At 41.4% G+C, this 516,810-nt stretch overlaps 25 protein-coding genes, 3 long non-coding RNA genes and 2 other non-coding genes across 44 annotated transcripts; 16 read left to right on the top strand and 14 right to left on the bottom strand.

Annotated features, from left to right (window-relative positions):
* Nucleotides 1-49,676: 49,676 nt before the first annotated feature.
* Nucleotides 49,677-58,479, top strand: rgmb (repulsive guidance molecule BMP co-receptor b). Its single transcript, XM_084947010.1, has 3 exons — nt 49,677-50,224; nt 53,869-54,422; nt 56,152-58,479. Exons 1-3 carry the CDS (start codon nt 50,107-50,109, stop codon nt 56,908-56,910), a joined length of 1,431 nt encoding a protein of 476 aa, XP_084803136.1. The 5' UTR covers nt 49,677-50,106; the 3' UTR covers nt 56,911-58,479.
* Nucleotides 58,480-61,013: 2,534 nt separating this feature from the next.
* Nucleotides 61,014-70,943, top strand: erap2 (endoplasmic reticulum aminopeptidase 2). The gene is made up of 21 exons (XM_084945661.1): nt 61,014-61,060; nt 61,724-62,091; nt 62,188-62,374; nt 62,448-62,617; nt 62,715-62,853; nt 62,944-63,078; nt 63,172-63,292; nt 63,375-63,529; nt 63,636-63,749; nt 63,835-63,966; nt 64,106-64,237; nt 66,458-66,526; nt 66,645-66,820; nt 66,972-67,051; nt 67,158-67,341; nt 67,479-67,635; nt 67,727-67,911; nt 68,066-68,227; nt 68,394-68,534; nt 68,761-68,842; nt 69,313-70,943. Exons 2-21 carry the CDS (start codon nt 61,922-61,924, stop codon nt 69,457-69,459), a joined length of 2,838 nt encoding a protein of 945 aa, XP_084801787.1. The 5' UTR covers nt 61,014-61,060; nt 61,724-61,921; the 3' UTR covers nt 69,460-70,943.
* A 1,382-nt stretch (nt 70,944-72,325) lies between these two features.
* On the top strand, nt 72,326-73,770 carry LOC146376090 (uncharacterized; the record flags this gene model as incomplete). The annotated part of the gene is made up of 5 exons (XM_084945662.1): nt 72,326-72,509; nt 72,775-72,836; nt 72,912-72,974; nt 73,059-73,118; nt 73,201-73,770. Coding segments are annotated over 5 exons (603 nt in total), but the record flags the coding sequence as incomplete, so codon positions are not given.
* Nucleotides 73,771-75,411: 1,641 nt separating this feature from the next.
* lnpep (leucyl/cystinyl aminopeptidase) lies at nt 75,412-93,776 on the top strand. Of its 2 annotated transcripts, none has more exons than XM_084945659.1 (22): nt 75,412-75,857; nt 77,863-77,957; nt 78,432-78,634; nt 79,368-79,479; nt 79,595-79,852; nt 79,947-80,137; nt 81,945-82,083; nt 82,743-82,877; nt 83,024-83,144; nt 83,260-83,411; nt 83,491-83,604; nt 83,704-83,835; nt 83,977-84,111; nt 85,958-86,118; nt 86,206-86,294; nt 86,424-86,607; nt 86,714-86,870; nt 87,688-87,872; nt 89,453-89,614; nt 91,135-91,275; nt 91,362-91,443; nt 91,539-93,776. In XM_084945659.1, the coding sequence occupies exons 1-22, from the start codon at nt 75,830-75,832 to the stop codon at nt 91,668-91,670; spliced, it is 3,108 nt and encodes a 1,035-aa protein (XP_084801785.1). In that variant the 5' UTR covers nt 75,412-75,829; the 3' UTR covers nt 91,671-93,776. The 2 variants fall into 2 exon arrangements, with proteins under 2 accessions (XP_084801785.1, XP_084801786.1); XM_084945660.1 differs by lacking the exon at nt 75,412-75,857 and adding an exon at nt 75,913-77,420.
* A 5,627-nt stretch (nt 93,777-99,403) lies between these two features.
* slc14a2 (solute carrier family 14 member 2) lies at nt 99,404-105,409 on the bottom strand. The gene is made up of 10 exons (XM_084947246.1): nt 105,299-105,409; nt 104,569-104,640; nt 104,298-104,481; nt 103,801-103,990; nt 103,491-103,619; nt 102,542-102,734; nt 102,175-102,322; nt 101,785-101,919; nt 101,585-101,634; nt 99,404-101,482 (listed from the first exon to the last, which is right to left on the bottom strand). Exons 1-10 carry the CDS (start codon nt 105,320-105,322, stop codon nt 101,144-101,146), a joined length of 1,464 nt encoding a protein of 487 aa, XP_084803372.1. The 5' UTR covers nt 105,323-105,409; the 3' UTR covers nt 99,404-101,143.
* Nucleotides 105,410-130,426: 25,017 nt separating this feature from the next.
* Nucleotides 130,427-168,311, bottom strand: setbp1 (SET binding protein 1). The gene is made up of 7 exons (XM_084945453.1): nt 167,487-168,311; nt 161,399-161,991; nt 143,616-144,037; nt 141,448-143,388; nt 141,119-141,326; nt 139,929-140,997; nt 130,427-135,332 (listed from the first exon to the last, which is right to left on the bottom strand). Exons 2-7 carry the CDS (start codon nt 161,831-161,833, stop codon nt 134,827-134,829), a joined length of 4,581 nt encoding a protein of 1,526 aa, XP_084801579.1. The 5' UTR covers nt 161,834-161,991; nt 167,487-168,311; the 3' UTR covers nt 130,427-134,826.
* Nucleotides 168,312-175,284: 6,973 nt separating this feature from the next.
* cdk7 (cyclin-dependent kinase 7) lies at nt 175,285-183,095 on the top strand. Its single transcript, XM_084946977.1, has 12 exons — nt 175,285-175,414; nt 175,651-175,710; nt 175,803-175,836; nt 175,922-175,989; nt 176,136-176,204; nt 178,371-178,481; nt 178,583-178,701; nt 178,929-179,028; nt 179,143-179,229; nt 179,343-179,492; nt 181,820-181,958; nt 182,641-183,095. Exons 1-12 carry the CDS (start codon nt 175,349-175,351, stop codon nt 182,667-182,669), a joined length of 1,032 nt encoding a protein of 343 aa, XP_084803103.1. The 5' UTR covers nt 175,285-175,348; the 3' UTR covers nt 182,670-183,095.
* A 1,698-nt stretch (nt 183,096-184,793) lies between these two features.
* On the top strand, nt 184,794-202,766 carry serinc5 (serine incorporator 5). The gene is made up of 12 exons (XM_084947596.1): nt 184,794-185,015; nt 192,856-193,023; nt 195,483-195,661; nt 195,887-195,969; nt 196,258-196,351; nt 197,297-197,508; nt 198,029-198,121; nt 199,081-199,207; nt 199,677-199,746; nt 199,921-199,957; nt 200,340-200,484; nt 200,980-202,766. Exons 1-12 carry the CDS (start codon nt 184,989-184,991, stop codon nt 201,122-201,124), a joined length of 1,380 nt encoding a protein of 459 aa, XP_084803722.1. The 5' UTR covers nt 184,794-184,988; the 3' UTR covers nt 201,125-202,766.
* Nucleotides 202,767-202,844: 78 nt separating this feature from the next.
* thbs4a (thrombospondin 4a) lies at nt 202,845-215,484 on the bottom strand. Its single transcript, XM_084947592.1, has 23 exons — nt 212,640-215,484; nt 211,666-211,863; nt 211,315-211,562; nt 209,533-209,635; nt 209,347-209,438; nt 208,520-208,571; nt 208,233-208,432; nt 207,238-207,375; nt 207,061-207,141; nt 206,831-206,983; nt 206,597-206,701; nt 206,394-206,501; nt 206,008-206,167; nt 204,968-205,086; nt 204,833-204,885; nt 204,665-204,749; nt 204,465-204,561; nt 204,198-204,376; nt 204,074-204,122; nt 203,793-203,989; nt 203,499-203,671; nt 203,272-203,411; nt 202,845-203,177 (listed from the first exon to the last, which is right to left on the bottom strand). The coding sequence occupies exons 1-23, from the start codon at nt 212,719-212,721 to the stop codon at nt 203,122-203,124; spliced, it is 2,868 nt and encodes a 955-aa protein (XP_084803718.1). The 5' UTR covers nt 212,722-215,484; the 3' UTR covers nt 202,845-203,121.
* mtx3 (metaxin 3) lies at nt 215,484-221,721 on the top strand. 2 transcript variants are annotated; one of them, XM_084947597.1, is made up of 9 exons: nt 215,484-215,584; nt 217,428-217,497; nt 218,040-218,116; nt 218,200-218,292; nt 218,367-218,549; nt 218,661-218,737; nt 219,614-219,792; nt 220,031-220,119; nt 220,264-221,721. In XM_084947597.1, exons 1-9 carry the CDS (start codon nt 215,492-215,494, stop codon nt 220,357-220,359), a joined length of 957 nt encoding a protein of 318 aa, XP_084803723.1. In that variant the 5' UTR covers nt 215,484-215,491; the 3' UTR covers nt 220,360-221,721. The 2 variants fall into 2 exon arrangements, with proteins under 2 accessions (XP_084803723.1, XP_084803724.1); XM_084947598.1 differs by lacking the exon at nt 220,031-220,119.
* Nucleotides 221,722-223,069: 1,348 nt separating this feature from the next.
* On the bottom strand, nt 223,070-236,141 carry cmya5 (cardiomyopathy associated 5). Its single transcript, XM_084947591.1, has 14 exons — nt 234,645-236,141; nt 233,187-233,832; nt 230,373-233,060; nt 227,321-227,416; nt 227,013-227,231; nt 226,902-226,924; nt 226,219-226,343; nt 225,992-226,126; nt 225,665-225,811; nt 225,277-225,424; nt 225,039-225,172; nt 224,475-224,592; nt 224,225-224,401; nt 223,070-224,133 (listed from the first exon to the last, which is right to left on the bottom strand). Exons 1-14 carry the CDS (start codon nt 234,758-234,760, stop codon nt 223,881-223,883), a joined length of 5,025 nt encoding a protein of 1,674 aa, XP_084803717.1. The 5' UTR covers nt 234,761-236,141; the 3' UTR covers nt 223,070-223,880.
* A 101-nt stretch (nt 236,142-236,242) lies between these two features.
* tent2 (terminal nucleotidyltransferase 2) lies at nt 236,243-245,153 on the bottom strand. Of its 2 annotated transcripts, none has more exons than XM_084947594.1 (15): nt 245,075-245,153; nt 244,567-244,724; nt 242,131-242,232; nt 241,768-242,023; nt 241,547-241,661; nt 241,381-241,469; nt 241,213-241,270; nt 240,871-240,937; nt 240,707-240,783; nt 240,427-240,555; nt 240,293-240,336; nt 239,669-239,805; nt 238,598-238,689; nt 238,413-238,492; nt 236,243-238,317 (listed from the first exon to the last, which is right to left on the bottom strand). In XM_084947594.1, the coding sequence occupies exons 2-15, from the start codon at nt 244,686-244,688 to the stop codon at nt 238,231-238,233; spliced, it is 1,455 nt and encodes a 484-aa protein (XP_084803720.1). In that variant the 5' UTR covers nt 244,689-244,724; nt 245,075-245,153; the 3' UTR covers nt 236,243-238,230. The 2 variants fall into 2 exon arrangements, with proteins under 2 accessions (XP_084803720.1, XP_084803721.1); XM_084947595.1 differs by having other exon boundaries at nt 245,071-245,140.
* A 2,217-nt stretch (nt 245,154-247,370) lies between these two features.
* On the top strand, nt 247,371-273,324 carry homer1b (homer scaffold protein 1b). Of its 2 annotated transcripts, XM_084947584.1 has the most exons (9): nt 247,371-247,906; nt 253,485-253,641; nt 255,590-255,721; nt 257,935-258,027; nt 260,784-260,932; nt 269,920-270,076; nt 270,338-270,448; nt 270,544-270,624; nt 270,722-273,324. In XM_084947584.1, exons 1-9 carry the CDS (start codon nt 247,887-247,889, stop codon nt 270,911-270,913), a joined length of 1,092 nt encoding a protein of 363 aa, XP_084803710.1. In that variant the 5' UTR covers nt 247,371-247,886; the 3' UTR covers nt 270,914-273,324. The 2 variants fall into 2 exon arrangements, with proteins under 2 accessions (XP_084803710.1, XP_084803709.1); XM_084947583.1 differs by lacking the exon at nt 247,371-247,906 and having other exon boundaries at nt 253,324-253,641.
* A 62-nt stretch (nt 273,325-273,386) lies between these two features.
* On the bottom strand, nt 273,387-289,692 carry LOC146376078 (junction-mediating and -regulatory protein-like). Its single transcript, XM_084947581.1, has 10 exons — nt 288,317-289,692; nt 283,215-283,388; nt 278,751-278,901; nt 277,995-278,164; nt 277,728-277,893; nt 277,404-277,573; nt 277,066-277,137; nt 276,875-276,970; nt 276,249-276,792; nt 273,387-276,149 (listed from the first exon to the last, which is right to left on the bottom strand). The coding sequence occupies exons 1-10, from the start codon at nt 289,127-289,129 to the stop codon at nt 275,842-275,844; spliced, it is 2,664 nt and encodes an 887-aa protein (XP_084803707.1). The 5' UTR covers nt 289,130-289,692; the 3' UTR covers nt 273,387-275,841.
* trnaq-cug (transfer RNA glutamine (anticodon CUG)) lies at nt 281,456-281,527 on the top strand. Its single transcript has one exon. It is a non-coding gene; the product is annotated as a tRNA-Gln (tRNA).
* A 1,457-nt stretch (nt 289,693-291,149) lies between the features above and the next one.
* trnaq-uug (transfer RNA glutamine (anticodon UUG)) lies at nt 291,150-291,221 on the top strand. Its single transcript has one exon. It is a non-coding gene; the product is annotated as a tRNA-Gln (tRNA).
* A 1,048-nt stretch (nt 291,222-292,269) lies between these two features.
* Nucleotides 292,270-298,800, top strand: cenph (centromere protein H). Of its 2 annotated transcripts, none has more exons than XM_084945777.1 (10): nt 292,270-292,447; nt 296,171-296,359; nt 296,453-296,508; nt 296,591-296,636; nt 296,712-296,780; nt 296,868-296,924; nt 297,007-297,070; nt 297,408-297,459; nt 297,560-297,717; nt 297,818-298,800. In XM_084945777.1, exons 2-10 carry the CDS (start codon nt 296,238-296,240, stop codon nt 297,908-297,910), a joined length of 717 nt encoding a protein of 238 aa, XP_084801903.1. In that variant the 5' UTR covers nt 292,270-292,447; nt 296,171-296,237; the 3' UTR covers nt 297,911-298,800. The 2 variants fall into 2 exon arrangements, with proteins under 2 accessions (XP_084801903.1, XP_084801902.1); XM_084945776.1 differs by lacking the exon at nt 292,270-292,447 and adding an exon at nt 294,144-294,415.
* On the top strand, nt 298,155-303,639 carry dimt1l (DIM1 dimethyladenosine transferase 1-like (S. cerevisiae)). 2 transcript variants are annotated; one of them, XM_084945774.1, is made up of 12 exons: nt 298,155-298,270; nt 300,051-300,208; nt 300,355-300,441; nt 301,405-301,466; nt 301,564-301,657; nt 301,743-301,792; nt 301,892-302,015; nt 302,118-302,210; nt 302,299-302,363; nt 302,441-302,504; nt 302,609-302,715; nt 303,344-303,639. In XM_084945774.1, exons 1-12 carry the CDS (start codon nt 298,213-298,215, stop codon nt 303,384-303,386), a joined length of 1,005 nt encoding a protein of 334 aa, XP_084801900.1. In that variant the 5' UTR covers nt 298,155-298,212; the 3' UTR covers nt 303,387-303,639. The 2 variants fall into 2 exon arrangements, with proteins under 2 accessions (XP_084801900.1, XP_084801901.1); XM_084945775.1 differs by having other exon boundaries at nt 298,157-298,270; nt 300,135-300,208.
* Nucleotides 303,640-305,247: 1,608 nt separating this feature from the next.
* On the bottom strand, nt 305,248-328,543 carry LOC146376074 (kinesin-like protein KIF2A). 5 transcript variants are annotated; one of them, XM_084945767.1, is made up of 22 exons: nt 328,339-328,543; nt 317,166-317,260; nt 315,280-315,402; nt 314,205-314,259; nt 313,176-313,292; nt 312,894-312,938; nt 311,447-311,547; nt 311,240-311,335; nt 311,101-311,155; nt 310,848-311,010; nt 310,076-310,166; nt 309,883-309,946; nt 309,705-309,796; nt 309,477-309,619; nt 309,051-309,255; nt 308,770-308,880; nt 308,599-308,666; nt 308,196-308,321; nt 307,278-307,425; nt 306,549-306,650; nt 306,286-306,421; nt 305,248-306,186 (listed from the first exon to the last, which is right to left on the bottom strand). In XM_084945767.1, the coding sequence occupies exons 1-22, from the start codon at nt 328,397-328,399 to the stop codon at nt 306,101-306,103; spliced, it is 2,283 nt and encodes a 760-aa protein (XP_084801893.1). In that variant the 5' UTR covers nt 328,400-328,543; the 3' UTR covers nt 305,248-306,100. The 5 variants fall into 5 exon arrangements, with proteins under 5 accessions (XP_084801893.1, XP_084801895.1, XP_084801894.1 ...); XM_084945769.1 differs by lacking the exon at nt 308,196-308,321; XM_084945768.1 differs by lacking the exon at nt 312,894-312,938 and having other exon boundaries at nt 328,339-328,542.
* A 2,883-nt stretch (nt 328,544-331,426) lies between these two features.
* unc45b (unc-45 myosin chaperone B) lies at nt 331,427-338,269 on the top strand. The gene is made up of 20 exons (XM_084946263.1): nt 331,427-331,553; nt 332,167-332,328; nt 332,426-332,462; nt 332,576-332,751; nt 332,998-333,087; nt 333,180-333,347; nt 333,481-333,646; nt 333,817-333,987; nt 334,081-334,252; nt 334,371-334,671; nt 334,773-334,867; nt 335,359-335,500; nt 335,582-335,722; nt 335,834-335,961; nt 336,113-336,179; nt 336,354-336,467; nt 336,623-336,738; nt 336,875-336,992; nt 337,088-337,243; nt 337,601-338,269. Exons 2-20 carry the CDS (start codon nt 332,167-332,169, stop codon nt 337,871-337,873), a joined length of 2,793 nt encoding a protein of 930 aa, XP_084802389.1. The 5' UTR covers nt 331,427-331,553; the 3' UTR covers nt 337,874-338,269.
* A 21,011-nt stretch (nt 338,270-359,280) lies between these two features.
* Nucleotides 359,281-369,259, top strand: LOC146376072 (uncharacterized). Of its 2 annotated transcripts, XR_014801848.1 has the most exons (4): nt 359,281-359,478; nt 361,900-362,128; nt 367,079-367,194; nt 368,191-369,259. It is a non-coding gene; the product is annotated as an uncharacterized LOC146376072 (long non-coding RNA). The 2 variants fall into 2 exon arrangements; XR_014801847.1 differs by having other exon boundaries at nt 359,281-362,128.
* Nucleotides 369,260-369,522: 263 nt separating this feature from the next.
* On the bottom strand, nt 369,523-371,461 carry LOC146376071 (uncharacterized). Its single transcript, XM_084945546.1, has one exon. The coding sequence runs from the start codon at nt 370,942-370,944 to the stop codon at nt 369,550-369,552; it is 1,395 nt and encodes a 464-aa protein (XP_084801672.1). The 5' UTR covers nt 370,945-371,461; the 3' UTR covers nt 369,523-369,549.
* A 9,289-nt stretch (nt 371,462-380,750) lies between these two features.
* On the bottom strand, nt 380,751-382,943 carry LOC146376070 (uncharacterized). The gene has a single exon (XM_084945545.1). It carries the CDS (start codon nt 382,424-382,426, stop codon nt 381,032-381,034), a length of 1,395 nt encoding a protein of 464 aa, XP_084801671.1. The 5' UTR covers nt 382,427-382,943; the 3' UTR covers nt 380,751-381,031.
* A 9,285-nt stretch (nt 382,944-392,228) lies between these two features.
* LOC146376069 (uncharacterized) lies at nt 392,229-395,478 on the bottom strand. Its single transcript, XM_084945544.1, has one exon. The coding sequence runs from the start codon at nt 393,905-393,907 to the stop codon at nt 392,513-392,515; it is 1,395 nt and encodes a 464-aa protein (XP_084801670.1). The 5' UTR covers nt 393,908-395,478; the 3' UTR covers nt 392,229-392,512.
* Nucleotides 395,479-401,975: 6,497 nt separating this feature from the next.
* Nucleotides 401,976-412,068, top strand: LOC146376068 (uncharacterized). Of its 2 annotated transcripts, none has more exons than XR_014801820.1 (3): nt 401,976-404,869; nt 409,889-410,004; nt 411,001-412,068. It is a non-coding gene; the product is annotated as an uncharacterized LOC146376068 (long non-coding RNA). The 2 variants fall into 2 exon arrangements; XR_014801821.1 differs by lacking the exon at nt 411,001-412,068 and having other exon boundaries at nt 401,976-402,173; nt 404,641-404,869; nt 409,889-410,994.
* Nucleotides 412,069-427,798: 15,730 nt separating this feature from the next.
* LOC146376067 (uncharacterized) lies at nt 427,799-434,345 on the bottom strand. Its single transcript, XM_084946776.1, has 3 exons — nt 434,299-434,345; nt 428,436-429,592; nt 427,799-428,351 (listed from the first exon to the last, which is right to left on the bottom strand). Exons 1-3 carry the CDS (start codon nt 434,343-434,345, stop codon nt 428,080-428,082), a joined length of 1,476 nt encoding a protein of 491 aa, XP_084802902.1. The 3' UTR covers nt 427,799-428,079.
* A 5,378-nt stretch (nt 434,346-439,723) lies between these two features.
* On the bottom strand, nt 439,724-441,838 carry LOC146376066 (uncharacterized). Its single transcript, XM_084946539.1, has one exon. The coding sequence runs from the start codon at nt 441,397-441,399 to the stop codon at nt 440,005-440,007; it is 1,395 nt and encodes a 464-aa protein (XP_084802665.1). The 5' UTR covers nt 441,400-441,838; the 3' UTR covers nt 439,724-440,004.
* A 4,569-nt stretch (nt 441,839-446,407) lies between these two features.
* On the bottom strand, nt 446,408-448,861 carry LOC146376065 (uncharacterized). Its single transcript, XM_084946538.1, has one exon. It carries the CDS (start codon nt 448,081-448,083, stop codon nt 446,689-446,691), a length of 1,395 nt encoding a protein of 464 aa, XP_084802664.1. The 5' UTR covers nt 448,084-448,861; the 3' UTR covers nt 446,408-446,688.
* A 9,026-nt stretch (nt 448,862-457,887) lies between these two features.
* LOC146376064 (uncharacterized) lies at nt 457,888-459,891 on the bottom strand. The gene has a single exon (XM_084946540.1). It carries the CDS (start codon nt 459,561-459,563, stop codon nt 458,169-458,171), a length of 1,395 nt encoding a protein of 464 aa, XP_084802666.1. The 5' UTR covers nt 459,564-459,891; the 3' UTR covers nt 457,888-458,168.
* A 38,279-nt stretch (nt 459,892-498,170) lies between these two features.
* LOC146376063 (uncharacterized) lies at nt 498,171-507,671 on the top strand. Of its 3 annotated transcripts, XR_014801846.1 has the most exons (4): nt 498,171-498,368; nt 499,976-501,064; nt 506,014-506,129; nt 507,126-507,671. It is a non-coding gene; the product is annotated as an uncharacterized LOC146376063 (long non-coding RNA). The 3 variants fall into 3 exon arrangements; XR_014801845.1 differs by lacking the exon at nt 507,126-507,671 and having other exon boundaries at nt 500,836-501,064; nt 506,014-507,119; XR_014801844.1 differs by lacking the exon at nt 507,126-507,671 and having other exon boundaries at nt 506,014-507,119.
* The last annotated feature ends 9,139 nt before the right edge of the window (nt 507,672-516,810 follow it).

The following is a 516,810-nucleotide window of genomic DNA, read 5'->3' as shown; positions in this document are numbered from 1 at the left end:
AGGGTTACCACTGCCATTTCCGGCTGAGGGTTTTTTTTTTTAAAATCTGAGTGGAGATATTGTCATTAGGAAACTGATACTGCGAATCTGAGCCACCACTAGGCAGAGGTGGGAAGCAATGTACAAATACTTCATTATTGTGCTAAAGTAGAATTTTCAGGTAGCTGTACTTTACTTGAGTAGTCATTTTTCTGTCAACTTTGTGCTTTTACTCCTTACAGTTCCAAAATGGGCTTGTTACTTTTGTTTTAAGGCATTTGAGGGAAGTTATTATTTCGTCTCTGCGGGCCAATGAGAAAAAAAAAAGATATTTCAAATTGTTAAATTGATATTTTGAATAACCTGAAATTTTGACTTAACGATTCCAAAAAATGTGCTTTTTTAGCATCTTCCATAATTTATACAAACAGTCCATTTTAAAGGTTCAGTTTAATGATATTTAAATCTCACTGCATAAAAACAGACTGTGCTATCAATGAATACATTGCAGTTTTTCATGTTTCAGCTAGATGGCACTGTGACACAGGGCGCTCTGAAGATTCTGAGCTGCTGTCCTTTGTCTCAAACGCTGTCTGTGTATCGACTCTGTCTTGAGTTATAAACACACTGTGTCTGGAAAAAAAAGGCAGACCTTCCATTTAAGGAGAGAAACGACGGGTAATTTAACATTGCTATTTTGGTGAAATTTTCCTAGTTAAGCTCATAGATAATGCTGATATCATTTTAATTGTCTTGAACAATGATGATGAATGCTCCTTTATAATCCTGACATTTTCAAAAAGTGTTTAGATTCTTGTTACCTGCTTTTTGTACTTTGCTCTCTTTTTTTTCCCCTTTCTGGAATCAAACTAAAGCACATGACAATGCTCTAAGTTCACTGGATAATCATAGCCCATCTCTGTTTTAGATTAGATCATCATACCATCCCATAACTCAATTTCTCGAGGGAATTCTCTTCATATTCTGGTGCTGCAATAGGTAGAAATTTGATTGATGCTGAATGTGTTGTATCATTAATAAAACTTACAGATTGCTTGTTTGGCTCTCAGTTGTGGCAAACCTAAAGTCTTGTTGCATATGTTCTTGGTAAAAAAGAAAAGAAAAAAGAGCTGGTTAAGCAGCCAATGGCAGACAGACTTGACAGTTATACACAAGTCCAGACAATGTGGTCAGTGGTGTGTCCGTCCATGCAGACTGGGAGCACAGCGGGAGAGTGTGGCCCCGCCTGAATGTGGAATTAACTGGAATGTAGTGAAACAGCCATTCTTGCATGCACACCTGAGCACACACGGACACACACACACACACACACACACACACACACACACACACACACACACACACACACACACACACGCTGAAACAGTGAGATAGTGTCTTCTTTCCAGATGTGGTGAGGGAACATTTTACTATGTTTCAACACAAAGCAGCTCTATTTTCAATTTTAGCCCCATTCCACCTCCCTGGCCATCTCCTTTTTTCTCCTTCTTTCCAATGTTGGGAGTATAGAATTTAATACATTAAAGTGTTTTAAATACTGGATCACCTCCAGGTAATGTGTTTTGTTGTGCAAAGTGGGATTCAAATGTATTGTTTGAAATGTGTTCAACTGATCTTTTTTTCCGTGTATACAGAGCTGGTTTATTGTCAGTGGATCTGCAGTGAACCAGCTTCCTTTGATATTAAATTAATGAGCCCCTCGTTAGCGTAAGATGAAAGTTAAAGTTGGATAGGTCAAAATGATGAAAGGACCTTTGGAGTACTGACTGAAGTGAAATGAAGTACACGTAGTCTATCAAAGCTATGAACCCCCACCCCTAACATGTACATAAAGAAAGAAATTACTGATGGAGTTTTAATAATGTATGATCACTTAAAAGTGAAAGCATACCTACCATAGATTTAAGGATAAACACAGACTACAGAGACAACTAAACTAGCTGCAAACCTTATTGCAAATGTTATTAGTTCATTTCTGTACATATTTGACCACGTGGGCCAAAATTAAATGCATCACTGGCCACTCTTTTGGGTACATCTGTTCAACTGTTGAATGCTAAATGATAACATAAATATTACATCACATTAGCCAATCACATGGCAGGAACTCAGTGTGCTTAGGCATATAGGCGTGATCATGATGCATACTCAAGATCAAACTGAGCACCAGAATGTGAAAGAAAGGTGATTTAAGTTGTTGGCACCAGACAGGCTGGTTTGAATGTTTAAGTAAGAAAGTGCTGATCTTCTGAGCTTTTCCCCACATGACCATCTCTAGAGATTACAGAGAATGACCTGAAAAAGAGAAAAATATCTAGGAAGTGGTAGTCTCTGGGAGAAAACGTCTTATTGATGAAAAATATCATGTCAACATGAACCAAAATTGTTGGACATTGTTTAGAGCACCCTGTTGGAGTTATGCAATGAAGAACCCAGTGTTCCTATTAAAGCGGTATATATTTAAAGGGTTGATGTCTTTGTGGTGTTTGTAGGAGTTTACGTTTCCTTGTTGTGTTTCTACAGAGTAAACATGGGATCATGACAGACTTATCATCCCGCAGAGGATCCCTGCTACCTACCACCACCACCCACGCACCACACACACACACACACACACACACACACACACACACGCACACACACACACACACACACAGGCCGATAAATTGTTTTCCAGCTCTAAGCTTCAGGGAGGGAACGCTAAATTGAGGCAGGAATTGGAGAAGCTTAGGTAAGTCTCCAACAACAAGTGTGGGCTTTGTCCCTGGGTTATCATCACTGTGCCTTTAGCCAGCTGCTGTGTGTTTAGAAACATCAAATTAGATTAGATTAGAGGAGAGCAGATCCACTTTCTTTGCCTTTTTGCTGCCAGTCTCTTAAACAATAATCTGCTCTCAGGTGCTGGTACAAGCATCCAGCAAATGAAGGGCCTGAGGAAAAATATGTGGAGGGGAAACATAATCTAGTCTGGAGATACACACAGACACATAGACCCATGAAAGGCTGACAGAAAACCTCCATATGTTTTATGTCTTCCTAAAACATCAGCTCTATAAAAACTTTACAATTTAGATGTGCAGGGAGCCTTTATCACCCTCATACACAGTCAAACAAGTGATAAGTTAATTTCACACCTCACAGCTTTTATATCTGAAACTTTATGATTTATTTTGTGCAAACTGCATGTGTGTTTCTTCTACTGTTAAAATGCACATAAAACATAATATGTAGCCATCCACTATAAAGATAGCTCCTGCGTAATATATGTATAAAATTATTACATTGTTATCACTGTGTTTGCACTTTATGTGAGTGGATGTCTCTACGTCTCATTTAAGTGTCTCTCAGTCGGAGCTGTCTGGTGAAGCAGTGCTCCAATCTCTCTTGAATCTGCACAAGAAAAATAAGATACTGGGAAGTCAGGTTTGCAGAGTAACAAGCTGGGAGTACAATTCAGACACAGTGCCACACCAGTTGTTATAATTTTGTATTTTCCAGTTTTCCAATGGTTTTTACTTTGGTTTCAATTTGACTTTTTGTTTTCAAGTCAGTTCAGCTTCACTTGGTTTCCTGAGAGAATTTTCTTGTTTCACTTTAGTTTTTATTGTTTGAAAATGTCTTTAGTTTAGTTTTATTAGTTTTAGTCTTAGTTTGAATTATTAGTGCATGGAGGGCATATGTCAGAAGTAACATTTAGGAGAATCAGTTCAGGTTTTACAATAAAAACTGTAGGAAAACAGTTGGCTCACATACTTCTAGACATCTAGAGTCTCAATAAACATGTCCATAAATACCTCATCAGGCAAGATGTAATATATATATATATATATATATATATACATATATATATATATATATATATATATATATATATATATGTATATTGACCAAACTAACAACTATTAAAACTCAGGATTTTTCCTCTTTTTTTTAGTTTTAAGTTTAGATATAGTTGTTTAGAATCACACTCAGCATTTAGGCTCCTGTTTTATTGTTGTTAAATGTTATAATTGTGTAAATTTATACAAATGCCTTGTTTGGTTGCTGACTAATTACTCTATAATCTAAGTTCTGGAAGAATCTTTGATTACATTACCAACAACTAGGAGATCATTTTTGAGCCTCTGTGACACATGTTCAGTCTCCCAAAATGATAATGTCCATTTTGGAGATTAAAATTTTATTTTACTGATTATAGAGTTTCAACAAGTAAGCTTCAGTCAGTTTTACTGGGAGTTACATGCTGGCACACGTCTTTGCCAAGACTACCAGCCTAACAGTGGAGATGCTAAAGAGCCACTGGGGCTGGCCAAGAAACGGTCCCAGTTTGTAACTCCCTTTATAAACACATATGATCATGTTGATTAAACAAGTACAGCTTTTGGACAGAGCCGTGACAGCTTTCTTTTCCCATCCTGGATCATGTCCAGGATGGTGGCTATATCTCCTTGATTCAAGGTCCATAATAACTTATTATCTGTCCCTCTGGTGCACAAAAAATGCAGTCACATTCTCTGTTTCATTCATTTACAGCTATCACTATGCTTGCAGTGCAAAACACAATTTCCTTTAAACGTTCAGCTCTTCTGTTTTAGCTGTGAAAGCAGACTAAACCTTCCATTTTGCTCCCTCTGAGAACTTCTGAAATTGACAGCTATATTAAAACTTGGAGATCTACCTATTCATATATAATAGAGAGGTAAGTGAGCGGTGGCAGTCAATTAATCTAAGTCTTGACCATAAAACTAAAAGGTGGTTTTCCCAACACATGAAAAGAGAGGATTTGGTGACTGGAGAGTATATACAAAAATATCCAGACAAATCTGTTTCTGTTTGACTGTAGATGTGCATGTTTTTATGTGCGTACAGGCACACATGTGTGTTTGTGTGTAAGCATGAGTCATGTCACATAAGCTTTTGCCAGATAATAACATGCCACAGTGATCGAGAATGCTGCTAACTAACAGCATTTCTGAGCTGATTTTCCCCATCACTCACACACTTGCAACCCTTGCGTGGCAGACTCTTGTAATGGGATCAGTGATGGATTGGTCCTGCATCAGTCACAGCACAGGTGCAAATTTGTGCTCACACACACAAATATATGTACAGACATATCATCTAGAGGCTAAAAATGGCTGTGAGTGACTGGAACAGGAAAGCTGCCATGCTGAGGGAACATCAGGATCTGAACAACTGCGACTGAGGTTGCAGCTGCATCGTATTGGTGTGTTCTTGGGCACACGTGTCTGTCTGTTTGAATGTATGCACATGTGAGTGTAACTGTGTGTCAAGTTTAATAGCATTAACTCCATCAAGCGTGAAATGAGATGGTCTCCCACTATCTGTCTTTAAGAGGGGAGCACAAAGAGCAAAGGATGAACTGAAGTGATGGATCATGCAGGCTGTCTGTGAGATGAGCCTTTTAGCTGTAAAGAAACTGGAGAAGAGAGTCATCCCACACTGAACCAGAAAAAACCATACCCGCATGCATGTTACGTTATTATGGACAACATGGGATGTACCTCTGACTGTCAACAGACTGCATCCAGTTTATTTCAAAATTGTGAGGCCACGGCTTCAGTTTTCACACATGAGCCAGCATAGTTTTATTGTATTTTTCTAGCATAAATCAATATAAACTCAAGTTCAGATTGTTAAAGAGAATGCATCTTGTGTGAAATTAGCTTTCACTGCTGAGAAGTGTAAACACTAGATTTTTACATTGTCGTAAATTCAAAGAAGTGCTGGAACTCCTAACCGCAGCCTTGGCATGCAATCAATGACATTACCACATAAAACCCTAAACATGTTGTCTGGGCCTCCTCTGCATGTCTGATATCTGCCAGAGACAGTAGAAATCAGACAAATTCATCCCCAAAACACTTATTTTTTTCTTGTCTGTTAGTCTTAAATGTTGCTTGTTCTGTCCAAATCCATCTCCCTGTTCTGCAAGAGCTGCTGCCCTGTGAGTAGTGAATTAACACACACACACACACACACACACACACACACACACACACACACACACACAGACAGAAATGCACATTTCACACACAAGCACAGACTGCATTACAGTAATCACAGCGCAAGGGATGCTGGGTAATTTGGTTAAAGATGTCAGGAACGTAAATCAACTCCAATCACTCCTGCTCTCTCATTGGTCATTCCTTCCGCCTCCAGAAGAACTGCATTGGTCACTTGTTTATCTCTGTAGGTCTTGTATTAGCTGTTGCTCACCAGGGCATATAAGTGATATAACGGCCTCCAGGCTCCTGTGTGAAAGTAAAAATAGAAATAACTTCATATGAGCTGGCTAATTAAATTGTGAAAAGAGCAATTTGGGTAAATTGAAACAATTCAATTCAGTTTTATTTATATAGAGCCTAGTTACAACGACAGTCCCCTTCACGTATTTTATATTGTAAGTAAACTGTAAACTGTACAATAATTCAGAGAAAACCTTGACAGTCACACGGCCCCCTTTAAGGAGGCACTTGGTGACAGTGGGAAGGAAAAACTCCCATTTAACAAGAAGAAACTTCAATCAGACCCAGGCTCAGGGAGGGCAGCCATCTACCGCACGCAGCGCGACATCTACAGGACATAAGAGAGCCAGAGATAAATAATAACTAATGATTGAACGTAAAGCGGTGTCCAAAAATAAGTGAGTGAAGAAGAAATGCTTGGCGCATCATGGGAACAATAACACTTGGATTACTCGTTAAGGAATGATTAAACTTTTTCAGAAATATTAGTATTCACTTTCTAACAGAGAGGTGAGCTTAAGTGTGATGCCAGCCTTTTGTGTAGCTAACCAATTAGTAGATCGTTAGCTTGACATATAGCGTGAACACATAAGGTCACTTGCTTTTTAAATACCCCTGAGCTGAGCTCCCACAATTAGCCAAGCTTGACAGGACTCCTTCTTCAGCGATATGGCCTCCCGTCCTTTCTGGTGTCCATTATTTGGTTTAGAGGTTACAGCAATGTTACAGTCATAGCTCTGTGCAGCTGTCACAGCAATACAGATGCAGAACATGGACTTTTTGAAATCCTGCTATCCTTTTCGAAACACCAGGCCTGTCATGTATCCTCCCCTGACACCTGATCCAGCTTTGTCCACAAAATATGCCTGCAAATCTTATTATATGATTACAAGGTCAATTACCAGCCTTTGGCCTAGAGTAAACACCCTTTTGCTCGAACATGGTGTTCTTTATGGACAATTTGATTAGCACATAAGTCCAATAACACTGCACTGCTTAGGTTCATTTGGGGCAGACTGTTCCTCCAAGTAGGCCACCAGCAGCATGAACTTATGGAATTCATGTTCTCCAGTGGAGTCTCCAGCTGGGGCAGCTTCCAGCACCCAAACCAGGGACTTGATATTACTACAACTGATCTTCAGCAATTCGAAACAAAAGTCGTGACTTGTTCCCTGATTCATAAGTGTATAGAAACAAGTCTTCCATCACCTGAGGAAGATGCTAACATACAGACAGTAAACTGGTGCCCTCAGATATACTCATGTCTGGTCCTTGCCTCTCACCGAGGGCAATTCCAGAGTGGAATAGAGTACCAGTTTATCAAAACTCGAGCTGTGTATTGAAGTGATCGCAACTATAGTATCTATCTCTTAATGGGCTTCTTCGCAAGCTGAGAAGTGATATTATATGTCCCAAAAGAAGATCCTCTTGACTGCCAAGATTCGATTAATTGACCAGCTGTGTTTTATTTGTTTAATCCATACAAAACCAAAATGCAAAAACAACTTGAACTGGCATTACCGAGATGATGAAAGGGACTCCAAACATTTGGCCTGTGTGAACAAATAAGATATAAACTGTTAAAGTGTTTTTCGCTCAGTCTATTTTCTACCTATCCTGGAGAAAGAAACAAAATAAGCTGAAACCATTGATTTCATGAACTCTTCTCACATTCTGTGCTGGGGTTTCAAGTTCACTGTGAATATTAGTCAGCTACTTTATGCATTGTAACTGACTTTCACTTGGTGGTTAAAGCCCAAAACAAACAGAAAAACAACTCATTTGTAATTTTAAAACAGCTCTTGCATCAAATTTGTATTAAATTTCAGATGCATTTGAAAAATCCCGTTATGAAAACCTCTAATACCTTTGCAAAGCAGTTTGTTGCTAACTTAGAATGCAGAGATTGAATCAAATATTAAAATTAACTGTACTGTTTGCTGACTGCCTTAGACTGTAAAACAGGTGCTGGACAACCTTCAGCCCCCTTTTTCTGTCTATGCCCTGCAGGGGGATGCTGGAAGACCTCTCTCTCTCTCTCTCTCTCTCTCTCTCACACACACACACACACACACACACACACACACACACACACACACACACACACACACACACACCTTTCAGATGTTCAGGGCTTTGATTTTCTGGAATCTGCACTACAGGGTAAGCATCTAGAGAGCTGGGTATCTAGTGCTAATGATTACACAGCACTCACACACAAACACACAGACATGAGCTCAGATTTAGCAATTCTGTGAGCGCTGCACATCTCAAAGCCTTTTCCAGTTGGTCAATCCCTCCAGGCAAGGACCTTCATCAAAACACTGGGCATTGATTGGGATGATACACAGCATTAGTAAATAAAACAAGCACATTTACCTGAGAGAAGACACAGTCACACAGGTAGAAATATGTTTGACATTCCCAGGTCTGCTGAAAATTATGATGAGAACATCAAAATGTGACAGCCAGTATTTGCTTTCCTGGACAGGGGCAGTGGAGGTGATGGACAGTGAAAGGGGCATACAAATGAACAGCCACCCACGGGGAAAATCATCCCACCTTCGATGTTTACTGCACAGGGACTGCACTGTGCGAGACTGCGGTTCACACTAAATATTCTTGGTATGTGTGTATGTGGTACTTTCTACCCCTGGGTGGAGGTGCTGTGTGGAGGTCTAGAAATGCTGTGAAAAAAGAGACGCTGTGTGCGTGTGTGTCTGTGTGTGTGTGTGTGCCCTGTCCAGGTGGACGTATTCTAGGTCAGGCTGTTTGTCAGAGCTGAGACCAGATCGATGTGGCTCTAATCTAAGGCCATATGATGTGATTGATTACCTCATATTCTGAAGGCCTGCACATAGACCTCCACTGGGTTTGATGGACACACACACAAAAACACACATAAACACATACACAAACACATGGAGACACACTCTACGGTCAGTTCATCCAAGCAAAAGAATTGATTTGGATGAAATGAAATAAGAGCAGATTGGTTTTGCTGGGCACAAGATTGGACAGTCTATCCAATAGGGTCAGAAAAGATGATGGGAGCAGAAAATGTTCATTGATACCATCTTTCATGTGTGAGATGTTGATATGTGTGTGTTGTTTCCTGAAATTGGCTTTCCCTAGAAGCAGTGGTTGTGCTATTTTTTTGTCTGTCTTGCCACCCCTGATGTCTGCTTGTGTGTTAATGTAAATGCGAGAGTGCACGATATTGACAAGATGTTTGTTTTTGTGGAACATTGACAGATGAGAAAACGGTTCCGTCTGAGCGGCTGGAGGAGTGTGTTAAATGAGCAGAGCTGCTTGCCCCCACAGCGTGGCAGGGTGTTTGCATAATTTTTCACGTTTGAAATGTTAATGACACCTGTGGGCTATGTTATAGTGAATCTGCTCAAAAGTGAATAAAATGAGATAGTGAAGTGCATGCGTAATTGTGGGTATTTTTGAGAGTTGCCTGATTTTTGGTCAGTGAGGGTGTTCGCGTCCTTGTCTGAGTGTGCTGGTACAGTGTGTGTGTGTGCATGTCTGTGTTTTCACACACTGCCTCTCTTCATTGACATGCATGGTGTCAGGGACCTCATTTGAACTACTGGTAATGGGTTTTACTGCGTATTTGCCTGCTGGGCTGTACTGCCCCTCACAACTGAGAACTAAAGTATTGTTTGAAGATTCACCACACCTAATCCAATTTTAACTTTGCACCGAAACATGTTTTTTCCTTCACTTGAAGTAAATGCAAACTGTAATTATTTAATGTTTTATTTCAAATATCTACTTTCAAGTGCACTAAGCTATAGCATGCTATATGTTCATGTAAAAACTGCTTATAGATCTGACAGTACAGCAGCTGAGGTATGGAGTCTGTCATACATTCACTGGCCAGATAATTAGCTATACCTTACTAGTACTGGCTTGGACACAGTTTTGCTCTCAGAACTGCTTTAATTCAGTGAGGTGTTGGAAATGTTCCTCATAGAGTTTGGTCCATGCTGACATGATAGCATCACACAGTTGCTGCAGCTTTGTCAGTTGCACTTCCATGATGATAATCTTCCGTTCCACCACATCCTAAAGGAGCTCTATGGGACTGAGATCTGGTGACTGTGGAGGGCATATGAGAACAGTAAAGTCATTGTCATGTTTAATAAATCAGTTTGAGATGATGTGAGCTTTGGGATATGGTGTGTTATCCTACTGGAAGCTGCCATGGTCATAAATGAATGAACAGATGGAATACTCAGACTTTTGTGTTTAAACTATGCTTAACTAATACTAAGGGGCCCAAAGTGTACCAAGAAAATATTCTCCATACCATTAGATAACCAGCAGCAGCCTGAACTGTATATAAAAAACAGGATGTTGTTTAAGACAAATTCCAACTCTACCATCTGAATTTTGCAGCTAAAATTGAGACTCAGACCAGGTCATGTTTTTGCATTCTTCAATTGTCTAATTATGGTGAGCCCGCATGAACTGTAGCCTCAGTTTGGTCAGTGTGGTCATCTGCTGCTATAGTCCATCTACTTCAAGGTTCAATGTGTTGCACATTCAGAGATGCTCTTCTGCATACCTTTGTTGTAACAAATGGTTATTTGACTTACTGTTACCTTCCTATTGGCTCATAACAGTCTGGCTGTTCGCCTCTGACTTTAAGGCGTTTTCGATCAGGGAAGTGATGCTCATTAGATATTCTCTCCTTTTCAGACTGTAGAGATGGTTGTGTGGTACAGAAAGAAATGTATCTATCCATGCCACGTTAAAAAAAGTTTAAATCACCTTATTCTTATACTCGTTTGAACTTCAGCAGCTCATCTTTATTGTGTCTACATGCCGGAATGCGCTGAGCTGCTGCCATGTGATTGGCTGATTATACATTTGCATTAACATGCAGAATAGATGCACTTGATGAACTGTATGCGTCACTCATAAAGCATTCAAGCAATAGTTTAATGTTTTGGGAAACATGTATAATAGTTTTCTTGTAGAGTTTTATAGGATTATCATATTTAAAACTAACAGATGGTTAGCTCAGCTTAGCATAAAAACAGGATGTCTGACTCAACCCATCAGTAATAAAATCCGATTATCAACACCCCTAAATCTGACTAATTAATACATTATATCTTATTTGTTAAATGAGAATAATACACAGTATAAAAATTGGAGATAGCTACTGTGATAACATTCCTGCTGTAAAGCCTTGAATACAGCAAATCTAATCACTGCTGTCTTGTTTTTTTTAATCCAACAATAACATTTGAGGGTTAGACCTGACTGAGAAACAAAGGACAATGTGTTCTTGTAGGGTTGCAACTTGTCAATCAAAAGGTAGCCATTCCCTAATGCATACACGCTTTAACGTGCATTTTTTCATTATACAGGACCATAATTTATAATATAAAATGATTGTGCTGTTTGAAGAAGACTTAGCAATGGAGACCTTAAGCTCATTGGATAAGTGTTTTCTGTTTACACTTTTCTAAGAAATCAACTTTTTACAACCCAGCATCTGACTGCCAATGGTTTCTTTTTTTCAGCTCAACAAACACAATGCAAATGCAATAAGAGCATAGCTGGATAGAAAAACATACAACTGAACACCATAAATCATGGATTGGCATCCAGAGAGCCCAGACCTCGACATTATTGAAGCAGTGTGGGATCAGCTCACATTTGCCATATTTTGGTAGATTGTGACCCCATTCTCTATTTTAAAAATTCTAAGCAAAATATAAAGAAATAACTTGTGACTGAAGACTACTGTATTGGTAGAGTACAGGTAATCAAACTTGGATGTGTGTTTGAGTGAAAGAGAGGGAGTCAGCTGTGTGTCCGACTGCAAGTTCTGTCTATTGGATTTTTTTTTCTGCCTGAAATACTAAAAATTAGATACTTTGAGTATTAATTCATAGCTTAATTCGATGTCTGACACTTGCAATCTTATCTTGGACTAATAAATGTTCGAAATCAAAAACAGCATCACAGGAATCAGGTCCAGTGTCAGGCCTTCCTATATAAGCAGTGTTGGGTAAGTTACTTTAAATTAGTAACTTAGTTACATTACTAGTTACTTCCATCAAAAGTAACTCAGTTACTTCAAGTTACTCGTTACTTTCAAAGTAACTAGTTACTAGGGAAAGTAACTTTGGTTTTACTCAGACTTCTCTTGTTAATGTGTTGCTAACTGGATACCCAGCAAGAGTGCCAGTCTTCTAGCTTGCTTACTTGCCACAAGTGCACTGTGCCACCTACCAAAGGAAAAAATAATGTGCATATTTCCACGAGAGAAATCCCACGCCTGGACCGTCGTTGACCGCCGCCATGATTCTAGCCTACGTCACAGCGTCATGTGCGCTTTTTACATCCAACACAAAAACTGCAGTTGTGGTGCTTTCGATTGTACTCAGAACTCAGAAATTCTGCCTTCTGAATAGGAAGATGTAGGTAACACCAGACTGCAGATGAGCTGCATACAGGGCTGGACTGGGACAAAAAATCAGCCCGGGCATTTTGACTAGAGACTGGCCCACCATTATAGCAAAAATCATAAAGCCTTTGAATGAAAACAAACACTGTTGTGACAGTGATGTTCACTGTTTTGATGGTATATATGTATCAATCTATCAATTGTTTGTTGTAAGACTCAGATAATTATTTATTAAAAGCTAGACATTTGAAATGAAAATAAGAAAGTATTTCTTTGTGCCCCCCTTTCCCTGTTAATGCCCTACCTGGCCCCCTGGCAAAACTTTGCTAGACCCGCCCCTGCACAGTTACCAGCTGTCAGCTACTTAGAAAAGGATCCTGGTGTTATTTATCTCTCAGAAACAGTTCATAATTTCCCTTCAACTCATTCATGTCACCTAAAAGGTAAACCTGTTTCTCCATCACCTGTTCAGCTCTGATGATTCAGTAAGGACATCTCCTGGTTTCATCTGGTTTCCCACTCACCAGATATCCAAACCGATATCATGACCAGCAGCTTTACAGCTGTGGCTCCAGCAAACATCAGCTGATACTAGAAATGAATATTAAATAAATTCTAACAACAGCCGATCAAACGTGCTGCTGTTGTTTAGCGCGACATCCGCTGGTTTCCTCTTTCTGGCGCAAAGTGGACGATAAATAAACAAGAGGGAAAAGCCGATCAGCTGATCATTGATCAGTTTCATGATTAAAGTAGCAACAGGAGAGGGAGGGTGAGAGAATGAGAGAAGAAGAGGCAGCTGTGCAGCAAAGACAGAATAACTCCAGCTTTGTGTCTTTTTCATTGTAGCTGAAGTCCGGGACAAACTGTTCCTTTTCACCTCAATACGAAACGCGTAATAATTTCTCTGAATATGAGACGATTCCGTTTTTAGGGAACGGTTGGCAACTCTAATAATTAACCGTATGAACAAAATAAAGTTCAACATCATTAACATCATAGCACCCACCCAGCTGTATAGAAACCCCGTCATGCTAGCTAGCACGCAGTACGAAAAAGTCAGCACAACGAAAATAAACTCCAACTAAACTTGGTTTATATCTGACCCAGATAGACTGCAGATCATAACGTCTTACCTGAAGTTCAGTTCACCTGACACTCGGACGGGCGGCCGCTTCGGGTCTCTCCTCCTCCTGCGTCCCCTTTCTCTCATCCACCTGCTGCCTCAACCACTTGCTAATGTTATTGAATCTGTGGAAGCTCCGCGATAGCCACCACACGAAGTAACGAATAACGACCCTATCTAAATCCCAGTAACGAGTAACGCGTTCCTGATTTTGGCATAATAACTAGTTACCGTGCTCGTTACCACAATAATAACGTAGTTACTGTAACGCGTTACTTAATAACGCGTTAGTCCCAACACTGCATATAAGTGCTGTGATATATATCACTGTCTGGCCTGTAGCTGGACAGATCTGCTCCCTTAGCCATACAAGACAACACGCACCACAGGGAAACACACAAGTGAACACAGATAAGCCCAGTCTTGTGGATTTATCACGCCTAGTTTCACTTGCCAAATCTGCCAAATACGCCAAATACTCCCTGTCTGTCCACGTTTGTCCATCTCTCTCTTCTCCCCCTCTCCCTGGACCTGCATCGATGGGTCCATATTGTTCTTTTATCTGAATCCCATTCCTTCCTTTCCCATCAGTCACTCTGCCTCTTTGCACCATGGGAGGAGGAGGATGTCCCTTCATGTTGTGCCCAGCTTTGCCTCTCTGAAGTAGCTGTATGTGTGTGTGGGCATGAAAGTGACAGAGGGAGCAAAACACCATTACAGAGCAGGTGTCCGTCCATCTGTGCTGATCACAGTTTACTTTTTTCCCCTCTCTCTCTGTCTGTCACACACATCCACACATTTACACAAAGACATTTGCTACAGGACAGCGTGACATTACTGAGTGAAAATGAGAAAATGTGAAAATATGTGAAGGCGAAGGAAAGGGGTGCAGAGTGGAGAGTAGAGGGGTGATATTAAAGGGGAAGAAAAAGCGACAGGCTGGGGAGCAGAGTGATAAGGGACAAAAGGAAGGCCGAGACAAAAAAAGATGCTACGGTGAGGAAAAATAACCAGCTTTTACAGGAGGCGAGATGTGAGCTTTTATGTGGAAGAAACATGTTTTTCTGAATAAAGAAATGGGGAAGAAGAGAAATGAGGAGACTAGAAATGAGGCAGAGATATGTGTGAGGTCACCGCTGCTGATATGCACTGCGTGCAATTTTTCTGCAGTAATGTACAGCAAAATAAAATACATTGCAAACCATTGCATCCTGCACGGCTTTATTTCAATTTCAGACAGCTTTCAAACTTTTTCTCTATGTGTTGGGGGAACAAGAGGAGCCCAAATTTCAGGCTTGGCATTAAAATATGACTGAAGGCTGCAGGAAGCAGCTATGCCTCTCCCAGGGGAGAGCAGCTCACTGCCTTCAGTGCCTGCATGAATGAACTGATTCTACGAATGTTTACGCACATGCATGCATGGATGAACAGTATTCATTGGTAGTTATTTTTCAGGTCTGTCAGAATAGCTGTTATTTAAAGTCATGTAGTTTCAGTACTTAGCCGCACTGTCCTCTGTAGTAGTGCTATCAGTAGCACAGCTATCGAAGGCATACATAAGCCTGAAAGTGGCCGTCACTGTTTTGTGTAGTGATCCTTGCTGAGTTGCTTTTTGCAGTGTTCTTCCTGGAGATCAATAAAATGTGCTCTCAACTGTGTTGTGCTGATGTTTTTTTGTTTTTAAATCTGAAATGTAAGTTTCTTTGCATCTGGGATTTTCCTCTGTTTATCCATTTATGGCACTGCTGGCAAGAGCATTCATTGTGCCTTTGTTTCAAAAACCCTGCCAGCAAACTGTATTATGCTTGAGTTGACTTTAGAGTGCTACATTATATTACACATATCTGGGTAAAATTTTTGCATGCAACAATAAAACACAGAGTACACCCAATGTACACCCAATTGTGTCATGTTTATGTCTATGACCTGTTATTTGAAATAATGCCAAGTCAAGGTGCTGTTTGGCTCAGTTCGACTCACTGTGATGGCGAAGCATCTGTCCACGATTCATAAGAACTGCTGCCAGCGGTGGGCAATTTCATTTTCCTCCTAGTAGCAGTTTATGAAGAAACACAATTAATATCGAATAGATGGGAAATTTTGATGTCGATCCCTGTCTGAGAGTATTGGTCAAATTTTTGTGAAACCTACACACAGTGGTCACCTGATGTCTTTTCACCCAAACTGTGCATTTGTCTTGGACATGGCTGTTTTTGAGTCTCCTCGACTTCTTAGGAGATAGCAACAGGAGTAGAGCGCCTGAATTTCAAAGCAGCGAAGGGATCTTTAGGAAGTGTACAAATGAGCATTTTCACCTTGAAGCATTGTGGCATTGTGGAACAGCTCTGAATACATTTGTCACACAAGCAGCCAATTTTCACAATGACACACTTTCCCCACAACAATGGCGTGCAGGCTCTTGCCCCACTTTTTTCTCCCTTAAGCATAAAAATGCCCACCAATCCAAACATGTTACTGTAACATTGAACATTGTGCTATTTCACGTGTAGCTCTCCTCAGAATCTCTAGACTCACAGCAGCTCCAGGTCACCCAGAGGCCAGCCAGTCACAGAGCTTGTAGTAAAGTCCTCACCAGACCTCCCCCTGGCAGAAACAGCATAACAGTGTATCATCTAAATCAAACGGAGAAGCTGCAGCTATTAGATTCATCTGTCATATGTCTGGGTTTTCTAAATGGTATACATATCTGGTAAATTGTGCCTTACACCTTATTTGATCTGAATAATCCTACTCTCAAGGAAGCAAAAAATAATAACAATTCTCCCTAAAGGATGATTTAAGGGAGCAAGTAGCTCTTACAATCCATGAGCCCTACAGCCAGACATCTGGATGTATCCACTCATCCGTGTTTGTGTATGACTGAATGTGTAATTCTGTGTGATGTACTGTAGCAGGCACCTGCTGGTGCACTTTTATGGGATTGACCTCACAGACACACTCGCTGTGCTCCAGACGCAGGTTTAATGCACTCAGTTTGTTGGTGGTAGTGAGATGGAAAAACAGCATGTGCAGCCTGAAGCAGAGCAGTTTGTTTTATTTGACAACATTGTGCAAATAAGTTTACTCATACATGGTTCCAGACACTGATTGTTCTGTTTTAAGGCATTTAAAAGGCAGCGAGGTGCTTTTGAGATTACTGTGTAGCTGTATTGTTTGGGATTTTAAGAGTACTGCACAGACTGAGCAATGTTCTTATATAACACTGTCAACCTTGGGATTGATAGCAGAGTGAAAAGTATCAAAATGAATGCAGGAAAACCAGAAATATTGCCTTTATTAATTCCTGTCAATGTTGTGGTTTTTGTCTAAATTAAAATAGGCTGTTTTCCTCTACAGGACCTAGTAAGACATTTTCGGGAGGCCAGAAAACAGAAACTCCCCAGATGGAGAAAGAAACTGCTCCATGATGGCCTAAAAATGCCTTGTTGTTATAATTAGTGTTAGTTTAATTTCTGTAACATAAGCAAACTATCAGAAGCTAAATAGAAAACAAGATTCATGTTGTCCCAAACTTTGATATCAAAAACCAACCATAGCCCCCAGCAACACAAACCTAGAGACTTGTGTCATGAGGGAAAAATTTCTTTTCCCCAACTGGTTGCAAGTCGTTGCTGGCAGTTGCTGTGAAATGGACTGATATAAAGCCTTATTCACTCAAGCCTATAAACTGGTCAGTGACCATATGACAGCCAGTGGTTGTTACAGAAAAATGTGGATTTTGTGACCGGTTGGCAACTGGTTCCTGACACCTACTAGTGTGAAACTAGCTGCAAAGAGGCGCACAAAGCTTCCTCCTTCCAATTGTTTTGATTGCTTGTAGGTTGCTGCAGTCACTTGTATACATGGCAGATTCCATTCAGGTGACACCAACTTGGCTGCAAATGCATTTGCAATAAAATAGTGTGACTGATCTCACCCAGAGCCAGCCAGAAACCTCCAGCAACCACTCGCAGCGGTTGCCAGATGGTCACTGTGTGACTGAGGCCAAAGAGTTGGAGACAATATATGTCAAAGCAATGAGTAACTCTCCTCATTGTTACTCTTACTTTGTTCTCACAGATTTAGAATTGCGAACCTTACATTATTGGCATGCTTTGGTTTGATGTTAAGGGCAAAGCTGTCACCAAATTATTAAGTCCCTTTGTGTTTCTGCTGGATCCAATACCTCAGTGAAAACAAAAAGCATGAAAGGTCAAATCAGACAGCTGTTCTTTGCAATGTTTGTTCCCAGTCTCTCCAAACCTTGTTGCTACTATCAAACGATTGCAGGAAACAGGCTAGTGAAATGACTGCTAGAGAGCTAATGTACATAATCTGACTTAAGGTGATTAAGACTGCTACAAGATGGTTCTTTGTGGTTCTGCAGCTAAAAGACTTCTTTTTAAAAGGAAAGAACCAGCCTCAGGGTGTTAGCCATCTCACAATGTAAAGAAAGAAATAAGAAACTGTATAGAAAAAACACACATTAGTGTACTCTCCTCAAACCATTTCAGGTTGTAGAGTGATTTTCAAATTTCAAGTTATCAGGGTTTTTTTTTAATATTACATGTGCAGTAGTACTCTATAAGCAGACTATGTAAAATCAGTGAAATCCTCCTTAAAACAAATTGCATTAAGACATTGTTTGGTTTTATCAGTGTTTGACAGTGATTGTGCATTTGATTGCACTTCTTTTAGTGTTTTTTGTATGTGGTAAAACTTTAATAGCAACATTTATCATGAACATGTGCCTTGCGGCGGTTACTTGAGCCCAATCACAGCAATTAAAAATTCTATTATTGGAGGGGAAATTAGTTAGTAGAATCTAATTGGAATTTAATTAATTACACATTTTAATTACTGCCAGACAAAAAATTGGCATGTCAAACTTAAAATTAGCACGATTGTTTTTTTTTTTAATGCAGCGCTATTACCTTAATGTTCCATAAAATATTAGCCTGAAGGTTTCTAACTGCTGCACAGATGACTACTTTCCAGCTACACGCTGCTGGTGGTGGCGATATCATTTTCATGTCTGATTAGATATGGTCTTATTTTCGTCGCATTTCTATATTAATATTTGCATGACAATTGTTAGCTTTAAATTTGTGAGATTTTCTAAAAGACCAAGACAGCCAATTTGTCCCCAGTTTCCTGAAATGTAATTTAGACCTGACCACAGTAATAACAGTATAACAGCATGTTGCTCATTCATTTTGGGATGTCACACAATTTGATGTCCTCATTTAACCCATCTGCCTCCCAGTAGCTCTTTCTTAGCCTCTCACCACCCATTTTCATTTCCTTTGCCTGGCCTTTCCATAAATGTTCCCCCTTGTCTACTTCCCTTTCTTTCCCTGTCCTCTGCTTGACTGGGACTCCTCCAGTCCCCTACATTGCTGTCTTCTGTCTGACAGCCTCAGAATGGAAACAAAAGGCAGAGCAGAAGATGGAGGGAGAGAGATAAAACAGCAAAAAGCCAAGTGAAGTCTTACACACACACACACACACACACACACACACACACACACACACACACACACACACACACACACACACACACTTCCTTCCATTGCCATCCTCTCTTTTGCTTAATGTTTGAAAGAGCTTTTATTTCGCAAATTCTCCTTGCTCTCATGAATAACACATGAGAATCAACGGCAAACTCTTATCCCCGCCCTGTCCTACTCTTTCTTCCTCACTAAAGCACACACACACGCACTTCACTCACAGATGGCCTGGTCCAGGTCATTTCCTCTGTGGATGGAGGATAACTGGATTTGCCAGTCTGTTGTGTTCTGTTGTTCTGACAGATCTGTTATGGACAGAAAAACACAAAAACATAAGAAGCTAATAAACTGTACCCTGTGTGTGTGTGTGTGTGTGTGAGGGTGTATAAATCCCTCAGGACTTTAACTTTTGCAGCCACAGAACCCCTACAGATGATCATACTGCCCCTACAGTTCAGTAATAGTGGTGGATGTTAATAGCGTATCAACCACCTTGTGACAGTATAATGTTTAGTTAATGTGTTTAGCGGATTATTCCATTACGGCCCTCTGTGTTTTCCCGAGAAGGCATAATGGTGTTATTTCTCATTTCTGTCACTGTGTGTGGTTACCATTTTTTTTCTTTTTTGCTGCAGTACGTACTTACAGTTCCCCATGCACATTACATTACTCTGCTGAAAAAGCTATTTTACCCATCAGGTTTGATAGAGTTTCCAATAATACCTCTGGCCCTGTTCAAAACTCAGAAATGTCACTTTGCAGAAAATGTTTCGCCATGTAAAAAGTAATGTGCCACATCCCTTTAGAGCTAAATGAATAAAGCTCCCCAGGAGATTTTTCTATCTATTGAACACTTTTTGAATCTCTAAGGGAACAATTTGGCTGCAGTAGCTGAACACTCTTCCATCGGTTTCCGCAGACAGACATGTTTTCCATACTTGAAAGAGGAGATTAGTGTCATATGAGTATCTCAAGACTGCATGACAGTGTGTCACATCAGTACAGCTCTCATATGCCAGTAGTAAAGTTTGGAAGCAGAAAGTAACATCTGGCTCGAAGAGACTTTATGTTTAGATTTCAGCATGTGTGTGTTGCTCGTGTGTGTGTGTGGTAGATCCAGGTCTGCCCGTGGAAGTAAGTGTTGCACGGAAATAACCGAGTTGGCCAATTAACTGTGCGTGAAGTCATCAGCCCACACAGCCCTGCTGCAGTTTGAATGCCCTCATGCTTCAAAATAAACACATGCAGGAACACACGCGCACATACACACACATACACACCTCCAAACCAAACAAACCATTAAGGTTAACTATCCTTCCCCAGCGTGGCGACTGTCAGGAGGTGCTAAAACATAACATATTTCATGTTCTTTGACTTCAGCTGTCAGTCAGCTGCCAGTTTTACTGTAAAGCAGCACCGTTCCAGTCTGAGATCATGGATCAGCTGACAGGCATGGAGGCGCAAAGACGCACCGGCCTGCACTGCCAGAGGTTTTCTGTGTATGATTTAAACAGGGTAGGTGTCATGCTGTGCAAAAGTAATGCGGACATCATAAAGTCAGTTCTTAATATCATTGAAGTTCTGTGTCCTTTGTCATTTGAGTGATGGGGCTCAGGGCCGTTCGATTTGATGGCTATTTTGTGTGCCAGGTGGAAATAGGGCTGGTTGAAATCAGATTGATTACTATATGTCCTCTGAGCACCTGCTTAAACACACACACACACACACACACACACACACACACACACACACACACACACGCACAAGTGGATGAATTCCCAGTCCTGTGTTTGAGCTGCATTACAAATGCATACATAGTGTTTAGAGTGGCAAAGAGCCCTTTTCATATGGAGATGTAGCTAACGACTTCAGGCTTGGACCTGCCACTGCATAATCGGTACAGCATTACACCTGCAGCCGCCCCCTCTGTCTTCCTCTCTTCCTCCTCTGTTAGGCTGTTTTCCTTTGTGTCTGCTCCATATATATTAATAACAACACGCAGCGCAGAGGAACCTCTATTAATAGTGATGACAGTGATGCTGTCCCAGTTGTTTGCCTTTGTTGGTAGCCTAGATACTAAATTAATGATTCTAAATCCAGCAACTGTGAATAAGGCAGCACGATAAAGGCCTGAAATGTAAATGTGCAGTACAGAGAAAATGAGAAGAAAAGAGGTCCCAGATAGAAGAGCAGACCGCGTTTTTCTAGTCCTTCAGGAGATAAATATGATGGAGATGAATGTCAGCAAGGCTCATTGTTTGGCTGCCATGGGAGGTTTGCGACTCATCATGTATGTCAGTCTGCGCTTTGTGTGCGCGCGTGCTAATTATATGCACGCTTCGAGCTCCAAGTCTGATTGTCAGTCTGACATGTGCTCACCTTTGTCTGAGGGAGGAGCGCAGACGGAGAGCAGCGGGAGCGTGACAGAGATGAAGATTTGGACGAAGTTTAAGAGGAAGCAGGAGGCTCTGATCAAGCTTTTTCTTTTTTTGTCAGAGATTTGTGTGTCTGTGTGTGTGCGTCAGAGACAGAACAAGAGGGAAGCAGCTTTGCCATGACAATATATCCGTTGCTTAGCAGGTGCAGGCTGACCTGCCGCACTCTCCCCACTGCATCACTCTGGTTTTCCTATTTTATCCCCCCCCCGACAAACAAAGGCAAGGAAGTCAGTTTCTCCTGATGTCAGGCTGAACAAAGACACAGGATGAAACACTCTTTTGTAGTAGCACTGCCTTTTGTGCACACAGCTTCAAAAACCCACTTTTCCGCCTACTTTTCTGTGATACATGCTACCATCGTTTTGCGTCCATGCTGATTTTTATTTCCTAAGTAGGACACTGAAGTTTTGAAAGCATGTGCAGCATTTTATAACAGCCAAACCCAACTGATTTTTAACCATGTATACAGTTATATTTGCTCTTTGCCCCACTTACAGGGGAACACACACGACCTTGCTCAAAGATCAGTCATTGATCTTCTCTAGCTCCCCAGCCCGGGCAATTATCTCCCTAATTATTCAAAATCCATCTTCAGCTCAGTGTAGGCCATCAACCTAGCAGAGTCTGCATATACGTGTGTGTGTGTGTGCACACGGTGATGTGTCACACGGTAGGACAGAAACTGTTTCCCTAATTGCTTGAAAAAGACAGGAAGCCTGCTTTGGCTGACATTTGCTTGCACCCTGCAAACAGCTGCCTGCAGTGTAAATCAGGTAACAGTGTATGCGCAGGCCTCTCTGTTCGTTATACACACATACTCACACATGCACACACAAACACAGGACCACCACACGGACAATATGTCAAGCCTGTCATATTTAGAGAGCCATTAAGGGAGAGTCAGCATCCTGGCTTTTATTAATGATGTCACAGTGGACAGTATGTCGTATTAATGATGTCACAGCTGGGAGTGAGTTACAGCAGCGGGCATTTATCAGCCTACGTGTGTGTTTATGTGTGTGTGTGTGCGTGTGGGGTGGATAAGAGAAAGGTGGAGCAGTGTTTCATTTGTAACGTGGCCCGACCTTGGTGACTAGAAATAAAGGATGGGGGAAGGGACGAGAGTTGCAGGAGGAGGTGGAGGAGGATAGACAGAGAGGTGTAACATCTCTTTGTCATCACCCTTCTTTTCCGCACGAACCTGACCGAGCGGAGCGCTCGGTGTGTTTATAGTGGCAGAGGTGTACTTTGCGTGCATGTGTGTGTTTTTGTATGGACAGGCTCACAGCATCACAGCATTCCTCATTCCTCTGCCCTGATTGGGATTACATTATGCAGTCATGCAGGGGAAAGAGAAGGCAGAATAAACAAAAAGCGAAAGAGGAAAAGTTAAACAGGAGCATAAAAATAAAGGTGTCTAATGAATGAATTCACCTCAGCTTCACTTCAGTAACAGCTGAGATAAAACAACAAATATTCCAGCTCTGTAGCATAAAATGTTTAGCTGTGACAAGAAAAAAAAATGCTTTGGATTAAATATTTAGGCCTCTAAAAGCTGATGTCAGAGCTTTACATTAGGCCAATGTCAGTTTTGAGTTTTGAGGTCAGGTTGTGAAGACATAATCTATTTATACAGCCACATTGTGTGTTTGTGTGTGTGTGTGTGTGTGTGTGTGGGGGGGGCTATTGGCTTTTCTTTTATGGACAAACAGCAAGCTCAGCATGAACTGTTTAAAGCTTGTTTAAAGTTGGGTTAAGATTAGGTTCAAATGTAGAGTTTTGATTAAGAAAGCAGCAATGATGGTTTCCAGTAGGTGATGAATATGAGATAGTGTGAGGACCTCGATATGAATGGAAAGTCATCTGAATGGGTGGGAATAGTGCTAGATGTGTATGTTTGTGTGTATGTATGAGGTGATGGTGTGCACATAGGTGCTGACTGCACTGTCTCACGCCTCACCAAGATGAACAAACACAATGAAGAGTGATTTATGCTTTGATTCGTTACAACTCAGTTTTGTGGCTTTGTCAAAGCTGAAACAACAGACGTAGCACAGATCTGTTCTTGCCTCCTCTTTGTCTTTATCAGTGTCATAAAAAATATGCAATTTAAAAATGCTTCTGTGAGTTTATGTGCATCAAAGAGAAATGATGCTTTTCCTACTGCGTGTTGAGCGATTGCCTGACTGGGTCTCACTGCGGTACAGAGCCCCTGCTGGCATCAGTATTAGCATCTGGGGAAACAGTGTGTGTTCAACGTGTGTGAGTGTGGGTGTCCTGTAGTCTCAGACTAATGATGTTTTTGACCCGCTCTTTGTCTCGAAACAAAGAGCAGCTTGTGGCCACGCTCCTTGTGGTCACGCACATACTAATACACACTTTTGAAAAGACAGCTCTAACTGTGAGCGTGTGTGTGTCTGTCTGTGTGTGTGCCTTTGACAGCTGCGTCCGTGTTAAGGACTCTTCATTGAGATGCATTGCAATTATTGGCAATGTTTTCTGAAGCAGCTCTTCAAACAGGCCCCAGACCTCCTCAAATCACCTCTACTTCGGTTCGCGCTTGTTAAAGAGACGCGTGCGCATGTGTATTATTGCACAGAACATGTCTGGGGATGTAATCTACATAAGTGATGACTGAAGAGCGCAGACACATTTTGAGGTAATTATGTCTATTGGTCAATGTTGCTTGCACACACACACACACACACACACACACACACACACACACACACACACACACACACACACACACACACACACACACACACACACACACACACACACACACACAGTGGGGGTCGGCATATGTGCTTCAATTATCTCCCATGTCACAGTGTGCTCTCACAAACCAGAGCTGGAAATACCTCAGCAAATAGCTGTGGACAAACAGATGTGGGCAAATGTCTTATTCGCACATTTAGTGAGTGATCAGCTCCAAACATAAGCCTCATTAACACATTTGCATTTGCATACTCACACACACGCTAAACAACTATGTCTGAGATGTAGATATAAAGAGGTGATTTTCTTATTGGGCGTCAAGCAGACCTTCCTGGTGCAACCTGAAACTCAAGTCAAGGTCATTGTTGTTAGCTGTTTGTATACAGTGTACAATGTACATTGTAGCAAAGCACTGCATATATGGTACAAGGAAAACATTAACATGTAGGTGAATTGAAATATATTCATTTTTTAATGTTTGCCTGTTTTATAAACTTAATCAGCAAGTCAAATCATTTCAGAGCTTCCTTAGTTGTTATTCAAACACTGACTTCCATTACTGTCTTCTCAGCCAGTTCCAACAGATGTGTGTGGTAAACTCCAGCTTTCATGCAGCTTGTGCGATGTGACTTGCCAATAGCTTCTGTTTACACCTTTTCACCCAGTACTAACAAACTAATCCAACTCAAAAACAGGTCAGTCAATCGATAAACTTTTTTTTCCCCAGGTTTCTTCCTGTTAAAAGGGTGTTTTTCCTTCCCACTATCACCAAGTGCTTGGTTATAGAAGGTTGTCTCATTGTTGGGCTTTAGTATTGCAGGGTCTTTACCTTACAATAAAAAGAACCTTGATGTGACTGTTGCTGTGATTTCTGCTAAATAAAAAAATTAATTAATTAATCAAACTGAGCTCACAGGTGCATCTTAGGCTCCTGGAGGTTTTTCTTTATATCAGATATTAAGATGTTATCATGTTGCCTAGCAACCACATAGTAACCTACTCACAAGCTTTGTAATGTTTTTGCACCTACACTTGAGAAAAGCATTGTCATTTTAATTTCCCAACAGCGACATCTCATTTGTAGCCACAAAACCTTCATTATGCATGATTATATTATGATATCACCACGTTGCCTAGCAATCACCTAACAGCAGTTTGTAAAACTCAAATCAAGCTCATTCACAGGACCATTTAATGTTTGTTAAATGCAAGGATTTGTAATTGAATATTAATTTGAATACTTTAGTTTATTGAGCTATTAGTTTAGAATGTACCACCACATAAGTTTATTATGATTGATGGCATGTAACATTGCTCTGTAATAATTTATTTTTTATTTATGTTGATTACACAGCCACACACGGTCTGCTATCACCCACATCTAATACAGGAGAAATGTAGGAGGTGGCTTTACAGTTTGAGCACCTGTAGAAGATTTGACTGGTTCGATGGCAGTTTTATAAGATGATCTAAGCAAATAGTAAGAACTGTAACAAACTGAAATCATCACTTTTGATCGGAGGGGACTATGATCACAGAATCAGAACTGCATTTGGCAAATTTAAGGGTCAATGTCATGCAGTCATATGTTTTAAATGACTAGGGCATCCATAGATGTTGTTTTGCAATGTTGCAAATTTACCAAATGTAAAAATTTTAAATATTTTTAACATTCGAATGCCAAAAAAATAGAATCAGGGATTTCCTACTTGTTACAAGGCATATATTTCACAGTTTAATCAAACCAAACAAGTTGGCTTCATAGGCTAGAATCTAGCTTTACTGTTAAGCAATATACTTTATTGCTCATGCTTCTTTTGTCATGATAATTTCACTGTGTGCACAATTAATTATGCAATGAAATTATCTTGATAAGTACTACTTAAACGATGATGCAGACTTTTGTTGGAGTTGTGTTGCATTGGGTGTGCCGGTTTAGGTTGTACAAGGGCTTCTAAAGCATATTTAACAATATTAAACACACACACACACACACCATATTTTCTTAAAGGTCTGGCGGCTAGTCGCCCATCTGGGACTGAAGATAACCCTCCGGTACCCACTGGTGTAGCAGTGTGGAGTGTATGTGTGTATATGTGTGTGTTTATATGAGCTTGTGTGCACAGCTAACCCTTTCTTTCTCTCCGTCTCTCCCTCTTTCTTTCTCTGTCGTCTGGGGTTGCAGAGGACAAAATGTGTTGCTGAGCACTGGACTTCAACATCTGTGCAGAAATCTGTGTGTGTCTATATGTGTAGTCAGGGATAGCTATGGGAAAGGATTAGGACAGCTTTAAACAGGCTTTGTTTAATAAGCAGTACAACGGCTGCTCCGGATGGGAAACCACCTACTCCCGTACACACACACATATACACACATATGCACACACACACCCATGCAGAACACTACACCCACATAGTAAAGATATGAATATAGGCTAAAAAAATTTGGACCACTGGTTTCTTATGGTGGAATCTGGGTTATGGTCAGTGCACTGTATTTATGTGTGCATGTGATGGTGTGTGTGTCGGTGTGTGTTTTAGTGTGTTGAGGTTCTGTTCCAGGGATTGGGGTGCCTGGCTGTGGTAATTGGGACCGATGGAGCTGAAAGCAAGGGATGAACCAGGGGATAAAGGATGGATAAAGGAAAGGATGGAACTGTGCACATTGCCCAAGGAGCTTTTTGCTGATTGGCTCAGAGTGACCGCCTCTGTGTGTATTCATGTGTATGTGTGTATGTACGTGTGCATTTTTGCGCGTATGTATCCCTGCAGATGTGCTGAAGCTTAGCAATTTTCTCAGCGGACCAATTAGATGCAAGGAGTTTGGTCCCCAGGTGTGAAAGCCTCTTCCTGGTAATTTGGGAGCTTGATTAGTGGGTGTATTAACTGTGTTTTAACCAATGTGGCTGTGGGTGTGTGAATTTGCTCGCACCCTCTTCTGTGTGTGTGTATAGGAGAGAGATTAAAGTTGGCTTTCAGCAATACTTTTGAGGCTAAAACTGTGCGACCGAGTCTAGTCAGTGAAGTGATGCTAATTCAGCTAACGTAGCCCCAAAGAGGAGGCGATGAAACCCATCCCTCTACTCATTCAGAGATTTCACTATCAGAACATTGTTTCTCAACTAGGTCAGTGGAATCAGACAGGCATAGATATGGAGCTAAAGGCATAGAAGGACTTAAAGGAAGAACTGCAGAAGTGCTGTTATCCCACAGAAGCAGCATGCCAGAAACAACCGCTCGAATAAAGGAAATAGTTGATGAAAGTGTGATGGGGTTGTGTAGGAAAGAAGGGAGAGAAGGCAATGATAGGAATGGAGAGGGCCAGATGAGAGAGGTGAGGCCTGCCTCTGAACACCACTCCTGGGAACATAAATGCTTCTTCTTCAATAAACAGTGAATAATTCATCTAGTTACACATATGCACGCACGCACACACACACACACACACACACACACACACACACACACACACACACACACACACACACACACACACACACACACACACACACACAAAACTCAAAAATCATATTCATGTCATAGACAGGCCATTTTTACAGCAGACAGACAGCCCAAGTCAGTGTGGAGCTTTTATTATTCACTAGCTCATGAACTCTGCAGGACCCTTCACTCTTTGACTGTCTGCACGTGTGCACATGTGTGTACTTGGGCCTGGGTGTGCGTGTGCACGCGTGCACAATTTGTGTTTGCGCGTATTTGTGGCATGTAGCAGTTTCATTTCTCCACATCTGTGAGGGTGAAAAGGAGGACAGAGAAGAGAGGCACGCAACGTTCCCCTATCCGTAACCCCGAGGCGTGCTCATGCAACACGCGCATGCACGCAGAAATGGCTTCTCTGGCTTTATCCCAGAAGCAAGTATGAACTTCCATTTTGCCAGGACCCCCTGTATATATAACAGCAACAAAAATATCGATCCAGGGTTGCACAAGTCACCCACATATTTCTCACATATGAACATGTGTTCACAAACACATGGCATGCAGACACAAACAGCGCAGAGGCAGCATTGTGAAGGTGGAATTCTTTTGGACACTCAAATACTTTAATTCCAGCTAAAACTTTAATTCCTATTTGTTACGTGCAGATAACTTATTGTAATTCTGCTGCAGAATAAAAAAAACATTTTAAAAATATCTATTTTATTCCTAACTTCAGTCTGTGAATTGTTTTTATGCTAATGTCGAGAAAATCACCACAGCTGTGTGCTGAGGTGTCAGACTCTGTCTCTTCGCAAAGCGAATGAGGAACACTGTGAAAGACAATAAACGCTAGTGTCTTTCATTGCTTTTTGTTCAGTATTTGATCACAGGAGTATTTCACATTTTAAACTGAACCAAATATGAAGCGAGTGCCTTGACATGGTAATGAGGTACATGAGGAGGAAATGAGTTTAACTCTGAGTAAGTTCAGTCTTGTCTGTATGTGTGTGTGTGTGTGTGTGTGTGTGTTGTATAAAATGAGTGATGTGTCTGATCCTAACCTTTGCCCCAGAATGCTATGGACACCTGTCTTCCCACGCAAGATTCTCCAGGACTCTCCTGTCCAATGCAGGCCTGATTTATTAGACCCCAAGGGCTTCCTCCTGCTTGCTTTCTGTCTGTCTCATATTCTTCTTCTTTCTCCCTCTCTGACACACACTCGCATATACAGACACACAGACAACCATCATGACAGACCATAGAGAGAAAAGGAGAGAAATGGCTCCTGTCATTTTTCCTCTTTTAACTGGAGCTCTGCAGCATTCTCTGTCATAGAGCCCCTGAGGGGAGGACATCCAACAAAGGGAGAACCTTTCACACTTTATTGTCTTTTACCACAGAGAGCTCATATCTCTTTTCTCACTCTCTCACTCCATCTTCCTTCTTTTTCACACTTCTCTCACATTCCTTCTATTCATCATCTTTACCACTTTTCCTCAGTCTCTGTACATCTTTTTCCATATCTATATTTCATAACTTAAGGTTTGACAATGCCCTTTGAGTATGCCAGCTTGTCAAAAATACTGAAAGGCCGAGGGGGGGGGGGGGAAATGGGGGCAGAGCATAGAGGAAGGCAGAGACTGCAGAGCAGCTCACAAACATATTGAGTTGGAAGGAAAAGAGCTGGACCTCTGTCTCAAACCAAACAGCAGTCTGTCAGATCAGAGGGATGTTTAAAATGCTTATATACAGGTGCAGCTCGAACAGCAATCTGCACTTACAAAGCAAGAAGAACTGAATTGCGCTCGAAGGATCACACGATAATAAACCTATGGGCTCAAATTGTGGTCATAAATATTTTGTACTTGTAAATCAGTTTTGTACTTGCAAATCAGGATTTGTATGTGTAAAAAGAATTTGTGTGTGCGTAAAAGAGATTTGTATGTGGACTTAGCCAAAAATAATACGTGTGAAACTCTGCAAGTTGCAAGTACGAATTTTGACCCTACTTTTCTTCCTTTCATCTGATTGGCCAATGTCATGTCAATCACAAATTTAACTATCCAATCAGAGAACAGATGGGTTTGACTATTGGAGGGGTGCTTTATGGAGCTTCAGGTCCTTGAAGGGAATAAATGCCCTTTTACATGCCAGCCCAGCGTTTTCCTTCATCGCCATCACCTTTGGTGATTTTTGTGTCACAGGTTTACGTGCCTAATACAGGGACTTCCTCAGCCTTTTCAACAACGCTGCGGAGCGCGGGGGGGCACAGTGTTTGGAAATGACAGTCTTCACTAGTGGGGATAGTTACAAAGCTTTCTTCGTTATGAATTAGCATACATGTTTTTATTGAACATTTGAAGAACTAGCAAAAAAAACAGAAACTCTTGTAGAGGACATAAAGTCCGAGATAGAAACGACAAGGAGCAGGTGCACTGACTCACTGACTCATCCCTGTTGCTGTTAGCAAATTAATTCCATTAGTAGAAATATATCTAGCTTATAATTAAAATTGTGGGGAAAAAAACAACAGCCAGTTTCTTAACAAAAACATTTCTGCTCTGAACTGGAAGAAAAAACCCTGAGTAGAAGCTCACATCAAGACAATAGCTCCTCGGTTCACAGTAGCATCGCTCAGCTAATATGCTAACAGCACATTTGAGTTACTCACCCCCTCCCTTCCTGTGCTGAATCGTAGCGTAAGCGAATCACTCAGGACTCACTCACCCCCTCCCTCCTGGCTCACAGCTCAAACAAGTAGGATACACTGACTCACTCACCCCCTCCCTTGCTGTGCTGAATCGTAGCATAGACCAGGGGTCAGCAACCTTTCACATCCAAAGAGCCATTTGGACCCGGTTTCCACGCAAACGAAAACACTGGGAGCCGCAAATACTTTTTGACATCTAAAATTAAGATAACACTGTATATATTGTTTTTTACCTTTATGCTTTGTGTGAACAACTACGGTGTGTTGCTTATGAAATCCTTGAAGTGCTACAGAGAAAATTACATTTTATTTATGTAATTAACACATTTTGAACTCTTAAAGAAATATAACAAAAGGAAAGACACCCAGCTGAACTAAAATGATCCATGTAGCAAACAAAAACTGTTTTGAGCCTCCACCCTTATATCGCCTTTGGGCTTTTGGAGCCTTGACCTGACTTTTAAAAAATAATTGGAAAAAAAGCACTATGCTGCTAAAAGATGAAAAACAGATATTTGCAAAATTCTGCCTAAATATCTGTTTTTACCTGGTTAATGTGTGTGGCAAGGCGTGGTCTGCAGCGCTGCTGCAGGGGAGGCAGACGCACCTGAAAGGCACCCGCAATCACGCCTTGCTGCCTTAACCTCTGTGCTCTCTATGCTGTTGTGTTGGTATGTGTCGGGCTGTGAGCTGAAAAGCTACAGCCAGCTGTATGCGTCAGCAACGGTGTGTGAAAAGTGGTCAATAAAGAGATGCTGAAAAGCATGTTCATGCAAACAGCGTCGGGTCTGCTGTAGTATGTTTACAATGGAACTTCTGCTCCTGAACCTCTGCGCACAGTGTCTGCAAATCGGGGCTGTACGAAGTCACTTTCATCTTTACGTGGGACTGTAAGCTGTCATCTGTGAGGCGTGAGCGGTGTTTGTTTTTAACATACAGGGAGTGCAGAATTATTAGGCAAGTTGTATTTTTGAGGAATAATTTTATTATTGAACAACAACCATGTTCTCAATGAACCCAAAAAACTCATTAATAGCAAAGCTGAATGTTTTTGGAAGTAGTTTTTAGTTTGTTTTTAGTTTTAGCTATTTTAGGGGGACATCTGTGTGTGCAGGTGACTATTACTGTGCATAATTATTAGGCAACTTAACAAAAAACAAATATATACCCATTTCAATGATTTATTTTTACCTATGAAACAAATATAACATCTCCACATTCACAAATATACATTTCTGACATTCAAAAACAAAACAAAAACAAATCAGCGACCAATATAGCCACCTTTCTTTGCAAGGACACTCAAAAGCCTGCCATCCATGGATTCTGTCAGTGTTTTGATCTGTTCACCATCAACATTGCGTGCAGCAGCAACCACAGCCTCCCAGACACTGTTCAGAGAGGTGTACTGTTTTCCCTCCTTGTAAATCTCACATTTGATGATGGACCACAGGTTCTCAATGGGGTCCAGATCAGGTGAACAAGGTGGCCATGTCATTAGTTTTTCTTCTTTTATACCCTTTCTTGCCAGCCAATCTGTGGAGTACTTGGACGCGTGTGATGGAGTATTGTCCTGCATGAAAATCATGTTTTTCTTGAAGGATGCAGACTTCTTCCTGTACCACTGCTTGAAGAAGGTGTCTTCCAGAAACTGGCAGTAGGACTGGGAGTTAAGCTTGACTCCATCCTCAACCCAAAAAGGCCCCACAAGCTCATCTTTGATGATACCAGCCCAAACCAGTACTCCACCTCCACCTTGCTGGCGTCTGAGTCGGACTGGAGCTCTCTGCCCTTTACCAATCCAGCCACGGGCCCATCCATCTGGCCCATCAAGACTCACTCTCATTTCATCAGTCCATAAAACCTTAGAAAAATCAGTCTTGAGATATTTCTTGGCCCAGTCTTGACGTTTCAGCTTGTGTGTCTTGTTCAGTGGTGGTCGTCTTTCAGCCTTTCTTACCTTGGCCATGTCTCTGAGTATTGCACACCTTGTGCTTTTGGGCACTCCAGTGATGTTGCAGCTCTGAAATATGGCCAAACTGGTGGCAAGTGGCATCTTGGCAGCTGCACGCTTGACTTTTCTCAGTTCATGGGCAGTTATTTTGCGCCTTGGTTTTTCCACACGCTTCTTGCGACCCTGTTGACTATTTTGAATGAAACGCTTGATTGTTCGATGATCACGCTTCAGAAGCTTTGCAATTTTGAGACTGCTGCATCCCTCTGCAAGATATCTCACTATTTTTGACTTTTCTGAGCCTGTCAAGTCCTTCTTTTGACCCATTTTGCCAAAGGAAAGGACGTTGCCTAATAATTATGCACACCTGATATAGGGTGTTGATGTCATTAGACCACACCCCTTCTCATTACAGAGATGCACATCACCTAATATGCTTAATTGGTAGTAGGCTTTCGAGCCTATACAGCTTGGAGTAAGACAACATGCATGAAGAGGATGATGTGGACAAAATACTCATTTGCCTAATAATTCTGCACTCCCTGTAGTTCACGAAGGAGAATAGCTGCTGACATAATGTGGATCCGAAGGTCCATAATTGGCCTACCTGGGGTTGAAAGTCTCGATAAATGCACGGCGTTTCGGCGGGTATACCGGCTTCCGCCAGTGTGACAATTATTTTGAGTATTTTTATATTTCAATATCACAATAATCTTCCAATTTAGAACTACAAGTTAAAAAAGAACTAACATAAATAAATTACACTTAAGCTAAATACTTATAATTTATTTTCCCAAACCACGCGGAGCCGCACTATAAGGACTAAAGAGCCGCAGGTTGCCGACCCCTGGCATAGACGAATCACTCACTCACCCCCTCCCTCCTGGCTCACAGCTTCTTCTTCTTGGTTGACAACCAATGTTAAGGCGCATTACCGCCCCCTGGCTCACAGCTCAGTGGACATTTAGATGAGAAAATATATATTTGACACGTTTAAGGAAAATACTAATAAAATAAAATAAAAATTAATAAATGTTCCCTTTAGAATTTTTTTGCTCTTTTTTGCTCTATAAAATAATTGTTTTCTTTTACAATCATTCATCTTAGCAGTAGGATTTACATGAAAAGAGAAACAAATTAAGTTTGAGTGAAAATATACATTTTTGCACTCTCTGGTCAACTGACTCAATGACTCAAATGACTCAAGAAACCAGATTCACTTTGGTGAGTGACTCATTAAAACTCGATTCAGTAAAAAGAATCGAATTTACCATCACTACACAGAGCTCAGCAGCCAGTACAACAAATTCTGGATCCTTTGCTTTTAGTTAGCATTAGCAGCACATCCTGCATCCGATGTGAAAGGACCTTTATGCTGCGCACTGTGACTCACAGCAATGGTCCCGGGTCAGCCCTGACTTTGTGTTAAACTAATCCTAAAGTAATAATGGTATTTCTAACCACTGATATACCACAACTTTATCCTTTCAACAGCTGCTGAAAGTTAGGGGACATAGCTTCTAGATATTTATATAGAGATCCTCCAGCTTCAAACTGTATTACACTTCAAGGACCTGCAGTTCAAAAAAGTGCCCCTCCAACAGCCAAACCCATCTGTTCTCTGATTGGATAGTTAAATTTGTGATTGACATGACATTGACCAATCAGATGAAAGGAAGAATAATAGGATCAAAATTCTGAAAAACTGCTGTTCACGAACACTGAATTTAACTTGCACTTTGTTCTGTCCCTGTTAAATACGGCAGCTGGCCCTTTAGTTACCAGAACACTTTGCAACAGACTGCACATAAACAGTTTCTGTGTTTGCTGATGTTTGCTGAGCTGATAAAAATGTTGCATCGGAAAAAAAAAACTTATTTCCTTAACGTTCACTCCTCTTGGGCAGGGCTAGCTAAATGCTAAAGTATCGAGACCACAACTTACAGACACCTGCACTCATTCCAGCCCACTCTGATCCCCGAGTATAAACGCTATAAATTATACTGCTAATGAGCCTGTATTGAAAGTGTAATGAGTAGAAAGTACAGATATTTGTCCAGAATATGTAGGGAGTGAAAAAAAAAAGTTGTTAGGAAAAAAAATACTCAAATAAAGTATAGATACCTGAAAGTTATACTTGAGCACAGAAACAAAGTTTTTGTACTTCATTAATTCTCACCTCTGACATTATGTTAACACAGACCTGAATGCTCCAGAGCAGCAGCTTCCCAAAACCTCTGCTTTTTTGAGGTGGTCACACTTGCTGATGATCATTAAATCGACTCCATGTGATTAGCGGGGCCTGGCTGCTATTTACCATCTTAATTCCTGTGGAAGCAGTTAAGGTGTACTTAGCTTTCTTTTTCATGACTGTACATGTGGACTCCCTTCAGCAGTACTGCTGGTGGGTGCATGGTGTGGACAGCTACTGGCAGCAGCCGAGCAAACAAGCTGTAATGTTGCTTTCAGTGCACTGCATTCAAAGCACACACTTCATGGCACCCATTCAGCGCTGCTTGAGCGAACAAGACTCACGTCATATTCTTCAGTTGCAGACTCTGTTTGTTCAGTTAACCTTTCTCTGAAAACATGAATGAGTTCAATGCACAGCACTGGCTTCAAGGCATGGCGTGATAAATGGGTTTGTTGATAGCTCTGAATGCTCCCCTAATACACACAAATTCTTGCAGGGCCACAGGTGACCTCATTTGATTTACAGTACATGTTCCCTGATGAAATGCATGCATTTATGTGCATTTTCTTCCAAACTGAAGCTGGGTTGGAGCAGCATTTACTCCAGTAGAGTTCTTACTGCACAGCAGGAAATCTATTGGGCAATTTGTGGACTTCGGTATTGGCTTTTTGTATTTTTTTCACATGGTTATTTAAAGTAGTTCAGTAAAATGAATAATTTATTTGCAGGGATACGGAGGAAACTGCACTGCTCGAAATTACAGGAAATAATATCCTATTTTGAAATATGAGTCATACGATTGGAATCATCACTTTAAAATCTAACAATTACTCAGCTTCAAATTTGACACAGTAGATGATTCATCGCTTTCATAATGCAGGCTTCCTTTATACATCCGAATTTTCTCCAAGGTGCATAAATAATTTCTAAAAGTTTTCTTTTCAAAGAATTTTTTTGTTTGTTTTGAATTTGATAAAATCCAATTTTTATCTTTCCCTTTGTCAATCCAGTTTTTAATCTTTTGTCGGTTTTTTCATTGTCCCGATTTTAGCTGCAGTGCCATAATCTGATCATAGAGAGAACAAATGATTTCAGAAGATAAGTTGCTGAAACAGACAAAGACAGAAAAAAACAAAACATATTCAAGATTAAAAAGCCTTGCGTGGTAATAATACACCAAGACTTCAGCTTGTAGCTTTGCAAAAGAGACAAATTCATGTTTTTATCAATAATGTAACATAACTTTTTCATCGTCCATAATAAAATACTGCAAAACTATAAAATAAATATAGAGTTCCCTTCATGCTGCTCCCAGTGTCTCCATGCATGAGTGTATACAATTCCTACTATGCACTTGCAAACCAACCACAGTTCAAGTTGTGTACGGTGTAATGTGCGCACACATCAGTGTGCACACACAGACATCCAGTAGGACCAGGGCAGGGGTTAAAAATGGCTCAGAGCGACTTTCATCTGAGGTAACCGTTTCCCTGTGGACTTCTTGCGCTTTTGCAGCCAGCACAATTTCTCTGAGAGAAGAAGCTCACAGCACCATTATTTTCATGTTCCACGCAGGAGACAGAGAGCTTCAGGAAGTAAATGGCTTGACACAGCTGGTATCTTCTGGTCTGAGTTGGGGGTAGGCTAATCAATACCACTGAAGGAGATCAATCCCGCTGTGTATCTCTGAGTGGTTTTCACGCTGCGTGTGTTTGTGTGTGTAATTTTGCAGGTGGTCATGGTGTTGTAGCTGTTATAAGACCTAATGGGAGACCACCTGACAACAAAGCTTAGGGTCTGCATACTGCCCAAGCAGTTTTTAGTGTCTTTTTATTGTGTGCACCATGGATTCGTACGCGGGGGAACGTGAATGTGTGTTACATCGGTGTGTGTTTGCATGTGTGAGTGTGAGAGCTGTACCCAGGTGCACCGCCTGAAGGTTGGTGGGGTGAGCAGAGAATTTGTGTATCCGTGTGTCTCAGTGTGTCTGAAAAGATGACAGGGTACATCAGGGGGATTTTTTTCCCAAAACCCCAGAAGAAGGAGGTCAAATTCAAAATACAGAGTGAGAAGGAAAAAAACGAAGAAAAAGAAAACAAAGAAAGAATTAAAAAAAAAAAATGCAGACTGGGGGCATTTTTATGCAAATACTGATCAGTAGAACTGACACTGGAAATTTTACCAAAATTTGTTCAATCACTAGAAAGAATAATCTGTACTGAATATTGCAGGGAGAGAACAAAAACATATAATCAGTATGTTTCTTTGTTTTAGTTTTTCTAATTCACACAGTCATAAGCTTCTCATGCTGTCATTTCTGTGTCAGTTTCACTCTTCTTAAACCCACAGTTGTGGGTTTTTCCATTGTTTTCAAGACGTGGACTACATTTATGATTTTGAAAAGCGAAGATAATGAGATGCTGCACAAACATAAAGACACAGAGAGAAGGGAGACACCTGCAAGGCCGATTGCCTGCCCTGCTCCATTATTCTGTTTAGCCCCCTGGTGACTGGGCGTGTGTGTGGTTGTGAATGAGCTTGTAAAATAACGGGAGAACACACATGCACACACACATGCACGTGCATCCTGCAGCTTTACAAAAACATACACTCTCGCAACCATGTGCAGACACAATGGTGTCTGAATATTTCTCAACACTCGGGCCTTGAGGACAGCAGGATAAATCATGTGTGCAGATATTTGGGTCTCAGGCCGAGGTTCCATCTGAATAAGCAATCAGCGAAAGCTGTGGGTGACGTGTGAACATGCATGTGTCCGTTTTTGTTTTGGCTTCAGTTATATTTGTGGAAATTTATGAACTGAAAGGCTAACCATGTGTTTTTTCTCAAGAAAAAGTCTGAGCGCTCGTGGTTGGTGTCATTTTTGCCCAAATACATGATAATAAGTAACGTAATAAAATGCAACATGAAACTGTGGGCCAATATTCAAAATGATGTATGATTTTATAAAAGTACATGAACTGAAACAGTTTTTATTTCAAAAAATCCGCTGCCCTCCCCAGGCAGTAAGCTCTCATTTAGTCCAGATTTTACTTTGTGATATAACACGCGTTTCAAATCTGTCTCAATTAATTAAACCGGCTTATTATCATTTTGCCCCAATGCTTCATCCTGATAAATGGTCAGTCCTCAATGCTAATTTATGTGTCTTTTTTTAAAGATGGATTTAAATGAGGAAATCAGACATGAAAATTATCCCTGATGGATGACGTCTTTTGAGCTTTGATCATGGAGCCATTTGCTCCTTTCATTAAACTGGCCTGCTTTCATCTGTCTTGACATAAACACCAAACAACTAAACAAGTTCTGAAAAATGAGACCTCAAGTCAGATTAATGATGTGGAAGTCACACATTGTTTACAGAGGATATTAATTAGAAAAAAAAAATGTTATTATTTTTACTAAATACTTTAAAGGCGGTAAACAGTAAGACACATTATACATGTTAATTTGATTGCTGATACAAATGTAACCTTAAAATGTTCCAGTGAAACAGGAGGTGTTAGCTTTATAGCCTTATGTAGCTCATTCAATTTAAAGCAGTTAAATCCAGTTTTTCCAGTTTCATTGTTCAGACAATATCAACATAATCATGGGCAGACAGAATTTTAGATTGAACAACAATCTTAATGACTAGAAGAAAGGACACATTTGTTTCTGCTTCGGTTTTCATGACAGGCGTTCCCCATAGCTCTTAAAGCAAGTCAAGTATCCAGCCAGAATCTCAGTATTGTCTAAACCTGGCTTTACTGTATCAGAATGTTAATTTTTTTATTCAAATATTAATTAAACATAAAAAAATCAACAGTCAGCACTGACCTTGTTGACTGTTTTTAAGGACAGTGGGGCATTTAAATGCGTTTCGGACACCCTTCGCTCCCCACCCTTCGCTCGGCCTGGGTGGGCCTGTCTGCAGGGTGCCAAAAGTGGTGTCTGTGGCCAGTGATGTGAATTGACATGCTGTTTAAAAATGGATCAGTCTAAATTATTCAGTCTGTTATTTTAGCATCAGCATTCAATGATGATGTCTCGTTGTCACGGAAACATAGTCCCATGATCCCGAGCCCACAGCTGAGTCCCCTCTGGAGGAGGGGAGAGAAAGAGATGCCCTGTAGCAGTCTCATCATTTCAACAGAAACCGAGAAGAAAACAAATAGTGTAACTATGGTGTCAGTGCCTATATGAAAAAAAATGTCTTTTCCAGAGAGTAAAAGACTATTTATATGTGCCCACTGGCAGCACAGTGCTAGTAAGGCTGACAGAAAATGGTATAAAATATTATGTGGTGTATAGCATGAGCCACATGTAGAGGAAACACAATACCTGCCTGAAACCGATGAATACATGCAGGTGCGTCTCTGCCTCTGGCTTTTTTCCTCCTTCAGTCTCTCTCATTTAGAGCACACAACACACAGGATGGGTCCCAGGCTGCACTGGTCAAACTTTATGGATCTCCAGCGAGACATGAACACATGGAACAGTCATCTAGTTTCCAGCTGCTGGTGTGGAGCTTTTCTCAACCTCTCGCTAGGATCCTCTCTGTCTCTGCTGCATCTGGCAGCTGGCACTTCGTGCACTGGACATTTCTCAGCGAGGAAGAAATTGTAATAATTGTCAGCAAGCTCTGCATGTGTCTTCGCGCCTAAAAGTCTAAAAGTGCTTTTGTGTGTGTACAGTAAATATTTCTTTGTGTTCGGTTAGGCTGAGAAATTGCTCAGAGAACAGCTGGGGATTCAGACACTGATTCTGTCTTCCTCCTACAGTAAATGCTGGGATTTACACTCTGCCCAAAGCCCAGACACACAGCACTCTTGTGCCAAGAAGAACATGCATATGCATGCAATCATAAGCACATATTCACACAAAGGACTCTCCAACTTGCAAAGCTTGCATCACACATTTCAGGTGATTTCATCATCTGTTAGTCATTTTTTATCCTAAGCTTTTCACCTTAAACAAACAACCATAATACGCACGTTGATTTCAGAAAAAGGAAAAAGTGAGGAGCACAGTCTCTCGTGTAGAAATTGGTTTCTGTTCGAGCAGCTTTTGTTACCTGCTGTTTCAATCTGTTTCTGTTTCACTCAGCAGCATTTTAACAAGTCATACTCAAACCGTCCTCAAACAAGCGTGCAGTATTAGAGGATACTGAAGCACAAAGAGAGGGTGTGACAGCTTTCCTAAATAACACAGACAATTTACTTTAGCTGATGCATAAGCTAATGTTGTGTTCACCATTACCCCCTCCCCCCAAAAAAGAAGACACCTCTGATAACAGGTCACATTTACACAAAATAAATATTTCACTCGTCATTTGAGATGCCACAAAGCACAAAACTTAATACCAGTTGGAATATGTTAATTCCCGCTGCAGCCATTTGGAGACACGCAGCCTGCTGTCTTCACAGTGTGAATCCAAATCCCACCATCCCAATCCAGCTTTCATCCCTGACTGTCAGCAGATGAGAGCTTCGTACACCTCTAGCAACTCACCCGGTGTGTGTATTTTTGTATGTTTGTGTGTACCCACCGAGGAGCTTGCTGTGCAAGCATATTCACAGCCAGAATTTCTGACAAGCCTAATGAATCTCCAGAGACCCACTACCTGCTAGCTCTCTCTTGTTCTGTCTTGTCTCCATTGTTCTCTCGCTCAGTTTTCTACCTTCTTGCACCCCCCACCCCACCCCACCCCTCCTTCCTCTTGCTGTTTGTCTGCTTAAACTGGTGCTGCCTCTCTTGCTGCAGCCGGTTCTGCCTCCATCAGCTAACAAGCTCCCTTCTTCTCTTCTGAGTGTCCACCTTATACTCTCCTCATTGACTCCCACAGAAGTAAATGGCCCAAGAGAGACCTTGATGTTGATGGGGGTGTGACAAATTGCTGGATTTCTCTCTCGTCATTGCCGAATGCTATTCAAACTTCTGCCACGTGTGAGAGGGAACCTCCTTCTAGAAAAGCTTTTAATTATAAGTACCAGTGGTTTATTAGTCATGCCTCAGCTCAGCTTGTCTGCCTAAAATCCATTACCTATGCCTGAGGAGGCCTTGTTAGTTCACAATTGATTGCATAATTACACAGCATTATGATACATTGGCCTCATCGTGTGGTAATCACAGTAATTAGGGAAATAATGTCTACATGAGGTCTACATGGGCAAGGAGGCAGAAGAGCCATGACTGTGGAGAACAAAAGAACCCAATCCAGTTGCTCCAACATCCACCTTAAATGTCCCTCAAAGCACACACACGAATGTGCACACATGTATATTTACATAGACTGCTCCAAAATGTCAGTCAGGAAGTTGTGACAGCGTTGCTGATCTGTTGTCTCACTCAAACTGAGGGGAAGTGAGCGCACACAGAGCATGAGTAATGAAACGCTTCACACTCATTTGGCTTTTGCACTTCAAATGAGATTGGCACAGTGCAGCATCTAAAACACAACCATTAGATCTATAATGACTCCGCAGCCTACTCCCCATGGACTGACTACTCGCGCAGACACACACACGCAGATACACACACACACAGAACCCTTCCAACCCCCAAATAGTCTATGCATTATGCATCCCACCCATCTGCCACTTTGTGAGCACTCTATCCCAAGGGGAAGAGATGGGAGGAGAAGAGAGGGAGGCACTCACAGCTGGATAGAGGAAAGAGACCGGGCTTTTCCACCCTCTCACCCTCTCTCTTATATCTCCGTCAGGTTATGAGCTGCTGGAATGTGAGGGGCTCACCTGTGTTTGGGCTGCAGACAGGTATGAGCATATGGCTCGGGTGTGTGAGTGATTTATAGATGCCCATGTCTTTTCTCTCTGTATGTGTGTGTGTTGATGGAGGTTTGTGTCTACCACTCGATGATGTGCACGGCCCAGCAGTAGGTGTAAGCTGACCATCTGTAACCACAAGACTCAACATATCTGAGAAGCTTCAGTGTTACACATTTATATTCATGTGTGGAAACCCATCAAAGAAACTTGGATGCGTGTGTGTGTGTGTGAGACAGGGAGATAGATGAGTGATATGCTTGTGTGTATGTGTGTGTAACGGGATCAAAGTAGTAGAACAACTATCACTATGATTAGATTCACAGGCTTTAAAATTTCCCAGTTTTTGGAGGCGCTGCGCTGGTGTGCACAAAAGCGTGTCTCTTTATCCTGAAATGATTGCTCAAGAATCACAAGACCTCTGCTTTTTTAAGTCAATGCGAGCTGGCAAACTGACTGACAAAACAAGTTTAGCTGCAGAGCGAGCTGGAGGCGAGAGAGAGGCAGTTTAAATAGCGCGTCTTTGTCTCGCAGCTGCCAAACATTCACCCTGACCCAAACCAAACTGCAACCCCATGATCCTCATCTGCCCTATTACATCCCTCAGCTGTTTCCTCTTCACTGCTCTGCGTGTGCAAATGTGCGTGTTTTTGCCCAGAGAAAACAGAGGCTTCATTGTCACCGCGTCGTCTGATGCAGCTGCGTGGCTTCAGATGTTTTTACACAAAGGATGAAATGATAGATGAGTGAAAGGAAGAGAGAAATGATGAAGAAAACAGAAAAAAGAATGTGTGAATTTGACAAAACTCTCTTGTTTGTTTATCTGAGGTTTATCCATGACATCTTTCTTACTCCATTTGTGGCAAGAAAAAAAATGAAAAATCACTAGAACAGGCTCGTGTCCCAGCGGAGCAGGAAAACATTTGATAACACGAGTGTTTAGAAAGCCCATATTTCGAACGCCAGTGTTTGTTTTGATCTAAAATTAATCTGGGCTAAAATGCTGATATATTGATTTGAGCTTTAATGAACACAAACTAAGCAGCAGCAGTAGTTGAGGAAATATTTACATCCCTAAGAACTTATAACTTGGTCTAAAAATATCTTTGCCATCTAAGAGTGGCATCCACAGACTTGTAATATGAAATCCATGCTATCTATTAGCGTGCTTATGCATTTTAGGACATTATTTCATTCCACATATTATATTCCCACCAGTAATTTTATTAGTTACAGTATTAGTTACAGTAGGGGGTTGGAAGATACAAAAAGGTGCTCGAAACATCCCTCAGAGATTTTGGTCCATATTTACACGATAGAGTCACACAGTTGCTGCAGATTCGTCAGTTGCACATCTGTAATAGGAATCTCTCATTACACCACATCCAAAAAGTGCTCTATTGCATAGAGATCCAGGAACTGTGTAGGCTGTTTGAGTTCAGTTAACTCACTGTCAACTTTAAGAAGTCGGGTTGAAATGATTGGACCTTTTTGACATGGTCCGTTTTCCTGCTAAAAGCAGCCATCCAAAGATTGATAGACTGTGGTCATAAAGAGATTAACTTGGTCAGCAGCAATACCTGGGTAGGCTGTTGCATTGAAGCAATACTTGGTTTGTAGTAAGGGGGCCAAAGCGTGCCAAGAAAATGACACCACCACCAGCAGTCTAAGCCATCGATATAAGGCAGAATGGATTTATTCGTTCATTTTGTTCATACAAAAGTGCGATCATAAATGATAAATAATCATATGTCCATGATTACTACCATCATCACCACTTCCATTATGAGTATGAACAGTTGCAAAACAAAAGGGGTGTGGGGAGGTGAGGCATGCTTCAAATCTAAACCACATTTCAATAGTGAAGGCGTTTAAAGATAAGCTATCTTATCTTTACTTCACATTTTTAATAGATTGATCAATGCCACAATGGCGTAATATTTTATATATACAAAATAAGGAAGTTTAAAAAAATGCTAATAAAGTAAATGTATCTTAAAGCTGTACTTATGCAGGTAGGGTAACTCTCCCAAAAGAGAAAGCACAGAGAAAGCACGAAGAGAGAGTGAGAGAAGGGAAGGCAGGTTTTTTATTTTGGTTTTATGCTAATGCCACTCAGTCAATACACATCAACGGACTGTGCGGGGATAAAGAGGCCGGGGCTGAGAGTGTAAGGAGAGAAGCATCAATGTGATAATCTCCCACTCTGGCCTCCATTAAAGGAATTCCCTCCCGCTGATCTGAGTTCTCTGATGACGTTACATTTCTCTTCAGCATTTTAAAAAGATAAACTTACCCCACGATAACAGTTCTTGCTTTTCTCCACTCTGACACTTTCTGCATTGAGGCACCTGAAACCACCCTCAGCCTCATTTGCCTTTTCTTTTTTTGTGAGTGGGCAGACACAGGATGGTCTGATAAGGCCAACTCAGGTAAAACACAACATGAGTTCGGCCTGGGAGAGAAACAGCTATCAAAAAGGCTATTAAAGGATTTGGTTTCCACTTGCGTTACGAGAGGCTTTGATAGCTGGATTTTATCTGCTTTGTTATCGTCTCACATCAGGAATACAAACACACACACAACACCCGTGCGCTCCTCTTACCTTTACCACACATCTATGAGTCAGGAATCAGGTGTGTGGAGCTTTTGTGCGTGTGCTTTGGTGGCTGGCACAGAGAATGAGAAGGGCACAGTTTATTACAATGCTGCGTACGGTGAAGTGGTGGAATGTGATTAAGTCCAATTTTGGGCTACTTGTTCATTTTTTTGTTTTTACATAATGCTGTCTGATTGTATTTCACAGTGTTTTCATGGCATCATTTGATCATTTCACTGTGTGACACTGTTGTTGTTTTTAATAAAAGAGCGTGATGCCCTCACACAAATTATAATACACTTGATTCCGCTTCCACATTTGACTTTATAATATCCTCCTAACCCCTTCAAAACATGTAAATATTCCAACTCATTTAAAATGCTATTCAGTTTTTCTAAACTGGCTCAGACTGTAGAGCAGATCAACCTATGATCTCATGTTTGAATGTAAGATTCAAATTTAAATCATATGTAGATGATACGTTTGTGTAAATGGGTGAATTTATGCATGGAAGTACTTTGAGTTTCATCATTCTGATGCTGCCATGTAACGTATGTGTTTCAAGATAAAGTGCACAGCAACACCCTGCAGGTAAAGCACAAAAAATAATCGATAATATATTTATAATATACAGCTGTATTTTTGTGTGTGTGTGTGCTGAAAACATGAGATTTTCACTTTAAACTGTTGAGTTTTTGAAAATATGGGTTTAATTTTACATGGATGGCTTTAAAAAAAGCACAAGTGTGGGAGTAATTTGATATTGTGCCTTTGATGCGTTTGCAACAATGCGAGCTGTCAAGACTTACACACTCTGGCACACTCACACATGAACACACAGGTGTATTATGGTGAGTGGTGCGAGCTGTTGAATGATAGGCTGTTTGCAGTAGAGAGGTTTAGGGGAGGTATGGGCGGAGGTGGAGAAAGGCAGAAGTGGAGATGGGAGGCAGAGGTGTGGAGGTGAAGACAAGCTGGAAGTTTGGAAACAGATGGCCTTTGTATGTAACACATGCATTCATGGATGGGTGTGTGAATGCATGTGTTACTGGACAAAGTGTGTGTGTGTGTTTGGAGGGGGGTGAGTTAATTTCGGTGTGCTCAGATCTCTGGTCTCAGCTGTGGTGTAATTGATTAAATGAATTAGTACAGAATATAGAATTAATGTTCATGAATAGGATCCTGTGTTTTGTGTGTGTGTGTGTGTGTACTTGCTTAAACGTCTTTGTGAGGACCAAAAATTGGTATGCTACTATATTAGTGGGGACCAAATCCTGCTCCTCATTAATTTAAAGGCAATTTTGAGGTTCAAAATGTGATTTTAAGTATTATATGGAGTCCATTTCTGGAAGATTTGAAAACAAGTGTGTGTGTGTGTGTGTGTGTGTGTGTGTGTGTGTGTGTGTGTGTGTGTGTCAGATGGGTTATTAGAATGAAATGTGAAATTAGTCTTGATGAAAAGCACCAGATATGCGCACATGTAATTGAATTAACCAGTCTGTGCTCCGTTTGTCAGCATAAATGAAATGTTCACCTTGCGTGCTTCATCCTGCTGAGAGGTGCATCACAGACGGACCGGCCAGTCAGGAGGCTGTTCTACTGTCAAAAACACTGCTTGTTTAATTTCTGTCATAATAGGTATCCAGGATGTACAGCTGGGTGGGAAATTACAGTTAAATAACATTATGGGTCTTAGCAGGATGTTGGACCAGTAGGAGCCCTAAAACAGTTTTAGCCAGGCTCTGCTGGCAGGATAAACACCAGTCTTCCAAAAGAATTCACCTCATTTGGTGTTTTGATGGTAACGAGGAGCGCTGTCTAATGTACCAAGGTATATATGGGCTATAGATGTTTTTAAGTTTTAAAATAATTTGATGGAATTATTTATTTATATATTATAGCCAGCAACTTAACAGCTAACTTAAATAGATTAGCCAACATTTTTCTTTCTCTTTTAAGTTGCTTATGTTCTTGGGCAGTTCAATCTAAATCTAATGTGTTATATTTTGTGAGTCATTTTTATTCTTGAAAGTGGTTAGGGCAGTTGCCTCACAGTAGTTAAGGTCCTTGGTTCAAATCTGCAGACTGGGGTCCGTCTGTAGGAAGTTTGCATGTTCTTCCCATGCCTGAGTGGATTCTCCCTGAATACTCTAGCTTCTGATAAAAGATGTATGTCTGCTTAACTAGTGTTTCTCCGTTAGCCCTGCAGGTCACATGTGACAGACTATGACCTCACGCTATGACAGTTTTGATGAGGGCAACTGCAACCCTGAAACGGATAAGCAGAAGAAAGTGGGTGAATGGTGGAAAAGTGCTGTTTGCTTCTAAATATAGTGGAGTAGAGGTATAAAATAGCATCACAACAGCAATACTTGAATTACCATAAAGTACCTTAAAACACTACCACTAATAAATGTCAATGTCAGTGATCATGAAACCATGTGATAACACCTCCAGCTCAAAAGTCTCTGTTTGAGACTTCTATATCACAGGGATCTTCTGGTATGGCTAAAGTTCACTGCTGATCTGCGTCCACTTGTCCCCTAAGAGTTAAGGTTCGATACAAATCAGTGCAAGGCTGTTATGAGTGATCATAACAGTCTTATCTTATGATGTAATATGTCTCTCCTGGTAAGAGTGGTGTCTTTCATAGTGACAATAACCCCATCCACCAGACATGAGGGGGGTCACTAAACGATTTGATGATGATGGAAATCAAGTCAATTAAATGCTGTTTATGTATCACACTCATCACATCTCAGTCGAAATGAGCACCTATGGGATATTTTAAACTAGCTCTCTCAACCACCATCATCAAAACATCAAATGAGAAAATATCTTTTGGAAGATCAGAGACTCAGAAATGTATGACTTCTGGACTCAACTCCAAGGTGAATTCAAGCTTTTCTTCTTACACTTTACATTGTTTTTTCCCCTTTAATTTTTTCTTTAAATATGCATGCACATACTACACATAGATGCATATGCTATTGTGTAGTATGCCAAAATTAGTTAAAAAGTATGAACATACACATACTGCAAAGCAATATGTTACAAGATCTCCTCGGTCATCTCAGACAGCCTTCCTCACCAGCAGCATGCACGTTATAAAAAGCAGACACACATTATCTGCCCTGACCACACTCACTGTAAAATCTTCATGACTTCTGTGTTTAGTTTAGAGACGCATTCAGAGTGGCCGTGACTGAATCCGAGTCATGCTACAGCTGCTCTGACACACAGCACATAAAGTAGCCACAGAGCAGGGTTATTTGATGAGTGCTTGCTTATACTCGCATCCATATAAACAGGTTAAAGCCAGGGTTGTAGAGTTTGGCAGAACGTAATAGATAATAGAAGATTACACCAGGAAGCCCTGCACGTACGGACAGAGAACAAACAAAGGGAGAGTTGCAGGCTTAGTAAAAAATTATCTAACTGTAGATGCTTCGGTGCTTGCTTTGAAATTTACCCAACTGTAAACTTTACGTGAAAAAGCAGGCTTGGCTCAGTTTCAATTTTTTTTCTTTTTTTGTTGCTATTAAAGATCTTAAATCCACAACCTTCAGAAAGTTATTCATTTATGAATTACAGCTGGAACAATAAAGATAGCAAGGCACAAGTTACTTTGCATATATTTAGTGGCTGTCATTATCTCTGTTTACACTCCCTCCTAAACTTTTGGCAGTTTTGTTCTTTTTACTTTACAGCATTACGATGGTTTCGGTGTGAACATGTTTGGACGGTGTGTTACAGACATCATCTGGGCATTGTGTTTAGTTCTGTGTCTGTCAACATATTTTTTATTTTTTATTTTATTTTTTCCAATACAGTAAGGAAGGATACAAACTTATTAAATCAAGTTTAATGTACGCTACATGTTTTTCCATTCAGTTTGTTTAATTCTTAGGAAGCACAAAATAAAAACTCAAGCATGGACTAAGCCACTGTGTCAGTGAATACAGACTGAATAACAGCACACAAAACATCCAGCTATTTCACTGATTAATTAATTATTAATTACAATACTGTGCAAAGGCCTTGAGTCTTTAGTTTTTGTATAATTTGGCATACCTCAGCCTTTTCTCTCGGTTTCCCTTTCTTAAGAATAGCTTCTTGACAGCCACCCTTCCACTGAAACCATTTCTGATGAGACTTAAGCAAACAGTAGATGGATGGAGTGCAGGGTCAGATGCATCTGTCAGGTCTTGTATCAGGTCTTTTCTGGATTTGTTCCTGTTTCTTAAAGACATTATTTTAGATACTTTTCGTCTGCTGAAGATCATTTTTGAGGTCTTTCACTTGTGCAGTTTCATTAAAAAAATCCCCAAATTTAAGGACACACAGCACATCATGTCAACTAAAGAAATTAAAACAAATGCTGTGTTTTTGAATCAAACTACTAGTTTCCAAGTGTCTAAAGTTACAGTTTAAGTGTAGACACTACACTGGTGTTAGATACCAGTTTGTGCTTGAATGATTCATAGGTCAGTGTTAAGTTGCTTAACAAACAAACAAACAAACAAACAAATGATCAGGTATAAGGACTATACCTGAAAATAAGTGAAAATAAGTAAAAAAGCAGAAAATGTCCAAAACAAATCAAAACTGTGAAAGATCTTTAGAAAGCCTGGAGAAGCATTGCTCAAGACCACTTTATAAAAAATCACAAAAAAGCCTGGAAAAATATAAAGACAGACTTTTGCACAATACTGTATATCCCCGAGTTTAATAAGTGGATTTGTATGATTTATGATTTATATCATAGCCATGGGGAACACATGGAGTAGGCTGGATATGACTTATGAGATTAAGAGGTGTCCTTTTGGAGTATTTCGAGTGTAATATGGATAATTTTTAAACACTTATTTGATGTGGGATTTGAGAAACAACAGACATACAAAATAAAAGGGAAAATGTTTGCACTTACCTGTATTTGTGCAAACTAGAAGTACTAATAATGATATAAATCCTATCAGTACTAAAATATAAAATGTGATTTTATTGTTACTCTTAAGAGGCTTATTCACCTGTGAATGATTGCCATTCTAATTACACCTTGTAAAATCCGTTAATATTTCCACAGCTACTGAATAGCCTCCCTTATTTTTGCAACATGTTTGCATTAGTATTTCTATTCCTTTTACATTTTAAACATGAGTTAAGATTTTTTTCTGAATAACATTTTTGTTCATCGTCAAATGTTCGACGTCCTTTTGTATTTTGTTCTAATGTTCTTGCTGTTCGTGCGCAATTAAATAGTGAATTGAATAAATCAATAAGCTCATTATTATTTTAGTTTATACAGTGCTGCTTTACCTAGACTTCATAACTTTTATCAGATTTTTATTTATTTGTTTTTGTCCTATTTTATATACTCTCTCTCTCTCTCACTCTCTCTCTATCAATGTGGTATGGGCGGGTTTTCCGCCAGCAGGGTTTGGTTGATTCTCTATTGATTTGCTGGGGTGGGAGAGGAGGAGGAGGAGAAAGTGAAATGGGAGGAGAGCAGGAGAAACCTCCGCCTGGCCGGTGAGGGAGGGAGGGATATGATTGTGCGTGTTCTGAACGAGAGAGGAGAGTGATCGTAATCAAGGCAAAAGTCCGACTTGCAGCGGGAGCGCACTCCAATCACGTGGGGTTTGGATTTGTATAGGAGAGAAAAAAGTAAAAGTGTCGACGAAGTGACTTCTGGCTGTACTTTGTATTTTCTTTCCTCTCTGTGCCTTTCCACCTCCCCCTCCGCCCTGCATTCCGCGGAGCAGCTGTGTTTTAATGCCCCTGCGCACCCGTGGAGGAGAGGAAGGAGAGAAGAGTGAAGAAGAAGGGGCAGAAGAAGTAGTGAGAAGGCCTGGACACCACCCGTCCTCGCCCTCTGGAGGTCTGTCCACTCTCCCCTCCTGGCCCTGCATGGACGGGGATGGGGAGAGCCGGATGCTGTTGCCGCGGGGCTGAGCGCCTCACCTCCCCGTCTATGGTGCGCCGCTTCCGGCCGCTTCTACTGCTGATCATCGCTCTGTGCTGCGGTGCTCACATAGGTAACTAATCACACTTGCAACACTGCAACACCCAGAATCTCTTTGGGTCCCAGTAGCAACTGATCTGTAATTTATCTACTTTCATATTCAGTGATGAACTAATTACTGCGGACTCCATCAGCTATAACCATAGTAACAACATTTCTTTTCAGTCGCCATCACTTGATGGTGATTGAAACACTTTGTTAGTTATTAAGCATTTGTAATCACTGTGCGGTTGATCCTTGTGTTGGGCCCAGTGCTGCCTGACAATGGCTCTCTCTAAAGCGGCAGTGCAGCAGTCTGAGCACGGATCGAGTTTCTCCTCTCTCCTGGGCCGTCATTCTCCTGTCTGCCTCTTAATGGCTCATGGAGGAGGGGGAGAGAAGGCAGGAGCGAGCTACCTATCCTCTTGTCCATATAAACCAATTCTTTTAGTGCACTCATTTACAGAAAAAACAAACAAACAAAACAATCTATTCCACCGCTGCACATCATAAAATGTAAAAAGAAGTTGTGCTGTGATTTAAATCTGGCCAAACCTAAATAAACATGTAATGTTGAGCTGATGCTGATTAATAATGTCTATTGTAAGAAACAGGATCAGATAATCTAATTTAAGAACATATTCTTGAATGTCCAACATATTTCTCTTTATATTTGTGGATGTTTATCTTTTAAAACCCCTACAATCATCCAAGGCTTGTTAGAAAAACAACAACAACAAAAAACCCCAATGAATTTAATAAATGAAGAGCCTGTTAACTGGACGTGAACAAGGTGTCTGCAAGGATTTCTGACACTAAACTCAAATGTGACAGTTTTGACATACTTCTGTTTTCTGTGGCTTTGCAGAGGTCTTTACTTTTTTGTGAAACTGTTTGCTGGTCATTTTCTGTCTCGTAAAGATACAGAAGCATTTTACATTTGGTGCAAAAAGGCAGCAAAAAATAAATTTAAAAAATCAAATCTGGCTGAGTCTGAGTGTTTTTGTCTGTGCAGGGGGTCGGCTGTCTGTAGAGCAGTCACACCTCCAGTAATTAGTTTAACACAGCGCAGGCAGTCGGACAAAATGGGAACACAGAGAGAGACCCACTTCACATTAAAGACCCTCTTGGCACCTATGTTGCACGTGCGTCACCTGGAAAGAATGTGTTTTTTTGTTTGTTCTTTTTTTAGTTTGTCCAGCCAAACAGAATGTTTTATTTGTTAAAACTTGTACATGTTTTGGGGTATTTAGATACATTTCTTTGTTGTAAGCCCCATGTGTCTGTTTAGGCAGGGAGGAAGGAGGGTCTGAATTATTGACTATTGTTCACAGTGTCTGGCCGACGACAGAGAGAGTGCACGCTGGAGTGAGCTCCTGTAAAGCTTTGCAGCTTAAAGCTATGGAAAGGGTGTTTGTGTGATTTGAGCTCAGCGTGTGAGAGAGTGCACACAACAAGGTGATCAATAAGCACTTCTGGAGCTATTCCCTTGGTTGAGAAATGATCCCAGTAGATCCTTTCCTGATCTCCAGAGATCAAAGGAGTTGAAGGCAGCGAGATTGGGAGGCAAAAAAAAAAAAGCTAAACCGAGCCATTGAGATTCAGCTGGTTGATCTTATGACCTCTGTCTGATGGTAGAGAAGGTGCCTCAGGAAGAGAGGCAGTAAGGAGGTGAGGCTGGCCAGGGAATGAGGCTGAGGGGGCTGAAAGCAGAATAGTGCTGAAGGAGGCAAGTGATTGAAGCTACAAAGGAAAAAAAAGAGAGAAAACTGAAGATATGAGAGAGAAGAAGATTCGAGTCCTGTGGGATTATATTGAATGCGAGGAAGACAGAGGATAAGGAGCAATGTTGAAGGCAATTTTAAACACACGAGGAGTTGTGTATTCTCCTCTTAATAGTATTTGCCAGCCACCGGAGTATTCATCACCTCGGCTTTACTTGGGAAAAAATATGCTAATTTAGAGAAACTGTTTACAAAGGAGATCACATGAATGTTTTCAGAAGCAAATAAGAAAATTGTGCTTTAATATGTAACGTGTAAATATTACAAACATTGTTAAGCATCATATGGAAATCCTAGTTTTTATTTCCGAGAGGTCAGAGTGCAGGGTCAGCATGGGAGCGACACAGTGGTGTAAACTTCAACAGAAGCTTTCCGTCAGTAAGGTTTTGCAGATCGATGGTTTAATGCCAGAGCCCTGCAGTCAGAGGGTCAGCTTGCTTCTCGCTAAGTTATCCTTCGGAGAAAATATTAGTGAATAAGTGCTTTTTGTGCAGCAGCTCATGATCCTGATAACTTCTGAAAGAGAACAAACTGCTCTGATTAGATTGGGAGTCGCATTTGGGTACTGCAGGCTAGATTGGAGGGAAAGAAGGAGGCTGTTGGTGCACCAGTCAAAGACACACTGTGTCCTCAGTACTCAGACCTGTCTGTGCAGCGGTTGTTGGCATAGGAGGCAGCCTGTGTGTGTGTCTGTGGGTTGGTGTCAGTATTTAACAGTTAGGAGAAAGATTCTAAAGCGCGGTGTGAGTGAGGGTCCGTGCCTGCACCCCGAATAGCAAAATTCAGAGCATTACTGCCCCCATTTGGTGGCATCACACTCCTTCATGCTCTAAAATCAGATAAATCGACAGAGAATAGCGGACGTGTGCTGCCAGCTGGTTAAGTGATGGAGTAACGTTTGAGTGATCGTTTCTGTAAAAACTCTTGCACTTTCGGCCTTTTCTTGGCCATTAAGAGACCATCATCTAAAGATCACCGACTGTGTGTGGTTAACGGAAGTACAAGCAGCATTCTTTCTAAGATAGCTATTGCTGTGTGTGTGTGTGTGTGTGTGTGTGTGTGTGTGTGTGTGTGTGTGTGTGTGTGTGTGTGTGTGTGTGTGTGTGTGTGTGTGTAGCTGCTCATACACTGCAGAGCCTCTCTCTCTCTGGCCTAATCTAATTGGAGCACGTTGTGACTAATGCATTAGGTCTGGTCTCTAATCTCTTTCTCGCTCTATCTTTCTCTCTCTCTCTCTCCGATGATCTATGATATAAAAGGCGACTTTGACCCTCGTTACATTTAGAAACGCAGAAAAAGATAAAACATCAGGGAAATCTGTTTCTGATGGCTACACGAGGTGCATTTTTGATTATGTTTTTCCTCTGCAGAAGCCACCCAGGGTCACTAACACAATTATTCAGCACCTTGCTGACGAAGATTATTAGCTTCAAAAAGTCACTGTGTTGTGTTTGTATTCACAGCACAGCTGCTTTGCCCTGTTCCCTTTGTCTATAATGCTCTATATGCTGTGTGCTCCTTGGCTGTATGGGCACTTTTATCTCACTGCTTGTGGTAAAACATGCTTCGTCTTCCCTCTCTCCGGTTGCTCTTTGGTTTATTACACTTCAGGTTTATTACGCTCACAGAGCGGCACTGATGATTGATCCAGACTTTCAATCAACAGCTGGTTCTTTTTCTAGTTTTATTAGGTTTTTATTAGACTGTAAAAAGACTCATATCACTGCGTGCTTAAAATCAAAGCTTTCTTCACACGTAACCTTGGTAGTCTTGTGTGATTGCACAACCCTTTCACTTCCACTGAGACATAACTGTGTCTAGTTCACGCCTAAATTATCAGACATGTGTGTATTATATATTAGTATTCCAGACTCTATTTGTGTGTCCTCTTCAGGTCAGTGCCAGGTGGCCACACCTCAGTGTCGTATCCAGAAGTGCACCACCGACTTTGTCTCCCTGACCTCCCACCTGAACCCTGCGGTGGATGGCTTCCACACTGAATTTTGCAAGGCTTTGCGTGCGTACTCGGCCTGCACTCAGAGGACAGCAAAGGCCTGCCGTGGAAACCTGGTCTTCCACTCGGCTGTTCTGGGCATCTCAGACCTAATGAGCCAGAGAAACTGCTCCAGAGACGGCCCCACTTCTCCCACACACCCCGAGATTCCCTTTGAGCCATGCAACTATCACAGCCGCACTCAGCACGCCCACACGCAATCCCATGCACACGCTCACTCACACTCACACACTCACAGCCACAGCCACAGCCACTCTCGGGCTGAGTACCTGTTTTGTGGGCTCTTTGGTGACCCCCACCTGAGGACATTCAAGGACAGCTTCCAGACTTGTAAAGTGGAGGGAGCATGGCCTCTTATTGATAACGACTACCTTTCAGTGCAGGTCACTAATGTTCCTGTGGTTCCTGGCTCCAGTGCAACAGCAACCAATAAGGTAAGGAACCGGAAACTGGCTTTTGGTCTCTTATTTTTCCATTTTTGAAGCTGAAACACTCTTACAAGTGCAAGCAGGGTTAACAGTCTAGTTATATATCTCTTGTTTGGGTTTCCATAATGACGTCCAAGCTACTTTTATGCACGTCAGAATAAGAAATCTTATCAAAGTCAAACTGGAAAACATGCTCTCCTTGACTCTCATGCTGAGTGTTTCTCGCTCCCATAGACTCACAGGTGTAAGGCAAACAGCCTCGATCTTGTGACTCTTAACTCTTGTGACTGAAGCAGTGTTAGAAACCTAACTTGGTTAATGGCTGCGTACAGCCTGACCTTTAATAACATGGAATGAGATGTGTGAAAGGACCCACTGTTTACTTATGTGTGTGTCTGCAAGCACTTGTGCGTGTGTCTCATAAGCTCACGAGTGGCACTCCTTGCGCTCTGCTTACGGCACTGTGTGTCTTAGAGGACACACAGTGCAGAAGACGCTCACTCACAAGTACACACGCAGGCACACACCACTAAATGGATGACGAACCACACAAGGTGATCTTTGTGGTGTTAAAGAAGCAATGTTGTTTCCCCGTGATCATCTGCACTTTCTAGCACAGTCGATAGCTTTAATTATTAAAGGACATACACACCCGTGCATACACTTAGTCACGCACACACTCGCAGAAACACACACACATTAAGCAAATAGTACAGCTGCTACACTTTGGAGCTGTAAGTTTGACCTTGTGTCAGAGGTGGGGCAAGTTATTAGTCACGATTATTAAGGACACAGACACGCACACATACACACTCTTTCACACACATTAACGGCCCTCCAGGCTTAATGGCCTGCCAGGTCTCATTCCTCACGGCTGTCATATGAACAAAGCAGCCATTCACCGGAACTATGATGCTAGTGCTAACCGTAATACTCACACCACACCCTGCATCCACCACTTCCAGCTTCCACTCACCACTGGATCCCTATGTGTGTATGTGTGTGTGTGTGTGTGTGTGCGTATTTGTGTGTGTTTCTGCCAGCCTGTGTGTTCGTGTGCGTGCATGTGTCAGCATGTTTGCATAGCTGTGTCAAATTACAACTTGTTAAAAAGTCATTAAGTCATTTCTCAAATGTAGCCTGATGAGAGTTGGTGACCTGTGCAGTGGGTGAGTGTTGATATTTGTGAAAAACAGACAGATGGAAATTTCTTCTGCTTGTCATGAGATTTTTTTTCTTGATTCAATTATTAACAGTTTAGTGCATAAAATGAACTAAACTGAATAAATTGACTCTTTAATTTTAGGAACCCCAGGATGCTCAGTTACAACACAAAAAAGGGAAATGTATCAAACACCAGAGTACATTTGTTTAAAAGGTTTAAACTAACCAGATAGTTGGAACTGCAGCTTATTATTATTTTTATGATTTATTAGGATTTTCTGTCTTCCTGATCAACCAAAGTGCAGCTATATTCATATTTTCTGTTTTGTTCAACTAGCAGTCTGCTTGCTAAAGATATTTCATTGACAGGCTCCAAAAGCCACTGAAATTCATTAGGAAATTATTAAATTAGTTGGTGATTAATTTACTTTCAATTTACTTGCTCTATTCATCTTTTTGATTACAATTGTGTCTATCATGTAAAATGAAATTAATGAAATGTCTCAATAACTGTAAACTGAACACATTTGAAGTGTTCCTCTAAGTTACCTGATGCTCTGCTGCTTTATAGATCACCATCATCTTCAAACCCTACGAGGGCTGTACGGACCAGAGGGTCTACCAGGCCGTCACGGACAACCTTCCGGCTGCCTTTGATGATGGAACCGTGAGCAGTGGCGACCCCATGCACAATTCTGCTGGTGCAGACGGAGCAAGCAGGAAGGTCCGGGCTCTGTGGATCTCCGAGCGCAGCCCAGGGCGCCACGTGGAGCTGCACGCTGGCTACATCGGCGTGACTGTAATTGTTCGCCAACTGGGGCGCTACTTGACCCTGGCGGTGCGGATCCCAGAGGAGCTGGCTCAGGCCTACGATGCCACCCAGGACCTGCAGCTCTGCCTGAACGGCTGCCCCAGCGCAGAGCGCATCGACCAGGCGGGGCATCTTCCCCTGCCCGTCTCCCCTCCTGCGCTTGGCCTGCAGCTTCAGCAGCTACGTTGGCCAAGCTACTCCTCACAGACACAAACATCCGCCTACGGCTCCACGCAGGTCTTTGGTGTGGAGGGGGCGAGGGAGCGGTGCAGGGAGCAACTGGAGGTAGAGGACATTTACTTCCACTCCTGTGTGTTTGACCTCCTGACCACCGGGGATGCTAACTTCACAGTGGCCGCATACAGTGCGCAGAAGGATATGGAGAGTCTCCATCCACACCGGGACAGCTGGAGGATCTACCCCCGTAGTTTTGCCACCTCCTCTTTACACTTTGATTCTCAAAATTTCAAACGGCTTGCCCTGCTCCTGCCATGTTTTCTGAGCACTGTGTTGATGTAATAGCGGGAGTCTTTGTGTGCGCCTGCATGTGTGTAGGTCTGGGTATGTGTGTGCACTACAAATAAATGGTTTGGAAGTTTTTTGCTGAGCACTGATACTTAACACTGGCACCTGTTTCTTGCAGTGAGGAACCAGCAGCCTGAGCAGTTATTAGGACTTTAATTTTTTTTAAAGGTAAAAGACCTCCCAGTGGACGCAGGACATGCTGGTGTCACTAACTATAAGAGAATCAGCTCTCTGGAGGTAAAAAATGCAAAATAAAATAAACAAGACGTCACGATGGCTTCTACAATCTGTCTTCAACTTTGGATAGAACGCACCTGACAATGACACAAATGTCTCTGTGTGTTTAAATTGACTGTAAATAGTTCATTTTGTCTTCAGTGCACAGTGTAATGGAGTCAAGTTTGTTTTTGTGCCATTTGATGTGATTTTTTTTGAATACCTCAGATGATGAGGTTTGTTTTAACAAATGCACTTTATTTTAATTTTTCCCACAAATCCACATCAGTGTTTTTTTGTTTTCTTTCACTTCATGTCCTCCATTAAAACTAGCTCAAACTTTGGAGCTCTGTGATTTGGTTTTGGATCCTTTCACAGTAAAAGTAAGTAGAACAATAGGAGATGTCATTTATTTTTAAGTGCAACAAGTACTAGCTGATTTGCTTCAGCATTTTATTTTAAGTAATGTGAGCTGTTCTGTTGAATGTATTTTGAAACTCGTCACAGCGAATGCCATCAGTACTACTTTGTTTTTCTCATGCCTGACTTTGACTGCTTGTGTGAGTCTGTGTGTTTGTGGGTGCTTCAGTGTTTTTCTTTTAATGTGTCAAAGTGTTTTCATTTCAGCTGATTCGCGTTTTTTGCCAAGATGCTGTGACTTTACAGGCTCGTGTTTTTTACTCAGTATACTTTTTTTTATTATTCGTATAATTTGAGCCAAAGACAGATTTTTTTTTAAAAAAAAATTTTGTTTCTTGTGCAGCGAAAATCAAAACTCAACACCAAACCAGCACCCTCCACCCTCTCGGAGTCTTTTTCTCCCTAGTTTTTAAACTTACTACTGTAGATTGGTTTTGTTGGAACTGACAAGCTGCTCCTTGTTGGGATACATGTAAAATACTGGAGAGAAAACAGTGCAAATTACTGAAGAAACCTTATCACGCTAGGCTGTGTTTTCTGCATCAGCGTTGTGTTTTAAGAATTTGATACCTGGTAGAAGTTTCTACCTTTAAAAAAAGCCTGTGAGCCTTTTGAACATGTAACATTCTCTGTAATTACGCCAAGTTTGTTTGACAATATTGGTTCATCTCAGTTTTTTTTTTGGCATTGTGGTCTCTTACAACATGTGTGAGTGAAGAGTGACTGATCAATGTTGAAATACTTAACTTATTTATGAACGTAGTGCCCCGTAGAGGAAGTTAAGCTCCATATTCTTGCTGTTAAATAATAATTTAAAAAATGTCAGATGTGATTGTACTGCCACCTAGTGGTGATCTGTTGATATGTCAGTGTGTTACTCAAGGCTCTCAAAAAAAGGAAAAAAAAGGAAATAAACTGTGTGAGTGTTTTATTTAAAAAAGCGAACAAACATGAAAGTCAACACAGTTCGATTTTACTGTCTATTAATTTTACATTCACAGGAATATAAAAAGAAAAATGAACATACTAATAAAGTAAAACAGTATTAATGAGTAAACAAACAAACAAAAAAAATGAACAAACTTTGAGCTGAAATTCACCCACAGGAGTTTAGAGTTAAATAAGAGCGAGACTGTACACACACCTTCCCACAGAAGCCCATACACACATTTAACAGAAGCATTAAGCCATCTGTCTGTGGTTAGCTTTTGATCAGATAACAGGTTTGGCCTCACAAACACGATCTGTTTTCAACTGCCAAAGGCAGCGACACCTGGATGTCTCTGTGAAAAGGCTGAAAAAGGCGCGTCTTTAAGCGTTACAGCATACTCCTGTCATCCTGGCAATGGATCATTTCCCGTTTAATCCATCAAACCATGTCCTTAAAATCAACCACATGAGTGGGAACATACTCATTATCTTCCAGTGAAGAAAACTCCTCTATGAAGACTTCAGACCAGAAACAGTTATCCTTTCTAGGTTAGTTTCCTTGTCAAGGTCATATGTTGCATGAGAAACCCATTTCCATCGATCTGAAAAGTCAAATACTCCGTTCAGACTTACATAATTAAATAAAATCAAATGAATTACACTCATAGAAATACAAGAAGATTTAAAGACTTATAATAATCAATGACATGCCTGCATGCAAAGGTACATCCATGTACTGCATGATGGCGTGTTTGGTTCTTACCACTTAATAACAACATAAATGGTCATCAGAGTGTCAAAGGCGAGGATCTTCATGAGAAGCAGCCTCATAACCAGGATAACCACTGTGTTTGTCCACACATCAATGCCTGAGAGCAAACCATGCAGACCAGTATAAGATATTCTCGTGTGTCAATTTATTGAATTTTTTTTTTTTTTTTTTTTCATTTTTGAGCAACAACAAAGTTTTACCTTTAATTTTTTCTTCTTCATGGCACAGTTTGTCTTGATGATCTGAAAAGATAAAATGTGAAATTCCAGCTCCAAATTTACAGATATGGTCACATAAAGTCATCTTTACCTGATGAGGTGATTCGGCGTCTCCTCTTGCCTTTTGAGTGTCTCTTGCGACTTACTGAGCAACTGTATGATGGCCAGTCTCTGGTTGTCACAGTGATAACAGCCACCACATTGGGGACATGGTGCTTCCTGGTTAAAGCGATGCTGTATGGCGTGGTGGGCATGTGACCCTCTGACGCTGAGCTCCAGCTGACCTCCAAGTGGCCTCTCCTGAAGTCATTCACAATGCACACCAGCAGGGTCCAACCAAGCCTCTCCCCTGACAGGTGAACTGGAGGTGCCAGTGAAGTCAGCACATCGCCCTCTACCCCTCCTGATTCAGGTGGAGCACGGAAGATCAAATTAAAAACAATCAAAAACAGAGGTAAGTTGTGTGCGAGGGATGTGTGCAAATCTTTGCAGTGATGAATTATTCTCGTTGCTGAGCTCTTATCACACATATATGTTTTATAATCAAAGTGGTGATATGTTTATATGTACTACATGTATTTCTGAATTTGATGTAGTAACTCCAGGAGCTAAAATTAATGTATGCCACCAGAGATGAAGGATATTTCCTACCTGCTATTTTCTGTGTGAATAATTAACTAACTTTTATTGACTTGCAACAGTTACAGAGGAGAGCTCTTAAAACCAAACTTCTAGAAATCCTTCTTTAAAGTCAGTGTTGTGGACATTCATGATTCATGCGATCATTTAAGACTAATTATTATTTCATATTGATTCAAAAGATATATTTTAAAATATATTTAAACATCTTACCTGTCCACAAATAGATGATAGGAAGGTAAAAGAGACCCCTGGATGGCTCAGTCATGTCAGCTTCAGTTAGAGTGACTTTTATGATTACTGATCGTTCTGTGCGTTAGTGTATGTGTTTGTGTGGCTTGTGTATGTGTGTGCTAAATGGGGGCATGCCATTTGGCTTTGGCAGGAGCATTGCATTGTGGGGGACTCACATGTCTCATTGTTGTGACCTTATACTAACAATGGAACCCCCTTGCCCCCACCCAAATGCCTGCACAAAACCCAAACACATGCACACACAGACACAGGGACAGAGAGAAAGAGACAGGAGGACTGTGTGAGCTTTGGATATGTAAAGCACTATCTGCATTTACAGAGAAAGGACAAAACAGAGGACAAAACGGAGGACAAAACAGAGGACGGGACAGAGCACGGGACAGAGTATTTTGGACAGCAGCAGAGAGTAGCTGCAGTAACTGGAGAGACACACCTGCTCGCAGCTGTTAGATCTGAGGTGAGAAACTGATAATATCACCAAACCCAGAACATTAGACAAAACTCTTGTACGTTACACCTGCACACACACACACACACACACACACACACATATGATACGCACGCACACACACATATGCATGCACACACGCACACAAAGAGTTTTGTGTCATCACTAGTGGGTGGAAACTTAAAAGGGAAAGTGAAAGTTACAGCAGGGCCTTAAAGGAAGCATGATGAAGCTAAAATGACTGAGGTAACGCATTTTGACATTTCTTTAAAACTTTACATCTGAAGCAGACTTTAGACGGGGCTTTTTTAGCACACTCCAACATTTAAACTCTCTTCCACCGTCTGGTGCATTTCTGGTGAGCTCAGAGGTTGCAGCAAGCAGCCTTATCTTTTCACTATGGTACAGCACAACTAATGTCTCGGTAACCCGATTTGAACTGCAGCTCCTGCAGCTGTTGTCACCTTACAGTTATAGCTGTGTCCTTATTTTGTTTTGTCCACATGGAAAGTCATGTGGCTTTTTTGTCACATGTTGGATTCTCCTTCAGGACGAGACATGTTGTAGCCTAACATCCAGCAGCGTGGTTCAGTATAACACCATTACTGTAAGCCCTTTCTCTAATTGCTGCTTCGCTGTGCGAGGAAGAGAAATTAACATCAGACCAGGGGTTCCAAGTGAAGTCACTTTAAGTCCTGCAGTGTTGAAAAATCTTTTTTTGGTAGTAGAAATAGGTAAAAACCACAGAATTCATCAATTAAAGTTTGTCCAAATTTTACAGCATGCACCTTTGAAACCATTTGCCATATTTGGAAGGAGGACTTTCTTAGACCTCTACAGATAAGAAGAAGAATAAAGGGTTCGTCAGAGAGACTCATGTGTTCATGATCTTTCATTTGTGTCTTTCAGGTTTAAGGAAAGAAGTCCCAAGAGCTTGCTGTTCTTGCTTTTGCTTCCTCAATATCATCGTCTGACAGTGACATCAGCCCCCTCTTATTTTTTCCCTGTGTTCAGGATATGATAGAGTGATATTAACACTATCTGTCAGCCTGTCACGTCAGAGTTTGGCATCTTTCTAATCGGTTGTAGAAATTCATTTAGTCTGCAATGGTCTCTGCCAGGCTGTTGGTGCTGTCCCTCTTTAGTGCATCTCTGGTTGGGTCTCAGCCCACAGAGAGTTCGCAACAGGTTTCAAGCCCTCCTGCTCATCCTGCAGGGGAACCATCTCTGAGTATCGATAACCTGTCCTTCCCCTGGAGTCGCCTTCGCCTACCAAAGTAAGTTCTGCACTCGCTTTTAAATATTGTATTAAAATAAATAAATCAATAACAAGAAAGCTGATGGATATTTGTCAATGTCTTAATTTATCTCAGGTACATCATTCCTCTTCACTATCACCTCCTCCTGCACCCCAACCTCACAAGTCTAAGTTTCACTGGCTCAGTGCAGATTCAGATTGATGTGCAGAACAATACAAACTGGGTCGTATTACACAGCAAGGGTCTTCAGATCTCCAAAGCCACCATATTAGACCAGAACCTCGCTCATCTATCAGAACAGGTAGTTGTGAATGCACATCAGCTCATTTGTCATTGTGGCCTACATCAGACCCATCAATCTCCTTCTGTTCCAGGTCCTCCCAGTTCTTCATAACCCTTCCCATGAGCAGATAGGCATTTTTTCTCCCAGAGTGCTCAGCAGTGGGCAGAAGTATTTCCTGTATATCGAGTTTGGAGCAGAACTTGCAGAAGGTTTCTATGGCTTCTATAAGAGCACCTACAGAACCAGTACAGGAGAGACCAGGTGAGACCAGGTGTACTATTCCACAGCATGGACTGTAAGCTATCTTACACATACCTACAAGTGTCTTTACTAAAAATCTGATGATATCTATTCTTAGAACCTTGGCTTCAACTCACTTTGAGCCTACAAGTGCTCGAATGGCATTCCCTTGTTTCGATGAGCCAAGCTTCAAAGCCAATTTCTCTGTACGAATTAGGAGACGTCCCGAGTACATTTCTCTGTCCAACATGCCAGTAGTAAGTGTTGCATATGTGCCAGTTGTCACAAATGTTCAAATGAAACAAAACAAAACAAAAACACTTCAATTGAGTTTTTGTGGTTTTCAGATCAAAACAGTTGAAGTCAGCGGCAACTTGCTTGAGGACCAGTTTGCTCCAAGTGTACAGATGAGTACTTACCTCGTGGCGTTTGTCATTTGTGACTTTAAGTCTGTCACTGGAACAACATCCTCTGGGGTGCAGGTGTGGTCTACATGATAATGTCTCGTATGAAATGCTTTCATTTCCTCCTTACTTTCTCAGTCTAAGTGCCTGTTTCTTGTGTTTTCACTGAAGGTTTCCATCTATGCAGCCCCAGAGAAGTGGCAACAAACCCACTACGCCCTGGAGGTTGCTGTTAAAATGCTAGACTTCTATGAGGAGTTTTTCAACATCCGCTATCCTTTACCCAAACAAGGTAATTTTTTTTTTTTTTTGCTTTGAGAAAAAAGCCAGAAATATAAACTATAAGTATCCTGATCCATGTGCTCTTCATTCAGATCTGATAGCCATTCCAGACTTCCAGTCTGGTGCTATGGAAAACTGGGGTCTGACCACCTACAGAGAGACCAGTCTTCTCTACGACCCCCTCACATCCTCTGTTTCTGATAAACTCTGGGTTACAATGGTCATTGGCCATGAGCTCGCCCATCAGGTGGGAGTATGACAGTGTATGCATACAGCAATGACATGCAGGTTTAAATGGTGTCAGGAAATCACTTTATTACAGAAAGAGTCAAAATTATAATTCTTGCTGGCAGTGGTTTGGCAACCTGGTGACCATGGAGTGGTGGAACGATATCTGGCTGAATGAAGGATTTGCCAGATACATGGAGTACATTTCTGTGGAAGCCACTTACCCGGACCTCAAAGTGGTATGTGCTTTAATCATTGATTGACAGATTAATATTAAACCTGAGAAAGAAGATTAATATTCATATTGTGTGCTCACTCTTGCAGGAGGAATATCTGCTGCACACCTGCTTTGCAGCTGTGGGTCACGATTCATTGAACTCCTCTCGGCCAATATCTAGCCCAGCAGAGAACCCCACTCAGATCAAAGAGATGTTTGACACAGTCTCTTATGACAAAGTATGTCTTTGTCTTTGCATGTTTCAAAATGTTTCTATGACAGAAAATCTTTTCAAAACCTTTTTTTTCCTTTTGCTTGATGTAAACACTCCTTTGAGCCTCCAGGACTTGTCCCGACCTTTTCTCTCTTTCTTACCAGGGCGCTTGTGTCCTGCACATGCTGCGACACTTTCTGACAGATGAAGTGTTTCAGAGAGGGATCGTGCGATACCTCCGCAAGTACAGCTACAAAAATGCACACAATCAGGATCTGTGGGACAGTCTGGCCAACGTAAGAACCCAAATTACACTAACTGTGTCAAAAGGCACCGTTTTCTTTTGTGTAAATTATGAGAGATGGTCAAAGTAACACGCAGCCTGACAGAGATATAGTTTACATTATTTGGCTTTTTTTTCCCATATGTGGTCCAAACTATTTTAGTAGATCATGAAACTAAAAAGGCGACATAAGAGTTTGATTACAGGTAGATAGAACAGATATTCATCGAAAGCTTCTGCTTGTCCTTTTATTTCTGAAGTACTCACCTTTTTATGATAGTTTGTCATCTTGACGTTATCATGAAAGAGCAGATCGTGACAGATCCACAGTTATGTTATGTTAACACAACACTTGACATACAAACACTAGCTTTTAAGAAAGTAACTCCAAATTGAATTGAGAAAATAACTTTAAACTTTGGGTTACTGACTTGAAATTTTGGGATGAGAATCCAGAATTTCAATATATAAAAGGATTTTTTTTTTCTAGTTGCAGAGACAAGCTTAAAGGTTTCAGTATAAAAAGATTTGTAGTCTTAACCATAATCGCTGAGAAGATGCAGGATGAAGTAGAGGAGAGGAGGGAATACTGGGACCCAGAGTACGTGACTCTGTCTCAGATTTTTGTTGAATAATAATACACTACCCTTATAATGGTTTCTGTAACAGCTGGGACTCCATCAGATGATAGTCGTTAGTTTTTTTTTAATGTAGGTTTTACAAATAAGCATTTTAAACTTCTGGTAACAGCAGTGTTATAGATTTGTTGTTATTTGTTTTCGTTCCAAACAGCTAAGGTTTTCCATTTCATGGTGCAAAAATCGATTAGCTCAGACTTTAAAGTTGCTTAGAGTAGCTAAAGTAATAAACAGAGTGAACATTAAATCTGTTTTTACTGCAGTCAGTGTTTTGTCTGTGCCTGGTAAAGCTGTAATGAGTGCAGACTGACTGAAAAAAAAGAATGCATTGCCTTTCCAGGCAAAAATAACAAGAGACTGATTTTAAAAAAAAAAGCAATCACAGTGTACACTGTAATGGATTATCAATGTCAAGCAAATTTAAAATCCCATTATAACAATCACATCCAAAAATTAAATGAAATACATGTCAGGATATGCTAGAGAGAGGTCCCAAATTTACAAGGAAAGAAAAATAAACAAAAAAAGCTGAGATACAGAAAGTCTAATTGGCTAGAAAAAAAACCAAGGTAGGAATCAAAAAGCAGCTCAAGAAAGACCAGAAACAAGAGGTAGAAAAATTAAGGACAAACAATCTGACAGGTGATGATATTAAACACAACTATATAGGGCAAAACAGTCTGGCATGGCAGAAAAATAATAGGAAGTAAATCCAGAAAATGTGAAACTTCCAGAATAAAAAAGTTGTTAACCAAGAAGGCTAATAACTAATGAAACATGAAAACTAACTAAACATGAACACTCACACAGAGTCTGGAACAAGATCAGGGACAACAAAACCCACAGTCTTAAGCAGTTGAAATAAAGGCAACTGTTTGTGAAAATTAAGTCTAATTGCCTTCATCTTAAAGACTATCAAGCGTTGGATGACTGAGCACCTACAGAGACAACAAAACCCATATATATATAAGAACCATGACTGTAGTGTATTATAACCCGTGTTGGGATTGTTACTCAAAAAAGTAATTTAATAAACATTGCTTGTTACTTTGTTACTTTATTTAATTACTTACAGAAGAAAGTAATTTGTTACGCTGCTCGTTACATTACATTACTTTCATGTTTCTCTGTAAAATGACCTGAAATGCATTGTCACATAATTACTGGTTAGCAATATAATTCTTAGGCTACAGTCCCACACACCAAGACAAATCCCTATCCTAATGAGTATTATGGGCAGAAATCTGTGCCATCAGAAACTGAATTTGAATAAGTTAAATTTGAATTTGAATTGCTCAGATTGAATCTGAATTGTAACTTGAATAAATGCTTTTGAAAACTGAATTTGAATTAGTCTAATACAATCTGAGCAATTCAAATTCAAATTTAACTTATTCAAATTCAGTTTCTGATGGCACAGATTTCTGCCCATAATTTAGTACAGTAATGTATTACATTACTGTGTTGCTGATTAAGGTAATGTGATTACAGTAGTTTGTTACTTTAAAATGCCCACCACTGATTATAACATAAATTTAATGTGACTTTTATAAGAAAAGGCAGCATAAAATCATCACTTTCATTCTGTTTTTCAGACCTGCTCAGAGGAGGACTTCATCTCAGGGAAACACTGTTACAGCAGTAGCCAGGCCTCCAAAAATGCAGTGAGCAAACATTTAAAAATAAACTCACTGGGTCGTCTTCACTGCTTACCTCATATAAATGTCACATAGTTTATAAGATTGTTGTTGCATGTTAATTTCAGTGGACTGTCTCCTACAGTACCTGTTTGCTGGGGAACATTTGAACCTAACAGCCATGATGAACACGTGGACTCTGCAGAAAGGTATCCCTCTGGTAACTGTGACGAGGAAGGGGGCTCGTCTGCTGCTTAGACAGGACAGATTCCTGAGGACAGTGCTGCCCTCTGACCCTCAGTGGTCCACTTTGCAGAAGGGGTAAATACGCACATGCCTTTCTAAAATTTTCTACTATTTAACACATTGTTATGTTACTCTACATGTAACTCCTCTATGTATTACTACCATGACTTCTGTTTAAGATGAAGGATTTGTATCTTTTGTGAGTATAAATTTATTTTTTGTATAGTTTCCTTTGGCATATTCCTCTGACATATAAGACAGACAGTTCCAGCACCATCCACAGACACCTGATGACATCACCTACAGGTAAGAGGGGAATATAAAATTGAATAAAGCTGAATAAAAAGTTTTCACTTTTCTTTGCCATTATCTTGGTCTTTGCTCCATCTTTTACTGTATATGTTTTATTCAGATAGTATACATATAGGAGAGGAAGCCAGCTGGGTTAAGGTAAACTCCGATATGACGGGCTATTACATGGTTCATTATGAGGATGGTGGCTGGGATGTGATGACTAATCTGCTGAGGGAAAACCACACTGCTCTGAGCTACAAAGACAGAACTCATTTGATACACAACGCCTTTCAGTTGGTCACGTAAGTATCTGTTTGTGTGTGTAACTGTTTGTGGTTTACGTGAGCTAGCAAGAGGTTTCTGTATAAGAAAACAGCTTTGATTACTAAAAGTAAAATAGAAAACAATAATCTTCTCTTTATATTTATTTCTTCTAAAGCGCTGGTCATCTGCCGCTCAATAAAGCCTTAGACTTAATTGGTTATCTGCTACTGGAAACGCACACAGTGCCTCTCCTCCAAGGACTGGGATATCTAGAAGCTTTTTACCATCTGGTTGAGAAAAGAGATGAGTCAGTTTTAACACATAACCTGGGGGTAAGAACGCAGGACACAGTTTGATTTTTTTATGTCATTATGGCATTAGTTTAATGTGAGTTGTTGTTTCTGTTGTCCTGTGTTTCTACAGGCATACATCTTGCGATTTTTCCGTGCCGTCATCAACCAGCAGACGTGGAGTGACAGCGGCACTGTATCAGAGCGACGTCTTAGGACTGAGGTCCTGTCACTGGCTTGTCACCTGGATGACCCTCCCTGTGTGAAGCGGGCACGTCAGCACTTCAGCGACTGGCTCCAGTCCAACGGAACCCTCAAGTATATCTAAACTACACTTCAACACTCATTCACAGTCAGCAACCACATATATGATTCACATAAACAACTGCTCTTTCCTGTCCTAAGAGAGCTCATATAATCTGATATGTCACCATATCCCTAATATGTACGTCTGTGTTTGTGTTTACTTCAGCCTGCCCACTGATGTGGCAGAGACTGTGTATTCAGTTGGAGCTCAGGATGACCATGGCTGGGCCTCGCTCTTACACACATACAAGATTTCCTTCTCTGAGGCACAAAAGCACACGATCCTGTATGCTTTGACCAGCAGCAAAGACACCAGCAAACTTGAAGGGTATGTTGTCTTCATGCTGTTGTTGGAAAATGCTGCCACCTTGTGGTAAACATGGAGGCATGTATGGATTAGTAACCTCAAAGTCTGAGCCTACTTATTGAAGTGTATGGTAAGCTGAAAATTTTAGTCAGTAGTCTTTGTGTTCATGTTTGTGTTTTTGTTACAGCCTGCTGGAGCTGGGTTTGGAGGGAAAGGTGATTCGATCCCAGGATCTGTCCACTCTAATACTGATGGTAGCCAGAAATCCGAAAGGACATTACCTTGCATGGGACTTTGTGAAAAAGAACTGGGACACACTGGTTCAGAAGTCAGTATAACAGAGACTGTCCTAAAAGCGTGCCATACAAATGCAGTTTTTAATGCTATTTTTAACTATAGCATATTCAGTGAAATCTTTTCCCCCCCTCAAACTGACCTTGTGATTTAGATTTGCTTTGTAGTGTTTAAAAGTACCATATCATACAAGCACCACAGTCTGGATATTCAGATATATTTGTCTTGACCTTCTTGTCTGTTGTCTTTCTGGTCTGCAGGTTCCAGCTGGGCTCATTTTGCATTAGAAACATCATCATTGGCACCACAAGTCAGTTTTCCTCTCCAGAAGAACTCACTGAGGTAAATAACATGGTTTATATTCCACAAAGAAGTTTAGATACTCAGCAATATACTGACATAATATTTAGCTCACCTTCACAGTGTTTTTCAAAAGTTGATTATATGTTTAATATTTATTTCTAAACATGCCTCGTGGTACGTCAAAGCACTTAAAGAAAATCTAAGTATTGTGGCCAAGCATTTAAAACATGTCAAACAGTATTTTATAATAGAGAATCCTATTTTTTGTATTTGAATTTGTACTCCAATGCCCAAAGGAAAGAAAGAAAGAAAGTTAGAAGCTAAATGTTAAATGTTAAAAAGAAAGTATAGTTCCAGTCACAACTACCCAGACGCCGGTACTGTATATTGCTGTTCTGAGAGGTCAAATAACTAATATGTGCTAGCCTTGTTGCAGTTATAACTGAACAAGTAGATTTCTTTGAACTTTTTGTCTGTTTTCCCTTAAATAGTTGTGTTTTTGCCCCCAGGTGCAGTCATTCTTTGAGTCCATCAAAGAACAGGCTTCTCAGCTGAGAGCTACTCAGATTGCCCTGGACAATGTACTGAAAAATGTCCGCTGGGTTCAGAGGAACCTGGAGACGCTGAGAAAATGGCTGAATGAGCAGATGCAGTGAAAGACAGCAGGGACAAAGGTGGTGGCTTTAACATACCACAGAGGGACTATCTCACAGTTTTTTTTTATTTGTTTTTTATTCAGAAATGTATATGCTTGAAATCACTGAAGGGTTGACAGACTTGTAAATACAAAACATGTGAATTTCAGGGAATTTGTTCATTAAAACAAGAATTAAAAATTACTGGCAGCTAAGTGGTAATGGTTTGTATAAGAATAAGTTTTGTGTTATTTTTAGTGTGTGTGAAACAAAGAGATTCATTCCAAAGAGGCAAGAAACATAGCATAAATGGATTCTTCACCATCAGGGGCGGAGCCCATGGGTGGCCAGGGGTGGCAACGGCTACAACAGACAAAAGTCTGACTACTCACTGCAACCAGTGATGAAGTCATTAGGGAGCCACAAATATAATCAGAATTCACATTGAGTTGGGACTATATATTTTTTTAGTTTTTCACTACAGTTGTTCTCACATAAACAGACTTTGACATCAGCCACACGCAAGTAAAATTTGAGAAGCTGGTAAAAAACAAACAACGAAAAAAGCAATGTCAGCGTCAGAAGGGGCAAGTCTGCAGAATTTGAGAAAGATAGGTCACATGACAGTAAACCAAAAGAGGAAAAGAGTTAAACAAGTTTGTCAAATTTAGTAAATACAGAAATAAACTGGAAAAATATAGCTAAGATCGGACTCTTATTAAAAGCAAACAGTAGTTAATTATGTTTTAAGGAATGGAGTTCTTCCTGACCCCCAATGCACTGCACAGTTCCTGGCTTTACCATATTCTTTATGTGTTACTAAGGCCTGAACAAGAACAATGAGCAGAAGCCAGTTATCTAAAGGAGTCATATAATGAAACAGAAGCCTTGTTACACATTCACAAACATCAGAATCAAAACAAACAGGTTTGAAGTTAAATACGAACAGTTAAATGAGTACTTACAAAAATCAAATTCTTAAACACAACAGTTAATGCACAGCTATGCTCCTCAGTATTCAAATCAAATGCAATGACTTGTTTGCTTTAAGCTGTAATTTTTTATATATATCAACAACATAAAAAGAAATAAACTTTGTAAATTTTCAAGATTTTTTATTACGCCCTCATGTGGAAAGAAAACATTACAGCCATGTCATGAAAAAGCAATTAAATGAAGATTGTTTTCCCCACATTTTCACACGTGAGAAAAAGAATGCACAACAGTGCCACCACAGTGTAAGTAATAGTTTCACCCTGACCACATCTATACAAATGGCCAGATTCCAACACGGTTCACTACATGGACAATAAAAGAGTTTGTTGTACCTCCTGTATCTGCGTTTTTGTTGCATAAACTGAAACATATCTTTTATGTCTTGAGTGTAGACTGTGTACGCCTATATTATGTTAGGGTCTTGGTATAAATACTTAATGCCTATCATTAGTGTTTAGGCTGTAAATGAAAGTAAAACAATTTAAATAGCATGACGACAAAAACAAGGGAGAGAATAAAGGAGTAGGAAGAAGTATAAGCTTATTATTCCCACCACATCGCCACTGTTTAGTATAATCATCATCGTAACTTCCTATTTAAGTTCTGTCCTATCATAAATCTTTATTTGTTGTTATTATACTAAAACAACAAAAACACACACATAGTCCAAAACGTGGAGCTTGTTAATGATCTGAAGGCAGTTGGGACCACAGTCACAGAGAACACTGTCTGTAACACACTACACTGTAATGGACTGAAATCTTGCAGTGCCTGCAAGGTCTCCCTGCTCAAGAGGGCACAGTACAGGCTGTCTTAAGTTTGCCAGTGAACATCTAAATGATCCAGAGAAGACTTGGGGTCATTTCTGCTAAGGATACAGGACAACTTAACTACAATGAAGGGTTGATGGACGGCGCCATGTACTGTAAAATCTGGATGAAAACCTCCTTCCCTAAGCCAGAATACTAAAGATGGGTCGGGGATGATAAAACCAAAACAAAACATACCACCAAGTCCATAAAGGAGTGGCTAAAGAAGAAGCAAATTATGATCATGCTGTTGCCTAGACAGTCTCTAGACCTCAGTCCTACGGAAAATCTGTGGAGGGAGCTGAAAAACAGCAACCAAGAACCCTAAAGGAGAGGGAACAAACCTGGGCCCTATTTCAGGAAGCCGGTTTAGAAAACTCAGAGTGAAAAACGATACTCAGGGTTGAGTAACCCCGAACTGTCCAACTCGGAATATTCGGTTTCAGAAAGCCTGATAACAATTAGTTCAATCAACGCGGAGTTGCTTTAACCCCAAGTTAAGCGCGCGCACGAGGATACATAAAGCCCTGATTAGTGGAGCACAGATTAAGCGAGTCACCATGGAGACGGAGGGAAAGAAGGCGCGGTCAATGTATTTTACAGCGCTTGAGGCCGAAATTCTGATGGCAGCATATGCCGATAACATGCAAATTTTGCGGAAAAAAAGTAACACAGCCTCAGCTGCAAAAGAAAGGGAGCATGCATGGCAAAACATAGCCGACAGAGTCAATGCGTGAGTGTTAATTTAAACATTGATCTAGGGATTTCCACCCATTTAACACGTTATTTTATTATATTTTATTTTTTATTTTATACATTTTATTTTGTGATGTGATGTGAGCGCAGGTGCAACCCAACAGGCCCCAAACGTTCCTGGCAGCAAGTAAAAATGAAATATAAAAATATAGTCCAAACAGGTAAGGTGTAATTGTATTATGAGCCATAGTGCTTGGTCTGTTTGTCCTATGTAAATCAATTGCAGTTAGAGGCTACATTAATTTTCTTCCTGTAAGCACTTATTGAAATTATCTGAGCACATTACAAGTACATATTTGCTTACTCTGTATGCTCAAATGTGACCCGTTATAGCCAACAGAAAAAAAGCGGAGGCCCGAAAAACAGGTGGGGGTCCTCCACCACCACCACTCACAGAGGCTGAGCAGTTGGCCCTCAGCCAAAACAGTGGGCGCCCTGTGGCTGAAGGCATCTCTGCGGGGACATCCTCTGAGTCAATAACCCCACAAGACACAAGTGCCTACATAAGAGGTAAATTCAAAATAATACATGATGTGCATACATCCTTTCTTCACAGTCACCTTTGCAGTGCTACTCATTCATTTGATAAACTCTTTACCATAATGAATTATTTTGTAGTGAAGTTATTTTCCTACTGATTTTGCCTTCCCTCAGTCTTGGTTGTCTTTGAGAGCATAATGACAATGAAGTGTAAGGTGATTGGTATATGTTTGTTAATTGCCATTTGGTCCCTTGTAAGTTATAAGTGACCTGTATAAACCTCATATTCTATCAGTTGATGGTGATGGTGTACTGCATCTGGTGCAGCCTCCTGTTGAGCCAGACCAACATGCAGTTGTGAGTACTCTTAATACTCCACAGATTATATGAGTTTACAGTAGAACAGCAATGTTGTTAATTTCTTTACTACAGGAAAATAATGAAGAAACATTGACAGCTGTTACAGAGGAGGAAGCAACAGAGACACTTTATGAGGTTTACATCTTACAATGGAAAATATAACAATTGAATAAAATGTGGTACTATAATAAAACCATGGACTTTCTATGTCTCTAACAGAGTGATGATGGAAATGAAGAGGAAGAGGGTCCAGCCACTTCTCCAACAAACCTTTCCTCAGTAAGATGTTCAGCACTGATTTACAACCAACCTAAGTAGGCATGTACTATGAATGTCAATGCTATTTTCTGTGTTTCAATAGCTCCCTGTAAAGCAGCTGTACAAGACCTATTTGATCAAGAAAATAAAAAAATGCAACTTGGAAATGGAACACTTCAAGCAGCAGATCCAAAAGACCAAGATTGAGATTTTACTGCTGGAACATCAGTTAAGGGTGGGTGAAGTGGTCAGAGATGGACGAATTATTTCAGTGTTTGAACAACATAATAATATACTTATTAATACTTTGTGTACAGGAAATACAGGCGACCAATAAAGCCAGTTGAACAAAAAATCTGTTTATTCTTCTTTCAACATGTTGAGGTGATGGGTCAAAGGAAATGATTGTGACATATGGTGTCTCTGACTGCTCTTCCATCTTGTATGTCCGTGGGAGGGTCAGGATGTTCATGGTTTGGATCACTGCTGATGTTTGGTTCAGAAGGACAGTGTTCTCCTCTAATTGTGGCAATGTTGTGAAGAATCACACATGCCACAAAAATGTCACATGCCCTTTCTGGGGTGACCCTGAGTCTTTGAAGGCACTGGAACCGGGCCTTAAGCATTCCGATAGTCATTTCAACTCTGGCTCTTGTCCTGCAATGAGCCAGATTATATCTCTGCTGTGGGCCCGGTTCAGGGTCAGGGTAAGGGGTAAGCAAATAGGGTAAACATGGATACCCCCTATCACCAAGCAAGTAGCCAGTGAACTCTCCTAAGACAGAAGGATACACTTCAGTTCAAATGTCCCTGTAGCAATTGGTCTTTATATATTTTAAAGTATTTTCAACTCACCATGTCCAAATTTTGTGCTCAGTGTACATTCACGAAAAATTCGTGAGTCATGAACAGAGCCTGGCCACTTGGCTTCCACATTTGTGATAATGTTGGCAGCATCACATATGATCTTCACAGTGCAGAGAACACAAATTAGCATCCATTACTATAATGAAATAATTTGTTAGTTTGAAATGCTACAGGGAACTATGTACCTGTACATTAATGCTGTGGAAAGACTTCCTGTTCACATAGTCTCCTTCATTTACTGAAGGAGCAATGATTGGAATGTGAGTGCCATCTATACAGCCAATCACGCCTGGGAACCCTGAAAATAAATGTAAAATTTAAGTAGTAGTTCAAGTATCACCACATCATGAATTAAGTTTTGTTCATCCTGATACCTGCAATTTTGTGGAATCCCTCTTTGATAAATCTTGTGGGTCTGTGACCGGGGAACACCACAAACGAGTACAGGAGACGTTTCAGTGCAACTGTAACATTCCTGACTGCCCGACAGACGGTAGCCTTGGAAACGTGCTCAGCGTCACCAATATTATACAGAAAGCTCCCGTTTCCAAAAAACCAAGTGCAATACAAATAATATGTACAGAACTGAGAGAATGTCCGCGATGTGTCACATGAGCAATATTAGGCCTGAGGATGTTATTCAAATGAATTATAGATTGTGCTGAAAAACGGTAACGTTCACACAGAAAATCATCAGGAAATGATAAAATGTCCAAACGCGCTCTAATCACTCTCTCCCGGCGGAGAGCTCTGCGGAGAATTTGGGCTTCAACATCTACTGGCTCTTCAAGGAAGGGGCACGCCATGTCTGACACTTCCTACAGTCAGGTTTCCGACAAAGAGGCGGGGACAGTCAGGGTTAGTTGCAGTAAACCTGCTAGGGGGCAGGTTAGCTTCACGGAGTGTGTCGTCATGGTGACTCACTCAGGCTTCATCTGAACTCGCTTTGTGAAACCGAAGACCCAGAGTTTTCGTTCACTCAGGGTATACTTACTCAGAGTTTGCACTAAGCCGGCTTCCTGAAATAGGGCCCCGGTGACCAACTCCAAAAAACATGTTACTGCTGTGCTTGTCAAGAAGGGTTTGTTTTGCTTGGGATCAAATAGTCCCCTCAATGACATGAAAATCAACGTATAACTTTAATCTGTTTTTCTTGATTATAGTTTGATGTCTCTCGCGATTAAAATGAAACTATCATAAAATTTAGGCACTGGTCCTCTCTTTGGAAGTAAGCAGGGAATGAAATAATTATTTCCCCCACTTTACACAAACATGCATGCACATCAAAAATAGAATATAAAAACGCTGTATTTACCATATACACGAACGTCGTCCTCTCAGGATAACCAAAAAACCTATTTTTGTTGGGGCGCATGCATCCGTAGTGCACGTGGCCCCGCCTCGCGGTGGGAACATCCAATCAGATGTGAGTATTGTAATTTGACGGGAGGTCGTCAACAACTGATCGGAGAGGAGGAAAAGTGTCATTTGCTCGTGTGTTTGTTGTTTGCCGAGCGTTTTAGCGAGCAAGAGTAGTTCATGTGTTTTTAGCTCAAGGTGTATTAGTTAAGGACAACCGCCCCTTACTCGCTTTTTAACTTGAATAAACAGCTATGGGCGATAAAGTTATGGAAAGCGGCTAACGTTACCTAACTGAATGTATTTCAGTCGGTTACAATTGTCAGAAGTTGGCTAGTTTCAGGCTAGCTACTACGTAGTTAGCTACCGCTAGTGTAGTGTCAGGGAGCCTGCGGTGGGTTGTTGCCAGCGATAAAATCATCTCGGCTGTCTAGCGTCTTTGAGAGTGCAGAGGTTTCCCAATTTTTTTGTTTTGGACGGGACAAGATCTTTTGAGATATCTTACCATGGATTTGTTTGACAGTAACAGTTCAGGTAAGTAGACACGGGCAGAAGGTACAGTAAAAGAGCAAGCTAACAGCAGCAGGCCAGCTAATAACTGTCGGGACATTTGGCTGGGAGTGACATTCACCCGAGGACACATTTTTAAAAACTGTATTAAAGCAGCTTTGTCTTTGCTGCGTAATTTCCTTAATTTTACTCTCAGAATCGATCTTGTTGATTGTTGATAGTCCTACCGTGACATGACACTTACATTTGCATACGAGTTTCATTTCCCCATAAGCATCAATCAGTGGGCTGCTTAAATATTTTAACTGAAATAAAGATAGTGAAACACATTTCTAACAGCTTAAGAACAGAGGTTGTGTTAACACAGCACCCTGTTACGTTTCAAGTTATCTGTAACAGCATAGCAGCACTGTTCGCTCGATTTAAGTGTGCTTGGTTTGATAGCTGCTGTGTTTTCTCCTGACGTGGAGCGCCGATAAGTCACGCTCCCAGCCCCTCATGTTGTTTATAACCTCTGTTATGGTCCCAGGGCGTGCATTGTTTTATTAGAGCAAACAAAAGAGAGGGCTGTGTACACACTATAACAGCTCAGAGGAAAGTAGCAGCAGCAGCAAAATCGCTGTAGTTTGACTTCCTGTTTTTGTGTATCTTTGCGTGCATGTAAGGAGGTTTGATTGTGACTGTGATTTTCTGAGACCAAACTTGTATTTCGCAATCACATTTTCATCAGATAATGATGTTAAAACGTTTACATATTCTCCCTTCCTATAAACTTTAAACAGTGAGCCATTTTGCAGTGTGTTTTCTGTGTTTTATTACTTGGGGACACACCTGCCAAACACAGGCACATATTTAGTTGTAGTTCTGTGAGTCTGCTGTTGGATTTGTACCTGTTTTGCATAAACAGGAAAACCCCAGTTTGCAGATAAACTGCTTTAGTGTATTTACACACAGACCTGTGGGTGTTTTACATTTATCCTGCTTAATCATAACCATCACCATAACCACTTCTCTCTTCTGAGAATGTCATTTTGCTCATATGAAATATCTGTTTAACGTGTTTAGGCGCTGCTATTCTTATAAACCCTTGTAGACCTTCCACTTTGCCCATTGCTTAGCTCCTAACCTATTTATAGATATTCATCATGCAGCAGTGTGGTCCAGACCGAGAGACTGTGTCGACCCACGCTGTCATATCAGAAACACTGTACTGAGCACACAAGGAGCAAAATAATTCACCTCTGACATTTCTGGTCTGCTGACTTTCTTTGGGAGTTAAAGCTCATCTTTGTTTGCTGTAGTTGTTTTTGAGTAAACACTTTAGGTGTTCAGTGTCTTTCTGTGCTTTCCACTTACAGCCATGAAATGGAAAGTGAAAACTGTTTAGGCTGTAAAACCATGAATGGACTGTGGGGCTGAAACTGCAGAGTTGCACAGTTCAGCATTTTAATACTTTAGTTATTGAATTAGGAAGTTGAACATGCCTCTGATTGTTTCAGGAATTACTGTGGGGAGAGTCTGGCTTCCAGGCAGTGGCTTAAAGTTTGTAAAACAAGGCCTTCTCTTGTCATAAAGCTGCATATGCAGGTTAGTTTGAGGAAATGCACGCCTTTAAAAACTGCATGTGACATGGTCTAGTGATGAGTAGTCTTTGCTTTAACGTTTTCCTATTTGGGGACTTTTTTCCACTTCTTTTCCCTGTAAAGAAGAAGTTATTCCAGGTTTGTAATGTCTGCAGTTTAGTCTTTCAACAACCTGATAAACCTGTTCTGTGTAGATAAAAGAAGCAGGAAATACTGAAGAAGGTGTTATAACGGGAAATTGCAAAAACTCTGTGAGCACTTTATGAAACGTGGCTTTGTGTTGAAAGCGCATTCAGTGACAGCATTGCTCTTTGTGCCAGATAGTCTCTTCTGCTACTCTGTAATTCTACATAATTTATCTTTATTCTGTTACATCTCTCTCCTTTCAATCATTTCCCTTTTTTTGAGCAGCATCTGTCTGATTTCTCTTCCTCTTTGTGAAACAGAGCGTGCCAGCCTGCCGAGGAACATGATTGAGAACAGCATGTTTGAAGAAGAGCCCGATGTTGTGGATTTAGCCAAAGACTCCACAGCCTTTCCGGTATGTCAGTATGTCAGGGTTGATAATGTGAGCGAATTGGGGCAAGTATTTGTAAGCTGCTTCTGTCTGACAATGCTATCTCTTCATCATGGTAATACTTCATATGCAGTTTTAGTTTTCAGTCACCGCAGTGATGCTGCATCATACAGCCTTATAGATAAAGTCTTTACACTTTCTCATTCTCTAATAGTCACCAAATCCTCTCTTAAAGCTCCTCGATCCTTTTGCAGCTGCAGAAAGGACAGCTACAATCATTATTAAAACACATCTTCTTTCATTACCTGTTATCTGGACCCTTCTCTTACCTGATTATTGTTTTTATCATTCATTCCTCTGCACTCAGTCTCGTCACCCCCTCTACATATGACATTTTACCCCGTGCTAACTAACTTACATGGAAAGTCTATACAATGAATAGGAATCTGCATGATTTAACCAGAGGATAATAGAACCTACTGGATATGCTCTCTCCAGACGTTTCCTGCTCTTGATCCAGATGAAGTGACATATGAACCCCGTAGTTCACGGTTACTTGTGCGAGGCCTGGGGGAAAACGACATGGATGACGATGAGGAGGACTGCGAGTCTTCAGCACGTTTGTTGGGCATGTCTTTTATGAACCGAAGCTCTGCTCACAGATCCAACTCTTCTCCTTACACCAGACAGGCACCACCAAGGTAAAGTAGGGTTCATCATATGGGATAATGTGCAGCAAGTTTACTTAAAAAATTATATTTTCTCTGTGGCATATAGGGCTTCATAAATACTTTAGTATTATTATATGATCTGAGTATTTTTGGAAAACAAATTTTGACTTAGTGAGTCGGAAGATAAAAGTACAGCATGTACAACAACATTGGTAGTCCCTGTTTGCCCAGCAGAGTTGTTAGTACTGTTGAAAAACAAATATATATTTATGAAGAGACATGCTGTTAGGAGTCCCGTCAGAAACCTTGTGGCTACAATTCCAGTTTTGTTTTAAAACTATATTATGTCATTGTGCCAAGAACGAAATGACAGCAATGACAACACAGGCTAAGATGGTCTAAGTCTGAGTTGTGCTTCCGGATCAAAAAAGTAACCATTAAATATAGCAACAGTCATAGTTAAAATAATTGTGCAGGTTAACCTCAAAGTCCTGTTATTGACTACATAAGGTAAATGTTAAAAAAAAAAGCTGTATGCAGATACCACATCCTGTCACATAATAAAAAACTTTCGCATGTGAAGGCTTCAACTTTCACCGGCAAACTGTCTCATACTGAAAGATGATCATTTTTATACTCGCTGTCTAAATGCCGGTTATGAAAGCTCGCATTAACCAAAACTTGACAATCGAGTTAGCAGAGAGATCCTCTTCATATTTAAAATGAGTTAGTGTAAGTAATGTTAATCTCTCTTTGATTTCAGGTCATGTTCACGACCCTCATCACGTACCATAGTTGTATGTGTGTTATTCCTCGTGATAGTGGCCTCAGTGACCATGGTATTCTACTTCCTACCTGGCTGCACCTTTACCAAAGTAAGGAAAATATTAATTAGTCTTCAAGAATATCAATTTTAGAGCAAAAACATTTTATTTTTCTCCATGCTCAGTCACACATTCATTGCTCACTCCAACTCTCTATCCTCTGCAGGCAGGTTGTCATAAGCCAAACAAGACCAATCCCATTGAGCCAGTCTACCCCATCTCCACAAATGGTGACTTGTTTCCATGGGCACAGCTCCGACTCCCTCAAAGCATAAAACCTCTCAGCTATGACCTCACCCTGAACCCCGACCTCGACAAAATGACCTTCACGGGCAGAACTGTTATCAACATGTCTATACTTCACAGCACAAACCGCATTGTATTCCATGGTGCTAATCTCAACATTACCAAAGCAACCTTCAAAGTGGGTTTGAAGAGAATTTTTTGTGTTCTGATGAATAAATTATTTACTTTTTTTTTTGTCTGCTAGTATGTGACTAACACTTTCTCTCTTCCAGTTGGGTGATGGGCAGGCCAGTGATGTGACTGTACTGGAATACAAACCCAGACAGCAGTTAGCTGTTAATTTCTCAGAGGAGCTGAAAGCAGGCCAGTACTGTGTTTTGACAATGGAATATTCTGCCAACTTCTCAAACGCATATGATGGTTTCTACAACAGCTCCTACATTGATAAGGATGGAAACAAAAGGTACCCCTTGCTCACTGGCTGTTTATTAGCAGGCTACTTACCACAAGCTTTTAAGGTGGCGGTAATTAAGGCATTACTTAAAAAGTTCTTATTTGTTCCAGCTGTTGTAACTAATTATAGACTGTTTTTAATCTTCCTTTTAGTTCAAAGAATCTTGAAAGACTAGTTAACTAGACTAGTTAGTCAAGATTGAGAGTGCATCATAGCACTGAAACAGTATTAGTGAAGGTTATGAAACATCTTCTAATGGCCTTTGGCAATGAACCAATGAACTCATATCTGCGTTTGTCCTGTTAGACCTCAGTACAGTGTTTGCTACCACTGACCACAAGATTTTACTACAGATATTAGAACATACTGTTTGTATTAGAGGAACTGTGCTGCAGTGCTCTGAGTCATATCTGTTGGATAGATTTCCAATTAGTTAGTCGTGGAGTTCTGTGCTGGGACCAATACTTTTTACTTTATACTTGCTTCATTTAGGCAACCTTATAACAAAACACTGCATACAGTTTCATTGCTATGCAGATGATGCACAGCGTTATTTATCCATGAAGCCAGGTCATGCAAATCAACTAGTTAAATTACAGGGATGTCATAAACACATAAAGGCCTAAATTACTTCTAAATTCAGATGTAACTGAGGTTATTGTACTCAGCCCTAAAAATCTAACAGGATATTTACTTCAGATGGCCTCATAGTGTTACCTTTAGTAACACTGTGAGTCATCTTGGAGTCATTTTGACCAGGATATGTCCTTCAGCGTGCACATCAAGCAAATATATAGGACTGCCTTCATTCATGTGCACACGATCTTTAAAATTAGAATCATCCTGTCAGAATGATGCTGAAAAACTAGTTTATGCATTTATTACTTCTGGCTGGACTGTTGTAATGCATTGTTATCAGGCTGTCCTTAAAAGTCCACGAAAACCCTTCATTTGATTCTAAATGCTGCTGTGAGACTAGAAAGAAAGACCGTATTTCTCTTATTTGCACCAGAATTTAATTTTAAATTTTTCTCCTTATATACAAAACCTTGAATAATCAGGTCCCACCTTATCTTTAAGACCTCTTAGGACCATATCACCTCATTAGAGCACTTTGCTCTCAGATTCAAGGTTTAATTTTGGTTCCTACAGTTTTTAAAAGTAGAATCGGAGGCTTCATCGATCAGGTCCGTGTATTTTGGAACCAGCACCCAGTTTGGACTTGAAGAGACAGACGGCTTCTCCCACTCTACTTTTAGGTTTTAAGATTAGGTTCAAAGCTTTCTTTTTTGATAAAGATTACAGTCAAGCCTGGGTCAAATGACCTTGACTCATACTGTACTAAGCGTAGGCTACTGGGGGCTTCCCATGATGCACTGACAAGTTCATCTTCACTCATTTCTTTTCACTCCCTGTGTGTTTGTACACTACTAGTGCATTCAATCATTAGTACTTATAAAACTCCTGCCTTTTCTCTTATAGTTTTCCTTTTGACCTGTTTCTCTCTGCTGTCTTCCATTTCCCTTCACTCTCAACTTGGAGTGGCAGATGGTTGACATTTCCCGAGCCTGGTTCTGCTGAGGTTTCTTCCTGTTAAAAGGGTTTTTTTCTTTCCTACTGTTGTCAAGCGTTTGCTCACACGGGGATGTCTTGTTGGAGTTTTGGTTCTGCCATAAGTACAGACTATGGAGTCAGCTCATCTCATCGCCACAGTCTAACAAATGAGTGCTTTAAAAATAACAAATACAGAAAGAAAATGTTTTATGGAGTTTAAACATTTCCAGCATGGTCATGTTCATCCCCCTCTTTTCCCCAGGGTCCTAGCAGCAACACAGTTTGAGCCGCTGTCGGCCAGGAAGGCCTTCCCTTGTTTTGATGAACCAGCTTTCAAAGCGACATTCCTGATTAAAATCAGCAGAAAAAAAACCTACATGACTCTTTCAAACATGCCCAAGGTAATTTAAAATGAATGAGTTTTGCATTATGATACTAATGGTTGAAACATTCTACTCGGTGTTTTATAAGGCTTCATTCATATGTGGTTGAATTATTTTTATTCACTTGTTCATTTGTTATTTTTGGCAGTATCTGACTAGATTTAAATGTGTTAAAACTGACACAAGGTTTGAATTACATTTGGTTACAGTAGCATGAGAGTTTAACATCCTAATAGAGGTTTGGCTTTTGAAGAAGTGATTCTTCTTTTTTTGTACAGATGCTGAATGGTGACAATTTTAAATTAATGCCAGCTGTTACATACCCGCTTGGATGTACAAAATGAAATATGCTTTCTTCTGAGGAGGCTTACATGATGGGTTTGTCCACTGTATTATAGAATTCACAGAGTTTCGATTTTTTTAAGATACTGTCAGTTGCAGTAAACTTACAATTGTGCTTTGTCACTATGTAACCACAGTTTACAAAGCATAATTATAATAATATCCTGTCCTGAAGACTTTGTAATTCTTGTAACCACTATGGCTTCTCAGGTCACGGTGGGGGTACAGTCAATACTACCAGATGGTGTGCTGCACTGCTGTATTCATCCACAATAAATCAACAATACTGATTTATTGCAGAGGACCTCAATACATCCTTGTTTTGTGTATTTCAGGCAAAATCCACAAATCTCTCCAATGGCCTTGTGCAGGATGAGTTTGAAAAGACCAGTGTTAACATGAGCACTTACCTGGTGGCCTTCATCGTTGCTGACTTCACCCCTAACACCAAAAATGTTTCAGAAACCCAGGTAGGTCTAGCAGAGAAATATTTTTCTGTTTCAGTTCAGCCTCTGCAAATATTTTTTTTTAAATGTATTTTTCAGTGAGGCTGTGCTGTTGTTGATAAACTATATATATGTGTATACATATAAATACCTTTTATTGTTTGTGTTAGGTGTCAGTCTACTCTGTACCAGAGAAAAATGGGCACACTGAGTATGCTCTGACCATAACCTCTAAACTGCTGGAGTTTTACAATAACTTTTTTGACATTAATTACCCTCTCAAAAAACTAGGTGAGTAAACCAATGGATATTTAATTATACACACTCTGTGCTTTATCCTTGTGTAACTGTTCTCCCCCTGTCCCGTTTTTACACAACCCCATATGCTGTCTTTCTCTGGTGTCAGACTTGGTAGCTATTCCTGACTTCCTGGCAGGAGCCATGGAGAACTGGGGGCTAATCACTTTTCGGGAAACCACTTTGTTAGTGGGCAAAGAGTCTTCTCTCCTGGAAAAACAAGTGGTGGCTTCTGTCATAGCACATGAGCTTGCTCATCAGGTACTTTTGTTTGTGTTTGTATCTGTGAAAAGAAACAGTGAATATGTTCACATGTCCAATGTTTTTTTTTGTTTTACAGTGGTTTGGAAACCTGGTGACTATGAGATGGTGGAATGACCTGTGGCTCAACGAAGGCTTTGCCACTTACATGGAGTACATGTCACTGCAGGAAGTGTCGCCTGACCTGGAAACTGTGCGTTCTGCCGTATAGCTTGCCAAATTATTTGTCATAGTTTTAAATCAGATAATGTTATGTGCTCCTACATATGCAGTATGTCCTGTTTGTTTGCAGGGTAATTTATTCCTCTCAGTGCGGTTCAGAGCCCTAGACAAAGATGCACTAAACTCCTCGCACGCTGTGTCGACAGACGTTAATACAACAGAACAAGTAGAGGAGATGTTTGACTCTGTCTCTTATGAAAAGGTAAACTCTGACTTATAAGTACATCACATGCTGTTCATTAATTCACTTAACTTTGATTTCTAGCTGTTTATTTAAGGAAATAGTGACCCTCACATGAATTCTTGATAGTTTATTGCTAGTTTATTATTCTTTGTCTTCCAGGGTGCATCCATTCTTCTAATGCTGAATGCTTCCTTCCCCGGAGATCAACAGTTCAGAAAGGGTATCATTGAATATCTCAAACAGTTCAGTGGATTAAATACAGACACTGATGACCTCTGGAACAGCCTCACACAGGTATTAGTGGTGTGTATTTTATGTTCATGCATATGTGTGTTTTTACTGACACAGTGGCTGGTTATTTTTTTCCCTTTGTGAAGTGTGATTGTGGCAAAATGTAGCCTTGTTAAAATTTACCATAGAGCCTGACCAATACAGTATTTTTAAGACCAATACCAATATTTGTTGATTTAAAAATCAGATTTTTTTCTTTCTGTCACACAACACCTATTTATTTACTCATTTACACTCTCCCTAAATCTGCTTGGATCAGCTGGTTGTTGTGTTAAGAGATGTGCATGACTATTTGACTAGAAGTTCAAACGTTGCTGCTAGAAATAGGAGTTGGTTATATGTAGCATTCTTATTTTTTAAACGTAAGATATTGTCAAAGATGTTACACAACCACTGGGCACTGTCAGACTGCAGCCTTTACAGTTGGCTGCACACACCTCTCTCTGTGTCCGTGAAAGGAAATTGTAAATGAACGAGGGGAAAGTAAAACAGATGGCTGCCAGAGTGCTGCCTGCGCTTATCTGTAGTACTTTATAGTAAAGCATGAGCAGCTGTAGGTTGGCTTTGCCAGAATAAACTGGAGTAAACTGGAGTGTAGAAGCTAGACAGGAAGAAACTGAGGCTACTGCTGCTAGTTCTGCTATGGCTAGCCAAAGGCTGTAAGTTAATCTGATATTGTGCATATTTACAACATTATACAGAATGTAAACTGCCGCACCTTTAAGCAACATTTAAAACACGATTGTCTAATAAGAAATATGATTAATGGGTTCATATAGCCCTTAAAATACAAATGAAATATTTGTAAGAAGGTTCTGACCTTTGGGCTCGTTGAGTAAACAAAGTTTTTCTCTCTCATTTAAACGGCTAGAAAATTAGTCACCAGGATGTATCCTAGTTCCAAACACCCATGTTACCAAAAGGAAGATGCATAGTGCCCTCTGGTGAACAAACTATGTAACACCAACACTCACAACCTGGTTAAAGAGTGTTTCTCCTGTCCCTGCTTTACTTTTTTTTTTTACTTGTCATCTATCAACATTATACTTGCTGATATCAAAATAGTAAACAGATAATGCCTGCTGGGCTCTAATCTACTGTAGCAGCAACTACAAGTGCTTTATCTGTACTTACACTGTTTACGTCTTTGCATATAAGGAAAGATTTTGTTAGTGGATAGCATTGCAACTATGCAAGATACAGATGATTACATATGAGTCCTGAGTAGGCTCTTATAAGGCCTTTTGAAAATAGCCCTGTTAAATATAGATATGTTATATTAACTTGTTTTCTAACTTGGTAAATAGTCTCATAATGGAGATTATTTAGAACTTCTTTTTTTAATAGATATTTTTATTCTGTTTACTCTTTGCTGAGGTATTGCAGTCAACCTATAATTCAAATGTAGCTAATATGCTCTACATAGAATAGTTCCCTTGCTTGTTCTCTTGCTTATTCCCTTTTGATGGCAGAGCACAAGACAGACACAAAGACTATATAATTGTGACAAGAGTGTTTCAACCTAATGACCTCAGTTAAAGTTGATGCTTTCATTTGCTTAGTCATCTTATTGTCTGCCACAATGCTAACAACTTGATCAACAAGTCTCTCATAGTTTAGAGTTTATCTTTGATCTGTTCATCAAAGAGATGTTTTTGGATAGATTCTGTGAGTAGTGTACACTTTGTTGCCATTTGGATACTAGAAATTGTAATTGTTTCCACAAATTTTGAGAATATAGCTGCAAAATATGACTCCCCTTCCACACTAATTCTCATGTGTGGGGAAAAAATGAAAGCGTGACATTTGGCTGCACACACAGATCAAATATTCCCCTTCCTATCCTCAGACCGATAAGTCCACGCACCACATGAATGTATCGCAGATGATGACATCGTGGACATCACAGAAAGGCTTCCCACTGGTCACTGTAAACCTCATGGGAAACCAGGTGACACTCACACAGGAGCACTTCTTGCTCACATCTGACAATACCACGCATACGTCAAGGTGGGTTACACATTACCACACAGACAGACAGACACACATAAATCATAAGGACACCACCGTGCTAACTGTAGTGTGCACTCTGTTTAGCTTGTGGAATATTCCAGTGACGTACGTGAACGACAGCTGTAGTTTGGCCCCTGAGTGCAGACAGGTTTTCACTCTGAAAAATAAATCAGGTAAAAGACTAAAATAGAAACCGATTCTAATTGTCCTTGGCTGAGCTGCTCTCGAATGAAAAGTTTTAAGTGTATTCATGTGTTTATTTGTTTTGTTTTGGGGTTTGTTTGTTTTTTTTGTATTTTCAGACACATTTAAGATGTCAAAAAATGTAACTTGGCTGAAGTTGAACTACAAAAATACAGGCTTCTACATAGTGGACTACGGAAAGGATGGCTGGTCTGCTCTTAGTCAAGCTTTGATCTCAAATGTCGGCGTTCTTACACACGAGGACCGTGCTTCACTTATACATAACATCTTTGCTCTCTCCAGGTATCAAAGTCTTTTAATTGTATTTAGTGATGAAAGTCTTTTTTTAAATTTCTTCTGCTTCATTTTGATGCTCCGCTGTTCCTCGTTTGTCCCGTGTCGTCACTAGATTGGGACGTGTGCCCTTCCGGCAGGTCCTAAATCTACTGAAATATGTCTCAGCGGACACTGAGACTTCTCCTGTGACAGAGGCCCTTTTACAGCTCAATAATATCTACCGACAGCTTGAAAAAAGACAGGAGTCTAATCTTGCATCCCGCATGAAGGTATTGAACTCACACCCAAGAAATTAGATTTTCAGTAAAGACAGAATTTTTAAAGTTTTGCTTCTGACTCCCAAACAATGGATTTTAAATCAAACTGCCAAGATGTGATTGAAGTGCAGACTTGAATCTTTAATTCAGGGGGTTTAATAAAAAACTTTACATTAGCTGTATCTAAGGGTAGTTTTCAATACTTGGCTAAAAGTCCTTTGCAGTCCTGCCTGAAGTCTAGGACTCACAGGTATCCCCAGTTGGTGTGTTTTCTCCCTTAAGATGTTCTGCTAAGCCTTTACTGCAGCCACCTTCAGCCGCTGCTTATTTGTGGGTCTCTCTGTCTTCTTTTTCAGTTTGACTGAAAAGTTGCTCTATTTGATTGAGATCAGGTGAATGTCTTGGCCATTGAAGAATGTCTCGTTTTTCTTGGACTGATTTTGCAATGTACTTTGGTTTGTCATCCATTTATACTGTTAAGAGTTTTCTGATCAGTTTTGCCGCATTTCTCTGGATCTGAGCAGAGAGTATAGCCCTGTACACTTCACAATTCCTCCTGCTTCTTCTAGCAGCAGTGACTTCAACAGTAAACACGATTGACACAATTGTTACATTTCACAAAACGGCCAGTATTACGTTCTTTAATTTCACTATTAATCTACATCTTTTAACATTTTAACATTACAAAAAATCAGACTTTGATTTGACACTTAACACATAACGTATCTTTGATAAGGTCAGAGCATGTCTTTTTCCTAGTTCATCTGCGTTTTGGCTTTATCATGCTAATGAATGTGTTTTGTTTTGGGGTTTGTTTGTTTTTTGACAGAATTTTATTATGAGCAAATTTCGTAATCTGATGGCCAATCAAACATGGGAAGAAGAAGAGAATGTGTCCAAACAGGAGCTGCGCTCTGCTCTGCTGGAGATGGCCTGTAGTCTGAATGATGAAAACTGCACCCAGCAGGCCACGTCCCTGTTCAAAAAGTACATGGAGTCAAATGGTACCTTCAGGTACGTCCAGAGCACAACAAACATTTCATTGTCTTACTCTGCTTCGTTTCAAGCTGGTAACACGGTGAACAGTATTAGTCAAATATCATTTTAGAAATAGAGATTGACAGACCACGTGACTTTCGTGCATTGCATTGTGGGTAGGAGTGGCAACAAAATCAAAACACTGCATCAAGAGCTAGTATTTCCAGCACCGGTAATCATTAATTCTGCGGTTTTAATCCCTACTTGCATTTTATTTGCCCCAAAAACTGTTGTGTACAAAACGACGGTGAACACGGCAGGTCCGTACAAAGACAGACTTGACGAAAAGGCAAAAAAAAAGTACGAGGAAAAAATCTAAGGAGTGAAAGGGTCAGACCCATACGAGCATACAGAGTGGAGTAAGGATGTTAGCGTGCTGCCCGACTTTCATCACGCACATATTTATTATTATATGGTCCTAAGTGTGAGTGTATGCACTCACAAAATGTTTAAAAACTTCAGATCCCTACAACAAGTCCAGGTCCAGTTTACTTTGGTGATTTGGACTATTCCATTTCACAGCTGTTGTTACATTTTTTTCTTTATCTCCTGGCCAACGCAATCTATTTGTCGTTTCAGGTTGTAGTATTACACAACATTTTCAGATCTAATAGACATAAAATAAGAATTAATTCGATTCATTGTCTTTATTTATAACTGGCATTATTGTTTCATTCTATTATAGAATCTTACAGGAAAGACGCAACATTGTATTCCATCATGCATTATTAGCTGCTTCGGTGAAAAACAAATCAACAATGCCAAAAAACCATATCAAAACAACATACTGGAAAACAGTTATTCATCACTTGATTGCTTCAATACAACACTTGGGCACATATATGTGGGACTTTTCATGGCTGTTTTGAGCTCTCTCTCTTAACCGATCAAATCCCGCTGTGGTAGCAGCTTTAAACTCAGTATGACCCAGGTTGATAGAGGGTGCCCAGTCTGCATTCCAGCATTTTGTAGGCTGGTTTTCCTACAAAACACAACAAACATTAGCCCGCAAAGCCACAGTGAACAAAGCAGCATAGCGCAACGAATTCAATTCAAATCAATATAAGACTTATTTGTAACCTACATCAACAATCATGTTAAACAGAAGACTTACCTTTGTGGAAATGCTTGGAGCAGACTAATATGTGAACTGGAGTGTTCTGGGACATTATATTTGGTATTCGAATGGCTGCAATCCAGACCATCCGTCGGCTCTTTGTTACTTTGGAAACATGGCTTAAACAATTTCTCTTCCACAACGTAATCCAATAACAACTGATCTCTTTATCCATCGGCTTCCCGTGGCTGTTATGCGACCGGCTATTGCAGATAATAATACAACAGCATCATGCCATTCTTTGTGTTTCTTTTTATCACTGTATGACTGTTTTCATGTGAAAGCCTGCGTGTGCTAGTACCGCTTGCCACTCGTACCCAGAATCCTTTGCGGTTTTACGCCACATTTTCAATCTCTATGGAAGGTGATGGGACCTAATGGAAAATTAGAATTGAGTAGCAAAAGTAAAAGTCTGTTTCTTTTGTATTTATTGTCATAGGATTCCCGGTGATCTGCAGCAGACTGTATTTACAGTGGCTGGCCAGTCTGATGAAACCTGGGACGCTCTTTTCAACATATATGTGCATGCCACGTACGATTCAGAGAAGCGGAAAATGCTAAAGGGCCTAGCATCCACTCAGAACCCACAACGTTTAGTACAGTAAGTTTTTTTTGTTTTTGCATTTGTTAATTATGCGCTGTTTTAACAAAGTCTACACTCCGTTTCCCCGCCCATTAATTTCATCTGCAAGTCAAAGTCCTGCGATGCCATTAAAATGACTTCACTTGATTCCACCAGAGCAAAAGTTTGACATACTCAAGGTCTCACAGTTACTCACCTTGTCAGTGCTGTAGTTATATTACTGTAGTTTGCATGTAAAAATTGTTACTGACCCTGCGAAGTATTTATAGTTTGTTTTTTGTTTCTGGCATAAGCAGTCTTGATGTTTACTGACTCAGCAGGTGGAAAACTGTTATTAAATTACTTCAAACTTATTCTGCCTTTGGGGCATCATTATACTGTAATGTATAATGGTGCCCCACACATCTAAATAAACTGATCTTCAATAAGTTGATTAGACTGTATTTTGGGGATGCTAGATTATGTTAGAATGTAGCTGATGTCTTTTTCAGTAAGTCCATCCATTTATTTCCATCCATGCGGGTGTGAATAAACAGCAGCCTACGCAGAGAAGCACAGACCTTGCTCCACCAGCTCTTCTGGTGTAAACTCAGTTGCTCCCAGATGTAATCTCTCCAGCATGTCCTTGGTCTGCCCCAGGGGCTCTTACTGGTAGGATAGGCACAAAACATCTCATCCAAAAGGGGCCCAGAAGGGATCCTAGTCACCTCTGCTGGGATCTTTCAAAACAGAGGAGTAGCAGCTCTACACTGAGTCCTGTCTCCATGGAAGAGCCCAGACAGCCTTCAAAGAAAGATCATTTCTGCTGCTTGCATCGGTCTCATTCTTTTGGTCACTACTCAGAGCTTGTGATCATAAGTGGGAGCAGGGATATAGATCATAGATTGATGTGACTGGTGAATCGCAGCATCTGCTAGACACTGCCCTGTCTCTCTGTGCATCTGCATTTATTTATCATGGATATTTAACAAGTCGTGAAAATGTTGTTATTAAAAGGTTGAGATTTGTATATTAGAAGTTATTTGTTTTAAAACCTGTTAATATAATAGTTGTAAACCTTTGAGATGTACAGCAGTGGTGTCAAACGTGTGTCAAACACCAAAGGGTCCAATTCGACCCACTGGATGGCTTTACAGTAAAGTCATTAACTCCCCTGAATTTTCAATAGAATGTATTGTTAAGCCTTTTGTGATAATACCAGCATTAGTATACAGGAGTGAAAGTATAAAAAATGTTTCTAGAGTTCAACAAGAAGTCAGCAAATGAAGATTTTGTGCATTTTCACTTTGATCTGGGAATTGTAATGACCACAGACGTCCCAGTTATTTTGAAGTAATACTATGTTCTGTTTTCTGGCACATTTTTAAGGGAGAGTGGCAAAGAGCATTACACTTTGGTTTATGGCTTCAGTTTTTTAAAATTCTCCTCTATCCCATCTTAAAGCTTTCAAAATGTACTTCTTTATACTAAAGATTGTTTGATCCCCACGCTGTGTGGTTACAATCAGGGTCCTTTTGACACACTTGGTTTCTTTCTAGGATTCTGTCGTCTGGTCTGAGGGGAAGTCTCATTCAGACTCAGGAGTTGCCTTTGGTTATCAGCACTATGTGTCAGAGCTTTGCTGGTTGTTTGTTTGCCTGGGACTTCATACAAGAGAACTGGGACCGCCTCATAGAAAAGTAAGTTAGTCTCAGAGTTTCCCTTTGTAAAGCATTTTGAGATAATTTCACCTGAAAATTCAACGATTTTGTCTTTTGGGCTGCAGGTTCCCTATTGGCTCCTTTGCCATCCAGACAATCATCAAATCTGTTACCTCCCAGTCCTCCACACAGGCACAACTTAATAAAGTATGTCCTTAAGTCATTTCTTATGAGAATGCATTTGTTTGCCTCTCAGTGTACTTGTTTCGTGAGCTGAGCTTGTGTGTTTTGATGTCTTATAGGTGCAGGCTTTCTTCTCTGGTCTGAAGGAGCGTGGCTCTCAGATGAGGAGCGTGCAGGAAGCTTTGGAAACCATAAAGCTGAATCAGCGCTGGATGGACAGGAACATGCCTACACTCCGAAGATGGCTGTAACACGGATGTTCCAACAAGTCTCCACCCCAGTAACAAGCAACTGGGCTGTTTCTTTGAGACAACAACAGTATTTGCACTATCTTAGGACTATGTCCTTTACCTCCCCTCATCCAGACCAGAGCGCTAATCAGTGGTTGTGCTCTAGCTGGTTGGACAGGTTGTTTTAATTTTTGAGATTGGTCCTGTAAGTTGTACATGATAGCTCAGGGTGGCTCTGATTGTGTGTGTGTGCGTGTGACAGGGGGTCGTCAGATGCAATACACACTCCTCATGTTTTATGCTGTTGACCAAACCTCTTCCGCAGTTCTCATCTAAACCTCACGCCTGAGCAGACAATCATGCTTTCACCCACACTCCTTTGGCCCAACCACCTCTCAGGCACCTTTCATCGTGAGCTGTAAAACGGCCACTTTAAAATAAACTCAATAGTATGATTAATGTCAATATTACTGTGTATGTGAAGATGCAGCTGTCAGGGATTCCTCAGCAATGATGAATTTAAATTAATGTTACTTGATAGATGGGATTATCCTTAGAGTTAAAGTAACCACGTGTCTTTTTGTTGGAAGAATATCTACCTGTCAGCCTGTACTAATTATTCATGCGATCCCAAGTGTTTGCTATACTAGTCATGGTTGGGCTACAAGATTTGTTCGTTGATGAGTAGATGCCAGTGTGTTGGTATTGAATGAATGTACTGAAAAAAATATCCCACTGTGTACTGTAGATGATGTACAAAAAATAGTGCAGGTTCAAAATAATAGCCATTGTGTCTTAGGTGAGAGCAGGCAGTGCACACTGGAGCTAAACATTCATTTCTTCCTTCCTTTCTTTCTCCCCCAACTTTAATCCCAGCCAAGCTTTAATCAACAAGCTTTTTTTTTTTCTTTTTAAATTTGGATCACTTGCCTGCAATGAAGTCACTTTACAGACTCACTCTTTGGCTCTATGCGCTTGTAAAGTTGTAATTATAGTGTAAATATGCTCAACCCCAAAGCCTTTTCCCTTGCAGTTTTGGATGTACCGTTTTAAACATCTTAACTTTAAACATTTTAAAAATTAGCTTTCGTGTGTGTGTGTGTGTGTGTGTGTGTGTGTGTGTGTGTGTGTGTGTGTGTGTGTGTGTGTGTGGAACTGTACACATCTACCTGATCAGGAGTCTTGGTTAAAGTGTTTTACTGCATCTCTTGATTTGAGACAACACCTGGAGGTCATTTGCTCATGAATGTTGTGTTTTAAGGGCTAATGTGCATATTTAAGTATCCAAAGTATACAGAAGAACAATCCATGTTGATAGTTTGCTCAGTAAGCTGTTACTTGTCAGCCAAAAATAGGAATGCAGAAAGTTTAAAGTTGGTCCAGTGTTAACCACCTCTGTATGTTCACTATTTATTGTCTTGAGATAGCTCCTCCAGTTTTGCAACAAGATGTTATTTAAGTACAGCTGTACCCTCAGCCAAAGCGGTACTTATTCACTCTATTGCTTGCCATGATTGGCAGGTGAAATGTGATCATTACATTCAGGAGACCTGCATCTCTTTTTTGGTGGTCATAATATTGTTTGTTTTTTTTGTTTTTTTACATCAATGGAACAATGTCCAAAACAGTAGTACAGACTGTTGTTACAAAGGCATCTGTGCACAGTTGCTGGTAATGGTGGTCTTTTTTTTATTTCGGAGAATGCAACTATTCCTGTGAACAGGTGAGAACGATGGTGTACGGAGAACTGTGAAGAACTGAGATGGTACTGATTTGGTTACACTTTACCAGTAAAGTTCCCCCCTTTATTTATTCCATTATATCTATAATGACTTTACAGAAATATTTTGGAATCCTTGCATTTTTATCCTCCTGATGATTTTGGCTCATTTTCCTTAGAAAGGCCTTACTGTCTTGTTACATCAGCCGGAGAGTTTGATTTTCATGTCTCATTTTCTGTCAGAGTCCTGGCAATCATAGTATGTGATGATAGGGCTACGGTAGAGGACCACATGTGCAGTAAAGCCAGTCAGACTGTCTTTTTTTTTTTGTTGCACATTAATGAAATGCTGTAGATGCTTTTATCATTTTGTTGCTCTTCATTTGAATAAAAATATAAATAATAAAGGTTTTTTTTTTCTTCCTCCAAAAGGTTTGTATAGTTTATATACTGCTCAAAAACGTTTAAGAAACACTTAGAAAACACATCAGATCTCAGTGGTTAAAAAGAAAAGCATGCTGGATATCTATGCAGATATGGACCGGGTAATGTGTTAGTAATGAAAGGATACCAAATCATTACATAAAGTCAAACAACCAAAACCAAATGATACTCAGAAGTTTTTATGACAAAGGATTTCATCCTGAAACCTAATGGCCTAATGGAAACCTGGAAGCTTTAAACAACCGGAAGTCATCAATGATACTTCTCCGCTGCACCACCAGAGGCCATCACAGCTCTGCTGTAAATGTTTCTACCTGCCCTAATTCATGCTCTTACAGTCCGAGATTGATTGATACTGGTACTGACTATGTTTGGATGTATTCATGTAAAACCCAGATGCCCGATCCTTACAGTGGGAAGGTAAAACAGGACTGTTTGGTTGTTTGGTTCCATATATAAAATAACTGGCATAAATCCAGCCATTCAAACTTCAGTTGTCATTTTTATTTTAAATCAAGCATTCTTCGAGAACTTGGTGTACCTTGCATATCGATATACTGTGTGATACCGATTGAACTGGATAGGTCCCAAACTCGCAAATTATAGGTATTTTTTTTTATTTTAGGGTAGTATAAAGAACACGTGAAATGCGGGTTTGACAGTGTACCCAGTTTGATAGGATTGAGGTTAATGGTCACATGACTGTAAAATCTGCATACCTACAGTGCTTGTGTTGAAGCTACTAGTGTTCCAGTTTGTTCTCTATACAGCAGTACTCATACCACAAATGAAAAGAAGCTTAAGTGTTTTAAACAAAACAGCTATTACTGCAAAGTTTTAGATTTGAAGTATTTCTGTGTTATACAGTCATGGTTAAAAATAAAATGCAGCTTCTGTCATTTTTGTGGTTTTATATATCAGAACATAATGAAAAATGATCCATCCATTACCAGGTCTAACAATTAGACAAATGCAACTTCAGGTGAACACATGTCACACACTGTGTCATTATTTCCATCCATCCAACAAGCCCAAAGACACAAAAACTAAGTGCACCCAGTTGTTTAGTGGCTTGTAAAACCATTTTTGGCAGCGATTACATGTAGTAATTGTTTTCTGTATGACTTTGTCAGTGTCTCACATTATTGTGGAGGATTTTTGGCCCACTCTTCTACACAATGTTGCTTCATTCATTGAGGTTTGCGAGCTTTGACTGGCTCATGGTGTTGTTGGAATTGAGCTGTCAGACACATGACCAAACATTTGACTCTAGAATATTTTTGTATACTGAGGAGTTTATGGTCAACTGCAAAGTGCCTAGATCCTGAGGCTGGAGTATAAGCCCAAATCATCATTCCTCCACCACCGTGCTGATATTTAGTATGAGGTTTTTGTGCTGACACGCTGTGTTTGGGTTCACCAACATTGCTGCGGTGCATGTAGGAAAAACCTCTCCAAGTTGGTCACCTCTATAGGAGGGAAATTGTTCCAGAAGTCTCGTTGTTTTTTTCTTATGCAACTCTGTGAACCTAGGTCATGCTGTCATGTCCTTTTTTAGACAAAAGAAGCTTTGTCATGGCAACCCTTTTAAACAAGTCAGACTCTTTCAGTCTTTTTCTAATTGCACAGTCATGAACTTTAACATTTAACATACTAAGTAAGGCCTGTAGAATGTGAGATGTAGTTGCTCTGAGCATTGTAAGGACTGACATTAGGGTGAATTTGCTGGAACGCCACTGCTGGGAAGACTGCAAATTGTCTTGAATGTTTTTCACTTGTGAAAAATCTTTCTTATATATATATATTTGGAAATGGCCTTGTAACCCTCCTCAGATTGATGGGCAGCAACAATTGTTTCACTAAGTTCACTTCTGATCTCTTTCTGGGCGTTGTGTTAACACACATCTGAAAAAGCTTTTATAGAGGCAGTTGATACGCTCAACCTATGCTTTTTACCCTCCCGATGTCTATGGAAGCACTGAGGTTGCACTTATTTGTTTCACACACTGCTTTTGCATTTTGGCTTATTAAATAATGTAAAAAATAGCACTGTAAAAATGTTGCTCGTTTGAGGTTGTGTTAATCTAATTTAAGACCCAGGTGGGCCAGGTGACTTTTTTTTTTTATGTTTTGATACATAAAGTGCAATCAAAGCATCTCATTCTGTTTACTCAACATATGCACAGATGCAGACCAAAGATGACTATCAGGTCACATGACCACATATGTTTCATTTATTTAAAAGGTTATCTGATCTTTCAAAAGCACAGCAACCTTGTGACCAATGACGCCCAACTGAGGACAAGGAGAGGCTGACGCAGTCACCGGATCAGCGTTACATAAGTTCAATCAGCACTTCAAAACATTGCATAACTCACGAGAAAACATTAGATAAACTCTGATCTCTTGTATGATCTATGAATGCGGAAACGTGAGTGACGTGTGCAACACAACGAACTGATCAGAAGTCTATCAAGCAGACACGTTCAAACTATTGCTAATTATCCAAACTTCTGTTCTTTAATACCTGCATCTATTTGTTTTTCTTCTCAGTTGCTCTTTTCTGAAGAATTTGTGACTGCTACTGTTATTATGTTTAACAAGTGAGCCTTATCCTCTCACAAATATCTCTTTATTGTCATTGTATATGTACAATGAATTTGTGAGTGTTCCACAGCAACTGTGCAGGAATAAAATATAAATAGTAATACAGAAAGAATAAATAGCAAACCACAGGAATATATACAAAATTATATGTATATGTACAAAACAATAGGAATATACACAAAACAAGGGGAATATACACAAAACAATAGAAAAGGCACACATTAAAAGGAAAGGGTTGCGAAGTGCTTGGAATTAGTGCGAAGAAATGACTTGATCTGAATGGACACAGAGGCGGTGCAGGTGGTGCAGGTGCTGCTGTGCCTTCTTTACCAGGGCCACGGTGTTGCCATGATGCCATGAGGAGTTCTTTCATTTTGCGGACGTTTAGCTTCAGGCCATTTTCTGAGCACCAGCAGGACAAATTCTCTACCTCCACCTTGTATGCTGTCTCATCTCCATCAGAGATGGGCCCAACTACGATGGTGTCATCGGCATACTTGAAGATGGTGTTGGTTGGTTGGATTGGTGTACAGTCATATGTGTGCAGGGCAAACTGCAGGGGGCTGAGAATGCAGCCCTGTGAGGATCCAGTGCTGAGTGACAGTTGGTGAGGAAATCAAAGCAGCAGAGATGCTGAAAGTTGCTGAAAGCTTTTGAGAATGTAAAATGTCACCAACCGGGGATGCAGGTGCTGCAGGTCCTCATTCAGTGAGACAATGGCAAAGACTCATCATCTAATGTGGGTGTTTGTCTAAACTGCCATTTTTGGTGTCAGATCACTGCTGAATAATGGCGATATGTTGTTTTTCATCAAGAACTGTACATGTGAAGCTTTATGTTGGTATCTGGGGACTTTCATTGACAATTATGTAACTATTTTTCCACGGCTGCTTCAGATCTTTTGATAACTTTTGTGCTACACAGATGTTAGATAGTGAACATGCCTCACATTACATAATTGACAGAACACTGTGTAGTTTCTGTGCAGACCTGTCTCAGGTGACACTAACAACACAGTGGGTTCTGCAGTCCTGCCAAACTGCCGCTCTTCATATCAGTCTAAATTGTTGTATTTCTAAATGGCAAATTAGCACATTTAATAAGGTAGAGTAACAGAGACAAAACTATTTTATATTTCACTCAGTCACTAGGTAGAGCTTGCTAGTACTGGATTGAACCCCATTTTCAGATTCAGATAACTTTATTAATCCCAAAGAAAGGCAATTTGCTTGGAGGTTACCTGCACAACTTACTCACACAATCTAGAGTCCTTAAACACCAAGCAATAACTACTGTAGCATGTCAAGGCAAAGCTCAACAAACAATAATGTTTAAAAAAGAATAAAAATTAACAATACAATAGTTAAATAGAATAACAAGAACTAAAATTGAACAAAGGTGTTATAGCCGAGGGAATGAAGGATTTTTAGCATTTCTTTGTTCTACACTAGAGTACAAGGAAGCAGTGATCTAAGAGCAGCTTCCTGAACTCAGATGACACACATGGTCAGGGTGCAATAATAATGTGTTTTTATGAGAAGGTGTTAGCAGATGCTGTGGGAGGTTTTACCCTGAACAGGCAGATGAAATAAAATGTTAAAAGCCTTTCAATAAACTGAACAATAAAAATGACAGAACTGCTTTAATCAAAGATAGCATAGATTCAACAGGGAGCATTCCTTTTGAGACTTTGGCCCATATTAAGATGATACCATCACGTAGTTGCTGCAGATTGGTCAGCTGCACATTCATAATGAGAATATCCTGTTCCACCACATCCCTAAGGTGCTCAGTTGGAATGATATAATCAGCCATCAGAAGATTGGTGAACCGTAGGACTATGGGTTTAAAAACGATCCTCGTTTGGTATCCAAAAGGGATCCAATTTGTGCCAAGAAACGATCCCCCACACCATCGCACCACCATCAGCAGCCTGAACTGTTGATACAAAGCAGTATGGATTCATGCTTTCATGTTGTTTACACTAAATTGTGACCCTGCCAGCTGAATGTTGCAGCAGCAACACCTGGTGTGGTCTTCTGCTGCTCTAGCCCATCTGCTTCAGAGTTTGACATTCAGAGATGCTCTTCTGCATACTTGGTTTTATCTGACCTACTTGTTCCTTCTGATCAGCTCAAACCAGTCTTGCCATTCATCTCTGACCTCTGGCATAAAAATATTTTTATGCAGAGAACTGCCACTCAGTGTATATTTTCTCTTTTTTAGGCCATTCTCTGTAAAACCCACAGGTGGTTGGGTAGATCAGCAGTTTCTGAATTACTGAATTACAGTCTAGCAGCAAAAACTATGCCATGTTCAAAGTCACTTAAATCACCTTTCTTCTTCTTTTTGTTGCTTATTTTGAACATCGGCAGATCATCTTGACCATGTCTAAATGCCTGCATGCAGATGCTGCTATATAATCGGGTGACTAGATATTTTCTTCAAATTGCAGCTGAACAGGCGTACCTAATAATGTGGTGTAAAGATTCTTTTTTGGTAAGCAAAGACATTTTTGTGCATGCCATGTTAACGGTGCATTAAAATAAAAAGATTTTAATGTTCAGATCATGCCGTGCAATTACACTGACAAACACTCATTTGTCATCTAAAAGACACCCGGAAATGTTGTGGAAATATTCAGTAGATCAGATGAGCAAGAGCAGTCATTTCAGATCACAGTAATCATGTTCCACATCATATAAAATTATGTAATTACAAAGTCACGAGGGCTGTTTTTCAAAACCCGCAGCACAAACACGCTCAGTCACCTCTAGATAGTTTCACTTTATGTAGAGTAACTCATTCTAGTAGTAGTTACTTTTGCAAAATAAAAAAAATTGCACATTATCTTTAGACAAAAGCAAAGAAAAGAAATGACAAACAAACAACTGTTAAAATACTAAGCTGATTGAGACTGCACAAGATTTTTTTTAAAGTGACAGTGCAATCACGCCATGATGTAAAACATTACTTGAAATCACAAATATTTAACAGAAAACAATCCAGTCAAATCTTCCTGAGATGGTTTTGTTCGTCTCATATTTGGCTCCACTGAATTTGAAATAATGGACTTGGCACTTTTGTTATCAGTGTTCTGGACCGACTGCTGAAAGGATCCGAGTAGGCATACATACCTACAGCTATCTGATGTTTTTTTAAGAACTATCTTTATTTTTGATCTCACATTCTTGGCTCGAGGAAGAACGCACCAGAAGCTTCTAGAAAGGTTAAAGTTACAGAATCTCAGGTAAAATGAAAGTACACCCTCAATAAATTGCAGGGTTTTACTATCAAAACAAAAATAATAATACAAAAGTACAATTAAATTAAAAAAATGTAATTAGGTAAATACAACCTCAAGCAAGTGAAAATACAGGAGTGGTATAGCCTTACTACTTCCATAGGAATTAAGAAGGTTAAGTAGCAGACAGTTTATTCTTTTAGAAAAAGGCTGTTTTGGAAGGGTTGCCATGAGAATGCATTTTCTCTCTAAAAAGAAATCTCATCATCACAGAACCATGTCCTTTGGACAGATGAGACCGTGTTTGGTGAAGACGAAACGCACCATATCTGCAACTATCAAGCATGGATCTGGACACCTTGGAGTCACTGAGTTGACCATGAGCTCCTCTTCCTATTAAAGTACTCCAGAGTCAAATGCAAGGTCATTTGTCTGACAGCTGAAGCTTAAGACTTGCCAAGGACCAGGTTATTTTTCTCATATTCTGACATGTAAAACTTTAGAAATAACTGAGGGCATACTTCTCTTTACCTTGACTGTAGTTTGACATATTACTTAAATTTTGCGACCTTACAATGTGGTAAATAACTTCCAATGAGGAAGTTTTACGACACTTTTTATGAGTGTGTCCACCTTTTTCTGTTATATTTTGCAGCTGACTTTTCCCCTCCCCTTCATTAAGCTCTGGAATGCTTAAAGCTTATTATGTAACCCAATTACATAAGCAGACACGAGATAACAGCAAATCGACAAATCTGCTGTGAACCCTGGAGATCAGCGTAGCCTTTACATGCTCTGAAACTAACATTAATGTGGATATTTAACTTAAACCTAGATAACTCCATTAAACTTTAAGAGAGCAGAGAAAGTTTTTTGTGATAAGAGAGTAGTTCTTATCACAAAACGCTGGAGTACAGCTCAAACTGATCAAACGCACTACTCTAAAAAGCTGAACTCCAACAACTGTTGCATGAAAAACAGCTTTTTTATGTCTGCATAGATTTTCAGTCATCTAGATCATTGTAGTCTTAACAGCTTGAAATGAAGGTGGGTGAACTTCTTTACATTATATTAAAAAAGGAGAAAAATAACTAAGAAGTCCTTCTTTTTAACATCTTCATTACTTGACCAATGTATTTCGCCAGTTGGGGATTGACCGATGCGAAACCTGAGTATATTTGATGTGACTTTAGGGCGGTTTTTTTCTGTTTTTATTAAGCACTGAATGAAACACACACACACACACACCAGATTTTTAGTTTAAAAAAAGGTATTATAAATATATAAAACCACACATATTTGTATAAGCTTTGCAAAGAACCACCAGAATATTGAAACATACATTATCTCTGAATGAAATTTACCACATATTTACTCATACATTACTCATACATAAATCTAGCTTTAAAGATAATCAGTGAGTGTGACCTCGATCAAATCATTTTCCGTGTTTCTTTCATCTCCAGGTCCCTCGGCTGTCTAAGGTACTTCAACTTCCGTCGAGTCATTTTTAACCTCTTGAGCCTCATTTTCTGTTTTCCCTTGCTCCATTCTTTCTAGCTCTATCTTAAGTTGCTCTTTCTCGTTTATTATCACTTCTTCCTCAACAGCTCTCTGCTGCTCCTCTCTCTCTTTCCTCTCTTTTTCAGCCTTTTCCATCTTTTCCTGCTTCTTCAGCTTCCAGAAGAATCTCAGGTTTTTCTCAGGGTACGTCACTTTGGCCAGTGGCAGCTTAAAGATTCTTTCGGTCCCCGTGGTTAAGAGAAGGAAAGTCAGGGCAGACAGGCAGAAAGGCCAGGTGCAGGCTGGAAGACCAAACTGTGGATTTGGAAAAAAAACAAAAAAACAGTTCTGAAACATGTTTTAATGTTTTTTTTAACAGTTTGTATAAAAATAGGAGTGAGAATAAAATGTACTTACCCTGGACATGATGTTGGCGATGGCTGAGCCAAGGTATGCACAGAAAAAAGCTGCAGAGGAGGAGGGAAAAATTGTTTGATGTAAATGATAAAGTGTGATAACAAATAACAGCCTTTGTTTGGTAAGGTTGCACATGGTTGCTTGTCATTTGGCCTTATTTTGCAGATAAGAGAATGCATTTTTGTAATTTTTTTACTCACCACATGTGATAGCAAGCAGATGCACTTGCCAGGTGAGAGCATAAAACATTCCTCCAATAGCGATGCAGGCTAACACACAGTTGTACCCCCAGAGGCCAAAGTAAATGTCTCCAAACGGAGCCGACAGGGCCAGACCTGCAAAATATTTAGTTCACCCAAAGATTGGTTTATCTTAGTAAATTAAAACCCTCCTGATCATTTTGCACCAGCATTTTTTTTTTGCAGGAGTTACTATATACTGATAGTGTCTAGATTTCATTCCTTCAATATGTAAAAAAAAAAAAAAAAAATGATGCCTTAATAGAGTGAAACCCAACAAGTTTTACATGGCATGTCCTTTTTTTTTTTACAATATCGGCTGCCTGGTTAGACACTGTGACATCCTCTCACCTGAAACCATTCCCACTGCAGATCCCAGGACAGCATGAGCACAGGTGATGGGGGAGGAGATAAAGAGGGAGATGATGAAGATGCCTCCAGTCCAAGGGTTGTCACAGCCATAGACCTGGCCTATTCCTACTGGCACTGACATGAAGAGCTGAAAGTGTACAGGCAGAAATGTAAAGCCCGCTTTATTGGATGTGCAGCTGTATTTAACTTGTGAACAACTTAAAGTTGCATATATAGTTAACAACATAGGTCCACATTATTTTAACCTGTTAGCTGAAAGGATGTGCTAAAACTTCGGCTACAAGACCATGACTTCTGAAGTTAAAAAGGCTGCGAAATCTGCATGTCATCATTTCCTTTCAGCTACCTTTGCTACGTCAAGCTCAGCCCACGTGATGTTGGGCAGCTCCGAGCGTGGCTGAATGAGGACTTGGGGGAAGTAGTTGTTGTAGTGGCCGGTGGCGACCATGTGGAGACACACCAGGATGTTAAAGGGCAGGGTGAAAACAGGAAGATCCCAACGACTGTTGATAGATGCCAGGGCGCTGGACACAATGGGGCTGGACATGAAAAGGCATCACATCAGAAATCTGCTCCACATTTAACTCACATTTACAAAATGAGCCAAGTACATCTATGTTCAATCACACCGGTCTGCGCTAATGTTAAAATCACGGAAAGGCAGCGTAAATAACACCTGTATTGTTCTTCTGGAAAAACCTTGGGTCCTGGCCTTCATACCGCCCACCAAAATATTGTTGTAGATGGTAGATGGAGCACACCCTGACAGGAACACCCTCTCACTGCAGAACAATGCACCCCACTGCATTATAGAAACTACTCAGGAATGCTTTGAAGAGTTTGACAAAGATTTTGCACTCTGATCAAACGTGATGCCCTGGAACAAGCCCGATCCATAATACCAGGGAGTGCTCTTAATATCCCAGTGCTAAATACTACAGGAGGCACCCAGACATCCTGTGGTTTTATTGTTATGACTCATCGATGTAGATCAATCATTCTTTTTACACATTTCCAGCTTTTAGGAGCAGAGATGACAGATCTGTATATGACTGATATGGTCTCTTTTGTCTACTTAACTACAGCAAATAATTTGTATTATTTATTTATTCATTCATTTGTTTGCTTTTATTACAATGTCTCAGAACAATACGTAACCTATTATGACACCGAAAATGACAACTGATGGCATTCATGATTCATGATTGGCTTATCTACTTTTCTTTATCTACCTTTCACTTTTTATGATGCAAACCTAGTGCACAGTTTCACCATTTCTCGGTCTACCGGCTTACCACATCATGGACATAAAGATGTTCGGCAGAAGAAGCCACCAGTACCAGTTTCCTGCGTTAGAGAACACGGCCATCAGCAGACCCACCAGTATCCCGTTGTAGCCGTACAGCCCTGCAGCTATTGCACCCCTGAAGGAAAGTTTTTTGAATCAATTTTTTTTTCTAGCTCAAGCCAAATGATAAATTTTCTTTTACTGCCAAGCAGATAATCATCAAGAATGACTTCTCAGCCAGCCTTCTGGTATTAAGACTGACAGTATTTAAAGATAGCATCAGTTAGGCAGGAAAAAAAACACCTGAGTGCTCACACCTGTTCTGTTGCAATAGGAGAGCGGAAATGGTTGCAAAGAGTGTGCCCACAAAGCCATTTAGGGCCCACCAGTAGTTCTGCAGGATGAGGCCGGCAAAAATGACGAGGCCACTCAGGGGGTTGTTGACAAACATCACCTGGGCCGCGCCACGCAAGACCCAATCCAGCAGCCGCAGCAGGAAGAACTGCTCTGAAAGATGCGACAGTGAGAGATATTTGACTGCCAGCAAACACTTCACATCTTCAAAGGCTGTGAAAGGGTTACTAACATAATCAGCAGAGAGGATATGCATGTGGGAAATGACTCATGCATGCTCCTATGAAAAGGCGGCATTAGCAGTGAGAAAGTTTTCTACAAAATAGCATGACCAAATTTTTTTTTACTTAACACAACTATCTTATGTCCCAGGTTGTTATACCACCTGCACTGTTGGCAAAACTACTTTCTATTTAGTTCCAAACTTTAAATTTGAAGTAAGCTGCTGATGTTAACCTACTTTCCATCCATTTTCCAAACACCTCCATGTCTCCAGAGAAGTAGGACACTCCTTTGAGGAAGCGGGCCCTGGCTTTCTGCAGGGCTGTTGCTCCTGCAGGTTGCACTCGGTCCTCTTGCCTGTCCTCCTGGGAGTTCCCATTCTGAGATGGTAAGTCAGGGTGTGCCATCAGGGGCTGGAGCTCCTGAAGTCAGCAGTATGTTCAGTAATTAATTTCAGAATTACAGTTTGAGTCATGATAAGTTGAGGTGAAATATGAATACTGACTAACAGTGAAGGTGGTGGCAGAAACACTGGAGGACAGCACGTCAGAACTGGAGCTGCTGGTAATCTTCTGAACTTCCTGACAGTGCAGAGATGTAGCTGTTACTCAATTTATATATAACAAGGTACACCATTGGTATACATACTGACCCCACGTGAATGTGTTTTGTTTTTCAGTATGATTACTGGTATATTGGTGGCGGTCACGTTTCTGTGCTTCAAAGTCATTCTACATCATTATTAAGTGTGGCCTTTGAAATATCCCCTGAGGGACAATAAATGATTCATTACTGTGTCTGTACCTTTGTTCTATCAAAACATGTAAAAAAGAAAAAAAGAAAAATGCAATCTCATATCTTAGGAAATTTTAATATATATCAATGCCTTCTTTCCTTACATGCTCGATTAAATGCAGCCCTTTTAACCCTTTATTTTAAATTTGTATTTAAACTTGAGTGTTACTGGAGGGGATTACAATACTTTTTTTGCAGTGTCTTTACTTTTGTTACTTTTTCCCACATGATTCGTTGTTCGTTTGGCAATAAAAGTGCCTTTACATTGCTATATTTTACATTCTGTTCAAGAGTTTGTGATCAATTTTGTCTTATAATTAATGAAATAGACTGAGCTAACACTAGACCTCTAATCTTCCACAGATATTTGTTAATCTCATAAAGAAAAATCATTAACTGCCCTGCTGGACTTCCAGAGGCTTTGCTAAACACCAGTGCCCCTACCTTTGTGCAGTTCGGTCCAGGCATTTGTCCCAGAAAAGGCAGAGGCAGAGACGGCTGCCAGATTCTCTAGAGCTGCTCTAGAGATCCTTCAGCTGAAGGCTTTTATAATGTAGTTACAGGCTCTAAAGAAAACTCCACCTCATCTCTCCCTCACATCCACCTCTTCATCTCACGTGCATCCTCTGCAGGAATCATTGGAATTCAGCAGTGATAGTCGCCGCCTCACTCATATCTTCCTGGACACGGTTAGAAACAGTCCTCAACTCCAAAGAAAGAAAGGAAGAAAAACTCTGTAACATTTCCACAATAAAAAAAAAAACAAAACTGTTTTAAGTCACTTTAAAAACCCTTCTCAGGAAAATGTACTCCACCTTCCCGAATGACTGGCAATGGGCTATAACACACATAGGAAATCATTTAGTTAAAAGTTAAGTTAAAAAACAGACAGAAGAGTTTGTAATGTAAAGTAATTTAAGGATAAACACAGCACGACTCCCACTGTGCTTGAATTGATTAAGTTTAATCTGCTACACTTTAGCGCCGTCACCGCGTATCCAAGTAGCATTACCACAACCAGCTGACACACATACACTTAAAGATGAATGATGGAACTGAAGATTGGTTTGTTTGTTTGTTCCTTTAGCATTTATTTTGTCATTAAACACAATTATGATGTAATTGCAGAGATGATTAGCAGCCCTGATTGCCGCCGCAGAGTTTTACTCATTGCTGGATATGAAAGATGAGTTAGAAGATGAGGGCGTGAATGAACAACAAACAGGTTTGGCAAAATATTTTGGTCAAAACAGAACACACTAGAACTTTCCAGGAATGGTTATTCAAATGCTCGTTTGGTACTTTTTTCTGATATAGGCTAATCTTCTAATCTAATGCCAAAAAAAACAACAACAAAAAAAAAAAACTGTAAAACTCTGGCCAGTCCACCCACAGCTGCTTCTACTATTTCCCACCATGTTAAAGTAGCTCAATGTTTTTCCAGCTCTGAGCTTATTGAGTTTACTCAGTAGACTAAATGTTCATATTGAATGAGTAAGGTGACATTACAGGAATCTGTGTCAGCAGTAGACAGATCACCCTGTTCTCCATCAGTATCTCATCTGTCGTTTCAGGACCTTTCCGTGTTATTGAATGTACTGTAACGGCTTCAGTGGGCTGTGACAAGCAGGTCAGCATGATTTCAGATTTACAGGACATTTGACTTGTGGTACATGTCTTTATGTATAGGAAAAAAACGCGCAACTTAGGGACCAGACACCAATTCAAAATGTAATGGTAATCTGTCTTTGTCACTCGAAAGATATTAAAGTGTCAAAATTTGCTGTTTCTGAGATTAAAATACAACTAAATAACACATGTTAGACATCATCCAAATCCATGCACAGTACCAAACTATCCCCCAAATCTTTTACTTTTTACCTAACTGTGTACAAAATCTTTTATAAAAGCACTCATTTAATGAGAAACACTCACACTACACACTTAAAGAATTCAACCTGGTGGCTGATTAAAGCAAAAGACAGAGTGACATTGACATCTAGTGGAACCAGGTTGAATTACACATCAGTCCTTCGTTACTCTACCTCCTCCTTCCATAATGATTATTTGACCTGGATGCTTCACATTGCAACAAGCCGGGACATTCCTCTGCATTCATTCAACCTGTTTAACTTTGTTTTGTTTTTTTTAATTGTATAAACACTCAAAGAGAAAAATAAACATTTCTCTATTATAACTAAACCTACCATTTTATCCTAATGTCTCTACAGACAGGTCTTAAAAGGTTACAAGAAGCAGCAGGTCATGATTTTTGCGCATTTTTATCTACACACAATGGTGTGGGCTGTGTTTGCGTGTGTTTATCTCTTCTTATTATTTTCTTTGACTTATCTCTGTCCCGCTCTGTGTGTGTGTGTGTGTGTGTGTGTGTGCGCGCGCACTGAGGTGGTGAGGGGGCTCCAGCCTCAGCCAGAGTCTATGGAACCTGATACTTGATGACTCCTCATCACAAGAATGTGAGTTTCCTTCTCTCGGAGCGTCTGGCCCGACGCCCGGCCACATCTCCATCTGTATGTGTTTGTGTGTGCATGAGAGTGTTACTTGTTGCTATTCCGCCCCCTTTTCATGAGTGGCCCCTTCAGCACAGGGAGACATTCTTTGTGTGATGCTTGTTCGATTTGTTTTTCTTTTGTTTAGTGAGAGCTGTTCGCTCATGATCAGATCGCTGAAAATGCATTTTAATAGTAAGCATGAACAGGGCCTCAGTGTTTTGCTAACCCGCTGTCCCTTTTATTTGCAATGCTTTGGAAGGAAATTAAGCCAAATAGTAGAGTTGTAGCGACAAAACAGACTCTTGATGGCTGAGAAGAATTCCCTTTAGAAGGTATGTAAGTGTTATTTCATGGTGAGAGGTATGGCAGTTTTTAAATTATGACTAAACAGAGGACTAACATAAACAGCCATATTCATGCTTTATAAAATATTATTGCAGGCCTCTATTGGTTCTGTCACCTTGTATAAAGTGATGCAACTTCAAACTTAAAGGTTATTTCTATTTATTTTGTAATTTTGTTTTTAAATCCTGTGCTGTCTGGCAGCTTCTGCAATCACAATTATGATCTGAATGCACTGTTGTGCCAAACATTTTGCTTTTCCAAGATCAGCTCTATAAATTCTCTATAGGCTTCTCTTGTTCAGGTGTTTCTTTTATCTGTTTATTTCTTCATTTCTCTTTGTGTTGTTTCAGTTATTACATTATATGCAGTATACAGTATGACAATGTCCAAGGCAAGACAGGCAAGGAGAAAAAAAAGGAGGGGGTAGGAGAAGATGTAATAAAAGGACGGAGTACAAATAGAAATGCACAATATATCACCATCTGCCGCACCTGTAAGAAAAATAAACAACACCTGGAACACAACAATTTGAAAATGCAGATGTACATAAATCAACAAAGTTACTGTGGGGTGTGTGTGTGTGTGTGTGTGAGAGTGAGAGAGACAGAGAGAGAGTAGAGTGTGCTTGTGTCTTTGTCATGAAATGTATTTGAAAAAAAGCTGTGAAGCTGCAGAGGCAGACAGACATGGATCCAGGAGAACCGGGTCATCCGCAGCACCCAAGACTACCGAAGACCTGCGGCCACATATCTTGGTGTCATCTGTGCGCCCATCCCAGCAGGAGAAGGAAGGAATCCCCAGATGGTGCGGCCACAACCAAAGGGTGGGACTCCCAGAAGACCAGCGGCCATGGGTAGCAATCTCCACTAGAGGCCGGCCATACCAGTGCAATCCGAGATCAGGGTCCCTGGGGTGTCAGGCAGCCCAGTACCCTGCAGAGCCACCCCCCCTGACATGGAAGAGATCCAAGCCACCCTGGACCACCAAGGGAGCAGGTCAATGACCACGACAGCCATGCGCCCTGGAACCAACAAGCACCTGCATCCCAGGGGGGGCAGCAGCGGGGAGGGTGAACCCCTCCCTCTATGACCACGTCCAACAGCCATGCACACTCTCTCATACACGCAGACAAACACACCCACCCACCCACACACACACAAACAGGCCATTCACTCACTCGCTTACACACACCCATCCTAACTTTAACTGTTATTTGGTGTTATCCACAATCATTTGAAAAAGCCTGGCTGTTTCCATAAGAATTAAGTGGGTAAGTAGCAGCCATGAGCTGCTAATCAAACTTGATTAACTGATCAGCAGCAAGTGTGAGCACATCTATAAAAACCGTTTTGGCACTTTGCTGCTCTGGCTCACTCAGATGTGTGTTAACACAATGCCATAATCTTCCCAAGAATGAACAGCAAATTCACCCCAAGGTCAGATCGCACAATGCTCAGAGAAATTTTAATAAATCCAGGAGTCACATTTTCAACTCTATGGGCCCTGATTTTTATCTTAAATGTTAAAAGTTCAGGACTGTACAATTTAAAAAAACAAGACATCTTCTTTTTAAAAAGAAGATGACAGCAGGGCTTAGGTTTGCCAAGTAGCATCTGAGGAAATTACAGCACAAACACCTCATACCAGCTGTCAAACACAGTGATGGAGGGGTGACCTGATTGAAATGCTGTGGTGGGACTTTAAGAGAAGACAAATGAATGTCCAGAAACTTCAATGAACAGAAACAATGCTGACAGCTGCAGTGGTTAGCATTGTTGCTTCACAGCATGAAGGTCCTGGGTTTTTACATGTTCTCTCCGTGTCTGCATGAGTTCTCTCCAAGTCGAACTAGCCAAGAAAACAGTTTTGCTACGAATAATTGCAAGTCTGTACAATGTGCTCTAAAGTGAAAGACACCTCTAATTCTTATGGTGCACCACTCACTTGAAAAATGTGCAAATGTGTGTGTATGTGTTCATGACAACAACTTCCCAGCACTTTCTGCATTCCTGACATATTTGTGCTGTGCTAAAAAGACATAACAGGACAAAAATGGTCAAATATTTAAGCTCCTTTGCCTCCTCAGGAGCGTCAGGAGGAAAAAAAGGCATATTGTGAAGCCAGATTTTTTTAAAAAAACAAAAAACATTTAAAATCCTGTGTTTCATACTGACTGTTTTTATCAAGGTGAAACCAATACAGTTATCAGTTTTCATCCTCAGGATGTCAAATACTCAATTACCAGACTGTAAAAATATTATTTCTATTCAATTTATTATTTACTTCTTTGTATTGACGTTTCATGAGAACAAGCTAGGCAAGCAGTGCTTTGGTACGTTTTATAGACGTCAATTAAAACATACTAAAGTAAAGTGATCCCTCTCCTTTCATCTCAGACAGAACTGTCTTACAGCTCCTCACCTGTCAATGAATATGTGCATCCGTCCTTGACATTACTGCCATTTTTAAACCGCTTTTGGATATTGTTGCTGACGTCTGTGCTTATTTTAATCTTATAGCAAAGTGTTGTTGTCTTTGTTTCTGAGGTCTTGTGTCCATCTCGTGTTAACAATTATTGGAGCTAGGCAAACTGAGCAGCATCTTGTTTCTGGTGGTTTGCCCGTGCATCATGGATAAACGGGTCTTTGACAGGAAACAGGGGCTGTGTCCAATGTTCCCTCTAAGCTGCGCATGTGCGCAATTGCGCACTGCTGGCACGGTCTCTGCGCACAGAAAATCTGCTGTTGCGCACAAAAAAAAATCTAACCTGAATTGAAATTAAAATTAATACTTTAACAATTCTGTTTTGCAGTGTTAGTCAGTAAGTGACTAGCTGCTCCCGTATGGGATTAGAACGATGCCACCTTATCCCATAGTCCAGCCAATAATGCGATTTACATTCATATATACGCAGCTAATCAACGTTGCTGACAAGCTATGACAGCGTCCTTATGTGCCGACACCAGTGTTTTAGCTAGCAAAGCGGCGTGGCTGATGTGGAGTGAAGCCACGTTTATGACAACGTGTACAACCATTGGAGATGTGAGCAGGACAGACGTAACAATGGACGGAAAAAGTGTGTACTTTATTCCAGTTTTTAAATTGTGTTGATAGGTCACGTAAAACCAGAGTTACGATAAAAATATGCAATGTTTGGTTTCCTTGCTGAATACTATCGTTGTTTATATTTACTGCCCGAAGAAACGGTAAAAACGGCGTTTTATAAGAAAAAAGGCTTGAAAGCGCTCTCCGCCTGTGAGCAAAAACAAACTCCACCCCCCTCTCCCTTTCCTATTCGTCCAAAAAAGTACCATGTCGACCAATCAAAAAATGACATGGCAACGTGGCATCCAGTTGTTAAGAAACGGGGGGAAGTTTTTGAGAGATTTGAGACGTTTAGCGCAAATCTTATGTAGTTAGTGTGTAGTGTAGTTTTGTTGTGTGTGTCAGAACAATGAGGCGACTGCTGAATGTTACAGGTGTTACAGGAGTGATACATCTCCTGTTGTCAGGCCTGCAGGTATCAGGCTGTTGTTCTCCTTTATCTCATAGTGGACAGAAATTATTTTTTGGAGTGGCACAAATAATTTGTGTGGCATCAGATTTGATGCAGAACAGCTGATTGTTCTGTAAATAGTTTGAAATGTTTATTTAAAAATGCCTTGGCTGCATTAAAAAAAATAGCTGCAAAAAACTTTGTTGTTTGCCAAACTGAGTTACTTTTTTGAAGAAGTAACTATATAATTAATTGCCCAGCATTGGTCATTATATACTATATTTTGCAGACAGAGATTTACAGGACTCTCTCCCAGACCACAGACTCATACTCATAATACAAGTCAGAGCTTTATAAAAAAAAAAAGAAGAAAAAAGTAAGTTGTGTTTTCGAAATTGGAGTTCAAGTTATTTTTACTTCCAATAGTGTTAACATACTACACAGGTCAATGACTAGATTTTTTTAAATTTTTTATTGTAAGTGGGCTAAAGCAGTTAAATAAAAGTAGTCTAACATAAATGTAAATGCTGTAATTTGATTATTTTAATAAACCATGTAACTTGGATGGATTAGATGCCGGCGTGACCACAGTGCACACATCTGATGTCGCTCACAGTGGTCCAAGGGATCGCTCAGGAAGTTTGTGTGTTCGTTCAGACACATGAAAAATTAGAGGGAACATTAATGGCTGTGTCCCAATTCAGGGTCTGCACGCTTGAAGTACGCGCACTACGCGTACTACGTACGGTGCGTACTATAAGTACGAGAAGTGCGGAAGTGAGAGGCCTGTGAAATGGGACGGTCTAGCCTTCGTTGCGCTGTTCAGGTTGCCTAGCAACCATGACACTAAAAGCGAGAAACGTTACATACAGCTTTGTGTGACAGAAATGAAGGAGAAAAATGTTTTGTTGGTCATTCATTTTTGTCATGACATCACTGTGATTAGTTGAGTATCTGAGGCTGAGACCACGGGACTGTAAAACATGATTGTTCGGCTTCATTTCTGTACTGAACAGTCATTTCAAGATTAGTTAGTAAATAACAATTAGCTAATGTTGGTCACGAGACTAAAATCATCTCACTGTGGTAGTGTAAATATAATATGGCCAATATTATAGTACTGTCAGATTACTATGATATATATATGTATAAAAAACACCCATCTCGCCCCTGCGGGCGGTTTATCCTTCAAGCTCGGGTCCTCTACCAGAGGCCTGGGAGCTTGAGGGTCCTGCGCAGTATCTTAGGTGTTCCTAGGACTGCGCTCTTCTGGACAGAGATCTCCGATGTTGTTCCCGGGATCTGCTGGAGCCACTCGCCTAGCTTGGGAGTCACCGCACCTAGCGCTCCGATTACCACGGGGACCACCGTCACCTTCACCCTCCACATCCTCTCGAGCTCTTCTCTGAGCCCTTGGTATTTCTCCAGCTTCTTGTGTTCCTTCTTCCTGATATTGCTGTCATTCGGAACCACTACATCGATCACTACGGCCGTCTTCTTCTGTTTGTCTACCACCACTATGTCCGGTTGGTTAGCCACCACCATTTTGTCCGTCTGTATCTGGAAGTCCCACAGGATCTTAGCTCGGTCATTCTCCACCACCCTTGGGGGCATCTCCCATTTTGACCTCGGGACTTCCAGGTTATACTCGGCACAGATGTTCCTGTACACTATGCCGGCCACTTGGTTATGGCGTTCCATGTATGCCTTGCCTGCTAGCATCTTGCACCCTGCTGTTATGTGCTGGATTGTCTCTGGGGCATCTTTACACAGCCTGCACCTGGGGTCTTGCCTGGTGTGATAGACCCCAGCCTCTATGGATCTTGTACTCAGAGCTTGTTCTTGTGCTGCCATGATTAGTGCCTCTGTGCTGTCTTTCAGTCCAGCTTTGTCCAGCCACTGGTAGGATTTCTGGATGTCAGCCACCTCCTCTATCTGCCGGTGGTACATACCGTGCAGGGCCCTGTCCTTCCATGATGGTTCCTCGTCTCCCTCCTCTTTCTTGGGTTTCTGCTGCCTGAGGTATTCACTGAGCACTTGGTCAGTTGGGGCCATCTTCCCAATGTATTCTTGGATGTTCGTTGTCTCATCCTGGACTGTGGTGCTGACACTCACCAGTCCCCGGCCCCCTTCCTTCCGCTTAGCGTACAGCCTCAGGGTGCTGGACTTGGGGTGAAACCCTCCATGCATGGTAAGGAGCTTTCTTGTCTTTATGTCAGTGGCTTCTATCTCCTCCTTTGGCCAGCCTATTACCCCAGCAGGGTACCTGATCACGGGCAGGGCGTAGGTGTTGATGGCCTGGATCTTGTTCTTACCGTTCAGCTGACTCCTCAGGACTTGCCTGACCCTCTGCAGGTACTTGGTGGTTGCAGCCTTTCTAGCGGCCTCTTCATGGTTCCCATTCGCCTGCGGGATCCCCAGGTACTTGTAACTGTCCTCTATGTCTGCAATGTTGCCTTCTGGTAGTTCAATCCCCTCAGTTCTGACTACCTTCCCTCTCTTCGTTACCATTCGACTACACTTCTCCAGTCCGAACGACATTCCAATGTCATTGCTGTATAGCCTGGTAGTGTGGATCAGTGAATCGATGTCTCGTTCACTCTTGGCATACAGCTTGATGTCATCCATGTACAGGAGGTGGCTGACAACTGCTCCGTTCCGTAGTCGGTATCCGTAGCCAGTCTTGTTAATGATCTCACTGAGGGGGTTCAGGCCTATGCAGAACAGCAGTGGGGACAGAGCATCTCCTTGGTAGATCCCGCACTTGATGGTGACTTGTGCTATGGGCTTGGAGTTGGCCTCTAGTGTTGTACGCCACATCCCCATTGAGTTCCTGATGAAGGCTCTTAGGGTCCTGTTGATCTTGTACAATTCTAAGCATTCCAGGATCCAGCTGTGGGGCATTGAGTCATAGGCCTTCTTGTCTGGTCTTGCAGTCTCGGCTGACTGTTCTGTCTACCAGTAGCTGGTGTTTTGCACCTCTGGTATTCTGGTATATGTATATATATATATATACATATATATATATATATATATATATATATATATATATATATATATATATATATGCTTTACAACCATTCGCACATAAATAAGTGACGTCATATTGAGCACTTACTTTTGACAGTTCACTCTTCGGCCGCTCCCTTCTGCGGAAAAATATCCACAACCACCGCCGCGCTATGAATTGTGGGATATTTGGGGAAATCGACGGCGCATTTGGAGTATGCATTTGAAGTTTTGTTTTGTTTTTTTGCATTTGAAGTACACTTCGAATTGGGACAGCCGTCGTCGCCTGGCGGTGACGTAATCGCACTTAAAATGCGTACTTCAAGCGTGCAGACCCTGAATTGGGACACAGCCAGGGAAAACCGGAGGGTGAGGCAAGCTGCCACTGGGTCAGCTTTTGCTGCTCTGAGATCAGTTACAATCTGCGCCTAATATGGAAACTCTGCTACCATTAGCAACTAAACAAGCTTCAGTGATTTAACATTATAACAGATGAGTTTTCCTTTTGCTAACGTGCTTGGCCATCAACAAGGATAATTATAACCATGACAGCGTGGGGACAGCAGCTCTGACCGTGTCCCATCTAATAAAACAGGCAAGTTGAGCAGGTGTAGGCTTAGCCAAAAGTTTCAAATTAGCATCTGTGAGAATGTCTGAATGTAATAAGTTTAACTGGCAGGTTTTTTTTTTTTTTAAATAAACACATTTTAATATACCTTAAAAAAAATCAAATATAGGTCTGTCTTTCTAAACTTACAAACAACTATTTTTTACTATATATATGTTCCTCACTGGACAGCACAGGCATATGATTTATAGAATATAATGCTGGACATTTAACAAAATCTAAATTATAGTATTAAATTATATAGTAAATTTATATTTAAATAAATGAGCTCAACCCTAAAGTTATGCAGCAGTAATATTAATCTATTTAACACTAATGGGGAACATTTTTCTGGATTATAATTATTTTAACTTTTCATAATTCAGTTTCATGTGTAGTGAGGTGTTCTCCTAATGTTTTATTGCTTCTTTTTCTAAAGTAATGGTTTGAAAACAGTCCTCCACTACTTTGTCATGTTTACCTAATAATAATTATTCTTTGGTAATATAGTAAATATTTATTCAGCTATAGTAGTTATTATCTCTACCTGCATTTCTGTAAAAGTCACCGCCACCACTGGTTGCAGGTAAGTCGTCCTTTCTTTTATAAAGTCATGTTGCACAAAAATCAGCTCTGATACCTCGTGCATGGACTGTTTTTAAAAACTGCATTGTTACTGGATTTCTCTTGCAGCACAGATATTTCTCATTTTAATTGCATGCATTATTAACATATACACAACATGGTACTTCTCATAAAGTGTAGAGTCTCTATCTTAATATTAAAGCTGTTGTCACTAAAACCCTCCAGTATCAGAGACCTGCTCCCCTACACACCTGTAACACACCTTCAGCGCCATCATGCGACAGTAAGTCTTAGGTGCATGACTGTTGTATTTATTGATTAACTCAATAGTTTGAGGAATTGCAAGGGAATGAGTTCTTACTTGAAGAAAGCTGTTATATTATAGTCCTAATGATCCGTGGCTTGATGTTGGGAGTCTGAGACAAAGCCAGAAGGTCAAGGAAAGGGTGTTAAAACAAGTTAATTTGCAATTAATTGCAGAAAATAGTTTTTTTAAATGATGGCATAAATTACTTGATTTATAGTTTTATGGTTAATGACCAAAATGACTCCTCAAAATCCTAAAATGCTGACAGTAAAATACAAAAAAAAAAAAGAATATGTGGAAATAGATTGAGAAAGAAAAACATTTTGCTTTTCAGGTTATTGAGGATCTTGCAAAACATAACATACTCGCTGAAAAATGTCTGGTCAAATATGAGTCCTGCAGAAATCATTCAAGGCTTGTTTATTATCTATGTGGGAAAGATAGAGCAGATCAGATACCACTGATACTGCTGTGTGGTGTTTTTCTCTACAATTTGATGTGACCACAGATATTGTCTGAGAAGCATATGTTGTTTAAGGGCAGATTAGATTATGAAAGATTACCACAAATATTCTGCTTTGCTGACCTTTTACTAAAATGCACAGTTGGGTGAGCAGTGTGTTGCCATTTTAGACTTAGAATTGCAATGCTCAGAGCTAGCTGTGCTGATGTGTGGCATCATACATAGACAAGCCTTGAGGCTAAAAGTACTATACCTGACCGCAAACAAGCAATGAATGAAGCAGTTAGCACAATAAACTTGACAACACTTCTTATAAAAAACCTCCAGCCCTCAAAAACACAACTTCAGTGTTGTATCACCGCACAGTGCACAAGCTATGAGAGCATTTGTAGACACTTAATTTGGGGGTGGGGTAGACACCTCAACAACTCTGTCTTCTGATGGACATGGGTTTTCACTCCAGAAAAGTCTGAAAAACACTTATGCAGATATTTTGTGTACTTTAAACCCAAAGCTGTGTGCACACTGGAGTTATGAGAAAGCTTGTGCAAGGTTGTACTGTAAGTGTGTGCATATTGTTTAACACTGCAGAACAATTAAATTCAAGAAAAAACAAAGGCTATGGGCGCTCAGACTGTTCAAGTGAATAATAAACACAAAATAGCATGTTAAAGTAAACTAAATCTGCATTCTGCCACAAAATATCTGTATCTACAGCCGTGCAACATGAATTATAAATGACTTTTGGATGACTGGATGAATTCATCTGTTGTTCCAAAAATCTCTGACCAGTACTTTGATGTTTCCATTTAAACAAAAACAAAACAAACATTATTCTGGATGCTGTTCGCTTTCTTTAACATTCAATAAACTGCAGTTCCCAGAAACCCAGACATGATCCAGCCATTTGTTCGTGTGTGTGTGTGTGTGTGTGTGTGTGTGTGTGTGTGTGTGTTCAACAGCCGGAGAGCAAGGGAGAGCCGCAGGTATAAGGGAAAACAAAGGCTCGCTTGTTCACAGCGGTACTTTATCCTCATTACACTCCTCATTTGTTTACACTGTTAAGTCTCTCACTTCCTCCATCCTTCACTGCCCCCCTCCCCCACCTCCGATTCATTTAGTACACAATCTGTAATCAGTGTTTACACTCTTGACGCCCTTCGTCATGGCATGAGCTGCAGCTCCGACATGTTACTGTAAATTTGTCTGCCGTGTTGGCGGAGCATGCGACTCACAAACATTACGCATTTCAGGAGGAGAATCACACCTAAAGAAAGTGCATTTAAGCTAACTGTGAGGAAGGTGAAGTAGTCTTCATGCAAGAAAGGATTAAAAGAAAAACAAAAGCATGAGTGGAAGTATGCTTTGGTGGTGCTGGAGGGGTTAAATCTGTCGGGGCGAGGAGGATGAGAGTTAAGACTACGCAGAAGAATTAAAATCAGACAGACGGAGAAAATGGGAGCAGAAGGAAGAGATCAAGAGGACGACAAAGCAAGGAAAGAAGAGAAAGAGGCCGAGCAAAGGAGAGCAAAAGACAGAAAGTAATTGGTTCTATGATGGCTTCCAGCTGCATGGCGCCTGGCCAAACCAACTTTTGATATTATTCAGACACACACAGACACACACACACATTCACACACTTTTCGAGGGAGTTGTGAACCATAAACATTAGATCTCAGTAGTTTGTGACAATATATGTTAGGAACTGTGACATGCTCGGTTGCTCAATGTGAAAAATCCTTTGTGAGATTGCAATAATGACCTGTTCCTCTCAGTAACGAGCAGATTCCTTCCTGTGCTCAGTGCTGAAGGTGTGCAACATAAATAAAATGCAGTCATACCGCCTGCAGGATTGAGGGGCCAAAAATAATTCTGTTAGAGATGTATCTTTGCAGCAGAGACTTTCCAGGTAATTCATCTCCCCCTAAGGTGCAGATAACCAGCGTCTGCATTATGAAGGGAATGATATTAGGCCAGTAGCTCACTTCAGTAATAGGAACATAGTCTGTGTTTAATAGAGACAGAAAACAGTTAGCTGATGATTAAAACTTTTTTATATGCTGTTGTAATGAGTCTCTTGTGAGTTGTTGAAAGTCAGCTGGAGACGTCAAACTCCCAGCGACAAAGACTCTCTGACAGTCGATGTAAGCACATATGGGCAGATGTGATATACGCTCGCGACGATCTGACTGCAGGAGGCGTGATGTGACATCTGTTTGAGAGACAGTAAATTAGCAAGTTTGCCTGCAAGTGAATCGTGTCAGTCAAAATAATTTATCCGCACACATCACACTCGCATAAAGAAAACAAACATGGCGAACAGTCGAAGAAGATCCGTGTTAACAATGGCACTGCTCCGAAACGCTGCAAATAATCGATTAAAATTAATTAAGAGGTGACAGACATTTCAATTTGTATTTAAAAAAAACAGAAACACGGAAAAATCAGCCTGCTTTTCGTGTGGGCTTGTTTCCAAACAGTTATGACAGTGTTAAATTAGCTCGTCATGCACACAGACAGATGGGTTGCCAAAATGAAACTAATATTAAATCGCTGAATACTGTATTACTCAGAACATCACAGCCTTGAACAGCTCCCCCTTATTGCTCTCAGGATGACACTTTGGCATTTCCAGTTAAAGGACAGGTTTTTTTTTCTTTGTTTGTGGTTTTGGGTTTTTTTTTTATTTGTAGATGTAAAAAGGAAGTCCCTTTTTGATCGGGTAAAGAACAGCAAGAAAGGGGGATGGTTACCAAGTATTCCAAATAAACTAGGATCAAATGTATTCAATTAAAACTCCCAACTCAAAAAAAACAACAACTGGCAGGCAAAAACTAAATAAACAGCTACAACAGTCTCAGCAGAAACTTTGATCACTGGTTGTTGCTCTCGTTGCTGCAAGGTGAAATCTACCCTGGATCCAGCCTCTCTGTTGTGCCAGTAGCTCATTCCGGAGGATGCAGTTCCATGACTTTTGAGCCCTGGGATCATTTTTTTAGTTCCTTCCTGCCTTCCTTCCTTCCTTCCTTGGTTGGTTGCAACCCTGCCCATCTGTTCCCTCTGCTGTTTGTCCCTTACTTTCCCTTTTTGAAGAGATGGACTGGACAGGTGTGATCCATGAGCTGATTGTTAAGACATATAGAAAAGCTTTGCAATGTATATCAACGAATGAAACTACAAATAAAAGCAAATACAGCAAAATTTGCCTTAAAAGCAGAGGATCCCTGGTTCAGTCCTGGGACTGAACAAATCTCATTGGGGCCACATCACGAAGGGGATCCAGTGTAAAAACTGCCACCACTGTGGTGACCTCTTGTGAATACGGGAGCAGCCGACAGTCACGTCTTCTCTACTTTTGCTGTGTGACATAAGCATTTTCAAAGTCAGTGTCACAGGGAGCAGGAGGCTTTACAAGTGTGAACATGTCTTTCTTTCTTTTTTTCTTACTTGGAAGGCAAAGAAGAAGAAATAAAAGGTGGAAAAGTAAATCTGTCTACCAGTTTAACAGCTCATTTTCAGTTCTAGAGTCTACAAAGAAAATCTCTCTAATTGATATGCAGCTAACCCTTTGTCTTACACTGAAGGTTAGTCACGGGCTGTTCACTGATACTGTAACTCCTAAAACAAGGCTTCAGATGGCTAATCCAAGTCTTGAGTCAGTAAAGCCGTCTGCTGTTTGACATTCTCACAGCTTCTTGCTCTCTCCCCCTCCATCCCCAGTTGCCTGGGGGCTTTATCCACTAAGTCTAAACATTGGCAGCTCCAATATTTTAATTCCTTCTTGAAAACTGATTTTTCCCCTTTATGCCTCATGCTCATCTGTTTTTTATGTGGCCGTGACCAAGACTATAATGTTATTAGAGTCCGAGTTAAGACAAAAGCGCCATTTGGATCAGATAAGCTTGATGAGGGCTGGAAAGAGCAACTATGAATCTGTGCGGCTTTCTCTACATTTCTTTTTCTCGCTCTCTTGCGCTGATGGATGTCATCTTCTCTGTTCTCAAACAGATGGCAGCGGTATTAGGACTTGGATGTTCAGGAACAAGAGAACTAAAATTATTATCTCTGACATTTCAATACAGCCTTTAGTGCGAGCTACCACAAGGGCTTCCAAATCCATTCAAGCTAATCTAGACCCCTCTTCATACAGCTTATCCTTCTCAAGCTTCTTCCTCTTTAAGCTCCTTGGATCACTGCTCGTCAAAATCATCTCAAACAATTTACAGTGTGTAGAGCATAGCCGCAACATAAAGACACCATCATGTAATGACATTTAAGCCCTCAGACACTGACTGGAAGTGACTGGATCCATTTCTCATGGTGTTTATACTCTCAGCAGGAGATGAGCCAAATCCCAGGCTATGGCATGGTAAATTAACATTGACTGTGGTCTTCACTTTCACAGCAATACGAGCAGTTATCAGAATCACACAATCACACAAGAGAGTCTTATTATGCATGGTAGTAAATGACTAATCTTTAATGAGACCCACATTTAACCTTCTAATGGCTCTTTATTAGACTAATGAGCTATGCCCTAGTGTGTTTGTGTGTGCGTGTGGAAAAGGAGGAAATGTGTGTGTGCAGACTGTAAGTGAGTGCAGCAGTGAAACACTAATTAAACTGTCGGATGGTGCAGCAGAGTAGGCAGGGCCCCCTGCAGAGTCTTTGGCCCCGGTAGGCAAACAGGCTTCATCCCTCAGCCAGCCAACCCAAATACATCCCAGCCCAGCTCTAACCAGAGCTCAGGAATAACATCAGTGCTCGCTTCACCCAAATATCTTCAGCCCAGTGAGGACAGATCAGATGGCTAGCCAGAGCCAGCAGCCCAGACTGAAGGCTGGACAGAGATTTTCGCCTCAGCTGTGGAGGAGATTAGCAGCTTTTCTCACACTCTATATGCACACATATTCAGGGGACACATAGAAGCACATGCATGAACACAATGAACACAAGCGTTCAGAGAGGAGAAATGAGTCTGTGTGCATCGGCTGCACATCCTGACCTATATTTAAATAAATCATTGAGGGAGGTTGTGCATGTTTTTACCATATAAATAACAAATAATACATGACACTTCTGTTGCAGATGAATTTGTGTGTGTGTGTGTGTGGGGGGGGGGGGGGGGGCACAAAGTTTGTGTTTTTTTCACATTTGGCACCAGAAGAAATACAGCATACTGTCTAGAGGGAGCACCAAAGAATAACCAGAAATAAACAGAAGATCGCATTCACCTCCAGAGTGTTCACATTTATTATATTTTCTTATATTTCTTATATTTTACCTGTTTGGGATAAAAGCACAGGCTGCCTGTGACTGCTGCTCATCCTGGAGGATGTAAGGCTACTCTCCCAGGCTTTTAAAATGGCCGCTTGGAGGCATGGAGACAGAGGGTTCCTTTTATTAATGCTACACCTTTGATTAATCTCAGCAAATCTGTTCCCCATCCAATGCCTGACAGCTCTGGGGCTGATGCAGGGACCCCAGTACACACGCAGACACACACACACACTTGCGTATGCACAAACACTGTCAGTGAGTGTTGACACAGTCCAGATGTTGGCAGCTCTGTTCCAAATGAAAGCAGGGCAGCCGGCCAACAACCTGAACCACTCTCCCCATCAAATGATATGTTTACAATAATACTTTTCTGAGACTCTGGAGACACACGCACATGTGTGCATGCATGCACAAAGACAGTCCATACACACACGTACACACAGCATGCAAGTGCATTCTCAAAGCAAGGGAAATGAACTAATGGAAAGCAACGTTACCACATTGGGTGCAAAGGCATACCAACTTGTGGTGGGACAGATGAGACCAAGACAAGGAAAGTTTGGTATAGCAGAAAGTAGAGAAAGGCAGAAAGCAGAGCATGTGACAAATAGTGTGATCAAAAGAAAGGAGCGAGTCATTATCATTGCCTTGTTTGGATCTGTATTCCCCCCGCTATGTCAGTCAGACAGAGTGAGGCAGGGGATGGAAAAATAATAGTGTAGTTATGTAATGTGCCCAGGAGGGCTGGAACTGCAACAGGCAAAGAGGGAGGAAAAACACCTCTGGTTACACAGATTGGGGCAGTAAAGGTCAGTCTGGACCTACTGTTTTCTATAGCAGTGTCACTCATATATTTCCAACCCTTTGACCTCCTTTCCATCCTCCAAAAAGTCAGTGAGAACTAATTTTGCAGGATTGAGGAACAAAAGTTGTACAATTCATTCCCACATGATAATTACCAAGGTGAAAAATAACAAGGTAGTGCAAAACTGTCAGAAACTGCACTTCCTTGAGGGGCCACTTGAGGCTGGCTCCACAGGTGAGACTCCACTGTTAAGTTTACAGCAAAAAAAAAAAAAAAAAAAAAAAAAAAGCAGATCTGGGTCTCTGCTGCTAATTTTCCCCATTAAAACAACTGTTTAACTGCTTAATCTTGTGCTTAATCAGGTCCTCTGCAGCTTTGACTGACAGGTGGCTGTTACCACTAGCTTTCAATGAACTGCATCAGAGCCAGGCTAGAGGAGTCGTTCAACTTCCTAATTAATAACACAGTCGCAGATTTTGCTGCAATTCAGCTGGGACTGCAGCAGAGTGCTTTCATTAGAGAGTCATCAGTGAAAGAGAGTGAGTGGAGCTATACAATAAATATATACACCTGCTTTTTGATTTGATATTTAGTTTCATTTGAGATTTTCTTACAGGAAAACCAACATTCTGCTTATTTTTTGGTTAATGATTTATACACATTCCCTCGATAGCTCCAGTTTGCAGATGATAACTGGATGTTTGAAACATTAGATAACCACAGATGAAACCTACACATGTGTATAAGAAGCAGCTGGTTGTGGTGGTCAGAGGTGACTGCTATCAGGTGACGGCCTCATGCCTGAAATCAAAACATCTTTTGTCTCAAAAACATGTTTGGACCATGAAATTTTGATTTGGGGTCTGAATGGTAAGTGAGCTGGTACTTATACAGATGTTTTCTACTCTAACTGAACACTCAGAGGGCTTTTTTTTTAACCACTAGCCACATTCACCAATCCAAACATATATTCATAGTGTTGTTTATTCTATGTCTTGAAGCATTTCATGCACTCACACTAAGATGATTGCATTGGGGGAAACTTGGGGTTCATTATTTCGCCCAAGGACACTTCTACATGCAGACTAGAGAAACCGAGGATTGAACCACGACCGTCTTATTGGTAGACAAACCACTCTATCCTCTGACTCAGAGCCACCCACTAAAGCGCCCATTCATTCTGGACTGCGGGGTGAACAGAAGTCTGGGCAGTTCTTCAGTGTTTAGAGGGTTTTTTGTCTGGAGCTTTAAACCATGCTCTTCCTTTAAGATTATTTTCAGTCTAATTATCTGACACATGCCCTTGTGGTTTAAACATAACAACAGCCTATCCAGGAAGTGTGTGCTCCGGATTGTCTGAGTTAAATGTTTTCATTTTATTTATGAAATGTATTTTACCTTCATTGATTCATATGCTATCATCCTGTGCATGTGCATCCCTTTATGGAAAGTCTATGCATTTCTTAAAAACCAGAATCTCTGAAAAAGAGCAGAAATAGCCATAAACATTGGATGCATTGGATGATTTCTTTCATGTTGCGTGATTGCTTGCACATTAATGTTGCCCTGTGCGGCTACTTTTTGTTATAGGCTAACTAGACAGCCACCTAGGGCATCGCCAGCTGGAGGGGCATTAAACGGGAGAGAAAGTATTTTGTCATTAATCATACATACAGACGTAATTTCCTTAGGGATTAATAAATCTGACATTTGAAAGTCTGCCGCTGACATCCTGTGCATACCACACATTGTTACACTACAATAACCAGCTAATGCAGACAGACTGAAGGAAAAGTGTCTGAGGGGAACTGGTTCTGAAATATCCTGGAGTTATTTAAAGCTTTTTGATCTGCAGTTCAGTTGCTAACACTGCTAGGAGGATTAACATATGAGTAACCAGGTTTCTGACGTTCTCCACTAGCATTAGTGTAATATAATCCACTCTGTGATAACTTATAATGCGGATAATATTGGTATGTGCAAGTCTGAATTTGTATGAGTTAGTGTGTCAGTAGCTCAACAGTAATGGGGATTCCCACGGTGGTGATACTGATACCCTGTGAACTATAAATCCAAATGTTAGGGGGACATAATATCCAAATCTCGCCTAGAAATCAAAATGACTAGAGCTCTTGTTTTCAACTATCCTTCTCTGTCACAGACTCTTGTGTTGACAGACTGAAGCGTCTGCACAGGTGTTTTTATCTAACGACTGCCTGAAAATGTTTCTATATGTCGGTACGTAACCAAACATTGTCCCATGCATTTAATGAGCAGCCACTCAGTTCCAGTCCAGTGACTTTAATCATATGCCTGTTCTCAGCATGTAACTCCTGACACCAAATGCAAATCTGCACGGCTGCGTTCACAAAAGTGACGGTTTAGTCAGATAACATTACACGCACAAACATACAAACAGATATTGTTGCTGAGATGTGGTTTACCGTTTCCTGGGAATTTAGCAATCAGATGGCTTATCCTTGTCATTGTTTGCAGAAGACAAGCCACTGCAGGCCTGTCTTTATCTCAGAAGAAGGGAATGAGTGCCTGATAAAGACCTTAATCTATTCATAACTTCCAACAGGACTAGACAACCACCCCAAAAAAATGAGAAAGAATGCTGTAATGCAAATGCTCTCAGATTCACTTCTTTCTGTATTGGCTTTTTAGCAACTGTATATAATAAACTGCTAAAAATATCACCAACATTTGATAGCATTTGAGACAAATTCTGAATTCTAGAAATGTTTAATTTGATATATCAAGAATATCAAGAAAATATTTTCTCATGACTTTGGTTGATGACACTACAATTTGGTGCAAAGCACACTTACACAGAGGCCTTCTGTGTGGCCATAGACTCTAAATGAACTTAGTCACATAGAGGAAAAGTTGATGCACTCCCAAATTTGTAAGACAATATATCATTGAAGCAATATAGCATTGGAGAAAATTTGTCTTGGATGAGCGTGCTTCACCACTGCCGCTCGAATTGCCTGGCACTGTTGAAACATATGGTATGAATTATCTGCACAGCTCTGCAGAAGTGGGAGAGACAACGAGAGACAGAGACATGGAACAAAAATCTTCTTTCTCTTTTTTTTTTAAATCCAAGAAATGTTAAAGTTAATAATTGAATGTTGTATTTTATTTTGCTGTTTTCGGCCTTTTGAAGCTTGCACTGTTCCGTGCTATCACGGGGCTGATGGAAGTGTAATGAAGTGTGGAGGAACAGTGCCAGCTTCAGCAGAAATGCCTGTGGTTCTGCCTTCCAGCCCAACACTAACAACGCAGCAGACGGGCGACGCAGATGAAAACTAACAGAGGAGTTGAAATCATTTTTTAAAACTGAGACACCGCTCCCCGTGCGCCACATAATCTCATCCACTAAGGGGTGTATGTGTTCACTATGGGGGTCCATTAATAAAATATGACTGTATCATATAATAGACTCATCTGCCAAATTACAGGAGACAAGAGGAGGCTTATTAGGAGGATTGAGAGGGAGGCGTGTGTGTGTGTGTGTGTGTGTGTGTGTGTGTGTGTGTGTGTGTGTGTGTGTGAGATGGAGTCTAAATAGTGAGATTAAGTGGCCTACTCTCATCAAAAAGGCACATTACCTAAGTGTTGGCATCATTAATAAGACTCAGGCAGAGCCAATCTGCTAACAAAGACTCTAACTGTGACCAAGGAGACATGAGAGAGGTGGAAATTACTCTCAGCACAGAGGAAATTTTGTCAGTTTTTTTCCCCCCGTCTTTCACAAAGCACACAAACTGCAACCGTATATGAAAACATTTACATACTGTATATGCAGGAAAATGCTTATACACACACACACACACACACACACACACACACACACACACACACACACACACAGAAAACAGGGCACCTACATCAAACTGCTCTGAGTCACACTGTCACCGTGGCAACAGTGGCCGGCTCCATGCAGAACGCACTTTGTCATGTCTCTGGTGTTATTTTCTGTTTGCACCCCACACACACACCAGCGCTCGCACACACACCAGCGCGCGCACACACACCGAACCATCGTTCAGCTGCAGTAATTCCTGCACTGATCTCTCAAGTGGATCACTGAGCAAAGCACTGCAGGTGTGAGTCCTTCAGGTCACAGGGCAGAGTTTTATCCTTTAAATCCTTAAAAATAGCATTGCATCTTCCCTGTTCTCTGCTACACAAAGTGCATTTGTTCAACTGCCACATTTTCTGCTGTAACCGCAGCGAGTTAGTTGTTGCTCTCTGTCCTGTGGATGTGACATGAAGGCTTTTGAGGGGACTGTAGTCGCACTGATACGTTTCACCACCAGATGGTGTCTCCCATCGCTGTGCAGAGGAGAAGAGAAGAGGAGGGAAGGAGGGAGGAAGGAGGTGCTTTAGATGTTGCCTGCTCTATCCATCTTCATAAACACAAGCAACAGTCATCCTCTGAAAACACCAACAGAGATAAATTGAGAGGATGCTTGGTTACGGCAGGCTTCCTAGTTAGTTGGCCTGGACTGCAAGGCTATCTGTTGTAAATTTATGACTCTGTCTGTTGTTGGTGGTCTGTGTGGCTTTGGATGTGCTTCAAACAGACACTGATATTCATTGGCAATCACTCGTGCATCTTGACTCAGGTCAACAAAACTGATTTTCAACAAATCTGGCTCTGCGGTTTGAATCTCACCATGAAGATTTTTGTATTTGTAGTATTAGGCTTTGATGTTTATTAGAAATATTTTGGAAGCAGATCAACATTTTGGTAAATGCACATATTCTCTTTCTTGTCAAATGTTAGATGATCGAATCATTACTCTTGAGTTTGTCTGGTAATTATGAAGCTGGAGGTTATCACAGCATAAAGCGGGGTGAATATGTGCCACAGTGATTCATGCAACGTAAGAAAAGGGCACTATAACTCAATAACTAAAGCAAAAAATGGTTAAGAGTGATTACAAAAAAACATTTTACTAACATAAAAAAGTAATTATCCTGCAACCTTCAAGGTGTCTGATATGCACTAATGCATGGCTTACTGATAAAACACTGCACAGGGATCTAATTAAATGGCAGTATGGTGTCAATGCAGTCTTTTGCCTTTTTTGGGGGGTGTGGGGATGGTCTTGTTTTTCATTGAAGATTGTGATGGGCTGCTGGTTGAATACAACTCCGTGTTTTGCTCATGTGAGGCATAAAGACACTGAGATATCATAGACTGTATATAAAAGATGGAAGTCATTCAATGGATCTCAAGGTCTAGTTAAAATCTTAAACTAAGTGTTTTGACATTCACACAGCATCATATATAAGACATGAGAAAGTAACACAAATCAATGAGAACTTAATAAACTAAAATCTAAGGGGACGCCAGGTTATCCATGTTTATCAATAGTCATTTGACATTAATGTAATGCATAGTGTAAGTGCTCCTTTAAAACTGGTCAAAAATAGAGGACTTGCTATAGAAAACTTCCTGAAGCCACTTGTGTCACTACATATTAGACCACATTAACAATATCTTAAGGCTATATATACCCAGCCATCAATTTTCTGAAACACACATCCATACTAAGTCAAACTGAATGGGTAAGTGGTTGGCAACTGCAGTCCATCACACAAAGATAGAGACAACCACAAACTATCAATTCGAAGCCTACAGTCAATTTAGAATTACCAATAAACCTAACATGCATGGCTTTGGCCTGTGGGAGGAAACACAAGCACCTGGAGGAAACCCACATAGGCAGATGGAGAACATACGGATTTCACAGTAAATGCCCCAGGCCTGCTATTAAACAGCAGTGCTAACCACTACAGCACACTGTCACCAAGTGGTATATGTGTATGAAAATATGTTTTAAATTATTTTAGGCTTAAAACATGAAAATAAAAGTTCCAGAGGTACAAAGGCTGCTTTGGTTTGCATAAATATGGACGTGAATAGAAGACGACACAAGCAGCTGTTTTAGTTTACAGTTAGTTAGGACGATTGTGCTGCAGATGTTGGTATGAAAAAGAAAATACTTTCTGTACTTTTTCTTCCAACAGACTTGCTTCTTTGCCGCATGAATACAAGTGGGGTTAAAACACTGATTTGAGGAGTTGGTGAGACTTTAGGAAGAAAAATCAGCAAGCCGAGATCACAATCACAATACTACCAAAAACCACTATCACCAAAGCAAGCTCATGCTCAACACGCACAGCTTTTGGATCATGAGAAAAACAATTCAACACATTACAAATTACAATCTGTAAAATATTAAAGTTATTACAAATGGTCAGTTTTGCCTGCAAGAAAATCTATAGTCTGCAAAGAGACAATCTAAAGTCAGAAGAACTAAGTAGATTACCCTAGAAATTAAAAACTGCTGGTCAACTTGATTTATGCATATTTTAAGAAGCCTGTGCTTCTCCCTCAACCCCAAATCTACATTCCACAAAAGGGTGGACCTACACAGGGTTGGGAGGAAGATCCTCCCAAATTTTTGAGCCTTTTGTTTAAGTTTGAGAATAGTAAACCTTCAGCCTCTGCTACAAACCACAATTCATAAAACATGTTCTCCTCCTACACTCCATGAGTTCAAGTATTTAGCCCTGCATTTCCAGGACAGTCTTTATCTTCAAATACCATCAGCATGACACTGATGCAAGCCTCCCAAAATTTTGGTAAACTTTTTATTTTTACTCAAAAAAAAAAGAAAAAAGAAAAAGGTGTGTTTTAGGATTTTTAGGCTCTATTGGACAGGAAAGTTGGAGACTGAGTGTAATGGGAATGTCACCCAGGAAATGGTCTGGGATGGCCCCTGCAGAAGTGACTTAAAGGTCTCCTGTGCAAACAGGTGGGCCACAGTGGCAGCAGTCAAAATATTTTTACTGGAATAATTCGGCATAAACAGATCAGCCTTCACAGAACTGTCATGAAACAGAAAAGTTTTAGATACAGTGTGGAGCAATAAGACAGGAATACCAAAAAGTACCTGTGACAGAAATTCCCAGTGGTTTTCTTTCTTTCGTCCAGGATGGTGGCTCCATATATATATATATATATATATATATATATATATATATATATATTCGTATGGGCAGAGCTGTAGTTATCACGCTAGTATTTCTCTGCATGGATACACTGGAGGAAGCTGGTGCCCTTTGAAAGCTCCAATTTCCCTTTTTGAAGTAATATCACTGAAGTTATTGTCTGCCCATTTCAGCCAGATGACTTTTAATTATCACGGGCATTCATCCAATCATTGATAATATTGCATGTGTTTTATGTAGTCAACCACAGTGTCTCAGAGTAAACCGCGGTTTGACACTAAACCCTGTGAGAAAATCCACGTATCATCAGATTGATGATTCTCTTTTCCCTCCTTTAATTGTAGCTTCTGCTTGAGAGTACATCCATCATACAGGATGTGTTTCGCTGTTCTTTTTTTTTTTTTTTTCACTGTGATCTATCTCATCCTCCTGTGCAGAGGGTGGAGTGGGGCCGTGGGCTCATTTACAGGCATCAGTAGTGAGTGATTTGGGTGCAGCACCACTGCAGCCTTGACTGCCATCAAATGAAGGGGGAGATTTTTTTTTTTTTTTTTTTACCACAACACCGGCGGTGCGAACGGTTCAATCAGCACTACAAGATACACTGAGACACATTTGGGCAGCTCACCCTGCAACCATGGTAACAGAAGAATTTTACTAGTTGGCAGCAGCCAATAGTGGGGCACTTCCCACTCAGTTCTGTCCAATAACAGAGCAGCCTGCAGCCCAGCCCACCTAGAACTAACACTGATGGGCTAGTGCAGTGAGGATTTAGAGATGTAGGCTTGGTTAATGAACAAGTACAAGAGTAAGAGTGTGTAGGTATGTGTGTGTGTGTGTGTGAGACTGAATGAGGCTGTGCTATAATCTGATGAGAGGATTCCCTCTCGTTTAACCTCGACACATTGTAGAGTAGTACTCATTCACCGAGACCATCTGACATTCAGCACCAACAGTGCAGCAAGTCCCCTGTCATCGCACTCCCCTCACACGTTACGTGCACATGCATGCTGCACACACACTCACACACACCCACGAAGCACCTGGCTCTCATCACAAAATCAGCCAGATCGGAAAATCGAATGCGATACGGTCTTAACCAGAAAGAAGCAAATGATCCCATCAACTGTCAATAAAGTCATTTATTATTTCACACAATGGATAACATGAACAACTTGAACTGTAGTTCTTCGTAATAAGTGCTCAACGCTGCCAGCCAACAGAAGGGTAGCAAAAGAATGAGCCTTTCTTTTTGAGGAAAGAGAAATAATAACAAAAAAAAGAAACCTACAAGATCATGAAAGATAAACATGACCAAAAGCATGCCAGCAGACATGGATATACATATATATTACAGGTATATATGTGCTTAAGACACATATCTGTATGCCAGCAAATGCAAATACAAAATATATGTGTACATTTTACACATACATACTGTGAAGGATATATGCATATGCATGCGCCTCTAGTATTTACTCTATATGTCAAATATTTGCAGTTTTTAATATTCATACAATGTACAAAAATGTTTCATGAATTAAAAAATTCATTACAAAAAGAAACATATCAAACAATGTACAAGTCTTCCTTCAAATTCAATTGAAATTCAACTTTCGGCTTGTCTAAAATATTTATGCATACAATCAAGTTGAGCATGCAAATAAAGGAAACCCACTCTAGAAAAAGGCTCAAATACACTATGTATACAAACTAAAATATGCCCACACTGTTAGAAGAGCTCACTTTGTGCTCTAAAGAAGTACATTTATTGGTTTTCTCAATGCTTCATCTGCACTTTCAGCTTCGAACATTATAGCTTAGAAATGGTAACGTATGCTGTGAGGATGACTACATGTACATTTATGAGGCTCTGTTCCACACGACCCCCTTGCTCCATGTGTAGGATGCACATCAAAGCACGCTACATATTGAACGAGGGGCGAAATCAAAACTTAGGTGCCATTATCTCTCATCCTAGTTGCTGTGTTGAAGTGGTAAATGCAGACTACAGGAAATACACCCCAAACCGCTAACGTAAGGTCAAACACTGCTGCGCCGCCCTTGGTGCTGAAGCCAAAGACGAGGTAAGGGATCCTTACATCAGTGTTTAGGGGCCTCCTGTAGCCACCGGTCCAGATTGGCTGCTAAGTACATCACAACAACAGTGACCTTGAACCCTATACATAACCACATCCCCTCTGCAGTCTCTGTGTAGAGTGAAAGCTCTGGATTAGGACAATACTTGTCAGTGTTAGAAGGCACCGAAGCATTGGCTGGTAGGAGAGACAGACAGGACAGACAACACCTGGGGTCTTTAACTCTAGCATCAGAGACCGCTGACTGACCACAGTATGAAGGAGTAAGCTGCCAAGTGTGTATCCTCTACACCTCACCGCCTCACATTTCTAGACCCCATCTTTGCCACAACAGACTGCAGACCCACCTAGCAAAGCAAGGTTAAGCACACTAACATCAGGGTGAGTGTATTTTTGGCTATTTCCTCTGAGAGCTCCCCGAACAAAACAACCCTCTTACTTACTCACTGCTACGGCGCTGCCCAAGCTGGCCGCAGGCAAAGTAGCTACAAGTCAGCCGGGATTTCCTATTTTTGGTCGAGTGCACGACGTTGGGGCTTCTATCCTCAACTTTTAAAAAGCGCGGTAAGGCAAATCGTTTTAGCATTCAGTGTAATTTAGCCGGCCGGAGCCGCAACTGTCAATAGGCAGTGGAATTTGTCAAATATTAAAATCACTTGAGGTTGTCATTTTTCTCAATAGTTCCTTGGGTCTTGAGCAGCCTTGATAGAGAGATAAGGTCTACTGTGGTTTGAGGAGACAGTCCCAGCATAGCTGAGCCTAACTGGTATCCATGCAGGATGGACATACTAACACTATTTACAACAGACACATTAATACTGTAGTTTTACATCTGGTTAAGGCTGTACTGCATAGAGCTGCAGTCACTATAGTTTTCATGAGATGATAGTCACTTTCTGCACAACTTATTACAAATTATTACTGGTATTATTCACAATTCTTGATACATGAATTCAATTTATTGAGTAAATAAGACCACTTATTTCTCTTTGTCGAAGGGTGGACCCAGAACAGAAATTCCTTTTAAGGTCACTGCCAGGCATGGCCTGATGCATAGCAAACAACAATGTACGAGAACGTGATTTCCATAAAAATCTCGGCTGTTCCTCCTTTGCCAAGTATATAATCAGTTATATCTCTCATTATTTACTGGGCAGAGTAAGTGGTGTTTAATTATATATCTAAGACTCTGGGTACAATCAATATCACTGGATGGAGACACATCTGATACACTGTCCACCTCCGCTGCTATAGCAGTATGTAGGTAGGTATATGATGCGGATTTAAAACAGTAATATAATAGCTCCTTCAGTCCAGCCCTTCTACCTCTGTTATGATGATATGAGTCAGAAAATAAACCAGGAGGAAGCTGGGAGACACCAGACAGCAGTGTCCAGCGACAGAAGATGCTAACTATGGAAGTTGTGAAGGGACGCCGGCAGTTTCGGGGTTCTCGTGAATAAGACACACGTGTCATTTGCACAATCATGAACATTTTGGGTCGTTGTCTGGGGCACTCCTTGCCGCTTCATATTCCTCAGGTCAAATGGTAATTTGTGAGAGAAAGAAACATAAGGCACAAGTCGAACTGCTGCAACTGAGAATCCCACCCCCGGCCGAACAAAACAGAATCTCCTGAAACAAAATTTCAACAAGGTTGCCAAAGAAACACTGATCCATTGCTTATTATTCAGAAACACCTAATCGAGAAAATACCAACCACTACCCAAAGCCACAGATACTGTCGATAGAGTTTAACAAAGGTTTAACATATTGACACACGCAAAAAAAAATAAAAAATATCCAAGATGGCTACATTCTACAGTGCACATAGGAATGCTTTACATTGGTGCCAACATGGTGGAGAGTTTGTCAAACTCTGATTTAGATACTTTTAAATTATACACTGAATACTGAGACTTTGGTTTCTAAATCTAAATACTGGATTTACTTTCCAAAAATATTTTTCCAAGGATATGGATTGAAAATTATGTTAAGTAGAAAGACTGGGATTAGCTTTTTCAAAACACTGACTGTGTGAGCCCTCTTCTGCTGAACTGTCCAATTCAGACTCGGCGGGCTTCGGTTTGACGCTTTTGGCTGCGCAGCCTGCATATACAATTTGATTAAAATAATGTATGGTCTCTGGACTGGATAACCACACCGTCGAATGCCGAAACATAAGGCTGGAACAAGCATGTAAGTGCTGCATTTGATTGATGAAAGTGTATGTCTTTTTTTTGTTGTTGTCTTTTTTAATAGTGCATTTAACCAATTTTTTAAGGTTTACCAAAAATACACCTGATATTCCTCCTGTATGCAATGCCCCCTGTTTATAAACACAATAATGAGTGTATGAATGAATACATGTGGTTCTTGTCTGTCTGAAAACAAGCTTGTCTTGAGTCACACCCATGTCTGTTTTTTTGGTTATAAAACAATACACACTTTCATTGTCTATGGTACAACAATTCTATTTAATATACTGTGTGCCAGTACACATCTATGAGCTGGTTTTCCCATTGTACAAGGCAGGCAACAGTGGACTTTGTTTCTATGTACAGTCTGGGACAGTCTAACCCACCATATTGCCTTTATGTCACTGCCCAGGAGAGGCCTGAGCAGGGAGAGAGGGAAAAAAATGACACAGCGGGTAGGTTGAGGGAGCTCAAGAAATGGAGATGTAAAACATTAGTGGGAATAGGTGAGAGGACAAAGGGGGATGGATTTAAGCGGCAGGCACCAGGGAGGGCTAAAGAATTGGGGTGAGCGTCAAGCAGGGAGGGGGACCACGAGTGCGGAGCTGCCAGGAAGTATCAGTTACTTCTCAAAGGGAGCGAGGACACTAGGAAGGTATAGATGAATGGGAGCAAAACAGGGGAAGTAATAGGGTAAGGTGGCTTAATTACTGAAGTTATTATTCCACATGTTTTTGACAAGCTTCCTCAGAAAGGCAAAAATAAGCAGAGCTGCACAGTTTTATATTAACCATTCCCCCCTCCCCTTGCTGGTAAATATATGGCTGAAGCCACATTCAGATACAGTATCATAAAGTACCATACACATCACTGTATCAGATACATAAAGAGTCACATAATATCCTACACTATCATAAGTACCACACAGTTTTAGAGCATCAGATTCAGTATCAAATAGTACCATATAGTGCCATTGTAAATAAAGGTCCAATGAATCTTTGAAAGGCCCATGTCTGGTTGGGTGTAGCAAACTGAGGGATGGCACCAGCAGTGTTCCCTCCTCCTGCTCCACCAACCCACTGTATTCCTCACGACAAATCAGAGAGGAGAAACAAGTCAAAGTGCACCAAGGAGTCCCAAGATTAAGGGCACTGCATCTGATAGGCTTGAAACACTGCCTCCGTTAACTGCTCTCCAGTTCTGCTGGAGGTGCTTTCTCCTGCGAGTCTACTGACTGGAGGGAGCCCACAGTTCGTCCCTGCTGAGGCCCCTTCCTTTGCGTTTCCCCCCTTTGGCCAGCGGATTCACAGACCGCGCTTGATGCACCACAGTCTCAATAGTTGCTGAGATGGAATCGTGACTGGAGAACTCCAGAGGCTCGGGGGTCAGACTCGGCCTGAGGCTGTGTCTGCCTGGCAGGTTATCGCACCTCTCCAGAACAGGCATCCCCAGAGTCCTCTCATCACTTCTCCTGCTAGCCAGCATGTCCAAGCCTCGAACCTCAGCCCAATCTTCCTTCCTCGTCTTGGTCGGCTCCGGTTCCTCCAGAGGTTGTTTTCTGGGTCGTCCGGGTCGTCTTTTGATGACATTGTTTCCTGTTTTGGCTTGTCGCTGCAGGCGCTTGGCACGAAGGATCTTCTGCACATGCTCAAAGTTCAGAGAATGCATCCTCCTTACGTCCTTCTGGATCTGTTCCACTTCGCGACGTTTATACCTCCGCTTACTGGGAACATCTGGAAGAGGAGAGAGGGAGAAAGAGTCAGGTGAGAAATGTCAAGGAAAATAAAGAGCAAAGTAAGGTCTATAAAAAGAAAGGACCATTTGTGCTTGCGTGTCAGTTAAAAAGAGCAGTCTTGGAAAGACTAGGAAAGACATCATGCCAATTTAGCTCATGGAGAGAAAGTCTTTTCTTGCTTTAAGAGCTTCCTGCTAATTTTGAGATATTCATGTAAGCTTTTCAAATCCCAGCTGAGCCAGGAGAGCAGATCCTATCCTGTAATTGTCTACTAGAGAGCAGAGAGAAGAGGGGAGAGGAGGAGATCCTATTCTGCTAGCAGGAAATGTCTCCTTCAACCATTTAATATGTCGCTACACAATAACAACCCTGTGCATCTGGAGCACAGACTGCCAAAAAGCTAAACACACACAGCAACACAAACACACATATCGGCACTCTTGTCCACATGCACATGCGCATACAGACACAGATACAAAAACACACAGATGCATACATACACATGCACAAAAAATGAATTCAGCAGTTCAGAATGGCTGAGCAGAAGAAACTGGAGCCATATTGTTTCCTTCACACTGGTGAACTGGGCAGTATGCCCTTTACACATTGCTCTATCCTTACTCTTTCCCCGTCACTCACATTCTCTCTTCCACTCGTCTCTTCATGGGCGGCAATATGCTACTCTCTAATTTTCAATTAAACTGGTAACACTGCACCATTTCATTTCCATCTTTATTTCAGAGACCGCTTCCCGATCTTAGTCTGTCTCTGTCATTCTTTTTGTTTCCCATCTATGTCCCATTTCTTCGCTTCCCCCTCCTCCCTGTCTGGGCACTGTTCCCGGGGCTCGGACTGAGCCACAGCCAAAATGGAGGAAAAGCACAATCAACCACCAGTCCCCAAGCAGTGTGCACGCAACATGCTTCGTCTCTTTTCCTTGAGCTTTTTACTCCTATTGCTGGATTCCTGCGCTCTAGCCTTTCTTCCTTTCCTGCAGACTCCTGCTGATATGGTGTAGCAGGTTTCTTCAGTGCTCTAACATTTGATGAGTACATTAAATCAAAGATGCTTTTTCAGTTTTATACTTTAAATATTGTTGGCTGTGTTACAGGAAAATGTGTGAAAAATGATGCTCAAGACATTTAGAATATGTCTCTTTCATAAAACATAAGGGGGGAGCATTTAATATTTAATAGATTTTTTTAAAGATTTGCACAACGTCAGTGAACTGCCACAACTAGCAGAATACAATATTTTTTCATCCTAAAGAGACCAAATGGTAATGATGGGGATGAAAATTTGAAAAGCACCGCGCAGAGCTGTTTGCTAATGAATTAAGAGTAAGGGAAAGATAAAAAGCTGCCTAACTACCTCCCATACAAACCGCAGAAGAATATCACGCTGTTGTTGGTCAAAAATTCGGGCCTGACAGTGAAATTAGTTAATGCACAAAGCACTAAGTAGCAGTGGTTTATGAGCTGCAGCAAAAGTGAGCACATGCTCAGTTCACACACACACACACACACACACACACACACACACACACACACACACACACACACACACACTACAAAGTAGCAGAAATTTATGAGCTCCATACACGGAACATAAAACCAGTGACCTTCAGCAGTGTGAGAGGCAGTATAGTACCGAGAACCTGTTTCTCTGTGAAATAGGAAGTCACAGCTATGCTCACTTATCCACTGCCTGTGCTGTAGCTGAGAGCACTTTTCGGAGACAGATTAAAATAATCCTTGATGTATGTCATTTAGTGTAATTTTTTTTCTGGATGAAGGTCTGTGCATGTGTTTAAACAAGCTGCGTGACTTGCCGGACTACCGCAGGTCCGGTCACTTCTCTATCCTGGCAGTGGGTGCCTCTTTCCAGATGTTTTGGATCTTAATCTATATCCTCGTCTTCTCCTCTTGCACTCTCGACCCCCTAACCGAAAGCTGCTTGATGTCCTCCCAAATCTACGCTTCTCTATTATGTATTATTTTTGTCATCCTGACTGTTTACACTGGTAATTTACTATGTTGTTTTATGGCGTACACAGAGCATCTATCACATGTCCTATCTTATCTGGACTGGGGATCAGTCCAGATAAGTGTGTCATATGCTGTGCAGACTGCAAAGCCCCTTGAGGCAAATCTGTGATTTGTTATACTGGGCAAAATAAATACAACTTGGCTTGACTTGCCACAAAAATTTTTTCCGAATTATTCATTAAAGACTTTCAGTCAGACATTCATGTAAGAAAGTTACAACTGATTCAGCGAGGTCTGCTTAAGAAGCAAACGCACAACACACGCAGAGACACGCGTGTGCTTAATGATTTGTCCATGACCGACAAACTTATTGTTGCACGCTCAGATAATAGTATGAATTTTACATCTGGATGGGGACCCGTATATCTGTGTGTATGCGGGGGCCTGCGCCTGCATGTGCAGCGAGCATTCTCATGCACATGCGTCTGTGTTTTAATTGGACTAAAGCTGTGAAGTGAAGCAGTAAGTCATGCTAGAGGAGGAGTGTGTGTGGGGGGGAGGTGGGGAGTAAAGAGAGTAATGGGAAAATGAGGGGGAGGGGAGACAAGGGAAAAAGCAAAAAGTGAAAGGGAAGAAGGAGAGAGCTAGAAGGGGGAGATGGAGAGAGAGATGAGGCAGAGGAACAAGGGGAAATCTGCGTGTGGATGTGGGAACCACGGGAGAGAGGCAGAGGGGGAAAGCAAGGGCAAGAACTGCAGAAGCAGCAAAAGGGAAGGGAAGGACACAGAGGGTAGAAGAGGTATAACAACACTAGAGGGATAATATGGATGGGTTGGGGGAGGAGGAGTCATTATGGGGGGAGGGGGGGAGGGGTGTATATGAGTCATCCGTCCTGGATCCCCTGGGGTGGGGGGGTGTATTCTAACTGAGCCCCTGGCTTCTCCTCCCCGCCACTGGACTAGGCCCCAGTCATTAAACCCCTGGCTACCAGCCAGCTCTTTTAACACAGGCAAGGGCCTTTTACGGCGTGTCTGTAGAAAATAAATCATACTGTGTGAATAATATATCTCTGGCAAAAGCATTGGCAGGAGAGAGGGAAGGGAGGCAGGGTGGGGAGGTAGGAGAGATTGGTGAATTATAGTCGTCTCCATCCATGCATTACGTTCTCTTTATCCCCAGCCAGATGTGCTCAAAGACAGCAGAATACAGAATGTACCAAAATACACATTCATTGGGTGGTGAGAATTCGGTGCTACCCAGTCTCTTTGTCTGCTTTAAGCCCCGATAATGATGTGCATAAGCATATTTATAATAGGAATCACCTTGACATGCATTACTAAATCTACATTTAAAATGGGAAAACCCAGTTAACTGACTAAATGTGATAATCCAGCAAATAACAGAAGTCAATTAACACTCAGGAACAGCGTTTAATATTAATGTATAACCTTTTTTTTTTTTGGCAAACATGCTCTCATTTGGCTACATTAACAGTTCTGATCACATATAAGTGATTAGTAAAAGCATGTATGTGTCTCTTTCTTCCAGTTCCACGGGCTAGCATAGTATCATGTATCAAATATCATTTGTATAGTTTTTCTTTCATTAATAAATTCCGGCTTCCTACTTCTGTCTAACAGATAGGAACCTTGTTGTTTTATATAAGTAGTGATGTGATGTAATAAGGTCCACTGCTGGTAATGTCAGCTGCTTACACGCTGCCGATGCTTCAGATCATAAGCTTTCCACGTGTGATCCATTCATGGGTTTATTTAGAGGTAAAGTAAGCCTGTGTCTGGACTCTTCACTCCCTCGCGCATTATATAGCGCACATAAACATTGGGAAATCACTAAGGAACAAGTGCAAACAGCTGTTCATACATTTTGGACATTACTTGGACGCACCGCTGTCTGTTCACATAAACACGTAACAGAACATGTGCACCACATTTAAGATAATGGACACAACAACGTTGCTGTTATTTTGTAAAGGACATATCTCTCTCACCACCAATCCAAAACGCAAATCTGTGCACATGTAACTTAACATAAAACATACTTCGGCTAAACATTATCCCCCCTCTACAAGCACAATGGGAACCGGAGCTCTAACTGTGCAATTATATGCTAATCTCCAGTATATTAATTGTAAATGAACATCAGTCATGCAGAGCAGTCAAATACATTAACATAACCATTTGCTTCAAAGTGGTGGCCGTGTTGATGTTATAGCGGGTGTGCAGATATTTAACAGGGTGAGCACATTTGTAGTTTAGACTGGAAAATGCAGCTCCTGGATGCTACTTTTAGGGAGTCACATTATGGTTCTGTAGGCCCCTGTACAGTGAATGATATTTACAGCTCAGATTTGGAACACTGGGTGAGCCTGTGTATAGCCATGAATGAACGGCTTGGACAAGCAAAGACAAGCAAACAACAGGAGTTACTGCGTTTTAGGCAAACCTCAAACCTCCAACACTTCATTAAAGAAAGCAATGTGCTTTATCATGCTGTCCCAGTGAGTAGAAAACAACTGCTGCTGTTTTTATTATAAGTCCAACATACAATGCAGTGTGCTTTCTCATAAATATAGTGTATTCTCTTACCAGTGAGGGAGGGACTGGGACACTTGTTCATCTGTTCTGGCTCCTGCCTCGTCGTTTGGAATGACATTAAGCCCTGATCTCCAAACACAGTGAGCCTCGTCCGCCTGCTCCTTCCGCCGCACTCGTCCTCTTGTGACCCCGAAAATAGGTCAGACGCTGACTCTGACCGCTGCGACTGGCTACTATAGCTGCCCATGAAGCTCTTTTTAGGCTGCCCAGTCTGAAGGGAATGGAACTGACTGTCAGCAAGAGAGTGTGATGACAGCTGGTCAGACTCAAAAATCCCTAAGCTGGATCCCAGGTTTGAAGAGCCTCTGCCATTGCTCCTCTGCTTGTCCAGAAGCTTTGAAGGACCCTGACTGGCCAAGTCTCTCCTCTCACTCAGCATGCTGAGGCGTGCATTGGTCTTAGCTCCGCTGAAAAGCCCTCCCAAGTCCTGCCGGTCTCGTGGTGAAAGAAGAGGTTCATCCTTGTGCTTATGTTTATGCTTGTGCTTCCTCTTGTGGAGACGAACCCCTGCAAGACCACCTGTGCTGCTGCTGCCCAGGGATCCCAAACCCTCTCCCCTTACAGATGGCCCCTGAAGTGGACCACTAGTGGTGCAAAGCTTGGCACCAGGCTGGATTTTTGAGTGTCCGCTGGAGTGGAAAGCCTTGGGAGGGGGCACAGCAGGTCTCATGAAGGGAGATGGGGGCGCCGGTCCTAGCGAGTGATGGGGCAGATAAAATGGGGGAGTAGGGGGAAAGTAGCCCAGACTCAGAGGAGGAGCGTAAGGCATCGCATACGGTGCTGCATAGTAATTTCCCCCTGCCAGCGGATAACCATATCCTTGAACAAAAGGCAGCTTTGATGTGATTGGCTCGCTGGCTTTGGCTGGACGACCGCGTCTCCTCTTAGCCTTCAGATCAGCACTCCTGCGGAGGTATGAACTGGAGTCACAAGGGTACGAGTCGTAGGTAATAGGGTAGTAATGGTGGAAGTTGAGGCGGAAAATGGAAGGATAGGGATGCTGGGGGTAGCAGGTGAATCGTCTGTGAGACACTCGTAACTGCTGGAGCTTTAACACGACCTACAGGGAGGAAGGAAACAGGAAACATTTAGAAAAACAAACCCACACCCTTTAGTGCACGCTTGTACATTAGAGCGATTGTTAAAGGCTCACACGCAGGATTTGTTACAGTGTTTCTAACCTCGTCCAGTTCAGAGAGAAAATGAAGATGATCCCGACTCTGTAGGCACTTCCTCTTCCGCCGATGATGCTTTTGCTTCTTCTCCTGCTGCGACAGAAAGTTATCTACAGCCGTTACTTGGCGCTCGCAGCGTGTTCTGCCACCTCTGTTGGATGCTTCCAAAGCTGCTGCCTCCGCAGCCTCAAACCCACACAGATCAAATGAGTACCTGTATAAACACAACATAAATCACATTAAAACAGCAGGTAAATGAATGGGTGCCAATCTATTCGATACAGAACAAAATGCCTATAAAGCAAGTAAAGGAGTATAACAGCAGTCTACTGCACCTTCGTCGAGAGGCATGACCCTTCTCAGTTTGATCTGAGGTACTGTTGTTGTCCGTCCCAATCCCACTGTCACTGGGAATAGTCTCCTCACTGTGGGACTCGCTGATGGGGGACAGAGTTACCTCCTTCACTGATGCCCCCTCTGACAGGTGGGATGGTGAATTAGCCAGAAGTCGAGGAGGAGACAATTTCCATCCCCCAGTGAGAAAGCTCCTGCTTGCTGGTTTAGAGGGCAAGGCTGAAATGGGCTGCAAACTGGGCATAGCAGCATCAGAGTGACTGGCTCTTATAGACGGAGCACTAGAGCTGGGAGATGAGGTGGAGGAAGGCACTGCGGGGCATTCGTAGAGACTCGATGTGGAGACAGACAATGCTGGCTTGTCCCGAGTGGTTTTGGGAGGAGTGGAGCCTTGAGTTTCTGCTCTAGGTTTCCGCCCTCTCTTCTTACCAATGTAGATGGTTCCTCTTTTGCTCACATTTATCTGTTTTCCCAGTCGAGCTTCAATGGTGGATGCCATGGCACTCATAGCTGAGGTAACAGGAGCAGAAGATGACTTCAGAGCCAGAGTGCCATTTTGACTTGATCCTGAAAGGATTTCATTCAGGATGCTCTGCATTTTCCCAAGCTTCGTCTTATTCACTGGCCTGGATTGCCCCCTTCCACGCTTTAGTTTGAGACTGTTGGCATTGGTCATCGTGGAGGCCATTTGCACTAAAGTGTTCAGTGTGTGCGTCTTCCTCCTACGATTTAGCCCTGCAGTGGTTTCCTGGGCCAATGGGCTTGGAGGTGAGGTGGAAGTGGCCTCGTGAATGGTCTCCACAGTTAGGAGTGGCTGTTTCTTGGGGCGTCCTCGTTTCCTCTTAATGGGAGTGTGGACTGTCAGGCTGTCAGTGTTGGTGTAGAGCGGGCTGGAAGGGGTAATGGGGAAAGCAGAGGGCGGGTCAGCTAAGGTTGCGAGGCTACCCAAGGTTTCTCTCTGCGGTGATGTAATGCTGGCATGGCTTTTTGATTTCAGGTAGGACCACCTGTCGTTGGCCTTGGTCGGTCTGGAACTGGCCGTAGAGCTGGTGCTGTGACTTGGGCTCGGACTCATATCGGCTCTTGATCTGGGGCTTGGACTGGGGCTGATGTTTGCCCTGGGTCTGGGGCTGGGGATAGGGCTGATGTTACTCCGGGGGCTGGGGCTGGGGTTTGGGCAGGGGAATCTAGGGTTCAAGCTGAGACTGGGTTTGCTGATGTGATTGTGAGCTGGATCTCTGGGTTTAAGGGTGTCCGCGCTGATCTTAGGACGACCCAAGGGGTTCTTTTTCATCCTGTTTGCGCTCAGATGTGACTCTTGGTCAGCCCCATTTGTAACTGTCTCTCCCATTTCCACCCTGTCCACTCTCTCTCCCTTTTCTCTTTTGTCAACTTTATCTCCTCTTTCTGCTTTATCCAGCCTTTCTGCGCCGATATCAGCTTGACTCACGAATCGAGAATCATTTTTGTGAGTTTCTATCTTATGTGCTCCTCTGGCTTCTAAAGGCCCAGGCTGCTGCTTCTCTGTTGCATCAGAGTCCAGAGTCCGCTGCTGAGATTGCTCCTCTACAGAAAACGACTCGTCAAAAGAAGGCCTTCTCCGCCTCTTTCTTCCTTTCGCTTCCTCTGCCAGCATGGGCATCCCTCTGTCTTCTTCGTCTCCTTTCCTCCCAGCAATTGCTCGCTCTCGTTCCTCTTTTCTCCTTTCCTCTCTTTCTTCATGGAACCGCTCAGCTGTCTCCTCTTGCCTGTACTTCTGCCTCTCCTCTGAATTATTTGGGCTCTCTGATCCTTTCTCTGGCTGTCCCCAATGTGAATCAGCACTGTGGGGATTACAGAGCATCCTCTGGGAGTCCTTCCTGCCGTACTTCCTCTTAATGTTCCCAAAGAGCTGCTCACTGACCTCTTGCAGACCCTTCCCCCTGGAGAGATTTACACAGAGAAATAATTAGGATGAGTGCGATAAAATGAAGAGAATGGATAGTTTTGTATTTCACCAACACTGCGCAGAATACTTACTACCTAATTTGAATCACCGTGTCAAGTTAATTAAAACATCTTCCTTTTAAATTTCACTACTGTAACTTTCACATTCCATTCACAGTGCACAGTTCATGATATCATGCATCACAAGGAAATTAAAATATACCTGCTGAGAGAGGTCAAGTTGAGAATACTGGCATCTGTGACCACTGGCAGCTGCAGATCTGGAGTCAGAGACCGCTGAGGTGAGGGACTTTGCGTCGCCGTTCGTGAGAAAGCTTGGCTCGGATCTAGCAACGAGCCTCTGCTGTCTGCTGCCAAGTCTCTGGCTGCCTCAGAATCCGCAGGATGGGCTGGAGACGCAGAAGGTGCTGCAGACGGAATCCAGTCTGTACCGATTTGGTGCTGGGGTGCGTGAGTGTGTTGAAATTTCTGAGTGGGGGAGAGCTGCGTTTGCTGTGTGTGCGAGAGTGCGTGTGCAGGATGGAGGGAGCTGCGAAGCTGGTGTTTGAGAGAAGGATTATCTCCCAGTAGTTGCAGCAGGCCTCCCTCTCTCTGCTCTGGCATTCTGAACTGGCGCTCATATGTCTGGGGATGACACAAAAAGAGACACAAAGACTGGTGACTACATTTAAACTGCAATCATGAGACAGCCTTATATAGCTGCAGGGATAGACGAATGATATGATAATGATAATGTGATTGTAAAACTATGACTGCTCTATTTCCTGTCTTCTTAACATTAGCCTATCTCCACAGATATAACATGTGCATAGCACAGCAACCAGTTCAGCATATATTATCGTTTTTTTGTCAGCACTTATCACATCTCTGATTTTCTCTAATATGACAGCTTTTGCAGTAGATCTGAAGATTTTCATGCATCTCGCGTGCATGAGAAAACAGTGTGCAACAGAACAAAAGGCTTGTTTACAGAGTAATTAAATTCCTGTGGCAAGGATGTTGCATGCTGTGAGAGCTAAGGGAATCAAGTTGGGGGTGTCTGAGTACTAAACACAGTAGCATAGCGAAGCTGCGTCCCTGCACTAGATCCATCATTATTTACTGCAGATCATATTTATGTTTGTGACAGCTCTCATACGCTTTTCTCAACTATAACTGCAATGTCATGCTGTCAAGAAGGCGCCGTGCACAACATATGTCCCGGAAGTAAGATATAATTTATATACATTTTCTTTCACTGAAACGCCACAAATCTGAAGTAAGCCTCTGCTCGGTTAGACTTGTCCACTTAAAGGAGAAAATACTAAACCTTAATATACTGTATTGCCCCCACATAACTCTGCTTAATGTATCACTGCTGCATAATCAGTGTACTGCTGGAAGATGAGAAATAGAGCAGCGGATGGCCTTTGTGGTTTAGCCTGTTATTAACAGACTCAGTATGACGCAACGAGACACTGTTCTGCTGCGCTGCAGGGAGATGTAACCTAACCACAGGCCTGCCTCTCAGCATGTACACAGGGGCGTGCAAGTGCACACGCACACACTCACGCTTGTATACAGTAGATGCACACATTTCAAAGACTCAAAATCCCGGCTACACACGTTTGAAAACGCTAATCTGGTCTAGATGGAGCAGCTCCTTGTCAGTTGATAAGATATCTCCTCTTCACAGATAAATATACACAGCCACGCAGACGCACAACAATAAAATCTATCGTGCACTTTTATGACAGCGTACATATTTGCGAGGTCAAGAGTGCCATATATTTCCCTTCCCTGCTAACATCCAGTTCAGCCTTCATCTCCTCTGTTGCTTCCCTATCACTCTCTCTGCTCTCCCGACTGCTGTCGGTAGTCAAGTAGTGACACTCATTATGTTTCCACACTTGTTGCAGAAGCTGTTTATTGGCCAGAAGCAGTCTGCACGAATTCACAAGCACAAAAACACACATACACACACACAAAAACGCTGAGAGGCACAACACTCACAACACATGGGTGAAAACACATACTGGGCACGTGCGCAAATGCTGAGCGCTGTAAATGATTAACGAAGCCAGCAAATGCAGGTATGTAAATGCACGCTCAAATTTATCTCCTGAACGCACTGCCATGGTATCCTTTCAGTTGTGAAGTATATGTGTGTGTGTGTGTATACACATTGACACTGGAGAAGAGGCGCTGTGAGTCCACAGAGGGGTAAGATGACAGACACCTGATACACACTTGCTTTCTCATTTAACCTGTCCTAGAATACCTGCTGTTTCAGGTTAAAGGAGGGCACAGGAAAAAAAACAGACAGCAGGGCGATGGGGGCGGTTAAGAGTGCGACCGGCAGACATACACTACGCACACAGAGAAAATGTATCTTCCCCACTGACCACAAAGCAACCACAGAGAGATAATAAAGAGAGGGACACCTTTCCTACAAGAGACAGGAGAGCAAAAGAGAAGAAAAAAAAATTAAGAAATAGAAAGCCCCCTCCTCCTACTTTTTTCCGGTTGAAGCTGGGTTGCTGGCACCGGTTCAGCTTTTTGTTCTTAGTTTCCTCCCTTCTACCACTCTCCTCCGTCTCCCCTCCTCTATGCCTCTTATACTCGACAAAGCATTTCCAGGGAAAAATCACGCATTGTCTGATATTCCAGCAAGCAAATACAAATAGTTGCCATACAAACTGAGGCACTCCCATAGTTGTTGTTGTTGTTGTTGTTGTTGCTGTGAGCACAGTGAAACTTTCCTTCTTTGTCTTTTCCTGACAGGGTCAGCTTACTCACTTAACCATTCACTTATTCACATTTTGATTTACATTTCATAAAGAACTCCAAATTTGCACTTGCATGCTTTGTATTGCCCTTTCATCACCACACTGGTGGTCAATACCATGCACTAAAAACTTGTTACTCATAGGTCTCCAGAGCCTGCATAAGCAAGCAAATTGATTCAGATGGGTTTTTTTCTAATGTTTGTTTTATACACTGCCTGCTCTTGTGGTGCACTCTGTGAATAAGCCATTATCTCCCTGTGCTACTGCTGACCTGCAGCAGGGGGCAGCGGTCGGGAAATGAGCATAAGCACTGGACTCTGACCCGTGTGCAGCTCACAAGCGAAAAAGAACTGTGAAGCTTCAACCTTTTTCCACACAGGCCATCTTTCTACAAGACCCCTACTGATCACATAACGATAAACACCAGCTCAGGGCCGAACCAAAGCATCTTTGCTTCTCAACCCATCTGACGCACTCTTCTTCCCCCCGGGGCCCTTGGAGCTCTTGGGGCTGTGTTTACAACACGGCTGAGTCAACTGCCTTTTTTCTAAGATGTCTTTCTCTGGATCAGCACCGGAGCAACATGGATTTAATGCTGGCTGTCCAACACCTGAGTGCAGGCAGATATGGAGCTGTACATTCCTTTCCGGTGGTGACGTAACCATCAGATAAGGTCAGAGCACAGGAGGAGGAGGTCATGGATAATATGTGACTAAGTGCTGCAATCACCCAACTGAAAGGCACTTTGCAAATGAGTCAGCATATATTTACTGACAAATAAGTGCATGTGTGTGTGTGTGTATAAATGTATCACGCTGAGCAGGCTGTTTTAAATGACAATCTGGATGTAAAACACAGTGTTCTTCTATCCTCCAGTTTGATGTGAGGGGAGGTATGTGCCGGTCCCTGCTGTCCTTTTCCTCTCCTGCAACCTTTAATTTCTCCACCAACAAACTGAAATTCAGGAACTGCTCCCGCTCCCTGACACACACACACACACACATGCACATAGCACCCTGGCTGCACCATTATACTGGGAAAGAACACCCTAAACAGGCACACCCAAATCTCACAACCAGACCCGCATATAAACACACACATATACAGGGGCAAACATATACACAACCTCCTTGCACGCGCACACGCGCGCACACACACACACACACACACACAGGCGCACACAAACACGCTGCCCTTCAAATAGTTTTTCGCAGCCTTTTATTTGGCTGCACGCCCAGCGGTTAGAGTGTTTCATTTTTCCCTGTGTATGGAACTGGGCAGCTGTCCAGACAGACACACAAAGAGAAAAAGAGAGTGAGAGAGAGAGGCACAGAGAGAGAGAGAAGGGAGAGAGGGAGAGAGTGGGAGGAAGGAATGGGGTGCAACTAAAAGAATGAGAGCAGCAGAAAGGGAGGGAAGAAGAGGACCAGCAGAAAAACAAGAAGAGAGGTGCCTAGACTCGTTTGCTACTGGTTCCCCTCCGAAACCTTATGATTGATATGATCCTCTCCTTTCCTCTCTGTAACACCTTGTCACGCAGCCTCTCTTGGTTTTGACACCATACTGTCTCCCTCTGCGCCCGTGGCCTTGTGCACTAACCCCCCCTCCCCCCTTCATCCCATCATCCTTTTTTTCTTCTTCTTTTTTCCCTTTTTTTTGGAGCTGACCATTTTCCTCCTGTGGGAACTACCACCCCACCACCCCGCCCGCTTCTCCCCAGCTCCATTCACAGCGCTGCTTCTCTGTGATCTGTGTTTCTGACAGGTCTGCACACACACACACACACACACACACACACACACACACACACACACACACACACACACACACACACACACACACACACACACACACACACACAGAGTTCCTCTGCAAACAAACACCATGAATACTAACAGGGCTTTGTATCCACAGCACTTAAAACGGGATAGAAAGGCGCGGGTTGGGAAGAGGGAGGGGGCGGAGGGGTGAGCGCAGAGAAAAGGAGGGAAAAGCGATGGAGGAGAAAAGAGGAGCTGTGGCACTGTGTTGATCTTGTGGCCACTCTCACAGACCTCCCCCCTCCCTCCTTGCCAACCCCCTTATCCTTGTTTCTCGTTCTCTCGTTCTTCCCACCAGTTCTCCCGGGAATAAAGACTTCCATTCATGCGCCTGAGGCAACCCACAGCAGGGGAGAGAAAAGAGGGAGGAGAAATGGGAGGAAAAAGGAGGGGTTGTCAAGGTGGGACAGTTTGTGGATCACTGGGATCAGGCCTACTGTCTAAAATTCTGTTTGTGTGTCTGCATGTCTGTTTTCACTCAGCATATTCCCGCTCAGCCAGCGCTTTACTATCTCAGATCTGGTGGCATCTGTGCCAGACAAAGCTTCATCTGGGAAACTTGGGTGGGAAAGTTTGGAAACTGGGCTCCATTGAAAAACTTCCACTCTCCACTTAATGCTGCAATTCCAAAACTATGTGTTCAGCCTACAGCCACAGTAGGAAAAAAGGGGCTCGAGCTAACTTTTTCTGGAGTATTTTCTTTCCTACGTGCCTTTTTATGTACCCTTCCTGCTGAGCATGATCAAGCCTTCGATCTATTGTGTATTCTTCCTTTAGATAGCTGTAAAGCACAAGCCGCATTCAAGGCACAGCAGTAGGTCTCAAGTAAAATGTTTCCTCCTACGTCCACAGCAGTAATCCTTCAGATTGGAGTGCTCCTAAAGATAGCAGCGAAACACCAAAGAGTCTCCTTGTCACACTCTCTTCAGACACGCTCAGAGGTAGATGACTCAATCTGAACAAAGCCCGTGATTGGCTGAACCGAAGCATGCTATTATGGTGCATTTGGAGGTTTTCACCCCCTCAGTAATGACAGACACATTTACGTGCTACATATAGTGTATATCTAATCCCTGCTATTAGCATTAATGGTGTGCATGGGCGCTGGTGTGCCCGGTTTTTGAATAGCTTTAACAACCACATTTGACTTTTTTTAAATGGCAATTATCCACAAATTGTTCCCTGTATGTACGTGTTCAAACAATCTATAGATGTCAGTCAGCACATAAGTTTAAAAACAAAGAAAATGTACAACATTAGAACAAGTGTAATGCTTTTTGGATGCAACATGACTACAGAAAGTTGTTAGAACAGCGTATCTTTTAGGGTAAGGAAATTATACAACAAAACAGGCATGCTGCACATAGTATAAAACCAACGCATTGTGTTGGTCACTTTACTCTGTGCACCATATGACCCAATCATAGCACTTCTGTACAACAGGAAACAATTAAGCTCCAATGAGCTGCTCAAAGTCCTAAGGGATGACTTCCTGTGTGGAATGATGGGTAATTCAAGACAGAAGCTGCGCTGAGATTAAACACTTCCTCTCTGGCAAACAGCAGTCTGTAACAGCCCCACTCACTGATTAGCTACTTAAAAATAATTCACTGCAAGTTATTGTTGTCTGTCTGGTTAGTGAATCGATATGCAGCCACATTACCTGCAGGTTTTTTCGCTTCTTTACCATCCAGCATATATTACTATATAACACTGCAATATCATACTCATATTGATAAAGAAAAGCAAATGAAAAACTCATTGCACATTACATTAGCCATGCATCTCATGTATTAGTGTATATTTCATGTATGTTTTTTTCTGCTTGTCATGGCATATGGAGTGAGGACACCTTAGCGTGTCATGCCACATGTCACATGTAAAATGCCTGCAAACAATTGTTAATGGATGACTAAATATACGTCTTGCAGAAGGACTCTGGTGTCTGCAAGGCAAGTTTTGAAGTTTGCGAAGGAACATTTTCATTGCTCGGTCTGAATGTTTCTGTGAATATCTCAAGTCCTCAGATGATCTCTGGCTTGTAAGGGTGTGGGGGAGTGGGGGTGGCAAGGAAGGAGACGGAGAACAAGTTAGAGAGCCACCGTAATGACATCCTCAGTGACAGGGAGAATGGGCAAAGTGAGACACAATAGTCTTAACCAATCAGACTGCCTGCCTCCCCTCAGGCCCCCTCTCACCAACAATAACGCCTTTGTGTGAGGCTGCACTCCACTCGTGTGTTCGCACACACACACACACACAGACCACAGCATCCTACACTTTCTCAGATGGTCACAAAAAGAGGTGGGTGAAGGAGAGCAGCACATCTACAACAACTACATGTATGCGTATACAAAACTGCCAGAATTAATGTCCTTTAGCTAGCTAGAAACCTGGCTCTCTGTGTATGTGTGTGTGAGTGCGTGTGAGTGTGTATGTGCATTTCCCTTCAAGCCCAGGCACATGACTGCAGCTGCCCCCTCACTCCCTCATCTAAAGCAGCACCCCTCCTTGGTGTGGGTGAGAGGTCACACAAAGTGGCATTCCTCTCGGTCTGAGAGCGAGCGAGCACTGAGCAGAGGGGGCAGAGGGAAAGAGAGAGAGTAGAAAACACCAGGGGTCAAATAAGCAACAGAGCGGGGCAGGTAAAAGATGAGGAGCATGGGGCATTCGTGAGTGTGTATTTCAGTGCGTGCATGTGAACATTTTGTATGCCTGTGTGCTGAAATGGACCAGTAAACAGAGGACCCTTGTGGCTCTTCTTTGCTTCATAAACACAGCTGTTTGTTTAGTCTGAGCTGCCCCAAGGGACAGACACACAGACAGAGGATAGACAGACACATTTATATCATTTATTCATGTCTGTATCCATACTTAAGAGACAACGAGCATAAACAAACAGCAGAAGTGCAGCATGATTATTTTACAAATCCTGGTGCAAAGAGATAAAACTGGGCAGAAAGAAAAAGACTGTAAAAAGCAGCTGGCTTCCATGCTTTTGAATGTTCAGTGTGAAACATGTAGCGCATTGATGTGTTTATATAAAGTTCAGAATCTTTTCAAACCAAACACTTGAAGAATAATAACAGTTTTAGAGCCTGGCCAATATTGGAAGGGCTAGGTTGAAAATTTTTAGCGATACACTTCTACGATGTTTAGATTGTGTATCGATCTGATCCGCATTCAAAACACTGAATCGGAAGTCAGTGACGATCTACAGCTGATCCATTCAGTTTAGCTTTACAGCTTTAGCAGCAGTGCGTCAGGTGCTAGCAGGAGAACTAAAGCAGCATGAAGGAAGCTAAAAGCAAAGGTGTAACAGGGTGGAGGTATTTAATTGGAGCTCCACCGACAGCTTTTATTTGTATCTTTACAACAGTTTTTGATTTGTGGTTAAGCGAGCTTCCTCTTTCTTTTAAACTTGATCTCACTGTCATATTTCATACAACACTTGTTGTACGGAAGGTTTTGCTAAAGTTACGGTAACATAACCTGTTATTTTTACACATTAACTATCTTTAGTAGGCTCCACTTCACACACAATGTGTGTGACGAGCAGTAAAAGGCGGTGCCCTCAGACTGAGGACTCAAACATGCTTCTGTTGTGGTCGTACGGAAAGCTCTACCGTTCGTCTACATATATATATATTTCTATATATATATATATATGTATAATCTTTGATGTTTGTTTGCACTTCTGCTTGTCGCTCCCTTGCCTATTGCAGCCAATTAGCGTTCGGCATAGCCTTATGCATGCATGCTGCGTGCTGTTGGGTTTTTGGAAGATGGCACAAAAGCGTTTTTGCGTAGGTCGGAAATTGTTCAAAAGGACACAACTGCGGTACCATAAATTAAGCATGAGCATCACCATATGTAACAGCAGTTTGCAGCAGCCTGATGACTTTCACACTGAGCTGAAAGCGAAACTAGTGCGTGATCTATCGGGTGACTAACACAAATACATTATTTACTTTTAATTTCATATGCTTTCAAATACCATAAATCCTCTTCAGTTTATCCAATTCTCAGTCATGTGGGGGCTGGAGCCTATCTCGGATACTAATAAATACCAATTCAGAAAATATTTATTTGCTACATTAAATTTTTTAATGTTGAAGTTGAGCCTTATGCATAAAAGAAAGAAATTCCAGGCTGTGATGATAACAGCTTAATAATTTAATGCTGTTATCAGACTGTGGCTTGGTATCGGTACCTATCTTAAAGGAAGGATTACAACTGTAAAAGGTCGGCTTGGTGAATCTCTCGTATCCATCCGTGCAATACAATTCATCAATACAGTGTAAAAAAAAATAAGTAGAGATGAATCCACTAAATTTGATGAAAACATTTGTAAATGCCAAAATGTCTTTTATCGAATTATGTGTTGTGAACACTGTAACCTCTTTCAGAAACACACACGCCCCCAACCTTCTGACAGGCACATCCCAGACAGCTGATGGGCCCCATCAGATTTCACTGACAAACACACTTGCAGTGAGACACAGTGAAAGTCAATACTCTTCGCCTTCTTCCCTTCTCTTCCTTTGACTCCCCGTCTCCTTCACTCCTCTCACCAAACATCCGCATCTATTCCTGTCGGACCTCCTCTCAAAACCACAGAATACACTCTTCCTCACACAGACAGACACACACACACACACACACACACACATATACACACACACTGACTAACCACAGGGGCAGAGGCATGATGGAGCCACACTAACAAAGCAGCCACCGGGAACACATGATGCTGTGACTCAACATCATCCGTGCCTGCAGAGGACATCAAAAATGGCTGCCCTCCAGATCATCCCACAGTCAAGTGAGTCACAACCGCTGTGCTGTCGCACAAATCAAATTCAGGCCTGTGTGTTTTCTATACAGTTTGCTCTTGATGTTTATTGCAATCTGTTCTTTTTGAAGACCTCAATGAATAAAAAAGGGCAAACAATGTCAAAATGATGTATTACAATTACGTTTTTATAAACAAGTCATAACTTCCAGTTGAGTTTACAACTATTCAACAGTGCAGTAATAAATATTTTATGCTTTTTATAAAATTATAGCCTGGATCAGTCATCAGTAAAGAGAGATTACACGATCTCTCGTTGGTTTTTCAGTCAATATCTACATTACAGGGATCATCCTGATGCTATAAAAAACGAGTTGGTAATGGAACAGTGGAAGTCTGTGAAAGTTCTGCTATTAGGCTGAAGCCCCCTAGAGTGAGAAAAACAACAATGGCCCAGTGGCATAAAACCATGACAGCTTTGTGAAACTTAGTGATTTTGGCCACAGCAGCAAACAACAGCAAATTTGAGGTAAACATAAGCTTATTATGCCTTATTTTAATTTCAGGAATGATATTCCAGGAAGTTTGACTTTTGTTCTTTTTATGACCCATATGAGGTTTTTAGACACGAGAACCACAAATATTGGTTTAGACATTGCACATGTTCTCACTGCTAGAAATACTCTGGTTTAGGTGAGAGTACTGCCTTACTAGAGGATTCAAATGGCAGGATAACCAGTCACTCGCTGTGAATTCACCAGATTATTAAATGGTAAGCATACTGGCACTTAGTAATGGAAGAGCTCTTGTAATGGAAGACTCAAAGCACTTTTTTCACAGCCATTTACACACACATTTATAGTGCACTTTATGCTATGCCTTTAAGGGCTTGCTGTCCAAAAGTCCGCTAGGGTCCACTTAGATCCCAGTGGCAAATTATGGTAAGTTGGTAAAAGTAAATGACATCTTCAGAAGGTGCGAGGGTCAGTGCAGACACCTGTCAGTTTTTTGTGACCACGTAGAGCTGTCCATGCCAACTTTTCATTATAATGCACCAACCAAGCATCCACCACAAGCAGCAGATTTTAGAGAAGTATAACAGGAATGACTGATGAATGATGTCCATTTCCATGTCTGCAACAGAGTATAACCTAGGCTTCATTATACGGACACATCAGAATCGAAGGGGCAGTTTGGGGCTGGGTCGTGCGACGTGCAGACTGAGTGAGGCGGGGATTCAACCACCAACCTTTTAACTAGTAAATGACCTGTTCAAATCTGTGCAATCAAATATCTGTTACACTGATACTGGTATAGTTCATACATCTACATTAGCCATATGCAAAAGGCCAATGCAGAGGTCCAAGTTTCCTCTCTTCCCTCACCTGCTTTCCTGTCTACACTACCCAATGTAGACAGGCATGATGCAAAAAAATAAAAATATTGCAATATCACAGGTTTTGCATTTCAGAGCTAGCAGGTTAAATTAATCGAAGTTGATGTTTAATTGTAGCTTCAGACAGTTCTCACGTGCATCTCTGTTGGGTAATGTCACGCTGTTTGAAAAAGGCTGAAGCCTATCAGCTGTATCTTTAAAAGACAGAACCTGATATGTTTGTTTTGTTTTGGGTTTGTTTTGTTTTTAGAAAATATAAAAATATATTTGCCAGAAAAAAAAGGCAACACAAAATGCCTTCATGTTCACTGGCAGATGCTGCCTAAGTGACCCACTGGCATTTCTTTAAGTGTAGTTGCCTCAGGTCTTTATTAAAATGTACCTTCAGCTAGACTGCCTATTATTGCTGCCCTGCATCAGACTTAAGAGGAAAAGCAACCCACTGAGACTGGATACAATAGTGAATGAATAGGTCTTGACCTTTAGGACAGATTGAGAAGATGGTATGTGTGTGTCTGATTGAGAAATTAGCTACAGTTCCAACCAAATGGTCAACACAAACACACACACACACATGCGCGTACACAGACACCAAATCCAGCCCTGAGGCTAAGAAAGCAAAGGCCAGACTCCAGTTGTCTCAACCCTGACCCACTCTCACAAACAAACAATACAGCACACACACACAGGCAGACACACACAGCACACACACACGAACACACACACACAGACACTAGGGCTTATACAACTGTGGAGTTCAGCTATCACCTCGACTTCTGAATGTCCAGCAGGGTCAAAGTTCACCTCTTCTGCTGCCAGCCTTCAGCGCTCCTTTGTGTGGCTGTGTGTGTGTGTGTGTGTGTGTGTGTGTGTGTGTGTGTGTGTGTGTGTGTGTGTGTGTGTGTGTGTGAATGTTTGTGTGTAGCATTTACATGTGCTCACTAGGAGTGACCTTGCAGAGTCATTCATTGTGGATACACTGCAGCACCAGCACTACCGCAGAGCTTATTAGGGAGCAGTCTTCCTTAGTGTGTGTGTGTAGATGTGTGTGTGCACTTGTGTGTGTGTGTGTTGTAGGGACAGACAATCAGTTTCTGGGGATTCATCTCACTTCTGATAATAAGGCAAATGATTAAATTTTAGTAGGAAGACTTGGCTTGAGGGTTAGGGTTAAGCAAACAGTAGTTATATCCAAAGGAAATTAATGTAAGTCTGTGTTATGATGAATGTGAGCACGAGTGTGCCTGTGTTTGGAGGGAGAAAGGCCGATGAACAGATTGTGTTTTGTCTGGACTTTCTTCAGATTTGAGAGATACTGAAGAGCAGCTCAGAGTTTAGACGCGAGGAGACGTGTCGGTGTGTGTGTCTGTGTGTGTTTCAAGTGTGCACGGGGTGTGTATGGGGGGTCAGACACAGATGGACAGCTGGTGTTTCAGCGGTGCTAAATCACTCACCCCTCCCCAGCATGCGAGCACACATGCACACAAACACATTCACATGTCCCATCCCCCCATCCACTACAGGGAAACGCCCCTTTAAAGCATTCCCGATCCGTACTCTCAAAGACAGCACAGTGAGGGCACACGTACACAAACACACACACTCACTCACACACACACACACACACACACACTCACACACACTGAATATAAAAGCCTGGGTCTTTGGACCACAGTGACAGTCACCAGAGAAAAAAACTCCAATATGACAGGTGGGTCAGGCCATATTATAGGTGATCATTTCATGTTCATACATATTCATAAATCAGTCAGGGGGTGCTCTCTGTGGGTAAGCACGATGCTATCCGCTCAAGCTGACGCCCGCACACACACACACACACACACACACACACACACACCCATACACACTCCTATTTTATGAGCTCATCAAGTCCCTCAGGTCACCAACCGCCATTTCAGCCAGGGATAAAAAAGCTCACATCAAAAGGCAAACCATTTCACACACACGCATGTGCACGTACTGCATGCACACACTTGGCGTGGCGACTGTGGCAGCATTAATTTCCTTGTGAATGCACTTGACTAACACATAATAATCCCAAACACTGCTGGGAGACCACCAAGCAGCAACATACACACACACATAGCCAGGAGGACCACCAAGCAGAGGGGCTGTCAAGACAAGATAAGTGTGTGTCTTACCGTCGAGCTTTCGCGTGCACCCACTAATACAGACACACACACACACGCAGACACATATACACACAACAACAACAACACAAGGCCTGGTCTGGACTCCTGGAAAAGCTCTGGCTTATCTCTCCCCACAGATAGTGAAATGGATTAAGAGCCACATTTGGCACGTCCAGGGAACTGGACAGATAACCAGGAAAACACTCTCTCTAACTGCAATCGCTGTTCAACATGATTTGTATGTATGTGTGTGTGTGTATAGAAGAGATAGTAAAAGAGTGGATGTATTTTAGCTAGCGCACGCTCCCCCATGTGAAGGCATCGGACCGCTAACTGCGTGTCAGTGTGTGTTTCTAAGTGTGTGCGCGCGAGAAGAGTGTGTGTCTGGAGGAGTGATGCAGTGGTTGACCCAGGACCCAATCCATTAAAACACACACATTCATCTTCCAAACACACACAGCGCGCCCAGACAAAGAGCCGTGTGTGAGAGGACGTTCAGCATGTGTGTGATGTCAGCTGGAGACAGAGAAGGGGAGCCCATCATATCCCGTTAATGTGTGTTTGGGTCTGTCCTCTGACACACTACGCTTCCTCATTGACTTCCTCGGTTATGGATGCTCGCTATGAAGATGATAGGTGGATGAAACTCCCCTTTCCCTTCCCTTTAAGACAGGCTAACTCTGCTCTTTTCTCTTGCCTTTGCAGCCATGTTCACTGCATAATAAATAGCATTTTATAGAGAGCGGTAAATAAATCCAGGCCATTATTGGTCATCATTGACAGGCGTAGAGTCAAATGAATATAACTTTTAAGCCTATAAAATGTGATGCACTGCACTGTGCACTGTAATTATCAATGCCAGCGATGGATCCGTGCGGTATTTAAATTTTACACTGTGAATATGGACAATCATATAAAATGGTCAGGGGTAAATACTAATACAAGGGATTGCAAGAACAGCCTTTGTTGACATTCTGCCACGTCTCTAGTGTAAAAAGGCAATTTGCATAACTCGGATTTATCTTTTTAGGCTGCTGTTTTTGGGGTTTGCAAAACGACAGCTTTCCCACATGGAATAACCTAAAATTTTAATGTTATTACAAGTCAGCAGAGGGAAGAGAGGAGAAGGGGCCTTTTTGACGGCAGATTCTTAGGCTGCTACAAAAGAAAGAATGGCTAAAAAACACAATTTCCATCTGTTTCTTTGCACCATTCTACATGTTTGCCTTCTTATCTGTCTGCCTGTCTCTTTCCCTCTCTGTCTATTAGAGTCAAATCTCTGTCTTAATGGGCTTCTATTGTATCCTGCCTCTCCCCCTCCTCTATTCACCACACTACCACACGCATATACACACTCCCTCTGAGGAGGCCCCTTAACCAGGCTCTCCATATGCCTGACCCCCACCTCCTTTCTCCTCCTCCTCCTCGTTCCACGACCCCCTTCCCCTCTACCCCTCTCTCTTGCTCACACTCTGGCTTCTGCTCTGTTGCTGCTGCTTCTGCTGCTGCCCCACGCTGCCATCTGCTACAAGACAACAGAGGGTGAAAGAGAGAGAAAAGCACGATGAAAGACAGTGCTTGGAAAGAGGAAGACATAGGGAAAGAAAAGCTGGAGGGGGAAACGTGTGGAAAGAGAGATTGATTAAAAGAATAGAGGGAGAAAGCATATATGTGGACACAATACAACAGAGAGGAGAGAGGCTGTCCATCTGCTCCCCCTCACCTCCCGTCCCCCTCCTGACTCACAGCCTCACGTACACCACAAAGAGAGTATTTAACCTCAACACACACATACAGAAAAAGAGTGAGACAGAAAAAGCAGCCCGGCCTCTCTCTTTAACCCGTTCCTCTCCACTGAGCCTGCCTGTATTACACCCTTGGGGTGGCAGGTGATGGCTAGATGGAGGGAAAGGATGTAAGGGGGAAAGAGAGGGGGAGAGGGATGGTGGGGGTGTGATTGAGGGACAGAGTGCAAGGGATGAAGGGTTGAAACTGATCTGAATCAACACCAACACATCCTCCACAACCCCCCTCTCCCCTCCCCAAACCTCAAACCTCAATAGAGACCAGCTTGCTGCCCGTGTCACTATGACAACCCCTGTCAATCATACTGTAGCAGTGGGCTTCCCAGTGGGGGCCGATGGCGCTAGATTAGGAATGGCTGCTAAAAACATCACAGCGCCGAGCTCAGCTCATTCAGCTTACTAATGGATGTAAACACTGAAATTTTTCAGAGGCCTGTTCATACTTTATTTACAGAAAAGCTCAGACAAGAATACACATCCTGAAGACAACTACTGGAAATTGTGGCTGTAAATCACACTGAAATCTGCCGGCAACAAAGAAATGACCATGAATTTCTTTTCCAAGCCAGTGTTCCAATTGTTGGAAAAACACAAGTGTAGAGCAATCATGTTGGCGAGCAATCTTTACGTAAACCGTTGTCTACCAATTGCAAATATCTATAAACAACCAAAAACTTAGAGAGGACTAGAACGATCCAGCAATTCATTAAAAAATGTAAAAAACAAAACCTTTTCCCATAAAGATATTATGAATGTGCAACTTGTCAAAGCCATTTTCACACATGAAGTCTGGACAATTGTAAAGTTACAAAGTTTGTTTTATTTCACATGTAATACACAACACTACTGAAAATGCTTTGTTTGTTCGGGTTAGCATTAGCATTGCTGCCTGGATAGGTCACTCGTGGGGCGACACTTGACACCCACTCACTCCCAGTTTATTTAGAGAACAATCTGCTCGCTGAGTTGTGACTTAACAACCTGCCAATAATGCATTTTTTAATTCTACTATATCGACCGAGGCGCTCATTGAATTGACGTGTTGCAGGGTTTCATTATGCACCAAATTACTAAGACATGGGGCACGGCACTGTCAAGTGAAGATTTCACCAGAAGCAGCATATGTACTGAATAGTGTCATCAGAAAAAGTTGATCCTTGATTGATACTACAAAAAACAATCAGCTGAAATACTCATTTGCAACAGTATCGATGTCAGCGGCACCGGCTTTGCTTCCTCCAGCTGACAGAGAACTTCATACAGCACCTCTGCAAACAGACAGGCGTGCAGCCGCTGCCCTCACTAGCAGCTGAACACGTGAACACACGAACACTAGCAAAAAACGTAGCAGAGCATCTTAAAGTTTGAAACCCCCAATCTTTACGAAGAGTTTCCTGAGGTTAATAAAGTTCTCATTTCAACAACAAAAATTTGCTAAACAATAGTCAGAAGTTTTGCCCTGGCCAGTTTAACTATTAGCAATTATATGACAGCCATATTAGCCAAATTAGTTAGGTTATCATAAGGTAGCGGCTAAAGTAGCAGCTATTGCTAATGCTAGCGGCAAACTTTATTCACAATCCTGCCTATCAGTGTGTAAACTACTACTAAACTACTATAACTACTGCTACTAAACAGTGATAAGTTGACAGGGTAATAGAATTATTTGTGTCTAATAAGTATTATATTATGAAAGGTCCACAGGCAGCTAGACAGAAACAGTGCTCAGCAGCTTTGCTCAGCAAAGAATTATGATACCAAGTAGTCAGAAGCAGAGGTATAAATGAAACAGGGCTGTAGCTGATTACATTTGACTGGACCATCATTTGTTCTAATATATATTTTTAAAATGTGCCTCTTAATTTTGGAATATAAATGTCGTGACGAGTACCAAATATTTTCACGGGTATCGGTATCAAGTTTAAAATTCTACTGTTTTGACATGCCTACTGTCAATAGAAATAAAAAAATTAGTTTTCTTTGTGTTTATTCTCACTACTCATGACACTCCACTTGTAAGGTAAACACTTAAAACTACAATACAGCCTTTAAACACATCATAAAAGCTAAAGTCAACAAAGATTTCTTTTTTTTTTACTAAAGATATTTCAAACAACCCTTCGCTATATTAAAAACTAACCTCATATGCACTCTAGTCTGCGGTTTTGTCTATTTTCTGCTGTCTTCTTCCTGCCATATGATTGTACTTATTTCTGCCACTCTTGCCCTCGCAGGTGCTGTACCACACTGCTTGACTGCCATATACTAAACTTTTATTGAAAACAATTTCAATAAAAACTTCTTTAATAGCCTAACAATACCTCTGTAGCTAGCAGGGTGGCAGATAATTCGATGGTGACTAGCCTGAATGTGCGAACCCTTTCAAGTAAAATGAAAGCCCCAAATAGCTGAATGCTGCACTTGTTTTCACTGCCTTACTCTAAATCCATCTACTTGAGAAAAATGAGAAAAACATCCCAACAAGTGACAATATCATGTTCATCTTGGAGCAGCCCTCGCTTGAACTTTGACCCAAAGCGTTTACTGAATGGAGACTAGGCAGGACTGTTATTGACACTGATGAAAAAACACCAATCACGGGCGCGTCTCACGAGCCAATTAAGAGCCGAAGCCACAGAAGTGAGGCACAGCGGAGGAAAACACGACACAACATCATGTTGACAACATGACGCCTTTACTCCTGCTTGGCCTGTCGAGCTCGGTGACATCGAGATGGCTGTCAGGTTTGGACACGCACACCACTGTGTAGGTCAACACACACTGCAAACACTAGATTCCCCCAAGGACCTGTACAACACCAGTATAGTGTGTAGAGGGTGTGATGGAGGCAAGAGGAGGGGGGCGGCGTTGAAGGCACTGACCCGCAAAAGCTGATTTCATTAAAGGGAAGGAGAGGAAAGGAGAGGAGAGGAGACAGTAAAGGTCTCTGTGTATATGACCACAAATGGAGAGAGCAGACGCCAGCTGTCACTTGCTTATGTCAGCCCTATTCTCAGCTCTTATGTGAGTGTGTGTTGTGTGCTTGTATGTGTGTCGCTGTGTGATCTCAGTTAGGCTGGTTTCAATTACGGGGCAAACTTTGACCCCGTGTAACCAAGCCGGGAAGGGAGCTACCGAGAAAGGTGTGTGTGAGAAAGGGAGCGGTCAACTCAGAGATCTCGAGAGTGAGAGAAGCCTTTTTTTTCACTCAATAACGCTCAAACTTGCATCACAGTGTCATGACTTACCCTTTTTCTGGGGGGCCCTCGTTCTTCTTCCTTTGGGGCCCGCCCCGCCCCTCCTCCACTACCTGTTCGCCCCTGCCGTCCCCCTTTGCCCTCTCCAACTGGAGGTCTGATGGTCGTCCGGATCTCCGGTGGGCAAATGTAGTTCTCAAGGCTCTTTGGGGGCTTCTTGGTGCGCTTGGTGGTCTGTATCTTCAGCTTTAGACTTCCTTCCTGGAAACTTGCTTCCTTGATGGAGAACTCCTGCTCCTCCATTAGCCCGTCCCCCTGTTCCTCTAACCCCTCACCTTCACTGATGGCACCGTTAATCACATCATCGCTGCGTGCCAACCCGATGCCTCCTGCTCCTTCTTGGTCCCCTTCATTTGGCCCCACCCTACCTCCCTGAAGGTCAGCCTCTTTGGGTCGGGCTGAGCCAACCAGATCCCTTTGCTCCATCCACTCTCCCACCAGAGCCAGTCAGGATGGGGGAAGCCTTGGCAGCCAGCCAATAGGAAGATAGAAAGCAGTAGTCTGTCGGGCTGGTTGGTTGTTGTCAATCAGCTACTGAGGTTGTGTTGATTGTCCCACAGGAACACAGCGAAGCCAGGGACAGTCTGCGGAAAGAGCAGGTGAATGACATAATTAGGAAAAAAGGGCGTATGAGACCCGTTCTGTCATCCCCATAGCTTCCATTCCACTGCTACCTCTCAGCACAGGCCTGTTCTCTGTCATCGCCATCATTGCCTGCCTGTTAAGTATGAAGACAAACACACACTCATCACAGAGCTGCAGAGGCATGCTGCCTAACTATCATTTGCATTTTGTACCTCGCATAAACAAACTCATTTCTGACACCCACTTGCCTTCCTCTCTTCCTGCTCTCTTCTTTACTCCCTCTTTGCTAAATCTTCTCTCTCACCCTTCATTACTTATTCCATCCTTGTGACAGATCTGAAGCGGAGCTGCGCAGACACTAGAGTGATCAGTGCAAAATAAGACATTCCTCTTCTCTGCTCTAAAACCAGGCTGAAGTTAGCCTGAGGACACAAGACAGAAAAAAACTGAACGAAGCTGGCTCCGTTTTTTTTGTTGTTTTTTTTTTTCTTCTTCAGAGAAGTGAAGGAGGAGGGAGGGGAACACACAAGGGGGAAAAGGAAAAGCAGCAGAGAAAGACGGAGAGAAGGAATCTAAATTCTTTCCCCAGATGTGGTTTACGAGCTGGTCTGGAAAAACTAGCGTCTGAACCATTTTACACACGCATGCAGCCGCATTGCTACACACATACACAGAAAAAAAACCAGACGCACACAGACGCACATCCAAAATGACAACGTTGCCGTACACATGCTGCACCCCCTGCTGCTATTCCTGCTCTCTGGAGAAAAACACTGTGGCCGCTGCTTGTCAGGAGGATTCAGGATTTCTGTTTTGGATCATTGCACGTGCAGACGCAGATCCATATTACACGCTCACGCCATACGTACATACACACGTGCGCTTGCACAGGCCTACTAACACACAGGCGTATAAACAGAAAGCAACCAAAACAAACAGTGGACTACACTTCTCACTACAGCTCGAGGGAATCCCATCAGTCAATATGACATGAGGCACGACTGAGTGGGAAGTGGGGAATGCTGTCTCACATGCTGAGCTTAGCCTGACACCATTTACACTGATGTGAACCCAGACTAGACCACTACCTGTCGACATGACTCAAGTAAAGGGATCTTGCTTCCCGCAGACTTAAAAAGATCTGAAAGAGCACAACTGGCTCAGAGCATATATCAAGATTTGCATACCTATTAACCTAATACACTCCCTGGCATGACTACTACAGTCATTTTCCTTTAGCTGTATGTGTTTTCTCAGTGTGCTGTACTGTACCAGCCCACGCTACTGTACAAACAGCTGATCCCATCATAATATCTAAGGGGCCTCAGAGCACATGCTTGCAGTGTGACTGAGCAGTCTTAATCCACAGCAAGTTTTCCAACAAACCATTGCAAGACTGCACACAGTGTCCAGCTCTCAAAGTTAGCCGTGTGTCCTTTTTCTTCTGCATGCCCTTAAATAAACAAAAGTCAAAAAAGACTTGTTTCAACGAACCCTCTTTTTAACCGTAAAGTCTGCCAATCTGAAACCACTTACAAGGGTTATTGATGTAGGTTCTGGTAGCCCAGTGGCAGTCAAGGATCAAAAAATTTAAGGAGCGTAACAGCGGTTTTGCATGTTTAAGCTTATGAAGCCCAAATTGCTCACATGGCTGTACTGCCAAACATTTCCCAAAGCACATTAATACATTCTCAGATTGATTTCCTACCTTGGAAATCACTGGTTTTCATTCAAAATAACTGGTTTTTAAACTTAGCTCCTTGACAGCAGCCTGTTTAATGGAAGAATATACCAAATTCACTTTTTTTTTTTTGTGGGGGGGGAGTGACATCGTGACAACTAAGAATTTAAGTGCAAAGCTTTCTTGGCAGGGTAAAATTTCACATCCCAGAGCCTCCTTCATTTAACTCTTTGACTAACACGAGTCTTCAAAGCAGACTGTGCTCAGTGCACAACCACACCATAGCAAGTGTTACATCAATCAGTAACACTGAGACATAAATAATGCTCAGTTTGATGGATTGCCTGTTTCAAGAGTGCCAGCAAGAATGAAAACTGCTGACTGCCTGGAAGTTAGAAACTCATTCCCGCAAACTCCACAGCCATCGCCGTGCTTGTACAATCACACTTTTAAGCATACAAAGTTTTACAGATATAAACAAAAGGCGGTGCAGTCCAGGTGTAGTCCCAGCCTGGTCTTACAGTGCCCACATGACCCCCTTTGGTCCTTCAGGAGCCTCCCAGTTCCTAATGTCAGCTCGGTGACTCGCCCTAATGGCATGTGTGAAAGCTGCCCTGGATGTCATGTGACTGAAGACAAAGACAGGAAAAAGAGACAGCTGCCAACCACAACATCACTCACTCAGTCACACACACACATTAAATAGACGCGCATCCACTCTGTGCCTACGACTTAGTACCCCTTCACAGCTATCGCTCAGTATGACAGCAAAATGGCATCGTGCATTAGTACAATTCTGGTCATTCTGGGCCATTACTGCATAAGCCCCTTAGCTGGGTCATGACTATTCCTTCTCCCCTCCCTGCTCGCTGCCCTAAGCGGTGTTAGTTCTGTTACTGGCAGACAAGCTGAGAGTTTATGTAAGACTGACCCCTCCTCGGGCCTCCCTCACTTACTTAGCCTGAGCCTCACTGTCTCCTCTCCCCGCTCTCACTCTCTCTTTTATGCACACAAACACAGCGATGCACACACACACACACACACACACATACACGCACACACACCTCGACCAGCCTCAGACAGCAGGGTGATTGTAAGAGGCCAGACTCGCTGCATAAATAGCTTTATTATGTTCTCAAAACTGCCAGCGCTAACCAGCTTCCCTCTCAAATAGCATAAGGTCATTGCCTGTGCTGGATGTGAAAGGCTGTGAATGAGACAGTCCTCCAACATTTCGCCTTGTACTTTTACAATTATGATAAAGCATTGATAATGGAATACAGATGGACAGAACGGAGATGGTGAACGATACAGACGGCAGACAAAACAGGTAGGGGAGTCCAAGTGTGAGCGAGAGACACAGAGCGGGAGAGAGAGAGAGAGAGGGATGGCAGCAGAAACACAACCTTTTAAGGCTGCATACCCAGCAGCCCAGTGCCTGAGGTGCACACACAAATAGCTCATACACAAATGCAGACAGATGCACGCGCGCACACGCACCAAACGCCTGCGTGATTGCACAAGGTGAATATCCTTTTTTTTTAAATTTCATGCTTTTTTATGCAAACGTAGCAGAAGCACGACCATCCCTGGATGTAGATGAGCATCTTGGTGTGAGCTGATGATCCTAGTCTGGCTGTCATTTGCAGTTTTTTTCCCCTTATTTTGTTCCTCGGGCTCTCAAGTGAAGGGTAGCCACATATGCCAATGTTTCTAGAAGGGTCCAGTCTTTGCTTGGAGACAAACCAAAGAGAATGGGCCCAGATTTCTAGTATTCACAAGTCCAATGGGCACAGCGTGAGGTTTCAAGTTTGATGTCTATTAGTCCCTCGGAGCAGAGCAAGGTGATGGAAGCCCTAAAAAGTGCCTATTCTGGGTTTTTTCCCAGCAGGATAAATGCATATATATATTTGGATATGAAATACAAAATAAAGCCCTCTCTCTCTTTCTCTCTCTCTCCCCAGTTCATGTGCATGTGTTCAGCTGCAGGGCAGCGAGAAGGACAATCGTAAAATATCATGTGTGGGACAGCCATAATTGAAAAAGATGGCCTTAAAGCTGCTTCACGCAGTCACGCGCGCACATCCACTGGATGAGCCATATGCCAGGTAGCACTAAAACCATCCTCACGTAACTCCCCGGCTGAAGCAGATGAATGTTAAACCATTTTAACTGCAGCAGAAGCCACAAAATGGCTGTCAGCAAAAACACCTCCCCTACTCCCCAACTGTCTTCCTCCTTCCCCTCACCTCACTCCCCCTCAACCTCTGTTCTCTCCCCTCTCCTCATTGCTACCTCTTCCCTTTCCCCTCCACTTCCCTATCCCTCCCTCCCCTCTTTCTGTGCGCTCTGCCAAAAGGTGCTCCAGTGCTGATATTCTGTTAAGAGAGCCTGCCAACAGTTAGATTTGTCCTTGGATCCCGTTCACATTCCCTCCTCCCCCACCCACCTTCTCTGTGATCCTATTTCGACCCAAGGTATCCAGCGCAGAAGGGGATACACCTAATCGATTTCTCATACTTTAATTTAAAGGTGGCATGCAGGCATCTCATTACTTAACCGGGAGTCTAATAGCCTGTTTCATACTTTCGCACCACAAAAATGCCGCCAGGTCTGGGGGAGCTGAAACTGTTAACAAGACAAGATCGATGGTTCCATCCGAGCTTGAATCACCTCTATTATCCGTTCCTCAGCCTCCTTTCCTTCCACCTACTCACGCACCTCTCTTACAGTTGTCCTTTACTTTAACCCTTGTTCTTTTTCTTTTTATAAAATCAAGCCCTCATATATATCCAAGAGAACCTGATCGCACGTCAGCCCGCAGTGAGACTTGGTCATGTTTATCCGTTTATCTTTTGGTGGTCTGGTTGTGACAGAGGATTCTAGGTGCTAATGATAACCACCGACCCCCGGTCCTCACCTTCCTCCACAGGGCCATGGCATTTGGACACGTAGTTTCTGACACCCACGTGAAATTGATGACCTGCTGATAAATACAACCACAGTGGGCAGAGCTGTTTTACCAAGCTACTACATTTGGGCACACATCTGTGATGACGATGCTACAGTTTGTGCACACTGTGCTACTAGTAAAAAATGATGATAATCAGAATAAAGATAAAGTCAACATGACATCACATTTTTCCCTCTAAAACAACAACAACAACAAAACACTGAAAACATTTAGAAACAAACAAGCAAACAAAAATCACAGCTTAACTTCAGATAAAGGAACAACTGACAGGTCGAAAGAGTGACAACCATCTGCTTGCTGCATGCCACAGATTGTGATGCTATGTGATGGACTGTCCATGTCAGTGAAGGCGCAGGTGGTCCACTACAGCAGAAACAGATTTAAACGTAAGAGGCCGAGCTGTGGTTGAGTTAAACCCTGATCTGAGCAGTGGACACTTTATCCCATTGGCCTTAATTGGTTGTTTTCTCTTACCCGCCCCCTACCACCACCATCTAATTACCAAGGTATTACACAGTAATAACAGATGGAGACCGAGTAGTACCACAGTTGTTTGGGGCTGGTGTGCGTCTCGTTGAGTGGTGGCGCGAGCATGTGCGCGCGTGCGCGTGTGTTTCGGGCGATTTTGCTGGCATGTGACTGCAAGAAATTTCACATTTAAGGAATAACAGTCTCGCGGGCAGAATGTGGAAGGCTTTGTAGGAGGTGACAGGCAGCTCAAACAGCACACATGGAAAGCAGACACGGGCGGCCAAGTGGCGTTACAAACACGAACACAGTTTTTCACCGGAGAGGTGCATTCAGGTGTGGAATGTGGTCAGTCAACCGGGGCTACTTACCCATGTCTAATGTTGTCTCACACTCGGCTCTAACGTGTAAATATTTTATCACGATCATTTACAATCCATTTGGAGACATTTTACGAAAGCGACGGATGGGGTGACAGCCTCCCGTGGAGCTGTCAAACGGTGCCAGAAGAGACGGATATGTTTTTTGACAGAAAATCCCGGGGAAAATGGCGTCAACGGTGCTTTGGAAAGCAAAGAGCGAAAAAAAGAGAGCGAGAAAATAGGATTTGCAGTCGATCTGGTGGCAGAATCAAGGTAGCCGCACAGGGGAGGAGAAAAAATCCAATCGGAAACTTGGGTCCAGTTCCTGGTAGAAATAAGATCTTTAGAGGCTCTGGCGCGTTGACTCGCGCTGTGGAGAGCCGCCGCTGACGCCGCCGCCGTGCGCACTGAATCTCCGATGCCTTGCGGGATCGCTGGTCACTCGGGGAGCTTGCACGGCACTGAGATCCCTCGCAAATCCGCTACTCGGCTGGTTTGGGAGGAGGAGGGGGTGAGAGCAGGACTGTTACTGCAGTCAAAACAAGCCCGCATCCGACTACAAGCCCAAATCCAGCAGCGGGGGGTGGAATTTCAGCGACAAGACCGCGCTTTTAGTCGTCAGTGGGCTGCACAAGAGGCAGGAGATGGTGGTGGGGGTTGCTCGTCGCCGGTTGCACTGGGCCAAGCTTTTCTCTACCTCTCTCTCTCTGTGCCTCTCTCTCGCTCGCTCTTGCTCTCTCTCTCTCTGCTTTTCCGATCGGTGAATGTCAGGTCCCGGAGCCTGGTGTCTGGTAATGATCTCACCCAGCAGACTAAAAGCTCTAGCAGAGCAAAGCAGAGGGGAGAGATGAGAAGAGGAGGAGCGACATCGCCTCCCCCTGGCAGCAAACAACCTCAACGAGTCTCCCTTTTTTTTCCTTTTTTTCTTTTTTTTTCTTTTCCAAACCTCCCCCTAATTCCCAGGGCTTTCTCCCGTGGGACTGCTCTCATACTGGCACGGTGTTATTTTAATGTAATGCAAATAGGGAAAGCAACATCTGGTAAAAGGCTTGTTGTTTTGACTGAGTCACTGCTGTGAGGAGAAACATGTTTGGCACTGTTTTTCAACAGGTTCAGATACGTACCTGCATACAGAGCAGAAGAGACTGCGACTGAAATAAATATTTTAAGGGAAATATGCATCTGATACTATGTAACTGTAGTCTACTGAGCCTGGCTTTAAAATGCCTGAATTGTAATGATAAATAAATATTTAATGGTCTTAGAGCTGTGGGATTTGATTAATTGGCTGGATATAAACAAACAGGGGTAAAATATGGACTACAGCTAAGTTTGAGTGAATATAATTTGTAGGCAAACTAAGAGTTGGTGTTTAAATTCACTAAAGTTTCATTAAAGTTGTAGATTTTTTTTATTATTATTATGCATTGGTGTTTTGGGGCTGTTGACTTCTGAAGTGGGGGCAAGCCAGAAAAAGTTTGAGAATCACTGTCTCAGAGCAATTATACCAGACAACAGATGTTAATTCGGCTCAACATCTGGCCAGTCCTGTTTGAATCAGCATCTGAGCTACTGTGGCTTCATTTGAACACCTGCATGAACAATTGGGCATAATTCAGCTGTAGCATTTTATTTAACCAGTAAAGGGCTTCACTTAATTTAAGATGAAAAAAGCTCTGTCATCAGAAAACAAATTTTAAAAAAGAGCACACAATTAGCAGCCTTAATGATGTAACAGATATGGCTTATCCTTATCAGGGTTGGGGTTACAATAAAAGCTATCTTTTTCCATATAGTCCAAATGAATAAAAGATAACCGATTTAGAATATTAGAGATGCTGTGATCATTGCCTTCACTTTGCTCATCCAGAATAGGCAGCTTCTGCTGAGTCATAACTTAATACATAAATCTTATCAGTAGTGGTTCTAATGCATATCCTCTGGGGGTGTTTGACATGAAACATTTTGCAAGCCCGTGGGCTGAACTATAAATAAAGTTTATCACCTTTGTCTTCGTAGGAAATGGCTTGTGCACAAACCACTACTACTGGAATGAGCTGCGATGGTGCTATTTGGTGAGCGTGGTATTCATTTATTCTAATTCAACGTGTGTGTTCAGCGAGACAAACGCTGCCACTCCACGCTGCGCTGCTGACACGTTGTATTCAGAGTAAGACAAGGTGGGTGCGTGGGTGGGGTTGAGTGGGTGAAAAAAAAAGGCAGATTAGAGTGGGGTGTGCATGTGTGTGTGTGTGTGTGTGTGTGTGTGTGTGTGGTGCTAGTGCTGGTGCTTTCCCCTTAATATGTCACATTAGAGGAGGATGGAAAACCCACATCAACCAGGCATGAACAAGCCTGAGTTGTTCCATTAATTCATCTTTGTCAGAAGTTATGTTTATATCGGGTCTCCATGCAAAACTTGACCTTCCCTGTATGGAAAACATTCTTTAACATTAACAAGCGATGCAAATGATGTCAGATGACCTTTCTCTCTTGGTGCCCCACAGTTACTAGCTGTTACTCATCCCTGGCATGTGTGTGTTTGTCTGTGTGTGTGTGTGTGTCCGTGAGTGCATGCATGCCCATGTGTCCCTATGTAGAGCACCCACTGGGAAATGTTTCATTAGCCAGGGTGGTGTGCTCAGTAGCATGTAAACACTCGGCACAATTTCAGACTTGTAGTTAAAAATCTGCAATGCCATCAGCAGTGTGGATGCTACTGCTTTGCACGTTGCCTGCTGTGCCACATTGACTAGTTTCACAATTGCGTTTGCATGTCTGTGTGTCTGTGTCTTTATTATATTGAGAGCGCTTTCATAACAGCGCCTTTGATCATCTCTCCATATAAGGGCATGGGGTATTACATTATAGCGTGTGTGTATTTCTGCGTGTTTTACTTTATCTTTATGTAGACCAAATGTTATGACAGTGAAAGCAACAGTCCCAGGATTTCTAAACAGATTTGGCATGATCTGCTCAACATATTCATTAAAATAAGGCTCAGGTTTATGGCTACGAGTCAAGGCTACCTTTAAATTTGAATTAATCTGGGAAGGGGTGATTTTTATGGGTTTTGGAGGAGAGAAACAGAAACTGACTCTAGAATAAATTTAAAATAGCAAAATCTGTGTGTGTCTGTGTTCACGTCCGTGTGTGTCTATTGATCTGGGTTGTGTGCAAGAACACAAAGAGACCCCTGAGAGAGAGGGGTCAACAGCTGCTCCCCAACAACCAATCAATTGCAGTGTATCAGTAAACATTACACTCTCGCTCTCGCTCTCTCTCTCTCATACACACACACACACATATGCGCGCGCACGCGCCCGGACACATAAAGACAGCACTCTCTTCTCAAATCTGTTTCCATGGATACCAGATACAGGCGGCCAAGAGGGAGCAGTTTTCCAGCTTAAACTGTAAATATTGAATTATGATGGGGAGAAAAGAGACAGCAGTGCAGGGCAACGTTCCTGCCTGAATGATCTAAATATCTGGATAATCCTTTCATCTCTATTCACCGCTACAGGAAATCTGGTGCATCATTCATGCTCATCAAGTTCAACATAAAAAGATCAATCTGTCTTACGGATCCAGCCACTTATGTGACGCTCTATTACAGACCGAGAGCTGCCCTCATTCCTTCATCTCTCCCTGCCATTTTGTGTGTGGAAGATCTTCATTCCCTCAAGTGGGATGCAAAGTAAATGCTTCCCTGTGCTTGATGTGCAGCGCATAAAAGTGAATTCAAACCACTTTAGCCGAATGCTGGGCTCCTCTGTGGTTTGATCAATGGGGAGAGGGGAGATTGAAAGATTGAGATGAAGACGTGGAGTAGGAGGGGAGAAAAAAACAAGTTAATTAATAAATGCTTTGGCAAATGTCTCAAGTGGGGGGCCACTAGAGAGCAAAGCAGAGATGCAAAAGCTGAGAGGGAAAGCAAAGGTGAATGGCAGTAATTGATTTGGGGATCTTTATAAATATTATAATCGCTGGCATCTGCAGAGGTAAAATACTAATAACGCACTTGTATTCATAACAGAGCTACGCAGCTTGACTGCGCCGTGAGTGAACACACTAACCTTGAGCTGACATTGTGAGCAGCCGAGACTCACGGTCAATCAGCGAGGGGCTTCTCTCTTCTCGCAGGGCAGCGGCGGGCTCATCAGAGCTCCGAGACCTCTGGGACTGATGGAGGTAATGGGGTGAGCTGAGAGAGTGGGGGAGAAGGAGTGTGTATATGGGCATCAGTGAGGGGGGGAAAAAAAATAAAGAAACACAGTTGTGTGTGATGCAGACACAAATGTGCATAACCAAAGTGCATCTGTGCACATGTGCACATGTCTGTGTGTGTCAGAAGGTGCGAGGGCCGTGCTGATGGAATGAGAAGTTAATGGGACGTGTGACAAGGTTGATTACTGAGGCCTCAGTGATCTGACTGGGTTAATGAAGTAAATGGCTCTTTGGATAACACACCACTGGGGCCATCTCTCCAGATCCTGATACGCACAAACAAATCAGAGTGGCCTTTTCTTCCTTTGCCTTCCAACTATGACTTCCCTCACTGTGCTTGTGGCCATTGTGGGTTTTGAATTAATCTTGGTGCTACATTTCACATATTCTTTCATCCCAAAGTTCTCTTACGACACCCTGCTGCAAACTAGAAGACAAATAAGCCTATATAAGAGGTAAGGCAAACAATGGAATATTTTCTGTATGTACAGCATTAAAACAAGGGAGCTCAGCACACAGTGTTCAGCCTCTTTGAAGGATTTAAGTGGCCACATGTAGTTTGCAAATACAGCCAGACTTACATATTCAAGAGAAGATGCGCACACACGCACAAACACGCAGACAAACAAAGGAAAGGAAAAGAAACACTGCGAGACTTTGTTCCCCATTTGAGGTTGCGATGGAGATTTTTCTAATGAGAGCAATAATGATGTCTGAGAAAAGACACAGACCAGAACAAAACAACAATACAGATGGGTGCTACGACAACAACAAAGACGCCCTAAATGCAGCTGACTGTGGACTCCCCGCTGGCTCTGTCTATGTGAAGAGATGACACTGCGCCCATCCCCCTGCTACTTATAAGGACATTATCATAATGTTGGCTCCGTACGAGCTCAGCTATCAAGTGTGCTCATCTTGAAGTCGTCCACAAGCCCCGGTGTACGCAGATGCTTCAGATGCCTGAGGAAGACAGTGGTGAACAAAAACATTTCTGCCCTAATATTAATTCAGACTGACAGCTCTGGCATCTAACAATGCAGCCCAGGACTGACAGCACCAATTTGACAAATCTCTGCGTTGGTTGTAAACACACAGCAGCACGGAAAATAATGATTGTCCTTCTGTTTGTCCTTCTGCTTTCTTATTGTCTTGTCACTACAGACATCTGCAGAGAATGAAAGGGGCAAAGTGAAGCATGTTTGTGGACCATGTGTGGCTGATGCTTTTGCAGTAAGTCAGTAGTTTAAAAAAATGGTGTGCAAAACCTGGTTTATGTGCTTCAATAAAAAAATAGAGGTGAAAAAAAAGTAAAAATACAAATGTCAGCATCTATTAGACGTATGAATAATGAATAATTTGTTCTGAGAAACGGATATTGTTTGTCACGGCTTGTGTGAACCTTCACACCTCAAACATCCACCCTACAACATCCTGTTGTGTTATAACTGTGCATGTGGTCAGATACAGCTGCATGTGTATGTGTGTGTGGTGTATGTGTGTGCATGTGCGTGTGTGGGCCTGTGAGAAAGAGTCAGAAACATAAAGAAAGAAAGAGAGAAAGAGGAAAACTCCCTAGATGACAGAACGCAGCCACTTCCCCAGAGACTCTGTGAGTAAAAAGAGGACAGAAACCTACAGCAGCAGGTGTGTGATACAGCACTGACTGCGATAGCGCTGAATCATTCATCCCTTACACACTCGGTGACACCATCGGGGATCTTTTTTAACCTTTCATTTCTGAAGTATTGACCCAAAACACTACACCTAAATCACTAAAAAGTGGAACAGAGCAAATGATGACCAACAAAAAAGACCAAAAAAGAACATCCAGTGTGCATCATTCAACATTTTGGGGCATATTCTCGAGGCAAACTTGAGATTGTGACACTGCTCTTCTGCAGAAAAATTGCCTTTGCACTTCAACATTTCACTCCATCAACACATCTTCTATTCGGCATTTTGAAGAGACATGCATGGTTTGTGGGTGGCAGTGACTTAAAAGAAATCTGTGAGTGTGTGTAACAGCATGTGTGTTAAACGCAAATTTTTAATAAGGGAGAAAATAAATGTTTATTTAATTTTTTTACATCTCTGAACAGGTCACCCAAAATGCATCCTCCTCACACTCTTGTATAGCCAAATGAGCAGATTATCATAGCTGTGCAATCAGTGTAAAAGTTGTTTCTGAGGAAGAATTAGGTGGTCACATACCACACGCATATACACACATAAACGGCATTTGGTCTGCATTTGTTGTTTACTGTACATTGTGTGAACACTGTCCCATCTGAAGCTGCTTTCCAGCAGCAGGATGTGGTGGCGCGACACGTCCTCGCTTAACAACACCCACTTCCTATGAGTTTGATAAACAGCTTTGTGGTTTCACTCTCCTCCTGCCCGTCAAACAGAGGTATACACACACAGGCGCGCGCGCACACACACAAATATGCACACACCCGCTCAACAGCATCACCATCTGCTAATGTGACACATAACCAGAGTGAGTTATTGTTGTGCATAATGTTACCCATAGTGTCATGTGATTTACAGTGACAAACTATACAAACGCTACCAGAATCACTTATGTCTCTCTTCATCCACAGCCTCACCGAGACACGGAGGGGAATGAGCGCAAGAATGCCTTTAAATCATGGCAGAATTAGTAGGCATCAATATGTCATATTTGTTTTAAAGCAAGTGATGTAAATGGATCTGAGTTATGTCAGCCGTGGTCATTAATGTCCCAAGCCCCTCCCCCCACGTGTGTTCCTAAAGTTTGATTGTAAGATAGTAAAGTCTTCTCTTCTCTTCTCTTCTCTTCTCTTCTCTGCATGGTTGCATGGGCACATACGGTCCTGTCACTCACATCTGGGAGCTGTCAGATGAATGTGCACACATCTGAGAGGAGAATGAGGGGTGTATTAGGCCTGCTGATCCTTCACACCCCTCTTGTCAAACTTAACATAAAAATGAAAGTCAGTGGCGAGTGTGTGCGCGTGTGTGCATGTGTGTGTGTATGTGCGTGTGAGGCAGCAGACGAGGAGGGTCAAAGGAGAAGAGCCATGCCTAATCCTGTGGGATGTGAGGGTATCTCACTGCGTATGGAGATGAGATGTAGAGATGTGCTCAGTGGTGCATGGATCACAAAACCTTCCTAACTGACAGAAGAGACTCCCAGGAGACAGATGTCAAACTGCTAACTGGTGAAAGAAAAATAAAGGGGGCAAAAAAGACAAACTGTGAGGAAAATAACAGTACTGCATGTTGCATCATAACAGTAAAATGTTAGATATGACAGAGGCGAATGAGGCTGGAACTGAGATTAGATCTCCCCTTCACTTATTATTAATCTTAGTATTAGTAGCAGTATTAGTATTGTTAGTATTATTAATATTAATATTGTAATTTCACAAACCTTTAAAAATCCAGTGAAACAAATCCAGAATAAATAAATCATGCTGTTTTTTTTTTTTTAATTTGGCTCTATAATTTGGTTCACGGTGGTGTTAGACAAATAAAATCGGTAGGTGTCGCTGTTGTTCAATTTAAATTTAAAGCTTCCTCTAACCCGGAAAGACTACTTGCGGTCCTTTAACAGAGGAGGAAGTGCCTCAGCACGACACTGACAGTTATTTATCATGGCGCTTGATGTGAAAAGCAGAGCCAAGCGGTACGAGAAGATGGATTTCCTCGGAGAGGGTCAGGTAGGGGGAGAAATATTTAAGAGATATGTGTCTTTGCTTTTTTCTTCGCACGTCCTTAGACCGCTTTGTTTATTCCGTAGAAAGCACGATGGCGAGCTAACAAAGCATTAGCTGGTTGCTAATGTCAACAAAGCCTCGCTGGTTCATGCTGCGCTGCTTCTTGTGCCAGTGAATTTCACCAAAATAAGTAAAAGAAAATTAACTTTTGGTTTTTGAATGTTGTTTTTTCTCTGCAGTTTGCCACAGTGTACAAAGCCAGGGACAAACTGACCGACACAATAGTTGCTATTAAAAAGGTAAAAGAAACGAGCTGCTTTAGTGTTTTACTGCTACCATTCACACTGTGTTGATGAGCCGCAGTAAACATTTATCTTTTTATTCCCTGCAGATTAAGGTTGGCCACAGAACTGAGGCTAAAGATGGTAAGTGCTGGGTCCTATCAATATGCTGCAGCTCATTTTCATCCATTTTATACAGATTTTTTTACGTATTTATTTTTTTAAATAGGAATTAATCGGACTGCACTCAGAGAGATAAAACTGCTGCAGGAGCTCCATCATCCGAACATTATCGGGGTAGTTAAATGTTCATCGCACATCATCATAATCTTGTGTTACTTGTATCGATCGTATAGAAAGATACCTTAATCTTTCTATATTGTGCAGTTTATGTATTTATTTTTTTTTTTAACCTAAATATTGTTGTTTTATGTGTGTTGCAGCTGTTGGATGCTTTTGGACATAAATCAAACATCAGCCTGGTGTTTGATTTCATGGAAACAGACCTGGAGGTGAGTAGAGACCTAAATAGAAATAGAAAAGGGGTAGATAGATGGATAGAATAGGTAGCAGCTTCCCACTTCCTTAATAATTTTTTCTGTTTTCCGCCTTTAATGATTCATCGAGTAACTCGATTTTTTATATATATATATATATATATATATATATATATATATATATATATATATATGAGAGAGAGAGAGAGAGAGACAGATAGTGCTCAGTTGTCATTGTATAAGTGGGAGCATTTCATTCACAATTGTAACTAAAAATAAAAGCGTTATGGGACATTATAAAATACAGTTAAATCAACTGGCAGTATAACAATGTGCTGTACTGTTCACCAGTGTAAATATGTTTAAGTAAAAGCATAAAAAAATGCATTACACGGCTCCAAAAATCTAACTTAGAGATTTGTTTTTAGTCAAACAAATCTTATTAATTGTTCCTATATCTCCGAATAACAAGGAAAAGGAAACGCTGAGGGGAAAAAAAGGTATAAAACACATTTAACATTGTGAATATCTTAAAGTGAAAACATAAAACAATGTAATGCATGTCTGCATTACATGTCTGTTCTCTAAATCCTTTAAATCTTCAAGCAAAAAATAAACTATGAATAAAAAGTAATACAATAAACCTTTCCTTAAAAACAGGAAGGTTTTTTCCCCATTTTAAGAACAATTGCACTAAATATCATTATTCTCGCATCAGTTTTTGAGCAAATAATAATTTAGGCTTTCATCTTGTTCCATTCACACATTTACTTTTACATGCTACTGGTTTTTGGCTAAGAAGACCAATCTGTTCACAGCTTCAGGTTTAGTAAACATTCTTGCATAGCTCTGGTGTTTGTTTGGTTTTTTTGTGAATTTGGTGAACAAAGTGCAACATGTTACTAGACTTTGTTGGGACCTGTCGGCACTGCATCTTACAAACTGTCTCTTTTATTTCTTCCTGAGCAGCTGATACATTTTACTTCTCAGCTTTAGTCACCAAGGAAGAAAAAAAAAATTGGGTCAAAAAATAATTCAAAATGCTGAGATTAAACTCGAAATAGTATTTTGATTAAAAAAAAAAAAAAAAAACTTGAAATAAGTGTCGATGTTATTTTCTCAACTCTATAACTTCTCTGTTGGAAAGGGGTGTTTGGAAGGCCACAAACACAACACCCAGCTGATCTGAGCACAGTGTGAATGAGTAAATAGAATACATTTCTTATCTGTAGTTAAATATTAATAATATAACATTTAGAGCTCTTAAAGTCACAAACAGACTGCCAAATCTTAGACTTACTTATTTTATTTTTAGAAACGTCTTCCAGTACAGTTTTGCCTAGAGGGTACAGTATTGTATGATATTATTTATTTATTTATTTGTTTGTAACAAAACCTGAAGATGTCATGTTTTGCATTATGACTGCTTCTGTCTGGAGATTTGTCAGTCATCTCTAATCTGTTAAACATGTCTTTAAAAAAAAAAAAAAAAAGTTTTCTTTTTTATGCTGCAGTTCCCTTGTGGGCCAGCAGGTGGAAATTTTACCCTTTGTTCACACTCGTAGTGTAAGGTCAGATTAAAGTCGAGTATCCAAGAAAGCACGAACAAGAGGTCAAACAAAGTGTCACCAGTGCTAAGCTAGGTGTTACTCTGGCTTTTATTTGGATTATCTAAGCATAAAAAGGCTCCAAATAGGCGCCCACCAGTAATGCTTTAGAGCCTAATCGAATGATGCAAAAAAAGATAAACGCACTTAAAAATAATCAATATCACTCTGCTTTTGGCTGCTCAGTGAAGTGATGCCATTACAGGCAGCAGAAAAACAGGATGCACATGAGGGTGAAATGTGATGCTGATCTTATTACCGGTGCTAAAAGCCTATATTATAAAAGCCTATATATTTTTGGACTGCAAGGTTGGCTTTAGTTAGACTCCTGCATTCAAAGGTGATGATGGTTCTTGTTATGAAGGCTGAACTGCTCTATCTTGGATGATTTCTTTATATGGATATTTTCCAGATGTTTTTGAATGTCTCGTCCGCTCAGAAAAAGTGTATTTTAATTTTGTGCGTGTGTGTGGCCTAAAGCTATGAAAAACCATGAATTTATGCATGGATGTTATTAATTATGAGAAGTCTGGCTGTACGTATGACTCTTGTTCTTTGTTTTGTTTTTTTTAAGGTTATCATCAAAGACACTAGTTTAGTCTTAACTCCAGCCAACATCAAAGCCTACATCCTCATGACTCTGCAGGGATTAGAGTATATGCACCAGCACTGGGTCCTACACAGGGTAAGAAAACTTGTGTGCAGCATTTACACATAAATATGCTCTAATTTGTAATTTATATTTTGGGCCTTTTCCTCTTAATTTTTTTTTCTTCTTTTGTGCAGGATCTGAAGCCCAATAATCTGTTGTTAGATGGCAGTGGGGTGTTGAAGTTGGCTGATTTTGGTTTGGCCAAGTCTTTTGGCAGCCCTAGCAGAGTCTACACACATCAAGTTGTTACCAGGTCAGATTAGTCTCCATGTTACCTCATTAAAAATACAGAATTTCTCCAGGGTTAGTCTTATTAGAAGTTCTTCAGAGCAGCAATATTTTTTTAAATGTTTTCCATGATTTAATCAAACATTTAACCAAACTACGACTGGTTAAATGTGACAGAATTATACTAAGAAGTCCAGGTTGCAAGGTCTGTAAAATATGTCTCTATGTATTGTTCATTCATGTCTTTCCTAGGTGGTACCGATCACCTGAGCTCCTGTTTGGTGCCAGGATGTACGGTGTGGGTGTTGACATGTGGGCAGTGGGATGCATCTTGGCAGAGTTGCTGCTTCGGGTAAATAAACCTCACTTCAAAGATATGAGCAGGCTGCGTCCCCTGAGCAGTCTCAGGGGACGCAGCTATTTTCATATTCATGCTAATGTCTCTCTACACTCCCGTTTGCTGTAGGTTCCGTTCCTTGCTGGAGACTCGGATCTCGACCAACTTACTAAGATCTTTGAGGCTCTGGGAACACCCACGGAAGAAACATGGCCTGTGAGTTTGTTTGGGGGGTTTTGTTGTTGTTGTTGTTTTTTTCTACAGTTTGGCCCAATTTTGATGAAATGTGGGGATTCTTGCTTACATTCTATTGTTATATCTCTCTTTAGGGCTTGAGTAGTCTACCAGACTACGTGTCCTTCAAAATATTCCCCGGCACACCGCTGGAACATATATTTAGTGCAGCTGGAGACGATTTACTTGAGCTGCTACAAGGTCTCTTTACCTTTAACCCTTCAGCGAGGACCACAGCTACACAGGTAATAAGCTAAAGCACTGTAGCTATTCTCAGTTTTATATTATTGAACAAATCATTTAAAATTATTTTTAGATATGTTTTAAAATAAGAATATTAACATTCTTACACTGCAGTCTATTTGATGATTGCTAGATCGGCTCCAGCACTGAAACCCTGCCGCTTCATTTGTAGCTCCCTCAGAATTACAGGCCTTGCTTCAGGCAGTACGACTCTCGTTGTGATCAGCCGGTGAAGAGTGTCCTTTACTTTAAGAGTGTAATGCAAAGATAAACCGCTAATAGACTTGTAAAACTTGACTTTACAAGACTTGCAAAACAAAAAGTAGACATTTCATCTTCGTACAAGTCATGATGTGGTTGCCACACAGCTTTGTGCTAGGAAAGATAAATAAATATAAATCCTTATTCTTTGCTTATTTTTAAATGCACATGTTTTTTGGGATGTTTCGGTTGACGAGTTGTGAACATAAACCGTACCCGAGTTAAGTAGCTGTTATCCTCTTCAATGCCGCTTGCTTGTGCACCTCTGAGTCCCAGTGCTCCCACTGGTTGGAATTCGTCCTTCGAAGTTTCTTCTGTCCAAATTATAACCTTTAAAATTTGAGTATTATTTTGAAACAAGAACATCACAGGGATTTAACTCTGGAAAGAAGAAGTGATGGTGAGCAGCGATTGTGTTAGTGAAATGTGTAGTGTGAAGAACTTCTTAGTAGTAGATGTAAGCAGTAGGTTGTTTGTTCTTTCTCAGAAGTCTCAGTATATTAGTAAAACTCGCTATTGTCTGATCCAGGCGAGTGAATGCGCTCTGCATAGCTGGTGCTCTCCCAGTGAAAACTGGTTTCTTCTCCAGTCCTAGGCACAGAGCCTGTTTTCATCACCTGTGACAATCCCTGACATAAAAACTCGGTCAGTCTGACACAGGCAGTGTGTACAGATTACAGAATACATGCCCCAAAATGTATTTTGTAACGTATTCCGTTACGTTACTCAATGACAGTAACGTATTCTGAATACTTTGGATTACTTAATATATTATCATGCTTTTTACAACTACATGAATGTACTATTGCTGTGTGATTTATTACTATTATTGAAGGCTACTCGCCATACCAATAACAGCTAGATTTTTAAATCTTAATATAAAATCAGTAACAGTAGGGTGGACATTAGGTAAGGCTGCACTTTTAGCAGCGATCTCGTATAGAAAACTATTCCGCGCATATATAAAACAGGTCTGCGGCTCCGAACCATAAAGACATAAAACTGTGAACGGACCTCTGGCTAATATGTCGGGTTCTGTGTCGGACTCGTAGCCGAAAACTAGCTTTACTTTGTTGTCTGGGTCAACGTTTCTAGCGAGAGACAGAGAGAGGCGTTGAAAGGCTGCTGCAACGGAACTTATTGTTTCGGAGGAAAACACGAACACAGCGTACAGTCGAGTCTTAATAGCTTACTTACAACTGGGCTCGTCAGGCACTCTTCTTGGCTGCAGTGGTTATTATTATATTTGCATGCTTCCATCTCCCGTTTCTGGTCGGCGACAACTCGTACTTTTCAACTCTTTTTCTCCCTCCTCGCGCTCACAGACACATAACGGGTATGGCAGTCCATTCTCCCTGCAGCACGGACTACACTGCCCATGAGGCTACATTCTTTAGGGCTATGCCTGTAACACTCTGCCTATTGCCTTCATATTAAATCATTTTTGTGAATAATTTTTAAAAATATTTCTTCACCTCATTATGCGGGCCGCAAGTAGAGGTGACATGGGCCGCGAGATTGAGGCACAGGCATTAGAGCCTCTTAATGCGTGTTTTGTTTGGGTTTCCACCAGCGTGGAATTACCAAAAATAGAGAGCATAGCCGAACATATGAAACAAGAAAAGACCGCCGAGTAATCCATTTATTTCAACAAAGTAACTGTATTCTGAATACCACCTTTTTAAACGGTAACTGTAACGGAATACAGTTACTCATATTTTGTATTTTAAATACGTAACGGCGGTACATGTATTCCGTTACTCCCCAACACTGGACACAGGAATTAATGTTTGCCTTCTGTTTGAGCAACTTCAGTTTTATTTACATAGCACCAATTCAGAACAGTCACCGCAAGGCACTAAATAACTCATAATATTAGAGAGAAAACCTGAACTATCTCATTGTTCAACAACTGCATTAACGACACATCTTCCACTTTCTCTATTACACATCTCAGTAATAAGAAAAAAAAAACAGCTTCTTGCATCTTTGATACATCAAATTAGAGACACAACTCTGATGTTTGATGACATAGATGTATAAAATGGTGTTTTCCTTTATTCTGCAGGCTCTGAAGATGAGGTACTTCAGCAATCGGCCTGGTCCCACTCCTGGTCCCCAGCTCCCTCGGCCAAACTGTTCAGCCGAGGCTTTGAGGGAGAAGGAGACAGTCGGTCTCAAGAGAAAAATCGAAGCCCTGGAGACAAGTAATGACCGTATATGATCTCATATTTGCACTAAATCCACTGTGTGTGTCCTTAATCCACAGAAGACCACCCTGACTCTGGGTTAAATATTTTCTCAGTCATGTTGTTTATATTGTGGTTTGAGCAGCAAAAACGTGATGTGTCTGCGACACTCGTTTGAGGCGGACTTTAAAGGGGCTGAATATTTTAGAACTTCCAACACTGACCTGATTTTTTTTTTTTTTTCTCTTCTCTTTTTTTATAGCATGTTGTGAGTTTTTTGACTGCTTCTCGCTGAAGTTAGAAACCTAACCTAGCAATTCAGCGGGTGTTGGCTGTACATTTAGCTGCAGTTACAAATTCAGAAAATACTGAATTCGAACACGCGCCCACAGTTTCGTGGCTAGTGGGAGGGTATGTTTTACTAAAGTGGAACCTTTTAGTGTCACTGGGAGGTTCAAAGCTTTTCCAGCTCCTCTGTGGTTTGGAAAATATCTGGCTTTGACTTTTGAAACATTTATAACAGAAACCTTGGTGCCTCTTGGTAGCGCGTTGCTCATTATAGGCTTGATTTGAGCATGTGGCGTACATACACATAGAACAGAAATACGTGTCTGTCTAATCTAACTTAGGTTTTTTAAGTTGTTTTTTTTCTTCTTTTTTTAAATAATGTTTATAACAAAACCCTTTGTGTTATTTTCAGCTGCAATGAAGAAGAAGCTCATTTTCTGACCATGGACCGGGTTAAATCCAAGGATCACCACTGCATGGCTCAGCTTCCTGCATTTCTCAGGACTGTCCACTGGAAAAAGAAAAAGGAAAAAAAGTCTATAACCAGTGGAGGCTCCCTCACGCGTGGTTGACTTTAGGACATTTTAGAAGTTGTAGCCAGCGTATGTGAATCGTTAACTCTAAAATATTCAGGATGCTGCTGTGTCCAGATGGCCAGCGATTGATCTACAGCAGAGGGCTGTTGTCAGTAGTGTTGGCTCTGGTCCTCCTTCACTGATGCCTAAACTCTGTGAGCCTGTAGGGAAAAACGTCTATTTATGTGTGTGGAAAAGAAAAACAAACCAACATGTGACGATTTATTTCATGTGAATGTTTTTGTATTGTTATTATTTTGTATGTCACAGCAATAAAAGCTGCATATGCTCATGTTGAAGTTTCCTGTTTGGATTAGAAATGTGCTGAGGTTGGTAGTGATGGTTTTATTAATAGCCTGTGTGGTCAAATCTGAAAACTGACGTCTTCCTAACACTTATGAATTCACACAGTAACAGTCCACGCACAGTACTGACTGACTTCACGTGTACAGCATTTACTTTGCCTGTGAGCTGAAGTGCACTTGTGGTTTGTTCACTCAGCAGGTGGATTGAAGCAAAAGCACTGTCTTCAGGACTCACACGGTGACACTGTGCTTCAGTGTCATGCAGCAGTGTGATACTAAATCTGTATTTTCTGCTTCCTGTCCTTTCTTTTTGACGTTACATTGATCGATACACTCTGACATGTCAGAGGCCTGATGCTCTGCTGCCCTTTTTGGTTTCCTGTCAAACACAATCAGATTAGAGTGAAGATGGAGGCTGAGATGTCTTCACATTCAATCTACAATATGCCTGATTCTGTTACACAGGCCATTGCAGATGCGTGCTTTCTGCTTTTCAGAGGGCCGTTGATTTGATGCGTTCATAAACTGGCAGTCCTGTGTGATTCACGCCTATTTAAAAAGTCCTACAATTTGGGGGTGACTCAATGGCAGTGGTGACTGACAAAAAGTGTGTGTGTTGAGTCATTTGGTCATATGACAGTGTTGGCAAACGGCAACACAAGCCACAGAGAGCTACAGTAGCAGCCTTATCAGCTCAGCCTTATCAAGGCCCCTTCATTGGCCAGCAAACAGACTCCTACTGCACTGCTGAGCTCAACACACAGTTGCACACATGCCGTTAAAAACCACGAGCAGGGTTTTTTGGACAAAGAGAAACTTACTCATACTTATGAGTCAGCAAGATACAGCCAAGTGAACAACTGCAGTGGGATGATAAAGACGAGATAAAGTCCAGCTTTTGATTTATAGAAAAATGCAAGTTCATTATACAGTATAAGTGTGTGGCAGCAAGTCACCTGCCCTTTCATTTTACCCATCTATTGACTAATAAGTAATTCATTTGAGGCAAAATAATTTCAGTATTCTGGGATAAATAGGCTATTAAATTATATTATGTGATGTTAAAATGTCCTTATTTCTGATAGGTTATATATCATTTGAAATATATTTTATGCAGGGATTCATCGGGCTTTGTGTGCATGTCAGACTCATTGCCATTTTTTGTTGTACTTAAAAACACAGGTGACTTAAATGATAGACATTTCCTCCCAACTGAAATAATTAAATGTGAATATAAGCAGAATACCACCTATACTTAACAGCTCCGCGCTGATGATTAATGAGCCATGGAGGGATCAGATCCAGGTCATCCTGTGTCTGGATATAGCTGTTGACAATTTTTATAATTTTATTTTTTAATCCTGCACCCACCCCTTTGTTTTTGTTTTTTGTTTTTGTTGTTGTTTGTTTGTTTGGAGTTTTGTTTTGTTTTTTTACTTATAATACAGCTTTCTGATAGTATTTTAAAATCCATATTATTTCATATATTTTAAACATTCATGGCCAGGGGTCTAACTTGTGTGGCACGTGGCTTTGTGTTACGTCTAACGTGTAATCTGAGAATGCCAAAAAGTATTTTTTTTTTTTTAATGACAGTAAATGTGATATAACCTATTTAGGCATCTCTCTGATGCTCTCTGTGGCAGAGCCGGTGCAGCTCTGCGCTGAGCCTTGTTGTTTGGCGTTGATGTGCAGTCAGTCAGTCAGTGGGAGGAGAGACCAGAAGAGGAGGGGGGGACAGGAAGGCTGGGTGGACGGAGCAGAAGCGCTTTGGTTCCCCGTGTGTCGCTGATTTTGTGTGGAGGAAGAAGGAAAGCGGCTGAGAAATCCCCGAGCTGTCCTCACTCTGAAACGGATTTTATTTATTCTGTCCCCTCGTCATGTGTACTCCTTGTTGTATCGCGCAGGTGAGTAACAATAGCCGACCCTGACTTACTGTTGTGTGAGTGCGTGTGTTTGTTGCTCTTCAGCGGTTTGAAACGCTGTAACAATGAGACGTGCTCAGCGTTGACCCTTCCCGTATTGTTTACTGTTTTTTGTCCTCGTCTCTCGCCGTTACCGTCGGCTAAAGCCAGCCAGCCTCTGTTCCGAGTCTCGGTGATTCCCGTCAGCCTTATCGAGCTGCCTTTTAATGTAATAACAGCGCGAAATAATTAATTATAACCCCCATTCTTCCTCCTTCTCCTCCTCCTCCTCATTGAGCTGACTGGACAACTTCACTGTAAAGCCGTTAGAGGACAAAGCAAAGCGAGGCAAAACTATGGGAAATGTGGCCGTTAATACAGAAATGTGTTGACGGGTACAGCCAACAACGAGCCATGGCTGTGATTAAGTGAGTGCTGTGGAGGACAGTTACACTTCTTTTTTAAGCACATCTTATTCCCCAGCTCCTAAAACACTGAAACAGATGAAGGAGCTAAAGAAGAGGCTAGCCAGCTGTGGGTCGGTCTAACTTGTTATTTACAGTTATTTACATATATAGGTGCTGAAAGGCTCTGCTGAAAAGTAAACATAGCTATATACCCAACAAAAACAATAAGTCTGTCTTTGTCTTGGTTTCTTTTCTGTTTCGGCACCGTTTTAAATGTGCTTTGTTGCTTTTTGAAGGACAGTTGTTTTGTATCTTTTATTTTTGTAATTATACATCATTAAAGCAGTATTTCTCCGTATAGAATAAACAGTTACTTTTGGGTTGCATACTGTGTGGATTGAAAGCCAACCAAATTTTTGATTACTTTTTGATGTTTAAAGGATTGTTATTTTAAAGCAAACAAATCCCTTAAAGCCACATATGTTCTTGTTTTAGTTTAGTTTGGTTTTTTGTGCCCTGTAATAACAGTAGCGTGACTGTTTGGGCTATTGATTGGTTATAACATTTTCTTGCTTTTGCTGCTTTAAATAATTTGTGGATGTTTGATTTGTTTGCTTGCATCACTTTTATGAGAGGTGCTAGTGCCGTGAAGCTACAGAAATACTTTAAAAGGGTGGTGGTTCAGAGTCAGAGAGGTTTCCTTTCATGCTGAGCGTGTTTTCTACAGCTTACAGATTGGGCTCTGACCAGTGGGTCACCACTGCTGAGCTGATCTGGCTAGGAATTTAATTACATATGCACATCCCTAAACTGAGGGAGGTCACTTCTATTTCCTGCTCTTTTCACAGAGTGGGATTAAAGAGGAAATGAAGGGCAAAGAATAAGATCAGTTTTGTCTTGCTGTGCTGGTGGTGTGCTAATCCCTGTCACAGACACCCCTTTTACTTGCCATCTCTATTAAAGTGTATGCTTGCAATTAACTTCGTGCGTGTGAATATATTTGCCACACTTGAGGTTCAGAGTGGCACAAACTGGTGTGTGGTCTGTTAATTTCCTCCCTGGCTTGAAGGTTGAAATTAGACAAGGGTGGCTGTTGTTTGGGAGAGATCTGAAGGCAGCAGGAAGCACGACGTGGGAGCAGCTCACTTGTAATTTCTTAGTGGGATCAGGGATGTATGCCATGTTGCGATGGGGGCAAGGGCAGGTTGAAGGCTTTAGCTCAGCATTGAGTGGAGTTCAGAGCGCTGCAAAGTGTTGGCTGAAAGTGTGGTGAGAGCACTGAAATCATGTGGGTGTCTTTATGCATCGCAGCCATGGAGCAGTCACCCTTACCAGGGTACAAGAGTCAAGAGGATGGAGTGTCACTTTCTGCAAACATACTGATAAAGAAGTCTTCAGGCCCTCGTTGGAGTGGTGAAAAATCAGAGGAAGTGGTTTGTGAAGAGCCAGCGCCACTCATTCAAACAGAGCTGACCCATCAGTAAATGGGGTCATGACACAGTAGCTGTAAAGCAGCAGCGGGGGTAGGTGATTACCTTTTAAACTCGACTTGTAAAACCAGCCTTAGTGAATTCTGCCTGCAAACATCTGGAGCACTCCTATCCAAAATACATTTCTGGCTCTGTCATATGATCAGAATTACTCTCTAACTGCGTACACATCAGAGATGTCTGCTGTTTTCAACTTCCCCTCAGGAATTTTGCTGTGGTCAGCAGCGAGCAGCAGGAACTTGTTTTCCCAAACCGGGACATGTCTAGCAGCCCTTCATCCCTTTTGTTTCCCACTGAATTGCCACAAACCAGTGTTAATGTCTCTTTCTCAACCTCCCCCTTATCACATATGTCTGTGTTTCTGTAATTTATCCTTTATTATTAGCTGGTTGTGTTTTGAAACTCACAACTGATTCTGAGAAGTGAAACGGCCTCCCGTGTGAACAAAAAAAAAAAGTGATACCGCCTTGTATCTTGACCATCTTCCTGTTCTTGTTTAGTTTGGTTCCTTTGCTTATTTCATGACAAACACCTTCATCTGCTAGAATTTGTTCATTTTTGCTCCTCGCTGTACCACATTTTTTTTTTCTCTTTTGTTACTTTCTTTTCTCTCCACCGGACGAAAGTTTCTCTGTGTTGGTTGTAGCTAGGGGGGTATATTTGCCAAGAGAGAGAGAGCAAAGACCTCCCTTTGTGTACAGGAAACAGTGGAGTGATACATTTTTGCTGTGTGTATACAGCTGCCTAGCTATATAGACAATAGTGGAGCTGTCACTCAACAGTATGAGGGAAAGGGGAGTAGATCTTGGTCTGGAAGCTTGCGCCAACTGGACATGTGAGGAAGATCCCGCATTGTCTTCTGTTGCCCTAAATTTTATTTTGTTTGCTGGTTTCCCGTAACCCGCCTGCAACACAAAGCATTGTAATTTGAGATAACAGGGTGTGTCAGAGCTAGTGGCTTCTCATGATTCAATGTGCTTTGAACAGTGGCCGCTATCATTAAGCTTTAACCAGCAAAAAGTCCCAACGATTTTTAAAGCAGCCAGCTACAGTGTAGTCTGTAAGGATTTGTGTACCAAACTAAAATAGGGCATGGAATAAATAGTGCATAAGATGTGACGAATGAGCGAATCAACATGAGGTTTAAGCTTGCGGGGACGTTGTCGCTCCACATTGTTCCAGTCAGGATGTTTTTGCCTGTTTTCATGAGTCATTCCTGTCAGTGTGTGTGTATGTTTTTCCCAGTTTGCTGTTGGGTGTGCATCATGACACGTCTGCTGATAAACGTAAAGTCACAATCTGAAATCTATACAGCAAAACACAGATACCGAATACATTTATTCTTTTAGAAATCCAGAGTCTGCCAGATGGACTTGTTTACTCACTGTCAGGACTGGTGTCAACTGGCTCTGTATCTGAAATCCTCGTTCTCCTTTGTGGTCCTTACAGTGGTATAGTGTATGACCCATTTCTCTTTGTGTTGCATAAGCGTGGCTATGTGCGGTGGGGTTTACCCCGGTGGGTTTGATTTAGGCCACCCTTTCCATTTCCTGTTTGCACGATGCTCCAGTCCTTTTCATCGTGGGCGCTTTAAGGATGAAAGGCAGCAGAGCATAAAAGAGGGGTGAAAGGAATGTAATCCTCATGAAATCAAACAGCTTACAGCCGTCGCAGATATCGTCTTTGGGTGGAATGCAAGACTGTCGCGTTTGTTATGCAAGTGTCCATCTTTAGGCCAAACTCCCTGTCAAGGAAGCTAATATTATTCAGACTTATTCAGCTTCCTTATTTTAAATGTGATTTTTTGCTAGGTGTATTCTCACCGCTGTGTCCCATCCACCCCGTCTTGATGGATTCTGAGTCGGTATGTCTTTGTGTAAAAGAAAGGCAACATCGTCTTTGCCACCACCTCTAGAAAAGCTGAAGCACTGAGGGGTCAGTGACAAATAGTTAAGGACAGCTGAAGAATACAGACAAAGGGCGAAGAGGACAAAATAAGAAGAAGAAAAGAAATGACATCACTAAATCTTCCAGTAACATGTTGGGGAGGATGAAAGGAATAGGATTAAAATAATGAAACAGAGATTCTGGTGACACGAAAAAGGGAGACATGAAAGTCCCACAATCACAGTGTGGTGAGGTTTTTTTGTGTGGGTTGTGAGAGTCTAGGCTTAATTTAACTCTAGACCAGACTAGCGCTTTGCTAGTAGCCATGTGTCATCTTTAATGTGTCATGGTATGCCGCTCTATGGGACAGATGGGGGACTGCTGTTGATATTTAAGTAGGGCTGCAAACTGCTGATCCGCCAACCACCTGTCGATATGCTGGTGGGGCAGTGGAGGAGATGGTGGGTGCTTCATCGAGTGGGTAGGGTCAACGCTGGTTTCCATGGATACCCTTTTGTCTCTGTGTGTGGTGGAATTCCTCGAGACGTTGCCCCTTCTCATGACACCCCCTCTCTCTGTCAGCTCTGCAGAGTTTACCGTTGGGCCCCCGTGCTGCGTGCAGTCCGCTGGTGAAACACCCCCTAACTAATTAAATCTAAACACCCTCACAACCTAAATTGTTCTGTTTTTTTCTTGGTTACTTTCAGTCTGTTGTGGCTAATTAATCACCCATTGAGATAGACGTGGGTGCAGCAGAGAAAGAGGAAACCGTTTATTCTCTTAAGCTGTGTGTTGAGGCCGGGAGGCACATAGGCTCATCCTTATTCTCATGCTTGAATAAACCAACACGGTTGGTATTTCTCCTATACTGACCTCTCTTCAATGGCTCCCAGTTAATTGAATTTAAAGTCCTCCTCCTCCTCAGGTACAAGGTGTTGATTAATCAGGGCCCATCTTATCTTAATGACCTCATAGTACCATATCACCCCATTATGAAGTCACACACATCTTCACACCTGAAGCAGAATTTATGGTTCAGCACAAGTAGCACGTTCATGATACACTGACAGTCCAGGGATGGCCCGTCTGCTTGCAGGGAGTGCTTGCTGTCGATGAAGACATTGTATGTCTTCTATGTGGTACAACCGGTTTTAGGACACTTTTGCTTTTGTGCTGTTGTTGTTTGCCGTTTCACGTTTCTGCCAATATCAGTACTGATACCTTTGATTCAGCAATCAACTGTATCTTTTTTCAATGTTTAATTCATTTTGAAACGATCAATTAAAAAATCTTCCTCTTACACACTAAGTCCATACTCCTTAGTTGAAACATTTTATTATTTACTTAAAATGTTAGCCAGCATAGTGAAAAAAGGACGGATTCTCTGGCAACAACTTTTCCAACAAGCTAAATACTTGAAGAAGGCGTTGATGATGCTGTCTATGTCTTACTAAAAGTTTCATCATCATTCACAGGTTAAACTTCTTTTACACTGTCGACAGACGTGCTAATGTTAGCTCCAGGTCTTCCGCTGTTTGGCTTTCATTCTATCAAACACAATATGCACTTCAGTTTTTAGATATATTTTGTTTAACCAGGTGTTTCCTTAGATTAGACGTGTTCCACGACAGATGTTGCAGACAGGATTGTCTCTGTCTTGTTTTAAAAAGTGTGACCGCACCTGAGGCTACGTTGGGCTGGCTCCTGCCACCATTGCCCTGTTACATCTGCAACACATTGCAAGAGTGATGTCACACGGCCACGTGATGTGCTGTAATGACATAAAACTGTCTGTACCCTGAAATGTCTCAAGTTCATTACACAGCTCTAGCATGAACATGCATTAATGAATCATTCAGTCATTCCTTCTAAATTAGGTTTAGTATGCCTTAGACTTAGTCCTGTATAATAAAAGCCAAAAATACCCATAAAGCTTCTGCTTTATGGTTGCTTTTTGCAGAACTGAAGCTGGCATGTGAATATTTGTTTGTTTGCTTTGGGGGATTTTTTGTACATTTTGACCACCTACAAAAGAGTCAAACAATTCAGTGTTTACATGCATACTGTAGAGAGGCAGTAAAACTAAAACGGTGCTACTTGTAGACCAGACAGTGTTGCAGAGCTGCTTTGTAACCTCAGTACACCCTAGCTATATTATACACTTACATAGGACACAACCTCCTAGAAGTAAGATAAGGCCGCTGTTTTGACTAAAATACAAAGTGACGTGATCTCACTAGGATGCATTAGCATGTCTGTAGGGAAACAAAAACATATTAACCAACAAAGCATCAGATAAACACTCATTTCCGGTCTTATACAAGAAGACACACCGCTTAAAAATGCAGATGCAGAAATACGTATACATAAAAAATACTTTCATCTTTTAATTTTAAGGCAAAAAATTTTTTAAATGTGGGCACATTGGCCTATAAGCTAATGCCATTAGACAGTGTGCAACCTTCATTGGATGTTCCAGTCCACAGAAATGGCACCGTCATTATTGCCATTTGCTTATAATTTACTGCCTTTCACCTAATGCCATAATTACAGGAGCTAATTTCATAGCTCAAGAAAGATTTTGCTCTGTCCCAAAGGAGGAGAGTGGATTAATTTAGAAATGGAAATGGTGCGTACAAGCCCTCCACCCCTGACTAAAACTGTGTTGTGGGAAGCAGTCAGGCATGGTGAGAACTTTGGTGCCACCACACCTGACTGCTCCCCACAACAAAGTTTTGCTTCTCACCATAGAAGTTTATTCTGCATGGTGAGGGGTAGGAAGCTTACAAAAGCAGGGTGGGGTGGCTACAGAAAGACCCAGTGCTGTAGAATTATAGAGCCTCTTCTTTCCTAAAGGACACAAGGCCTGCCTTTATGTAACTGTCCTCCTCCTATATGACCGCCTATCAGAAGAAACAGAGTAGGCCTCTGTGTGTGTGTGTGTGTGTGTTCAGACAACTGCCGTCACTGTCTTGTAATCCTCAAAAGTTTCTTCTGTGAAGGAAAGAGAGGGCTCTGACTGAAGCATGAATGGGGATCCTTTTTTTTATGTTATTCACTGTTCAGTAGAAAACAAACTCAGTTAAGTGCTGAGTGTAAAGCATGGAAAGCTTTTTAATACAATGAAGTTTGCCCTAATAGGGTTGCACAACACCACTGAAACTCATCTGCAATAGCAAACAAAACTGTTTGGTTTCCCACAGACCAGATAGATTTGAAACTGCTGATACGGTAACTAAAAGTAAAAGATTTGCAATGCATCTCATGAAGACAACTCAGGAAACCTCCTTTAACGTTCCTTGTACGGTTTATTGACTAAGAGGATTTAAGCTGAGAATTTTAGTTTTAGATCATTTTGTTATCTCTGCTGTGTGCATGTTGCATGTCAGTCTGACCTGGTCCTGTTATTCTGATAACAATTTTTTCTTTCTCATGCAATTTGCCTTAACTGAATAGAGTCTAAGGGTGGAGTGTTAAAATGTTCATAATATGATATTTGACTTTATATCAGTTGAAGTGATGGGATTAAATATGACATATAACTATCAAACATTTCATACTGTGTGCAGATATCATGGCATGCATGTCTTTTCATCCACATGTAGTTAAATGGACTGGTTCCTGTATAGTAATTTTGTGCTCGAATTGAGTACTCTTGAGAGTTTTATACAACACATAAGCACCGTTTTCTATGTAATATTTACACAGTCCAATAAATTGATCGGAAGCAACTCTGGGTTCTTGCGCAGGAATACTTTTAGCGCGCAGGTATTCCTGGGCAGTCTCCTATCCAAGTACTAACCAGGCCTGACAAGATTGGGCATGCTCAGGGTGGTGGAGACATAAGCCAATTTCAGGGAATATTTTTCTACCAGTTTACTTTTATCCAGTGAAACTGCTGAGAGAGATAACTGCACTGACGCCTGGTTTTCCCAGCTCCGCCAAAAAACACATAACGTCTGTATGAGAAGCTGCTTAAAGTTCTGAAGAGTGATAATAAAGTTGTTGTTGTTGTCCCTCTCTCTCTTCCACCTTTTCTGCCTTGTTCTCTGCATGCAGCTGGCCTGCTGCTGCGGCTCAGCGGCCTGCTCGTGCTGCTGTAAGTGCTGCCCGAAGATCAAACAATCCACAGGGACCCGAATCATGTATGCCTTGTACTTCCTGTTGGTCACCGTCCTCTGTGCTGTCATGATGTCGCCCACTGTGGAGCAAGCGTTGAAAGAGAACGTGAGTACATATATCACATCATTCTCTCAAAATGCATGCATACTCTTTGTTTTGCCAACAACCCTCCCCACCCCCAAAATGTAATTACATTATATATCAATAAAGGACTTAAATAGGACATGCTCAGTGGATGGCATATCTAAAAAAGAAATAATAATTGAAGTAAGTTTTTTTTTTTAATTACAGTAATGTAAACTACATTATAGATTATGACTCCTGGGTCTTCAGTAGATAGAAACAGTTGAACATGGTGAATTGGTCCCCGTTCACCATTTCCCCCATATATGCTGTACAAACTGCATTATAGAGGGCCAGTGTGTTTCTCGATAGGTGTGGAGTCTTCTTTAAGATATTGTTAAATGTCCTCCTGATGGCTGTGTCCCGTGTGTGTTATTTCTGCCTTTTTTTTTTGTCTCTGTAAGGATTTTTTCCTGTCTTTGAAGTCTTAATTCTGTCCCTCGCTTTTTGAAATGTCAGCTCGCAGCCTCTGGTAAACAAAAGAATAAAAACCTCAATACTGTGACCTTTTACACAGTTTCGCCTCACTCTTTAGTCTGTACACTCTTCTCCGGCTTCACACTTTTTCACCTCCTGAAAATGAAACTGAACTGAGCGGAAAGTGTAACAAGAACAAAAACATTTTGAACCAGATTTTGTCATGTGGTTGAACAATTTTGTTCACCGTCTGCTCTAAACAACAAGGCCAGCAGCCTCTATGCTAACACTGCCGATGCTAACAGGAAAAATGAAAATTTTACAGTATTGCTATGGGCAAAACAGACATCCTGCTATTTTAACAGATATGTGTATCTACACAGCAGCAAGGCCACAGCTCTGAGGACACGAGTCCTGCCTGGTAGGTTTTGTTTGTTTTAAGAGCCTATCAAGCCTTTGAAGTGGAGACGATAAACTCTTTCGTGAACCTTTGCTTTCTTCTCTGAATGAACGAAATGAAAGATGACCTCCAGTGACTGTTTCTAAAAAAAAATCCCATTAAACTGGAATGCCACGATAACGGCTGTTGTCTGCTACAATATAGTTATCCTTGTCATCTGGGAGAGTCAGACTGTCAACACAGTGTGTAGATATAGTCTGGAACAAGGTCTCAGAGGTGATGTCCTGGTTCACTGATACACTGCTCGCTCGCTGACTCACATTTTATATTGATCTCAGGATAAACAGGAAATAATGATGTTTCTATCTCTGGGAAAGATGTCTTGAGCTGACTGTGTTACCATGGCACTAGCCAGGCTTGCTTGAGTCAAAGTGATATTTGTAGGTGATCTTCTTTTTTTTTCACCAGTCTCCTTCTTCTGCAGTTTTTCTTCCTTTCTGCCAGTGTCTACAGTGCAGTAATAAAACTACTCCCTACTGTGTGTCTCTTTGTGAATGGAGCCCCTGTAAAAGACTCATCCAAGGCACAAAATGGCCTCTGATAGCCCCACACAAAGCCTACTGACTCACACACGCACCCATAAACACACTGTCAGTCACACACCGAGCACAGTGGGAAGTCCCAGCTAAGAGAGCAGTCATTGTGCGTATGAGAGCGCCGGTCTTTTCTCAAGAGATTTACAGCAGTCCGAAACAGCCGGCCCCATTTCCCTCCTTAATCACAACACCATGGACATGCTAATATGGTCCTTAACCTGAGACAAAAGCTCCAAAAATGGGCTTTTTGCCTTACTTGTGATCTGGCTCTGGACTTTGCTAACACAATGAGGTGATGACAGCTCAATCCGCCGGCATCTCACCCGTGTGTCCAACTTTCAAGGATTCTGCCAGTAATTAGTAAAGCCGAGTTAAGCAATTTATTATCCCCAAGTAAAGATTTGAAACGCTCTCAAAAAGCAGTGTTTGCTTGAAAAGCACGTTTTGTACTCGTCCCTCAGCTCGTTCCGGTGAAGGGGAACGACGTATCGAGTCCCTTCTGTTGGCTCTCTGCCACAGACGCGCAGTCTTCTGTTGAATGTCACAGCAAGGTCCTTATCTTTGATACCTTAACTCCAGTTTTGTATTACGCAGCTCACTGTAGTTCTGAAAAGTCTTTTGCAGTTTATTTTAAGAGGAATCTCCATGTTTTTCTTGCTCGTGCTGTCTGTGTTCTCCCCTCTTCCCATTTCCTCTGACTCGCTGACAAAAGGCGGTTAATTTATTCATCCATGTCTTTTGTTTGTGTACACTGACAGTTAGTTGTAAGGCCCCTTTAACAGGCTGTAGAGAGTGAAGGATGAAAGAGGGCTCCACAGAGAGAAAGAGGGGTTGTTGTTGCTGCCTGTTCTCTCTTTCTGCTCCTTTAGGGGCGTGACGCTCAGAATAGATGGACACTATTGGGCCCTTTCACCGAGGCCTCATACTAGACAAACATGAGCAGAGGTGGGTTGCTTTTCACTGACATGACATGATGATCTAATTTGAGTATTTTGGGGGTTTTGGGTTGTTTTTTTCCCCCCAATTAGATCCCCTTCTATGCTGAGTTTTGCCAGACAGTGAATGCAGGAGAAGACTGCAAAACTCTGGTTGGATACGCTGCTGTGTACAAGGTGTGCTTTGGCATGGCCTGCTTCTTCTTCTTCTTCTGTATCTTCACTATACGGGTCAACAACAGCACGGGCTGCCGGGCAGCCGTACATAATGGGTAAGAAGAATTTGTTTAATCTTCTATCAAAAAAAGCAGCCGCATTCATAATATTGAACAAGAGTCACAAGTAAAGGCAACGCGAGATTTGTTAAATTTGTTATTTTTGGATTTATTGCATTAAATATTCTGCTGTGTCTCAGTTGTCAGTAATCATTGTTTTTATGGTGTTATTTTATCTGCATTTTCCCCCTTTTTTATAACATTATCACCGCCTTGATTCAGATTCTGGTTACTGAAGTTTATCGCGCTGGTGGCGTGTTGCGCTGGAGGCTTCTTCCTCCCCAATGAGTCAACATTCCTGGAAGGTAAAAGCTGAACGCTCAGCTTGAGGCTTCAATACTGTAAAGTTTTCTTTTAAAGCTTAAATAAGTAAAGTGGTGCATTAGGTAACCTAACATAGAGCTGTGTAAATGTATGTAAAGTAACAAACAACTTCCTGTGTCATCTGACCTGAATAAACTTTCACAAATGTCACTGTAACTCTATCTATTTATGGAGCACAATTTCAATACTGGCACAGCTTGCCTGGCAAGTAGCTCTTGTCATCAGTTAAACAATTGTCTCTGTCTCTTTCTCTTCTCATTTTGGCTCAGTTTGGCGCTACATAGGAGCCGTTGGCGGGTTCTTTTTCCTATTGATCCAGCTCATGCTGTTGGTGGAGTTTGCACACAGATGGAACGCAAACTGGTGAGAGCAACATTTCTTCTCTCATCACCTTCCTCTTCAGTCCCTGGTTCACTGTGTGAAATAAGACCACTGTAATGCTTTTTGTTTGACTTTTAAGAAATGCAGAAAGTGTGATTTGGTGGGTGGAGGGCAGGCCTGGCAGCAGGCCAGTGCTGTGTTAGATTCACAGGATGTATATGGTTTAGGAATTCCCACTTCCTACACACAAAATCCAGCAGATTGGTTTCTAAAAACCAGCGCAACCTCTCAATAAAAACAGATTTTCAGATCAAGAAAAATCAGTGAGAAGGCACAAAGCTGTATTCACTTCTTCCCTTTTAGTTGAATTCTTTTATGTGCCTTTTTGTTTTTCTTAACTTAACCTACACCATTCTGTTCATACTTCATGCCTGCACAGTGTGATCGGGGTCACTTTTGTCCAAAAAGTCCCTCGTAATAAGTGTTTATAGTGAATTTTGAAATACGGATCTATTGAGAATGCAAAAACAGTTTATATGCAATTTTTACTAAATTAACACAATTCATAAACTTCCTCTACATTTTTGTTTTATTTTATTTTTCCATGTTCCCAAAATGGCTTCAGTTAACTTTTTTCAAGAGTCTAGTTGTTGTTTTCAGTTCAGTTTTTCATTAGCTATAATAACCTCGGCTCACACACGGTGTTATTTATAATTATTAGTAATCATTCAACAACGCTTAACACTCAGATCACAAAAACTCTGCATATTGGGGCATGAGTGTATGTGAAGGGCCCTTTATGTTGTTTTACTCGTCCCCACTTACACTTTGTCACCACTGACCCATTATAAAGTACCCACAGACAGTTTCATGAGTCCCTAAAACCAACACTGACCCACACAGGTAGAACTAAAATTGAGTCAAACGTGACCTGGAAAAGCATGTGATTTTTTTTCTCTCTTAGCTTTTTGCTCTTTCTGTTTGCAGGTATTCAGGAGTGAAGTATAACCGCCTGTGGTACGCAGCACTGGCCTTTGTGACTCTGGTTCTGTTCAGTGTTGGAGTCGGAGCCGTAATCTTCATGGGTATTTTCTACACTCACCCCGAGGCTTGTCTACTCAATAAGATTTTTCTGGGCATCAACGGCAGCCTCTGCCTCGTCGTCTCCCTGCTGGCCATCTCCCCGTTCATACAGAAATGTAAGGACCTGTTCTACCAGGCACAGCATCGAATTTGACTCAGTTAAATTAAAATACACAAATTTGCATTTCAGGTGGGGCTAATAGTTGTATAGCCTAGAAGTTTCATGTGGCAAGATGTTTGTAATACAATACACAATTGTGGCTCAAGAGTTGGGAGTTCGCCTTGTAATCGGAAGGTTGCTGGTTCGAGCCCCGGCTTGGACAGTCTCGGTCGTTGTGTCCTTGGGCAAGACACTTCACCCGTCGCCTACTGGTGGTGGTCAGAGGGCCCGGTGGCCCCAGTGTCCGGCAGCCTCGCCTCTGTCAGTGCGCCCCAGGGTGGCTGTGGCTACAATGTAGCTTGCCATCACCAGTGTGTGAATGGGTGGATGACTGAACGTGTAAAGTGCTTTGGGGTCCTTAGGGACTAGTAAAGCGCTATACAAATACAGGCCATTTACCATTTTTACTTAATAATAATAAGTTCTTATAGTATTATTATTATTGTATGAAAATTCCCACATTTGTGTCCCTGCAGTGCAGCCCAACTCAGGACTTTTGCAGCCAGGAGTCATCACTGTCTATGTCATGTACCTCACCTTCTCAGCCTTTTCCAGCAAGCCAAAAGAAAGTGAGTATGCACAATAATGCATCTTCACATTGGTGATCACATTATTGGGTGTCAGCTTAAAAACTGATTATTTATGTTAAGTCACAGGTTAGGCTTTGACAAAGTTAGCATTTGCAAAGCTCTTATGAACACCTTCTCATGTTCAATACACCCATCCATCCTTCCATGGAGAGCTGTTTGCCTAATGTACAGTCATTTAACTTTGTTTACAGCAGAATTTGAGGTTTTTTCCCTTAAGTATGGCAGCAATTAACCATGAACAGGAAAAGAGATTCCCACAAGCACATATGCACATGCTGTGAAATGGAAACTGTGCAGCCCAGCAAGAGCAAAGTTGTTCACAAAGCCCACCACCTTTTTTTCTTTCAGTGAACTTTGCAAATGCAGTTTTTTTTGTTTTTGTAGTGACTGTTTTACAGATCTTAATTTTTACAGCATGAAATGATGTTCATAAATAAAAAAAATGCATCAGGAAAAGCGATAAAGGCTTAACTCAAAGTTTAGGTGAGAGTTTTAGAGGGAGTACCGGTAGTGATTATGTGACCACAAATTAAACTGTATATAGATGTTTGTGAATTTGCAATTTAATATATAATGGATAATCTACACTGAGATAAATATGTGCAAAAAAGTTATTGTAAATGTTTGGACATGTTAGGACACAAAGTAAATGTCAGGACATGCCTCCTACTCATAACAGTTAGCCTACATACTGTTAGAAAGGCGGTTGTTTTTGGACCAACTTTCCATTTTTCCTTCTTTTTTTTCCCTTTCATTGCTGCTAACATGGTGCCAGAACGCGCACACACACAAGCACAAGCATAGGCTGCATTTTTCACAATATCCTTACTCCCTATAATACTCCAATTCCAAAGAACTCCATCAAACAGTTGTACTCCCTGCTATTTCTTTCAACTCTTCAATCATCTGTCTCTGTCTGCATATTTCTGTCTGTCTAGTGGTGGTAATCGATGGTGTGAACACTACCGTATGTGTGTTCCCCTTCAACTCTGGGACAGAAAGCGACAAAAAGATTGTCACTGGACTGGGAACCGTCATCCTGTTTGGCTGTGTCCTTTACTCTTGGTAAGACATACACAATTCCTGCCTCTCTTTTTTGCTAACGAGCACAGATGCACATTTTCTCTTTAATACTTGTTGTTTGTTATTTCATTGATTTGATCATATAGAGATATTACAGTCCAAACCTTTTAATAGCACTTCTGCTACAGGTGATGTGGAATAAAATTTACTTCATGGTAAGCTGTGGGGACACAGACAGGCTAGTTTGGATTGGCTGTGACTCTGAAGAGGCAGCACGTGATTGGCTATGGCTGAGCGAGACAAGAACTATGACTCTTTGCTTTTGTTCACATATGTTTTCCATCAAGTGGAGGCATCCTGTCTCTTGTGGCCATTCCCCGAATAGAAGGAAATTGGACTCTGCAGCAATCTCAAACTGCAAATTACTGGGGGGGAATGCAGAGTGACGGAATTACAGTCTTGCTTCCTTTCATCTCTCTCTTTTCTTTCTCTTTGTCCACTCTACCTCTAGCTTGACGTCCACCACTCGACGAAGCTCAGCGGCGCTCAGAGTGTGTAGGAACACTGAGCCAGAGACAGAGGTAAATGCACAGCCTCACTGTGTGTGGGTTAATTAAATGTGCAGACTGGTTAAATACATACCTACCAGGCATTAGATGCCCTTAGTAAATGGAACAAATTAAGCCCAGGATACACATCTCTCATATATTTAGTCCCAACTCAGTGGTAACCTGAATGTTTCCTTTACCTTACAGAGAGCTCGCTGCTGTTTCTGCTTTGGAGATGACACAGGTGAGGAAAGTCAAATAATCCCTCCTCCTTCTCCAACATCTTTCTTTCTTTGCCTGGCAGCAGCCTCTCTTTGGCCTGTCTGTCTGTACACGTATAGACTCAGCCATGGTGTTTGCACACACACGGGGTATTGCTATTCCTCAGCCAGACTGAGTACGGTGAGAAAACATTGGTCAGCAAGCGTAGATGATGTCACTGTTACTAGGTTAGTATTACACTGTAAAACAAGATCGGGGTAAGTGGGATTGTGGGCAGGCTAACACTGCCACCTGCTGGAAATAAAGTTGCAGTGTTGAGAAACAGCCACGAGAAAAGTACCACCCTTTTAACTGACATTTTTACACATTAAATGTGTCCCTGACCCAACTGCACTGCTTTTCAGAAGAATACGATGAGGAGAAGACGGGTTCAGGCCAGAATGTGGTGTATGATGAGAGAGAGGGAACCATCTACAGCTACGCCTTCTTTCACTTTGTCTTCTTCCTTGGCTCCCTCTATGTCATGATGACCGCCACCAACTGGTTTCAGTAAGTGATTCCCATACATACTAACCTCAAAACAGACATCTTCACACATTTAGCAACATAATTACTGAACTGAAGTGTTTCTGTAGATGTTTCTGTCACTTTGACAGCAGACCTCTGAAAAATATTGAAATCAAAGCTTCACTTTGGCACTGAAACATTTCTTATGTCTGCTATGTGTCTGTTTGGTTTCCTTTTTCTGCTGCATATCTTTATTTGACTGGGCTTTTTGAGGGGTGTTTTTTTAGACTTGCAAAGCTGTCCTCTTTATTAATCTCTGAAGAGGATGCACTTAGTATATTCGTCTGTTTATTCTGCTTTGGTCTCGTGGCCTTCATCAAAGCATCAGTGCTCTCTTTTTGCCTTTTTATTTTAGTGCACTGAGTCCTCAGGTTTTTGTGTTTACACTGCCTTTAATGCACCTCATCAGCTCTGTCTTGAAGAGAAGAACCAGAGTGTGCGTGTTTGCTTAGTTCTCTCACCGCGTGTCTCTTGCAGCTACGACGACCACAAGATTGAGAAGCTTTTGGACGGGAGCTGGTCAGTGTTCTGGATCAAGATGGCCTCCTGTTGGGTGTGTCTCATCCTCTACATGTGGACCCTCGTCGCCCCCATCGTCTGCCCAAAGCGCTTTGTGGCCTAGTTGTAACATCACTTGTGGTCTGGATGTGGCCGGGCGGAAGCTTACACTCTGGGCCGAGAGACTACCACAGACCTCCCTTACCTTGAAACACAACCCTACACTACCCTCAGTGTTTGAAATGGAGGATTATCTGTTGCCTTTTATTTTATATGCTAGTGTTTACTTTGTTTTACAATGTTAAGCTGTTAATACCTTGATGGTGATTTTTTTGTATTATTATTATTTCTTTTAGTACCACTGACACGCAAAGTTTTCTATGGCTTACAGGTTTGAAACTAGATAAAGAATCATGGGATTTGAGTTACATTGGGAATCATTCAACCCCTAAAGATGACTTCAGACCTGAAAGTGTGTTTCTTTATGTGTCTCTCTTGCTTTCACGCTCACCCAGGCATTTTAGTTCTGTACAGTCAGATCACAAAGTTGTATCAAGGTTTTGGGACATATTTATTTCAAGTTTAAGATGTTACAGAAGATATTGTATTTATTTAAATGTGTCTTAAGGAATCAAAAAAGGAATACGGTGTGAACTGAATTAGATTTGTCCCTGACTCTGTTGAAGAACTCATCTCTCAGGCTCGTGTTTAAGCTGTACATGTTGACGCTTTGTTATATTGTGCCCTTTTGTAGAGGTTTTCTATGCAACAGCTCTTTTTAATATTAGACACTCTGTGTTGTGAAGTTTCCACTTAGATTCAAAGCAAAATGTTTAAGGTTTTAATATGTCAGTGCTCCCTTTGAGCCAGATCTTTTCTTAGGAAAATTTCATGTCATTGAAAGGTTTCCAGTCATCGTCGCTGTTGTACACGGCAGCACTCTTAAAAAAATCAACCTGACTAACGCAAGAGTGACGTTAGCGGAGCGCCACCTCTCTCAAAGAGCTGCAGTGACACAGATGAGAAACATTTGCCAAAGGTAGATGTCAGAAAACCAGAAAATACTTAGTTTACTCATTTCTTTACTAATCTGTTACAGAGAAACATCTCACTGAAAGCATTATATATTTGCATGCATACATAGACACTTAAACCAGCTGTTTTCTGTACAGTTATAAGTGCTTTCTGCCTCGTCTTTGTTACATGCGTCCATTTTATCATTGTGGTCAGAATAAAGTAGCACGACCGCTTTTATCAGCAAGTTATTCAACACTGGATGTTGAGTTTACTGCCGAATTTACATACATACCTGTTTCAGAGGGTCTCCTGTGTTAATTATGTAACTGTTTTTTTTTATTGTATAAAAATACAAGATATATTACACAAGCAAATCCTTTTTTGTATCTAATTCCTTCAGTTCTTGCTTTTCTTTTGTCTAATTGGATTCCTAACATGTTTTTTTTTTTTTTTTTTTTTTTTTATAATTTCTATGTACATTTTGGAAAACCATCCAAGATGTGTGGAAGCTTTTTGTTTGAATTTTTTTGCTTTATATAACTTTTTTCCCCTGCCTTTTAATTATTGGTATGAATGTAGACATTTTGTGGTGCTGAGCAACTTTGATATATTAAAAAAATGAATCAAAAGACCCACTGTGAAGGCTGTATACTACCACAGAAACATCTTGTATGCTTGAAATAAATCGAAGTAGGTGCCATGGAGTTTGCATTGCTCGCACTCTTTCAATAAAACATCCATTGATACAACACAGGGTGTCTTTATTTATTAACTGTAATAATGGGAACATGCTTTGAATTTTGCAAAATGCTCAGTATTTTATTGTACTTAAGATGTACAGTGCATTCATAAACTGGATAACTGAAGGAGATATTTCAGAGATATAAACAAAAACTGCAAAGTGAATGCACTGTTTCAGTTACATTGCATTTATGTATATAATGCCCAATGTTTTGCTTTCCTAAAACTTCAAAATGCAATCCCTAAAACTGCCCATGATGTTTCCTCTGACATTAATCTGACTTTAGTTCTCTTCTCAGAGCACCGCCGCTCTGCCCCTTTAATCTATGTTTACAGCAGGGCTTAAGTTGTTTCTCCTGTGTCTTACTGCCCTTCATTCTGTGCTCTGAGCACATCCTGGTAGTCACCAGGTATAGTGTCTGTGGAAAAAGCAAACAAAGAGAAAAATCAAATGAGCATACCTACATCTCACATGGATGACTCGACTGTCTCCCGATGCTTGCAGATGCTTACCGTTGCACCGGTACTTCAAATTGGACCAGATGATGTTTTCCTGAGAGAAGCAGAACACGCCCAGGCGCCCGCCTCTCATACTGGTGTCAATGATCACACCAGTGTCCGCCACCAGATTTGAACCCTCAAAGAAGCGAGCCCTAGTTCCATACCCAAAGTGAAACTACTGAGTCAGTTCACACAGAGCGAATGTGGACGTGTCCGTGACGAGGTGTATGTGTTTGTACCTGATGTATCCAACCTGCGGTCTGTGCTGGAGGAACCAGCGGTAGGACACCTTGTCTTTCCAGCCGACGTTCCTGGGATCCTTCCACAGTAGACGCACCTGGTCAACGGTGTGTCCTGTGTGCCAAAGGGAGTTCCTCAGATATTCACCAGGACCTGTCTTTGATTTCACCACCTGGAGATTAAAAAACAAATAAGATCAGACATAAATTCATCAAACCAAATCTTTACTGATATATACTCTTTTAAACAGTACAGTGGAGGTCTTTATGGTGGAAAGTGTTAATCCTCAACACCTTGAGCTGTATTCCCGGCTCAGCAACGGCTCTGAAGGGCGCGGCCTGCCAGTAGGTTTGTTCTGTTTGTTTCCACATCACTACGTAGAAGGAAGAGGAGTCCTGGTAGCCAAAAATGAAGCCGGCGTAGTCGTCATCTGTCACTGTGTTCACGTGGAAAGTTCCCTCAAAGTCAACGCCACTGAAAGCTGTGTAGCCTGCAAATTGAACACGAAACGCAGATCAGCGCTGATTAAGTTTAGGTAAGGGAATTATGAATGGGTGTGTGATAGTATACTTACCTACAGCAAGCCCAGGGTCAGAGTTCATGGTCTGCACTATCTCCATGCCCTGTCAGGAAAAAATTAGTGTGAAGCTGAAGAAAAACTGTTATCGATGAAACTGAGGTGATGTTATCATTTTTACCTGGTTGAGAACTACCCAGTTGGGGTCGATCTGAGACTCGCCCTCTGGGTCCAGCACCACGGTTTGATAGGCTCTGAAGTCGGTCAGGGTGATCTCAGCGTTCTCTGGGCAGTGATCAATTCTGTCGATGACGCTGTCTTTGTCAAAGTCTCCTTCGCACGCGTCTCCGAGTCTGTTGTCTGAAATACAGCGACGCCGCTTAGAAAACAGTAATTTGCGCTGCGCTCGCTCCTGCAAATCCAAGCACAACACAGAAAAGATACTAACTATCAGAGTCCCTTTGGTCTGGATTGGCAACTAGTCTGCAGTTGTCGTCTTCGTCCGGTATGCCATCGTTATCGTCGTCATCGTCACATTTATCTCCCTAACAAGAAAAAAAAACACAACAAATTGGTGGATAATTGAGGACTATATAGGATGAACTGCTGCTGGATTGAATGAATGAAACTGAAAGAAGAGATAAACACCATTCCATCTTTGTCCGTGTCCACCTGATCGGAGTTGATGACTGTGGGACAATTATCCTTTGTGTTCTGGTGGCCGTCACCATCACTGACAAAGACGAGGTAGGGAAAATCAAAGGTCTGACAGATGTTTGTAGACTTTTACGCCACAGATCATGATGTGGGCTTTACCTGTCTATATTATCATCACAGGTATCTCCTACAAGGTCATCATCTGAGTCAGACTGAGGGTAGACAAAACAAACACTGCTGGTCAGATGTGTCACAGCTGATGAATCTGTTTCATGCCCTTGTGTGGTTTGTTACCTGGTTGGGGTTGGCCATATTAGGACAGCTGTCACAGGCGTCTCCCACCCCATCACTGTCTCTGTCTCTCTGGTCTGGGTTGGGGACTCGTGGGCAGTTGTCGAGAATATTTTTCAAGCCTGAGGACAGAAAGTATCAGGATATGTGTAAAACAAAACAAAACAAAAGAACATTGACAGAATGCAGACTTCAGCACAGTCAAACACATCAACAGATGGCAGTGTTTGTTTAAGACGAAGGTGAAATAGTTTCCAGTGGCCTTCGATGCCTGGCGGAGACCGACTGTGGAAAAATGCTTTTAGTGAGGAGACAGACATGACCAAGCACTCAGCAATCCAGCCTTGGAGTTAAAGACCAAACCAAACGATCAAGAGGCTCGGAGCACTGCCAAACTGAGCAAAAAGCGTCCACCAAACAGAGTCTAAACATGCAACATGCGTAAATGCCTGCATGTGGGAACACAGTGCTAATAAACTGTGTTTCCAGTGGCGCAAATGAAAGGTCACCTGAAAGGCCAATCAAATGAGGTATGTGAGAAAGGTTTTTGAAAACAGGCTTACAATTCCAGTTGGAACATTTTTACATTCAACACTGTTTTTTTTGTTTGTTTTTTTAAAATTACACAAAAGTTGTTTTTCAAAAAGTGACCTAACTGGTAGAGGATGTGGATTAGAAACAGACCAGGAGGATGTTTTGGAAAGATAAAGCACAGGTCAGTCCAGTTGAAGCAACAAAAATGTCTCTGTCTGCATCCTGTCTGGACACGCTGATCCAGACATGCTGTGTAACCTGATAACCTTTAAAAAAGTTCAATTACTTTTTCATTTTTGTTTGTTTTCACATTATGTCCCCAGATTAGTCATGGTTAATTTATGCAATAAACTCACTAATAGTCAGTCTTTTACACTTTTTACTATGATGACCACTCAACCTATTTGCAGAAGTGATTTCATTGACACTCGGTGATGCAAAGGAAAACAAAATTAAGTGAGTAAAACAGTTATTGTGTGTTAAGTAGATAATAACAGACGCGCACGCACCGTCTCCATCCATGTCATTGTCGCATTCATCCCCCAGACCGTCTCTGTCTGTATCTCTCTGTGAAGGATTTTCGACTGTTCTGCAGTTGTCACAGGCGTCGCCATGGACATCCTTATCGCTGTTCCTCTGGTCCACATTAGGAACCAGCCAGCAGTTATCCTGGGTTAGAAAAATGAAGACCGATTAGATTGGATTGGATTAGCTAGTTGTTTTTAGTTCTGGTGGATAACTTATGTTACGTCAACACTCCTGGCTGGAGTATGTTTCTCCCATCACTTTTTTACTGTTTAAAATTTCATTTCATTTCATGGTCAATGGAATATATCGGCTAATATATCTGTCATGCTTTAAAAAAATTAAATAAATAAAGTCAAAGTTCACCCACGTCTATGTTAATAATGCCATCGCTGTCTGCATCATCATCACAGGCGTCACCCAGCCCGTCCCTGTCTGCATCCTCTTGGCCAGAGTTTGGCACAAACACACAGTTATCCTGGAAAACGAATAGGAAAACACAAGCAGCACAATTTTTTTTAACACTGGGATGAACTGAATGTGAGAGATGGTGGGGTATGTTGAAAGTAGTACCTGGATACAGTTGTTGTCTCTGCACCGAAGCTTATTATCAGGGTATGCATCAATATCTGTGTCCTTTCCACACACATAGCCATTGCCAGCCCAACCAACCCCACACTGACACACACACACATGCAAAAAAGAGGGTCGGGTGGGTGGTGATGACATTTTCAATACACTGTTTAGAGTGGCACAACAATAAACTTATTCATATTCATATTTATGTTTCTGTTCACAAAGTCTTACCATACAGCTAATGCTGCCGTCTCTTTCCACAACACACTCGGCATTGATGTCACAGGGGTTTGGTTGACCGTTGGGGCAAAGTCTGGTACCATGGCAGCCTGTATTCTGGTCACCTGTGAAGCCAGCTTTACATTCTCCACAGCGGAAGGAACCCTGTGCAGAGTTCAGAGTCAGAAATGTGAAAAAACAATACACTGAAAGCATGCACCATGCAGATCCCGTATTCTTACAGCTGTGTTGTAGCAGTGTGAGTTGGCAGTGCAACCTCCATTCTCAGGCGGGCCCAGACACTCATCTATGTCTTCACACACCTGAGAGAAAGTGTGCATAAAGTACACAAAATAAAAGTTTTTGTAAGCAGTGAATCAAACAGAATTACTCTTATGTAGTGCATTATTTTGTTTTACCTGTTTGTGAGTCTTAGCATATGAAACTCCTACTCCATTTAACTCTGGTCCAGTGTATCCTCGGGGGCATTTCTCACAGCGGAAGCCAGGAGCAGTGTTTACGCACCGAACACCAGGAAAGCATGGATTAAACTGGCACTGAAACACAAAGAAAAACAAGATGGTCGAATCCTAGGTAATGGTATATATATATATATATATATATATATATATATATATATATATATATATATATATATATTGTCATGGTCCGCGGCCCGGCGTCCGAGGAGCTGATGGGATGCCCACGCCCACGGGCGTGGCTGTTAACTCCACACCTGCATCCCATCCCAGGCGATCATCAGGTGGACTATTTGATCCAGCCCAGCCTGCTGCTCCACGCCAGTCCGTTAGTCGTCTCACAGCGGTAACGTACACCTGCGGGAAAGCGATTGTGAAAACTCTCATTTGTCTGACCGAGCGCTAATTCTGTCCTGTGCACTCAGATAACAGCTCGGCGTGTTTTTTGAGCCACCTGCCTGTCCACCTGCCCGTCTGGAGTTTGGATCGCCTTCAGTACTCGTCACCTCGACTTTCCTGGAGCTCCCCCGCGGACCCTCACCCCTCCCTCCGGCTCCCACGGCCCCGCTTTCACCGTAAGACTCATACTCTCCCCCACGTATGCTGCTATTTCCCCGCGCCCCAATAATTCTTTTCCTTTTTCTGTTGCAGCCTCCCACAGTCCCGTTTTCGGCGTTCCTGCGCGATTCATCTCTCGGTTCCTTGGTTTCTCTAGTGTCACGCGTGTTTTTCCTTCTACCCTCCCGGGACACCTTCAGTTAAAATAAAGTTTATTTTCTCGTACTCCTGTGTGTGTTGGCTCTGCTTCTGGGTCCAGCTTGTGCACTGAACCTCGGTTCATGATATATATATATATATATATATATATATATATATATATATATATATATATATATATATAGTGCTACTTGGACTCAGTGGTACTCAATTCATACCTCATCTACATCATCACAATACACTCCATCTCCTGTAAATCCATCAGGACAGGGGGAACACTGGAAAGACCCCGATGGGGAACGGACACACATGTCCTGTCTGAAACAGGTCCCAAGTGGGCACGGAGCCGGGGGGTCAGGCATGACAAAGTTCTGAGGCGTTGGAACAGGATGTTTGTTTGGATCGCCATTAATTCTGTCTGGAGCACACAGGCAAAGATAAAGGTTAAAAGGTCCCTTTAGTGTCTAAATACTGTAAATCAGTACATTGTTTCTGTATTGCTTACCACAGCTCAGACACTCTGTGATGATATTCCTCAGATGATGTGTCTCCTTAATCTTAGGCACAAAGACACAGAGTGTAAAACTGTTAATAAACTGTGTGCTTGGGTATTAGTGTCATCACTTTACAGCTTATCAAAGGAGGCAAACCAGATTTTTACCTTTCAATAACTTGTAAAAATGCAACTGAGGCTTGATAAGGTTTTAAATGTGTTTCTGCCAAGATAAGTGTTTCCTTACATAAGCAGTTCTCTCTGTAATGTGATAATAGTCTGTTATCACCTCCGGCTCTCAGTTTCATGTCTTATCGCCTAATAAATCCCTTGCTTTAGATGGTAATCTGAAACCATGCACTTCTATCTGCTGCTACGTTGAATGTGTGATTTTTGCTTTTACTCGGCTGTCTGATGCAAAGGGTTACACAAATCCTTGAAACAAGACACCTTTAGACAAAAGCAGCAGGTTTTCACAGTCTGGATTCTCACATTTCACAGCAAAAAGCTGATGTTACAATGCAAAACCAATTCTGTTGTGAATATGCCCCCGTCTTTTATTTTAAATGCAGCCTATTTTACCAAACAACCTAGGAAGTCTCTTCTTTACCAGCATCCCCCAGGCATTTCATTTTATCTCAGCATCAAAGTGCATTCAGAAAAACATCCATAAAAGCAATAAACAACATCATCATTATAGATCTGCTTATTGAAGCTCTGTGTTAAAAATGCTCGGATGCCTTTTTCATTTTATTTTTTTTTCTGTATTTAGCCCCTGAATCCATCCAAGTAGCTATCCATGAGAGAGAGACACAAGACCAGCATGCAGAAAAGGTTACCTGCTGGTTGAGCAGCTCCTTCATCTCAGATAACATGCTCTTCAGCTCTGTTATGGTGGCCTGATCTTGCATCATCCTGCCACCTTGCAGAGCTGTGCAGATTTTGCAAATCATAATTAGACAGTCAAAATCACATCTGGAAGAAGAGAAATGTCCAGTGATGTGAGTCAGCGTGCTGTAACTCACCCAGCAGCTGCAGAGATTCAGCTTGATCCATGGTACAGTCTTGCAGAGTGGCCACATTGTCTATGGTGTCCTCTATTACTAGCTTCAAGTCTGTCACTTCACCCTTATAGAACAAACAACAACAGAATAAACTACAGGAGCAGAGTGAGAATGTTTAATTGGAATATTAAATTCAGTTCAATTTTATTTATATAGTGCCAAATCGCAACAACAGTTGCCTCAAAGCACTTTATATTCTAATTATAATATTATAATTAATTATAATGACTAGTCGTATCATATTTCTTTCTTATTTTTTAGGGCAGAGAACCATAACCTCAGTTTTATCTGAATTTAGAAACTGAAAATTAGTGGTCACCCGGGTCTTTATGTTTTTAAGACATTCCAGCAGTTAAACTAACTTGTGTGTGTGTGTTTTCTGGCTTCTTTGACAGATAGAACTGGGTGTCATCTATATAGCAGTTAAAATGTATGCTATGCCTTGTACGGATACTGCCTAGGGAAGCATGTATGATATAAACAGAATTGTTCCTAACACAGAACCCTGAGGAACGCCATAGTTAACCTTTGTGTGTGAAGAGGAAATTATATATCTAATATCGACCCAGCATTTTAAGTTTATTATGTTTTGGGTTTATTTTTGCATTATGGAGTGTTTTGGGGTTCTTGATTATTTACGATAGATTATATTACAGTGGTTCTGGTTTAGGGTTTTGTTCACAGGGTTTGTGTTCTCATGTTTTGTGTGGGTTTAGTTCTGTGTCTGGTCTGCGTCTTTGTGTAGTGATGTCTTGTTCCTGTTTTATTGTGAAGGTCTGCGTCTCATGTGGGTGTGTTCAGTTTACCTCCCTTGTCTCGTCTCGTTAATTACTCCCAGTTGTGTCCCCCACCTGTGTGTAATCTCCCTGTGTTTCTCTGAGTGTATTTAAGTCGTGTCTTCTGCTGTAGTAGTTGCTGGTTCGTCTGTGTTTCTACCATGTTCCAGTCGTGTGTTCTCCCTGCTGTCACCATCATATACCATCGTCTAGCTTCCTTCATGTTCGTGTTCAGTAGTTAGTTGTTCCCAGTATAGTTTAGTTCATTTTCCGTTTGCCGTTTGTCTATTTTTATTTTGTGTTTAATAAACCACCTTCACACCTTTACAAGAGCCTGCGTTTGGATCCTCCTTTATTACTTCCACACGGCTCATCTTACTCGCCGTGACAGAGATAAAAGGAAGGTTTGAGATTGGCCTATAATTAGCTAAGATAACTGAGTGAAGTGATTTTTTTTAAGTAACTGTTTAATTACTGCCAGCTTGATGCCCTGTGGTACAGAGCTGATTAATAGAGATAGATTGAAGCATTAATTAATGGTAGGACTTCTTTGAGCACTCTTGTAGGAACGGGGTCTAAAGGACATGTTGATGATTTGGAGTAAGTAATTACTGGCATTGACCCAAAAAGATCAATCAGAGGGAAAAACTCTAAATAAATATCAATAGTATTGAAAGCAGCTGTATGTAATGATACATCTGTGAGATGGATGTAATTTTTTCTCTAATTATTAAAATGTTATTTTTAAAGAAATTCATGAAGTCATTACTGGTTACAGTTACAATACAACCGAATATTCGGTTCAACGGAGCTCTGACTCTTTGTCAGCCGGGCTGAAGAGAAGCATGGGGTTGTTTCTTATTCAAAATAATATACTCAAAATGAGATCTTGAAACGTCACTGTTTTTGTTTCCATGCACCATATCGTCAGTACATTTTTTTTCTCAGCTACAAACTTCTCATTCACCTGTCCTCTTGACTGCAGCGTCCTGAGTGCCACCTTGTTGGGACCTTGTGGAAGTGACCCAAACGCGGCTGGCACACCATCCAAAGTGTGAGCCAGCCTGCAGTCTACATAGATGTGAACACGACCAGGGCCACGCTGTAGACCGCTGGCATGGAGCATCACGTGGTGCTCTTGTCCATCTGCCAGGGATGCATGGTTGAAACTGGTTGTACCAAATCTGCCATCAGTCTTCTGGTAACGAACAGTCACTGCAGATATAGAGATGCTTGAATGAAAGCTGTAAAGAAGCTAAAACAAAGAATAGAGTGGCCTGCATTTGCCACAGGCTCCTCAGTATGTGTCAGTGTTCACCTTTGCTCAGTTTGGCTTGCATGGTGAGGTCAAGGTATTTAGTGTTGTCTGTGGGGTTGATGACACTGAAGAGAGAGGTGGGTGCCTTGCTGTGGAGCCTAAAGGACGAAAGCAGGAAAGCCTCATCTCTTCCTTTGTTCTTCAAGCTTCCTTGGAGCAAGTCTGGCAGACAGTCTGGTGACACCAGCAGGTCGTAGACTAACACAGGAAGGAGAACACTGGATTAGCACTATACCACAATTGTGAGAAGAAATCTTAAGAGAAAAGACATATTTTTAAAAGAAAGCAAATGACCAGTTCATCTAAGTATTTTCAGTATTTTGTCTTATTGGCTGCGACTCCCAGCACACTTTGTTTTGCTGCTGCTGAGTCAGTGCACTGTGGTGTTTTATTATGTGTCACAGTGTACTTGTGTATGTGTGTTTGCGCGTGTGCACATGTGTGCATTCATGTCAGCACCCTGCTGTGTGTTTTTATGGTGTGGTAGACGGGAGCTGCAGAAAGGTCCAGCAGTAAACTTTTTCCATTGGAACAAACCCGCTGCCTCACACTCACGCACACAAACACCCACTCACACACTTTCACATTGCCATTAGTGGAATTTCAGGAATAATACAAAGTGACAAGAAATTGCACGGAAAGATCTGCATGTAGATTCCAGGAAAATCAAAGATTTGCAAATGCAGTTCTCAGATGACGGTTAGTGTCCTTCTACCACCTTATTTAGGTCAGACTGTTCTGGATCCTGGACATAAAACTCTACAACCACAAAAAAGCCAACCTAATTTCCAGCAATCATCATCACCACAGCTACCCCCTCCCTCCCTTTTTTTTTTGTGCAACTCACTTTCAAACAAAAGCTTTTTAGGAATGTATCAGCAGAAAAGATTAAGTTTAACATATAAAGAACACAGAAACAAAATATGTCATGCTTTGCAGAAGGGCATGCACAGCGAGATGCCGCCAGCACTTACCAACACCTTGAGCTGTGACAGTGAGCACCAGATGCTGCAGCAGCAGGGACAGAGCTGCCGCTCTGACGCACATACCAATCATCAGCGCTTCAAAGCGGGGGCACACCTCAAAAGAAGTCCTGTTTCTGAACTGTCCTCCTGAAGATCAATAAGCTGATCTCACACAGGCTGAAAATAAAAACTCCAGATCTTGAACCAAAATCTCAGCAGAGGTGAGATGGTCTTGTGTCCACAGCCACAGCCTTTAAAGCAAAGGGGAGTGTCCGCTACTGTTACGAAAGTGGCACAGTGAAGAGACCATTTTAATAGTCTGGGCGGGGGAGTGTCCCCTTGCTAGAGCAATTATGATTAAATAATTTGTAAACAAGAAATGTAAAACTAAAAAAGGGAATTGGAAAGTTGTTTGATTCTGAAAATGACTGTCAAACTTTTTCTCTCCACATACTGTACGAGCTAAATGTGTGCGGGATTTATGTATTTATGACCCATTGTTTTTATTTAGAGTCATGCTACATTGGGGGATTTGTAATAAAGTAGCTGAAAAGTGCTCTAAATCACACTGTATAGAGACAGCCAACCAGATGCCTGTGAAGCTCATGGGAGGAACATTTTGGTTCCAGCTGGCTGTTGTTATTTTTTCACAAACATCATGAATGTGTGCCCTAAATGAGGATCCGATGCCCTGGCTCATCCTCAGTAAGCCAGCTGAACTGCATAAATCTACAGCAGATGTTTTTAATTTTAAACTGATTTAATGTAACGGGTTCTTTGTACCTCTGCGAAGCTTCTTTTGAGAAGGAGAATGCAGGAAAGGAGGAGCAGAGAGGGCGAGGCTCGGGGCAGTTTTCAGTCCTGGAAACATTTGATGATAGATGTCTGGTGCTCGTCTTAATGCTTTCTCCTTTAACTAACCTCAAGTACATTTCAACATCTCAGCTGCTGGTTCGAGCCAGTGAGAGACATTTACCATCCCTCGGTGCGTGATTGCGGTACATCTGCCTGTGTCTGGCTGCTTGGCCTTTGAACAAACACCTGGCAGTCTTTAACAGTCTGCCTATCAGCTCTTGGACAGACGTTTTGCTCTGGCGGGTAAAAATAATAATCAATAAAATAACACTGAAATGGAAATTACTACTTTACATGGAAATCTAAATATGAAACGATTGCTTGTTCCATTGCTGCTGTTTAATAAATCAGTGTTTCGTGACAGATTGCTGTTTTAAATGTATGAAACTAGAGAATATTAAAGAGAAACTGAGTGATATGACTTTTTCAGCATGTCATTTCTGGCTCTGAAGTATTGCCATAATAGCAGCATAAAACACTGGAGAAACATTAACCACATGACTTAGTTGCTGATCAAAGAGTTTAATTACAATTAACATTTATTCACTGAGTATTTGCTTTTCTTGCTAACCTCATCACCATAGCTCCAAATTTGCCTGGAAGTATCTAAGGAGCAAGGCAAGGAACAAATAAAGGATAAATTAAGAACTACTGTAGCTGCTGTATAATATACACTCACTGTCCACTTGCTAGAAAGTGGTTGGACCCCATTTTGCCTTCACCAGCATTAATCCTTTGTGGCATAGATTGAAAAAGCTTCTGGAAACATTACTGAGAGATTTTGGTCCATATTGATATGATAGCATCACACAGTTGCTGCAAATATCGAATGTGACTCTCCCAAACCATGGCATCCCAAAGATGCTTTACTGGATTGAGAGCTTGTCACTGAGGATGCTGTTTGAGTACACTGAACTCACTATCACGCTGAAGAACTGAGATGATTTGAGTTTTGTGACATGGCTTGTTATCCTGCCGGAAGCAGCCATCCGACAATGGGCACAGTGATCAGCAACAATACTCAGGTAGGCTGTGGCGTTTAAACGATACTCAGTTAGTACTAGGAACCATCTGTGAGTGCCAAATATCTAAATATCTGCAACACTATTACACCACCACCAGGAGTCTGAACAGTTGATCCAAGGCAGGATGGATCCGTGCTTTCATTCTGTTTACCCTTCCATCTGAATGTGTCAGCAGTAAAGGCTCATCAGACCTGGCAACATGTTTTTCCCTGTACAATCTTGGTGAGCCCATGTGAACTGTGGCCTCAGTTTCCTGTTCTTAGCTGACAGACGAGGCATCTGGTGAAGCCCACCTGCCTTAAGGCTTCAAAGTACTATGTCTTAAAAATGCTCTTCTGCATACCTCGCTGATAAAAAAAAAAAAAAAAAAAAAAGTTATTGGCTTCACTGTTACTGTTTCCTCCCTGTCAGCTCAAATCAGTGTGGTCATTCTCCTCTCACACCAACCAGGTAATTTCACCCAGAGAACTGCTGCTCACTTCTTTTTGGACCATTCTCTGTAAACCCCAGAGATGGTTGTGTGGGGGAAAATAAATGACAGCATGTCTGCCACCAACAACCATGCCATGCGCAAAGTAGTCTCAATCTCCTTTCTACTCCACTCTGATAATTGGTTTGAACTTCCCCAAGCTGACTATGGTACGTGCCTAAACACATAATGCTGCTGCCATGTGACCTGTAGTCCCACAGAGACTGTTTCACACTGTGGAAGCAGCCATGAAGAAGCTGGGCCAGTATCTTTGTTTAAAATAATTTGGCTGAAAAACAACGCTTTTTTAAAAGAAAAAAGAACAGTACTGAATTATGAATCAATAAATAAAAGAATTAATAATTTTTAAAAAAAAGAGTTACAGAAAATGCTTAATATTTGTTATGTGACTTGATTTTTTCTGTTTCTTCCTTCCTTCCTTCCTTTCTTTTTTTTTTTAACCCTGGAGGCTCTGATGTGAAAGGTACCCTGTGACGTCAGTGTCCCGTTGAATGAACCAAAACATGGCGGCTGCCATGGAGCTGAGATGCTGGGGAGGAGACTGGGGTTTGCCTTCTGTTCACACCGAGTCCCTCATAGTTCTGGTAAGCTCACAGCCTGTTTACAAACACAACACGCTCAGTGCACCTGGAGCCGCTTTTAAAACGGCACGTCACGTCTCCGGTTTGCTTTTCGTCTCCTCTCTTGTCCTTTGTGGTTAGCCTCCGTGCTAACTTACCTGCTGCAGCTTGCCTGGTAAGTTAGCCGCATCGATGTGCAGGATAGAAAATAACAGCGTGTCCAGCTGGACTTCATGTCCCAAGCACAGAGTCACGGCTGTGCTGGCTGCAGGGTTTGTCCTTCATGTGTAGCTGGCTGTCATAAGTCACTCCCATTGTTTGAAAAGCTGTGATCTCTCAAGGTCAGCTGGTTGAGCCTCGGATTTAAAAAATATTTATATTTTCAGGTGTATTTGAAGGATTTTCGCTAAAAAGCTGTAGATGATAGCTAACCTGATAACACCGTCCGAAAATTAACAGTTTTTTGCTGCTAACATGTTATCTGTCATTGGGTGCTCTTGCCACAAGGTGACACTTTTTCTTAGTTTAAATGTCAGATTTTAATGGAATAATTTTGTTTCTTGACTCTGATGGCTTTAACAGCCTTACAATTTAATCGTACGAAGGAGCAGGACAGAGTGTGCCCTCTTCATTTCTTCTTGAACCTTTTACTCAATTTAAAAACAGAAGTTTTAATGTAGTTTAATGTTTTTGGAAGCAAATGTGGAATTTTTTTTGTTTTGAATGCATCATTTTGTTTTGGCAAACCTTTCTTGATTTAGAAAATAATTATGTATTGATTTAGTTATGGTTTAGTTATAGTATGTTGTGATTTGCTGTTATGTGTTTATGTGTGTTGTAGATCATTGTAAACACTGAAAGTGACTTTCTTTTACTTAAAGGGTCTCTTTACTTTTGCAGCTGGGTCTCTTCGATTCAAATCATCAAATTTGCCTAAACATTTTATGGTTCAAAGTTTGAACATGTATAATGATCAGTTTGAAACTTGTGCTTTGTGTTTCAAGATATATTTTTGTGAAAACTGGTGCGTCAACCCATTTAAAAAAAATCCGAACCAGTGTTTGAACATGAATATCTCAAAAACTCTGTGTGAATATTGATTTGCTAAAATCTGAAAAAACTAAACTAAAGCTGTCCTGTATACTCTCATATTTGAGAACACACTAAAAAAAAAACTTCACATTGCAAAAGACAACTAGTGAAAATTTCTGAATGCAATGAAGTTACATACTGCTAAATAAAACATGTATAGTATTTTTTATTAACACTAAACTTTTTAGTCACAAAATGTTATTTTGATTCCACTTTCATGATGGATTGAACAAATATGCCAAGTTGTACTGAAAAAAACACCAAAAAAATCAATCGATAGTTTAATCTGAATAGAACAAAAATAGATATCTGTATCTGCCCCAGTTTTTTAAAAGATGGTGGAATGACACACCTTTACAATAGTCCCCTGTAGCCCTAACCTTTGCACCTGCTGGTCTTTATTTTGATGCCTTTTTAATTTTTCTTCTAATTTTTGTTATTTTATTTACGTTTTCTCTCTTTCTCTGGAGCTGTTGAAGGTGAGCGCTGTAATCATAGTGTCCCTGTGCCAAATTAGAATTTGCAGTCGATGCCAAAGTCCTGCTCGATTGCGGCGAGCTTTCATCTGTACTACAAGACTGAGATTGTGTAAAACTTTGATTAAAGTGTCACAGTCCTGCACTGTGGCTCTAAAAAGTCTAGTACTCATCTCCCTGAAAGTAGTTGTATCCTGTAGTACTTTTGCTCTTAGATCATTTGTTCCAACATAACATTACATTTGAACTATAAGTGATATATTTTTTAAAAACCTTCCCTAACCCGTGTTTTCTTTCAGGCATACACCAAGTTTTCTGGGGCAAAAGTCGCAGTTTCTCCAATAGACTGGACATGGAAAACAATTACAGGTGGGCTGCACCCTCCCATAAACACCGTCTTACAGTTTTAGGCTCTGCATGCCTTAAACAGAGAATCAGTGAACCCATAAAAGAATATATAACTGTACATATAGTTATAAAGAATGCATAATTCATGCATTCTTTTAAAATATTTGTATCTGTTCATGCATCTTAAATTAAATAAATATTTACATATTAAAACTCAAAGATCTGTGAGTTTCTGAACCATGCCTTTTGATCTCTGCAGCACACTTGCAAAGATTTTGCGACTGCGTTTTGCACGGTTGTGGTACAGACTTAACAAACTCTTCCGTGTAAACGCCTGCCAGAGTACTCAGAGCCATCTCTGAGGCAGTTCTTCCCACAGTTTATTTCTCAAGAGACCACATTTTTCCTTGATAGTACGCACACACATGATTAAAGCATTACCAGCCTCCCCGTTGTGGCTGGTAAATGTAAATTACATTGAGCATGATGAACTTGATTGTCTTTAATAAGACATTACTCAGTTGTAATATCCAACTTTAATGTGTGTTTTCTATTAATCACAGTGACTGTCCCAGAATTGCTCTGTGGCGACACTGCAGTTCAAGAACCAACACAAATTCTTAACTTTCTGAGGAAACAAGTGAGTGTGCCTGCTTCTTCAGCATGTGTCCTAAACTGTTTAGCCAAATCTATAAATCTCTACATCTATTTTTTTTTAAACAGAGGTTTAATGCAGACTATGAGCTGACAGCCAGACAAGGAGCAGACACGATGGCCTACATCGCTCTGCTGGAGGAGAAGCTGCGACCAGCTTTGGTAAGTCTTTCCTTTTGCTGTTTCCCTGACAACATGTGGTCGTAAGCTAACAGGGTGATGTCTGCGTCCCACAGCTGCACACGTTCTGGGTCGATGCAGAAAACTACTCCAATCTAACACGGCCCTGGTTCGCCTCACGCTCGCCGTTCCCGCTGAATTTTCTCGTACCAGGACGTCTCGCCAGCAGCGCCCTCTCCCGCATCCTTCTAACCACAGGAGAGGCGCCGCTGCACAGAATCTCTGAGGTGGAGGGAAAGGTAAACGCCGCTCTGTACCGATGCATCGCTTAGACACAGTTTAAACTTCGCCTGGAGTGAGATTCTGTTTTTTCAGAGCTGTAAATGTGTCTCTCTCTCTCTGTCCTGTAGATCTACAGTGATGCTAAAGAGTGCCTGAACTTGCTCTCCTACAGACTGGGAACAGCTAACTTCTTCTTTGGCAACTCGTGAGTTCTCCAGTGTTTGCATACTTTTTGTGTTTAGTTAGAGAAGCATTCATACACTCCACAGTTAGACTGCTATGGGGAAGCAGAATAGACTAAAAAAACCTGAAAAACTCGCATAATTCTGATTTATTTGAGAACTTTTTTATCTTTGCTTTTCCTTGGATTGCAATTCAGCTGAAAACCTATTAAAAATGAATACATGGAATAAACAAAGTTCTTTATTCTTTAGTCCTTCACCTCTGTAGGTTTTCTGGGTGTTTACCTGGAGTACTCTTCACCAGGTGTTTATTGGCTGTCCTCTCTTTCTCCTCCCTTTGGGGGCTCCATGTGAGGGCTTGACTGGTGATGATCAACACTGGTTCTTGTAGCGTGCTCGATTCCTGCCCTCTCATTACTGTCTGGTAGCATGTGTCAGCATTTTAGCCCAGAATGGAGTGACCACCGGCCTGAGCTTCCACCACATGAGCCTGCAAGTGCTGATGAGGACAGATCCCATGTTAGCTCATATATAGAAGTCTGGTTACAACTTTTACTCCTTTGTGATCGCTCTTTTTAATAAAATACTTTCTTCCCATCATCCTGGCTCAAGCTGAATTAAACACTGTGTGAATTTACGTTCTTAGGAAAGGGAAAAACAACATCGGGAATATTTTATCACAGCAAAATATTTTATTTTAAGCATCATTTTTGTTTTCCATCATTTGTCATGAAGGTGAAATTTTAAATGAAAAGTTGATTAATCTTGCAGCTCTATTTTGTGCAGGGAAAAAGTGCTTTACAGATTTTCTGATTGAGGGTTTATGAAGACCTTCTATAAGTCAAGTCCTGACATGTCTGAATGTATGTTTCTGTACATGTGTGTGTTTGTGCTCTTAGGCCGACCAGTCTGGATGCCTTTGTGTTTGGTTTCCTGGCTCCCCTTCATAAAGCCAGTCTTCCCAGCAGCCCTCTGCAGAGCCATCTCAGACAGCTGGATAACCTTACAGGCTTCTGTGACAACATCCTCGCAGTCTACTTCAGCTCGGACCACCTTTGTAAGATTGCTGCACAAGCTGGTAATACTCTATAGTGGTTATAGCTTTTACTTTTTAAGCGCTTGAAACAACTAACATCTTTACACAGAACATCATCAGCACTTTAATTCTTCGCACATATTTCTTTCTTCTCTTTCTTCTGTTGGTTTTACTTCTGGGTGTTAAATGGTCTAACACGGCTCCTGTTCCGCTCACTGTCTGCTTTCTACTTTTTCCTCTTCTTCTTCTGTCTGTGCTCCCTCGCCTGATCTCTCTCCAGGTCCTCTCCCACCTGTTCAGGAAACAATGGATGCCAACCTCCAGAAACTAACTCAGCTTGTAAACAAAGAGTCCAATCTGATAGAAAAGGTGCTTCTGCTTTCCTTTTTCTCTTCTTTTGCATGAGTTCATAGTTGCTTTCTGCAGGTACCATCTCAGTCGTGTTTATGGTGTGTTTTCATTTCTCGCTTGTGCTTGTGGGCACTAACTAAACTGTACATCCTTTTGCTGTAGATGGATGACAACCTGCGCAGCAGCCCACAGCACAAACCCCACAGACCAGAGCCCAAACCCAGTCTGTCCAGTGCAAAGAGCTCTACTCCTGCCTAACACCTGACCTTTAAATCCTGCTCCATCTCTATGAATCGCAGAGCAGCACCCTGCACACATAAGATGCTGTTCAGAACATGACTCTAAAAAACAAACAAACAAACAAAAAATGAATGGAAGCATAACTATATAAATACAAGAGGCTATTTTAAGATAACGATGAGAGATTTCGTTTGGAAGAGAAGTGACAATGCATGTGAGGCTTTAAAAAAAAAAAAAAATGAAGCGTGCATGTATGTGGTCAGCGATGGATTGCTGTGAAGTGGTGCTTGATGAGAAAGACACAGAAAGTTCAAAGAAAAAGTTCAGCAGGGAAAATCAGCAGCACAGTTTAACCTCTGAATGTGGACCACTCGGCAGATTTTCTTTTAACCTTTTCATTCTATTTTTGTTTCCTTTAAAGGACACCTTCGAGACCTTGGTCACTACAGTAGAGCACTTTTAAGCTAGAGCACTTAACATGTTTTACCACCAAGGATGTCTTTAAGTACCTTCCTCGTGTCCACTTTAAAATGTTCCATAAATTCTGTTAACATTTGAACGGGTGTAATGTACAGTATGTGCGCGGACATGACTATAAGAGTAACTAATTTAACTTATTTAACGTTGTTTCAGCTCCTCTGCTGTGTACAGAGTGTACAGTTGTAAATATTGTTATGAGGATAATCAATGAAATTGACTTCCTGTTTCCTCTAAAGAGGAGCAGCTTGTTCAAAATGTTGTTGCTAGACACACGAAGGTAAGAGAAGGGCCATCCATGCATTATATGTGGGACTAATGTGTTTGTGTGTGACCCGAGGATCATGTTTTTTTTGTTCACGATGTCATGTGGCTGTAAGAAAATTCACTTCTGCTGTTGCTTTCGTTTTCTTTTTTCCCACTACCATTTTCGCTCAGTTTTGTTTCAATTTTGTGCTGCTATAATTTCCTGTGCCACAGACTGAAAGGGTTGGAAATGTCTCATTAGTTATCTTGGTTTTTTTTTTGGTTTTTTTTAAAAAACACTATAATTTGGACCACAAAGTTAGAAATTCCCTCGATGAAGCGTTTCTACTCCGTGTGATTCCTTTATATGATTTCTCTTCACCTCAGACCTTCAAAAACTCACTTCATGGCCGCATGCCCTTGAAAGCACCGTGCTCTGAAACAGATGTGCTGGGGGTGGGGGTGGGGGGATGCTGGTCAGCCGTCTTGTAAGGACCATAAGGGAAAAGTGTGCCTTCATGACTTCTCGTGTCTTGTACAAGTGTCAACATGCTAACTGTGTCCTTCATCATTTTGATACATATATCCAAAATTATATTTGTAATTTCTGTTGCACAATCTGTAAGTGTCTATTAAATTACATATATGATAAAAACAGTTTCTGGCTTTTTCCCCCCAGTATTGTTGAATATTGTGGCGTGATTGAACAATAGTCAAAATGTCCTCTAACACCAGACAAGAACTTTCTCACAGACTCTCGCCATCCTGTTTAATTTCTGAATGCTGATCTTTCCTCCATCCTCAAGGCATGCTTTTGGGTTTTTCCAGTAACAATTACAGAAGATTTCTCTGTTGCCTGCCGTACCTCTGACTGACTGTGTGATCATTTGTTTAGATGTTGGGAGGATAGAGGGCTCTTTGTCTGGTTTTGGCCTTCAGCCTGGAAAAAAATTAATCGCAGAGAAAGCTGAGAGGAAACGACGCATACTTGACTCCAGGTATTGTCCAAGTCAGTCACATGAAGGCGAGTATCCTGCTCAGATTTCTCCTGGATGGTTTGGGAAGCCAATGCAGTAGCTGGAAATAAATACCACATTTTGGATCTGTTAGAAATTTCGGTCATCTTCTGCCTTTCTGTGCTGGAACAATATGTTTGTCAAGTAATATTAAAAAGCATCAAGAAAAATCTGGTGGCTCTAGCAGAGTGTTGTCCACCACAGGAAGGCTGTCCCTCTTCAGAGGGCTTTTCTCCAGGTTCCAGCTGAAGAATCCAGTACATCACATGGAGCATCTGGTCACTGATGTGTTGCATGTGTGTACCCTCCACATTTCTGCTCCCTCCCTCTTTCCATTTTCCCAGAAATGATAAAAGGTGTCAGAGGTGAGCGAGAAGGGGGAAAGGGTGTGATTGCCTGGAAAATAATGACGCAATAACTGCGAATGTCCTCTCCAAAAGCATGTAACTGTGATGACCGCTTGTGGCTCACAAACCTGCTTATAAAAGGGGATTTGAAAGTCTAAATGGAGTAACAAATACATATGGGTGGAAATACGATCTTTAGGACAAAGACCAAAAAAGAAAAAAAGCTTGTCTGGAAAATAATTAGATTTCAGTTTCTTTTTGTGGTCATTTGGTTCAGATCAGGTTTACAGTTCTCATAACTTCCAGAAAGATTATTTTTAAAAAGACAGCAATACAGTTAACGGAGCACCAAGGCCCCCTAGTGGTGACATATTATTAGGAAAATGAGTCAAAACACATCTGCAGCACAGAGGTGCTTGGTTCAAATGAAGGGTCCTTTCTATGCGGAGTTTATGTAGAGCTTCCTCCGACAGTCCCTGCAACACACTGGTGTCCGGTCCAGGGTGTACTCTGCCTCTCTGTGACAGCTGAGACAGGCTTCATCAAACCCTGAACCTGATAAGGGGAGGATGGCTGGATGGTAAATGAGTCAAACCAATTAGTTCAGTTGAGCAGATAGAAAAATAATCATGTTCTTTCAGACCAGAAAAATCCGTTTTTACAAGACAGAAGAAGAAAAACAGCTGATCTGCATTTGTTGACAGTCGCACATAAGAAACAAAGAACTGATTACATCTCTTTAAAAAGGTTATTTACACAAAACAAACATATTCACATTATGAAACAGTTTAAAAAGTGCCACAGTGTATGTTTGGAGACACAAACTCAGTCCAAAACTTTGTGGTGACAAAAAAACCCCCCCCCAAAAAAACCTTGAGTAATAATTTGTTGAAGGACTAATTATGCAGTGGTTGTGTTCGGACGTCTATATGTTATTAGAGCATTTACTAACAGCATCTGTGTGATGAAGGGATTGAATGAACTGGGTGAAATTAGAAAAACGTTTACAAAAACAGTAAAAGATTGTCACATGTTTGGTTCAGAATTATAACATTTTTCACATTTCATTTTTCATTCTCGCTCATCAATGGGGGAAATAAATCAAAGCACTTAATTTAAATCCATTTATATGAAATAGAAGCTCTATTTTTTAAATTGACAGTGTCCTTTTTAGATATTTTTTTTACCCAGATACATATATAATTTGAATTCAATTGCAGAAAACTATCTTTTAAAGCTTTATGTGGTTGAAGTACTGATAATAATAACTTAGATTTGTATTCCACCTTTCAAGAAACCCAGGGATGCTTGAAGTGATCGTTCTTCCATCATCTAACAACACACAAACCCATATATTAGCTTTAGAGGAATCATCTCTTCTACATTATTCTTCAACATTTTAAGAGTCCATCGTGACCTGTAAACTCTCCACTGTGTTAGGCTACTAGCAGAGCTAGCTGTCCTTGGTAAACTCCGGCACCACCGGCACCATGCTGAGCTCCAGGCTGCCAGGCAACTCCAAAGCCAGAGCGGGCTGGCATGGCTGAGTGAAGTTCTGTCTGAAGGTGCCTAATAACTGACCGCTTTGGGCATTGTAGAAAGACAGACGACCGAGCTGGTAGTCCAGGAGAGTGCCCACTCTGTCAGGCGTCTCAGTTACAAACACGCTGGACTGAATGTCATTATGGAGTAACTGATACCTGAAACTGGAGGGGCAGAAAGACAGAGAAAAGTGGAAGTTAAAGACCAAAACTATCAGAAACATCACAGCAATGGGTGAAAATTCCTTATGTTTACCCTGATGGTGAGGGAGTACACTGCAAACACCAGGACAGGCTGTTTCCCCCCAGTGAGCTGTTTCTGTTGGCTGCGCTGTATGCCACTCCGAGCCTGTAGGCCGTACTTTGTGACACGCTGGTTTCCCAGTAATAGATCCCTCGTGCTGGCAGCAGCTCACCAAGGATGGATGGACACCTTTAGGACACGATGATTTTAAAAAGAGTTTTCCCAATAAGGTCTACTGGATATGTTCTTGGGTTACACTTACTGTGTGTCTGTGAGCGAGGCGGTTTTGTGTGCATCCTGGGAATAGTGCAGAGTGGTCTGGTTCTCTGAGAGCTGGAGAGCAGGATGAGCTGATGCCTTCAGCAGGTGGAACCTCGTCCCTCAAGACAAAAGTAACAGAGAGTATAAAAACATAAGCAGGGGAGCAGAAATTCTGTAGGGTGGTTGCACACCTGTGAACATAAAATCATCATAATCAAGATTTCCGTGGACTGTTCTTTTTACCAATTTAAATTAACTCTACCGATTCTGCCAAGTAGAGTAGTATTCAGTCAGCTTATTGATGGCTACCAAAAAACATCTCTTGGGGTGCAACTTGCTAAGCCTGCATGCATACTTTTGACCCTGTGTGGATTAGAGAAAAAACAAAACAATTCTTGTTCTCTTGTAAGGCATTAAAGATGTATGCTGCACAATCATTACAGCCTGGAAAAAGAACAATACAAAGAAATCTAAAGCACCACATTACTGTACCATTCATGCCCATGATGTCATGTACATCCTTTAAATTTCTAAACATGATTTGTGAAGTGTGTGTTCTTGATACCTTTTGTGGAAATGAGTGCAGCCTCACTCTGTTCACTGGCTCCAGCCTCGTTCACAGCTTTGATGTAAAACAGGTAATTCTCACTGGGCTGCAGGAGAATCTTTTGCTCACAGGTTTTGATACCTGAGATGGATCTGGGAGTCACATCAGCAAAAATATATGCACAAACAAACATTTTACATAAACATCTAGTATAGTAACATGTGTCAGTGTGCTTACCGGTCTGGTTAACACCCACCTGAGCCCTTCTCCTTCCAGTTCATACTGTCGGCAGTACTCCAAAGTGTAACTCTGTTCAGGAGCCTGTTCTGCTGAGCTCCACCTCAGAGTAGCTGAATCCCACAGGATGCTGCAGCGCTCTGTGTCGATCACTGGCACTGAAGGAGCTGCCAGAGAGAGACAACTAATGAAAAGTATGCCTTTATGATTTTGCAGGACTTTTCTTGCTTCGTCTGTAAACTACAAACAGCCAGATTGTTTCCAAGCACATTGTCTTAATATAGCAGAGGAGAAATCTGAATTCTGTCAAGCATGTCAGGAAAAAATGAAAGCAGTTCTTCAACTTTTTTATCAGACAACTATAACTGTCTGATAACTGTTGCTATAAGTCCGGCGTGCAGACTGACCAGTTCCGAAGGTGAGTCTCTCGCTGGGCAGAGAGCAGCCTGTATAGTTGACAGCCATCACCCAAACCTTGTACATCTTGTCAGATTCTAGATCCTCCAGGACACAGTAACTCTCCTTTACTGTCACACGGTACTCCTCTGACACAGCTGTGGACCACAGATATAAAACACCTCAAATGTAACCCTGAAGACAAACATCTCCTTACATTTATATACTCAGAAACCTTTTAATTTGTTCACTGTTCAACATCATTATTTTTTAAAAAGATCTACAACTATTAGTCTTCCACAATTTTTCAGTTTAAGAAACATCCTGTAAGTATTTACCGCCCTGTGGATCCTCCATGCAGTAGACCTGGAAGCAGTCTATGATATCTCCAGGGTTGACTTTCCAGTAAACTGTGACGCTGGTGCTGGTGGCTGAGCCCGGCTCCTGCGGCAGCAGTGTCGGCCTCTGGGGCACTGAGACACACACCAGGAAGCTTTATGCCACATATACGTACATGTGATATCACGAGATCTGCAAACACAGGGTAAGCTCACAGCAGACCCACCTGGGATTCCTTTTCGCTGTGCGAGGTTTGAGCTTGAAGTGTTGGCCTTGGCATAGTCCTCAAACACCAGCAGTCCCTTGGGACCCAGCTCCATTGTCGAAGCTGAGTCCAGAGCTGCTGTAAGTCTGACCATAAACCACAACGTGAATCAGCATTAAAGTGTGAGCGATCTGCTCACTTGTCCAACTTTATCATCCAGTTTCCCAGACATAGATTAAGCCTGAACCTAACCTTAAAGAAAAATTCAGTGACGATCTCCATTATAAAGACTACATTTAATCCATGCCTGGGAAACGCAGCCTATATGTTATATATTTCTATGCTATGGTAGATCAGTTAGAAACCCTCACCCATGCACACACCACATGGAATTTTATTTTGTGGCAATCAGTATAATTATAAAATCTGTCTTCTGATGATACTGACCTTCACACCTCTTGGCAAAACTTTTTTGTGTTAAATTCATGTTTTTGGTTAAATAAATTAACACTTTTTGACTTTTTGTCACAACTTCTTAGATATGCAATAATAAAACAAAAATTCACTCATGCATTTTAATATCCAGCATACCGGCATGCTCCACAGGTTAAGGTTCTGGAGGTCAAGCAGCATGCCAAACTGGTTGCCACTAAAGTCCTGGGAAACCACACTCGTTCCCAAATCTTTAATTGAAAGCAAATTACCTTGCATGAATGTCTTCAGGCGACTAGTGGGGGAGCAGATTGAAGAAGATTTTATTAGAAATTTGACACAAACCCTCATGAGCAATAAACCCGAGGAGCTTCAGGACTCACGCTGGCCTCAGTCTCAGCCTCTCTGCTTGCGGTCTCCAGAATGGCCTTGGCCGAGTCAATGCTCTCCTGGAAGGAGACAATCTGATCATAGAGCTGCTCCAGCTTGGTCTTCTTTTCCTCCTCCATGCTGACAGACATGTTATTGTACTGCTCCATCACCACATCCATCATCTCCTTGTTCTGAGCCTTCATGGCCGCCTCGCTCTCTATGAACTGATCCTGAGCCAGACAAACAGCAAAGAGAGGCTTTTGATTAAACTCTACCACGAGCTAACAGTGCTGCTTAGAGCAACTAAAGCATGCTTTACCTCCACAGAGTTGTAGGCAAGCTCCAGCTCTGACACCAAGTCCTCGATGTTCTCCGATCTCTCCTGAAGCTCTGAGATCCAACCACTCAGCGACTCCTGTTTTACAAACACTTACAGGTTAAATGAAGCTTGTGCGTAAGTTCAGTAAGGAAGGTCTGCAATCACTCATCTCCCTGCTTTCCTGGGTGTTCAGCTGCTTTTCTGTTCTTTACATCACTACTGCTTCCCCATCCTGTCAGTCTCAATACTGACATCATTACTCTAGTCCAGTCATCTTCTTGCCTACCTTCTTTGAGCCAATCAGCATCCACTTTGTGTGGTTTAAATCTGTGTTCTCGTCATTCTCCCTTTCAGACTCTCCTCCCCATCTCCACCTCACAGACACCTCAGTTAAAGCTCCATCCAAGAAGGCTTGGATGTAGTCATCATCTTCACCACCACCAGCATCTAGACTTCGGGGGGCTCCTGTCCTAAATCCTGTCAGTGCTGGGATTTTGTACCACCATCGTCAAAGTCTAATTGCTAAAAAGTTTTTCTGTCTCAGTAAATGATGTTCAGTTCTTCCAAGTGATCTCTTCTTATTGAAATATCAGTTGTAAGCACTCTGACAATAATGCAGAGGTGCAAAGTGAAATATTTTGCATATGATGCCAAAGCTGAGCCAAAGCTCTCTCAGAGTTTGTAACCTTTTAAAGAAAATCTAGCAGATAAACAAGAATACAGATCTCTTTGTGGGCTGGTATCTCTGCCAGGGTTTCACAGAAGGTGTTTCATCTTTCACAACATTATTAACCAACTGAAAACAACATGCTTTCTTTTTTACTCATGATAACAACTTCTCAGTTGCTCTGTTGAGTTCTTTATCTTGTTTAAAGATTAAACAAATCCCTCCCACAAGTTGTTACTATTCAGAGAGATAAAACGGGTTCATCCTGAAGTTAAAATACGAGTCTGCTGCAGCTTTAAGGAGAGCCATCAGAGACGCTATTCCAGGAAGAAGAGCAGCGGCGATCCCCTGTCACCACTTCAGCACAAGAAGCTCACATTTAACTGGGTCAAGATGTGGTCACTGATCGCTCCCTGCTCTCTGCTTCTTGACACCGACCTCCTCACTGCTAAGAGTCAGAACAGGTGTTTGAAGGAGAACGTGTGAACATACCTGCACACACAACCCTGGGCCAGTCACACAGAGATAGCCTTTAGCTTTACCAACAGCCAGACTTTAGTCATATGTCTGAATGTATTCAATTAAGATTTTTTTTTTCCAAACAACAGCCACTTCTTTGAGTTATTAGCAATCATGACCACAGTAAATTTTCAAAGCAGTAACTGTGGTCTTGAAAAGGTATTTCCCTTCACACTGCTGGCTCCATAATATTCAACCACAAATTATGGGCCCTGACATCTTAGTTCTAAATTAGTCTGAGGGTCAGCTGGCTAATGTTTTATGCTTAAAATAAGCCAGTCTTTATTTTTCTGAATGCCATGAATTTCTCATCTAAGAGCAGATTCATAACATTACAGAGCACTTTAACACGTGTTTGACAAACAGCCCCCTGTGCATGTAGAAGTGAAGCAGTGCATGTAATTTCTAGCTTGGAGAACTGGACCGGACACAGGTTTGCTAAGTTTTCTTGGTGAGCATGCCAGGATTAATTTTCCTCCTCTGTGGAGTACTTGAATATACTGCACTTCTTGGTGCTGAAGTCAGACTTAGATTAGAGCTTTGCTCTTTTGATCTTTATGTTGTTTACTCTCTACAGCTGTCAATACTTGACATATTTATGGTGGATCACACATCATCAAGACCTGGTTCAAATATCAGCTGGAAATGACATTCAATCTTTCTTAAAATTGTTCCAACTTTCTCTTCATTTAAGTGCCAGAAGTCTGACATACCCCTCTCCTGTTGTCAGATGTTTCCTGACAGACCACACAGAAAAGCCGAAATAACTTATCCCTTAGTGAGGCGTGTGTGTTTAGGGGTTTTCTCTGATTGTTGCAATAAAATGTGTCTTGAACCTTCAGCCTAAAAACACAGATCTGTGTTTGTTTACATTTTAATTTAAGGAAAAAGACTAAAATAGCTGATTGTTAGAAGGTTTCATTTCCACACGTGATGGCTGACCCTAAGCTCACCCAGAGGTACAGCGAGAGAGGAAAGCGCGCCTGTGTGTGTGTGTGTGTGTGTGTGTGTGTGTGTGTGTACGGATTGCATATCATTTTCTACGTGATGATGTCACACTGGACCTTTGCACCGATCAAAGCAGAGCATTGCATCACTACAATTCAATGTGCTTGGCTGCAGCCTGAGAAGTGGCGGCCTGTTGGCATTGAATGGAAATGTTGACTAATCTAAGACCAGTTTATTATAAACTAATGCCCGTAAAATGTGTGATGTTCATAACAAGAGTTCATAACACTGGTGAGATGTAGGATAATGAGCTGCTATTTGATTGCAGCACTCATCAGTCATGAGTGTGGTTTTTGTGCTGTGTCAGCAGCTACATGTTTGAATGATGAAACAGTCGGGAGCCACTTTGACCTTCTAGAACCAGAGAAAATAAACAATTTTGATTTGATTTTACGGTATAAAAACTGGTGTTCTGCTTTGTTCAGTTCATGATGCTGTGCCACTTTTTGTATTGCACTCTATATCGTAGTTCAGAAAGGAAACTATATCCTGACTACTGCTCTTGGCTTTGTTTTCAGGCTTTAGGAAATAACCACTGTAGGCTAGGTAACCCCTTACAGGCTGTTTTAGACAAAATCAGGTGAGGTACCATAGAGAGCAATTACATCAGCATTAGTTGTAGGATGTAGGTCCTATCCCAGCTGCCATAGGGCGAAAGGCAGAGCACAATCTGGACAGATGGCCGTTCAAATTCACACCAAGAGGTAAATTAGAAACATCAATAAACCTAACCCCACGAACTGCATGAACCAGAGAGAACCAGACATGGGGGGAACATGCAAACTCCACACAGAGAGTGCTAACCGCTGCTCCACTGTGCTGCCCTGCGTGTGTAGCTGTGCTTCAATATTAGATTACCTTTATTTCTTCGTAAGCCGTATCCACGGCAGTCACATCGTGGCTGTGATGCTCTCCAGACATGCAGTCTTTCTCTGACATCAGAAATCCACAGGTGAGACAGAACCAGTCCATCCCCTGTAGCTCAGCAGTTAACTGGGCCTGCATTTCCTCCTCTGCGTCGATTATTTCATAGTCAGCCTCAATCATTTCTTCTTCTTCTTCTGGGAAATAATCTACCTTCTCTACCACCATCTCTTCATCCTCTTCTTTCTTCAGAGTAGGCTGTGGTAATAGCCCAGCCACATCTCTCTGTGTTTCAAGTTCTGGTATCTCCTTTGCATCCTGTTTAGAAATCACTTCATATTCCATCTCAACATCAGGCACATCTGGGCGCTCTGCTAATCCCCAATCTTGCTCCATTTGTTGCTCAACATCCTCTTTGTGCAGATCAACATGTGGAACTAGACCTGCTTTAATAACGCTCGTTTCTTCCATCTCGTGAATCTCTGCCATCTGTTCTATGACTGTTTGTTCAGGATGTATTTCCTCTCTGTGCACTTCATATGAATCCTCTTGGGGAGTAAAGATGATTTTGTCTTCTTCTATGTGTCTCTGAATCTTTGCTTCCTTGGAGTCAGCTTCCTCTACAGGTGCAGGTGGCGAATAGTCCATATCGAAATCATTCCTGGTTTGTTCTTTTTCTTCTGCAGAGGTTTCTGGTTCTACTTTGACTTCAGGCTCCATCATTGTTTCTTCTACTGGTGCCTGAAGTTCAGCTGTGCTGTTAGACTCAGGGAGAGGAACCGTATCTTTCTCTGACCACTGGCTGATCTCTACATCCATCTCTACAGCTTCTCCTTTGGGGACGAGGAGGATTAGCTCATCACCTACGGTCACTATATCTTGAACCAAAGTCCTACTGGTCTCTGCGGGTACTTTAGAGTTTGTTTTGTCTGATTCACCATCAGCCATGTCTTGTTGTGTCTGCTGAGTTTTAAGGGTTGCATGAAGTTTCTCATCTGCATCTATCGTGACTGCTTCTGAAACAGGCTTGGTTACTTCAATGGACATGGCTGTGACCTCTAACCCTTCTTTATCCAACTTGTCCTCAGCAGTAGTTTCCCCTGTCAGAGGTTCGTGTCCTTCAGGAATACTTCTCACTTCCTGAAGATCAACACAAACTTGGGTTTGAATCTCTTTTTCATTCACTGCTTTTTCCGTTACCTCCACAACAGTGTGCACTGCAGCATCACCGTCTGTGATAACCTCAACAGGTCCAACATCTTTGGCTTCTTTGTGCTGTGACGCTGGTGTTTGAGCCGAGGGTTCAGTCAGAGTGAACGTTTCCTGTGTTACAGTCTCAGGTTCCTTCACTTCAGCTAAGTCCTCTGCTTTGGTTACTAGTTCTTCATCAGCAGACTCTATTTTGGTGTCAGAAACAACCTCCTCAGACAAACTCGTCTTCCAGGCTTCTGCTTGTACTTCAGATATATTGACCGCAGGAGGCACCTCACTGCTTACAGGTGCTTCTATATCTGCACGCACTACAGGTGTCTTCTCATCAGTCTTTTCTAACACCTCCTCACAGGCATGCTCAGGTTCAGTGCAGCTTTGCTCACACTTTTTTTCTTCTTCTCTCTGATGACCCTCACCCTGTTGTGTATGGTCTACTTTACAGTTCGCCTGGTGAGTTTCAGGAAGTGGCTTTTCTGAGCTGCACTCAGAAGACTCGGTCTTGTCTGTCTTATCTTCAAGCTTCATTTGTTGATCTTCCATTTTTTTCTCTGGTGGTTTAGACTCTTGACCTGAATCTTCCGAGGTCACTCCTATAGTCTCCTCCTGAGTAGCCTCAGAGAGTTGCACTTCCTGCACCTCTGGTTCCTCCTTCTTTACCTTTTCTTTCTTTTCTTCTTCTGGCACTCGTATTAAACATCCTGTCATTTCAAACTTACTCTGCGGCCACATCATCCTTCCTTCGCTCTCACTGGCCACCGGCTCTGGTTGAACATCCAGCGTAGGAGATTCGTCTTTTAAAATGAACTTCTCCAGGTACCCATGTGCCTCCTCTGAATCTGACAAACGTCTCCTGTAAGACTTCTCAGATGCCACGCTCTCTGCCTCAGAGTATTCCTCATCACTCTTCCTCCTCTCGCCTACAGCATCCTCGTAAAGGTCAGAGTACATGAAGGACATGGCAGTGGGCTCCTCCAGCAGGATCGGGTCAATGATCTTAGGAGGTCCAGGAGAGATAAAGATGGGCGTGAGAGTGGTCTCTTCACTCTCAAACAACACTGATCCGCTCCCCTTCGTTGACCTCTGGCTTTCTCGTCTGCTTCTCATCCCTCCTTGGCTTTCAGTCTTGTCCTCTTCTCTCTGATGTAGTGCATCAGCAGGAAGTCCTTCTCCATAGAAGACCTCATCAAGGTGTTCCCCAACAATATCTACGTCCGAAACAAACACGAAAGAGTCCTCAGATGCAGAGGGGGCGCCTGTGGCTGTTTCTCCAGCAGGCTTTTGTTCCTCAGCTTGGAGTTTTGCTGCAGGCTGTTTAAACTCCTCCTGCAGCTCTGCTGGTTCTCCAGGAGCCACCACATCCAAAAGGGTAAACTTCTCGAAATAGTCAATGTCACTGGTGCTTTCTCTCTGAGTGGGTGTGTGTCCACGCTCTGTGTCTGCTGATGGCTGAGAAGAATCTTGCATTGAAGGCTGTGGAGAAATTAAAATCAGCATCTCAATCCAAAAAGTGCACTGTAACACTTAAACTGACAAATGAAGCATAATAAAGATCAAAAAGTTCATTATAACAATCTTTCAAATGAAACAGAAAAGTACCTCCTGGTGTTCCAGTATTTCCTCCCCCTCTGGCAGGACTTGATTATGTTGCAACGTCCACTCAATGTGATTATGAGACTTGATCTTTGGAGTCTGATCCAGATAAGACAAATTGTCCTGCAGCTCTGTACTCTCCTCCTCGTCCACAGTGGGTAGTTTAGAGGGGACTCTAATGTTAAGAATCTCATAGCCCTCTGAAATCAAACTAAAAAGCTGCTGATCTTTGCTTTTGATTTCCTCCAAGTCCGTCTCTGTTTTGCTGTTTTCCTGCTTGACATTGGGAAGTGAAACCTCTGCCATCTCCGGTCTCTCCACTCCTAGAGCTGAAGCCGATCTTGAGCTACCAGGTCGGCTCAGCCTGTCCCCGAGCCTACTGCTTCTTCCTCCAGACCTCGTCCTCCTGCGGACTACTTTCTCCTCATCAAAGACGATGGTGATCTTTCCTGCAGCTCCAGAGCCCTCCATGCTGTAAGCTTCAGAGGTGGAGCTCGTCTCAGAGGCCCACGGAGTAGAGCAGCGGCTAGAGGCCGTCTCCCAAACAATACCACTGTCCTCGCTCTGAACTGTTACCATCGAGAACGACGGATCCACCATTAGGCATTGGAGCTTGGGCTTCACCGATGGGTCCTGGACAACTTCTCGGAGACTGAAGGAGAGAGGAATTGACAGAGTGAGAGGAATGAGGAGGGAGGAAGGAAAGGCATGAGTAAACAGTCTGACTGCAAGAGGAGATCTTTTTTGGCACAGCTCATGGAAATATAACCTGAGGACAAAGCAATTAATCAAATCAAAACATATTCGAGCAACATTTTGGACCACCGAGGCAGCTGAGTTAATCTAAGATGAAAGCACAGTAACACCAGTTAATCTCAAGATGATCACTTGAGATTTGCAGATCTCCAGCATTAGACCAGGTGTTTGGTGCCGGGCTGCCAGTGAGAGTGATGATCTGAAAAAAATAATGATCTGATGCGCTCTGAGCCATCCCTCCGGCTATGAATACACCAGAGCCCCCTGAAAGGTGACGTCCCAAGGCGTCATTCATGTAATATTAGAAAAGCGAAGCCTGGCCTTCTGGGATGCATCCAACATATCAGTTTCTTCTACTATTTATGAAATGGGAAGAATAAGTAGAGGAAACTAGTATAAAAATGAGATGTAAAACATGGGGTGGTGAACAACATCGAACATTGATATAGCTGCCACACCGACACTTCTTTACGTGATTATTTAAGGCATTAAGTTAGATTAATGGAGATTAATGGAAACTAAATTGAGTTTATGTTTTCCAGATGGAGATGAGCTACATCTTCTCCTTTCCTTGTTTATAACACATTATTTGATGCTAAGAAGCTCAGAGACAAAGAGCTAACATTTTAAAAAATCACTCTAAAACAGAGATAATATGAATAAAAATGAGGTTATTCAGATTCTTTTTTTCTTTTTTTTTTAAATCACCTGTTTTGTAGTTCTTCCAGTTCATCTTCATCATCCTGGCTCATGGCATCTGAAGCTTCACACTGAAACTCCTGCAGCTCCGTCATCTCCGAATACAGACTCTCACATTCGTCCATCTTGGTAATTTCCCCCAAATCTTCTCTTTTCAACTCCAAGTATTGTTTTTTAGAGTCCTCCTGATGTTTTGAGTCACTCTGAATTGGTAGTCGGTCCGCCTGTTTGTGTCATTCTAAGTTGGGAGATGTCCATCTGACTCAGCGAGGGACAGAAATAGACAGAGCCGGGAATGAAAAGTGGGGAGTCAAGTAAGACAAGGGCAAAGCAATTGGTGGGGGTGCATATCAGTAGAGACTGAGTCAAACACACAAACAGCGAACATTAAGAATTTAGAGTTTCAAAATTTTTTAAAAAAGCAGTGTTTCATTGCACCTTTGTGTGTGCCAGTGGCAGCTGACAGAGGCAATATGACTTTAAGTTCAAAATCCCCTTCCCCCAGTTAAATATAGGCCATGTGCTGAAACACTACGCCTGCCACCCCGCTGCTGGTGGCAACACACATGCACGCACATATCTTGTAAGCTATCTAACCGCTGACCAGAACTATACAGGAGTCATAAAACAAGTTGTAATAAGGCGTCAAACCATAGAACAAAAAGCAAGTGGCACACTGCTGCCAGAGGAGGCTGCAAATAATATAATAAAAAAAGATCATAATTTCTCTAAAGATCTTTAGAAAAGATTATACGCATAAGCTCATGAAGGGTGAATAAACTGCATTACCTTGAGGAAACCAAAGATCACCGACTTGTCACATCCATGGATATGATTGTTCAAAGTTAAGCACAGCGCATGTGGATTGATGCAGAATAAATAAAATATTGTATAACTGGTCAATGATATGTCTTTGAATGGTTGCATCATTGTGCTTGGGAAATTCTCGTAATACAGCTGAGCAAAAGTCTTTTAAGCCTTATATTTTTGCTAAGAAAATGGGAAATAAATGCAGAGATTTTCTGTCCAAGTGTGCTTTAATTCATTTGTTGTGTTTGTGATCATTTTCATGCTGAAAAATTAAGCTGTTGCCAATCAGATGGTTTCCAGATGGTATTGCATGGCTGCTTGTCTGTGTTCAAAAGATCCCCCAACACCGACTGAAATGACCCTCCACTGTGTTTTACAAACGCTGTAGACCCTCAATGTTGTACCTCTCTCCTGAACTCCTCGGTGCATATTGATAACAATTTGGAACTTGAATGTAAAATTTCTAATTTTTGACCTGTTGCCACTGATTTGCAGTCAAATTCATGTTCATTTGGCATAGCTCAGCCTTTTGTCCCTGTTTCCCTTCCTTATGGTTTCTTGACATTCACCAGAGCATTTCTGATAAAGCTTTAGTGATCAGTAGATGTATAAACTGAAGGGCCAGATGCATTTCTCACATGGCATTGAAATACTGTTAGTCTGTTGTAGATATATTCTACTTTGATCCTGTCCATTTTCATCAAAACTTTCAAGGCCATAATGAACACCATGCTGAAATGTGCCAGTATTGATTCAGTCTTTTCTAAATTGTCTGTTTTAAGTAGACACAACACTGGTTCATTCCCTAAGGTAGGTGTGATTTTTAATGACTCACATATCAGTGTTAAGTCAATAAACAACATTAAAAAAAGAACCGGAGGGAAAATGGATGAATAAGCAGTAAATGTCCAAAGAAAAAAAAAAACCCTTGAAAGACCTCCAGAAAACCTGGAGAACTATTGCTCAAGAACGTCTGGCTCCTCAGAAAGAAAATATAAAGAAATAAAAGGTGGCTCCAAAACATTTGCAAGGTATTTATAGAAAAAAAAAAAGTCCCTAAACCTTAATTTGCTGGTTACATTTTCAAATGGTCTGACATGTGATTACGAACAACACCTCCCCACCCCCCCCAAAAAGAAGCCCGTGTACAATTTAATCTGATTTTGGCGCTTCTATTTGCATAGCCAAGATTTTAGTGGACTTCACATGAAGCTCCAAAATATACATTGAAAACAATCATACATCTTAAGAGATTTCATTTTTTTTTTTTTAAATAAACATTTAAAAGTCAGTAATTCACAAAATGTACAAAAAGAGGAAAGAAAAGACAAATTTACACAAAGTGTAAATTCTTTAAATAACCTATGTATAAGTAATCCAAACATGAGTGGATAACAGGTGCTTTGCCCAAATTCATCAAGTACATTTCTAAAATGACACTGCACAGCCTTTACACCAGACAATGAGTTCTTGCTGCAGGACATATGGACCAGTTATTACAGGAAGGGGGAAAATCTAGAGTCTGGCCTCTTTGCAGCCCTCGAGTGACTTAAAAGTACCCTTATCGTGCTTTGGGGGTTTCCTTAAGTCTGTTGAAAGGTTTGTGTGCATATAAAAGGCTTGCAAAGTTATAACAGCCAAAAAGCAGCTGTTTAACTGCCTGAAACACCTCATTTGCAATCCACGCTTTTCTACAGTTACTTATCTACATCACTAGGTAACAAACTGGCAACCTCCCCACCTAAGCTAGTCTGATATGCCCTCAGACAAACAGTGAGGACCTGATTAAGTCCAGGCGCAGGCAGCTGCTTGCAGTACGTACAGCTTCTGGTAGCCAGCTATAAAATGTTTCAGCTACGAGAAATCAAACACCAAATATTCTGCAGATGACTGCAAGAGTGAATACGAGAATTTTTATGCACTCCAGACAACAAAAGGTGTGTTTCAGACAGAGGTAGCAAAGCAGTGGGAGATTTCTTTTGCACTTTGAAGCATGTAAAGAATTTTAGCAGAACCAAATGACATTTAGGAGCCTTTAAATGAGTATAATAAGGGCACTTCAAATTACAACACTGACTTAAGCTTTAGGCGGTGAGCGTGGGAAACTAGAGGGCAATTACTGCGGTTTTAAGCAGAAAGTGTCTGAAGTGTTTAAATCCACCACATTCTCACTGTTGACCTATAAAAATAAAAAATAAACTTTGATGTTACAAGTTGGTCCAGACAGAAACATGACAGACTGTACATGTAAATACGTGGCAGAGATTAATCATTTTTAAATACAACGCTGTGCAGTATGGCTCTAATAATGTGGAAATTTAACCGAGATCAGTGGCTGGGACTCGCCCTTCAAAATAAAATGCTGCTGCTTCCATTTAAGTTAACTTTACATAAGAGTCATCTCCCAGTTCATTGATAAACATATTCCCTGCAGGGAAAACGGGCCATATAGCAGCAATATCCATCTCTTATAACAGGTTCAGCATTTTTCTGTCATCAGTTTAGGTAACAGGATTTTAATTTCAGAGGCCTCTAGCATCTCTATAAAATAAATTTTTCCCTCAAATACTGCATTATCCTCCGTCACACAAATTTGACAGCAATGCATTTGAAGTCGGTGGTACATTTTGAATATTACAGCCACAGAAAACAGATACGGAAGCAGCCATGAAGGTACCAGGGCAGCAGGGTTTCTCTCTCAGAGCATCAACACGTTGTTGCACTGTTTCAGGAGACGGTCTTGAGGTAGAGGACACCAGTTAGCTCATCTAATTAGAGGAATCTCTCATCCCCTGGATGACTCCTTAATGATGATGGCTCTGAAAGGGAGGATCGAGTTCAGCTCCTTCCTCTCGTGTAGTAACCGACACGACTGAGGAGACAGAAGCCGATTATGAATAACTCATATCTGGCCCATAGTGGCTTGGAGAATGAAGAGCGAGCACAGTTGTCAAAACTTCAACGTACCTCAGCAAACTTCGCTTTAATGGCATCGAACTTGAGCTTCTCGTGGACGGCCCTGGCGACGTTATTTCTTTCAAAAGGCTCTGAAACAAAAGGAGTCACTGTTGGATTACTGTGGACATTTCTCACAGCGATGCTGATGTTAAATGGTGGTGGCCGTTGCCTGTTACTTCCAATAAACTGCATACCTTCCACACATATGAATTTGTTATTCCACTCTTTAGAATTGTTCTTAGGGAACGCTCTGGCTTCTCGAACAGAAATCACCTGTTTATCCCAACTGCAAGACAAAGACAGCAACAGGAAAGGGATTACACTCAGTGCTCGTTAGACTGAAAGTTAACGCAAGCTTCAAGCGCCTCAAGGACTACAGCAGTGCCTTTGCATACTACTTTATTCCAAACAGAGTGCAGACAGATTAAGTTTCTTCCAAGCATGAGATAGCTTTAGTTTAAGTCATGAAAACCAAGAAAAAACAAAACCTAGCCCTTATTTTTATCAGAATTACAAGAGGGTCACATAACCATGTAGCAGGGAACACCAGATAGGCACAATAAAATACAGGAACAAAATATTTGACACTGTTTTTGAAAAAAATAAGCCGAAAATTTTTTTTTTTATATATATAGCCACTGCATGTTAACCTTGCTAGCATTGGGTTGGACCCCTTTTCCTTTTTTTGCCTTCAGGATTCCAAAAATTCTTCAATGTCATAGATTCAACAAGGTACTGAAAATATTCTTCAGAGATTGTGGTTCATATTGACATGACAGGATCACACCATCGCTGCAGATTTGTCAGCTGCACATCCGAAAAGTGAATCTCCTGTTCCACCACATCCCAAAGGTGCTCTATTGGATTAAGATCTGAAAACTGTGGAGACTATTTGAGAACAGAGAACTCACTACCATGTTCAAGAAACTGTTTAAAATGATTTAAGTTTAGTGGCATGGTGTGTTATCCTGCTGGAAGTAGCTACCACACGTGTACACTGTGGTAAAGGGATGAAGCACTCAGCACCAATACACAGGGATCATGGTATGTCATGGTAGTGCTGTGTAAGGCCAAAGGTCTCACCTGCTCCTGCCCCTCAGCAAGAAACATGAAACCAGGGAGGAGGAAGCGGGACAGAAGACAGTGAGGAGAAACGGAGGACTGAGAGGGAGGAGGAGTTGGCGAGGAGAGTTGGAGATGAAGAATGGGAGTAAGAAAATCAACACGGTAAAGAGCCACTCAACATGATACTCATTGGAAGATACCTGAAATCTGTGGCATAGTACTTGAGAAATCCTAAAAGCAGCTCCCCCAGAGAGGACTGGTTTCTCGAGATGTAGGGAGGGATGTGTTTGGGTCCCTCTGGAACCATGTCCAGGTTCATTAAAGGATTAAATGACTCCTGTTAAAATCAAGACACGGGACAAAAAAAACATAATAAGGAAAGCAGTGAATGAGACTTTATGACACACGCTCAGAAACCTTGCTTTTATATAGGAACATAACAAGAATGCAACCAGTTGAGTTGAATCCACTAATGCAAAGAAACTCATCACGGACGAGTTGCACTTGCTGGCACAGGCTGACTCAGACCGCCAGCAACGTGTCAGCATGTCTGTCTGCATTTATAAATTAGATGGCACTTATTTGCAAACCTTCACCTGCCTGTCTTAGAGTGACTGCAGCCAGTCTGATCACAGTTTTTGTCTTATTTTTCTCTAGTGTGACTGAGCCATTAGAGATTCTTTAAACAGTTTGTCAAGTAGCTAATTATCTTAATAAGTGGTAGGTTACAAAAGAAAAAGAATATTGTTTATAAATGGCTTTAAATGAAAACAACATTGTCAAAAAGAGATTTCAATGACTCAAAATGCAAAGAAGATACTTACTGGGTAGTCCCTCTGTAGAGATGGGAGGACAGGTTCACTAAGAGCTACAGAAAACGCATCATATACAAATCAAGTCAGTCTAAGCCAAAAGAACAAGTGGGAGGAATCTTTTCTACACGTGTGACTGTACTGACTCTGGAGGTAGTGCAGGACCATCAGCGCCAGCGTGTAGCTGCTTAATGTTCCTTTGCTGGCATCATTGATATTATTGTACCGTGCCCATTTCTTGACGACGAGGATCATGGGTCTTACCCTGAGATCAGCTGTAAGAGAGACCACACAAACACAGCATGTCAGAACAAGTAACCTATATGTTGCTTATAGCTGGATTAAAAACAAATGATCACAGGCAGAGCTGAAGTTTGAAAAGCTGCTGCCATGAACAAAATTGGTCTTATTGACCGTCTCACCCACCATAGGCGTAACTCCTCAGAAGGAATGTATTCCTGATGCCCACTGTGTTGTTGACATTCAGATCAAACTCCAGATCACTACGGAGTGAAGACCGGAGAGAATCATAAACATCATAAATCTGCTTTCTGATTTGATGACTGTTCCAGTAACTGCTTTGCTCTCACCTGCCTTTCTCCCTGAACCTGAGGATTGGCACTTTGGCTCTGATCAGCTGATTCCTCTCTACATACGCTGAAAATCAAAACAAACATCATGAGATCCATTGTCATTTGTTTCATTTTCTATAAACAGAAACCCATTTTCCACTAAGTGAACAGCTCCCCCTAGTGACAAAAGCATAATTCTAAGGGAAAATCTTCATATCAGAGCTCACAAAGGACACCAATAATTGTATTTTTGGTTAAGAAAACTTACTAGATATATGCAAAAAACAGACATGTGTACGGCCGTTTAAAAGTTAACAATGAATTCTGTTTTTATAGATGATTTGGTATTTGATTACTCACAGAGGGTTTTGAACAACTTTAGGAGACGACCAAGAACACGAAGAGCTTCAGTCTTTTTCTGGAACAAAAAGAAGGAACACTGCAAGTGTTAAAGAGGAAGTCAGTATCTATGATTGCACATTTTGCACATTTCCATGACATTTACGGTACAGAAACAAAGATAGTTACATTTCCCTTGATAACCAGGCATATATCAGCATCGCTGCACCGGGAGCCCAATCCGTTCATAGATGATCCAGTCAAGTAAAGCCGCGCAGCTGTGAGAAAGGCACATGGTGAATAAAAATCAAAGCAGCAAGACAAAGCAGAATGTGGATGTACAGGTCATACATACATGGAAAGATTTGCTGTATGTCTTGTTGCAGACGAGCGCGGCACACCTCCTTCCGCTCCAAATCTGAAGGTTGCTGCTGGCACGCCTCAAACAGCTCCACCATCTGACAACTCAGCTGAGGGCACATAAACATGTGACGCTGACTAAACCAAACAGATCTACACGTAAACATGCTCAGACTTCACGTTTATTAGATAAAGACTAAGTCCTTCTGAATTTACCTTTTCCGTAGTGCTGGCATGCAGACTGCTGGAGCTTTCCACCACAGCGGGTACCTGAGGGCGGATGTCTAAGTTAGGACTGGGATAAGAGTGATCAAAACCAGTGAGGGATAATCTTGAGGGCTCTGCCACCGCTCGGTCGGTACGATGATGTGGAGGCCGGCTATGAATTAAAGGTGGGCTGCTTAAGTGGTGGCTGGAGGTGTCAACACGTTGGCGCTTCACATGATGAGTGCTGAACTGATCATTCTGCCTCCTGGAAGACGCACGAAGACAAAGAAAGGTGATAAGACATGTAAAAGGCAATGGACTTGGACAAATGTGGTTTATTCTTGGATCTATAAATAGTAATATGTGACATACTTGCGCCCATTGATCATAGCTGGCATGTGACGAGGCTGAACAGTAGAGGTGGATGGTGGGGGGTTCCATTCATAAGAAGGCAATCTCTCATGTCTAGGAAAGCTTACAAAAACACATATGCACATTTTACTGCACAGAACACAAACATCTAAAACAAGCAACCACTAATAAATGATGAAAAAAGATAACTTTTCAGTTTCTTTGTTTTGTTTTCTTTCACTCGGGTGCCACGAAGCATGAATCCATACAGAGCGAGACGCCTGGCCTTTGTCATTAACAAATGTGATAAAAGTTAGAATGCAATATTTATTATTGGATTTTGTATTTAAAATGACTGCGAGACAGAGGGTTGTGGGTTCAAACCCATGGAGCTGCTCTGTGTGGAGTTTCCATGTTCTCTCTGAATACTCCAACTTTTTTCCGCAGTCCAAAGACAGACATGCAAGTGTGAATGGTTGTCTGCTTCTCTGTGTTACCCAATGACAAGTGGAAAAGACTCCAGCCCCACTACTGCCCTGAAGTGGATAAGCGGTTAGAAAAGTGGATGGATATATTTATAATATGGTTGGTGCTTGTCAGGAGCAAGACTTTAGAAGTTCAGAGGAATGAAGGTATGCTGACATTTCAATCTCAAGAGATTCTATACTTAGCAACACTTGACATACAAACTCACCAGCCACTGCATGTTAACCTTGCTAGCATTGGGTTGGACCCCTTTTCCTTTTTTTTGCCTTCAGGATTCCAAAAATTCTTCAATGTCATAGATTCAACAAGGTACTGAAAATATTCTTCAGAGATTGTGGTTCATATTGACATGACAGGATCACACCATCGCTGCAGATTTGTCAGCTGCACATCCGAAAAGTGAATCTCCTGTTCCACCACATCCCAAAGGTGCTCTATTGGATTAAGATCTGAAAACTGTGGAGACTATTTGAGAACAGAGAACTCACTACCATGTTCAAGAAACTGTTTAAAATGATTTAAGTTTAGTGACATGGTGTGTTATCCTGCTGGAAGTAGCTACCACACGTGTACACTGTGGTAAAGGGATGAAGCACTCAGAACCAATACTCAGGTAGGCTGTGGTGTTTAAATGATGCTCAGTTCATACTAAGAGGCACAAAATGTGCCAAGAAAATATCCCCACACTATTATACCAGCCTTAGCATGAACCATTGATACAAGGCAGGATGGGTCCATGCTTTCATGCCATTTATACCAAATTCTGACCCTCCCCGCTCCCATTTGAACGTCACAGTAGTCTTCTGTTGTCCAATTTTGGTGAACCCATGGAAATTGCAGCTACAGTTCCCTGTTTTAAACTGAATGAAGTCGCACCCAGTGTTGTCTTCTGCTGTTGCAGCCCAGCTGCTGTTCGGTGTGATGTGTTGTACATTCAGAGATTCTCTTCTACAAACCTTGTTATTTGAGTTGCTGTTGGCTTCTTATCAGCTCAAAGTAGTCTGGCCATTCTCCTCTGTCATATGACATAAACACAGGAAATTTTACCCAGAGAATTACTGCTCACTGGCCATTTTCTCTTTTTCGGGCCGTTCTCTGTAAATCCTAGAGATGGTTGTGTGGGAAAATCCCAGCAGATCAGGAGGTTGTGAAATACTCAGACCAGCCTGTCTGGCACCAACATGCCAGGCCTTGTTCAAAGCCACTTAAATAGCCTTTCTTCCTTATTCTGATATTCACTTTGAACTTCAGCAGGTCATCTCAAGGATGTCTAAATATTTTAAATGCACTGAGCTGCTGCCATATGATTGACTGATTAGATATTAATTTACTTTAACAAGCCTCAAACAGGTGTACCCAATAAAGTGGCTGGTGAGTGTACACTGAATATATGCATCCTCTCTTGTTGCTTGGCCAAATTTGATGAAAAATTCCTGTTGTGAATAATTTTTACATTTTAATTTAGTGTTATCAGTACACAACAATATTTCAGTTTTCATTGACTTTGGCTCAGTTTCCCCACATCAAGACTTTTAAATGAAGTTCACTATAATAAAATTGACAAACACTGCCTGTTGTAATTTCCAGCAGACCAGTAGGCCAATTAAAAAAATGATGTGTAATGTCTGAGCACCAGAATCCATATTTACATAATCAGTTTTCTATCAAGTAAAAAGAAAAATCATCCTAGTCTCATATATAGGAAACTACTATCTTCTTTCACTTTTTTATTTTTATTTTTAAATGACTACAGCGCTTATTCAACGATAAAAAAGGTGCCAAATAAAATCGATCACTTATCAATAATATCAACATTAATCAACCAGCCTTTGCAGCTCTAAACAAAACGCACCGACACAACAGGAAATCTCAACCACAGCTAACAAAGTTTACTGCAGTTCACCTTGAAACAGCTGCTGTCCAGTACACCCCCGACACTGATACTCGACTTTTTCCATTCACGGGACTCACCTGTTGACACCTGGCAGACTTTGGTGGTTGTAATCATAGCTCTGGGGCGCCGGTGGCGGTGGATGCAGACCGTTACTGTAGGCTGATCGTCCCCTCGGTGGGGTAGTTCTGCGGGGGAACATGCTGTGGTTCTTTAAAGAGCTCCAGCATCAACTTCGCTGATGGTACGAAAGAAGAAGAAAAAAGATATTGAAGCCCATATCATGAGTACCGGAAGAGAAACCGTCAACTGAGAAACTGGCGTCATCTGTTATCCAATAATAATATTAACAGTAATGAAAAGTTACTCGGGAAATCGAAACTTTAACGCGCAGTGTAGCAAGCTAACATTCGCTAGCTGGTGACTAGCAGCGCCTAGCTAGCTAATTTAAACATCGTTGAAGACAACAGTAAAAATTAAAGGCGTTTCTGTGATGCTTGTAATGAAGGGGGCATCTGGAGAAATGTGTCAGTAAATTCTAACAATATTCACCCAAAACCTGAAGCCAAAAAACACGAACACACCTACCAAATTGCATGTCACATGTAAACAAAACTGAAAATGCTAATTTCCTGCGTACATACTTCCGCATTGATGCCATGACGTCATGAAAAGGGAGTTAAAGGGACCGTATCCGCGAGTTCTTTAAAGGAAACACCCACCCAGCTCGTCTTTGCATGTTGCCTGCCTTTTGTTCTGTTTTCTGTCGAGATGATCCCACACTGTTATGTATGATATATGGTGAGGCCAATCCATGACTCGTAGTGCTCCACAATGTGTTTTTCTGTTCAACTATGCTCTTACTGCACTGGCAGTGTGTTTGGAATCAGTGTAATTCTGAAAAATGAAGCTGATGCATATCAGATGCTTTTCGGATGGTATTGCACAGTTGGCCAATGCTTTTCCGTGTTTATAATTCCATCGTCAATAAGATCCAGAAGACCACTGCCTGAAATGCAGCCCCACACCTGTGCTGGGTCTTTGCTGGATTTGTCCTGATTTTAGTATCTATATTCAGATACTGTTCATCTGCTGTAGATCGTTTTTTTTTCGCCTACCAGTTCTTCTTTTGCGCTCACCTTGTCCCATTTTAACAACATTTTTAAGGCCACACTGCACACAGTTTTGAGATATGCCAAGTCTTTCCTTGGGAATCATCTTAATGCAAAAATACTTTCTCATGTCTGTCAAAGTCTGTGCATTTTTCACAGATTAAATTAAAGAAATGGGATTGTTTTTTCAGTTTTTGCGACAGGCTGCTAAGAATAAAGTGCCTAAAGATACAATTTGAAATTGCTTCTTTGCTAAGTTCTCTGTTATGAGTAGAGACCACGTAGGCTCATCCCTTAAATTAGGTGCCTGTTCACTGCATCGTGATTCACTGATTCATCATAGGTCAGTGTTAAGTGGCTCAATAAAAAGGTAAAGTGAGGAAAGTATAAAGAAATGAGGGGTGGCTTAAGACTTTTGCACAATACTGTGTATTCAAATGAGGTTAATTTGAATGTGGGCAGGGGATCAGATAAAGCCTAGTAAAATCACAATGGCTCCTTTCATATTATCTGTTATCTATTGTCTGTTGAGAAGCTTTAGGATTTGGTCCCAAATGATATCCTCACTTCCCTCTCCACACTCTCTACTATTAAGCTGTTAAAAATTCACAAATTTAAGTCATTGTTAGCTGATATGAGAAAATGTATTTTCCCCTTTCACACTGTCCATGTTTCAGTGATTAGACATGACCTTACTGTGAGAAGGTAGGCTAATAAATCTACACCATAATAAAAGATAGGCTGCTTTCATTAACCAGCTGCTTTTAAATAAATTATTTGCTGTTTTCTATTTTTCTATTTCTTCAAGATGTGCTTACACTTTATGGCTTCATATTATTTGTATCCCCAGAATTAGATGCTGTTCTAGGGTTTGGTTACTCGACAGATACATTTAAAAAACAACAACAACAACAACTCACAAAACAGCACCTGTAGACTAATCATGACCCCTAAACTGGAGAAGAATATCATTTAAAAAAAAAACCAAATATGCAGGAATTACAAACAATAAACCCAAATGAAAGTTGTATGGGTGTATCATATCATATCATATCATATCATATCATATCATATCATATCATATCATATCATATCATATCATATCATATCATATCATATCATATTTTGAGCTGCCAAAGAGCAGGGCCAACAAACTAAATAATGGGTTATTTATTTTTCTAGGGGTTATTTTTATTTTTCCTATTTTCGGAAATAAATGACCTGTTCTCTGCATCACCTCGGGCTGCTGGTATTCACAGCGAGAGAGAAAAACAAACAGAATATTAAAGTAGGAAATTACCTATTACACTAGCGAAATAATGTTTCCTTTACAGCCCTAGCGAGGAGGTTACTTCCCAGTAAACTTCTCATAAAGCATCAAACGGCATCGGTCTCTAGAGCTCCGAGTGACGTCACTGCGGAGGATGGTGTCGTGACGTCGGCAGTTCAATACTGACATGAACTGAGTAGGAGGGAAGCGGATGCATCAGCATCAGCCAGATGTGGAGCGGTTATGGCAGGGAGGGAGGGGTGGGGGGCTTGGATCAATAGTAAAGCTCAAATAAAGCTACAGCAGCACGTTTTAATTCATGGGAACCAATATTACAAATATTGATAAGGACTGATAATTTGTCAGTTTGGTGAATCAGAGAGAGAGACATGATTTTGATTTTGTGTTGAAGAAGCGCGTGATTTGATTTGATTAGGACATACACAACTAATAAAGAGTGAGTGGAAATGCTGTGGAATAGTCTGGGCGGGAGAGTGGGGGTGTAGCCCGTGAGGCTGTGGTAATATCAGAGAGAGAGAGGTGGGGGGAGAGAGACGCGGGTGGACAGTGTGATGCTGCGCGTTATCTACTGGCTAAATGAGGGTTGTCTTTCCCAGTTTAGGCAGCAGGGCTTCTCCACCCTTTCCAGTAAGGATCCGTAATTTACACGACAACAGCAGGGCGCCTGTCGGATCTCCACTGGACCCTGCGCTGCTGGATCTCCCACAGTGCTTTTGCTGCTACTGCTGCTTCATCACCAAGCGCTTAACGCCGAAGGAGGACGAGGTCTGGTTTCTGTGCCATGTGCAGAACAACATGTATGTGTGAATTCACGCGGTGACAGCGGAGGGGGGAATGGAGCAGTTGTCATCAAATTCCTGCAGACGCACCGACGGTGATACTGTGGAGGCTGTCGTGTAGTGAAAAGACCTTCATACGCAGCGGCCAATCCTAGAGATTTCGGGAGGTTTTGACAGCCAAATAAAAGGGGGGAAAAGAGGCTCAGCGGTCAGGTTTCATGTCAGCCACAACAATGGGGTAAGTGTGGTTATTATCCCACAGACTGAGTAGTTTTCTTCCCTTGTTTTATGTTTTTACATCAGCTGCAGCTGCCTCTCGGGGTATGAACTTGCCTGCCGTGAAAACACAGCAGGCAAAAAATAACGACCGGAGACTATGCGTAAAAATGTACCCAAATTCTATATCACACGCCTTGCGTGGCGTTTAATAGAGCGTGTGGTGGATGCATGTTCAAAAGGCTGTATGACGTGTGATTACGAGGTGCTCTGTTCACGGCCTTGATGTGCTGCACACTAAACAAGGCATTCATGTAACGAGACAACTTATTCATTTCCTCCATGAAGCAGGCCTGCCGTTTTCTAGGTTTAAAAAGGAAGAATAAACACAAACATAATGCTTAAACATAAACCTCATTCAGAAGTTAAGTCTAGCTTCAAACTTTTAGGATCAAAATACTCTGTTAATCTGCAGACATTCCCAAAGTGGGATTATACCGGTGGGTCTTATAGGGGCTTTGGCTGTGTTTACCAAAATAAAGCAAAGTTTAAGTTCTTTGTTATTCTTTAATTCTTTAAATCTGACACACTGCAGTATGAAAATGAGCTGCTTTATCCAGGTCCCTATGTTTACCCCCCTACTTCATTATAGGTAGTTATGAAATTCTTAAAGAAATCATGTTAAAGGGCAGCATTTGTTCTTGTATACTCGCAGTCACAGACAGTGTGTGATGAATTGTACATGCTGTTCCTGCTCCAGAGAAGGGTTTGAACAGTCAGAGGCAGGGGGGGGTGTCATATATAGCTATGCTGCACTGGGCTCTGTAATGACAAAAGGTGGCTTTCTGTCTCTATATGGCAGCACAGTGACCGCTGCCATGCACATCCTCAACAACAGGCTTCCATCAGTGAAACAGTCGCCTGGTGTGCACACAGCGCCGCTCATTTGCATGTCCCCTAACCCCGAGCTCAGTGGTCCATTTCCCCCACCAAGCCTGCCGTTCATTAACGGCTGTCTCCCGCAGTTCATTGTGATTAATTGCACAGCAGGGGGTAAACAATGTGGCACAGGGCACAGTGCGATTCTAAGGCATCAGCCAAAACTCCTGCATTAACTATTTACAATACTCTGGAGGCCTCACAGTCGCCCACTCTGCCCTCCCACAGTGTGGGCTGCACATCATTCAGCCATGTCCCACTCAGCTTCAGCTCTCCACCGGGCTCTGCCTTACTGGTGACTAAGTTACTGTTATGCAACTGACTCAATGACTCAATTGATCTGCAGTTGGTCTAATTGTAAACTCGGATTAAAAGCACCGCGCCGCTTGCAGTGTCTGAATAGGTGCAGATAGGGTGTAGTACACAGACAGATAAAGTTACATTTAACTTCCGGCCTCGCGTGGTTTTATTCCAAGCTTTCCCCCAGCGCCGATGGTGATGGCTCAGAGGATAACATTAGAGATGTCTATCAACACCCTCTCTGGTATTCACTCACTTCCTTTTGCAAATACAATCGATGCACAGACAGACTTGTTTCTCTCTCTGGCTTTGCCTTTGCTCGTTTGCACATGTTTGTGTGTGTGTGAGAGACAGAGAGAGAGTATGTGTGTTTACAAGCGCAAACACACACACACACACACACACACTTTAGGTATCCCAGCTATTCCCAGTAGACGACGTAACAGTGACTTGTCCCATTATTAACCTCTCTCCACCTTAAGTAAGATCTACTCCATCTCAAGCTCTTTTCTGTTCAAATAATGAAAAACTCTGGAAATGAGGACATCTTCTATGGGGTGTAGGTGGCAAGGGAAAGTGAGATCTCTTGAGATGGGGTTGTCTCATTATTATGCTTCTGTTTCAGCTTTTTGCCTAGCTAGGGGCAGCTGCACAGTTGAAGGGGACACACTGGAGTAGAAACTAAAGCACAGCCTTTTGTGCTATAAAATGTGTGAGCTGAGACTGGAAACCGTGCCCACATCTGTGCATCAACCCCCTGAAGCACAAGAGGCGATGTAGGCAACACCTTTTTCCACTCCCGGAAATCCAGATGTGTGTATGTACCACAGAACATTTGGTACATTCATACGCATGGTGTGCACCATAGCTTGGCATATCTTAAAGGGTGCAGTGGTTTACCCCCTATTTTTCCCCCCAGTTTGTCACATTTTGTACAATTCAGTGTTTAAATTCCCCATCCACAAATGTAGCGCTCATTGCCATGAAAAGATTTTTCTACTATTTAGAAGTAGTTACAGTGAAATCTGCACACAAGAATGGAGTGAGCATTACTGAGCCTCACAAAGACGCTTCTTCTGTTAGGAGATGTTTTTCAGATCTATTTTTATTCACTCCTATTGTGCTGGAGTGAAGGCAGACACAGCTCAAAACTTGTGAAAATAAAATCAGAACTATCAAAATAGTAGTATGAATAGTATTCACCCTTTAATTCACAACACCCTTGGGGTAGGTGACCTGCCCCCGTAAATTAATTTGTAGATAGGACTTCTATAAACGCCAAATCTGAAACGTGTTCCTTATCAAATGCTTAAAAAACTGCTCAGCATTAACCCCGTAAAGCCTGAACCATGAAATTATTGCCAGAAAATTCTAATAATTGAACCTTCTGACAAATTCAAAGAAACAAACAAAAAAAGAAATATCAGTTTGCATATTTTATTTTATTTTTTTCTATAATTTCAGCTACATTTTGTGGAGAAAAAAAAATCACACTCATGATGTAGAGGTCTCAAAAACTCATGTGTCAAATGTGAGAGGCAGTAATTTAAAGGGATTTACTGTGGTTTTTCTTTACTGTTATAATGGATGGTCATATTAAATATGGCCAAAATCTCAAATAATGAAGTCAGCACATGTGCAAGTAATCCATGTGAACTAAGACTTCAGACCTTAGTCTGCTCAAAATGCAGATTCAGAAGTTTTTTTTGCTGCTTTTGGCTCCCTCTGTTAAAGAGAAGGGGCAGCCACAATATGATCATTTCATGTTTCAGATAGAGAGTAACCCGAAGGCCCTGCACAAGATAAATAAGCATTATTTTGAGCTGTGACTCATGCAAAGCTCCTCTAGCATAGTACCAGAAGATTATGATGATTATGGAGCTGGGAATGACAACACCAGCTCCCTTTTAAAGTCTCATTTCATACCGTATTAAAAACCGAAAAAGTATTATCTCTCCATTGTTATGGAGAGATAATACATACAATGAAGTCAGCAGAGTGTCTCGGGCACACAACCTACTTGTGAAGCCGCTTGACACTTTGGCGTGCTTGTGTTGTGTTCCCGAGCTGCTCAGATTTGAGTAGCTCGCAGTCGGTTCGCATGCTTGTTTCTGCCACACTGTGTTGCAGTTAAAGCTTCCCACTCTTCTTGTCTTCTCCTACTGGAAGATGAGTGGATTTATCAGTTCTCGAGCTTCTCCTACATTTATCACCTCCTCCACATTTTCCTCATCCCTCCCTTCTTCTCTCACTTTATCACTCTTCCTCCCTCAGTCATTCTGCCGGCCCCGTCTTTCTCTCTGTCTTAACATTCATGTTCCATCACCTGCCCTTGTGTCACGCAGTGTACTCTGCATGCTAAACGCCCCCTCCTTCTCCTCCTCCTCTTCTTCTTCTTCCTCTGTGTTTTTCTTCCTCCTCCACACTTTCTTCCTTCCCACTCACTCACATCCCACTGAAGTGCCCCCCACCCCCCCACCTCTATAGCATATATTTACTTAGTTCATCGGTGATGGGAAACAGGTAGGGTCTCATACCTTTCCTTGCAGCTTTTGTAGGCACTTTCAGTGCGTGTCCCCTGTTGATAAAACAGAGTTCATTGCTGGAGTGCAAGAGGATCAGCACGTACTGAACTGACCTTCATGCCATCCCATAACTGCTAACTATGCCAGGCTATTGGCTCAGGGCAGATCACTGTAGACAACAAAAAGGACTGCAATGGGGGAATGCATGATGAATCTGAAGCCATTATGGACTGGGCCATCTTTTAAAGGAAGGCAGAAGACTTGAGAAATGATTCTTATGCACATTTTGCAATCAAATTCCCTCATTTATTTTGTTTTCTTTTAAAAGTTCAATTGTAGGAGTGAGTTCTGCTTTTTTTTTCTTTCTTGACAACTAGTGGGTGTCATTTTGGAACAAAACTCTTTGGCAAAGGCATTTATGTAAAAATGAAAGCCCAAGAACGAGCCTGTGTTCGGCATGCACACGCACACAATCAAACGACAAGGAGAGGAAAATTTGCCACAGCTTCATCAAATTATGCAATGAAAAACAACGCGAGTTGCCAAAGCGGCTATTGCACAGATCATACCAACAGGCCGTGGTTGTGTGATGTGTGCTGGGAGAGAGTTGAAATGACTCACAGTACCGCCACTTACACTGCTGTCGATGATTATGATAATTCGCGCACAGCACTCCACAAGCAGCTTTGTGGAGCGGTATTAATCATCCCAGATTCACTCCCTGACTTCCTATACTCCACATCCCCCCCCCCCCATCATTCTCCTTTCTGCCTTTTCTCTTCCTTTCCCCTGTCTTCGTGTTTTTCTGTCTTTCCCAGTCTTGGCTAATCACACACAGGAGGGGTGCTGCTGTTGAATTTTAATATTCATTTATACAGCAAGCCTTTGATGTCCCCCATCACCCCCACAGTGCAGTGTAAGCACTTCTCTATCTCGTTCTCTGCCAGCACTGCCAGCCCAGAATATCTCCCTCAGCACCCTGCGCTTTGAGTTTGTGTGTGTACTGACTGTAGATATTACCCAAGAAGCCCCAACAATGGTGCAATATATGAGGGCACTGTAGGAGCAAACGGGGAGAGGAGGGGGTATGTGAATGAAGGGTGAAGGTTGCACAGGGGTGATGGGTTGTCTAAAAAAAATTTTTTTAAATGACTGTTATATAATTTTCAGCCCTAATAGGGGCTAATCTAAGCCCTGGCTTGAACGTCACACAGAGGTCAAATAGGAATTAAGACATCTCAGATAAACCCGTAATAGGGGGCTGGACATGTGGAGATGATCTAAACAAACGCAGACCCCTTCCATGCACACACACAAGGATGCAGATTTAAAATCCCATCATGTTTGTGTCGTTGTTTTTGTATGTTTGTGTGTGTGGAAACTGCAGCTCAGTGGGGTGTGTCTATGCTAGTTAACTGTGGCCTACTGTCTATATTTAGCCTGAAACCCTCTCCTTCCCTCCTGTGTGACCCTCGCTTGGTGCTGCAGGCATTCCCATATCAGAGCAGAGAGACGGGGTGCTGCCTTGCAAAGAAAGAAGGACAGAATGTGTTCTGGGTAGACATCCAATATGAGAGGAAGTTTAGGTTTAACATGTATGACTGAACTCAGTTGAGCCAGCTTCTCATTCGTATACAAGTCACTGAGTATGTAGTAACTCGGTGACAGCCTCTGTGTCTGTGGTGTAACTATGGAGGATGGCGAGCTGGTTGTTCATTTACCCAGGCGATCTGACTCCCCTGTGGGCAACAGGGGTTTCGTTGCCGGCGGCGGGTTTGGTGAGACGTTGGTGTTGCGGCACAAAGAGGTTCACCACTTCTTCTTCGTTCCCTTCAGGGAGCAGCCCATCTACAGCACGCGGGCTCACGTCTTCCAGATCGATCCCAACACTAAGAAGAACTGGCTGCCCACCAGCAAGCATGCCGTCACGGTTTCCTACTTCTACGACAGCACGCGCAACGTCTACCGCATCATCAGCCTGGACGGCACCAAGGTGAGCGGCTCATCCGGGTTGCTGATTCACGTCTTACCCCAAATGTTGCATATGAAACACCGGCTGCTTTTCATTTTTGCCAACTGGTGTGGTTTTATTATGATGTTCCAGATGTTTCAGTGTAATTACCTCATCACTCATCAAACAGGCTTCACTGCAATTCACTGAGTTTTAATGGTGTTTATAATTTATTATATTTGGAAACTAATGTGCAAACACCTCTTAAGAGAGCTCAGGGTTTGTAGGACGTCCCGAGACCGGCAGCTCATGTTTCACTCATGCAACTGCTCTCTAGTATCTATCTGCACTTCTATACTTATATCTTAGGATATTCTTTTTGTTAGATATCCAGGAGGGGCACTTGGTGTGATTGGCCCTAGCTTTGCATGACTAGGGGCAGATTGGAGCTCTTTATAGGCACTGCACACATGCACGCCCCCTGCCTGTTACAGAGAAAGGAGGGGTGAAGCTAAATTAGAAAAACAGATGACAGTGTGAGGAGAAAAAGAAATAGAAACAAGGAGACACATACAGAAAAGAAGCCAGGTCTTCAACACGGTCAATGTAGCAATCGTCTCATATCATCCAGCACAAAATAGATAGATAAGTTCAACTGTTATGTAACACACACTCAGTGACTTCTCCCCTTCACTAATAAAGCATCGTGCATTGATGCCAACTAGAATGCCAAGCATTACACAACACTGCTAATTGATCAGCCATTAATTTGTCCTACATTAGTGTTTTTTAACAAAGCCAGCTGAATTATGTAAAAGAGGTACACTTCAATTCTGGTTCATGGAAAATGGAGGAAAAGGCTGAAGATTTCTGGTGTTTTTTTTCTTTTCTCTAGTCCGTCTCTCAGTATTTTCTGACTTTGACAATCCCTCTGTTGCATTGAGTCTCTTTGTTTCCCATTGAAGATGTGAATCTCTATAAACCAATCATTTTAAATTTTTTTCTCAATCGTCTTCATTCGGCTGGATCCTTTAAAGGTCGCCGCAGCAGATCATCTACCTCCATTTCACCCCATCCTTAGCATCCTCCTCTGTTCCACATCCCTCTGCGTGTCCTTTTTCACTATATCCATTAAATGTCCTCCCTTTATCCAATATATCCACTATCCCTCATGCACATGTTAAAAACCATCTCAACTTTGCCTCTCTAACTTTGTCTCCAAACTTTTAAATCTGAGCTTTCCCTCTGATCTTCTCATTTCTAATCCTGGTCACTCCTGATGAAAACAGTAACACTTAAAGAATCTTAATAATCTATTTAAAATGCCTGGATACTGTAGTGTCTTATTAATATCAGTGTATTTGTTAAAAGCCACGTTCAGTGTTTGTGGGATTGTCTGTAAATGGAAGCTGCTATCTGTACTAGTAATAAAAAACAACAACAAAGACATGTCACCATCATGTTCTGAACTGCACATTCATATTTTTTATTGTTTAAAAAAAAAAAGATTTAGGTCTAGAGGGGATCTCTAAGGCACACAGTACCACAGTATTTCTTTAGATTAGGTGAAAGGTTGTATTTTTAGAATCAAATAGTTATTTGTTCTATAAAATGAGAGAAACTGAGAAGTGAAATAGTCAAAAATCGAATTAGTTGAAGAAACACTTTGATATTTTATTTTGAAAAGCAAAGATACCTTCACAAAGACCTGAAATAGTTAGTTACTTACAATCAAAGATCCAAAAAGTTGATTCTGTTCATCTGAGCACGTATCAGGATATAATCGAACAGAGTCACTCTGGATCAAGAAGTAAATAAGAAAAATAAAGAAACTAGGCTTTTAGCTAATGTGTGTTCCACATACATACAATGGAGAGTTTCACCAGCGTTCTCACTTTAAATCTTTCTAGCGCTCTGTTTGACACCTCCTGTCATGATACACACAGTTAATTTGATGCATATTAAGTGGGTCTGCTCTTTTTATTTTCAGGCAATAATCAACAGCACCATCAGCCCCAACATGACGTTCACAAAGACCTCACAGAAATTTGGGCAGTGGGCGGACAGCCGAGCTAACACTGTCTATGGACTGGGATTCTCCACTGAGCATCATCTATCCAAGGTACCACCCCTATCCACCCAAACACTACACACACACACACACACACACACACACACACACACACACACACACACACACACACACACACACACACACAGGGATGCACGCACACACACTCAAACCACCTCTACTATAAACCTTTCAGCATCAATCACAGAGCTTCTTGCTGTTTCTTCTTCTTCTTCACGGTCCCTGAGAGAGGATGGCATTTCAGCTTTCTTTACTCTGCTTGCTACAGTTTCTCTCAAAGCGTAGCTCCTTCGTCGGGCAGTTAGTCCTGACTGGGCGTTCTGTGTGTACAGTATACAAGTGTTTTCACTTTTGAGCTGGTGATTTCTCTCCTCTGCAGTGTGATTAAGCTCTGTCATGAACCAGGCACACTCACAGCATCCCGACTGTTAGGACACCTCATGCACACACCCAGGCACACACACACACACACACACACACACACACACACACACACACACACATACACACACACGTTACTACCAAACTCAGCAGTACAGACACGTCGTCTGTGCCAGGAAGGCAAGGATAACGAGGCTGTTAACAATACTTATAAGCATTCCTTGTTTTATACCGCACAATAACGCGGTGTGGTCATGTGACCTGAAGGTTGCTGAAGGTCAAGTGTTCTTTTCCTCCATCTCAAAATCCCTCAAACAAATTTCTCGCTCATGCTTCGTCAGTATAAAACTCCCGTTAGCAGAAAAGATAGGATCCAGTGGTTGTGCACTTTGCATTTCACATGCTGGTTTACACCGACTGGCTTCAGTGTATTTATCATGAGAAGAACTACATAACCTGTTCTCTTTTTGGCTCTTTTTTTGGCTCATGGCTTAAGAAAGGGGCCAAAACTCTGGATTTCTCAGCCTCGTATGTTCTTAATTTGACGTTTACTTTGGAAATGGAGCACTTCGGCAAGGACTAAAGGTGCTGTGCACAGCAGTTTGTCACTAACTGGACTCTGCTCAGTGGCCAGGTACCAAATTATCCAATTATGTGTCTGTAAGGTAGCCGGTTGCTGTATTACAGTAAGACAACTGCTTGGTACCACTGAATCTTATTGTGAGTTTATGCAAGTATAATTTATAATCTTAATAAGACATTGTACATAAATAAAGCTTACAATAACCGGGACAGTCAGTTCAGTTCATCCATCCAGCCATTCGTTTCCACTTACCTAATTCTGGGCTGCAGGGTGACTGGACCCTGTCCAGTCTGTTATAGAGCGAGAGGAAGGGTACACCTAACCTCAATACAGAGGATGAAAAAGTAACAATAATAATAATGATGATGATCAACAACATACTTTTCTCAAGTTACTTGCAAATGCTCAACATCAGTGCTTTAACCGACTTGCAGGCAGTTAGACTGTGAACAGGAACTCTCTGAGAAATACCTGCCAGCCAAGTGGAAGTATTTTCTTTGTTTCAAATTAGAAATAATCTAATTCACTTCTCAGATGACCACAGTGCCAAAACTCCTGAAGCACTTAAACTAAACTTATGCATTTAAAGCACAGAACCAGGACTATTATATTGCACTGAAGTAAAATGATATTGAGTTACTTATTGCAACTCCACTAATGGCGGACACAAGACCGACTTCAGCTGAGTCAATTTGATTTCCTCACCACTCAGCCCTCTGCAGTACTGTATATACTAAATTAGTGTGGGAGTCGCATCAGTGATGAACCACACCCTAAAGGAACATTGGGGAGGTGGGCTAGTGTGTATGTGCCAGAGTGTTTATATTTGCTCAAAGCCCCTCAGCTGAGCTCGCCTTACCGCTTCAGCCTGGCTGAATGTATCTTTGCTCTCGACCAAAATAACCCAAGAGATCAACTTCAGCCGCTGACAACTTCTCATTACAGGAAAAGTCTAAGAGGAAAATGGCACAGTTTGGTTAGCTCTAAGTATGTGCGTGCATGTCCAATGGAAAGGTTGTCACTGGAGACCCCGCTGGGTCATATTTCTGCAGAGGAATTATGGGTAATTCTTCTCCAAATGCAACTGCAGTTTTTTAATGGAAACAGCTTCTCTCTATACGTCACAGGACTAATACATACTGAGCTCTTTCTTTCTCTCACAGTCCATTTAAGTCCATATATTGTGCACATACAGATGCATACATACTGCACAGATTAAGCCACATTATTGTAGGAAGTACAGCACACAATCACTCACGCACTTGTCCTCTGTGTCCAGTTTGCAGAGAAGTTTGCAGAATATAAAGAAGCAGCAAGACTCGCTAAGGAGAAGAGTCAAGAAAAGATGGACATGGCCACATCTCCTTCTCAGGTATGTTCAGTATGCCCTAACTTAATCACAACACCACCACCACAGTACTCTTGCATGACTACTCATGACTACTGTCACAGTCATGTTGAGTAATAAACAGTTATAAGCAGGAAAAACAATAATTTTACCTTAAATTATATTTTATTTTACCAATTTATATCTGTAAAAAAACTAAAATAAATAAATTAATTAATAAAAACAAACAAGCAACACCTCTCCCCCAAAACTTACATATAAATGCCCATGGTAGTCTGTTGTTAGGTGGTTCCTAGACAGATGTAGCTAAAATTACATTTCCTATTGGTTTATGGACTCCAGTTTTGAAGCATTATGGTTCTGGCCATTTTAATTTGTTGTCACCACATGTCACGGGTGAGGGTGGACTTGAATGAGAAACAAAAGGGCACTTCACAGCTAAAGTATCCATGCCCCCGATGAACTTTAAGTTGAAGTTTATTTATATAGCGACAAATCACAACAACAGTTGCTTCAAGGTTCTTTATACCGCAGGAAGGCATATGGAGACAGGGCAAACCACTCACTGTGGGAATAAGAAGACTCTTATTGTCTATTTTTTCTCTAAATGCTATCTTAATTAGAAAATTAAGCTAATGCTATATTTAAGAAGTCATTATACCAGCAACCGATCCCATGAACTCATCAGAAAAATATTTATCTGGATATAGAAGTAGGTTTATTTCCGCCAAAGCTTCAGAACAAATAGAATTAATTTTGCAGCCAAAAGAGTCGCCCTCTGCTGGCCATTAGAATGGTCGCAGGTCAATGTATTGGCTTCACTTTTCTGACCCACCAGTAACATCCATATTTTATATATAGTGTGTGGGCATAAGCTACCAGTGTGGTACATATTTTTTCTACATGTATCCGTGCCATAGATTACAAAAAAACTGCTCATTGTGGCAAAAAATTAGCCTGTATGCTAGCCTTTAGTTTGTGAAGGAAATGATAATAATAATAGTAATAATAGAGTGTTTTAGAGTATTTGTAACTGTGCCAAAATCTGTTAACCGGCTTCATGTTTTTTCCTTATGGAGGCTAGGGGAGCAGCCTCCCGCTGTACTGCAGCCTACTATATGTGCCGCAGCCCACATAGGTTAAAACGCTACAGTACCATGTGAGGAAGTCTTTTAATGAAGCCAGGAGAATAGCTGCTCCCTCACCTGGGGTTGAAGGCTGCACTTGCAGCTCTCAGCACCACTTGCAGCTAGAGGCTGCGAAGCTCTACACCAGGGTCCCTGCTGAAAGGTGGTGTTTTACCCACATGCCTGCTGGCTTTTTATTCTGACCTCTAGATCCTCTCCTTTACCTCGTCTAAATGAGGTAAAATAAAAATGAATCATGAGACGCAAATTATTCTACTGAAACAAGCTGAGAATAGAGCTAACTGCTATATGCTGGTCCCAATAGGCCGAATCTCAGTGGAAATGCATCCTGAACAGATATTAAATCATATACTAATGAATGCGGAGCACAAAATGTAAAACCAGGCGTAATCTTCCTCTTATCTCTCACTTCCTTCTTGCCCATTAGAGGCGTACAGGCAGCGTCATTGTGTTACTGTATTGTGCCCAAGCCCTGAGTCTTAATAGCTTTGTTTTATGTAAGTGCAGCAGCCAAATCATTTGTCTCTTGTATAATCCTGGGGTTGTATGGGATATAAAGATAAGAATTAATCTGTAATTCTCTAATTTCCCAGTGCTATAGACTGCTAATTTAATGTCCTGTAGGAATGTCAAAAATTTTTGCGACACAGTAGTGAGAGCTTTGACAGTGAGAGAGCGCCTCCTGTTTTCAAAATATCATTGCTTTGTTTTTAAATCTTGTCGTCATTTTATAATATCACAGACATTATTATCTTTTAATATGATTTTAGTAATATAAGCTTTATATTGGGTACTGTGCTAAAGTCTGATTTCTTTGAAGTTCAGTCTTTCTTTGGACATTGGCTGCTTTTTCACTGACCAATTCCAGAGGAATGCTTTTTTGATTGCTAAACCACTTTACACTGATGTACAACAGTGAGCGTCTGCAGCCATCTGTAAAACATGGAGGAGGCTCTGTCATGTCTTGGAACTGCATTTCATCCAATTGAGTTTGAGATTTTGTTAAAAATTATGGCACTTTGAACACAAAAACAGACCAGCAGGTACCGATCCACCATGCAGTACCATCTGGAAAGCATCTGATTGTTAACAGCTTCATTTTTCAGCATGAGAATATAAAACTATGAGTCTCCCCAGCCCGCAGACATCAAAATTACTGAAGCAGTGTGGGATAAATTTTCTTTTAACTTTGACTTTCAAGCTTGTTAGAATTTTACAAACTCATAAATGAATGAGGGGTGGCTTAAGACCTTTGCACAGTACTGCGCATTAGCTATAGTTTATTTGAATGTGTGGAAAGGAGCTGAAACAATTAACTGTTTAAATAATTATCGAAAGAAATGTAATCAAGTTTTTAAAAAATTTTAAAATAAAATTTTTTTCAGTTATAGCTTGTTAGTATGAAAAAAACCAAGACATCTTATCTTATGGTGCTTAAAATTAGAGGAATAAATGAGTCGTTTTATTGGGAAAAATACTTGATGGGTTACAAGCTCATGATAACTATCTATTACCCAGTTTTCTTAAACACCTAATGCTATTTGTCTTGAAAATTCAACCACTGTTTGCATGTTCGGCTTGATTATTATGTTTAACTGACAGTAAAAGCTGAATCACCGTGTCCACATGCAGGAGTCTCCGGCAGGCGAGCTCTCATCACCTTTGACCCCGGTGACTCCGCCCATGGAAAACATCAACGGCACAGATGAAATCTGTGACACGACTCCCAACTCAGACGCCCGTCCCGAGCCGGCGCAGAACGCTCTGGCCTTTGCACACAGGTACATCCCACATTATGATGTGTGACATTAACGCAGTCGTAACCACGTGAGCATGCAACTGCTGTCACAGTCATCTCTAACACAAACAATGCTAAAACAACAAAATTAATATGATTGGTGGTTTGTCTGCTGTTTGTCTGAGGCGCAGACATGTAGCCTGCACCTCCTTTCTTTATGCGTGTTCACCTTTATATGTTGCATGTCAGCATGGTCGTGAACGCCTTCTATTCACCGCTACTCTCTCATGTTTTTCCTCTCTAGGGAGCAGTTTAAGACTTGTCGGGTCTGCTCTTTCTGATAGGGATGTCAGTTCAAGTCCTGACTACTGCGACACCATAACTACGCAAAACAAACAAACGAACAGGAAAAAAAATGTTCAGGATCAAAGCTTTCAAAAATTAAGAGCCCGATTGCAGATCAGCAACAGGGAGGGTGCTCTTTCCAAAAACCTGATGCACTGCCTGTTTAGCAACTTTTAAAAAGTAAGGTTAAACCAGCACGCCAAAACTCAAAGAACAAATGCGGTGATATGGGCGCAAGAGTTCTTCTTGAATTATGATCAGTGATATTTACACACTGGACCAGCAAACGATGTAACTTTGAGTGTTTCTCAGGTCTGAGAAATAATTTCACTTATTCATTTTTGTTCAGTCTGAGCATGCTCGGTGAGAAAAGCACATTTCTAATTTTGTGTATGCTACTGCGATGCAATAACATCATGTCAAATTCAAATCTCTTGACTGAGTAGGTGTTGGTGTCACCTCTATGCATGCACCAGTACTGTTGTGTACATTCCTCTGAAATGGATAACTCATGTTGCTTGTGATTGTTAATCCTGGTTCATATGCACCAGACTGTGTAAGATTCAGAGGTTAAAGAGTTGTGTAAATATTTTTGTTGTGTACAATGGCTTTCTGAAAAGGTGCGGTTGTGCGAGGCTCATTGCCAGAAAGTTGTCGATGAAGCATTTATGTAAGACTTATATAACACACTGTGGGTAGTGGGAGGCAGAGAGAGTGCAAGACAGACAGACAGAGACAGAGAGTATGTGTCAGAAACTGGGAATAGCGAGAACGACAGAGAGGGAGAGGTTCTTGTATAAAGTCTGTACATGAGTCACTCATACCTAAACAGCACAGCACCAACTGCACACACACTCTCAGCACAATAAATAAACTGAACAGACGGGAATGGGCAATCAGTTTGAGTTGTTCAACTGAGTGTTTTTCTTTTTTTCTGAGGAGAGGAAATGTTATCCAATGTCACTTGTAGTCCACTGTACACACGGGTCTTTTTATTTGTAAAATCTCTGTAACTTGTGCCACTTTGGTTATTTCTCTGGCTGCGATTCTTATTAATTAAAGATATCAATCAATATCAATCGCTTAATGTATTATCATTCTTTTGTTTTTTCATTTGTTTAAATACTGGCATATGACTGGAGAAACTTTTTTAATATTTTAAACATACATTTTGAGATCTTGAATAGACTTGGAATACTTATTAAGAACTTATTAATGAGGGAAAGTCTGTGAAGTGTATGCTCACAAAATCCTGCCACCGCACGATGATGTCTGTGAGGCTTCACGGATCTGTGAAGTGAGAGCGGGATGTAGAGAGGACACCCACTGCCTGCTGCAGCCTTGCTGCTCATGTGTCTATTAATGCTGCATGCGTGGGAGATGGGGTCGACTCTCTGCATTCGCGATGGCAAGTTGTGGATGTAACAAGCGAACCTCTGTCTCACGTGTTCTCAGAGGCATATGCAGTGAGGGTAGAAGCAAGAGCCATCCAAATATTTTACCACGTAACCCTTCATTTTTCTGTCTCTTGATGATTCACACTTTGCCAGTCTTATATCATCGGACTGTTCCGCGAACCGATGTGAAAATGTGTTTTTTGACAGCTGGTTGATAGCAAAAAGGAGAAGGGACAGAAAAGGAATACAGTGTTTTTTAGTGTATTTTATGTGCTTACTTCTATGCTATTTGTGGAGACTCAGGCGTCAGTGTACAAAAAGAGTGGAGACCTCTGTGATGGCTTGACTCTTGGCTGTATATCTGTTGATGACGATGTTGATGATCATAGTGTATATGTGTAAGTACCGCACTGTTGCTTAGCGGGGCTGTGTAGGCAGGCATGTGTGGGAGCAGAGGGCAGAGGGAGGAGGGATGAAAGAAAGCAGGTCCACGAGAGAGTTTTTATATCTGGACGTGAGCGTGGCTTGGCAGGTCTGCACCGGACTCGCTTTGAATGGTTTTCTGAATATTGTAAGACCTTTTTCGTTGGGACTGCTGGGGCTGTGTGTGAATGGTGCTCTAATGTCGGAGGATGTAGGCGTTTGTCAGTGGGTTTGCGGTAGGCTTGCATGAAAGGAGACCGTGCCAGTGTCTCCATTCCACTTGTGCTGCCATGGCAACTGCTCAGCCTCCCCGCTTCTTGAAGGGCTGTGCGAGGAGAAAGAACCTACCTGGCAACCAGCAGCGGTCAGGACGCGCCAGAAACATAAGAGAGCTGCAGAAATAAGTTTACGCTTTGTGTTCGGTATCTTTATTGAGATGACGCTCGACATTGTGAAGCAGCAAAGCAAAAAACAGAGTGTTGATGCTCATGATGTATTGGCAGTGTATACAGATTATCTTCAAAACACAAAAAACATTCAGAATTTTGCTTGAAAAATAACATTTAATAAAAAAATTGAATTGGTAAAATAAAAATGTGAATCTGAGACTGGATTAAATCTGTTCCTTTAATGGCTGCCTTAATGATACATATCATCACAAAGAAAAAAAAAAGAGTTAATTCCATCGTATTTACAATTTCAAACTGATACAAACAGGAAATGATATTTTTTTAACATCACATTCATTTTTACATTTTAAAAGCACCACAAATCAAGAGACACCAACTGAAAAACATCTATTTCTATTAACATTTCTGACATGTAAATGATAGTAGTTCAGTGGCACAGCAGTATTAAACTTACCCTCATTGTGTCTCACACACACTTTCCTCTCTGCCCTGCCATCCTCAGCCAGAACAGTGCTCAGGTGCCCCCCTGAAACCTCTGAGCCAGACTCGTTTAATGAAGACGAACACCAGTGTCAAAACATCTTGCACTCTCCAGTTCTCCCTTTGTCGCTCTCCCTCGCTGTCTCCGTCTGTCTCCGTCTTCACATCTTGACGTCTTGCCTGCACTCTGGCTCTCCGAGCTGGTGCAGCGTGGGGTTTATACATTGGCGGGGAGGCATGCCTTGGTGACAGCTCTGCTCCATCTGTGTATGAGCATGTGTGTGTGTGTAGTTGGGGGGTTGGGGTTGTGGGTCTGGTAATATGTGCATGTGTAGGATGAGGTGTCGTCTCCCTCCTATGCGTCACACATGCAGACACACTTGCGCTCACGGAGGGGGTGGCTGTTGTGTAAGAAGTGAATGTGCCGTGGGAGTCCTGAGTGAATTCTTTCTGGGCTTTCTCGCTTTTACTCTTCGCAGAGTGGGTGTTACGGAAAAGTGGAGTGCTGCTGCAGTGTGTGAGCATATACGGTGGGCTATACAGTTTGTGTGTGTGTGTGTCAATGAGGGGGTGGAACAAAACAGAACTGAAAACATTGTTATGGATCATACAGACCCTCATCACCCCTTGAGCGAGCTAAGCTTCCTTTTGTGTTTGCACCAGTGTGAAAAATTACAGTGAAGTATGTGTGGGAGTAGGAGTTCCTTTTTCAGGGATACTTGACTTGATGCAGGTGCTCGACAGAGTTTAGATCTAATGGCGCCAAAGTCAGACATTATGTGAGAGACAGGGAATAGATGTTACATAAATCTAGAGATACTGTATGCAGTGTACAGATCTAACAGGAGAGCACATAAGAAACATTTCCCTCCCTAAAGTTGTACTTACTAATACACTAGGAGCCAGATTTTCTTGTGTGTGTGTTTTTTTAAGCGGTCCTGAGCAGTTTGCTTACCAGGCTTTCTGAAGGTGTTTCAAAGCTGTTTTCTTTGGACATTTCCAGTCCAGTTCTTATACCTGAGGGTTTTTGAGCAAACAAAGCCACCTTATCCAAAGAATGAATTGTTGTGTCAATGCATAACAGAAGCAATTTCAAATTGTATCTTTAGGGACTTTGTTACTAGCACCCAGTCACAAAAACACATAATATGTTTCCATATATGTAGCAAAATCTATGACAGATGCCAAAAATCACACAGTTTGGTTAAACGCAGAGCTGTTTAACCAAAACCTTAGAATAACTTGGGATGAACGGCTAACAGAACCGGGGTTCTGTTAGCCGTCAGGGCTGGGGGGCTGGGAGGAGGTGCTGGCCGTCAGACTGGGGTCTGGGATGCGGGGCCTCCCTGCTACTGCAGATAAGGAGGTGGTCCGCTTGCCTCCACCCCAGAGAGAAGGGTTACATCTCCTGGGTCTAGGTGCGGCTTGCCCCTCTGAGGGCGGGGGTACCTGGACCTGGGATATAGAGTATGTTTGGGGAGTGCGACTGTCTGTGCAGTGTCTATTTGTGTCTGTCTACACGTTGGGTGAGTGCCGAGTATTTGGTTGTGCATATGGGGTGGGAATGCACGTCTGTGTCCGCGTGTGCCTGTTCGTCTGTGTCTATATGTCAGGTTGGGTCTTAGACTCAACCTCTCTGGGTACATCTCAGGCCCTCTAAAGTACGGAGGCCTATCTCCCCTCACCACACTCCCTGCCGGTGGCTGATGCCCTCAGACGTTGGTGTGTTGGTGGTCCTTGTCGTCTGGGGCTGGGCGCTCATGTATGTACCGGCTCACTCCTGGTGGCCGATTGGCGGGGCCGGGCGCCTGTGGCCCGGCTGGGCTCCTTCCGGGGGGTGGGATGCCCTCAGGCCTCTGGCCTCTGGGCCTGAAGCTCGGTCCTCTCTGGCACAGCTGGCTGCCGGCAGGGCCCGCGGGCACGCCACTGCAACCCCCTCTGGCCTCTGCTCCGTAGCTGCGGGGTGACCTCTCCTTTGGGGCTCTACTCAGCTCTTCCCAGGAGGGTGGCACGGTTCCCCCCCCTTTGGTGGTCCTCCTTGGGTCCTTGTACTCTGGAGCCTCTGGATATCTGGGGCCTGGATCTCCTCCATACCTGCTTCATACCCTGTGGACGGGGCTATGGCTCCCCACACTCCCTAGCAGATCGTTACATGGAGAAACCTTTGGAATACAAGCACGCTGATCCACACAGGTGTGCACACAGGTGTACACACGGGTGTTCACAGACGCGGACTACACCTTTCTTGTCTGCTGCCTCAAAGCACATTGCGCGCTGTCTATCTTGCGTGCTGCACAATATCGTTTATTATTTAGTATCTACTGTTATCTACTGCTAGCTAGTTTATTGTGATGGTGCTGTTTTTTTTTTATTATGTTGCTCTTTGTTGTTTGCTTTCTCTTCTGTTTTTTTTCTCCATACAGGTGATCCAGGTGTTTTGTTTGTTTGTTTGTTTGTTTTTCTTCCCCCCCTTCTCACCATCTCTTCTCCCCTTTGGTTTTCTTTCTCCCCCTCTCTTTCTTTCATTCTTTCTCCCTGTCCTATCCCCCAGTCATGTCTGTCCCGTTTGTAGCAACCGAAAATAAAAGAAATTCATAATTATAATAAAGGTCAGTCAAATGGACCAATATGGCAAGGCCATGATGATCCACTTGGTAAAATAAATCCGCTTGGCATCTTTCTTGGCCTTAAGACAACAATTCTGATGGCTAAAGATCCAAACGGGACACAAAAAAAAAAAAAAAAAAAAAAAAGAATAACTTGGGATGTTGAGAAGCACCTTTTGAAAACCAGGACAAATGGAGAACAAAAGAAGTAACAGGCCTAAACAAAAAGTATCTACAGAACATGATCTGTGTCTGAAAGTCATGTTCGAAAGAAATATGAAAAGAAAAAAAAGTCCAGAAAAAATCTGACACAGGCCTGACTGTTTACTGAAGCCTCATCAGAAATGGTCTCAGGAAAGACTGAGGTACACTCAAAAAAATTATTCATTGGATGAACAGAATTTTATCTCGCCACTTATATTCCATCTAAACAAATGGAAATCATTTTTTAATCCATCTTGATTGTGTTGTTTCAACACGATATCAGAATCAGAATCAGAATACTTTATTGATCCCTGGGGGAAATTATTTTTTTGTTACAGTGCTCCATTATAAACCAACATAAACCAACATTAAGACAAGACAGACAATACGCTAACTAAGAATAGTACAATATATACATATATATATATACATAAGTCACTCTATGTTTGATATATGTTTGTAAGTGTAACATAATATTAACATTAACATTCAATTAATTTGAATTTTATTCAATCAACATGTTTGCGCCAAGTTAGTCTAATTAAATTAATTTAAATTCACGTTATATTGTTTAAACACTTCAGCACATCAAAAGTCAGTCTTGTTACATGAACTAGTAAAATATTTGTTACACTTCTGTTAATCTTGTTCAATGAGCAAATGTAACTTATGTCTATAGTACATGTTGTGTTCATATTAGATAATGTTCAACAAAAAGTTCACCGGATTTACAACAACAACTTCCAATCTATCCATCCTCGTATCTTTATCTGGGCTGCAGAGGGCATAACCCTGAAATGATAGGGTACATCCTGGACAGGCCACCAGTCTATCACATAGAGACAAACAACCATTTGCAGTCACATTAACACCTTTGGGTCATTTAGAATCATCAGTTACCCTAACCCTAATAACTGCATGACTTTTAACTGTAGAAGAAACCAGAGTACCAGAGAACCCATTGCAAACTTGACCAGATTGTGGATTTGAACACAGGACCTTCGTGCTCTGAAGCAACAGCGCTAACACCATGCCCTTGAGCTGTCAATCCAGACATAACAAAAGTATGAAAGTTATGCTTGATGCAGAATTTTCTTTATGTTTTTGTCCTTGACAGGTTAAACCACAATAAATAGCAACAGCATTTATGTTGCCATGGTTGTCTGCCTCTTATAACCCCAGTGATTTTCCTGTGGTTTGAAATCTCATGTGATCTTGTGAATTTCGTGAGTGCAGGCAACTAACCACACTTCCTAGATTGTATCATGTCATCTGAACAAGAACAAATGAAGTTGCAGATCCAACATGATTTGATTGCGTTCACCATAAAAACTTGACAATATTTTGTTCAAATGACAAGTGAACTTGTAAATGTAACCACCCAATTTCCTTTTTTTTGAGTGTATGGCAAGTTACACAAGAACTGGACTGAAAATCAGTGGCAACAAATCTTGTGCAGTGATGACTCTAAATTTTTAAATTTTGATTCAAATTATCTTCAGTATGCACGGAGGAAGTCAGGAGACGTACAATAGTGAGTGTCTACAATCATCTGTAAAACATGGTGGAAGCTCTGCCATTAGGCTGCGTTTCAGCCAGTGATGTTGGAGAACTTGATGAAATTCATTGGAATGACAAAGGATTTGAATCTTTTACAGAATACGATACCCTTTTTAATGTGGAAAAACACTGCAAATGCATTAAAAACTTAGCTGACAGCAAAAAAAACCCAAACAAACAGTGGAACACTATCAGATTGGCCTCCCCAGTGCCCAGACCTCAACATTACTGCAGCAGTGTGGGATCATCTGAGAACAGAGAATTAAACAAAAGACAGCCAGCATGCAAAGAAGAGCTTTGAATATCTTTCCCAAAATCTGTAGAAATATTCCTGAAGACTACTTAATGAAATGTCCCGACAGTTTGCCTGAGAGAGTTCAGGCTATGCTAAAGAATTAATGTGTTTCATAACAAATATTGACTTTCAGGCTTTTTAGAATTGTACAAACTCTGCACCTATTTTCTATTTTGTTTGCTTGTATAATATACTGTTTGTACATATTTAAACAGTATATTATTCCCCATTTATTATATATATATAATATATAATAAGATATATACTATACAACTCTGAACCTATGAATGAAAAGGACAAAAATATTTTTTTTGTAGGCGCATTAAAATCATCACATCACTTCGTCATCTACTCTGTGAGTAGCTGGACCAGATTAGGCTCCAGCCAGTCTAAAGGATATAATCTCAGATTATAGCTCATCTGTCAGACAGCTGCTTTCACAACTACTGCCCGTGAAGTGCTGACCTCCAGCCTGAGTGCCCACTGCAGTCGTTGTTCCCTGTTATCTCATGTTTGTATATTTAGGAATATTCTTTCTAAAAGGTATTATTTATATTTTATACTGTGACATACAGTTTCATGGTCACGTGAACACAAAACAAATCATACTGACCATTTTCATTAGTTAAATTATATCCCTCTGTTGTGTTAACAGTAACAAATTTACCAGATTAGCTGGTAAGATTACAGTTAATAGCAGATTTTATAGAATAACTCAAATTATTTGGGAAAATTACCATGCACATGCATTCCTTTACACCCAATCTTGTTTCTATCAATTCAGAGCACTGAGTTACATTTCTGGGGATTTATTCTAACCCTAACCAGAGCTACTACATTCCTAATCCTAATCTTAATCTTAACCCTTAGTCTGACTTTAAACCAAATCTTCAGGCTAAAATCTGTGGGCCTGCTCTTTGCCCCGAAAGGGTCCTTAAAATGTGAACATTTGTCGCTCTCCTCCAACTTTCAGGAAAATTGGCCTGGAAGTTTATGTGTAATCTTGTTTACACACAAACAGACAAATAGAAAAACGTAACCTTCTTGGTAAACTGAAGTAATCGTGCTCAGCTCAGTGAAGCACAATAAAAGTACGGATTACAATGAGAGATGCAAACCTTATTAGATGTACAATGAAATGATCTAACACAATAGAAAATGATAACTATGAAGTATTTTTTAATAATAATCTGCATTATTGTTCGATGGATTGATGGATTTTCACCATGCATTATCATGGAAACACGAGCACTTATCATCTAATGTCACTGTTGGTGAACTGACAGCATGCGTTTCCCTGTGTTCTGCAGCCCGGCCATGACAAAACACTGGGAAGCTGAGCTGGAGGCACTAAAGGGGAACAATGCCAAGCTAACGGCAGCTCTGCTGGAGTCCACTGCCAACGTCAAACAGTGGAAACAGCAACTGGCCGCCTACCAGGAGGAGGCAGAGAGACTACACAAACGGGTGAGCGAGGAATGGGGGGGCCACAGGGATGCTTGTTTGTTTTCATGTGTGATTAAATCATTTCAATTTAAAAGGGGGTGATCATTTGGTGGGGGTGCTCTGAAGTTGGGATGAGAGGGAAAAAGAATAAAAGAGAGTTGAGTGTAAGCATGCGGGAGAGTAAAGGGAAGAGGTCGTCTGGGAATGAGACAGAGAGCCTGTTTCTGTTACACCGGTTCCTCTCTGGATCTGAATAATGATGTCCACAATTTATTCTTGCAGGTGACTGAACTTGAATGCCAGAGCAACCAAACCCCAGTGATTAAATCCCAGAAGACTGAGCTCAACCAAACCATAGAAGAACTAGAGACTGCACTAAGGGATAAAGAAGAGGTGTGTGTCTGTGTGATTTTTCCCTAAAATGAAAAGGCTCATGCACGTTAAATTTAATTTACACAGCACTTTACTTTTTTTCTTACACCCCCCAGGAAATGGAAAAGTTGAAAGAAGAACTGGAAAACATGAATGACCTGATGGAGCAGAAAGACACACTCACCCAGAAACTCGAGGTGAGTCAAAAGAGTGGGACGGTCTCTATCTTCTATCCTCCAAAAAATCGCCCCACCTTAATGCACTAACATGCCAACATCATCTCACTGTGCGCAGGAGACGGAGCTGCGCAGCCGCGTGCTCGAGGAGCAGCTGGCGGGTGCCGAGCAGAGGCTGGAAGAGAACCAGGAGGAGCAGGAGAACTTTAGGAAGAGCCTGCGGACGCTGCTGGAGCTGCTGGACGGCAAGATCTTTGAGCTGACGGAGCTCAGAGACACCTTGGCTCGGCTCATAGAGGAGGCCAGCTAGAAGACAAAGTTACCTAAACTTCACAGACAGAGCCATATGACAACTTACTCTGACACCTACCCACTATGCCCCCTTTTCCCCTTCACAACCCACACAGATTAAAATGAGACACTGCCCACATTCATATTTCAGTCAAAAAGGGCAGCTGTTCCCCTGTTTTTTTTTACCTTGCAGGCATCCAGTTCCTACCAACCGCAGGCGCTCCTGTGGCTCGCGACGATGCAGGGTCTACCTCAGCTTGCCTTCTGATGGGCTGGTGTAGGCAAAACCTCGGCTGAACTGGTAGTTCCTGCCCCCCCCAACCTACCCCCTCACACACACACACACCCACACACACACACCCACACACACACACACACACACACACACCCTTTCGCAAAGAGTTAACTTGAGAACTGTGCCTCAGTGCCATCTACTGTTTGACTGGGAGAGCTGCACCACAGCTTGCAGCATCACACCACACCGTCACCCCCCCTCCCCCTGCTTCCACTCTAAACTGCACCCCCACCCCCACCCCACCCCCCCGGAGGGGAGCGTTGAAAGTCATGTGGAAATAATTGCTGTTAAGACTCAGAGAACTGCGCCAAAGCTGCCAAATCCCCCCGAAAATATTGTCCTCTAACTAGCAGATGCTTTGATCCAAAGTGACTTACTGTACAGACGAGAACTGAACGGAGAAGCCCCATGTTTGAGCTCGGGCTGCCAGAAGAGAATTAAAGGATGACTCTCAATACAACAAATCAGTCAGTGTTACCTATTTGTCTGGAGTAACATCACAGCTGCCCCCTCCCCACACCCAAAATCCCAACCTGGGAAAAATATAGTTCGGTTTACTTCTGTATGTCCGCAGCCAGTTTAAATTCCTATACGATAGACGACTACTAAATCTTCCAGAGGCGTCGTTCATGCCACACAGAAAGTTTCGGGTGTGTGTGCCCATGTTATATTCAACATGAAGGATTTCTGCATCCGGACTGCTTCCACCATCACAGACCTGTCTTCCTGCCAAACTCAGTGTGATGTGTGTTTCTGAACAAGGCCTGACATAATGTGTGCCTTCAAGCACACATGAGTGGAGAAGTGTTTGTATATAATATGTGTGTGTGTGTGTGTGTGTGTGTGTGTGTGTGTGTGTGTGCAGCGAAACATTGTGGACAATAAGGCCGCCGACACTTAACACACACACACACACACTCTCACACTGAGCAATACCAGACAGGCTCTTTTCGACACCTTCTATCCGACTCTATCAGGTACTTTACTCAGTGGACTCATGCAGATATAGGTCAAATGCAACTAAGCTGGTCTCCCCCTGTCCAACAGAAAGTGTACTACTTTTGACCGTAAAACTGTGTGGCAGCCCTGTCTGGTCGAAGTAGTGCATCGTGAAGGGCTTCTAGAGTGTCATCTTGGTGTTCGTAAAATCTCCACCCTCAGTGAAACTGGCCGCAGGTTTTCACTTCTCACTGGTGAATACAGAACTGCACTCAGTTTCTATTCTTTTTTTACACAGAATATAACACTGATGATATAATTATAGAAATGTACAAGACAACTTTCTACTCATGACTGCGTTTAAATGAATGGCTGGAAGACTCAAAATGCAGTAACGCCTTGGGGTGGCTTATTGTTGTGTATTAACCTATGAGTGTTCAGCCTGTAGGTTGAAAACAGCAACAACAAAAACTCTTCTGTGCATTTTAAATGTGTTAAAAACACAGTTTTACACATTCTGTACCCAAATATAGACTTACTGTATACAGCAGCATTTATGCAGGTAAAATCTAAAGCTGTACCTTAAACTCGCTTCCTTAAAATTGACTCCATTTCTAAAGTGCACCTTGTTTGCGCTTTATTTCACTGTTATAACTCCCTCTATGTATTAGATTTGTATTAAGTAATACCACAGCAGCTTTCTGCAGGTTAATACACTGGAATAAGTCTCATGTAAAGGGAAATGTTACTTTTTTTTCTGGTTTAACGTTGATGGTTGAGTGACAGAGATGGAAAACCTTAATATTAATGCTATTGTTAATGAATGCCTTTGTACAGTAGTGGATAAGAAGCTTTTCATTCTCCTGTTTTGTAACTTATGGTATTAAATGTAGGTATTATTATTGTATTTAGAGGTATGAGAAGACTGGCAATATTTTTGACTATTTAAAGTAATTTTGAACTCAAGATATTAAAGAGGTACCTCAGGCCAACGATGTTCATAGACTGGTGAGACTTGTGAGTTCGCAGCTGAAGGGATTTATCACATGCCGGTGACAAACGATCAGGAGACATACTTGTTGGTGCTTCAGCCAAACTACACCCTCTGTTGAATTCAAAGTCAAAGAAACACACCTCTGTGAACTAAGAAATGCTATGTTTTTTATTCAAATACAGTGACCGCGGCATTCAGTGTGTGCAAAGTGTTTGGGCTCTGTTTTTTTTTTAAATCGAAAATATTCAGTAGACAATCTCAGAATTTGCTTCACAAGGTTTTATTCAAATGCAAGGGCAAAATTGTAAATTAAAAAAGAAAACAAAACATCAGAATAAATGAGAATGCTAGGAAAAGGCAAACAGGTATTCTTGGAACAGTTTGTTTAGTAAGTCCACTGTTTTAGGCAATCAATCTAAACTCATTGTCACCAATGAAGAGGCTTCATTCCTTTTCTCATATTTCATTATTTTGATATTGCACTTCTCAAGTGACTGACAGGTATTCAGACAAAGGATCATATAGTCAGCCTGTCGATTACAGGTCTTTATAGGAAGCAAATGCATCAGAAAAAAAAGATTTGGCTGGAAACACGTTGGAAATAAAAACAGGACACAAAGTAAGAAATGAAGTGCAAAAATACAGCTGTGTCGAGGTTATTTATAGATAAAGGTAAGTGCACATGACAGTCAGGTCAATCAGGTAAGAAACAGCCGGTTCACAGGTGTGAGCCCGCTTTCCCAAAAGTTTTAAACACACTGCTGACCACAGATAAGAGGAGCAACATAACTTTTAGCACTAACATTGGAGAAACTTTGTCCTGGTCAGTTATAGTGAAGTCATGTAAGGTCTGAGTTAGTCTTAGGCTAAAGTCGGGTCAGTGTCTGTTTCATGCTACATGATGAGGGTACCATGGAAGATTGTTGTGCCTCAGACTGGCTCTGCCAGGAAAAAAAAGAAACCATCTTAAGCACCGAGCTACTTTCAAGCTGTGACATATACACCCGTGCCTGTTCTTTCTGCCTTGTGATTAATCTGTGAATGGCTCCCAACACAAGCTTAAGAGAAAAAGCACACTATTTTTTATAACTATTATTCATTTATTTATTTATTTATTGCATTAAAGCTGTTTAAGACAGTGCATGCTGAAGCTCTTCCAAGCTCAGAGCCACACCTGTAAATCCACGTCTTTGTGCTATGTTTATGCAGATTCTTGTACTGTCTTTCCAAAAATTCAGGACTGAGTTTGTTCAGTGCTTTTAAACTTACTTAGCTTCTAAATATATATTTTCCCCCAGTGGTTAAAGCATAATGATTGTTCCTGTACAGATAAAGTGATTTAGAATTTGTACTATGTATCATCAAAGTGCTCACACCATTTTCTGTCACTGAAACGATTTTGCACATGTTGGCTGTGAATTTAGAGTGTGAGTCCATGTGTGCATATCTTCACTTCCAGCACTGTGAGTAACAGGCCTCCTACTGTGTTCTCCTGCCCACCGAGTGCAGGGAAAGAAATTTGGAAAAATGCAATAAAGGGGAGGAGAGAAAGTGGAGAAGATGGCAGGAGAAACCGCATCAATCACAACCGACTGCTCCACGGCCCACATTGACTCCCCACAGTGCAGAGAGAATCTAGCTTCCTACGTACCATCCATCACTCAAACAAGCATGACCAGTTTCACTCCTCCACCGTGACTATCCCTTATATGAAGTTTGGGAATCACCAACTGAATCTACCCACGAGCACCACTGACACTAACCTTGACCTCCACCTCACCAAACAAACTTCAGTGACCCCTCGTCCAATCCTCTCTAACCGTAGGTGTCCAGCTTCAGATTAGAGATGCTGTTAGATGTGACAAATAATGATAAACCTTACTGCACCCTCTATTTCTTCCACCCGCCCAGCCATATGCTGCGGTCGAACAGATGGGTCGATACATATTTGCTCACTCAGAGAGGCTGTGAGAGTCGGGGGTGGTGAGGGCCAGAAGAGGACAAGAGAAAGGGGGAGGAGCGCAAATCTGGTGCCACAGAGGCAAGGATTTAAAGATGAGCACTGGTCCTTTTATTGTCAGACACGCCCATGCCCACGTGATGGGAATGGGCCAAAACCAGATGGGCAACATAGTGAGGGGGCAGCTTGATGAAAAATATCAGATGCTGTAATGATTTACAATCTGGACACTAAATCCAGTGATCCCAGTTTGAACGTATAAACTATTCATCGCTCAGTCTCCCAAAAACTTCAAATTACCAGCAACGGACATCTTTTATGCTGTAGGGTGAGTGAAGAGGTCACACAGCTCATCAGCACTTTCCATATACAGTTTCACAAATAAGTGTCAGTGCAGTATGTCAGCGAGACAGTACATTTGATATAAATAAAAAAGTAAACATGGAATCAGTACAGTCTGATGATGGGAACAAAACCACAGTGACATACAGTAGTAGTAAAAACATAATCGCTAACCATCGTGATGATGTAGTGTGAAAAAGAAACTGAAAACAGATTGACCATAGACCTTTGGAGCGTTTGGTGAGTTGGTGATAATTGTTGTGACTCTCTGGCGTAGTCACTGGGTACATGTGTGGCTGAGATGTGTGTGCTTGAATGCGTGATTGACTGTTTGTGTGTGTGTGTGTTTACAGTACAGTACAGTGTGTGCAGTGCCAGAGGCTGAAGTCATCTGTGTTACGGGTGCAGCCCTGAACCCTAGCTTTCCCAGTCGTGGGCGGCCAAACCATCGTCGTCTGAGTCGGACTCTGGTGAGGCCTCCTTGATGCGGCGCAGCGCCTCGTGGATGCTCCTAGTCAGGGGGTCGGTGGAAGGCGGGAACTCTCCCTGGTCTTTTCTCTCTCTGCAGGGAACGCGACGAAGTTTGACCCCCTTACGAATTTGGGCCAGGATGCTGTTTGGGTCATCGTCACCCTTGGCAGGAAGCAGGGAACGCTGGTCGACCTTCCTCAGATGGAAGCTGCCTCTCTTCAGGGAGGCGAGCACCTCGTCCATGGGGGAGCTTACTGCATGTGAGCAGGGGAGAAAAACACAGACTATGATTGGCTGCTGTAATTAGCTAATGTGAATATTCAAATTATTTTGCTTATTAACAGTCCTGGTACCTTTTCTGTTGTGGACGTCAAACTCTGGGGTCTTCCTCAGCTTTTTGCGGGCGCTCACCAGTTGGCTGCTGTCAAAGAAGCGAGGGATAAACGGGCCAAGCGGTGAGAGAGCGAGCTCTTCTGATACACTCTTCCCCCCAGCCTTCAGCCCCCACCGCCCCGGGCTCCCAGAGGGCGACAGCTCCTCCCTTGTTGGTGGCGGGGGTGGAGGGGGTGGTGGAGGAGGAGGGGAGATAGGGGATGCTAGCAATGAGGACAAGGAGCAAGGAGAGCAGGAGGAGTCTGCAGGACTGGGCACAGGCAGCGGCGGAAGCGACGCCGTGTGCGCCGTCGTGGGCTGAGTGGTGAGCGTGGAGCTGGGGCTGGGGTCCGTCTGCACGCTGGTACTTAGACACAACGGCTGGCCCTGTTTCTGCACACAAACAGAGTCCGCGCACTCCTCCCTCTCACTCAAGCTACTCATTTCCACGCTTCTTCGCTCTCTTCTTGTGCTGTGAGCCGTGCGTAGCCGAGTGGACTTCAGAATCACCTGACCTGGGTACCGCTAGAAAAAGACACAAAGGTGTAGGTGAGCAAAAGATAATTACATATACTGAGACACCTCCAGTGAACAGGAGGGCACATACCTGTTTGAAAGTGCGTAATCTGTCCAGTGTTCTCTGCCTCTCCTGGCTTACTCTGCTGCTCTTCCTTTTCTCATCTTCCTCTTCTTCATTTTTCAGCTGGTAATTCATGAGTTTAGAAGAGGAGAGAGATGATGGAGATGCTTTAGCAGCAAAAAGTCCCATCATTAAAAAAAACCTAAAAGAACTTCTACCTGGGATGTGGGGTCCTTTTGGAGGATTTGGCGTCTCTGCTGTTTCTGAGTGTGGTTGGAGACACAGATTTCCTATCGATACACACACCATCACCAATTTAAACAATCAATAAAAACTCACAGTCATGAACATACCATAATTATATATATGTATACACATATTTGCTTGGAGACATGTGTCTTTATAACTTGTTGTAGAGAAAATCCAAATATCTAGCACAGAAGAGCTGAACAGGATTGCAACCACAGTATTAGCATTCACTTCTTCATTTTGAATAGGCTTCATGATCCAGGCTACACTTCGGGAATGAAAACAAAAGCGAGTAAAGCACACACACCCTCTTGTTCCTTAGATAGGAGCGTTTGGCAGTGATGCGCCCCCTCCTTGCCTCCAGCTGTCGAGCGCTGACCTGAAGTCTGCGCAGCTCTTCTCTCTCTGCAGTATCGTCCTCTGTTATATCATCCGCACTTTCAAAGGTGTCATAGTACACCACTTCATCCTGACGCTCTGAAAGCACACATACACATAAATATAAACCATTAATGTACAACCAGAATTCAGAAAGTCTTACAGCAGTTAATATAGCAGAAATTCTACTTCAGGACTCTCTTTAAAACAGGATAATTAAGATCTTGCAAACAAAAAGTAGCTGCAGTAGAACCTGTCATCTGTCTACGGATGCTATCTAACTGAGCAGTGAGGAGCAGCTCTTCACACTGTAGTATCTCAGCCTGGATGTCATAGAGCTGAAGCTGGAGCTCATAGTACTTGGTCTCCATGTGGTCTAAGAGGGCCATCGCGTCCTCACTGCTACACAGACTCTGCATCTGGAAGGAATGAATGTAAAAAATAGAAAACGGTCACAAAACAAAGCATGCTTAGTAAGCGTGCCTGGCAGTTTCATTTGGTCGTGAGCGTGTTACCACACCTCTTCTCGAAGTGTGTGTTTCCTCTGCTCTAGACAGATCTCCCTGGCTCTCTGGAGCTGGAGGGTTTCCTTTGCAACTGAGTAGCGCAGCCTCTCCATGCGCTCCACCGCCGCCGTCCACGAAGACTTACCAAACTTACGCTGATCCAACTTCATACGCTCGTGTACACCTATGGACAACAAAACACATTGCACAGGTGGCTGAGTGAAACGTGAGAGTGACTCATTCAGTCTCATCCTCTGGTACAGTGTGTGGGCACGTCACCGCAATTTCTTTTCCCTCTATGTGATGACTAAAGTCTAACATAAAAGGAAGGCTCCTTACAATAACACAGAGGGAGACATCTATTGGCCACATTTGGATATTGCAACTACTTTCTTTTCAGTCGTCTCTTCAAGCAATTAACTTACTTGATTTTTCATCTGATGAATTTGAGATAATAAAAGAATGAGTCAGCTGTGAAGGAAAACACGAGATAAGAGGGACACATTGTGGAGTGACCCTGCACTGACAGAAGCTGCTGGCAGAGCTGGTTGATCAATAGGTCGTCCTTGTTTCCTCCTGTTTCTGTTAAAGCACAGCTGTCTGCAGTGTCTCATTAATACCACATCGCATTAGCCCTGGGATCAAAACCACACACAGGTCAATAACACGCCAATGTCTCTACTATGTGTGTGCGTGTTCTCTGTTTGATTATTCAAAGTCATCCTTCTGCTGCTTTATCGACTTGACGTGTCAGTGATGGCAGACCGTACCTTTCTGGGCTCTGGCAGTGATTTCAAAGTATTTTACAGTAAACTCTTGGATGTTGAGGACGGCCTCCTGAGCCTTCTTCTGCCAGTCAGAGTCTTCCTTTTTTAGACCTTCAATGCGCCTCGGGCCCAAGTAGTCATTCTCCATGGAAATCTAACGAGAGGATATGCACACATTTTTTTCAGCAAGATTAAAAAGCGACATTTAATATTTTTCTGTGATGAATAAAATCTAAAGAAAAGTAAGTTTGTTTAGTTTTTTAATAAATCTTATTAACACTCAAAATAATCCTTTGGATACAGTATATAGTGTGCTGATATTAAAAAAATTAATAATCATTGAATAAGAATAATAGAAAAAGATTAGGAAGCAGCTCCTTTGTACACAGTGGAGCCAAATCTCAATGACAAGTTAGCTGCCCATTCATAAAAACACACACCTTTAAGATAGCACTGCTTCTTTTCCATTTGAGATCCAGAGTGGTGGTGGTCTAAACTCCAAATATCACACATTACTAAGCTACTGCCACTTAGTGGTAAGAGCAAGTTACACAAATGGTTCTCCTAAACTTTGGAGTCACTGTGGTATATATAACAGTACAGATAATCTCCCCACACATAAAATCTGTGTGGAACGGTTTTAAAGTTTAAACACACACTCCATTTAAGTGCTTTCACCACAAAAAGTAGGCCTGGAGGGGCAGCCTCACTCCCACACACAGAAGTACTGGCAACTGTCATGAAATTCCATCTTCTCTTTAGTTATTTTTAATTACTGTGTGCACAGTCAAGTGAGCATGTATGCAAGTAGACATCTATAACAAAAAGTAGTGTCAGCCTCACACGATCACTGAGATTACAAAAGCATGTGCGATGATGACAAACAAATTTTAAAAAAACTTAAATCTTAAATGTTTCCGTTGTTGTTTTGGTTATGTTTATGGAAGATAGAATAATGCCAGTTAAGCATGTAAATATTAATATCAACAAATACAGTATGAATTAATGTAATATTGTATTTATCAATATGGGAACGCCTTGGTGTTCCCCCGGATAAGCTGGAGGAGGTGGCTGGGGAGAGGGAGGTCTGGGCCTCTTTGCTTAGGCTGCTGCCCCCGCGACCCGGCCTCGGATAAAGCGGATGAAGATGTATTTATCAATATCATAAATACAATATAAAGTTGTTTTTTAATAGCTTAACTGAAAAGGCTAAACTTTCATATATTCATTACATGTAAAGTTGATATTTCAGGGGTTTTGTTTCCATTTTGATGAAGTCAGAAATCCACTATCTAAAATTTTTAGAATACTTCATATAGATTTTTATTAAATTACTATTCAAACACTCTAAAAAACTCTAGTTCAGCATACGCAGCCACAATAATGCAGTCCAAATTACTTTAACTTTAAGCCTCAGTTCTGAAGGCTAGATGTTCGCACAACCTCTGTACTCCTGAACCCAAGACAACATCAGATACATCTCATGTAGGTGTAAGAAAACAATAACTGGACCTCTGCTCGCTGGTCCAATGTCCTCTTTTCAGATTAAATCAATTTTGGTTTCATTTCCAATCAAAAAAAATGGCTTGAAATATTTCACTGAAAGTTAATCTTCTAGAATTAAATTACAGGAAGTCTGAACTATTTTACAACATTCACATTTTTTGAGATGCACTAGTGCAAATTTCAAAAACGAATTAAAGCTTGGATCAGTTCAGCATCATTTGTCATTTAATTATCACTTTGCAGCATCATGTTTCAGAGAGTTAGACAACAAAAAAGAATAAACAATCCATCACTAATGTGGAAAGCAGGAGAGTCCTTTTTTTTTTACACAAAATCAGAATCAGAATCGCGTTTATTGGCCATGTATATGCAGAGACACATACAAGGAATTTGGTTCCGGTAGATGGTGACTTTGAAGCACAGCAATGTATATCTCAACAATGTAAGCAACACAATTCACCCCCCACACACACACACACAAGCGTGTGGATATATACAGCTACACATGCATACACATACATACACAAACATACACAAGCTGTGTAAACCAACCATAAATAACCAATCTACATCTTATATACATAAAATACAGGATAACAGAAATGAAATGAAGTGAAATGAATATCACAGAAATCATAAGACAAACAAGATTACAGAGCTAAACATCAACTGGCTGACCCTTATTAACCTTCCATCTCTATTCAGCAGTGCACCAGTATCATTTGCCACTGCAATTTCCTGAAGTTTTTTTAATAAAACTATTCTTCCATATTGATTTGTGCTACTATATAGCTAAGGTTACAGGATATAAATAAATATTTCACAAGAGGATCTCAAATGCTCTCAATCTATATGTTAACTCGGGTACAAAAAATATGTATAAAAAGTTCTTAATTAAGATTCGTCTTTCCAGTGTTTTTCACTTCACAAAAAATAACCTTTGATCAAGTGTTTTGATATTAAATGCTACTCCATCACAGAGTAGACAGACATCAGTCCTGCCAGTTCTGAATCATCAGTTAACCTAACATGCATGAACATTAGAAGAAGAGAGATCACTTACTCTTGTCTAACCATTTTGTGAAGATAAAAGAACTTAGTCACTGAAAGTCTTGCTGTGTAGTAGCTGCAGATGCTGTAGGCTATAAATACACCCGGATGTTTGAGTGTAACCCACTCCTACCTCCCCCACTCTGGTAGGAGGTTCCATGGTGTAATGGTTAGCACTCTGGACTCTGAATCCAGCGATCCGAGTTCAAATCTCGGTGGGACCTGCATGTTTTGTAACCTCTTTCTCCCCTCTTGTTTTCTGGCAAAGCCTCGATTCTGCTGACATACTGTTGAGCAGACTAAATGCACTACAGAAAAAATCCAGAGAGACAAAAAGGGAGGTTCTGCTCTACTTATCAGAGTAGTATATGTATGCATCTATACCATACCCATACATCCGACCGACTGTCGACATAGAGGATTAAAGTTGCTAACACTCTCTGTCTTTAGTTGAAGGACTGTGATTGACAGCAGCCACACGTGAAGTGGAAAGCTTTACTCAACAATCCATCCTTCCATTCAGACTGGTCCTTTCTGAATAGTAACAACCTCTATTGATTTGTGCTTCTGGACATAAATTTCCACCCTTATTCCTAAGAATTAGTTTCACTAAAATACCTGAATTCACTGAATGTGGTGGAGTGATTATGCTCACAGCAGAGACAACAGCTTGACTCATACACATAAGATTTTTTTTTCTATTTCATTTGTACTATTATTAATACTAAAAACTATTAATTCAATATACACAATATTTAATATCGATTATTCTTTGTTATTAAGCTGGACTCAATTAGGTTTATACAACAAAAAATACTCAGGGTTAGAAAAAGGTAATTGTTTGAGATAAAGTACAGCAATTGTTACTTCTTTCATGGTTCAGATTCCTGGTTGCCAGGGTGACAAATCCCAGCTGAACAGTGTGGACAGCATATTGTACGTGCTGTAGACATAAAAAATACTTCCTACTGATTCTGTTTCTTCATTAGGTCCTATAGGTTTACCTGCAGTACACCTATAGGACCCCACACAACATGATTTATTCATGTCTCTGTGAGAATACGGGAAATTGGAGATCCATTCACTCTGACAGCATTTCACTCACACACCACCAGAAGTTTTTCAGGTACTGTGGAAAACTTAGAGGAAGCGGTTTTGATCCAAGGATGGGAAAGCTGTGTTTTTTCTTAGTAGATGGATATCAAGTGGCAAAGTTAATATCCATCCAAAAGACACTGAGGTCTTATTATTATTGATGTGCTGTGTGTGAGTCATGGAGCTAAATATAAATGTGCCATCAGCACTGCAATGATTGAACAAAGCTTTTCCACCATTTATCCATTCACCAGCATTCATCTTCCTTTTGCAATTAGATCCGTCTCATCCCCCTCCCACTGTGTTAGAGCTTATCAGAAAATACAAGATAATTTGTAATACCATAATACATCTTCGTCAAACACACACATACACAGTGTTGCAGACAAATGGAGCAGGCTCTATTTTAGGAGACATGAGAATTTCCTGTCAAGTCCGTTGTGTTTTATGATCCGTCCACGTCACTGACTAAATGCAGAAATAATATGTAATTTAAACATAGCAGCTAAAGAAGAGGTCAGAAAAACCCACACAACTCCCATGATCTACAACAACAATTTGTGTCTCATTTTATTTTTATTTCCTCCTGGTTATATGTCACCAGTGTTCTTTTACCCCCTATGTGTAAAATGTTTGTTTGCATGCATACTATGTAAGCTACTTGTCATGGATTGACTGAAAGGGCGTGGTAAAATGCCAAGAGGTCTTGCAAAATTACTGGGTCACTAAAGGATTTAGATCCAAACCTAAGTCCAAACAAATTCCCACGAAATATCAAGAATGCCTCTCTGATTCCAAACCAGGGGAAATTGTTACCTTGATCTGCTGCCTGCGTAGCATGGCTAGTTCCCTCATGTCTCTGAAGGGCTGCAGAAGATACTGGTACAGCTGTGTGGAGGCCTCCAGCAGACCTCCGTAGGCCTGGTCTTCTTCCTCATATAGCTCCAGTAACTCCACCATACTGTCCATGGTCTTGTGCTTCTCCAGCAGCTGCATTTTATACGTACAAGAAGTTATTTTTCTTAACATCGACAACTTTTAAAACACAAAGGAAAACAGCGCACATCGAGCAGCTTACAAACATACTGCAAGTCAGGGGTGTTTCCATGATTTTTAAAATAAGGTGGGATTGCACAAGAGCAAGGTGGAGGGGGCATCACAAGAGACCAGAATATTTAATCAGAAATGAAGCGTAGAAGAGCCTGGAAATTGTTTTATATTGAATAAATTATAAAGTATTTAGCCCTTTTAATTTAGTTAAAAAGCCTTAAATCTGCTTTTGGACCATAGTACAATATATCTTAGCAAACATACTCAAAACGTAAAGATTAAGCAGAGTCACATAAATGATATCCTAATTATTTATTTCATTAACGACTGTATCACTTCAATCTTGCAGTGAGATGTGATATTGAATACTTATACACTGTTGGATAGTTTTATTTGCAATAAAAATGCCTAGTATAATATATATATTTTTTCAATCTGAAAAATAAAATCTAAAGCTTTAAAATACATGATATGAATGGGATTTGAATCCAAACAGAATAGAAGGGAGTAAAAAGCGAGAAGATTATGAGTGAAAACTATGACTAGACTACAAGGATGCTTTGTGTAACTGTAAATAACAGGAGTATATCTGAGCGTAGTCTCTTGCTGCATAGACTATGGCTAAGTGAGCAGAGTCATTGCAGCTGCTGGGAATAAGATCGATACACGCACATTTTTGCCAGACTGAATAATCCTGTAGGCTACCAGCAACACCAAAATAAGCATTAACTCATCCCTCAAATGGAGTGAGAGGATCGATAGGCCAGTGTGTGTGTGCGTGCATGTGTGTACGTGTGAGATATCTGACAAAATAAACAACTTCTGTTTTTGAATGAGCTATAGAGCACTGTCACTGCAGTCCAGGGAGCTCAGCCTGTGATAAACAGTTGAATAAGATCAGCAGCTCCTCGAGGACGAATCCTCCGTCGAGCAAATGGAAATCCCAAACTGATAAACACTTACTGAAGCAATCAGAGGGATGGCTCGGCTGTTTAATGTTTTCAGATCAGGAAAAGGGCAGTAAGGCAACACTTCCTCTGTCTGATTTTCTGCCTTTTTTATTCTGACAGCGGGAGTGGGTGTGGGACTGTCTGGGTGGAACGACATGGCTTCTCTCACTCGTGTGCGCTATTTAGTCTCTCTTTGCTGCCAAAAGCAGAGCAGAGAGGAAATGCCTCGGCCAGAATAGTCACATAAGCACATCAGTATAAATGCATGTCGTTTCAACTCCAAGTTAAAAAAGACATGAAATGCATCACGCTGTGACTGCGATCATAAACAGGCAACTTTAAGAGGAGCCTTCTATCCTTTTTCATTGCATTTGCAAAACGAATATAAGTGTATTGTAAGAAATGGTTTCACTAAAATTCGTTTTTAAATAGTCCATGTAGTTCAAAGAAATCCGGGTAACACACCAAGGTTTATCTACCACTTCCACTGTAACGTTATGAAGACGTAACACTGTTGAAAACACTTCCATTAAAGGCCTCTCTCACCTGTTCCCTCAGGGCCCTTCTCTTACTGTCTGGCTCCACAAGTCAAGGATGCATTAATCTACCACTGCTGATTAGGAGCACAATGCGAGAGCCGATGAGCATCAATACCTATTGCTATTATGAGCTTTTAACCAATCATTAGCTGCTGCTTAAGTGTGTCAGAGGAGCAGGCCCAGAGCATGGTGTCTGGAGGGTGTCTGCACTATTAGTCAGAGTCCCGGTCAAACATTAAATCATTGCAATTTGAAATGAGTGATGCTATTAAAATAAATATTACTCCTTTTACTTCAAAACATCTTTAATTAGCATTTATTAAATAAATGTAAAATTCATTTTCAAGGCCACAAATCAGTCAGGCTCATAATTTCAAAATGAGTTAAAGGTCATAAACATATAATGAGGTTATGTGCTCCTCTAGCATGAATTATAGTTATAATGTTAACTTTATGGCTTACAAATTCACCTCACAATCAAAAGAAACCAGTTTTGATCCCAGGTTTGTGTGTGTGGACTCAGCTGTATAAGCAGACTGCTGGCTCGCTGTGAGTTTAGTACAGCACACTGCAGTGAATTTTTATAAAAATAAAAAAAAAACCCTTTGCTCTCTGGTGAGACAGCATTATTGGGTACTCCACTTTATCTCTGGAGAAAAGGAAAAAACTGAAGCACTCTACCTGTCATTGACTGGGTGTCTCTTGTATTGCAGAGGTTACACTGTCTTTTTTTTTTTTTTTTTTTACCTCCCGTAACTTCATGTGATCTGGTTTTCTCACACTTCAGTCCCCTTAGAGTTTTAGGCAGGGCTCTAGAGTGCGACCAATTTGGTCGCAAATGCGACCAAATTTTTCAGTGGTGCGACTAAAAAAAAATATTTGGTTGCACCTGTGCGACCAACTGTTCGGGTAGCAAAAATAAATAAATAAAAAAATCTGCAACCTTCCCTGTGGTCAACAACAGACACACATTTTGCCCCTATCGTGGACTAAACCAATCAGAGATAGTAAGGGGCGGGACCTCTCTGATTGGCCGTGGTCCAGTTGAAAGTGCAGGTGGAAGTGGGAGGTGAGTAGCTTGAATAAAGCGATATCAATTCATTAAATCCTGAGTCGACTTTTAAATATAACTATGTTTTGCCAGAAACGCCAGATTCTCAGATCAAAGCTCACAAAACCATTTCAACAACAACCAAACAGCAGATGAGAGCAGGTACACGGATTCCACACAAAGACGTAAACACGGAGCGGAACCGACGCATCAGAATTAACTTTGTCTTTCTCGGCTTTCTCACCCGACGGCCCGTAGACGGACACGCTGTCGGAGCTTAGTGATTCTGATGCGTCCGGTCCGCGCTGTGTTTACGTCTTTTTGCGCTGATTCTGAGCTGCAGGTTTTGTCTCTCTCCAACCAAAATTCACAGAGCCAGCAGCAAAAGAAGCAGCAAACTGCCTTCACGTTTGATCAATGTCGTCATGAATTTTGCTGTTTTGCTTCCACGACAATTAAAATCACACTCCATGCACAGCTAGCTCTCTCTCTATCTCTCTCTGTACTTCAAGAACAGTTTCCCGTCTCCAATCTCTGTTTTCTGTATTATTCATTCGCTTATTACCCACCAGTCTACCGTTGTTTACAGCGCTGTCGGCTGCTGTCTTTTTCTTTTCTTTTTCTTTTTTTCACTTAAATGACCTCGGACAAGAAAGCCTATTTTTTCTGTTGTTCAATACTGAAGAAATTTAAATTTTATATGCAGAACATTGTAGAATATTTTTAAGGTTATCTGCTATAAAAAGCCAGACCAGGAAAATCTCCTTCATGTTTTTCTGTGTTTTATTCTCAGTTACTTTCACACAAAGGCATCTGCTGTGATGTTCACAATTCTGATGGAAGTCAGTTCTGATAAATGATCAGAATTATAATATTTCTGACTGTCTGAGGCTAAGCTGAATCGAATCGGGATGTTGAAAACCGGAATCGAACGGATTATAGAAATCAGTGATGATACCCAGCCCTAGTGAGCAGCTTAGGCACGACAGAAGTGGATGTAGCTGTAATAGGAAAAGAACTATTGCTAACTTTTCTGTTAAGTTAAGGCCTGATCCTTCTCAAAATTCATCAATGTCATCAATCTTTGAATGCTGAAAAAGCACAGTGTATCCAGAAAAACACATTATATTATATAAATTATTATAAAATTTGTGTGCGCCTAACTTTTGTGCCGGTACGCCTAACTTTTTAAAGTTAGGCGTACCGGTACGCCCATGGCAAAAAGTTAGTCTAGAGCCCTGGTTTTAGGTGAGTGAGATGGAGTTTTTCCTTCCCACTGTCGCCAAGTGCTTGCTAATAGGGGGTCGCCTGATTGTTGTGACAATATAAAGCGCCTTTATTTATAGAGTTCTAACTTACAACATTGTTGTTGTGAGTTAGAACTCTATAAATAAAACTGAATTTAACTGAACTTTGTTCTTTCTTTCTAACCTCAGAAACTAGCTTCCTACTCAAAGGGAACGTGATTCTACTTGTCTCCTCTCAGCCTGTGACGTCTGTCCTGTGACAGTAGTGGAAATGAAATGCCTTTTTGTTTTCATTAATTCTGGGTTTATTATTTTTAGTTATTATGCATCGTAGTGTTTTTTAAATTATCATTTAAAGAAAAATCAAACCTTAAGGCTATACTGGAGGACGCATCAGTACCCCTGGAACTTCTAATTCTTAGCTTTAATGACAAACAACACACACTAATGCAGTATAATATATGCATAGAACGATAGATATGCAAAAATAAATAAATAAATAAATAAAATAAAAACTTCCAATCTAAACTAATCAAGCAAATAAATCTGGTTTAAATAGTTCAGCCATTTCTGTTGAACTCTTTTTTGTGTGTTTTAAGTGTGCCTGCTATAACTGTCTAACCTACATAGAACAGATTTATTATAGCAAATGGAAATGACCAAATTAGCCTCTCTGAAGAATAAGCCAGTGTTTGTCTCATGAGTTTTCTTGCTGTATTCATGATTATTCAAAGCAAACCCGGAGTTAGTGTCCTGTACAGTGACTATTATTCTAGCAGTTCTACATCCACTTTGGGAGTTTTTGTGCCTTCAGCATCCTGGTAGAAGAAAGAGCTCCAGCTTGCATACTGGACTTTTTTTTTTGAAGTCTTACTGTAGGTGAATCCCGTGTAATATTAGGTTGTTTTTTGTTTTGTTTTTTTCTGAGTTTGTGTGTTTTTGTGTTGTTAAATTTTGTACATAAATAAAATAAATACCCTGTGCAATGAATCGGGTCTGATAAGTGCAGCGCATCTTAATTTTCCAGATGTGCGGACACACTTGTGTCACAGACAGGCTGTGGGAGGATCTCAAAACTCACCTCCTGCAGATGTTTATTTGCTCGGCTGAGCGCCTCTTCGTACCCGGACTGCCTCAGTTCGCTCAGGCTTTCGTAGTACTCATCCGGGTCGTCATTTTCCGTGAAGAGAACCTGGGAAAGTATCTTCCAACCGCAGGTGTCGAGCGCGTGACCCAAGTACACCTGTAAATTGAAGCACAGCTCGTCCATTTCTGTTTCAGATACTTCCGCCGGGCCGAACAACACCGTCCACATCCCGGCCGGCTCCTCCGGAAACACCGGCAGGCATGGCTCCAGGACGGAGTTTATCGAGCACAGCTGCTGGTGGATTGCCCGAAGGTCCTGAAAGGAGAAGAGTCCGGCCCAGCTGCAGTCGTCCCTGCTCAGACCGTCCAGCTCCTCCAGGTCCAGGCAGTCCAGTGATAGAGACAGCTGGTCCTCTCTGAGTGATTGTAACGCGTCGGTGTCGGGGCTAACCCGCGAAGCAGCGGGTTTAGTCGCAGTCTGAATTTTGACAGGACTATGTTTTGACATGGACTTGGTTTTAGGGCTGCATGCTTTAGCCTCACTGGCTCCTTTGCTAGACGCTATATCCCTGACGGGACTTTCGAGCCATTTTGTTTTGTCCCCCTCCAGACCAGTCACCTCCACAGGAGGGTCCCTACCAAAGCTTCTCCTCTGCACCGTCCTGTTATGACACGTAATGGCAAATTTGCCCTCCACCTCATTCCAAGCGACGATGAAAACAAATTTATGCTTCTCCTTCTCCTCAAACGCATTCGGGCGAACGGCTACCCACCCCGACTCCAAATTATCCTCCATTGTAAAGGACATCTCTGTCAAGTGATGAAACGGGAATATGCTGCGGTGGCACTGTCTGGGAGTGGGGCGTGAAACGGAGAGCCTCACAGCGCTGTAACGTCGTTTACCAAACCGTTTGCTCTCCGAGGAGATTTCGCCTGGGGGGCTATCCTCCTTCGCTCGAGTGGATGAATTTGAAGCAGTGCGGTTTCATGTCCCATCTCTGGCCCACCTGCTTTCAACTTGGACGTCTATATCATCATCAAGCAGCCTTTACCTCTGCCATTAGCTTTCCCGGCCGTTAAAGACTCGGCTCTGACACATAACAGGCGCCCGAGTGTTTACCAGTCCAACGGTCGATCCGCCTGTCAGCTGGGTTCCGTTATTCTCTCGGCTCCAGAGCCCCTTTCTAATCATGAAGCACGACACCAAAGCAGACATCGTTCGGATACGCCACGCCGAGAGCACACATGAGCGTTACACGGGGCTCTCTCTGGTCTGTGTGAAAGGGTAGCATCGTCTCCAAACTCACATTACCATGTTGTCTTCAGTGTTCGCCCAGCAGGACCACAGACGCAAAATATGATGCCTTCATGTGCACTAAGATATGTCGGAACTATATTGATAAACTTGGAGACACGGGGAAATAGGCAAAACTAAGTGCTGAAAGCTACACTGCGGTCTATTTATGAAAACATTGGAGACTTTATGTAAATAGGAAGAGCGGTTTGCATTAACGTTTGTAACCCCATGGAAAGCTGCTTTAGCAGCAGTTACTTACCATGTTACTACTGACTGCTATACTAATGCAAGCCAGCTTTGAGGACACTGAGTCTGCATTGCTGTATCCCAAAAAGCACGTGAACGCAACATTAGAGATTCCGCTTGAGTAGGGCACGTAACTGTGGTAGCTTAGAAAATAAAAACAATGCAGCTTTTTTTCCGAAATTAATTAAATAATAGTTAGATGCACAGAATAATAACTTTTTAAAATATTTCACCAATTAAATTGACAGCTCGTTTTCTGAAGTAACTGAATGACCCCATTTCTAGAAGGCCCCTGAAATCATCTAATATAAAACAGTTCATTCCCTCTTCCTTTTTAGAGGAAGGGCAGGGAGCCGAGTGAACCTACTTTATGTTCAGGTCACCAGGGATCAGTGGGATGACTCATACAGACAGCCATTCACACCTACAGCCAAGTCAGAGTAGCCACTTATTAGTTTAACCCGCTTGTCTTTGGACTGTGGGAGGATTTAGTTGCCATCATAATGATGATGTAGTCCAAAACCACTAACCTTGAAGTAATAAAGTAGTTTGAAAAAAAAAACTGAAGAAAAGAATGTGCCTCAGCTTACATGGTTAAGTTCAGAGGAGGGAACTGGTATTGAGTTACACAGCTCCTGTTGTTTACACGTTGGCTGGGCTGTTACAGAAGACAGGGATGGAAAATAGCATTCCCCATTAATGGTCACAGCCTTGAGATAGATAAAAGTGAGTCCCTCACCAGGGTCTGTTTCTCCTAATGATGCAAAGAGAAAAAAAATCCTTAATGGGTTCCAACGAAGACTGCCTCCCACCACAACAACCTATAGAGCACTGTGTTTGCATTATTAAACAGATCCCTGGGACCTCTGGGATCCTGTAGTTTTAAAGACGTTCATTTAAAAAATACTGCAAAATGCTGAACATCTCCTACGACTATCAGGAGCAAGTTGCGGTGATTTCGGATAGACGGCTGAACATTTCTGAAGAACCGCGTGTTCCTTTTTTTAATCTTCTTTTGGATTTCACTGGACTACCGCCTAACAAAACCTCCATATTAACAGCCCAGTTTATTTCCAAATACCTGAAATCACGCACTGGTACACATACATTCACACACAATGAAACACAGAGCCCGTTGATTTAGGGGACTCAGTTAAATGGGATTTACTCAATCAATTCAATGAAATTAATTGAAAAATAAAACCTTATTTTGGCTTTTGAGTAGAGTGCGCCAAAGGGGATTTTGCGCAAGTCCTGCGCGTGCATACCACCTACGCGGGCAAAGGGTTCCATGGTGTAATGGTTAGCATTCTGGACTTTGAATCCAGCGATCCGAGTTCAAATCTCGGTGGAACCTGTCGCTTTTCACTTTGAGATGGCATCAAATTGGCCTACTATTGAGTACATCATCCATACGTCGACGTGATCGGCATAAAGAGATTCTTACCTTATACAGATTTAGGGTTTGTCATGTGTTATGGAAATGTTTATTTGGGCCCCTGCATGTTTAATCCTGCTTGATGTTAGATCAAATTGCGAAGTTTTTGTGGTGTCCTGCTTTGGGAGGCTATTGCAATTTGCGACTGTTTGGAAAACCCTACCTCATTCAACCTAAAGCGATTACCTAATCAATCGAAAAAGTAAGAATGGCTTCAATAAATTAATCCAGTCAGAAGAATAAATGTCAGGCATAGTTTACATATAGAAAAAAAATGCATGTAAAATAAAGTGTTTCAGTTTTAACGGTGTCAGGTGTAGAGGTGCAAATTACACTGCTGCTTACACAAATCATAATCTTGCATCACAACTGAACCTCATCCTGCTTTGTTTTGTTTGATGGACCTGAGGAAGTTGAGGCGAGATCATCAGTTCAGCGTGCAGGGGAAACACCTTGGGTCACAACTAAACTCGTGGTTCATTGTATGATTTATGGCACCGTGTCTTTACTCTCAAGGGCAAATACTTGAAAATAGTAGAGAGAGAATGATGAGACAAAACTTTGCAAGTAAAGGAATAAAAGGCGTATTTCAATAAACTGTGTTTGTCTTGAATGAAGAATACTTTTGTTTTTGTATTTAAAAAAATGTACATTGGTTCCATACCACTCTTCAGCCACTAATATTTTTAAAAAGCAAGTATTTCATTTCATATACATGCGGGTTAACTATAGTAACTATAGTAACTATGGTAAACGGTATGATAAAGAAAACAAACCTGTTGTATTTGTCCACTTATGTGTTTTCCCTCTCGACCAGCAGGGGGCGCCGCATCCCTTGATGTGTGACAGGCAGAGCCTTTGAAAGTTGAAAGTTCAGTTGAGCGTTGGTTCTGGTCACAGGCAGACGTGTGACGTATGGTGACGTTCTGTTACGTGTTTCTTGGCGGGACGGCGTCGTTATAAAGTTAAGTCGCGCGGCTTAAACAGTTTGATGTGTTACAGCTGGTGACATTTTGATAAGCAAAAAATTGTTAACTTTAACGGGCGAGTGTAACGACGACGCCAGGGACTAACCTCTGCTTCTTCGTCTTCTACTTCTTTTTTTTAATCTTGACATAAGACAGCGTTAACCTAACTCAATCGAGGTAAGACTTATATGTAAACCGAAGTAGTTTTAACGCTAAGTTATAACCAGCTGAAAACACGTTAAATGACGTTATATGAAAATAATGCATGTGTTTACTCTCCTGTGTAGTGACTCGGTGCTTGTTCTTAGTTTGAGGATTCACTTTATTTTTCTGTAACGGTACACTCACCGGGCACTTCATTAGGTAAACGTTGCTAGCACTAGGTTCGACCCCCAGAACTGCCTTCCTTATTCATGGTCTATGTTGGCACGATAGCATCACACAGTTGCTGCAGATTTGCAGCAGTTGCACATTCATAATGAGTATCTCCAAGTCCAGTTCATCCCAGATTTGGTGTATTAGATTGAGATCTGGCGCCTGAGGAAAGCGGACTCACTATCTTAGCCAAGAAACCAGTTTGAGATAATGTGAGCTTTGTGACATTGTGTAATTATACTGTTCTTAATAGCAGTCATAAGTTGGGTTCAGTGTAGTTATAAAATGATTGACTTGGTTAGGAACAATACTCAGGAACGCTGTGGTATTTAATTGATTTTCAGCTAAGAGACCCAAAGTGTACAAAGAATCTCTAACCTAGCCTGAACCATTGAAACAAGCCAGTACGGATGCTTTAATGTCATTTACACCAAATCCTGACCTTACCATCTGAAATTTAGAACAGAAGTCAACATTCGTTAGACCAGTAATTTTTTTTTGCCAATCTTCTGTTGTCATGTGCTTGTGCAAACTGTAGCCTTAGTTTCCTGTTTTTAGTTGACAGGAGTGGCCCCCATTGTGGTCTTCTGCTGCTGTAGTAAATCTGTTTCATGTAGTGCATTCAGAGATGCTCTTCTGCATACCTTGGTTGTAACGAGTGATTATTACCTGGTCATTCTACCCTTCCTCTGACATTAACACTGTGTTTTACCCCAGAACACTGCCATTGACTGGACAGTTTCTTTTTCAGATCATTCTCTGTAAACACTAGAGATGGTTGTGTGGGGAAATCCTAGTAGATCTCCAGTATCTAACTACTCAGACCAGCCCATCTAACACCAACAATCGTGCCATGTTTAAAGTAATGTCAATCAGCTTTCTTCTTCGTTCTGATTTTAAGTTTGAACTTCAGCAAGTCAGCTTGACCATCTCTGTATGCTTAAATGCATTGAGCTGAGAGTTTTTTCTCCTCCTGAGACTCACTGTTCAAAACGTATTAGTTTTCTGAAGACATGACCTTTTCATACATATACATCTTTATTTTAGTTCTTAATTTTTTAATGGATGGGCTATTGCATGTAAAAATGTAATAGCCAAATTTAATTTTTTAAAAAGAAAGATTAAATACATTGGGATGTTGTCACACACACAGTTATATGAGTGTAATGCACAGTGAAATGCTTATATGTCAGGTCGTTATACGAGTAAAGTGGAAGACATAAATAGAGAAGAATCACTGAACTCATTTAATGGTTGGTTAACATTATGAACTAGTAGTTCAGCTATAGGCCAATTATCCAGAAGTCGATTAATATGTTGTGGGCAAGGGTGGGCTTTGTTTCTTTTAAAACGTTAAAATTAGCATTAAAGAGAGTGAACCCAACTCCCACTGTATGAGCCTTGCTGAAGGTGCACGAGTAGAAGACGAAACCCGTCTTAATGTGGACGGTTCCTCCTGCTTGTCTTCAGTTTTACCCTCCTGTCCGACAGGTGGCGGCACTGAACTTGTAGGCTGGTTTGCTAATCCCTGACAAAGAAAAACAATAACAATTTAACGCAGTGACAAAACCGATTACCTATTGCGCATTTTCTTGCTAATTAACAACCATATTTCACACAGATGAAAGCTTGTGAAGAGTTGTAACTGGCCGTTACACTGAGCGACTGACGTTAACTAGCAAGTGTAACGCTGAAGCTAACGGAGGCTCAGCAGACAGTGCTTATTTGATGTCATTTGGACTTGAAGCATCATCAATTCCGTTCAGAGAGGTAAAAAATTTTCTTTTAAATAAACCGATATTAGTTTTAGCGCTAAGCTGACAGCTGCTGAAAAAGGGCCGCTGTAACCGTATAAAGACGAGCATCAACTCTGATTAAGGCTGCTGTATTTTTATGTACAGCGCAGAAGCAGAGCTGCACTGAAGTACAGTTTTCAGCTTCTACGACATCAGAAGCCTGCGCTTTACTTTGTGTGACTGTAAAACTGATGGGTGACTAATTACTGCGGGTACTTTTACACAGGTGCTAAGCATAGCACCGTGAAGCGATTGAACTACCAGTGATACGATGATGATTTTATATGAGATGACAGGAGCGGCAGGTTAAAGTGATTTGAGAAGTGGTTTCACTGTGTAGCAATGAACAGGTGGCAGGAGCCTCAGTCACAGAAGCCTCTTTGCTTGTATCTTGGCTGCGTTTCCGTGCATTATCTGAAGATTGACACTTGCACAACAAAACTGCTTACAAACCACTGAGCTCAGTGGTTACGGTGGAGGCCTACAGCAAGGAAACCAGACAATTCATTGGTGCAACCTGCAGAATCTGCCCCGATTTTCTTTTTCTACATAACGTTGTGCAATTTTCTGGTCAACTGAAAAACTATCTATCTGTCTGTCTGTCTGCTGGCCACCACTCACAACCACTTGATCACAAGGTGATTGCATTGGTCGCTTAATAGGAGGCAGTCTTCTGTATTCAGTCATAGTTTGCCAGTCAGAAATATATTTAAATGTTATCAAATACTTGCTGTCTAATTTATAAATGCAGACAGATTGCCAACATGTCGCCATCAGTTTGAACAAGTCTGTCAATAAGGAGATTCGACTCAAATGGCTTCCAGCTGGTTGTATTCTGGTCATATTCCTATAGAGCAGAAAGGCTGCTGAGCACAAATTTAACAGTTAAAAGTGAATTTCTGTTGACGTCTATGAGGACACAAATTCACATTTGGTATTTTCAGACAGCTTATCACTGTTAACTGTTGTATTATCAGGAACAGATTGGATGTGATTAACAACAATTGTAATTAAAATTCAGTTGCACACAGTTAGCCTGTCTGTCTTATGGCAATACAGCTATGCCAGGTTTATTGACAGTGTTAGTGTGCTTATTGGATAAAACAGACAAAGTTTAACTTTGAGAACATAATTGGCTATTTTAAAAGTTATTGAAACGTAGCATATTATAAAATCTTAATGCATATCAAATTGTGATAATATTTTATTGTGGGGTATTTGCCGATCCCCACTTAAAATATGGTATTTTTATGCAAGCTTGTTTCTGCCAAGTGGGACTATTAATAAGACACTAAGCCAAAATTTCTTATCACAATCTCAACATTTTGACTTACTTATTGAAATTTCAAATAATTTTTTCACGTTTGAGTTGATAAGTTGGAATTTTGAAACAGCCTTCCTCAGCTCAGCTGCTGAAAACTTAAGTTTAACTCTAATGTCTTGCTCATGATTTGTGGCCATTTTTTTGCACCAGCTGCATGTATGAATTATGAATGCGTGTAAGGCTGTATGATACGAGGCTGTATGATGTGTTTTGTATGTTGAGATGAGTATACTTGTTTCGGCCACTGAAACAAAAAACAAAAAAAAAACCTTGATGACTGGCAGACTTCAAGTTAAATGCCATTATTTTCTGTATATTAGTGCATATTAGTCAGTCTGAGTTTTAATGAGCTATAGTTTATGTTGGATTAAACCCACATTTCTGTGGTTTGATTTGTCTCTCCAGGAATCTTCACTCGTTTTTTTTTTTGTTTTTTGTTTTTTTTGTTGTTGTTGTTGTTGTTTTTTTGGTGATGGAGTCATCTGACAGCCCGGGGAAACTCAATCACATGGTGGGGACTGTGGAGCCAAATGATGTTCCTGCTGCTGAAGGCGCCACCGGACAGAAAGACACGTCACCTGTAGACATGCTGAGGTTTGTATCTCTCACCCCAACATTGGTGTTGAAGGTCAGTTTTTGATCCAGCTGTGCCGCACACGTCACCTCTGGTCTTTACTTTCTTTACAGAATAAAGCAACAGATGTCCAACCAGTGCTTTGAGATGGCAGTACAGCTCAACGCAGGTATAAAACAATTCTCTTGATTAAATTTGTTTTTATTTTTAAAGAGCAAAAATGGAAATTAATTTTAAGTTTCCCCTGATAGAAAAAAATAAAAGGTCATGCAGCACATCTGAAGCAGAAAGAGACTTGTGAGTATTTTACGTTTTAAAGCCAAATGTTAAATAAAAAGGGGAAAAAAAGATGTTGACACGTGTTTGTTTCAGGCCAGAATATATCAGTGAGCTTGAAAGGGTGAAGACGCTTCATTTTAACAGCACACTGACCCTGCACAGGTAAACCGCTGCTTGTATTATTTGTTTTTGGAGTTCAGATGTTCTCATGTTTATCGTGACAGATCATTGATTGTCTCTGTCTTTCAGAATGCAGATGTGGCACGCTATCGGAGAAAAGCTGAACTGGAGTGACTCTGAAGCAGAGTAAGTCAACTGACAACATACAGAAACAGCTGAAATATTTAGTTATTTTTATCAAAACATTTGTTTGGTTTTTTTTCCTCAGTGCTCTGAAAGCCATAAGTGACCGCTGCATGGGTCTTTGTTCACACATAAAACACCTTCAACAGGTGAGCAGCTTAAGTCTGTGTTCTTCTTTGAAGCGCTTTGTGTGTTTAAAATTTTATGGGATTCCTATATTAGACAATTTGTTTTGTTAGGGTATTGTAATCACTTATAGTATTTGATATTTTGGAAAATGGATAATGGGTTCTGATCTTTATTGAAACATGAAAATGTTCATGGAAGTGCAGTGTAAGGCAAAAACAGGATCTGTACAATTCTAACAAATTTCAAAGTCAATACTTGGCATGACGTCCTTTATTCTTCAACATAAATGCTACAGGTTGAAGTGCTACTTAAAGTTGAGGGTTTTATACCCTAATCCACTATTTATTTTTCCAACAGGAGTCCAAAAAACTTCAAGATGAGGTTACAGAAATACAGAAGAACAGACTTGGTATGCTTTACGAGAAAGAAATCGGATGTCTTTCACAGTTAAAAGTTCTTAGTTATTTATTGTTTCGACTCCAGATTAAAGTAGTACTTTCTGCTTGCAGAGATGAAACGGCTCACGCATGAGAAGATCAAACACATGGAGGAGTCTTCAAAGAAAGAGTATCCAGACATGGAAAAGTACAAAGCTGCGTTGGAGAAAGGCCAAGCAAACCTGGAAAAATATAAAAAGATGGCCATCATGACCCAAAATGTCCTCAGGGTAAACTTTAGAAAAAACAGTCGGTACAGTTTACGACTGAATGTATGATACTCACTCGCAGTTTTGTTGGTTGTATGTTAATGTTTGTTTTCCTCTTCAGGGCATTCTCTTGGCCTGTAAAGTCAACTGGCTTGATGATCCCAAACTTCGAGACATCGCCATGACACTCGAGGAGTTTCCCATATCTGAGTAAAGATAGAGTGTGTGTGTGTGTGTGTGTGTGTGTGTGTGTGTGTGTGTGTGTGTGTGTGTGTGTGAAACTGTTTCAAAAACAGTTTGTTTCATCTTGAAAAAGTAAAAGCAATGCCGCCAGATCGCCACCAGAGGGCGCAGAGGAAGCGAGCCAACAGATGAAACCTGCAGCTCAGCGTGTCACTGAAGAAGAGAAGGAGCAGCACAGAGGAAGGACTACACGTGTTTACAAAGTCCAGCCAGCCTTACTCTGGATAATTACTTACAATTTGTAGCTCTTTAAATAGGACAAAATAAAGTACAATGCCGAAGGTCAAAGCGGTGAAGAAAAGCAGACAGCACCAAGAGGTCAAAAACCAAGGTACGTTTCTGAACGGGGTGCGTTAGCATTAGCATGTTAGCATGCCAGACTTTAGAGACGGGGTCCATCATCGTGTCTGTGCAGTGTTTGCATATTGAGCTGGTGTATCGCTGTTTTAGCAGTCACAGCATATAGCATGAACCACTGCTGTGACTGTCGTCACTTGTGTTGACGTGGAAACGTTTCAGTGACTCCAACCCACCAGCTACTTATATTAAAAGGTTTCTTTTGAAAGTTTCTTTTCCTGCAAATTGTTCATTTGTGCTAACTGCGATATTTAGTCCAGCTGCTTCCGCTGTTATTTTCTGTATACATTGTTTAGGAAGTGAACAAATCACGTAAACACAAATTTGTTTATGGTTAATCAAGATCAGAGAAACATAACTGACTGTAACAGTTCTAACGTAGATTTATTACTACTGTTTTGCAATATTATGAATGTAAATATTCCCCAAAGAGGCTTATGTATGAAGAAATGTTGAAAGTCATTCCTGATATGTAAATAAATGTCTTTTGTCGTTATGTTAAAATGCTCGTTTTGATTTGTTTTTTTTCATGGTGGTGGGTCGTTATTTCATTTGCAAGCACCCTGAACCTCAAATGTCAATGAAAAATGTTTACTGATAACAGAGCAACAAACTCAGCCAGACTCTTGTTTGGGGCTTGGTGGTGTCAGATTCCCTGATACGTTTTAAGGGCCCAGCCACAAAAATATTTAAGCTATACTGAAGTCAAATCATGAGGCTGAGCCAGTAATTCATTACTGTTCATGCAAACCAGACCACTGATCCTGACTAATTCATCGCAGGTTGAAACAAACCTCAGTCCACCACGAGTTCTTGGAAAGGTTGCCTTCCTTGATTCTTGGCAGCTATTGGAAGAGAGCCAGACTTTATGAAGCTTTCTGTTATTTGGTATTGTCTGTTGAAAAACATCAAACTAATCAAAATGTCACTCTGCGAGATGCGTTTGATATTTGTAATAAGTAGTCGTGACTGACCGTGGAAGGTGGAGGAATTGGTGCTGTAACTTTACAGTATGCATTTTATTTCACAGGAATAGATGGGCATGGAGAAATGGGAGCAACATTGAAAGTTCACAAAAGCAGTTTAACACTGAAATGAAAGTTTGAAATTCGGCTAAGTTCTAAATTGGTCACGTTAGATAAAGACAAAGATAGCAGTTACTTCTGCCTCGGATCTGAGGCTGTATGCATGAATTTAAATGAAATTAGAAGTATGACCATCTGGAAACTTAGTTGATGAACAGGCAGGCTGAACTGTTAACTCATTCCTACCTGAAGGCTGATAGAAGTGCAGAAGATTTTTAAAAAGGCGGATGGATGCAAAGAAAAGTGGCATCTTGGTGCCAATTATGAGCGCAGGAAATTATTATTTTTTTTTAATCTGCAGCCGTGGTCATGTTTCTCAGCGGTTTCTGGACGGGATGGTGTGATTCCTTAATACTGTCTCACTGCCGGGTGCATGTAAACCCCACTGAACAAAAGGCAGTGCAACGTTCACCCATCTGCAATAGATGCAGTGTTTGAGTAATGATGATTTTAAAAATTTTCAGCAGGAGCTGTTTATCTGCAAAATGAGCCTTGGGGGTTTCTTGCTGTGTATATACAGAAGGAGGACTGTAGTGCATTAAAATCCAATTTAGTAGAAACTGTGAAAAATGGCTCATATTCACCTTAGCAAGGGAACAAGCAAAAAAGTATTTATAGTATAACGTTTAGATTTTGCAAGAGCTTCATAGATGTTTTTCATGGGATTAGATGAGCTGGCATGGATGGACTTATCCTTGGATGGAGTCGTCACACAAGACCAGCATGCAGTGCTCAGTTTGCTCTCTGTTGCAGGGATCATGTTCAACACTGGCATCGGCCAGCACATCCTGAAGAATCCTCTGGTTGTCAATGGGATTATTGAAAAGGTGGGAAGTACTTGCTGATGCTGCTACAGACAAAAATTTTAACAAATATTCACAAAATGTAAAATATGTGTTAAAAAAAAAAAAAGAAGTGGACAATCGTGCAGAGGCTGCTGATCTAACTGAACTGTGACGCGTTTCTTTTTCAGGCTGCTTTGAGGCCGACAGATGTGGTGCTCGAGGTGGGACCTGGTACTGGTAACATGACGGTTAAGCTGCTGGAAAAGGCCAAAAAAGTAAGAGCCGCAAACTGTCGGGGGTCTCGCTCCAAGAACTCACACTACACCTTTATGCAAGCCTTTTTTCAAACATGTTGTGATACATAATGTCAGTAAATACAGATATTTTTAAACCTATATTTAATAGAGAATTGTGTAAACATATTTAATATTGACACTGAAAATCCAATTAGTTTTTTTTACATTCTCATTATTATTTGTTATGAGATGTTCTGTAACTTTTTAAACCCCAACTAAATTGCAAATGGGACAAAAAGTTGCACAAAATCCTTTCAAACCACCAAAAGTTTAATTCATTTCTGAGATTTGAGATTTTATCAAATTTAGCAAACACCAAAAATGAATTACATATTGTGGATAATTTGCATGAAAAGGAGCACATACATCAAGATGTATTTTCAGTGGTGCAGTCAAAGTTTTAAGTATCCCAGAAAGTCACACTTTATTTTTCAAAAACACCAGTGGAGCTGTGACAGACGGTGGAGACGGTATTTAGTAACTCATGTGGATTAACTCTACAATCATAAAAATAAATAAGAAAAAATTAAAATAAATAAATCTAAGTCAAAAAGCCCAGGGCCAGTATTTTAATTGCTTGCAGACAGTTGCAGAAAGCACGTATGAATGCATGTTTCTGTTATATTTTTTCTTGGAGAATGCTTGGAGCACACGTGCGTAGTTGGTAGATCTCAGCATGGTGTTTTTACAGACAGGTCCACGTTGTCACAGTTAATTGGAGAGGTCACAGTTAATTGGAGAGGACACAGAGTGCTCCTTTTACCCTGTAATGATAAAATTTACACCCCCAAAAAGACCCTCCACACACTTGGAAAGTATAAAACTGCCATAAGACTACACAGACCGCACTCCCGGAGTTTGTCTGGTATTTCGGTTCACTTTGGTGTTTGTTTGGTGCTGCAGTGACTGCAGATTTTTAAAAGTGACTCGCCATTTTTGCAGGTAGTCGCCTGTGAGTTGGACTGCAGATTGGTGGCTGAACTTCAGAAGAGAGTACAGTGCACGTGAGTGAACAAAGCAGCGCTGCTCTTACATATACTGTGCTTAAAAGTAGTACTTGAATATAAAGTGATCTAATAAAATCATTGTTTTCTCCATCAGACCCTTACAAGCCAAGCTTCAGATATTAATTGGAGATGTGCTAAAAACAGATCTGCCTTTCTTTGATGTCTGTGTGGCTAACTTACCTTACCAGGTACAGACGTGTTTCTGCCAAATCCACACAAGTCTTTCAGTGTCTTGCATTGCACTTGGACCAAACACAGTTTCTCTTTGTGCAGATTTCATCACCTTTTGTCTTCAAGCTCCTGCTGCACCGGCCTTTCTTCAGGTGAGACACAGCTGGAGGTCCATAGAGGAAGTTTGATCGTCTTTTCTCGTATCCCTGCTGTGTTAAGTGCCTGTTATTTATTTATTTATTTTCCTCCAGGTGTGCAGTCTTGATGTTCCAGAGAGAGTTCGCCATGCGCCTGGTTGCCAAGCCTGGAGACAAACTGTACTGCAGACTTTCCATCAACACACAGCTTCTGGCTCGTGTAGACCATCTCATGAAGGTCAGCATCCGCTCTCTGATGGTTGTCTAATGCTAACAGCAACTCTCTAGACCATATGTCTCAGTGTTAATGTGTATTTTGTTTATTTTTCAATGTTATCAGGTAGGGAAGAATAATTTCCGCCCCCCTCCGAAAGTGGAGTCGAGTGTCGTCAGGATAGAACCCAAGAATCCTCCTCCTCCAGTGAACTTCCAGGTGAGCTTTGATTGTTAACGAATCCTACTGTGGAGGAGTATTCATTAAAAATAAGTTAGACTGAAGGCGTATGTTGTTTTTATTCTAGGAGTGGGACGGCCTTGTCAGAATAGCCTTTGTAAGGAAAAACAAAACCCTCAACGCAGCTTTTAAGTGAGTAGCTCTCAAACTGTTTACTCAAAAGTGGGTGTGGTCAAGAGCAGATGGTCATGTGATCTTGTATTCTGTAGGTCCGCTGCAGTGGAGCAGATGCTGGAGAAGAACTACAGAATTCACTGTTCTCTTCACAATACGGTGAGTCAAGTTTTTAAACAAACGACTCCTCAGCCCTCTTTAAAGATCTCGCCCGCTCCCTGTTGGCTGCTTTTAATCAGGAATCTTTTTGTGCATCTTCACAGGAAGTCCCAGCTGACTTCAGCATTAGCAAAAAAATCGAGAGTGTCCTTCAGGAAGCCGATTTCAGTGAGAAGAGAGCCAGGTCGATGGACATTGATGACTTCATGGTGTAAGCTGACATTCTCCACCTTGAAACGCCACAGCCTGTAGCTTTTAGTGTGGTTTCCCTACAGTTCCTTTGTAATTACATAGTAAAAAAGTATTGGTATGTCAGTAGATACATACACATGCCTCTTTTCCACTATTACCTACTCGACTCTATTCTCTTGCATTACAATTGAGCACCTCTAGTATGGGTGGCTCAAGAGTCCTGTGATGTAACTTGTATGTGACACAAACGCAACAGTCGAGCATATCGAAGCGATGGCATTACCTGCTCAGTCAGGGGCTTTTTTTCAGACTTGGGGTAAAGATAAGAGCCAGAATGAGTCACTCCCTGACCAATCAGTGGAATGCGGTCTATTTATGTCCCATTTTCAGCTCGACTCTACTTGCTTTGAACCCCAATGAAGAGTTTTGTTGTTGTTTTTCTTCTTCTAAGTAATCGGTACCAGGTTTTACCAACTAATGGAAAACTCAAAAAATTCAGATTAGAACTTGGCATGTAACATATGTACACGAATGTGACCTGCGTGTGGATGACAGGAGTCTATTGTACATTATAAACAGCAGGCTGCATGTGGTTAAAGGCTTCACTGTTCTAATGTGTTCAATCGTCTTTTCTTCATCATCCTCAGACTGCTGCATGCGTTCAACTCTGCAGGAATCCACTTCTCCTAACTCTGATGAGAAGATCTTCACATCTTTCAAAATTGTCACGCAAGGGAGAATTTTGTGGTCAGATCAGGGAGGAACAAACGCCTGTCTGGTTCAGCCCCTGGAGCCATGTTTGACGGAACTGAAATTTAAGATATTGAAATGGTTGAATGAAATATACAAATAATATCAGATGCATTTAAAGTGCTCATATTGAGTGCTATTTTACATTTGTGAAAATATGACCTGTAAAAACGTTGAGCACAGATACTTTAAAGCCTCTTACTGGTCTGAGTTTGTTCTTTGTCCAAAAAGTTTAGAAAACCAGACGTTTTCTAAACAACACAGATTTTCCTCCTCATGAAAAGTGTAGACATGTTACATTGTTTTTTTGTAACTCTCAATAATGCAGAGTTACTCCTGCGTAACAGGTGCCCTTTAGCAAGAATCAATATTCCCCGTCGCACTACATAAACAATTTGATTGCTTTCACTAGAAGTCTTGCTTTATGCTTTTGTCCTGACTTTTTTTCTGTTTTTGAACGTCTGTACCAGAAAAGAAATCTTTTAATGGTATGACTGCCATGAATATAACTACATGTAAAGAAACTAGAAATATTAAAACAAAAGTCTGGATAAGCTCAGAACAAGGATAATCAATTAATGAGTTACTAAAGAACAGACTGAGTGGTATAAAAACTCAATAAATGTTATGAAAGAAAATAGTGACCATTTGTTTTCTAACAATAATACAAGTCTACTGGAAACACCAAAGAAACATGGATACAGAAAGAACACGTGTGGAAATTGTAGTTACTCACTCTGGCCGCTGGAGGGCAGTGAATAGCAATTAATGTCTTGGTCATGTTAAGGTGGAAACATTGGCTACTGATGCTGAGGTGACTTTCAAAATAAAATAAGTTTGCCATTTGAGTACAATAATACACTGCAGGCTGTTACTGTTGTAAGTTAATATTTTCCTTTTTAATATAGAATAAAACATTTTAAGTATTGACTTCACGCTCTGAGGCGTCTACTACAAAGGAGGATTTCGTCTTGAGCAGGTAATTTCAGGGTTAACCCTGAATATTCTATACCGCGAAGGTGGTTCACTTACCAGGGTAAATCACTATGGTGACGTATTCTACTTTCCTCATAAGAGATCGGGAGGTTTGTAATTACAGCCTGCTGACCAATCAGATCTCCAGAATACAACGCTCAGTAGTGAATACAGATTCTTAGACGTACCATTATTTATTTTCGCCTTTCTTTTACCTACATTTTTGCGATTACTTTTGTTTTCTAAGCATCAGTACCTGATCTTAAAACAGGAGGATGCCTATACTGCTGCAGACTAAGCCTATGTTTGAATTCTATTTTTATAATTCTCTTTTACAGCAGAACTGAGAGCGAACTCGGTGATAAAATAATTTGAGTTAAATGTTTATTTTACTGGTCTGTGCGCTAAAATCACAGATTCACGGGTTCTTGTTCTTTATAGATTTTTGATAATCATTTTATCATCTGATAAAATCTCTGATTGGAGCAGGTGACACTCATAGGGATCATTTTCTGTGGAAGAAAAATGAGCCATGAAACTTTTAGATTAGTCAGATACCGCTAACACCACCCCAGGGGAAACCTTGGGTTAACTTAGCCAGTTTATAACCAGCTTTGTGTGACTGCTTATCTTGATCATTAGCGATAGGATAAGTGAATCCAGACAGCGGAGAGATACGGTTGTGTTAAACTCGCCCTGATGGGAAAACTTAAAGTAGCGCAGTCAAATTCGAGGTGGTGAAGCGGAGCCCACCTTTAGACGCTCAATTTCTACTCAAACTTGACTTTATGTTTGTGGCAAATAAAGATAATTTGGGTCACAGAAGTCATTGAAATGAAACATGACTTTTTATTAATTCTTCCAGCATTACATCTGGTGCAAACACTGAGCAACATAACCAATGATAGGTCAGTGATCTTCACTATACATTTATTAATAGTTTTTCTAGTTCCATTTTTTTAACAAAGTGTTAAATGGGTGGAAAACGTGTTTTACATTAAGAGTTTTTTGAGTCAGTTGCCACATGGCACAGACTGTAGCAAACTACAAGTAAAAATCTGTCAGGGATGACAGAAGGAAAGAAACACAATGTGGTTTAACGCTTCCTCCAAACTGGTAAAAACTTTGAGAAGGAAGGGAAAAGGAGAAGAGATTACTTACAATGAAGTATGACTTTACGATGCCGACCGGGGGGACCCCCGGACCATGAAACAGTGGTGTACATAAGCTATCACAGAGTGAACATGCAGAAATGTCAGCCAGAGCAAACCAGAAATAAAATACTGGTTTTGTGTAGTAAACTTCGAAGCATGTTCAACTGAGATCTCCTCTGAAAACCGGTCGAAAAGTTTTAGTTCAAAGGAAGTACAAACGGGTATAAAAGAAAAATAATTTAAGTACAAGGAAAGGAAACTAAACATTCTCCATTAAAAAAAAAAATCATCTAAAGTGGAAGGAAATAAAAACTAGTTTCCTTCCAGTTTTCTAACAAGACCAAAGAGTGAGTGGAGAGCCAGTTTCTGTTACTAGAGGGATCAAAACAAACGATATTCATTGAGCCTGTTGGTACATTAGACAGTCCTTTAATTTGTGTTTTCACAGCTGCTAGTGTCAGCTCGACTTGTGCCAAACATCTAGTGGTTATGTTTCTCAACGTGCCACTTAAACCTCTTCAGACTCTAAAGAGCACGTGGCCTCTTGGGATTGATCTGCTTACTGGCTTGCTCCTCCTCCTGCAGTGCAGAGCGGAATGACTTCACTTTATCTGTTGAGGAGAGCAAAAGCATTTCACACATTTAAAAAAAATGTAACAGGAGGGCTGTATTCTATTGTTAAGTGATGTGCGTGTAAGTTTCGGGCATACCTCGGAGCTCAGTGAGGATTTCTATCTTTTGATCTAGGATCTGCTCCAGCTGCGTGGCGTAAGACTCCACGTCATAATCCACCTCCTCCGTCATCTCCAGCAGCACCTTTTCATCTTCCAGCCACCGGATAGACTCCTGCTCAGAGGAGAACAAAGAGAAGTTATAAATTCACTGTCAGGAGCTGCAATTTATCTGGATTCATACAAGTATGTATGAGAAAAAGAAAAAGAAAGAAACGAGGAGAGCTGGAGTGTTTTCTAACCTGGAAAACAGCTCTGTGGTCCTCTAGGACCTGCTCCTCCATCTCCACCAACTGTGACACGGCCTCATGGAAGGTGAAGAGCTGAGGAGACACTTCTTCCTCCTGTGTTTACAGATCCAGCAGCAAGATCCAGATTTAAACAAAGGAGATCAGGCATTTTTAAATAGCTACTTCTAAACTGTGGCTTCTTTCCCTTTATACGTCACAATGTCTCCAACAAACAAATATTCTTTAAATCTGAGTAAAAACCCATGTTTATTATTTGGGTTTTAAACCAGACTGAGTTCTTCCATTTGTGTTATTATTATATTATCTCACTCTTTTGTATGACGCATTTTAGTCAAAAATCTGATTTTCTTAAAATTGTTAAATTAAATGGACTTAACAAAAAGCTACAGCACAGAGATCATTTCTGAAATCTGGTTATCAGTGGACCTCACCTTCATCACTGATAAATAAAAGTTTGAATGTTAATCCAAAAACACTTGGGGTAGTGTAGGGGTAGTGAAATACGTGGCAGCTGTGATATGGTAAATGGGCTGGTACTTATTTAGTGCTCATATACCAGTATCTTGCACTGATTGCACCTTGTAGGAGCCAGGGACTGAACTACTGAGTAATATACAGCCTTGTTTTACCTCCTGTTCCACAGCAGCCCTATTTTCAGATATAAGTTCCAGATGTAAACAGTCTGATTTGTGCTTCAAAGAATCAACTGTGAGCACTTACATTCTGCTCACAGAGAAGTTTAAGGTCGTCTCTTTGTGGTGAGATGCTCAGCCACTCTTCATCCAAGAGATCCAGCTGGTTGACAGCATGGATATTGGGGCGTCCCCCTTCCATCACTTGGTTGGGGTCCACCGTTAGCTCCTTTACCCTGCAGACCAAAAAAAGAAATAAAGAAACATCAGATCGCAGCGACCACGGGTCAGACCTGTTCCTAACAAGGCTGATGTTTGGTTTGCGGTTCATGGTTTGTGCAGCATGGCAGCTTCATGACAGCAGTGATGTCATGCACAGGCACAGATGACAATGCTCAATTTCCAGATATCAGTTTTCATGGTAACTGGAGTCTGGGTGTTCAGAGCTCATGTTTAACTAGGCTCTCGCAGAGCTGATGAGGGATTACAGCACTGTACCCAACCTGCAGGTGCCAGCGCCAATTAATTAGGACTACGGCCGGGATAAGGGATTACCCGCTGAGTGTTTGGCTCAAACAAAAGCTCACCGTGGATGCATTTGCCAAACAGCTAAAAGTCGAGTTTTGCACCAGCATTCTGACTTATCACACCCAGCTATCGCAGTTATCCCTGACATCCGGGGCATGAACAGCGATGAAACAACAGAGCAAATAAAAGACACACCCACACAGACAGACAGACATATTGTTCTTCAGGATTTAGCAACACAATTTAAAAAAAAAAAGTTTTGTCTACAGTTCAGATCAAAGTCAAAGCAGGGATGAAAAGATGAATCACATCAAAACATGCAGATGAAAAACAGAAAGGGGAAGACAGGAAGTGTAGCGCAGTGAGGAGCTGATAAATGAGCTCATGGGTGTGTTTTATAATGCATTAGATACACAAAGGGACAGCATGCACTGTGTGTATTTGTGCGTGTGGTGCTGTGCTTTGGGGAGTGCTTGACCTGCTGGGAGAGGTAGCAGCAAAGTCATCATACTCAAAGGTATTGGTGGGCGAGTGCTCAGGGCGGCTTCCCTGACCGCTCTGGGAGAAGGGGATGTCTGACGGACTAATCCCAAACTCCTTCACTCTACACAGTCATCATACCAGCACACAGAGCAGCAGAGGGCGGGAAACAAGAAGGAAAGAAAGTAGGAAAAAAAAGGGAAGAGGATACAAGAGTCAGAACGAACAAGAGTAAGCAGAGAAATTTGGAGTAGTACAGCTAATTTCAGATTCTATAAAAGCCACTGGACATTACAGAGGAATCCAAAAGAGCTAAAATTTCATAAAGGTGAATAATCCAAGAAGTTCCTGTAGCAAGAAGATACTGTCCAAATCACTGGAGTGGGTTATCTCAACCCCACCTGTTAGCGTAGCGTAGTGTGTTGAGTGTGTTCTCACAGGATGTCATCCCAGGAGAAATGGTTGCAATCTGGAGGGAAAAAAAAAGAATATGTCATTCAGATTTATTTCATATTTATTAACCTGTGGAAGAGATGTGATAACATGGCCAAAGACAGAAGACAGAGACTGACCATGCATGTGCGTGAGTTTTCCCCAATAAAGGAGTCTCTGAGGACCTGGGTCAGCTTACTGGCTCTGAATGGTGTATGGGGCTTGTTACGACCCAGAGCTCTGATACACTCCTGAAACAACAAGAGAGACATACTTGGTAAATTAAAAAAAAAAAAAAAAACAAATGGAAAAAGTATACATGACATTTCTTTGTTATTTTACAAATCAACAGAAAAGAAAATGAAGTGGTAGCCAACACGTGGGAATCAGCTACTCCACTATCCCTTCACTGCACACAGACCTTCAAGGCTAACAAGCTTTTGTTGATCTCTGCTCCCTCCAGACGAGTCTGCCGGTCAGCGCTCGATGTATCCGCCCCCCTCTCATTGCCTGCAAGGTCGATGAGGGAGAACTTTCCATGCATCTTCCCCTTCCTCCGGAGAATGATCTGGAAAACGGCGTGGCTGCGAGACGAGTGAGCGTTGGCGGACGTCTGCCCTGATGTTCTTTTGGAGTGTGATCAAGATGATGAAGAAGAAGAAGCAGCAGCAGCGAGGGCAAAAAATTAATAACTTTAGGAGAAGGAATAACATCCTCAAAGAACATAAATATTGTGCTAGACGACGTCTGCATGACAATAAACGAGTTTCAGAGTTTTGATCTGATCACTGATCAAATACAAGAACACAAAGTCTCGGAATTCCTGAGAAAGTTCCTGCTGTCATACCTGCAGCTGTTTCCCACTTCAATGAGTTTCAGGACATCCTCTGTGCACTTGACCTCCTTCTCCTGCAGCCCCACCACCTGCACTTGCTGTTTCCCGTCCTCCAGTACCCTCAGCTTAGCTTTACGATTCAGCAGGTCAAACACCTACAAACACAGTTCTGTCAGCATTAAATAAAATCTCTCCTTCAGAAAAAAATGAGAAGGAAAAAAATGATAACACATCACTTGCCTTCCCACTGTAGATTTCAAAGAAAGTTGCGTACACTTGTAGATCTAACTTTTTGTAGCTGGGTTTCTTCAACATGAGAAATACATCCCGAGCTGCATAAAAACACACGAGAGATCGAATTCCAAAACAGATCCAACTTATCCTTCAGTCAACAAAGAGCTACATCTAATGTGCTTACCAGCTAATGCATAAATTCCTTTAGAGCAGTCTTGGTTTTTCCCAGAGAAATCGCCACCCATAGTCTGTGACACAATGAAAAAATAAATATATACAAGTTAAAATGTATTTTATACACAAATTATATAAGATGCACTCCAACTACAGGGATAAAAGCCTTCTGTTTTCTTAAAGGCACATTAATTGTAACTCACGTGTGTTTTTCCACTGCCTGTCTGTCCGTAGGCAAAGCAGGTGGCCATGCCTCTCTCAAAAATGGTTTCCACAAGAGGTCTGGCTGTGAACCTGCAGGAGAAGACAAAACACAGTCATGCGCTACTCCATCCCCAAATTTATACATAAAAATATTAACAATTCATTCATCTAATTTTGTTTGTTAGTCACCTTTCTTCTGACTAAAGGAATTATATTAACATGCAAAAAAACCAGATTTCAGGTTTTTATTATCTATGAATTTGCAACTTGAAAATGTCAAACTGTGGCTGTTATTTGAATTAGTTTGGTTTAGTAACAATGCAAATAGATAAACAGTCATTTGTAGAATGTTTGTAAATGATTAAAAAAAAAACATAAAACGATCACAATCAACACATTTCGGTGAAATTTCGCTGGCCGAGTGGCCAGGTCACACCCCTCAATGAGTGTGGCTGCGCTGATCCAGGGTTTCCTTCCCCTAGCCGATAATTTGTGGCAAAACACAGACTTGTTCATTTGTAGTTTGTGCATCAGAAACCGTTTAACAATTTTTTTTTCAGACATAGCTGTCTGCAAACATCTCTCAAAACTAAGCTAAGACAAACACTGCAAATACTGGAAAGTCTGGTTGTTCTTGATTGTGCGCCATTGCTTGGCAGAGATTCTCTGTCTGTGTCTTTGGTTGGCTTATCATGTGCTGCGTCACATAATCTGAATCTGACTTGAAATTAAATAAATCTAACAGCTCAGATGTCGCTTCGGGTCACAAACCTGTAAACCATCTCGTTTGTGGTGCTGTCGTCAAAGGCGTAGTCAAAACGGAAGGTCTGGTTCTCCAGGTAGCGGGTCAGGTCCACTTTTTGTTTAGGTTCATGAACCATCACCACATCCTTACTGGGAATGGTGATCACATCCAAATCCTTCATGGACAACTCTGAAACACAGCAGAGGCGACACTTTCAAATACAACAATATAAAAAGTACTTAGCACGTAGCATGAGGCGAAACTCATCAAAGACCTCACCTTTTTTGTTGAGTGGACGTTTCCTCACACAAACGCATATTCTGTGCTCTTCAATCTGGGCAGTGCAATGAGAAGGACATTTATTAAACTTTGGATGAAGGTCAATTCTTACCGATCAGGAGCGAAGAAGAATTTTCACCAGGTCTGCTGTGGTCAGGGGCCGGTAGTCTAGACTGGCTCGGAAATCTCGGATCATGTACATGATCTCATAGTTGGGGATGGTGGTGTCCACCTCCTGAAGGACAGAGACAGACAACATGACAATTACTCTCATGTCAAACAGATACTCACTTCAATGTAATCAACTCTATGGCAAAAAGAAAAAAAAAGAACAACATCAGTGTACCTGAGCTCTTTTCTCCCTGAGCTCCTGCTGCTGAAGCCGGCGTCTTTCTCTTTTCTCTTGAAGTTTTTCCACCTCCTTCACGCAGTTTGACTTCCTTCGTGCTGCCATTTAGAAAAGAAAAACAGTAATTCTCCCACCTTTCACATCATGTATCAACAGCTTTCTCTTCCTCTTTTATCTCGCTTACAATATGTCACTTCTACTACTTTCCCAGCGTCTTCTATCAGCTTTCCTTTCTGTTGGCCTTTATTTAAACAGCAGAGAAACCTTGGGCTGGCTCCAACAAAGCAGAGCAGTGATACAGCTACTACACACCAGGATGCAGCGGCTGGCACACAGTGTCTCCCGCATAACATTAGCTGCTTGCTCTACATAACCAACAAAAGGCCTTTGCAACACTGTGTTTCAAAACATTTTTATTTTTATTTGTGTCCTCAAACACAACAGGACATGTGACCTCTGAAAGGAAAATGAAAAAAAACAAAGACAAAACCAAAAAACACTTACAATGCAGGATATGTGCCTTGCATTACTGTTTTAATCCAGTCTGATTACAGTAAGAGGCTGTTTCAAATCAAGAATGATCGTCTTAAGAAGGTTATTCCAAAGCTCCCGATCACCACACCCCCAGATTAGTTTTGTTTCAGGTCAATCAAAAATATTAGTCACCATTATAAAGGAACACAAGTTAGCAAACATGTGAGTAAAAGCCACTTTTAATTCAGTGCAGAGTTCATCAAAACGATGTTATTCGATTAGCCCCGGCTCAATGCTCGCCGCTGCAGCCCCAGCTTCCCGCTGCAAAGCCCGGCCCAAGCCCTGTGACACAGTCCTGGCCTCCTGCTGGCTGCAGTCCCTGAGAACCCAGACTATCAGAGCAGAAGGATTAATAATCTGCTCTAATCTGTGAGGAGAAGATGAACTGGGTCAGCACCGGGACAAGAAATATAAGAGGAACTCAGCACCGTTACTGCTTATGGGCTATTCAGTCTGTGTGGAGGGGAGCTGAGGGGGTGAGGAGGGGGGTGAGGAGGGGGGAAACAAGGCGTTCACATCCTCCTCTCAGCTTTCCAAATGACAGCGAGCACTTTGAATAAAAGGCTATCATTGCTGTCACAGCCCAGAGACGTAACACACATTACCGCAGGCTCTTCCACGTGTGTGCCCGTGTGTGACTCAGCAGAAACCAGACACACAAAAAAAAAAAAAAAGCAGCACAGCCAAACGACACCACAATTTTTTTCCCCTCCTAATACCCAGAAAGCCTGTCTGCTGGATGGATTGTGAGTGTGCTGCTTCTTGTCCACACAACAGCTCTGAGCAGTACGTGGCAGACATTTGGCTGAGCGATCTTCTTGTTTGACTAGCGGTCTATCGGACTCTATTGGAAACTATCAGAATCACTGTGAAGCACTGAGGGCAGGGGTAACATGCAGGTGATACATACAAAGCTGTCCAAACTCCTTTCTGGATAGCGGCTGATGTGAGGACTCTGTGATGAACATGTGGTCAACAAAGACACGACATTAAAAGATTTTGATGATATGCTTTTGTGCGATCGATGCATTTTTACTAACGCTGACAGTATATTTGGATTAAAAAAAAGAAAAAATCTTATATGGATTATATTTCACATTTGCATAAGGGATTAGTCTAGAAGCTTTTGGCCAACTGCTTAAAACTGGTTTCTTGAAATGATAATTTTCTTGACAAATGTCATGATTGTTACCGTTCTGTAGCTGCTGCTGTGTCTGGGCCTGAGTGGGCTGTGCGGGCTGCTGCGATGGAGGAGGTGGAGCAGGCTCTGGCTGCTGAGGCTGTGGAGGTCTGGCCCGGGTTGGAATTGCTTAAGACACAAAAATACAAATATCTCTGATCCAGATGCCACTACCAAGCAACACTGACAGCAAAAAAACAAAAACAAAAAAAAAACAACACCAAAATAAATGAATGAATATTAAAAAGGAGGAAGGAGGAGGAAAGGAACAAAAAATTAATAAAAAACTCAGAATATGTTTACTTTGGTCAAATTTGTTAGCACAACAAACATGTGGATGGTTCACGTGTACTGAAACTATAAGGCTGTGAGTGTTATGTTTGTATTTCAGAAAAATGCTTTCTTATAAATAAGGAAGCAGCTGAAAGTAGTGGGTAGTTCTGTATATAAATGGATTAGTCAGTATTTATCTATTTATCTTTTTTTTTTTTTTGTTTAAAACACCGGGTGTCCGTACTGATGCACCACCAAAGGGATTTGTGTCTCCAGCTTTTTCTTGTTTGCCAAAAGTGTAAACGACTACACTGGAGCCACTATGTTTGCATTGGAGAACATATTCTATTAAACTATCAATTTTACATTTAAACAACTACTGCCTGCCCATATTACAGTACTGTTTGACCCGTGTTTGCTGCTTGCCATGAAATGAGTATGACAAGAAGCTTTTATGAGACCATAGGTGCATAAATGCAAAAACGGCATATATGTGGATGTAAATGAGAAGCTAATGTCAAGAAATAAAAATGATATGATGCTTTTAACAATGCTTAAAAAGTTAGTTGTTCCTGATTGCAGAGGAAGAGTTGGTGGACAAAAAACAAAAACAAAACCCCCCACAGATTTTTTGCATTATAGTAAAATAATTGCTGAACTAAAGTGGGCAAACTCATGATGGATATATACCAAGCCATAGAAAGCAACAATTTCAATAACAATTAAACCACCATAAATATGTGAGGATAATGTTGCAGTTCCTCAAACCTCTATTATCTCTGGATGGAGTATCATTCTTAGGAGGTGCTATCGTCCGTCGGTTCTGTGAGGGGAAAACAAATAAAGAGAAATGACTACTGAGTTAGCTAGTGTGATTCCTACTTTTGTTGTCACAAAGTTCCAGACTTTACTTATCGTGACTACTCTGCATACAAAGATACAGAAATACACACGCTTTTCTGGAGGCGAGTGGTTAATGTATCCACATGCTGCAAAGCATACTGTGTGGCACAGATGGAGACACGGAGCGGCACAGGTGCAACTCCTGATTCATATTCCCAGTACCCTGTTCCCTCACTGGCAGAAATTTTCCTGTAATTTCTGATCATTTGACAAATGTGAATATCAGACAAAAATGTCTAATATTCAGTACTGGGTAAGTGACAATTTGAAATTGGACTTTACTAAAATTCTAGTTAGATCTCTGACAAAGGAAAAACCGTGACGATACAGCTCATGCTGCAAAACACACAAAAAAAATCTTGAGTCTGGGTGGGCTGTTGGTGAGACAACAGGATGGTGGAAACCTTGAGCCCTAAATATTTACTGAATTTAGAAAGAAAAAAAAACACTGAAGACTCTCACCTGTTAGTCTATATTTATGACACATGGTGTACTTAACAGGACCAGTTAGCTGGTTCCTGAGAAGGATCGAGGTTCTATAAAAAGATCCAGCACACTGAGCCGCACAGGTCACCCGAGGAAGCCTGGGTGCTAGTCCGTGAATGAGGGATGTTAAAGGGTGACAAAACAAAGAGCTGCAATTCTGAGCAATGTAATTCACACGCTACACCTTTAGGTGCTCATAAGGCAGGGGTGTCGAACTCCAGGCCTCGAGGGCCGGTGTCCTGCAGGTTTTAGATCTCACCCTGGGTCAACACACCTGAAACAAATGATTAGTTCATTACCAGGCCTCTGGAGAACTTCAAAACATGTTGAGGAGGTAATTTAGCCATTTAAATCAGCTGTGTTGGATCAAGGACACATCAAAAACCTGCAGGACACCGGCCCTCGAGGCCTGGAGTTCGACACCTGTGTCATAAGGTCACACAGCACCACTCACCTTTGCAATTTTGTTAACCTTCACACATGTGGGTGTAGGAGGGGGTGGGGTCTCTGGACTAGGGGCAATTTCTTCATCTGGAGCCACATCTGGATTAAGTGCAAATATACTCTCCAAGTCAATCTGTCCAGAAATAGAGCAGCATAAAGTCAAGTGATTCTGTCTATGACGGGGGGTTCAGTCAGTTTGAAAATACAGTGCATCACAAAAGCCTAAAAAGGGCTTAAATGGGACCAGTTTTGCACATAATTAAGGTGGACAAGAGTCTTCAAACTAACCCCAAGTGCTTATATTTAAACTTGGATGTCTCTTGTGTGCTGAGTAGTCAAAATTATCCATCAGATTTATTGCAGTAAAGCCAAAGGGTGTTGACCACTTTCTAAAACTGCTGCTGAATGTAATTTTTAAAGTTCTGTACTGTAAATTTCACCAACGCTCCATGGGTGAAAAAAGCTCAGAGACAGACTTGCTCCATGGACACTTTGTCATTTTGATGGGCTGAGAATCAATGCTGCAATTAATGGACAACTTGCTCCAACTTTCTCATTCGTTTTTATACTTTAAAAATCTAGGTTATGTGCACGCTGTATAAGCATTCACATTATTGAGATCCTCCTGCACTTAACTACTTCTGCATACTTTGTGCTACAGAAACCATTCTGGTATCAAAATGTTCAGCTTTTTCTGGAGAAGTGTGCTTTTATGAAGAATTCGATTTTTCATGGCATTTTGCCACCACTGTGTGATGACATCCCCTGCTCTTTAAACGGTGCTAGAAGAATAATGTGAAAAAACTTCTCTTTTTTCCATGCCCAAATCGTTTGCCTTGCATGTATAAGATATACATCAAAACATAGCCATCCCTGTCCTCTTTCATCCAGTGTCATTCAGCAATTTCTCATTTCTCTTTCTGTTTTGTTGGAGGGAAAAAGTAAACAGCCTGAAGCTGCCATCCTCTGCAGTGGTTGCTCTGCTCAGAGTTCTTTCCACAAACTAAAGTTTTCAAACAGTTGTAACATCTCCCTCTGTGTGTTTGTACGTCTCTGAGCTTCTGTGCAGGATTATGATTAAAATTGAGCTAATAACCGGCATGATCGTAGACTTGTGTCTTAAACACAACTGTGATGACTCCTTACAATAATCAAGAGGTGCACGACCGGCCGACGCACCACAAAGATTGTGTCTAGCGACACCGGAAGTGATGTCAAAATCGTCACACGGCTAAACATTTATTGATAAACATTTCTCATTTGAGATCATTTTTCATTTTGACGAGCTTCAGCTCCAAGTTTAGCATTTTTGAAGCTCAGTTTTGGTACCTTTTTCGCTTTATTTAGCACATTTTCAGTTTTTGGTACTGTTGCTGGCCGATATTTTGCTAATCTTTTGCAATTAAGCTGATTTAGCAAATTCAGCTTTGAATATTTCAAATATTTTTAAACATTTCAGGCAACATTTTCAAATTGCAGCATTCACATTGCATTTTTGCTAGGAAATGCTTTTTCTAGTATTTTTCATTGTCTTATTTGGACTGTGCGTATGTGCTCCAAAGACAGGGCTGAACCAAATGCAGAAACAGACATTTTTATATAAATAATTCTGCTTATCTTTGTGCTTTTTATTATGTCCATGAAAAATAATTATGAAAATGTGATGCAGCAAGCCTGCCGCCAGATGTACTGTTAAATTTTCACACTGTCTACATGTGATCAGAGCTGCAGGGTGTGCAAGGGGTGATGTGTGGTCGAACATGCAGCTTAGTTGCATAATCACAGCAGCTCCTGAATGCTTTTGGATCTATTATTCATTGCTTTGGAAAATAAAAAGCACTTTGTGCTGTTAAGGAAGCTTTAAGAGGTAAAAAACGGTGGTAAATAGTGGTTTACCTCTTTTCCCTTTGTGTCTCCATTTTCTATCCACTCCACTGTGACGCTCTCATTGTCCTCGTTAAGTGAGGTCACCATCGCCTGATGTATACGTCCTGTAAAAGCACCAGAGATGAGATGAACTCAAACATCAGATTAGCAGAAAAACATAAATAGCTGAAGGTAGAAAATATTGGGACCAAAATCAGTGTAGTGCTATGGAAAATTAAAAGCATTTTATTGTTTAGTAAGTACAACAACAACATAACTGCATTTGCCATTCAAACCCCATGATTTATGAAATATAAAAAGGTCTAATTACCACCTGCTACCATGATCAGATCTGCATGCAGTATTGTTAAAATAAAACTGTTTTTATTTGGATATACACTGACTTTAAAGAACGTGTTTTTAAATAATATACTATATAACAGGGTAGGCAACCTTTCTGATGACGAGTGCCATCAAAAATTTTATGATTGCATTAGCAATAAATTTAATAACGCTCTATATTAACAGTTACACACTATATAGAACCACTTTATAGAATTATATTTGTTCGCAGATGTTGGCAGCTATCAGCGAATAGTTATCAGCTATTTTGAAACAAAAAAAAAACACTTTTTATCCATAACAAGAACTCCATAACAGCAAATGAACTGTACAACAGAAAATACAAATGCTATTTATGGTCTCCTCACAACAATGATAAGTAAAATAAACTGGGCCAATATGGCATGTTTGTTAATACAGGGATACACATGTTAATGTGATCTCTGGTCTCCCACTCAGAGACACAGGTCTCTGAGTGTCCAGCATTCAGACGGCTACGTGAGGACACTCTTCGTGTGAGAGAAAATCTGCTCACACAGATATGTAGAACCAAATACTGTCAATAAGGCCTCTGCAATGTTCTGAAGACAGTTAAACTTGTCAGGTAGTGATGTCCAGCAGGTGAAAATGCAAGCTCCATGAACACGCACAGCTGTGGATTCCAGCTGCTTCGATGTTGTATTAACTGGCATTAACTCAGCCAGTTAATGCGAGACAAATCCAGCTGCTCATTAAAGATTTCTGGTTTGATCAGAAAAGAAAACATTGGTCCATACACCTGAAAGTCCCAAAAACGCATTGTGAATTCTGTCTCGAGCACAACTAATGTGTCTATGCGAGCTAATTTGCGATGTGCACCGCTGGCCTGGCCATTTATTTTTAATGCACCTTCTCAGATGAATTCACTGCGTGTCGTGCCCAGGGCTGGACTGGGACAAAAAAATCAGCCCGGGCATTTTGACTAGAGACCGGCCCACCAGGTATTACAGGAAAAACTATAAAGCCTTTGAATGAAAACAAACGCTGTTGTGACAGTGATGTACACTGTCTTGTTGGTATATGTATGATTTCTATTCATTTTACATCAGATAAAAACTTTGGTTGTAAACTTCAGATAATTATTTAATAACAGCCAGACATTTTAAATGAGAATAAGAAAGTATTTCTTTGTGCCCCCCAGCAGCTTTTATGGCTGTGGCTCCAGCAAACATCAACTGATACTAGAAATTAATATTAAATAAATTCTAACAACAGCTTATCAAGCTTAAACGTGCTGCTGTTGTTTAGCGCGACATCCGGCGGTTTCCTCTTTCTGGCGCAAAGTGGGCGACAAACAATAGAGTACAGCTGATCAGCTGATCATTGATCAGTTTCATGATTGAAGTAGCAACAGGAGAGAGAGGAGAGAAGAGGCAGCTGTGCAGCGTAACGACAGAATAACTCCTTTGTGTCTTTTTCCATTCTAGCTGAAGTCCAGGACAAACTGTTCCTTTTCACCTCAAAACGAAACGCATAATATTTTCTCTGAATGCGGGACGACTCCGTCTTTTTACGGGACGGTTGGCAACTCTAATAACTAACCTTATGAATAAAATAAAGTTCGCTACAACAATGCTGATGAAAACTCCGTCATGCTAGCTAGTACGCAGTACGAGTTATTGTAACTGACTGTAAAAAGTCAGCCCAACGAAAATAAACTCCACCTAAACTTGGTTTATATCTGACCCAGATAGACTGCAGGTCATAACTTCTTACCTGAAGTTCAGTTCACCTGACACTCGGACCGGTGCTGCCTTGGGTCTCTGCTCCTCCTGCCTCCCCTTTCCCTGCTAATGTTACTGAATCTGTGGAAGCTCCGCCATAGCCACCACCAAACAACTGAGTTATTTTTACACACCAGCCAGCATCTGGCCAATCCACCACCTGTCATTTTTTATGCCCTTACAAAAAATAAATAAATAAAAAAATCATCGGCCCACCGAGCAAATGCCCGGTATGCCCGATGACCAGTCCAGCTATGGTCGTGCCATCAGTTAACCCTTCGCGTGCCAACTGTGGCATGCGTGCTTAGGGTTGCCGACCCCTGCTATATTATAATTGTTGTGTGACGACCCACTGATGTATTCTATACATTTTACATTTTCAGTTCTGTTTCTGATGTGTTGTGCTCCTACTTTTTTATTATTATGCGATATACATTTAACCTAGCTTCAATTAAATTACTTTAAATTACATTACTAATTATATAAGCTTATATTCACCTTTATCCTCACAAACAAAGAATCTAGTTCCAGATAATGCAGGCATTTTAGTGAAATGTTACTAACACAAAACCCGCCTATGCTCACCAACAGAGGATTTTATTTCGTTTCCATTGTTCTGTAAGTGACTGAACAAATTAGGTTTCTTGTGAGAGGAAGGCAGCAGGCTGAGGCTAATCTTGGTAAGTTCAGACCAGGAGGTTTGATAATGAAACGTTAGCGAGACTCGGATAACAGAGATGAGAGCATCTGCTGTTAGCCTCTGTGCTTCTCTCCGCCCCTCTGTCTTCAACACTGCAATATTAACAGCTGGAGAAAAAAAGAAAAAGGACAAAAAAGAAAAAAAGCTGCTCAGCCCTCCCATTTTTGCCTGTGCCGATCCAACTGCATGCTGCAAAATCCCTTCACTATCTAAGGAAACGGCATGCTCCAGTATCCATTATTTAGAGACACAAAGAGAGCAGGCCAGCAAAGATGCTTTCAGTGTTCTCATGTGCTGAACATTTGATCAATTTACCATACAAATGTTTCACATTTGCAAAAAGCAGGGAAAATGATTTTCTCGCAGGGCAGCCATTTATTCAACAGAATGCATATGTTCTATTTGTTAGGTATATATCGTGCACTTGTGATAGCGTTATTTCCTTAAAATTTAGGTGATTTAGCAAGGTGTGGACATCCAGTATTTGAGCCATTCCTGTGTGCATTTATAGAGGATACAAACAGCCATAAAAATACACAGAATAACAAAGTTAACCCAACCCCCCACCCTAAAAATAAAAAAAAAATTAGTTGAAATTGATTTACAATAAATCACAAAGTTTTAAAATGTAAGAGTGGTTTTATACTTGGTCCCTTTCAGCCCTCAAAACTAATTTAGTTTCTGAACACTCATTGTGGTTCATGTAATCTGTCACCTGTAAACACAAAGGGTTTTTTGTTGTTACCTCCCAGCTGGATGGATAGATATAATTAAATTATTAATTGATTTAAGTATCATGTTCATGTGCAATGACAGCTTATCTTATGAGAGAAACTTATACTACAATTCATTTGGTTTTGTTATTAGCAGGCAAGATGCTTTCACATTTTATTATCAGAGAAATCAGCCACATGCTATTATAGAAAACTTCCATACAGGCAGTAATGATAATAGTAACTAATCCAAACATAGACTTGAATTTAAACAGGAAATGTACATGTAGCGTTTTTAAAAAAAAAAAAAAATTCTACTGCTGATCAGATGTTTACCAACAGTATACAGTCATCCCCCGCTATATCGCGGTAGAGCAGGGCGAAATGGCCAAAATTATTTATCACGATATAAATTTGAAAATTTGCGATAACGATATAACTAACGATATAATTGATGTGAGACAAAATACAACTCTACAACTTTACTAGCGCAAAAAAAAAAACATCCATCTATTTTCACTTAAACAAGCAGCTGTTTTTTTATTTTCATTAAAGCTATATAAAAATTTAACAGTGCAAATGCAAATTCCTTGCTGAAAGTTTAACCAAAGGGCATTTCCAGTAGAAATGGGCTGACATAACCTGAGCATAACCATGTAAAATATCCACTAAAGTTAAAAAGAGGTGCTTTGCAACATTAAACTGCAGTGTGCCAAATAAAAAAGTCAAATAGATATTTTTTGGACCATAAAGTGCATGGGATTATAGGGCACATTATGCGAAACAAAGCAGTCAGATAAATCAAACTTTATTAAACTCATTCTTCTTGTTTCCTCCACTTCTGTACCATTGATTCATTAATGCTGTATTCTATCACAGCTGCACTATTCCCATGTTGTTGTAGTATATTAATGACTAACTTCGTATTGTGGATGGATTATTTCAGTTGTTCTCCTGACTGAAGTTTGGTCTGTTTACTGCATCCTGCCATGCGATTGCATTTGTCTCTAACCATCAGGAACCCTCATGTTAACTTTTATCGAGTGGAAAAGTATTAGCGTTCATCCTCCAGCTTCACTGTTTATGTTATGCTAACTTAGCTGTGTTGCTAGCGATCACGTAGCACATCATTATATACCAGCTAGTCCAACTTCAATAACCCTACAAACGTCACTGCTGTTTAGTTTTCTGTCTTCATTTATGTTGGAAGTGATAGCAGAGCTGTAAGTTTTAATTTTTTCAGAAATCTCTCAGTCAGAACATGCTATATCATGCTTAGGTAACTGGCGAAACTAGCGAGCTACCTTCCGCTAACTTCCTGCTAACTTCTAACTCCTTTAAATGTAATAAATTCTGTTTTCATGGATGCCTGGATGTTAAACTTAATTGTTACACCTGTTAAGCAGCAATGCTGATCATTTTATTGAAGATGAAAGAATTTAGACAGTTCTTAACTCTCAGTGTGCCACAGTGTTCGTTTGACTTTGGGACCTGAAGCGGAGGGAGTTCTGGACCCAGATTACTCCCAGATTTACGAGCACCTTAGTCCGACAAATACGGTAATAACGACGGTCCGCTTGCATGTTCTACAAAAAAAATGTGCTTTGGTGGGTATCTGACGGACAAATACCAAACCAGTTCTGCATCACTGAAGTTGCACCATTTTTACAAACCGATTCTGGTTCATCCATTTCATTCAACGATCTGCTTTCCCCCTTTTCATTCTCCGCTGCTGCCATGCTTTTTCGACCATGTGCGTATGAAAACAAAGGCACTGCGCATGCGCGTATTGCCCATATTCTATCGCAATATTTTATTTTCTTATCGTTGCCTAACATTGTACCGGTATTACCGTGAATGGTATAATATGGCCCAGCCCGATATCGCGGTTCACTATTTGTGGCCTCGCTGTTTCGCAGATTTTTTTTTGTGCAATTTCAATTTCAATTTGTCAATCAATCTCATGCAGTGTCTCCTGTACAGTAAAGAATGCGTTCGGCTTATCAAATTTACATAAATCTTCAATCACTAGCAGTGGGACTTGTCACCGGCGGGTGCCTTTGGTTTCATTCTATAATACCGCACTTATTTTTCTACGAAGGTTTGAACTTTGAGATTCTTTAAACAAGAGAGAGAAGTGTGAAAATGTTCATGCCTGTCTGAGAAAAGTGTATAAAGTGTGTAGTGAGGGGGTTTACAGCCTTAAAACATCTATAATTGTAAAATAAAGTTGGCTACTTCGCGGATTTCACTTATCGCGGGTTACTTTTAGAACGTAACTCCCGCAATAAACGAGGGATCACTGTAATAAAAATGTCCCAATAGAGATCGACAGACCATGTGACCAATCGCTTTACCCTTCGGCTTCCAGTGGCTGTCATGCGACCGGCTATGGCAGTTAATAATACAGCTTCTTGCAATTCTTTGTGTCTCTGTTTATCTCTGTGTAACTGTTGTCTTGTAATAGCCCGTGCGCGCTAGCCACTTGTATCTACAATCCTTTGCGGTTTTACCCCGGAAATTACGTCACATTTTCGATGTCTATAGCTTTGATGGAGGTTGGCACCAAGTCTGAGGAACAAACTGTCTGTAGGGTTCACTGGAGTAGACAGATCTACCCCAAGATCCTGTGTGGCTGTTACGACTAGGTCGCTTTGGACCCTAGGCACGAGCGCTGTATGGTAACAAGATATTTCTGCCCATTTTCTCCTCGTACACATCAACTTGCACTGTAATGAAGGAAGTATTCACATCCTTTACCCAAGTAAAAGTACTAACACTATACTTGTACAAGGCTGCAAAGGTTCTGAGAATGTTACCTATGTCAAAGTAATCTGAACCGACTGTTACACTGCTATATGTCATTATCATTAGATTATTAATATTATTCACATTAATCACAACTAAAATTGTTTTAATTGGGGAAAATAATGACCGTTTAATAGAACTGATATTGTTACACTCATCATGGATTAATTTAATGATTATTTTCTCTATTAGTTATTTAATTAGTTAGAAAAAGCTCCAAAAACAGTCGAGGAGTCGAGGTCTGAGGGCTCTAAAGAGTGAACAGGAAGATGACCTAGAGTCAGAGTTGAAGGGTACCAGAAAAATCAGGTCTTTGTTTAAAATGCAATCACACTATAAACACAAAAAGAACTCATTTCTCTTTTGTTGGTCCACTTTAAGATTAGAGTAGCAGCACTCAGAGGATTTATGGAAACAACTGTGCTAAGCATGGCTCTCCAAATCACTGCTCCATCCTGCTAACCACCCTGGAAAAAAACGGCTGCCTGCTTTTGCCAATGTCAAGCAGCAAGCCGCAGACCACAGACTTCCTGTGGCTTCATCGCGATCAGACTCAATAAACTACTTGGTGCATAAGTAACGGCAGCAGAGAAGAGAACAACTTCGCCCAAACTACTTTGATAAAACGAGACAAATGTCTTATTATTTTATAATATGCAAATCTGAAATTTAAAAATGAAACAATATGGAATGTAAGGGGTTATAAATAACCAATTATTATCTAAAACATAATAATAGCAACAAGAACAATATAATTTTACACAAGAAAATCTGCAGCCCAATACATGTACTACTTAGGTGGTAATCAACAGACACCGAACGATGTTATCACATTACTTAATTAATGATACGATACAATGACAATTTTTAACATTTTTCAGCATGCTGAGTACTGCAGTAACATATATATTCTGATTTATGGCCGTTTTTCAACTCAAAGTTAAATAAAGCAGGCGGCCATGAAGTTTAACACAATTAAGTACACTTTAGTTATTATTTTTTGCTGCAAAATGAGATTGTCAAGCACACCAACACTGTCAGTGAAGCCTGGCCATAAATGGTGCCAAAAAGACCGAGTCAGCATGCTATCAGCCTGTGACTGAATGGGATCAAGCAAGCAATTACATCCAATCAGTTTCTGATAATAAAGTAATTAGCTGTGATGAATCACCAAAAAATGCTGTCTACATAGGAAGAAATTCACATATAATTATTAAAGTTGGTCTCAGTAACCTTCCTGATCTACAGGAATATCACCACAATACAATCAACTGGCAGCCAGTTAAGCTGAGTCCCCTTGAGTTGTGCTCATTGACAAAGACTCATTCAGACTGTCTGTCTGCATTTATAAATTACACACCAATTATTTATGAGCCTCTAACAATCTGAGAGCGATTGCAGTGAGTCCAAATCCAACTGCGAGTGTTTGCTGGTCTGTCTCTCTGTGCTGGCCCTGCGATACAACCTGTTCAGGGTCTAGTTTGCCTCTCACACTGCGACAGCTGGGATAGATCCACCCCTAACGCTGACCTCAGTGGATAAGCGGTTAAGAAAATGAATGGATTAAATGATACATAAACGCACTATTCTGTTTTTATTTACACAGATGGAGATGTATTTATTTCCCAGACACAAAGGAGGAAATAAATAGCAACAACCCCCCTCCCCCTCCAAATCAATCATCAGCCAAATTGTTATTTTAATCACCCATATTGGCACTGGTACAGAACTTCATGAACGCCACATCTCCAGTTAGAAGTTCTCTTAAAATACAGTACAATACACCTATTAATGGCCAGACCTCCCTACTATTATACATACTGTTGTAAAAAATGCCCAATAAATATCAAACCGAAGTCCTTGAACTATACTATTATAAAAGGGGTAGATCTGTTACATTAAAGTGACAGCTAAATGACACAATGCTCAACAGGTACTAGGGGTTAAGTGGATACAGTTCGTCTCACTCTAAATGTCAATTTTACACAGGTCGTTAGGTTCAGATATAATAAGGACGAGGCTTGTTTTAGGCTCATTCATAACAACCCACAAATACAAGAATAACACTCTAAGGCAGTGTAACTGTCATATGATCCTGCTGAAACTGATGAAGTGATCGCTTTCCTCCCAACTCTGCTAACTTTGCAAGATGTTTGTTGTGTCAATGAGCCAACAGTTGGATCTTCACTGTAAAATGCCAGCACCTCGTCTTTTCTGCTACCAGACGAGACTGTTTAACTGAGCCTTATAGTGAGTGCAAATGCCAAGAGAGGCAGTCATGATGAACCCATAATGCAACAGTACAAGAAATTTCCCATGAAGAGGCTAAGCAATGGTGCTGCTTGTAGACATTTGCTGTTAGCAGTGGCAGGAACTATGCAAACTGAACCTCAATAGCAGTAAATGGCACTAAACAACACTGGACATCAGGAGCTTGTGTAACCTGTTGTACCCAGAAACGCATGTTTTAAAGTACTAACAGCATAGGTCTTAAAAAAAAAAACGATTTATTGATTTAATTAAAAGTAAAATTATTATTTTTGTTATTACATTTACTTTCAAATGGCAAGGCAGACATGCCTTTTAATAATCGAGAAGTGACAAATTTCCTTAACTGGAAACTATTCTACCGTTCTTTCTGCAAAGCTACAGACCCAAACGGACAGGTTTCAAGGACACAGCATACGTCCAGACACTGTACATCTACAAGATCCACATGAGCTATTGTGCAGCTGTACTCTCTGACCTTGCCAAAGACGGGAATATTTATTTTCCCCCCAGACTTTAATAAACTCTAACGGCTGCCTACATCTTCCTCACAGACATACACTGTATCCTTAGACTTAAAAGAGCTGAAATGCCAAGTCACACACGGGCTTGTCTTACTGAATGCCCCATCAAGTGCCCCACTTTTTTACTAAAACCTTGCTGAATGGGTACACTGACACCTCCCAGGAGCAGAAGGGGCTTAAAATGGGGGTGCTCTAGTTCTGCTAAGCCTGTGGAATAAACAAAACCCTCAAAGCATCGTTTTCACCCACAGAACCAGAGACACCTATTAATGAAACCATATCAACATGGCACACACTCAGAAAAAAAATGATGCAGTGTACAAACACCACACAGACCCTTGCCTCTCCAGTACTCCACTCTGCTCTGAAAGACCCTACTATGCCAAACCATAATATTTTACTTAAACAAAAACAAAAAAGATAAAAAGAAAAGAGGAAAGCCCAAAAATTAATACTCAAAATTGATATCCAGGAACAATTAAGAGTATAATACCTTTAAAGGTGACTGGTGACTCTGATGACTGGAGGTAGTCTAATTAAACTGCTCCTAATTATTTTCTATGAGACCTAGCTCTCAACAGGAATAAATATGAAATGGAAAAAACACAAGGAGTGAGTGAGAGTCCTGGCAGAACAGAGGGAGCCGGCTGCAACAGATGGGGTGGTGGCTAATAGCATGAATCTGGCTTGAATCTGAACCAGTCCCCAGAGAGAGAGGGAGAGGGCAATCCCTGCTCTAGATACAACACCAGACAGACAGAACTGGTTACTTCTGCAGCCCTGCTGTGCATCTAGTTCACATCTCACTCTTGATCTTAGGACAGAGATTATGGATTTAGGGACATTACCAATGATACCAACCAGCACAGTGGCTGCAGCACACCTCTGGCACTAGCTTTCAAGCTTATTCACGTGTGCTTTGTGTACAAGATTGGTGCTGTTTGAGGGTTTGTTGCAAAACATTTTCACTGGGTGTAGCAAAGTCCCAAAAGGACCAGTAGGAATGACACAAACTTCTGTGTCATCTTTGGCTCTATAGCCCTGAAGCAATGCCGAACAACTACACAGAGCAGCAAGAATAAAGCTGGCATTCACAGAAAGGAGAGTCATACAACAACCAGCCTCTCCCATTTCTCGGTCTACTCATCTGTTAGCCTTCAAAAACAACTTCAGCTCATGTGAATGCAGTTTAACCCCCCCTTTATTCTAAGCTATTATGGCTACATTCGCAGTACCACTACAAAAAACCGAGGGCATCAGTAGGTGCCTCATATTTAAGGTTACACTATCTACAATTATATATCCTTGGCATTGCCTCTATTAAATAAAACACTATCATCTTTTATGACCCATGCAATACCAGGAGTAATAGAGGAAATAAAGGAAAGAGTTATAAAAAATAGCCTACGTATATGCTCTTATTACAAATGTATTTTTAAGGCAAATGACCGTGATTAATATAGGATTTTAGACCTCAAAAGGGTTTCCATAACAACTAGCGGTTCGGTTTATTGACAGAGCATTTAATAAGCTAACAATGAAAGAAAGCGGGGATAAAATATAACCAAAAACCAAAGTGCATGTTAACGAAACCGATTTTACCGCGGAGCCACTGCTGTGTGAAGCCGGGAAACAGCCTTTGGCTAGCCACAAGCTAACGCTAATCTTGCCGTCTACGTTAGTTAGCTAAGCTAACCGGGTTAGCAATCCCGCTAGCTTGGCTAATTATAATGTTGAATTCCCTGTTATAATAAATAATTTAAGAAACTAGGTGGCGCTAGAGTTAATATGTTTGTATGCTTGATAAATTCCCATCAAAGACATTTGTTGTTATCTAATGATAAGAATCTAGAGGTATCGGGAAATATCTTCTGAATGGGCATGCTAACAAAGGTAAGGCGCCCATTCAAAGGCTTAGGCCGTGCTGAAACTCTCCGCCCTGACAACTAATATGAACCTGCAGCTAGCGTTACGCTCTGCAGCCAGAAACAACGGTTGCTATATTCAACAGCAGCGCAGCAACAAAGATCCCCAAACAACTTACACACCGCGACGGGAAAAATAAATAGACAGGGTGAAACTTACCATCGCTGCGTTTTATCTCCACATAGGTACCAACGACAATCTTCCCAAAGCCAGACGCCATTCTACATCACTTAAAAATGAACAAATACAGGACTAGAGACTTATTGTAAGCCGAGTAAAATCAGCTTCTTTGGCAGTCTTTGGTTTGGGAGGAAGATGCAGTCAGTGGCAGCATTACGTCAAGAGCATTACGTACCTACCAAGAATAGCAGTTTCTTTCCGGTCAGCTTTTTCAAAATAAAAACGTTATGCGGCTCATAAAAGCATTGCATTTACTACAGCGTTTATAATTGTCATTTCTTTAATCATGGGCTGTTCCTGTAAAATATTGGATTTCCTATTAAAGTTAATTGAAAGACTATTACTTTTACTTGTACATTATCACTTTGGGTGCAAACACACCATAATAAATATATTATAGCTATTATAGGCTGTTGTAATTGACTCCAAAATAAACAGATGTTGTTAAGATTAGTTTCCTCCTAACCAACTCAGTGATTTAAAATGGTAGGTAATAATAATAAATGCTCATTTTTCTGTAAAATGAGCACTTACATTGAGCTCATGTTTCAAATATATGATACTAATCTTAAAATGCAATAAAAATACATTTAATAACGTATATAAACATATATGACATAAATAAATAACTGATAATAACTGATAACTAATGCATTTTTTTGGTATGAACAAAAATCCCTCTATTGTGCAATTTATGCTGCAGTGGATGCAGTATACCACCTGGTGGTACTACTGCTCTAATAGGTCCAGATAAGATGCATCACAGTTCTCTGACTTCTTCACTACGTACGTAATATGGAAAAGATGCCAAGAATTTACCTACGACATTTATGACGTTTCATGTGTAAACCTCTAGGACTATCACTAGGATATGGAGAGGACCAGCACACCCAAAAGTCGTCATTTACAAAAAATGAAAAAATATTACTTGCACTTTGCATAACACTGAAAGTGAACTAAAGAAATGTACAAAACACTTTTTTAAAAACACAAATGTTAATGAGAAAGAACAATGAAACCACAGCTCTCTATTTCTCAACAGTATTGCATTGTTCTTCTAATCTACAGTACTGTGCAAAAGTTTAAACTGGCCCCTCATTATTTTTATATATATTTTTGCTTTAAAGGAGCCAGACTTGAGTCTTATTTTGAGCAATTTTGGTCTTTAGCAATATTTTACAGGCATTTTTTTTTCAGTCCAGTCCTTGTACCTGATTCTCAGGGGATTTTTTTATGTTCTTGTTTTTAAGCCACAACCAACCTATGAATCATTCAAGAACAGTACAAACCCATTTTAACAGAAATATTAATGATACAAAAAAAAAGAAGAAACAATAAACTGCTTTCAAACACACTTTTTCACCCTATCATCCACATCAGACAGTTGCTGTGGGGTTCGGAGGTCAGTGCAAATATAATTAGTATCTCTTTCCCCAACACTAACAACGTTATTGATCTTTCCTCTGGTCTGAGTCATGTATCAAAAAATGTCTACACAGTTCACAGATGGAGTTTAACACAGTTCTAATACAGAGCATGAAACTGATGTGCTGCACATGGAGTTTATAGTTAGTGCTAGATTTCAATTACATTGAGAAAATGCAATGACATAAAACCATAATACACTATAAATATAAAACTACAATATATGCCCAAAATAGAGAAATTATTTCCAAAAGTATGAATAATTGTGAAATGATATCAATAAAATGCTTGCAGCTGTCTTTTTGATATGCATGTCTACTTTAAAATCCAATCCAAAGCAAACTGATTTAAGACTCAAAGCAAAAGGCAGGGAGGCAGCGCCAGAGGTCTTATGAAGATGAAGGCCAGACAAGGTAAACATTTGAACACAATGGCCTGCATGAGTTGATCATAACAAAATAAGTAAGTGGAGCCCCACAATACCACTGTGGGAAGCTGAACGATCTGGTGATGTTGGAGAGGACAATCCGGTCTTAAATACTGCAGTGATGCTGAGACAACACAGTTGTGTCAATAACCTCTGCAGCTGCTGAGACGCATGCTTCTCAAAACCTCCAACCAACCACTGAACCTGGGACAGAGTAGGTGGAGAGATACAATGAGGGTCACTGGTCTTCAGGACAATGACAACTCTTCTTAAAACATATTTTTATCATTAGGCGCGTGCGTACTTGCTCTCAATTTTTTCAATGTAATTTGCAGTAATCATAATTTTAGATGTTTTGAATTTCTCAAAGTCTTCACAGACTGTTTTCTTTTTGCGTACTGACTTGTGAAGCCAGAGCGCTTCTTCATTGGAGCGTCACAAAATGGAAAACATCTTGGGACCTCTGTTGGGTGTGTGTGTGTGCTGAGAGGATACCAGTTACAAAAAGTTATAAAACCATCGATGGGACATGCAGCACAGCATTGGACATTTTTGAGAGAATTGCTGAAAACCATTTGAGCGCACATTCAAAGGATGTAAACATACACTCACATTTACACTTGTGAGTCTTTCCACCTTAAACCCTGAACTCTCTCCCTAACCATCAAAACCAATTGCTTGATTCAATATCAAACCTTATGTACGTGCTCTTTCCAGAAGCTACCAGTTTCCACCAGGATCCCCCCCCCACGCCCCCACCCACCCACCCACTCACACACACACACACACACACACACACACACACACACACACACACACACACACACACACACACACACACTCTTCAACCCCCCCTCCCCTCATCAGGCAGTTGCTGGTGAGTTCTCAGCTGTCTGTGCCCTAAATAGACCTCATCAGGAGCAGACCACCTTTGAGGGGTTACTCTCCACTAAATTACCAAATCTAAAGTTTGGGTTTTTTTGTGAAGCTTTAGATTATTCAACAACCCTTAAATTATATGTTTTTCAATACAAGTTGTCATCAATGTACACCAACCTTAAGCACAAAGCTGTTTTTTGGGGGGATTGTCACTGTGGAAAGAACCCCTTCGGTCACTGGTGGTCCACCTTAGTTCTGTCCCACCTCCTTGAGAGTCACTATAAATATAAATTGTGATACTGGTAGGGGGAGGTAACACAAGACAGATAAAGTTGGTAAGAAACACTTGGGACTACAGGTCCAGATCATCTACGCAGGAGGAAAAAGAAAAAAAAAACCCACAAGAGCAAAGAACAAAGAAGAGGACTGAAGAAGAGAGACTCAACAGAGATACAATCTAAAGGTACAGAACAGCTTCCACACAGAGCTGTGATTCTCTTTTGGGGGACACTCAGGTATGCAGAGGTACTTAGTATAAGGGTAGACTATGGCTATCAGGGGAGCAGGTGGAGATAGTGTCGGTCATCTAGGAAAGTGCCATTTGTCTCAAGGCTCAGACTAGGGTGGGAGATCGTGCCCAAATAAGGCCTGAGGGGAGGCCATTTAAAGTTAGAGATAGCATGTGCATGGCCATTTTCTACGGGGGACCCAGGTCAGTGGGACAGGGATTAGCAAGAAGGTGAGAAAGAAAATAATTTCTAATTGTATGTTAAATTATTTTCATTACCACTCTGTTGTTTGTTTGAATGGTGCGTCTTTATAACTTTGAACTGCTTGCACACTTCTTTTCTGACACAATTTAAAGAGACAAAAAGAGTCAGCCACGATCATTATATGTTCAGCTTATTTGACGTATTTGTTTTTCATCCAGAGAAAAAGTAAAAAGCTTAATTTAAATTTGATTGGCAGAATTTGTTAAAGTAAGCTTTGCCTGGTGAGCACAATAAAACAACGCACAGGTTTGATTTTACATTTCATATATACATAAATATATATATATTCCATTTTTTTGCCAGATGGGAGACCCAATCCAGTTAAAAGAGGAGGGAAACAAACACTTTCAGGCAGGCGATATTGACAAGGCCATTGAGTGCTACACTAAAGCCATCAAGGTGTGCCAGGACAAAAAAGTGCTGGCTGTGATTTACAGGAACAGATCTGCATGCTACCTAAAAAAGGTAAGCACTCTGATATGGGACCAAAACTATATCAAACAGATTACACTTGCAGGTTCTCTGACAAACTGTCTGTGATTGTCTCTGTTTTTTCTTATAGGAAAACTATGCTAATGCAGCATCTGATGCAACTAAAGGTAGAGTAATACTTTAAGAACTTTGAACAGCTGTAAATATTCAATCAACAGCAGAACAAAAATCCATAAATGAAAGCTAGTCATTAACTTAAACAATTTGCCCTCATCCATAGCAATTGATGTTGATGCAAAAGACATAAAAGCTTTGTACCGGCGCTGCCAAGCTCTGGAAAAGCTGGGAAAACTGGATATGGCTTTCAAAGATGTGCAGAGGTGTGCCACGCTCGAGCCAAAGAACAAAGCCTTCCTGGAGACACTCCGCAGACTGGGAGCAGAAATCCAGTCCAAGGTCAGCATTAGGCAGATACAACTGCACACAGAGCACCATACAGGGCAGTAGAAAACTACATATACTACTTATCTAACTGCAATAAGTATCCATTAAACTCTAACATACAAGTAATCAGCAGGCTAAACACTGAAGTAATTTTCATGACTGTTCATGGCCATATCACCAAACAATATAAAATGTAGTCTACATAGCAGGAGCTTAGATGATATGATCATTTATAGTTGCATTTTTTTCTCTCCACAGCTGAAAACTACATTTTCCACAGATTCGAGGGTACAAAACATGTTTGACATTCTCTTCGATGAAGAGAGCGAAAAGGACAAGAAGGAGAAGGTGAGGATTTTCTAAACGTCCTATTTCTATATTTGTTGTGGCAACAAAGGTCATCTGTGATTTTCACACAGTTTTACTTCTTCAACCTCTAGGCCGCCAACAACTTGATTGTCCTTTCGAGGGAAGACGCTGGAGCAGAGAGAATTTTCCAGAATAATGGAGTGACTCTGCTACTCAATATGATCGAGACTGGCAAACCAGAAATGATCCTGGCTGCTGTCCGTACGCTGTCAGGAATGTGCACGGGACATAAGGCTCGCGTGAGTCATGGTGCATGCAAAGTGAAACTTTCAGCAACTCTTTATAAATATATAAAATTCCCATGCCCATGTCACCGGATGTATGATTTGCTTCCCATTTTCCTTACAAAACCCTTTACACTTACTCCAACAGGCAATGGCCATCATTCAGATGGTGGGTGTTGATAAAATGTGCAGCATCATGGCTCTTGACAATGAGGAGATTGCACTGGCAGCCTGCAACCTCTTCCAGTGCATCAATGATTCCCTCACTGGTGGAGATACACGAGAATATGGGAAAGAAGCAGACCTTGTCATGGGTATGAGAGAATAATTATGTGTAATAAGTATCGGTTAGATTGTCTACTTATTTTTTCATCCTTACTCCTAAAAACACAGACTTCATTCTAAAAGGGCTCCTCTATTGGTGGTATTTTTCACTGTATTATTGACTGATGGACAATCTTTGATTTAATGTGTCTCCCCACAGATCCATCTAAAGACTTGAAAACTATTCTTCTTTCTCTGCTGGAGATGGTTGCCAGTAAAAAGGTGTCTGGTCATGGCAGAGACCAGGCATTAAACCTCCTGAGCAAGAATGTACCTCGCAAAGAGAAGAAGGAGATGGATCATTCCAAAAGCCTTTTCACTATTGACCATGGTGAGCCCAACACCTGATTCCCTAACAGATTCCCTAACACAGGCTTTTTGAGTGATACTAATCATACAACATCTGTTTTTGTTTTTTCTTTAGGTTTGAAAAAGATCCTCAAGGTTTGTGGCCAGGTTCCTGAGCTGCCAGACCAGTTGCCCTTGACAGAGAATACACAGCTGATTGCTAGCGTGCTCCTCAACAAGCTCTATGACGACCTTAAGTGTGACCCAGAGAGAAACAACTTCAGGGACATTTGTGACGAATATATCAAGTATGTCCATGAAACATTCAGTGTTAATAAAGACACTATAAATGAGGCCCAGCAAACATATCTTGTGTAATAATCAGATTTTTTTTCTTTTCTCTAATTTTCCATTCATTTTCTAAAGATCCAAAATAGACCCCAAAGACATGGACAAGACCATTCATGCCATCAACTGCATCTCAGGGCTGCTGCAGGGACCGTTCGATGTCGGTAATGCTTTAGTTGGTCGGCAAGGCATCATGGAGATGATGGTAGCACTGTGCGGCTCAGAACGCGAGGTGGACCAGATGGTTGCGGTGGAGGCCCTGATCCACGCCTCCTCAAAGATGAGCCGTGCCAGCTTCATTATTACGAATGGTGTCTCACTGCTCAAGGATATCTACAAGAAGACCAAGAATGAGAAAATTAAAATACGTGCGCTGGTGGTGAGTGTGCCAAAATGCAATAAAAGCTTACTTTATGTTTTTTTTCTTTTGTCTCAGGGTCTGTCTGTCTTTATGCATACTCATGCGTCTGTCCTCTCCAGGGTCTCTGTAAACTCGGTTCAGCAGGAGGCGATGATTACAGTTTAAGGCAATTTGCTGAGGGCTCCACAGAGAAGCTGGCCAAGCAGTGCAGAAAGTGAGTATTCACAGAGAACCTGTACTAACTATATGCTAATGACAGTAATATTTAAAAAAAAAAATATGATAAACAACCTTATAGAGCAAGGATGTTAGAGTCATTTTACAGCGTGGGCGCAATACAGCCCACTTTGACTGTCCTGCAAGTATAAAACATGAAGTTTTCGTTAATTCAAAGAAAATGTCAGCTTTTGGGTTTTGTTTTGTTTTTAAACTGTGAACAATGTAAGAAGATTTAAAAACAAAACAAACCAACAAACAAACAACAAAAAGAAACATTTCTATAGTAGAAAGTGGAAAAAAATTGAACTTTGTCATTTACTTGTTTTTGTATTACTTAATTACTTGAAAATGCAGTTAAAAGTCTGTGCACTCCTTCACATTTGCTAAAGCTGTCTAGTGGCCAGCTTTGCTGGGCAGATTCTGGCCCTAATCCAAATGTTTGACAGGTTGCAATCAATGATTCATGGTCATTTTTGACTTTTCTAGGTGGCTCTGCAATCCCCAGATTGATACCAAAACCAGGAAATGGGCTATAGAGGGTCTTGCATATCTGACTAATGATGCTGATGTAAAAGATGACTTTGTGGATGATGAGCCTGCCATGCAAGCCATGTTTGAACTGGCTAAGGTACGGAAATAACAACCTGAGAAAAACTCAGAAAAGACTAAGAAGAGACCAATAACCGCTTCCTTTTCTCTGTGTTTTTAGTCCAGGGATAAGACGATCCTATATGCAGTTGCTTGCATCCTGGTTAACTGCACTAACTCCTATGAAAAGAAAGAAATTCTCCCTGAGCTGGTTCAGCTGGCCAAGTTTTCAAAACAACATGTGCCTGAGCAACACCCCAAAGTAAGAGAAGAATGTAAAAGTCAGACCTAAACTGATGATTCAACAAACAGAACAGGAAATGTCACACACACACACACACATATACACATATGATGCATTTTTTCTTGTCAGGACAAGAAGGACTTTGTTGACAAGAGAGTGAAAAGGCTGCTGAAGGCCGGAGTCACATCAGCTCTTGCTGTCATGGTGAAAGCAGAGAACATCATCTTGACGGATCAAACCAAAGAGATGCTGGCAAGGTGGGAAAGAAAAAAAAAGAAAAAAAGACTGATGAGGCGTAACAAAATATGTAAAACGACATCTTGTGACGTTTGTCTAGAGGGGAATTCCAGTTTGGTGACAGCTGAATAAATGACATCATGACTCTTTGACACATTTTTTAATCTTTAGGGTTTTCTTGGCTTTGTCAGAGGATCCCAGAGATCGCGGTACTATTGTTGCCCAGGGTGGAGGAAAGGTAAGCAGTCTGAAAAAAAAAATCAAAGTAGACTTGAATTTATGGCGCTCTATAAAGCCACGGTTAGATACATGGTCAGCGCAAGCATGTCAGGATTTGTACAGATCAACTTAAACAAATTCCACACGTGTACGTTACTGTTATTTAAACATATAAATGTGGTTCTACCCTCAGGCTCTCATACCACTCGCTCTGGAAGGAACAGAAGCAGGAAAGGTGAAAGCCAGCCATGTCATTGCCAAAATAGCTGCCATTTCCAACCCAGAAATCGCCTTCCCTGGTGAGAGGGTAAGACAGAAGCTCCTTTGTTTTCTTCAGTGACAGTTTTGCCTGTGGCAATGTTTTTTTTTTTTTAAATGGTTTAAACGAAAGTGTTTAGACTTGTTTTTACTTGGAGTCTGTGTCATAGCTATTCAGCTCTCACATCTTTTATTGTTTCACAGGTGTATGAGGTAATACGTCCATTAGTGAACCTCCTTCACACAGACAGAGAAGGCATGCAGAACTATGAAGCTCTGAGAGGTCTCACCAACTTGGCTGGTTTCAGTGAAAAACTGAGGTGAGATTTTTTTTCTTTTTAAGATCACATGAATGAATGGACACTGTGACATTAAATAACTCATTTTCTATACAACAGTTTGCTACATTCTGCAGATTTTTTCATTTTCAATTATAACCTTCATCTGTTTTTGTAGAGTGAAGATTGTGAAAGAGAAGGCTTTGCCCGAGATTGAGAACTACATGTTTGAAGAGAATGAACAGATCAGATTGTCTGCCACTGAATGCATGTGCAACCTAGTGACATGTAAAGAGGTGAGGACAGCTGCAAACACATATTGATGGACGGCACACAATAAGTAGGCATTCCAACAGGTTGGGGAAAATGAAATGAACTCTGTATGCTTTAGGTGCAGGATCGCTACCTGGAAGATGGCAATGATAAGCTGAAGTTGCTGGTGTTGCTCTGCGGCGAAGATGACGACAAACTTCAGATAGCTGCAGGTGGAGCTCTGGCCATGATCACGGCTGCTCAGAAAAAGCTGTGCACCAAAATGACTCTGGTGGTATGTGCAACAGTTTACTACAACCCACCCCCGTCTCTGATTTTTCTTTTTGTATAGAGATATCACATAAATGAGGTAATTTTGAAAACTTTAAGAGGTACTCCTACAGTTACATAGTAGGTTTTTGGACAATAACACAGTTTTGCCTCTGTTACCGCTAAAGTGTATATACAAATATCTGTAATTTCTAAACAGTTCATGCAACACTTTTGTTAAGTCCCTGTGAACTAAAACTAAAAGTCTGCACTACAGTCACACCTTCACAGACTTGCAGAGTCAGGTGTATATTAGCCAATGATGTTTATGTTTAAAAAAAAACACAGTGTCACTGACAGAGTACCTTATCTGTACCAACAGACTTCCCAGTGGCTTGAGATCCTGCAGAGGTTATGCCTTCACAGCAATGTTCAGGTTCAACACCGCGGTCTTGTCATTGTTTACAACATGCTCAACTCAGACAACAGTGACCTGGCTAAGAAACTGATAGAGAGCGAGTTACTGGAAATCCTTTCAGTGGTTGGCAGAGCTGAGGACAATCCGAAGAGGCAGGAGGCCATTGATGCAGCACGCACATGTTTGGTCAAAGCTATGGATCTTGGTCTCATCAAACCCTTCGCCAGCCCTTCTTAAAGAAAAAGATCAAAGATCAAAGGACAATCTTCATTTTTCCCCTCTGTTAAACAGAGATGTCCACCCCCCCCCCAATAACTGTTTTTTCACATAAGTGATTTTAGGAGTCATCACCCTGACTCCCCATCTCTAAATATAACCCCTCACACTGTGAAGCAGGGATTCTTTTTATATACAGAAAGGGGTTGCGTGATATAGGAATCATATATGGGGTGGGGGTTTCCAGCGATTGGTTTTGATAAGGCTGTAACTGTGTCTAAATGTTTAAAGACTGATGCATTTACATGTGTTTATATTTTGCCATTTGTGTGGTTGATGAGCCATAATACACCATTTAAATAACACCTAAATGTTTCAGTGTCTCTTTTTCTTTTCTAAACTCAGTGCAAATAAGCAGCACAGACTGAAAACATTAAATCAAAAATCTTTACAGATCTTTTTTACAAACACCATCTTGTATTTACATTAATAAATCTTTTTTGAATTATAATTTGAAGTAAGACTATCATTCCTCCTGAATAACTATATGTAAATAGACAAGAATCAAACATTTATATTTAGCAAATACAAATTATTAGTTTTTTGGGTGGTTTTTTGCTCTTGGGTTTTCAATTAAAAATTCAAAATGAATAACTATGAAATGCAGTAGAATGTGTAACTTTGACATTCTGATTCATTGTTTTTACACATAAACTACCACATGTTTACAGGTAATTAGTATGTTTCCTTTAACAGGTTATTAATATGTAATTACATAGAAACAGGTAGTTTTGCATTTTGCAGTCACGATTCCTGCATATAATAAGCCATAACAATAAACATTATTGCCATTATTTACCATTATTGTTTCCTGCAAACAAAGAAGAATACTGACGACATGAGACAGAATTAATTCCAGGATTACAAAAGTATATCTCAGCATGTCAAAGCATTAGTCAGTATTACCTTACTCTTTTTTTAGCTTAAAAATTCTAATCACTTCATGTCATTTTATTTCTAAGAGGTAATACTGTTACCAATACATTGATATACAGTTATCATTATACAGAGCTCGACAGTTATCAAAGCAATGAGTGCCAGCTGCTGGTCAATGTTTACCACAGCTGCAGACGTGTAGCAGTCCATGAAGTCAGTACCATGAAGGCTACAGCAGTAATAAGCACTATATGCATATGTAATATATGAATTTTACTATACGTTCTTGTTTTTGAATGAGATCTTTTTATTTCAGACCGTCCCTTTGTAACCATGGAGAGAAGAAAGGAAGAGCAACGGTCTGGCAGTCCATCATCACTCTCAGCATCTGCATGATTTAATATTTACAACATCACAGATCTGTGATTATTTCTCTCTGCTCACATGATGTTCCTAAAAACTCTTTAATGAGTGACGAATTTGTTGGTCAGTTCATTCAACTTATTTTACTCGTTCCTAAAATTCTCTGGAACTTGGAGTCATTTTTGACCAACATATGTATTTCAACATGCACATTAAACAAATATGTGGAACCGCCTCCAGGCAATAATACTCAAGTGAGAAACATCCTGACTGGAACCTGAAAAGGATCCAAAATGGCGCAACAAGAGTACTGGCAGGGACTAAAAAGAGAGAGCATATTTGTCCTATGGCTTCTCTGTATTGGCTCCAGAATCAAACTTAAAATCCCTCTCATAACATACAGGTCTTAAATAATCAGCCCTTTCATACCTTAAAGACCTCATAGTACTTCATTATCCTTACAGAGCACTTCAGTCTCAGACTGCTGGCTTACTTGTGGTTTGTAGTTTTCAAAAGTAGAATGGGAGGCAGAGCCTTGTGCAACATTTTGTGCCAGTAAAAACATATTTAATTCAAGAAAATATCTAATAATTATAATATTACTCATTAATACTTGACATACAAAACCAACATTTGGTGGTACTTTTATTCATCTATCTCCCGTTCAGTCATGTCAGGTATGTTTATATATAGTGCCAAATAACAACAACAGTCACGTCATGTTCTTCGTACTTTAGAAAACCCCAACAAGCATTTTGCCACGGTGGGAAGGGAAACTCCCATTTACAGGAAGAAACAGCTTCATGTAGGCAGACAACTGCCACAACCGGGCAGGGTGGGGGAAGAGAACAGAAAAGCTCGAGCTAAAAGATACGCTCCAGTGGCATCTGATCAAGCGGGTTGTGAAAAAATGGGACTGGGGGATAAATGCTCAGTGTGTCACAGTTAAAATTTGTTAGAGTACTGATTAAGTGGAGTGGTGCATTTCCATCAATTAAAACAATATTAAATAGACTTCTCCCAAATATAACCGTAGAATACTTTTAAAAAAGAGCATTTCAGAGTACTAAATGAAAAATGTTAAATTAAAATATTTTTAAATGCATTTTTTTTGTGCACAAGATGCAAATCTGGCAAATTAAAGTGTCAAAGGAAAGGCCTTTTTTGTTCTTGCATGTTTGTTTGTGATGGTTGCAGACTTCTTTCACATTCACAACTGAATGAGTCATGCAGCGTTTCCGGATGGGCCTAAGCCACACTTAAATCAAGGGTTAAACAGTGAGTTTCTTCAGACTGTCATCAAACCGTGTAAGAGAGAGGATTCCAGCTCAGATCCTGAAGCGTTGGTGTTGAACATGAATAGTAAGTCTCTGATTCACTACTTAAAGTTAAAAGTGTTCATACTCAGAAAGGCTCGAATTTAGTTTCTATTTTTCTCTTCATAGACCTGCTACTGTTTACTTTTGGACTGTTTGCTCTCGCAGCAGGTGATTCATTCATTCAGCTATACTAATCTCAAGATTTTTTTTTAAAAGTAGCTCATGTGAGATGTTTTATGGATAATCTGTGTGGTGTTACAGGTGGAAACGGATTGCAGGTGTTTTATTGAGAGCCTGAAAAATGTGCTGTCAGTGTAATTAGCGTGTATTGCAACGATGAAGCCCTGCTCAATGACGGATCCATGACAGAGTGCTCTGGTCCTCCTCCACACAGAGCTGTCTGTCAGCATGATGGTCGAGCATTTGTTTCCATGTCTGGGAATGCTCATTGTGAATTTGAAGGGAATAGTGGATACATCACCACAAAAAATTGTTCAGGTATTTACATTTTTTAAAGTTGTTGCTTTTCTTGCAATCATTCATGCCTCTCTTTAATTTATTTTTCTTTTCTTTTTTTTTTTTTTTCATTGCACTGAAAATAACAGATTTCTTTCACTAGTGTCAGAAATTTGACCAGCTTTGGAAAAATCCACAATAGCCCACTTGTGTGCTCAGAAAGATGGCGGATGTTGAAGAATTTTAAGCTCTTATTCAGATTTTTGTTTACTTCCATTTGTATTTAAACAATCTCATAAAATAACACATGATTCTGATCATGCTAGCTGACTGAGGAAAACAGTGGATTGAGGTGTGCCACCCTTGCTGATAATGGTCAAAGATTTCCAGTTTATTCTGTTTCTATATCTTCTGCATCTTTTCTACTCTTACTAAGTCGACGTTTATTTATGGAACGCATATACGTAACGAACAACAGTGAAACTGATGCCACTGTTGATAACTACTTTCTGTTAGAAGATATTCATTTACTGAAGATGTCCGAGAACTTATTTTCTACACTTAAAATGTTGAAACTTTGGTTGTGAAAGAAATCTCAACTCGTGATTGCAGTTGTTGTTGCTGGCAAGTTGTTGCACTTGTTGTTGCTGACAAGGGTTGCACAACTGATTATTAGGCTTAGAGTGAAAGTACTTCTACACACAGAGCCAGTTAAGTTCTTATAGCTTTTTTTCCCAAGATAAATGAAATCATTTCAGAACTGCATTTTCTTTTTTCTTTTTATTATCTGAAACATTTCAGTGTGAAAAATATGGAAAACAACTAAGAAATCAGAAAGTGGGCAAAGACATTTTGACTGCACTGTATAAAATCGCTTTTTTAGAGTTATATTTATTTTGCCATATAAACCGTGAGCTGACTAATGTTGATACTTACTGCAAATAAGAATCTGACACAATGTACATTTTCTTGACCAAAACAGTGACTTTTCTGATCTCTCTGATTTCTCAAATAGACCTCAGCAACCTGTGCTCTTTCACTGGAAGTAAGTACAGACCTTTCATCTGCTTCTCATTATTTTAACTTTTCACTAAATGGAAATTCTTCCTTTCAATTTAGCAACCAAATCCTCACCAACCCCAACGGGTTTTGGAAGTCTTGCGGAGGGCCTTACGCAAACTCATCTCATCATCATCATAGTAGTAGTTTGTAAGTTCTGACCATTAGTTGTTTTGGCTGCACGCATCACATTTCTCATGCTAGTAAATCTTTAATTGCAAATACAGCTTTTATCTAGGAACAAATTCATGATTGTTCTTCCGCAGGTTCACAAGTACTACTAATAATATTAATAATACTACTGGGACTACTGAAATGTTTTTTCAGTAGTTTCATGTTTATGAAACTAAAGAGTGAGCCGAATCAGCAACAAAAAAAGTTACTGAAATATAAAACTAGTCATTTTTATGTGTTTAGCTAATGGGATATCTTTCTCAATAATATAACCTTGTTTCAGCAAACCTGGTGTGACTGTTCCCCTAAAAGAGGGCTGCAGTCAGCTGTGAAAGGTTAGTGAACATTACATACACTTACAAACTGTATAGATGGAACTATTCTCATTTTACTTGACTTTTTTTGTCTCTTTAGACTACTGATCAATAAGTTCATGCAACCAAGGCTCAAGCCTGACGTGAACCCCCTGCTGTAACGACAAAATAGCTTATCCCACATAACCTCTCCACTCTGCTATTTTAAATTTGTTTTATGTCTTATGCTTTTATGATTGTGTAAACTGCTTGCTTTCATGTTGCTTTTATTATTCTACCATGTACAGTGTCCTTGAGTGTTCTGAAAGGAGCTTTCAAATAAAATGTATTATTATTATTATTATTATTATTATGTTATGGTTACATGAGACAAAGACTTAGATATTTGGCCTGAATGATGAAAGGTATGTTTGGAGGAGAAACAGTTAGGTTTTCAAACCTAAGAACATTGTACTGGCTATCAAGCATGCTGGTGGCAGCATCGTGCTTTGGGGCTGTTTTTCTGCCAGTGGTACTGGTGCATGATACAAAATGGATGGAATAATGAAACATTAGGATCACCTCCAAATTCATCAAATTCGCAAAAACTTGGACACAACTGGGTGTTCCAACAGAACAATGATCCCAAGCACACATTAAAAACTGGTTGTGGATAAAACAAAGAAAATTTGAGAAGTATTCTAGCTTTTTGCCATGAAAGCAACCAATTTAAAGGAAATGTCAAGAATAGTTTTTAAGATATCTGATAATTGACCACTATTCTCTGTCAGCAATTGCGGTCAGTTATCCAGAATTATCCTTTTGGTAGCCAGAATTATTGCATCTCTTCAAGGTTTCAATTTGCTAACGGACATTTAAACAAATATTATTAGGCATCAATAATACTTGTATATTTGAGGGGGGTGTATATTTGAGCCTGTGTGGATTAGAGAAAATGTCATCCACTTAGTGTGCAATACACAGCATACATTTTTGTGTCAATCATTCCAGCCTGGAAAAAGAACAGTTCAAACAAATCATTAAAAGCCCAGAATTCCTGTGACATTCATGCACATCATGAGTGTATCTTAACTTCTGGCTTGATTGTGCTATTTGACATGAAGGGGAAATGTTTAGGTCATCCCACCTCATAATGGTTCAGCTTTTTGTATGAATGGAGGCATTAACAATAAACAATAACCCATTAGTTGTTGCCAAGTGGTTAGATATATTCTATAGTGTTTCTTAGATAACTTACAGTTGTTTTTTCAGTAGAAAAGGAGATGTTGGACCATGACTCATAAGTGCGGCTATTAATGCACTTGGGAGCACAGTATTACTGGGTATGCTCAGATGCTAAGTAAAACAGCATCCCCATGTGGCTGTATACAGTGCGTGTTTGGAATGAACACCTTAAAAGCTCTCAAAGACAGTGAACACATGTGTGGACTTTTTCTGGATAAAAACCTATCCCATTCTGCTAAGACCAGACCCAGGCCAGGGCAAGATATGCATAGAGGCTGTCCTGTCCTCATGTACACATTTGTTTCCATCTCTGCAAATACTCTGTCGTTTTGAAGTGAACAATGGATATATTGTAACTGAAAAATATCTTGTTTACATTTTTGTTAGAAATAGCAGATGTCATATTGTTATTTCTGCTTCAGTTTTTCCCTCCATGTGTAACAACCTTCATATTGGCTGGTACTCTGGTGCAGTCAGCACAATCTGGAGCTGAACACTCTGTAGAGATGACAGCGGACTTCAGGAGACATCCCTCAACTCTACTCCCCCCCCCCCCCCCCCTTACCATATCAGACAGCCCTGTGTCGACTGTGAAGATCTTCAAGTTCCTGGGTACCACCATCTCCCAGGACCTGAAGTGGGAAACCAACATCAACTCCATCCTCAAAAAGACCCAGCAGAGGATGTACTTCCTGAGACAACTGGGGAAGTACAGTCTTCCACAGGAGCTGCTAATCCAGTTCTACACTGCAGTCATTGAGTCTGTCCTGTGCTCCTCCATCACAGTCTGGTATGGTGCAGCCACTAAACAGGACAGGAGCAGACTGCAGCGGACTGTACGGGCAGCAGAAAGGATCATCGGCGCCCCCCTGCCCTCCATCCAGGATCTGTACCTCTCAAGAACCAGGAAACGGGCAGAGAAAATCATCACAGACCCCTCACACCCTGGACACAAACTTTTTGATCTGCTGCCCTCTGGCAGACGGTACAGAAGCCTGCAGACCAGGACCACCTGACATAGGAACAGTTTCTTTCCCCTCGCCATCTCCCTTCTAAACAGTTGACCTGTCACACTGCTCCCACTGCCAGACTGCAACATTCTGTAGCATTCATTCCACCTCATTCATTTCTGCATTTTATGTATATAAGTTTAGATTAGTTATTTATAGTTGGTTTACACAGCTTTGTGTATGTATGTGTACGCATGTGTAACGTATATATAGACACGTGTGTGTGTGTGTGTGTGTGTGTGTGTGTGTGTGTGTGTGTGTGTGTGTGTGTGGGTGTGTGTGTGTGTGTGTGTGTGTGTGTGTGATTTACATTGCTGTGCTTGAGAGCCACCATCTACCGGAACCAAATTCCTTGTATGTGTCTGCGCATATACTTGGCCAATAAACACAATTCTGATTCTGATTCTGATTCTGATATTAGTCATAGAAACAAGAGTAGACCTTCAGGGAGAAAACATTCTGATTGCGTACTCATAAAGGTTTCAGTGGTGGTGTCCAACTACACGTTTCCAAAAGTAAAAAAATAAAATAAAATAAAATAAAACTTTATATGTATATAATCTGGATCTTAACTGTCATGCTGATTCTGGTTTTGCTTATCCAGTGCTAGTAGATCATGACTCAATGTAGTTTAATAAGAAAACTGAGATAATGGAGATAAACTAGGTGAGTTTGTCTCATAAGACTGAAAAACTTACTGGACACTATATTAGGTGCACTCTGTTTGTTGCTCCTCACAACTGCCTTAATTCCTCATGGCATAAATTCAACAAGGTGCTGGATGCATTCCTCAGACATGACGGCATCACAAGGATTTGTTAGTTAGACATTTATGACATGAAGCTCCAGTTGTACCAGATCCCAGTGGTGCTCAATTGGGTTGAGACTTGGTAAAGCTTTGTGGTCATAAAGGGATGGACAGGGTCAGCAACAATACTCAGGTAGGCTGTGGCATTTAAACGATGCCCTGTTGGTAGTAATAGGCTAAAAGTGTGTTAATAAAATATCCCCCACACCATTACAGATGGATGGATCCATGCTTTCATGCCTTTTCTGCTTAATGCTGACCCTATCATCTGAATGTAGTTAATAAGCAGACGAACAGATGTCTCATACTGGAATTTACCTTTAAAATGTTATTATGACTCAATTAAATAATATTTGAGGAAAAAAATATGACAAGGGAAACATATCCATGATTATGAGTTTTAGAATGAAGTACAAAACAATGACCATTGGAGGGAATGGGGGAACTTTTACTCTTTTGTCTCCATATAGAAATCTTCCCAATAATCTTCCCAGAATGTCTTTACAATATGTTTTGTCCTTAGTTAGAGCTTAGATTAACATTTATTATCCTTGAAATGTACTGTGAGTTGTGAGCAACGAATGTTGATACTTACTACAAATAAGCATTTACAAAGTACATTTTTTAATCTAAACATTGATGGTATATTTGCTATAGCTCAGTATCTTATTGAAGTCTAATAATTATGTTGTTCTGTTTTTACTGTTTCTCTGATTTCTAAACTTGACCTCTGTAATTTGTACCTTTTCACTAGTAAGTAGATCTTTTACTTATTTCTCAGTGTTTTTATTTCCACTTAATTGAGTTTTGGGTTTTTTTTTTCATTTTCATAACCAGTCACATGAAGGGCTGTTTCCTTACACAAACTCACGTCATCAGTAGTCATTGTTAATAGTTGGCAATTGCAGATCATGTGCATGTATCACATCTTAATGATAGGTTTTCACCTACTAACATAACACATGCACATATATTGATTTTTTGATCTTCTTTTTAGTCAAATTTTTCCATTATTTTTTACACATGTCAGCCATACTTTGTTGGTGCACTTTGCACCCTTTCGTCACCTCAGTGGATAAAAATGTGCATGCACAAAGTCAGCCGTTTAATCTCATTCTCTTTGATGTAAATTTTTTTTTTCAATTTCTCTGCCATTGCAGTACAAAACCATTCTCCCAGCTGTGCCCTCCTTCTGTGTCTCATTCCCCTCGTTACTTCGCAGTGTATTCAAAACCTGTGTTTCTCTGTCTCAGTGTTGCGTTGTCCCTCATGCTGTGTGGATCTCCCTGTATTTCCCTGTGAGTTTATGTTGTTTCCCAGTTTAGTTGAGTTTGCTCTGTATGCTTTTCCCCTGGCAGCAAATAAAGCTGAGTATTTTGAGTTCATCCCTCGAGTCTGAGTGCCTGCATTTTGGGTCAACTCCTGCCTGCCACACAGTGCTTCCTGATATTTAAATTCTTCATTGTCCCACAAGGGGACATTAGTTTAGAAGCAGGCAACATAAAAGTAAAACAATAATATAAAATAATGATGACAATAATAGTAATAGAAAGTCACAGGGCGGTTATTTGCCATTAAGGAGACAGAATGCGGTGGGGATAAAAGAAACCTGTTTTACTGCAGTAAAAGTTGCAGTACTAATCTGTATCCTGTCACCCTTTTGCTCTCTCTCCTATTAAAAAGGTTAATCATGTCATCATTTATGGTCAGGATCCTGGATTATATAGCAGGGTTAGTAGCCTATTTTAAAACCAGAGGAAACCATACTGCTGAAGTTGTACATGGACCTGTACGTATATAGCACTTTTATACTCACTGAGCACTTACAGCACTCATTCACCCAATTACACCCACACACTCAGTAGCCCAAGAGTACTTTGATATGCAGACTGGAGAAGCTAAGGAGTGAACAACTGACCTTGTATTTGGTAAATGACTTGTTCTACCTCCTGAGCCACAGTCAAAAGTGCCTAAACTTTGAAACAGCCTTGCAAACGGTTGTAAAAACCCCAGAGTGACTTTTTGGTTTGCTTTCTTACAATATTTTTGCCCTAGTTTGCATCTAATGTGTGTATAGAAGTGTGCTTTTTGGACTAAATGTAAGCGTATGTGTTTGAGTGTGTGTCTATATGCTGGAACCTGTATACTTTTTTTTAATGTGTAGTTTTATTAAAACTGTAAAGCACTTTGTAACTGTGTGGGTTTTTTAAAGTGCTATAGAAATAAAAGTATTATCATTATTAATATTTTTATTAAACCACTTATTTAACTTACACTGTTATGCCTCAATGCATTTGTCTTTATAAGTTATAACTGGTCACACCAAATAAAGGTAAGTTTACACTTGTCAGAAGGGGGCAGGTTGCGGGCCAAAATGGAGATGTCTTAAACAAAAACTAACTTTTATTGAAGTGACACTAACCCTAAAAGCATCAAACAATGAGAAAGATTTTTCTTGCAGATAAAGTGGCAATAATAAGTACTTAACATTTAAAAAAAAGCATACATACGCACAAAATGCTTTCAGTTTTGGCAGTTTAGTCTTATTTATCAGCGCAAAACAGACAACAGTTAAGCATAATAAGCGCTTCTTGAAACTTCATTCACAAATAATACCGATAAAAGGGACACTGAACTAAAGTTCAGCATTTTCAAAGTGAACACACACAGAGGAATTTAAGTCACTGTGAACTCAAATGAAAAATCAGGCTTATAAGTCCGTCCTCTCGTGATTCAGGTGCTTTGGACACACTCCATATGTAACACGAGTTTGCTCACTTGACCCCTCTAACTCCCGGCGTTTTTTTTTTGTTTGTTTTTTTCTGTGGCGGGTGACATGACATCATGTGACACGTGCTGCAGTTTTGGCGTCACTTGAGTTTGTTCTGTCAAATCAACATACATTGTCAGATCGGCATACGTGCAGCACAAGGTGACAGCTATATTTGTTAGACAACAATAACCTGTGAGACCAGCACAGAATCATATATCAGTAAAAAGAAAAAGTAATGATCATTTACTTGCCGTTTGTCTACTGTACAATGAACTGACGACTCCTACGCACGTGAAATTATTCTACAACGCGCATGCGCATGCATGCAAATTAATGTAATGTAATGCTACTCTTATTTGTGTTGGATCACCCCTGATAGGAAGCGAACAGCGCGCCATTCGGACCACGCTACTGTGAGCTCCAGTGGAGCTTATAAAAAAACATTTAAAGAATAATATACCAGCAGAGGGTAGCGACAGACAGACTGCATTTATGCAGAAAATGATTGGTAAGTCTCACATTTAAACTTCCCATTTAAACTTCATCATGAGAAAAGCTTTAACTCCAACCGTGTGCCTTATTGTGCCTCATTAACTTTAACATTATTTTAAACGAATGTGGTGTGAAGTCACTAGACTTTCTAACTTTATCTACTTTTTATCTAACACGTTAATTGGGAAACTCCCTCAGAGGTTTTTATTGGGAACTGCACGTGAATTTTGCAGTCAGCGGGGCCAGGTGTAGTCGTGTTCCTTCAGGCTGTTTACTTGGGGGGTGTGGACCACGTTACAAACATGTTACATAGCCCTCGTTAGATGATTCACACAATGCTAAATAACTGTTAAATATGTGCTTGAACATATTTAAGTAAATAGCCACAGTCAGTGGTGGTCCTGTTTGGCGCCCTGGGCGAACACTCCCGCTGGCGCTTTTTTTGCCGATGCCCGTGATGCCGCCCCCTACCACGATGCCGCCCCGGGCAACCGCCCGTGTCGCCCGTATCTAAAACCGCTACTGGCCACAGTTAATTTTCAGGTGACCTGCCGACGATAATAGATTCATTTAAAGACTCATCATTAATGAGTTTGAAGCATTTTTTCTGAGAACATGCTTGTTTTTTTTTTGTTGTTTTTTTGTTTTGTTTTTTTGGTCCACCTGTTAACCAACCCAAATAACCTCTAAAGCTGTCTTAGGTTGTTAGCTACTTACCAGTGTTTTGGGGTGTTTTGTTTTTCTGTTGTATTGTTTTGCAACTTAAGCCCCTTTGGCATTAGTACCTACTCGGGTTAGATTGCCATGGTTTTCAGGGTTTTCCATCAGGTCGTAGTACCTGGTGCCAAGTACTTTTTTAGTGCCTACTCCGCTGGGGTTTCGAGCAGTCCGAGACTACTGCATGCCACCGATTGACTGGTTAGTGGTGTCACTCGATGAGTCATGACAGCGTAATGTAAACCATATTTGTAAATTGGCAACGAGGGAAATGACTACAGAAAGCAATGCCGTGGTTCCCGAGTCTGACAAAAAACCACACACTGAGCAGCAGGTATATTGTCGCCTCAATGTCCACCTTTGTTGCATACTAATTATATGACAGGACACTCAGCCTCATTGCTATAACGACTACCTCGCATATTAGGTGGTACTTGATTGTAATGGAAAACGAGTCAAGGCAGGTCGTACTGCCTCAAGTTGCATCAAGGCAATCTGAGTATGTAATAATGGAAAAGGGGCTTTAAAGTTGGCTTTTATTATTGACCAAATGTAACCACAGTGATTTTCACCTGGCAAACAGTGGCTAGAACTTAATGAAGATATATTCATTTTAGGCAATGTGTTTTTCAATAGAACAATTTACTTGTTAATTGCTTGCCATCTTAAGTAGAACTGCAACATCATATATGATAGCAAGCTTTTTGGAGGGGGGGGGGGGGGGTCGCCCCAAACTATTCCAGGTTAGACTTTGTAATGTGCAGGAGTGTTGCTTTTATCTTGTGAAAATGTTGACTTTACTAATAACATTTCGAATATTTTTCTTTTTTTTCTTTAGTGCTCATATTTAAAATATTGTTAACAGACACTTTAAAATAAGACATTTAATTAATTAGCTTATTTCTAGTTTGTGTGTATGTGTTCTCTTCATGTAGTTATGAGCGGTGTGTGTGATTTGGTAGTTGTCATGGAAGTGTTTTAGGACTACATATAAAATCTTGTTTAAGGCCACCAAAATCGTAGGGCCGGCCCTGGTCAGCACCCCTCATCAAAGAGCATTCAGCTTAGATCGTATTCTTTATCTTGACAGTGGTTTTGTTGTTCGTCATCACTGGACTCTTTCCTCCGTGCTCTTCCCTCACATCAGGTCTGAAATGTCTCCCATTGTTTACAATTTTATCATAATAAATGTTTACATTACTAAAAGCTCATTTGTGATGTTTTATGGATAAACTGTGTGGTGTTATAGGTGGAAACAGCGTGCGAGGATTTTACTGCGAGACTGAAGGCTGTGTCAATGATGTAAACCGTGTTTTCTGTGAAGATGTGGAGCTCCTGGGTAACAAAGAGATTTCAAATTGTTCCCACGGTCCGCTTCCACCCAATACCATCTGCCAACACAGAGGCCGCTTGTTCGTCTCCACCTCCTTAAAGTCCTGTGAATTTGAAGGTGTCACAGGATATATAGAAACCAAAAATTGTACAGGTATTTTCAATGCAAACATATTCATTCTTTTCTCCCATCTTGCTCTTTCTTCTCTTGCCAATTCCATTTTAGTTTGTGAGATGCTGCGGCTGTTTGATACTTTTGAAAATTTCCCGTATATGTATATGTATATGTCAGTCATGACTCATAAAAATGACCTGAAAAAGTTCCCATATATCATTTGGAAACCACTCTGTCTTATCTACGTGGGATGTCTGAGCTCTCTGCACCTCTGATGCTTAGTCAGATCCAAAATACCTGGTACCTTTTTGATATCCAGTAACTGATGCTGTTCTTGCTATTAATCATCTTTCTCTTGTTTCTCAATTAGACTGCTCTTTTTTAAATAGAGGTAAGATTTGTTTTTTTAGGTACACATTTCACCAGTTTCTGATTTTGTTAACTACTAAATTAAGTTTATCCCTTTCCATCCAGCTACCACACCGGCAGTCACCCCAAGCACTGTGGAAACATCTTCGCAGCCCAATTCCAAACTTCTTGGCATTGTAATCACAGTAGTAGTCTGTAAGTGTGGAGACACAGTTAGTTACCATACTTACTGCCTACATGTTTTTGAGTATAGCTTCTGCTACTAACACAGCTTGTTTTCACTATGCAAATTTAATCTAAACTATAACCTATTTTACTTTTTTGTTTTTGAAACAGGTTCTACAGGTGTGGTACTGCTTGTGGTACTGCTGTTAGTGGGTTTCTTTTACAGAAAAGTAAAAAATCAGCAACAACAAAGGTAACTAAAATTAAAAAATAACTTGAAGTATTTGATAAAAGTATCCAAATTTAAAATAATGTTTTGTATCTTTAGACGGACTCAAACCAGTCCTGGGTTGCAGAATGACAGCTCTTTAGTCTAATGCCTTGGATCTAACATCATACTCCTGGTTCAAGGCCAGGGCATGTCTCCACTATGGGTCCTTCCTGCTACCCAAGCCTACTGTGAGGGACAACTGTAGCCATGCCGGCTCAGACGTCGTCTTGATTAATTAGGTCTGCATGAGGTGTTGAAGAACCAGAAGAGTTTTCATAAGCAGATAGCATCATTCTGATGCTTGCACTATTGGCTAGTACTTAAATAGGGCTTTTCCAAGTGATGGCAACATCAAGAAGAAGGAATGCTTAATAGCAGAATAAGCTGTTTGGTACTACCTGAAAGGATTTGAGGAGGTTTTCATGTGGGAAACCCAAAAATGTATTTTCCTCACAAATGTGGCACATTTATGTGCAAATACACAGGCTTTCCAACCGTGAAGTACAGAGTGGGCCATTTATATGGATACACCGTAATAACATGGGAATGGTTGGTGATATTAAAGTCCTGTTTGTGGCACATTAGTATATGTGAGGGGGCAAACTCCTCAAGATGGGTGGTGACCATGGTGGCCAATTAGAAGTCGGCCATCTTGGATACAACTTTTGTTTTTTCAATAGGAAGAGGGCCATGTGACACATCAAACTTATTGGTAATGTCACAACAAAAACAATGGTGTACTTGGTTTCAATGTAACTTTATTCTTTCATGAGTTATTTACAAGTTTCTCTTTGTTCACAGCCATTGACATGTTGAAGAGGTTAACACGTGAGGAGCGGATCGAAATTGTGTTGATATCTGGTGAACGCAGTAACCGGGCAGCAAATTTCAATGCAAGACAACCTACGAGACCACCCATCTCCCATGCTACAGTTAGCAAACTGCTTGCTAAGTTTCATGAAACTGGTTCAGTGTTGGATTTGCCAAAATGTGGATGCAAGAAAACTGTCACTAATGAAGAAACATCAGTGGCTGTCCTAGCTTCATTCAGCAAGAGCCCACAGCGTAGCACTTGCCGCACATCACTGGAGAGTGGCATTAGTCGTAACTTTATTCTTTCATGAGTTATTTACAAGTTTCTGACCACTTATAACATGTGTTCAATGTGCTGCCCATTGTGTTGTATTGTCAATGCAACCCTCTTCTCCCACTCTTCACACACTGATAGCAACACTGCAGGAGAAATGCCAGCACAGGCATCCGGTATCCGTAGTTTCAGGTGCTGCACATCTCGTATCTTCACACCATAGACAATTGCCTTCAGATGACCCCAAAGGTAAAAGTCTAAGGGGGTCAGATCGGGAGACCTTGGGGGCCATTTAACTGGCCCGCGACGACCAATCCACTTTCCAGGAAACCGTTCATCTAGGAATGCTCGGACCTGGCACCCATAATGTGGTGGTGCACCATCTTGCTGGAAAAACTCAGGGAACATGCCAGCTTCAGTGCAATTTCAAATATCCAGTGGCCTTGAGGTTTCCATTGATGAAGAATGGACCCACTGTCGTTGTACCCCATATACTAGGGGTGCAACGATACACAAAATTCACGGTTCGGTTCGGTTCGATACTTTGGTGTCACGGTTCGATATTTTTTCGATACAAAAAAATGTTCATGCCTTTGTAATTTGTCATTTATTAAATTATAAATATATATTTTAACTCAAAAGTACAGTTTTTAAATTTAATGTTGCTGAAACAACAAAATAATTAAAAAAAAAATAAATCTATCTGATCGAGAAATCACTCATCTTTGGAAAAGAGAGTTTATTATAGAGAAATGGCTCTTTCCAAAATAAAAGCTATACTATACCCTTCTTCTGGGGTATATTCTCAGCAGCATATTAAACATATCAGGTCCCCATAAGGAGAATCATGCGCTAACGGCTGTCTAAATCAGCGGTCCCCAACCCCCGGGCCTCGGACCGGTACCGGTCCGTGAGTCGTTTGGTACCGGGCCGCGAGAGTTGAGGCTCAGGTGTGAAATGTATAGTTTTCAGGGTTTTTATCGGTTTTCAGCATTATTTTGTTATCGTTTTTATCGTTTACTCGGTTTTCCTGGGTCTTTTCACGTGTGTTATGAATAAATTTTATTTTTTTCGGTACCGGTACTAGTTGTATTTATCCACGACACCTTAAAGGCCGGTCCATGAAAATATTGTCGGGCATAAACCGGTCCGTGGCGCAAAAAAGGTTGGGGACCGCTGGTCTAAATAACGCGGGTAAAGTTTGTAGCATGCGTGCTTGTTGTTTTTGTCCGCTTCCACTTGTCTTTGCACTAGGATGATGTTGGCGTAAATGTGCAGTCATATTTGTTGTGTTCCCACTAGTGCTGTCAGCGTTAATCTTGTTAAAATGACGTTAACGCCATAACGCGGCAAATCTCCGTTAACGAGTTACCACGGATCGCCCCGTGCGTGGGGCGAACTATCTGGCCATAGTTCGAAACGCCAGATCTGAATGAGGGTGGGGGAGGTTCAATTTTGGGTAGCGTTGAGGCAGTTGCCATGTTGCAACGAGCTTAGCTTCTGTCTTGTTAGCTTGCGCTGCGCTCAGTGGATCTGCACTCGACAGTGCAGCCTAGGCGGAGTACTCGAACGCAGATCCAATGAGCGCTCAACACAGACAGCATCGTCAGAAGAAAAGTTGATAAAATAAATAAAAAAATTTGTATTGTTCGATACATATGCGTACCGAATCGAAAGCACTGTATCGAACGGTTCAATATCGATACGAGTATTGTTGCACCCCTACCATATACCACACCAAACCATCACTTTTGTTGTTCCAACAGTCTTGGAGGGATCCATCCAATGTGGGGTAGTGTCAGACCAATAGCGGTGGTTTTGTTTGTTAACTTCACCATTTACATAAAAGTTTGCCTCATCACTGAACAAAATCTTCTGCGTGAACTGAGGGTCCTGTTCCAATTTTTGTTTTGCCCATTCTGCAAATTCTGTGCACCGATCTGGGTCATCCTCGTTGAGATGCTGCAGTAGCTGGAGTTTGTAAGGGTGCCATTTGTGAGTAGCTAATATCCCCCGAAGGGATCTTCGACTAATGCCACTCTCCAGTGACATGCGGCAAGTGCTACGCTGTGGGCTCTTGCTGAATGAAGCTAGGACAGCCACTGATGTTTCTTCATTAGTGACAGTTTTCTTGCGTCCACATTTTGGCAAATCCAACACTGAACCAGTTTCACGAAACTTAGCAAGCAGTTTGCTAACTGTAGCATGGGAGATGGGTGGTCTCGCATTGAAATCTGCTGCAATGACCTGGTTACTGCGTTCACCAGATATCAACGCAATTTCTATCTGCGACTCATGCGTTAACCTCTTCGACATGTCAATGGCTGTGAACAAAGAGAAACTTGTAAATAACTCATGAAAGAATAAAGTTACGTTGAAACCAAGCACACCATTGTTTTTCTTGTGACATTACCAATAAGGTTGATGTGTCACATGGCCCTCTCCCTATTGAAAAAACAAAAGTTGTATCCAAGATGAGGAGTTTGCCCCCTCACATATACTAATGTGCCACAAACAGGACTTTAATATCACCAACCATTCCAATTTTATTGCGGTGTATCCATATAAATGGCCCACCCTGTACAAAGAAGCATTGTTACAACCAGCTTTATATTATGTGTGTAAAAAAAAAAAAAAATCATATTTCTAACCAAAATGGTTTTCCCTCTTTAAAATTGCTTATTTATTCTTCTTATTATTATGTTCTCTATGAGATTGGCTGTCAGGGCTCATTTGTGCCCCTTTACATACTTTTTTTTTTTTAAATCCAGTGGTGTACTGAATGAGAAGCAGGAAGGGAAGTTATATTAGATTTAAAAAAAAAAATGGGATGTAGTCTGTATTTACAGCTATATGCAGTAAACTTTGTTATTAGAGACAAGGAGACTAGTTATTTCTGAACATGTGTAAGGCTGTCAAACAGTAATTATTTTGGCCTTTTCTGAGAAGAAAACAGTTCTTTATAGCACCTAAAAGTATCACTACAGAAATATGCATTGGTGGATTTCTTTACAGAGAAGTGGGTGGAAATTCTTTCTGAATGTTGTGTGCAAACTTGTGCTTTTCAGCAAGGATTCCTCCATTATGTATCACATCAGTGGTTCCCAAACTTTTTTTTGCTAGTTTGGGCACAAACACATCCTTCAACCACACACACCCATAATTCTTTTTCAAACTCCATTGCAGTTTATTTCACACCTCAAACCTTTTGTAAACAATGAAACACATAAAAGTAAAATGCAATAAATTACAGGTTGCAATAAAATAAACCACTAAACAAACCATCTTTATGGTGAAATTATTTTACGTATAGTTGTTGTTGTTGTTGTTGTTGTTTTTACTGTGTAAGAATATTCAACCCTGCTATCAATAGTCAAAGGAGCTTGCAAAGAAAAGCGTCTGGACTTCTTTAAGTTACTTGAAGACGTTTCACCTCTCATCCGAGAAGCTTCTTCAGTTCTAAGGTCAAATGGTGGAGAGTCCCAGATATAAACCTAGTGGGAGTATCCCCCCACAGAGGGACAAAAGGACCCCCTGATGATCCTCTAATCGCCTGAGCCAAGGTGTGAAACTGGGTGTGGGTCCCAATCAGCCAGAGTTTCGGGTGTGTTCATTGTGAAACCTGGCCCCACCTTATCATGCGAATTCCTGAGGTCAGATGGCCCAGGATGTGAGTGGGCGTTAAGGCGTCTGGGAAGGGATCTCAAAACTGGATTATAGATGGCAGAGAGTTGGTGTCGTAAACCCCCGCCTCTGTTCAAAGATGGTCGCTCACAGTGGACATAGATGGCTTCTTTCACTCCTCTTTCAAACCATCTGTCCTCTCTGTCCAAAATGTGAACATTGGCATCCTCGAAAGAGTGTCCTTTATCCTTAAGATGCAGGTGGACTGCTGAGTCTTGTCCTGTGGAGGTGGCTCTTCTGTGTTGTGCCATGCGCTTGTGAAGTGGCTGTTTGGTCTCTCCAATGTAGAGGTCTGGGCATTCCTCGCTGCACTGTACAGCATACACCACATTGTTAAGTCTGTGTTTTGGCGTTTTGTCTTTCGGGTGAAGACAAAATCAATACATTTTTCAAAAAATGTTTCTCTGTGCAAAATGAGTAAAAACATAAACAACTGTGGGATACTGTTTGTCAGTGATTTGAACTGGGAAAACAAATTGTGGCAGGATCAGCCTGATATTATTTGTATCCCACTGTAACTTTACTGTATAAAGAGCTAACATCGCCAAAATATCATTATAAGAAGTGTTTGTGAAGTAAAAATCAAGAATGCGGGATACTGTTTGTCCGTGATTTGGACAGTCCAGCGCATGCTCCTGACGCAGGGGAAACAAATTCTGTCGGGGAGACCAACCTTGGCAGCACCATTTTGCCGGTAAGGCCAAAGGCAAGATATGCTTCATCATATTTTCTGGTCTTTGGCTTGGAAGGAAGTTGGTTTGGAAGGATATTTGGCAATGCTTCATCCTCTGCTTTGTGTTTTTATTATGCTAGCAGCATCCAAACATTATTTGTTTTGTTTTTTAATTAACCCCCTCCAGCAATGGCGCCAACCACTTTGGGAACCTCTGTACTATGTTATGTGCTTGAAGATCAAACACTTATTTCACTCAGTGACTTGCAAATCATTTATAACATTGTTTTTAATAATATGATGTCAACCTTTAAAATTACAAAGAGTAAGAACAACATTGAAAATGATGTCTATTTCAATAGCGGGAGTTAAATTCTGGAATGAGTTAGAAGAAGAAATAAAGGTCAGTAGTGATATAAACCAGTTTAAAATAAAACTCAAAAAAGAAATTTAAAATAAGTATAAGAATGAAGAAAATGCAATTAACCCAAGACAGCAGTCAAACTGATGTTTATTTTCTTCTGCAAATTAGCAAATCTAAATATAGTTTAGTTGAACATGAGAAAATATTTTTTTGTGATGTTATGTTCTAAGTTGAAGGCGTTGTATACGTTTTTGTTGTTCAAATTTAGATGATGAGGATGTAAACCTGAGGGGGTAGGGCTAAATAAGTATATACTTCTGCCTACTCCTTTTCAAATAACTGCATGGAATGATTTTATGAAACTTTGGTGAATGTATATGTTTGAAATAAAAAAGAACTGAACTGAACTGAACTGAACCTTTGAAGGGCTGATTTTGTGACAGAGGGGATTTTACGATAGGGTATGACATGGGAAAACTTGAGGTGGTAAACACTGTATTAAATTTGAGCTTGTCCAAGTGGTTTGTTTGTACTGTCAGTATGTGATTGAGATATTTTACTTTAGTATAGTATAATATCATGTTTTTATCACTGTGTAAAATCAAATATTGTATTATATTTATTGAGTACAGTGGTAATTACTTTGGAATTGATCATTTAAAAGTAGTAAAGTAAAAAGTACATCCTTGATGTAACATTTCCGAGAAATGTCAGCATGTCAAATGAGTCAGCAGGCAATCAGGCTGGCTGGCTGACATTTGCATGCCTTCTGTACCCCAAGAAACATATTATTCATACAGGCCTTCTGATATCAAGCTTTCAAATTGTGAAAACATGTTCCCTATCTCCCCCTAGATGAGTGGGCCAATCTTTACGAAACTTTGCATAAACACTGTCTTGCAAACCAAGTGACAACATTTATATGGCTTATACAATATTTTATACAAATCCTACAATGTATACATACTCCATACTTCAGTGATGTGCACCTGTGACACAAGACTGAGAGCCTGCATTTCTATTCGTTGCAGGCTAAGACTCTTCTGAGTCTTCATATTTGCTTTCATCTGAAAGGCAAATTCATGGCAACCACTGCTAGTGTGTTACTGGTCTTACTCTTTATTACATATTTGAAAAAGCAGTGTCTACAAAAAAACGAAAAATGCAGATGGGAAACTACATACCTGTTTTGAGAACTCCATTATGAGTGGTGAGACTGAAGATTCGTACACGGGACTTGCAGCTGTAGTATTAGTAAGAGTAACCGGCATGACTCATTCTGAACTGTTTGTCTCAGAGGAAAAAACTGCACACGTTTACTACTGGAAACAGCAGTTTCACAAGAGTTGTTTTCAATGTTAACGTTATTGACTCATGATAAGAATTTAAATCTAAAGCATCTTTTAACGCTTAGTAACTTTTGTTTGTAATAAATAAAACAGAAATACTACTAAACATGAACCAAGAAGAAAACAGACTAATAAACAATAATACACAATCAAAACACTGGGTCACAGACCCAGGACCGTGACAGTTTCAGTGAGCATGGTGTGACTGTGCACCTAAGAGATTCACATCTCTGGAATTTTTGTATCTTTAGATGCACTCAAGCTGGTTCTGAATTGAAAAATGACAGTACTACATCTAAGCCTAACCACAGAAATGAACTGGTCAGCAGAGGGCGTGCTCGTGCCACTTTTCGTGCTCGCTTGAGTCCCGTGGCGCACTGAATGGCATGGCTGTAAAGAGGCAGGGCTGGGAGGCAGAGACACACCACGCAGGTCTCCTCGCAGGGCTGGACTGGTAATCTGGCACATTGGACATTAGCTGTGGAGAAATGCAGGAGAGAGAGCAGTGCCAACAACAGAGCGAAGAAGAGGAAGGTGAAATTAATCAGGAAGGGAGAGATGCAAGGATTCAGGTAAAATGAAGGGCTACTTTGACCATGATCCACTGCTAGTTTTAATTGTCGCATGCGGTATTACCGTCCGTGCAACTAAGATCCCCTAACCCAGCAACTGCACCGACGTGATTTTTAAAATTAAATATATACACAATATCCACACAGTGAGTAAAATAAGATCAAGTCACCAATTTTAAAGGGAAATATGTTTCTAAAGTTGCTGTTGACACGAAATTCTCACCAGATGTCAGTGACAACCTGTCCACTCCAAACATGCAAAGAAGTCAAACCATAGATGTCCATAAATTATGTGTAATAATGAGAAATGACACTGGTGAGAAACTAGTCATATGCATTGCACAGATGTGATTTTGGCCCATTCTTTAACACAAACAGTCCTTAAATCCTGAAGGTCCTGTGCTCCCCTTCTATAGTCCTTTCCACAGATTTTCAATTGGTTTCAAGTGATTGGCTGGACCGTTCTGGCAGCTTTATTTTCTTTCTCTGAAACCAACTGAGAGTTTCCTTGGCAGTGTGTTTGGGATTGTTGTGTTACTGAAACATCCACTCTTGTTTCATCTTCATCATCCTGGTAGATGGCAGCAGATTTTTTTTAATCAAGGATGTTTCTGTACATTTTTCCATTCATCAGTGATGCTTCATGTAACTGAAGGAAGCAGTTACATGAAGCGTGCCAGGGTTATATGTTGAAAAACAGCTCAATACCGCGATCTTCCCACCTCTAAACATCACTTAGTATGGAATTTTTGGAGTGATATGCAGCACCCTTTGACCTCCAAACACTGTGTGTATTATGGCATCCAAAGAGTTTAATTTTCTCATCTGACCAGACTATATTCTCCCAGTATTTCACAGGCTTGTCTAAATGTTTTTCAGCAAATTTTGAATGTGCTTCAACATGCTTTTTTCTTCAGCAATGGCATCTTGAGCGTGCTTACAGGCCATGGCATTTGAGTAAATACTTGTTTTCCAGGTCTTTCTGCAGCTCTCCAGAAGTGGTCTTTGTCTCTTGGACAACTCTTCTGATAATTCTTATTAGTCCTCTGTCTGAAATCATGCGGGGAGCACCTGTTTGTGACCAGTTTATGGTGAAAATTAGAAATTCTTTTGTAACCAGTGCCATCAGTATGTTTTGCTGGTCCTGTGTGAGCTCATTGATTTTATCCATCATAAGATGTACTTGTGTAACACCTTGGTAATAAGACATCTTGTGTGTAGGCCTTCAGTTGGGACTGAACCATCTGATATTAATTTGCACTAGGTGGCAGGATTGCTTCCAATTACTGATAGGTTTCAGCTGTTGTCATGACTTCCCATGCCTTTTGCACCTCCTTTTCTTCATGTGTTCAATACTTTTTTACTGTGTCATTTCTCATTATTACACATAATTTATGGTTTGATTTCTATGCATGTGTGGATTGGAGCAGTTGTTACCAACATCTGGTGAGAATTTCATGTCAACAGCACCTTTAACCTATTTAAAACCTATTTACTTAGAAAATTGGTGAGCTGTTCAATACTTATTTTACCCGCTGTACATATATTGAGTGATCATGAGTCACCTGCACAAAAAATGCCAGGGTTGATTTTTTTTCTCCGTCCCAGTCTCAGCTGCTTGGCAGAGAAGGAGGCAGTTCACAGCCAGCCTGCGGTGGAAATAATCACTACGTTTCCTACTGTAAACTGCAGTTTGTTATCAGTTGTTGATTGCATTGAAGAGAAAGGCGCACTGTGAGGAGTACACCAGCCTGTTCGACGAGAATATGTCTTCTTGTATATTTTTATAACTGTTACCCCGTGACCTGGCCTTGCACATTTACAGAGAAACAGGCAGTTTGATGGGAAATGAGGCCAACATTATTAGATGTTTTGTAAGTGAGGGTGGAGCAAGAAAAGCTTGCTTCAAAACATGATGACAGTTAATGGGCAAAGCGACTTTTTAACTCCCCGTGTGTATGTTTTGAGTGCAGATTGAGCTACAATTAGATTTCCACATACAGTGATGTGAAAAAATGTTTGCCCCCTTCCTGATTTCCTAGTGTTTTGCACAGGTTTGTCACACTGACATGTTTCAGATCATCAAACAATTTTTAATATTAGACAAAGACAACCTGAGTAAATACAAAATGCAGTTTTTAAATTATGATTTAATTAATGGAAAGCTTATCCAAACCTACTTACCTTGTGTGAAAAAGTAATTGCCCCTCTTGTTAAATCACAACTTAACTGTGATTAACCACATTTTATGGAAAGCTGAGTTTAGTTTTACGAAACACACTCACCCATCTAAAAGGGAAGCAGGGTAAGAGATATCAAAAAGCAACACAACATACCAAGATCCAAAGAAACACCTAAGAAACAAAGTCACTGACAGTTATCAGTCTGCAAAGGGTTACAAACCCATTTCTAATGCTTTAGGACTTCAGTGAACCACAGTGAAAGCCATTCAACACAAACTGAGAAAACTCGGAACAGTGGTAAACCTTCCCAGGAGTTACGGGCCTACCAAAATTACTACAAGGAGGTCATCCAGGAGGTCAAACCCACAACTACATTAAAGAACTGCAGGCTTTCCCTCAGGTGGGACATCAGGAGATTTGGCTGTTTTTAAATTTCATCCTTAACTAAACTGAACCTTGTTATTCAGGTAAGTGCTGCCTTACATTTCACTGTGCTACTAACTGTTACTCTGTGACCCTGGCCTTGCACATTTACAGGGAAACAGGCAGTTTGATGGGAAATGAGGTAAGCATGTGTAACTGGGGATGGAGCAAGAAAAGGTTGGTTCAAAACATGATGACAGGTAATGGGTAAAGTGACCTTTTTAACTGCCAGTGTGTGTTTTCAGTCCACAGTAAGCGCAATTTCATTTCCTCTTATGTCTGTCAATAGATCAATACACTTCCTCCAATATATCTGTCTGCGTGCTGGCCCGAGCCTCAGGATCTGTCACATTCTCACTGCTCTTTACAGCGAGGTGCTACATTTCTCTGCTGGCAGGCTTCTCACAAACATCCCCTTTCGTCCTAATAGATCTCCACACCAAAGAATCCACTGAGATGTGAAGCCATTACACAAGCAACAACCTGTGTAGGCTACTCAGTGTCTAGTTAGGCTTCCAAGGCAAGCTCCCAGCAACAGTGAACAATCTGGATTTACTACTTTGCTACCAGTCAGTCAGTCAGTAAGGCTGTTGATTTACTACTAGTCAAAGGAGCTTGCAAAGAAAAGCGTCTGGACTTCTTTAAGTTACTTGAAGACGTTTCACCTCTCATCCGAGAAGCTTCTTCAGTTCTAAGGTCAAATGGTGTCCTTTATCCTGCATCTTAAGGATAAAGGACACTCTTTCGAGGATGCCAATGTTCACATTTTGGACAGAGAGGACAGATGGTTTGAAAGAGGAGTGAAAGAAGCCATCTATGTCCACTGTGAGCGACCATCTTTGAACAGAGGCGGGGGTTTACGACACCAACTCTCTGCCATCTATAATCCAGTTTTGAGATCCCTTCCCAGACGCCTTAACGCCCACTCACATCCTGGGCCATCTGACCTCAGGAATTCGCATGATAAGGTGGGGCCAGGTTTCACAATGAACACACCCGAAACTCTGGCTGATTGGGACCCACACCCAGTTTCACACCTTGGCTCAGGCGATTAGAGGATCATCAGGGGGTCCTTTTGTCCCTCTGTGGGGGGATACTCCCACTAGGTTTATATCTGGGACTCTCCACCATTTGACCTTAGAACTGAAGAAGCTTCTCGGATGAGAGGTGAAACGTCTTCAAGTAACTTAAAGAAGTCCAGACGCTTTTCTTTGCAAGCTCCTTTGACTACGATGACCTGGATGACTGAGAACCTTCACAGACATTTACTACTAGTCAGTTGTGGTTCTATGGAGTACCCGCAGGGGAAACTCCAGATTGTACACCAAAAACAGAATTTCCACTTTTATTATGCTGTTGTCAAATACAGATTACTCGAAAGATTTGGAAAACAAGAGAAAAAGAAAGGAATTATATGCCTAGTTAATTTCCTACAAGTTGGTATCACTGAAAATAGATACATATGAAAATCAAATAAGTTTTTAAAATCCATTGTAATCAATTTTAGTTGATTGATTGATTGACTGGAAGTCCCAACCATTGCTGTAATGATTCTCAGCAGAGCTGAGCAGAAGAAATTATTACCAACATAGGACAGCCTTGCCAGGGAGGGCCACTGGAGGGTGCCAGCAAATTTGGTGGGTGGCCAGTGCCCCCCTTGACCGGTCCATGAGGCTCTGGAAAGTGGCGGGGGCCCCAAACAAGCCGTGTGACAAGTGTGACAAATTAGTACAATTTGTACGGGATGGAGAAGGCTGTTTTTTCCTTGGACTATGCAGACAAGGGAATCTGCCAGTACCCCTTGGTTAAATCCAGTGCCGTGAAAAAGTGAGCAGTGCCTTCATCTCTGACTGAAGTGCAAATACAGTTCCCTGTAAAGCTTTATGGGAGACTGAGGTTGTGCATCAATCAGAAATTGCTAGAACATTTTGAATCCGAATGTCGTGGTTGTTATGACAATTTTATTTAGATACCACAAACACACACAAATCAATAATCATTTCTTGAATATGATTGAGGCTACTGTATTAATATATCACAGACATTCTAAAAAATGTACTTAATCAATCTTTCTCTGTTGTCCAGAAATGCAAACGTCATCGCAGGGACTTGATTGTGAATCATGAGATATGCCGACAATCAATTTGGCGCACTCATAAAACACGAGCAAGATAGGTTCGCCTCAGAGAAGGCCCATTTCATATTACTCTGGGGCCATCCAAAATCTGAATCCTGGCACCCCGTCTGTCAGTAGGTGATTCATATTAGGCTTTCCAATGACATAAATAATTCGTAAGCTTGGTTAGGTTGATAAAATGTAATGTTATATTAGAAATTATAAAATTATACTATTTGAAATTGATGGTGGAGGCTTCTTCCCAAAGCCTCCACCCCTATCTTTTCATAAGCACACCATTTGAACAACTCCAATAATAACTATGAAAACACTTTGGTTAATGATAGTTCTCTCTCAAATGTAACAGTTCTTAGTAGTTACTCAGCTTTTAACCTAATGTTAATTTCTGTGATGCTGTCATTCTGCCCTGCTCACAGTGCCACAGAAATCTGTAAAACATGGTTGTCATTAGTTTTCACAGCTGGCGTTAGAGACATCCTGGTGTCCAGGTGGAGGTCAGCAGCCAAGCCAATCTCAGAAGCGTCCTGAAGTTTTAAAAAAACTCACAAAAACTGTATGTACTAATATGATGCACTAGGCATTAAGGGGTTACTAAGAGGAACGAAGTAGTCACTATTCTGTTCATCTGGATGTAGCGTTTTGTGGGAGAAACGTTTCGTCACTCATCCAAGTGACTTCTTCAGTCTCAGCTGACTGCAAGTTTCCCCCAATCTTATAAACAGTACATTTGCATAATGACTGAAACCAGCCAGCTGAAGGAACAATGGACTGGGAGGTCAGTTCTTTAATCTTAATTATGCAAATTCTCATGACCATTGATCATCAACCACCGACCAAAACCCACTGATCAAAGACCACTGATCAATGGCCATGAGTACCATTCACAGAGAGTTAGGGAATGGCTGCAATCACAGCATTGTAAGATGGTGACAGATGTACCCTTAGGCCCCCTCCTTGATTCAGAGATGGTCTTTCCCTTTTCACGTAAATGGCCTCCTTGACTCCGCGCTCAAACCAGCATTCCTCCCTGTCCAGGATGTGTACATCCTCATCCTTCAAAGAGTGTCCACTGGCCTGTAGGTGTAAATAGACTGCAGAGTCCTGGCCTGATGAGGTAGCTCTTCTGTGTTGTGCAATCCACTTCGCCAGAGGTTGTTTGGTTTCCCCGATGTATAAATCCTGCCAATCCTCCTGGCACTTAACAGCGTACACTATGTTACTCTGTTTGTGTCAGGGGACCCGATCCTTGGGGTGGACCAATTTTTGGCGCAGCGTGTTTTGGGGTTTAAAAGCCACAGAGACCCGGTGTTTAGAAAAAATGGGTCTCAACTGCTCCGATACTCCTGACACATATGGGATCACTACAGGTTTTCGCTTGGGCAGCGGTTGTCCTTCTCTCCTGGATCGTGTGGAGCTTTCTCTAGGTGCCTTTCCAGCTTTGACAAACGTCCAGCTGGGGTAACCACATTTACTCAAGGCCTTCTTGATGTGCTGTTCTTCTGCCTCCCTGGCCGCTGTGTCAGTGGGGATGGTGTACGCTCTGTGTTGTAGCGTCCTGATGACACCCAGTTTGTGCTCCAGTGGATGATAAGAGTCAAACCTTAGATACTAATCCATATGTCTAGGTTTACGGTACACGTCAGCTTTTAGATGTCCCCCATTACTGATGGAAAGCTCACAGTCTAAGAAGGCTAACCTGCCACTTTTCATATCCTCCCTGGTGAATTTGATGTGTCTGTCCACTGAGTTAATGTGATCCGTGAAATGTAGTATGTCCTGAGATTTGATTTTTACCCAGGTGTCATCCACATATCTGAACCAATGGCTTGGTGGTGTTCCAGGGTAGGATAGCAAAGCCCTCTTTTCCACTTCTTCCATGTACAAATTGGCCACGATGGGTGAAACTGGGGATGCTATTTTTTCTAGTACTATTTTTCTAAATCATAGTGTTTCCGTAATGTTTAAGTATTTTTGGCTAAATATATTCTTTCTGTTATCTTATACTATTTCTCCTAAATTCTTGTATTTTTGAGAAGTTATCATGTTTCTGGTAAGTTACAATATTTCTGCTAAGTTCTGCTATGCTATTGTATTTCTGCCAAGTATTATGTTTCCTCTAAGATATTGCAGTTCTGCTAAGTTATTCCATTTTAGCAAAGTTCCTTTGCTTCTGCAAAGTTTTTACAATTTCTGCAACTTTTCAGCTTTTTCAGCTAGTTTTTGCATACAGCTTCAGCTTTAAAGCATCCACACTGCATTTTCGCAGGAAATGCAAATTTTTCTAGTATTTACATTGTGTTAGTGCACCCATCGCTCCGCATCCTTAACGCTACATTGATGTCGAGAGTCTCTGACACAGCTGTGCTCTGCAGCACAGACACCCTGCTTATCTGTGATTCGGCCAGACTGGTGTTGAACTCCAAAGACATGCGCGGGGTTAGCTTAGTTGGCTGTTGGTGTGAGTGGTTGTCCGAGTCTCTCTAATAACCCTCCAACAGACTGGCGACCTGTCCAGGGTGTACTTTTGCCCTATGACAGCTGGAATACAACCTGAATAAAATAAGTAGGAGAAAATGAATGATGTTTATGAACTGTAGTTAATGTAGTCAGACAATAAGTTACCGAGCAACAGGCCACAAGTCTTGGTGCAGAATCATACTAAGATTTAAAAAATAAAATGTTGGCACTGGTGTTTGAAACAGTATACTGTCAGTAAGACTGGAGCAACTGCACACAACTGGAAACTAATAACTAGAGTAGTTAAGTAACATTTTGTTACTGCATCCATTTAGCCAGGTATAATTAGCATGTCTACATACATGTCATTTCTAATGTGGTCCTATGTGGTATGTTGTAGGACAGTGAAGTGTCTGACACTGACCATGTACCAGTGCCTGAGAACACTGGTATGGAGGGGGAGAACGCACCTCTTTACTGTATTTGTCGGAAACCAGACATCAACTGCTTCATGATGTAAGTATATATCAGGTTTATATTTGCAGTACGCGCAGTAGGGGTGGACGCTAGCTTCAGCAATGTTATCAGAGATTTTTTTTTTAAATGAAGATCTTCTATTTCGAGAAAACTACCAATAAGGATATATGCACAGATATAGAAAACAATACTGTAACATTTTATTGATGCTTGCAGTTTGGAGGCAGCAGTATTTGCAAGTGTAACTAAATTCCAGGCATTTTCCATCCTTCTTTTCCTATCAGCTTTTTTCTAATTGTCAGTGTGAACCAAGGTGTCAGCAGCAGCATTATAGTGCAAAAGTAGTGACCCAGCATAGATCAAATGTAAGCACAAAAGTAGCCAAGGTAGTGTTTTTCCTGGAAATTTTAAGTGAAAGGATAAAGTAACTGCTTACCACTTTAGTTTAACAATGATTAATGAAATGTAACCGTGTAACTCATCAGCAGTCTGCATAGTATGGTCACATATTAAAACTGAAGAATATGTTGTACTTGTTGTAGTGTTTCATCATGGGTCCAGTTTTTACCCAGGTGCTTAAAGCCCTTCTTTACCCTCATGTAACACCAACAGTAATTTCCAACCACTATTTCCTGTTCCTGTCAGTCAAACAAACAGACGACAAACATCTTCCATAAACAGGAATAATGTCATTTTATCGGATTAGAAAACATCTAATCTAGCGTTGATATTACACTGCTGTTTAGTGTCTGGCTAATCTCAGTGTCACCAAAATATCTGCCCTACATGTCAAACAATGAGAGAACTTGAAACAGTAACATCACCTAGCAGCTTATTTTAATTAGTGCTAACGTTTTGTTTGCTGGCTAACATTGCTATTATTATAGTCACAGTTAATTGACTTTGAATAGCTTTATTTCAAAAGTAATTTTACAATTTCACAGCCATTTAGCTGTGTTAACTGTACATGCTGTAGGTCATAAGGCGTGCATGGATCATTTTTATAATCAGCCTCTTATCTTTTGTCCACCACAGACTTTGCCATGATAAATTGGTCAGTTGACAACCAGGAGCCGTACACCTTAACCTCAGAGGCCAGGACATCCAGGGGCAGTGTGAACACGCACTTGTTTAAATGGGACGCAAGACGGACTATAGAGGGCCACCCCCTTGCCAGACAACCAAGTGCTGTCCCTGTCCACGGCCAGTGTGAGAAGGACTCTCACTAAAGTCAACCCACACAAAGCTGCTGGACCAGACAATATACCTGGACGCGTGCTCGGAGCCCGTGCTGACCAGCTGACTGATGTCCTAGCGGGCATCTTTAACATCTCCCTGAGTCAAGCTGTTGTGCCACAGTGCTTTAAAACCACCACCATCATACCTGTCCCCAGACCTTCCCAAAGCCTAATTACACAATGATTGCCTGAGCCTATTCTTGTTAAATGATGAAAAACTCAAAGGCACGTTTGGGCAGTGGATCTGTGTGAAATCAGCAGCTTGCAAAACTAAATCAAAATGTGTGCTATTGATTCTAAAAATAGAAATCACAATAAAGTTCAACATTTACTAAAACCGCCATTCAGTCATCTGAGAATCTTTACTCATGAAATTATAACGGTTAGATGAATTTATATGCAGTGATTTACTGATCAATGATAAAAGGGGAGATTTATGCAATAACGAAGACTGTCATGAAAAGTATTTGGCATCTGATCTCCTGTAACCTGCGGAGCTAAGCTGTTTTACCAGCTCTGCTCTCTGATTTTTCTTTTTTCTTTTATGAAAAAACACAAGTTGTCAAAGTTATTTGTTTGCAAATGTATTTCAGAAATATCGACATACTTTTTTTTAATCAGCAGAAACTTTATGTCAGTAGTGCAAAAACCTGCACTGATCTGACCTCATTTCTTCCTCATCCTGATTCCTGACCTGGGAAGGGAGAGAAATATTTGTTTTTGTTTGTCTTCTTGTTTTATTTAATTCCTTGTGGGATTTGGATCCAACACGTAAAGTATGCATATTATGCACACACACAAACACACATGCAGCTATTACCCATTTCTTGTATTCTTGAATAAAGACATTGATTTGACACATTTAATTAGCGGCCAACTGTTTTTATTGTTCAATTATTAAGAAAAAAGAAAAGGTGGGGGTGGGTGGGATGTAAAGAAGAGCGTAAAGTAAAGGGAGAGAGGAGAGAAAACCCCAACAATCCCCTCTGAGCAAGCACTAGGCGACAGTGGATAGGAAAAACTCCCTTTAAAGGAAGAAACCTATGACAGAACCAGGCTCTAGAGGGGGCAGTCAACTGTCGGGACTGGCTGGGGGTGACTGTGAAAAGAGGGGAGGGAGATGGGAGAGGTGTTAGTAGTTAAAGGGAGGGGGGAATTAAGCTGGAACAGAGGTGGGGGAAGAAGAGGTGACATTGGCAGTAGTGAAAGAAGGAGTGTTCTTCCTCCAGAAGAAGCGGAAGCGTTTTTTCTTTTTCTCCAGCTGCTTTTCCACAAGCACCTTTTTCTCGAGGATGAGGATTTTCAGCTCCTCGATTGTTTCGGTGTTTTGCTTCTGCAGCTTGTTGCATTTTTTCTCCACTTCTTCTATTTCGGCTTGTTTTTCTTCCAACCTTTCTTTCAGCACTTTAGATGTTGCCTCCTGCTTTTGCAGTTTTTCATTTTCACCTTCCAGCTCAGATGCTTTGAACTTCATTTTGTTGTAAAGTTCTTGCAGGTTTTGGTTTTTCTTCTCAAACTCCTGGAGAAGAAGTTTTTCTTCTCTCTGCTTAATGACCAGCTGTTCTCTCTCTTGAAGCAGGTCTTGATATTTATGCAGTGTCTCATCGAACTTTACCTGCAGCATCCTGTCGTTTCCCTCCATGAGCTGGAGTTGGCACTCCATGTCTCCCTGCTTTCTGTCCAGCTGCTCTTTCTCTTGAAGGATTTCTTTATTTTGTCGCAGAGCTTCATCAAGCTTTCCTTGCAAGCTTTCATTTTGTTGCTTGATGCTCTGAAGATTGGAATCCATTTCTTTTTGTTTGATTTCTTGTTCCCTTTTCTCTTGGAGAAGCTTCTCATTTGCTTGCTCTGTGCGATCAAGCCTTTTTTTGTCTACACTGTACATTAGCTCCATGTCTCGGAGATTGGAGTGCAGCCCTCTCTTCTTCATGCTGTCTTCTTTCTTCTCTTGGAGGAGTTTTCTATTTTGTCGCAGAGCTTCATCAAGCTTTCCTTGCAAGCTTTCATTGTGTTGCTTGATGCTCTGAAGCTTGGAATGCATTTCTTTTTGTTTTAACTCCTGTTGCCTTTTCTCTTGGAGAAGCTTTTCATTTTCTTGCAGTGTGCGATCAAGCCTTTTTTTGTCTGCACTGTACATTAGCTCCATCTCTTGGAGATTGCTCTGCAGCCCTCTCTTCTTCATGCCATCTTGTATCTTTTCTTGGATGACTTTTTTATTTTGTTGCAGAGCTTGATCAAGCTTTCTTTGGAGCTCCTGGTTCTTTTTGTCCATGTCATGGAGATCCTGTTGTTTCTCCTTAATAATAGCTTCCTTTTCTTGAAGCTGGTATGACAACTTTTTTAGTTGAGCGCTCTTTTGCTCATTTTCCTCCATCAAGAACTTAATCTTGTCTGTGTTTCTGAGCGCTTCATCCTCCATTTCTTCCAAACGCTTTTCCTCTAGTTCAACTTGGTCACACCAAGGAAGAGAGGAAAGGGAAGGGTCTAGTGGCTCATCCCAGGGAAGAGCGTAGGGGTCAACTTCTTGTCCCTTTGGATTTGTTTGAGACATGTTGGGTGTGGATACAGTTACAATTGCAAAGGATCCAAATATTTCAAAAGGCTTTTCTGGCGAACGGTTCAATGCTGCAAACACCAATGCTGCGAGAAACGGACTAAAAGTCGTTGCTCTTCACCCCTATTTATGCGTTTTAAGGATCAAAGGATCAAAGGATCAGAATGGTGGTAAGATTCTACATGTGTGTGACGTCATCATTCTGTAAGGCAATGAGGTTGTCACATGATATTTTTGGAGGAGGGCATTTTTCAACTTGGACAAATTATCAGTAAAGTTTCAATCTCTGTTATTTTCCCCAAAAAACGTGTTGTCGCAATAATGTTTTCTACTGTAATTGGTGCCAACAGATGGCGCAGTTTAAAGTCGGCTGTTACTCTGCCCAGGCTGCTACCATAGAAGAAGAATGTAGACCAATAGTACTTTAACGATGTCCGCTGATCGTTTCCGTGTAAATCTTAGCATTGCTTTAGCCGTCAAGCTGAAGGTTTAGCTTCATACTGCCATATTTTCAGAGTAACAAAATATTTAAACGGTCTCAGATCATGGTGAGTATTTGAAAAAAATGTTTATTTAATGTGAAGCCTGTGATGTGGAAAGGTTAGCAAGCGTAATTTTGCTTTTGTGTTATACACGGGTGCTTACATCCGAGTAGCGTTGATCTTTTCTAAGGTCCATGGGTTTATCCAACGAGCAGCTAAGTCACAGTTATATCTGTAATTTTGTGCGCAACGTCTTAATGCAAAAAAAAAATCCCAAATCGAAGCAACGAAGCAAAGACTAAACAAAAAAAACCCACAATGCGTTTTTAAGCTCTCTCTGCGTTCACTGCCTCTGCAAGTGTCAAACTTCCTCGCTTTAGCTGATGCTAACCAACATTAGCGCTTACGGTTCGTATATAAACACAACTGTCAGCCCTTCACTTTTGGTGCCGACAACATTTTGAACATTTTCTACAGTTTGTGAAATGGTCGCCATTGGCATTACATGCCAGTAGTGTTCGCTAATTGACTTTACCGGGGATTATATTTATTACAACGTTACTGCGTGGAAGTGATCATAGTGTATGCTTATAAACGTGAGTGATGGGTGTTATTAGTGCGACTTTACCCTTAATTAGTTTTCCCACCGGAAGTAGAGTTGTTTATGCGACGTGATTGCTAGAGCAGTCCCAAACAATCGATCGCGTTTATTAACAGACCAATTCTCTCCAAACTTTTAGGGTAAGCTAGACTAGAGATATGGTTGCAATAATACGAACAAGAGCGCAACAGCATATTGACAATGGCGAGAACTTTAATATTTACATTGTGTTAGTGCACCCATCGCTCCGCATCCTTAACGCTACATTGATGTCGAGAGTCTCTGACACAGCTGTGCTCTGCAGCACAGACACCCTGCTTATCTGTGATTCGGCCAGACTGGTGTTGAACTCCAAAGACATGCGCGGGGTTAGCTTAGTTGGCTGTTGGTGTGAGTGGTTGTCCGAGTCTCTCTAATAACCCTCCAACAGACTGGCGACCTGTCCAGGGTGTACTTTTGCCCTATGACAGCTGGAATACAACCTGAATAAAATAAGTAGGAGAAAATGAATGATGTTTATGAACTGTAGTTAATGTAGTCAGACAATAAGTTACCGAGCAACAGGCCACAAGTCTTGGTGCAGAATCATACTAAGATTTAAAAAATAAAATGTTGGCACTGGTGTTTGAAACAGTATACTGTCAGTAAGACTGGAGCAACTGCACACAACTGGAAACTAATAACTAGAGTAGTTAAGTAACATTTTGTTACTGCATCCATTTAGCCAGGTATAATTAGCATGTCTACATACATGTCATTTCTAATGTGGTCCTATGTGGTATGTTGTAGGACAGTGAAGTGTCTGACACTGACCATGTACCAGTGCCTGAGAACACTGGTATGGAGGGGGAGAACGCACCTCTTTACTGTATTTGTCGGAAACCAGACATCAACTGCTTCATGATGTAAGTATATATCAGGTTTATATTTGCAGTACGCGCAGTAGGGGTGGACGCTAGCTTCAGCAATGTTATCAGAGATTTTTTTTTAAAATGAAGATCTTCTATTTCGAGAAAACTACCAATAAGGATATATGCACAGATATAGAAAACAATACTGTAACATTTTATTGATGCTTGCAGTTTGGAGGCAGCAGTATTTGCAAGTGTAACTAAATTCCAGGCATTTTCCATCCTTCTTTTCCTATCAGCTTTTTTCTAATTGTCAGTGTGAACCAAGGTGTCAGCAGCAGCATTATAGTGCAAAAGTAGTGACCCAGCATAGATCAAATGTAAGCACAAAAGTAGCCAAGGTAGTGTTTTTCCTGGAAATTTTAAGTGAAAGGATAAAGTAACTGCTTACCACTTTAGTTTAACAATGATTAATGAAATGTAACCGTGTAACTCATCAGCAGTCTGCATAGTATGGTCACATATTAAAACTGAAGAATATGTTGTACTTGTTGTAGTGTTTCATCATGGGTCCAGTTTTTACCCAGGTGCTTAAAGCCCTTCTTTACCCTCATGTAACACCAACAGTAATTTCCAACCACTATTTCCTGTTCCTGTCAGTCAAACAAACAGACGACAAACATCTTCCATAAACAGGAATAATGTCATTTTATCGGATTAGAAAACATCTAATCTAGCGTTGATATTACACTGCTGTTTAGTGTCTGGCTAATCTCAGTGTCACCAAAATATCTGCCCTACATGTCAAACAATGAGAGAACTTGAAACAGTAACATCACCTAGCAGCTTATTTTAATTAGTGCTAACGTTTTGTTTGCTGGCTAACATTGCTATTATTATAGTCACAGTTAATTGACTTTGAATAGCTTTATTTCAAAAGTAATTTTACAATTTCACAGCCATTTAGCTGTGTTAACTGTACATGCTGTAGGTCATAAGGCGTGCATGGATCATTTTTATAATCAGCCTCTTATCTTTTGTCCACCACAGACTTTGCCATGATAAATTGGTCAGTTGACAACCAGGAGCCGTACACCTTAACCTCAGAGGCCAGGACATCCAGGGGCAGTGTGAACACGCACTTGTTTAAATGGGACGCAAGACGGACTATAGAGGGCCACCCCCTTGCCAGACAACCAAGTGCTGTCCCTGTCCACGGCCAGTGTGAGAAGGACTCTCACTAAAGTCAACCCACACAAAGCTGCTGGACCAGACAATATACCTGGACGCGTGCTCGGAGCCCGTACTGACCAGCTGACTGATGTCCTAGCGGGCATCTTTAACATCTCCCTGAGTCAAGCTGTTGTGCCACAGTGCTTTAAAACCACCACCATCATACCTGTCCCCAGACCTTCCCAAAGCCTAATTACACAATGATTGCCTGAGCCCATTCTTGTTAAATGATGAAAAACTCAAAGGCACGTTTGGGCAGTGGATCTGTGTGAAATCAGCAGCTTGCAAAACTAAATCAAAATGTGTGCTATTGATTCTAAAAATAGAAATCACAATAAAGTTCAACATTTACTAAAACCGCCATTCAGTCATCTGAGAATCTTTACTCATGAAATTATAACGGTTAGATGAATTTATATGCAGTGATTTACTGATCAATGATAAAAGGGGAGATTTATGCAATAACGAAGACTGTCATGAAAAGTATTTGGCATCTGATCTCCTGTAACCTGCGGAGCTAAGCTGTTTTACCAGCTCTGCTCTCTGATTTTTCTTTTTTCTTTTATGAAAAAACACAAGTTGTCAAAGTTATTTGTTTGCAAATGTATTTCAGAAATATCGACATACTTTTTTTAATCAGCAGAAACTTTATGTCAGTAGTGCAAAAACCTGCACTGATCTGACCTCATTTCTTCCTCATCCTGATTCCTGACCTGGGAAGGGAGAGAAATATTTGTTTTTGTTTGTCTTCTTGTTTTATTTAATTCCTTGTGGGATTTGGATCCAACACGTAAAGTATGCATATTATGCACACACACAAACACACATGCAGCTATTACCCATTTCTTGTATTCTTGAATAAAGACATTGATTTGACACATTTAATTAGCGGCCAACTGTTTTTATTGTTCAATTATTAAGAAAAAAGAAAAGGTGGGGGTGGGTGGGATGTAAAGAAGAGCGTAAAGTAAAGGGAGAGAGGAGAGAAAACCCCAACAATCCCCTCTGAGCAAGCACTAGGCGACAGTGGATAGGAAAAACTCCCTTTAAAGGAAGAAACCTATGACAGAACCAGGCTCTAGAGGGGGCAGTCAACTGTCGGGACTGGCTGGGGGGTGACTGTGAAAAGAGGGGAGGGAGATGGGAGAGGTGTTAGTAGTTAAAGGGAGGGGGGAATTAAGCTGGAACAGAGGTGGGGGAAGAAGAGGTGACATTGGCAGTAGTGAAAGAAGGAGTGTTCTTCCTCCAGAAGAAGCGGAAGCGTTTTTTCTTTTTCTCCAGCTGCTTTTCCACAAGCACCTTTTTCTCGAGGATGAGGATTTTCAGCTCCTCGATTGTTTCGGTGTTTTGCTTCTGCAGCTTGTTGCATTTTTTCTCCACTTCTTCTATTTCGGCTTGTTTTTCTTCCAACCTTTCTTTCAGCACTTTAGATGTTGCCTCCTGCTTTTGCAGTTTTTCATTTTCACCTTCCAGCTCAGATGCTTTGAACTTCATTTTGTTGTAAAGTTCTTGCAGGTTTTGGTTTTTCTTCTCAAACTCCTGGAGAAGAAGTTTTTCTTCTCTCTGCTTAATGACCAGCTGTTCTCTCTCTTGAAGCAGGTCTTGATATTTATGCAGTGTCTCATCGAACTTTACCTGCAGCATCCTGTCGTTTCCCTCCATGAGCTGGAGTTGGCACTCCATGTCTCCCTGCTTTCTGTCCAGCTGCTCTTTCTCTTGAAGGATTTCTTTATTTTGTCGCAGAGCTTCATCAAGCTTTCCTTGCAAGCTTTCATTTTGTTGCTTGATGCTCTGAAGATTGGAATCCATTTCTTTTTGTTTGATTTCTTGTTCCCTTTTCTCTTGGAGAAGCTTCTCATTTGCTTGCTCTGTGCGATCAAGCCTTTTTTTGTCTACACTGTACATTAGCTCCATGTCTCGGAGATTGGAGTGCAGCCCTCTCTTCTTCATGCTGTCTTCTTTCTTCTCTTGGAGGAGTTTTCTATTTTGTCGCAGAGCTTCATCAAGCTTTCCTTGCAAGCTTTCATTGTGTTGCTTGATGCTCTGAAGCTTGGAATGCATTTCTTTTTGTTTTAACTCCTGTTGCCTTTTCTCTTGGAGAAGCTTTTCATTTTCTTGCAGTGTGCGATCAAGCCTTTTTTTGTCTGCACTGTACATTAGCTCCATCTCTTGGAGATTGCTCTGCAGCCCTCTCTTCTTCATGCCATCTTGTATCTTTTCTTGGATGACTTTTTTATTTTGTTGCAGAGCTTGATCAAGCTTTCTTTGGAGCTCCTGGTTCTTTTTGTCCATGTCATGGAGATCCTGTTGTTTCTCCTCAATAATAGCTTCCTTTTCTTGAAGCTGGTATGACAACTTTTTTAGTTGAGCGCTCTTTTGCTCATTTTCCTCCATCAAGAACTTAATCTTGTCTGTGTTTCTGAGCGCTTCATCCTCCATTTCTTCCAAACGCTTTTCCTCTAGTTCAACTTGGTCACACCAAGGAAGAGAGGAAAGGGAAGGGTCTAGTGGCTCATCCCAGGGAAGAGCGTAGGGGTCAACTTCTTGTCCCTTTGGATTTGTTTGAGACATGTTGGGTGTGGATACAGTTACAATTGCAAAGGATCCAAATATTTCAAAAGGCTTTTCTGGCGAACGGTTCAATGCTGCAAACACCAATGCTGCGAGAAACGGACTAAAAGTCGTTGCTCTTCACCCCTATTTATGCGTTTTAAGGATCAAAGGATCAAAGGATCAGAATGGTGGTAAGATTCTACATGTGTGTGACGTCATCATTCTGTAAGGCAATGAGGTTGTCACATGATATTTTTGGAGGAGGGCATTTTTCAACTTGGACAAATTATCAGTAAAGTTTCAATCTCTGTTATTTTCCCCAAAAAACGTGTTGTCGCAATAATGTTTTCTACTGTAATTGGTGCCAACAGATGGCGCAGTTTAAAGTCGGCTGTTACTCTGCCCAGGCTGCTACCATAGAAGAAGAATGTAGACCAATAGTACTTTAACGATGTCCGCTGATCGTTTCCGTGTAAATCTTAGCATTGCTTTAGCCGTCAAGCTAAAGGTTTAGCTTCATACTGCCATATTTTCAGAGTAACAAAATATTTAAACGGTCTCAGATCATGGTGAGTATTTGAAAAAAATGTTTATTTAATGTGAAGCCTGTGATGTGGAAAGGTTAGCAAGCGTAATTTTGCTTTTGTGTTATACACGGGTGCTTACATCCGAGTAGCGTTGATCTTTTCTAAGGTCCATGGGTTTATCCAACGAGCAGCTAAGTCACAGTTATATCTGTAATTTTGTGCGCAACGTCTTAATGCAAAAAAAAATCCCAAATCGAAGCAACGAAGCAAAGACTAAACAAAAAAAAAACCACAATGCGTTTTTAAGCTCTCTCTGCGTTCACTGCCTCTGCAAGTGTCAAACTTCCTCGCTTTAGCTGATGCTAACCAACATTAGCGCTTACGGTTCGTATATAAACACAACTGTCAGCCCTTCACTTTTGGTGCCGACAACATTTTGAACATTTTCTACAGTTTGTGAAATGGTCGCCATTGGCATTACATGCCAGTAGTGTTCGCTAATTGACTTTACCGGGGATTATATTTATTACAACGTTACTGCGTGGAAGTGATCATAGTGTATGCTTATAAACGTGAGTGATAGGTGCTATTAGTGCGACTTTACCCTTAATTAGTTTTCCCACCGGAAGTAGAGTTGTTTATGCGACGTGATTGCTAGAGCAGTCCCAAACAATCGATCGCGTTTATTAACAGACCAATTCTCTCCAAACTTTTAGGGTAAGCTAGACTAGAGATATGGTTGCAATAATACGAACAAGAGCGCAACAGCATATTGACAATGGCGAGAACTTTAATATTTACATTGTGTTAGTGCACCCATCGCTCCGCATCCTTAACGCTACATTGATGTCGAGAGTCTCTGACACAGCTGTGCTCTGCAGCACAGACACCCTGCTTATCTGTGATTCGGCCAGACTGGTGTTGAACTCCAAAGACATGCGCGGGGTTAGCTTAGTTGGCTGTTGGTGTGAGTGGTTGTCCGAGTCTCTCTAATAACCCTCCAACAGACTGGCGACCTGTCCAGGGTGTACTTTTGCCCTATGACAGCTGGAATACAACCTGAATAAAATAAGTAGGAGAAAATGAATGATGTTTATGAACTGTAGTTAATGTAGTCAGACAATAAGTTACCGAGCAACAGGCCACAAGTCTTGGTGCAGAATCATACTAAGATTTAAAAAATAAAATGTTGGCACTGGTGTTTGAAACAGTATACTGTCAGTAAGACTGGAGCAACTGCACACAACTGGAAACTAATAACTAGAGTAGTTAAGTAACATTTTGTTACTGCATCCATTTAGCCAGGTATAATTAGCATGTCTACATACATGTCATTTCTAATGTGGTCCTATGTGGTATGTTGTAGGACAGTGAAGTGTCTGACACTGACCATGTACCAGTGCCTGAGAACACTGGTATGGAGGGGGAGAACGCACCTCTTTACTGTATTTGTCGGAAACCAGACATCAACTGCTTCATGATGTAAGTATATATCAGGTTTATATTTGCAGTACGCGCAGTAGGGGTGGACGCTAGCTTCAGCAATGTTATCAGAGATTTTTTTTTTAAATGAAGATCTTCTATTTCGAGAAAACTACCAATAAGGATATATGCACAGATATAGAAAACAATACTGTAACATTTTATTGATGCTTGCAGTTTGGAGGCAGCAGTATTTGCAAGTGTAACTAAATTCCAGGCATTTTCCATCCTTCTTTTCCTATCAGCTTTTTTCTAATTGTCAGTGTGAACCAAGGTGTCAGCAGCAGCATTATAGTGCAAAAGTAGTGACCCAGCATAGATCAAATGTAAGCACAAAAGTAGCCAAGGTAGTGTTTTTCCTGGAAATTTTAAGTGAAAGGATAAAGTAACTGCTTACCACTTTAGTTTAACAATGATTAATGAAATGTAACCGTGTAACTCATCAGCAGTCTGCATAGTATGGTCACATATTAAAACTGAAGAATATGTTGTACTTGTTGTAGTGTTTCATCATGGGTCCAGTTTTTACCCAGGTGCTTAAAGCCCTTCTTTACCCTCATGTAACACCAACAGTAATTTCCAACCACTATTTCCTGTTCCTGTCAGTCAAACAAACAGACGACAAACATCTTCCATAAACAGGAATAATGTCATTTTATCGGATTAGAAAACATCTAATCTAGCGTTGATATTACACTGCTGTTTAGTGTCTGGCTAATCTCAGTGTCACCAAAATATCTGCCCTACATGTCAAACAATGAGAGAACTTGAAACAGTAACATCACCTAGCAGCTTATTTTAAGTAGTGCTAACGTTTTGTTTGCTGGCTAACATTGCTATTATTATAGTCACAGTTAATTGACTTTGAATAGCTTTATTTCAAAAGTAATTTTACAATTTCACAGCCATTTAGCTGTGTTAACTGTACATGCTGTAGGTCATAAGGCGTGCATGGATCATTTTTATAATCAGCCTCTTATCTTTTGTCCACCACAGACTTTGCCATGATAAATTGGTCAGTTGACAACCAGGAGCCGTACACCTTAACCTCAGAGGCCAGGACATCCAGGGGCAGTGTGAACACGCACTTGTTTAAATGGGACGCAAGACGGACTATAGAGGGCCACCCCCTTGCCAGACAACCAAGTGCTGTCCCTGTCCACGGCCAGTGTGAGAAGGACTCTCACTAAAGTCAACCCACACAAAGCTGCTGGACCAGACAATATACCTGGACGCGTGCTCGGAGCCCGTGCTGACCAGCTGACTGATGTCCTAGCGGGCATCTTTAACATCTCCCTGAGTCAAGCTGTTGTGCCACAGTGCTTTAAAACCACCACCATCATACCTGTCCCCAGACCTTCCCAAAGCCTAATTACACAATGATTGCCTGAGCCTATTCTTGTTAAATGATGAAAAACTCAAAGGCACGTTTGGGCAGTGGATCTGTGTGAAATCAGCAGCTTGCAAAACTAAATCAAAATGTGTGCTATTGATTCTAAAAATAGAAATCACAATAAAGTTCAACATTTACTAAAACCGCCATTCAGTCATCTGAGAATCTTTACTCATGAAATTATAACGGTTAGATGAATTTATATGCAGTGATTTACTGATCAATGATAAAAGGGGAGATTTATGCAATAACGAAGACTGTCATGAAAAGTATTTGGCATCTGATCTCCTGTAACCTGCGGAGCTAAGCTGTTTTACCAGCTCTGCTCTCTGATTTTTCTTTTTTCTTTTATGAAAAAACACAAGTTGTCAAAGTTATTTGTTTGCAAATGTATTTCAGAAATATCGACATACTTTTTTTAATCAGCAGAAACTTTATGTCAGTAGTGCAAAAACCTGCACTGATCTGACCTCATTTCTTCCTCATCCTGATTCCTGACCTGGGAAGGGAGAGAAATATTTGTTTTTGTTTGTCTTCTTGTTTTATTTAATTCCTTGTGGGATTTGGATCCAACACGTAAAGTATGCATATTATGCACACACACAAACACACATGCAGCTATTACCCATTTCTTGTATTCTTGAATAAAGACATTGATTTGACACATTTAATTAGCGGCCAACTGTTTTTATTGTTCAATTATTAAGAAAAAAGAAAAGGTGGGGGTGGGTGGGATGTAAAGAAGAGCGTAAAGTAAAGGGAGAGAGGAGAGAAAACCCCAACAATCCCCTCTGAGCAAGCACTAGGCGACAGTGGATAGGAAAAACTCCCTTTAAAGGAAGAAACCTATGACAGAACCAGGCTCTAGAGGGGGCAGTCAACTGTCGGGACTGGCTGGGGGGTGACTGTGAAAAGAGGGGAGGGAGATGGGAGAGGTGTTAGTAGTTAAAGGGAGGGGGGAATTAAGCTGGAACAGAGGTGGGGGAAGAAGAGGTGACATTGGCAGTAGTGAAAGAAGGAGTGTTCTTCCTCCAGAAGAAGCGGAAGCGTTTTTTCTTTTTCTCCAGCTGCTTTTCCACAAGCACCTTTTTCTCGAGGATGAGGATTTTCAGCTCCTCGATTGTTTCGGTGTTTTGCTTCTGCAGCTTGTTGCATTTTTTCTCCACTTCTTCTATTTCGGCTTGTTTTTCTTCCAACCTTTCTTTCAGCACTTTAGATGTTGCCTCCTGCTTTTGCAGTTTTTCATTTTCACCTTCCAGCTCAGATGCTTTGAACTTCATTTTGTTGTAAAGTTCTTGCAGGTTTTGGTTTTTCTTCTCAAACTCCTGGAGAAGAAGTTTTTCTTCTCTCTGCTTAATGACCAGCTGTTCTCTCTCTTGAAGCAGGTCTTGATATTTATGCAGTGTCTCATCGAACTTTACCTGCAGCATCCTGTCGTTTCCCTCCATGAGCTGGAGTTGGCACTCCATGTCTCCCTGCTTTCTGTCCAGCTGCTCTTTCTCTTGAAGGATTTCTTTATTTTGTCGCAGAGCTTCATCAAGCTTTCCTTGCAAGCTTTCATTTTGTTGCTTGATGCTCTGAAGATTGGAATCCATTTCTTTTTGTTTGATTTCTTGTTCCCTTTTCTCTTGGAGAAGCTTCTCATTTGCTTGCTCTGTGCGATCAAGCCTTTTTTTGTCTACACTGTACATTAGCTCCATGTCTCGGAGATTGGAGTGCAGCCCTCTCTTCTTCATGCTGTCTTCTTTCTTCTCTTGGAGGAGTTTTCTATTTTGTCGCAGAGCTTCATCAAGCTTTCCTTGCAAGCTTTCATTGTGTTGCTTGATGCTCTGAAGCTTGGAATGCATTTCTTTTTGTTTTAACTCCTGTTGCCTTTTCTCTTGGAGAAGCTTTTCATTTTCTTGCAGTGTGCGATCAAGCCTTTTTTTGTCTGCACTGTACATTAGCTCCATCTCTTGGAGATTGCTCTGCAGCCCTCTCTTCTTCATGCCATCTTGTATCTTTTCTTGGATGACTTTTTTATTTTGTTGCAGAGCTTGATCAAGCTTTCTTTGGAGCTCCTGGTTCTTTTTGTCCATGTCATGGAGATCCTGTTGTTTCTCCTTAATAATAGCTTCCTTTTCTTGAAGCTGGTATGACAACTTTTTTAGTTGAGCGCTCTTTTGCTCATTTTCCTCCATCAAGAACTTAATCTTGTCTGTGTTTCTGAGCGCTTCATCCTCCATTTCTTCCAAACGCTTTTCCTCTAGTTCAACTTGGTCACACCAAGGAAGAGAGGAAAGGGAAGGGTCTAGTGGCTCATCCCAGGGAAGAGCGTAGGGGTCAACTTCTTGTCCCTTTGGATTTGTTTGAGACATGTTGGGTGTGGATACAGTTACAATTGCAAAGGATCCAAATATTTCAAAAGGCTTTTCTGGCGAACGGTTCAATGCTGCAAACACCAATGCTGCGAGAAACGGACTAAAAGTCGTTGCTCTTCACCCCTATTTATGCGTTTTAAGGATCAAAGGATCAAAGGATCAGAATGGTGGTAAGATTCTACATGTGTGTGACGTCATCATTCTGTAAGGCAATGAGGTTGTCACATGATATTTTTGGAGGAGGGCATTTTTCAACTTGGACAAATTATCAGTAAAGTTTCAATCTCTGTTATTTTCCCCAAAAAACGTGTTGTCGCAATAATGTTTTCTACTGTAATTGGTGCCAACAGATGGCGCAGTTTAAAGTCGGCTGTTACTCTGCCCAGGCTGCTACCATAGAAGAAGAATGTAGACCAATAGTACTTTAACGATGTCCGCTGATCGTTTCCGTGTAAATCTTAGCATTGCTTTAGCCGTCAAGCTGAAGGTTTAGCTTCATACTGCCATATTTTCAGAGTAACAAAATATTTAAACGGTCTCAGATCATGGTGAGTATTTGAAAAAAATGTTTATTTAATGTGAAGCCTGTGATGTGGAAAGGTTAGCAAGCGTAATTTTGCTTTTGTGTTATACACGGGTGCTTACATCCGAGTAGCGTTGATCTTTTCTAAGGTCCATGGGTTTATCCAACGAGCAGCTAAGTCACAGTTATATCTGTAATTTTGTGCGCAACGTCTTAATGCAAAAAAAAAATCCCAAATCGAAGCAACGAAGCAAAGACTAAACAAAAAAAACCCACAATGCGTTTTTAAGCTCTCTCTGCGTTCACTGCCTCTGCAAGTGTCAAACTTCCTCGCTTTAGCTGATGCTAACCAACATTAGCGCTTACGGTTCGTATATAAACACAACTGTCAGCCCTTCACTTTTGGTGCCGACAACATTTTGAACATTTTCTACAGTTTGTGAAATGGTCGCCATTGGCATTACATGCCAGTAGTGTTCGCTAATTGACTTTACCGGGGATTATATTTATTACAACGTTACTGCGTGGAAGTGATCATAGTGTATGCTTATAAACGTGAGTGATGGGTGTTATTAGTGCGACTTTACCCTTAATTAGTTTTCCCACCGGAAGTAGAGTTGTTTATGCGACGTGATTGCTAGAGCAGTCCCAAACAATCGATCGCGTTTATTAACAGACCAATTCTCTCCAAACTTTTAGGGTAAGCTAGACTAGAGATATGGTTGCAATAATACGAACAAGAGCGCAACAGCATATTGACAATGGCGAGAACTTTAATATTTACATTGTGTTAGTGCACCCATCGCTCCGCATCCTTAACGCTACATTGATGTCGAGAGTCTCTGACACAGCTGTGCTCTGCAGCACAGACACCCTGCTTATCTGTGATTCGGCCAGACTGGTGTTGAACTCCAAAGACATGCGCGGGGTTAGCTTAGTTGGCTGTTGGTGTGAGTGGTTGTCCGAGTCTCTCTAATAACCCTCCAACAGACTGGCGACCTGTCCAGGGTGTACTTTTGCCCTATGACAGCTGGAATACAACCTGAATAAAATAAGTAGGAGAAAATGAATGATGTTTATGAACTGTAGTTAATGTAGTCAGACAATAAGTTACCGAGCAACAGGCCACAAGTCTTGGTGCAGAATCATACTAAGATTTAAAAAATAAAATGTTGGCACTGGTGTTTGAAACAGTATACTGTCAGTAAGACTGGAGCAACTGCACACAACTGGAAACTAATAACTAGAGTAGTTAAGTAACATTTTGTTACTGCATCCATTTAGCCAGGTATAATTAGCATGTCTACATACATGTCATTTCTAATGTGGTCCTATGTGGTATGTTGTAGGACAGTGAAGTGTCTGACACTGACCATGTACCAGTGCCTGAGAACACTGGTATGGAGGGGGAGAACGCACCTCTTTACTGTATTTGTCGGAAACCAGACATCAACTGCTTCATGATGTAAGTATATATCAGGTTTATATTTGCAGTACGCGCAGTAGGGGTGGACGCTAGCTTCAGCAATGTTATCAGAGATTTTTTTTTTAAATGAAGATCTTCTATTTCGAGAAAACTACCAATAAGGATATATGCACAGATATAGAAAACAATACTGTAACATTTTATTGATGCTTGCAGTTTGGAGGCAGCAGTATTTGCAAGTGTAACTAAATTCCAGGCATTTTCCATCCTTCTTTTCCTATCAGCTTTTTTCTAATTGTCAGTGTGAACCAAGGTGTCAGCAGCAGCATTATAGTGCAAAAGTAGTGACCCAGCATAGATCAAATGTAAGCACAAAAGTAGCCAAGGTAGTGTTTTTCCTGGAAATTTTAAGTGAAAGGATAAAGTAACTGCTTACCACTTTAGTTTAACAATGATTAATGAAATGTAACCGTGTAACTCATCAGCAGTCTGCATAGTATGGTCACATATTAAAACTGAAGAATATGTTGTACTTGTTGTAGTGTTTCATCATGGGTCCAGTTTTTACCCAGGTGCTTAAAGCCCTTCTTTACCCTCATGTAACACCAACAGTAATTTCCAACCACTATTTCCTGTTCCTGTCAGTCAAACAAACAGACGACAAACATCTTCCATAAACAGGAATAATGTCATTTTATCGGATTAGAAAACATCTAATCTAGCGTTGATATTACACTGCTGTTTAGTGTCTGGCTAATCTCAGTGTCACCAAAATATCTGCCCTACATGTCAAACAATGAGAGAACTTGAAACAGTAACATCACCTAGCAGCTTATTTTAAGTAGTGCTAACGTTTTGTTTGCTGGCTAACATTGCTATTATTATAGTCACAGTTAATTGACTTTGAATAGCTTTATTTCAAAAGTAATTTTACAATTTCACAGCCATTTAGCTGTGTTAACTGTACATGCTGTAGGTCATAAGGCGTGCATGGATCATTTTTATAATCAGCCTCTTATCTTTTGTCCACCACAGACTTTGCCATGATAAATTGGTCAGTTGACAACCAGGAGCCGTACACCTTAACCTCAGAGGCCAGGACATCCAGGGGCAGTGTGAACACGCACTTGTTTAAATGGGACGCAAGACGGACTATAGAGGGCCACCCCCTTGCCAGACAACCAAGTGCTGTCCCTGTCCACGGCCAGTGTGAGAAGGACTCTCACTAAAGTCAACCCACACAAAGCTGCTGGACCAGACAATATACCTGGACGCGTGCTCGGAGCCCGTGCTGACCAGCTGACTGATGTCCTAGCGGGCATCTTTAACATCTCCCTGAGTCAAGCTGTTGTGCCACAGTGCTTTAAAACCACCACCATCATACCTGTCCCCAGACCTTCCCAAAGCCTAATTACACAATGATTGCCTGAGCCTATTCTTGTTAAATGATGAAAAACTCAAAGGCACGTTTGGGCAGTGGATCTGTGTGAAATCAGCAGCTTGCAAAACTAAATCAAAATGTGTGCTATTGATTCTAAAAATAGAAATCACAATAAAGTTCAACATTTACTAAAACCGCCATTCAGTCATCTGAGAATCTTTACTCATGAAATTATAACGGTTAGATGAATTTATATGCAGTGATTTACTGATCAATGATAAAAGGGGAGATTTATGCAATAACGAAGACTGTCATGAAAAGTATTTGGCATCTGATCTCCTGTAACCTGCGGAGCTAAGCTGTTTTACCAGCTCTGCTCTCTGATTTTTCTTTTTTCTTTTATGAAAAAACACAAGTTGTCAAAGTTATTTGTTTGCAAATGTATTTCAGAAATATCGACATACTTTTTTTAATCAGCAGAAACTTTATGTCAGTAGTGCAAAAACCTGCACTGATCTGACCTCATTTCTTCCTCATCCTGATTCCTGACCTGGGAAGGGAGAGAAATATTTGTTTTTGTTTGTCTTCTTGTTTTATTTAATTCCTTGTGGGATTTGGATCCAACACGTAAAGTATGCATATTATGCACACACACAAACACACATGCAGCTATTACCCATTTCTTGTATTCTTGAATAAAGACATTGATTTGACACATTTAATTAGCGGCCAACTGTTTTTATTGTTCAATTATTAAGAAAAAAGAAAAGGTGGGGGTGGGTGGGATGTAAAGAAGAGCGTAAAGTAAAGGGAGAGAGGAGAGAAAACCCCAACAATCCCCTCTGAGCAAGCACTAGGCGACAGTGGATAGGAAAAACTCCCTTTAAAGGAAGAAACCTATGACAGAACCAGGCTCTAGAGGGGGCAGTCAACTGTCGGGACTGGCTGGGGGGTGACTGTGAAAAGAGGGGAGGGAGATGGGAGAGGTGTTAGTAGTTAAAGGGAGGGGGGAATTAAGCTGGAACAGAGGTGGGGGAAGAAGAGGTGACATTGGCAGTAGTGAAAGAAGGAGTGTTCTTCCTCCAGAAGAAGCGGAAGCGTTTTTTCTTTTTCTCCAGCTGCTTTTCCACAAGCACCTTTTTCTCGAGGATGAGGATTTTCAGCTCCTCGATTGTTTCGGTGTTTTGCTTCTGCAGCTTGTTGCATTTTTTCTCCACTTCTTCTATTTCGGCTTGTTTTTCTTCCAACCTTTCTTTCAGCACTTTAGATGTTGCCTCCTGCTTTTGCAGTTTTTCATTTTCACCTTCCAGCTCAGATGCTTTGAACTTCATTTTGTTGTAAAGTTCTTGCAGGTTTTGGTTTTTCTTCTCAAACTCCTGGAGAAGAAGTTTTTCTTCTCTCTGCTTAATGACCAGCTGTTCTCTCTCTTGAAGCAGGTCTTGATATTTATGCAGTGTCTCATCGAACTTTACCTGCAGCATCCTGTCGTTTCCCTCCATGAGCTGGAGTTGGCACTCCATGTCTCCCTGCTTTCTGTCCAGCTGCTCTTTCTCTTGAAGGATTTCTTTATTTTGTCGCAGAGCTTCATCAAGCTTTCCTTGCAAGCTTTCATTTTGTTGCTTGATGCTCTGAAGATTGGAATCCATTTCTTTTTGTTTGATTTCTTGTTCCCTTTTCTCTTGGAGAAGCTTCTCATTTGCTTGCTCTGTGCGATCAAGCCTTTTTTTGTCTACACTGTACATTAGCTCCATGTCTCGGAGATTGGAGTGCAGCCCTCTCTTCTTCATGCTGTCTTCTTTCTTCTCTTGGAGGAGTTTTCTATTTTGTCGCAGAGCTTCATCAAGCTTTCCTTGCAAGCTTTCATTGTGTTGCTTGATGCTCTGAAGCTTGGAATGCATTTCTTTTTGTTTTAACTCCTGTTGCCTTTTCTCTTGGAGAAGCTTTTCATTTTCTTGCAGTGTGCGATCAAGCCTTTTTTTGTCTGCACTGTACATTAGCTCCATCTCTTGGAGATTGCTCTGCAGCCCTCTCTTCTTCATGCCATCTTGTATCTTTTCTTGGATGACTTTTTTATTTTGTTGCAGAGCTTGATCAAGCTTTCTTTGGAGCTCCTGGTTCTTTTTGTCCATGTCATGGAGATCCTGTTGTTTCTCCTTAATAATAGCTTCCTTTTCTTGAAGCTGGTATGACAACTTTTTTAGTTGAGCGCTCTTTTGCTCATTTTCCTCCATCAAGAACTTAATCTTGTCTGTGTTTCTGAGCGCTTCATCCTCCATTTCTTCCAAACGCTTTTCCTCTAGTTCAACTTGGTCACACCAAGGAAGAGAGGAAAGGGAAGGGTCTAGTGGCTCATCCCAGGGAAGAGCGTAGGGGTCAACTTCTTGTCCCTTTGGATTTGTTTGAGACATGTTGGGTGTGGATACAGTTACAATTGCAAAGGATCCAAATATTTCAAAAGGCTTTTCTGGCGAACGGTTCAATGCTGCAAACACCAATGCTGCGAGAAACGGACTAAAAGTCGTTGCTCTTCACCCCTATTTATGCGTTTTAAGGATCAAAGGATCAAAGGATCAGAATGGTGGTAAGATTCTACATGTGTGTGACGTCATCATTCTGTAAGGCAATGAGGTTGTCACATGATATTTTTGGAGGAGGGCATTTTTCAACTTGGACAAATTATCAGTAAAGTTTCAATCTCTGTTATTTTCCCCAAAAAACGTGTTGTCGCAATAATGTTTTCTACTGTAATTGGTGCCAACAGATGGCGCAGTTTAAAGTCGGCTGTTACTCTGCCCAGGCTGCTACCATAGAAGAAGAATGTAGACCAATAGTACTTTAACGATGTCCGCTGATCGTTTCCGTGTAAATCTTAGCATTGCTTTAGCCGTCAAGCTAAAGGTTTAGCTTCATACTGCCATATTTTCAGAGTAACAAAATATTTAAACGGTCTCAGATCATGGTGAGTATTTGAAAAAAATGTTTATTTAATGTGAAGCCTGTGATGTGGAAAGGTTAGCAAGCGTAATTTTGCTTTTGTGTTATACACGGGTGCTTACATCCGAGTAGCGTTGATCTTTTCTAAGGTCCATGGGTTTATCCAACGAGCAGCTAAGTCACAGTTATATCTGTAATTTTGTGCGCAACGTCTTAATGCAAAAAAAAATCCCAAATCGAAGCAACGAAGCAAAGACTAAACAAAAAAAACCCACAATGCGTTTTTAAGCTCTCTCTGCGTTCACTGCCTCTGCAAGTGTCAAACTTCCTCGCTTTAGCTGATGCTAACCAACATTAGCGCTTACGGTTCGTATATAAACACAACTGTCAGCCCTTCACTTTTGGTGCCGACAACATTTTGAACATTTTCTACAGTTTGTGAAATGGTCGCCATTGGCATTACATGCCAGTAGTGTTCGCTAATTGACTTTACCGGGGATTATATTTATTACAACGTTACTGCGTGGAAGTGATCATAGTGTATGCTTATAAACGTGAGTGATAGGTGTTATTAGTGCGACTTTACCCTTAATTAGTTTTCCCACCGGAAGTAGAGTTGTTTATGCGACGTGATTGCTAGAGCAGTCCCAAACAATCGATCGCGTTTATTAACAGACCAATTCTCTCCAAACTTTTAGGGTAAGCTAGACTAGAGATATGGTTGCAATAATACGAACAAGAGCGCAACAGCATATTGACAATGGCGAGAACTTTAATATTTACATTGTGTTAGTGCACCCATCGCTCCGCATCCTTAACGCTACATTGATGTCGAGAGTCTCTGACACAGCTGTGCTCTGCAGCACAGACACCCTGCTTATCTGTGATTCGGCCAGACTGGTGTTGAACTCCAAAGACATGCGCGGGGTTAGCTTAGTTGGCTGTTGGTGTGAGTGGTTGTCCGAGTCTCTCTAATAACCCTCCAACAGACTGGCGACCTGTCCAGGGTGTACTTTTGCCCTATGACAGCTGGAATACAACCTGAATAAAATAAGTAGGAGAAAATGAATGATGTTTATGAACTGTAGTTAATGTAGTCAGACAATAAGTTACCGAGCAACAGGCCACAAGTCTTGGTGCAGAATCATACTAAGATTTAAAAAATAAAATGTTGGCACTGGTGTTTGAAACAGTATACTGTCAGTAAGACTGGAGCAACTGCACACAACTGGAAACTAATAACTAGAGTAGTTAAGTAACATTTTGTTACTGCATCCATTTAGCCAGGTATAATTAGCATGTCTACATACATGTCATTTCTAATGTGGTCCTATGTGGTATGTTGTAGGACAGTGAAGTGTCTGACACTGACCATGTACCAGTGCCTGAGAACACTGGTATGGAGGGGGAGAACGCACCTCTTTACTGTATTTGTCGGAAACCAGACATCAACTGCTTCATGATGTAAGTATATATCAGGTTTATATTTGCAGTACGCGCAGTAGGGGTGGACGCTAGCTTCAGCAATGTTATCAGAGATTTTTTTTTTAAATGAAGATCTTCTATTTCGAGAAAACTACCAATAAGGATATATGCACAGATATAGAAAACAATACTGTAACATTTTATTGATGCTTGCAGTTTGGAGGCAGCAGTATTTGCAAGTGTAACTAAATTCCAGGCATTTTCCATCCTTCTTTTCCTATCAGCTTTTTTCTAATTGTCAGTGTGAACCAAGGTGTCAGCAGCAGCATTATAGTGCAAAAGTAGTGACCCAGCATAGATCAAATGTAAGCACAAAAGTAGCCAAGGTAGTGTTTTTCCTGGAAATTTTAAGTGAAAGGATAAAGTAACTGCTTACCACTTTAGTTTAACAATGATTAATGAAATGTAACCGTGTAACTCATCAGCAGTCTGCATAGTATGGTCACATATTAAAACTGAAGAATATGTTGTACTTGTTGTAGTGTTTCATCATGGGTCCAGTTTTTACCCAGGTGCTTAAAGCCCTTCTTTACCCTCATGTAACACCAACAGTAATTTCCAACCACTATTTCCTGTTCCTGTCAGTCAAACAAACAGACGACAAACATCTTCCATAAACAGGAATAATGTCATTTTATCGGATTAGAAAACATCTAATCTAGCGTTGATATTACACTGCTGTTTAGTGTCTGGCTAATCTCAGTGTCACCAAAATATCTGCCCTACATGTCAAACAATGAGAGAACTTGAAACAGTAACATCACCTAGCAGCTTATTTTAAGTAGTGCTAACGTTTTGTTTGCTGGCTAACATTGCTATTATTATAGTCACAGTTAATTGACTTTGAATAGCTTTATTTCAAAAGTAATTTTACAATTTCACAGCCATTTAGCTGTGTTAACTGTACATGCTGTAGGTCATAAGGCGTGCATGGATCATTTTTATAATCAGCCTCTTATCTTTTGTCCACCACAGACTTTGCCATGATAAATTGGTCAGTTGACAACCAGGAGCCGTACACCTTAACCTCAGAGGCCAGGACATCCAGGGGCAGTGTGAACACGCACTTGTTTAAATGGGACGCAAGACGGACTATAGAGGGCCACCCCCTTGCCAGACAACCAAGTGCTGTCCCTGTCCACGGCCAGTGTGAGAAGGACTCTCACTAAAGTCAACCCACACAAAGCTGCTGGACCAGACAATATACCTGGACGCGTGCTCGGAGCCCGTGCTGACCAGCTGACTGATGTCCTAGCGGGCATCTTTAACATCTCCCTGAGTCAAGCTGTTGTGCCACAGTGCTTTAAAACCACCACCATCATACCTGTCCCCAGACCTTCCCAAAGCCTAATTACACAATGATTGCCTGAGCCTATTCTTGTTAAATGATGAAAAACTCAAAGGCACGTTTGGGCAGTGGATCTGTGTGAAATCAGCAGCTTGCAAAACTAAATCAAAATGTGTGCTATTGATTCTAAAAATAGAAATCACAATAAAGTTCAACATTTACTAAAACCGCCATTCAGTCATCTGAGAATCTTTACTCATGAAATTATAACGGTTAGATGAATTTATATGCAGTGATTTACTGATCAATGATAAAAGGGGAGATTTATGCAATAACGAAGACTGTCATGAAAAGTATTTGGCATCTGATCTCCTGTAACCTGCGGAGCTAAGCTGTTTTACCAGCTCTGCTCTCTGATTTTTCTTTTTTCTTTTATGAAAAAACACAAGTTGTCAAAGTTATTTGTTTGCAAATGTATTTCAGAAATATCGACATACTTTTTTTAATCAGCAGAAACTTTATGTCAGTAGTGCAAAAACCTGCACTGATCTGACCTCATTTCTTCCTCATCCTGATTCCTGACCTGGGAAGGGAGAGAAATATTTGTTTTTGTTTGTCTTCTTGTTTTATTTAATTCCTTGTGGGATTTGGATCCAACACGTAAAGTATGCATATTATGCACACACACAAACACACATGCAGCTATTACCCATTTCTTGTATTCTTGAATAAAGACATTGATTTGAGACATTTAATTAGCGGCCAACTGTTTTTATTGTTCAATTATTAAGAAAAAAGAAAAGGTGGGGGTGGGTGGGATGTAAAGAAGAGCGTAAAGTAAAGGGAGAGAGGAGAGAAAACCCCAACAATCCCCTCTGAGCAAGCACTAGGCGACAGTGGATAGGAAAAACTCCCTTTAAAGGAAGAAACCTATGACAGAACCAGGCTCTAGAGGGGGCAGTCAACTGTCGGGACTGGCTGGGGGGTGACTGTGAAAAGAGGGGAGGGAGATGGGAGAGGTGTTAGTAGTTAAAGGGAGGGGGGAATTAAGCTGGAACAGAGGTGGGGGAAGAAGAGGTGACATTGGCAGTAGTGAAAGAAGGAGTGTTCTTCCTCCAGAAGAAGCGGAAGCGTTTTTTCTTTTTCTCCAGCTGCTTTTCCACAAGCACCTTTTTCTCGAGGATGAGGATTTTCAGCTCCTCGATTGTTTCGGTGTTTTGCTTCTGCAGCTTGTTGCATTTTTTCTCCACTTCTTCTATTTCGGCTTGTTTTTCTTCCAACCTTTCTTTCAGCACTTTAGATGTTGCCTCCTGCTTTTGCAGTTTTTCATTTTCACCTTCCAGCTCAGATGCTTTGAACTTCATTTTGTTGTAAAGTTCTTGCAGGTTTTGGTTTTTCTTCTCAAACTCCTGGAGAAGAAGTTTTTCTTCTCTCTGCTTAATGACCAGCTGTTCTCTCTCTTGAAGCAGGTCTTGATATTTATGCAGTGTCTCATCGAACTTTACCTGCAGCATCCTGTCGTTTCCCTCCATGAGCTGGAGTTGGCACTCCATGTCTCCCTGCTTTCTGTCCAGCTGCTCTTTCTCTTGAAGGATTTCTTTATTTTGTCGCAGAGCTTCATCAAGCTTTCCTTGCAAGCTTTCATTTTGTTGCTTGATGCTCTGAAGATTGGAATCCATTTCTTTTTGTTTGATTTCTTGTTCCCTTTTCTCTTGGAGAAGCTTCTCATTTGCTTGCTCTGTGCGATCAAGCCTTTTTTTGTCTACACTGTACATTAGCTCCATGTCTCGGAGATTGGAGTGCAGCCCTCTCTTCTTCATGCTGTCTTCTTTCTTCTCTTGGAGGAGTTTTCTATTTTGTCGCAGAGCTTCATCAAGCTTTCCTTGCAAGCTTTCATTGTGTTGCTTGATGCTCTGAAGCTTGGAATGCATTTCTTTTTGTTTTAACTCCTGTTGCCTTTTCTCTTGGAGAAGCTTTTCATTTTCTTGCAGTGTGCGATCAAGCCTTTTTTTGTCTGCACTGTACATTAGCTCCATCTCTTGGAGATTGCTCTGCAGCCCTCTCTTCTTCATGCCATCTTGTATCTTTTCTTGGATGACTTTTTTATTTTGTTGCAGAGCTTGATCAAGCTTTCTTTGGAGCTCCTGGTTCTTTTTGTCCATGTCATGGAGATCCTGTTGTTTCTCCTCAATAATAGCTTCCTTTTCTTGAAGCTGGTATGACAACTTTTTTAGTTGAGCGCTCTTTTGCTCATTTTCCTCCATCAAGAACTTAATCTTGTCTGTGTTTCTGAGCGCTTCATCCTCCATTTCTTCCAAACGCTTTTCCTCTAGTTCAACTTGGTCACACCAAGGAAGAGAGGAAAGGGAAGGGTCTAGTGGCTCATCCCAGGGAAGAGCGTAGGGGTCAACTTCTTGTCCCTTTGGATTTGTTTGAGACATGTTGGGTGTGGATACAGTTACAATTGCAAAGGATCCAAATATTTCAAAAGGCTTTTCTGGCGAACGGTTCAATGCTGCAAACACCAATGCTGCGAGAAACGGACTAAAAGTCGTTGCTCTTCACCCCTATTTATGCGTTTTAAGGATCAAAGGATCAAAGGATCAGAATGGTGGTAAGATTCTACATGTGTGTGACGTCATCATTCTGTAAGGCAATGAGGTTGTCACATGATATTTTTGGAGGAGGGCATTTTTCAACTTGGACAAATTATCAGTAAAGTTTCAATCTCTGTTATTTTCCCCAAAAAACGTGTTGTCGCAATAATGTTTTCTACTGTAATTGGTGCCAACAGATGGCGCAGTTTAAAGTCGGCTGTTACTCTGCCCAGGCTGCTACCATAGAAGAAGAATACTTTAACGATGTCCGCTGATCGTTTCCGTGTAAATCTTAGCATTGCTTTAGCCGTCAAGCTAAAGGTTTAGCTTCATACTGCCATATTTTCAGAGTAACAAAATATTTAAACGGTCTCAGATCATGGTGAGTATTTGAAAAAATGTTTATTTAATGTGAAGCCTGTGATGTGGAAAGGTTAGCAAGCGTAATTTTGCTTTTGTGTTATACACGGGTGTAAAGGAAGCACTCAAAACGTGCGGCTATCCTAAATGGGCGTTCTTAAAGTCAGCAAAGAGGCACAGAAAAGAAGACCAGACACCAGCGAGGGAGGATAAGAAGGACAGACGCAACAACATTGTCATCCCCTATGTAGCCGGTGTATCAGAAAAACTTAGGAGAGTTTTCTCCAAGCTTGACATCCTGGTGCATTTCAGACCCAGCAACACGCTCAGACAAAAACTGGTTCACCCGAAAGACAAAACGCCAAAACACAGACTTAACAATGTGGTGTATGCTGTACAGTGCAGCGAGGAATGCCCAGACCTCTACATTGGAGAGACCAAACAGCCACTTCACAAGCGCATGGCACAACACAGAAGAGCCACCTCCACAGGACAAGACTCAGCAGTCCATCTGCATCTTAAGGATAAAGGACACTCTTTCGAGGATGCCAATGTTCACATTTTGGACAGAGAGGACAGATGGTTTGAAAGAGGAGTGAAAGAAGCCATCTATGTCCACTGTGAGCGACCATCTTTGAACAGAGGCGGGGGTTTACGACACCAACTCTCTGCCATCTATAATCCAGTTTTGAGATCCCTTCCCAGACGCCTTAACGCCCACTCACATCCTGGGCCATCTGACCTCAGGAATTCGCATGATAAGGTGGGGCCAGGTTTCACAATGAACACACCCGAAACTCTGGCTGATTGGGACCCACACCCAGTTTCACACCTTGGCTCAGGCGATTAGAGGATCATCAGGGGGTCCTTTTGTCCCTCTGTGGGGGGATACTCCCACTAGGTTTATATCTGGGACTCTCCACCATTTGACCTTAGAACTGAAGAAGCTTCTCGGATGAGAGGTGAAACGTCTTCAAGTAACTTAAAGAAGTCCAGACGCTTTTATTTGCAAGCTCCTTTGACTACGATGACCTGGATGACTGAGAACCTTCACAGACTTATACACGGGTGCTTACATCCGAGTAGCGTTGATCTTTTCTAAGGTCCATGGGTTTATCCAACGAGCAGCTAAGTCACAGTTATATCTGTAATTTTGTGCGCAACGTCTTAATGCAAAAAAAAATCCCAAATCAAAGCAACGAAGCAAAGACTAAACAAAAAAAAACCCACAATGCGTTTTTAAGCTCTCTCTGCGTTCACTGCCTCTGCAAGTGTCAAACTTCCTCGCTTTAGCTGATGCTAACCAACATTAGCGCTTACGGTTCGTATATAAACACAACTGTCAGCCCTTCACTTTTGGTGCCGACAACATTTTGAACATTTTCTACAGTTTGTGAAATGGTCGCCATTGGCATTACATGCCAGTAGTGTTCGCTAATTAACTTTACCGGGGATTATATTTATTACAACGTTACTGCGTGGAAGTGATCATAGTGTATGCTTATAAACGTGAGTGATAGGTGTTATTAGTGCGACTTTACCCTTAATTAGTTTTCCCACCGGAAGTAGAGTTGTTTATGCGACGTGATTGCTAGAGCAGTCCCAAACAATCGATCGCGTTTATTAACAGACCAATTCTCTCCAAACTTTTAGGGTAAGCTAGACTAGAGATATGGTTGCAATAATACGAACAAGAGCGCAACAGCATATTGACAATGGCGAGAACTTTAATATTTACATTGTGTTAGTGCACCCATCGCTCCGCATCCTTAACGCTACATTGATGTCGAGAGTCTCTGACACAGCTGTGCTCTGCAGCACAGACACCCTGCTTATCTGTGATTCGGCCAGACTGGTGTTGAACTCCAAAGACATGCGCGGGGTTAGCTTAGTTGGCTGTTGGTGTGAGTGGTTGTCCGAGTCTCTCTAATAACCCTCCAACAGACTGGCGACCTGTCCAGGGTGTACTTTTGCCCTATGACAGCTGGAATACAACCTGAATAAAATAAGTAGGAGAAAATGAATGATGTTTATGAACTGTAGTTAATGTAGTCAGACAATAAGTTACCGAGCAACAGGCCACAAGTCTTGGTGCAGAATCATACTAAGATTTAAAAAATAAAATGTTGGCACTGGTGTTTGAAACAGTATACTGTCAGTAAGACTGGAGCAACTGCACACAACTGGAAACTAATAACTAGAGTAGTTAAGTAACATTTTGTTACTGCATCCATTTAGCCAGGTATAATTAGCATGTCTACATACATGTCATTTCTAATGTGGTCCTATGTGGTATGTTGTAGGACAGTGAAGTGTCTGACACTGACCATGTACCAGTGCCTGAGAACACTGGTATGGAGGGGGAGAACGCACCTCTTTACTGTATTTGTCGGAAACCAGACATCAACTGCTTCATGATGTAAGTATATATCAGGTTTATATTTGCAGTACGCACAGTAGGGGTGGGCGCTAGCTTCAGCAATGTTATCAGAGATTTTTTTTTAAAATGAAGATCTTCTATTTCGAGAAAACTACCAATAAGGATATATGCACAGATATAGAAAACAATACTGTAACATTTTATTGATGCTTGCAGTTTGGAGGCAGCAGTATTTGCAAGTGTAACTAAATTCCAGGCATTTTCCATCCTTCTTTTCCTATCAGCTTTTTTCTAATTGTCAGTGTGAACCAAGGTGTCAGCAGCAGCATTATAGTGCAAAAGTAGTGACCCAGCATAGATCAAATGTAAGCACAAAAGTAGCCAAGGTAGTGTTTTTCCTGGAAATTTTAAGTGAAAGGATAAAGTAACTGCTTACCACTTTAGTTTAACAATGATTAATGAAATGTAACCGTGTAACTCATCAGCAGTCTGCATAGTATGGTCACATATTAAAACTGAAGAATATGTTGTACTTGTTGTAGTGTTTCATCATGGGTCCAGTTTTTACCCAGGTGCTTAAAGCCCTTCTTTACCCTCATGTAGCACCAACAGTAATTTCCAACCACTATTTCCTGTTCCTGTCAGTCAAACAAACAGACGACAAACATCTTCCATAAACAGGAATAATGTCATTTTATCGGATTAGAAAACATCTAATCTAGCGTTGATATTACACTGCTGTTTAGTGTCTGGCTAATCTCAGTGTCACCAAAATATCTGCCCTACATGTCAAACAATGAGAGAACTTGAAACAGTAACATCACCTAGCAGCTTATTTTAGTTAGTGCTAACGTTTTGTTTGCTGGCTAACATTGCTATTATTATAGTCACAGTTAATTGACTTTGAATAGCTTTATTTCAAAAGTAATTTTACAATTTCACAGCCATTTAGCTGTGTTAACTGTACATGCTGTAGGTCATAAGGCGTGCATGGATCATTTTTATAATCAGCCTCTTATCTTTTGTCCACCACAGACTTTGCCATGATAAATTGGTCAGTTGACAACCAGGAGCCGTACACCTTAACCTCAGAGGCCAGGACATCCAGGGGCAGTGTGAACACGCACTTGTTTAAATGGGACGCAAGACGGACTATAGAGGGCCACCCCCTTGCCAGACAACCAAGTGCTGTCCCTGTCCACGGCCAGTGTGAGAAGGACTCTCACTAAAGTCAACCCACACAAAGCTGCTGGACCAGACAATATACCTGGACGCGTGCTCGGAGCCCGTGCTGACCAGCTGACTGATGTCCTAGCGGGCATCTTTAACATCTCCCTGAGTCAAGCTGTTGTGCCACAGTGCTTTAAAACCACCACCATCATACCTGTCCCCAGACCTTCCCAAAGCCTAATTACACAATGATTGCCTGAGCCTATTCTTGTTAAATGATGAAAAACTCAAAGGCACGTTTGGGCAGTGGATCTGTGTGAAATCAGCAGCTTGCAAAACTAAATCAAAATGTGTGCTATTGATTCTAAAAATAGAAATCACAATAAAGTTCAACATTTACTAAAACCGCCATTCAGTCATCTGAGAATCTTTACTCATGAAATTATAACGGTTAGATGAATTTATATGCAGTGATTTACTGATCAATGATAAAAGGGGAGATTTATGCAATAACGAAGACTGTCATGAAAAGTATTTGGCATCTGATCTCCTGTAACCTGCGGAGCTAAGCTGTTTTACCAGCTCTGCTCTCTGATTTTTCTTTTTTCTTTTATGAAAAAACACAAGTTGTCAAAGTTATTTGTTTGCAAATGTATTTCAGAAATATCGACATACTTTTTTTAATCAGCAGAAACTTTATGTCAGTAGTGCAAAAACCTGCACTGATCTGACCTCATTTCTTCCTCATCCTGATTCCTGACCTGGGAAGGGAGAGAAATATTTGTTTTTGTTTGTCTTCTTGTTTTATTTAATTCCTTGTGGGATTTGGATCCAACACGTAAAGTATGCATATTATGCACACACACAAACACACATGCAGCTATTACCCATTTCTTGTATTCTTGAATAAAGACATTGATTTGAGACATTTAATTAGCGGCCAACTGTTTTTATTGTTCAATTATTAAGAAAAAAGAAAAGGTGGGGGTGGGTGGGATGTAAAGAAGAGCGTAAAGTAAAGGGAGAGAGGAGAGAAAACCCCAACAATCCCCTCTGAGCAAGCACTAGGCGACAGTGGATAGGAAAAACTCCCTTTAAAGGAAGAAACCTATGACAGAACCAGGCTCTAGAGGGGGCAGTCAACTGTCGGGACTGGCTGGGGGGTGACTGTGAAAAGAGGGGAGGGAGATGGGAGAGGTGTTAGTAGTTAAAGGGAGGGGGGAATTAAGCTGGAACAGAGGTGGGGGAAGAAGAGGTGACATTGGCAGTAGTGAAAGAAGGAGTGTTCTTCCTCCAGAAGAAGCGGAAGCGTTTTTTCTTTTTCTCCAGCTGCTTTTCCACAAGCACCTTTTTCTCGAGGATGAGGATTTTCAGCTCCTCGATTGTTTCGGTGTTTTGCTTCTGCAGCTTGTTGCATTTTTTCTCCACTTCTTCTATTTCGGCTTGTTTTTCTTCCAACCTTTCTTTCAGCACTTTAGATGTTGCCTCCTGCTTTTGCAGTTTTTCATTTTCACCTTCCAGCTCAGATGCTTTGAACTTCATTTTGTTGTAAAGTTCTTGCAGGTTTTGGTTTTTCTTCTCAAACTCCTGGAGAAGAAGTTTTTCTTCTCTCTGCTTAATGACCAGCTGTTCTCTCTCTTGAAGCAGGTCTTGATATTTATGCAGTGTCTCATCGAACTTTACCTGCAGCATCCTGTCGTTTCCCTCCATGAGCTGGAGTTGGCACTCCATGTCTCCCTGCTTTCTGTCCAGCTGCTCTTTCTCTTGAAGGATTTCTTTATTTTGTCGCAGAGCTTCATCAAGCTTTCCTTGCAAGCTTTCATTTTGTTGCTTGATGCTCTGAAGATTGGAATCCATTTCTTTTTGTTTGATTTCTTGTTCCCTTTTCTCTTGGAGAAGCTTCTCATTTGCTTGCTCTGTGCGATCAAGCCTTTTTTTGTCTACACTGTACATTAGCTCCATGTCTCGGAGATTGGAGTGCAGCCCTCTCTTCTTCATGCTGTCTTCTTTCTTCTCTTGGAGGAGTTTTCTATTTTGTCGCAGAGCTTCATCAAGCTTTCCTTGCAAGCTTTCATTGTGTTGCTTGATGCTCTGAAGCTTGGAATGCATTTCTTTTTGTTTTAACTCCTGTTGCCTTTTCTCTTGGAGAAGCTTTTCATTTTCTTGCAGTGTGCGATCAAGCCTTTTTTTGTCTGCACTGTACATTAGCTCCATCTCTTGGAGATTGCTCTGCAGCCCTCTCTTCTTCATGCCATCTTGTATCTTTTCTTGGATGACTTTTTTATTTTGTTGCAGAGCTTGATCAAGCTTTCTTTGGAGCTCCTGGTTCTTTTTGTCCATGTCATGGAGATCCTGTTGTTTCTCCTCAATAATAGCTTCCTTTTCTTGAAGCTGGTATGACAACTTTTTTAGTTGAGCGCTCTTTTGCTCATTTTCCTCCATCAAGAACTTAATCTTGTCTGTGTTTCTGAGCGCTTCATCCTCCATTTCTTCCAAACGCTTTTCCTCTAGTTCAACTTGGTCACACCAAGGAAGAGAGGAAAGGGAAGGGTCTAGTGGCTCATCCCAGGGAAGAGCGTAGGGGTCAACTTCTTGTCCCTTTGGATTTGTTTGAGACATGTTGGGTGTGGATACAGTTACAATTGCAAAGGATCCAAATATTTCAAAAGGCTTTTCTGGCGAACGGTTCAATGCTGCAAACACCAATGCTGCGAGAAACGGACTAAAAGTCGTTGCTCTTCACCCCTATTTATGCGTTTTAAGGATCAAAGGATCAAAGGATCAGAATGGTGGTAAGATTCTACATGTGTGTGACGTCATCATTCTGTAAGGCAATGAGGTTGTCACATGATATTTTTGGAGGAGGGCATTTTTCAACTTGGACAAATTATCAATAAAAGTCACTGAGTGAAATAAGTGTTTGATCTTCAAGCACATAACATAGTACAGAGGTTCCCAAAGTGGTTGGCGCCATTGCTGGAGGGGGTTAATTAAAAAACAAAACAAATAATGTTTGGATGCTGCTAGCATAATAAAAACACAAAGCAGAGGATGAAGCATTGCCAAATATCCTTCCAAACCAACTTCCTTCCAAGCCAAAGACCAGAAAATATGATGAAGCATATCTTGCCTTTGGCCTTACCGGCAAAATGGTGCTGCCAAGGTTGGTCTCCCCGACAGAATTTGTTTCCCCTGCGTCAGGAGCATGCGCTGGACTGTCCAAATCACGGACAAACAGTATCCCGCATTCTTGATTTTTACTTCACAAACACTTCTTATAATGATATTTTGGCGATGTTAGCTCTTTATACAGTAAAGTTACAGTGGGATACAAATAATATCAGGCTGATCCTGCCACAATTTGTTTTCCCAGTTCAAATCACTGACAAACAGTATCCCACAGTTGTTTATGTTTTTACTCATTTTGCACAGAGAAACATTTTTTGAAAATTATTATTATAAACACGTTTACTACTGGAAACAGCAGTTTCACAAGAGTTGTTTTCAATGTTTATATTTATTTATTTAGGACAGTGCATGTTAATGAACGTAAATGTAAAAAAAAAAAAAATTACATGAATGTAAACATGCCAGATTATAGCCAAAGGCTAATTTCCATTCCATAATTTCCATTTCCATTTCCAGGCTAATGTCAATGTTATTGACTCATGATAAGAATTTAAATCTAAAGCACCTTTTAACGCTTAGTAACTTTTGTTTGTAATAAATAAAACAGAAATACTACTAAACATGAACCAAGAAGAAAACAGACTAATAAACAATAAAACACAATCAAAACACTGGGTCACAGACCCAGGACCGTGACAGTTTCAGTGAACACCTAAGAGATTCACATCTCTGGAATTTTTGTATCTTTAGATGCACTCAAGCTGGTTCTGAATTGAAAAATGACAGTACTACATCTAAGCCTGACCACAGAAATGAACTGGTCAGCAGAGGGCGTGCTCGTGCCACTTTTCGTGCTCGCTTGAGTCCCGTGGCGCACTGAATGGCATGGCTGTAAAGAGGCAGGGCTGGGAGGCAGAGACACACCACGCAGGTCTCCTCGCAGGGCTGGACTGGTAATCTGGCACATTGGACATTAGCTGTGGAGAAGTGCAGGAGAGAGAGCAGTGCCAACAACAGAGCGAAGAAGAGGAAGGTGAAATTAATCAGGAAGGGAGAGATGCAAGGATTCAGGTAAAATGAAGGGCTACTTTGACCATGATCCACTGCTAGTTTTAATTGTCGCATGCGGTATTACCGTCCGTGCAACTAAGATCCCCTAACCCAGCAACTGCACCGACGTGATTTTTAAAATTAAATATATACACAATATCCACACAGTGAGTAAAATACGATCAAGTCACCAATTTTAAAGGGAAATATGTTTCTAAAGTTGCTGTTGACACGAAATTCTCACCAGATGTCAGTGACAACCTGTCCACTCCAAACATGCAAAGAAGTCAAACCATAGATGTCCATAAATTATGTGTAATAATGAGAAATGACACTGGTGAGAAACTAGTCATATGCATTGCACAGATGTGATTTTGGCCCATTCTTTAACACAAACAGTCCTTAAATCCTGAAGGTCCTGTGCTCCCCTTCTATAGTCCTTTCCACAGATTTTCAATTGGTTTCAAGTGATTGGCTGGACCGTTCTGGCAGCTTTATTTTCTTTCTCTGAAACCAACTGAGAGTTTCCTTGGCAGTGTGTTTGGGATTGTTGTGTTACTGAAACATCCACTCTTGTTTCATCTTCATCATCCTGGTAGATGGCAGCAGATTTTTTTTAATCAAGAATGTTTCTGTACATTTTTCCATTCATCAGTGATGCTTCATGTAACTGAAGGAAGCAGTTACATGAAGCGTGCCAGGGTTATATGTTGAAAAAAAGCTCAATACCGTGATCTTCCCACCTCTAAACATCACTTAGTATGGAATTTTTGGAGTGATATGCAGCACCCTTTGACCTCCAAACACTGTGTGTATTATGGCATCCAAAGAGTTTAATTTTCTCATCTGACCAGACTATATTCTCCCAGTATTTCACAGGCTTGTCTAAATGTTTTTCAGCAAATTTTGAATGTGCTTCAACATGCTTTTTTCTTCAGCAATGGCGTCTTGAGCATGCTTACAGGCCATGGCATTTGAGTAAATACTTGTTTTCCAGGTCTTTCTGCAGCTCTCCAGAAGTGGTCTTTGTCTCTTGGACAACTCTTCTGATAATTCTTATTAGTCCTCTGTCTGAAATCATGCGGGGAGCACCTGTTTGTGACCAGTTTATGGTGAAAATTAGAAATTCTTTTGTAACCAGTGCCATCAGTATGTTTTGCTGGTCCTGTGTGAGCTCATTGATTTTATCCATCATAAGATGTACTTGTGTAACACCTTGGTAATAAGACATCTTGTGTGTAGGCCTTCAGTTGGGACTGAACCATCTGATATTAATTTGCACTAGGTGGCAGGATTGCTTCCAATTACTGATAGGTTTCAGCTGTTGTCATGACTTCCCATGCCTTTTGCACCTCCTTTTCTTCATGTGTTCAATACTTTTTTACTGTGTCATTTCTCATTATTACACATAATTTATGGTTTGATTTCTATGCATGTGTGGATTGGAGCAGTTGTTACCAACATCTGGTGAGAATTTCATGTCAACAGCACCTTTAACCTATTTAAAACCTATTTACTTAGAAAATTGGTGAGCTGTTCAATACTTATTTTACCCGCTGTACATATATTGAGTGATCATGAGTCACCTGCACAAAAAATGCCAGGGTTGATTTTTTTTCCCGTCCCAGTCTCAGCTGCTTGGCAGAGAAGGAGGCAGTTCACAGCCAGCCTGCGGTGGAAATAATCACTACGTTTCCTACTGTAAACTGCAGTTCCTTTGACTACGATGACCTGGATGACTGAGAACCTTCACAGACAGTTTGTTATCAGTTGTTGATTGCATTGAAGAGAAAGGCGCACTGTGAGGAGTACACCAGCCTGTTCGAGGAGAATATGTCTTCTTGTATATTTTTATAACTGTTACCCCGTGACCTGGCCTTGCACATTTACAGAGAAACAGGCAGTTTGATGGGAAATGAGGCCAACATTATTAGATGTTTTGCAAGTGAGGGTGGAGCAAGAAAAGCTTGCTTCAAAACATGATGACAGTTAATGGGCAAAGCGACTTTTTAACTCCCCGTGTGTATGTTTTGAGTGCAGATTGAGCTACAATTAGATTTCCACATACAGTGATGTGAAAAAATGTTTTCCCCCTTCCTGATTTCCTAGTGTTTTGCACAGGTTTGTTACACTGACATGTTTCAGATCATCAAACAATTTTTAATATTGGACAAAGACAACCTGAGTAAATACAAAATGCAGTTTTTAAATTATGATTTAATTAATGGAAAGCTTATCCAAACCTACTTACCTTGTGTGAAAAAGTAATTGCCCCTCTTGTTAAATCACAACTTAACTGTGATTAACCACATTTTATGGAAAGCTGAGTTTAGTTTTACGAAACACACTCACCCATCTAAAAGGGAAGCAGGGTAAGAGATATCAAAAAGCAACACAACATACCAAGATCCAAAGAAACACCTAAGAAACAAAGTCACTGACAGTTATCAGTCTGCAAAGGGTTACAAACCCATTTCTAATGCTTTAGGACTTCAGTGAACCACAGTGAAAGCCATTCAACACAAACTGAGAAAACTCGGAACAGTGGTAAACCTTCCCAGGAGTTACGGGCCTACCAAAATTACTACAAGGAGGTCATCCAGGAGGTCAAACCCACAACTACATTAAAGAACTGCAGGCTTTCCCTCAGGTGGGACATCAGGAGATTTGGCTGTTTTTAAATTTCATCCTTAACTAAACTGAACCTTGTTATTCAGGTAAGTGCTGCCTTACATTTCACTGTGCTACTAACTGTTACTCTGTGACCCTGGCCTTGCACATTTACAGGGAAACAGGCAGTTTGATGGGAAATGAGGTAAGCATGTGTAACTGGGGATGGAGCAAGAAAAGGTTGGTTCAAAACATGATGACAGGTAATGGGTAAAGTGACCTTTTTAACTGCCAGTGTGTGTTTTCAGTCCACAGTAAGCGCAATTTCATTTCCTCTTATGTCTGTCAATAGATCAATACACTTCCTCCAATATATCTGTCTGCGTGCTGGCCCGAGCCTCAGGATCTGTCACATTCTCACTGCTCTTTACAGCGAGGTGCTACATTTCTCTGCTGGCAGGCTTCTCACAAACATCCCCTTTCGTCCTAATAGATCTCCACACCAAAGAATCCACTGAGATGTGAAGCCATTACACAAGCAACAACCTGTGTAGGCTACTCAGTGTCTAGTTAGGCTTCCAAGGCAAGCTCCCAGCAACAGTGAACAATCTGGATTTACTACTTTGCTACCAGTCAGTCAGTCAGTAAGGCTGTTGATTTACTACTAGTCAAAGGAGCTTGCAAAGAAAAGCGTCTGGACTTCTTTAAGTTACTTGAAGACGTTTCACCTCTCATCCGAGAAGCTTCTTCAGTTCTAAGGTCAAATGGTGTCCTTTATCCTGCATCTTAAGGATAAAGGACACTCTTTCGAGGATGCCAATGTTCACATTTTGGACAGAGAGGACAGATGGTTTGAAAGAGGAGTGAAAGAAGCCATCTATGTCCACTGTGAGCGACCATCTTTGAACAGAGGCGGGGGTTTACGACACCAACTCTCTGCCATCTATAATCCAGTTTTGAGATCCCTTCCCAGATGCCTTAACGCCCACTCACATCCTGGGCCATCTGACCTCAGGAATTCGCATGATAAGGTGGGGCCAGGTTTCACAATGAACACACCCGAAACTCTGGCTGATTGGGACCCACACCCAGTTTCACACCTTGGCTCAGGCGATTAGAGGATCATCAGGGGGTCCTTTTGTCCCTCTGTGGGGGGATACTCCCACTAGGTTTATATCTGGGACTCTCCACCATTTGACCTTAGAACTGAAGAAGCTTCTCGGATGAGAGGTGAAACGTCTTCAAGTAACTTAAAGAAGTCCAGACGCTTTTCTTTGCAAGCTCCTTTGACTACGATGACCTGGATGACTGAGAACCTTCACAGACATTTACTACTAGTCAGTTGTGGTTCTATGGAGTACCCGCAGGGGAAACTCCAGATTGTACACCAAAAACAGAATTTCCACTTTTATTATGCTGTTGTCAAATACAGATTACTCGAAAGATTTGGAAAACAAGAGAAAAAGAAAGGAATTATATGCCTAGTTAATTTCCTACAAGTTGGTATCACTGAAAATAGATACATATGAAAATCAAATAAGTTTTTAAAATCCATTGTAATCAATTTTAGTTGATTGATTGATTGACTGGAAGTCCCAACCATTGCTGTAATGATTCTCAGCAGAGCTGAGCAGAAGAAATTATTACCAACATAGGACAGCCTTGCCAGGGAGGGCCACTGGAGGGTGCCAGCAAATTTGGTGGGTGGCCAGTGCCCCCCTTGACCGGTCCATGAGGCTCTGGAAAGTGGCGGGGGCCCCAAACAAGCCGTGTGACAAGTGTGACAAATTAGTACAATTTGTACGGGATGGAGAAGGCTGTTTTTTCCCTTGGACTATGCAGACAAGGGAATCTGCCAGTACCCCTTGGTTAAATCCAGTGCCGTGAAAAAGTGAGCAGTGCCTTCATCTCTGACTGAAGTGCAAATACAGTTCCCTGTAAAGCTTTATGGGAGACTGAGGTTGTGCATCAATCAGAAATTGCTAGAACATTTTGAATCCGAATGTCGTGGTTGTTATGACAATTTTATTTAGATACCACAAACACACACAAATCAATAATCATTTCTTGAATATGATTGAGGCTACTGTATTAATATATCACAGACATTCTAAAAAATGTACGTAATCAATCTTTCTCTGTTGTCCAGAAATGCAAACGTCATCGCAGGGACTTGATTGTGAATCATGAGATATGCCGACAATCAATTTGGCGCACTCATAAAACACGAGCAAGATAGGTTCGCCTCAGAGAAGGCCCATTTCATATTACTCTGGGGCCATCCAAAATCTGAATCCTGGCACCCCGTCTGTCCTCAGAGAAGGCCCATTTCATATTACTCTGGGGCCATCCAAAATCTGAATCCTGGCACCCCGTCTGTCAGTAGGTGATTCATATTAGGCTTTCCAATGACATAAATAATTCGTAAGCTTGGTTAGGTTGATAAAATGTAATGTTATATTAGAAATTATAAAATTATACTATTTGAAATTGATGGTGGAGGCTTCTTCCCAAAGCCTCCACCCCTATCTTTTCATAAGCACACCATTTGAACAACTCCAATAATAACTATGAAAACACTTTGGTTAATGATAGTTCTCTCTCAAATGTAACAGTTCTTAGTAGTTACTCAGCTTTTAACCTAATGTTAATTTCTGTGATGCTGTCATTCTGCCCTGCTCACAGTGCCACAGAAATCTGTAAAACATGGTTGTCATTAGTTTTCACAGCTGGCGTTAGAGACATCCTGGTGTCCAGGTGGAGGTCAGCAGCCAAGCCAATCTCAGAAGCGTCCTGAAGTTTTAAAAAAACTCACAAAAACTGTATGTACTAATATGATGCACTAGGCATTAAGGGGTTACTAAGAGGAACGAAGTAGTCACTATTCTGTTCATCTGGATGTAGCGTTTTGTGGGAGAAACGTTTCGTCACTCATCCAAGTGACTTCTTCAGTCTCAGCTGACTGCAAGTTTCCCCCAATCTTATAAACAGTACATTTGCATAATGACTGAAACCAGCCAGCTGAAGGAACAATGGACTGGGAGGTCAGTTCTTTAATCTTAATTATGCAAATTCTCATGACCATTGATCATCAACCACCGACCAAAACCCACTGATCAAAGACCACTGATCAATGGCCATGAGTACCATTCACAGAGAGTTAGGGAATGGCTGCAATCACAGCATTGTAAGATGGTGACAGATGTACCCTTAGGCCCCCTCCTTGATTCAGAGATGGTCTTTCCCTTTTCACGTAAATGGCCTCCTTGACTCCGCGCTCAAACCAGCATTCCTCCCTGTCCAGGATGTGTACATCCTCATCCTTCAAAGAGTGTCCACTGGCCTGTAGGTGTAAATAGACTGCAGAGTCCTGGCCTGATGAGGTAGCTCTTCTGTGTTGTGCAATCCACTTCGCCAGAGGTTGTTTGGTTTCCCCGATGTATAAATCCTGCCAATCCTCCTGGCACTTAACAGCGTACACTATGTTACTCTGTTTGTGTCAGGGGACCCGATCCTTGGGGTGGACCAATTTTTGGCGCAGCGTGTTTTGGGGTTTAAAAGCCACAGAGACCCGGTGTTTAGAAAAAATGGGTCTCAACTGCTCCGATACTCCTGACACATATGGGATCACTACAGGTTTTCGCTTGGGCAGCGGTTGTCCTTCTCTCCTGGATCGTGTGGAGCTTTCTCTAGGTGCCTTTCCAGCTTTGACAAACGTCCAGCTGGGGTAACCACATTTACTCAGGGCCTTCTTGATGTGCTGTTCTTCTGCCTCCCTGGCCGCTGTGTCAGTGGGGATGGTGTACGCACTGTGTTGTAGCGTCCTGATGACACCCAGTTTGTGCTCCAGTGGATGATAAGAGTCAAACCTTAGATACTGATCCATATGTCTAGGTTTACGGTACACGTCAGCTTTTAGATGTCCCCCATTACTGATGGAAAGCTCACAGTCTAAGAAGGCTAACCTGCCACTTTTCATATCCTCCCTGGTGAATTTGATGTGTCTGTCCACTGAGTTAATGTGATCCGTGAAATGTAGTATGTCCTGAGATTTGATTTTTACCCAGGTGTCATCCACATATCTGAACCAATGGCTTGGTGGTGTTCCAGGGTAGGATAGCAAAGCCCTCTTTTCCACTTCTTCCATGTACAAATTGGCCACGATGGGTGAAACTGGGGATGCTATTTTTTCTAGTACTATTTTTCTAAATCATAGTGTTTCCGTAATGTTTAAGTATTTTTGGCTAAATATATTCTTTCTGTTATCTTATACTATTTCTCCTAAATTCTTGTATTTTTGAGAAGTTATCATGTTTCTGGTAAGTTACAATATTTCTGCTAAGTTCTGCTATGCTATTGTATTTCTGCCAAGTATTATGTTTCCTCTAAGATATTGCAGTTCTGCTAAGTTATTCCATTTTAGCAAAGTTCCTTTGCTTCTGCAAAGTTTTTACAATTTCTGCAACTTTTCAGCTTTTTCAGCTAGTTTTTGCATACAGCTTCAGCTTTAAAGCATCCACACTGCATTTTCGCAGGAAATGCAAATTTTTCTAGTATTTACATTGTGTTAGTGCACCCATCGCTCCGCATCCTTAACGCTACATTGATGTCGAGAGTCTCTGACACAGCTGTGCTCTGCAGCACAGACACCCTGCTTATCTGTGATTCGGCCAGACTGGTGTTGAACTCCAAAGACATGCGCGGGGTTAGCTTAGTTGGCTGTTGGTGTGAGTGGTTGTCCGAGTCTCTCTAATAACCCTCCAACAGACTGGCGACCTGTCCAGGGTGTACTTTTGCCCTATGACAGCTGGAATACAACCTGAATAAAATAAGTAGGAGAAAATGAATGATGTTTATGAACTGTAGTTAATGTAGTCAGACAATAAGTTACCGAGCAACAGGCCACAAGTCTTGGTGCAGAATCATACTAAGATTTAAAAAATAAAATGTTGGCACTGGTGTTTGAAACAGTATACTGTCAGTAAGACTGGAGCAACTGCACACAACTGGAAACTAATAACTAGAGTAGTTAAGTAACATTTTGTTACTGCATCCATTTAGCCAGGTATAATTAGCATGTCTACATACATGTCATTTCTAATGTGGTCCTATGTGGTATGTTGTAGGACAGTGAAGTGTCTGACACTGACCATGTACCAGTGCCTGAGAACACTGGTATGGAGGGGGAGAACGCACCTCTTTACTGTATTTGTCGGAAACCAGACATCAACTGCTTCATGATGTAAGTATATATCAGGTTTATATTTGCAGTACGCGCAGTAGGGGTGGGCGCTAGCTTCAGCAATGTTATCAGAGATTTTTTTTTAAAATGAAGATCTTCTATTTCGAGAAAACTACCAATAAGGATATATGCACAGATATAGAAAACAATACTGTAACATTTTATTGATGCTTGCAGTTTGGAGGCAGCAGTATTTGCAAGTGTAACTAAATTCCAGGCATTTTCCATCCTTCTTTTCCTATCAGCTTTTTTCTAATTGTCAGTGTGAACCAAGGTGTCAGCAGCAGCATTATAGTGCAAAAGTAGTGACCCAGCATAGATCAAATGTAAGCACAAAAGTAGCCAAGGTAGTGTTTTTCCTGGAAATTTTAAGTGAAAGGATAAAGTAACTGCTTACCACTTTAGTTTAACAATGATTAATGAAATGTAACCGTGTAACTCATCAGCAGTCTGCATAGTATGGTCACATATTAAAACTGAAGAATATGTTGTACTTGTTGTAGTGTTTCATCATGGGTCCAGTTTTTACCCAGGTGCTTAAAGCCCTTCTTTACCCTCATGTAACACCAACAGTAATTTCCAACCACTATTTCCTGTTCCTGTCAGTCAAACAAACAGACGACAAACATCTTCCATAAACAGGAATAATGTCATTTTATCGGATTAGAAAACATCTAATCTAGCGTTGATATTACACTGCTGTTTAGTGTCTGGCTAATCTCAGTGTCACCAAAATATCTGCCCTACATGTCAAACAATGAGAGAACTTGAAACAGTAACATCACCTAGCAGCTTATTTTAATTAGTGCTAACGTTTTGTTTGCTGGCTAACATTGCTATTATTATAGTCACAGTTAATTGACTTTGAATAGCTTTATTTCAAAAGTAATTTTACAATTTCACAGCCATTTAGCTGTGTTAACTGTACATGCTGTAGGTCATAAGGCGTGCATGGATCATTTTTATAATCAGCCTCTTATCTTTTGTCCACCACAGACTTTGCCATGATAAATTGGTCAGTTGACAACCAGGAGCCGTACACCTTAACCTCAGAGGCCAGGACATCCAGGGGCAGTGTGAACACGCACTTGTTTAAATGGGACGCAAGACGGACTATAGAGGGCCACCCCCTTGCCAGACAACCAAGTGCTGTCCCTGTCCACGGCCAGTGTGAGAAGGACTCTCACTAAAGTCAACCCACACAAAGCTGCTGGACCAGACAATATACCTGGACGCGTGCTCGGAGCCCGTGCTGACCAGCTGACTGATGTCCTAGCGGGCATCTTTAACATCTCCCTGAGTCAAGCTGTTGTGCCACAGTGCTTTAAAACCACCACCATCATACCTGTCCCCAGACCTTCCCAAAGCCTAATTACACAATGATTGCCTGAGCCTATTCTTGTTAAATGATGAAAAACTCAAAGGCACGTTTGGGCAGTGGATCTGTGTGAAATCAGCAGCTTGCAAAACTAAATCAAAATGTGTGCTATTGATTCTAAAAATAGAAATCACAATAAAGTTCAACATTTACTAAAACCGCCATTCAGTCATCTGAGAATCTTTACTCATGAAATTATAACGGTTAGATGAATTTATATGCAGTGATTTACTGATCAATGATAAAAGGGGAGATTTATGCAATAACGAAGACTGTCATGAAAAGTATTTGGCATCTGATCTCCTGTAACCTGCGGAGCTAAGCTGTTTTACCAGCTCTGCTCTCTGATTTTTCTTTTTTCTTTTATGAAAAAACACAAGTTGTCAAAGTTATTTGTTTGCAAATGTATTTCAGAAATATCGACATACTTTTTTTAATCAGCAGAAACTTTATGTCAGTAGTGCAAAAACCTGCACTGATCTGACCTCATTTCTTCCTCATCCTGATTCCTGACCTGGGAAGGGAGAGAAATATTTGTTTTTGTTTGTCTTCTTGTTTTATTTAATTCCTTGTGGGATTTGGATCCAACACGTAAAGTATGCATATTATGCACACACACAAACACACATGCAGCTATTACCCATTTCTTGTATTCTTGAATAAAGACATTGATTTGACACATTTAATTAGCGGCCAACTGTTTTTATTGTTCAATTATTAAGAAAAAAGAAAAGGTGGGGGTGGGTGGGATGTAAAGAAGAGCGTAAAGTAAAGGGAGAGAGGAGAGAAAACCCCAACAATCCCCTCTGAGCAAGCACTAGGCGACAGTGGATAGGAAAAACTCCCTTTAAAGGAAGAAACCTATGACAGAACCAGGCTCTAGAGGGGGCAGTCAACTGTCGGGACTGGCTGGGGGGTGACTGTGAAAAGAGGGGAGGGAGATGGGAGAGGTGTTAGTAGTTAAAGGGAGGGGGGAATTAAGCTGGAACAGAGGTGGGGGAAGAAGAGGTGACATTGGCAGTAGTGAAAGAAGGAGTGTTCTTCCTCCAGAAGAAGCGGAAGCGTTTTTTCTTTTTCTCCAGCTGCTTTTCCACAAGCACCTTTTTCTCGAGGATGAGGATTTTCAGCTCCTCGATTGTTTCGGTGTTTTGCTTCTGCAGCTTGTTGCATTTTTTCTCCACTTCTTCTATTTCGGCTTGTTTTTCTTCCAACCTTTCTTTCAGCACTTTAGATGTTGCCTCCTGCTTTTGCAGTTTTTCATTTTCACCTTCCAGCTCAGATGCTTTGAACTTCATTTTGTTGTAAAGTTCTTGCAGGTTTTGGTTTTTCTTCTCAAACTCCTGGAGAAGAAGTTTTTCTTCTCTCTGCTTAATGACCAGCTGTTCTCTCTCTTGAAGCAGGTCTTGATATTTATGCAGTGTCTCATCGAACTTTACCTGCAGCATCCTGTCGTTTCCCTCCATGAGCTGGAGTTGGCACTCCATGTCTCCCTGCTTTCTGTCCAGCTGCTCTTTCTCTTGAAGGATTTCTTTATTTTGTCGCAGAGCTTCATCAAGCTTTCCTTGCAAGCTTTCATTTTGTTGCTTGATGCTCTGAAGATTGGAATCCATTTCTTTTTGTTTGATTTCTTGTTCCCTTTTCTCTTGGAGAAGCTTCTCATTTGCTTGCTCTGTGCGATCAAGCCTTTTTTTGTCTACACTGTACATTAGCTCCATGTCTCGGAGATTGGAGTGCAGCCCTCTCTTCTTCATGCTGTCTTCTTTCTTCTCTTGGAGGAGTTTTCTATTTTGTCGCAGAGCTTCATCAAGCTTTCCTTGCAAGCTTTCATTGTGTTGCTTGATGCTCTGAAGCTTGGAATGCATTTCTTTTTGTTTTAACTCCTGTTGCCTTTTCTCTTGGAGAAGCTTTTCATTTTCTTGCAGTGTGCGATCAAGCCTTTTTTTGTCTGCACTGTACATTAGCTCCATCTCTTGGAGATTGCTCTGCAGCCCTCTCTTCTTCATGCCATCTTGTATCTTTTCTTGGATGACTTTTTTATTTTGTTGCAGAGCTTGATCGAGCTTTCTTTGGAGCTCCTGGTTCTTTTTGTCCATGTCATGGAGATCCTGTTGTTTCTCCTCAATAATAGCTTCCTTTTCTTGAAGCTGGTATGACAACTTTTTTAGTTGAGCGCTCTTTTGCTCATTTTCCTCCATCAAGAACTTAATCTTGTCTGTGTTTCTGAGCGCTTCATCCTCCATTTCTTCCAAACGCTTTTCCTCTAGTTCAACTTGGTCACACCAAGGAAGAGAGGAAAGGGAAGGGTCTAGTGGCTCATCCCAGGGAAGAGCGTAGGGGTCAACTTCTTGTCCCTTTGGATTTGTTTGAGACATGTTGGGTGTGGATACAGTTACAATTGCAAAGGATCCAAATATTTCAAAAGGCTTTTCTGGCGAACGGTTCAATGCTGCAAACACCAATGCTGCGAGAAACGGACTAAAAGTCGTTGCTCTTCACCCCTATTTATGCGTTTTAAGGATCAAAGGATCAAAGGATCAGAATGGTGGTAAGATTCTACATGTGTGTGACGTCATCATTCTGTAAGGCAATGAGGTTGTCACATGATATTTTTGGAGGAGGGCATTTTTCAACTTGGACAAATTATCAGTAAAGTTTCAATCTCTGTTATTTTCCCCAAAAAACGTGTTGCCGCAATAATGTTTTCTACTGTAATTGGTGCCAACAGATGGCGCAGTTTAAACTGCGCCGAAGCAACCCGCTTACGGTTCGTATATAAACACAACTGTCAGCCCTTCACTTTTGGTGCCGACAACATTTTGAACATTTTCTACAGTTTGTGAAATGGTCGCCATTGGCATTACATGCCAGTAGTGTTCGCTAATTAACTTTACCGGGGATTATATTTATTACAACGTTACTGCGTGGAAGTGATCATAGTGTATGCTTATAAACGTGAGTGATAGGTGTTATTAGTGCGACTTTACCCTTAATTAGTTTTCCCACCGGAAGTAGAGTTGTTTATGCGACGTGATTGCTAGAGCAGTCCCAAACAATCGATCGCGTTTATTAACAGACCAATTCTCTCCAAACTTTTAGGGTAAGCTAGACTAGAGATATGGTTGCAATAATACGAACAAGAGCGCAACAGCATATTGACAATGGCGAGAACTTTAATATTTACATTGTGTTAGTGCACCCATCGCTCCGCATCCTTAACGCTACATTGATGTCGAGAGTCTCTGACACAGCTGTGCTCTGCAGCACAGACACCCTGCTTATCTGTGATTCGGCCAGACTGGTGTTGAACTCCAAAGACATGCGCGGGGTTAGCTTAGTTGGCTGTTGGTGTGAGTGGTTGTCCGAGTCTCTCTAATAACCCTCCAACAGACTGGCGACCTGTCCAGGGTGTACTTTTGCCCTATGACAGCTGGAATACAACCTGAATAAAATAAGTAGGAGAAAATGAATGATGTTTATGAACTGTAGTTAATGTAGTCAGACAATAAGTTACCGAGCAACAGGCCACAAGTCTTGGTGCAGAATCATACTAAGATTTAAAAAATAAAATGTTGGCACTGGTGTTTGAAACAGTATACTGTCAGTAAGACTGGAGCAACTGCACACAACTGGAAACTAATAACTAGAGTAGTTAAGTAACATTTTGTTACTGCATCCATTTAGCCAGGTATAATTAGCATGTCTACATACATGTCATTTCTAATGTGGTCCTATGTGGTATGTTGTAGGACAGTGAAGTGTCTGACACTGACCATGTACCAGTGCCTGAGAACACTGGTATGGAGGGGGAGAACACACCTCTTTACTGTATTTGTCGGAAACCAGACATCAACTGCTTCATGATGTAAGTATATATCAGGTTTATATTTGCAGTACGCGCAGTAGGGGTGGGCGCTAGCTTCAGCAATGTTATCAGAGATTTTTTTTTTAAATGAAGATCTTCTATTTCGAGAAAACTACCAATAAGGATATATGCACAGATATAGAAAACAATACTGTAACATTTTATTGATGCTTGTAGTTTGGAGGCAGCAGTATTTGCAAGTGTAACTAAATTCCAGGCATTTTCCATCCTTCTTTTCCTATCAGCTTTTTTCTAATTGTCAGTGTGAACCAAGGTGTCAGCAGCAGCATTATAGTGCAAAAGTAGTGACCCAGCATAGATCAAATGTAAGCACAAAAGTAGCCAAGGTAGTGTTTTTCCTGGAAATTTTAAGTGAAAGGATAAAGTAACTGCTTACCACTTTAGTTTAACAATGATTAATGAAATGTAACCGTGTAACTCATCAGCAGTCTGCATAGTATGGTCACATATTAAAACTGAAGAATATGTTGTACTTGTTGTAGTGTTTCATCATGGGTCCAGTTTTTACCCAGGTGCTTAAAGCCCTTCTTTACCCTCATGTAACACCAACAGTAATTTCCAACCACTATTTCCTGTTCCTGTCAGTCAAACAAACAGACGACAAACATCTTCCATAAACAGGAATAATGTCATTTTATCGGATTAGAAAACATCTAATCTAGCGTTGATATTACACTGCTGTTTAGTGTCTGGCTAATCTCAGTGTCACCAAAATATCTGCCCTACATGTCAAACAATGAGAGAACTTGAAACAGTAACATCACCTAGCAGCTTATTTTAATTAGTGCTAACGTTTTGTTTGCTGGCTAACATTGCTATTATTATAGTCACAGTTAATTGACTTTGAATAGCTTTATTTCAAAAGTAATTTTACAATTTCACAGCCATTTAGCTGTGTTAACTGTACATGCTGTTGGTCATAAGGCGTGCATGGATCATTTTTATAATCAGCCTCTTATCTTTTGTCCACCACAGACTTTGCCATGATAAATTGGTCAGTTGACAACCAGGAGCCGTACACCTTAACCTCAGAGGCCAGGACATCCAGGGGCAGTGTGAACACGCACTTGTTTAAATGGGACGCAAGACGGACTATAGAGGGCCACCCCCTTGCCAGACAACCAAGTGCTGTCCCTGTCCACGGCCAGTGTGAGAAGGACTCTCACTAAAGTCAACCCACACAAAGCTGCTGGACCAGACAATATACCTGGACGCGTGCTCGGAGCCCGTGCTGACCAGCTGACTGATGTCCTAGCGGGCATCTTTAACATCTCCCTGAGTCAAGCTGTTGTGCCACAGTGCTTTAAAACCACCACCATCATACCTGTCCCCAGACCTTCCCAAAGCCTAATTACACAATGATTGCCTGAGCCTATTCTTGTTAAATGATGAAAAACTCAAAGGCACGTTTGGGCAGTGGATCTGTGTGAAATCAGCAGCTTGCAAAACTAAATCAAAATGTGTGCTATTGATTCTAAAAATAGAAATCACAATAAAGTTCAACATTTACTAAAACCGCCATTCAGTCATCTGAGAATCTTTACTCATGAAATTATAACGGTTAGATGAATTTATATGCAGTGATTTACTGATCAATGATAAAAGGGGAGATTTATGCAATAACGAAGACTGTCATGAAAAGTATTTGGCATCTGATCTCCTGTAACCTGCGGAGCTAAGCTGTTTTACCAGCTCTGCTCTCTGATTTTTCTTTTTTCTTTTATGAAAAAACACAAGTTGTCAAAGTTATTTGTTTGCAAATGTATTTCAGAAATATCGACATACTTTTTTTAATCAGCAGAAACTTTATGTCAGTAGTGCAAAAACCTGCACTGATCTGACCTCATTTCTTCCTCATCCTGATTCCTGACCTGGGAAGGGAGAGAAATATTTGTTTTTGTTTGTCTTCTTGTTTTATTTAATTCCTTGTGGGATTTGGATCCAACACGTAAAGTATGCATATTATGCACACACACAAACACACATGCAGCTATTACCCATTTCTTGTATTCTTGAATAAAGACATTGATTTGACACATTTAATTAGCGGCCAACTGTTTTTATTGTTCAATTATTAAGAAAAAAGAAAAGGTGGGGGTGGGTGGGATGTAAAGAAGAGCGTAAAGTAAAGGGAGAGAGGAGAGAAAACCCCAACAATCCCCTCTGAGCAAGCACTAGGCGACAGTGGATAGGAAAAACTCCCTTTAAAGGAAGAAACCTATGACAGAACCAGGCTCTAGAGGGGGCAGTCAACTGTCGGGACTGGCTGGGGGGTGACTGTGAAAAGAGGGGAGGGAGATGGGAGAGGTGTTAGTAGTTAAAGGGAGGGGGGAATTAAGCTGGAACAGAGGTGGGGGAAGAAGAGGTGACATTGGCAGTAGTGAAAGAAGGAGTGTTCTTCCTCCAGAAGAAGCGGAAGCGTTTTTTCTTTTTCTCCAGCTGCTTTTCCACAAGCACCTTTTTCTCGAGGATGAGGATTTTCAGCTCCTCGATTGTTTCGGTGTTTTGCTTCTGCAGCTTGTTGCATTTTTTCTCCACTTCTTCTATTTCGGCTTGTTTTTCTTCCAACCTTTCTTTCAGCACTTTAGATGTTGCCTCCTGCTTTTGCAGTTTTTCATTTTCACCTTCCAGCTCAGATGCTTTGAACTTCATTTTGTTGTAAAGTTCTTGCAGGTTTTGGTTTTTCTTCTCAAACTCCTGGAGAAGAAGTTTTTCTTCTCTCTGCTTAATGACCAGCTGTTCTCTCTCTTGAAGCAGGTCTTGATATTTATGCAGTGTCTCATCGAACTTTACCTGCAGCATCCTGTCGTTTCCCTCCATGAGCTGGAGTTGGCACTCCAGGTCTCCCTGCTTTCTGTCCAGCTGCTCTTTCTCTTGAAGGATTTCTTTATTTTGTCGCAGAGCTTCATCAAGCTTTCCTTGCAAGCTTTCATTTTGTTGCTTGATGCTCTGAAGATTGGAATCCATTTCTTTTTGTTTGATTTCTTGTTCCCTTTTCTCTTGGAGAAGCTTCTCATTTGCTTGCTCTGTGCGATCAAGCCTTTTTTTGTCTACACTGTACATTAGCTCCATGTCTCGGAGATTGGAGTGCAGCCCTCTCTTCTTCATGCTGTCTTCTTTCTTCTCTTGGAGGAGTTTTCTATTTTGTCGCAGAGCTTCATCAAGCTTTCCTTGCAAGCTTTCATTGTGTTGCTTGATGCTCTGAAGCTTGGAATGCATTTCTTTTTGTTTTAACTCCTGTTGCCTTTTCTCTTGGAGAAGCTTTTCATTTTCTTGCAGTGTGCGATCAAGCCTTTTTTTGTCTGCACTGTACATTAGCTCCATCTCTTGGAGATTGCTCTGCAGCCCTCTCTTCTTCATGCCATCTTGTATCTTTTCTTGGATGACTTTTTTATTTTGTTGCAGAGCTTGATCAAGCTTTCTTTGGAGCTCCTGGTTCTTTTTGTCCATGTCATGGAGATCCTGTTGTTTCTCCTCAATAATAGCTTCCTTTTCTTGAAGCTGGTATGACAACTTTTTTAGTTGAGCGCTCTTTTGCTCATTTTCCTCCATCAAGAACTTAATCTTGTCTGTGTTTCTGAGCGCTTCATCCTCCATTTCTTCCAAACGCTTTTCCTCTAGTTCAACTTGGTCACACCAAGGAAGAGAGGAAAGGGAAGGGTCTAGTGGCTCATCCCAGGGAAGAGCGTAGGGGTCAACTTCTTGTCCCTTTGGATTTGTTTGAGACATGTTGGGTGTGGATACAGTTACAATTGCAAAGGATCCAAATATTTCAAAAGGCTTTTCTGGCGAACGGTTCAATGCTGCAAACACCAATGCTGCGAGAAACGGACTAAAAGTCGTTGCTCTTCACCCCTATTTATGCGTTTTAAGGATCAAAGGATCAAAGGATCAGAATGGTGGTAAGATTCTACATGTGTGTGACGTCATCATTCTGTAAGGCAATGAGGTTGTCACATGATATTTTTGGAGGAGGGCATTTTTCAACTTGGACAAATTATCAGTAAAGTTTCAATCTCTGTTATTTTCCCCAAAAAACGTGTTGTCGCAATAATGTTTTCTACTGTAATTGGTGCCAACAGATGGCGCAGTTTAAACTGCGCCGAAGCAACCCGCTTACGGTTCGTATATAAACACAACTGTCAGCCCTTCACTTTTGGTGCCGACAACATTTTGAACATTTTCTACAGTTTGTGAAATGGTCGCCATTGGCATTACATGCCAGTAGTGTTCGCTAATTAACTTTACCGGGGATTATATTTATTACAACGTTACTGCGTGGAAGTGATCATAGTGTATGCTTATAAACGTGAGTGATAGGTGTTATTAGTGCGACTTTACCCTTAATTAGTTTTCCCACCGGAAGTAGAGTTGTTTATGCGACGTGATTGCTAGAGCAGTCCCAAACAATCGATCGCGTTTATTAACAGACCAATTCTCTCCAAACTTTTAGGGTAAGCTAGACTAGAGATATGGTTGCAATAATACGAACAAGAGCGCAACAGCATATTGACAATGGCGAGAACTTTAATATTTACATTGTGTTAGTGCACCCATCGCTCCGCATCCTTAACGCTACATTGATGTCGAGAGTCTCTGACACAGCTGTGCTCTGCAGCACAGACACCCTGCTTATCTGTGATTCGGCCAGACTGGTGTTGAACTCCAAAGACATGCGCGGGGTTAGCTTAGTTGGCTGTTGGTGTGAGTGGTTGTCCGAGTCTCTCTAATAACCCTCCAACAGACTGGCGACCTGTCCAGGGTGTACTTTTGCCCTATGACAGCTGGAATACAACCTGAATAAAATAAGTAGGAGAAAATGAATGATGTTTATGAACTGTAGTTAATGTAGTCAGACAATAAGTTACCGAGCAACAGGCCACAAGTCTTGGTGCAGAATCATACTAAGATTTAAAAAATAAAATGTTGGCACTGGTGTTTGAAACAGTATACTGTCAGTAAGACTGGAGCAACTGCACACAACTGGAAACTAATAACTAGAGTAGTTAAGTAACATTTTGTTACTGCATCCATTTAGCCAGGTATAATTAGCATGTCTACATACATGTCATTTCTAATGTGGTCCTATGTGGTATGTTGTAGGACAGTGAAGTGTCTGACACTGACCATGTACCAGTGCCTGAGAACACTGGTATGGAGGGGGAGAACGCACCTCTTTACTGTATTTGTCGGAAACCAGACATCAACTGCTTCATGATGTAAGTATATATCAGGTTTATATTTGCAGTACGCGCAGTAGGGGTGGGCGCTAGCTTCAGCAATGTTATCAGAGATTTTTTTTTAAAATGAAGATCTTCTATTTCGAGAAAACTACCAATAAGGATATATGCACAGATATAGAAAACAATACTGTAACATTTTATTGATGCTTGTAGTTTGGAGGCAGCAGTATTTGCAAGTGTAACTAAATTCCAGGCATTTTCCATCCTTCTTTTCCTATCAGCTTTTTTCTAATTGTCAGTGTGAACCAAGGTGTCAGCAGCAGCATTATAGTGCAAAAGTAGTGACCCAGCATAGATCAAATGTAAGCACAAAAGTAGCCAAGGTAGTGTTTTTCCTGGAAATTTTAAGTGAAAGGATAAAGTAACTGCTTACCACTTTAGTTTAACAATGATTAATGAAATGTAACCGTGTAACTCATCAGCAGTCTGCATAGTATGGTCACATATTAAAACTGAAGAATATGTTGTACTTGTTGTAGTGTTTCATCATGGGTCCAGTTTTTACCCAGGTGCTTAAAGCCCTTCTTTACCCTCATGTAACACCAACAGTAATTTCCAACCACTATTTCCTGTTCCTGTCAGTCAAACAAACAGACGACAAACATCTTCCATAAACAGGAATAATGTCATTTTATCGGATTAGAAAACATCTAATCTAGCGTTGATATTACACTGCTGTTTAGTGTCTGGCTAATCTCAGTGTCACCAAAATATCTGCCCTACATGTCAAACAATGAGAGAACTTGAAACAGTAACATCACCTAGCAGCTTATTTTAATTAGTGCTAACGTTTTGTTTGCTGGCTAACATTGCTATTATTATAGTCACAGTTAATTGACTTTGAATAGCTTTATTTCAAAAGTAATTTTACAATTTCACAGCCATTTAGCTGTGTTAACTGTACATGCTGTTGGTCATAAGGCGTGCATGGATCATTTTTATAATCAGCCTCTTATCTTTTGTCCACCACAGACTTTGCCATGATAAATTGGTCAGTTGACAACCAGGAGCCGTACACCTTAACCTCAGAGGCCAGGACATCCAGGGGCAGTGTGAACACGCACTTGTTTAAATGGGACGCAAGACGGACTATAGAGGGCCACCCCCTTGCCAGACAACCAAGTGCTGTCCCTGTCCACGGCCAGTGTGAGAAGGACTCTCACTAAAGTCAACCCACACAAAGCTGCTGGACCAGACAATATACCTGGACGCGTGCTCGGAGCCCGTGCTGACCAGCTGACTGATGTCCTAGCGGGCATCTTTAACATCTCCCTGAGTCAAGCTGTTGTGCCACAGTGCTTTAAAACCACCACCATCATACCTGTCCCCAGACCTTCCCAAAGCCTAATTACACAATGATTGCCTGAGCCTATTCTTGTTAAATGATGAAAAACTCAAAGGCACGTTTGGGCAGTGGATCTGTGTGAAATCAGCAGCTTGCAAAACTAAATCAAAATGTGTGCTATTGATTCTAAAAATAGAAATCACAATAAAGTTCAACATTTACTAAAACCGCCATTCAGTCATCTGAGAATCTTTACTCATGAAATTATAACGGTTAGATGAATTTATATGCAGTGATTTACTGATCAATGATAAAAGGGGAGATTTATGCAATAACGAAGACTGTCATGAAAAGTATTTGGCATCTGATCTCCTGTAACCTGCGGAGCTAAGCTGTTTTACCAGCTCTGCTCTCTGATTTTTCTTTTTTCTTTTATGAAAAAACACAAGTTGTCAAAGTTATTTGTTTGCAAATGTATTTCAGAAATATCGACATACTTTTTTTAATCAGCAGAAACTTTATGTCAGTAGTGCAAAAACCTGCACTGATCTGACCTCATTTCTTCCTCATCCTGATTCCTGACCTGGGAAGGGAGAGAAATATTTGTTTTTGTTTGTCTTCTTGTTTTATTTAATTCCTTGTGGGATTTGGATCCAACACGTAAAGTATGCATATTATGCACACACACAAACACACATGCAGCTATTACCCATTTCTTGTATTCTTGAATAAAGACATTGATTTGAGACATTTAATTAGCGGCCAACTGTTTTTATTGTTCAATTATTAAGAAAAAAGAAAAGGTGGGGGTGGGTGGGATGTAAAGAAGAGCGTAAAGTAAAGGGAGAGAGGAGAGAAAACCCCAACAATCCCCTCTGAGCAAGCACTAGGCGACAGTGGATAGGAAAAACTCCCTTTAAAGGAAGAAACCTATGACAGAACCAGGCTCTAGAGGGGGCAGTCAACTGTCGGGACTGGCTGGGGGGTGACTGTGAAAAGAGGGGAGGGAGATGGGAGAGGTGTTAGTAGTTAAAGGGAGGGGGGAATTAAGCTGGAACAGAGGTGGGGGAAGAAGAGGTGACATTGGCAGTAGTGAAAGAAGGAGTGTTCTTCCTCCAGAAGAAGCGGAAGCGTTTTTTCTTTTTCTCCAGCTGCTTTTCCACAAGCACCTTTTTCTCGAGGATGAGGATTTTCAGCTCCTCGATTGTTTCGGTGTTTTGCTTCTGCAGCTTGTTGCATTTTTTCTCCACTTCTTCTATTTCGGCTTGTTTTTCTTCCAACCTTTCTTTCAGCACTTTAGATGTTGCCTCCTGCTTTTGCAGTTTTTCATTTTCACCTTCCAGCTCAGATGCTTTGAACTTCATTTTGTTGTAAAGTTCTTGCAGGTTTTGGTTTTTCTTCTCAAACTCCTGGAGAAGAAGTTTTTCTTCTCTCTGCTTAATGACCAGCTGTTCTCTCTCTTGAAGCAGGTCTTGATATTTATGCAGTGTCTCATCGAACTTTACCTGCAGCATCCTGTCGTTTCCCTCCATGAGCTGGAGTTGGCACTCCATGTCTCCCTGCTTTCTGTCCAGCTGCTCTTTCTCTTGAAGGATTTCTTTATTTTGTCGCAGAGCTTCATCAAGCTTTCCTTGCAAGCTTTCATTTTGTTGCTTGATGCTCTGAAGATTGGAATCCATTTCTTTTTGTTTGATTTCTTGTTCCCTTTTCTCTTGGAGAAGCTTCTCATTTGCTTGCTCTGTGCGATCAAGCCTTTTTTTGTCTACACTGTACATTAGCTCCATGTCTCGGAGATTGGAGTGCAGCCCTCTCTTCTTCATGCTGTCTTCTTTCTTCTCTTGGAGGAGTTTTCTATTTTGTCGCAGAGCTTCATCAAGCTTTCCTTGCAAGCTTTCATTGTGTTGCTTGATGCTCTGAAGCTTGGAATGCATTTCTTTTTGTTTTAACTCCTGTTGCCTTTTCTCTTGGAGAAGCTTTTCATTTTCTTGCAGTGTGCGATCAAGCCTTTTTTTGTCTGCACTGTACATTAGCTCCATCTCTTGGAGATTGCTCTGCAGCCCTCTCTTCTTCATGCCATCTTGTATCTTTTCTTGGATGACTTTTTTATTTTGTTGCAGAGCTTGATCGAGCTTTCTTTGGAGCTCCTGGTTCTTTTTGTCCATGTCATGGAGATCCTGTTGTTTCTCCTCAATAATAGCTTCCTTTTCTTGAAGCTGGTATGACAACTTTTTTAGTTGAGCGCTCTTTTGCTCATTTTCCTCCATCAAGAACTTAATCTTGTCTGTGTTTCTGAGCGCTTCATCCTCCATTTCTTCCAAACGCTTTTCCTCTAGTTCAACTTGGTCACACCAAGGAAGAGAGGAAAGGGAAGGGTCTAGTGGCTCATCCCAGGGAAGAGCGTAGGGGTCAACTTCTTGTCCCTTTGGATTTGTTTGAGACATGTTGGGTGTGGATACAGTTACAATTGCAAAGGATCCAAATATTTCAAAAGGCTTTTCTGGCGAACGGTTCAATGCTGCAAACACCAATGCTGCGAGAAACGGACTAAAAGTCGTTGCTCTTCACCCCTATTTATGCGTTTTAAGGATCAAAGGATCAAAGGATCAGAATGGTGGTAAGATTCTACATGTGTGTGACGTCATCATTCTGTAAGGCAATGAGGTTGTCACATGATATTTTTGGAGGAGGGCATTTTTCAACTTGGACAAATTATCAGTAAAGTTTCAATCTCTGTTATTTTCCCCAAAAAACGTGTTGCCGCAATAATGTTTTCTACTGTAATTGGTGCCAACAGATGGCGCAGTTTAAACTGCGCCGAAGCAACCCGCTTACGGTTCGTATATAAACACAACTGTCAGCCCTTCACTTTTGGTGCCGACAACATTTTGAACATTTTCTACAGTTTGTGAAATGGTCGCCATTGGCATTACATGCCAGTAGTGTTCGCTAATTAACTTTACCGGGGATTATATTTATTACAACGTTACTGCGTGGAAGTGATCATAGTGTATGCTTATAAACGTGAGTGATAGGTGTTATTAGTGCGACTTTACCCTTAATTAGTTTTCCCACCGGAAGTAGAGTTGTTTATGCGACGTGATTGCTAGAGCAGTCCCAAACAATCGATCGCGTTTATTAACAGACCAATTCTCTCCAAACTTTTAGGGTAAGCTAGACTAGAGATATGGTTGCAATAATACGAACAAGAGCGCAACAGCATATTGACAATGGCGAGAACTTTAATATTTACATTGTGTTAGTGCACCCATCGCTCCGCATCCTTAACGCTACATTGATGTCGAGAGTCTCTGACACAGCTGTGCTCTGCAGCACAGACACCCTGCTTATCTGTGATTCGGCCAGACTGGTGTTGAACTCCAAAGACATGCGCGGGGTTAGCTTAGTTGGCTGTTGGTGTGAGTGGTTGTCCGAGTCTCTCTAATAACCCTCCAACAGACTGGCGACCTGTCCAGGGTGTACTTTTGCCCTATGACAGCTGGAATACAACCTGAATAAAATAAGTAGGAGAAAATGAATGATGTTTATGAACTGTAGTTAATGTAGTCAGACAATAAGTTACCGAGCAACAGGCCACAAGTCTTGGTGCAGAATCATACTAAGATTTAAAAAATAAAATGTTGGCACTGGTGTTTGAAACAGTATACTGTCAGTAAGACTGGAGCAACTGCACACAACTGGAAACTAATAACTAGAGTAGTTAAGTAACATTTTGTTACTGCATCCATTTAGCCAGGTATAATTAGCATGTCTACATACATGTCATTTCTAATGTGGTCCTATGTGGTATGTTGTAGGACAGTGAAGTGTCTGACACTGACCATGTACCAGTGCCTGAGAACACTGGTATGGAGGGGGAGAACGCACCTCTTTACTGTATTTGTCGGAAACCAGACATCAACTGCTTCATGATGTAAGTATATATCAGGTTTATATTTGCAGTACGCGCAGTAGGGGTGGGCGCTAGCTTCAGCAATGTTATCAGAGATTTTTTTTTTAAATGAAGATCTTCTATTTCGAGAAAACTACCAATAAGGATATATGCACAGATATAGAAAACAATACTGTAACATTTTATTGATGCTTGTAGTTTGGAGGCAGCAGTATTTGCAAGTGTAACTAAATTCCAGGCATTTTCCATCCTTCTTTTCCTATCAGCTTTTTTCTAATTGTCAGTGTGAACCAAGGTGTCAGCAGCAGCATTATAGTGCAAAAGTAGTGACCCAGCATAGATCAAATGTAAGCACAAAAGTAGCCAAGGTAGTGTTTTTCCTGGAAATTTTAAGTGAAAGGATAAAGTAACTGCTTACCACTTTAGTTTAACAATGATTAATGAAATGTAACCGTGTAACTCATCAGCAGTCTGCATAGTATGGTCACATATTAAAACTGAAGAATATGTTGTACTTGTTGTAGTGTTTCATCATGGGTCCAGTTTTTACCCAGGTGCTTAAAGCCCTTCTTTACCCTCATGTAACACCAACAGTAATTTCCAACCACTATTTCCTGTTCCTGTCAGTCAAACAAACAGACGACAAACATCTTCCATAAACAGGAATAATGTCATTTTATCGGATTAGAAAACATCTAATCTAGCGTTGATATTACACTGCTGTTTAGTGTCTGGCTAATCTCAGTGTCACCAAAATATCTGCCCTACATGTCAAACAATGAGAGAACTTGAAACAGTAACATCACCTAGCAGCTTATTTTAATTAGTGCTAACGTTTTGTTTGCTGGCTAACATTGCTATTATTATAGTCACAGTTAATTGACTTTGAATAGCTTTATTTCAAAAGTAATTTTACAATTTCACAGCCATTTAGCTGTGTTAACTGTACATGCTGTTGGTCATAAGGCGTGCATGGATCATTTTTATAATCAGCCTCTTATCTTTTGTCCACCACAGACTTTGCCATGATAAATTGGTCAGTTGACAACCAGGAGCCGTACACCTTAACCTCAGAGGCCAGGACATCCAGGGGCAGTGTGAACACGCACTTGTTTAAATGGGACGCAAGACGGACTATAGAGGGCCACCCCCTTGCCAGACAACCAAGTGCTGTCCCTGTCCACGGCCAGTGTGAGAAGGACTCTCACTAAAGTCAACCCACACAAAGCTGCTGGACCAGACAATATACCTGGACGCGTGCTCGGAGCCCGTGCTGACCAGCTGACTGATGTCCTAGCGGGCATCTTTAACATCTCCCTGAGTCAAGCTGTTGTGCCACAGTGCTTTAAAACCACCACCATCATACCTGTCCCCAGACCTTCCCAAAGCCTAATTACACAATGATTGCCTGAGCCTATTCTTGTTAAATGATGAAAAACTCAAAGGCACGTTTGGGCAGTGGATCTGTGTGAAATCAGCAGCTTGCAAAACTAAATCAAAATGTGTGCTATTGATTCTAAAAATAGAAATCACAATAAAGTTCAACATTTACTAAAACCGCCATTCAGTCATCTGAGAATCTTTACTCATGAAATTATAACGGTTAGATGAATTTATATGCAGTGATTTACTGATCAATGATAAAAGGGGAGATTTATGCAATAACGAAGACTGTCATGAAAAGTATTTGGCATCTGATCTCCTGTAACCTGCGGAGCTAAGCTGTTTTACCAGCTCTGCTCTCTGATTTTTCTTTTTTCTTTTATGAAAAAACACAAGTTGTCAAAGTTATTTGTTTGCAAATGTATTTCAGAAATATCGACATACTTTTTTTAATCAGCAGAAACTTTATGTCAGTAGTGCAAAAACCTGCACTGATCTGACCTCATTTCTTCCTCATCCTGATTCCTGACCTGGGAAGGGAGAGAAATATTTGTTTTTGTTTGTCTTCTTGTTTTATTTAATTCCTTGTGGGATTTGGATCCAACACGTAAAGTATGCATATTATGCACACACACAAACACACATGCAGCTATTACCCATTTCTTGTATTCTTGAATAAAGACATTGATTTGACACATTTAATTAGCGGCCAACTGTTTTTATTGTTCAATTATTAAGAAAAAAGAAAAGGTGGGGGTGGGTGGGATGTAAAGAAGAGCGTAAAGTAAAGGGAGAGAGGAGAGAAAACCCCAACAATCCCCTCTGAGCAAGCACTAGGCGACAGTGGATAGGAAAAACTCCCTTTAAAGGAAGAAACCTATGACAGAACCAGGCTCTAGAGGGGGCAGTCAACTGTCGGGACTGGCTGGGGGGTGACTGTGAAAAGAGGGGAGGGAGATGGGAGAGGTGTTAGTAGTTAAAGGGAGGGGGGAATTAAGCTGGAACAGAGGTGGGGGAAGAAGAGGTGACATTGGCAGTAGTGAAAGAAGGAGTGTTCTTCCTCCAGAAGAAGCGGAAGCGTTTTTTCTTTTTCTCCAGCTGCTTTTCCACAAGCACCTTTTTCTCGAGGATGAGGATTTTCAGCTCCTCGATTGTTTCGGTGTTTTGCTTCTGCAGCTTGTTGCATTTTTTCTCCACTTCTTCTATTTCGGCTTGTTTTTCTTCCAACCTTTCTTTCAGCACTTTAGATGTTGCCTCCTGCTTTTGCAGTTTTTCAGTTTCACCTTCCAGCTCAGATGCTTTGAACTTCATTTTGTTGTAAAGTTCTTGCAGGTTTTGGTTTTTCTTCTCAAACTCCTGGAGAAGAAGTTTTTCTTCTCTCTGCTTAATGACCAGCTGTTCTCTCTCTTGAAGCAGGTCTTGATATTTATGCAGTGTCTCATCGAACTTTACCTGCAGCATCCTGTCGTTTCCCTCCATGAGCTGGAGTTGGCACTCCAGGTCTCCCTGCTTTCTGTCCAGCTGCTCTTTCTCTTGAAGGATTTCTTTATTTTGTCGCAGAGCTTCATCAAGCTTTCCTTGCAAGCTTTCATTTTGTTGCTTGATGCTCTGAAGATTGGAATCCATTTCTTTTTGTTTGATTTCTTGTTCCCTTTTCTCTTGGAGAAGCTTCTCATTTGCTTGCTCTGTGCGATCAAGCCTTTTTTTGTCTACACTGTACATTAGCTCCATGTCTCGGAGATTGGAGTGCAGCCCTCTCTTCTTCATGCTGTCTTCTTTCTTCTCTTGGAGGAGTTTTCTATTTTGTCGCAGAGCTTCATCAAGCTTTCCTTGCAAGCTTTCATTGTGTTGCTTGATGCTCTGAAGCTTGGAATGCATTTCTTTTTGTTTTAACTCCTGTTGCCTTTTCTCTTGGAGAAGCTTTTCATTTTCTTGCAGTGTGCGATCAAGCCTTTTTTTGTCTGCACTGTACATTAGCTCCATCTCTTGGAGATTGCTCTGCAGCCCTCTCTTCTTCATGCCATCTTGTATCTTTTCTTGGATGACTTTTTTATTTTGTTGCAGAGCTTGATCAAGCTTTCTTTGGAGCTCCTGGTTCTTTTTGTCCATGTCATGGAGATCCTGTTGTTTCTCCTCAATAATAGCTTTCTTTTCTTGAAGCTGGTATGACAACTTTTTTAGTTGAGCGCTCTTTTGCTCATTTTCCTCCATCAAGAACTTAATCTTGTCTGTGTTTCTGAGCGCTTCATCCTCCATTTCTTCCAAACGCTTTTCCTCTAGTTCAACTTGGTCACACCAAGGAAGAGAGGAAAGGGAAGGGTCTAGTGGCTCATCCCAGGGAAGAGCGTAGGGGTCAACTTCTTGTCCCTTTGGATTTGTTTGAGACATGTTGGGTGTGGATACAGTTACAATTGCAAAGGATCCAAATATTTCAAAAGGCTTTTCTGGCGAACGGTTCAATGCTGCAAACACCAATGCTGCGAGAAACGGACTAAAAGTCGTTGCTCTTCACCCCTATTTATGCGTTTTAAGGATCAAAGGATCAAAGGATCAGAATGGTGGTAAGATTCTACATGTGTGTGACGTCATCATTCTGTAAGGCAATGAGGTTGTCACATGATATTTTTGGAGGAGGGCATTTTTCAACTTGGACAAATTATCAGTAAAGTTTCAATCTCTGTTATTTTCCCCAAAAAACGTGTTGTCGCAATAATGTTTTCTACTGTAATTGGTGCCAACAGATGGCGCAGTTTAAACTGCGCCGAAGCAACCCGCTTACGGTTCGTATATAAACACAACTGTCAGCCCTTCACTTTTGGTGCCGACAACATTTTGAACATTTTCTACAGTTTGTGAAATGGTCGCCATTGGCATTACATGCCAGTAGTGTTCGCTAATTAACTTTACCGGGGATTATATTTATTACAACGTTACTGCGTGGAAGTGATCATAGTGTATGCTTATAAACGTGAGTGATAGGTGTTATTAGTGCGACTTTACCCTTAATTAGTTTTCCCACCGGAAGTAGAGTTGTTTATGCGACGTGATTGCTAGAGCAGTCCCAAACAATCGATCGCGTTTATTAACAGACCAATTCTCTCCAAACTTTTAGGGTAAGCTAGACTAGAGATATGGTTGCAATAATACGAACAAGAGCGCAACAGCATATTGACAATGGCGAGAACTTTAATATTTACATTGTGTTAGTGCACCCATCGCTCCGCATCCTTAACGCTACATTGATGTCGAGAGTCTCTGACACAGCTGTGCTCTGCAGCACAGACACCCTGCTTATCTGTGATTCGGCCAGACTGGTGTTGAACTCCAAAGACATGCGCGGGGTTAGCTTAGTTGGCTGTTGGTGTGAGTGGTTGTCCGAGTCTCTCTAATAACCCTCCAACAGACTGGCGACCTGTCCAGGGTGTACTTTTGCCCTATGACAGCTGGAATACAACCTGAATAAAATAAGTAGGAGAAAATGAATGATGTTTATGAACTGTAGTTAATGTAGTCAGACAATAAGTTACCGAGCAACAGGCCACAAGTCTTGGTGCAGAATCATACTAAGATTTAAAAAATAAAATGTTGGCACTGGTGTTTGAAACAGTATACTGTCAGTAAGACTGGAGCAACTGCACACAACTGGAAACTAATAACTAGAGTAGTTAAGTAACATTTTGTTACTGCATCCATTTAGCCAGGTATAATTAGCATGTCTACATACATGTCATTTCTAATGTGGTCCTATGTGGTATGTTGTAGGACAGTGAAGTGTCTGACACTGACCATGTACCAGTGCCTGAGAACACTGGTATGGAGGGGGAGAACGCACCTCTTTACTGTATTTGTCGGAAACCAGACATCAACTGCTTCATGATGTAAGTATATATCAGGTTTATATTTGCAGTACGCGCAGTAGGGGTGGGCGCTAGCTTCAGCAATGTTATCAGAGATTTTTTTTTAAAATGAAGATCTTCTATTTCGAGAAAACTACCAATAAGGATATATGCACAGATATAGAAAACAATACTGTAACATTTTATTGATGCTTGCAGTTTGGAGGCAGCAGTATTTGCAAGTGTAACTAAATTCCAGGCATTTTCCATCCTTCTTTTCCTATCAGCTTTTTTCTAATTGTCAGTGTGAACCAAGGTGTCAGCAGCAGCATTATAGTGCAAAAGTAGTGACCCAGCATAGATCAAATGTAAGCACAAAAGTAGCCAAGGTAGTGTTTTTCCTGGAAATTTTAAGTGAAAGGATAAAGTAACTGCTTACCACTTTAGTTTAACAATGATTAATGAAATGTAACCGTGTAACTCATCAGCAGTCTGCATAGTATGGTCACATATTAAAACTGAAGAATATGTTGTACTTGTTGTAGTGTTTCATCATGGGTCCAGTTTTTACCCAGGTGCTTAAAGCCCTTCTTTACCCTCATGTAACACCAACAGTAATTTCCAACCACTATTTCCTGTTCCTGTCAGTCAAACAAACAGACGACAAACATCTTCCATAAACAGGAATAATGTCATTTTATCGGATTAGAAAACATCTAATCTAGCGTTGATATTACACTGCTGTTTAGTGTCTGGCTAATCTCAGTGTCACCAAAATATCTGCCCTACATGTCAAACAATGAGAGAACTTGAAACAGTAACATCACCTAGCAGCTTATTTTAAGTAGTGCTAACGTTTTGTTTGCTGGCTAACATTGCTATTATTATAGTCACAGTTAATTGACTTTGAATAGCTTTATTTCAAAAGTAATTTTACAATTTCACAGCCATTTAGCTGTGTTAACTGTACATGCTGTAGGTCATAAGGCGTGCATGGATCATTTTTATAATCAGCCTCTTATCTTTTGTCCACCACAGACTTTGCCATGATAAATTGGTCAGTTGACAACCAGGAGCCGTACACCTTAACCTCAGAGGCCAGGACATCCAGGGGCAGTGTGAACACGCACTTGTTTAAATGGGACGCAAGACGGACTATAGAGGGCCACCCCCTTGCCAGACAACCAAGTGCTGTCCCTGTCCACGGCCAGTGTGAGAAGGACTCTCACTAAAGTCAACCCACACAAAGCTGCTGGACCAGACAATATACCTGGACGCGTGCTCGGAGCCCGTGCTGACCAGCTGACTGATGTCCTAGCGGGCATCTTTAACATCTCCCTGAGTCAAGCTGTTGTGCCACAGTGCTTTAAAACCACCACCATCATACCTGTCCCCAGACCTTCCCAAAGCCTAATTACACAATGATTGCCTGAGCCTATTCTTGTTAAATGATGAAAAACTCAAAGGCACGTTTGGGCAGTGGATCTGTGTGAAATCAGCAGCTTGCAAAACTAAATCAAAATGTGTGCTATTGATTCTAAAAATAGAAATCACAATAAAGTTCAACATTTACTAAAACCGCCATTCAGTCATCTGAGAATCTTTACTCATGAAATTATAACGGTTAGATGAATTTATATGCAGTGATTTACTGATCAATGATAAAAGGGGAGATTTATGCAATAACGAAGACTGTCATGAAAAGTATTTGGCATCTGATCTCCTGTAACCTGCGGAGCTAAGCTGTTTTACCAGCTCTGCTCTCTGATTTTTCTTTTTTCTTTTATGAAAAAACACAAGTTGTCAAAGTTATTTGTTTGCAAATGTATTTCAGAAATATCGACATACTTTTTTTAATCAGCAGAAACTTTATGTCAGTAGTGCAAAAACCTGCACTGATCTGACCTCATTTCTTCCTCATCCTGATTCCTGACCTGGGAAGGGAGAGAAATATTTGTTTTTGTTTGTCTTCTTGTTTTATTTAATTCCTTGTGGGATTTGGATCCAACACGTAAAGTATGCATATTATGCACACACACAAACACACATGCAGCTATTACCCATTTCTTGTATTCTTGAATAAAGACATTGATTTGAGACATTTAATTAGCGGCCAACTGTTTTTATTGTTCAATTATTAAGAAAAAAGAAAAGGTGGGGGTGGGTGGGATGTAAAGAAGAGCGTAAAGTAAAGGGAGAGAGGAGAGAAAACCCCAACAATCCCCTCTGAGCAAGCACTAGGCGACAGTGGATAGGAAAAACTCCCTTTAAAGGAAGAAACCTATGACAGAACCAGGCTCTAGAGGGGGCAGTCAACTGTCGGGACTGGCTGGGGGGTGACTGTGAAAAGAGGGGAGGGAGATGGGAGAGGTGTTAGTAGTTAAAGGGAGGGGGGAATTAAGCTGGAACAGAGGTGGGGGAAGAAGAGGTGACATTGGCAGTAGTGAAAGAAGGAGTGTTCTTCCTCCAGAAGAAGCGGAAGCGTTTTTTCTTTTTCTCCAGCTGCTTTTCCACAAGCACCTTTTTCTCGAGGATGAGGATTTTCAGCTCCTCGATTGTTTCGGTGTTTTGCTTCTGCAGCTTGTTGCATTTTTTCTCCACTTCTTCTATTTCGGCTTGTTTTTCTTCCAACCTTTCTTTCAGCACTTTAGATGTTGCCTCCTGCTTTTGCAGTTTTTCATTTTCACCTTCCAGCTCAGATGCTTTGAACTTCATTTTGTTGTAAAGTTCTTGCAGGTTTTGGTTTTTCTTCTCAAACTCCTGGAGAAGAAGTTTTTCTTCTCTCTGCTTAATGACCAGCTGTTCTCTCTCTTGAAGCAGGTCTTGATATTTATGCAGTGTCTCATCGAACTTTACCTGCAGCATCCTGTCGTTTCCCTCCATGAGCTGGAGTTGGCACTCCATGTCTCCCTGCTTTCTGTCCAGCTGCTCTTTCTCTTGAAGGATTTCTTTATTTTGTCGCAGAGCTTCATCAAGCTTTCCTTGCAAGCTTTCATTTTGTTGCTTGATGCTCTGAAGATTGGAATCCATTTCTTTTTGTTTGATTTCTTGTTCCCTTTTCTCTTGGAGAAGCTTCTCATTTGCTTGCTCTGTGCGATCAAGCCTTTTTTTGTCTACACTGTACATTAGCTCCATGTCTCGGAGATTGGAGTGCAGCCCTCTCTTCTTCATGCTGTCTTCTTTCTTCTCTTGGAGGAGTTTTCTATTTTGTCGCAGAGCTTCATCAAGCTTTCCTTGCAAGCTTTCATTGTGTTGCTTGATGCTCTGAAGCTTGGAATGCATTTCTTTTTGTTTTAACTCCTGTTGCCTTTTCTCTTGGAGAAGCTTTTCATTTTCTTGCAGTGTGCGATCAAGCCTTTTTTTGTCTGCACTGTACACTAGCTCCATCTCTTGGAGATTGCTCTGCAGCCCTCTCTTCTTCATGCCATCTTGTATCTTTTCTTGGATGACTTTTTTATTTTGTTGCAGAGCTTGATCAAGCTTTCTTTGGAGCTCCTGGTTCTTTTTGTCCATGTCATGGAGATCCTGTTGTTTCTCCTTAATAATAGCTTCCTTTTCTTGAAGCTGGTATGACAACTTTTTTAGTTGAGCGCTCTTTTGCTCATTTTCCTCCATCAAGAACTTAATCTTGTCTGTGTTTCTGAGCGCTTCATCCTGCATTTCTTCCAAACGCTTTTCCTCTAGTTCAACTTGGTCACACCAAGGAAGAGAGGAAAGGGAAGGGTCTAGTGGCTCATCCCAGGGAAGAGCGTAGGGGTCAACTTCTTGTCCCTTTGGATTTGTTTGAGACATGTTGGGTGTGGATACAGTTACAATTGCAAAGGATCCAAATATTTCAAAAGGCTTTTCTGGCGAACGGTTCAATGCTGCAAACACCAATGCTGCGAGAAACGGACTAAAAGTCGTTGCTCTTCACCCCTATTTATGCGTTTTAAGGATCAAAGGATCAAAGGATCAGAATGGTGGTAAGATTCTACATGTGTGTGACGTCATCATTCTGTAAGGCAATGAGGTTGTCACATGATATTTTTGGAGGAGGGCATTTTTCAACTTGGACAAATTATCAGTAAAGTTTCAATCTCTGTTATTTTCCCCAAAAAACGTGTTGTCGCAATAATGTTTTCTACTGTAATTGGTGCCAACAGATGGCGCAGTTTAAAGTCGGCTGTTACTCTGCCCAGGCTGCTACCATAGAAGAAGAATACTTTAACGATGTCCGCTGATCGTTTCCGTGTAAATCTTAGCATTGCTTTAGCCGTCAAGCTAAAGGTTTGGCTTCATACTGCCATATTTTCAGAGTAACAAAATATTTAAACGGTCTCAGATCATGGTGAGTATTTGAAAAAATGTTTATTTAATGTGAAGCCTGTGATGTGGAAAGGTTAGCAAGCGTAATTTTGCTTTTGTGTTATACACGGGTGTAAAGGAAGCACTCAAAACGTGCGGCTATCCTAAATGGGCGTTCTTAAAGTCAGCAAAGAGGCACAGAAAAGAAGACCAGACACCAGCGAGGGAGGATAAGAAGGACAGACGCAACAACATTGTCATCCCCTATGTAGCCGGTGTATCAGAAAAACTTAGGAGAGTTTTCTCCAAGCTTGACATCCTGGTGCATTTCAGACCCAGCAACACGCTCAGACAAAAACTGGTTCACCCGAAAGACAAAACGCCAAAACACAGACTTAACAATGTGGTGTATGCTGTACAGTGCAGCGAGGAATGCCCAGACCTCTACATTGGAGAGACCAAACAGCCACTTCACAAGCGCATGGCACAACACAGAAGAGCCACCTCCACAGGACAAGACTCAGCAGTCCATCTGCATCTTAAGGATAAAGGACACTCTTTCGAGGATGCCAATGTTCACATTTTGGACAGAGAGGACAGATGGTTTGAAAGAGGAGTGAAAGAAGCCATCTATGTCCACTGTGAGCGACCATCTTTGAACAGAGGCGGGGGTTTACGACACCAACTCTCTGCCATCTATAATCCAGTTTTGAGATCCCTTCCCAGATGCCTTAACGCCCACTCACATCCTGGGCCATCTGACCTCAGGAATTCGCATGATAAGGTGGGGCCAGGTTTCACAATGAACACACCCGAAACTCTGGCTGATTGGGACCCACACCCAGTTTCACACCTTGGCTCAGGCGATTAGAGGATCATCAGGGGGTCCTTTTGTCCCTCTGTGGGGGGATACTCCCACTAGGTTTATATCTGGGACTCTCCACCATTTGACCTTAGAACTGAAGAAGCTTCTCGGATGAGAGGTGAAACGTCTTCAAGTAACTTAAAGAAGTCCAGACGCTTTTATTTGCAAGCTCCTTTGACTACGAGGACCTGGATGACTGAGAACCTTCACAGACTTATACACGGGTGCTTACATCCGAGTAGCGTTGATCTTTTCTAAGGTCCATGGGTTTATCCAACGAGCAGCTAAGTCACAGTTATATCTGTAATTTTGTGCGCAACGTCTTAATGCAAAAAAAAATCCCAAATCAAAGCAACGAAGCAAAGACTAAACAAAAAAAAACCCACAATGCGTTTTTAAGCTCTCTCTGCGTTCACTGCCTCTGCAAGTGTCAAACTTCCTCGCTTTAGCTGATGCTAACCAACATTAGCGCTTACGGTTCGTATATAAACACAACTGTCAGCCCTTCACTTTTGGTGCCGACAACATTTTGAACATTTTCTACAGTTTGTGAAATGGTCGCCATTGGCATTACATGCCAGTAGTGTTCGCTAATTGACTTTACCGGGGATTATATTTATTACAACGTTACTGCGTGGAAGTGATCATAGTGTATGCTTATAAACGTGAGTGATAGGTGTTATTAGTGCGACTTTACCCTTAATTAGTTTTCCCACCGGAAGTAGAGTTGTTTATGCGACGTGATTGCTAGAGCAGTCCCAAACAATCGATCGCGTTTATTAACAGACCAATTCTCTCCAAACTTTTAGGGTAAGCTAGACTAGAGATATGGTTGCAATAATACGAACAAGAGCGCAACAGCATATTGACAATGGCGAGAACTTTAATATTTACATTGTGTTAGTGCACCCATCGCTCCGCATCCTTAACGCTACATTGATGTCGAGAGTCTCTGACACAGCTGTGCTCTGCAGCACAGACACCCTGCTTATCTGTGATTCGGCCAGACTGGTGTTGAACTCCAAAGACATGCGCGGGGTTAGCTTAGTTGGCTGTTGGTGTGAGTGGTTGTCCGAGTCTCTCTAATAACCCTCCAACAGACTGGCGACCTGTCCAGGGTGTACTTTTGCCCTATGACAGCTGGAATACAACCTGAATAAAATAAGTAGGAGAAAATGAATGATGTTTATGAACTGTAGTTAATGTAGTCAGACAATAAGTTACCGAGCAACAGGCCACAAGTCTTGGTGCAGAATCATACTAAGATTTAAAAAATAAAATGTTGGCACTGGTGTTTGAAACAGTATACTGTCAGTAAGACTGGAGCAACTGCACACAACTGGAAACTAATAACTAGAGTAGTTAAGTAACATTTTGTTACTGCATCCATTTAGCCAGGTATAATTAGCATGTCTACATACATGTCATTTCTAATGTGGTCCTATGTGGTATGTTGTAGGACAGTGAAGTGTCTGACACTGACCATGTACCAGTGCCTGAGAACACTGGTATGGAGGGGGAGAACGCACCTCTTTACTGTATTTGTCGGAAACCAGACATCAACTGCTTCATGATGTAAGTATATATCAGGTTTATATTTGCAGTACGCGCAGTAGGGGTGGGCGCTAGCTTCAGCAATGTTATCAGAGATTTTTTTTTAAAATGAAGATCTTCTATTTCGAGAAAACTACCAATAAGGATATATGCACAGATATAGAAAACAATACTGTAACATTTTATTGATGCTTGCAGTTTGGAGGCAGCAGTATTTGCAAGTGTAACTAAATTCCAGGCATTTTCCATCCTTCTTTTCCTATCAGCTTTTTTCTAATTGTCAGTGTGAACCAAGGTGTCAGCAGCAGCATTATAGTGCAAAAGTAGTGACCCAGCATAGATCAAATGTAAGCACAAAAGTAGCCAAGGTAGTGTTTTTCCTGGAAATTTTAAGTGAAAGGATAAAGTAACTGCTTACCACTTTAGTTTAACAATGATTAATGAAATGTAACCTTGTAACTCATCAGCAGTCTGCATAGTATGGTCACATATTAAAACTGAAGAATATGTTGTACTTGTTGTAGTGTTTCATCATGGGTCCAGTTTTTACCCAGGTGCTTAAAGCCCTTCTTTACCCTCATGTAACACCAACAGTAATTTCCAACCACTATTTCCTGTTCCTGTCAGTCAAACAAACAGACGACAAACATCTTCCATAAACAGGAATAATGTCATTTTATCGGATTAGAAAACATCTAATCTAGCGTTGATATTACACTGCTGTTTAGTGTCTGGCTAATCTCAGTGTCACCAAAATATCTGCCCTACATGTCAAACAATGAGAGAACTTGAAACGGTAACATCACCTAGCAGCTTATTTTAATTAGTGCTAACGTTTTGTTTGCTGGCTAACATTGCTATTATTATAGTCACAGTTAATTGACTTTGAATAGCTTTATTTCAAAAGTAATTTTAAATTTTCACAGCCATTTAGCTGTGTTAACTGTACATGCTGTAGGTCATAAGGCGTGCATGGATCATTTTTATAATCAGCCTCTTATCTTTTGTCCACCACAGACTTTGCCATGATAAATTGGTCAGTTGACAACCAGGAGCCGTACACCTTAACCTCAGAGGCCAGGACATCCAGGGGCAGTGTGAACACGCACTTGTTTAAATGGGACGCAAGACGGACTATAGAGGGCCACCCCCTTGCCAGACAACCAAGTGCTGTCCCTGTCCACGGCCAGTGTGAGAAGGACTCTCACTAAAGTCAACCCACACAAAGCTGCTGGACCAGACAATGTACCTGGACGCGTGCTCGGAGCCCGTGCTGACCAGCTGACTGATGTCCTAGCGGGCATCTTTAACATCTCCCTGAGTCAAGCTGTTGTGCCACAGTGCTTTAAAACCACCACCATCATACCTGTCCCCAGACCTTCCCAAAGCCTAATTACACAATGATTGCCTGAGCCTATTCTTGTTAAATGATGAAAAACTCAAAGGCACGTTTGGGCAGTGGATCTGTGTGAAATCAGCAGCTTGCAAAACTAAATCAAAATGTGTGCTATTGATTCTAAAAATAGAAATCACAATAAAGTTCAACATTTACTAAAACCGCCATTCAGTCATCTGAGAATCTTTACTCATGAAATTATAACGGTTAGATGAATTTATATGCAGTGATTTACTGATCAATGATAAAAGGGGAGATTTATGCAATAACGAAGACTGTCATGAAAAGTATTTGGCATCTGATCTCCTGTAACCTGCGGAGCTAAGCTGTTTTACCAGCTCTGCTCTCTGATTTTTCTTTTTTCTTTTATGAAAAAACACAAGTTGTCAAAGTTATTTGTTTGCAAATGTATTTCAGAAATATCGACATACTTTTTTTAATCAGCAGAAACTTTATGTCAGTAGTGCAAAAACCTGCACTGATCTGACCTCATTTCTTCCTCATCCTGATTCCTGACCTGGGAAGGGAGAGAAATATTTGTTTTTGTTTGTCTTCTTGTTTTATTTAATTCCTTGTGGGATTTGGATCCAACACGTAAAGTATGCATATTATGCACACACACAAACACACATGCAGCTATTACCCATTTCTTGTATTCTTGAATAAAGACATTGATTTGACACATTTAATTAGCGGCCAACTGTTTTTATTGTTCAATTATTAAGAAAAAAGAAAAGGTGGGGGTGGGTGGGATGTAAAGAAGAGCGTAAAGTAAAGGGAGAGAGGAGAGAAAACCCCAACAATCCCCTCTGAGCAAGCACTAGGCGACAGTGGATAGGAAAAACTCCCTTTAAAGGAAGAAACCTATGACAGAACCAGGCTCTAGAGGGGGCAGTCAACTGTCGGGACTGGCTGGGGGGTGACTGTGAAAAGAGGGGAGGGAGATGGGAGAGGTGTTAGTAGTTAAAGGGAGGGGGGAATTAAGCTGGAACAGAGGTGGGGGAAGAAGAGGTGACATTGGCAGTAGTGAAAGAAGGAGTGTTCTTCCTCCAGAAGAAGCGGAAGCGTTTTTTCTTTTTCTCCAGCTGCTTTTCCACAAGCACCTTTTTCTCGAGGATGAGGATTTTCAGCTCCTCGATTGTTTCGGTGTTTTGCTTCTGCAGCTTGTTGCATTTTTTCTCCACTTCTTCTATTTCGGCTTGTTTTTCTTCCAACCTTTCTTTCAGCACTTTAGATGTTGCCTCCTGCTTTTGCAGTTTTTCATTTTCACCTTCCAGCTCAGATGCTTTGAACTTCATTTTGTTGTAAAGTTCTTGCAGGTTTTGGTTTTTCTTCTCAAACTCCTGGAGAAGAAGTTTTTCTTCTCTCTGCTTAATGACCAGCTGTTCTCTCTCTTGAAGCAGGTCTTGATATTTATGCAGTGTCTCATCGAACTTTACCTGCAGCATCCTGTCGTTTCCCTCCATGAGCTGGAGTTGGCACTCCATGTCTCCCTGCTTTCTGTCCAGCTGCTCTTTCTCTTGAAGGATTTCTTTATTTTGTCGCAGAGCTTCATCAAGCTTTCCTTGCAAGCTTTCATTTTGTTGCTTGATGCTCTGAAGATTGGAATCCATTTCTTTTTGTTTGATTTCTTGTTCCCTTTTCTCTTGGAGAAGCTTCTCATTTGCTTGCTCTGTGCGATCAAGCCTTTTTTTGTCTACACTGTACATTAGCTCCATGTCTCGGAGATTGGAGTGCAGCCCTCTCTTCTTCATGCTGTCTTCTTTCTTCTCTTGGAGGAGTTTTCTATTTTGTCGCAGAGCTTCATCAAGCTTTCCTTGCAAGCTTTCATTGTGTTGCTTGATGCTCTGAAGCTTGGAATGCATTTCTTTTTGTTTTAACTCCTGTTGCCTTTTCTCTTGGAGAAGCTTTTCATTTTCTTGCAGTGTGCGATCAAGCCTTTTTTTGTCTGCACTGTACATTAGCTCCATCTCTTGGAGATTGCTCTGCAGCCCTCTCTTCTTCATGCCATCTTGTATCTTTTCTTGGATGACTTTTTTATTTTGTTGCAGAGCTTGATCAAGCTTTCTTTGGAGCTCCTGGTTCTTTTTGTCCATGTCATGGAGATCCTGTTGTTTCTCCTCAATAATAGCTTCCTTTTCTTGAAGCTGGTATGACAACTTTTTTAGTTGAGCGCTCTTTTGCTCATTTTCCTCCATCAAGAACTTAATCTTGTCTGTGTTTCTGAGCGCTTCATCCTCCATTTCTTCCAAACGCTTTTCCTCTAGTTCAACTTGGTCACACCAAGGAAGAGAGGAAAGGGAAGGGTCTAGTGGCTCATCCCAGGGAAGAGCGTAGGGGTCAACTTCTTGTCCCTTTGGATTTGTTTGAGACATGTTGGGTGTGGATACAGTTACAATTGCAAAGGATCCAAATATTTCAAAAGGCTTTTCTGGCGAACGGTTCAATGCTGCAAACACCAATGCTGCGAGAAACGGACTAAAAGTCGTTGCTCTTCACCCCTATTTATGCGTTTTAAGGATCAAAGGATCAAAGGATCAGAATGGTGGTAAGATTCTACATGTGTGTGACGTCATCATTCTGTAAGGCAATGAGGTTGTCACATGATATTTTTGGAGGAGGGCATTTTTCAACTTGGACAAATTATCAGTAAAGTTTCAATCTCTGTTATTTTCCCCAAAAAACGTGTTGTCGCAATAATGTTTTCTACTGTAATTGGTGCCAACAGATGGCGCAGTTTAAAGTCGGCTGTTACTCTGCCCAGGCTGCTACCATAGAAGAAGAATACTTTAACGATGTCCGCTGATCGTTTCCGTGTAAATCTTAGCATTGCTTTAGCCGTCAAGCTAAAGGTTTGGCTTCATACTGCCATATTTTCAGAGTAACAAAATATTTAAACGGTCTCAGATCATGGTGAGTATTTGAAAAAATGTTTATTTAATGTGAAGCCTGTGATGTGGAAAGGTTAGCAAGCGTAATTTTGCTTTTGTGTTATACACGGGTGTAAAGGAAGCACTCAAAACGTGCGGCTATCCTAAATGGGCGTTCTTAAAGTCAGCAAAGAGGCACAGAAAAGAAGACCAGACACCAGCGAGGGAGGATAAGAAGGACAGACGCAACAACATTGTCATCCCCTATGTAGCCGGTGTATCAGAAAAACTTAGGAGAGTTTTCTCCAAGCTTGACATCCTGGTGCATTTCAGACCCAGCAACACGCTCAGACAAAAACTGGTTCACCCGAAAGACAAAACGCCAAAACACAGACTTAACAATGTGGTGTATGCTGTACAGTGCAGCGAGGAATGCCCAGACCTCTACATTGGAGAGACCAAACAGCCACTTCACAAGCGCATGGCACAACACAGAAGAGCCACCTCCACAGGACAAGACTCAGCAGTCCATCTGCATCTTAAGGATAAAGGACACTCTTTCGAGGATGCCAATGTTCACATTTTGGACAGAGAGGACAGATGGTTTGAAAGAGGAGTGAAAGAAGCCATCTATGTCCACTGTGAGCGACCATCTTTGAACAGAGGCGGGGGTTTACGACACCAACTCTCTGCCATCTATAATCCAGTTTTGAGATCCCTTCCCAGATGCCTTAACGCCCACTCACATCCTGGGCCATCTGACCTCAGGAATTCGCATGATAAGGTGGGGCCAGGTTTCACAATGAACACACCCGAAACTCTGGCTGATTGGGACCCACACCCAGTTTCACACCTTGGCTCAGGCGATTAGAGGATCATCAGGGGGTCCTTTTGTCCCTCTGTGGGGGGATACTCCCACTAGGTTTATATCTGGGACTCTCCACCATTTGACCTTAGAACTGAAGAAGCTTCTCGGATGAGAGGTGAAACGTCTTCAAGTAACTTAAAGAAGTCCAGACGCTTTTATTTGCAAGCTCCTTTGACTACGATGACCTGGATGACTGAGAACCTTCACAGACTTATACACGGGTGCTTACATCCGAGTAGCGTTGATCTTTTCTAAGGTCCATGGGTTTATCCAACGAGCAGCTAAGTCACAGTTATATCTGTAATTTTGTGCGCAACGTCTTAATGCAAAAAAAATCCCAAATCAAAGCAACGAAGCAAAGACTAAACAAAAAAAAACCCACAATGCGTTTTTAAGCTCTCTCTGCGTTCACTGCCTCTGCAAGTGTCAAACTTCCTCGCTTTAGCTGATGCTAACCAACATTAGCGCTTACGGTTCGTATATAAACACAACTGTCAGCCCTTCACTTTTGGTGCCGACAACATTTTGAACATTTTCTACAGTTTGTGAAATGGTCGCCATTGGCATTACATGCCAGTAGTGTTCGCTAATTGACTTTACCGGGGATTATATTTATTACAACGTTACTGCGTGGAAGTGATCATAGTGTATGCTTATAAACGTGAGTGATAGGTGTTATTAGTGCGACTTTACCCTTAATTAGTTTTCCCACCGGAAGTAGAGTTGTTTATGCGACGTGATTGCTAGAGCAGTCCCAAACAATCGATCGCGTTTATTAACAGACCAATTCTCTCCAAACTTTTAGGGTAAGCTAGACTAGAGATATGGTTGCAATAATACGAACAAGAGCGCAACAGCATATTGACAATGGCGAGAACTTTAATATTTACATTGTGTTAGTGCACCCATCGCTCCGCATCCTTAACGCTACATTGATGTCGAGAGTCTCTGACACAGCTGTGCTCTGCAGCACAGACACCCTGCTTATCTGTGATTCGGCCAGACTGGTGTTGAACTCCAAAGACATGCGCGGGGTTAGCTTAGTTGGCTGTTGGTGTGAGTGGTTGTCCGAGTCGCTCTAATAACCCTCCAACAGACTGGCGACCTGTCCAGGGTGTACTTTTGCCCTATGACAGCTGGAATACAACCTGAATAAAATAAGTAGGAGAAAATGAATGATGTTTATGAACTGTAGTTAATGTAGTCAGACAATAAGTTACCGAGCAACAGGCCACAAGTCTTGGTGCAGAATCATACTAAGATTTAAAAAATAAAATGTTGGCACTGGTGTTTGAAACAGTATACTGTCAGTAAGACTGGAGCAACTGCACACAACTGGAAACTAATAACTAGAGTAGTTAAGTAACATTTTGTTACTGCATCCATTTAGCCAGGTATAATTAGCATGTCTACATACATGTCATTTCTAATGTGGTCCTATGTGGTATGTTGTAGGACAGTGAAGTGTCTGACACTGACCATGTACCAGTGCCTGAGAACACTGGTATGGAGGGGGAGAACGCACCTCTTTACTGTATTTGTCGGAAACCAGACATCAACTGCTTCATGATGTAAGTATATATCAGGTTTATATTTGCAGTACGCGCAGTAGGGGTGGGCGCTAGCTTCAGCAATGTTATCAGAGATTTTTTTTTAAAATGAAGATCTTCTATTTCGAGAAAACTACCAATAAGGATATATGCACAGATATAGAAAACAATACTGTAACATTTTATTGATGCTTGCAGTTTGGAGGCAGCAGTATTTGCAAGTGTAACTAAATTCCAGGCATTTTCCATCCTTCTTTTCCTATCAGCTTTTTTCTAATTGTCAGTGTGAACCAAGGTGTCAGCAGCAGCATTATAGTGCAAAAGTAGTGACCCAGCATAGATCAAATGTAAGCACAAAAGTAGCCAAGGTAGTGTTTTTCCTGGAAATTTTAAGTGAAAGGATAAAGTAACTGCTTACCACTTTAGTTTAACAATGATTAATGAAATGTAACCGTGTAACTCATCAGCAGTCTGCACAGTATGGTCACATATTAAAACTGAAGAATATGTTGTACTTGTTGTAGTGTTTCATCATGGGTCCAGTTTTTACCCAGGTGCTTAAAGCCCTTCTTTACCCTCATGTAACACCAACAGTAATTTCCAACCACTATTTCCTGTTCCTGTCAGTCAAACAAACAGACGACAAACATCTTCCATAAACAGGAATAATGTCATTTTATCGGATTAGAAAACATCTAATCTAGCGTTGATATTACACTGCTGTTTAGTGTCTGGCTAATCTCAGTGTCACCAAAATATCTGCCCTACATGTCAAACAATGAGAGAACTTGAAACAGTAACATCACCTAGCAGCTTATTTTAATTAGTGCTAACGTTTTGTTTGCTGGCTAACATTGCTATTATTATAGTCACAGTTAATTGACTTTGAATAGCTTTATTTCAAAAGTAATTTTACAATTTCACAGCCATTTAGCTGTGTTAACTGTACATGCTGTAGGTCATAAGGCGTGCATGGATCATTTTTATAATCAGCCTCTTATCTTTTGTCCACCACAGACTTTGCCATGATAAATTGGTCAGTTGACAACCAGGAGCCGTACACCTTAACTTCAGAGGCCAGGACATCCAGGGGCAGTGTGAACACGCACTTGTTTAAATGGGACGCAAGACGGACTATAGAGGGCCACCCCCTTGCCAGACAACCAAGTGCTGTCCCTGTCCACGGCCAGTGTGAGAAGGACTCTCACTAAAGTCAACCCACACAAAGCTGCTGGACCAGACAATATACCTGGACGCGTGCTCGGAGCCCGTGCTGACCAGCTGACTGATGTCCTAGCGGGCATCTTTAACATCTCCCTGAGTCAAGCTGTTGTGCCACAGTGCTTTAAAACCACCACCATCATACCTGTCCCCAGACCTTCCCAAAGCCTAATTACACAATGATTGCCTGAGCCTATTCTTGTTAAATGATGAAAAACTCAAAGGCACGTTTGGGCAGTGGATCTGTGTGAAATCAGCAGCTTGCAAAACTAAATCAAAATGTGTGCTATTGATTCTAAAAATAGAAATCACAATAAAGTTCAACATTTACTAAAACCGCCATTCAGTCATCTGAGAATCTTTACTCATGAAATTATAACGGTTAGATGAATTTATATGCAGTGATTTACTGATCAATGATAAAAGGGGAGATTTATGCAATAACGAAGACTGTCATGAAAAGTATTTGGCATCTGATCTCCTGTAACCTGCGGAGCTAAGCTGTTTTACCAGCTCTGCTCTCTGATTTTTCTTTTTTCTTTTATGAAAAAACACAAGTTGTCAAAGTTATTTGTTTGCAAATGTATTTCAGAAATATCGACATACTTTTTTTAATCAGCAGAAACTTTATGTCAGTAGTGCAAAAACCTGCACTGATCTGACCTCATTTCTTCCTCATCCTGATTCCTGACCTGGGAAGGGAGAGAAATATTTGTTTTTGTTTGTCTTCTTGTTTTATTTAATTCCTTGTGGGATTTGGATCCAACACGTAAAGTATGCATATTATGCACACACACAAACACACATGCAGCTATTACCCATTTCTTGTATTCTTGAATAAAGACATTGATTTGACACATTTAATTAGCGGCCAACTGTTTTTATTGTTCAATTATTAAGAAAAAAGAAAAGGTGGGGGTGGGTGGGATGTAAAGAAGAGCGTAAAGTAAAGGGAGAGAGGAGAGAAAACCCCAACAATCCCCTCTGAGCAAGCACTAGGCGACAGTGGATAGGAAAAACTCCCTTTAAAGGAAGAAACCTATGACAGAACCAGGCTCTAGAGGGGGCAGTCAACTGTCGGGACTGGCTGGGGGGTGACTGTGAAAAGAGGGGAGGGAGATGGGAGAGGTGTTAGTAGTTAAAGGGAGGGGGGAATTAAGCTGGAACAGAGGTGGGGGAAGAAGAGGTGACATTGGCAGTAGTGAAAGAAGGAGTGTTCTTCCTCCAGAAGAAGCGGAAGCGTTTTTTCTTTTTCTCCAGCTGCTTTTCCACAAGCACCTTTTTCTCGAGGATGAGGATTTTCAGCTCCTCGATTGTTTCGGTGTTTTGCTTCTGCAGCTTGTTGCATTTTTTCTCCACTTCTTCTATTTCGGCTTGTTTTTCTTCCAACCTTTCTTTCAGCACTTTAGATGTTGCCTCCTGCTTTTGCAGTTTTTCATTTTCACCTTCCAGCTCAGATGCTTTGAACTTCATTTTGTTGTAAAGTTCTTGCAGGTTTTGGTTTTTCTTCTCAAACTCCTGGAGAAGAAGTTTTTCTTCTCTCTGCTTAATGACCAGCTGTTCTCTCTCTTGAAGCAGGTCTTGATATTTATGCAGTGTCTCATCGAACTTTACCTGCAGCATCCTGTCGTTTCCCTCCATGAGCTGGAGTTGGCACTCCATGTCTCCCTGCTTTCTGTCCAGCTGCTCTTTCTCTTGAAGGATTTCTTTATTTTGTCGCAGAGCTTCATCAAGCTTTCCTTGCAAGCTTTCATTTTGTTGCTTGATGCTCTGAAGATTGGAATCCATTTCTTTTTGTTTGATTTCTTGTTCCCTTTTCTCTTGGAGAAGCTTCTCATTTGCTTGCTCTGTGCGATCAAGCCTTTTTTTGTCTACACTGTACATTAGCTCCATGTCTCGGAGATTGGAGTGCAGCCCTCTCTTCTTCATGCTGTCTTCTTTCTTCTCTTGGAGGAGTTTTCTATTTTGTCGCAGAGCTTCATCAAGCTTTCCTTGCAAGCTTTCATTGTGTTGCTTGATGCTCTGAAGCTTGGAATGCATTTCTTTTTGTTTTAACTCCTGTTGCCTTTTCTCTTGGAGAAGCTTTTCATTTTCTTGCAGTGTGCGATCAAGCCTTTTTTTGTCTGCACTGTACATTAGCTCCATCTCTTGGAGATTGCTCTGCAGCCCTCTCTTCTTCATGCCATCTTGTATCTTTTCTTGGATGACTTTTTTATTTTGTTGCAGAGCTTGATCAAGCTTTCTTTGGAGCTCCTGGTTCTTTTTGTCCATGTCATGGAGATCCTGTTGTTTCTCCTTAATAATAGCTTCCTTTTCTTGAAGCTGGTATGACAACTTTTTTAGTTGAGCGCTCTTTTGCTCATTTTCCTCCATCAAGAACTTAATCTTGTCTGTGTTTCTGAGCGCTTCATCCTCCATTTCTTCCAAACGCTTTTCCTCTAGTTCAACTTGGTCACACCAAGGAAGAGAGGAAAGGGAAGGGTCTAGTGGCTCATCCCAGGGAAGAGCGTAGGGGTCAACTTCTTGTCCCTTTGGATTTGTTTGAGACATGTTGGGTGTGGATACAGTTACAATTGCAAAGGATCCAAATATTTCAAAAGGCTTTTCTGGCGAACGGTTCAATGCTGCAAACACCAATGCTGCGAGAAACGGACTAAAAGTCGTTGCTCTTCACCCCTATTTATGCGTTTTAAGGATCAAAGGATCAAAGGATCAGAATGGTGGTAAGATTCTACATGTGTGTGACGTCATCATTCTGTAAGGCAATGAGGTTGTCACATGATATTTTTGGAGGAGGGCATTTTTCAACTTGGACAAATTATCAGTAAAGTTTCAATCTCTGTTATTTTCCCCAAAAAACGTGTTGTCGCAATAATGTTTTCTACTGTAATTGGTGCCAACAGATGGCGCAGTTTAAAGTCGGCTGTTACTCTGCCCAGGCTGCTACCATAGAAGAAGAATGTAGACCAATAGTACTTTAACGATGTCCGCTGATCGTTTCCGTGTAAATCTTAGCATTGCTTTAGCCGTCAAGCTAAAGGTTTAGCTTCATACTGCCATATTTTCAGAGTAACAAAATATTTAAACGGTCTCAGATCATGGTGAGTATTTGAAAAAAATGTTTATTTAATGTGAAGCCTGTGATGTGGAAAGGTTAGCAAGCGTAATTTTGCTTTTGTGTTATACACGGGTGCTTACATCCGAGTAGCGTTGATCTTTTCTAAGGTCCATGGGTTTATCCAACGAGCAGCTAAGTCACAGTTATATCTGTAATTTTGTGCGCAACGTCTTAATGCAAAAAAAAATCCCAAATCGAAGCAACGAAGCAAAGACTAAACAAAAAAAACCCACAATGCGTTTTTAAGCTCTCTCTGCGTTCACTGCCTCTGCAAGTGTCAAACTTCCTCGCTTTAGCTGATGCTAACCAACATTAGCGCTTACGGTTCGTATATAAACACAACTGTCAGCCCTTCACTTTTGGTGCCGACAACATTTTGAACATTTTCTACAGTTTGTGAAATGGTCGCCATTGGCATTACATGCCAGTAGTGTTCGCTAATTGACTTTACCGGGGATTATATTTATTACAACGTTACTGCGTGGAAGTGATCATAGTGTATGCTTATAAACGTGAGTGATAGGTGTTATTAGTGCGACTTTACCCTTAATTAGTTTTCCCACCGGAAGTAGAGTTGTTTATGCGACGTGATTGCTAGAGCAGTCCCAAACAATCGATCGCGTTTATTAACAGACCAATTCTCTCCAAACTTTTAGGGTAAGCTAGACTAGAGATATGGTTGCAATAATACGAACAAGAGCGCAACAGCATATTGACAATGGCGAGAACTTTAATATTTACATTGTGTTAGTGCACCCATCGCTCCGCATCCTTAACGCTACATTGATGTCGAGAGTCTCTGACACAGCTGTGCTCTGCAGCACAGACACCCTGCTTATCTGTGATTCGGCCAGACTGGTGTTGAACTCCAAAGACATGCGCGGGGTTAGCTTAGTTGGCTGTTGGTGTGAGTGGTTGTCCGAGTCTCTCTAATAACCCTCCAACAGACTGGCGACCTGTCCAGGGTGTACTTTTGCCCTATGACAGCTGGAATACAACCTGAATAAAATAAGTAGGAGAAAATGAATGATGTTTATGAACTGTAGTTAATGTAGTCAGACAATAAGTTACCGAGCAACAGGCCACAAGTCTTGGTGCAGAATCATACTAAGATTTAAAAAATAAAATGTTGGCACTGGTGTTTGAAACAGTATACTGTCAGTAAGACTGGAGCAACTGCACACAACTGGAAACTAATAACTAGAGTAGTTAAGTAACATTTTGTTACTGCATCCATTTAGCCAGGTATAATTAGCATGTCTACATACATGTCATTTCTAATGTGGTCCTATGTGGTATGTTGTAGGACAGTGAAGTGTCTGACACTGACCATGTACCAGTGCCTGAGAACACTGGTATGGAGGGGGAGAACGCACCTCTTTACTGTATTTGTCGGAAACCAGACATCAACTGCTTCATGATGTAAGTATATATCAGGTTTATATTTGCAGTACGCGCAGTAGGGGTGGACGCTAGCTTCAGCAATGTTATCAGAGATTTTTTTTTTAAATGAAGATCTTCTATTTCGAGAAAACTACCAATAAGGATATATGCACAGATATAGAAAACAATACTGTAACATTTTATTGATGCTTGCAGTTTGGAGGCAGCAGTATTTGCAAGTGTAACTAAATTCCAGGCATTTTCCATCCTTCTTTTCCTATCAGCTTTTTTCTAATTGTCAGTGTGAACCAAGGTGTCAGCAGCAGCATTATAGTGCAAAAGTAGTGACCCAGCATAGATCAAATGTAAGCACAAAAGTAGCCAAGGTAGTGTTTTTCCTGGAAATTTTAAGTGAAAGGATAAAGTAACTGCTTACCACTTTAGTTTAACAATGATTAATGAAATGTAACCGTGTAACTCATCAGCAGTCTGCATAGTATGGTCACATATTAAAACTGAAGAATATGTTGTACTTGTTGTAGTGTTTCATCATGGGTCCAGTTTTTACCCAGGTGCTTAAAGCCCTTCTTTACCCTCATGTAACACCAACAGTAATTTCCAACCACTATTTCCTGTTCCTGTCAGTCAAACAAACAGACGACAAACATCTTCCATAAACAGGAATAATGTCATTTTATCGGATTAGAAAACATCTAATCTAGCGTTGATATTACACTGCTGTTTAGTGTCTGGCTAATCTCAGTGTCACCAAAATATCTGCCCTACATGTCAAACAATGAGAGAACTTGAAACAGTAACATCACCTAGCAGCTTATTTTAAGTAGTGCTAACGTTTTGTTTGCTGGCTAACATTGCTATTATTATAGTCACAGTTAATTGACTTTGAATAGCTTTATTTCAAAAGTAATTTTACAATTTCACAGCCATTTAGCTGTGTTAACTGTACATGCTGTAGGTCATAAGGCGTGCATGGATCATTTTTATAATCAGCCTCTTATCTTTTGTCCACCACAGACTTTGCCATGATAAATTGGTCAGTTGACAACCAGGAGCCGTACACCTTAACCTCAGAGGCCAGGACATCCAGGGGCAGTGTGAACACGCACTTGTTTAAATGGGACGCAAGACGGACTATAGAGGGCCACCCCCTTGCCAGACAACCAAGTGCTGTCCCTGTCCACGGCCAGTGTGAGAAGGACTCTCACTAAAGTCAACCCACACAAAGCTGCTGGACCAGACAATATACCTGGACGCGTGCTCGGAGCCCGTGCTGACCAGCTGACTGATGTCCTAGCGGGCATCTTTAACATCTCCCTGAGTCAAGCTGTTGTGCCACAGTGCTTTAAAACCACCACCATCATACCTGTCCCCAGACCTTCCCAAAGCCTAATTACACAATGATTGCCTGAGCCTATTCTTGTTAAATGATGAAAAACTCAAAGGCACGTTTGGGCAGTGGATCTGTGTGAAATCAGCAGCTTGCAAAACTAAATCAAAATGTGTGCTATTGATTCTAAAAATAGAAATCACAATAAAGTTCAACATTTACTAAAACCGCCATTCAGTCATCTGAGAATCTTTACTCATGAAATTATAACGGTTAGATGAATTTATATGCAGTGATTTACTGATCAATGATAAAAGGGGAGATTTATGCAATAACGAAGACTGTCATGAAAAGTATTTGGCATCTGATCTCCTGTAACCTGCGGAGCTAAGCTGTTTTACCAGCTCTGCTCTCTGATTTTTCTTTTTTCTTTTATGAAAAAACACAAGTTGTCAAAGTTATTTGTTTGCAAATGTATTTCAGAAATATCGACATACTTTTTTTAATCAGCAGAAACTTTATGTCAGTAGTGCAAAAACCTGCACTGATCTGACCTCATTTCTTCCTCATCCTGATTCCTGACCTGGGAAGGGAGAGAAATATTTGTTTTTGTTTGTCTTCTTGTTTTATTTAATTCCTTGTGGGATTTGGATCCAACACGTAAAGTATGCATATTATGCACACACACAAACACACATGCAGCTATTACCCATTTCTTGTATTCTTGAATAAAGACATTGATTTGACACATTTAATTAGCGGCCAACTGTTTTTATTGTTCAATTATTAAGAAAAAAGAAAAGGTGGGGGTGGGTGGGATGTAAAGAAGAGCGTAAAGTAAAGGGAGAGAGGAGAGAAAACCCCAACAATCCCCTCTGAGCAAGCACTAGGCGACAGTGGATAGGAAAAACTCCCTTTAAAGGAAGAAACCTATGACAGAACCAGGCTCTAGAGGGGGCAGTCAACTGTCGGGACTGGCTGGGGGGTGACTGTGAAAAGAGGGGAGGGAGATGGGAGAGGTGTTAGTAGTTAAAGGGAGGGGGGAATTAAGCTGGAACAGAGGTGGGGGAAGAAGAGGTGACATTGGCAGTAGTGAAAGAAGGAGTGTTCTTCCTCCAGAAGAAGCGGAAGCGTTTTTTCTTTTTCTCCAGCTGCTTTTCCACAAGCACCTTTTTCTCGAGGATGAGGATTTTCAGCTCCTCGATTGTTTCGGTGTTTTGCTTCTGCAGCTTGTTGCATTTTTTCTCCACTTCTTCTATTTCGGCTTGTTTTTCTTCCAACCTTTCTTTCAGCACTTTAGATGTTGCCTCCTGCTTTTGCAGTTTTTCATTTTCACCTTCCAGCTCAGATGCTTTGAACTTCATTTTGTTGTAAAGTTCTTGCAGGTTTTGGTTTTTCTTCTCAAACTCCTGGAGAAGAAGTTTTTCTTCTCTCTGCTTAATGACCAGCTGTTCTCTCTCTTGAAGCAGGTCTTGATATTTATGCAGTGTCTCATCGAACTTTACCTGCAGCATCCTGTCGTTTCCCTCCATGAGCTGGAGTTGGCACTCCATGTCTCCCTGCTTTCTGTCCAGCTGCTCTTTCTCTTGAAGGATTTCTTTATTTTGTCGCAGAGCTTCATCAAGCTTTCCTTGCAAGCTTTCATTTTGTTGCTTGATGCTCTGAAGATTGGAATCCATTTCTTTTTGTTTGATTTCTTGTTCCCTTTTCTCTTGGAGAAGCTTCTCATTTGCTTGCTCTGTGCGATCAAGCCTTTTTTTGTCTACACTGTACATTAGCTCCATGTCTCGGAGATTGGAGTGCAGCCCTCTCTTCTTCATGCTGTCTTCTTTCTTCTCTTGGAGGAGTTTTCTATTTTGTCGCAGAGCTTCATCAAGCTTTCCTTGCAAGCTTTCATTGTGTTGCTTGATGCTCTGAAGCTTGGAATGCATTTCTTTTTGTTTTAACTCCTGTTGCCTTTTCTCTTGGAGAAGCTTTTCATTTTCTTGCAGTGTGCGATCAAGCCTTTTTTTGTCTGCACTGTACATTAGCTCCATCTCTTGGAGATTGCTCTGCAGCCCTCTCTTCTTCATGCCATCTTGTATCTTTTCTTGGATGACTTTTTTATTTTGTTGCAGAGCTTGATCAAGCTTTCTTTGGAGCTCCTGGTTCTTTTTGTCCATGTCATGGAGATCCTGTTGTTTCTCCTTAATAATAGCTTCCTTTTCTTGAAGCTGGTATGACAACTTTTTTAGTTGAGCGCTCTTTTGCTCATTTTCCTCCATCAAGAACTTAATCTTGTCTGTGTTTCTGAGCGCTTCATCCTCCATTTCTTCCAAACGCTTTTCCTCTAGTTCAACTTGGTCACACCAAGGAAGAGAGGAAAGGGAAGGGTCTAGTGGCTCATCCCAGGGAAGAGCGTAGGGGTCAACTTCTTGTCCCTTTGGATTTGTTTGAGACATGTTGGGTGTGGATACAGTTACAATTGCAAAGGATCCAAATATTTCAAAAGGCTTTTCTGGCGAACGGTTCAATGCTGCAAACACCAATGCTGCGAGAAACGGACTAAAAGTCGTTGCTCTTCACCCCTATTTATGCGTTTTAAGGATCAAAGGATCAAAGGATCAGAATGGTGGTAAGATTCTACATGTGTGTGACGTCATCATTCTGTAAGGCAATGAGGTTGTCACATGATATTTTTGGAGGAGGGCATTTTTCAACTTGGACAAATTATCAGTAAAGTTTCAATCTCTGTTATTTTCCCCAAAAAACGTGTTGTCGCAATAATGTTTTCTACTGTAATTGGTGCCAACAGATGGCGCAGTTTAAAGTCGGCTGTTACTCTGCCCAGGCTGCTACCATAGAAGAAGAATGTAGACCAATAGTACTTTAACGATGTCCGCTGATCGTTTCCGTGTAAATCTTAGCATTGCTTTAGCCGTCAAGCTAAAGGTTTAGCTTCATACTGCCATATTTTCAGAGTAACAAAATATTTAAACGGTCTCAGATCATGGTGAGTATTTGAAAAAAATGTTTATTTAATGTGAAGCCTGTGATGTGGAAAGGTTAGCAAGCGTAATTTTGCTTTTGTGTTATACACGGGTGCTTACATCCGAGTAGCGTTGATCTTTTCTAAGGTCCATGGGTTTATCCAACGAGCAGCTAAGTCACAGTTATATCTGTAATTTTGTGCGCAACGTCTTAATGCAAAAAAAAATCCCAAATCGAAGCAACGAAGCAAAGACTAAACAAAAAAAACCCACAATGCGTTTTTAAGCTCTCTCTGCGTTCACTGCCTCTGCAAGTGTCAAACTTCCTCGCTTTAGCTGATGCTAACCAACATTAGCGCTTACGGTTCGTATATAAACACAACTGTCAGCCCTTCACTTTTGGTGCCGACAACATTTTGAACATTTTCTACAGTTTGTGAAATGGTCGCCATTGGCATTACATGCCAGTAGTGTTCGCTAATTGACTTTACCGGGGATTATATTTATTACAACGTTACTGCGTGGAAGTGATCATAGTGTATGCTTATAAACGTGAGTGATAGGTGTTATTAGTGCGACTTTACCCTTAATTAGTTTTCCCACCGGAAGTAGAGTTGTTTATGCGACGTGATTGCTAGAGCAGTCCCAAACAATCGATCGCGTTTATTAACAGACCAATTCTCTCCAAACTTTTAGGGTAAGCTAGACTAGAGATATGGTTGCAATAATACGAACAAGAGCGCAACAGCATATTGACAATGGCGAGAACTTTAATATTTACATTGTGTTAGTGCACCCATCGCTCCGCATCCTTAACGCTACATTGATGTCGAGAGTCTCTGACACAGCTGTGCTCTGCAGCACAGACACTCTGCTTATCTGTGATTCGGCCAGACTGGTGTTGAACTCCAAAGACATGCGCGGGGTTAGCTTAGTTGGCTGTTGGTGTGAGTGGTTGTCCGAGTCTCTCTAATAACCCTCCAACAGACTGGCGACCTGTCCAGGGTGTACTTTTGCCCTATGACAGCTGGAATACAACCTGAATAAAATAAGTAGGAGAAAATGAATGATGTTTATGAACTGTAGTTAATGTAGTCAGACAATAAGTTACCGAGCAACAGGCCACAAGTCTTGGTGCAGAATCATACTAAGATTTAAAAAATAAAATGTTGGCACTGGTGTTTGAAACAGTATACTGTCAGTAAGACTGGAGCAACTGCACACAACTGGAAACTAATAACTAGAGTAGTTAAGTAACATTTTGTTACTGCATCCATTTAGCCAGGTATAATTAGCATGTCTACATACATGTCATTTCTAATGTGGTCCTATGTGGTATGTTGTAGGACAGTGAAGTGTCTGACACTGACCATGTACCAGTGCCTGAGAACACTGGTATGGAGGGGGAGAACGCACCTCTTTACTGTATTTGTCGGAAACCAGACATCAACTGCTTCATGATGTAAGTATATATCAGGTTTATATTTGCAGTACGCGCAGTAGGGGTGGACGCTAGCTTCAGCAATGTTATCAGAGATTTTTTTTTAAAATGAAGATCTTCTATTTCGAGAAAACTACCAATAAGGATATATGCACAGATATAGAAAACAATACTGTAACATTTTATTGATGCTTGCAGTTTGGAGGCAGCAGTATTTGCAAGTGTAACTAAATTCCAGGCATTTTCCATCCTTCTTTTCCTATCAGCTTTTTTCTAATTGTCAGTGTGAACCAAGGTGTCAGCAGCAGCATTATAGTGCAAAAGTAGTGACCCAGCATAGATCAAATGTAAGCACAAAAGTAGCCAAGGTAGTGTTTTTCCTGGAAATTTTAAGTGAAAGGATAAAGTAACTGCTTACCACTTTAGTTTAACAATGATTAATGAAATGTAACCGTGTAACTCATCAGCAGTCTGCATAGTATGGTCACATATTAAAACTGAAGAATATGTTGTACTTGTTGTAGTGTTTCATCATGGGTCCAGTTTTTACCCAGGTGCTTAAAGCCCTTCTTTACCCTCATGTAACACCAACAGTAATTTCCAACCACTATTTCCTGTTCCTGTCAGTCAAACAAACAGACGACAAACATCTTCCATAAACAGGAATAATGTCATTTTATCGGATTAGAAAACATCTAATCTAGCGTTGATATTACACTGCTGTTTAGTGTCTGGCTAATCTCAGTGTCACCAAAATATCTGCCCTACATGTCAAACAATGAGAGAACTTGAAACAGTAACATCACCTAGCAGCTTATTTTAAGTAGTGCTAACGTTTTGTTTGCTGGCTAACATTGCTATTATTATAGTCACAGTTAATTGACTTTGAATAGCTTTATTTCAAAAGTAATTTTACAATTTCACAGCCATTTAGCTGTGTTAACTGTACATGCTGTAGGTCATAAGGCGTGCATGGATCATTTTTATAATCAGCCTCTTATCTTTTGTCCACCACAGACTTTGCCATGATAAATTGGTCAGTTGACAACCAGGAGCCGTACACCTTAACCTCAGAGGCCAGGACATCCAGGGGCAGTGTGAACACGCACTTGTTTAAATGGGACGCAAGACGGACTATAGAGGGCCACCCCCTTGCCAGACAACCAAGTGCTGTCCCTGTCCACGGCCAGTGTGAGAAGGACTCTCACTAAAGTCAACCCACACAAAGCTGCTGGACCAGACAATATACCTGGACGCGTGCTCGGAGCCCGTGCTGACCAGCTGACTGATGTCCTAGCGGGCATCTTTAACATCTCCCTGAGTCAAGCTGTTGTGCCACAGTGCTTTAAAACCACCACCATCATACCTGTCCCCAGACCTTCCCAAAGCCTAATTACACAATGATTGCCTGAGCCTATTCTTGTTAAATGATGAAAAACTCAAAGGCACGTTTGGGCAGTGGATCTGTGTGAAATCAGCAGCTTGCAAAACTAAATCAAAATGTGTGCTATTGATTCTAAAAATAGAAATCACAATAAAGTTCAACATTTACTAAAACCGCCATTCAGTCATCTGAGAATCTTTACTCATGAAATTATAACGGTTAGATGAATTTATATGCAGTGATTTACTGATCAATGATAAAAGGGGAGATTTATGCAATAACGAAGACTGTCATGAAAAGTATTTGGCATCTGATCTCCTGTAACCTGCGGAGCTAAGCTGTTTTACCAGCTCTGCTCTCTGATTTTTCTTTTTTCTTTTATGAAAAAACACAAGTTGTCAAAGTTATTTGTTTGCAAATGTATTTCAGAAATATCGACATACTTTTTTTAATCAGCAGAAACTTTATGTCAGTAGTGCAAAAACCTGCACTGATCTGACCTCATTTCTTCCTCATCCTGATTCCTGACCTGGGAAGGGAGAGAAATATTTGTTTTTGTTTGTCTTCTTGTTTTATTTAATTCCTTGTGGGATTTGGATCCAACACGTAAAGTATGCATATTATGCACACACACAAACACACATGCAGCTATTACCCATTTCTTGTATTCTTGAATAAAGACATTGATTTGACACATTTAATTAGCGGCCAACTGTTTTTATTGTTCAATTATTAAGAAAAAAGAAAAGGTGGGGGTGGGTGGGATGTAAAGAAGAGCGTAAAGTAAAGGGAGAGAGGAGAGAAAACCCCAACAATCCCCTCTGAGCAAGCACTAGGCGACAGTGGATAGGAAAAACTCCCTTTAAAGGAAGAAACCTATGACAGAACCAGGCTCTAGAGGGGGCAGTCAACTGTCGGGACTGGCTGGGGGGTGACTGTGAAAAGAGGGGAGGGAGATGGGAGAGGTGTTAGTAGTTAAAGGGAGGGGGGAATTAAGCTGGAACAGAGGTGGGGGAAGAAGAGGTGACATTGGCAGTAGTGAAAGAAGGAGTGTTCTTCCTCCAGAAGAAGCGGAAGCGTTTTTTCTTTTTCTCCAGCTGCTTTTCCACAAGCACCTTTTTCTCGAGGATGAGGATTTTCAGCTCCTCGATTGTTTCGGTGTTTTGCTTCTGCAGCTTGTTGCATTTTTTCTCCACTTCTTCTATTTCGGCTTGTTTTTCTTCCAACCTTTCTTTCAGCACTTTAGATGTTGCCTCCTGCTTTTGCAGTTTTTCATTTTCACCTTCCAGCTCAGATGCTTTGAACTTCATTTTGTTGTAAAGTTCTTGCAGGTTTTGGTTTTTCTTCTCAAACTCCTGGAGAAGAAGTTTTTCTTCTCTCTGCTTAATGACCAGCTGTTCTCTCTCTTGAAGCAGGTCTTGATATTTATGCAGTGTCTCATCGAACTTTACCTGCAGCATCCTGTCGTTTCCCTCCATGAGCTGGAGTTGGCACTCCATGTCTCCCTGCTTTCTGTCCAGCTGCTCTTTCTCTTGAAGGATTTCTTTATTTTGTCGCAGAGCTTCATCAAGCTTTCCTTGCAAGCTTTCATTTTGTTGCTTGATGCTCTGAAGATTGGAATCCATTTCTTTTTGTTTGATTTCTTGTTCCCTTTTCTCTTGGAGAAGCTTCTCATTTGCTTGCTCTGTGCGATCAAGCCTTTTTTTGTCTACACTGTACATTAGCTCCATGTCTCGGAGATTGGAGTGCAGCCCTCTCTTCTTCATGCTGTCTTCTTTCTTCTCTTGGAGGAGTTTTCTATTTTGTCGCAGAGCTTCATCAAGCTTTCCTTGCAAGCTTTCATTGTGTTGCTTGATGCTCTGAAGCTTGGAATGCATTTCTTTTTGTTTTAACTCCTGTTGCCTTTTCTCTTGGAGAAGCTTTTCATTTTCTTGCAGTGTGCGATCAAGCCTTTTTTTGTCTGCACTGTACATTAGCTCCATCTCTTGGAGATTGCTCTGCAGCCCTCTCTTCTTCATGCCATCTTGTATCTTTTCTTGGATGACTTTTTTATTTTGTTGCAGAGCTTGATCAAGCTTTCTTTGGAGCTCCTGGTTCTTTTTGTCCATGTCATGGAGATCCTGTTGTTTCTCCTCAATAATAGCTTCCTTTTCTTGAAGCTGGTATGACAACTTTTTTAGTTGAGCGCTCTTTTGCTCATTTTCCTCCATCAAGAACTTAATCTTGTCTGTGTTTCTGAGCGCTTCATCCTCCATTTCTTCCAAACGCTTTTCCTCTAGTTCAACTTGGTCACACCAAGGAAGAGAGGAAAGGGAAGGGTCTAGTGGCTCATCCCAGGGAAGAGCGTAGGGGTCAACTTCTTGTCCCTTTGGATTTGTTTGAGACATGTTGGGTGTGGATACAGTTACAATTGCAAAGGATCCAAATATTTCAAAAGGCTTTTCTGGCGAACGGTTCAATGCTGCAAACACCAATGCTGCGAGAAACGGACTAAAAGTCGTTGCTCTTCACCCCTATTTATGCGTTTTAAGGATCAAAGGATCAAAGGATCAGAATGGTGGTAAGATTCTACATGTGTGTGACGTCATCATTCTGTAAGGCAATGAGGTTGTCACATGATATTTTTGGAGGAGGGCATTTTTCAACTTGGACAAATTATCAGTAAAGTTTCAATCTCTGTTATTTTCCCCAAAAAACGTGTTGTCGCAATAATGTTTTCTACTGTAATTGGTGCCAACAGATGGCGCAGTTTAAACTGCGCCGAAGCAACCCGCTTACGGTTCGTATATAAACACAACTGTCAGCCCTTCACTTTTGGTGCCGACAACATTTTGAACATTTTCTACAGTTTGTGAAATGGTCGCCATTGGCATTACATGCCAGTAGTGTTCGCTAATTAACTTTACCGGGGATTATATTTATTACAACGTTACTGCGTGGAAGTGATCATAGTGTATGCTTATAAACGTGAGTGATAGGTGTTATTAGTGCGACTTTACCCTTAATTAGTTTTCCCACCGGAAGTAGAGTTGTTTATGCGACGTGATTGCTAGAGCAGTCCCAAACAATCGATCGCGTTTATTAACAGACCAATTCTCTCCAAACTTTTAGGGTAAGCTAGACTAGAGATATGGTTGCAATAATACGAACAAGAGCGCAACAGCATATTGACAATGGCGAGAACTTTAATATTTACATTGTGTTAGTGCACCCATCGCTCCGCATCCTTAACGCTACATTGATGTCGAGAGTCTCTGACACAGCTGTGCTCTGCAGCACAGACACCCTGCTTATCTGTGATTCGGCCAGACTGGTGTTGAACTCCAAAGACATGCGCGGGGTTAGCTTAGTTGGCTGTTGGTGTGAGTGGTTGTCCGAGTCTCTCTAATAACCCTCCAACAGACTGGCGACCTGTCCAGGGTGTACTTTTGCCCTATGACAGCTGGAATACAACCTGAATAAAATAAGTAGGAGAAAATGAATGATGTTTATGAACTGTAGTTAATGTAGTCAGACAATAAGTTACCGAGCAACAGGCCACAAGTCTTGGTGCAGAATCATACTAAGATTTAAAAAATAAAATGTTGGCACTGGTGTTTGAAACAGTATACTGTCAGTAAGACTGGAGCAACTGCACACAACTGGAAACTAATAACTAGAGTAGTTAAGTAACATTTTGTTACTGCATCCATTTAGCCAGGTATAATTAGCATGTCTACATACATGTCATTTCTAATGTGGTCCTATGTGGTATGTTGTAGGACAGTGAAGTGTCTGACACTGACCATGTACCAGTGCCTGAGAACACTGGTATGGAGGGGGAGAACGCACCTCTTTACTGTATTTGTCGGAAACCAGACATCAACTGCTTCATGATGTAAGTATATATCAGGTTTATATTTGCAGTACGCGCAGTAGGGGTGGGCGCTAGCTTCAGCAATGTTATCAGAGATTTTTTTTTAAAATGAAGATCTTCTATTTCGAGAAAACTACCAATAAGGATATATGCACAGATATAGAAAACAATACTGTAACATTTTATTGATGCTTGCAGTTTGGAGGCAGCAGTATTTGCAAGTGTAACTAAATTCCAGGCATTTTCCATCCTTCTTTTCCTATCAGCTTTTTTCTAATTGTCAGTGTGAACCAAGGTGTCAGCAGCAGCATTATAGTGCAAAAGTAGTGACCCAGCATAGATCAAATGTAAGCACAAAAGTAGCCAAGGTAGTGTTTTTCCTGGAAATTTTAAGTGAAAGGATAAAGTAACTGCTTACCACTTTAGTTTAACAATGATTAATGAAATGTAACCTTGTAACTCATCAGCAGTCTGCATAGTATGGTCACATATTAAAACTGAAGAATATGTTGTACTTGTTGTAGTGTTTCATCATGGGTCCAGTTTTTACCCAGGTGCTTAAAGCCCTTCTTTACCCTCATGTAACACCAACAGTAATTTCCAACCACTATTTCCTGTTCCTGTCAGTCAAACAAACAGACGACAAACATCTTCCATAAACAGGAATAATGTCATTTTATCGGATTAGAAAACATCTAATCTAGCGTTGATATTACACTGCTGTTTAGTGTCTGGCTAATCTCAGTGTCACCAAAATATCTGCCCTACATGTCAAACAATGAGAGAACTTGAAACGGTAACATCACCTAGCAGCTTATTTTAATTAGTGCTAACGTTTTGTTTGCTGGCTAACATTGCTATTATTATAGTCACAGTTAATTGACTTTGAATAGCTTTATTTCAAAAGTAATTTTAAATTTTCACAGCCATTTAGCTGTGTTAACTGTACATGCTGTAGGTCATAAGGCGTGCATGGATCATTTTTATAATCAGCCTCTTATCTTTTGTCCACCACAGACTTTGCCATGATAAATTGGTCAGTTGACAACCAGGAGCCGTACACCTTAACCTCAGAGGCCAGGACATCCAGGGGCAGTGTGAACACGCACTTGTTTAAATGGGACGCAAGACGGACTATAGAGGGCCACCCCCTTGCCAGACAACCAAGTGCTGTCCCTGTCCACGGCCAGTGTGAGAAGGACTCTCACTAAAGTCAACCCACACAAAGCTGCTGGACCAGACAATGTACCTGGACGCGTGCTCGGAGCCCGTGCTGACCAGCTGACTGATGTCCTAGCGGGCATCTTTAACATCTCCCTGAGTCAAGCTGTTGTGCCACAGTGCTTTAAAACCACCACCATCATACCTGTCCCCAGACCTTCCCAAAGCCTAATTACACAATGATTGCCTGAGCCTATTCTTGTTAAATGATGAAAAACTCAAAGGCACGTTTGGGCAGTGGATCTGTGTGAAATCAGCAGCTTGCAAAACTAAATCAAAATGTGTGCTATTGATTCTAAAAATAGAAATCACAATAAAGTTCAACATTTACTAAAACCGCCATTCAGTCATCTGAGAATCTTTACTCATGAAATTATAACGGTTAGATGAATTTATATGCAGTGATTTACTGATCAATGATAAAAGGGGAGATTTATGCAATAACGAAGACTGTCATGAAAAGTATTTGGCATCTGATCTCCTGTAACCTGCGGAGCTAAGCTGTTTTACCAGCTCTGCTCTCTGATTTTTCTTTTTTCTTTTATGAAAAAACACAAGTTGTCAAAGTTATTTGTTTGCAAATGTATTTCAGAAATATCGACATACTTTTTTTAATCAGCAGAAACTTTATGTCAGTAGTGCAAAAACCTGCACTGATCTGACCTCATTTCTTCCTCATCCTGATTCCTGACCTGGGAAGGGAGAGAAATATTTGTTTTTGTTTGTCTTCTTGTTTTATTTAATTCCTTGTGGGATTTGGATCCAACACGTAAAGTATGCATATTATGCACACACACAAACACACATGCAGCTATTACCCATTTCTTGTATTCTTGAATAAAGACATTGATTTGACACATTTAATTAGCGGCCAACTGTTTTTATTGTTCAATTATTAAGAAAAAAGAAAAGGTGGGGGTGGGTGGGATGTAAAGAAGAGCGTAAAGTAAAGGGAGAGAGGAGAGAAAACCCCAACAATCCCCTCTGAGCAAGCACTAGGCGACAGTGGATAGGAAAAACTCCCTTTAAAGGAAGAAACCTATGACAGAACCAGGCTCTAGAGGGGGCAGTCAACTGTCGGGACTGGCTGGGGGGTGACTGTGAAAAGAGGGGAGGGAGATGGGAGAGGTGTTAGTAGTTAAAGGGAGGGGGGAATTAAGCTGGAACAGAGGTGGGGGAAGAAGAGGTGACATTGGCAGTAGTGAAAGAAGGAGTGTTCTTCCTCCAGAAGAAGCGGAAGCGTTTTTTCTTTTTCTCCAGCTGCTTTTCCACAAGCACCTTTTTCTCGAGGATGAGGATTTTCAGCTCCTCGATTGTTTCGGTGTTTTGCTTCTGCAGCTTGTTGCATTTTTTCTCCACTTCTTCTATTTCGGCTTGTTTTTCTTCCAACCTTTCTTTCAGCACTTTAGATGTTGCCTCCTGCTTTTGCAGTTTTTCATTTTCACCTTCCAGCTCAGATGCTTTGAACTTCATTTTGTTGTAAAGTTCTTGCAGGTTTTGGTTTTTCTTCTCAAACTCCTGGAGAAGAAGTTTTTCTTCTCTCTGCTTAATGACCAGCTGTTCTCTCTCTTGAAGCAGGTCTTGATATTTATGCAGTGTCTCATCGAACTTTACCTGCAGCATCCTGTCGTTTCCCTCCATGAGCTGGAGTTGGCACTCCATGTCTCCCTGCTTTCTGTCCAGCTGCTCTTTCTCTTGAAGGATTTCTTTATTTTGTCGCAGAGCTTCATCAAGCTTTCCTTGCAAGCTTTCATTTTGTTGCTTGATGCTCTGAAGATTGGAATCCATTTCTTTTTGTTTGATTTCTTGTTCCCTTTTCTCTTGGAGAAGCTTCTCATTTGCTTGCTCTGTGCGATCAAGCCTTTTTTTGTCTACACTGTACATTAGCTCCATGTCTCGGAGATTGGAGTGCAGCCCTCTCTTCTTCATGCTGTCTTCTTTCTTCTCTTGGAGGAGTTTTCTATTTTGTCGCAGAGCTTCATCAAGCTTTCCTTGCAAGCTTTCATTGTGTTGCTTGATGCTCTGAAGCTTGGAATGCATTTCTTTTTGTTTTAACTCCTGTTGCCTTTTCTCTTGGAGAAGCTTTTCATTTTCTTGCAGTGTGCGATCAAGCCTTTTTTTGTCTGCACTGTACATTAGCTCCATCTCTTGGAGATTGCTCTGCAGCCCTCTCTTCTTCATGCCATCTTGTATCTTTTCTTGGATGACTTTTTTATTTTGTTGCAGAGCTTGATCAAGCTTTCTTTGGAGCTCCTGGTTCTTTTTGTCCATGTCATGGAGATCCTGTTGTTTCTCCTCAATAATAGCTTCCTTTTCTTGAAGCTGGTATGACAACTTTTTTAGTTGAGCGCTCTTTTGCTCATTTTCCTCCATCAAGAACTTAATCTTGTCTGTGTTTCTGAGCGCTTCATCCTCCATTTCTTCCAAACGCTTTTCCTCTAGTTCAACTTGGTCACACCAAGGAAGAGAGGAAAGGGAAGGGTCTAGTGGCTCATCCCAGGGAAGAGCGTAGGGGTCAACTTCTTGTCCCTTTGGATTTGTTTGAGACATGTTGGGTGTGGATACAGTTACAATTGCAAAGGATCCAAATATTTCAAAAGGCTTTTCTGGCGAACGGTTCAATGCTGCAAACACCAATGCTGCGAGAAACGGACTAAAAGTCGTTGCTCTTCACCCCTATTTATGCGTTTTAAGGATCAAAGGATCAAAGGATCAGAATGGTGGTAAGATTCTACATGTGTGTGACGTCATCATTCTGTAAGGCAATGAGGTTGTCACATGATATTTTTGGAGGAGGGCATTTTTCAACTTGGACAAATTATCAGTAAAGTTTCAATCTCTGTTATTTTCCCCAAAAAACGTGTTGTCGCAATAATGTTTTCTACTGTAATTGGTGCCAACAGATGGCGCAGTTTAAAGTCGGCTGTTACTCTGCCCAGGCTGCTACCATAGAAGAAGAATACTTTAACGATGTCCGCTGATCGTTTCCGTGTAAATCTTAGCATTGCTTTAGCCGTCAAGCTAAAGGTTTGGCTTCATACTGCCATATTTTCAGAGTAACAAAATATTTAAACGGTCTCAGATCATGGTGAGTATTTGAAAAAATGTTTATTTAATGTGAAGCCTGTGATGTGGAAAGGTTAGCAAGCGTAATTTTGCTTTTGTGTTATACACGGGTGTAAAGGAAGCACTCAAAACGTGCGGCTATCCTAAATGGGCGTTCTTAAAGTCAGCAAAGAGGCACAGAAAAGAAGACCAGACACCAGCGAGGGAGGATAAGAAGGACAGACGCAACAACATTGTCATCCCCTATGTAGCCGGTGTATCAGAAAAACTTAGGAGAGTTTTCTCCAAGCTTGACATCCTGGTGCATTTCAGACCCAGCAACACGCTCAAACAAAAACTGGTTCACCCGAAAGACAAAACGCCAAAACACAGACTTAACAATGTGGTGTATGCTGTACAGTGCAGCGAGGAATGCCCAGACCTCTACATTGGAGAGACCAAACAGCCACTTCACAAGCGCATGGCACAACACAGAAGAGCCACCTCCACAGGACAAGACTCAGCAGTCCATCTGCATCTTAAGGATAAAGGACACTCTTTCGAGGATGCCAATGTTCACATTTTGGACAGAGAGGACAGATGGTTTGAAAGAGGAGTGAAAGAAGCCATCTATGTCCACTGTGAGCGACCATCTTTGAACAGAGGCGGGGGTTTACGACACCAACTCTCTGCCATCTATAATCCAGTTTTGAGATCCCTTCCCAGATGCCTTAACGCCCACTCACATCCTGGGCCATCTGACCTCAGGAATTCGCATGATAAGGTGGGGCCAGGTTTCACAATGAACACACCCGAAACTCTGGCTGATTGGGACCCACACCCAGTTTCACACCTTGGCTCAGGCGATTAGAGGATCATCAGGGGGTCCTTTTGTCCCTCTGTGGGGGGATACTCCCACTAGGTTTATATCTGGGACTCTCCACCATTTGACCTTAGAACTGAAGAAGCTTCTCGGATGAGAGGTGAAACGTCTTCAAGTAACTTAAAGAAGTCCAGACGCTTTTATTTGCAAGCTCCTTTGACTACGATGACCTGGATGACTGAGAACCTTCACAGACTTATACACGGGTGCTTACATCCGAGTAGCATTGATCTTTTCTAAGGTCCATGGGTTTATCCAACGAGCAGCTAAGTCACAGTTATATCTGTAATTTTGTGCGCAACGTCTTAATGCAAAAAAAATCCCAAATCAAAGCAACGAAGCAAAGACTAAACAAAAAAAAACCCACAATGCGTTTTTAAGCTCTCTCTGCGTTCACTGCCTCTGCAAGTGTCAAACTTCCTCGCTTTAGCTGATGCTAACCAACATTAGCGCTTACGGTTCGTATATAAACACAACTGTCAGCCCTTCACTTTTGGTGCCGACAACATTTTGAACATTTTCTACAGTTTGTGAAATGGTCGCCATTGGCATTACATGCCAGTAGTGTTCGCTAATTGACTTTACCGGGGATTATATTTATTACAACGTTACTGCGTGGAAGTGATCATAGTGTATGCTTATAAACGTGAGTGATAGGTGTTATTAGTGCGACTTTACCCTTAATTAGTTTTCCCACCGGAAGTAGAGTTGTTTATGCGACGTGATTGCTAGAGCAGTCCCAAACAATCGATCGCGTTTATTAACAGACCAATTCTCTCCAAACTTTTAGGGTAAGCTAGACTAGAGATATGGTTGCAATAATACGAACAAGAGCGCAACAGCATATTGACAATGGCGAGAACTTTAATATTTACATTGTGTTAGTGCACCCATCGCTCCGCATCCTTAACGCTACATTGATGTCGAGAGTCTCTGACACAGCTGTGCTCTGCAGCACAGACACCCTGCTTATCTGTGATTCGGCCAGACTGGTGTTGAACTCCAAAGACATGCGCGGGGTTAGCTTAGTTGGCTGTTGGTGTGAGTGGTTGTCCGAGTCTCTCTAATAACCCTCCAACAGACTGGCGACCTGTCCAGGGTGTACTTTTGCCCTATGACAGCTGGAATACAACCTGAATAAAATAAGTAGGAGAAAATGAATGATGTTTATGAACTGTAGTTAATGTAGTCAGACAATAAGTTACCGAGCAACAGGCCACAAGTCTTGGTGCAGAATCATACTAAGATTTAAAAAATAAAATGTTGGCACTGGTGTTTGAAACAGTATACTGTCAGTAAGACTGGAGCAACTGCACACAACTGGAAACTAATAACTAGAGTAGTTAAGTAACATTTTGTTACTGCATCCATTTAGCCAGGTATAATTAGCATGTCTACATACATGTCATTTCTAATGTGGTCCTATGTGGTATGTTGTAGGACAGTGAAGTGTCTGACACTGACCATGTACCAGTGCCTGAGAACACTGGTATGGAGGGGGAGAACGCACCTCTTTACTGTATTTGTCGGAAACCAGACATCAACTGCTTCATGATGTAAGTATATATCAGGTTTATATTTGCAGTACGCGCAGTAGGGGTGGACGCTAGCTTCAGCAATGTTATCAGAGATTTTTTTTTAAAATGAAGATCTTCTATTTCGAGAAAACTACCAATAAGGATATATGCACAGATATAGAAAACAATACTGTAACATTTTATTGATGCTTGCAGTTTGGAGGCAGCAGTATTTGCAAGTGTAACTAAATTCCAGGCATTTTCCATCCTTCTTTTCCTATCAGCTTTTTTCTAATTGTCAGTGTGAACCAAGGTGTCAGCAGCAGCATTATAGTGCAAAAGTAGTGACCCAGCATAGATCAAATGTAAGCACAAAAGTAGCCAAGGTAGTGTTTTTCCTGGAAATTTTAAGTGAAAGGATAAAGTAACTGCTTACCACTTTAGTTTAACAATGATTAATGAAATGTAACCTTGTAACTCATCAGCAGTCTGCATAGTATGGTCACATATTAAAACTGAAGAATATGTTGTACTTGTTGTAGTGTTTCATCATGGGTCCAGTTTTTACCCAGGTGCTTAAAGCCCTTCTTTACCCTCATGTAACACCAACAGTAATTTCCAACCACTATTTCCTGTTCCTGTCAGTCAAACAAACAGACGACAAACATCTTCCATAAACAGGAATAATGTCATTTTATCGGAATAGAAAACATCTAATCTAGCGTTGATATTACACTGCTGTTTAGTGTCTGGCTAATCTCAGTGTCACCAAAATATCTGCCCTACATGTCAAACAATGAGAGAACTTGAAACGGTAACATCACCTAGCAGCTTATTTTAATTAGTGCTAACGTTTTGTTTGCTGGCTAACATTGCTATTATTATAGTCACAGTTAATTGACTTTGAATAGCTTTATTTCAAAAGTAATTTTAAATTTTCACAGCCATTTAGCTGTGTTAACTGTACATGCTTTAGGTCATAAGGCGTGCATGGATCATTTTTATAATCAGCCTCTTATCTTTTGTCCACCACAGACTTTGCCATGATAAATTGGTCAGTTGACAACCAGGAGCCGTACACCTTAACCTCAGAGGCCAGGACATCCAGGGGCAGTGTGAACACGCACTTGTTTAAATGGGACGCAAGACGGACTATAGAGGGCCACCCCCTTGCCAGACAACCAAGTGCTGTCCCTGTCCACGGCCAGTGTGAGAAGGACTCTCACTAAAGTCAACCCACACAAAGCTGCTGGACCAGACAATATACCTGGACGCGTGCTCGGAGCCCGTGCTGACCAGCTGACTGATGTCCTAGCGGGCATCTTTAACATCTCCCTGAGTCAAGCTGTTGTGCCACAGTGCTTTAAAACCACCACCATCATACCTGTCCCCAGACCTTCCCAAAGCCTAATTACACAATGATTGCCTGAGCCTATTCTTGTTAAATGATGAAAAACTCAAAGGCACGTTTGGGCAGTGGATCTGTGTGAAATCAGCAGCTTGCAAAACTAAATCAAAATGTGTGCTATTGATTCTAAAAATAGAAATCACAATAAAGTTCAACATTTACTAAAACCGCCATTCAGTCATCTGAGAATCTTTACTCATGAAATTATAACGGTTAGATGAATTTATATGCAGTGATTTACTGATCAATGATAAAAGGGGAGATTTATGCAATAACGAAGACTGTCATGAAAAGTATTTGGCATCTGATCTCCTGTAACCTGCGGAGCTAAGCTGTTTTACCAGCTCTGCTCTCTGATTTTTCTTTTTTCTTTTATGAAAAAACACAAGTTGTCAAAGTTATTTGTTTGCAAATGTATTTCAGAAATATCGACATACTTTTTTTAATCAGCAGAAACTTTATGTCAGTAGTGCAAAAACCTGCACTGATCTGACCTCATTTCTTCCTCATCCTGATTCCTGACCTGGGAAGGGAGAGAAATATTTGTTTTTGTTTGTCTTCTTGTTTTATTTAATTCCTTGTGGGATTTGGATCCAACACGTAAAGTATGCATATTATGCACACACACAAACACACATGCAGCTATTACCCATTTCTTGTATTCTTGAATAAAGACATTGATTTGACACATTTAATTAGCGGCCAACTGTTTTTATTGTTCAATTATTAAGAAAAAAGAAAAGGTGGGGGTGGGTGGGATGTAAAGAAGAGCGTAAAGTAAAGGGAGAGAGGAGAGAAAACCCCAACAATCCCCTCTGAGCAAGCACTAGGCGACAGTGGATAGGAAAAACTCCCTTTAAAGGAAGAAACCTATGACAGAACCAGGCTCTAGAGGGGGCAGTCAACTGTCGGGACTGGCTGGGGGGTGACTGTGAAAAGAGGGGAGGGAGATGGGAGAGGTGTTAGTAGTTAAAGGGAGGGGGGAATTAAGCTGGAACAGAGGTGGGGGAAGAAGAGGTGACATTGGCAGTAGTGAAAGAAGGAGTGTTCTTCCTCCAGAAGAAGCGGAAGCGTTTTTTCTTTTTCTCCAGCTGCTTTTCCACAAGCACCTTTTTCTCGAGGATGAGGATTTTCAGCTCCTCGATTGTTTCGGTGTTTTGCTTCTGCAGCTTGTTGCATTTTTTCTCCACTTCTTCTATTTCGGCTTGTTTTTCTTCCAACCTTTCTTTCAGCACTTTAGATGTTGCCTCCTGCTTTTGCAGTTTTTCATTTTCACCTTCCAGCTCAGATGCTTTGAACTTCATTTTGTTGTAAAGTTCTTGCAGGTTTTGGTTTTTCTTCTCAAACTCCTGGAGAAGAAGTTTTTCTTCTCTCTGCTTAATGACCAGCTGTTCTCTCTCTTGAAGCAGGTCTTGATATTTATGCAGTGTCTCATCGAACTTTACCTGCAGCATCCTGTCGTTTCCCTCCATGAGCTGGAGTTGGCACTCCATGTCTCCCTGCTTTCTGTCCAGCTGCTCTTTCTCTTGAAGGATTTCTTTATTTTGTCGCAGAGCTTCATCAAGCTTTCCTTGCAAGCTTTCATTTTGTTGCTTGATGCTCTGAAGATTGGAATCCATTTCTTTTTGTTTGATTTCTTGTTCCCTTTTCTCTTGGAGAAGCTTCTCATTTGCTTGCTCTGTGCGATCAAGCCTTTTTTTGTCTACACTGTACATTAGCTCCATGTCTCGGAGATTGGAGTGCAGCCCTCTCTTCTTCATGCTGTCTTCTTTCTTCTCTTGGAGGAGTTTTCTATTTTGTCGCAGAGCTTCATCAAGCTTTCCTTGCAAGCTTTCATTGTGTTGCTTGATGCTCTGAAGCTTGGAATGCATTTCTTTTTGTTTTAACTCCTGTTGCCTTTTCTCTTGGAGAAGCTTTTCATTTTCTTGCAGTGTGCGATCAAGCCTTTTTTTGTCTGCACTGTACATTAGCTCCATCTCTTGGAGATTGCTCTGCAGCCCTCTCTTCTTCATGCCATCTTGTATCTTTTCTTGGATGACTTTTTTATTTTGTTGCAGAGCTTGATCAAGCTTTCTTTGGAGCTCCTGGTTCTTTTTGTCCATGTCATGGAGATCCTGTTGTTTCTCCTCAATAATAGCTTCCTTTTCTTGAAGCTGGTATGACAACTTTTTTAGTTGAGCGCTCTTTTGCTCATTTTCCTCCATCAAGAACTTAATCTTGTCTGTGTTTCTGAGCGCTTCATCCTCCATTTCTTCCAAACGCTTTTCCTCTAGTTCAACTTGGTCACACCAAGGAAGAGAGGAAAGGGAAGGGTCTAGTGGCTCATCCCAGGGAAGAGCGTAGGGGTCAACTTCTTGTCCCTTTGGATTTGTTTGAGACATGTTGGGTGTGGATACAGTTACAATTGCAAAGGATCCAAATATTTCAAAAGGCTTTTCTGGCGAACGGTTCAATGCTGCAAACACCAATGCTGCGAGAAACGGACTAAAAGTCGTTGCTCTTCACCCCTATTTATGCGTTTTAAGGATCAAAGGATCAAAGGATCAGAATGGTGGTAAGATTCTACATGTGTGTGACGTCATCATTCTGTAAGGCAATGAGGTTGTCACATGATATTTTTGGAGGAGGGCATTTTTCAACTTGGACAAATTATCAGTAAAGTTTCAATCTCTGTTATTTTCCCCAAAAAACGTGTTGTCGCAATAATGTTTTCTACTGTAATTGGTGCCAACAGATGGCGCAGTTTAAAGTCGGCTGTTACTCTGCCCAGGCTGCTACCATAGAAGAAGAATACTTTAACGATGTCCGCTGATCGTTTCCGTGTAAATCTTAGCATTGCTTTAGCCGTCAAGCTAAAGGTTTGGCTTCATACTGCCATATTTTCAGAGTAACAAAATATTTAAACGGTCTCAGATCATGGTGAGTATTTGAAAAAATGTTTATTTAATGTGAAGCCTGTGATGTGGAAAGGTTAGCAAGCGTAATTTTGCTTTTGTGTTATACACGGGTGTAAAGGAAGCACTCAAAACGTGCGGCTATCCTAAATGGGCGTTCTTAAAGTCAGCAAAGAGGCACAGAAAAGAAGACCAGACACCAGCGAGGGAGGATAAGAAGGACAGACGCAACAACATTGTCATCCCCTATGTAGCCGGTGTATCAGAAAAACTTAGGAGAGTTTTCTCCAAGCTTGACATCCTGGTGCATTTCAGACCCAGCAACACGCTCAGACAAAAACTGGTTCACCCGAAAGACAAAACGCCAAAACACAGACTTAACAATGTGGTGTATGCTGTACAGTGCAGCGAGGAATGCCCAGACCTCTACATTGGAGAGACCAAACAGCCACTTCACAAGCGCATGGCACAACACAGAAGAGCCACCTCCACAGGACAAGACTCAGCAGTCCATCTGCATCTTAAGGATAAAGGACACTCTTTCGAGGATGCCAATGTTCACATTTTGGACAGAGAGGACAGATGGTTTGAAAGAGGAGTGAAAGAAGCCATCTATGTCCACTGTGAGCGACCATCTTTGAACAGAGGCGGGGGTTTACGACACCAACTCTCTGCCATCTATAATCCAGTTTTGAGATCCCTTCCCAGATGCCTTAACGCCCACTCACATCCTGGGCCATCTGACCTCAGGAATTCGCATGATAAGGTGGGGCCAGGTTTCACAATGAACACACCCGAAACTCTGGCTGATTGGGACCCACACCCAGTTTCACACCTTGGCTCAGGCGATTAGAGGATCATCAGGGGGTCCTTTTGTCCCTCTGTGGGGGGATACTCCCACTAGGTTTATATCTGGGACTCTCCACCATTTGACCTTAGAACTGAAGAAGCTTCTCGGATGAGAGGTGAAACGTCTTCAAGTAACTTAAAGAAGTCCAGACGCTTTTATTTGCAAGCTCCTTTGACTACGATGACCTGGATGACTGAGAACCTTCACAGACTTATACACGGGTGCTTACATCCGAGTAGCGTTGATCTTTTCTAAGGTCCATGGGTTTATCCAACGAGCAGCTAAGTCACAGTTATATCTGTAATTTTGTGCGCAACGTCTTAATGCAAAAAAAATCCCAAATCAAAGCAACGAAGCAAAGACTAAACAAAAAAAACCCCACAATGCGTTTTTAAGCTCTCTCTGCGTTCACTGCCTCTGCAAGTGTCAAACTTCCTCGCTTTAGCTGATGCTAACCAACATTAGCGCTTACGGTTCGTATATAAACACAACTGTCAGCCCTTCACTTTTGGTGCCGACAACATTTTGAACATTTTCTACAGTTTGTGAAATGGTCGCCATTGGCATTACATGCCAGTAGTGTTCGCTAATTGACTTTACCGGGGATTATATTTATTACAACGTTACTGCGTGGAAGTGATCATAGTGTATGCTTATAAACGTGAGTGATAGGTGTTATTAGTGCGACTTTACCCTTAATTAGTTTTCCCACCGGAAGTAGAGTTGTTTATGCGACGTGATTGCTAGAGCAGTCCCAAACAATCGATCGCGTTTATTAACAGACCAATTCTCTCCAAACTTTTAGGGTAAGCTAGACTAGAGATATGGTTGCAATAATACGAACAAGAGCGCAACAGCATATTGACAATGGCGAGAACTTTAATATTTACATTGTGTTAGTGCACCCATCGCTCCGCATCCTTAACGCTACATTGATGTCGAGAGTCTCTGACACAGCTGTGCTCTGCAGCACAGACACCCTGCTTATCTGTGATTCGGCCAGACTGGTGTTGAACTCCAAAGACATGCGCGGGGTTAGCTTAGTTGGCTGTTGGTGTGAGTGGTTGTCCGAGTCTCTCTAATAACCCTCCAACAGACTGGCGACCTGTCCAGGGTGTACTTTTGCCCTATGACAGCTGGAATACAACCTGAATAAAATAAGTAGGAGAAAATGAATGATGTTTATGAACTGTAGTTAATGTAGTCAGACAATAAGTTACCGAGCAACAGGCCACAAGTCTTGGTGCAGAATCATACTAAGATTTAAAAAATAAAATGTTGGCACTGGTGTTTGAAACAGTATACTGTCAGTAAGACTGGAGCAACTGCACACAACTGGAAACTAATAACTAGAGTAGTTAAGTAACATTTTGTTACTGCATCCATTTAGCCAGGTATAATTAGCATGTCTACATACATGTCATTTCTAATGTGGTCCTATGTGGTATGTTGTAGGACAGTGAAGTGTCTGACACTGACCATGTACCAGTGCCTGAGAACACTGGTATGGAGGGGGAGAACGCACCTCTTTACTGTATTTGTCGGAAACCAGACATCAACTGCTTCATGATGTAAGTATATATCAGGTTTATATTTGCAGTACGCGCAGTAGGGGTGGGCGCTAGCTTCAGCAATGTTATCAGAGATTTTTTTTTAAAATGAAGATCTTCTATTTCGAGAAAACTACCAATAAGGATATATGCACAGATATAGAAAACAATACTGTAACATTTTATTGATGCTTGCAGTTTGGAGGCAGCAGTATTTGCAAGTGTAACTAAATTCCAGGCATTTTCCATCCTTCTTTTCCTATCAGCTTTTTTCTAATTGTCAGTGTGAACCAAGGTGTCAGCAGCAGCATTATAGTGCAAAAGTAGTGACCCAGCATAGATCAAATGTAAGCACAAAAGTAGCCAAGGTAGTGTTTTTCCTGGAAATTTTAAGTGAAAGGATAAAGTAACTGCTTACCACTTTAGTTTAACAATGATTAATGAAATGTAACCGTGTAACTCATCAGCAGTCTGCATAGTATGGTCACATATTAAAACTGAAGAATATGTTGTACTTGTTGTAGTGTTTCATCATGGGTCCAGTTTTTACCCAGGTGCTTAAAGCCCTTCTTTACCCTCATGTAACACCAACAGTAATTTCCAACCACTATTTCCTGTTCCTGTCAGTCAAACAAACAGACGACAAACATCTTCCATAAACAGGAATAATGTCATTTTATCGGATTAGAAAACATCTAATCTAGCGTTGATATTACACTGCTGTTTAGTGTCTGGCTAATCTCAGTGTCACCAAAATATCTGCCCTACATGTCAAACAATGAGAGAACTTGAAACAGTAACATCACCTAGCAGCTTATTTTAATTAGTGCTAACGTTTTGTTTGCTGGCTAACATTGCTATTATTATAGTCACAGTTAATTGACTTTGAATAGCTTTATTTCAAAAGTAATTTTACAATTTCACAGCCATTTAGCTGTGTTAACTGTACATGCTGTAGGTCATAAGGCGTGCATGGATCATTTTTATAATCAACCTCTTATCTTTTGTCCACCACAGACTTTGCCATGATAAATTGGTCAGTTGACAACCAGGAGCCGTACACCTTAACTTCAGAGGCCAGGACATCCAGGGGCAGTGTGAACACGCACTTGTTTAAATGGGACGCAAGACGGACTATAGAGGGCCACCCCCTTGCCAGACAACCAAGTGCTGTCCCTGTCCACGGCCAGTGTGAGAAGGACTCTCACTAAAGTCAACCCACACAAAGCTGCTGGACCAGACAATATACCTGGACGCGTGCTCGGAGCCCGTGCTGACCAGCTGACTGATGTCCTAGCGGGCATCTTTAACATCTCCCTGAGTCAAGCTGTTGTGCCACAGTGCTTTAAAACCACCACCATCATACCTGTCCCCAGACCTTCCCAAAGCCTAATTACACAATGATTGCCTGAGCCTATTCTTGTTAAATGATGAAAAACTCAAAGGCACGTTTGGGCAGTGGATCTGTGTGAAATCAGCAGCTTGCAAAACTAAATCAAAATGTGTGCTATTGATTCTAAAAATAGAAATCACAATAAAGTTCAACATTTACTAAAACCGCCATTCAGTCATCTGAGAATCTTTACTCATGAAATTATAACGGTTAGATGAATTTATATGCAGTGATTTACTGATCAATGAAGCCCCAGGTACACCACCAACCCGTTCATGTGTCTAACCGTTTTTCCCCACTCGGTGACACACCCGCCGGGGGTCAAACTCTGGTAATTGGTGATTCTGTTCTCAGACATGTGAAGCTAGAGACACCGGCAACCATAGTCAATTGTCTTCCAGGGGCCAGAGCAGGCGACATTGAAGGAAATTTAAAACTGCTGGCTAAGGGTAAACGTAAATTCAGTAAAATCATAATTCACGTCGGCAGTAATGACACCCGGTTACGCCAATCGGAGGTCACTAAAATCAATATTGAATCGATGTGCAACTTTGCTAAAACAATGTCGGACTCTGTAGTTTTCTCTGGTCCCCTCCCCAATCAGACCAGGAGTGACATGTTTAGCCGCATGTTCTCCTTAAATTGCTGGCTGTCTGAGTGGTGTCCCAGAAACGATGTGGGCTTCATAGATAATTGGCAAACCTTCTGGAGGAAACCTGGTCTTGTTAGGAGAGACGGCATCCATCCCACTTTGGATGGAGCAGCTCTCATTTCTAGAAATATGGACAAATTTATTAAACCCCCCAAAATATGACTATCCAGAGTTGGGACCAGGAAGCAGAGTTGCAGTCTTACACGCCTCTCTGCAGCTTCTCTCCTCCTGCTACCCCCCCAAAAACCCATCTCCATAGAGACTGTGTCAGCTTCCAAAAAGACAAAAAACAAACTAAAAACCAGCAACAAACAACTTAAACATAAACAATCAAAAAGAAAGAACAATACAGTATCCACATCTGAACCAAAGAGTAAAACAGTGAAATGTGGATTATTAAATATTAGGTCTCTCTCCTCCAAGTCTCTGTTAGTACATGACTTAATAATTGATCAACAAATTGATTTACTCTGCCTTACAGAAACCTGGTTGCAGCAGGATGATTATGTTAGTTTAAATGAATCAACACCCCCGAGTCATTCTAACTACCAGAAACCTCGAAGCACAGGCCGAGGGGGCGGTGTGGCAGCAATTTTTCACACCAGCCTATTAATTAATGAAAGACCAAGACAGACTTTTAATTCATTTGAAAGCCTGATGCTTAACATTGTCCACCCCAGCTGTGAAACTCAGAAACCAGTCTTACTTGTTATCATCTATCGTCCACCTGGGCCTTACACAGAGTTTCTGTCTGATTTCTCAGACTTTATATCTAATTTAGTTCTGAGCTCAAATAAAATAATTATTGTGGGTGATTTTAACATCCATGTAGATGCTAAAAATGACAGCCTCAACATGGCATTTAGTCTGTTATTAGACTCAATTGGCTTCTCTCAAAATGTAAAAGAACCCACCCACCACTTTAATCACACTCTAGATCTTGTTTTAACATATGGCATAGAAACTGAACATTTAACAGTGTTTCCTGAAAACCCTCTCCTGTCTGATCATTTCCTGATAACATTTACATTTACAATAATTGATTACACAGCAGTGGAGAGTAGATTTTATCAAAGTAGATGTCTTTCTGAAAGCGCTGTAACTAAGTTTAAGAATATAATCCACCCACTGTTATCATCTTCAATGCCCTGTACCAACACAGAGCAGAGCAGCTATCTGAACGCTACCCCAACAGAGGTCGATTATCTTGTTAATAATTTCACCTCCTCACTACGTACGACTCTGGATACTGTAGCTCCAGTGAAAACTAAGGTCTCTAATCAGAAGTACCTGACTCCGTGGTATAATTCTCAAACACGTACCCTAAAGCAGATGACTCGTAATCTGGAGAGGAAATGGCGTGTCACAAATTTAGAGGATCATCATTTAGCCTGGAGAAATAGTTTGCTGCTTTATAAGTGTAGCCCTCATTTACTCAATACCATTAAATAAATGGGCTTTGGGTTCTTTTCTAGTGTACTCTCGTACGATATTTTTAAATTAACTTCTCTTTTGTTTCTGGGATCAATGAAGCTTATTCCTTAACAGTAGCACTACACGCGAAAATGAACACTAGTGTCTATAGTGCAGTAAATCATGTCATACACCATGTAAAGTAGAGCATTGCAACCCTCCTTTAATTTACCAAACAATGTAAACAAGAAAATAATAAAATGGCAGATTTCAGTATTCAGGCAAACCAAAAAACACACACACACAGCAATTTACACACTGTACACAGAATCTCCACATATACAGTGTGAACCACCAGTGATAAAACAATTATAGTCCCAAACTAAACCTAAAGCCGGCAGAGATAAACCCTACGTTGCAGGCCTGTATTGCTCCAGTATAAATCCAAAACGATCTCCCAACCGGAAGTTCTTCACTCAATGAGCAAAAAATAAATAAATAAACTCAGTACCTTGTGAGACGTGCAATTCCCACCAGCTTAATCCAGGCAACAAGTTGTCTTCAGCTCCTTCAGAAACACTCCGCTCTGAATGCAGTAGCACAAAGATGAGGAAGGTCTGTGATCTCCACGTGCTCCACAAGCTACCCGTTTTAGCTTCCCACGTTGCCAGAGGTACTCTGAGTGACGCGGGCACTCAGAGTGACTATCTGGGGTGTGTCCGTCGTTATCCAGTTCGGTAACGATCCTCTGCAGCTTGTTACGTTCCACAACTTTAGCGAAACGGCAGTCTACAGTAGTCCTTATTAGCGAACGGCTGGGTTAGCCTCACTTTAACTTAATGCGTGCACGGCCGCAGTAAACAAAACACACAGTCCAGCAGCTTCACGCCGAAACTTTACGTGTCATGTCACTAACTTACCGTCACTGTGACTTATCTGTCCGAAAAGTCAAAACACACTTACTACTAGTACATAAAAACAAGCTAATTTCTCCGGATGCTCCGTGTAACTCACGCACCACCACTCTCCCTCCTTGCGCTCTCCTTTCTTTTTTTTTTTCCTTCTCCACCCTGTGTTACCTTCACAGACCGTTTCCCCGTAGGAAATTACATTTCTCACAAACAATTCACAAGAAAAGAAAGATAACTTATTTTAAACAATGCAAACATGTTTTTAATCATTTGACATGAACTTTTACCTTTTTAATATACAAGAAAATTTAAATAAATGAACTCTTTGATATTTATATTCTCAGACTACACTTTTACTATTTATGCATCTTTTTAACCCGGGTTACACCCTCCCCCCACTAAATGTCTGGTGTCCTCAACAGACTACCAAGGAACTACAAGAACTTGGGAAGTGGGATGACCTTTTTTCTTACTATGGCTCTTAGTCTTCGCCTATAGTGATGACAACCCCTCTATGTATAATAGTGATAGGCTGATCTTTAGCTTTTCCTGGCTCATCATAGGTTAAACGAACTACTGGTTTAATCTGTCTCTTAGGCCTTAGTTTAGGAGTGTCACCCAACAAATTACGGTGTGTATTTGGTTTCTGAGTTTTGGCAGACCGGGCTGTTCTGGGATCCAGCTCAGGTTCTGGGGCAGAATCTTGATCATCTTCTTCATTTTGGTCAGACTCCTCCTGAATATCCACCATGTGGTCGGGCTCAGTCTCACTGTCCCGATTAACGTCTTCATCCTCCAGTGGCAGTTCCTCCTTTTCACTGCGCTGATCAGAATCAGTTTCATCACTGACGTCATCCTGGTCACTTGCACAATCCTCTTGTGGCACTGCTTGAGATCTAAGAGCCGGTCTTAATGCTTCTCTCACTCTTTCTTGAGTGTAGTAGTATCTCTGAGGCTCATAGTATTCACTCTCTGAGGATGAATCAGAATCCTGTGACAGCTGAGGGTCAGATGCAACTGTGGCCTGCTTTGGTTTCTTGCCCTTTGGTTTTTGTCTGTCACAACAGTTATCGCCTTCTTCAGGGATTGGCAATTTCACATGCTGGCCAATACTTAGGATATGGTCTCTGTGGATTGTTTTCAGACGACCACTCCCATTCTCTTTCTTTAGTTGGTAGACAGGAAGGTTGGGCATTTTTCCAACAACTTGGTAAGGTATTGGACTCCATCTTGTTTGCAACTTGTGCTTCCCTTTGAGACCCCAGTTCTTCAGTAGGACTCTGTCTCCTATTTCTAGAGACTGGAAACAAACTCTCTTGTCATAGCCCTTTTTGTTCTTCTGATGGACTTTGTCTGCCGTCTCGGATGCTAGCTTGTAGGCTTGACGGAGATCTTCTTTAAGCTTTGACACATAGCGTGAGTGACTTTCCTCAGCTTTGTCAATTGTGGTCCCAAAGCACAAGTCCACTGGCAGTCTGGCTTCACGGCCAAACATTAGGAAGTATGGTGAAAAACCAGTTGCATCACATTTTGTACTGTTATAAGCATGGACCAAATAAGGGACATGCTGGCTCCACTGACGTTTCTTTTCTGTGCTTAGAGTACCCAACATTGAAAGCAGCGTTCGATTGAACCGCTCTGGCTGAGGGTCTCCTTGCGGATGATACGGAGTAGTGCGCGACTTCCGTATCCCCATGTTCTTCAACAAGTCTTTGATCAGACGACTCTCAAAGTCTCGCCCCTGGTCTGAATGGATACGAGCCGGAAGACCATAGTGGACGAAAAACTTATCCACTAAGGTTTTGGCCACTGTTTGAGACGTCTGATTCTTGGTCGGGAATGCCTGGGCGTAGCGCGTGAAGTGATCGGTGACCACTAAAACATTTCTCATGCCCTTGGAATCCGTCTCCATTGAGAGAAAGTCAATGCACACCAGATCCATAGGTCCACTGCTGGAGATCTGATGAAGCGGTGCGGCTCTCTGGGCAGGAGTCTTGCGTGTTATACATTCACCACAACTTTTGATATGGTCCTCAGCGTCTTGCAACATTCTGGGCCAGTAGAACCTTCGACGGAGTAAATCCAGAGTTCTCTCTATGCCCAGGTGTCCTGAGTCATTGTGTACTGATCTCAACACAACGTCATGATACACCTTAGGCAGGACTAGCTGACGGACCTCCTCCCCTGAGTGACGTTTGGTGATGCGATAGAGCAGACCGTCACTCAGCAGGGTCAGCTTATCTTTCTCTCTTTTTAGGAGCGACAGCTCCGGACTGTTGCCTGTCCATAAATTCTGTTGGACAGCTTTGACCGCTGGACCAATGACTGAATCCTCTTTCTGTTCCTTAGCGAGATCAGCTTTTGAGATGTGTTCCAGTGACTGTAACTCCATTGTAAGAGGAAATGCATAGATGTCAGGGATGCATTCCGGGGAAGCCCCAGTTTGGTCGACACATCTGGTGGGGCACCCTGAGCTTTCTGAAACTTGTACTCTTTTGCAGATGGATTTAACAGCTGCCTCCGGTATAGTCTCCCATTCAGCATCAGTGTCAAAGTTTCTGGAGAGGATGTCTGCATCTATGTTATGCTTGCCTGGTCTGTAATGGACATCGAAGTCATATGTGGACAAAGCAGCTAACCATCTGTGTCCCACGGCATTGAGCTTTGCCGTAGACAGAACATAAGTCAAGGGGTTATTATCTGTTCGCACTGTAAAGCGCGCCCCATACAGATAGTCATGAAAGCGATCCACCACAGCCCACTTTAATGACAGGAACTCCAGCTGATGTATGGGGTACCTCTTCTCAGCCTGACTTAACTTCCTGCTGGCAAATGCAACCGGCCTTAGGTCCCCTTCTTGTAGCTGGTATAGGACAGCCCCCAATCCTTTGAAGCTTGCGTCCACGTGGAGCTCATAGGGCTTGGTAGGATCAGCGAAGGCTAATACCGGTGCATGGGTTAGGCAGTGGATGATCTGCTGAAAGGCATTGCTACAGGAGTCATCCCACCGATCTCCAAAGGGTTCTGACTCTTTCAAGTAGGACTTGTTGATGTCTGGACTCTTTTTCTTGCTCTTTTGTGTCGGAGCATAGCCTTTGGTCAGTTCAGTGAGAGGTCTCACAATGGCAGCATAGTTAGCAATGAATCGCCTGTAGTATCCGCAGAAACCTAAGAACGATCTCAGAGACTTTAGGTCATGGGGCTGAGGCCAGGTGGTAACAGCCTCAATCTTCTGCGGATCAGGAGAGACGCCTTGGGCAGACACAATATGCCCGAGGTACTTCACCTGTGGCTGACAAAACTGGCATTTGTCCAGGGAGATCTTTAGTCCTGCTTCTCCAAGACGATCTAGGACTTTAATGAGCCGCTCTTCGTGTTCCTCCAGCGACTTTCCGAAGACAATCAGGTCGTCCAAGTAAACCAGGACTTGGAGGAGGTTCATGTCTCCGACTGTTTTTTCCATTAGACGCTGGAAAGTCGCAGGCGCTCCTGTTATTCCCTGCGGCATTCTCTCAAATTGGAAAAAGCCTAGGGGACAGATGAACGCCGTCTTCTCTTTATCTTCCTCTGCCATTGGAATCTGGTAGTATCCACTACGCAGATCCAGCACTGTGAACCATTTGCTCCCAGACAAAGAATCCAGTGCTTCGTCAATGCAGGGGGTCGTGTACTGGTCTGGCACGGTCCGACTGTTAAGGAGCCTGTAGTCTATGCACATCCGTATGGTTCCATTTTTCTTTCTAACTATTACAATCGGTGAGGCATAGGGGCTACGGGATTCTTTAATGATGCCGGCACAGAGTAACTCTTGCAGATGTTTTCTTACATCCTCTATGTCTGCAGGTGCCAGTCGACGTGATCTTTGCCGAAAAGGTCTTGTGTCAGCCAGGCGGATGGTGTGCTCCACCTCTTTTGCAAGGCCAACGTCCCATTCATGGACTGAGAAGACGTGGGAGCGTTCCACTAGTTTCTGTCTAAGCCGGTCCTTCCACTCTTCAGGCACAGGAGAGTCACCAAAGTCGATCTGGCTGCTGTCAAATGCTGTCGTCTCTGGTTCTTTGCTTGCCATGGAGATGACGCTTTCGGTGCGATAAAGGTGACCCATGACGGTTCCAACCGGGATAATGGTTTCCCTGGCGGACTGGTTCTGCACCAGGATCCTGAAGCTGTTAACTTGTACCGCATTGGCGGGCACAACCATGGGTTGAAGCAGGACATCACCCGGCAGAGGAGCTAAGGGAGAAGAGTCAAACATCAAGATCTCTTTGCCAACTGTCTGCTGAAAATGAACTTTGCAAGTTATTTGCAAGTCTTTTCCAGGGGGTAAGGACAAGGGATTTGAACCTTGCCAAGTCACAGAGCCAACCTGGTCATTTTGAGAGCCTAGGGTGACGGAGTCTGTGAATGTGGGTAGCGATTCCCTGTGAATTTGGATGCCCAGGCTTTTGGTTATGTCACGCCCCTCTTTTCTGCATTCCTGTACCAAATTGCGGACATGGTTGGTGTTAGTGCCAACAATGACAGGAATCTGCTCTTCTTTTGGGCTTGGACAGATCAGGGCAAGGACAGGTACTGTGTGTTTGGTGCCAGTCACTTCAGCTGGGTACTCAACATCTACCACAACATAGCCAAGGTAGGGGTAACTGACATTGGACTCACTTAAACCCCAAATGTTGAGACCAGTGACCGGATGCACTGGGGTGGAAGGCAGATGGGCTTTGTACCAGGACTCGAATATTATGGTGACCTGTGATCCACTGTCGAATAAGGCATCACAGGGCTGTCCATTCACTTTAAGTGGCACAATACTTGGGGGCCCAATCAGTCCCTCCGGAATTCCAGCTGGGGTGGGAGAAGTCAGAAGACCCTGCTTGACATGACAGTCAGTGTCAGGGGCATTACTTGTTGAAGTACCTGAACTTTCTTTCAGTGTCTTGACAGTTTGGATGAGCTTTCGAATAACTTTGCTCTGATTTTCAGGATTTTGACACTTTGCGACAAAATGTCCCTTTTCCCCACAACGGTAACAGAACTGCTCATCCAAAGGCATTCTGTTCTGGTAAGGGGTCCTTGTCTTTGAGTTAGCCTCCACTGCTGCCACGGTAGCCAGTTTTAAAGAGGAGTCTGGAACAGTATCTCTTTGGGCTACTTTCTGCTGCAGTCTTTTCACTTGTTTTTTCAAAGCAGCCAGTTCCTTGGTGTCACTGGGCTCACTTGACTGCACTGAGGACGAGCCTTTCTCTTTGACCTCAGGGGCCTTAGTCATGCAGGTGGCTAACTTGGCCTTAAGCTCTTTAACTTCAGCTTTGAGACTTTGTATTTCTGTATTGTCAGTCCCTAAAGGTTTTGTCTGTACATGCTGGACTGAGGTATTTAGTTTCCTCCTTGATGCCTCATACTCTTCCTCTGTGCGAATCTCACTTAAGAGTTGGAGGAAAGTTGGGGGTTTGGACTTTCTCTCTCTCAGGCGCAGATTAATTAGCATGAGATCGGAAACAACAGCCCCTCTCAGAAGTTGTTCTAGGCGAGCTTTGTCTTTGCTAGAAGCTGGAAATCCTCCTCTCTGAACAACTTTACTGAGGGCCCTCTCCAGACGCCTCAGAAAATCAGACAGTTTTTCACTTGGTTGTTGCTGCATTAAGCGGAAAGCAAAATAGAGATCATCCCCAGACTCAGCACTGCCAAATGCGCTTTCCAAAGCCTCCAGGTATTCAACAGGGCCTGCCTCAGGGTCTGACTCACGGACTGATTTGGCAATCTCCAACGCTGGCCCCTTTAAACTTTCGATCAGCCTGCGCCTTTTCTCCCTGTCTGTACAGTCACTTTCCTCTACCATGAGCCATGCCTGCTCAAGCCAATGGTCAAAGGGGTCTTCACTAGGGGGAACTGGTAAGTTCCCTGAAAACAGCCTCAAACGCCGATAACCACCTTCAGCTTGTGGTTTACGTGCCTTCTCCAAAAAATCACCAACCGCTTGCAAGACAGACTCAGTGGAGTTTATGGAAGGATCAGAGCTGGGCTGCGGAGGAGCAAGGCTGAGAAATAAGCTTTGTATGTCTTCCATAGTCCTACCCTCAGTGTCTAAGAGACTCTTCAACTTCACAGCAAAATCGTCAGGAGCTGCACATTCATTAAGAGTCACTATCGGCCATTTCTCACCACTGTGCTGGTCCAGCACTTCCTTGGGTGCATTATCTTTAGGTATACTTTGTTTACACTCGCAGAGAACCATTAGGCGGCTCAAGGGGGTGTGGAACAAGCGCCCTCTAACCCGGACTCGCCCTAGACACTTAATAGTCTCCAAGGTTTCTTCTATCTGGGCTATTTCCACTTCTTCTGGAACCAGAACCAAGAGTGCTTTAGCTTCCTCCAAACCTTCACCCCGACACCACCTCTTCAGCTCCGCAGCAAGCCCGGTGTGGTCTGCCATACTCATAATAGCCAAAACTACTAACAAATGTAAACTAGCTACTGTAGGTTAACTTTTAATTATTATTTTTTTAGCGTGTGGCTCCTTTAATACTTCTATGAGACCCAAAAACATCCCAGCGGTGCCTCCATTTTATGTAGCCCTCATTTACTCAATACCATTAAATAAATGGGCTTTGGGTTCTTTTCTAGTGTACTCTCGTACGATATTTTTAAATTAACTTCTCTTTTGTTTCTGGGATCAATGAAGCTTATTCCTTAACAGTAGCACTACACGCGAAAATGAACACTAGTGTCTATAGTGCAGTAAATCATGTCATACACCATGTAAAGTAGAGCATTGCAACCCTCCTTTAATTTACCAAACAATGTAAACAAGAAAATAATAAAATGGCAGATTTCAGTATTCAGGCAAACCAAAAAACACACACACACAGCAATTTACACACTGTACACAGAATCTCCACATATACAGTGTGAACCACCAGTGATAAAACAATTATAGTCCCAAACTAAACCTAAAGCCGGCAGAGATAAACCCTACGTTGCAGGCCTGTATTGCTCCAGTATAAATCCAAAACGATCTCCCAACCGGAAGTTCTTCACTCAATGAGCAAAAAATAAATAAATAAACTCAGTACCTTGTGAGACGTGCAATTCCCACCAGCTTAATCCAGGCAACAAGTTGTCTTCAGCTCCTTCAGAAACACTCCGCTCTGAATGCAGTAGCACAAAGATGAGGAAGGTCTGTGATCTCCACGTGCTCCACAAGCTACCCGTTTTAGCTTCCCACGTTGCCAGAGGTACTCTGAGTGACGCGGGCACTCAGAGTGACTATCTGGGGTGTGTCCGTCGTTATCCAGTTCGGTAACGATCCTCTGCAGCTTGTTACGTTCCACAACTTTAGCGAAACGGCAGTCTACAGTAGTCCTTATTAGCGAACGGCTGGGTTAGCCTCACTTTAACTTAATGCGTGCACGGCCGCAGTAAACAAAACACACAGTCCAGCAGCTTCACGCCGAAACTTTACGTGTCATGTCACTAACTTACCGTCACTGTGACTTATCTGTCCGAAAAGTCAAAACACACTTACTACTAGTACATAAAAACAAGCTAATTTCTCCGGATGCTCCGTGTAACTCACGCACCACCACTCTCCCTCCTTGCGCTCTCCTTTCTTTTTTTTTTTCCTTCTCCACCCTGTGTTACCTTCACAGACCGTTTCCCCGTAGGAAATTACATTTCTCACAAACAATTCACAAGAAAAGAAAGATAACTTATTTTAAACAATGCAAACATGTTTTTAATCATTTGACATGAACTTTTACCTTTTTAATATACAAGAAAATTTAAATAAATGAACTCTTTGATATTTATATTCTCAGACTACACTTTTACTATTTATGCATCTTTTTAACCCGGGTTACATAAGAAAGCCCTCCGCAAAGCCAGAACATCTTACTATTCATCACTGATTGAAGAAAATAAGAACAACCCCAGGTTTCTCTTCAGCACTGTAGCCAGGCTGACAAAGAGTCAGAGCTCTGTTGAGCCAACCATCCCTTTAACGTTAACTAGTAATGACTTCATGAACTTCTTCACAAATAAAATTTTTATCATTAGAGAAAAAATTACCAGTAATCATCCCACAGATGTAATATTATCTACAGCTACTCTTAGTACCATTGATGTTAAGTTAGACTCTTTTTCTCCAATTGATCTTTCTGAGTTAACTTCAATAATTACTTCCTCCAAACCATCAACGTGTCTTTTAGACCCCATTCCTACAAAACTGCTCAAAGAAGTCCTGCCATTGATTAATTCTTCGATCTTAAATATGATCAACCTATCTCTAATAATCGGCTATGTACCACAGGTCTTCAAGCTGGCTGTGGTTAAACCTTTACTCAAAAAGCCATCTCTAGACCCAGCAGTCTTAGCTAATTATAGGCCAATCTCCAACCTTCCTTTCATATCAAAAATCCTTGAAAGAGTAGTTGTCAAACAGCTAACAGATCATCTGCAGAGGAATGGTTTATTTGAAGAGTTTCAGTCAGGTTTCAGAGCTCATCACAGCACAGAAACAGCTTTAGTGAAGGTTACAAATGATCTTCTTATGGCCTCTGACAGTGGACTCATCTCTGTGCTTGTCCTGCTAGACCTCAGTGCAGCGTTCGATACTGTCGACCATAATATCCTATTAGAGCGATTAGAACATGCTGTAGGTATTACAGGTACTGCACTGCAGTGGTTTGTATCATATCTATCTAATAGACTCCAATTTGTGCATGTAAATGGAGAGTCCTCTTCACACACTGAGGTCAATTATGGAGTTCCACAGGGTTCAGTGCTAGGACCAATTCTGTTTACATTATACATGCTTCCCTTAGGCAGCATCATTAGAAGACATAGCATACATTTTCACTGCTATGCAGATGACACCCAGCTCTATCTGTCCATGAAGCCAGATAACACACACCAATTAGTTAAACTGCAGGAATGTCTTAAAGACATAAAGACCTGGATGGCCGCTAACTTTCTGCTTCTTAATTCAGATAAAACTGAGGTTATTGTACTCGGCCCTGAAAATCTTAGAAATATGGTATCTAACCAGATTCATACTCTGGATGGCATTACCTTGGCCTCCAGTAACGCTGTGAGGAACCTTGGAGTCATTTTTGACCAGGACATGTCCTTCAACGCACATATTAAACAAATATGTAAGACTGCTTTCTTCCATTTGCGCAACATCTCTAAAATTAGAAATATCCTGTCTCAGAGTGACGCTGAAAAACTAGTTCATGCATTTATTACTTCCAGGCTGGACTACTGTAATTCATTATTATTAGGATGTCCAAAAAACTCACTGAAAAGCCTTCAGCTAATCCAAAATGCTGCAGCAAGAGTACTGACAGGGACTAGAAGGAGAGAGCATATTTCTCCTGTTTTGGCTTCCCTTCATTGGCTTCCTGTTAAATCCAGAATTGAATTCAAAATCCTGCTCCTCACATACAAGGTCTTAAATAATCAGGCCCCATCTTATCTTAATGACCTTGTAGTACCATATCACCCTATTAGAGCACTTCGCTCTCGCTCTGCAGGCCTACTTGTTGTTCCTAGAGTATTTAAAAGTAGAATGGGAGGCAGAGCCTTCAGTTTTCAGGCCCCTCTTCTGTGGAACCAGCTTCCAGTTTGGATTCGGGAGACAGAAACTATCTCTACTTTCAAGATTAGGCTTAAAACTTTCCTTTTTGCTAAAGCATATAGTTAGGGCTGGACCAGGTGACCCTGAATCCTCCCTTAGTTATGCTGCAATAGACGTAGGCTGCCGGGGGATTCCCAAGATGCATTGAGTTTTTCCTTTCCAGTCACCTTTCTCACTCACTATGTATTAATAGACCTCTCTGCATTGAATCATATCTGTTATTAACCTCTGTCTCTCTTCCACAGCATGTCTTTTATCCTGTCTTCCTTCTCTCACCCCAACCGGTCGCAGCAGATGGCCGCCCCTCCCTGAGCCTGGTTCTGCCGGAGGTTTCTTCCTGTTAAAAGGGAGTTTTTCCTTCCCACTGTCGCCAAAGTGCTTGCTCATAGGGGGTCATATGATTGTTGGGTTTTTCTCTGTATCTATGAAGCGCCTTGAGGCGACTTTTGTTGTGATTTGGCGCTATATAAATAAAATTGAATTGAATTGAATTGAATGATAAAAGGGGAGATTTATGCAATAACGAAGACTGTCATGAAAAGTATTTGGCATCTGATCTCCTGTAACCTGCGGAGCTAAGCTGTTTTACCAGCTCTGCTCTCTGATTTTTCTTTTTTCTTTTATGAAAAAACACAAGTTGTCAAAGTTATTTGTTTGCAAATGTATTTCAGAAATATCGACATACTTTTTTTAATCAGCAGAAACTTTATGTCAGTAGTGCAAAAACCTGCACTGATCTGACCTCATTTCTTCCTCATCCTGATTCCTGACCTGGGAGGGGAGAGAAATATTTGTTTTTGTTTGTCTTCTTGTTTTATTTAATTCCTTGTGGGATTTGGATCCAACACGTAAAGTATGCATATTATGCACACACACAAACACACATGCAGCTATTACCCATTTCTTGTATTCTTGAATAAAGACATTGATTTGACACATTTAATTAGTGGCCAACTGTTTTTATTGTTCAATTATTAAGAAAAAAGAAAAGGTGGGGGTGGGTGGGATGTAAAGAAGAGCGTAAAGTAAAGGGAGAGAGGAGAGAAAACCCCAACAATCCCCTCTGAGCAAGCACTAGGCGACAGTGGATAGGAAAAACTCCCTTTAAAGGAAGAAACCTATGACAGAACCAGGCTCTAGAGGGGGCAGTCAACTGTCGGGACTGGCTGGGGGGTGACTGTGAAAAGAGGGGAGGGAGATGGGAGAGGTGTTAGTGGTTAAAGGGAGGGGGGAATTAAGCTGGAACAGAGGTGGGGGAAGAAGAGGTGACATTGGCAGTAGTGAAAGAAGGAGTGTTCTTCCTCCAGAAGAAGCGGAAGCGTTTTTTCTTTTTCTCCAGCTGCTTTTCCACAAGCACCTTTTTCTCGAGGATGAGGATTTTCAGCTCCTCGATTGTTTCGGTGTTTTGCTTCTGCAGCTTGTTGCATTTTTTCTCCACTTCTTCTATTTCGGCTTGTTTTTCTTCCAACCTTTCTTTCAGCACTTTAGATGTTGCCTTCTGCTTTTGCAGTTTTTCATTTTCACCTTCCAGCTCAGATGCTTTGAACTTCATTTTGTTGTAAAGTTCTTGCAGGTTTTGGTTTTTCTTCTCAAACTCCTGGAGAAGAAGTTTTTCTTCTCTCTGCTTAATGACCAGCTGTTCTCTCTCTTGAAGCAGGTCTTGATATTTATGCAGTGTCTCATCGAACTTTACCTGCAGCATCCTGTCGTTTCCCTCCATGAGCTGGAGTTGGCACTCCATGTCTCCCTGCTTTCTGTCCAGCTGCTCTTTCTCTTGAAGGATTTCTTTATTTTGTCGCAGAGCTTCATCAAGCTTTCCTTGCAAGCTTTCATTTTGTTGCTTGATGCTCTGAAGATTGGAATCCATTTCTTTTTGTTTGATTTCTTGTTCCCTTTTCTCTTGGAGAAGCTTCTCATTTGCTTGCTCTGTGCGATCAAGCCTTTTTTTGTCTACACTGTACATTAGCTCCATGTCTCGGAGATTGGAGTGCAGCCCTCTCTTCTTCATGCTGTCTTCTTTCTTCTCTTGGAGGAGTTTTCTATTTTGTCGCAGAGCTTCATCAAGCTTTCCTTGCAAGCTTTCATTGTGTTGCTTGATGCTCTGAAGCTTGGAATGCATTTCTTTTTGTTTTAACTCCTGTTGCCTTTTCTCTTGGAGAAGCTTTTCATTTTCTTGCAGTGTGCGATCAAGCCTTTTTTTGTCTGCACTGTACATTAGCTCCATCTCTTGGAGATTGCTCTGCAGCCCTCTCTTCTTCATGCCATCTTGTATCTTTTCTTGGATGACTTTTTTATTTTGTTGCAGAGCTTGATCAAGCTTTCTTTGGAGCTCCTGGTTCTTTTTGTCCATGTCATGGAGATCCTGTTGTTTCTCCTCAATAATAGCTTCCTTTTCTTGAAGCTGGTATGACAACTTTTTTAGTTGAGCGCTCTTTTGCTCATTTTCCTCCATCAAGAACTTAATCTTGTCTGTGTTTCTGAGCGCTTCATCCTCCATTTCTTCCAAACGCTTTTCCTCTAGTTCAACTTGGTCACACCAAGGAAGAGAGGAAAGGGAAGGGTCTAGTGGCTCATCCCAGGGAAGAGCGTAGGGGTCAACTTCTTGTCCCTTTGGATTTGTTTGAGACATGTTGGGTGTGGATACAGTTACAATTGCAAAGGATCCAAATATTTCAAAAGGCTTTTCTGGCGAACGGTTCAATGCTGCAAACACCAATGCTGCGAGAAACGGACTAAAAGTCGTTGCTCTTCACCCCTATTTATGCGTTTTAAGGATCAAAGGATCAAAGGATCAGAATGGTGGTAAGATTCTACATGTGTGTGACGTCATCATTCTGTAAGGCAATGAGGTTGTCACATGATATTTTTGGAGGAGGGCATTTTTCAACTTGGACAAATTATCAGTAAAGTTTCAATCTCTGTTATTTTCCCCAAAAAACGTGTTGTCGCAATAATGTTTTCTACTGTAATTGGTGCCAACAGATGGCGCAGTTTAAAGTCGGCTGTTACTCTGCCCAGGCTGCTGCCATAGAAGAAGAATGTAGACCAATAGTACTTTAACGATGTCCGCTGATCGTTTCCGTGTAAATCTTAGCGTTGCTTTAGCCGTCAAGCTAAAGGTTTAGCTTCATACTGCCATATTTTCAGAGTAACAAAATATTTAAACGGTCTCAGATCATGGTGAGTATTTGAAAAAATGTTTATTTAATGTGAAGCCTGTGATGTGGAAAGGTTAGCAAGCGTAATTTTTCTTTTGTGTTATACACGGGTGCTTACATCCGAGTAGCGTTGATCTTTTCTAAGGTCCATGGGTTTATCCAACGAGCAGCTAAGTCACAGTTATATCTGTAATTTTGTGCGCAACGTCTTAATGCAAAAAAAAAATCCCAAATCAAAGCAACGAAGCAAAGACTAAACAAAAAAAACCCCACAATGCGTTTTTAAGCTCCTTCTGCGTTCACTGCCTCTGCAAGTGTCAAACTTCCTCGCTTTAGCTGATGCTAACCAACATTAGCGCTTACGGTTCGTATATAAACACAACTGTCAGCCCTTCACTTTTGGTGCCGACAACATTTTGAACATTTTCTACAGTTTGTGAAATGGTCGCCATTGGCATTACATGCCAGTAGTGTTCGCTAATTGACTTTACCGGGGATTATATTTATTACAACGTTACTGCGTGGAAGTGATCATAGTGTATGCTTATAAACGTGAGTGATAGGTGTTATTAGTGCGACTTTACCCTTAATTAGTTTTCCCACCGGAAGTAGAGTTGTTTATGCGACGTGATTGCTAGAGCAGTCCCAAACAATCGATCGCGTTTATTAACAGACCAATTCTCTCCAAACTTTTAGGGTAAGCTAGACTACAGATATGGTTGCAATAATACGAACAAGAGCGCAACAGCATATTGACAATGGCGAGAACTTTAATATTTACATTGTGTTAGTGCACCCATCGCTCCGCATCCTTAACGCTACATTGATGTCGAGAGTCTCTGACACAGCTGTGCTCTGCAGCACAGACACTCTGCTTATCTGTGATTCGGCCAGACTGGTGTTGAACTCCAAAGACACGCGCGGGGTTAGCTTAGTTGGCTGTTGGTGTGAGTGGTTGTCCGAGTCTCTCTAATAACCCTCCAACAGACTGGCGACCTGTCCAGGGTGTACTTTTGCCCTATGACAGCTGGAATACAACCTGAATAAAATAAGTAGGAGAAAATGAATGATGTTTATGAACTGTAGTTAATGTAGTCAGACAATAAGTTACCGAGCAACAGGCCACAAGTCTTGGTGCAGAATCATACTAAGATTTAAAAAATAAAATGTTGGCACTGGTGTTTGAAACAGTATACTGTCAGTAAGACTGGAGCAACTGCACACAACTGGAAACTAATAACTAGAGTAGTTAAGTAACATTTTGTTACTGCATCCATTTAGCCAGGTATAATTAGCATGTCTACATACATGTCATTTCTAATGTGGTCCTATGTGGTATGTTGTAGGACAGTGAAGTGTCTGACACTGACCATGTACCAGTGCCTGAGAACACTGGTATGGAGGGGGAGAACGCACCTCTTTACTGTATTTGTCGGAAACCAGACATCAACTGCTTCATGATGTAAGTATATATCAGGTTTATATTTGCAGTACGCGCAGTAGGGGTGGGCGCTAGCTTCAGCAATGTTATCAGAGATTTTTTTTTAAAATGAAGATCTTCTATTTCGAGAAAACTACCAATAAGGATATATGCACAGATATAGAAAACAATACTGTAACATTTTATTGATGCTTGCAGTTTGGAGGCAGCAGTATTTGCAAGTGTAACTAAATTCCAGGCATTTTCCATCCTTCTTTTCCTATCAGCTTTTTTCTAATTGTCAGTGTGAACCAAGGTGTCAGCAGCAGCATTATAGTGCAAAAGTAGTGACCCAGCATAGATCAAATGTAAGCACAAAAGTAGCCAAGGTAGTGTTTTTCCTGGAAATTTTAAGTGAAAGGATAAAGTAACTGCTTACCACTTTAGTTTAACAATGATTAATGAAATGTAACCGTGTAACTCATCAGCAGTCTGCATAGTATGGTCACATATTAAAACTGAAGAATATGTTGTACTTGTTGTAGTGTTTCATCATGGGTCCAGTTTTTACCCAGGTGCTTAAAGCCCTTCTTTACCCTCATGTAACACCAACAGTAATTTCCAACCACTATTTCCTGTTCCTGTCAGTCAAACAAACAGACGACAAACATCTTCCATAAACAGGAATAATGTCATTTTATCGGATTAGAAAACATCTAATCTAGCGTTGATATTACACTGCTGTTTAGTGTCTGGCTAATCTCAGTGTCACCAAAATATCTGCCCTACATGTCAAACAATGAGAGAACTTGAAACAGTAACATCACCTAGCAGCTTATTTTAATTAGTGCTAACGTTTTGTTTGCTGGCTAACATTGCTATTATTATAGTCACAGTTAATTGACTTTGAATAGCTTTATTTCAAAAGTAATTTTACAATTTCACAGCCATTTAGCTGTGTTAACTGTACATGCTGTTGGTCATAAGGCGTGCATGGATCATTTTTATAATCAGCCTCTTATCTTTTGTCCACCACAGACTTTGCCATGATAAATTGGTCAGTTGACAACCAGGAGCCGTACACCTTAACCTCAGAGGCCAGGACATCCAGGGGCAGTGTGAACACGCACTTGTTTAAATGGGACGCAAGACGGACTATAGAGGGCCACCCCCTTGCCAGACAACCAAGTGCTGTCCCTGTCCACGGCCAGTGTGAGAAGGACTCTCACTAAAGTCAACCCACACAAAGCTGCTGGACCAGACAATATACCTGGACGCGTGCTCGGAGCCCGTGCTGACCAGCTGACTGATGTCCTAGCGGGCATCTTTAACATCTCCCTGAGTCAAGCTGTTGTGCCACAGTGCTTTAAAACCACCACCATCATACCTGTCCCCAGACCTTCCCAAAGCCTAATTACACAATGATTGCCTGAGCCTATTCTTGTTAAATGATGAAAAACTCAAAGGCACGTTTGGGCAGTGGATCTGTGTGAAATCAGCAGCTTGCAAAACTAAATCAAAATGTGTGCTATTGATTCTAAAAATAGAAATCACAATAAAGTTCAACATTTACTAAAACCGCCATTCAGTCATCTGAGAATCTTTACTCATGAAATTATAACGGTTAGATGAATTTATATGCAGTGATTTACTGATCAATGATAAAAGGGGAGATTTATGCAATAACGAAGACTGTCATGAAAAGTATTTGGCATCTGATCTCCTGTAACCTGCGGAGCTAAGCTGTTTTACCAGCTCTGCTCTCTGATTTTTCTTTTTTCTTTTATGAAAAAACACAAGTTGTCAAAGTTATTTGTTTGCAAATGTATTTCAGAAATATCGACATACTTTTTTTAATCAGCAGAAACTTTATGTCAGTAGTGCAAAAACCTGCACTGATCTGACCTCATTTCTTCCTCATCCTGATTCCTGACCTGGGAAGGGAGAGAAATATTTGTTTTTGTTTGTCTTCTTGTTTTATTTAATTCCTTGTGGGATTTGGATCCAACACGTAAAGTATGCATATTATGCACACACACAAACACACATGCAGCTATTACCCATTTCTTGTATTCTTGAATAAAGACATTGATTTGACACATTTAATTAGCGGCCAACTGTTTTTATTGTTCAATTATTAAGAAAAAAGAAAAGGTGGGGGTGGGTGGGATGTAAAGAAGAGCGTAAAGTAAAGGGAGAGAGGAGAGAAAACCCCAACAATCCCCTCTGAGCAAGCACTAGGCGACAGTGGATAGGAAAAACTCCCTTTAAAGGAAGAAACCTATGACAGAACCAGGCTCTAGAGGGGGCAGTCAACTGTCGGGACTGGCTGGGGGGTGACTGTGAAAAGAGGGGAGGGAGATGGGAGAGGTGTTAGTAGTTAAAGGGAGGGGGGAATTAAGCTGGAACAGAGGTGGGGGAAGAAGAGGTGACATTGGCAGTAGTGAAAGAAGGAGTGTTCTTCCTCCAGAAGAAGCGGAAGCGTTTTTTCTTTTTCTCCAGCTGCTTTTCCACAAGCACCTTTTTCTCGAGGATGAGGATTTTCAGCTCCTCGATTGTTTCGGTGTTTTGCTTCTGCAGCTTGTTGCATTTTTTCTCCACTTCTTCTATTTCGGCTTGTTTTTCTTCCAACCTTTCTTTCAGCACTTTAGATGTTGCCTCCTGCTTTTGCAGTTTTTCATTTTCACCTTCCAGCTCAGATGCTTTGAACTTCATTTTGTTGTAAAGTTCTTGCAGGTTTTGGTTTTTCTTCTCAAACTCCTGGAGAAGAAGTTTTTCTTCTCTCTGCTTAATGACCAGCTGTTCTCTCTCTTGAAGCAGGTCTTGATATTTATGCAGTGTCTCATCGAACTTTACCTGCAGCATCCTGTCGTTTCCCTCCATGAGCTGGAGTTGGCACTCCATGTCTCCCTGCTTTCTGTCCAGCTGCTCTTTCTCTTGAAGGATTTCTTTATTTTGTCGCAGAGCTTCATCAAGCTTTCCTTGCAAGCTTTCATTTTGTTGCTTGATGCTCTGAAGATTGGAATCCATTTCTTTTTGTTTGATTTCTTGTTCCCTTTTCTCTTGGAGAAGCTTCTCATTTGCTTGCTCTGTGCGATCAAGCCTTTTTTTGTCTACACTGTACATTAGCTCCATGTCTCGGAGATTGGAGTGCAGCCCTCTCTTCTTCATGCTGTCTTCTTTCTTCTCTTGGAGGAGTTTTCTATTTTGTCGCAGAGCTTCATCAAGCTTTCCTTGCAAGCTTTCATTGTGTTGCTTGATGCTCTGAAGCTTGGAATGCATTTCTTTTTGTTTTAACTCCTGTTGCCTTTTCTCTTGGAGAAGCTTTTCATTTTCTTGCAGTGTGCGATCAAGCCTTTTTTTGTCTGCACTGTACATTAGCTCCATCTCTTGGAGATTGCTCTGCAGCCCTCTCTTCTTCATGCCATCTTGTATCTTTTCTTGGATGACTTTTTTATTTTGTTGCAGAGCTTGATCGAGCTTTCTTTGGAGCTCCTGGTTCTTTTTGTCCATGTCATGGAGATCCTGTTGTTTCTCCTCAATAATAGCTTCCTTTTCTTGAAGCTGGTATGACAACTTTTTTAGTTGAGCGCTCTTTTGCTCATTTTCCTCCATCAAGAACTTAATCTTGTCTGTGTTTCTGAGCGCTTCATCCTCCATTTCTTCCAAACGCTTTTCCTCTAGTTCAACTTGGTCACACCAAGGAAGAGAGGAAAGGGAAGGGTCTAGTGGCTCATCCCAGGGAAGAGCGTAGGGGTCAACTTCTTGTCCCTTTGGATTTGTTTGAGACATGTTGGGTGTGGATACAGTTACAATTGCAAAGGATCCAAATATTTCAAAAGGCTTTTCTGGCGAACGGTTCAATGCTGCAAACACCAATGCTGCGAGAAACGGACTAAAAGTCGTTGCTCTTCACCCCTATTTATGCGTTTTAAGGATCAAAGGATCAAAGGATCAGAATGGTGGTAAGATTCTACATGTGTGTGACGTCATCATTCTGTAAGGCAATGAGGTTGTCACATGATATTTTTGGAGGAGGGCATTTTTCAACTTGGACAAATTATCAATAAAAGTCACTGAGTGAAATAAGTGTTTGATCTTCAAGCACATAACATAGTACAGAGGTTCCCAAAGTGGTTGGCGCCATTGCTGGAGGGGGTTAATTAAAAAACAAAACAAATAATGTTTGGATGCTGCTAGCATAATAAAAACACAAAGCAGAGGATGAAGCATTGCCAAATATCCTTCCAAACCAACTTCCTTCCAAGCCAAAGACCAGAAAATATGATGAAGCATATCTTGCCTTTGGCCTTACCGGCAAAATGGTGCTGCCAAGGTTGGTCTCCCCGACAGAATTTGTTTCCCCTGCGTCAGGAGCATGCGCTGGACTGTCCAAATCACGGACAAACAGTATCCCGCATTCTTGATTTTTACTTCACAAACACTTCTTATAATGATATTTTGGCGATGTTAGCTCTTTATACAGTAAAGTTACAGTGGGATACAAATAATATCAGGCTGATCCTGCCACAATTTGTTTTCCCAGTTCAAATCACTGACAAACAGTATCCCACAGTTGTTTATGTTTTTACTCATTTTGCACAGAGAAACATTTTTTGAAAATTATTATTATAAACACGTTTACTACTGGAAACAGCAGTTTCACAAGAGTTGTTTTCAATGTTTATATTTATTTATTTAGGACAGTGCATGTTAATGAACGTAAATGTAAAAAAAAAAAAATTACATGAATGTAAACATGCCAGATTATAGCCAAAGGCTAATTTCCATTCCATAATTTCCATTTCCATTTCCAGGCTAATGTCAATGTTATTGACTCATGATAAGAATTTAAATCTAAAGCACCTTTTAACGCTTAGTAACTTTTGTTTGTAATAAATAAAACAGAAATACTACTAAACATGAACCAAGAAGAAAACAGACTAATAAACAATAATACACAATCAAAACACTGGGTCACAGACCCAGGACCGTGACAGTTTCAGTGAGCATGGTGTGACTGTGCACCTAAGAGATTCACATCTCTGGAATTTTTGTATCTTTAGATGCACTCAAGCTGGTTCTGAATTGAAAAATGACAGTACTACATCTAAGCCTGACCACAGAAATGAACTGGTCAGCAGAGGGCGTGCTCGTGCCACTTTTCGTGCTCGCTTGAGTCCCGTGGCGCACTGAATGGCATGGCTGTAAAGAGGCAGGGCTGGGAGGCAGAGACACACCACGCAGGTCTCCTCGCAGGGCTGGACTGGTAATCTGGCACATTGGACATTAGCTGTGGAGAAGTGCAGGAGAGAGAGCAGTGCCAACAACAGAGCGAAGAAGAGGAAGGTGAAATTAATCAGGAAGGGAGAGATGCAAGGATTCAGGTAAAATGAAGGGCTACTTTGACCATGATCCACTGCTAGTTTTAATTGTCGCATGCGGTATTACCGTCCGTGCAACTAAGATCCCCTAACCCAGCAACTGCACCGACATGATTTTTAAAATTAAATATATACACAATATCCACACAGTGAGTAAAATACGATCAAGTCACCAATTTTAAAGGGAAATATGTTTCTAAAGTTGCTGTTGACACGAAATTCTCACCAGATGTCAGTGACAACCTGTCCACTCCAAACATGCAAAGAAGTCAAACCATAGATGTCCATAAATTATGTGTAATAATGAGAAATGACACTGGTGAGAAACTAGTCATATGCATTGCACAGATGTGATTTTGGCCCATTCTTTAACACAAACAGTCCTTAAATCCTGAAGGTCCTGTGCTCCCCTTCTATAGTCCTTTCCACAGATTTTCAATTGGTTTCAAGTGATTGGCTGGACCGTTCTGGCAGCTTTATTTTCTTTCTCTGAAACCAACTGAGAGTTTCCTTGGCAGTGTGTTTGGGATTGTTGTGTTACTGAAACATCCACTCTTGTTTCATCTTCATCATCCTGGTAGATGGCAGCAGATTTTTTTTAATCAAGAATGTTTCTGTACATTTTTCCATTCATCAGTGATGCTTCATGTAACTGAAGGAAGCAGTTACATGAAGCGTGCCAGGGTTATATGTTGAAAAACAGCTCAATACCGTGATCTTCCCACCTCTAAACATCACTTAGTATGGAATTTTTGGAGTGATATGCAGCACCCTTTGACCTCCAAACACTGTGTGTATTATGGCATCCAAAGAGTTTAATTTTCTCATCTGACCAGACTATATTCTCCCAGTATTTCACAGGCTTGTCTAAATGTTTTTCAGCAAATTTTGAATGTGCTTCAACATGCTTTTTTCTTCAGCAATGGCGTCTTGAGCGTGCTTACAGGCCATGGCATTTGAGTAAATACTTGTTTTCCAGGTCTTTCTCCAGCTCTCCAGAAGTGGTCTTTGTCTCTTGGACAACTCTTCTGATAATTCTTATTAGTCCTCTGTCTGAAATCATGCGGGGAGCACCTGTTTGTGACCAGTTTATGGTGAAAATTAGAAATTCTTTTGTAACCAGTGCCATCAGTATGTTTTGCTGGTCCTGTGTGAGCTCATTGATTTTATCCATCATAAGATGTACTTGTGTAACACCTTGGTAATAAGACATCTTGTGTGTAGGCCTTCAGTTGGGACTGAACCATCTGATATTAATTTGCACTAGGTGGCAGGATTGCTTCCAATTACTGATAGGTTTCAGCTGTTGTCATGACTTCCCATGCCTTTTGCACCTCCTTTTCTTCATGTGTTCAATACTTTTTTACTGTGTCATTTCTCATTATTACACATAATTTATGGTTTGATTTCTATGCATGTGTGGATTGGAGCAGTTGTTACCAACATCTGGTGAGAATTTCATGTCAACAGCACCTTTAACCTATTTAAAACCTATTTACTTAGAAAATTGGTGAGCTGTTCAATACTTATTTTACCCGCTGTACATATATTGAGTGATCATGAGTCACCTGCACAAAAAATGCCAGGGTTGATTTTTTTTCCCGTCCCAGTCTCAGCTGTTTGGCAGAGAAGGAGGCAGTTCACAGCCAGCCTGCGGTGGAAATAATCACTACGTTTCCTACTGTAAACTGCAGTTCCTTTGACTACGATGACCTGGATGACTGAGAACCTTCACAGACAGTTTGTTATCAGTTGTTGATTGCATTGAAGAGAAAGGCGCACTGTGAGGAGTACACCAGCCTGTTCGAGGAGAATATGTCTTCTTGTATATTTTTATAACTGTTACCCCGTGACCTGGCCTTGCACATTTACAGAGAAACAGGCAGTTTGATGGGAAATGAGGCCAACATTATTAGATGTTTTGTAAGTGAGGGTGGAGCAAGAAAAGCTTGCTTCAAAACATGATGACAGTTAATGGGCAAAGCGACTTTTTAACTCCCCGTGTGTATGTTTTGAGTGCAGATTGAGCTACAATTAGATTTCCACATACAGTGATGTGAAAAAATGTTTGCCCCCTTCCTGATTTCCTAGTGTTTTGCACAGGTTTGTCACACTGACATGTTTCAGATCATCAAACAATTTTTAATATTAGACAAAGACAACCTGAGTAAATACAAAATGCAGTTTTTAAATTATGATTTAATTAATGGAAAGCTTATCCAAACCTACTTACCTTGTGTGAAAAAGTAATTGCCCCTCTTGTTAAATCACAACTTAACTGTGATTAACCACATTTTATGGAAAGCTGAGTTTAGTTTTACGAAACACACTCACCCATCTAAAAGGGAAGCAGGGTAAGAGATATCAAAAAGCAACACAACATACCAAGATCCAAAGAAACACCTAAGAAACAAAGTCACTGACAGTTATCAGTCTGCAAAGGGTTACAAACCCATTTCTAATGCTTTAGGACTTCAGTGAACCACAGTGAAAGCCATTCAACACAAACTGAGAAAACTCGGAACAGTGGTAAACCTTCCCAGGAGTTACGGGCCTACCAAAATTACTACAAGGAGGTCATCCAGGAGGTCAAACCCACAACTACATTAAAGAACTGCAGGCTTTCCCTCAGGTGGGACATCAGGAGATTTGGCTGTTTTTAAATTTCATCCTCAACTAAACTGAACCTTGTTATTCAGGTAAGTGCTGCCTTACATTTCACTGTGCTACTAACTGTTACTCTGTGACCCTGGCCTTGCACATTTACAGGGAAACAGGCAGTTTGATGGGAAATGAGGTAAGCATGTGTAACTGGGGATGGAGCAAGAAAAGGTTGGTTCAAAACATGATGACAGGTAATGGGTAAAGTGACCTTTTTAACTGCCAGTGTGTGTTTTCAGTCCACAGTAAGCGCAATTTCATTTCCTCTTATGTCTGTCAATAGATCAATACACTTCCTCCAATATATCTGTCTGCGTGCTGGCCCGAGCCTCAGGATCTGTCACATTCTCACTGCTCTTTACAGCGAGGTGCTACATTTCTCTGCTGGCAGGCTTCTCACAAACATCCCCTTTCGTCCTAATAGATCTCCACACCAAAGAATCCACTGAGATGTGAAGCCATTACACAAGCAACAACCTGTGTAGGCTACTCAGTGTCTAGTTAGGCTTCCAAGGCAAGCTCCCAGCAACAGTGAACAATCTGGATTTACTACTTTGCTACCAGTCAGTCAGTCAGTAAGGCTGTTGATTTACTACTAGTCAAAGGAGCTTGCAAAGAAAAGCGTCTGGACTTCTTTAAGTTACTTGAAGACGTTTCACCTCTCATCCGAGAAGCTTCTTCAGTTCTAAGGTCAAATGGTGTCCTTTATCCTGCATCTTAAGGATAAAGGACACTCTTTCGAGGATGCCAATGTTCACATTTTGGACAGAGAGGACAGATGGTTTGAAAGAGGAGTGAAAGAAGCCATCTATGTCCACTGTGAGCGACCATCTTTGAACAGAGGCGGGGGTTTACGACACCAACTCTCTGCCATCTATAATCCAGTTTTGAGATCCCTTCCCAGATGCCTTAACGCCCACTCACATCCTGGGCCATCTGACCTCAGGAATTCACATGATAAGGTGGGGCCAGGTTTCACAATGAACACACCCGAAACTCTGGCTGATTGGGACCCACACCCAGTTTCACACCTTGGCTCAGGCGATTAGAGGATCATCAGGGGGTCCTTTTGTCCCTCTGTGGGGGGATACTCCCACTAGGTTTATATCTGGGACTCTCCACCATTTGACCTTAGAACTGAAGAAGCTTCTCGGATGAGAGGTGAAACGTCTTCAAGTAACTTAAAGAAGTCCAGACGCTTTTCTTTGCAAGCTCCTTTGACTACGATGACCTGGATGACTGAGAACCTTCACAGACATTTACTACTAGTCAGTTGTGGTTCTATGGAGTACCCGCAGGGGAAACTCCAGATTGTACACCAAAAACAGAATTTCCACTTTTATTATGCTGTTGTCAAATACAGATTACTCGAAAGATTTGGAAAACAAGAGAAAAAGAAAGGAATTATATGCCTAGTTAATTTCCTACAAGTTGGTATCACTGAAAATAGATACATATGAAAATCAAATAAGTTTTTAAAATCCATTGTAATCAATTTTAGTTGATTGATTGATTGACTGGAAGTTCCAACCATTGCTGTAATGATTCTCAGCAGAGCTGAGCAGAAGAAATTATTACCAACATAGGACAGCCTTGCCAGGGAGGGCCACTGGAGGGTGCCAGCAAATTTGGTGGGTGGCCAGTGCCCCCCTTGACCGGTCCATGAGGCTCTGGAAAGTGGCGGGGGCCCCAAACAAGCCGTGTGACAAGTGTGACAAATTAGTACAATTTGTACGGGATGGAGAAGGCTGTTTTTTCCTTGGACTATGCAGACAAGGGAATCTGCCAGTACCCCTTGGTTAAATCCAGTGCCGTGAAAAAGTGAGCAGTGCCTTCATCTCTGACTGAAGTGCAAATACAGTTCCCTGTAAAGCTTTATGGGAGACTGAGGTTGTGCATCAATCAGAAATTGCTAGAACATTTTGAATCCGAATGTCGTGGTTGTTATGACAATTTTATTTAGATACCACAAACACACACAAATCAATAATCATTTCTTGAATATGATTGAGGCTACTGTATTAATATATCACAGACATTCTAAAAAATGTACTTAATCAATCTTTCTCTGTTGTCCAGAAATGCAAACGTCATCGCAGGGACTTGATTGTGAATCATGAGATATGCCGACAATCAATTTGGCGCACTCATAAAACACGAGCAAGATAGGTTCGCCTCAGAGAAGGCCCATTTCATATTACTCTGGGGCCATCCAAAATCTGAATCCTGGCACCCCGTCTGTCAGTAGGTGATTCATATTAGGCTTTCCAATGACATAAATAATTCGTAAGCTTGGTTAGGTTGATAAAATGTAATGTTATATTAGAAATTATAAAATTATACTATTTGAAATTGATGGTGGAGGCTTCTTCCCAAAGCCTCCACCCCTATCTTTTCATAAGCACACCATTTGAACAACTCCAATAATAACTATGAAAACACTTTGGTTAATGATAGTTCTCTCTCAAATGTAACAGTTCTTAGTAGTTACTCAGCTTTTAACCTAATGTTAATTTCTGTGATGCTGTCATTCTGCCCTGCTCACAGTGCCACAGAAATCTGTAAAACATGGTTGTCATTAGTTTTCACAGCTGGCGTTAGAGACATCCTGGTGTCCAGGTGGAGGTCAGCAGCCAAGCCAATCTCAGAAGCGTCCTGAAGTTTTAAAAAAACTCACAAAAACTGTATGTACTAATATGATGCACTAAGCATTAAGGGGTTACTAAGAGGAACGAAGTAGTCACTATTCTGTTCATCTGGATGTAGCGTTTTGTGGGAGAAACGTTTCGTCACTCATCCAAGTGACTTCTTCAGTCTCAGCTGACTGCAAGTTTCCCCAATCTTATAAACAGTACATTTGCATAATGACTGAAACCAGCCAGCTGAAGGAACAATGGACTGGGAGGTCAGTTCTTTAATCTTAATTATGCAAATTCTCATGACCATTGATCATCAACCACCGACCAAAACCCACTGATCAAAGACCACTGATCAATGGCCATGAGTACCATTCACAGAGAGTTAGGGAATGGCTGCAATCACAGCATTGTAAGATGGTGACAGATGTACCCTTAGGCCCCCTCCTTGATTCAGAGATGGTCTTTCCCTTTTCACGTAAATGGCCTCCTTGACTCCGCGCTCAAACCAGCATTCCTCCCTGTCCAGGATGTGTACATCCTCATCCTTCAAAGAGTGTCCACTGGCCTGTAGGTGTAAATAGACTGCAGAGTCCTGGCCTGATGAGGTAGCTCTTCTGTGTTGTGCAATCCACTTCGCCAGAGGTTGTTTGGTTTCCCCGATGTATAAATCCTGGCAATCCTCCTGGCACTTAACAGCGTACACTATGTTACTCTGTTTGTGTCAGGGGACCCGATCCTTGGGGTGGACCAATTTTTGGCGCAGCGTGTTTTGGGGTTTAAAAGCCACAGAGACCCGGTGTTTAGAAAAAATGGGTCTCAACTGCTCCGATACTCCTGACACATATGGGATCACTACAGGTTTTCGCTTGGGCAGCGGTTGTCCTTCTCTCCTGGATCGTGTGGAGCTTTCTCTAGGTGCCTTTCCAGCTTTGACAAACGTCCAGCTGGGGTAACCACATTTACTCAGGGCCTTCTTGATGTGCTGTTCTTCTGCCTCCCTGGCCGCTGTGTCAGTGGGGATGGTGTACGCTCTGTGTTGTAGCGTCCTGATGACACCCAGTTTGTGCTCCAGTGGATGATAAGAGTCAAACCTTAGATACTAATCCATATGTCTAGGTTTACGGTACACGTCAGCTTTTAGATGTCCCCCATTACTGATGGAAAGCTCACAGTCTAAGAAGGCTAACCTGCCACTTTTCATATCCTCCCTGGTGAATTTGATGTGTCTGTCCACTGAGTTAATGTGATCCGTGAAATGTAGTATGTCCTGAGATTTGATTTTTACCCAGGTGTCATCCACATATCTGAACCAATGGCTTGGTGGTGTTCCAGGGTAGGATAGCAAAGCCCTCTTTTCCACTTCTTCCATGTACAAATTGGCCACGATGGGTGAAACTGGGGATGCTATTTTTTCTAGTACTATTTTTCTAAATCATAGTGTTTCCGTAATGTTTAAGTATTTTTGGCTAAATATATTCTTTCTGTTATCTTATACTATTTCTCCTAAATTCTTGTATTTTTGAGAAGTTATCATGTTTCTGGTAAGTTACAATATTTCTGCTAAGTTCTGCTATGCTATTGTATTTCTGCCAAGTATTATGTTTCCTCTAAGATATTGCAGTTCTGCTAAGTTATTCCATTTTAGCAAAGTTCCTTTGCTTCTGCAAAGTTTTTACAATTTCTGCAACTTTTCAGCTTTTTCAGCTAGTTTTTGCATACACCTTCAGCTTTAAAGCATCCACACTGCATTTTCGCAGGAAATGCAAATTTTTCTAGTATTTACATTGTGTTAGTGCACCCATCGCTCCGCATCCTTAACGCTACATTGATGTCGAGAGTCTCTGACACAGCTGTGCTCTGCAGCACAGACACCCTGCTTATCTGTGATTCGGCCAGACTGGTGTTGAACTCCAAAGACATGCGCGGGGTTAGCTTAGTTGGCTGTTGGTGTGAGTGGTTGTCCGAGTCTCTCTAATAACCCTCCAACAGACTGGCGACCTGTCCAGGGTGTACTTTTGCCCTATGACAGCTGGAATACAACCTGAATAAAATAAGTAGGAGAAAATGAATGATGTTTATGAACTGTAGTTAATGTAGTCAGACAATAAGTTACCGAGCAACAGGCCACAAGTCTTGGTGCAGAATCATACTAAGATTTAAAAAATAAAATGTTGGCACTGGTGTTTGAAACAGTATACTGTCAGTAAGACTGGAGCAACTGCACACAACTGGAAACTAATAACTAGAGTAGTTAAGTAACATTTTGTTACTGCATCCATTTAGCCAGGTATAATTAGCATGTCTACATACATGTCATTTCTAATGTGGTCCTATGTGGTATGTTGTAGGACAGTGAAGTGTCTGACACTGACCATGTACCAGTGCCTGAGAACACTGGTATGGAGGGGGAGAACGCACCTCTTTACTGTATTTGTCGGAAACCAGACATCAACTGCTTCATGATGTAAGTATATATCAGGTTTATATTTGCAGTACGCGCAGTAGGGGTGGGCGCTAGCTTCAGCAATGTTATCAGAGATTTTTTTTTAAAATGAAGATCTTCTATTTCGAGAAAACTACCAATAAGGATATATGCACAGATATAGAAAACAATACTGTAACATTTTATTGATGCTTGCAGTTTGGAGGCAGCAGTATTTGCAAGTGTAACTAAATTCCAGGCATTTTCCATCCTTCTTTTCCTATCAGCTTTTTTCTAATTGTCAGTGTGAACCAAGGTGTCAGCAGCAGCATTATAGTGCAAAAGTAGTGACCCAGCATAGATCAAATGTAAGCACAAAAGTAGCCAAGGTAGTGTTTTTCCTGGAAATTTTAAGTGAAAGGATAAAGTAACTGCTTACCACTTTAGTTTAACAATGATTAATGAAATGTAACCGTGTAACTCATCAGCAGTCTGCATAGTATGGTCACATATTAAAACTGAAGAATATGTTGTACTTGTTGTAGTGTTTCATCATGGGTCCAGTTTTTACCCAGGTGCTTAAAGCCCTTCTTTACCCTCATGTAACACCAACAGTAATTTCCAACCACTATTTCCTGTTCCTGTCAGTCAAACAAACAGACGACAAACATCTTCCATAAACAGGAATAATGTCATTTTATCGGATTAGAAAACATCTAATCTAGCGTTGATATTACACTGCTGTTTAGTGTCTGGCTAATCTCAGTGTCACCAAAATATCTGCCCTACATGTCAAACAATGAGAGAACTTGAAACGGTAACATCACCTAGCAGCTTATTTTAATTAGTGCTAACGTTTTGTTTGCTGGCTAACATTGCTATTATTATAGTCACAGTTAATTGACTTTGAATAGCTTTATTTCAAAAGTAATTTTACAATTTCACAGCCATTTAGCTGTGTTAACTGTACATGCTGTAGGTCATAAGGCGTGCATGGATCATTTTTATAATCAGCCTCTTATCTTTTGTCCACCACAGACTTTGCCATGATAAATTGGTCAGTTGACAACCAGGAGCCGTACACCTTAACCTCAGAGGCCAGGACATCCAGGGGCAGTGTGAACACGCACTTGTTTAAATGGGACGCAAGACGGACTATAGAGGGCCACCCCCTTGCCAGACAACCAAGTGCTGTCCCTGTCCACGGCCAGTGTGAGAAGGACTCTCACTAAAGTCAACCCACACAAAGCTGCTGGACCAGACAATATACCTGGACGCGTGCTCGGAGCCCGTGCTGACCAGCTGACTGATGTCCTAGCGGGCATCTTTAACATCTCCCTGAGTCAAGCTGTTGTGCCACAGTGCTTTAAAACCACCACCATCATACCTGTCCCCAGACCTTCCCAAAGCCTAATTACACAATGATTGCCTGAGCCTATTCTTGTTAAATGATGAAAAACTCAAAGGCACGTTTGGGCAGTGGATCTGTGTGAAATCAGCAGCTTGCAAAACTAAATCAAAATGTGTGCTATTGATTCTAAAAATAGAAATCACAATAAAGTTCAACATTTACTAAAACCGCCATTCAGTCATCTGAGAATCTTTACTCATGAAATTATAACGGTTAGATGAATTTATATGCAGTGATTTACTGATCAATGATAAAAGGGGAGATTTATGCAATAACGAAGACTGTCATGAAAAGTATTTGGCATCTGATCTCCTGTAACCTGCGGAGCTAAGCTGTTTTACCAGCTCTGCTCTCTGATTTTTCTTTTTTCTTTTATGAAAAAACACAAGTTGTCAAAGTTATTTGTTTGCAAATGTATTTCAGAAATATCGACATACTTTTTTTAATCAGCAGAAACTTTATGTCAGTAGTGCAAAAACCTGCACTGATCTGACCTCATTTCTTCCTCATCCTGATTCCTGACCTGGGAAGGGAGAGAAATATTTGTTTTTGTTTGTCTTCTTGTTTTATTTAATTCCTTGTGGGATTTGGATCCAACACGTAAAGTATGCATATTATGCACACACACAAACACACATGCAGCTATTACCCATTTCTTGTATTCTTGAATAAAGACATTGATTTGAGACATTTAATTAGCGGCCAACTGTTTTTATTGTTCAATTATTAAGAAAAAAGAAAAGGTGGGGGTGGGTGGGATGTAAAGAAGAGCGTAAAGTAAAGGGAGAGAGGAGAGAAAACCCCAACAATCCCCTCTGAGCAAGCACTAGGCGACAGTGGATAGGAAAAACTCCCTTTAAAGGAAGAAACCTATGACAGAACCAGGCTCTAGAGGGGGCAGTCAACTGTCGGGACTGGCTGGGGGGTGACTGTGAAAAGAGGGGAGGGAGATGGGAGAGGTGTTAGTAGTTAAAGGGAGGGGGGAATTAAGCTGGAACAGAGGTGGGGGAAGAAGAGGTGACATTGGCAGTAGTGAAAGAAGGAGTGTTCTTCCTCCAGAAGAAGCGGAAGCGTTTTTTCTTTTCCTCCTGCTGCTTTTCCACAAGCACCTTTTCAGAACCAGCTTGAGTGCATCTAAAGATACAAAAATTCCAGAGATGTGAATCTCTTAGGTGCACAGTCACACCATGCTCACTGAAACTGTCACGGTCCCCCTTCCTGATTTCCTAGTGTTTTGCACAGGTTTGTCACACTGACATGTTTCAGATCATCAAACAATTTTTAATATTAGACAAAGACAACCTGAGTAAATACAAAATGCAGTTTTTAAATTATGATTTAATTAATGGAAAGCTTATCCAAACCTACTTACCTTGTGTGAAAAAGTAATTGCCCCTCTTGTTAAATCACAACTTAACTGTGATTAACCACATTTTTCGGAAAGCTGAGTTTAGTTTTACGAAACACACTCACCCATCTAAAAGGGAAGCAGGGTAAGAGATATCAAAAAGCAACACAACATACCAAGATCCAAAGAAACACCTAAGAAACAAAGTCACTGAAAGTTATCAGTCTGCAAAGGGTTACAAACCCATTTCTAATGCTTTAGGACTTCAGTGAACCACAGTGAAAGCCATTCAACACAAACTGAGAAAACTCGGAACAGTGGTAAACCTTCCCAGGAGTTACGGGCCTACCAAAATTACTACAAGGAGGTCATCCAGGAGGTCAAACCCACAACTACATTAAAGAACTGCAGGCTTTCCCTCAGGTGGGACATCAGGAGATTTGGCTGTTTTTAAATTTCATCCTCAACTAAACTGAACCTTGTTATTCAGGTAAGTGCTGCCTTACATTTCACTGTGCTACTAACTGTTACTCTGTGACCCTGGCCTTGCACATTTACAGGGAAACAGGCAGTTTGATGGGAAATGAGGTAAGCATGTGTAACTGGGGATGGAGCAAGAAAAGGTTGGTTCAAAACATGATGACAGGTAATGGGTAAAGTAAGGATGGGCGGACATATCTCAGCCTCCACCACTCTCAGCACCTTCAAACCTCATTGAGTAACCATGCAAGTACACCAGAAAGGTAACAAATAAAGCTAATGATGCTACCATGATCTGTGTTTGTAATTTACAAACTATTCAGACTTCGGTCTTTGTATTTTTTTTTATATATAATTGAGCAGTTTTATCAATTGATAGTTAGATCACTGCAATCAAGCAGTCATCTCAAATGAAATGAGTGAATTGCATTTTGAAATGGGAATGTTTAATGTAGAGTTATATCATTTGGAACATGAATAACACACTGTTACCATTCGTGCTTCACAAAGTTAAGGTGTGCTGCTAACAGAGGCTACGTCTACACTAATACAGATAAATTTGAAAAATGAGTTTTATTTTGTTTTTTTTGTCTAAAATCGCTCCGTGTCCACACTATCGTTTTCAGTCGTTTTCATCCACACTGAAAACGCCACATTCCTGTACTGCGCATGCATGAAACGTAAGACAATTTGACCTGCGCCACTTCCATCTGCCGTTTATTTACTTTCTGGCTCTTTGAAACGTTGCGGAAAAATGTTGAGGAAAAGTGCTATGTTTTTTTCTGGAGCTACCTGGAGCATGTACAAACTGATATTAATTTTTAATAGGGCTGTCAAAATCCCCTCTGCGAATCGCTACCTTATCGTGGTGGAGGGGTTTGTGTGTCCCAGGGATCCCAGGGGCTATGTTGTCTGGGGGCTTTTGCCCCCTGGTAGGGTCTCCCATGGCAAATTGGTCCTGGGTGAGGGACCAGACAAAAAGCGATTCAGAAGACCCCTATGAAAAGACCATCGAGGGAACAGTTCACCCTTCCCGGGATAGGGTTACCGGGGCCCCACCCTGGAGCCAGGCCCGGGGAGGGTGCCCGAGGGCGAGCGTCTGGTGTCCGGGCCTTAGTCCATAGGGCACAGCTGGGCACAGCCCATGGGACATGGGCCCATCTTCCTGCAGGCCCATCACCCGCAGGAGGCACTGTAGGGGTCAGGTACAGTGTGAGTCGGGCGGTGGCCAGGAGTGGAGGCCCTGGCGGACTGATCCCCGGCTACCAAGACTGGCAATTGGGACATGGAATGTCACCTCTCTGGTGGGGAAGGAGTCTGAGCTAGTGCGTGAGATTGAGAGGTACCGGTTAGATATAGTCGGGCTCACCTCAACGCATGGCCTGGGCTCTGGAACCAGTCTCCTGGAGAGGGGCTGGACTCTGTCTCAGTCTGGAGTTGCCCCCCCTGGTGAGAGGCGTCGGGCTGGGTTGGGTATCTTGGTATCCCTTCGGCTTGCTGCTGGTACGTTGGGGTTTCTCCCAGTGGATGAGAGGGTTTGTTCCCTTAGCCTTCGGGTCAGGGAATGGGTCCTGACTGTCGTCTGTGCTTATGCGCCGAGCGGCAGTTCAGAGTACCCAGCCTTCTTGGAGTCCCTGAGTGGGGCACTGGAGGGTGCTCCTCCTGGAGTCTCTGTTGTCCTACTGGGAGACTTCAATGCTCACATGGGCAACGACAGTGAGACCTGGAAGGGCGTGATTGGGAGGAACGGCTATTATTGGACTTCTGTGCAAACCACAAATTGGCCATAACGAACACCATCTTCAAACATAACAGTGTCCATAAGTTCACGTGGCACCAGGACCATATGTTTTGGACACTTGGGTAAAGAGAGGGGCTGAGCTGTCAAGTGATGACCACCTGGTGGTGAGTTCGATCAGGTGGTGAGGGAGAACGCGGGACAGACCTGGCACACCTAAACATACAGTGAGGGTGTGCTGGTAACGTCTAGCAGAGGCCCCGGTCCGCGAGATCTTCAACGCACACCTCCGGTAGACCTTCAACAGCATTCCGAGGGAGACTGGGGACATTGAGTCTGAATGGACCATGTTCAGCACCTCCATTGCCGAAGCTGCTGCACGGAGCTGCGGCCGCAAGGTAGTTGGTGCCTGTCGTGGTGGTAACCCCCAAACCAAATGGTGGACACCTTCAGGGGGAGCCAGCTTGGTGGCTCCCCCTGAAGGAGTCCTACCGGGCTTGGTTAGCCTGTGGGACTCCGGAAGCAGCTGATTGGTACCGACAGGCCAAGCGGAATGCGGCGCGGGTGGTGGCGGAAGCAAAAACTCGGGTGTGGGAGGAGTTCGGAGAGGCCATGGAAAAAGACTTTTGGACTGCCTCGAAGAGATTCTGGCAAACCGTCAGGCGACTCAGGAGGGGAAAGCGGTGTTCTACCTGCACTGTGTATAGTGCAGGTGGAGTGCTGCTGACTTCGACTGAGAAAATCGTCAGGCGGTGGAAAGAATACTTCGAGGACCTCCTCAATCCCACTGGCACGTCTTCCGTGGCGAGAGCAGAGTCTGGGGACGAACGCAACGGCTTACCTATCTCTGGGGGTGAGGTCACTGAGGCAGTTAAACAACTTCTTGGTGGCAGAGCCCCTGGGGTGGATGAGGTCCACCCTGAATTCCTGAAGGCTCTGGATGTTGTAGGGCTGTCTTGGTTGACACACCTCTGCAATCTTGCGTGGAGATCAGGGGCAGTACCCCTGGATTGGCAGACCAGGGTGGTGGTTCCCATCTTTAAGAAGAATCTCATCTCTGCTTTTCGCAGAGGATGCGGTTCTGTTGGCCTCATCAGCTGATTTCCTCCAGCTGGCAGTGGAACGGTTCACAGCCGAGTGTGAGGCTGTGTGAATGAGAATTAGCACCTCCAAATCTGAGGCCAGAATCCTAAGTCGGAAAAGGGTGGAGTGCCCACTCCAGGTCAGGGATGAGTTCCTGCCCGAAGTGAAGGAGGCTCATGTATCATGGGGTCTTGTTCACGAGTGATGGGAGAAGGCAGCGGGAGATCGACAGACAGACTGGTGCTGTGGCTGCAGTGATGCGGTTGCTGTACCGGTCCATCGTGGTGAAGAGAGAGCTGAGTGTAAAAGCAAAGCTCTCGATTTACTGGTTGATCTACGCCCCTACCCTCACCTATGTTCACGAGCTGTGGGTAGTGACCAAAAGAACGTGATTGCGGATACAAGCGGCGCAAATTGGCTTCTTCCGAAGGGTGGCTGGCCTCTCCCTTAGATATAGGGTGAGGAGTTCAGCCATCCGGGAGGGAATGAGAGTAGAACTGCTGCTCCTCCACATCAAAAGGAGGCAGTTGAGGTGGTTTGGGCATCTAATAAGGATGCCTCCTCGGCGCTTCCTTGGTGAGGTCTTCCAGGCATGTCCCATTGGGAGGAGGCCCCGGGGCAGACCCAGGACATGCTGGAGAGATTATATCTCTCGGCTGGCCTGGGAACGCCTTGTTGATCACCCAAATAAGCTGGAGGAGGTGGCTGGGGAGAGTGAGGTCTAGGCTTCTCTGCTTAGGCTGCTGTCACGTGTCTGCCATGTAAACATGCTAAAGTTTTACCACTCTTGACCTGCCCTAGCACAGAATGGTGCATGTGCTTCCATTGCAGCTTCAAGTTGACTAGGGGTGGAGAGTATAGATGATACTGATGGTTTAAGAATGAATGATCACATCTGCTCTAGACCCCGTCTTGCACACTCGGCGATGTTGAAGTCATTGCAGAGTCTGCTTGGCCGTTTGTCCCCAGAACACCAAAAGGACATAACTGATCTAATTAATGAATACACATACTTATTTGGTGACGCACCAACACACACTACAGTGCTGGAACATGACATAAATGTCCAAAATGCAAAAGCCGATCAAGCAGCAATCTTATCATGCTAATCCCATAAAGCACTCACAAATGAAACAGTTTTCATGGTCCTAGGGAGCAGCAATTGGAGGCATCGTTGGGATGGTTCATTGCCTTGGGTGGAGCTACCTGCCTTACATCTGAGCCTGATTTCACAACTAACCACGGGGGAGTATTTAAGCCAACACAACCGGCTACTCATCGCCAGTTCGTTCAGTCACCCACTGTGGTAACTAGGCCCTGTCTGTGCTCCACTTGTCCTCCATGTAAAACCGTGTGATTACCTCTGTTTCCTTGTGCTCAGGTCTTGGTGCCATCACGTTCTGGATTCTCTACTCACCTTACCATTGCTGTTCCCCGTTAAGGAAATCATCCATTAATCACTTCACCTGGCTGTCCTCCTGCCCACCCTGAGGTTCGTGAGTACTAACGGAACCTTTACTCCTCATACTCTCACGGTCTCTGGATTCTCCCACAGGTCCTCTTCGCCCTGGACCTGCATGTAAGTGGACCATATCATTGTTTCCTTACCTGTCTCCCCTGCACCCTTACCTGTCTACTAAACCTTTTTCTCCCTCTGTTACAGACTCCCGTGACCTCGATCGCGGCGTCTTAGGAACAGCTATTCCATAAGCAGTTTTCCCTTCCTCCGGCTCCTGCGTTACCCCTGTGTTCCCTCGTGTTTGATTACTGGCAAGTGCCCTTAACTGAACGTGCATCTAACATTTCAGCCTTTGTGACACTAAATAACTTTTTAGAGTAAACTGTCATGGCATTAGGTATGTGTAATGCTCCTGCTACCTTTCAAAGGTAGCATCCAAATAAGCATTACAGTTGGAGAGGCCAGCCCTCTCCAACTGTAATGCTTATTTGGATGATCTGATGGTTTATCCTGGAACTTGGCAAGATCATTTGCAAGCCCTACACCAAGTATTTCACAGATGGCCCAAGCTTCAAAGCCATTTCTTAACCATAAGGGTTAGAACAGTGGCAAATTCTGGCCTAGATGTCTTGCCATACAAGCTCGCAAAAGCATGTGTATTTTTTGCAAACCTTAGCTTTGCGGAGCTGTAGGGGAAACACAGAAAGTAAGTGGGAGACGCAGACTGATGCAACAAAAAACAATAAGTTGGGTGTACAGCGTACACGATAGTCTATAGCAAACAGGAGTAATAACTTATTATGTACACATTGTTAAATTGTCTTGTGGCAACTGACGAATTGAAACAAATAAGCATGCTGTGTGTGCAACAGCATGACAAACATTACCTGTCTTTTTAATAACTGCACAAGCAGTGGTGGTCATTAGCTGCTAGCTAACTGGTTAAGGGTGTCATGGGTCTGTAGCTCTGATTATATTTGCAAGTTCTCTCTCTCTCTCTCTCTCGCTCTCTCTCTCTCTCTCACACACACACACACACACACACACACACACACACACACACACACACACACACACACACACACATTTCTTAAATTTATGTATTCTTTTTAACAGGATGAGCTGGATGACACTGCACAGTTTTGGAATACACACTCTATTAGGCCATCGAAAAACTTCAATATCCCAAGTGGTCGGCCTAATGTAATGTATACATTACCTGAGCTGTAAGGGACAAGAGACTTCCTTTGCCCCACTGAAGAAAAACATGTTGAACTGTATAAAAATGAGTGTGTTTTTTGACTGATGAAACGATGTGATCCAGATGTATATGAATTGTGTAATATCCCTATGGCTGAGTTCCATCTGACATCTCCCATCTCCACCAACACATTCATATCAGACTGTGAACTTGTACATGCATCTAAGAGAGACCATCATGGAATTGGTGTAGAACACATGCACTGCAGCAGAGAACATTTCTCCAAATTGACCTGTGCTATATGTGAGAAAGCAAACTTCTGGGTGTTAAACAGACTTTAAACTGTACGGCACCAGTTTATTATTTATTATTTATTATTATCACATAACAACTGTTCTTATCACATAACAGTTGTTTAATCAGTGACCATCTCTCCTATGGACTTTTAAATGTCTACAGTCACTGATCAACACAGCCCTGCCCTCCAGCACTATCAGCAACACGAACAGCAGTAACATTTTACCCCATCAGGTAAAGCATAGAATATGTTTGCTTTGCATTGTCCCCAACTGATGATAATGATATAGTATGGTGCGATTCCATATTAGATTCTTGATTAATGCGAGTTGTTGTTATTCGCCCTGGTTCTATGTGCCCCTCTTTAACTTTGAGCACCTGCCCATTCAAACATCTCTGCATGGCCCTGGTAACAACCAGGCGAATCTAAACTCTAATGATACATCACTGAGGAAAGGCTAACAACACTTTAAATAAACCTTGGAGTCAAACACAACAATAATGGAAACATTTTACTTCAACTAAAAGTTATATTTGCTTTATTTAATGCCTGGAGAAGCTAACACCATTAATCAGAAAAATTTCATTCAACAGTAATAAGAGCACTAATACAAAAATTATTAAGCAATTACTTTGATCTTATTCTGCTCACAACCCCAAAAGGTAAAAATAGTTTAAATTTCACAGCTGATCTTCGAGACTTGCTGGTGACCAAGAGGAGGTCAGCTTCCCAGTCAATCCCAGGAGGCTTCTGAGAGGCATCCTACGATTCCTGTTGATAACGGGATTCATAGGATGCAGAAACTATTTTGAAGCCAAGCTTCCCAGCTTGGCTGTTTTTCCTGGCCAGCAGACTTTGGGCAGTCTACGGTATAACCACATCGTCTTTTTACACTGAAACTGATCTCCCTTGTCAGTACATAAGTACCTCTCAAATAATGGAATTTAATTTTAAAATTATGGCACACAGGGGCAAGTTGAGAAACTACTAATTACTCTCAAACACAATAAAAGTTGCCATAAAGGCAGTAAATTAAAAATCAGTTCAAGAACTTCACTCAGTGTCAATGTCTTTGAACTTTAATATGTTTTATTGACTGCTTTTGTAACCAGTTGAGTTTTCTGTTACTTCAGATTACTACACTGTGGAAGATGTGTAAATTAAAGCTGTAGTCTTAATTTATTAAATCTAACACAAACCCAGTCAAAGAAACTAAGACAGTGATAGGCTACCAACTTATGATTAGAAGATTTTCAACAGATTTTGTCATGAAAGGATTCCAAAAAGAAAACTTAACCAAAAACTAAGTATTTACTTAACCTGCAAAAAAACCAAAGCATATTGGTTGACTATAAGTCAGAATGAGACTTCAGATGATCCTGGTTTTTTGTGTTGTATTTCAGGGTGATTTCTTCATTTTCCTTTGGAATGTAACATCCCATACCTGTTTGAAAAAAAATGTTCAAAGAGTATTATAATGGGACAAGTTGGACTGTATGCATCAAATGCCTGACCTCAGCTTATCTAACACATAGTGAGATTGGTTCACTTACCAACAGGTAACAGCTCCCCTTTGCTGTTCAGCAGTGTCCACCAGTGATTTGGCAAGTCCGCTGTCCGTTTATTCACACTGTAGAGGAGTGGTCCGTAGTCATCATATGGTATGTACTGAAAGCTGTAAACACAGGGTATGACTTTTTCATGG

The sequence above is a fragment of the Perissodus microlepis genome, chromosome 12, assembly GCF_051167445.1.
Source record: "Perissodus microlepis isolate ML-2025 ecotype Zambia chromosome 12, ASM5116744v1, whole genome shotgun sequence".
Lineage (NCBI taxonomy): Eukaryota > Metazoa > Chordata > Actinopteri > Cichliformes > Cichlidae > Perissodus > Perissodus microlepis.
The sequence above is the reverse complement of the archived record's forward strand: the minus strand, read 5'-3'. Positions and strand labels throughout refer to the sequence as shown.

Coding starts and splice junctions, on each gene's coding strand:
- cdk7 (XM_084946977.1), top strand. CDS start 175,349: ATGGCGCTTGATGTGAAAAGCAGAGCCAAGCGGTACGAGAAGATGGAT. Junction 175,990..176,135: donor ATCATCCGAACATTATCGGG/GTAGTTAAATGT, acceptor TGTGTGTTGCAG/CTGTTGGATGCTTTTGGACA. Junction 178,482..178,582: donor AGCACTGGGTCCTACACAGG/GTAAGAAAACTT, acceptor TCTTTTGTGCAG/GATCTGAAGCCCAATAATCT.
- dimt1l (XM_084945774.1), top strand. CDS start 298,213: ATGCCGAAGGTCAAAGCGGTGAAGAAAAGCAGACAGCACCAAGAGGTC. Junction 298,271..300,050: donor CCAAGAGGTCAAAAACCAAG/GTACGTTTCTGA, acceptor TCATGGGATTAG/ATGAGCTGGCATGGATGGAC. Junction 302,716..303,343: donor GACATTGATGACTTCATGGT/GTAAGCTGACAT, acceptor CATCATCCTCAG/ACTGCTGCATGCGTTCAACT.
- LOC146376078 (XM_084947581.1), bottom strand. CDS start 289,129: ATGTCCTTTACAATGGAGGATAATTTGGAGTCGGGGTGGGTAGCCGTT. Junction 276,971..277,065: donor AAAAGGACCCCACATCCCAG/GTAGAAGTTCTT, acceptor ATGAATTACCAG/CTGAAAAATGAAGAAGAGGA. Junction 276,150..276,248: donor TGACGTCCACAACAGAAAAG/GTACCAGGACTG, acceptor GCTCACATGCAG/TAAGCTCCCCCATGGACGAG.
- setbp1 (XM_084945453.1), bottom strand. CDS start 161,833: ATGGAGCAAAGGGATCTGGTTGGCTCAGCCCGACCCAAAGAGGCTGAC. Junction 143,389..143,615: donor AACTTGACCTCTCTCAGCAG/GTATATTTTAAT, acceptor AAATCTCTCCAG/GGGGAAGGGTCTGCAAGAGG. Junction 140,998..141,118: donor TTCTCTCTGAACTGGACGAG/GTTAGAAACACT, acceptor TCCTCCCTGTAG/GTCGTGTTAAAGCTCCAGCA.
- homer1b (XM_084947583.1), top strand. CDS start 253,339: ATGGAGGATGGCGAGCTGGTTGTTCATTTACCCAGGCGATCTGACTCC. Junction 253,642..255,589: donor TCAGCCTGGACGGCACCAAG/GTGAGCGGCTCA, acceptor TTTTATTTTCAG/GCAATAATCAACAGCACCAT. Junction 270,625..270,721: donor CACTCACCCAGAAACTCGAG/GTGAGTCAAAAG, acceptor CACTGTGCGCAG/GAGACGGAGCTGCGCAGCCG.
- slc14a2 (XM_084947246.1), bottom strand. CDS start 105,322: ATGCCTGGACCGAACTGCACAAAG. Junction 104,482..104,568: donor TTTCTGCCACCACCTTCACT/GTTAGTCAGTAT, acceptor TGCTGACTTCAG/GAGCTCCAGCCCCTGATGGC. Junction 101,483..101,584: donor TCGCCAACATCATGTCCAGG/GTAAGTACATTT, acceptor CCAAATCCACAG/TTTGGTCTTCCAGCCTGCAC.
- LOC146376064 (XM_084946540.1), bottom strand. CDS start 459,563: ATGTCTCAAACAAATCCAAAGGGACAAGAAGTTGACCCCTACGCTCTT.
- LOC146376070 (XM_084945545.1), bottom strand. CDS start 382,426: ATGTCTCAAACAAATCCAAAGGGACAAGAAGTTGACCCCTACGCTCTT.
- rgmb (XM_084947010.1), top strand. CDS start 50,107: ATGGGGAGAGCCGGATGCTGTTGCCGCGGGGCTGAGCGCCTCACCTCC. Junction 50,225..53,868: donor GTGCTGCGGTGCTCACATAG/GTAACTAATCAC, acceptor TGTCCTCTTCAG/GTCAGTGCCAGGTGGCCACA. Junction 54,423..56,151: donor GTGCAACAGCAACCAATAAG/GTAAGGAACCGG, acceptor GCTGCTTTATAG/ATCACCATCATCTTCAAACC.
- LOC146376067 (XM_084946776.1), bottom strand. CDS start 434,345: ATGAAGAAGAGAGGGCTGCAGAGCAATCTCCAAGAGATGGAGCTAGT. Junction 429,593..434,298: donor CTCCAAGAGATGGAGCTAGT/GTACAGTGCAGA, acceptor ATAGGGGTGAAG/AGCAACGACTTTTAGTCCGT. Junction 428,352..428,435: donor ACTTCTTCTCCAGGAGTTTG/AGAAGAAAAACC, acceptor CTGAAAAACTGC/AAAAGCAGGAGGCAACATCT.
- LOC146376069 (XM_084945544.1), bottom strand. CDS start 393,907: ATGTCTCAAACAAATCCAAAGGGACAAGAAGTTGACCCCTACGCTCTT.
- LOC146376074 (XM_084945767.1), bottom strand. CDS start 328,399: ATGGCGTCTGGCTTTGGGAAGATTGTCGTTGGTACCTATGTGGAGATA. Junction 311,336..311,446: donor TCAGGGAGAAAAGAGCTCAG/GTACACTGATGT, acceptor TCTGTCCTTCAG/GAGGTGGACACCACCATCCC. Junction 308,322..308,598: donor ACACTACGCTACGCTAACAG/GTGGGGTTGAGA, acceptor ATGACTGTGTAG/AGTGAAGGAGTTTGGGATTA.
- erap2 (XM_084945661.1), top strand. CDS start 61,922: ATGGTCTCTGCCAGGCTGTTGGTGCTGTCCCTCTTTAGTGCATCTCTG. Junction 63,293..63,374: donor CTATCCTTTACCCAAACAAG/GTAATTTTTTTT, acceptor CTCTTCATTCAG/ATCTGATAGCCATTCCAGAC. Junction 67,052..67,157: donor CCTGATGACATCACCTACAG/GTAAGAGGGGAA, acceptor TGTTTTATTCAG/ATAGTATACATATAGGAGAG.
- LOC146376071 (XM_084945546.1), bottom strand. CDS start 370,944: ATGTCTCAAACAAATCCAAAGGGACAAGAAGTTGACCCCTACGCTCTT.
- LOC146376065 (XM_084946538.1), bottom strand. CDS start 448,083: ATGTCTCAAACAAATCCAAAGGGACAAGAAGTTGACCCCTACGCTCTT.
- unc45b (XM_084946263.1), top strand. CDS start 332,167: ATGGGAGACCCAATCCAGTTAAAAGAGGAGGGAAACAAACACTTTCAG. Junction 333,348..333,480: donor GCACGGGACATAAGGCTCGC/GTGAGTCATGGT, acceptor TTACTCCAACAG/GCAATGGCCATCATTCAGAT. Junction 334,253..334,370: donor ATTTGTGACGAATATATCAA/GTATGTCCATGA, acceptor CATTTTCTAAAG/ATCCAAAATAGACCCCAAAG.
- LOC146376066 (XM_084946539.1), bottom strand. CDS start 441,399: ATGTCTCAAACAAATCCAAAGGGACAAGAAGTTGACCCCTACGCTCTT.
- serinc5 (XM_084947596.1), top strand. CDS start 184,989: ATGTGTACTCCTTGTTGTATCGCGCAG. Junction 196,352..197,296: donor CACAGATGGAACGCAAACTG/GTGAGAGCAACA, acceptor TTCTGTTTGCAG/GTATTCAGGAGTGAAGTATA. Junction 200,485..200,979: donor ACCGCCACCAACTGGTTTCA/GTAAGTGATTCC, acceptor TGTCTCTTGCAG/CTACGACGACCACAAGATTG.
- cmya5 (XM_084947591.1), bottom strand. CDS start 234,760: ATGGACGAATGTGAGAGTCTGTATTCGGAGATGACGGAGCTGCAGGAG. Junction 233,061..233,186: donor AAATACTGGAACACCAGGAG/GTACTTTTCTGT, acceptor ATTTCTCCACAG/CCTTCAATGCAAGATTCTTC. Junction 226,925..227,012: donor AGGCTGAGACTGAGGCCAGC/GTGAGTCCTGAA, acceptor CTCCCCCACTAG/TCGCCTGAAGACATTCATGC.
- cenph (XM_084945777.1), top strand. CDS start 296,238: ATGGAGTCATCTGACAGCCCGGGGAAACTCAATCACATGGTGGGGACT. Junction 296,509..296,590: donor GGCAGTACAGCTCAACGCAG/GTATAAAACAAT, acceptor TTCCCCTGATAG/AAAAAAATAAAAGGTCATGC. Junction 296,637..296,711: donor TCTGAAGCAGAAAGAGACTT/GTGAGTATTTTA, acceptor TGTTTGTTTCAG/GCCAGAATATATCAGTGAGC.
- mtx3 (XM_084947597.1), top strand. CDS start 215,492: ATGAACCAAAACATGGCGGCTGCCATGGAGCTGAGATGCTGGGGAGGA. Junction 215,585..217,427: donor CCGAGTCCCTCATAGTTCTG/GTAAGCTCACAG, acceptor GTTTTCTTTCAG/GCATACACCAAGTTTTCTGG. Junction 217,498..218,039: donor GACATGGAAAACAATTACAG/GTGGGCTGCACC, acceptor TATTAATCACAG/TGACTGTCCCAGAATTGCTC.
- lnpep (XM_084945659.1), top strand. CDS start 75,830: ATGGATTTGTTTGACAGTAACAGTTCAG. Junction 78,635..79,367: donor ACCAGACAGGCACCACCAAG/GTAAAGTAGGGT, acceptor CTTTGATTTCAG/GTCATGTTCACGACCCTCAT. Junction 82,878..83,023: donor AAAATGTTTCAGAAACCCAG/GTAGGTCTAGCA, acceptor TGTTTGTGTTAG/GTGTCAGTCTACTCTGTACC.
- thbs4a (XM_084947592.1), bottom strand. CDS start 212,721: ATGATTGGTATGTGCGTCAGAGCGGCAGCTCTGTCCCTGCTGCTGCAG. Junction 204,886..204,967: donor ATATGGCCAACCCCAACCAG/GTAACAAACCAC, acceptor GTCTACCCTCAG/TCTGACTCAGATGATGACCT. Junction 203,178..203,271: donor TTTGAAGTACCGGTGCAACG/GTAAGCATCTGC, acceptor CTTTTTCCACAG/ACACTATACCTGGTGACTAC.
- tent2 (XM_084947594.1), bottom strand. CDS start 244,688: ATGTTCCCCCGCAGAACTACCCCACCGAGGGGACGATCAGCCTACAGT. Junction 242,233..244,566: donor AGTCTGCCAGGTGTCAACAG/GTGAGTCCCGTG, acceptor TGTTTTTGTAAG/CTTTCCTAGACATGAGAGAT. Junction 241,470..241,546: donor CATACAGCAAATCTTTCCAT/GTATGTATGACC, acceptor CCTTTCTCACAG/CTGCGCGGCTTTACTTGACT.